The sequence below is a fragment of the Ursus arctos genome, unplaced genomic scaffold (assembly GCF_023065955.2).
Source record: "Ursus arctos isolate Adak ecotype North America unplaced genomic scaffold, UrsArc2.0 scaffold_5, whole genome shotgun sequence".
In the NCBI taxonomy this organism is placed as follows: domain Eukaryota; kingdom Metazoa; phylum Chordata; class Mammalia; order Carnivora; family Ursidae; genus Ursus; species Ursus arctos.
Genome location: NW_026623067.1, coordinates 32,502,937 through 33,058,629, shown reverse-complemented (window position 1 = coordinate 33,058,629; position 555,693 = coordinate 32,502,937). Strand labels below are relative to the sequence as shown.

Sequence of the window (555,693 nt, the reverse complement as noted above, 5' to 3'; positions counted from 1 at the left end):
GGGGGGTCCTCAAAAAATTAAAACTATAATTACCATATGATCCAGCAATTCCACTTCTGGGTGGAACAAAAACACTAATTTGAAAAAATATATGCACCCCATGTTCACTGCAGCCTTATTTACAAAAGCCACGGAAGCAACCTAAGTGTCTACCAGAGGCTGAATGGGTAAAGAACATAGAATCTATACACACGATATAATAAGTCACAAAAAGAGGAAACCTTGCCATTTGCAACAACATGGAGGGACCATTATGCTAAGCGAGATAAATCTCAGAAAGACAAATACCATATACTTTCACATGTGGAATCTTTAAAAGTAAATTAATTAATTAATTAATAGCTCATAGATACAGAGAACAGACTGGTGGTTGCCAAAGGTGTTGGTGGGGGGAGGGGTGAAATAAATGGGTGAAGATGGTCAGAAAGTACAAACTTCCAGTTACAAAGTAAGTCATGGGAACGTAAGGTACAGCATGATGACTCTAGTTAATAAGACTGCCTCGCATATTTTAAAGTTGCTGAGAGTAAACCTTAAAAGTTCTCCTGACAAGAAAAAAAAAATCTTTTAACTATGCATGGTGTCAGATGCTAACTAGACTTACTGTGGTGATCATTTTGCAATTATACACAAACATTAATCATTACGTTGTACACCAGAAACTAATATAATGTTACATGTCAATCATAATTCTATTTTTTTAAAAGACCCAAATTGTACTCTGGCAACGAAAACTACAACGTTTAAAATGAAAACTGCACTGGGTGGGATTAATGGCAGATGAGGCATTGCAGAAGAAAAGACTAGTGAATTTGAAAGCATAGCAACAGAACCTATCCAAAATCACACACACAATGAAAACAAGAATCCAGAGAAATTAAGAGAATCAGTGAGCTGTGGGACAGTTTCAAGTGGCCTAACATACAGATCATGAGAATACCCAGAAAGGAGGGGGGAGAAGAGGGGTGTGGGCAGAAAAAGTATTTGAATTAATAATAACCAAAAACTGCACAAACTTGATGAAAACCATAAATTCATAGATCCAAGCAGTTCAGCAAACCCCAATTTCAATGAACTACACCAAGATATTATCATAATCAAATTGCTCAAAACCAATGACGAAGACAAAAATGTTAAAAGCAGCCAGAGAAAAAAGACATGCTAGGTACGGGGGAAGAAAGGTAAAGATGACAGCAGATTCCCTATTGTAAACGATGCAAGCAAGAAGAGTAGCATCCTTAAAGTACTGAAAGGAAAAAACTCTAAACCTAAAATTCTATACCAAAGAAAAAAATCTTTCAAAAATGAAGGGAAAATAAATAATTTTTCAGAAATATTAAAAGCTGAAGGAATTCATCACGAACAAACACCCAGAACGAGAATCTTAAAGGAACTCCTCCAGGCCAAAGAAAAATGATACCAGATGGAAGAAATATGGATCCACACAGAAGAATGGAGAGCCCAAGACACAGTAAGTACATTGATAATTAGACACAATCTTTCTGAAAGTGTAGCTATGAAGGGGACAAGAAAGCCAGGGTAGGTGATAATGGGCCAAGGAGGTTTCTGTTTCGGCTTTTAGGACAGAGGAGAAGTTTAAGGCTATATCAAGTTGATGGGAAAGTGGGCGAGGAGGGCGAGGGAACAAGAGAGGTTAGACAGGGCAGAGTACAGGGCTTGAGCGGCAAGGTGTGTCCTTGACTGGAGAAAGTCGCACTTCTATGTGACTGTGACTCAGAGAAGGCTCTGGGTGTCTGCACAGGGAGCTCTGCGAATTTGGTGGCAGTGGGATCACAATGACAGTCTTTCTGTAGCCTCTGGGTGATGAGTATGTACCGCTTATATAATCAGAAGAAAAACACGTTTGCTGGGGCGGCCACGAAACGGAGCAGGAAATGAAGCCAAAGGGGCGAAACGTCTGGAGAACAAAGGGTGTCATGTAGGGGGGCCAACCCTCCTCCCAAACGCCCCAGCTCCACAGACATCTGCTCTCTCTGAACCTAACCAACATCTCAGGTCTCATAAGTACACAGAGAATGCCAAGATCCTGAAAGAACCTCAGGAGAAAAAAAATCAGGTCAGAAATTACAACCTGGCTCTCTGATCACCCTCATAAAAATGCATAGATGTCCCTTGCAAAAAATCTAAAGGGAGTCTGAGTGATGCATAGAGCTGGTATTTTCAGTTCAGGAGGGTTATTTTTTCCCTCCTGTGAAAGAGTTAAGTAGACAGTACATATTACGAACCAAAAAATTCTTATGCCCTCAGATACCAGTGTTCTCGCTTAAGTATTGGGAAGAGAGGAAACTGTGAATTATTCCATACCAAGACGGAAATGACGTACCGTGTGAGAGTCGCTGAACCCTTGCAGCGTCACGTGCTTTTTAAAAGAGACTGCTTCTTAACCTCAACACAGGGACTACAGTGTGAGCCACACAAAAATGACAATCACTGCATCACTGACAGCAAGGAAGATATCTGGAGAACAAGGGTGGGGGCACCGTGCCAACGCTGCCAGGGAGCCCTAGCCTACGTCAGATCCTTCACACCCTCCCAGTTTTGCTCAGAAGGCTCTCTACCGGCCGCAGGTTTTTCACAATGGCTTCTGTGGCAGCGATACCAGCCTCTGTCCACACAAAGAGTTCCACCAGACATCTCGGTCCCTGAACACTCCAGATCTCTTCCACCTACCTCAGTGCTGTCCCGAGGGCTGTTTCTCTGCCAGGAAAGCCCTCCACTGGCTCTCTTGCTAGCTAATCTGACTCATCGTTCAGATCTTACCCCAAACTTCACCTCTGTAAGGTGAACTTCACCCCCCTGACCCTCAGACCTGAGAGGTCTCCCATAACAGCATCCAATAATACCCTGGGACTCTCCCTGAAGCATTTTCCACTGCTGGAATTTACTTATTTGTAGTCATTTAATGCCTGTCCTCCAACAGATAGGAGGGCGGACCTGTTTCTCTACCTGGCTCACCACTGTACTTCAAGTGTCCAGCAGAGCATATGACATGTGATTGGTGCTCAGTAAAATCTGCTAGTTGACTGCCTAGTGAAGACAGGCATGGGGGTGTTGAAGCCAGGACACCTGGACAACACAGCTACCTCCAGGTGCTCATCTGCCAGTGGCGCCCACTACAGACCAAAAAGCCTCGGATTTTCAGCCACCCTAAAAAGGGCCCAGGTGGTGAAAGTCCTTCTGCTGTCACCCCATTCGCGGCCTCGCCATGACCACCAACGGCCCACCCTATGTCTGGTGTTATCTTCAGGTCTGCGTGCTCATGGCCCAGACTGCTAGGGGGGCTCACATCACCCTGACTACAACAATAAGTCAGTCCCCTGAATCACCAAGATTCTGCCTGGAAACAGCACACTCAACGTGGGCAATGTGAGGAGAGATTAGTACAGGGGCCACCAACACATGGGCTGGATGTCAGAGAAACCAAAAGCAATGATAAGAAGCTTCAGGGCCAGTAACAGCAGCGAGGGAGCCAGTTACCACTCATAGACCTTGAAAGCTCAGAAGCAGCAAGTCACAGAACCTTGGAACAGTGTGCTCACCCTTCTAGAAGCTGTGACCTTCCATGGAAGGACAAAGCCAATCCATGATAATCCCTAAGGGAGGAAGCTGAGAGAATCAATATCCTCACCTCAGGCTCCCTTATTCCAACCCACACGAAGCCAGAAGGCAAGACAGCCAGTTGTTAGGCCATACAGGACAGCCACTGGGGGCACAGCGCAGGGTGGACGAGGATAGAGAACGTTCTGGGGAACAAACAAAAGCTATCCAGCACATGCTGTCCCCTCTCTGAAGCTGGTGGTTAAAACGCAGTGACAGAGAAATGAAGTCCACAGGTTTGACTGTGAAGCAGGCAGGCATGGGCCTGAATCTCGGCTCCTCAACTTCTGGCTGTTGGAGACCCTGGCAGAACACTTACTGACACTGAGTCTCGGTTTACCCATCTGTAAACCGGGAACCAGAGCAACATCTACTTCATAAGCACGTGGAGCTTAAATAAGATGATGCTCATAAAGCATCAGCACCGGGCACAGAACCAGCGCTCTCACCAACGTAACTGTGTTCCTCTTCCTCCCCTTCCTCCCGCTCCAGGCCACCTCACGGAAAGCAAAAACCTGCCTATCCCGGTAGTGAATGACAAGCAAGGCCGAAAGGTCTAGACTTCGACAAACTGTGAGGAGTGGGGTGACGCAGCCCTGAGGATAAGGCCCCACCCCCGGCCCCAGCCGAGCGGCCAAGGGTAGTTGCCCCCCGCCACACACACACACACACACACACACACACCCCACCACACCCCACCCCCCGGCCCGAGGACGCCCCGGAGAGCGTGCGGGTTACCCGGGGAGTCTCCTCTGTTTTTCTCATCTGCCCTTCCTAAAGGCAACCTGAGCAAGAGCGGCCTTCTTTAAAAAGTGAGCCATCAAGGTGCCAAATGAAACGTGGGCTCTGCAGGCAGAAAGACGGGCTCTGCCACGACCCGAAGGGCAGACTCGACTCTCCGAACTCCGCGCCTCCTCCTGGTACGTGGAGATACTCGTGCAGCCACTCTCCTACGGTGGGTGCGAGGGCTAACTGCGATAAGGCACGGTTCCTACCTCCGCGTAAGGGCACCGTAAATGTCGGCTGTTCGTTACGATTTTTATCATTCGTAATAAAGGCTACGCCTCAGTAGGCACTAATGCACTGTCACTCCCGACCCACTGACGCCTGCTGCGGGGGCCTGGACGGGCTCTCCGCCAGCGCCGACCGCCACTCGGGGCCACACAGGCAGAAAGAGGTCGGGACGACGCGGGGCTGGACTCGCCGGCCAGCGCCAGGAAGAGCGGAGGGCCCCTGCGCTGGTGAAAAGAGCGTCGTCCGAGTAGACCCCCACCGCGCGCTATCATTTCACTCGCCGCCGCTAGACCCCCACCGCGCACTATCATTTCACTCGCCGCCGCCTGCCGCCCCTGGCCACGGCCCCAGCCCGCACTCACCCTCTAGGCCGCGGGCTGGAGGCCCCAGCACCCACAGCAGGACCTGCCACCAGCCGAGGAGCCGCATGGCGCGGGGCTGGAAGCGGCCGGGACCACCACCCGGGCTGCAGGGCAACCGGCGCACGGCTACGCGCGTCGCGCTCCCGGCCTCCCGGAGGCCTGGGGGGAGGGGAGCAGCGATCGCGATCGCGTGCCGCCATCTTGGAAGCTGGCAGCGGCCGCTGGCGCCATCTTGGAGTCGGGCGGCCCGCCTCTGGCCTCTGGTCTTTGGGATTCGCTGCTGTTCAGGTACCGCGAGCCAGGTACCTCGGGTCGCGTCGAACTTTCCTCACCCCCAGGCCCTGGACGGGGTTCCAACAGAGGCCAGCGGCCCTCTTTCTTCGCGTGCTGGCTGGGGCGCTTCATTCCGAGGCCCAAAAGGCCCGGAAGCCTCCTCCTCCGAGCGCCCCGAATTTCCTGCCTTACCCCCTGTTCCCCTACCTACGGTAGCCAGGTGAAATACAGGGTGCTCAGTTAAATCTGAATTTCACAGAAGCCACGAATAGTTGTTTTGTTTTAACTCCAATAAACATACGGATTTTCAAATGTAACTTGGTCCTGTAATTGTATTTGCTGTGTCTGCTCACCCTAACCGTACCTCTTGCAAACTCAGGGCGGGCAGTTTTTGTTTGGTGGTTGGTTTTAACTAACCCACCTGCAGGGCAATCTCCCGCTCCCTGATCCACCGCCCCCACCCGCCAAGACCCGGTCCAGGAGGAGGCTGGGCCACCTCTAGCAAACAGCCGGGAAACTGCGTAGAAGGAGGAAGGCCTGGATGTGGAGGGGAGGGGAGGTGTGCGGCAGAGCGACAGGGCTCAGCATTCCAGAGCTGGGCGGGGGCGGGGGAGGAGCGACCTCAGAGACAATGCTCCGAGATGAAAAGAAGGAGCTTCCCGGTCGCAGTTAAGGGAAAGGGCCTCCGAAAATCGATACAGCAAGTTGCCAGCAGCCAGCAGGCTTCATCAGTAGAGAGTGATGCTTTCAAACTTAAAGAGGTTGAAAACAGACATAGATTACAGAGATCTTTACATCAACCCATTGGTGGTTACAGCAACGTGAAGAGGAACCTAGGCTTTTTTTGGCCCTATGGTGAATCCCAACTCCAATATTTATAGGAGTATATGGTCGGTCAGCAAATTGTGTGACTTTTCTTAAGTTCAGTTTCTTCCTCTGTAAAACGGGATGAATTTATACGGTGCTGTGGCTGAAATGAGATGTAACGTGACGAGCACAGTGCAGGGTGCACAGTAAGAGGGTTAGCCATTATTATTTGGATCATGCAATTCTAGCGGAGTAATCATAGTCCCCTGGTGCCCATCAAAGACTGTTAAGCCAGAAAGATGTATCATCAGTCTGACCTCACTGATAATTCTTCTAAATAAGCCGCAGGGTTTTGCTATATTAAGTTCTCAAGTGCCTATAGGTCCAGGAGACAATGAACAACGTGAAGGAAACAGCCCACATTTCTAGAGTGGATCACTACAGTCATCATTTGGCTAAACTACCTCCTTTGCCCTTACCCAGTAATAGCAAACTTTCCTTTTTTTTTTTTTTTTTTTTTAAGTAAGCTCTACTCCCAATGTGGGACTTGAACTCACCACCTCGAAATTAAGCTGCGTGCTCTACAGACTGAGCCAGCCAGGGGCCCCCAAACCTTATCTTCTTTAACTTACTTTAACTTACCCTTCATACTTAATTTGAAGGTGCATAAAAGCCAATAGTACAAAGGATTAAGGGGGGTTAGGATTTACAAAAATGAGAGTGATTTGATTCGTCTGGAACTCCAAAGTGAATGCCCTGTTACTGCTTCCTTTGTATTATGTCCTTTCCCTCCCTGTGTTTGTGCTTTGGCTGTTTGTTTGGACAAATCCTCTTGCAGATGGTAGAATTGTTGTCTTTCCTTAAATACTGTGTATACACTCTCTAACGACTACTCAGGAAATGCTGTCAACAGGACAGAATGCACATGTCACTGTCTCACCACCAGGTGGCACCTGCACTTATTTTCAGCAAGAAAATTGCCTTCAGGTTTGTCTTGAAACTTCTATTTTATTTTAGTTTCTGAGGGGAAAAAAGCTGGTATCATCTTCTTCCTTTGGCTGAAATGAACTCTGTGTACCAACTCCATTTGTCCTGATATTATTCATTCGTATGAATGGATGATAATTTGATAATAATGGGAATTTTTATGCATAATTACACACCCACGTGCCTGATGTTTAGTTTGTCCCTCTTGATAGGTTTGCCTAATTTGTTTTTAATCTGATGAATCATGAGAGCTTCTCTTTCATGGTGTTTCTCTCTCTCTCTCTCTCTCTCATGAAAAAATGAGTATTTACTTTCCTTTAGATCACTGTAGCAAAGTATATTTTCCAATAACTGCCACAAGAATAGCCCTCCTCCCACATGTTGTTCTACAAAGTAATTTCGCCCCTGCCCCATCAATAGGTAGAATCAAATTCCCTTTCCCTTGAACCTGGGTGGGCCTGTGATTCACAAGCAACCAACATAATAGTGCATGAAGCCAGCCTGTATAACTTCGGAGGCTACACAGCTTTACCCTTCTTCACTGGAAGATTTGCACTGGAGCTCTGAGCCACAGAGGAAGTAGTTGGGCTGTCTAAAGCTGCCATGTTCTGAGGAAGCTCAAACCAGCTTGCTGAGAGAAGCCCAGACACTTGAAGAGAAATGCCCACCATCACTCACTGATCCCAGTCCCATTCTGTTCCGCCTTCGGCCATCACTGGACTAGTCCTGCCGGAGAGACCACAACCAGAAATGCCTTGACCCACAGATACAGAGATTAAAAAATTATTGTTATTATAAGTCATTAAGTAATTTTTTTAGATGATTGGATCATTTTATTTTGTAATTTAATAACTTTTAATCTGAAGAGACTGTGAATTAATTTAACAAATCATTACTTTGGGTATATATTCACATGCTTATTCTGCCAAGTTTTTCTCATCTTTATTATCTTAATGTTGTATTTTGATGGACTTAAGTTGATCCTCTGCACTCATTATTATTTAATCAATACTGAATATTCTGTGCAGTTATAACAAACTGATTAAACTGAGCTCCTTCAATAATTCAGTATTCTCCTGAGAGAGAGTTCTGTCCTTACAGGGCAGATCAGAGTAATGTATAATAGTTAAGAAAACGGTAACAAAAACCCACAGGCTCTCTTTCCCAACTTTATCTATTCAGGGTGTATATCCTAAATTTCATTCCTAATCAAAACCATGCTTTAGTTTGATATACATGAGGTGCTCTGCATTTCTAATCTGAGTACTAAGCCCTTGGCATTTATGTTTTCACTCTGATGGTGTTCTCCCAAAGATATTCTGATTTGACTTACGAGGAAACTAAAGCACAGGAAAAAAATGGTTTGGTGTCATAGCGGGAGTTTCTGACAGAGCTAAGGCTAGAATCCAATCTAAATTCAAGACATTTTATACTCTGGTATACAATCAGCAACTCATTTCAAATGCTAGCACACTGGTCATCAATACTTCCGTAATGGTTCATGTAAATAAATACGAGATTTAAATAAATTGATTATACTCAACTAATGAGAAGGATCCTGTTGGGAGAGGCTGAAGATCTAGGAGAGAGGAAAAATTCTGAGAAGAAAGTAGAGAAGGGGATCTGGCGAGGGATGAACCTGAAACAGTAAGAGGAATACCGCCTCCATTGTAATAGGAGGAAAGGGTGAAGGCAGATAAGCTATTTTCTCTGTCAGGAAGGTGGAAGGCTGAGAGAGCCCGTGGTGGTATCCAAGTATCTTAAAGATACTTAAAGGAGAATGGAAATCTGAAATAAGCTAAATGAAGAATGCCATGAGAGCTAAGGATACAAAAGAACTTCCTGGTAGCATTGGGGGGGATCAAGCTGTGGTTGGAAAGCAAGATTTATAGTGGCAAATGGCACAGGTGTTTTTCTCCGTTTAGCATTTAGCAGCCCAGGAGTAAAAGGCAGCCAAAATTAGCCAGAGTTAGTGTTTTGCCAAGCCTGAGTGGTGTACAGACCAGGGGCAAGTGAACTGAAGATAATGATAGTTGCTAATATCTTTATGAGCCTCGTTGAGTCTTGTTTTTACTGTGTTTTTTTTTTTAATTTCATTGTTTTAATTCTAGTGTAGTTAACATACAGTGTTGTATTAGTTTCAGGTCTACAATACAGTGATTCATGAGCATAGTTGAATCTTAACATTATCTTGAAAGGGAAATTTCACGAGTTGGCCCTTCCTTAGGTAGAAGGGTACTTCATATAACCTAATAATTATTTATAATCAGTGTATTAGTTATCTATTGCTACATAACAAACTACATAAAACTGGGTTCTTAAAACAGTAATAATCATTTATTATCTCACACAATTTATATGGGTTATCGATCGATTCAGGTGTTGCAATATCCCTGGCTTAGTTGGGTAGTTCTGGCTGGGAATCTCTCATGAGGTTACGTTCAATAGGGTGGCTAATGCTACAGTCATTTGAATATTTAATTGGGAATGGAAGATAAGCTTCCCAGATGGCAAGTTGATGGTGATTGATGGCAGGAGGGCTCAGTTCTTAACCACGTGGGTCTCTCTATAGGACTGTTTGTATGTTCTCGTGACATGACAGATGGCTTTCCTCAGACCAAGTGACATAAGAGAGCAGCACTAAAGCTGCAATGTCTTTTATGTCCTCACCTCAGAAATCATACACCATCGTTTCTGCACTATCCCATTAGTTACACATGTCATCACATATAATGTAGGAGTAGACTATACAGGGACATAAATACTAGGAGGTGAGGATCATTAGGAGCCATATTGGAGGCTGGCTTACCCCAAGTGAGTAATAGTACTTGGATTCCTATAGTATTAACACTCAAAGATGTTAAAAATAGTACTGAGTTAATAAAAACTTTTAAAAAAATAACTGAAAAAAATACTGTGTTATAAGTAATATGAAAATAACATAAAAAATACCTATCCGAGGGGCGCCTGGGTGGCACAGAGGTTAAGAGTCTGCCTTCGGCTCAGGGCGTGATCCTGGCGTTATGGGATCGAGCCCCACATCGGGCTCCTCTGCTGGGAGCCTGCTTCTTCCTCTCCCACTCCCCCTGCTTGTGTTCCCTCTCTCGCTGGCTGTCTCTATCTCTGTCAAATAAATAAATAAAATCTTTAAAAAAAAAAAAATACCTATCCGAGCCATTACCTAATGGTCAATTACCTACTTACTTAATATGTTCTTCCTTCTCTTTTCAACTCATTGAATCAGATTTTGAGAAGTACTTGAGCTTACAATAGATTTGTGAAGTTCTATTTAGGAAACACCAAATCCTCAAGCAATAAAGAAATCCTTAAATTGTGATTCACCTTACTGTGTTTGATAGTGTATCCAATGTAGTATCTGGAGAAACTGATTGACAAATCCTGTCTTCATAATATTAAAACTGACATCAAAATGATGACTATAAAAAGAAAGGCCAATGGGCCATATATCTTTTGTTTTGAAGACAGCCCATGCAAGGGCACCGGGGTGACTCAGTCGGTTGAGCAACCAATTCGTGGTTTTCGTTCAGGTCACGATCTCAGAGTCCTGGGATCAAGCTCTACGTCGGGCTCTGTGCTCAGTGTGGAGTCTGCTGGAGATTATCTCCCTCTGCTCTTCCCCTGCTCATGCTCTCTCTCTCTAAAATAAAAATAAATAGGGGAGCCTGGGTGGCTCAGTCGGTTGCTCAGTCGGTTAAGTGTCTGCCTTTGGCTCAGGTCATGATCTCAGGGTCCTGGGATCAAGCTATGTGCCTTTCCCCACCCCCTGCTCAGCTGGGAGTCTGCTTCTCCCTCTCCCTCTGACCCTACCCCCATGCTCTCTCTCAAATTAATAAAATCTTTTTTAAAAATTCAGCATCATTTTATTAAGACACTTGCATGTTAAAAGATGTTTTGGGATATATAAGAACAAAAATTAAAATGATTATACTAAGGTATGCCAAGTGCTGGGGTGCCTGGCTGGCTCAGTCGGAGGAGCACGAGACTCTTGATCTCAGGGTTGTGACTTTGAGCCCATATTGGGCATAGAGTTTAATTAAAAAATAATAAAATAAAAAGATTAAATAAACAGATAAATAATAAAATATGCCAAACTCTGGATTAAGTATTTTAGTTTAGTTAGATATCCCATCTAATTCATATAATGTTCCTGACGTAGATATTATACACATTTTTTGAATGAAGAAAATAAGAATAAATAATTTGCCGAAGGTCCCACATTAAATGGCAGAGCTTGAATGTGAACCCAAAGCCAGACTCTGTCAGTCTGCCAAATTGCCCAGATGCGTTATCCTCATTCACTTCTCACAACAGCCCCATTTCTGAGGATTGGAAAGATGAAGCAACAACTTGACAGAGGTCAGAGAGCAGTGAGGGATTGTGCGGGTCCATCTCTAAATCCCATGTGTCTTGCTACAAACATAGAAAAGTAGCATGTATTATAAATATCAAATTAAGAAGAGGAACCAAACAGACAACTGAAATAGGCAGCGAGTGCCCTGGTCACTTGACCAGGACCCAACAGAACTATAGGAAATCAGGGTTCAAACATGTCACAAAGGCTGAATCAACAACATCAACTTCATGCAAACACAACATAACAAAAATGCTCTATGTCAAATGCCAAGAAAAGACCCAATCTCAATCCAAATGCTTCTGCTCTCATCGGAAAGCTGCAAAGCTGCTGTGGGGTGCCGTGGCAAGGGCAAGGAGGAGAGAGAAAAAAGGGTAGAGGATGCTTTACCAGGCAGCAAAGTGGCCACACGTAAGACGGCTATGTGCAAAAGGGCTGTAAATTGAAAAGGAATATGTTTAGCAATATCTCACACTTGTGGGCTCACAGGGATACCCTAGAATTAGAAGTTTACTAGGGACAAATCTCAGGCTGGCTGTAGCATTTCAAACTAGGGCTTTTTTGAGTCCTTTGCTTTCTTTCCTTATCTCGTCTTTCTTTAAATATTGTTTCAAAAAAAAATAACATAATACAGTCATTGTAAGGATTCTTTCAAGCAGTTAAATATTTTGTAAAATTGTAATTCCAGAAAAATAAGGAAATTCTCCTAAAACCCATACACCCTAAAATTCAAGGCAGAGCCCAGAGCTTCCCCAAAGTGCCTTGCTAAGTCAAAAGTGCTTTTGGTGAGTCTGGGACATCCTGTCATTCCAAAACACAAGGGAGTTGACAAAGAATACTAGGGTTATGTAAAAATGAATGAGATAACTTGTTAATTTTAGCCATTCTTATTGGTGTGAGGTGGTATCCCATTGTGGTTTTGATTTGAATTTCCCTGATGGCTAGTGATGTTGAACACTTTTTCATGTGTCTGTTGGCCATTTGTATGTCTTCTTTGGAGAAGTGTCTGTTCATGTCTTCTGCCCACATCTTTACTGGATTATTTGTTTTTTGGGTACGACTTTTTTTTTTTTTTTTTTTTTTTTTTACAGATAATATGATCTCATATGGAGAAAATCCTATGGAAGCTACCCAAAAAACTATGAGAACTAATAAGTGAGGTTAGCAAGGTTGCAAGATACTAGATCAATATATAAAAGTGGACTGTATTTCTATATACTAGCAACAAACAATACTAAAGTGAAATAAGGAAAGCAATACCATCTACAATATCACCAAAACAGTAACATAGGGGTGCCTGGGTTGAGTGTCTGCCTTCAGCTCAGGTCATGATCTCTGAGTTCTGGGATCAAGCCGCACATCAGGCTCCCTGCTCAGAGGGGAGTCTGCTTCTTCCTCTCCCTCTGCCCCATCCCCCTGCTTGTGCTTGCTCTTTCTCTCACTCTCAAATAAATACAATCTTTTTAAAAAAAACACGAAAAACAGTAACATAGCGAGGAATAAATTCAACAAAAGTAATTTAAGTTCTGTACACTGAAAACTATAAAACAATGCTGAGAGAAATCAAGGAAAACCTAAATCGTATAGACAAATATACCATGTTCTTGGATTAAAATATTGTTATGGCACATCTCTCCGATTTGATTTATAGATACAGGGGTTCCTGGGTGGCTCAGTTGGTTAAGCAGAGAGAGACAGAATCTGAAGCAGAATCCAGCTGAGCACGGGGTTCAACGTGGGGCTCAATCCCACTACCTCAAGATCACGACATGAGCTGAAACAGAGTCAGATGCTCAATGGACTGTGCCATCCAGGAGCCGCTTGGTTTGGATTTCTTTAGTTTTATAATAAGTTTTGAAATCAAGTAGTATAAGTCTTCTTACTTTGTTTTTCTTTTCTTTTCTTTTTTTTTTTTAAATAAGCTCTACACTGGACATAGCGCTTGAACTCAGGACCCTGAGATCAAAAATCACATGTTCTACCAACTGAGCCATCCAAGTTGTTTTTCTTACTTTGTTTTTCTTCCTCAAAATTGTTTTGGATATTTTGGCTTTCATGTTTCCATATAGACTTTAGGATAAGTTTGTTAATTTCTACAAATACCTATGATTTTGTTAGGGATTGCATTGTACCTCTAGATCAATTTTTTAAAAGATTATTTATTTATTTATTTATTTATTTATTTATTTATTTATGAGAGAGAGAGAGAGAGAGAGAGAGAAGGCAAGTAGCAGGGAGGGGCAGAGGGAGAGGGTGAGGCAGAATATTTCAACCAGACTCCCCTGCCAAGTGTGGAGCACAACGTGGGGCTCAATGTCACAACTCTGAGATCGTGACCTGAGCGGAAACCAAGTCATACACTGAATCAACTGAGCCACTCAGGTGCCCCAGGATCTTTAATTTTTAATTACTAAAACTTGATGGTGGTAACATTGAGGGTCTATACACTCCCTTTTTACTAAATTTTGTATATATTTGAAATTTTCAAAATAACAATTTTTACACAAAATCTTTACAATGACTTTTTTTTTTTTTTGGTGTTTTTGTGATGGTCCTACAGTTGGTTCTCCCTAAACACCATAATCAGTTTCAGTCATCAGCCACTCTGTACCTGGCTTGTTTATGTGACAAAGGGAGCACAACAGCCATATAAGTAGCTCCCAACATTATATAAAAGCCAACATCATCTGGAGTTTATAAGCAGCTTTCTTTTTTTTTTAAGATATATTTATTTATTCATTCATTTATTATTTTGAGAGATAGAGCATGAGCAGGGCCGGGGGCAGATGAAGAGGGAGAGAGAGAGAATCTTTTAAGATGTTATTTATTTATTTGACAAACAGAGAGAGCTCAAGAAGGGCAAACGGCAGGCAGAGTGAGAGGGAGAGGCAGGCTCCCCGATGAGCATGACGTGAGTCTTGATCCCAGGACCCCGGGATGATAACCTGAGCTGAAGGCAGACACTTAACCAACTGAATCACCCAGGTGCCCCGGAGAGAGAGAATCTTAGGCGGGTTCCATGCCCAGCACAGAGCCCAGTGTGGGGCTCAATCTCACAACCCATGATCATGACCTGAGCCAAAAATCAAGAGTCCGTCGCTTCAACGACTGAGCCACCCAGGTGCCCCTAAGATTTTATTTTTTAAAGTAATCTCTACTCCCAATATGGGGCTCGAATGCACGACCCCAAGATCAAGAGTCACATGCTCTATAGACTGAGTCAGCCAGGCACCCCCTCAGTTTTCTTTTGGTGAAATTCCTCTAGAAAATAGCCTAAGCTTAGGACCAGGCAAATGAGCTATAGTTTCACTGGCTCTGTACTAAAATCAATTAGCTAGTGTGAGAGATAAAGCATGTTAAAATACCAGTTTGGAACGAATAAAAATTGGCATCACATGGTTTAATTATATTCTACAAATGAAGGCATATGTTTTCTACTATGAGTTCCTTGAGGGTAGAGACTCGTGTCTTGTTCAGTGTGTGAGCTGACACACTGTAGAGTAGATGCTCAATAGTTACTGAGATTTATTGAATTTATTACACCAGCTGAAAGCCTGAGAAAATTACTAATAAAAAATTTTGTTTTACTTAAAATATTAACAAATTCTCCATGTTCTAGCTCCCACAACTGTTAGAAGGCTATTATAAAAAAAAAAAAAAAAAAAAAGCAAAGAAAGAAATAACAAGTGTTGTTGAAGATGTGGAGAAAAGGGAACCCTTGTGCACGGTTGGTGAGTACATAAATTGATGCAAACACTATGGAAAACCATACAGGGGTTCCTAAAAACATTAAAATTAGAACCACTATATGATCCAACAATTCCACTTCTGAGTAATTATCAAAAGGAAATGATAACGCTAATACAGAAAGATACACGCACCCCCCCCCCCATGTTCACTGCAGCATTACTTAAAAAAGTAGAAATATGGAAGCAACCCAAGTGTCCATCAGTGGAGGAACAGATGAAGAAAACGCGGTGCATGCATGTACACACACACACACACACACACATGCACACAGACACAGAGGAAGATTATTCAGTCACAAAAAAGGAAATCTTGCCATTTGTGACAAGATGGTTGGACCTTGAGGGCATTATGCTACGTGAAACAAGTCAGACAGGGGAATACAAATACCATATGATTTCACTTATATATGGAATCTAAAGCAAAAAACAAAAACAAACTCACAGATACAGAGACTAGATTGTTGGTTGCCAGAGGCAGGCAGGAGGTGGGCAAAATGGGCGAAAAGGACCAGCTACAAAATAAATCAATCATAGGCATGTGAAGCACAACATGACCGCTATAGTTAATACTATATTATATATTTGAAACTTGCTAAGAGGGATCTTAAAAGTTCTCACCACAAGGTGCACCTTGGGAGGCTCAGTGAGTTAAGCATCCGCCTTCTGCTCAGGTCATGGTCCCAGGGTCCTGGGCTTAAGTCCTGTGTTGGGCTCCCCACTCAGTGGGAGTCTGCTTCGCCCTCTGCTGCTCCCCCTGCTTGTGCTCTGTCAGATAAATAAAAGCTTAAAAAAAAAAAAAGTTTTCACCACAAGAAAAATCGTGCAACTATGTATGGTGATGGATGTTAACTAGACTTAGTGTAGAGATCATTTTGCAATATACACGAATACTGATTCATGTTTACACCTGAAACTAATATAATGTATGTCAATTATACCTCAATTTAAAAGAAAAAAAAAGTAGTTCCTTTTTGCCTTGCACCCTCCATCAGCTATAAAACCAGTATTTACTTTCACCCACAGAGGGGGAGATCTTGGGCTATTCTAGAAAAAACAACCCTTTGATGTAGACACTGGCTATCTTAATCGTCCTACTTGGCTTGGATATGCTCCATCTAACCACCTCCCCTCACCATACACACATTCACACATTCCCTAGTCTATTCAATACTATGTCACCACTCATTATCTTTTTTTTTTTTTAAGATTTCAGTTTTAAATCATCTCTACACCCAGCATGAGGTTTGAACTTGCAAGCCCAAGATCAAGAGTCGCATGATCCACCGACTGACAACCAGGTGCCCCCCACCAATCATTATCTTTGATTCCTCTTTTCCCCTCAATACTGACACCAGGTTTTATCAACTACATGTCTCAGATCACAATCTCTCCCCTTTCTCTTCCCCACTGCCCAATCCTAATCTTAGTATCTCACCCAAATGAGACTCTACCACTGTGCCTGTCTCTAATCTCTCTTCTCCAAGCCAACCTAAACTACGAATGTAGGTCGTTCCCTTACTTAAAACCTTCCAATGGCTCACAATTGTACTCAAAATAGAAACTCTTTAAATGGATTTTCTGGGCCCTTCTATAATCAGGTCCATTTCATCTCCTCTTCTCAACCCTTGTTCACCAGCACCACTCACCATACAATTATTTGTTGTTGAGGAATATCACGCTCTTCAGGCTTTTGTGTGTTTTCTTACTTCTGTCTCCAATACCCACCCTTCTTCCACACATCAATCCATCTCATCTTTCAGTGCTTAGCTTAAATGTCATCTCATTTTGAGTATTCTTATAGCCTCCTCCCCCATTTACTCTGGAAATAGCATTAATTATATTGTATAATTGTCTGTTTACTTGGCTGAGTCTTTCATTAGACTACAAACCAGTCATCTAGTGCACTCATAATACAGTTTGGCCCAAAGACGGCACTCAAATCTTTAACGAGTAACCGTTGTTCAAAAAAAATGACACCTAGTAATGATTTAAATTAGCTTCAAAAACATCAGTTTGGTTTCATGTAATGTATAGGATTTTGCTTTTTCATTCTACTCCAATTTTACCCCACAACCCTTACTTATAGGGATATGGTAAAGATTGCCACTAAAATCCATTCTCTCCTTCCATAACTGATCGTGGCTGCCCAACAATGAACTAGACTTCCCAGTGCCTCTTGCAGCATAGGCAGTCATGTGACCAACCTTTAGTCAAAGAACTGTGAGAAGTGACACAACTTACTTAAAGGGCTTGGACTTCCAAAGCCCCTTCCTTTAGGCCAACTAAAATAAAAACAGGGTAGGGGTGCCTGGGTGGCTCAGTTGTTAAGCATCTGCCTTTGGCTCAGGTTGTGATCCCAGGGTCCTGGGATTGAGCCCCGCATCGGGATCCCTGCTCAGTGGGAAGCCTGCTTCTCCATTTCCCACTCCCCCTGCTTGTGTTCTCTCTCCCGCTGTCTCTCTGTATCCAATAAATAAATAAAATCTTTAAAAATAAAAAAATTAAAAAATAAAAACAGGGTAATCTTGGAAACCATGTTTTGAAAATGGCAAAAGTCACTTGGAAACCAGGTCTTTGAAAGACTGCACAAGACATTTATGTGGTGAGAAACAGGCTACCTTTATCACAGCCATTGCCATTTTGGGGTCTCTGTTACAACTATCATTGCTGTATGGGCACCTGGCTGGCTCGGTAGGAAGAACATGCAACTCCTGATCTCGGGGTTGTGAGTTCAAGCCCCATTACGGGTATAGAGATTGCTTAAAAAAAAAAAATTGTAAGTAAATAAAATCTTTAAAAAAACCCTATCATTACTATAAACCCTGATAGACAGGATACAGATAGGCAGATGAAATGGGAAACTTCAGATATTCAGAAATACATTAGCCTAATAAAGATAAATGTAAATATAGAAACTAGGATTTTTCAAAACTAATAAAAATATTTTCCTTGATGAGACTGATAGGTTATTTAAGGCAAATGAACAAAATTAGCAAGTTAAACCAATCCAAAAATGACAAGGGGAAAGAACTCGTGACAGATCACACAGGGCTGTAAGGCAGTAACTGGGATGACTGTTACTCTACATACAACTTTTTTTTTTTTTAATGTAGGTTCCACACCCAACATGGGGCTTGAACTCACGACTCTGAGATTAAGAGTCGCATGCTCTACCCCGACTTAGCCAGCCAGGCACCTCTACATGCAACTTCTTACCCCAAGAAAAGCTAGCCTGAGGATAAAGGGATAGATGATAGACAATATATCACACACCAACTTCTTAGCGGTCGCTAACCTGTACCAGGCAGCTCAAAGACAAAAATGGGCAGATTTACACATAAACACGCCTAGCTCACATGGCAATAAACACCTAACAGAAAGGATTACAGATTTTAAGAGTAATGAAAAAGATAAATTTAGTGGGGCACCTGGGTGGCTCAGTTAAGGTTAAGCGACTGCCTTTGGCTCAGGTCATGATCCCAGGGTCCTAGGATTGAGTCCCGCATTGGGCTCCCTGCTTCTCCCTCACCTTCTGCTCCCCCTGCTCATGCTCTGTCAAATAAATAAAATCTTAAAAAACAAAGAGAGAGAGAAAGAAAGAGAAAAAGAAAAAGAAAAGGAAAAAGACAAAATAGAGAATAAGAAAAGTCTAACTTTTTCTGTCACTCTCCTTGCTAAGAAGCTATTTAGGAGCCCCTAGGTTCTCAGAAGAGAAGAGCCACTGGCATGAAGACAAAATGAATATATTAGTTTTCCAAAGTAACATTTATCTATCTCAGGGCCAGTATAAAAATACCTACTACTAAAAGCACAACCCCATTTAAAAATTTTTCCAATGGTGAGTAGAAGATCATGGTTAAGAGCCCCAGCTGACTACTACTTACTGGTTGTATAATTCTGGGTAAATTACTTAACTTCCATGGGATTCAAGTCTTCTTACCAGTAAAAGGGGTGTTCCAATTCCTTTGACACCATTCAATAAAACTGCAGTGATTTAATGAAAACATGTAAAGTGTTTATTATTTATGCCAAGTACTACACTAAAGCCATTATCACTGTACCCTATTATACTTTCACTCCAATGGGGGTTTTGTGCTTTGATTTTTAGAAAGGATTTAAGTTTGGCATTAATTTTGAAGCAGCTAGAAGTTCCTTTAAGGTTGACTTTTTACAATGCTATCACCAGAAAGGCCACATTGTAGTGTATTGTTTGCGAACAGCTTACCCCACTTCACCTCTGTCTCTTCACCTCTACTACTCTAATGCTCTTACAGAAATCAGGCATTAAAATTCCCATGTACTTCACGAAATACTTGTGATGCACATCTTGAAACAGGACTGACTGATATTAATGATGAAATCCTCATAAACTCAGAACAAAGAAATTTGGGTGCTAAGAAAGGAAAAGGTACGGTGGCAGCAGACCTACTTTCATTCTAGAAGGACATTCTTAGCAAAAGTGTAACATTCTATGTATTTGTTCCAAAATTCATCTTCTATGTTGTTATAAAACCATCAAATACCAATTGATTTATATTTTCCCAAAGGTTGTTCGTGATTCTCACACCACTGGTGACTAATGGGCTCAAAACCACAAGTGTTTAAAATAATATTCAAGGCATGAATTCTAGGTGGTAAATGGAGACTGCCTTCAATTGGCTGGCTTTTCAACCAAACAGGACACTGACTTGCTCTCTGACAACTGCCAGAGAATGAGAATTTTGGCGAGTGTAATTACAATGAACAAATACATTTTTCCTGTAAAACTCTATAAAGAGACCTACAGAAAATGTGGTAAAGACATTGTGAATACCTAATAATCCTTCGAGCCACAGCGAATGATCCAATACTATGATGGTGTAGATCTCTTCCCAGATGAGGAACGGTACACCTAATCAACAGCACATTCTCATGTAGATATCCAAGTACTTCAACAGTTTGAGGAAAAACACACATAAAAACGTTTTTAAGTATAATCTGAAGAATATTTAAAACAATTCAAAAGCAAAAAAAAAAAACATCATCTGTTCAAGTTTTGAAATTCAACTTCAAATTTCATATCCTACTTCCAATTTATCCTTCTAAATGAGGGGTCAGCAAACTTTCCCATAAAGGAATAATTAGTAAATATTTTATGCCTTGCTGGTCTTATGTCAAAACTTCTCAACTCTACTATTGTATTACAAAAGCATCCATAGATGATCTTTAACAAATGAGAATGGCTATTCCCGTAAAACCTTATTTACAAGAACAGGCAATGGGCCTTAGTTGGCAAACCTCCGATCTAGGTGATCTGCAGGCTTTGGAGAAAAAAAATGTTAATTATATGTTCAAAAAATTAGGGGAAAGTGTTTTCCTTTTATAGCTCCAATATTTAACAACTACAAAGTATGCACATGCTGTTCTCCCTAAGGTTAACATCAAAACGGGTGCGTGGAGGGTGGCTCAGTCAGTTAAGCACCCAACTTTTGATTATGGCTTAGGTCATGATCTCAGGGTCATGAGACAAACCCCACGCTGGGCATGAAGGCTGCTTGAGATTCTTTCTCCCTCTTCCCCTACCCTTCTCCACTGCACCCCTCCCCTCCGGTACAAGCTCTCTCTGTACCAAAAACCAAAAACATATCCACATTAAAACAACAAATTAGCCATGTTTAATACCTGAAATTTTTTGGAAATATTTTATTTATTTGAAAGACAGAGCACAAGCAAGTGGGGGGGGCGAGGAGCAGAGGGAGAGGGACAAGCAGACTCCAGGCCAAGCGCAGAGCCCAAGAGGGGGTTTGATCCCATCACCCTGAGATCATGACTTGAACCAAAATCAGGAGTCTGACGCTTAACTGACTAAGCCACCCAGGCTCCCCCACCTGAATTTTTTTAAAGATTTATTTATTTGAGAAAGAGAGAGAGAGCACACAGGCAGGGGGAGGGACAACGGGAGAGGGGAGAAAGAAAATCTTGACCAGACTCCACACTGAGAGTAGAGCTGGATGCAGGGCTCGATCCCAGGACCCTGAGATCACGACCTGAGCCAAAACCAAGAGTTGGACGCTTGACCAAGTGAGCTGCCCAGGAGCCCCAATACCTGAATATTCTAAACTAAAAAGATCAACCACACTTAAATTTAAATATAAGCCTTTGGCAGAACTAGCAGCCTGCTGCATCTTAATAATGGGAAGAAAAAGGAAACAACATGAGATCTGTTTATAAGTTAGGATTTTAAATTCCAGATATATAAATATTACTATTTTGAGAAAAACAAAAGTACAGAGGGGCAGATTTCAGAAAGCACAGCCAAGCACAGCTAGTCATGATAAAGGTTTACTACTTACCATTCCTCTACTTCACAAATACTGTGCTAAGAAAATAAAGCAGTAAACATAGTTGGTTTTAAAGTAATGACTTTATTAATAAATATACATCCATATGATGATGTAGATACAAATCATGAACACTACTCCATTCCCATACACATAATTGCACACGAGTAGCTCAAGTTCATGGACATAAAAACATACACAGTATCTATTCGGACTTTTTACAGCAGAGGACAGCGTGCTTATATCAATTAATTGGTAATTATTTTCTCTGTAATTATCTGTGGAAAAAGGAAACTGTGAAACTTAAAACATCAAAGTGGTCTGATTATTATAAATCACACACTTGAATTACTATAGCATTAAATTCTCCAAAAATTAAATACATCGTATGTGAGAGTACAGATTTACCTACTTTGGAGGAGGGAGAGAAGAGCAAAGGAAAGATTTAGATACATCCTAGAGTTTAATAGCATATAGTTAAGCCATAATAAAAACAAAAATATAATAGCATCTAAATATTTTATGTCCAAGGAAAAAAACGTTTTGAACTGTTGTGAATTTTTATATTATAAAGGGATCATAAAATTTTACTGCATATAGAGACAATGACCGACAGAGCAGCAGGTATCGCCAACATCCCCTGAATTATTTTTTAAAGCTTCTTAGAATATAAAGGAGAAGGTTCTTTTTTTTCCTTTAGCTCATACACTGGGTTTTTCTTACACTGGCTGGATCACCTTTAACTTAATAAATGGATCCAGATAATTGTTTTTTCCTCCTTAACTCAAAGAAACTCTATTACATCATGAAAATATACATGTAAATTCACACAAACATCAGTTTGGAATGAAGATTACTTTTATTACTTTAACAGATGTTTTCTTTAAAAAGTAAATAAAAAATATAAAGAATATTTTAGTCTAATTGAACACTGATTTTAAAAATGTCCCCAAATATTAAAAATTAATCAGATGCTTATTTTCTTCCAATACATCGTGCCAGTATTTTTTTTAATATCCAGTGCAAAACTCCAAAGATAGTATCAAAATCATCCCATACTAAAGATTAGTTATGCAAGGTTATAGCTGTCAAAAAATGAAAATTTCATCTGTATTAGCTGCTTATTTGTTAATATGATAATAAATAAGGCAAGTTAAAATAGTTTTCAAAGAAAAAAAGTAAAGCAAACTTACTTGAATAGCAGATCATTTTCTGACCAACAATTTTAATATAGAATAGTGAAACCTATTTTGTGAAGAACAGAATTATACAATATAAAATTAGCAATTTACCTTTCAAGGAACAATCACACAGTTGGAGGAAAAGGCCAGTTTTCCCCAACTGATTATATTAAAGTATAGGCAATTGTTCAACATGCTATTTCAGTGTTTATCATGACAAGAGACAGTGTTACAAAAGATGCACAATGTAGTCTTTATAGAGAAGTAAAAATATTTTATATTTTAAGACTTCATTCATGTTATCACTTAGATGTCTTTCTCTTCAGCATGGCACCAATAAACTGTTCACAAGGAGAAAAGGAAGTGGAATCAGGAGATGCTCACCACCAAACAGATCTAATACGCCAGCTAAATGCTTACATGAACAGAAAATTCAGCTCTAAACAATGTTAACCATTCACAACTGTAGCCATTTGCCCCCTTTATTTCCTGGGACATAGCTCCTGATATTAATAAACACTGTTATGAACAGAATTCCTTTAGCTGATTTCACCATTTCATTAACATGTATACAAAATTCATTATACAATAATACACCTGCTTTATTTTCTGACACACAGCACAGCACCACTGAGTAGATGTACTGGAGGATGGGGAAAGAGGCAGGGCAATGAATGAATGAAGCAAAGGCAAGACAGAAAGGGAAGGGTATGTACAACAAAATGAGGAATGAAAATAAACTGAAAGGGAATTGTCAAATGGACATAGTATAAAAGAACAGGCAACCAAATCCTTGACAGTGATATATATTATCCTACGGTAAGAACATTTAATTAGACAACTATTTTCGGGAACTCAAAAGAGGATTTCTAAGTTGCCAACTGCTGAACATGACCTTAAGAAACAGCTAAATGACAGACAACATATCAAAAGACAGATAAAACATATGAGTTAAGATGTAAGCATTTGTGTGTGTCAGAAGTTATACTGTTCTGAGTAAATTATTCAAAGTTTTATATTTTAAGCTTCTGTAAGGAGAAACTCTTATAGCAATTTAGCTGCCAGAATGTTACAATTGATTATATAATCATCCAATATTGTTCTCTATGGTTTGTGCAAAGCTAAAATTTTTGAGGTCACTGTCTTAGATGCCAGTGCACACACAGTCCCCACATACAATGCAACACCTCTTACTGTAAAGAGCAGCATAAGTCCAGCTCATTGCGTCAGGCATCACTGGAACACCTGAAGGCTTGCTGCTTTTTTCCCGATGAAAAGGTATGAAACATGACATCCATTTGCAATGAGAGTTTGCATTAACTGAGAGCAAGCCCAATTAACACAAAGTGCGCCCTTTTAAAATTTTAATTATTTAAAAGTTTTTGGGCCCCGCAAATCTACACTATAATCTCAAAGGCATTTAAAATTCCTCAATTTGAGTGGAATTTTTTTTCAAATCCGAAGTTTGTAATAGTTTATTTAGAACAAACTCAGAATAAATAAAATGTATTTAACAAAGACTATTACTTTCAGAAATGGGAGAAGAGTGATTTCTCTCTGTCCCTACCATACACATCTACCCAGTACTTTTTCTTTTCTATCTTGCTTCTAAAGCAAACATTGTTGGAAAAAATTTTCTTTTGGATGAGGTGGTCTCACTGGAGCCACAGTTACATTTTTAATTAAACTAATCAACATATTATTACATGATTCATGCATAGATGGATTCCTACATATTTCTTAATATTTGGGTTCTGACAATCGCATTTTATTTATACCAGTTTTAGATTCTACCATTCAATTTGTGTCCTTTGGTAGATATAAAACCTGAAACCACAGTAAGTGCTAATGCAATGGGACAATTTCTTAGGAAAAAAACTAATAAAATTTTGAATAAATGAACAACATTAATAAATGTTTTAAGTATAATGCTTTAAAACTAAATATATGAAAGGCAAAATGTAGTGACTACAGCTACATGCAGACCCTAAGAATGTTTCTTTTTCTATTATATTAAGTATGCTATTCTCAGAATGCATATTTCACCAGAAATGTAATGTGTAGTTTTTAGTAAAAAGTTTAATTTTTCTGTAAATATGAATTGTTTGTAGTGTTTGGTATATATGCTCTTAGGCAATTAAAAAATACACAACGTATCATTGTTGAAAGGCAAACACTAAAGAATTCTTTCAGGAATAATGGTTAAATCAATTAATACCATGTAAATCAATAAAATAAAATAAATAAGCTTCTGCTGCTTAAACCTAGAACATTAAAAGATTTTTAACATCTGAAGTCTATGTAAATGCCAAAGCATACAAATATGTGTCTTGTCTCATGACAATTAATGTTACAAAAACTCACAGCCATTACCTCAAGTAATCCTGAATCATTAGTTTGCTTTATTCCATCAGCTAAAAATACCTTGGATATTATTATCTTTACTATATTGTAGGCTTACTTCACAAACTAATAGGTATAATGGTTTCAGTTGTTTAGCACATAAAGCATCTATTAAGAATGGCCCAAAAGGAGTAATGAAATATGAGACACAACCAGAACTCTAAAGGAAAAACAAAAATGACTTAGTTAGGTATTACACTTGAACCTATATACAAATACAATGCCACTGCTCATGCCCTGAGTGCATCTGTCAGCATATGGCAGTTTCTGAGCAAAAGCAGGAAAACAAATCAAACAGGAAAACAAATTTGGAAAGCCCAGGCCATAAAATCGTGTATGTCAAAATAAAACCAAGAAGCTTTGGGATTATTCACAATATACCTTCTAAACCTGGCCCTCCCTTCCTGCCTCATTCACTCATTGGGTGGCTTGACTTCGCTGCTGGTTTCCTCTACCCCATGAACTGCTCTGCCATGCATCATAGGGTAAGGAAAAGCAGCGGTGCCACAGCCATAACCAAGATCGGCGAGACGGGATAGAGCTTTAATGCTACCTGGAGGTCTCCCTGGACTGACTTTGTATCCCGCAGCTTTAGTTGTACCCAAAGGTCTGCCTGGACTTGTCTTAAATCCAGCTGCTTTGGTGGTTCCCAGGGGTCGGCCCGTGCTGGTACGGTATCCTGCGGATTTGGTGGTTCCTGAAGGTCGGCCACGTTTACCGGATCGATTGAGATTTTTCTTTTTCTTTAGTTCATCTTTTATCTCTAGACTTCTGCTACTTGTAGTCTGCAAGTGTGTTTCATTTAATGGGTCTTGCCTCTGACAAGCCATTGGTTTGTGGCTGACTGTGTGGCTATATTTGCTCTGCTGGGAGGAATATATGTCAAACTGATCAGCAGCTCTCATGGCATCTTCATTGAGGCAGGAAGGCTTGCCAGGCCCACAGAAAGCCGGATTACTGCTGGCAACAGGATGCATCATTTTCTACCAAAAATAAAAGACAAATATGCATAAATACACATATACAAATATATACCTGTATGACAGTATTCAGTGGGAAAATAGCCTGTCTTCTGAAAACTATGCAGGCTACCTAAAATTAGGCTGACAGGCAGGACTCCAGACCACTTATAAACAAACAGACATCAGCAGATTCAAAGATACTTGTTTTTCCTCAACTTAATCAAGGGTATGGACATCAGTCATGCAAGATAACTATAATACTGCATTAGTAGCCATAATGTTCTCTGCTTAGGAACAGGAAAAGTGGATAAGTAGAGAATAAATCTGTTACATTTTATAGGTTCTTTTCTTCTAGATTATGAAACCCTAAAAGGATAACAACAAACACAAGGACTCTTACTAATATTATTCTTTTTTTTTTTCCATTTGCTTATTAAACATTCTTAGAATGTCTTCTTTTGGCCTTTTATTTCTCACATATACACTTCTGATCTGGCCACAGTTGCCACAAGGTGGACACTTCCTCCTTACTATAATTTATTATTGATATAGAATCCTCAGTGTAGGGGTGCCTGGGTGGCTCTGTCAGTTAAGCATCGGACTCTTAGTTTCAGCTCAGGTCATGATCTCATAGGTCGTGAGATAGAGCCCTGCTTCAGGAATTGTGCTCAGCAGGGAGTCTGGTTGAAGATTCTTTCCCTCTGCTCCTTCCCCCACTCGCGCATGCGCTCTCGCTCTCTCGCCTGTTAAAATAAACAGATCTTAAAAAAAAAGGGGGGGGGGGATCCTCAGTGTATGCTACACTTTACAAAACATGGAATGTGCCAAGCAAGGAACACAATTTCTCAAGGTACTGACTCCCTTTAAATTAACTAATCTATAAAAAACAACCAACCTCAAAAAACAAGGAACAAAAACTTTTAACCCAAATTATCCAAACAGGAGGAAGTACTAATATAAAGGGTGAAAAAAGGTTTCCATTAGCTAAAATGAACCAACATTTACACAACTGAGAATTACACTACAAAAATATGGGTAACAATCATAATAAAATACTTCCTATTTTGAAGGTGTGATTATCAAGACAAAAAGGTGAATGCATAATTTCTTCCTGATTATAAATACATGTGGATCGTCTTCCCTTAAAAGACTCCTGTGACAATTAACAAAGTCCAGTCTCTGTTTTGTCTGTGAAGACATCCCATGATTTTTTCTTTAAAAAGTATGTATTACAACCTCTACCATAACAGGCCAGCCCTAAAAAGCTATATCATTTAGACACACAGAAAATGAGTTTATTTTTTTTAAAGATTTTATTTATTTGAGACAGAGAGCATGAGCTGGGGGAGAGGCAGAAGGAGAGGGAGAGGTAGACTCCCCACTGAGCAGGGAGCCCAATGAGGGGCTGATCCCAGGACCCCGGGATCATGACCCAGGCCAAAGGCAGACATTTAACTGACTGAGCCACCCAGGCGCCCCAGAAAATGAATGTAGTGAAACTAAAGCATTATATTCCAATAAGGTAAGAAAAATAAAGATATGGGTTCCAATTCAGATTTAGAAAAACAGGTACAGGTATAAAATCCAGCCCCTAAGCTGTTAATGTTTGCCTACATCATACATGTAAAATTGCACCAAAACCTCAGTTATAAAGGCAAAAGGAAATGGGAAACAAGTCACAGACTTGATTTCTGTTAAATTACTAAACATTTCCTAAAAATCAACAGATACAGAGCTATTTGCCAGCTGGCTTAAAGTCTTAACTATTAAGGAAGAATATCTACAATGACAAGCTACTTGTTTATGGCAGAAGCCTTACAGACTTGAGAACATAAAACAAGTTAAATGAGTTAACACAAATATTAAAAGGAGTAATTCTTTGCTCAATCCTCAAGGATATAATAAAAAAATAGGTTATGATTATCACTTCACCAGCTCAAATTCTAATTTCAGCTCAGAAATAAAGACAGATCAAGATGTGTTCCAAATGTAGTAATATTAGCTGAAAGTTAACAGTTTTTGAACATTTTCTATGTGCCAGGTAATAAGCTTGGCACTTTGCACACTATCTGATTTAATCCACAGGACGCTATGATGAACATACTACTATTAGCCCTATTTTACAGAAACAGAGGGATTTTTAGCAATTTGCCAAGGTCACACATTAGGAAATGGTAAAGCCAAATAGGAATTCAGGTCATCTGACATCAGAACCAACAATTTCAGCATACTATACAACTACATCAGGGTTTCTCAATAATAGCACTGTCATTTCAATCAGATAGTTCTTGGGGAGGGGGGTCCTGTGTATTTTAAGATGCCTTAGGAGCATCCCTAGCCTCTACCCATTGGATGTCAGTAGCTACACTCTCTTCTTCTCCCTCCCAATTTGACAACCTAAAGTTTCTCCATACATCGCCAAATATTCCGGAGGGGGGGGAGCAAAACTCACCCCTCTACCACGAGAATGACTCAGCTATACCAAAATGAAAACATAAGACCCACTTTAAAATATTCCTGGTTTTTAGTCACCTCTTTCGCTCCTACCTCTCCAAATATTCACAAAATCTTCCTGTTGATAACATCTACAAAGTCAAACAGATTTGTTTTCCAAACTGAAGAAAAGCTAATGTTGGAATTTGTGAAGGGACTAACCACATTCCTTTCCCCTTCAAGTTATAAACTAATTGAGACATATAAACAGGAATTAAACAGGAATCAAAATACTAGTCTATTGCCAATAAAGCTGGACTAGAGACCACATGCAAAAACAGAGAAACACAGACCTCTGAGAAGATTTTAAGAGAAAAAGTGACTCTCTTTTCAATTTTATCATTCAGAAATCACCCTGCTGCAAGGAAAGCTCTAGTAAAAAGAGAAAGGTACAAGTTCCGTTCCACAACCAGCAATGACCATAAAGGAAGAAAATGTTTCTTCCTACTGTCTATTTCAATGCTTTACATTTCATGCCTTTTAAGTTCCTATCATTAATTTACCAAAAGCTTTCCTCTGGACCTTCCCTTAACTTAACTTCCCCTTAATTTATCAGAACATTCACCGTATATTGGCACTCAGGAAACAGAGGCAGCTTACATTCGTTATATTAGGCTTTTAAAGGCAAGATGCTGCCATGTATCTTCTACTCAGATACCAACAAACACTGAAAAAAAAAAAATACACTATTTAAAAAGTAGACCTGTAATTAAAAAAAAAAAAAAAAAGCACCCCTCACCAATTCCTTTAATCTTCTCCAGGAATTTAGGTATTTGGTTTGTATTATGTTAATTTACTTCTGATACGGCTCACATTTATTGAGAGCCAAGTCCATGCAAAACAGTATTCTAAGCACTAGGACACATAATAGGAGTAAACTTGTTTATTCCAATGGAAAAACAATGAGACAATGACCTAAAGAACACTTCTAAGAGCAAGTCTTCTATATGTTCTATGTTTTCCTTCCCTGCTACCATAAAAAAAAATCAGTATTCTGCTTACTCAATAACTGATTAAGAAACTGGAAAAGAGGGGCGCCTGGGTGGCTCTGTTGGTTAAGTGTCCCACTCTTGATTTTGCTAGGGTCATTATCTCAGGGTCGTGAGATAGAGCCCCCCGTGGGGCTTCAAGTTGGGTGTGGAGGCTGCTCAAGATTCTCTCTCTCCCTTTGCCCCTCCCCACTCTGCTCACACACAGCCTGAACTCTCTCTTAAAAAAAAAAAAAAAAAAGTTGGAAAAGGAATTAATTTACTAGGACAGTTACTGATATAGTTAACTAAAAAGAAAACAGAGCTAAAACCCATCCTTTCTACTTCGGGATTTTAAGATGGGAATCAACAGCATTAGATCCTTTTGTGCATCATCATCGACACACACACACACAGAGGATATATATGTTTGTAAGCAGTATTTATATATACAAGCATTAATTAATCCTATACTTAATAATGTCTCCTACTTCAGGAGTATGCTTGGCGGCATACTGCTCTTTCTTCTAAGACTCTTCCCATAATATACTACAGAGTTCAATGAAAGTACGCAGGCCACATTTCTTAAGAGTCAGAATGAATACATTTCTATAAAGTTTGGACTGAAAGAAAGCCAAGAGTTACAGAACAGAATGTGTAGCCTACCAAAGGTTAATTACCTTTAAAAATGGTTCACTGAGTATAAGGGAGTCAACTAAGAGCTTCTATGCATTTTAACTATGACTAAATTAGAATTTTTTAAAGCACACACTGGGGCGCCTGAGAAGCTCAGTAGGTTGAGAAACTGGCTTTTGATTTCCGCTTGGGTCGTGGGATTGAGCCCCCGCATCCGGCTCCAAACTCAGCGGGTAGTCCGCTTGGGAGTCTCTCCCCCTCTGCCCCTCCCCCCTAAAACAAATAATTAAATTTTTAAGGAAAAAAAAAAAGCACACACTAAAACTTCTATCCTTGAAGCTGTTTTACTCTATTTAAACCCGAAAGTCCCTGGGTGAGCCGTTCTTCATGAAATATTTTTTTTTCCTTTTCTTGAATGTGGTACTCATTTTGCCAACATAAAGAACTGTAACTATTTTCAGTAACTTCACAAAGCATTCCTGAAGCTTTCTAAACATGGAGAAAATCTTCCTTTCAAGAAATCCAAGTTCTGCTCTCTTCCAAAGATCAAACACATAATTCTCAGAGATCCAGTTCGGGTCATTTGGGTTGTAACGATTATATAGAATCATATATGTTTTTATAATTCTAAATGAAAATCCATTTGTGACCCACATCACTCAGTCTATTCAGCAAAAGCCAAAACAAATGCCAAAAGCCATGCATCCTGTCCCACCACGGAAAGTTTTGATACCAGGACAGATCATAAATAACGGCCTTCTTTGTCTTCTTTCTACCCCTTAATTGTGCCCCACGGCGCAGTTTCCCCCGTCCCAGAATCCTTATTTGACTAGAGGCGTTTAGAAATGTAATACCTGTTGTAACCCAAAGCGATTATTAATGCATTAACAATAACAACTTTGTAGAAGATACACGCCCACACCGAAGAAAGAGTCGTGTACCCTCCAACAACCAAAATTCATAGCCCGCTATTCGTGCACTTGGGAGTTCTGCAAGCTGCAGAAGTCCACAGGCCACTCTATCTAGACGTCCATCTCCAAGTCGGCAGACTTTAATTTAACGGCGGACAGGGAGCACTGCTAATTTTGACCTCTCAAAGGAAAGAAAGGGTGACCCCTCCCCTCCCCCCCCGCCGCAGCAGGCATTTCCCCCCAATAATGGCTCCACGCCGAGGGACGAGCAGGCTACGTCCGGGGCCCCTCCTCTCGCTCGGGCTGGGCCAGAGCCCCTCCTCAGGCATGGGTCCGAGACCTCTTCGCACCGGCAAGGTGGGCCCCCGTTCTCGCCGCCTCCTCGCCTTCTCCACGAGCTCCCGCCGCCCCGACTCTGCTGGGAGCCAGACTGACAAACCCCCGCGCGCCCACCTACCTCAGCCGCTGGTAGCCCGGCCCCTCAGCGCGCCCAGGGGTTGCCCATCAGCTGGGAACCTCACGCCGGCGCCGCTCCCCTCCCAGCTCGTCGCCTCGGCACCGCGCGAAGAGCCCAAGTCAGAGGGGCAGGCAGCGAGGGCGGTGGCGGCGAAGTGGACGTTGACTCTTAGCTCTCGCCGCTGGAACCGCTCAGGGTCCTGCCCCAAACGCAAGAGGAAGAGGCCGCCACAGCCCAGTACTGCGAGGGGAGGCGTGCGCGAGCTCGCAAGGACCGCGCACGCACACGCACACGCACACGCACATCGCGAGACCCAATCTCCCGCCGACAACCAGCACGCAAGCCTGGGGAGGGTAGTCGCCGGAACCAGGCTGCGCTTGCGCTTCGTGGGGACGGGCAGGGGGCGGGGCTTAGGCCCGTGCCACTCAGGCTGTGGTGCAGACCGTAAACTGCAGATGGGCCGGAGACCCACCGGAAGGGGCGTGGCTTCTCCGCAGGAATGATTTTCACCCTGATTTTGTGATGTTGGAACTCTTACTTGACCCCATTTCTCAGACTACAGAACTAATGTGATGGGAGTCATGATCTGAATCCAGCTGTCTGGTTCCAGAAAGTGTGCCTTTAATCGCTGTTGGTAAAGATTAATGCCTAATTGTGTCAGATGTTTTCCAAAGCATGTTTAAAGGACTCAGCCTCTGCCCTTTACTGGTTATGAACAGGTAGATGAGACCTCCACCTGCGAACAAAATGGGGATTATTCTAATAATTTAAGGCGTTTGGACCGTCAAGCCTAGGATCATGTGATAATGAAAAGCCGCATTTTGTGGGACATGCTATAATTTTTAAAGTTTTTATACTCATGACCTCAGAATTGCCATATTCATTACACCGCCAGAAGAAAGGATGGGACTCTAAGTAGTTTGCTTACAAAATCCCCCCCTCCCCTTTATGTAGTTATTGTGAAATTTCTAGCCTGTCAGTCACCCCATACAAGCCACTTACCAGAAGGGACTAGTTTCCCCAGTTCTTCCCGCTGTGAATTCGAATATGGCAGAAAGGATAGGATCCAGAATTAGGAAAGCTGCCAAGAAGACAATTTATTAGGTAGTGCTAAGAGGCTAGGGGCGGTGTTTCTCCTTGTTGCCTACGCAGTGAAGACTGCCTGAAGAGGTAATTCTTAGCACTGAGCTCTGCCTTGAGCACAGCACTTGTCCAGGCACTGCTGCCAGTAGGAAGACAGGAGCAACCGGAAAACCAAATACAGTACATAAAAGAAGCTAGCCCACTCATTTTCTGGCAGGCATAGTTCCCTAACAAGATTCTAAATATTCTGACTCATTATTTCTATAACATACTACAAAGCAGAACTGATTATAACAGTATTGTTCATAGATAAAGGGAAAATACCAATGTAGAAGACAGCTAAAATAGGTACACAGATTTAAGGATATATTAAGTACCCTTCCAAAAAATGTTAAAACAGGTTTTCTCTACTCAAGTCCTCTTTTATATTCTTGAAGTGGAATTCAAAAATACACTGTAGCACTCCCATACCACTATTCCAGATCCGTAACTCTCTATTTTTGTCTGAAATGGTATTTGTACATAAAACCACTTAAGAAACAAACTTTTGCCCTAATAGAGTCCCATGATTTGCAGGCCCAATGGAGAGGTGGCCAGAATAACAGATGAAGTCACACTTGCCTGGGTTTGAACGCCTCTCTGCCATTTGTCTCCTATTGTACCTTGGGCAAGTCACTGTTCTTTCCGAAGCTTCCATATGTGTGAAATGAAGACAATGTCCTCCTTGCAGGGATAAGAAATTAAATGAGCTAATGGGTAAAGATAGAGGTGGATTTAAATCTAAGTCTATCACTTATTAGCTATATGACTATGGACAAGCAACTAGTCAATTCAACATATTTTAGTGAATGCAAAGTCCTGGGGATACAGCACTGACTTTAACATTGACCTCAGGGACTTTACATCCTGGTGAGGTAGACGAAAACTCAAGTCGATAATCAGAATACAGTGTTAATGCAGTAATCTGTTGTGTCCTGAGATCATCTCAGGTTGGCCTTAATGAGGTGCTATAGTACACACAGATAAAACGTACAACTAGTCCTGAACGTAGAGGCTTTTTCAAGAGCAGAGCCATTTATCATCACTTCATGTGCAACAAGAGCACACTTTTAAATGTCACACTCTGACTTACAACCACTTCTTCTTCAAAAGTGTATACCCTTGAAATACAATTTGGACTCAATCCAACATTCTTCATTCCTTCGCCAACAGCTTCAGCCTGGCTCCAGACCGGCCAGATCAGATAGAAAGACGATGAGCTAGTAAGATTTTTGAATGATAAATGGTGATTGTACACATGCAAAAGGAAGGCCATAAAAGGAGTATTTGTCTAGAGCCAGGAGCTGGCTGCCTCTAGAGACCTTTGAACTGTGGCAACAAGTGTTCCTAAATACTTTCACTTGAACTGAAAGATACACAGAAAAAATGAATCTCACTTTCTAGATTTTAGTTTATCAGTAGCCATGGACTGTCCTCACTAGATATACAGCTTATAGCAATATTGAAAATAACAGCAATATGGAAAGAGAGCATGAGAAAACCCACACCCATTGTAATGATAACAGTACTGATACTTATTGGATGGTTACCTTATGCCAGGCACTATCTTTACATGCTTTAAATGTTCTATATCACCTCATCCTCACAACAACCCAAAGATAGGTATTAATACATCCATTTACATATAAAAAAGCAAACATTTTAAAGCATTTAAACAACCTAAGGTTGTTCCATTACCCCCCAATATAGTAAGTTTATTTATAATTATGTGCATGAACTGTTTTACCAATATTGCAACCACTATATTTAAATACAACATATCATGAAACAACGTATTATAAAAGCTACTAAAAAAAAAAAATTTAAAGGATGGGGGCGCCTGGGTGGCTCAGTCGGATGGGCATCTGGCTCTTGATCTCAGGGTCCTGGGATTGGCTCTGTGCTCAGCAGGGAGTCTGCTTGAGGATTCTCCCCTCTCTTGGCCCCTCCCCCAGCTCACACATACATGCACTCTCTCTCTAAAATAATTTAAAAAAAAAAAAAAGGATGAGATTGAAAAAGTAACAGAAACAGCTCTAGTATTTTCTTCCTGCTTTCCATATGGCTTACTATACATGTGCCCCACTCTGGAGAACACTAACGTTAGATCACAGGCAGTCAAAATCCAAGAACAAAAGAAAGTGAACATTATCGATAGTTTTTGAATGTGTATCACAGAATCATTACCACCTGATACTTAAATAGTACCACTAGACCCCTAAAAATTTAGACGAACTTGCGTTCTCTTTGGAATTCCCAGGCATTCACTTCCCTGCTCTCCATCAAGCTTTCCAAATCCGTAATTTGGGCCCTGGGCTGCCTTGGGAGATAAAAAGGACTCTTTTTGCGAAAGTCAACAATACAGTTCTGGGGGTTTAAGCTTTCAGAAGACTTCCATAGGCAAAAGTAGAGAGAGAAAATAATGCCTTCAAGGATCCCTGAACTGCAGGACCAGGCACCTGAGAGCCTACTAGGAATTCAGAAATAAAGGCTACAGACACGTTAAATCCAAGGCTGCTAAGAAGTGCCTGGAGTTGGTAAGCTGCTAGAAATCCATCTACTACCAAGTGCCAAGTTTAAATGATATGCTTCTTCTGTGGCCCATTTTTCACACTGAATCCTCACATATTCTTTATTCCATAATAGGTAAAACTGTGAAAAGGGTCTAATATTCAAAACATGAACTATCATGTATTTCCATATATTAAAAATGGTTAGGAATTTTTTCATTCTGAAACTTTAGCTTTTACAGTAATCCTAATAATATCTGAAAGGGTAACTCTGAGCTCCAGATTTCCAAAGGGTCGTTAAAACTTTATTTTTTTATTTCACACTTTTTTTTCCTCCCCAAGATTAATGCAAAGTTAGAATTTCTTTTGAAAGGGTAGAGCTCCAAAATCATGAACTTCTATAAGCTGAAGCCATATTTGGAAGAGAATAAGGTCAAGAAAAATAATCAAAAGTAAATTCCTCAGGGCGCCTGGCTGGCTCAGTCAGTGGAGCATACAACTCTTGATCTCAGGGTTGTGAATTTGAGCCCCACACTGGGTGGAGAGATTATTTAAAAATAAAATCTTAAAAAACAAAAAAAAAGTAAATTCCTTCCCAGTCATGTGATTTGATAGTATGCACTTACAAATACACAAATACCAGCTAAGCCAGAAGGCACTAGGAAGGTGAGATCACTGATATTGTGGGGGATTTTACAAAGAAAATGTTTACAATTTTTCTTCACATTTCTACTTTGGATTCCTGACTGAAGAAAATTTTAAGTTGCTACAGGAGGGGGGGGGGAAGACCTTCAAATACCTGCAATTGAAAACAGCAGGGGATCTTTAGAGAGGGAAATGTAGCCATCTTCAGCTCTGAAGAACTTGGCTAACGTTAAGCAGTAAGATGTTGATTATATTGCCAAGCCAAAGAGCCCACTCAAGTGAGATTTTATTAAGGTTTTCTGATGATTATATCACCTAAAGTGAACAAAAAGATAAGACATCCCCTCTACCCCTCCACACATATTCATTCACTATTTGTCTTTATATTTACACACCCACCTTAACTTCAGCTTTTCACGCCAGAAGCATGTACCAAATTGTGAAGAAGTAGTAGCTCAAATCTAAGAGGAAGCGTCTGATCTCAAGGATCACTCTGGGATAGCTACTTAGAACTCTTGCTAAGAGCTTAGCATCCATCACCAATAAAACACCAAAACAGAACATTTTACTAAACAAAGTGTAGCTTTTTACCCTAGAATTCAACTACCATTTTCCTCCTAGCTCCCATCTTAAGCACTATGTTATCTGTCACTTAAGGACCTTAGCTGATAGTTTTATAAAGGAAAGGAAGGCTCCATAGGGAAAAGAGCTCACACATAGCTAAGTTATAACGCTGGAGGTTTTGCTTTCTAGCTTGTGACCCTTACAGTGCTGATATGCTATTTAGAAACAGATCCCACAGCTGGCTTTACAGGATTTATAAATCCCAGGTACTCAAGAACTGGTTCTGCTCAAACAAACAACTTCACATGTCAGGGCTGCCTGCCCCAGAGGAAGGACTGCAGTCTTACGTGCACTGTGACTCCCAGCTGACCACCATCTGTACACCAACGAGGCTGATAAGACACGAAACATATCAAATAATAAAGTGTCTACAATGACTTGGAAAGAACTTAGCCATCATTGTTAAATTCTATACTTCCATTTTGTAAAACGAGTGCACTGTGGCAAAATGCCAACTAGCACATGAATTATTATTTCACTTATCACCTGTCTTATGCCAAATACAAACACAATCTAAGACTAAGACGCTTCTTCAGGAAGATATTTTTGGATAGAACTGTATATTCTGGGTAGTGGGGTTGCTGGAATTTTTAATAAAGATACAGAGAGTATAATACTTCTCTCGCATGCCTACCAAGGTAAACAAAATTAGAGCAACAGCATAAAACATTTCAGCAGAGATAATTTTAGGAAAGTGTAGGCTGAATTAACTTTATTTTATAAGGAATTTAGAAAACATGAGCAAATACTGATATTGCATTAAAAAACAATTTAGTCTGTACATCATTCCGATTTTAAAAATCAAAGAGTCAGTGTGACACTAAAAAATGTTGTAACAGAGAAACGTGTTTCACTTTAGGACAAAATACTATCAGTGGTTTGTTACAACTAGATATACAAACATAAAGGTAGTAATGCTAAAATGATGTAAAACTCTGAATCTCAAAGTGATCCAGGAGGCTGAAGGAAGCACCAATTGTCACCAATGTGAGACTGCCACATATTCTATCAAAAGAAACAAACTATCACTAGGTAATAAAAATAAGCAAATAAATAAAAGGAAAGGAAAAGAAGCCCAAGATGCCTGCATTTTAGAGTAAATGGTTTATTTGGTTCTCTTGTTACATGTGTCTTGTCTGTTTTCTTCTTCTAAGAAAAGAAAGTAGATATGGAAGGGATCGAAGAATATTTCCCAGTTATATCCATCTTAGTTTTTCAGTAAGAATAACTATATTGAAGAAATGATTGATACCCTTTGTCATTTTAACCACTTAATGTACTATTAATATGATTTTAGTATACTTTATTTTCTTCTTTTTAAAAAAACCTCAAGTCAAGAATATTCGGAAACTTCTGTTTCTCTTAATTTAAGAAATATATCTATTTAATTCCTGGAAATTTTCTTTTTTCAAGAAGTGACAACACCACAAAGTTCTAATACACCAGGAGTCTTGAAAAGAATATTGGGTGATCCAATTATAACAATTTAAATTAGAATATTCAGGAAATGTATCTGAGGGGTCAAAAATTAATTTATGACTTCTTGTGAGCTAAATTTCACTGAGAGATGCTTAAATCTAAGTCTACAACACAGGTACCATTATGCTTGAAAATTTTTAAGAAAGAAAATTCATAACCTACTCAATAATCCTAGACAAAATGTGGATTAAAATTAGTAGTGTGTTTTTATGTACAGATGTATGAACACTTTCAGGGGAAAAAGGAAACATTAATATTTATATGCTACAAATCACTTTCTTTTAAGGAAGATTAAAAAAGATTTAGTAGCTAGACATAGAGCTAGAGGTTGTGAGGAGAACCTAAAAGGAGTAAATACTAAAACTCTTTGCAGTGTAAAGAAATGCAAAAAACTCTTATACTACAAATCTTTAATTTTACAAAACCAAAAAGCAGTCCACCTATTGCCCATTTTTGATGATAAAAATTGAAACAAAAACTGAAACATTTTGTAAAAATTCTATTATAACATTCTTAAATCCAGTTCATATTGTTCCACTGAGTCAAGTAAGATTTAAGGTTGAGGTGCGGGGCGGGAGGGACGGGACACGACAGAAAATTAAAGAATTTTACCTTTTTTTGAGGAGATGATCACTATTTCATTTCAAGAGGATATGGTGAAGAGCCCCTTAGTGACTTGTATGCTTTATTATTGTCAATTATTGTCAAAAGTCCAAATATTTCCATTTTTTTAAACTTCTGGAGTATTATCCAGATATTTAAAATATTGATATTTAAAGTTTACATTAAAGAACATCATATGCTGAAAACAGGCCTGCTTTAAATACAGTTTGATAATTCTGGTGGTACTTACTGAAAGAAGATTTCTTTACCAAATACTGGTTTCATATATTTAAAAAAAATCAGCAAGACAGAATTTTAAAAATCTTAATTTACAATATATTGTAAACTGGAGACAACAACTGCCACATGTTTCACAAACCAGCACAAGTAAAAAGTTTTTTCCAGATATTTTATAAGACTTTGTATCTTCCTTTATTTGTTGGTTGGTATGAATTTTGCTGTAAGAGAAAAAAAAAGATACGTAGTCAGAAAAAGCAAAGGAAAAAAAAAGAAAAAGAAATACATGTCAAAGACATTTCCTTTCCAAACTGATAGCATTATCAAATATTTAACAGAAAATGTTAGTATTATTATACTGAGGAAGAAAAAACTTCAATAACCAGTCATCTGTGTGTGTTCACGTGACTACTCCTGGACAGTTTTGAACCCACACATGGTGGTAGCATCAAGGTTCCTTCTCTATCACTCCTTCGTGAAATAGTCTTACAAGCCCTTGATTTAAAGGATATTAAAAAAAAAAAAAAAAAAAGGCTTTTCTTCTTCCTTCCTGTTTTGTGTAGCTAAGGGGAATTTTAGAAAAGCCCTCAAAAATACATTTGTAGGGGCACCTGGGCAGCGCAGTCGTTAAGCGTCTGCCTTCGGCTCAGGGCGTGATCCCAGCGTTCTGGGATCGAGCCCCACATCAGGCTTCTCCGCTAGGAGCCTGCTTCTTCCTCTCCCACTCCCCCTGCTTGTGTTCTCTCTCTCACTGGCTGTCTCTGTCAAATAAATAAATAAAATCTTTAAAAAAAACAAACACATTTGTAGAGAAAGGACAAACTGTCCTTTCAAAGGCCCCTCACCCAGTATACACATTATAGGGAGTTTACAAGCTTCAACTGGCACTAAAGACACAGGGATGGGGGCGACTGGGTGGCTCAGTTGGTTAAGCATCTGGACTCCTTTTTTTTTTTTTTAAGATTTTATTTATTTATTTGATGGAGAGAGATACAGCCAGCGAGAGAGGGAACACAGGCAGGGGGAGTGGGAGAGGAAGAAGCAGGCTCCCAGCAGAGGAGTCCGATATGGGGCTCGATCCCAGGACTCCGGGATCACGCCCTGAGCCAAAGGCAGATGCTTAACGACTGAGCCACCCAGGCGCCCCAAGCATCTGGACTCTTGATTTCAGCTCAGGTCATGATCTCAGGGTTGTGGGATTGAGCCCCGAGGCTGGCTTTGCACTCAGCTGGGAGCTGCTTCTCTCCCTCTGCCCCTCTCCGGCTCGTGTGCATTTTCTCTAAAGTAAATAAATACATCTTAACAAAAAGAAAAAAGACACGGGGACGTGTTCACCTTCATTGGGAAGGTGGTCTATAAAAGGATGCCTTTTCCACAGCATAACCTCTTTGGAAATTATTTAGCAAAACTTACATAAAGATAACTACATCTGCACAATAATTTGCAATTCCAATACGTTTTAACTCCAACGTACATACCCCAAGAGAAAAGCACACTGATATGTACAAAAGAGACATGAAAGAATTCTCAGAGAAGGGTGGCCTGGGTGACTCAGCTGGTTAAGCATCCGACTCTTGGTTTCAGCTCAGGTCGTGATCTCAGGGTTGTGAGATCCAAGGCTTACATCACTCCACGCTCAGCATGGAGTTGGCTTAAAACTCTCCCTCCCTTTCCCCTTACCCCGCCTCCGGCACTCTCTCTCTCTCAAATAAATAATTAAATGAATGAATAAATGAATGAATGAATGCTCAGAGAAGTATTATTCATAAAAACAAAAGGTAAAATAGTCCTACTAAAGTCCAATACATAATTTGTGGGTATATTCACAAATTAAATACTTACACAGCCATGAAAGACAATGAGTGCTACATGCAACAACATGGATTTCCTCCAAGTAATGCTGAGTCAAAGAAATTAGATACAAAAGAGTACATAGCAATTGATCCCACTTATATGGAGTTCAAAAATAGGTGCAAATAATCTACCACGTTAAAAGAACACTGTTACATTTGGGGGAGATGAATAGTGACAGGAGGAGCATGCGAGGAGCTTCTGGAATGCTGGTATTGTACTCTGTTTCTTGATCTGGGCAGTGATGACATCAGTGTGCTTCCTTTGTGAAACTTCACCAAGCTATAGGTTTATGACTTGTGTAGTTTTCTGAATTTATATTATAGTTCAATAAAATATTTACTAAAACAAAGAAGTCTTTGAGGTTTTCACTCACCAGCCGAATCAGTTCTTCTTTTATAAGCCTGGTGATTTCTGCCTTTGCTTTCTGCACAGCCAGTTCATTGGCACCTGGTGGGCAAGAGGAAAACGTTATTCATATGCTAGAATTACACTGGATGTTTATCCGTGTCATGGAGATCCAGCAGGAGTTCCTGTAGATGACTTTGAGAAACACTGTACTGCCTGCCAAGATAGCCTTTCAGAACCTGGTGGAACATCATCCACATTATATAATGGCTGCTTACTATTCTGATTACTTTAAGAGTTTCAAATGTAACCAATGACATCACATTACATGTAGTGTTAAGAGTTCTTGGTGGGGGGGGGCGCCTGGGTCACACAGTCGATTAAGTATCCAACTCCTGTTTCGATTCAGGTCATGATCTCAGGGTCACGAGATCGAGCCCCTTGGCCTGCTCCACACTCAGCAGGGAGTCTCTCCCTCTCTCTCTGCCCCTCCCACTCGTGCTCGCTCTCAAATAAATAAATATTAAAAAAAAAAAAAAAAGAGTTCTTGGTATGATTAAAAAGAGCAAAGAAAAGAAGATTAGCACTTTGTCCAAAAGAGACTAAGAAAGGTTGAAGAGAAATATAAACTCCTTGGTTCAATCTATTTAACAAGTATTTATTAGACATTTATTATATTCCCTAAGGTGGATGACTAGCCAAGTTGAAGGAGAAAAGATGCCATGGAATATTTTGGGAAGGGAATCCCATGTGCAATGGTACAGATTAAGAAAGGCATGTTTAGGGACGCCTGGGCAGCTTAGTTGTTTAAGTGTCTGCCTTCAGCTCAGGTCATGATCCCAGGGTCCTGGGATCAAGCCCCGCATCAGGCTCCCTGCTCTGTTGAGAGCCTGGTTCTCCCTCTCTTTCTCCCTCTTCTCCCTCTCTTTCTTCCTCCTGCTCGTGCCCTCTCTCTCTCAAATAAATAATCTTGGGGGGAAAAAAAAAGGCATGCTTAATTACTGAAGAGTAAGAGAAGTACAGTGTGGTTGGAAAAGAGTGTAAAAGAACACAGCAAGATAGTCTAGAGGATGAGGCAGTCTGGAGACATTCATTCATACAGTTATTTCAACTCAAGAAAGTACCCACCATGTATAATATAGAATGAGAGATTCATTATACAAACAACTCATTCATGCTCTATATGATCTTGCAGACTATTAGAAAAACAAACTTGTAAAGATATTACAACAGAATGGAAAGGTAGGAAGTAGTTTATCAGAATGACTTCTAAATATCATTCCTTACAAAAACCCCTCCCTCAGTTCTCCAGGCAGAGTTCAGTCACTAAGAGATGAGAAGCAAATAAAGTAAGAAGTAATTAAGAAGATACTGAATCCAAGAGGAAAAACAGGTATTATCAGTAGTGATGGTAGATGAAATTCAATTCTGAGATTGCTGTAGTTGAAGGGCTCATGTGACATCCAGTTGGAAATGTCAGGCCAATGGAAATATGAACCAGAAGTAAAGGAGACATAAAGACGAGAGAACCTTGAAGGGTAGTGTGAAGGGATCTGAAGACAAGGGACAATGCCAGGGACCAGGTAAGTCTAGATAGGTAACACACACCAAAAAAATAGTAATAAAAATAAATAAATAAAAGTTAGAAAAAGGTGACAACTGGGTGGCTCAGTCGATTAAGCATCTGACTCTTGATTTAGGCTCAGGTCATGATCTAAGGTCGTGAGATCCAACCCCATGTCAGCTTCTACGCTGGGTGTGGAGATTGCTTAAGATTCTCTCTCTCCCCCTCTGCTCCACCACTCCCTTCTTCCTCTCTCTCAAAAAAATCCAAAATAAATAAAGTAAAATAAAAATTAAAAAAAATTAAAGGAGATAGGTAGGACAGTACACAGTGATAAAAATTAAAGAGCTGGACCAACAGACAAGAAAGTAAGGACTAGGGTAGGAGTGAAATGTTAAACAATATGAGAACTAGGGATGCAATGCAGAAAGCTATGTATTTATCATTCTATGTAAGAAAACAAAATGAGGAAAACAAGCCACAAGAATTCCTTCTTATTAGATGTGAATGACGTTTTCTGATCCCAGGGGGAGCAAGGGAAGGGAGGAGGGCAGGAAGGAAATGAGATGAAGAAGGAAAAGGAAGAGAGGAGAAAGAGCAAGGGGGGGAGGAAGAAGAAACAGTTTAACAATGGGAAGGAAAGAGCCAGGAGTATGGCTGTGAAGTCACAGCCACATATCTCATCTAAATCCCATACCCCCACCGGCCAGCAACCACACATTTTAAAGCTGTGGGTGCTGGAAGAGAGGTGGATGAAAGTAAACAAAAGGGTAGAATCAAGAGCGAAGCCAGACTAAAAATTACAACCAAAATGAAATTCAGGAGGAAAATATGCTACTTGGCATGAGTTGTTGTGAAGCTTATTGATATTCTGTGCTATTTTCAAAAGAAAGAAAATGACACTCTCACCTAAATCAAAGTAGAAGAGTAATTTTCCTACTTTAGTTAGAGCCTGACCATTTGGACCAGTTTAAAGTTTTGACTTATAAAGCTTCTTTAGGTAATAGGTTACATATGTTTATAAGCTGCCATGGAAAAGAGGCATTTCCTTTCATTGGTCCTAAAACAACTGTGGCTGCTTTTAAGGGATTCTCCACTAGTAAAAAGAGAGGGTCACAAAACAGGCTATAAATTATACAGGATGGCTAGGCACATAAGGCCTTCCTGTTCTCCTTCCCGCTGCCTGGTGGGAGGCCTGAAACTGCTGAGCCACACAGAGCCTCCAAGGAGCCAGGCAGTAGGGTCCCTCCAATTACAGAACTAGAAACAGATGACACTAGGCTCCTTCCAACACCTGTTTTTGTCCTATTAGTGTTCAGCTGATTTGGCTGGAGTTTCAAAAACTAAAAATCCTTTAAAAAACTAATCCTCTATGAAAATCTCAAAGCTTTGGATCATTTTAACTACTAATCTCCAGTTCTTAACCATCACTACGGCTCTAGACTTTTTTAATTTTTTTTAGATTTTATTCATTTACTTATTTGAGATGAGACCAGAGAGAGAGAGAGAGACAGCGAGTACAAGCGAGGGGAGCAGCAGAGAGAGAGAGAGAAGCAGACTCTCTGCTGAGCAGGGCAGGGCTCAATCCCCGGACCCCAGGATCATGACCTGAGCCGAAGGCAGACGCTCAACCGACAGAGCCACCCATGCATCCCTGGCTCTAGAATTCTAAAGATTCGTTTTTGATAAGATTATCTTGTTATATACGTGGGGGAAAGCTGATTTAGATTATAAAAATTAGACATTATTTCCTAAGTACAAGTTGACAGTGGAGAGAAAGGACCAGAAGCACTCTAAGTGGAAGGAAAAGTCAAGCAGAAGCTGTGGGCTTCTCACTTCACTTGGCAGTAGAGGAGGTATGTTCTGGTAAAGTTCTATGTAAGATGAACCTCGATATACTATACTAAACATAATTACCTTTAAATTCAAGAATTACACAGAGGATCCTTTTTCAAATCAAGCAATCGTTATCTCTGATTTACCTCTTTCTAAGGCAGGCATTTAAAAGTACTGGTTTTGCTTAAATGGCCCCCATGATATTCAAGCTGAAAATAAAAGGCTGACTGCATGTACACCAAGGGTTTTATCATCAGATTCTACTGGAGGACACTGTGTCTCCATCCTGTATGGCCTAAAGACACTGGAGTAGGGGAGACCTGTCCAGTTCCAAGCGCAGAAAGATGTCAGTGTAATTTTCTCTCCTTGAAGAACTAGGTGCCAGCAATCCTCATTTTACTACACAATAAGGAAGAGTATCACATGATTTAGAAACACAAAGTCACTGGCAGAACAAAAGTCTTTCAGGACACATAAAAGGATGCACTTAAAAACCTGACTTAATAAAAGTCACAATCACAAAAAAAAGACATAGAATTTGCTTAGTTCAAGCTCTACATCCTTTGTGCACCATTTTAAAATATGCATGAATCTTAAATATGCATGCATTTTAAAATATGCATGAAATAATGGCAGAATGGCAATAACACAGAACATATAAAAAGGCTGCATTTGAGTTTCCCCATTGCCACAATTCATCAGTAACTTTAAAGGTCCAGTCGTGAGAGTGCATCAGTGAAAATGGCAGAGCCTGGAACTCCGAAAGCCTGTCCTCTGACAAAAAGTGAGTAAATCTGCAAAAACCTAAAATCAACTGTACCAGAATTCCGGAAACTAATCAAAAGTTTATAGCAACCAGGCAAATACTTACTAAAGAAAAACAAAACAACAACAACAAAAAAACCCAACACCATAATCTTGGCAACAGCACTCTTCAGTGCCTTAACTTACTCTGACCCTATCTTGCACTTTTGGCCAGGAAATGATTTCTACTTAGGGGTAGATGGGATACACACTACACATGTGTTTTTCTTCTTGTATCTTAATGCTAAGATGCCACACAAAAATAACTGAGGTCACCAATTCAAAGGAAAGTGACTAAACAGGCACAGCACTAATTAACTTTTAGTCACGTTTATGAGATTCCTTGTTTTGGCCAGGAAAAAATCAATTCCTAATACGTAAGCAGATCATCTGTACATTATATTCAGAAAGAACTTACCTAAAATTATAAAGTCCTCACAAAATCAAAGAAATGCCAAAATGTAACAAGAACAAAAAAACACTGTCACTAACAGTGACAAACCTTATTTACAATATACTTTCAATGGAACTAAATACCTTCTAATGATCTTTCCAACAACAAACTTAAAAGCTAACCATTACAGTAGCCACCAGCCATGTATGTGGCTATTTAAATTTAAATTAATAAAAACTGGGGCTCCTGGCTGGCTCAGTCAGTAGAGCACGCGACTCTTGATCTCATCGTCGTGAGTTTGAGCCCCACAACGGGTGCAGAGATTACTTAAAAAAATAAAAAAAATCAAATATGAATTCCTTTACAAAAATTAAATAAAATTTACAAATTTCAGTCACACTGGCCGTATTTTGAGTGCTCCATAGCCATCACAGAGTGTTCTCTTGGACAGTGCAGCTTTAAAGAGATCAAATAGAGGAGATGCCTGTCAAGTAATACTTTGTATCCTGAAGACAAGTGACTATAGGGCTTAATCAGATGCATTACTCAGAAAATTTATCAAGTGTTTACCCCTCTGCTCTGAGAATAGGGCAGATGATAAAATCACTATATCCAGAGAACTCCAGTGGGGGGAGGGGACACAACAAGTAAAAATATACTACAATTTCTGTGATGACTACTGTGAAGACAAACAGGTAAAGAGCTACAGAGTGGTGAAGAGGGTGAGGTAAGGCTTCTTCGTCAGAAGTGATGTGTGCGCCTCAACGTAACTCGGCCGGTGCCTGAGATGATACAGGATGTGAGAGAGGCTCCTCTGGAGCCATCAAAGCCATTTAAAGCACTATGGATGCAGACTCTGAGCTTACAGAACACATAGGACCAACCTTTCCACAGCTCCAAAACCAGTACGCAACAGACACTTAATTCATTAAACTGATGAAGTGGATACGGCTGGGTCTACATTTGTAAGTCTATTACAAAGATATTCAGATACATAAATGAAGGGAGGCAAGTTGTCCTATTATGCAGTGGAATAATACATTAGGGGGAAAATAAAAATGGAAAGTCTTTTGAACTCATTCATGAATGTGTGAAATAAAGTTAAAAAGCAAATCTGACTGGGGTGCCTGGGAGGCTCACTCAGTTAAGCATCCAACTTAGTTTAGGTTCAGCTCATGAGGTCTAGCCCTGCAGTCAGGCTCCATGCTCAGCAAGGAGTCTGCTTGAGATTCTCTCCCTTTCCCTCTTCTTCTGCCCCTCTGTCTCTGTCTCTGACTCTCTCTCACACACACACACACTCTCTCAAATAAATAAAGTGTAAAAAGAAAGAAAACAAAACAAAACACACACAAAAAAACCCCAAATCTGATCACTCTATGTAATACCTTACTTATATACTTTGGGTTATGGTATTCTCTGTCCTCTTCTTGTTTTTTTTAAAGATATCCAAGAACTTTTATGGCCATAATTACACAGGGAATACTTGCTTGGATAAACATTCATTAAGTGAACTAATATACTGATTTACTTTCTAACCTAAACTTTGACCAGAATATTCTACTTATTAGAAGCATAAACACATCAGTCCTTAAAATATCTTTCTTTTAGAGTGATTTTCTAATTTGACTGAATTGTCAAGACTGAAAGAGTTCCATATACAGTCACCTTTCCATATGTACTGAATGTCTAAATAAAGACCTTAAATGATACATGAAAAACTATTTTTTTCTTATACATGTTCCTTACTTTTATCCTCTCTAGAACTAACCTTACATTCTCTCTGTGTCTGTTACATCTATATCAACTCTGACCTAACGCAAGACTGCAACAGAACCAACAATACTTACTTTCAATTGCCAAGTAAATTTTCCGCTCTCCTTCCTTAGGTTCTTTGCCAGGCGGGAAATATGTTCCTCTGATTGTAATTGCGGCTTCAGAATATTCACTGATTCTCTGCAGAGCTTCCTTAGAGGTAACCTTCCACCTAGCAGTCTATGAAAGAAAGGGTGGGAGGAAAAAAATCACTTCACGGAAGGACAAATACCTGGCGTACGGACAAAGAATAGGTTGGTTAAATAATATTATGGTCAATATTAAGAATATAATTAACACTTTCACATAAAATCATTTAGATCCTAATGTAACTAGAATATATTCATAAAAATAAAATTTCTATTGTTGTCTCCCTCATCTAAATAAAAAGTAAAGTAGCTATTAAAATGTTCACAGGTTTTAAAGAAGGTATTTTTGCTCCTAAAGAAGCAAGAGTTTTTACTCCATCATTTAAAAAAGGCTTAAAACTGTTACTTGCCTGTGGGAAGTCATTGATCTCTAATTCTTCCTCATATCTCTTAAAAGATTCATTTTGTCCACCATCCTGTCTCTCCTCTTCTTGTTTCTCCAAAGGCACATAATTGAGCTTGGCATTGATCTTTTCAGCAAGTTGCTCTGCAATGGTTTTGGCAGACACAGTGGGAGCCAGGATGGTGCCACCTCTGAGAATCGCATTGGTGGCCTGTTGCATCACATCCTGTAGTTTAAGAAGACCTACAGTCAAATCTCAAATGAGGGCAGAGACGAGATCAGGGATCCTACCACAAATTATTCTCTGGTAAGCCACTAACTAGAAGCATCTTTCTAATGCAGAGTCCTACTCATGTGCAAATTAGCAGTACATATTAACAGTTTAATGTATTTATCTCCCTTACTTTGATGAGAAAAATAAAGAACATTCAACTCTATTATTAAAAATTCTACTGGATCATAGAGAATTAGATAACTCTTGATATACAGTAAAATATTTCTAAAATCATTTATATAACTTTGTGGCTCCTAAGAATTTCCTCTAAATTAGAATCTTTGTCCACTACCACCACTGAGCTCTCCAACCCCAAAGCCCAAGCCAATGTTCAATAAATTACAGTAAATGACTGACTTACATTTTTACTTTATTTTGTACTTAAACCTTTTTAATTTGAACTTAATTTTACCATATGCCTAATGTGGACAGAATTCTATAGGTAATAACTGACTCAAACCTCAAGCTTTTCTAACAATGAGAAGGCATGGCTATTTGATTTCACCAATGAAGACTTATTAGCAGTAATAATCCCAGAGAATATCAGATGAGGCACTATAATCTCTGTTTTCAGAGGAAGTAAGGCCTGAACATAGCAGACACTTCATGGTAACTCACTGGCTAAACATGTGATCTTAGCCAAGCAGCAGAGAAGCAATTCTCATTGGCTAAACGAAACAAACAGAAACCTGAGACTCTAAGTCTCAATTGTAGCTGCCTCACTGAGTCAGTCCACTAGCGTCCGGAAGGCTTGGTCCTTCCAGGTTGGGTGTTACAGTCCCGAAGCTATCCAGCCTACTGGACACAGGGCTCTACCAGTCCACAAACTCTCAAAATCTTCAAAACACTGTTAAAATAAACAAACTATTCTTTAGGAGAATCCTATGAAAGTTTATTTTTAGTTAAAAATTAAGTTGATAATTTTTTAAAAATTAATAAAAAGCTCTCAAGAGAAAGATGGCATGTGAAATACTTAACACATTTTCCACTGTTTAAGCCCATGTTAGTTTGAGTTATGTAACCAGGTATTATACTTCCAAGAAATTGTTTGTGTGCCCAATAAACCACCCAATAAAAGCAGATCAAGAAAGAAAACGTGGGGTGCCTGGGTGGCTCAGTCAGTTAAGCAGATGCCTTTGGCTAGGTCATGATCCCAGGGTCCTGGGACCGAGCCCCACATCAGGCTCCGTGCTCAGTGGGGACTCTGCTTCTCCCTCTGTCTCTCGCCCGCTTGTGCTTGCTCTCTTTTCCTCTCAAATAAATAAAATCTTGGGAAAAAAAAAGAAAAAAGGGGGGAGCTATTTCCTTAAGATATTGTTAAGATCAATCAGAATATTACTTTATAAAACTATCAAGAGCTAACATGCTTCAGTTAAGAATTCCAAAACAGGGGGCGCCTGGGTGGCTCAGTCGTTAAGCATCTGCCTTCCGCTCAGGGCGTGATCCCAGAGTCGTGGGATCGAGCCCCACATCAGGCTCCTCTACCGGGAGGCTGCTTCTTCCTCTCCCACTTCCCCTGCTTGTGTTCCCTCTCTCACTGGCTGTCTCTCTGTCAAATAAATAAATAAAATCTTAGGAAAAAAAAAAAAGAATTCCAAAATAGGCATTAAGACTTTAGTTAACCATATAAGAGGAATCATCCAAATGCAGTAACTGAAGAATCTGTATTCAGATTAATGTTAAATTCCCACTAACTCAATGTCTAGAACAACCTGCTCACTTGTGCTGACATAAAAAGCAGTGACTAAAACTTGGAGCAATTACTTAATACCTGAGACTCAATGCCCAAATTCTTCTGAGCATTGATTCTAAGAGCCAATCTCTTAGCAATTTCTAATTTCTCAGCATTTCCTGCAGTTGGAGCAGGAACACTAGACGTTCCAGGCGCAGCCATATCCTTAACTCTCTTCTTTGAATTAAACATGCTTTCAATTTGTTCATCAATCTAAAGAAAATAAAAAGATTAATAAAAATTGGATTAAAAATACCAATTTAGATACATCCACAGAAACAAATAATATTTCTGCCAAATGACTAGAATTAGTCGCATTTATGTTAATTCAACCACAAAGATCAATAGGAAAATAGACCAGCTATTTGTTGAGGATGGCACATTTTAAAAAATCAGTTACCTATGGCAGGAAAAAGACAGAAAAGAGAAAGAGAAAGAAAACAGAAATACAATGCCACACGAACCAAGTGAGCACACTCCTAAGCGGTCCAGAAAATATATCCCAGTTCAGCAATTGACCATGTGTTGTTGTTAAGACAGAGAACCCAACATGATATAGCTGAGATGCTTCAGGGCTCAGGCCCTGAGGCTAAATTAAACTGCAATGAAAGAGGATGGCAGAAGGGCAGTGTAACTCAAGGCCGGTAGGCCACTAAAATTACAGTCAACAGTTCTCAGGGGGAATGGTACAAGTTCCTAAGGTGGGGCTCCCCATATCCTTCCCAACTTCTGAAGTATAAATGGATTTGCCTTAAAAACTGGGTAACAGAAGGGCCCCTGGGTGGCTTAGACGGTTAAGCATCTGCCTGCAGCTCAGGTCATGATCCCGGGGTCCTGGTATGGAGCCCCACAACCGGCTCCCTGCTCAGTGAGGAGGCAGCTTCTCCCTCTGCCTCTGCCCCTCCCCACTCATGCCCTCTCTCTCTTTTCCAAATAAATAAAATCTTAAAAAAAAAAAAAAATCGGGTAACAGAATCAGAAAAGAGGGCTTTATTGCTTTATTCCTTTGAACCAAAAAAGGACAAAAAGTAAGGTTGGTTTCCCCATCAAAGCAAAAATAAAGGTGAATGCCTCAGCTCTTCAGGAGCCACATGAGCAGAACTTCAACTGTGCCATCCTGAGGCTGGACACAACCAGCTCATAAGCTATTTGCATTTCCTTTTAAAGATGCTTTCTGCCCAACAATGACTACTGACAAGGCCAACTAAAGAGATGCAAACCCCTTTATATACTTAAATTAGGCTAATAAGGCCTTATCTGCTAAAACTCAAATGCAGAAAAGAGCTTGCGTAGGGTTTTAAAAATTAATTAGGTGGGGCACCTGGTGGCTCAGTCAGTTAAAAGTGTCCAACTCTTGATTTCGGCTCAGGTCATGATCTCAGGGCTGTGAGATGAAGCCCCCCATAGGGCTCCGCACTCAGCGCTGATTCTATTTGAGGTTCTCTCTCTCCTTCTCCTTCTGCCTTTCTCCCCACTCATGTGTACTCTCTCTCTCAAATAAATAAATAAATCTTAAAAATTAACCACAGAAAGAACCGATATATTTCATACAATGAGATTCAAAATAATGTTCAAAGTAACATTGAAAAAAAAAAACTGAGGTGGTTTTCTGGGAGGACTGGGTGGCTCAGTCAGTTAAAGCATATGACTCTTGATTTCTGCTCGTGTCATGATCTCAGGGTTGTGAGATCAGGCCCTGAGTTGGGCTCCACGCTGGGTGCACATCCTAAGATTCTCCCTCTCCCTCCCTCTCCCTCAGCCCCTACCCCCCCAAAAAGAACACAAAACTGAGGTAGTTTCAAAGCAAGGCCGTAAATTCTTTAATATTCTTCCCCTCCAAAAGGTGGAGCCTCTCCTTGAGTGTGGGCTGGACTTAGTGACATATTTCTAAGAAACAAAATAAAGCAGTAGTACCAGTGTGTCACTTTAGACATTAGTCATAAAAGGCCTTAAGGCTTCCTCTTTGCCCCCTCCTTCAGCTCACTCACTTTGGGAGAAGTCAATCGCCATGCTGTGAGGACACACAGGCAGAGGAAAGAAAAGAGGTATCCTGCCAACAGCACAGTGAGTGAACCATCTTGAAAAAATATGATCCTCTATCAGTCAAGCCTTCAGGTCATACCAAGCCCTGGGACAACAGCTTTACTGTAACCTCAGTGAGAGCCTAAGCAGAACTACCAGGCTAAACTGCTCCTGATTTCCTACCCGAAAGGAAATGTGAGATAATAAATGTTTGTTGTTTTAACCTACTAAGTTTTAGACTGATCTGTTACACCATAACCAATAACTAAAACACTGACTTAATTAAATTTTAAGCCAGTATGGTATATGAGAAAATGATGTAGGGTTAATGAGAGATCTGGGGTCTGATGCTATCTGTGCTTAACAGCCAACGTGGTTGTGGGCCAAATGCTTTTTCTGGGCTTCAAATTCCTCAAACAACAAGATCAAATTGAATTCCTGATTCTAAATTCATATCCTGAGCTTAGGTCTAATAGAGTATTTAAATTAAAAAAAAAAAAAACCTTCTATGATCAATGATCAAGTGTATTAGAGGATTTCTGGGTTAGAGGTAAACAGGCTTCTTGAACCCAGGATTTTACACATACTTTGATATGCTAATACCACTACTAGTGGTATACACTAGAAAGATTTTCAAAATTATTTTATAATGAAAACATGCTCTTCTAAAGCTCAAGCTTCTTTCGGTTCCAAAGGATACTCTGTGAAACCCTGAATTTCCTGAGTCCTCAGGGTCCCTCTTCACTGGGTCACAAACAATGCCATTAGCTAAGACCATGGGCTCTGAAGTAAGAATGAAATGGGTACAGGGCCCAGCTCATCCCATTAATCACTATGTAAATCTGAAAAGATTACTTCTAAGTCTCTTCAATTATAAAATGGGCATACTCTTGAGTATCTACCTTGTCTGGATAATGTGCAGAAGTAAATGAAATAATCCCTGTAAAGCATCTGACACAATGCATGATGGCACTTGGGGACACTCAAAAATGCTATCTATTATTGTTTGTTTTTTGCTTTTTAAGTAAGCTCTCCTACACCCGACATGCGTGGGGCTTAGGCTCACAACCCCCAAGATCAAGAGGAGCCACCCAGGTGCAGGACAATCTGACAATGTTTCGGCACCACATTAGATACACCTTTTGGCCTAGCAATTCCATTTACATGCTCAACCTCAAAACTGAATCAGATGAATGTGCTAAACTAAATGCACAAGAATAAGCAGTAAAGTACAGTTTACGATAATAAAGTATATTTCAAATATGAATATACAGGAACAACCCACATATTCAAAATTAGGGGTTTGATTAATTAAACTGTGGAACATTCATATAATGAAATATTATGTAACCATTAAGAACAATGTAAGAATAAGAGGTGCCTGCGTGGCTCAGTCAGTTCAGTGTCCGACTCTTGATTTCAGCTCAGGTCATGATCTCAAGGTCATGATAGGGCTCTGTGCTCAGCAGGCAGTCTACATGAGATTATTTCTTGTCCCTCCACTCGTGTATGCTTTCTCTCTCTCTCAAATAAATAAATAAATAAAGCTTTTAAAAATTCATTTAAAAAAATGCAAGAATTAATTTACTAAAATGAGACGATTTCAACCTAAGACCGCTGCTGTCAAGAAGGTTTATAAAGCAGTATGGTCTCATTTTTATGAAAATACATAAATATGGGTAAGGCATATGAGAATATAGAGAGAGAGGCAGAGGGAGAAAGAGAGAAAGGGTTGGGAAGGGCACACATCAAAAAAGGTTTGCAGTAACTGGCTATATCTCAACAAGCAAATGGTAAGACCTCCAGGACGAAAGCAACAATGCTTCAAATGGCAAGAATGAGCCTTAGTAAAAGGACACTTACGTCGACTGCAGCATCCTCATCATCTGAATCCTGCAGACCAAGAGCTGCTTTTTGCAACTTCTTCCTCTCGTTAGCCAAAGCTTGTTCTGTTTCATCAAACTTGAATCCCTTACCAGAGAACCCACTACTCTTTTTAATTATTTTCCCTTCCTTTCAAGGAAAAACAAAAAAGTTAATTTCATACTAAAAAACTTTAGTGTTCAGGAATTTAGGAGTAATTAAATATTTTTCAAGGTAGTGCATACCAATGTAACAAAAACACTCCACCTAGCACATGAACAATAAAAAAAGAACTCTACATAATACTGAGTTGAAGCAAAAGAGAGGATTTTGTTCTCACTCCCCTCCCCAAAGAGATAAAATAATCCTATCAAGGTTTACAAGTATTGAATAGTCAAGGTCTACAACACAATAATGAGCTGCATAAAAGTAATGGCAGTTTAAAAAAACTCACAGCTTTCTGCTGGTCTTTGAAATCACTCCAAAGTTTCTCCAGGTCAGGAGGCACTGCAGTTCCTGACAATTCAAGAGCTTTAATTATGTCACCAGCATAGCGAGCTTGATCTTCTGTGATAAAAGTATACGCATAACCCTGACGAATAATGAAAAAGTGGAACTGTTAGGCACTAACAACATGACTCTTCTTCAGATCACAAGATAAAATCTGACCCACCTAATAAATCCTCTAAAGACTAAACAGAAGAGTCCTACTAAATTCTTGAATGCTTCACAGTAAAATATCTAAGTTTAATATTTAAAAATAAGCAAAACCAGAAAATTTCTAATTTCTTCATGTATAAACAGAAATATATGATTTTAGATAAATGCACAAATGCACTGTCATACATACAAATTTTAATATAGCACATTATTTTTTCCTTTTTGCTTCCATTCCCTTCGTACACTACCTACTGTACCACTCTACCCCAACTAACTTGTATTAACTTTCTAGGATGTAGCTTTCCACATAATTTTTCCCCTACAGAGTTTTTAAGACCAATAACGGATAAAAGAAAATTTATGTGTGTGCACATATGTATGTATATATATATATGTATACATGTATGTACAACTCTAGCCCTTCTCTCGCCTGAACCAAAAAGCTCCTAGAGGGATACCTGGGTGGCTCAGTCGTTTAAGGGTCTGTCTTCAGCTCAGGTCATGATCCCAGGGTCCTAGGATCAAGTCCCAGGCAAGGAGCCTATTTCTCCCTCTGCCTGCCGCACCCCCCCCAACCACTTGTGCTCACACTGGCAAATAAAAACAAAAGCAAAAAACAACCCTCCTGGAGACATGTGAAACCTTAGGCTTTAGAGAACCCCAGGGAGATGACGTAGCTCACTTCATCTTTTGATGTATGTGCGTACACATGCATATATACATACATGCACACACATGTATATATACACATGCATATATACACAACATACATATACACACACACATATACAAAAAATTTTTATATACAAAAATGAAGTTAATTACATCATCACCCTGGGGTTCTCTAAAACCTAAGGTTTCACATGTCTCCAGGAGCTTTTTGGTTCAGGTGAGAGAAAGGCTAGAGTTGGGAGTAGAGAACAGTATACCACAATCATGTCATCTCTACAACATTCTCTGCCCCTACTAGAGAAACGTGGCAAAATTTAAAACATGGCTTAATATAGTATTTCAGGAATATCTAATTACCACACTTGACCCATGGCCTGCTTTTGTACTGCCCATGAGCTCTTTAAGAATGGTATCGCTTCTTTTTTGAGGTTTGTGTGTACACACACACACACACACATCCATATGACAGAGACTGTATGTGGACCAAAAAGGCTACAATTTTTACTACATGTGTGCCCCTTTACAAACTTTCCCAAATCCATATTTGGGAATAACTCAGGTTAAAAGAGTAAGAGCCATCACTACTTATTAGCTATGCAGGCTTGGGCAACTAACTTAACTTCCATGTGCCTTAGCTTTTCTCATCTATTAAATGGTAATGTTGTTTAGCTCAAAGGGAAATTGTGAGGATAAAATGAAACAATATGTATGAAAAGCACTGAAAACAACATCTGGAACTCAGTAAGTACTACATAAATACATCCTATTATTATTATTAATATTATTGCTTCACTATGTAGAAATATCCAGGGCTGGAATATCAAATAGATCATCATCAATGTTTCCAACAATAGAATATTCTATTGCCTTCGAAAAGAATGACTTAGACTATATACTTACCAGACTACAGGTGAATTTAAAAAGCAAGTAATATACATAGCATATGGAGTGGGACAGGGGAGTAATGAAAAAAAGGGTCCTGGGATCCAGTTCCAAGTCGGGCTCCCAGGTCAGCAGGGAGTCTGCTTCTCCCTCTCCCTTTAATTCTCCCCCTTGCTCGTGCTCTCTCTCTCAAATGAATAAAATAAATAAATTTAAAAAAAAATACTGATGAAGGATCCTGAACTATATACATGTATGTATATACATACACAGAAATTTTTAGGTAGGGTAAAACAAAAAACCCTAAAAGAGGACATGAACAATAAACACTATCTGCCTAAACAGAATGGCTAGTTATCTGATAATTTTAATAATACCATATATAGAATTGATGAATATCAACTAGTCCCTATTGATGATTGATCATTTTCAAAATGTCCCTGTAACTCCTATTATCTACTCCTTAAAATCCTAAAAAAAAAAAAAAAAAAAAAAAAAAACCCAAAAAAAACCCTATGTTTTAATGTAATGGAAATCAACTTTAAAAAAGTCTTTTTACTTTATTGCCTGCTCTTCCAGTCCGTCCTGCTCTGTGCACATAATCCTCATAATGGTTGGGGCAGCTGTAATTTACTACAAGAATCAGATGCTTCACATCTAGACCTCGGGCAGCAACAGAAGTAGCTACAAGAAGTTTGCAGGTCCCATTCTTAAAGTCATTTATGATGCTATCTCTGTCATATTGATCAATGCCTGCAAGTAAATTAAAAAAAAGTTATAAAACCACACACTGCAATTAAATTTTTCATTTCCTTGGACACAGAAATAAGTTAAATGCAGAGTAGCAAATAAATCCAACATACATTGACCACACGTGCACCAGTCACAGTATAAAAAATAAAACACTAAGGAAATTTAATGGCAAGATCAAAGGCTACTGCTATTAACTGATTTATGAATCTTCCAAATCTGCCCTTGTATGGCCCCTTTCTTATATAGAAGGGTTATAACTGCAGAAGCCCCAGCATCTCAGATTCATTAAGCTATACCTGTTTAGGAGATAAAAGAAAAGGCAGGTACATTCAGCCTATATTAACAGAATTCAGAACTTTCTCCTTCTCCTATGGGTTAATTAGAGCTTTGCTAATCATTTTTTCCTCAGCACCAGAAGCAACATCAAGTGGGACATTGTTAGAAATGCAAAATCTCAGGGGCGCCTGGGTGGCACAGCGGTTAAGCGTCTGCCTTCGGCTCAGGGCGTGATCCCGGCGTTCTGGGATCGAGCCCCACATCAGGCTCCTCCTCTATGAGCCTGCTTCTTCCTCTCCCATTCCCCCTGCTTGTGTTCCCTGTCTCACTGGCTGTCTCTATCTCTGTCAAATAAATTAATAAAATCTTTAAAAAAAAAAGAAATGCAAAATCTCAGATCCCACCCCAAACTACTGAGTTACAAATTCTACATTTTAACAAGATCCTTGGGTGATTACACATTCCTATTAAAGTTTGAAATACACTGGTTAAACAGTGTACACCCAATTGGCTCTCTCTTAAATATGTTACCAAAAGAGCCTCGAATGGAAGAATATGAAATGCCAAAAAGTTCTATTACAAGATACTCAGACCACAAATTGATTTTATGATGGAGAATTTCTAGCAATAGCAAAAAGGAATCGGTAAATTCTCAAACCTTGAAATTCATTTCTGCAGCAGAAGATATTCTAAGGCTTTACATAAGATCTGAGTTTAAAATCCAGAGAATGCTTAGTATCTAAGTATGTATCAATGTTAACTAATATTATTACCCTCAATTTAAAAGTACTCTTCAAAGACTGAATTAAACAAAGTATTTGGATCTAATGTCAAAACAAGTGGAATCTAACATTGAACCCAAAGCCTTGTAAGAAAAATTAATGGAATCAGTATCAATATAAATTACATTTTATAAATTATAAATTAAAAGGTACTAAAGCTTTTAATTTAGACTGACGTATCCTGACTACCTACCTCAAGTGTACATATCTTATTCCATGAAGTGAATATAACATGCTAAGTGAAGTATACGGGATACCTGTCCAACAGCAATTAACCCTCTTCCTTTTACTTATTTTTTTTTTTTAAGATTTTTATTGACTTACTTAACAGAGAGAGAGAGAGCACAAGCAGGGGGAGCAGCAGAAGTAGAAGCTTCCCACTGAGCAGGGAGCCCGATACAGGGCTTGATCCCAGGACCCTGAGATCATGACCTGAGCAAAGGCAGACACTTAACCAACTGAGCCACCCAGGTGCCCAAACCCTCTTCCTTTTAAACGTAACCCCAAGTTTGTTCAAATATCCATTCAACACATGGTCATGTACATCAAACCAGAGATGAGCCTAATCCTGAGTTTTAGGAGGTGAATGAACCCCTCTCAAACTTTCTGTGCTAAAGCTGCCTTTATAGTCTTAAAATTAATAAGGATTAAACCCAGAGAGGTTTACTTTACATAAGTCATCTCTATCAATATTTAATGTATTAGAGACTAGAACTGGGGCACCTGGGTGGCTCAGTTAAGCATCGGGATTCAGCTCCGTTCATGATCTCAGGGTCCTGGGATCGAGCCCTGTGTCAGGCTCCACTCTCAGGGAGGAGTCTGCTTATCCCTGTCCCTCTGCCCCCCTCACCACTCGTGCTCTCTCTGTGTCTCTTAAATAAACAAATAAAATCTTTTAAAAAAAGAAACCAGAATGGAGAAAAATTTTAAAGTACTTATTAACTTACTTAAAAATAAAGCAATTACATATTACAACCGAAATTTTTTTGTGAAAAATAACCCTTCCAAAATAGTAAAATAATTTACTAAGATGCTTCACAACTTGGTCTGTCTCTTTAATGTCTGGCTTAGTAGAGGATAGTTGGCATGTCATATCTTTTGCATCCAATCTGGTACAATATAACATGCCACGAAGCCTTTAGAAAACTACTCTATACACTCCTAACAAAATGAAAATGGAAAAGGCAAAGCACGTGATGAGGTTATTACACAAATACTTGTGATCTCATGAACCCCTGAAACTCTCAGAGACCCTCAGGGGTCCCAGTACAATACTTTAAGAACCATTAGTCAATCGGCTTACTTAGGAATGATTTAGGCATAAGCATGTGATGCAATTCTGAGGAAAGAGATAAGAGAAGTACAGATAAGGGATTATGGGGGGAAATGCCCTTACATACAGAAAAAACACATTTCTGGGGTGCTTGGGTGGCTTACTGGGTTAAGCATCTGCCTTTGGCTCAAGTCATGATCTCAGAGCCCTGAGATTGAGTCGGCTCCCTGGCACAGCAGGGAGTCTGCTTGTCCCTCTGCCCCTCCCCACACTCATGCTCACTCTCCCTCTCCCTCAAATCAATAAATAAAATCTTAAAAAAAAAAAAGAAAGAAAAAAGAAAAAGAAAAATATACATGTCCCTCAAAGAAGGACTATTTACTGGACCAACCCTCCTGCAGAAAACAACTATGAATTCTAACCAAAATATTTTTTAAAAATTCCCAAGAAACATCTGAAGGCACAAGACAGGGACTAAAAGCAAACAGAAACTGGAATTTCTGACACAGGGAATAATATAATGGCACTCCCTGAGTTTGAAGGATTTTATTTATTTACTTTAAAGATTTTGCTTGGGGAAAGGCCCTGGGAAGCCAAAGAGGGAAGTCAAACTTAAATAGAAACAGTCTTACTGACAAGAAGAAAAAGAAGAAAGAGTTCAGGACAAACTCAGGATCAAAAAATAGGACATAAATCGAAGAAAGAACAACAGAGTAGGCATGCTCAAATATGCAGCCCCTAAACGATGCCTTCAGGGGACAATCCAAGCAGCATAGTTATGACTAAAAGAAATGAACAAAGATTTCAGATGTTGCCCATTAAAAGAAAGACTGAGTTTCAAATAAGGGTTCGATCAAGTTAATGCCTTATTAAAACAAATACAACACTCTTAAGAAAAATATAAAAGAATCCAAAATATATAATGTATCAATCATAAAGCCCAGTATACAAACCAAAACTACTAGACAAAAAAATTTAAAATATATAAAACAAAAGCAAAAGAAAAGACAATCAATAGAAACTGACTTCGGATGACCAAGATGTTATGAGTAATAGTCAAAGATTTTAAAGAAACTATCTTCCTTGACCACTTAACTGTGGTCAAGGAAAAATTTTCAAATGTGCGTAATGGATAGATAGCCAGGAAATCTAATTAGAGAAGTAAGAAAATATAAGAGAGCCAGTTGTAAATTCTAGAACTAAAAAAATGCATTATCTGAATTTTAAAAATTCACTGGATAGACTTAACAGCAGTTAGAGATGGCAAAAAGGAAACCGTGAACTTGAAGATAGAGTCAAGAAATGTCCCAATCTTAATTAAGGAGAAGAGAAAAGGGTTGAAAAACCAAAGTGAGCAAGGATCAAAGAAATGTGAGACAGTATTAAAGGGCTGAACATACACATAATTGGAGTCCCAAAGGATAAAAACTCTGAAGAAATAATAATCAAGATTTTCCCAAATGTCTCCGAAACTATATCCCAAGGAAATAAATTTACAGATTCTACAAGCTCAGTGAACCACAAGTAGAATAAATACAAAGGAAACCATAAGTAGATACACTTAACATATGACCCAGGAATCCCATTCCTGGTTATCTACTCTACAGCAATGAAAACACCCAAAAACCTGCAGCTGAACATTCAATAGCAGCTCTATTCACATTTGTCAAAAACTGGGAATAATCTGGGGTGCCTGGGTGGCTGCTGGCTGTGCAGCCAATTCTTGATTTTGACTCAGGTCATGATCTTGGCGTCCTGGGATTGAGCCCTGTGTCCAGCTCCCCACTCAGCAGGGAGTCCGCTCCAGGATTCTCTCCCCCACTCTCCCGCTGCCCCTCCCCCACCCATGCTAGCTCACGCTCTCTCTCAAATAAATAAATCTTTAAAAATAAATAAATTTTATTTATAAACAAAATAAATTAATTTTTTTAAAAACTTAAAAACTGGGAACTACCCAAATGTTCTTCAGCACATGAAGAGATACACAAACGGTACATCCACAATAAACAATGCTGGGCAATAAAAGAAATGAACAACTTCAGTGGGTCTCAAAGTCACTATGCTGAGTGAAAAAAGCCAAGTGCATAATGTATGACCTACATTTACAAATATTCTTATAAGAACACACCAGTGGTTACCAGGTATTATAAACAGGAGGAGAGCTAACTTTTTAGTTACTTTTAAAGATATAGGACAAAGAAGTTTTGGGGGTGATGGAACCATTCTGTATTCTGATATGATGTATCCTGCAGGATGACTGAAGTAGCAAAAAAACCAAGAATCAGCCCAGGTATCAACAGAAATGAACTAAGCAAACTGGGGTAGATTTATACAAAAGAGTATTAACAATAAAGGGAAAAACTCAGAAACACAGGCTGATTGAAAGACAACGTGACACAAAAAGGTTCAGAAAATACGATTCCATTTTTCTGAAATTCTAAATACAACTAATATACGTTGGGAAAAAATACATAAAATGGTTGCCTCTAGGGGTGAGAACAGGAATTAATAGAGGGAAAGTTCCAAGGTTATATCTGAATAGAGATTTCGGTTTCACAACTTACATACATTTGTCAAAACTAATCAAATGGCACACTTAAGATCTGCACATTTCACTACAGTTTACTGATAGTTTATTAAAGAAAAAATTGGGGGGCGCCAGGCTGGCTCAGTTGGTAGAACATGATTCTTGATCTCAGGGTCATGAATTTGAGCCCCGCACTGAGGGTAGAGTTTACTTAAAAAGTAAAAAAATAAACTTGTGTTAACCAACTACATATTGAAGTGAAATGCACTGATGCTACAACTTACTTTCAAACTTACCAAAAAACTAAGAAACAGGGCCGCCTGGGTGGCTCAATTGGTTAAATGTCTGCCTTCGGCTCAAGCCCCATGTTGGGCTCCCTGTTTGGTGGGAAGCCTGCTTCTCCCTCTCCTTCTGCTGTTCCCCCTGCTTATGCTCTCTCGCTCTCAATGTCAAATGAATAAATAAAATCTTTAAACAAGGGGGGTGGGGGACAACAAGAACTGGCGAGGCTGTGGATAAACTGGAACCCTACTGCACTGCTGGTGAGAATACAAAATGGTACAAGAGCTGTAAAAAACAGTGTGGTGGTTCCTCAAAAAGTTAAAAATAGACTTACCAAATGACCCAGCAATTCCACTCGAAGCTATATACCCAAAAGAAATGAAAACAGGAACTCCAACACATACTTGTACACCGGTGTTCAAAGTAGCATTATTCACAGAAGCCAAAAGGCAGGAACAACCCAAGTGTCCATCAACAGATGAATGAATAATGGAAATGTGGTGTATGCATGCAATGGAATATTATTTAGCATTAACAAAAAGGAAATTCTTCTTACACCATACTCAAAAATGAACTCAAAATGGATTAAACACCTAAATGTGAGAACTGAAATCATAAAGATCCTAGAAGAGAGCACAGGCTCTCTGACATCAGCCAAACCAACATTTTTGCAGACACATCTCCTGAGGCAAGTGAAAAAAAAAAAACAAAACACAAAACAAAACAAAAAAAACCTGAGCCTGGTTGGCTCAGTCAATGGAGCGTGCAACTATTGATCTCGGGACTGTAAATTCGAGCCCCACATTGGGCAAAGAGATTACTTAAAAATAAAATCTTTAAAAAAAAAAATAAAACAAACAGGAGCGCCTGGGTGGCTCAGTCGGTTAAGCCTCTGCCATCAAAAAGAATGAAATCCATTTGTGGACGGAACTAGAGGGTATTAGGCTAAGCGAAATAAGTCAGTCAGAGAAAGACAAATACCATATCATCTTACTCATATGTGGAATTTAAGAAACAAAACAGAAGAGCATGGGGAAGGGAGGGAAAAATAAAACAAGATGAACTCAGAGAGGGAGACAAACCATAAGAGACTTTTAATCATAGGAAACAAACTGAGTGTTAATGGAGGGAAGGGGGGTGGGGGGATAGGGTAATTGGGTGATGGACATTAAGGAGGGAATGTGATGTAATGAGCACTGCGTATTATATAAGACTGATGAATCACTGACCTCTTCCTCTGAAACTAATAATACATTACATGTTGATAACTGAATTCAGATTTTTAAAAAATCGGCAAACGAACAAACATTTCTTCAAAGAAGACATCCAGATGGTCAAGAGACAAATGAAAAGATGCTCAGCATCACTCATCACCAGGGAAATGCAGATCAAAACTACAAGGAGATATCACTTCACAACTGTCAGAAAGGCTAAAATCAACAACCCAAGAAACAACAAGTGTTGGTGAGGATATGGAGAAAAAGGAACCCTCAAGCACTGTTGGTAGGAATACAAACTGGTGCAGCCACTATGGGAGACAGTATGGAGCTTCCCCAGAAACTTAAAAATAGAACTACCCTACAATCCAGTAATAGCACAACTGGGTATTTACCCAAAGAATACAAAAACATTCATTCAAAAGGACATATGCACCGCTAGGTTTACAGCACTATTGTTTAAAATATGGAAGCAGCCCAAGTATCCACCAATAGATGAATGGATAAAGATGTGGGGTATATACATACAATGGAATATTATTCAGCCATAAAAAGAATGATATCTTGCCATTTGCAACAACATGGATGGAGCCAGAAAGTAGAATGCTAAATGAAATAACTCAGAGAAAGACAGATACCATATGATTTCACTCATCCGTGGAATTTAAGAAACAAAACAAATGAGCAAAGGAAAAAAAGAGAGACAGAGAGAAACCAAGAAACAGACTCTTAACTAGAGCACAAACTGAGGGTTACCAGAAGAGAGGTGGGTGGGGGGATGGGTGCAAAACGTGAGGGAGATTAAGAGTATACTTATGACAAGCACTGAGTGATGTATAGAACTGCTAAATCACTATATTGTATATGTGAAAGTAATATAGCACTGTATGTTAACTATACCAGAATTAAAATACTTATTAAAAAAATAAGAAATTCTGATACGTGATAAAACATCAATAAGCCTCAAAGACAATTATGCTAAGTGAAAAAAACCAGGCACAAAAAGATAAATACTGTATGATTCCAACATGTGTGAAGTACCTAAAACAGGGAAATTCACAAATGGAAAAAGCAGAATGCAGGTTCCCAGGGGCTAGAGGGTGGGGATGGAGATGAAGTTACTACTTAACAGGTAGAGAGTTTATGTCTGGGATGAAGATAAACTTCTGGAAGTAGGTAACAGTGATGTCACACAGCACTGTGAATGTACTTAATGCCACTGATTTATACACTTAAAAATAGTTAAAATGGTAAATTTTATATAATGTATATTTTATCCCAATAACCAAAAAAAGGGGGAAATATGAGGCATTTTCAAACATTAAAAGTTAACCAAATACATACCCTCAAAGTACCAAAAGCCCTTTTAATTGCATCCACAATGACACATGGTATGGGAGACTGTATTTTCCGAAGATGATAGCAAAAGCATGGCCTACTCTACATATTCTTCTGCAGAGGGAATGACCCTCCTATCAAGAACTGGGAGTCTACGCCTCCATCCCCTTAAATCTGAGCCAGTCCTGGGACTATTTTGACCTACAGAATATCGTGAAAATGAAAGTTCTGCCAATTCCCAGTACCATACTTAACTGGCCTTGTCAGCTTTCAGTTCTTGCCTTCTAGCCAGGTAGTCCCATAGAGAGGTCCTCAAAGGGAAGAGCCATCACTCCTGGCCAATAGCCTGAGCTCAGTCAAGAGCCAGTGCCAACGTGCCAGCCACCTAAGTTAAGGCAAGTTGGAAATGGATCCCCAGTTCCAATTAAGCCACCCCAGTAGACACAGCATGAAACAGAAACTAGACAGTATGTGCTGAGCTCCACCCAAATTGCAGATTTATAAATAAATGACATGTGCACTAAATTTTGGGGTGATTCATTACAAAGTCACAGATTGCCAGAACACTTAGGATAATTCACACGGTCTTTGTCCCATATGTTTAGTGTTATAAGTCCCACATACATTTAACAATGGAGATGTTATAACAAAATTAAAATGATACTTTCAATTAAAGGTCTAATGCAAATCATGAAAAAAACTAAGTAGCATGGCACAATGGAAAGGATTTAACATGAAACAGAAAATTTTAAGTTCAATTTCTCCTTATCTGATTAACGGCTATACGGTTTGGTCAAACCAATGAACTGTTGTCTAATTTTCTTTATCTCTAAGATGGAACGATAATAAAGCTTACCCACCCCAGAGTTGTGAATAAAAACGGAGATAGATACAAAATTTGGCTCTAAATAACAGTACAAGGTAAATATATCATTCAGAACACAGCAGCACCTGGCCAAATTAAGAACTCAACAGATAAACATTACCTCCATGAAGAGACATGCAAGGATACGACGCTCTCATCAAATCTTTCAGAAGACCATCAGCATGTTCCTGCTTATCCACAAAAATAATGACAGATCCCGACTCTTGGTAATGGCCAAGAAGCTCAAGTAACTTCAAGAATTTCTTTTCTTCTTCAATCACAATCTGAAATACCAAATTACACCAAGTTAATGGAGTAAAAATGCAGACATATCTCTTAAGCAAAAATATTCATTTTATTTCTGGCGAATGACTAAATGACTTGCTGTATCTTTAGGAATGGGTAGGAAAATGTTGATTTTAAATGATAAACCAGTAAGACCAAAAAAAATTTCTAACTTTGAGAGAAAGGGCTTGCAAATGTGAGCAAACCATCATGTGGTTCTCTCTGCCTCCTGACCTCACATCCTATTAACTAAAGAATAAAATAGGTCTGTGACATTTCCATCCACCAGTCCGACCTCTTCTGGTGGGAGGAACTAAAAAGAGCATTTTAAACACGCAGTTCCAAGGAACAGCTTATTCAAATTTATCAGATAAAATATTAACAGCTAGGCTGTATCCTATTTAAAATGAGGTAATTACCTGCCTTCATCACAATGATCCCCAAAGGATCACACACTGCCTAAACATCCAGGGAACTAAGATTTCCGACAGATTGTACCCACCACTTGTTGTTCCACATCTGAGCAAACCACACTCCTGCCTCCAACCTGCACTTCAATGGGTTTACTCAGGATTCTGCGAGCCAAAGCCTCCATAGCTCTGGGAAAAGTAGCTGAAAACATAACTGTCTGTCGATCAGGACGGACATTATCCACAATGCGCATGACCTGAGAACACATTGCAAATAAATATGGTGAGTATAGTCTCCAAAACTTATACGAAGTTAAAACCAAGTAGAAAGGGGCACCTGGGTGGCTCAGTTGGTTAAGCATCTGCCTTCGGCTCAGGTCACGAGCTTGGGGTCCTGGGATTGAGCCCTGTGTCAAAATCCCTGTTCAGCAGGAAGTCTGCCTCACTCTCTCCCTCTGTACTCTCTCTCTAATAAATAAATTCTTTTAAAACAACAACAAAAAAAAGAGGCCCCTAAGTGGCTCAGTTGTTGTCTGCCTTGGGCTCAGGTCATGATCCTAGGGTCCTGGGACTGAGTCCCGCATCATGTTCCCTGCTCAGCAGGGAGCCTGCTTCTCCCTCTCCCTCTGTTCCCCCGCTGGTGCTCTATCTCAAACAAATAAAATCTTTTTAAAAATAAATAAAAACAACCCCCCCAACACACACAAAAAAAGTACAAGGAAATTCTGAGAATACCTATTCAGTGACTTTTAAACTTGTTACCTTCAAATAACTGATTTTACCGCAACATTTATTCAGTTTCCCCCTTCTAAGAACAGCAACTATAGTTATTCACATATTTAGGGAAAAGATGGAAGACCCACCTGTCATCTCTCCCTCTCTCTCACTGACCTCACACCTAATCAACCAACAAATTCAGTATTCTCAATCTTAAACCTTAATCTGGGATACAACTATTCTCCCTTGGTATCACTGTTTTCCATCAGTTATTCAACACATTTTCGTTGAGCAACTGTATATGTAAGGCATTGCTCTAAGTGCTTGCAGTATGCAATAAAAACAGACAAAACCTTGTCTTCATGGAGTATGTATTCAAAGGAAGGTGGACAGATAAATACAGTACCTGCCAAAGGTTGATATGAGCAACAGAAACAAAGAGAACAAGGAAGGCAGACATACTGTTGAGGGGGTAGGATAAAGATACCTCTACCGAGCCCTGGAGAGGACTCTTGTGATGACCGGTATAAACAAGAAAAATAGAAGTAATGAGTAAGATTATTAAAATGATGGTTTCAAGGTAGACAGTGGTGAGTGGTTGGAAATTGGGATGGGTGAAGGTCTTGCCAGGAATATACAGAATTCTAGGACCACATTTTTACTCCACTCAAAGATGATGTGAAATCTGTGAAAGGGGCAGTCCTACCCAAGGCACTTGGTAATCCTGGGTTCCAGGCCTAAACCTCAACCATCTCTCATCTGGATTATTCCAACTATCTCTCTTCCAACTTCTACCCAATCTACTCTCTACCCAGTACCCAAAATGATGGCTTTGAAATATGTGTCAGTACTTTCAATTAAAGACTATTGCCTGACCACAAACATTTATTTCTCTTCCCTTGAAAAAACCAGTAAACGTTAACAATGCAGGGAGTGTTTTTAAAAATTGCACAAACCAACAAAGACAGTACCCAAGAAAACATAATCCTAAAATGAGAATGAACTAGATTTTCAGTAAGCACCCTATCCTGTCCCTCCTCAAGAGGGTTATTCTTCACCACCTAATGTCTACATAACTATGAGAGTTAACTTAAGTTCTCTGTAATGTTTTCCAGTAAAGCTTCATAATTTTCTCCAAAAGATCTTATACATCTTTTGTCATGTTTACTTTTTCATGCTTTTGTAAATTATGTGATTTTTTACTAAGATTTTATTTATTCGAGACAAAGCAAGAGAGAGACAGCACAAGCAGAGCTGAGGGGCAGAGAAGAGGGAGAAGCAGACCCCAAGATCAGGCCCTCATCCGAAGGCAGATGCTTAACCGACTTAGCCACCCAGGTGCCCCAAATTGTATGATTTTTAAAGTACATTTTCTAACTTACTGAGAAAAGAAATAGAAATGATTTTTGTTTACTGACTTAATATCCAGAAACTCTTATCAACTTATCTGTAGATCATTTTGAGTCTTCTATAAAGACAGTCTTTTTTTTTTTTTTAAAGATTTTATTTATTTATTTGACAGAGAGAGAGACAGCCAGCGAGAGAGAGAACACAAGCAGGAGGAGTGGGAGAGGAAGCAGCAGGCTCCCAGTGGAGGAGCTTGATGTGGGACTCGATCCCAGAACGCCGGGATCACGCCCTGAGCCGAAGGCAGACGCTTAACGACTGCGCCACCCAGGCGCCCCAAGACAGCCTTAACATCCGCAAATAACACTTACTTCTTCCTTTCCAAACATTATACCTTTTCCCCTCTAGTAAAATGTTGAATGGATGTTAACTATTTTACTTTGTTTTTTATGTTAAAAGTTTAAAAGTTCTACCACTAAGTGTAATGGTTACTAGAGTTTTTCTTGTAGATATTGTTTATTAGATATGGAGCTTCCCCACTAGTCTCTGCTGAATTTTTTTTAAAGACTTTTTATTTATTATTTGAAAAAGAGAGAGAGAGAACCCACACAAGGGGGGTAGGGGCAGAGGGAGAGAGATAAGCAGACTCCCTACTAAGCACGGAGCCCAACACAGGGCTAGATCCCAGGACCCCGGGATCATGACCTGAGCGGAAGGCAGACACGTAACTGACTGCGCCATCCAGGCACCCCATTTCTGTCGAATTTTTAAATCATAAATGAAATTTTATCAAATGCCTTTTCCACATTTTAGATAACAGTATGGTTTTTTCCTCTATTCTGGTAACAGGGCAGATTACATTTTATTATTTTTTTTTCTTTTTCTTCAGAAAAGATTTATTTTATTTTAAAGATTTTATTTATTTATGAGAGACAGAAAGCATGAGCAGGGGGAAAGGGGAGAGGCAGAGAGAGAAGCAGACTCCCCGCTAAGCAGGGAGCCGGATGGATGTGGGGCTCAGATAGACTCGGGGCTCGATCTGAGGACCCTGGGACCATGACCTGAGAGGAAGGCAGACACTTAGCCAACTGAGCCACCCAGGTGCCTCGATTTTATATTAGAGATAGAGTGTGTGTGAGTGAGGGAAGGGGCAGAGGGGGAGAATTTTCAAGCAGACTCCCCACTGAGCAAAGAGTCCACTGCAGGGCTTGATCTCAAGACCCATGACCTGAGCCAAAACCAAGAGTCAGACACTCAACTGACAGAGCCACCAAGGTGCCTCTTACTTGATTTTTCTAACATTAAACTACCCTTTGCATCTTAAGAATACTAACCTCAATGTATTATTCATTTTAAACATTTCTATATTTGGTTCCCTAATATAATTTTTAGGGTTTTTGCACCATTGTACATTAAACTATACCTTGTTTGATTTAGATACCAATATTATATTGGCCTATAAAATGAAATTGTCACTACAGAAAAGTTTGACAGTTTCTTATAAAGTTAACATAAATTATCCACAATTTAGAAATCCTACCCCATGGTAGAGATAAAGACATCATATGTCCACACAAAAATTTGTGTGCAAATGTTCACAGCAGCATCATTCATAACAGCCAAAAAGTGGAAATAATCCAAAATATTTATCAGTTCATGGATAAACAAAATATGATACGCTTCCCTATGACAGAATACTAACACTCAGCAATAGGAGGAATGAAAGACAGACTAGAACGTGGACAAACCTCAAATACATTATGCTGAGTAAAATAAGCTAAATGTATAAGAATTTCATATGAAATGTCCAGAAAAGACAAATCTATAAAAACAGAATGTAGATCAGCAGCTGCCTCAGGCTGGGGTGAAAACGGAAAGGAGTAAAAATAGGCATGAGGCAGCTTTCTGGAGATGGAAATGTTCTAAAACTGGATTGTGCAAAAAATAAAGCTGGATTGTGGTGATAGCTGCACAAATGTGTATGTATACTAAAAACCATCGTATTATACATTTAAAACAGGTGAATTTTATGGTATATAATGAGGACTGAGAGCCCTTTTAAAAATAAAAAATTACAGGGGTGCCTGGGTGGCACAGTCGTTAAGCGTCTGCTTTGGCTCAGGGTGTGATCCTGGCGTTCCAGGATCGAGCCCCACATCAGGCTCCTCTGCTGGGAGCCTGCTTCTTCCTCTCCCACTCCCCCTGCTTGTGTTCCCTCTCTCGCTGGCTGTCTCTGTCAAATACATACATAAATAAATGAATGAATAAATAAATAAATAAAATGATCTTAAAAATTGTTGAGTATTCACCCTTTTTCATACTTTCAAATAAAATATGATTAGAAATACAACTATTCATGGGGTGCCTGAGTGGCTGCATCGTTAAGCGTCTGCCTTGAGCTCAAGGCGTGATCCTGGAGTTCTGGGATCGAGCCCCACATCAGGCTCCTCCGCTGGGAGCCTGCTTCTTCCTCTCCCACTTCCCCTGCTTGTATTCTCTCTCTCGCTGGCTGTCTCTCTTTCTCTGTCAAATAAATAAATAAAAAATCTTAAAAAAAAAAAAAAAAGGAATACAACTATTCATTCCTTGAATATCTGGTAGAACTTGCTAATAACAAATAGGAACTGGTGGTTTCCTTGTGGGAAAATTATAAGCTGATTTCTTTAATGAATGTAAGACTATTGCAGTGTTCTTATTTCTGAGTCTGCTTAATTTAAAGCTTTCAAATGTACTGGCATACAAAGAAAGATAAAAGCAAGAAGGGAGGGGTGCCTAGGTGGCTCCGTTGGTTAAGCATCCAACTCTTGATTTTGGCTCAGGTCATGATCTCAGGGTCATGAGATTATGAGATCCAGCCCTGCATGTGGCTCTGCGCTCAGCAGGGAGTCTGCTTAAGATTCTCTTTTTCCCCGGGGTGCCGGGGTGGTGCAGTCGTTAAGCGTCTGCCTTCGGCTCAGGGCGTGATCCCCGAGTTATGGGATCGAGCCCCACATCAGGCTCCTCCGCTAGGAGCCTGCTTCTTCCTCTCCCACTCCCCCTGCTTGTGTTCCCTCTCTCGCTGGCTGTCTCTCTCTGTCAATAAATAAATAAAATCGTTAAAAAAAAAAAAAAAAGATTCTCTTTTTCCCTCTCCCTCTGCCCCTCTCCTTGCTCACACGCACTCTAATAAATAAATAAAATCTTTAAAAAAATAAAATAAAATAAAAGCATGAGTTTTATGGCATGCTAATGCCCCTTTGTCAAGAAAACAAAACAAAAAGCAATAAAATGTTTTGTTTTGTTTTTTTTAAAGATTCCATTTAGTTATTTGACAGAGAGAGACAGCAAGAAAGGGAACACAAGCAGGCGGAGCAGAAGAGGGAGAGAGAGAAGCAGACTCCCCGATGACCAGGGAGCCCAATGCGGTACTCAATCCTAGGACCCTGGGATCATAACCTGAGCCAAAGGCAGACGCTTAGCAACTGAGCCACCCAGGAACCCAGGAATAAAATGTTTTAAGACAGTAAAAGATTAATCAAGCTCAAGGAAGCAGAATCCCATACTAGCAGTGACGAAAAGTTGAGAACAAACCTGTTCTCCCTACACAGAGGTGAAAGGTGGGGTACCAGAATAAGGAGCACTGATACAAGGTCTCCTTAAGAAGCTATCCAATCACCCCACCTCCATCTAACAGCTACTCAGTCAGGCAATGGGCCTTTCTCTCACCCTCACCAAAGACCTAAAGGGTTAGCTTCTGGACAGAATAAAACAAGAGCATGAACTGGATGAAGCAAGGATAACATCCTAAGAAAAAAAGTATTAAGCAAACTCATAACGCTCAATGCTGAGGCTCCCACCTCTCCCTCAAGGCCTCCTTCCCAACCCCAAACAGGAGACAGACCTTCATATTCCAGGCAGAAGACTGGCCAGTGTTTCTCCAGGGACAGTCTGCCCAGCCCAAGAAGAAAAGCAGAAGATAGTCCCCAACCAAAAGAAAGACCCAACCAGATCACAACAGTGAAACTCAAAGTAAGTCAGTCCTGCTCTGGTGTACAGAGAGCTTTGAATTTTAAGCTGCCCTTTCTCCACCCCTTAAACATAAGTAGATAACTACAGATTCTCACACATCTACAGAACGCAGAAACCAAAGCAAACAGAAAATCAACTCAGAGGACACAAATCCTATGCAGGTAAAAGGCAATCTTTAAAAATGATCCATTTAAGTGAAATCTTGCCATTTGCAACGACATGGATGAACCTGGAGGGTATAATGCTAAGCAAAGTCAGTCAGTCAAAGACAAATACCGTATCATTTCACTTACATGTGGAATTCAAGAAACCAAACAAACAAAGAAAGAATAAAAAGAGACCAGGAAAAAAAAAAAGCAGACTCTTAAATACAGAGAACAAACTGGTGGTCGCTAAAGGGGAGGCAAATGTGGGGATGGATGAAACAGGTGAAGAGGATTACGAGTACGCTTATCATGAGGAGTACTGAGTAATACTGTACTGAATATCATACACCTGAAACTAATACAATACTGTATGCTAATTACACTTGAATGAAAATACGTTCAAAAAAATGAATCACTTGGGGCGCCTGGGTGGCACAGCGGTTAGGCGTCTGCCTTCGCCTCAGGGCGTGATCCCGGCATTATGGGATCGAGCCCCACATCAGGCTCTTCTGCTAGGAGCCTGCTTCTTCCTCTCCCACTCCCCCTGCTTGTGTTCCCTCTCTCGCTGGCTGTCTCTATCTCTGTCGAATGAGTAAATAAAATCTTTAAAAAAAAAAAAAAAGAATCACTTACATGCTCACTTCAGCAACACATATACTAAAAAAATTAGAATGATAGGGATTAATATGGTCCCTTAAAGCAAGGTGCACAGAAATTCGTGAAGCATTCTATTAAAAAAAAATCATTTAAGAAAAGATTTACTCTTGGTTTACAGAGTTTTAGGGATTCCAACAAGGTGAGAAACAAAGGGGACTCTTTGTTGATCTCAGAATGATGGATCCTAGGACAGCAGCTGTATGTCAAGCAGAGAGAGAACTGGAACAGGTCAACAGGCTCTGAAAAAACTCCTTAAGGAAGATGAAACAAACAGAAAATTTGACGTGTTTCAACTACTTGATAGATTTATATAACTAATAGAGTTTGGCATTTAATTAGTTTTAAGTATACAGAAATCCAGCCAACAAACATAAAAGACAATTATCTCTAGAGAAAACAAAAAGTTACAGAGGAATTTAAAAATAATCAGTTTAATACACTGCCCAGCTCTGAATAACATTTAGATTGCCATAATGTTATATACTGATCCAATTAAAACAACAACATAAATCTCCTGAAAAAAAATAAAGGATGAAAATGATGTAAGAATGTGACAGGAGGGGGGCGCCTGGGTGGCACAGCGGTTAAGCATCTGCCTTCAGCTCAGGGCGTGATCCCGGCGTTATGGGATCAAGCCCCACATCAGGCTCCTCTGCTATGAGCCTGCTTCTTCCTCTCCCACTCCCCCTGCTTGTGTTCCCTCTCTCGCTGGCTGTCTCTATCTCTGTCGAATAAATAAATAAAATCTTTAAAAAAAAAAAAAAAAGAATGTGACAGGAGGAAGGAAAACAGAGAATTTACATTCCCCCGTGGGAAGTCAATAAGTAATATCAAAAATAGAAAAATAAAAAGGAGAAGTAAAGGCACACTATTTAGAGAAGTAGAATATCAAAATAACCAGCTAAGAGATTAAAGAGAAAGTAGAGATGGGGTACCATTAAACCTATGTGCACGTGTAACTGTCAAGACTAAAAATGTAAAAAATGAGATCAGGGATTCCTCTGCGCAAAACCCTCCAATGTAAGTGCGCCTGGGTGGCTCGGTGAGTTGAGCATCCGACTCTTGATCTCAGCTCAGGGCTTGACCTCAGGGTTGTGAGTTCAAGTCAAAACAAAAAAAACCCCAAAAGCCTCCCAATATAACTCATCACATTAAATTAAAATCCAAATTCCTAGCCCAGCTGTACAGGGTCTTACATGTTCACCACACCACCAGTACATCTCCTTCTGTCCTCATCTTCTACTCTTTCCTACCACATTCCACGTTCTTTACTCCGCTCAGGAGACACTGGCCAAGTAGGCTCCCACGTCAGGCCATTTGTACTGGCTCTTTGCCTGCAACATTTTTCTACCATATATCCCCACGGCTCAATTTCACTTTATTCAGGTCCCAGTTCCTATGTCATCTTACCAGCAACGCTTTTCTTGAATTTCCTACATAAAATGACATCCCTTTCAGAATGACTGAAGTACACTAATGAAAATTAGGAATCATTAACCATGCTTGGTTCTATAACATGAATTTGGTAGTAGTATCATTGCAAATTCACATAACGGTCTTTAATGTTTCCATCTTTTAGGACATTACATACAAAGCATCGTGACTTTCACATATCTGATCTTAAACAAGTCGAAGGACTGCGCATTTAGTCTCAACTTCTCATTTTATAAATGTATAAACAAGGATCAGACAATTCACATCAAAGCTCCATTGTGGCCTTGAAAATCTCTTCAAAGAATACACATCCTGACTTCCTAGACTATTCACAAATAACCTTTAATTTTCAGCATATGCAGAAGGACAATATGAAAGGATAAAAGTTTTCTGGAGAACCAAACCTAACTCCTTTTCTTGTCATAGTGCAGAGAAATCTTCCTAAATAAGCTACAAACCCCGTGTTTCCTTGAACAGTGTGCTGCACATGGGAGCTTAGATTTACCTTATGAATATCTATTACTGCTTAGAGTCATGAAGATGCCTCTAGAATGACCCTAATGATCACACACTCTTTCAGTGATAACTGGTCTGTGTTTCCACTGCCTTGGCTATCAGACTGGGAGCTATCAGACTGGGGACTACTGATTAAAAGCTGTTCCTGAAACTTTTCAGTATGTTTCCTCTCTCACTCCACACAGATACTTTCAGGTCAGCTATAAACTTCTCCTTTCACACTCATAGGCTAAAACTAAATTCATCAGTCCAGTCACTAATGTTTACAAAGGTAGCAGTGTTCCCACTTTTTGTTGATTCAACTCCTGATCACTGGCATATGCTCCTTTTAGAGACATTCTAAAAAATTAACATTGTCTTGTACTTCTCTTGATGATGTGCAATGCTTTTCCTTACCCTCGAGAAAATAATTTGCTACCAATTTTTTTTTTTTACTCACCAATATAAATATCCCAATCCCAATTTTTAAATCACAAATAGGGTCCTTGAGATGTTGGTATCTATGTTGGTAAAAATTACGCTGGACTAGATCGTAGTATGAAGAAGGAATGAAACTTGGGGCAGTGGGGGCAGGGGTTGGTCAAATGTCATTACATCCCTGAATCTGTTTCCTCTAATGTAAAGTATTACATTAGACTTAAAAATAAGCTTACAAAAATCTGTCTATTTTCAGTACCTCAATTTCCTTAAGTAGCAACCATGTTATTCATCAGCTGTTTATGTACCAAACCCTTCACCAGTGGCCTCAAGAGAGAGACTCAGAAATGCTGAGGTGTCTAATCGTCCACCTAGCAACCTAAATTGGTGCCAATTTGAAGACAGCCTTCAAAGTTACAGTAAGTGAGCTCCTTAAGATGACTAATGCAAGCATGGTGCTTTACAGAGTACAACTGACAAGCACATTTACTCTCTCACTTTACTATGTGATTGGTATTTTTATGAAAGTGAAAACTTGGTGGGGCACCTGAGTCGCTTGGTTGGTTGGGCGTCTGACTCTTGGTTTCAGCTCGGCTCATGATCTCAAGGCCGTGGGATAGAGCCCTGAGTCAGGCTCCGAGCTGGCAGGGAGTCTGCTTGGGATTCTTTCCCTCTGCCCTTCCTCTGCTCTCTCTCAGATACACAAATCTTAAAAAAAAAAAAAAGAAAGAAAGAAAAGAAAAGAAAAGAAAAGAAAAAGAACAAAAGAAAAAGAAAGGAAAGAATAAAAGAAAGAATGAAAGTGAAAACTTGAAGTAATGTCTTCGGAATCTTCAACTCCCTTCATTTTGTATTAGACACAGGCATGAATAATTTTAGGCCAATTAAAAATTGTTTTTAATAAAAACAGAACATGTAAATAATAACTTTTTAACTGAGAGGAATATTATTTATATATATTCCATAGTGTAAGGAATACAGCTCCATAGTGGCTAACTTAAGCTAAATATTAATTTCTGTATCTAATTAATTTCTTCTCTTACTCTTTATTTTTACTAAATTAAAAAAGAACAAACCCAGAAACTATGGAGCAATTTCTCATGGAAAACTACTTTTTAATATCCTGTCAAATGCCACTTTTAATAGATTCCAATTTCAGATATAGGAACAAATGGATTCCTAATGTACTCTTCCGTTGTCTTTGGTTCTAAAAGGAGTTCACATTCTGTTGCAGCCCTTAGGAAGATGTCCACTAATAAGTACAAGTTTTTCATCAGTAAATTGAAAAAAAAAAATCAGTAAGGTTTAAGAAAGAGGTAAACTTTTCTACTACTTGTGGTCTTCTTAAGAAATCCAGTTATCTGAGGTGCCTGGGTGGCTCAGTCAGTTAAGTGTCTGCCTTCGGCTCAGGTCATGATTCCAGGGTCCTGTGATCGAGCCCAGCTTTGGGCTCCCTGCTCAGCACGGTGTCTGCTTCTCCCTCTCCTCCCCACTCATGCTCTCACTCTATTTCTCTTTTTCTCTCTCAAATAAATAAATAAAATATTAAAAAAAAAATCCTGTTATCCTTCACATTAAAAACTCTACTTTTGGCGCTAAAAATGTTAAGTTTAAAACATAACACAAAGATTTGCCTGAGCGCTTTCAACCTGCCAGCCTGTTCATGCTTCAGTGCGGAAAAGAAGAGTCCTGTACCTTCTGCCCATGCCATTGCACAACACGTATACTTACTGTACATTTACACTCAGGAAGACACACATTCAGCGGCTATGATTTAATTTAGTTCCCAATTTTCATTACTTTCTTCAGTACAGAATCATGTCTGGAGGCATACCGCCTGCCCACTCTTCTCTAGATAGAAGTCACCGTACGGATGTGTACCAGCTTTGATTCAAACCGAGTGCCTTTACTTGCTTTGCACCCAAATAGTGCTCTGTGGCACTGACCCAAACCCAGCACTTTTTAACCAACACTACAGCTCACAAAATAATCATTAACTTACTTTAAAATTTCTTCTCTTCAACAGGTTTCAGTGATCAACAAACTATTACTCAGCATTCCTCCCTCAGGTACTTACAGAGATGTAAGCACTAACGGCAAGGGATGATTCACACTCTGCGCACCAATGGGAAATGCTGCTTGACCTCTTTCCAGCAAAGCTTAACTGACTGACCAGAAAAGCCCAATCACCAAACCTAAACGTAAACACTACCACAAAGTCTAAGATTTCCCAGGATTAGGAAAGACATTAAAGGGATCTAATTCTATCTTCCATCTGATTTATCAATTCCTTCTGCTCTTTTTCCACAAATGGACCACCCTGCCTCTACCCAACCACAAGGATGAAAAGCATATTCAGTATCTGCCCTCCTCCCACAATGGAACCTGTTTCATGTCCAAATGTTTATCCAGCCCTTTCTCACATTATGCTCAGATCCAGATTCATATAACTTCCCAAGTGGGTCCCAAGTCTACTCCTCAATGACTGTTTCATATGAAAGACTTTTTTCAAAGGGTTAAAGGATGCTATCAAGTCCTCTACTCCAAGCTAAATATTCCTCTTTTCTTTAACTATTTCTCACATGGTTCAGCCATCATCATAGTCCAGTTGACTCTTGCGTGCTCTTCTATATCTCATTTAGATTGTGACCCCTAAATCTAAACATACGCACTATATGACAGGTAATATACTTCTTGAAACTTACATAAATAAACTGAAAAGATGAAAGACCACTTTAACTGTGTCCCTAATACTCCATTTCAATTAACGCAGTTTGCGATAGAAAATAAATATTTTTGGCATCCACGGCACACTGATAATTCGCATTCCTTATCTCATTAATAAAAACACCACCTCCTGGGGCACCTGGGTGGCTCAGTTGTTAAGCATCTGCCTTCGGCTCAGGTCATGATCCCAGGCTCCTGGGATCGAACCCCGAACAGGGCTCCCTGCTCAGTGGGGAGCCTGCTTCTCCCTCTCCCACTCCCCCTGCTTGTGTTCCCTCTCTTGCTGTGACTCTCTCTGTCAAATAAATAAAATCTTTTAAAAAAATAAATAAAAATTTAAAAAAAAATTAAAACACCACCTCCTAACATGTGTCCCTCTAAGTTTTTATCACTGAAATTTTGTATCTAAGAGAAGAGTGTATAAGGAATATGAAAATCTAAAGTAGACAAATGCTCTGGGCCTTCGTTTTTTACATTTGGAGAATGTAAACAGCATGTGCTATATTGATCATGAGGTAATTAAAAGCATGAAATAAAAGAATTTATTTGAAAGGACAATGAGGGCGCCTGGGTAGCTCAGTTGGTTAAGCATCTGCCTTCAGCTTAGGTCATGATCCCAGGGTCCTGTGATCAAGTCCCACATCCCGCTCCTTGCTCAGCAGGGAGCCTGCTTCTCCCTCTCCCGCTACCCCACCCCCTGCTCGTGGTCTCTCTCAAATAAATAAAATCTTAAAAATATATATATGCAGGGCACCTGGGTGGCTCAGTTGGTTAGGCAACTGCCTTCAGCTCAGGTCATGATCCTGGAGTCTCGGGATCGACTCCCACATAGGGCTCCTTTCTCAGCGAGGAGTCTGCTTCTCCCTCTGACCCTTTCCCCTCTCATGCGCAGGCTCTCACTCTCTCTCTCAAATAAATAAAATCTTTAAAAAATATATATGTGTATATATATAAAATACTTTTAAAAAGGACAAAGTAAACTATAAAATACGAAAGCTTAAGCTTCTATTATCAGCACTCCAATTCTACCAATGATGGTTTTAAAAGACTAATAGGGAAAGCCTGCACAAATACCTTCTGAACCAGTTTTATGAGGAACTCAAAACATAAATATCTATTTCAATTCCATATGTCCTCAACTTATTATATTACAGCAAACAAAAATGTGAGAATTTCAGACCTCATATGAACATTTCATTCTCATGGCAGTTACAAGGTTTATTTTACAATTCAAAACACTAAGACATTTAGCGATTACCTGTGGTTCAAAACCCATGTCAAACATTCTGTCTGCTTCATCTAAAACAACATATGTCACTCTTCGAAGATTTGTGACCCGACCTAGGATGAGGAAAAAAAATAAAGACAAAACGAAAACTAAAAATCAGTCACAATTCATTTTATGACTACCAAGAACTTTAAAAAACTGTAAAGGGAACTAAAATGCCTGACTTAACCAGAGGGGTAAGTTAGGTATGTTTAAACAGTGAAACGAAATTTTGGTCTACAAGATCTTAATCTAATGGCAAGTACTTTCTGACAATGGGTATATGAGGCCCTTTATTTTGTCAAACTCGTCTCTTGCATACCATCATAGGGCCTGAAGGACCTGTAAAATTCAGAAAACAGCCCTCTCCAAAACACATCATAAAACTAAGACTGAGATGAAGCATCGAGCCACATCAGCCATTATCTGACAGCATCACCTAGGAAAAAACATATTAGAGATTACAGCGTATGTGTGGAAAGCAAGTTCCAGTGCTAACGATTTTAGATGCAGAAAACCTCCTTTTTAAATTAATTTATAATCTACTTCCATATAGTTAGAAGCTTCTAATGGGCATGTCAAGGTATTAATGAGAAGCTATTCAATATCATTAGGTAACTGAAGTACTACACAAAAACTTTAAATACCAAATGTTTTGCATATATACATTTTTCTATACAAAGACATAAATTCAATTTTATTATGTGCTCCCACTGGTTTAAATAGTTGCAAGGCGTTCCTTAGCCAGCGAAAACTAAATACATACACAGGAAAGCCTTTCTAAAGGATTAACACAAGCATTTCTATCAAATGATGAATCAATCACCTGGCAAAAACATGTATAAAATAGTTATTCAATATAAATCAAAAAGACAGATAAAGGAAAAAGGTAAAATTAATCAAGATGAATTTCAGGAGACTTAATCAATGCAGCATTGAGAAAAAACAAGGGATTATTTTATCAGTATTCAATCCAAAACTTTTTGTATGCTGTACAGGCACAGAGATTTATCAAACAATTTCATTGTCACTTCGCCAACATCATGGAGAATTAGAAGTGAATATATACAGAAATCCAAGCAGAATGCTATGAGAAACATGCATTACTCACAGTTTTTAATACTCTTATTATGTATATACTGAGTACTGCAATGGAAACCTTTGAAAGCATTTTCTTCAAAAAAAATAAGAAATGAAACCAAAATAAATGCTTTCTAATATTTAAGTATTCCAAACTAACATCTGCAGCCCCCATTAGTTCTGTAAAGTTGGGAACAGCATTAAATGACCTACCTTGGATGGCTTACGTCTCGGAAGCCCAGTTCTATAAATCTTGAAGGGCCTTTCTCCACAGAAGTTAAATAATGTCAACAGTTTAGTAACAGTTTTGATAGGGAATAATTTAACAAAGCACAACATATGAGCTAAAAAACATGCAATATTTACAAAAGATAAATTTCTTGAAGCTGCAATACCTTAATTTATCCAGTATTGTAAGAAAATACTAGCTCCTGTGGAGGAAAAAGTCTAAAGTTTAGAATAGTAATAATAATAATAATAATATTAATAATAATAAGATAGTCCACCCTCCCACCCCTGTTAAAAGCAAAACTAGGACAAAATTTGATTAAGAATCCATGTTAAGAGCTAAAAAGATCAGATGGAGTTAGTTCCGAAAAGTTGTAAATTAAATTGCTAGAATATTATGAACATTTGCAACAATAAGTTTGTTGCAATACAAATCTTAAGATATTACAGCTTTAAGAAGAAATATAAAACACTTTGGTGATTTCGTATATCTGCTTTAACAAAAATGTACAGAATTCAAAAAAGAGAAACGAGAACAAAAAAAAAATACCCCTGACTTACCACTGTTAGCTGCTAACATGTCAATCATTCGACCAGGTGTGCAAACAATAATTTCAGCACCTCTTTTCAGTTCAGCAATCTAATGAAAAAGATGAAATTTTACAGTCTATTTATCACTATTACTTATTTAAACAGATCTGAAAATACTGCGCAGGGTCCTTGCCAGCTCCATAGGGTAAAGACAGTGAGGTCTGATTAGAAGCCTCCAAAGCTTCTAACATAATGTAATAGAAAAAAACATTAAAAGAAGCCTCCAAAGCTTCCTGCTTAATTCTTTGGAATGCTGGAGTACAACTGAAGGAAGAGGAAGGGGCAACCATGACCACATGGTGCTGTAACTTTGAACTCAATATAAAACCAGAGAATTTTACCAATTTTAATTTGACACGATCCCTCAAAACCAAAAAAAGAACGTTGAAAGAGCAGTAATTAAAGCAATTATATAGACCAATTATTTCAAGTTAAAAGTTGTTTCCATTAGTGAATCATTATATAAGTAAGTCCCAACCAGTGCTTAAAAATGAAATAGAATGGAAAAACTAGAATGCGTTAGAGATCATAAAACTTTTGTTTGACTTCTATGTAATATTCATGCATGTATCAAGTTATTTTTGTAAATATTATTTTTTACATTTACTGTCATCAAAACAACGGAGGAAGATAAGCTCAGAAAAGAATGAGTTTAACAACAGCAACTATTCCTCAGAAAGGGTTTTTAGAAAATATCACTTAATTTATCCCATTTTTCTAGTATCACAAAACATATTTGTTATTAAAGACTAAGAAGTCCTGCAGGAAAAAACCCTACTTTAATGTTGTATAATGTAACATGTCCAAAACTTATTTGAACACAGACCCATTTTTTTTCCTCCTTCTAGTTAAAGCAAAATATCTAATGACTATCATTCTTTAGAAGATACTTGGAGAGGGGCGCCTCAGTTGGCTAAGTGTCTGGCTTTGGCTAGGGTCAAGACCTTAGGGTTCGGGGATCAAGCCCCGCATTTGGCTCCCTACCCAGAGGGGAGTCTGTTTCTCCCTCTCCCTCTTTCCACCTGCTACCCCACCCTCACTCGTATTCTCTCCGAAATGAATAAATAAAAAATTAAAAAGAAATTAAAAAGAAAAAGAAAAAGACACTCGGAGAAAGGCCAAAGTAAAGAAAGTGAATGAAGGTATGATTAAGTAATTCTTATTGAAATTATTTAAGGATACATATGAAACTGATCTAACACAAAACTCATCACGACCTTTTAAGGATGTCACATGAATTACAGAAAATAAATGCTGGTCTGGAATTCAGAAGTCTAGAACAAACTAAGTCTTATTAACCTGAATACTTTGATCAACATACCTAACCTTTCTTACTATTTCTTCATCTGTAAAATTAAAAAAAAAAATCTGCCTTCCTTGAAAAGAGGAAGACAGAGGAACAGGAAAGCTAACGGATAAAAAGGACTCAAAATCCTGGGCACCTGGGTGGCACAGTCAGTTAAGCTTCCAACACTTGGTTTCAGCTCAGGTCATGATCTCGAGGTGATGAGATGGAGCCCCGTGGTGGGCTCCGTGCTCCCCAGAGTCTGCTTAAGACTCTCCCTCTCTCTCTCTGTCCCTCCCCACCTGTGCTCTCTCTAAAATAAATAAATATTTTTAAAAAGACTAAAGATCCTAAAATATAATATTAGCAAAATTCATCCTCACTATTATTTTCACACCTCATATTTTTCAAGATTTTGAAAGCAACCACTATACACGGAGGGTGGCTCAGTCAGACAAGCACCTGACTTGATTTCGGCTCAGGTCATGATCTCAGGGTTGTGAGATTAAGCCCCACACTGGGCTGCATGCTGGGCATGGAACCTGCTTAAGATTCTCTCTCCGCTGTCCCTCTGCCCTTCCCTGACTCCCTCTCTGACAAGAAAATACTAAAAAAAAAAAAAAATTAATATATAAAAGCAATGGCTACACAAAACACTAGAACAAATCACTTTCACAATGATTTAAGAAAAGAATGGAAAAACTGAATGTTCCTTTTATAACTACCTGCTCACTGATTCCTGTTCCTCCATAAACACACACCACTCTAAGTCCCAGGGTCTTCGAAAACTTCTTACATTCTTTAGTAATTTGTAAAGCCAGTTCTCGAGTTGGAGTCATGATGACAGCTGAAAAGATAAATATGTCAAAAGACTAACCACCAAAATTCTGGAGACTATGCCTTAAAGTGTTAAATTTAACCTGTGCAATAACATTCAAATTTCTTAGTCTAATTTTTGTTTTTGTTTTTATTTGTTTTATAGACCTTGGAAAACCCTATTTCAAAAGCTTTATAACAGCAGACCCTGTGGTGTATGATAATTTTAAGCAGATTTTAAGAACATGCTATAGAAGGATAAACGAGAGTTAAATGCCTCACTCAACCATCAGGAAAATACTTGGTTGAAAAGAATGCAAATCATTCTCAACTGCAAATCACAGAGCAAAGACAATCAAGTGACTCACTGTGCTGCAGAGCCATACCTCGGTTTCCGGAAACAACCTTGGTCTGAGGGGCAGACAGAGTAGGAATATATTGTGCCCTCTTTTTCCAAGAGAGGAGCTGAACAAATATCCAAACCCTACCCAAATTTGCAAAACAGATCTCTGCCAAATGAATCAAGAAATGAATCTGAAGACCTAATCCTGAATGAAATGCTGGCACTATACAGCCTATTAAGGCCAAAAATAAAAAAAGGAAATATATTTCCCTACAGTCTTCCATGTTGAGTTCACTGATTCATGATACTCGCTAAGCACAAACCTCAATATAAATAAACAGATAGATGCACGAGGAGTCTACCTGCCGAGTCAGAGTTTAAAAATTGAGCTGTGCCAGGAGAGGCTGTTTTTGTACTTCTGAGATGTCACTCCAGAGCTCTGAAGATTCTCACTCCACCTGCTGGTAAGGGGAAATCAGCCCCAAAGTGCCAAATTTATAAAGGAAATGTACATAAAGACATCTTTATTGTTATAACAGAACATTATAAAGTATCAGGTCTTTCTGATTAACTGACAACAAAGTTGTTACCTGAAAAAACAGTTTAATGAAAGGAATTTTACCTATTGGCCCCTCTCCTTCTTCTAATGACCTCTGATCCATGATGTGTCTAAACATGGGTAACAGAAAAGCAATGGTCTTTCCACTTCCTGTCTTTGCAATACCAATCAAATCTCGTCCAGACATTATAGCAGGAATCGCCTGGGTTTGGATTGGTGTGGGCTTTTCATAGCCATGCCTTAAAAAGCAAACCAAAGGAAGACAAGGTAAAAAGTGAGATATTTGGGTCTCTCAAAGTCCCACAGTAAGGTTTTCCAAAATGTGGTATGTCCGTACAATGACATATTATTTGCCAAAACGAATGAAGTACTGAGGCATTCTAATACTACATCACGGATGAACACTGAAAATGTTATGGTAAGTGAAAGAAGCTGGTCACAAAAGACTACATTACTACAATCCCGTTTATAGGAAATGTCCACAACAGACAAATCTAGAGACAATAAATTAGTGGCTGCTTAGGAGAGGAGAAGGGAGAAGTGTGACTACAAATGGAGATAGGCCTCCTTTTGTGAAAGTGAAATGTTCTAAAATTTGATTATGGTAATGACTGTTTAACTCCATAAGTATACTAAAAATCACTGAACCGTATACTCAAAGAATAAACTTTATGACATGTAAATGTTACCTGAATAAAGCTGTTTAAGAAAAAAATAGTAAGTTTTCCTATTAGAATAAAAATGTAACAATTAATTGTTATATAAAAGAGCCATCCTATTCAATGCACATAATTGCTAATCACTTACTTTTTGAGAGAATTTAAGATCTTCATGGAAATGCCACACTGGACCCATGATTTAATTGGTTTGGGGCAACCTTTTCCCTTGACAGTAATGCCCTCCATTTCCAACCGAAATACATTTACCTCTACAAAACAAAATCCAGATTAAAAGCTGTTAAATATTGCTCCATTAATGCCTTCTAATTTTCAATCAGCCACAGTAAGATTAACAATCTTTTTTTTAGTGCTACTAAAGATAACTCCACAGAAAAGCTACAGGACAAATTACTGAACAGCTCACGGGGATAGTTAATACAATTAGTGATACAACGAATTTCAATAATTTGGCTCTTATTATGTCTTATATTACAACATCAATAAAAAACATGATTGACAGGTAATACAAACAGTTCTTCTCCAATCAAGAGTTGTCCAGATTATCCTTATTCCTGCAATATTACACAGATTCACACTGGTTCCTAACCCTCAAACCCCACAAGGAAAAGGCTAATGATACTTAATTTGGTAACTTCACATGAAGAGTACTCTCAACCCTAAAAATCTCAACTACATGAGCCAAACTAATTTTTGCTCATTTTTAAAAATACTACCAAAACTACACTGATTCCTCACTGGTCTCAGTCTTTGCAGATGATGTTCATAGCCTCTAGAATGACTTCTCGCGGTCTAGTTTCCTTTCTCCCTTCTTCAGGTAAGCCATGTAAATTCCTCCTACTCATGCATCAACTCACACACCTATCCAGTATTCCTCCTGAGCAAAGCAAAGCATATCCCCCTCTATTGCCACAACAACCAATACATGAATCAAAGAATTTTACCCTCTTGAGACATTTTTGCTAATTCTGGAACTTCAACATAAAAGTTTTTTCTGAACGGTTCATATTCAATTTTTCCATGGTCCACTGGTTCTAGAAGCTTTCTCTGTTTTGTCTGATAGCCTGTAAGAGCTGTCTGAAGATCAACTTCTTCCTCCTCTGAAGAATACTATTAAAAAAAAAAAAAAGTAAAAAGCTAAAACCATTACTATTTTTTCCTTACGGGAAGCAATATTCCTAGCTTTTAAAATCCTCCTCTCTTGGGGCGCCTGGGTGGCTCAATTGGTTAAGTGTCTGCCTTCAGCTCAGGTCATGATCTCAGGGTCCTGGGATTTAGCCCCACATCCAGCTTGCCCCTTACCAGGGAATCTGTTTCTCCTTCTCCCTCTGTCCCTCCCCACCACTTGTGCTCTCTTGAATAAATAAAATATATTTTAAAAACAAAGAAAGAAAGAAAGAAAGAAAGAAAGAAAGAAAGAAAGAAAGAAAGAAAGAAAGAAAGAAAGAAAGGAAAATAAAATTCTCCTCTTAAAAGAATAATGGGAGAGGGACGCCTGGGTGGCTCAGTTGTTAAGCGTCTGCCTTTGGCTCAGGGCATGATCGCGGAGTCCTGGGGTCGAGCCCCACATCAGGCTTCTCCACTGGGAGCCTGCTTCTTCCTCTCCCACTGCCCCTGCCCGTGTTCCCTCTCTCACTGGCTGTCTCTCTCTCTGTCAAATAAATAAATAAGATCTTAAAAATAAATAATAATAATAATAATAATAATAATGGGAGAAATAAATAAATAAATTCCTCCTCTCCTAGAAAATATTCTTTGGCTTTTACATTCTGAATTCTTCAACTTAGTTTCTTTAGACTGGGCCTTCACAGAACATCATAATGACAACATAAAGCTAAAATAACAAAAATAATTCTAATATGGCTTTAAGGGAAGTATTGATACAATTCTCTCCACATGAATCTTTACAAGGCATGTTAACAGGAAGAAATTCAATTCATTCTGTCACTGTATTTCTTCTCCCACCTTATATGTCTGAGGTGAGCTGATGAGCGGCAGAGGGGAAGCAAAACATGGGCATACAGATAAAGGTCAAAGATATCAGAATATTCTACCCACTGGATATGCACCAATACTGTGGAGAATAACAAGAATTCCTCCTAACATTAGTTTCTATAATTGAAAAGCACAACTCCACCAATGCTTTCTAATATATGCTTCTAGAATAGTATCATGAACAAAGTCAAAATTAAGGAAGAATTACCTCCATGGCATCCTGGTCATTCTCCATCAGCTCACCTTTCTTCTTATCAGAATCTACCACTGCTTTTTTGGTTGTCACGACAGTGACAACTTTTGTGACCGTTGGCCCAGACTTCTAAAATAAAAGAGGAATATATAAAGTATTTGTGAAAGTGAAAAACAAATTGTATGTAAATGAAACAAAATAATAACTGTCACATTATAATTTGAATTAACTTACTTACTACTGAAAACTTAAATGACAAAAAAGAGTCTACTTTCTCCTTACGAATTTGTTTAAATTTTAAAATGTAACGTAACCACATTATATAATACATAGTTCACTAAATATTTTATATAATACTGTGTAGTTTAATGTTATTTTATATAATATGTAAAGTTATATAACATCTAATATTGCAATATAGTTCATTTTAAAACTACTACTAAATGGTACTTTTCACTCACTGGACAAGCCAGACACTGTTCAGGGAACTTAAAATAAATCAATCAACGAAGCAGATAAAGGTCATGGCTCTTAGGGAGCTTTTATTTTACAAGAAAGGAAAACAATAAAGACAATAAAAAACTAAACTATATATTCTGTAAAAAGGTAACAAATACTATTAAAAAGAAGAAACATACACTATGTGAGAAAGGGGCTCAAGCATGAAAGATGAAGTGTGGAAGAAGTCTGGAAAGGACCTATTGAGAAGTCAACAGTAAGCAAAGATGCCACACGAAGATGGTGGTAACAAAAGTGACTTTTCAAAGAATGCTTACAGCTAAAACTCCTGAGCATCGGCGGTACTGAGAAAAAGTACTAGCATTTCTGAGATGGGGGAGGAAACAACTTTCTCAAGTCAGGCAAGTCAGCAATAGGTCACTGAGACAATAATTCAAGTTACCCAATTAGGAATACTGGATAAATCTTTAAAAATAAGAGCAAATGGCATACCTTTTCATTTCCCCCACCACCTTTCACACTTCTCATATTAAACTTCTTTACTTCCTCTTTGACTTCTTCCATGTAAGCATCTAATGGATCTAACTCCTCACCCTCCATTTCATTTCCTTCCTTTTCAGCCTCTGCAGGATCATCTTCATCATCTAAAATAGCAAAATCACTTTTCTGTACACATTTTCCAAAGGAAGTACTTCCTAATCAGATCACAGCCCACCATCACCTGTTCTCTCCCTCCCCAAATGCCCTCCCTTCCAATCAACCCAGACACACTGCAGTGCAAATACTCACACTTACGAGTTTCTAAAGCAAGCACATATTGGCTTTAAGTAGTAGTAATAATAAATTATAAGTAAATGGAAAAGAGGTAGGACTTAAAACTCATAATAGGTTTCTTTTCTTTCAATTACTTTTTATTTATTATTATTTTTTAAAATCTTATTTATTTATATAGAGAGAAAGCAAAAGCTGGGGGAGCAGCAGGCAGAAGGAGAAGCAGACTCTGAGCAGGGAACCCAATGTGGGCTCCATTCCAGGACTTTGGGATCATGATCTGAGCCGAAGGCAGACACTTAACCAACTGAGCCACACAGATGTCCTGAAACAATTACCTTTTTTAAATCAGAGGAAAAACTGGTATTTTAAATTCAAGACAATCTAACTTTTTTTCATATAACTAAGACATCTTTTCCCCTTAAAGATACAATCCCTTCATCTATTTAAATCACTGTGAAACTTTCACAAAAAGCAAAAAATTTACCGAATTTTCACAGAAAAATGGAGCAAAATTCCAGTTTGCTATAAAATTTCACACTCATCTACTTCACTAAAACCTCAAGTCAAAATCAGATATGGAAGGTAAATATTTCTCTTCTAAGTTATGAAAAATCAGGAGGGACCTGAAAATATGCTCTTAATTTACCTTCATTATCAACATTCTTATTTGTAGTATAATAAGAGCTATTTACTGACTATGCCCATAAGAACTCAACTCTCAATCTAAAGTCAGTAATCCTTATAGAACACTACCCTACAATTTACATATAACATAAATATTACAAGAGAGATTTAGTATCTCAATACGAATCCAGCAATTCCGCTTCTAGGTATATATCCAAAAGAGCCAAAAGCAGGTATTTAAAGACATATTTGTACGTTATTCACAGCATCATTATTCACAACAGCCAAAAGGTGAAACAACCCACATATATGAGAGACAAACAGGTAAACACAATGTAGTATTATACACAAAATGGACTATTATTCAGCCATAAAAAAAGAATGACATTCTGATACACGCTAAAACATGGATGGAAGAACCCTGAGGACATTATGCTGAGTGAAATAAGCCCAGATGCAAAAGGACAAAGACTGTATGATTGCACTTACATAAGGTAACTAGAATAGGCAAGTTGATAGTAGAATTGATATTATCAGGGTAAAGTGGTGGAGAGTAGGCAGGATAGGGAATCAGTCTTCACTGGGTACAGGGAGCACCTGGCTGGATTGGTCAGTGGAGCGTGCGACTCTTGATCTCAGGGTTGTGGTTGAGTTCAAGCCTTACACTGGGTGTAGAAATTACTTAAAAATTTTTAAAAATCTTAAAAAAAAAGAAAAGAAAAGAAAGAAAAGAAAAAGAAATCTGGGGACACCTGGGTGGATCAGTCAGTGAAGTGGCTGCCTTCAACTCAGGTCATGACCCCAGGGTCCTGGACTGAGTCCCACATCAGGCTCCTTCCTTGGCAGGGAGGCTGCTTCTCCCTCTGCCTGCAGCTTCCCCTGTTTGTGCACTCATGCTCGCTTGCTCTCTGACAAATAAATAAATAGTAAAAAAGAAAAAGGAACACATATTGGGTACAGAGTTTCTGTTTGGAATGATGAAGAAGTTCTAGAAATGGATAGTGGTGATGGATGATGAACAACACCATGAATGTATTTAACGCCACAGAACTGTACACTTAACAATGGTTAAAATGTGGGCGCCTGAGTGGCTAAGTCAGTTGAGAGCGTCTGACTCTCGGTTTCAACTCAGGTCATGATCTCAGGGTCCTGGGATCAAGCCCGGCATCAGGCTCCTCAGTCAGCAGGGAGTCTGCTTAAGGATTCTCTCTCCCTCTGCCACTCCCCCTGATCGTTCTCTCTCTCTCCGATGGATAGATCTTTAAAAAAAATATTGGAGCGCCTGGGTGGCTCTATGAGTTAAGTGACTGACCCTTGATTTCGGCTCAGATCATGATCTCATGGTTGTGGGATTGAGCCCTGAGTTCGGCTTCATTCTGAGTCTGCTTCAGATTCTCTCCCCTTCTCTCTGCTCCTCCCCCACTCATGGGCGCTCATGCTCTATCTCTCAAATAAATAAACAAACAAACAAACCTTTAAAAAATATACCCAAAAAAATGGTTGGGGTGCCTGGGTGGCTCAGTTGGTTAAGCATCTGCCCTTAGCTGAGGTCATAATCCTGGGACCCTGGAATGGAGCCCCCCGTTGGGCTCCCGGCTCAGTGGGGAGTCTACTTCTCCCTCACCCTCTGCCCCTCCCTGCTTATGCTCTCCCTGCTCATGCTGTCTCACTCTCTAATCAAATCTTTAAAAAACAAATGGTTAAAATGCTATATATATTTTTCCACAGTAAAAAATGGGCTAAAAATTCCCAGCATGAAATATTACTCCTATATCTAGAATACACTACATGAATTGTTATATATGCTATTAGTCTAACAAATGACTATACCATCATCATCTTCTAAACTCCATTTTTTCCCTTGTTTCATCTCTTCAATTTCCTTTTTCAGTTCCCCTATGTTTTCCATGGCCTTTTTACGTTGCTCTTCTCGCCATTTTTCTACTCTTTCTTTTCGTTTTCTCATTTCTTCTTCCAGCTTATTCTGATCAAAGTTCTTGGGGGAAAATGAAAGACAGAGAGAGAAACAAAGATTAACAACTTTATTACAGAGACATTCCAAATAAATTCCCCAAATTATAAAAAACGAAAAGGAATTAACAGCTGTATTTACAAACTCTTCAATTTAGACCAGATTTAGGTCACACATCTTTTTTTTTTCTTAAGTGTTTAAAGTAGCTTTATTTATAATAGCTCCCAAACAGAAACAATTGCAGGGACACATCTTTTAAATATATCCACAAATACACAAGCAAAGTGAAAACACAATAAAAAGCATCTTCAACTAAGAAAGCAGACAGACTTCAAACACGATAAGCTAATCTCATTTTAATTCCAGGCAAGATGAAATCCACTTTCTTCCTCAAACTAGATGAATTAACAAGCAAAATTCCCCAGTTATTAGTTATTCTCAACTTTAAATCCTCCAAACTCCTCAAAGATTGCCTCCATGAAAAAGAAATTTTCTATTACAAATTAGTGAGTAAATTAAAGCTATTTATCAACATGATTGAAAACTTTTGGTCTTTTAGTCTTTAGGTCTAAGTTTCCTAGAAACAGCCATTCCAAAGACTTTATCAAGATGATTAATAATACTCTGAAAAGGAGAAAGCAAACCATTTCACAGCCATAAGCAGGAACTCAGCGACAGAACATCGTAGAAATAAAAAATTGACATATGCTGGGGCGCCTGGGTGGCTCAGTCTGTTTCGCGTCTGACTTTGGCTCAGGTCATGATCTCAGGGTACTGGGATTGAGCCCTGCTTTGGGCTCCCTGCTCAGCATGGAGTCTGCTTGCTCCTCTCCTGCTGCCCCTCCCTCAGCTTGTGTTCTGTGTCTCTCTCACAAATAAATAAAATCCTTTTTAAAAAATTTACATATGCTATCATTATAGATACAGAAATACATACATCAAAAAACAGTCAAAGAAAATACCACAAAAATTTAATGGTGACCTGAAACTAATATAACACTGGATGTTAACTACCCTGGAATTAAAATTAAAAAAAAAAAAAAAAAATTTAGAGCACCTGGCTGGCTTAGTCAGAAGAACATGTGACTCTTAATCTTAGGGTCATGAGATGGGTATAGACCCACACTGGGTGAAGAGATTACTTCAATAAATAAACTTTTAAAAAAGGTATACAAGTCTTTTAGAGAGCACTTTGATCCTATTTATCGAAATGTTAAATGCATATACCCACTGACAAAGCCATTTCACTGATACCAACCTACCCGATACTATATTCACAAAAGACGTGTGTAAAATGATTCATGTAACCACTGTTCATAATGAAGACTAGAAATAACCTAAATAGCCATCAAAGGTGATTTCTTTACCTTGTTTCAACAGAACACTATGCAGCCATTAAAAACAATGGGCTGTATCTATATACGCAGTTACAGAAGGTCTCCAACATATAACAAATGAAAACAACAAGGGACTCTGGTTGCATGGTGGGTATACTGCTGTGTATTCTTCTTCAGACCTTATATATTGATAAAAATAATGCATAATTTAAAAATGAACAAAAGTGGGGCACCTAGCTGGCTCGGTCAGTGGAGCCTGCAACACTTGATCTGGGGGCTGAGTTCGAGCCCCACATTGGGAATAGAGATTATTTAATAAATAAATAAAGGAAGGAAAGAAGGAAGGAAATAAGGAAAGGAAGGAAGGGAAGGGAAGGGAAGGGAAGGGAAGGGAAGGGAAGGGAAGGGAGGAAGGAAGGAAGGAAGGAAGGAAGGAAGGAAGGAAGGAAGGAAGGAAGGAAGGAAGAAAGGTGCAGAATAATACATACAGGAGGATCACATTTTGTTAAGTAAAAACAGATAATGTATATAGATATGCAATATTTTTGAGAACAAAAATTTCTAACCGGGACAGCTTTATGTTGTTGTTGTTATTGTTTTTTACATACGATCATTTATATAAAAAAAAAAATAGGGGTGCCTGGGTGGCTCAGTCAGTTAAGCGTATGCCTTCACCTCAGGTCATAATCCCGGGGTGCTGGGATCAAGCCCCGTGCTGGGCTCCCTGCTCAGCGGGAGTCTGCTTCTCCCTCTCCCTCTGCTGCTCCCCCTGCTTGTGCTCTCTTACTCTTTCTCAAATAAATAAAATATTTAAAAATAACTAAATAAAATAAAATAAAAAATATACAAGGGCAGACACCTGGGTGGCTCAGTTGTTAGGCATCAGCCTTCGGCCCAGGTCACGATCCTGCAGTCCTGGGATTGAGGCCCATGTTGGGCTCCCTGCTCGGCGGGGAGCCTGCTTCTCCCTCCCCTCTGCCTGCTGTTGCCCCTATTTCTGTGTGCTCTCCTTGTCAAATAAATAAAATCTTAAAACAAACAAATAAACAAACAAAAATATATATATAGGGGCACGTAGCTGGCTCAGTCGGTAGAGCATAGATAGGGCTCTTGATCTCAGTGTCGTGAGCGCAAGCCCCATTGTTGGATGTGGAACCTACTTAAAAAAACAAATCAAATAAAATATATAGCAATAAAAAACCCTGACAGTTTGTGATCACAGAAACAAATCTGATATTATACAATTATTTAGTTAGTAAACATACGCCAGCATCTTTTTCTTTTTCATCTTCCTTGTCATCTTTGTCTTTTTTCTTCTCTTTAGAACTTTCCCCACTATCTGTTTTCTCTTTGGATCTAGACCTACCAAAAAAAGAGAGAAAAAAACATCATCTATTTGTGCTTGGAAACATTCACATTTAAAATACATTTAAAGGGGGCGCCTGGGTGGCTCAGTCAGTTAGGTGTCCAACTCTTGAGTTCGGCTCAGGCTATGATCTCAGACTCATGGAATCGAGCCCCATGTCAGACTCTGCTGAGCATGGAGCCTGCTTAAGATTCTTTCCCTCTGCCCCTCCCCGCACCCGACTCACACGCACACTCTCTCTCAAAAATAAATAAAATAAAATAAAATAAAATAAAAAATACATTTAAAGATTTTGTAGGTAAGAAACTTCCAAAAGTCAACTTTACTTTTACATTAATAAACACCTTGGAAATATAATGAAAATTAAATCCCATAATGATTAATTACAAATATTATTAAATATTTGGCAATTTGGCTATGAAAAAGTAGACATATCATATAAAAATGACAAAATTTAAATAGGAGAGGTAAAATTTAACAGAGAAATTTACCAAAACATTATCATTCTACAAGATAATTTTTAATTAATTCACTTAAAAATTAATGCTTAGGGTGCCTGGGTTGCTCAGTCAGTTAAACATCTGCCTTCGGCTGGGTCATAATCTCAGAGTCTGGGAATCGAGTCCCGTATCAGACTCCTTGCTCAACAGGATGTCTGCTTCTCCCTCTCACTCTCCCTATATACTCTCTCTCTCCCCCCTCAAATAAATAAAATCTTTAAAATTTTTTTAAAATAATAAAATAAAAAATTAACAATCTTTAAAACCCCAACAGGCCTTGCATTTCACACCTATGTCTGGTATCTTGTAAATTAAAAAAATATCTTGGAGTGCCTAGGCGGCTCAGTTGGTTAAGCATCTGCCTTCGGCTCAGGTCATGATCCAGGGTCCTGGGGTTGAGTCCTGTGTCGGGCTCTCTGCTGAGTGGGGAGTCTACTTCTCCCTCTCCCTCTGCCCCTCCACCCTGCTCATGCTCTCTCCCAATCTCAAATAAGTAAATAAAATCTTTTTTTAAAAATTTCTTAATTTGAATGCGATCAATTCAGTCTTCTTTTTCCCCCTTTAAAAAAAGTGGTGGGTTTTTTTATTATTAACATATTATGTATTATTTGTTTCAGGGGTACAAGTCTGTGATTCATCAGTCTTAACACATACACAGTGCACACGACAACACATAGCCTCCCCAGTGTCCATCATCAGCCACCCCATCCCTCCCACCCCCTCTACTCCAGCAACCCTCAGTTTGTTTCCTGAGATTAGGAGTCTCTTATGGTTTGTCTCCCTCTCTGGTTTCTTCTTGTTTCATTTTTTCCTCTCTTCCCTTATGATCCTCTGCCTTGTTTCTCAAATTCCACATATCAGTGAGATCACATGATAATTGTCTTTCTCTGATTGACTTATTTCACTTAGCATAACGCCCTCTAGTTCAATCCATGTCTTTGCAAATGGTAAGATTTCATTTTTTGATAGCTGCATGATATTCCATTGTGCGTGTATGTGTTTATGTGTGTGTGTGTGTATCACACATACACACACACACACACACAACCACATCTTCTTTATCCATTCATCTGTAGATGGACATTTGTGTTCTTTCCATAGTTTGGCTACTGTGGACATTGCTGCTATAAACGTTGGGGTGCAGGTGCCCCTTTGGATCACTACATTTGTATCTTTGGGGTAAATACCCAGTAGTGCAATTGCTGGGTCATATGGAAGCTCTATTTTCAACTTTTTGAGGAACCTCCATACTGTTTTCCAGAGTGGCTGCACCAGCTTATATTGCCACCAACATTAGGGGGGTTCTCCCTTCTCCGCACCCTTGCCAACATCTGTCTTGTTAATTTAGGCATTGTGATGCTACCAGCTTTGGTTTTCTTTTTCAACATTCCTCTATTAGGCGTCTTTTCTGGTTACATACAAATTTTAGGATTATTCAATCCATTTCTGTGAAAAAAGTTGATGGTATTTTGATAGGGATTGCACTGAACGTGTAGATTGCTCTAGGTAGCATAGACATTTTCACAATACTTGTGCTTCCAATCCATGAGCATGGAACCTCCATTTCTTTGTGTCTTCCTCAATTTCTTTGATGAATATTCTAGTTTTCTGAGTACAGATCCTTTGCCTCTTTGGTCAGATTTATTCCTAAGTATCTTACGGTTTTTGGTGCAATTGTAAATGGGATCGACTCCTTAATTTCTCTTCTGTCTCACTGCTGGTGTATAGAAATGCAACTGATTTTAAAAAGGGGGGGGGCGCCTGGGTAGCGCAGTCGTTAAGCGTCTGCCTTCGGCTCAGGGCATGATCCCGGCGTTCTGGGATCGAGTCCCACATCACGCTCCTCCACTGGGAGCCTGCTTCTTCCTCTCCCACTCCCCCTGCTTGTGTTCCCTCTCTCGCTGGCTGTCTCTCTGTCACATAAATAAATAAAATCTAAAAAAAAAAAAAAAAAAAAAAGAAATGCAACTGATTTCTGTCCACTATTTTGTATCCTGCTACTTTACTGAATTCCTATATGAGTTCTAGCAGTTTTGGGGCAGAGTCTTTGGGTTTTCCACACACAGTACCATATCATCTGCAAAGAGTGAGAGTTTGACTTCTTTGCCAATTCGGATGCCTTTTCTTTTTGTTGTCTGACTGCTGAGGCTAGGACTTCTAGTATTATGTTGAACAGCAGTGGTGGAGAGCAGACATCCCTGCCATGTTCCTGACCTTAGGGGAAAAGTTCTCAGTTTTTTGACACTGAGAATGATATTCGCTGTGGGTTTTTCAGAGATGGCTTTTATGATATTGAGGTATGCACCCTCTATCCCTACACTGTGAAGTTTTAATCATGAAAGGATGTTGTACTTTGTCAAATGCTTTTTCTGCATCTACTGAGAGTATCATATGGTTCTTGTCCTTTCTTTTATTAATATAGTGTATCACACTGATTGATTTGTGGATGTTGAATGAACCTTGCAACCCAGGAATAAATAGCACTTGGCCGTGGTGAATAATTCTTTTAATGTACTGTTGGATCCTATTAGCTAGTATATTGGTGAGAATTTTTGCATCCATATTCATCAAGGATATTGTTCTGCAATTCTCCTTTTAGGTGGGGTCTTTGTCTAGTTTTGGGATCAAGGTAATGCTGGCCCCATAAAATGAGTTGGGAAGTTTTCCTTCCATTTCTATTTTTTTGAATAGGTTCAGAAGAATAGGTATTAATTCTTCTTTAAATGTTTGGCAGAATTCCCCTGGGAGGCCATCTGGCCCTGGGCTCTTTGCTTGGAGATTTTTGATGACTGCTTCAATTTCCTTGCTAGTTATAGGTCTGTTCAGGTTTTCTATTTCTTCCTGGTTCAGTTTTGGTAGTTTATACACCTCTAGGAATGCATCCAGTTCTTCCAGATTGTCTAATTTGTTTGCACATAGTTGCTCATACTCTGTTCTTATATTTGATTGTATTTCTTCAGTGTTGGTTGTTGCTTTTTAAACCTTCCAGAATTGATGAAGATATCCAGAGGTAAAGAAGATATTCTCTACTATAAACTTCTAAAAAGTTTATAATTATGCCATCGGATTTGGTCTTTAATCTGCTTTTATGTGCAGAATGAGGCAGGTAGTCCTAATTCATTATAAGGTAGCAAATGTCCCTAGTAGCACTTTTTGTTTTTTTTAAAGTAGGCTCCACACTGAGCTTGAACTCACAACCCTAAGATCAAGACCTGAGCTGGTATCAAGAGTCTGATGCTTAACCGACTGAGCCACCCAGGCACTCCTCCCCACCCCAAGTACTACTTACTGAAAGAAATTTTTCCCACTAATTACACTGTCACCACTGTCATTTATTAAATGACCATATATGTGGGGATCTGTTTCTGGGTCTTTATGTGGTTTCACTGATTTATCTGTCTATCTCTACACTAAAACCACACTTAATTTGGACAACTTTATGACAAGTTTTAGTATCTGGTAGAGCAAGCCCTCCTATCTTGTTCTTCAAAATTGTTTATGCCCTTGCATTTCTAATTTTATAATCAGTCTGTGAAATACTTTTCTATTCATGTATGTTAAGAACTTTCACACATGGGGGCGCCTGGGTAGCGCAGTCGTTAGGCGGCTGCCTTCGGCTCAGGGCGTGATCCCGGCATTCCGGGATCGAGTCCCACATCGGGCTCCTCTGCTGGAAGCCTGCTTCTTCCTCTCCCACTCCCCCTGCTTGTGTTCCCTCTCTTGCTGGCTGTCTATCCTTGTGAAATAAATAAATAATCTTTTAAAAAAAAAAAAGAACTTTCAAACATGAATATGTTTTGAAGTTAATAAAACGCTTTTCCTAAATCTACTTAGATAACCATGACTTCTCTCCTTGAATCTTATTAATATAAAGAATTACACTAATTGATTTTCTTTCTCTTTTTTTAATAAGATTTTATTTATTCATTTGAGAGAGAGCACAAGTGGGGGAGAGGTAGAGAGAGGGAAGCAGATCCCCCAACGAGCAGGGAGCCCACTGAGCACGGAGCTCACCAATGGGCTCAAATCCCAGCACCCTAGGAACATGACTTAAGTCGAAAGCAGACACTTAACCAACAGAGTCACCCAGGAGCCCCTACTGAATGACCTTCTAATGTTAAACCAACCTTACATTCCTGGAATAAATCCAAATACTTCATAATTATTTTCTTTACATATTTTTTGATTTGGTATAATAATCTTAATGTTTAGATTAAATACAGCCTATAGTTATCTTTTCTCATACTGCCCATCTCAGGTTTTAATATCTATGTTCTTCTCAATACATAACATGAATTGAGAAATGTTTCTTCTTTAAGTCTCTGTTCATCAAAAGTATCATTACAGAGTGAAAAGACAAACTACAGAGTAAAAGAATATATGTGCCACTCATATAAATGACAATCAACCACCACCCTGGATATTTAAAAACAACAAATACCTCCCACAAGCCCATTTAAAAAAAAAACACAAATCAACAGGAAAATAAGCAAAAGATTTGAACATATTTCAGAAAAGAAGAAATCCAAATGACCAATAAACATTAAGAGATGTTCAACCTCACTGGTCATCAGAGAAACACAAATTAAAACCACAATACTGATATGTCTAACCAATTAACAAAAATTAACAGGACTGACAATACCAAATACTGGGAAGGATACAGAGCAACACAATTATACTGCTCACTGGAGTACAATTAGTATGGCCCCTTTGGAAAGCATTTGGGATTATTCGATAAAAATGAAGCTATGTTGGGGTGGCTGGGTAGCTCAGTCGGTTGAGCAAGCGACTCTCGATTCCAGCTCAGGTCGCGATCTCAGGTTTAGGTTTGTGGGATCATGCCATGCTGGGCTCCACACACAGCAGGGAGTCTACTGGAGATTCTCTTCCCCTCTACTCCTCCTGCTGCTCGCATGCCTCATGCTCACTCTCTCCTCTCCCTCAAATAAATAAACAAATCTTCAAAAATATAATAAAGCTATGTTTATTCTATGACCATATAATTTCACTCCTAGATACACACCCTAGGAAAACTCATGCACATGTATACTAGGACACATATATAAAAAGGTTCATAATAGCCTAAAAGTTAAAACAACCCAAACACCTACCTCAGTAGAATGGATAAATAGTGGTATATTGATGCCACAGAATAGTATTCAGCAATGAAAATGAACTACTGTTATAAGCAACACAGATGAGTCTCAATGATCAACAAAGATACAAAAGAATATGGGACTCATTCAAATAAAGTTAAAAAACATTTAAATCTAAACTACTCTTTTTCCAGATGTGAACACAGGTGTAAACTATAAAGAAATACAAAGAAATTACAAGTATAAAAGTCAGGATTGGTTTTATCTAGGGTAGTAGAGAGCTGGGATTATAGAAAGGACATGGAGGGCTTCTGGAAATACTGACATGTTGTTATTTCTTATCCTTGGTGGTCGTTACATGGATATTGCTTAATAATTATTTAATAAACTACATGTTTACATTTCATTCGCTTTTCTGAATTTATATTTTACTTTTAACTCAAAATAATCCCAATGGGCATTATTATACTGACCTTGGTAAAATAATATTTATAAAAGAAAAGACATGAGAAAAACACTCATGATTCATATGAATATACAGAAAACAGACAAAAATTCCTGTATTGACTATCCTCTGTCACCACTTTAGAAAGAGGCAAAGATCAAACCACTGAAAAGAGAAATATAAAGAGTAAACATGCTATGTCTAACAGATATAAATAATATCTTGAAACTGAATGGTTCTGGCATCCTAAGGAAATATGTACATTTAAGTTAACACAAGCAAAGTTCACACCTATCCTGAAGAGGAATTCGGCAATGCACATCATGAGTTAAAAAGTTATTTGTCAACCAGTGTCAGAAATGCTAAGAACATCATTTCAAAGGAATAACAGAGATCCTAAAAAGACGTTTATACAATATATTCCTGACCATTAATAACAGGTATTAAATAAGAGAACAATGTATTATGAATATTAAAACTAACTGAAACTAGTATTTTCCAACTGAATTACAACCTTTATAAGCTACTAAAATTCAACCAACAGTTGATGGTAGAAGGCAAAGTCAGTAATTATTTATAAAGATTTCTTTAAAAAAATGAAGGAATAGGGAAGAGTCCGTTCCCAAGCTGCATGAGAGATACAGTCCAACGACAACATTACCTATTCTCAGCTTTCTTGCTTTTATTGCCAGGACTGGAGGATCTGGATCGCCGGCCTCGGCTTCTACTCCTAGAACGTCTCCTGTCTCGACTTCGAGATCTTCTTCGCTCTCGACTTCTGTCTCTCTCTCTACTTCTGGAACGCCTGAAAGGAGGATACTTCTCATTCATTCTATGACCAAGCAGAGTTTCTCTCAGACAATGCTTCTGTCCTGTTGAAAGAAGCTTCTTAACTATTACTCTTATTAAAGGCTGAGATTTCAATTAACCATCAAATCAGATAAAAAGGGAACAAGTAAAGCCAATTCTTAGAAGTGGTTACTGAAAAAAATGAGAATACTAATTCTAAATGATATTTGTTGAAAAACATAGCAAATCTGTGATAATAAATCTGTCTTTTTGAAATCTACAGCCTACAGCAGAAAATCTAAATTTCAAAGTCAGCCAAAACCTAAGTATAAGGATGGGGTACAATGAGAGTATGGAAAGATCACAGATACAAAGACCAGGAGACAATTTCTATTCTAGAGCTGATAGTGACATGACATAGGGCAGATCAACTCTCTGGGTCACAGTTTCCTGTGAAATATAATCTATATAATGTGGAGACTCCACTTAAGATAATCTCAAAATCCTTCTTGCTCTAAAACCTTGTGATTGTACTTTCACGCCCAAAAGTCAAAGACCAAATCTTAAAAAAAATCAATTTCACTTAACGTGTACTTGACTGAATTATATGAAACTGTTCCTGGGACCACATACTATGAAACTAAGTTAGCACTATCCACATTTTCATAGATGAATGTTTTCCCTGAGTACCATGAAATACCTACGTAATTTCTTCTTCCAATGTTTGCTAAAGAGTTTTTTCTGAGATCAGTTCACAGCACCTGTACAACCTTGTCTTCTTTCCTATTATAATAAGAAACTTACCAAATAATTGTGGGGAAGATTTTTATTTACAATGTTTTCCACCTCTAGAAAGGTTATAGCTGCTTGACTGATGCCAAGGAATATGTCAGCAAGTAAAAGTAAAATAAAAATTAGGAGGTCCTGGGGCGCCTGGGTGGCACAGTGTTAAGCGTCTGCCTTCAGCTCAGGGCGTGATCCCGGCGTTATGGGATCGAGCCCCACATCAGGCTCCTCTGCTATGAGCCTGCTTCTTCCTCTCCCACTCCCCCTGCTTGTGTTCCCTCTCTTGCTGGCTGTCTCTGTCTCTGTCAAATAAATAAATACAATCTTAAAAAAAAAAAATTAGGAGGTCCTTTTGTTTAAAAGTTTTTTTAGAACAGTGTCAAACAGGGACACCAAATTGGCTCAGTTAGTAGAGTATGCAAACTCTTGATCTTGAGGTTGTAAATTCAAGCCCCACGTTGCGTGCAGAGATTACTTAAAAATAAAATCTTTAAAATAAATAAATAAATATAATCTTTTTTAGAAATTAAAAAACGGGGGGTTTGGGGGACCCATGATTGGCTCAGTCGGTAGAGCATGTAACTCTTGATCTCAGGCTTATAAGTTTGAGCCTCACGTTGGGTAGAGATTACTTAAAAATAAAAAGCTCTAAAAAAATACCTTTTTTTTTTTTTTTTAAGCGTCAAATAGCAAGCAGGGCTTGCAGATGGCTCTGCCCTTTTCCTTCTCCTGTTGGGTTTAGTGGCTGCTCTGAACACAGTGGTCAGCTCTCTTGGAACAGAATTAGAACAGAACCGCCTTAATGACATATTACCTTTTAGAGTCTTTGCTACAGGCAAATCACCTTTGGACCTCACCAAACAAGCTGGGGTCAAAGCAGAGTGCCCACAAAAGGGCCATTAAATTCCAGTCCAAGTTATACTTTTGAACAAGCCCGATTTAGCTGAGAAGGCCCAATTTATCATGAGTCTTGAGGAGACTAATGTCTTACCTAAGGCGCTTCCGGTCTCTTGACCGAGATCTTCTTTTATCCCTGCTACGAGACCTCTCTCTCCTTCTGTCTCTATCTCTGCTTCTAGACCGTCTGTCATCTCCACGTTTACTTCTTTTGTCTGAGGGTGAGCGACTTCTAGAACGACTTCCAGAGCGCCCCCTTGATGCTGAACGCTTCCGATAGTGGCTAGAAGGTTAAGTTCAAGGTTAAGTTTAGCAAACACAGGTAGCTTCTATTATATTTTAATTAATCACATTTTCCCAAAAGATATCAGCAGACAAATTAAACACTGAAAGAACTTTTTATTCATCAAGTCTTAAAATTAGGGAAAAGTAATGACCCCTACAGCTATAGTCCACGTAGAGAGGGAAAAACTATCCTGAAAGGGACGCAAGGACAGTAAAAAGAACAGATCAAACTCCTGCCTTTGGGCCCCAAGGAACTTGCATTCTGGTAAAGGAAGAGATGACAGACAAGTAAAGAAATAAATACACAATATGTTACATGGTACTATGGAGAGAAACACATCAGAGTAAATCAAAGAGAAAGGACGGGAGGCAGGAGGTTTGCTATTTTATACTAGGTGACAAGAGAAAACTTGCTAATAGACATTTCAGAGGTTTCAAGAAAATAAAAGGAATCCATGTAGATACAAGGGGGAGAAACTTTTCAGGCAAAAGGCACCACAAGTGCAAAGTCGCTGAGGAGGAAGCTTGACTGGTGTGTCCAAGGAACAGAAAGGAAGGCAGATGTGGCTAGGGCTGAATGACCAAGAAAGTGCCATGAGATGAGGTCAAAAATACAGTAGGGCAGTCAAAGGTGGAGAGCTCTGTAGAGCCTTATAGGCCATTCTAAAGACTTTTTTCTTTCACTCTGAGTAAGTTGAGAAGTTACTGGAAGAGTCGAAGTAGAGGAGTAATGTTACCTCACTAGTATTTTTTTAAAGCATTAGTCTGGCTGCTGAGGGGAGAACAAACTGAGGGAAGGCAAGTGCAGAAGCAGGGAAAAGAGGCAGAATGCTATAGCAATCATCCAAAAAGAGAGTGGTGGACTGGATGAGAATGTCAGGTGTAGAATTTCTAGGAAGTGTCAAAATCTAGATTATTTTGAAACAAGAACTGACTGATTTAAGGATTAATTCAATGCTAAGTGTGACAGTAAGGGAGAAGTTGTGGGTGTCTCTGAGATACTTGACTGGACCGAGGAGAAAGATGAAATTGCTATTTACTAAGATGGGAAGCCTGAGGGAGGATCACATATTGGGGGGGGGGGGGGGGAGGCGGGAATCAGGATATTAGGCATTCACATGGAGATATACTATAGGTAATTGAAATATGAGTCTAGAGTTCATGAATGGAGTCATCAGTGTACAAAGGCCATTTAAAGCAATAAACATGGATAAAATTGCTAGGGAATGAGTGCACCTCATTATCCCTGAGGCACCTGAAATTCAATGTGTAAAAACCCAAACTTATTACCTTTGCCTCCCCAAACCATTTATTATCCCAACTTCCAGTCTCAAAATATGTTATCTTCAATATTTTTCTTTCTACACAACCAGTAAAACACCAAGTATCACCAATTTCACCTCTGTAATTCTCTTCACATTACATCACCTCCTCAGAGTTCCCACTGTCACTACTCCACATCAGAGGTAACTAGTTAGGACATTTTAGAAGATCCCTGGTCTTCTTGCTTCTATTCTCTTTTCCCTGAAATCTGTTTTACTCATTGCTGCAACGGTAATCTTCACAAAGCAGAGTTCTGATCAATTATTATATAAACATACCCACACATTTCTTACTCAAAACTTTCAAAGGCTTTCAAATTCTTACCTTCAAGATTATATTTATTTATGTTTTTTTGTTTGTTTATCTATCTGAGAGGGAGATAGAGAAAATATAAGCAGGGGGAGCAGCAGAGGGAGAGGGAGAAGCAGGCTCCCCACTGAGCAGGAAGCCAGACATGGGGCTTGATCCCAGGACCCTGGGGTCATGACCTGAGCCTAAAGCAGCCGCTTAAACACCTGAGCCACCCAGGCGCCCCTCAAATTCTTACCTTCAAAACTAAATCTACAATCCACCCACATTCTGGACCCAGCTCCCTTTTAGAACCTACCTCCTACCACTTTTCTTCAACCCTTCATGACACCTACATATGTAGGCAAACTGGGCTCTTTACTTATTATTCTCGAACACCCTGCTCCATCCCATCTCTGAGCCTTTCATAAGTTCCTGAACTAACCTAGAGCACAAGCCATGCAGGCAGAGGAGAAGGCTAAAGAGCTGGAAGAGGCTTCCTTGTGAAGGGCCCTGAAGGCTGTGCTGAAGAGTCTGAATTTATCTTGGAAGCAGTAATAACCAACAGGCATGAAAAGAGAGGAATGATATAATCTTTATTTCAGAAGTATCACTCTGGCTGCAGTGTGAGGAATCTACTAGCAGAGCAAGATCACAGGAAGATAATCAATTTGAGGCAAGTGCAGCAGTCTGAGCACTAAATGATTAGGGCCTGGATTGAGTCAGGGAGCGCAGAAATGGAGACAGGGTGTAGAATCTTACTGCGTTTAGACAGTAGGAGAGAAAAATTAATCAAATATACTATCACTTCCAGGTTTCTGGTCTCGGTAGCCAGATGAATAGCAATGCCTTGAAGGAGATTTAAAAGATCTCCACAGGAATTCTCTGTAATTATACAACTATTCTTTATCTTTATCCGGGTGATGGTTACACAGTTTATGGATTTGTTAAATTTCATCTAGCTCTACCCTTAAGCTTTGTCCATTTCCCTGAACATTAATTGTATCACAATAAGCTACTATTACTTGTTATTTATAACCCAGATAAAAAGGATCTTTCATTCACTGCTAAATACAAAGCAAATACTCATCTTTAGGATAAAAACCTCAAGGTCGCAAACCACGTAACAATCTAAAGTTTTGAAGAGATATCAGAATTCTAATAAAACCTCCCAATCCAGTTTTAAAAGGTCAGAAAACACATAACAAAGAAATATGGTATCTATCTGCTAAATAAACTTCCACGTAACAAGTATTTATTGTAGCCCACTAAAAGCCTAGTCACGTTCAACGTTGTAGGCAATGTAAAAATATTTAGTCTCCAGCTCCTTTCAACTGACTTGGGAAAATACCAGACACGCACAAAGCACTAAAACAGACAGCAACAGGCGCCAAGGAAACGTGCCAAACGCGAACTGGTAAGAAATTCAACTGGGATCACTACTGTGTGAGGAATCACGGTGGACTTCGTGGAAATGGCGGGATGTGGTGCCCAATCACTGACCTCCTGGAGGGGTGGTCCCGCTCCAGGGGCTGCAACGGGCGATGGCAGTGCAGGGAACCCTGTGAGCGTCACCAGCCCAAGTACAGTCACTCCCTCGGCTGAGGTCTCCCTGCCCCTCCTGTGCCCGCCGGCAGCGCTGGCCGCACGTGGGGCTGCACCGGTCAGGCCTGGTCCCGCTGCCACCTCAACTCCCGCCTCTTTCCCCCAGTCCGAGGAAGCCACCCGCCCGCTCGCCCGCTAGGCGCGCCGCCTCACCGTGACTCCCGACCCATGCTGCCGGCCGCGGGAAAAGCGGCGTCCTTCGTGACACCGCGCAGAAGAACCGGACAAAGAAGGAGGCCGCGCCGCCCTCAGCTAGCCCGGCAAGGAGCAGGACTAAGGGGGAAGAGCAGCTACCTCGGGGGCGGCCATCCGAGAGCGGCCAACGAAAACAGGACGTGCTGGCGCCCGCAGCAGAAGGAAGGAGAAAGTGGGCCGGAAGCTGCTATCTCTCCACAGCGCCCCCTGTCGGCTGGAGGCCGCGCCGAAATACGCGACCTTGGCGAGGGTTTTCCGGCAGTGCCTTCAAAGTCTGTGCGCTTTAGTGCGGTGGAGAATGGCGCCTTGGCTTTGCAGGCCCTAGGAAGGTCTTTCATGCAAGGGCCACCGAGGCGCCATATGCATTCCGTCCCCCTTAACCTGACCTGAGTGATGCTATTGATGTGGGAAACAAAGGTAGAAGAAAAATTATTAAATTTCCGTACTACCTATAGCCCACTGACAAGTCCTTAAAACAAGCACAGTGACATTCCTCTAGGGACTCAACTGCCTCGATGTCAATGTTGACACCTTGCTAAGAGCAAAAGGCCCCCTTTTGCTCCGACCCCTCCCCAGTCCTTTCTTGATGAGGGAGCAGAAGGCTGGCTGAAGACAAAGCATAAAATGACACCCTGCAACTTCCCCCCACCCTCTACTCCCGGGTGGATTATGTGTGACATTCTTCCAGGAATCTCCCAACTATCTTAACTTTAATGGCTTGCTAGAGGGGAAAACAGCCTTAACTTGACAATGGCAAGGCCTTGGGTATCTAGTAGGTCCTCTTTAGCGTATGGAAGTTCTTTTCAAACCTCCCCTTTTTCCTTACCTCCCCAACCCCATAGTATATAATCAGCCACTCCTCATGACCTTGGTGCAGCAGCTCTTTCTGCCCAAGGGTCCTGTCCCCGTGCTTTAATAAACCACCATTTTGCACCAAAGACGTCTCAAGAATTCTTTCTTGGCCAATGGCTCTGGACCTCACCCGACCGAACCTCACCTATATTCCAAAACCACATCACTACCAACATCTCCATTCACTCTCATTCATTTATACATTCATTCATTTATATGTATTGTTGTGTATGGGACACGTCTTACATTCGGGGAGCTTACAAGTTGGTGGGGGATATAGACATAACTAAAAACACAAGCAAATGTAATACAAAAAAGAGATTACAGCATGGGAGAGGAGTTCAGAAAGGGTTCCCTGAGAATGTGACCTGTGAGGTGAGATGTGAAGATTTGAGTAAGAGTCAAGTTGGTGAAGAGGAGGAGCTAAAAACATAATCCTAAGATTATAGTTGTTCTAAACATTGCCTGAGCTTGGAAGCTTTACAAAAAATACACGATGGGGGGCGCCTGGGTGACTCAAGTCTGTTAAGCGGCTGCCTTCAGCTCAGGTCATGATCCCAGGGTCTTGGGATGGAGCCCCACGTCCAGCTCCCCGCTCAGTGGGAATCTGCTTCTCCCTCCGACCCTCCTCCCTCTCGTGCTCTCTCTCACTCACTGTTTCTCCCTCTCACTCACTGTTTCTCTCTCTCAAATAAATAAAACCTTTAAAAAAAAATACGCGATGGGGTATCTGGCTGGCTCAGTCTACAGAACATGCGGCTCTTGATCTCAGAGTTGTGAGTTCAAGCCCCAGGTTGGGTGTAGAGATTACCTAAAAACCAAGTCTTAAAATATATATATACATGGATGCGTGTGTCCCATACCGATATTCTGACTTACTTGGCCTGGAGTGCTTCCTGTGCACTGGGAATTGTTAAGCTTCTTCAGTGATTTTGATGTACACTTAAGGTTGAGAATGCCTCACCTAGCAGAACACACTGAAATGTTAAGTGTTGTTTTGACGCAAAGCTGTAACGCAGTGAAGAGGCTCTCATAGTTTACATGCCTCTGTACTATTTTACATTCTTATACTTACAAAAGAAAAGTTCTAGACTGATTGTGGTGGTTGATGCATGGATGTATACATTTGTCAAAACTCAACGAACTGTAAACTTTAAATTGGCACATTTTACTGTATGTAAATTCCACCTCAATAGATTTTATTTAAAAAAAAAAAAGAAGAAGAAGAAACCGAGTTAAGAGTCCACATCAGGCTTCTGCTCTTCCTCTGTACCTTCCTGCCCCTCTGCGACAGCAGTGCAGTCCGTGCCCGGGGTAAAAGAGGCCTGCGCTGATACCTGACAGAATGGACACCACGTATCGGAGCCACTCTACACTGCTTCTATGTGGGCTAAAGGTAACAAGTATGGGTTTCAATCTAAGAGAAATAGGAAACCACTAGTGACTTAAACATGGAGACACTGAGAAGTGGTCAGATTCTGGATGTATTCCAGAGGCAGCTCTCCAAACACTGGTAAGTTGGATGTGAACTGTGAGGGAAAGGGAAGCATAAAGACAACTCTCAGACTTCAAACGGAGCTGTGGGCTGTGGCGATCTTGTGGAGAAAGGCTTGGAAGCAGCAAATGTGGCAGTGGACGGAAAGAAAATCAGTGGATCTGGTGGAGATGTGATGTTTGAGCTGCCTACTAGATATCCAGGAGATAACGGCCACATAGGAGATACAGGAGTCTGGAGTTCAATGGAGAAATAGAGCTTGTCTGAAACGGGTGTCTGAGTGGCTCGGTTGCTTAAGCGGCTGCCTTCGGCTTGGGTCATGATCCCCTGTTCATGGGGAGCCTGTTTCTCCCTCTCCTCCCCATTCATGCTCTCTCTCGCTCTCTAATAAATAAAATCTTAAAAAGAAAAAAAGAACTTGTCTGAGAGATTGGGGTCATAAGTATATCATAGAATGTTTAAGAATGCGGCATTTGAAGCCATGAAACTGGATGAGGCAGAGCAAAACTTAATGTTACAGCAGGAACAGATTTTTTAAACCACATACTTGAATTTCTTGATTTCAATTGAGAAAACTGAGACTCTGGAAACAAAAACTAAATCCTAGGTCACCAATCTTTTCGGAATCTAAACTGGAACCAGAACCCACGCATCTCATACCCAGGCCGGAGCTGTTCTCAAGATACTTCATTTCTAACTCCCCCTTTAAAAAAAAAAAAAAAAAGATTTATTTGAGACAGAGAGAGAGATAGGGCGAGAGAGACAGGGCGCAAGCACAGGGAGGAGCAGAGGGAGAAGGAGAGAAACTCAAGGAGATTCCCCGGAGCATGGAATCCTACCTGGGGCTGGATCTCATAACCCTGACGTTATGACCTGAGTAGAAAACAAGAGTCGGACACTTAACCAACTGAGCCACCCAGGTACCCCTGTAACTCCCCTTTAAAAGAACACATTCATGTGACAATCCTGAAAGGCTTACGTTCACAAGATGTTTATATAAAGTTCACAGCAATTCTATGTCCCATAAAAAGCTGTTTTTAACTATTAGGGCAGCTAAGAAGTAATTCTAGTCTAGTATGTCTCCAATACATCACTTTTAACAAGACGCCCCGACTTCCAAAGCAGATTTTGATTCTAATTAAGCCAGTTCTGTCTCATAACCTCTTGCTGTTTTTAGTACTGATGGTGATGCACACACATCCATTCATACAACTAATCAGACTAAAAAGCTACTAGTCGAAGATGTTACTTTTCAATCTAGTTTTAACCCATATACATTTCATCCTTGAAATTTCTAAGTAAAAAATTATTCCCAACACTGAGAAACTGCCATTTCTGTGTGGTGTTGTTGAACACACTTAAATTATTAGGATGATTCTAATTGTCTGAATAAAAAAAGTGGCACCAACAGACACAGATTAGTAGCTAGCTCTTCTCTCTGGAAAGATTCGATAATGATTTACAAGTATTAAAGCTTCACAAGTCAACTGCTTAAATGAGGCCTTTTTTTTAATAAACAAAAGAAGAAAAAAATAAAAGAAGAAACAAAAGAAGTAAACATATGCAATTGAAGACCACTAGTGTCTTCCCAGGGATTGGGAAGGGAAATGACAAATCCAAGTGTGCTTTCTAATCCTCTAGATACTAGATTCATTAGGAAATCAGGAAGAGTGTGTGCTCATAATCTTATCCTAACTCAGAGGAATAAATTATAGTTATTCTCTATTATTGTGGTTCAAAGAAAATGACAAAAATAAAGACTTTGGGAGTGACTGGGTGGCTCAGTGTGTTAAGCGTTTGCCTTCACCTTAGGTCATGATCCCAGGGTCCTGGGATCAAGCCCCATGTGTGTGGGGGGGGGTCCCTGCTCAGCGGTGAGCCTGCTTCTCCCTCTCCCTCTGTTGCTCCCCCTGCTTGTGATCTGTCAAATAAATAAAAAAAAATCTTAAAAAAAAAAAAAAAAGGCTTTGGGAGTAATGAAAAAAATGTATATATGTTTATAATTTCACAAGGATTAATCAAATAGGCCATACAAAAATCTTTACAGAAATGTAATATTAAGGGGCGCCTGGGTGGCACAGCGGTTAAGCGTCTGCCTTCGGCTCAGGGTGTGATCCCGGCGTTCTGGGATCGAGCCCCACATCAGGCTCTTCTGCTAGAAGCCTGCTTCTTCCTCTCCCACTCCCCCTGCTTGTGTTCCCTCTCTCGCTGGCTGTCTCTCTGTCGAATAAATAAATAAAATCTTTAAAAAAATAAAAAATAAATAAAAAAAGAAATGTAATATTAAGCAATATAATGCTTAATGTTTTATAACCTTCCAAATATGGTAGTGTTACCAAGTTATTTATAAGGGTATTTATGATACTAGGTTGCATACCCCACTCAATTTTCAAATCCCATTTTTATATGTACTAATCATGCTACTCTAGTTTGCTTAAAAACCTCACTTCTAGGGGCACCTGGTTGGCTCAGTAGGAGGAGCACACAACTCTTGATCTTGGGGTCATGAGTTTGAGCCCCACGGTAGGTACAGAGATTACTTAGAAATAAAAAAAATCTTTAAAATGTAAACAATAAAAATAAATTAAAAACCTTTCTTCTAGAAATTGAAAACTCAAAAGTAAAAAATTTCCAGTTATGAGTTTGGTAATAAAAAAACTTTTATAGGGGCACCTGGGTGGCTCAGTCATGATCGCAGGGTCCTGGAATCTAGCCCCGTATAGGGCTCCCTGCTGAGCGGGGGGCCTGCTTCTCCTTCTCTCTGTCTGCCTTGCCCCTTGCTTGTGCTCTCTGTCAAATAAGTAAATAAAATCTTTAAAAAATAATAATAATAGGGGTGCTTGGGTGGCTCAGTCAGTTAAGCGGCTGCCTTCAGCTCAGGTCATGATCCCAGGGTCCTGGGATTGAGCCCCACGTTAGTCTCCCTGCTCAGCAGAGAGCCTGCTTCTCCCTCTCCTTCTGCCTGCCCCTCTGCCTACTTGTGCTCTCTGTCGAATAAATAAAATCTTTTTAAATGATAATAATAATTTTTCATAAATAAAAATTAAAATAAATACCTTCATAAATACCTTCTAATTTCACATGTATGAATGTTCATTTCTTTCATTACTCCGTATTCGCACTGCAGTAAAAATTAAGATACTCGACAAGAAAAGATAAAATCAGGTACCTTATTTAGCCCTTATAAGTTAACATGTGCAGACTTAACATTAGACAGTTCAGTTTCTTTCACTTTATTTTTAAGATGGCTCCATTTCTCAGGACAGAACAACACAAATACAAGTTGCAGCCCTTGGGACTGGCTGAGACCGTGTTCATCTGCTCTCCTAAAAGCAGTAGCTCAGCTCCCAAAAGAGGAATTACAAATCCTAGAAGTTAGCGAAAAGTGGAGACAAGGGATTCTAATTAAACAAGAAAAGTCAGTTAATGACAATGGAAGTCTATTCTTCACATCAGTATTGACACACACTCAATGCTTTTAAATCAGCGAACCTGCCATTCCATTCCTAATCAAATGATTTGACAGCCCCTATCAAATACAAGAGTCACGTGAAGGTGTAAGCCCATCTGCCTCCTTCAGAGACACTGCAGCGTAGAAGAGAACGTGCTCTGGGTAAGCTTCTGCTGAATGCCGCGAGCTTTACGGTACTTCAGAGCCCCAGTAATTAAGGAGTTCATGACAAAAGATAAAAGTGAAAAAGTAGACACAGAGATCTGTGAAAACTTCGCCCATTTTGCTATAGGTATCCATCGATCGATTTATCACTTCAGCAGGAATTCCAGACAATAGAAGGGCAGCTGTTAGTACGGTTGTCTTTATCTTCTTTTCACCCTGTACACAGAAAGACTTCGATAAATCTTACAGCTCTCACAAGACTACTTAAGCTCTATCAAACATTATCAGTGCTGCTATTTTTGCCTGATTCAAAGCTGTTAATGAAGTTTCAAAACATCCATCAGTAATATATCAACAAACGCTTCCTAAGCATATAATACGTAAAGCAGCAAACTGCTAGGCAGTAGGGGAAAGACACCATTCGTGTTATCAAAAGTGAAAAAAAAAGTCTTACCTTGGAAGGCAAGACATAAATAACAATTTAAGATGTACACAACAGCACAAGACAAAAACGGAAGAAACATTACTACACGGGACATAAATAACTGCTAAATGAAGGACGTGAATAATGCATGACACAGTGGCTCAAAGAAGACAGAATATTACTCCAGGTTATGTGTATAAAGAAAGCTCAGCGAAGGATTTCAGAAGGAAGCAAAATTAAAAACAGGCCACAGGCCCTCAAGAATGAGCAAGATTTAGATGCACAAAAATGAGAGGAGAAATCTTATCGGAGGGAAGTCTTAGACAACAAAAGTCAGAAGAGTGATAGCCATACTAAGTATAGAGTTATTTGTGACAGAATCATAGGAACATTCTGTAGAGCTCTAAGGGTCATGCAAAGGAATTCACACTTGTTACACACGGAGAAGGATATCACTGAACATCTATTTCCTTATGAAATTTTCTTCTCTAATTTTTAAAGACATTCAATGCTTAATTTTCATTTACTTAGTTGATCTGGTACCACCAAATCCAGTCACATGATTAAAAAACCTTTATAAAGATTTTTTTAATTTATTTATTTATTTATTTTTTGAGACAGCACGAGCAAGGAGGAGAGGCAGAGGGAGAAGGAGAAGCAGACTCCCCACTGAGCAGGGAACCCAACACGGGACTCAGTCCCAGCACCCTGGGATCATGACCTGAGCCAAAGGCAGCCGCTTAACCAACTGAGCCACCTAGGCACCCCAAAAACTTTTTACATATAAAAAGCTATTGTTACCCAAGAGAAATCAAAGCCCATGTACACAAAAAGATTCATACATATTCTCAGCTGCTTTAGGCGTAATAACCAAAAACTGGAAACAATGGAACGATGTCCCTGGACAGGAGATCAGATAAACAAATGGAGACAGTCACACAATGTATTACTCAGAAAAAACAAAGACGGGTGATAGCCCAATACACGCAACAACACAGATGAATCTCAAAATGATGCAGAATAAAAGCCTTGTACCAAAACGTATGTATAGGAATAATCCCATATATATGAAGTACGAAAACAGGGGCGCCTGCTGGGCTTAGTCAGTGGAGCATGCAACTCTTCATCTCGGGGTTGTGAGTTCAAGCCCCATGCTGGGTGTAGAGACAGACTTACAATCTTAAAAAAATGAAGTACTAAAACAGGCAAAAACTCATCTACAGTGGGAAAAAGGAAATGAGATTCCCAGGCCGTAGGGGCTGAAGCTGACTGGAAAGGGGTATGTATGGTGGAACGTCCTGACAGTCACATTGCAAACCCTGAAAGGAACTGGGTTTCACAGGTAGTCAAAACTCGCTGAATGGTATACTAAAGACTTGAGCATTTCACTGTATGAAAATTTTACCTTAAAGAAAAGAAGAAGAACCATAAACCACCACTAAATTGTGGTTAATGGTATGTAGGCCGAAATGTGTAGGGGTAAAGTATACTGACATCTACATCTATAACATACTTTGAAATACATCAAGAAAAAAAAAAGATGAAAAAAACAAAAGATGGATTGAAAATGGAAAACTGGATACACATGATAATATAACAAAATGTTAGTGATAGAATTTAGGTAGTAAGTATGAACGGGAGTTCACTGTACAATTTTTTAAACATTTCTAGGAGTTTAAAAACCGTCACAAGGGGCACCTGGCTGGATCCACTGGTGGAGCATGCAACTCTTGATCTCAGGATTCTGAGTTCGAGTCCCATGTTGGATGTGGAGATTACTTAAAACAAACAAACAAACAAACAAACAAACAAACCCGTCTGAGTGGCTCAGTCAGGTTGAGCACCTGACTCTTGATTTCGGCTCAGGTTGTGATCTCGTGGTCCTGGGATCGAGCCCCATAATGGGCTCTATGCTCAGTGGGAAGTCTGCTTGGGAGTCTCTCTCTCCCTCTACCCTTCCCTCCCCACCCCCTGCACGCACTCTCTCTCTCTAATAAATCAAATAAATCTTAAAAAACAAAAAATAAAGGGCGCCTGGGTGGCTCAGTAGGTTAAGTGTCTGCCTTAGGCTCATATCATGATCCAGGAGTCCTGGGACCATTCCCGTATCAGGCTCTCTACTCAGCGGGTAGCCTGCTTCTCCCTCTCCCTCTGCCTGCTGCTCTGCCTACTTGTGCTCTCTCTCTCTGTCAAATAAATAAATAAAATCTTTCAAAAAATAAAGTTTAAAAAAATAAGCAGGGGCGCCTGGGTGGCACAGCGGTTAAGCGTCTGCCTTCGGCTCAGGGCGTGATCCCGGCGTTATGGGATCGAGCCCCACATCAGGCTCCTCCGCTATGAGCCTGCTTCTTCCTCTCCCACTCCCCCTGCTGTGTTCCCTCTCTCGCTGCCTGTCTCTGTCTCTGTCGAATGAATAAATAAAATCTTAAAAATAAATAAATAAATAAAATAAAAATAAAAAAATAAGTAAAATAAATCTTTAAAAAAAGTTACAACAAAATGTTTTTTGAGAAAAAAGTATACAGTAGTCTCCCTTCCTTTTCTCTCACCCATTTATCTAGTAACCCATATACACTCCTAGCACGAATAACCACTGCTAATAGTTTCGAGTAATATTCTTCCAGAGTATATGGGGCACCTGGCTGGCTCAGTCAATGGAGTGTGCGACTCTTGATCTCAGCGTTGTAGAGGGTTTTTTTTTCTTTTCTTTCTTTCTTTCTTTTTTTTTTTTAAGTAGGCTCCATCCCCAGTGTGGAGCCCAACATGGGGCTCAAACTCACGACCACGAGACCAAGACCTGAGCTGAGGGGCGCCTGGCTCAGTTGGTTAAGCAGCTGCCTTCAGCTCAGGTTATGATCTCAGGGTACTGGGACTGAGCCCCATATCGGGCTCCCTGCTAAGCAGGGACTTCACCTGTCCCTCTCCCCGACCCTCAACTCCACATCCGCTCACTCTCTGAAATAAATAAACCTTAAAAAAAAAAAATTCTTCCAAAGTTTCTTCACACATATCCAAGAATATCAAATATGTATTATTTTCCTCTTTTTTTTTTTTTTAAGATTTTATCCATTTATTTGAGAGAGAGAGAGAGACAGCACGAGCAGGAGGGGTAGAGAGAGAGAGAATCTCAAAAGCAGACTCCATGCTGAGCGTGGAGCCTGACACGGGCTCAACCCCAGGACCCTGAGATCATGACCTGAGCTGAAACCAAGAGTCAGACGTTTGCTTAACAACTGTACCACCCAGGCACCCGTATTTTTCTCCTTTTTATGAAAAAAGTAGCATACTATAGATCCCATTCTGCATTTTGTTTTCTTCTCTTAGTATTTCTTGGCAAGCTTACCATTATCCGTATATCAGAGCTTCATCACTCTGAACAGATATGCCATAATTTAATGAGTCATTTATTAGTAGATATCTTTGCTGTTTCTAAACTTTGCTATTGCAAAACTATAATCTTTCAATAAATATACACCTATATCGTCCAAAAAATTTAAATAAATTTACAAATAAAAGAAAACTACATTTCTTTCCGTATTCTTTTACTTTGTATATATAACCTATTTGACTCTTCATAAATATAAATGTTTCAAACCCATTAAAAACATACATGAGGTCTACCAGTGCATTACAAATGACTAAACAAATGACTAAGTAGCTGTTTTCCAGTAAAAAACTCACACAAGGGGTGCCTAGGTGGCTCAATCAGTTAAGTGTCTGCCTTCGGCTCAGGTCATGATCCCATGGTCCTGGGATTGTGCCCTATATCGGGGTCCCTGCTCGGTGGAGACCCTGCTTCTCCTCCTCTCTCTGCCCCTCCCTGTCCCTTGCTCGTGCTCACTCTCTCGCTCTATATCAAATAAATAAGTAAAATCTTTAAAAAAACAAAAAACAAAACCTCACACATAACTTAATTACATCAGTGTAAAAGTTTACTTTCTACGCCAGCCAAGTCCCCTACAACTGTGTTTACATCTGCAGTTAAGCAGACTAGGTAAACTGACACTCTCCATGATTCTGTTCTGTAATTCTGGCCAAACATTTCTTGGAAATACCAGGCCCCTGACATTAAAGATACAGTGCACTGTTATTAGGCATCCAGTAAGGAGCACAGTAAGATAAATGAACCCATTTTAAAATTAATTTCCTTTACTACAGATAAAATGTATTACTAAATTCACTAAGTAATTAAACTGAACATTTTCTCAGAAAAATATTATTCAAACTCTGTGGTTAAGTTTTTCCCCCAACATGACAGACCAATATTTTTGTAAAATATGAAAAAAATGTTATGGCAATGTCAAATTGCCAAAAAGTTTCTAATCACTCACTTTCTGAACTTGTTACAAACAGAAATAGTTTTAAGACCAGCACTGGTGGGCCAATGACACTTCTTGTAGCACTGATGCAGACCATGACTATGACTAATTTTTTTTTAAGTTCTTAAAATGATCTAGTCATCATTCAGTCTATATACATCAACATAATTTAGAAAAAGTTTTAATTTACCTTGGGAAAATATTTGTATAGTCCCATGTACGCAAGTTGTAAAGTAAGAAACGGAGCAAATATGGACTGTGAAGACAGAAGACAAAATTATGTATTTCCAACATCATCATTCAAATCACAACAAACCAAACTAACAGCAGCTATAAAATTCCAAGCAAAAAAACTGTTAAAAAAATATACATCTATTTAACCTTAGTGGCTGAAACCAGTCTTGTTTCTGCACAAGGGTGAAAAAAATAAAGGGACTGGATCTCCTTATCATAAAACATGTTTCGCAAGTCAAGTCACATTCTTTCGATGTCCCCCAAAATGTCTACACTCACAAAAACTTATTCTTTAAATGATTTAAAGTATTCAACGGTGACAGATGTATAACACATCATGCAGTAAGGTTTCTCTCATCTAGGGGTAATCAACGAACAATTTCAAAGCACACATAAAAGGCCCAGTACTCACTAGATGCCATACATTCCCAGACACTGGGACAAGAAATGATCTCATTAGCTACACCGCTGGCATCCAAAGGACAAGCTATTCTTACTATAGATAAAATGGTGTGGTTGTCTGGATTCTTGCACAATTAAATCAGAAAGACCAAAACAGTAATTAATTTACATTTATTCCTAAAACTAAAACTATTATGAAGGGAGTGAAAGAGCAAACATTACCAGATGGACGTAGAGTGAAAGCAGTGAGAAATAACAGCTGAAAATATGATAGCAAGAAAACTCAAAAAAACAAACAAAAAAACCCACCTCACACATAAATAGGACATAACTTTAAAATCCTAGATGCAGAGAGCCCTTTAGATAAAGGGGGGGGGGGTTAAAAAAGCAGCTACACATCTCATTAAATGCTGAAAGCTATAATGACAATTTAATGTCAGATAAAGTCCGTACAACAGATTCTGTTCAAGAAAAAACTGTGCATAAAATAGATTTTAAAGAACTTTCTTGCTGAATAATATCAACTTTAATTATCTGAAAAATTTGCTACGTGCCAGGTACTTGGTAGGTCTTCTTAAAATGTCTAGTGAATGGAAATACTTCTAAGAGCAAGACACTGAACTATGAGCTATGCTTTTCTTCATTTCTCCTGGCACGTGAAGGCACAATGAAAACGGGCTGCCATTATGATGATACTACAACATTATAAAATGTCGAAGTGCTTGCTGAATCACAGAAAAATTACATCATGTTCAGGACCGCAGGAACTGCATTTTAAGGTTTCAAATTATTTGAAAAGTAATTATTACATAGTACATGTAGATACTTTACCCTTTGGTTTTAGGAAGAAATTGCCAGCGTTAAAGCCCAGCTGTCACTTAGTAACTATGTGACCTTGGGCAAATGATTTAACCTCAGAGTCTTCATTCGCTCATCCAAAAAGCACAGAATCAGAAGGATGAGGTTCAATCAATTAATACATATAAAGCATTCAAATGCTACCTAGAATACCGAAAGAATTAACCAATTATTGTTGGGCTCTGTATTTAACCAGAACATTTCATCTACATCTAAGGTGAACAGGCAGTTTATAATATTATCTCCAAACAGCCACATGAATCTGGTAAATAGTAACACTGGCAATCAACTCCACGGATTAAAAGCACTCATTATATAGCCAATTTGCAATTTCCATTATGTTGCTTACCAAGTATTTGCAAACAAAAGCTCTGACTCCAAAGGCAAGAAGAGCACATCCCACCAATCTAAATATTCGAAAAGAGTCAAATTCTTCTGTTGTATTTCCATCTTCTTGACTGGGTTTTTCACTAATCAGCTGTTTCCGTAGCTTCATTGCTTCTTCAAATCTGGAGAGGTATTGTTCAAGGCCATGGCGAGAACCCCTCTGGACAGTGTCTGCTGTCAGGTCCCCTCTGTTCCGCTGCCGGAGCTCAAGGTTTACATCATTACTGCACTCAGGGGGTTTAATGAAAGAGTCTAATTTGTCTCCCAGCTGAGTCCCCTTTACCTCGGCCACACCACTTTGCTGGTCAGTTGTTCCTGTACTGAGTGAATCGCCCAGCACTACTCGCTTTGAAACTGAAGGAATGGTGAGGGAGTTCAGCTTGTCACTGTCCTGCTGCTTTGATTTTGTTTGACCTTCTTCTTCTGAGAAAAGAAATTTAGAACCCTTATGTAGTATATACTGGCAAACACCTTTCACATTAATATTAAAAAATATGCCGCTGTTAGAACTCTGCAGTCTCTGAATCGAAATACTGATTCTGCATAAAACATAAACTGGTTCCTTCTTCCACACCCTCAGAACATATATCACCCCAAAAGAGTATTTTTTTTTTAAAGATTTTATTTATTTGACAGAGAGAGAGAGACAGCCAGCAAGAGAGGGAACACAAGCAAGGGGAGTGGGAGAGGGAAAAGCAGGCTCCCAGCGGAGGAGCCTGATGTGGGCTCGATCCCTGGACCCCGGGATCATGCCCTAAGCCAAAGGCAGACGCTTAACGACTGAGCCACGCAGGCGCCCCCCCAAAAGAGTATTCTTGCAGAGGATACAACCCAAACTTTGGGAGTAGGAAGACAAGACTAGCAGACAAATTGGGAAAGATGGTCATGGATGGAGCAAGCTATAAAGACCAGGTTTTCATGGATAATATATCCCAGAAGAATGACTACATTGCCTGCTCTAGCTTATTTGATTAAAAATACAAAATCATGGGGCGCCTGGGTGGCACAGCGGTTAAGCGTCTGCCTTCGGCTCAGGGCGTGATCCCAGCGTTGTGGGATCGAGCCCCACATCCGGCTCCTGTGCTGTGAGCCTGCTTCTTCCTCTCCCACTTCCCCTGCTTGTGTTCCCTCTCTCGCTGGCTGTCTCTATCTCTGTCAAATAAATACATTAAAAAAAAAAAAATCTTTAAAAAAAAATACAAAATCATTAAAGCTTTTCAAAATCTGTGTTTTAATACTACATTTCTGAATCCAGAGTCCTGTCAGCATAGGGTGTGGCATGTCCTACAGTAAAGCTACTGTTTACGTAATCCTTCTACTGTAGTGAGGGAGCCATTAGTAGGTAATCAAGCAGTTTGAGGATGCTGTTCTGCTTTAAAAGCAAAACAAAACCTTTAGTGACAGAATTTTCAAAGCAAAAGAACAAAATACAGAATATAGCTTGAGAAGGACAATGTCTTCGAAAATAATATCCTGCTGTTAATCATTAAAGGGAGAAATGTGTCTTTTAACTACTGTTCTAGAAGAATTTGAAACAGTGCTTCTTACCTTTCCTGCTAACTTGTAAACTATCTAAAAGCTCAGGGCTGTCTATCTAAAGCCCACAGAAATCACAAAGCTTTAAGTAGCTTGCAAACACTGAATAAAGGTCAATTACTAAAGGCAATCAATGGAAACTTAGAGAACACTAGCACATACTAAGTGCTCAACAAATATTCACATGAATATGCACTGAATTGTACATGCATTGGGCGAGAAATGAGGACCTCTCTTTAGGGTTTAAATGCGGGTCCTGACATCAATCACATCAATCTCAGCACACTAGGAGAGAGGATCTCGGGTGGGCACGTCCCACTTGTTGGGGGTATAAAGAACGGTCACCCAGTTTTATTTTCCTGTTGTAGAAAGCCTGTAGATGACAGTGTTGAGGGCACCGAACACAAACACCAGGGTATGACCATAAGAGTCCCATTTCCTGGTAGGAAGGACTAGGGAGCAGTTCAGTAAACACAAGCTCCGGAGAGCCGACAGAGTAACAGCTAAAGGCAAAAGAAGATAGACGCTAGGAAAGGCACTGAAAGGGAAAGCATTTGGAACGGAAATAAAGGAAAGCCATTTTCCTGAGGGGCACGATAGTCATGAGCAATCTGACCGGGGATAAAACGTGCGCCCTTCAAGAGAGGGGAGGGCGCGGGGAACGAAAAAGACAGCGTCTCTCTAGCATAACCGGACAGAGAGCACTATGGCATAGGTAGGGACTCAAGAGCCAAGGCGTCGCAGCCTGGGGCAGAGATGGGAATAATCTCAGAGCGAAGCCCACGGAATACTGAGGAGAGGAAGTAGAAACGTTCGGGGGTTAGTGAGAACTTGGGACATCACCTAGGAAGCGGGACAGGCGGGGAGGTCAGAGAGCAGGGCTTTGTCAAAAGGCCAGCGAGCCGTCACAGGAAAAGCAAGAATGATCTTGAAGACTCAAAGCGGTGGGCGGGAGAGTGAGGGGAGACGGAAGGCTCTCACCCGTGCCACTCGCGGGCCTGTGAAAGCCCATGATCCGGTTGATGCGCTGTTCCGAGTTCATAAGCAGCTTCCTCCGCCGCAGCTCGGCCCGACGCTGGGAAGCCGACAGGCCTGAGGTCGCCGGAGCCCCCGGCCGGTCGCCGCTGTCAGGCGCGACGGTCACCGGCTCCATCTTCCCCTCCAAAACCAAGGAATGTTAAACGGAGTGCCGGAGGTGGCAGCCGCCCCGCAGATGACTTAAGGCCAGGCCGCAGGGCTCGAGCCCACCCCCCGCCGCAGACCCGCCCCCGACGCCAGGCCGGAGAGGCGGGCTAAGCATGCGCGCCGCCCGACCGGACAAAGCGCGAGGGTTGCGCCGCCATCTTGAATGAGGGCAGAGAGGTCTTTCCCCACTTTTTTTCTGCCTCGGCTGGCTCTCGCTGCTCCTCTACCCCCGTCACCGGGATTCTCTGATGTTCACTCGGAGGTGTAGAAAACCGGCCTCCATCCTGACGAGAGAGAAAGAAATGCGGGCGAGACGGAAACCCACTCGAGGTCGGTGCCCAAAAGCAAAATGGAGGTTGCTGCGGCAGGCACTTGTTTCTAGTGACCTTTTGCCACCTCGCTTATAAACTACGGAAATACGTAACTCGGGAGCGACGCTTTAGGGAGAGTTGCGTTTAGGAATTGTTCTTTGCGATGATTTCTTCTTTCTCCTCAGTCGCTTTTCTCCCCAGTCGCTTTTCTCCCAAATATACACCTGGGGTGTTCAAGGCCTTCTTCACGTCTTTGTTCACGTATTTCCGAGTGAGGACTTCCCTGTCCATTCTACTTAAATCGCCACCCTTTTCAAGACTCCGTATTCTCCTTATCTGCCTTATTTTTCTTAATCGACTCTCAAGCTAAATGTACTTACTTTATTGTCTGTTTTTCACTAGCTAGACTGTAGGCTCCATGAACACAAGCATTGTGTTTTATTCACAACTGCAACTCCTGGAACAGCGTGAGCACTCAGCAGGGCCGACTTATAAGGCAGTGTTGAGAGCCACGATGGTATTAGGGACCTGAGGAAATGTTCTAATTATAATTTCTTTTGAAGTCAGAAGAAAAGTGTAATGATGATAATTAACATAAAATAATGAATCCAGCGTGGGTTATAGTTATCCTTATACCAACAGTCATAAAATATAATTTAAGAATGCCTTTAAGCCACCTGGGTGGCTCAGTTAAGCCACTGACCCTTAATCTCAGCTCAAGTCGTGATCTCAGGGTCCTGAGTTCAAGTTCCGGGTTGGCTGGCACTGGGCCTGGAGCGTACTTAAGGAAAAAATAAAAAAGGCTTTTATGGAGGAAGGGGCCCTTTACTAAAGTAAAGAGCATAGGGTACATGGAAGTCATAAGGCAGCCCTGCATTTGCTATGCAGCTATTAGTAAAAAAGACTAAGAGAATGAATAAAATGAAGGAATTCAATCATCCGTCAACCCTTGGTGAGAGGGCACTGTGGCTACTTGACACCTGAGGCTGCAGAGGCCGAAGCAATCTAGTGGGTCTCCCGCAAGGAAGCCTGCTACACAATCAAGCTCAAAATCAGGAAGCAGGTGAAACCCGGCCTAAACAGAAAGTAATGAAATATTATATTTAACTGTTAGTCCCCTGACCCTGTACACACAGAAAAGTTTGAGGAAAAAAGTGTAAAAAAAATCTAAAAACAATTTAACTTTCGGATTCGATAACAAGAGCAGCCAAGGTATAAACATGGACTTTCTCCCTTGACTGGATAAAAGCTAAATCCCAAGGACATGCCCTACTTAATTACAAAGCATTAGAAAAGGTTGCCCTGCCTGTGTGTACAGACCTACACTTCTGTGTCTTAAAAAAACTTCTAAAACTGAAATAATTGTTAAGTATAATAAATGTGCAGAACTTAATGACATATAGTTCTGATGAACAAAACCAAATACAATTCCAGGATAAACAATATTATTTTCATTTAAGAGAGCCTATAGAAGCCAAATTTAAATTTTATCTGCTTAGATGCATGATAGCTCCTTTAGTGTGCTAAGAATTAAAAATGTAAAGATTTTGTGTTATATGCTTACTGATCTCTGGGGAACCATTTCCCTGTGGGGTTTCTATAGTTTATTAAATTTCCTAGTACTTTTCAATGGCATAAGTGATTCTTTGATAAATAATGTGCATACTTAAGATTATTATATTAATTTCTCTCTCCCTCACTATGGAATGTAGGAGGGCAAACCCACTTTTTTTTTTTAATTTACCACTTTGCCCCAAACCTAGCACTGACAGCACTGGATTAAACTTTTGTGAATCGTTGCAGAAATTTTTCTTTTATTGTTATATTTTTAAAGATTTTATTTATTTATTTTAGAGAGAGAGCATGAGCAGGGGGAGGAGCAGAGGTAGAGAGACAAGCAGACTCCCATGCTGAACGGAGAGCCCAATGTGGGGCTTGATTCCATGACCCTGAGATCATGACTTGAGCCAAAATCAAGAGTCAGATGCTTAACCAACTGTGCCACCCAGGCACCCCTCTTTTAGTTTTAATTATTATTTTATTAAATAGGCTCCACACTGAGCTTGGAGCCCAACGCAGGGCTTGAACTCACAACCTTGAGATCAAGACCTGAGCTGAAATCAAGAGTCAGATGCTTAACTGACTGAGCCATTCAGGCACCCCAAAGAAATTTTTTAGAGCAAGTGTCAAAATATGGCATTTTCAATTAGCCTCATGTATAATTTTTTAAATTTTTAAAAATATTTACTCATTTGAGAGAAAAAGAGAGAGGGAGAGAGCGTACAAGCAGGGGGAGAGGCAGAGGGAGAAGCACACTCCCTATTGAGCAGGGGCTCAATCCCAGGACCTGGAGATCATGACCTGAGCCGAAGGCAGATGCTTGACTGAGCCACCCAGGCGCCCCTGTTTTTTAAATTTTTATGTAGCATTGTTTAGGCAGGCTAGTAATAATACTTCATTGATAAAGTGTAGCTACAAAGCAGAAAAGACTGAGTCGTAAGTGATGAAACTAGAATTCAATTTCTGGGTTTAAATGTAGGCAGTAAGTTCATTCTTGGACCCCTCTTTACTCCACACAGAAATAACAACAGCTAAAAATATGAAGGGAGAAAAAGAAATAGCAAAACTCAAAAACAAGAGAAACATCTTAGCAGATAAGAAGTATCAGAAACAGCATTGCAGAACTAAAGTCAGGTGCCTATTTGGCTCCAGGTCCAGAAGCAGGTAATAGTAGCACATTCTATGGGCTAAAAAGCACTAGAAGTGCTCCACACGACACTCAGGGACAAACAGGCTAAGCTCACTGCTTGAGATTCTACCTCTCTCCAGAAATATTCAAGATATCATTTGCTATTGACTCACATACCCTTGGGCTTCAGCTTTTAAGTTGGGAGGCAGAAAAGAAGGCAACAACTAGTCTTCCCACTGCTGGTGACTGAAATGGTGATATCCCCAAATCACTGCAGGACAGGAACCCTAAAACACCAGTATGAGCCCTAGTTTTGGGGAAGGGGCTAGAAAATGCAACTAAAAACACCCATAGAGGGCATCTGGATGGCTCAGGCAGTTGAGCATCTGCCTTCAGCTCAGGTCATGGTCCCAGGGTCCTGGGATGGAGTCCCGCATCAGGCTCCCCGCTCAGTGGGGGGAGTCTGCTTCTCCCTCTCCCTTGCCCCTCAGCCTACTTGTGCTCCCTCTCTTTCTCTCTCTCAAATAAAATCTTTAAAATACATAAATAAATTCTGCAAGCCAAATTAAGAATTGGAATTTGGGGGGGGCAGTGAGGGTATAGGGTGAAATAGGACATGGGGATTAAAGAGTGCAGTTGTTGAGGGGTGCGTGGCTGGGTCAGCTGGAAGACCATAGGACTCTTGATTTCATGGTCATGAGATCAAGCCCCACGTTGGGGAGTAGAGATTTAAAAAAAACGGGGCGCCTGGGTGGCTCAGCCATTAAGCGTCTGCCTTCGACTCAGGTCATGATCCCAGGGTTGTGGGATCGAGCCCGGCATTGGGCTCCCTGCTCAGCAGGAAGCCTGCTTCTCCCTCTCACACTCCCTTGCTTGTGTTCCCTCTCTTGCTGCCTCTGTCAAATAAAAATCTTAAAATAAATAAATAATAAAGTATTTTATAAAAAAAAGTGTGCTTGTGATGAGCACCAGGTGATGTAAGTTTTGAATTACCATATTGTACACCTGAAATTAATATAATGCTGTATGTTAACTAAATAGAATTAAAATAAAAACTTAAAAAATTGCCATTTGCTCCAGAAAGAATTGTTAAAGATTTTATTTGACAGAGAAAGACACAGCAAGAGAGGGAATACAAGCAGGGGGAGTGGGAGAGGGAGAAGCAGGCCTCCCGCTGAGCAGGGAGCCCAATGCCGGGCTCAATCCCACGACCCTGGGATCATGACCTGAGCCGAAGGCAGATGCTTAACGACAGAGCCACCCAGGCGCCCCCAGAAAGAATCAATTTTATAGAACAGTCTTTATATATTATTGAACAAAGCCAGGGAGAAATCAATCAAAACCACACAGATATTTTTAAAAAATTAATCTTGGAAATGAAAAATAGTTATGCAAATATAAAATTCATTAGATGAAGTGAAAACTCCAACCTGGACATAGTCACAAGAGGAACTAGTGAAAAGATTCATCTAACAGGAATTCTGAAAGTAAAAAAGAATAGAGAAAATGACACAGAAGCAAATTTTTAAAAGAAAATAGCTTTATATGTCAATCATATCTCACTTAAAAAAATAAATGGCTGAGAATTTTCCATAATTCGATACACGAAGATTTTCAGATTAAAATATGCTCTGAAAAACAAGCAAGATAAACCATAAACTCAGAGTAGCCAAACTACAAAATATTAATAAAAGAAAAATCTTGAAAGCTAACAGATTACCTTCAAAGTTAATTAAGTTGACAGTAGGCATCTTATCAATAACCAAAGGGTCCAGAAGACAATGGAGTACTATCTCAAACATTTCGAGAATTTAAAAAAACAACAAATAAATGAACAAACACCGCTTTCAATTTAGAATTTAAACCCAGCAATCCTTGAGGAGTGAACATCAAGAATTCGGTTTATGACCTCCCAGACACCAGCTTAGATTCAAAGCGTTTTCAGCAAAAGCCTTCCATTGACTTAGCTTGGGTGTACAACACGGCACAATTCAGTGACTGGCAGGTTATCCATACCCCTTTAAATAATAGGTCACTATATGTAAGCTCTTTCAATAACTTTATTGAATAGCCAAATTGATAAGTTAGCACAGTTCAAACGATTATTTGCATGGGTTACAAATGACTTTGTTTTTTTTACAGGAATAAAACAGTGAAAATTACAAATTGTAAAAAGGAAGACAAATCTTGTCTCTAATATTTAAGAGAAACAAGATTTAACACAGCACATTGAAGATCAATACATATTTGAATTTGAGAACAAGAATTTAATGTTACAATATTATACACTACTTTACAAAATTAAAATTTCTATATAAGGATTATATTTGAAATAGTTAACAAAATCTTGAAATCACATTTGATGGTCCCCTAGATAATAGCTGTTATGCATCTTTGATTAGAAGAAATAAATCTTTTGTTCTAATTATTGTAAAACAGTCTGTTAGACTCAATACATCACATTAAATTAAAACAATGAAGTATATGCAAACTAAAATGGTACACAGCTTGAGTGAATATTAATGTCAGACGTACAGAAATGTTATTTTAAAAATCCTAGAAATTAGAAAAATAGAGTATTTTATGGTAGAATTGCCATGCTCAGATTTAAATACCAAGATTGCCCTTGTCTGTTACTTTAGTAGTTGTAGATCCGTAGAAAATTCAAGGATCGTTCATAATTTACAACTACAATAAAAAAAATATGGCATAGTGTAAATATTAGTTGCTTTACATCAAAAAGTAATACAAGATGAGATAGCAGGTAGTGCCCTACTGCAAAAAAAAAAAAAAAAAAAAACCAACTAAAAAACACATTCAGTATTGCAAAAAATAATTGCTTAACATCAGTATCTCTAAAAGGTTCATTCATTCCCTCATTACTCAGAGAATATCATGAAACTTAACTAAAGTTATGTTCTTTTATAACCTGCCTATTATAAAATTATTCTGGATTGCACATTACACACTATCTAAAATAATTTTTAAAGTGAAATTTTAAAAGTAAATTTGTGAAATACTAACAGCATGTGGCAATAACAAGAGTCATACCCACTTAGGGATGAAGTGAGGCACAAGGAAGATTACTGTCTAGAAACACAAACTTTTCCCTCTGGAAGGTTCTCCACTACTATTAAGAAAGGACCTACAAACATCAACATTTACAATTCACATTAAGAAGAGCATTTTAGTTATTCTAAGAAACATCAGTGCACAAGGATGACTCTGTTTCTTTAGAAGAGGGGAAAATACAAATTTATTTTAATTTGCTACAACTTGAAAATTGCTTCCTAATAAATGAAGCAGCTTTCAAGAAAATTTCCAGTTTGATGTACCACTTGCCTACTGAAGAGAAACCTTAACACTGCATAAGGGAGACGATACTCCTATAAAACCCCGACAATGAGCCTGATCCAACAGGCAAGCAGTAGTGTATACTCTAATGGGACCTGCTTCTTCCCTATCCCCGAACAACTCAGTTAGTCAGCTCATACTGATGTAAACCTGAAAGTTACTATTTCATTGGTGATCATATGAGACCAAGAGTTGTAAACACATTTTTCTAACCCATTAAAACAAAGAAACAAAAACTTTCTCATCAAGTATTACACATGAACAACTTTTACATTAAGAAGTTCATACAAGACAAGGTGAATCTGTGAAAAATGGGCCAAAATCTTTTAAAGATATCCTATCACAGCACTTTAAATATACAAATGTATAATTTACCTATTTGTAAACAAAATCCACTCAATGGTTTTGACTATAGTATTTCTCTGGCTCACTCAAAAAAGCAGTCTCTTGAGCATGTTCAGAAATCAAGTTTCTACCATAACTTCAATATATTGTATTTGTGTAATCTTAATATCCACCAAATCAAACAGCAGCATTCATGCTTTAATAAGTTTTAATATCCAAGAATAAATATCTTATGAGCGGCTTCCAATTATTAAACTCCTTAGAAAAATGTTACTGATGCATTTGAGACAGAATTTTTAAAACCTTTAATTTCTTTAATTCATCAATTCACCAATATAATAGTTTTATTATACATCACAGAGCAGAAATGAACCAAACAAAGCCCACTTCAAGGATCATGATAACCAAAGTTTCTCATCTCCCTATTATTGCCAGTCCCAATGTACTTATGAAGACAGCTGATTCTTTCCACTGCAGAATATGATACTGGATCCAACCAAGTCTTCTGCAGTCAAATCAGAAAACCACTTAATTAGTTTTCACTTCAAATCAAAGTGACTTTGTTCTTCAAGTATAGAGAATACTGACAGATTTTAAAGCTTGACTGTATCATTTCATATTCTTCTCAAACTAGACTAGAGTTAGTTTACTCTAGTTTTAGTTAACATGATGATCCTTTTTCTTCCTTAAAAAAAAAAAAAACCCAACAGGTGTGGGGGATGGGTTCCTAGCTTTACTACATACTATTTACTTCTGAAATATTTTTTATTTTAAAAAGATCATTATCAATGGATTTGTAACATCCCTGCAACACTTAAGTCTTGTGAGGTTGTAAATGTAGCAGCCAAAATTTCAGGAAAAAATGAGAAATATACATTTGAAACACAGAAGTCTTTATTTTACAAAATTTACTTTGCCTCTGCAATATTGTTTCATCCTATTTCAATCCATAACAACTCAAACATTATTGGCAACAAGGAAAAAAAAGTATCCAATCAAATGTATGTAGACATATTTTGATTTGAAAAATACAGTATTTCAGAGTTGCATGTTTGATTCTCTGCTGTGGTCCTTTATTTGCTATAGTTTGTTGAAATCACAGTGAGAACATATAATCATCACATTAGTCCACAAACCTAATAGAAAAGGAAAGTATTACACATTCTCAGGTGTTCTGCATTATCATGACTTTAAGTCAAATATCTTCATTTGTTCATTTGTTCACTTGTTGTTGTATATGCAAGAGGAATTCATAATATGATAATGCAGATTCTGTTCTGTCTTCTACCATGTTTTGAAGGAAGTTTGCTTTCATTGGACTCTCATCCCTGAGGAATAAAAGACAAAATATAAATATATATTAGATAAAATGTAATAGTAAAATAGAGTGGATTTGTCATGAGACTTTTAACATACTCTTTACTAGTAACTGGATATAAAGCATAATTGAGTAATAGTTCTTGAAAATTCTTTTTTTTTTTTTCCTGAAGGGTTTGCTTAAGGAATAGGTCACATATGACTCAAAATAGGTCCTTGTAAAGCTAAACAAATTATTTCACTATTAGCAAATGAAAAATTCAACTTACCTTATTACATGAAGTATGGGGAAAAATGGTCTCTGCTCTCTAAGCCAAGAGATGAATGCTATTATTCTGGCAGATTCTGGTGTATCAAGTTCTGGAAGGTCTGTCTGTTAAACAAAAACCAGCAATATCCAACTTACTTGAATCACAGATCTAAGGCATCATTTACAGTGCTTCTCAACCTTTATCATGTATATGAGTCACCTGGAGATCTTAACCAACTGAGCCACCCAGTAGGTTAAGTTAAAGTCAGGCTTTAAAACCGAAAATTATCCAAACAAACGCTATAGAGCTTAACAAATTCCTTCTCGTGGATCTTTTCAGTTACTCCTCCATAAGCAAGAACATTCTTAATTTACAAATGAGGCTGTTAGTGACTTGTTCATGGTTACAGAGCTGGTGACAGAGTTCATTATGTCTTTCTTCAAGAATAATATATTAATCCAACTGACACTGATCACAAGTCATTTGCTTATGTGGCAATTAGACCAGTTCTTACTCCAGAGCAGGAGTTAAAACGACCCTGCCATTGACCAATGAAATGGTATAAGTCTACCACAATCACACTCATGATAAGACAGTCTTACCATAATCTGTGGAATTAATGCATAGTTTTGAACTCCTAGAACTTGGCTGAGAAAATTTTGTCCACAATTTTTTCCAACCCAAAGCATCAGTACCTAGGGACAGGAAGAAAATCATTTTGAGACAAGCTTAACAGTGAGCTGCTGACTCACTTTTACCACTATGTTTTAAAAGATCAAAATGATGAGTATGTTTAATGAGATTATAGTCTTCAACTGAACTAATAATAATTACTTTTTACCATGATGAGACATTTATGCTTATCATGAAAAGAGGCTACGGAGGGAGAAGGTGTCTCATACAAAAATACATAGATTAAACAGCATTTAATCTGTACAGGAAAAAAGATATTAAAGGGAATGAAGGTATAGTAGTATACAGAGGTAAGGATCCAGATCAGTTAGACTACTCACAGAGCCTGCATCCATGAGGAAAGCTCCATCCCTGCTCAGCTTCTCCACAGAAAGCTGAAGAATAGGAGGCTGAGGTATGGTGCGATCGTTGATGTTGAGCGCTCCCTGAGGAATTAAGCAAAAAAATTAAAGCTTTTAGACTTTATTTATTTGAGAGAGAGAGAGAGAGAGGAGGGGCAGAGGGAAAGAGAGAGAGAATCTCAAGCAGACTCCCCACTGAGCGTAGAGCCTGATGTGGGGCTCCATCCCATGACCGTGAGATCATGACCTGAGCCGAAATCAAGAATCAAGCGCTTAACCGACTGAGCCACCCAGGTGCCCCCCAAAAGTTACAGCTTTGCACTACAACTTAAGAACAAAATACCCCAATACTTGACAGCAACAGCTGACAAGATGGGTTCCCTCATGTCAAGGGAAAAAAACTAAACTTTTTATCAGACCAAATGCCCACGGGGAACAAAACCAGACAACACAGCCTAAAGTGGCAAACCACACAAAATTCAGCAAAATTTGCAGACCCCCACCACACATCTTATCAGGCTCTAAAGCTGCTACCACATCCTGAAGCCGCTAGGAGAAATACTGAATTGTATCCAGCTTGTCACTCTGCGCCTTAAAGTTGCAGTTTGGGACCTCAGGCTGACCAATCCCTAAGAAGGACACAGAACTTGCAGTTTTTGCCTATTCAACCCTGAGCTAAAACCTTCCCCTTCAGAGCAGACTTCTGGTTTGCAAACTCTACAACCCTAAAGCTTTCCCTTGCCTCTGACCAAATCTTTGCATTCCAAGAATTTTTGTTGACATGGCAATATGCAGTCACAGTTAAAAAAAAATATTTTTTTAATGTTACCTCTGAGACTTTGAAACTTACTTAGGTAAATCACAGTTATTCATATTTAAATATAAAGAAGATGAAGAAATATTTATCGCTTATCTAAACAAACCCATTGTGAATCCCAATAAAGCCAAATTAACTTCTGATCTTAACTATTACTTAAAAAATACAATAAATGCAACCAACATCTATGTATCCTGAACAGATAAATGACTTCAGTGAGAACCAAGTGAAATCTGGAATTTAGTTAATAATAATGGCTGATTGTGTGGCTTAGGTTATGTGCACATGTGAGGGAGGAATAAAAGCCTAATGCACATGAGATTTTAATAGTTCTATTCAGTTTGACATTAATTTATTAAAGCCAGAAATGGAAATTTTTCATTTATAATGGACAATATTGTTCTCTGAAAACACACATACACCTTTAAATATTCATAACTATTAATTTTGACCAAAAAAATTTTGAGTACTTAAACTTAGGTGCTTGGGGGCGCCTGGGTGGCACAGCGGTTAAGCAGCTGCCTTCGGCTCAGGGCGTGATCCCAGCGTTCTGGGATCGAGCCCCACATCAGGCTCCTCTGCTATGAGCCTGCTTCTTCCTCTCCCACTCCCCCTGCTGGTGTTCCCTCTTTCTCTGGCGGTCTCTATCTCTGTCAAATAAATAAATAAAATCTTTAAAAAAAAAAACTTAAGTGCTTGATTAAACCTTATCTAAAGGAGGAAGTAAATAAAATACTGATCTACCAAGGGGTATGCCTCTAACAGGAGGCTTTAGCTTTAAGAGGGAGTATTAATCACATTACCTTAAGACCTCTCACCTTAGGGCATGTGGGGAGCAGCATAAAAAGCATGCACTGACTCAATATAGCCATTCAGAAATTTCCCCTAGAGGCTTTCTAATGTGAAAGGAAAAAAGAATCTTGTCTTCTTCTGGTGGGAAAGAAGATTAGCATCAGTGGCTGTGTTTTCTAGTCTCCTAGAGAAGACCCATATGAAAAGAATGAGGAAATAAAGGAGCAAATAATGTTATAACTTAAATATTTTTTCTTTGGGGTGCGTGGGTGGCTTAGTTGTTAAGCAGCTGCCTTTGGCTCAGGTCGTGATCCCAGAGTTCTGGTACTGAGCCCCATGTCCCGCTTCCTGCTCAGCAGGGGGGGAGGGAGGAGTCCACTTCTCCCTCTACCCACCCCGTGCTCATGCTCTCACTCACTATCTCCCTCCCAAATAAATAAAATATTGGAAAAAAAAAAAAAAAGAAAGAAAGAGAAGAAAAAAGAAAGAAAGAAAGAAAGGCCCCAGAAGAGCTCCTGGGCCACATTAAAAAATAATAAATAAATAAATAAATAAATATTTTTTCTTTAATTCAAGAATACTATTACACTAAACACTGACCTAGGGTTTTCAGATGTAATATCACTCTCAGGACACTCCCTTCAGATCAATTTGTTTAAATAAATAAACCAAAGGTCAATTTGATCATCTCTTCATTTACTTAGATCTGCTCTAGAGATTTGTTTTAAACTTAATAAAGTTTCTTACTTTTATATCTTAAATAATAATTTGGTAAAAGAGGCACTATTCTCAGAGCTTCCCCAAACCAAAATTTCCTTATATAGACCTACCAAAGGAATAAAATTAACAGCTTTTTTTTTTTTTTTAAGATTTTATTTATTTACTTGAGAGAGAGAGAGCAGGAGAGGGGTAGGAGAGACAGAAGCAGATTCCAGCTGAGCAGGGACCCCAACGCAGCGCTCGATCCTGTGATTCCAGGATCATGACCTGAGCTAAAAGCAGATGCTTAACTGACTGAGCCACCCAGGCGCCCCTAAAACGAACAGCTTTAAAAAACAAAACTTTTTGGGGGCCCTTGGGTGGTGCAATCGGTTTAGTATCCAACTCTTGGTTTTGGCTAAGGTCATGATCTGCCCTGAGATGGGCTTGGCGCTCAGCATGGAGTCGGCTTGAGACTCTCTCTCCCTCTCCCAATCCCCCATACTTCCCAATGCGTGCTCTAAAATGAATAAATAAATCTTTTTTTAAAAAAACAAAACTTTTCTCATTTCTACAATGGACTCAGTATAATTAGGTTTATAAACCTCCAGGAAATAGCCACTAAAAAGGTAATAAATCTTACCTCATCTGAGAGATTGTCAACTCTATACAAACTGGGATGAGTTGTGAGCATAAGATAAACCAAGGGCTGATTTTTCACTTGACACATGGCAAAAATGCGTTCATCTAGACGTGCATTTGTCCCAGTCTGAAATGATTTCTGTAACAAAAGACCACCCCCATAAAAAAGGGGGGTATTTAATAACATATAAACAAAGCTTTGCAAATATCAGATGTTAAAAGAATATCTTCAGACAGAATCGGCAAATTTATTGTTAATTGTTCTTTTAATTAATTCTTTTAAGTATCTTTTAAGAAGTCACACATCTATTAAATTATGGCTATACTGCCACCTGAAAGAAATTAATTACCTGACCATAGCAAAGTCATTAGGTCTCTCTTGGTGTTTCCTAATCAGTGAAATAGATCTAAACATTCTATGTACCACAGAGGGATAGTGATATAAAAATCTAAATAATACCATGAGAAGGATAAAGTTATACTGCAGATGATAAAATGAAAACACACATGAAGGACTAAAGATCTGTGTTTCATAAATGCTAGGTGATGACTAATGGTGGTTAACCATCCTTGTTTCTCCCACGGTTAGGAAATTAAACAACACAATAAAGCCTAAAAATCAACCAGAAAAAATAACAACACAAATGAGGATAGTTACTTAGCAGAATAAAAGTAGTACATAGTAAGTTTTACTGGTGTTTAAGTACTTAGTTTTAACTGGTATATTAGCTTCATGGAGAATATTAAAAGTTTTAAGGTGAGGTTTTAAGCATTCCTGGGGCTCCTGGCTGGCTCAGTCGGTATAGGGCATGCAACTCTTGATCTTGAGGTTTTGAGTTCTAGCCCCACATTGGGTGTAGAGATTACTTAAAAAAATAAAATCTTAAAAAAAAAAAAAAGGTTGTAACCATTCCTACTGATGGAAAGTAGCAGAAACAGGCAGAGAGCTAGCAGCAATGAGATTATGCCTTAAAACAAGTGCAATAACTATACATAAAGAAGACTGGAAAAGGCTCTTAAAAGATTTTTTAAAAAAATAATCTCTACATCCAACATAGGGCTTGAACTCATAATCCGGAGATCAAGAGTCTCAGGCTCTATTGAAGGAGCCAGGCCGAGGCCCCAAGGCTCTTAAGATTTCTTTTTAAGTAAGCTCTGTGCTCAACATGGGGCTCAAACCCATGACCTTGAGATCAAGAGTCAAGATCTTTTAAATTAGTACATTAATAGTCACTAAGAAAGAAGAAAGAATATTATGAGAAATGGAAGAAGGAAAGTTTATTTATTCATTCAATAACTATTTACTGAGAGGATATTATGTACTAAAAATTGTTCTAGGTGATGGGACAAAGCGGTAACTTTTCAAAAAAGATAAAAATCCTTGCCCTCATGGACAAAAAAATCCTAGTAAGGGAAAAGTAAATAATAAATTAGCAAAATACTGATATGTCAGTGTTAAATACTATGGAGAAAAATAAGGGAGGGAAGAGAAGTAAAGAATGTAGGTTAGGGTGGCTAGAGAATGTTGCACACTAAATGGGGAAATGAGGAAAGGCAGGCCTCAGTAAAAGGACAGCATTTAAGGAAAGACCTAAAGAGGGAAAAGCTCAGATTTTTAAATGTTAAAATTTAAGTATTTATTTAATTTCTGTGCATTTACATTATATTCAGAAGTGAAAATACATAAAGCCATCCTATTATGATGAGTGGTTGCCCTTCTCCCCTAGAAGAGACAACATACACCAGACAAGTCAATCCTGGAGTTCAGAAAAAGACACAAATTGACAAGATCAGAGTAGTTTTCATCAATTTTGGAATCTGGGATGCTCTCCCAGGTGATTTATTAACATGAGCTTTTTAATAAAATGTATAAGGAAAGGTACCCTAAGTATACAAGCTTGGACATTTTATTTTGGACACTAGCATAAAGCCTTCTCTACCTGCCAGCTGTAGGGGCAAAGGTCAGGCAAGGGAGACAAATAAGTAATAAATATCAAATAAAAAACTCTACAAGACCATAGAAGGAAAGGCAACTGCCAGATAACATTTGAGCTCAAACACAGGAATAGGAAAGTACAATGCAGGTCATGGAAACAGGTACACAAGTATGAGAGGGCATATCTAAGATTAAGTAGTAGTATGTGCCTGAAATACTAGAGACAGCAGGGAAAAGTCAAAAGAGTTTTATGTGTGACTTCTTGCATGAGCAATAAAATATACAGCTCTTGTTCTGGTAAACTTATCATCGACATCTCTGATAATGTCAGTGAGTACTTGGTGAACAGCTCTTACAAATAAGGCATATGCTTTAAATCACTATCTTGCAACTTCATCGGGTTACAAATTCCTTCAAGGTGCAAGTTAAGAGTCAAAGTCACTGTCCTCAGAAAACTTAAATGGCTTAAAGTAATACATACAGTGTTAGTGGTTCACAGGATAAAAATCTGGGCTATTGACATTTTCACTGTTTTAGTTCTTGGTTTTGATTCTCTTACCTGTTTAAGGAGAGCCAACACAAAGAGTGGAAAAAGCCGCAAAGAGAAAGGAACCATGAGTCCAGGCTGCTGGTTACTCAGGACTGAAGAACGATAAGCTGAAAGAGAGTCTATGACAGCATTCACCAGGGCATCCCGAGCGTCACTCAGACTGGCAGTCACAGACCTGTCAACAGCTAAAAGAGATGGAGGTAGGGACAAACAAGAGAAAAGAGAAGTTTAGCTACCCCACTGTTAAGGATAGAAGAGATGTAATTTTTTTTTATTATACAAATTCTCTCCAATTTATTACATACGTAAGGAGCCACGTAAAGCACTTAAAAGCACATGGTTTGAAGAATCAAACCAAACTCTCCTGAAATGGGTCTCGATTTCATAGCTGTATGACAATGTGGCAAGGAATCTAACCTTCATGAGCCTGTTTCCTTATCTGTAAAATGGGAAAACTGTATCTCGTTCGATCTAAGATGTTGTTAATTATAACCCACCATCTTATGTTATATACCACAGAGAAAGAAAAAACCCTGCAACTAAACACACATGCTTTCTTCACAGAGAATTTTATAATTATTGAAAGAGCTCTTAAGAGAGCTACTTACATGATTCTTATCACCTGTCATAGCACCATTTATAAACATTTCTGCACACTTGAAAAAAATTTTTCCAAAAAAAATTTTTAAAATACTAAAAGCACTATTATTGTTTTGAAGACTTCTCAAACTAGAACTAAACTCAATTCATGTGGTTTCAAAAATATGATCAATAAAGTGATGTGATTAATGGCTATAACCAAATTAGGCAGACGCTTAACGACTGTGCCACCCAGGCGCCCCGAAAAAATTTTAAAATCTACAAATACTGCCTGAAATATAGTTCTTGTTGATGATAAAGATAACAATGATCACATGAGTACTAAAAAGTATTAGTTCAAGAAAATATAAAGGTAGTGACCCTCAAATTCTTAGATTGCAATCTTTAACTTTCAACAGCATATGAGACTAAAATGAGGTTGGATTCTTTATCAGGCTTCATTAAAGGAATAAATTTCCCAATAGGAAATCCAAGATAATGAGTAATTATTCCTAATATAGACAGATCTGAGTGTGAAGCAAACGGACGCAACGGCGTCTTTCCTGAAGGAGGAAAAAAAAGCAAGAACCAAAATGATGTTAAGCTCTATATATTTGAAAAAGGACCAAAAAAACCTCATAGAGGCACCTATATCTGATATGGAAGTAAAGAGGTGAAGGTATCATTAAATTTTCTCCTAGCTCATGTGATCTGGCCAAGGCTGCAAACTTACCTGTGAGAGTAAACTGGTTTTTAATCCTGAATTCCAAGACTCCAAGTCTAAAGATCTTTACAGTTCAAAGTCTCTTGTAATCCCAGTTACAGAACTCATTAAAAAGCTACTAACCACTAGTATTGAACATTAAGTAAAATATAGTATTTAAGTCCATCGTAGGCCGATTATGAGATAGAAAGCAGCTTAGTAGCTGCGTAAGGCCAGTGAGGGAAGGAGACAGTAATAGGCCAGTAACTACTGACAGGCATGAGGTTCTTTTTGGGGGTGATGAAAATGATCTAAAATCAGATTGAGATGATGGCCACACAATTCTGTAAATATACTACAAACAGCAGGGTTGTATACTTAAAATGGGTTATGTGAAGTGGTATATAAATTTTATGCCAATAAAATTCTTAAAATTTTTTTTTTTAAATAAGGTTACCTACAACAGATCCTTTCATTCAAGTAGTTACTTAGGAGGCATATAGAAGATCTAAAACATTGAAACCTTTAAACCTACTTATTTAAAGGAAAATAAAACTATGTGGATTTTTCTAATGTTATTTTTTATGAAATATTTACAACGGCTGATAACAATTCTTACCCATATTGGCCAATAACCCTGATATTGCTTGAACATCAGCTCCAAGAAAGACTTCATTCAGAGTTGAAACTACAGGCAAACACAAAGTATGAACACGAATTCTTCTTTCACCTTTGGGGAAAAACACATAAATGATAGTAAGGCACAACCATATTAAAAAATTTATATTAAAGTCCCTTGGAAAAAATCATTTCTTTTCTATTTAGAATCAAAAAGGGTTATTCAGCATGCAGAAATAGTATCAAAACTTAAATGAATAAAACTCCAAAGTTTCTTATTTATTTATTTATTTTTTTTTAAAGATTTTATGTATTTATTTGAGAGAGAGAGTGAGAGAAAGAGAGATCATGAGCAGGGGAGAAGGGTAGAGGGAGAAGCAGATTCCCCCTAAGCAGGGAGCCCGATGCAGGACTCAATCCCAGGACCCTGGGATCGTGACCTAAGCCAAAGGCAGACACAACCAACTGAGCCACCCAGGTGTCCTCTTATTTTCTGACTACAAAATTCTTTTTGTTCGGGGCGTCTGAGTGGCTCAGTTGGTTAAGCATCTGCCCTGTGATCATGAGGCTCAGGGTTACGATGCCAGGGTCCTGTGATCAAGTCCCAGTTCAGTCTTCCTGCTCAGCAGGGAGTCTGCTTCTCCATCTCCCTCTGCCCCTCCCCACTACTTGTGCTCCCTCTCCATCTCTCAAATAAATAAAATTTTTTTAAAAATTCTTTTTGTTCAAGTTACTACTGAAAAGGGATCATAATCAAATGATGGTAACATGTTAGCTCAAAAATCTCTTTCCTGAACCTTTTGGTTACTTAATTTTTTTTACTAATACAAATTTTGAATTAATATACATAAATTATGACAACACTACTTCCACATGTGTTCTAAGAGTCTGTTTTGATATTTAAAGGACAAAGCAATTTTATACTTTTCTCTTTAATCACAGAAAAAAAATTTTTGAAGAAATCAATACAATATTTTCTCTTTAGTAATTACCCACAATAACACAAACCAATACAGAAACAAAAACTTTTTGATAACCATCAAATATCAAATATTATGTCAAACTTTTAAAAATTTCTAACCAGCAAGACTTCGAACACCAATGAAAAAGAACAAGTAAAAAAAACTAGAGATGATACTCATATTACAACCTGTACTGATACATGAAGACTGATGAAAGTGTACACATGAGGAGCTCATACAAATTACTTTTAAATACTTTTAAAAAGACAAAATAATATCTGCAAAAAAAGGGTAACACTGTTTAGAGTTTCTATTCTAGAAAAGAACAGTGAGAGCTAAAAGAAAACAGATACAATGATTAGTCTATCATACTGGCAACAAGAACTAAACATCCAGAGATGCGAGCGCGCGCGCGTGCGCGCACACGCACACGCACACACACACACACACACACACACACAATATCAGAGGCTGAAATGGAAAGGGCACTTGATGGGACCATGAACTGGTGAAATCTTTCAGAAAAGTAATCTGACAATACCAAAATTTTTCTGAACAGTCAGCCTGACACTAAATAGACTCTCAATAAATATCTGTTAAAAACAATGGCTAAGGAAAATAAATACAACACATCCTGGCTTTATCAGGAATAGCAACGAAGCTCTTAAAATGAGAAATACTCTTCTGGTTTAATGGAAATGAGTAACTCCAAAACAGAGGGCATTCATTATATATAAGACAAAGAATACATGACCAAATGAAAAACTTACCTTTGCTGCAACACACTGTATTTATAGTTAACAATACTGGATTGTAAATTTAAAAATCTGTTAAAAGTGTAGATCTCATGTTATATGTCTTTGCCACAATAAAAACAAACAAACAAACAAACAAAAAAACCCAACTCACCTTTGCTGGATGTATACAAGAGTGCAGACTGAAAGGAAACCAACTGAGTGTCAGTAAGACTCTCTTCCACAGACATCTGTACTGCATACCCAGCATCTGGGTTTACATTAGGCAAAGACAGTAAGTCTGTTGACCGAACAAAGAAGTTCCCATGGAAAGTATGAATGGAAAGACCTAGAAGAGAAAACTTTATCAAAATGACTTATATACACCAATATACAGATATTTACACTTTATCCTTGTCATTTATCAGACTGGCAGAGAGTAAATTTAAAAGTTTAGATGTGGGGCGCCTGGATGTCTCAGTTGGTTAAGGGTCTGCCTTTGGATGAGGTCATGATCTCAGGGTCCTGGGATCAAACCCAACATCAGGCTCCCTGTTCAGTGAGAAGTCTGCTTCTCCCTCTCTGTGTGTGCTCTCTCTCTCGCTCTTGCTCTCTCCCAAATAAATAAATAAAACCTAAAAAAAAAAAAAAAGTTTAGATGTGAGGGGAACCTGGGTGGCTCAGTCGGTTAACCTGACTCTTAATCTCAGCTCAGGTCTTGATCTGAGAGGTCTGAGTTCAAGCCCACTCCATGCTGGGAGTGCAGCCTAATTAAAAAAAAAAGCTTATATGTGAAATTGTGATTCATAATAAGAAATATGTACTTGATCTTCACTCATTTACAGCACAGAACCCCTAAACTCTTAGGATTATTTAAGTGATGAAGTTCACAAAGCTGTCTTCTGCTATGCTGATGGAGTGACTTTGGTAAGCACCTATGTAACCAAAGGATGGGAGCTGATTACCAGAGGTCCCAACCATGTAATTAGAAGGTTAGAAATTACAGGGGCGGGGCGCCTGGGTAGCGCAGTCGTTAAAGCGTCTGCCTTCGGCTCAGGGCGTGATCCCGGCGTGCCGGGATCGAGTCCCACATCGGGCTCCTCCGCTATGAGCCTGCTTCTTCCTTTCCCACTCCCCCTGCTGTGTTCCCTCTCTCACTGGCTGTCTCTCTGTCACATAAATAAATAAAATCTTTAAAAAAAAAAAAAAAAAGAAATTACAGGGGCGCCTGGGTGGCTCAGTTGTTAAGTGTCTGCCTTCGGCTCAGGGCGTGATCCCAGAGTTCTGGGATCGAGCCCCATATCAGGCTCCTCTGCTGGGAGCCTGCTTCTTCCTCTCCCACTCCCCCTGCTTGTGTTCCCTCTCTCGCTGGCTGTCTCTCTCTCTGTCAAATAAATAAATAAAATAAAATCTTTAAAAAAAAAAAAAAAAAGGTTAGAAATTACAGTCCAACCTGTCCCCCACCAACATCCTTCGGAGAGGGGAGAGGAACTGGAGGTTGAGTCAGTCATCAATGGCCAATAATTTAAGCAACCATGACTATGTAAAGAAGCCTTCATAAAAACCCAGTAGGATGGGGTCCTTTGGAAAGCTTTCAGATTGGTGAACACATGGAGATGTGGGGAGAGCGGAGCACTCAGAGAGAACATGAAAAATGCAGAAGCTCCATGCCCTTTCCCTTTCTCTATACCTTGCCTTATACATCTCTTTCATCTGACTTTTCCTGAGTTATATATTTTATGATAAACCAGTGATCTAGAAAGTAAAATGTTTCTCTGAGTTCTGTAAGCTGCTCTGTCAAATTAATTGAACCCAAAGAGGGGGTAGTAGGACCCTCCAATCTATAGCCAGCCAATCAAAGCACAAAAAGAAATAGAAACAGAAGACTACTGTGGTAACCAATTGGTTACGAGTGACACTGTTTGGAGATGTGGCAACCTTATAGGAGTGTTTGATACCTTACGTAAGATATTACAAAGGCTTTATTGTCCGCTGTTTTACTCAATCCTTTTTTTCTTTTTATTACAGTGACAGATAATAGAGAACTTCATTTGGCACATGGTTTGACCGATAGATCTCAACATCTCTTTAGTGGACAGGTCTGTGGATCCTTATCTTTTGATATCTTTTTTTTGGCTATTTCATATACTCTTTCCACTTCAGAAAAATGATTGCTTCACACCTCTAAAAGAACATTATTTTATTTTACTATATTTTATTTTTAAAGATTTTATTTATTTATTTGTCAGAGAGAGAGAGCACAAACAGGTGGAGCAGCAGGCAGAGGGAGAAGCAGGCAAACGTTTAACCAACTGAGCCACACAGGCGTCCCAGAACAACATTATTTTAACATCTAAATATAAGATTAGAACCAGGTTGATAATGTGAAGGAATAAAATATCAAGAATTATTTCCCACTTGCCTAGGAAAATAGTATCATTTAGCAGCTACAGGCATTTATCCTGAAAAACAAATTGGACGAAAGTATTCTAAAACTGTCACACTACTTTCAAAGCAACACCGAGGCAAGGTGTTGGAAGCAAGATAGACTAAGACTGAGAAGAACGCAAATTAAGACCTACGACTTCTAGAGATGAATGGTGGGGATGGCTGCACAACAATGAGAGTATACTTAATGCCATTCGACTGTATACTTAAAAATGGTTAAAGTGGTAAATCTGATGTTAAGTATATTTTACCACAATAAAAAATAACTTAAAAAAAAAAGACCTTTCACTACTACTGTCAATAAATGGAATAAAAATCCATGCTTATTTGGATGTAGGGGTGGAGGGAGATACGATTTTTTTAAAATGAGAGATCCAATTCACATACCATAAAAATCACACACACAAACTGAGGGTTTTACAGGGGAGGTGGGTGGGGGGGATGGTCTAGCCCGGTGATGGGTATCAAGGAGGGCACGTATTGCATGGAGCACTGGGTGTTATATGCAAACAATGAATCATGGAACACTACATCAAAAACTAATGATGTATTGTATGGTGACTAACATAAGATACATGCATACATACATCGCACACACAGCCTACAATTCAGTGGCTCTCAGTAATTCAAAATAGTCCCTATTTTCTTTTATAATGTTTCTTCTCTATTCTTCTTCTTTTTTTTTTAAGTAGGCTCCACACCCAACGTGGGGCTTGAACTCACAACCCTGAGATCAAGAGTTGCATGCTCCAGCGACTGAGCCAGCCAGGTACCTCTCTTCTCTATTCTTAATTTCATATTCCATCAGTGTAAGTAAAATATCTTAGAAGAGCAAACCTTATGAAATAAGACAAACTGAAAATGTATATTTACTTATATCAAAAGCAACGCATCTATGTAAATGTGAAAAAAAAAAAAGTGCCCCCCACCTTTCGTGCACCGAATCCTCATGACTGCCTCAAAGCCAATCTTTCGAGTGAGGTATCTCTGTAGTTCCTTCTGTAATTTCTGTACTTGTACTGGGTTCTGCTGATGGTGGTAAGAAGGATAGTAATAGACACTACCTGCTGAATACCGAGAAATACAACCTGGAAGAAAACACACACTTTTTAAAAATTCTGCAATTAACAATTAGTGCTGAAAAAACTACTGGTGTTTGAATCAATCTTGCCTTAGCCTCCCAAATATTACCAAAAAAGAGTATTTCATCTCTTTAAATAGTACTATAAAAATGTCTCTATTGTAAATGTTTAGAAATCTATAAATGCTTAGAGAAGACCAAAAGGTTTATAATAGACTGATTAACTCTGCCAAAGGAATAAAAATTCCTTCACTTTGTCCTCTATTTAGAATATCATCATATAAATTCCATTTTCACATTCACTTGAGAAAAATAATCATGAGGAAGAACTCACCCAGAGAAGCCAAGTCAGAATACTGTCCACTGAGAAGGAATAAGTCCACAGCTACCTGCTGACCAGAACAATCCAAGGCTAATTTCTTATAAAAGTCAGTGGATGGTGTCAAGTGAATTTCCTATTAATAATAAATTACATAAAGAAAAAAATTTTAATTATTAAATTATCATAAAATTTAAAAACCTATCTGTATATACCAAGATGTTAATAATTAATTATCCTTGGGCATTCTAAAAATCCTTTCTTTTTGGTTCTTCGTTTTCTCAATAAAAAAACATGTACTGCTTAAAAATAAATACATCTATTATGCTAATTTCAATAATCTATTAAATGCTTAGATTGCTGGAAACCATTCTGAACAATTCATGTGTAATATCTATATAGTCCTTTGAACTATTCTAAGAAGCAGGTACTATCATTATTTTCACATTATAAATAAACATAAGGAAACAGAGGGCAAAGAAATTAACTCTTTAAGCTTGTACATCTATAAAGCACACCTGGGTGGCTCAGTTGGTTAAGCATCTGCCTTTGGCTTAGGTCATGATCCCAAGGTCCCGGGATCAAGCCCCACAGTGGGCTCCCTGCTCAGCAGAGAGCCTGTTTCTCCCTCTGCCTGCTGCTCCCCCTGCTTGTGCTCTCTCTGACAGATAGATAAAATCTTTAAAGAAATAATAATAATAAAAATAATAAAATAAAACAAAAAGCAGAATTTAGGCAGACTGACCCCAGGACTAACACCATCATCATTACAGTATACAGCAACACTCATCATCTTTTGAAAAATACGTGTCTCAAACTAGGTTTATATAAACTAATTGCTCAAAAGCAATCCACAGCAGTCAAGATGGCAGACTACTTTTTAGTGGTCATCAACATTCTACTATGTTCCTAACAGGCATATTCTTTAGACTGCCAGACTTTCTCATCAAAGGCTTTGTCTATTTCCTTATACTCCCTCCTCTCCACAACTGAAAAATAAATGAAAAATAGGCTTTGTGGTCAAAGGAACAGAGCAGAGCACCAGCATAAATGGTAATATACATTTGATGACTTTCTAACCTTAGCAGATGACCTATGGTTGGGCTCCTCTCGTGGTCTCAGGGCTCCCACTCCAAGAGTAGGAAGTTGTGTTTGAAAGACGGACATTCGACCACCAGTTGGAGACATCAGCTTAAAGGCAGCCTGAAGTGCAGGACCCAAGGCACTCTGGGTTTCCAGGGTCTTGGTGAACATTTGTGGTAAAGTCTTCAGTAAATCTTGAACAAGCTTGTAAAATAAAGCAAGAAAACTCAAAGATGTTAACAATTACAAACTTCTTCCACAAAAAGTCAGTAACTAATACAGTAGACAAGACACTGAATCATGATGATGGTCAGAGAATCTACAGACAGTACAGTAAACAATGAAGTTGGTCAAATGACAAGAAAGCCATTTTAAGTCAACATTATAAATTGGCAAGCAAGACAAATCAAAATTGGGGCCTTACAGTTCTTACACATGCAGTAGTCCAGCAAGACTATAAGTCCAAAATGTATCCAAAAGAACCATCAGTTTAGATCTCATTTCTTTGAATGCCATCAAACATGGCCTTCTCAATCACCTCTACACACTTTATTCTCTTCAGTTCCAAAGTGATTTAACTCTTCCCTATTGAAAAGTCTAAGATAGCCAGTAAATTTGCCAACTAGTAAGACCACTACAAAAGAAAAACAAAATGGAAAACAACTACCTATTCAGGTTAGGTTGTACAAATAAAGAGAGTTAAAGGGTAAAAAAGTACTTCACACTATGGTGAAGTCACTGTTGCCAACAGCTGAGACCATAGACTTGCTAGTTAAAATGTTACCCCTACGGCATATATGCATGTACAGGGTAGACAACATCCCCCCTTCAGACACATTCTGTTCACCTCTCACTGTATTATGTCATGGCAATTTCCAGGCAGGTAATAAGTTTCTTCTGAACTGACCCCAATGACACTCTGTGAATCAGAAAAGCAAAGGGCACTGAAAGCAGCCTAGCTAAAGTGCTTCTATGTAGTGACCAGAAGCTTATCTGAGCAACCCTCCCAATATCCCAAATGGTGGCAAGGCAGGTTTCCTACAGGTTTTCCTTTACAAAACAGGCTTATCTTCTACCCTATTAGAAGTATCTTGCTACATTAGACTTAAAAGCCATCGGTTCAAGGGTAAACTCAAGATCTATTCATCTGATGAATTTTAACTAACAGCAAATATAAAATGTTACACATCTTAGAAATGCCTCATAAAGAAACAAAACTTAAAGTTCATTTTGAAAATACATTCCTTCAATATTTCAAAAAAATGTGTCAGGTAAGAAAATGTAACTTACCTCTTTACTTTCATTTAAATTTACTAATAAGTTCTCTGGCATAGGTATAAAAACATCTGAAAAAAGAAATAAATATTTCTTTTAAAAAGAATTTAATTGTTAAAGATGCTCCAAACACTTAACACTGATGTAAGTAACCACCCCCAGGGGCGCCTGGGTGGCTCAGTTGGTTAAGCGTCTGCCTTCGGCTCAGGTCAGGATCCCAGGGTCCTGGGATTGAGTCCTGCATCGGGCTCCCTGCTCAGCAGGAAGTCTGCTTCTCCTTCTGTCTGCCGCTTCCCCTGTGTGTGTTCTTTCTCTCTCTCACAAATAAATAAAATCTTTAAAAAAATAAAAATTAACAACCCCCATAATTTAAAGAAAAGCGACCTCCTCTATTAGACATAGCACTATCTACCTATGTTCAAAAAGCCACCAACGGAGCATAGATTTAGGTATTTATTGCCACTTATCTGTTACCATGTAAAACGTAAATAGCCTCCTAACTAGAAAATATTGATCTGTAAGCACTCAGTACAGGTCTGCACAAGTGCTCTGCTTCTTAAGTTAAAGACAACAGTTTAGAATCCTACTTTACATTCTTGCTTATTAGCCCTCAAAACCAGTTAGCTTGGCATTAAAAAAAAAGTTAACTAAGATGACACATAAGAATCCTATGCCTTTACGAAGAAGTAATATAGCCCAACAACAGCTCTGTCATTCAAAAAGCACATACTGTCGCATAAAGAAGGTCCCCACTAGAGCCTATATTTATGGAACTACAAAATCAAGTAAATCAGAAGGTATTGCTAACTGACCACTTCAGATGAGCTCCTCAGGATTCAAATTTATTCTTACTTAGGAATTAAATTATCTTCCTTTAAAAGGAAGCAAACTGTGGGTGGTAGTGAAGGACTACAAGAAGTCTTACTTTCTACATTATGGTACTGTTTTTTGGTTTTTTTTTTTTAAAGGCTCATTATAGGGGCGCCTCGGTGGCACAGTCATTAAGCATCTGCCTTCGGCTCAGGGCGTGATCCCAGGGTCCTGGGACAGAGCCCCACATCAGGCTCCTCTGCTAGGAGCCTGCTTCTTCCTCTCCCACTCCCCTTGCTTGTGTTCCCTCTCTCGCTGGCTGTCTCTGTCAAATAAATAAATAAAATCTTTACAAATAAATAAATAAAGGCTCTTTATAACGTTTGTAAAACAAATACCAAAAAATTATTTGTAACATTATGTATTTACTTTAGCTGTCACCTAAAAATTCTACAGTTGGGGCACCTGGGTGGCTCAGTTGGTCAAGCATCCGCCTTTGGCTCAGGTCATGATCTCTCTGGGTCCTGGGATTGAGCCCCATATCAGGCTTTCTACTCAGCAGGGAGTATGCTTCTCTCTCTCTCTCTCTCTCTTCCCCTCTTTCTTTCCCCTCCCCATCTCTCTCTCTTTCTCAAATAAATAAATCTTTAAAAAAAAATTCTACAGCAGACTGTTTAGATTTTCTTCTCTTTTTGCTTTAAAAATAAAGAACGTTGTGGGGTGCCTGGGTGGCACAGTCTGTTAGGCGTCTGACTCTTGGTTTCCGCTCAGGTCGTGACCTCAAGCCCCATGTTGGGCTCCACGCTTAGCATGAAAGCTGCCTAAGACTCTCTCTCTCCCTCCCTCTCCCTCTGCCCCTCCCCCCCCACATGCTCTCTAGCTCTCTCTCAAATAAATAAATCTTTTAAAAATTAAATTTTAAAAATGTTTAATAGAAGTTTTGTTGAGGGGCGCCTGGGTGGCACAGCGGTTAAGCGTCTGCCTTCGGCTCAGGGCGTGATCCCGGCATTATGGGATCGAGCCCCACATCAGGCTCCTCTGCTATGAGCCTGCTTCTTCCTCTCCCACTCCCCCTGCTTGTGTTCCCTCTCTCGCTGGCTGTCTCTATCTCTGTCAAATAAATAAATAAAATCTTAAAAAAAAAAAAAAAGTTTTGTTGAGATATAATTCACATATCATAGAATTCACCCTTGTAGAAGATAACAATTCAGTAATTTTTTTTAATATATTCATAGAATTGCACAGCCATCACCACTAATTCCAGATCCTTCTCATTATCCCAAAAAGAAACCCCACGTGAATTAACAGTCATTCTTCATGTCCCTGCCAACTCCCAAAGCACTAGGCAACCACCAGTCTGTCTCTGGATTTCCCTATCCTGGACATAACGTATTTTTAAAAATATTTATTTATTTTAGAGAGAGAGCACACATGATAGGGGTGAGTGGTGAGGGGCAGAGGGAGAGGAGGAGTCAGAGAATCCCAAGCAGACTCCATGCCCAGCGTGATCCGAGACGAAACCAACAGTCCAACGCCTAAACGAATCTTCATTTTAGCTCAGAATATGGTCCCAGGGTCATACCTTGGGGTCATGAGATCAAGCCCCATATCACACTCTGCACTCAGTGGGGCGTCTGCTTGGGATTCTTTCTCCCTCGGCCCCTCCTCCCACACCCATCCCCCACACCTCATGTGTGCACACAAACACTTACTCTCTAAAATAAATAGATAACATCTTAAAATAAAAGTAGAGTCATGGAATGAGGTACTTTGTGACTGGCTTCTGACACTCATCACAGTGTTTTCAAGATTCACTCATGTTGCAGTACCTATCAGTACTTTATTCTTTTTTGTTGACAAATAATATTTCATTGTATGGATACACTTTTTGTTTATCCATTCATCAAATAATGGGCATTAGGGTTGTTTCCACTTGTTGGCCATATTTTATGAACATCCATGTGCATATTTTCTTACTTTTCCTTAGTATATACATATTGAATAGAATTGCTGGGTCATATGGTAACTCTATGTTTAACTTTTGGAGCAAGTGGCAGACTGTTTTCCATAGTGGCTGTAAAACTTTCCATTCCAACTAGCAGTGTATAAGAGTTCCAATTTCTCCACTTTCTTGAAAATACTTTACTTGTTACTGTCTTTTTTTTAACCCCCACTATGTGACACCCAGCAAGGGACACTCCATCTATCAGCTTATGTATAAAACTGAGAGGCTGGACCTTATCAGTGAATTCACAATTGGCCCATTCTCAGAATCACCTGTTCAGCGATTTTATTTCATGCAAAGTAAGTATCTGTGTGAACAGGTTAGGGAATGAATGAATAACTTGGCTGGTATGTTGTGAGATTTAAAACAACCAAGACAGAAGGGGGCTCTCCTCAACTACTGCCCTTTAAAGAGATATAGTGAATCCTCACTATTTGTGGATTCTATATTTGCCAATTTGCATACTTACTAGAATTTATTTATTTATTTGACAGAGAGAGAAAGAGAGAACACAAGCAGGGGGAGTGGGTGAGGGAGAAGCAGCCTCCCCTCTGAGCAGGAAGCCCAGTGCAGGATATCCCATCACCCTGGGATCATGACCTGAGCTGAAGGCAGACACCTAACCAAGTGAGCCACCCAGGCGCCTCTACTCACTAAAATTTACTTGTAACCCCAAAATCAATACTCATGCTGCTTCTATGGACATTCATAGACATGCTCAGAGCAGCAAAACAATTTGAGTTTTGGATCTGAGAATATTCTAACTAGTCTCATTGTGGTTTTCATTTGTATTTCCTTGATAACTTATGATATGGAGCATCTTTTCAGTGCTTATCAGCCAACTGTTTATAGAAAATACTGAATACTGTGTATTGAATAGAGAGACAGGTCTCTTCAAATCATTTACCCACTTTTTAATTAAATTGTCTTTTTCTTGTTTTGTTGTAGAAGTTCTTTATATAATTTACATGAACTCTTACATTTTTAAAAAAGATTTTATTTACTGGGGTGCCTGGGTGGCTCAGTTGGTTAAGTGTCTGCCTTCGGCTCAGGTCATGATCTCAGAGACCCAGGATAGAGCCCCACACTGAGCCCCATTCAGTGGGGAATTTGCTTCTCCCTTTGCCCCTCACCCTGCTTGTGCTCTCTCTCTCTTCTCTCTCTCAAATAAATAAAATAAAATAAAAGATTTTATATATTTACTTGACAGAGATAGAGCACAAGCAGGAGGAGAGACAGGGAGAGGGAGAAGCAGGCTCCCTACTGAGCAAGGAGCCCAATGCAGGGCTCAATCCCTGAGCCAAAGGCAGTTCAACTGACTGAACCACCCAGGTACCTCTAGATATAAATTCCTGATCAGATACATGATTTGCAAATATTTTCTCTCGTTCTGTCAGTTGTCTTTTTACATTCTTGATGTGATGCACAAAAGTTTTTAATTTTGGGGGCACCTGGGTGGCTCAGTTGGTTAAGTGGCCAACTCTTGATTTAGGCGCTGTCATGATCTCAGGGTCGTGAAACTGAGCCCCGTGTCGGGCTCCGCGCTCAGTGGAGAGTCAGCTTGAGATTCTCTCCCTGCCCTCTGACCCTCCCCCACTTGTGTGCTCTCTTTTTAAAATAAATACATCTTTTTAAAAAATTATATTTTAATTTTGAAGAAACCAAATGTATCTATTTTCCTTTTTTTTTTTTTTTTAAGTAATCTCTACACCCAACATGGGGCTCAAATTCATGACCCTGAGATCAAGAGTCAGATGCTCCTCAGGGCACCTGCGTGGCTCAGTTGTTAAGCTCCTGCCTTTGGCTCAGGGCGTGATCCCGGGGTCCTGGGATTGAGCTCTGCATCGGGCTCCCTGCTCCACTGGGAGCCTGCTTCTCCCTCTCCCACTCCCCCTGCTTGTGTTCCCTCTCTTGCTCACTGTGTCTCTCTCTGTCAAATAAATAAATAAAATCTTTAAAAAAAAAAAAGTCAGATGCTCCAACAACTGAGCCAGCCAGGTGCAGCTATTTTTTATTTTGCTGTTTGCGCTTTTGGTGTTGTATCTGAGAAATCTCAGCCTAATCCAAGGTCACAGAGATTTACTTCTGCTTTCTTCTAACAGTTTTAATCTCACACTCCAGTCTATGATCCATTTTGAGTTAATTTTTCTTAACTGTGGTAAAGTATACATAATACAGAAAATTTGTCACCTTAACCATTTATTTTTCAGTTTGTTTGTTTATTTTTAAGTAAGCTCTATGCCCAATGTGGGGCTTGAGCCCTAAACACCTCCCCTCTTTATATATATATATATATATATATATATATATTTTTTTTTTTTTTTTTAAGATTTTTAAATCTTTTTTTTTTAAAAAGGCGCTCCCTCTCTCCTTTTCAATATGCTTTAAGGTAAGGGTCCAACTTCATTCTTTTGCATATTTACCTTTCCCAGAACCATTTGTTGAAAAGACTGTCTTCTCCCCATTGAATAGTCTTGGTATCCTTGTCAAAAACCAGTTCAGCACAGGGATGCATGGGTGGCTCAGTCAGTTAAGCGTCCAACTCTTGATTTCAGCTCAGGTCATGATCTCAGGGTTGTGGGATCGAGCCCCATGTCAGGCCCCACACTAGGCGTGGAGACTGCTTGAGATTCTCTCTCTCCCCCTCTGCACTCCCCACCCCTGGACTTATGCCTGCACTCTTCCTCCCTCCCTCTTAAAAAAAAAAAAAATCAGGGGCCCCTGGATGGCTCAGTCAGTTAAGCAACCAACCCTTCGACTCAGGTCATGATCCCGGGGTCCTGGGATTGAGCCCCACGTTGCACTCTCTGTTCAGTGGGGAGCCTGCTTCTCCCTCTCCCTCCTGCTCTGCCTACTTGTGCTCTGTCAAATAAATAAATAAAATCTTTAAAAAAAAAATCAGTTCAGCATATATGTGAGGGTTCATTCCTGGGCCCTCTATTCTATTCCATTACTCTTCTATGTCTCTCTTCAAATACTTTTTGAATGAATGAATGAGAAGGGAAAAAGAAACCTACATTTAATCTGAGTTTGAACATTAACTTGTTTTTGTTGCCTCAAAATTCACTTTACCTCCATTACTGTTTTCTCTTCTGTAAAAATGAGGGATTAATAAAGAACTCTTACAATTCCAATACGCTCATGATTTTATACTCAAGGTCTTTTTCCTCAATATAGTAGTCATATATACACCATACATATATACATAATGTCAAATATAACTCCTAAGGCATTTCAATAATTTTAAGTATATATTATATACCTTCAATATCTGAAATGATTAGCATCTGAGGTTGAGAGAGACCTTCTTGAAGACTATAGAAGTGGATTGTACTATCAAATGTAATGAAGCCAATTTTCGTCCTAGTGTTGCCAGGAAGCCTACAAACAAATTCAGAAAAGTATTGCATCAAGTTTTTCCATATACATACATATATAAAAATACCTGCGAAGAGTTAACATATAAAGAACTACTCCTGTATTATGGAAATTATCCCCAAATAAATGCTTAATCTGCCCAATGTTTAATTAGCATGAAAACAGACCCTACTCGAAGTGAAAACATTATGCATAAACCAATCAACAAGACACTGCAATAATACAGCAATCCAAAACTCACTACACCTATATAAAGTTACATAAATCACATGGGAAGTGGTATATAAAAAAATACTTGAAAGTATATACAAACCTTTTCATGTTGTTATAGTGAACTTTGTAGATGATTTTAATTTAACAAAAACAGCTCAAAAAATTACCATTTAGCAACTCTAAAATACAATATATGTGTGTATAAGTATGTTTGAGCCCAACATAGGGCTTGAACTTACGACCCTGAGATCAACAGCTGAGCTGAGATCAAGAGTTGGACACTTAACCAACTGAGCCACCCATGTGCCCCTAAAATATAAAATAAATTAAGGTACTGCACATCTTTTAAAAAGTTTACCCAAATCTCTTCTTACATTGTTCAACTTAAGAGCAGCAAAAGTATTTGTCTTAAAGAACTTAAATATGTGGACCTACAGTTTCTTAAGGAGAGAGACTAGTTTTCATTTTTGTTGTTCATTAAAATACAAATGCTGGCAAGAACAAGGAGGATCCTTTCTCCGAGGTGAGGGACTTAGCCCATTTCTGATAAGATCTGGTCCTTCACATTCTTCCATACCACACAAGAGCACTATATTTCATTACACTGAAAAGTCATACTAGCTTTTATAAGTTATACTAAGTATCTAAGAACCATTTAAAGTACAGATATTTTAAGAGACTTAATAGATACGAAAACTCAATGCAACATGTACACACTGTTTGGATTCTTATTTCAACAAACCTACATTAAAGACATTTCTGACACACCAAAACCAAAAATTGAACCAGGTATAAAATCATATTATGGAATTACTGCTAATTTTGTTTGGCGTGAGACCTGTATCTTAGGGTTAAAAATGACTGCAATTATTTATAGGTAAGAAGATATGCTGACTGAGATTTGAGTGAAAATACTCAAGGGGAAAACAAGTGTTTGTGTATGGGAGGAATTAGATGAAACAAGAACAGATGAACACTAAAAATGTTGAAATTGAGGGATGGGTACTCGGAAGTTCCTACATTCTTTCTACTTACTCCATATTTGAAATTTTTCCATAATGAAAAGTTAAAATAAATTTATGTTTCTCAGAGAGAGTGAGGCCTGAAACTAAGAAACCAATTTAAATGGACATTTAGAACATAATTATATATAGCATTTTTTGTATTTTGAAACTACTTACTCGTTTTGCAAACACTACCAGTTTCAAATTCAAGCTGAATTAAGATACTTACAAATCCAGATTGTCCAACAAACTCTGGCAAACTGAATTCAAGTATCCAGTTTCAACTGCATTGTGAGATACATCAAATACAAAGAGGTACACTGGAGGTTGAGGTGGTCGTAACTGAAGAAAAGACATTAAAGACATTTAACAGGATTAAATCTAAACCTACCATCTGTCCAATCCACCGAAAACATAACAATAAACATTATTTACAGATTAAATGGAGACTACTAATAAATAATAATGGGTTAAGAAAATAATATAGAAATAATAGGAGTTTTAAAAATATGCAAAACTATATTATATTGTTTTCAGATGCAAAGTTAGAAAAAGAAAAATGAAGATGTGATTGCCCTAAGTCAGAACAGTTTTTCTCTAGGACAAGGAGAGAAAACATAGTCAGAGGGCTTCTGGGAGTACTGGCAGTCTTCAATTTCTGACGGGCATGGTGCTAACACAGGCGTTTATAATTATTTGGTAACTTACACATTTATGTTTTATAGACTTTTCCATATGCACACTATATTTCACAATTTAGGGAAATTACAATTGTGAAAGTGACAAATCAAGTTAGCCTGAGCTGGTTCCTTAACCAACGCATTTTAGTCAAGATCCATAAAAATGTACAACTATATTTTATAATTCCAAACTCAAAGATTTGCCCTCAATTCAATAAAAAGCATCAAATAACCATGTTGAGAACTGGGCATGTAGTGTACTAATTTTTTTTTTTTTTGAGTGTACTAACTTTTATATTTTTTGCATAGACCACTTGCCAAATTCATAGCATCTGTCACCAAAGAGATAAGCAAAGAAGGAGCAAAACATCTCACAACAGGCAAGTTTACAGATTTAAAGGAAGTCAGTTTTGCAAAACCTGGAAGATAAAAGACACCCCAGGAGGCCAATACAAAAGAACAAATGCTACTTCTGATTTTTTGGCTTTAATTTAACAAAGAGACAGCTACACTAGGGAAAACTATTACCTACCATTTAAGTGTCACAAAACTGTTTTCTACACTGAACTTTTCTGAGGTGAAAAGAAAATGAACCCTCATAATTTCTATTTCCCATTGCTGCCCAGAAAGAAATTACCCCACAAAAACATGAAAAGGTAAAATAAAATATAAAAAGTTGATGTTAAGTCTTATCTTCATATTCCCTTTATTTAGAGGCAATTACGGCACGGTGAAAGAGTAACCAAATCAAAAGGCACAGACTTTTATGCAAGGTCTCCCACTTACTTAAAAGATATTTGGCAAGTCACTTAACCTAAGTCTGTTTTCACATCTGTAAAACAGGATTAACAGCATTCACCTAGCTTAATTCAGACAGTTGTTTGTGATGATCAAAAATATTTAAGTGCTTTGTAAAATGTAAAGTGCTAATGAAATGTTAGGCATAATTATTATTTTAAAAATGCAAGACCTCAGATACTCATACAAGGGTGTAATAGTACTTGCAAGAGAATGTTTATCACAGCATTATTAGAAGAAGAAAACTGGAATGTGACTTAAAAGTAAATATGATCCTGGTATTACAATGCAAATTTCTGGATTGATGCACAAGAAACATAGGTGAAATTTTACATATACTTTTACTTTTCAGATTTACCCTTACATACTAATTAACTACATTTATAATGAACAAGTTTAACTTATAAAATTTAAAAACATAAAATTTTGTTAAAGGATGCTACAATGTTTTATTTAAAGCGTAGAGTTAAATAAATACGCTACATAAAAAATGAAAGCTTACCATGTATTCTGAAGGAGCCATAAACTCAATAGTAGCATTTTGAACTTCAGGTCTTCTGTGAGGTTCTCCGTAGACTCTAGTCAAAGGGTTGTACATGAATTCCTCAGGAACTATAAGTCAACAACATACAATGATAAAATGAAAGGATTAAGTTTGATATATCTTGCATTTAGCTGTTTTCTAATTTTGAGGATTTATAGATAAGCCAATATAGACTAAATATTGAAGAATAAATATACTTTGTTTGAGTTCAAGTTTTCCCACACTCAATGGCACTAAGTATGTCTTGCTTTTACAGCCACAATCACAGTGATTTTACTCTTCCTACTTTCTAATATACTCTTTGTCTTAATTCTTGCTGAAGTGCTTTCCCTAAAACAGCTTGAAAGGACGATAAAAATTCATTAAATACCAATTATTATCTTAAATGTGAGACTAAATTTTGTCTTAAATTTCATTATGGTACACAAATATTAACATTTGCCACAAAATGTACAGACTCTGGCTGCCCCTATAAAGCTATGGTAAAAATACTTTACAAGCTAAAGCTAAAAGCCTAATCGTTCAGTGACTTCCATTAATTAATGAGGCCTTTATGGAACATCAGCTACCCACCACTTGTAATACACTAGTGCTCAAAGAGTATTTTCTAAATTATCATTGCACCTGTCTTCCTATTAACTGTTTAGAAATTCAAAATCCTGGGGCGCCTGGGTGGCTCAGTCGTTAAGCGTCTGCCTTCGGCTCAGGGCGTGATCCTGGCATTCTGGGATCGAGCCCCAGATCAGGCTCCTCTGCTGGGGCCTGCTTCTTCCTCTCCCTCTCCCCCTGCTTGTGTTCCCTCTCACGCTGGCTGGCTCTCTCTCTCTTTCAAATAAATAAATAAAATCTTAAAAAAAAAAAAAAAAAGAAATTCAAAATCCTCCATATGTTAAAGAGTAAGCCATAGTTCATGAAATGGTCTGGGCTGCATACTAAAGCGACTTCTACCTTTATTATAATTTTGTTTCACATACTGAAGCATATATACATAAGATTTTGAAGGCATACAAAACACTATACGTACATTTTCTAAATTATTAGAGTAAAAATTATGTTCTTACTCCATGCTCACTCTACTTGTAAAAAAAACGTTAAGAATGGTTTTTAAAAATCTCTTAAATTCTCTATTTCCCAATGCTTGATGAAATTTCCTTTCAAACACAGACCCAGTTTTCTTTTTTTTTTTTTTAATTTTTTTAAGTAAGCTCTATGTTCAACGTGGGGCTTGAACTCACTAACCCCAAAATAAGAGTCACATGCTCCACCGACTGAGGCAGCCAGGCACCCAGAGACCTAAGTTTCAATGTGGATATCAGCATACCCTTTTTCTTCTCTAATCCTAATAAAGTGCTATCGGTTAGATAATATGCCTTAAACATAGACTGTAGGCAGCTTCTGAAAGATCTCCTCTTCCTCAATTACTGAAAAAAACTACATTCAACTAACCTTCTAGCACTGCCCACCTCCCTTCATACAGCAGTGAATGAAGCTAATGGCAGCTATTCTGTGGACTTATTTTCTTTCACCCTAGAGAAAAGGCATGGGACAATTTCTAAATAAAAATATTTCTTAAATTATAGGCTTAAATAATACCATGAAATATGCCATTTATTATATACCCAATATAATAAATGTAAAAAAGTGGTATCAGAGAATATCTTTGTTCAAAAAGTATGTATTTATACACACACACACACACACACACAAACATACATATGTGTATGTATCTATAAATGTATAGAAAGAAGTTAACAGAAGTTATCTCTGAGAGGAAGGATTACAGGTTAAGACAGGGTTTCTTTTTTTTTAATTTCACATTTGTATTATCTGCTTTCCCTACAACATAAACTGAAATTTGTAAATGTTTTTAAAAAAACATACCATCATTGACTCGGTAACATAAGTTACACTTCCATCTCCTTTGATCCAGAAAGCTGACAAAAGGGTTGATATATGTCCTGCAGGAGCGGCATCTCACAATTGTACTGGAGGTAACCACGGGCAATTGCTAAAAAAAAAAGAATTTTTTAAAGGCAGTGATCATCACTTCTAAAGGCCAAATACTAAACCATACCTTTCAAGTAACTTCCAGGATACTATAATTTTGGAGAAAAAAACCAAGGGTAAAAAGATGTGTCCAAACTGTCACACAAAGAAATTACGTAGCTAAAATGTATTGATTTTAAAAACTACTATTTTTCTTCAGAACTATTCTCATTAAATCCTGCCTTTGAGAAAGTATTTATTTTCTCATTAAACATTTATATTATAAAACCAACATGGTAAATATCCAATGTAATTTTGAGATGGATGGTAAAATAAGGATCAACACTCTAAGACCAATGAAATGACTGAGTAAATTATTAGGAATTTTCTTCATGTTCCATTAGGAGGCTTACTAAGTTCTCATTAAAGAACTGTCATAAAGTAAGGTAAGGGTAAATTATATCTAAGTATTCAATTAAACTTTGCAATTATGCTCCTTTTTAAAGTTTATCATACATATTAGAAGTTCTAGTCTTAATATAAATTTGTTTTGGGATAGTCACTTATGTACTGAACCTCTCAAGGGTATGTCAAGGTTCCAGAGCCTTACGACAAAAGTGGAAGGTCTTCTTTGTTTTTCCCCTTTGAGCAGAAGAAACAGTTTCTTTCTAAAGCAACAAACTTACTCCAAGAATGGCAGAACTGGGAGACTGGGTACATTATTTCAAACAGGCAAATAATTTATAACTTTTTTAAGATTTTATTTATTTATTTGACAGAGAGAGAGAGACATCCAGTGAGAGAGGGAACACAAGCAGGGGGAGTGGGAGAGGAAGAAGCAGGCTCCCAGCAGAGGAGCCTGACATGGGGCTCGATTCCAGAACGCCGGGATCACGCCCTGAGCCGAAGGCAGACGCTTAAGGACTGAGCCACCCAGGCGCCCCAATTTATAACTTTTTAAAATAGCATGGTTCATTTATTTATTTTCTTTCAGTATCTCTTGAATTTTTCAAAAATAGGCTGATTTAATCTCATTTTGAAGTGTTTGGTAATAAAAGTGATGGCTGAATTACAAAGGAACCTGTCAATGGTCAAATTCCTAAAGATAGCGCAGATAAATTCTACATGTGATTCTTGCACTACTGTAGAAAATTCCTCACCACCAAGATAATTTTCCATTAGACATTTACTTTCATTAGTGAAACATACCACTAGGTCTTTGAAAGGATGAAGCAGCAGTCCCAAAGGAAGTTTGGCTTTATTCAGTAAGGCCTGAGTCTGAGGAATGCTCGTCAGCGTACATCGAAATAACCTATATCAAAGTAAAAACCATGTATCATAAAAAAAGAATCATGTGTCTGTTGTTGCTATGATTATTTTTGGACAAAAAGAAGATGTGAAAGGTAGACATTTTAACAGTGGATCAAATTACAAAGAAACTTTTCAATAGACCCTCTCAAATTTTATCTCCTTAAATATTTAAGTTCTATTCAGAAAAAGAGGCTGGACAGTTACAACCCAGTATTATATAACTAAAATACAGTCTTTTCTTGGCTTGGCTTGTGCATAGGACAGTCCAGACTAACAAATGACTTATTTTTCTTTATATAAATCTAGATTACATTGGAATTAAAAGGTGACGACACAAATGTACAAATGCAAGTTTAAGTTTATTAATGAAAAGATCAGTTCTGTTGAAGGTTCTAAAAAGACCATTTGAAAATAACAAAATTCAATTTATCAGAAAGTCGTCACCACATATATTTAAACTAATGATCCATTTTAAGGGACAAAAGAGTTTTTATGTTTATTATGAAAAGTAATTTAAAATGAGAGCAAATAAAGGATTATGTAGAATCAAATCCCCATACACTGGACTTTAAAAAAAATAATGTATTCACCACAATGATAATGAGTGTCATAGTCCCATTACAGCTGATAAGAGCAGTCATCGCTTAGAAGTTACAACCCTATTTTTTGAGTTAAAATATTTCAAATATCAAGTAAGCAATTAACAAAGTTCTTTTTCCTGCATGCAAAACTATTTTCATAAATTAATGTTTGTACTGCTTGTTCATAATACATGAAGCTCCAAAAAAAAAATCCAAAACTTTTAGAATAGGGGCGCCTGGGTAGCGCAGTCATTAGGCGGCTGCCTTCGGCTCAGGGTGATCCCAGGGTCCTGGGATCGAGCCCCACATCAGGCTCCTCTGCTGGAAGCCTGCTTCTTTCTCTCCCACTCCCCCTGCTCATGTTCCCTCTCCCGCTGGCTGTCTCTCTCTGTCAAATAAATAAATAAAATCTTTAAAAAAAAAAAACTTTTAGAATAAAATGTCATTCTTAGTAAGAAACACTATTTGAAGTCTTACTCTGGGTTACAATTGAGTTTCTGGATATCTTCATGCAAATTTGGAACAGGAGGCTGCAAAGGTGTTGCTGGAAGCATGTTTCTTTCTTGAAGAAGATTGATAACTCTTAGCCCCTCTGGATGTAGACTTAATCCACTCATACTTGCAGTTAAATGATTAGCACCTAAGGGAGTCTAAACATACATAATTTCAAAGTAAGTAGCCTTTAAAGTGTTTTCATTTGAAAACAGTATGTAAGGACTTGGTTAATTTTGCTCTAATTAACAAAACTAATCTGGATTTCCTGGTCAATTTTTTCAGTTCTGGGGATATATAATAAAACAAGTCTTACGGACTATCCATTATTTTAATTGGTTAAAAGTATTCATTACACCTTCCTAAAACTTTTATGTCTACACAGTTTAAATCAAGAGATGGAAAACTGGTTAAAAAAAAAAGTTACCTGAGTAAAGCCCTGTGGCCCACTTGAGTAATTCAGGGAAGAGGGTGGCATTCCAGTTGTACTAGGTGGTGCTGTGTTCTGATAACCAGGTGGTAAGGAGGGATATGAATACCCAACACTTCGGCTCATTGTGGGATTCTTGTTAGTATGCTGTGGTGTTGCTAGAAACAAGGTAACTTTTAAGTTCTATTTTATACTCCAGAATACTTTAAATAAATACATATATCCATTTAATTATGCCTCTAAAATCCTTTGGGTAATTTAATACTTTCATTTATCAAATTTGCAAAATAAACACTACCAACAAAGTAATAGCAATGATTAAAATCTAGTTAATGTAGACTATAACCAGAAACACATAAAAATAAGTTTGTATGAAAAAAAAATTAGCTTGGTATGGTTAATTTACTTTTATTTCATTTACTAAACTTTACACTCAGACTAAAATTCTAATTCAAAACGTCAATGAAAGCATATTAATGTTCAACTGATTTAATATATTTTTTAATTGATAAAAATACTCTATAGTCAGAACATAATAATAAAGCCCATGATCCCAATTCTGAAAGAAAAAAAAAAATCTAAAGGAAAAGAGATAAAAAATGCTACCATGAGGTATTGCTGTGTATATAGATGAGTATGAAGTTTTCTTCACTGTTTCCTATAACGAACACATACTAAAACAAAACAAAAACACACACACAAAAAAACAAAAAATAACAACTTTCATAGCATCTCACCCAAGAAGCCACCGCCTTCAATTTCATCATAACTATTGTGAACCACCATAGATCCATTATTGGTATTTGATGTAATACCTAAAAAGGAAGTTTATTAATAATATTTGAACTAGAACAATTATTACAATTTCTGAAAAATTTGAATGCTAATGTCTAAAATTTAAGATAACTTTCCAAATACTTTAACCCCAGGAAAAATGCAAATGTTGAAATAAAATTTTCAAATAATGCACATTTTTAAATTTACTAAATACATAAAAGTTTTTAAAAATTTTACAAACTTCTAAAATGGATGGTCCTTTGTGCAGTTTAAAATTATATACTATATGAAAGATTTCAGCAGTTGAGAGCAGCATTAAAAACCTCTAAAGAGCAGTACATACTGAAAAAAAAGTCACCAAAGTGAATACTAAAGAGAAAATAAATTATGAGGATAAAAATACTTTTTTTTTTTTTCAAAATAAGGAACAGAGTGGAATCTAGAATTAATTTGAAGGTGATATAAGTTAATGGAATGATTGCTTTATTCCAGGGAACAGGCCCTAAAATAAAATAAAAATCTTAACTTGCTTTCCCTCCAATTTAAAGAATTAAAGATAAATGCCAGGGACATCTGCTATGAAGAATTAAAATCTATTTCTAGGTACCTCTACTATTTATGAGCTCTAAGTCAGGGATAGAAGAAACTAAAATTAGTGAATAGCATCAACCTCTAGCTTCTAAGTACAATGATGCTAACTTTAATAGTCATTTTTAACACCATACAGGTTAGTTTAATAGTTGATAAATCAGTTAATTTCTTTCCAGTTCTCAAGACCACCATGACTTTAAACAAGAACTGATATAGAAAACCTCAGTAAAACTGTTTGTAAAAGTAGGGGCGCCTGGGTGGCACAGCGGTTAAGCGTCTGCCTTCGGCTCAGGGCGTAATCCTGGCGTTATGGGATCGAGCCCCACATCAGGCTCCTCCGCTATGAGTCTGCTTCTTCCTCTCCCGCTCCCCCTGCTTGTGTTCCCTCTCTCACTGGCTTTCTCTATCCTGTCGAATAAATAAATAAAATCTTTAATAAAAAAAAAAAAAAAGTTTGTAAAAGTAAACAAAAACATTGGGCATATTTTTAGTTGGTTAAAAATGCAAATTATTTATTGTAGCTTGATTTTCAAAGTTATAACGTGGCAAATAGTGGGACATTATCATTTTGTTACTCATTTTAACACCATTCTTTTCAAACTATTCACAGGTTATATAATACTAAATATAATACTAAAAAATATAATACTAAATAAGTATAATACTATATCATACTAAAAAAGGAAATGCTAGAAGAAAAAACAAAAATATTGATTGTATTCAATAGTAGGATATGGACAGTGGATTTTTCCTTCCTGTTTTCCTATTTCCACATTTTGCTGCATTGGTTAGGTTATTGCTAAAATCAATTTCTTACTTGACAAAATATACTGTTTAAACTAATAAACTTATATTTTAAAGTTATATCTGAAGACAATGCTTTAAAACATTTTATTGTTTATATACAACTTCAAAATGCTTGCATATTTTACTTTTTATTTAGGTTGATAAATATTTGTTAACATTTACAATAATAGCAGAACATGGAAAAGAGACAACATATTAAAAGGACAGTTCTAACACCATGCCCAGAAAAGCAGAAATTCTCCTCTTACCTTCCTCTGCCAAAAGGCACCTAACTTTAGAGCCATGATTGTTAAAATCTGCCCAGCAACAAAAAAAGTTAACAGCAGTAGCTTCCAAATGCGAGGCCCAATACAGGGTAGCAGAATTCCAAGGAGCTTTTTTTAAACTCTAAATGCCTGAAGGCCTTCCTAAACTGAAACAACTAAATTTTCTGGAAAAAATATTATCCGAATGCAAGGAATTCAAGTAAAATTCATCCTTCAACCCCGGGTCAAAACTTTAGGATCTGACTTGGTTTTGCCTTGCTTACCTTCTTGGCTGACAGCTGAATTAAATGAGGGCTGGGGCACAGCTCTAGGTGATGACTTCTGAGGAGTGAGTGCCCTCACTGGAGGTGGTCCTCCAGTTGGAGGGGGCCCAAGAGGAGCTCCTGGTTGGAAAGTGGCAGGCAGAGGTGGGTTCACTAAAGGGGGTGCAGAACCTATAGAAACATCAGTTTTTCACAAGTCACTTAAGAACTAAGAAAAAGGACAAAACAGTCCTTTACCAAATATGAGTAACTTCCAAATTTACATTTTTAGTTAAAATCACTAAGAAATTACCAGAAATATGTTACCTGCTCAGGTTTCTGACTTTTTAATTTATATGCATGCTTTATACATTTACAAGTCTCTTTTCCATGCTTCTTATTTGTCAATTATTAAAGCAGCATCAAATCACCTATAAGGTACATACAATGAATGACCTGTTTATTGGTTAATTTTTATTAACTGGTCACAGAGGTTCAACAAGGCCATGTCAAATATTCTAATAGAAATTAACATGAATAAATGTTATTAATGGTCTATTAATATAGTCCATTCAATTAACATTAATTAGGTTGACAGCTTTCTAAATTACAAACTAGGGGCGCCTGGGTGGCTCAGTCAGTTGAGTGACCAACTCTTGGTTTTGTCTTGGGTCATAATCTCAGGGTCGTGGAATCAAGCCCCACATGGGGTTCTGTGATGAGCTTTGGAGCCTGCTTAAGGTTCTCTCTCTCTTCCTCTGTCCCACTCCCCTGCTCACCAATGCTCTCTCAAAAAAAAAAAAAAGGGAAGGAGGGAGGGAGGAATGGAGGAAGGAAACAAAGAAAACAAAAGAACATTCCCTAGGCTTAAAAATCAGGAAAGGACACAGAGTTAATGTATATACTTTATTAAAACACCGATATCTGAGAAGTTGAACACTACCCATCAAACTAAACTAAGAATGACATGGTAACTGTCCTTGTATCTCTCAATATCTTGCTGCCTTGTTTTCACCAATTTTCTATCAGGACAGTAACATCTGATGACTGTGAAAACATTATCAGTTACTTTTGGGGAAATTCCTCTCTGTGATATCAAAAGTTCCAGGGGCGCCTGGGTGGCTCAGGGTGTGATCCTGGCATTCTGGGATCGAGCCCCGCATCAGGCTCCTCCACTGGGAGCCTGCTTCATCCTCTACCACCCCCCCTGCTTGTTTTCTCTCTCTTGCTGCCTGTCTCTCTCTCTCTCTCTGTCAAATAAATAAAATCTTAAAAAAAAAAAAAAGTTCCAAAACCCATAACCACCTGCTCATTCTCATTTGACAAAGTATTTTATCTACTATAATACTACTGATAAATATGTGATTTAATTTTTCATTCTAGAACTTTTTTTAATCCTCCGAATTTGTAAGTGAAATAGATAATAAATGAATTTTACTTATATTCTACCTGCATTTGTAAAACCTTGTGATTTTTATAAGGGAATAAAGATACCCAGGTATGAAAATTTTCAATGCTTCTTCAATACTGTTCAACTCTCCAGGGCCAAAATGAAAAATGATCGTTATTTCTGAACCTTATAGCTCCCAACAAGACAAATCACTGCCCTGTTGACAACTGAAGATAAAGATTACTGCCATTTAACTCCCTTATCAAGGAAGCACTGACACATACCCATGGCAATACAGACAAGTCAAAAGAACAAAAGGACAAGGTACACTACCAACTCAGCATGAGCAAGATTATATGATACATCTGGCCACAAAGGTGTAACAACCTAACGTTTAACAAAATACAAGTAAGCTTACAGAGATTCACAAGTTTAAGAAAAAAAAAATTGAAACCACAACATGCTACATTTCATAAAGTAGACATTTTTTCAAGCTGAATAATTTTTTCTTTTTTAAGTAGGCTACAAGCCCAGTGTGAAGCCTAACAGAGCTTGAATTCATGACCCTGAGATCAAGACTTGAGCTGAGACCAAGAGTCAGATGCTTAAGTGAATGAGCCACCCAGGTGCCCCTCAAGTTGAATAATTCTTATTTGTAACATTAATAGCTAGAGTTTTAGAACCTGCCCTCTGAGATCCCTAAAGCAAATGTAAGGATGTTAAAAGATGGCTTATTAGGAAAAAAAAGTCAGATCTGGCTCCTGGGTGGCTCAGTCAGTTAAGTGTCTGCCTTTGGCTCAGGTCCTGATCCCAGGGTCCTGGGATAGAGCCCCCCACCAGGCTCTCTGCTCAGCGGGGAGTCTGCTTCTCCCTCTGACCCCTCCCCCACAGCTCATGCTTCCATGCTCTCTCTGAAATAAATAAAATCTTTAAAAAAAAAAAAGGGGAAAAAGTCAGAGAAATTTAATACATGGACTCAAAACTTAGTATAACCTAGATACAGTTTTGAGATCAGATAATCAGGCACCTACTACCAATGAAGAGTTAAAAAAAATGAAGGTAAAAAAGAGGAATTTATTTAGAGGTATCTAAGAAAAAAACAGAGTAGTCATATATCTATTTAAGGTTCATTTTCTTAGTTTATGTATCTTTCTTCCCCTTCTTTTATGAGAAACTTTGTAAGTTTTGTCACTTACTTATGTCTCTTTCACCACATATGTGGTATAGCCCTCTACCCAAGGGCTTGTGACAGCCAAAAAAATTTCAGATTATTGATGAGGTGCTTTTTAATGAGAAGCTACACCTACTCTTAAATAGCTTTTAAACAGCAGCTTTTCCCAAACTATTTTCTTATGGCTTTGGGCAAAGTATTCAAGCCTTATTTCTTATCTATAAAAGAGACTATTGTGAAGATTAAATAAGATACCACATATAAAAGTTTGGCAAAGTGCTGGAAAATAAAAACATTCAATAACTGTTACCTATAATTACCAATAATGAGGTGAAAATTCATTAATTTCAGGTGACTGATGCCCACTCATGGTGCCAAATGAAAAAGAATAAAAGTAACCACATGGATCTCAATTTTACAATTGCAGATCAGAAGATTTCTACAAAGAAACCAAATTTCTAGAAGCAACTTTAACCTTTATAGGCCGTAATGCAAAATGTATTCACCAGACACAATAACTGATCAGAAGCTAAGAAAAATAGTTTCAGCAGTTGAAATATATGTAGTATACAGAAATACATATACAAGGTAACTATTGATACTATTACTTCATTTGGAAGCTTTTACTAGTTCATTTCCTTGAGGATGTAGGCTGAACAGAATCAACCTGCAGATCTCAATACAGAATTTTAAATGCTTTTCCAAGTAACGCTATTAATTTTGTTAAGTGTAAAAGACACTAATTTTAAGAGCTAAATAGGAACAGTGAAATGGTTAAAGGAACTTACTTGTAAACCAGATACAACCAAAGTTTGATATACAAACTGATGTACAAAATCCACACAATCCCAATCAAATCCCAGGTGCCTTCTTTGCAAAAATTGACAAGCTAATCCTAAAATTTTTATGGAAATGCCAAGGGACCCAGAAGAGCCACAACAAACTTGATAAAGAAAAACAAAGTTGGAGGGGCACCTAGGTGGATCAGTCTGTTAAGCACCTGACTTCAGCTCAGGTCATGATCTCAGGGCTCTGGGATGGAGCCCTGCGTGGGGCTCCCTGCTCGTGGGGAGTCTGCTTCTCCCTCTCCCTTTGCCCCTCCCCCCTGCTCATGCTCTCTCTGTCTCTCTCTCAAGTAAGTAAATAAGATCTTTAAAAAAAAAAAAAAAAGAAAGAAAGAAAGAAAAAAAAAGTTGGAGGAGTCATACTTCCCAAATTCAAGGCTTACTACAAACCTACAAACCTACAATAATCAAGTTGTTTGGTACTGGTATAAAGATAAAGATCAATAGAAAAGAATTCAGAGTCCAGCAATAAACCCTTATATTTATGATCAATTGATTTTCAATAAGGGTGCCAACACCATTCAATGAAAGAAAGAACAGTCTTTCCATCAAATAGTCCTGGGACAAATGTATATCCACACGCACAAGAATGAAGTTGAACCCCTACCTCAAACTATACACAAAAATTAACTCCAAGTTGGTCAAAAACCTAAATATGAGAGCTAAAACTATAAAACTCTTACAAGAAAAGATAAATATAAATCTCTGCCCACTGCTTTCTGACTGCAGTTCTGCTAATAACACTCCTCACTACAAAAGTTATTGGCTGTTCTGACCTGCCCCTCCGGGATCCTACAGTTTCTGGGGACCAAAACTGCCGAAGCCATAACAAAAAGATAACCCAAGCCTCAGATCAAGACCAAAAAGAGACCATAGGGATTGAGCTTCTTAAAATGGAACCCAGTTAATAAAAGTAATGGCAAGTCCTTAAGGAAGTGGTTCTGCATGCATACCTGGATGCCCTGAAATATCATGGGTGACTCAAAGAAACACAGAGGATACCTTCAAAGGAAAGAAGCAAACCCGTGATTTTAAGGTTAGAGAAGTAACTTATTTAAGGATTTAAAGATTAACAATGATTTAGAAAACGAACAGTCCTCCATTTGGTTTTAAGTCTTGAAATACTAATTAGAACATCTAAACAGGCAAAATTTTCCCATTTCTACACAGTAAGCACTCCTATTAAGAACTCTACCTGATTTTATGAAGTTGTTTTGAAGTGAAGGATCTCCAGAAGAAACATATTGATGACTTGTCAAATTTGTATTCCCAGATACAGTTGGTTGGGATGATGCACGAGGACAATTGTTTGTCTGTGATCCTGTGGATGGATAGTTATATTGCCAATTCAAAGGCGTCTGTACGTTGGCTCCAGGAAGAAAGCTACCAGAAGGCATTGGTGTAGCAGCTGGGTTCTGAGAAGTAGGTAGTGGCATTCGGGGAACAGGACCACTGTGAAGTGAAGGTGTCACTGGATTAGAAGCCACAGGTGGTCTATAAAGAGTCTGCCCAGGTCCCTGATAATTACTTAATGGAGAAGCAGTCTGAGAACCACCATAATTAGACTGTCCAGAGACTGGATTCAATGTTTTTGCTGGTATTAGATGAGAGTAGGATCCCGGAAGCTGAGAATTGTATCCTTGGTTCACTGACACTTGTGAAGACATCAGTGCATTTTGGACAGGACCTTCCAATAAGAGGAGGAAAAATTAGTCTTGCAAACAAAGCAATAAAAATACTTTAAGAAATACAGTAAAACACATGGTACTCTTACAATTCAACAATAAAAAGACAAATAACCCAATTTAAAAATAAAGAAAAGATTCAGACATTCAAATATATTTCCAAAGAGATATACAAATGGTCAATAAGCACATGCAAAAACACTAAACATTATTAATCATTAGAGAAATGCAAATCAAAACCACAGTGAGATGGCACTCACAGCAAGTAGGATGACTAAAATGAAAAAGTCGGTAAACATTTTAGTGTTAACAAGAATGTGGAGAAACTGGAACCCTCACACATTGCTAATAGAAGTGTAAAATGGTGCAACTACAGTGGAAAACAGCTTGGCAGTTCCTCAAAGTATTAAGCATAGTTATCATATAATCCAGCAATTCCACTCTTACCCTACACAAAAACACATGCACAAACGTTCATAACATCATTATTCATAATTGCCAAAACGTACAAACAACCCAAATGTCCATCAACTGATGAAGAGATAAACAAAAGGGCATATCTATACGATGGGATATTATTTGGTCATAAAAAGGAATGAAATATTGATGACATTTTACAACACAGATAAACCTTGAAAACATTATACTGAGTGGAAGATGCTAGTTACAAAAGAGCATACATTGTATGATTCATTTATATAAAATGTCCAGAACAGCAAAATCCACAGACACAGAGGTAGATCTGTGGTTGCAGGGGCTGGAAGGAGGAGAAAATGGGGAGTAACTGCCAATGGGGATAGGGTTTCTTTGAGGGATTATAAAAATATTATAAAAGTGATAGTAGTGATGGTTACAAAACTCTGTGAATACACTAAAATCACTGAATTGTACATTTTAAAGCTGTTATAAAAAAATCCCTAGAACTACCACTTCTATTCAGGAATATACTGTTATTCCTGTTGCTAAAATGAGACAATAAAAGGAAACAGATAAATACTTTTTTAAAAGGTTTTATTTATTTGAGAGCAAGCAAGTACAAGTACAAGCACAAGCCAGGGGGAGGGGTAGAGGAAGAAGGAGAAGCAGACTCCCCACTGAGCAAGAGCCATGCAGGGCTCAAGCCCAGGACCCTGAGATCATGACCTGAGCCAAAGGCAAATGCTTAACTGAGCCAGCCGGGCGACCCAAGATAAATATTTTTTAAAAGATAGCACTGGATGGCTCAGTCAGTAGAGTGTGCAACTTTTTTTTTTTAAGATTTTATTTATTTATCTGAGAGAGAGGGAGAGAAAGAGAGAGGGAGAACAAGGAGGAGCAGAGGGAGAGGGACAAACAGATTCTGTGCTGAGCTTGGAGCCATAACTGGGGCCCGATCTCATGACTCTGAGATCAAGACCCGAACGGAAATCAAGAGTTGGACGCTTAACCAACTGAGACACCCAGGAGCCCCAGGCCCTCTTTAAATATTTATAATGAAGACCCTCATCTTTGAGTTTAATAAATGCATATGGTAAAGTCACTGTCAACTGACATCAGTTACTCCATTTAATGGCCAAAGATCTTCATAAACAAGCTATTCAATTTCCTACTCCTTTTCCTCTCTGCTCAGCTCCAGTCCCACCCACCTGAATGTTTCTTCAACAAGCTTAAATATGCTCCTACCATAGGGTTCTTCACTTTTTACTCTGCCAAGAATGCTCTTCCTCCAGATAATCTCACTCAATGTCTTTACTCAGGTCTCTCTTCAAATAATCTCAAAGAAGCACTACATGAACACTGTAATTCAAATAGCACGTCTCTCATTCTCTTCACCTCTGACCCTGCTTTATTTTTCTTTCTAGTGTTAAAATGACACTATGTTATTTATTTATAGTCTCTCCACCTCACTGTAACATATGGTCCATGAAGATAGGAACTTTATTTGTAGAAATATGAGAATCAACTGTAATAAAAGCTAGTTTCAAATGCTACAGTATTCACCTGATGGGATCCCTTAAAGGTAAAAAAAAATATTCCATGATACGGCACCATGTTGGATATTCTTAAAAGCAAGACTTTTAAATAAACTAAGGACGCCTGGGTAGCTCAGTCGGTTAAGCAGTCCACTCCTGATTTCAGCTCAGGTCATGACCCCAGGTCATGAGGACAACCCCCACATGGCGCTCCACACTGAGCGTGGAGCCTGCTTAAGATTTTCTCTCTCTCCTTCTGCTCCTCCCCTCGCTCGCACTCTAAAGAAATCAATAAATAAAATCTAAATAAATAAATAAGCTAAATAGCAAAGCAGTCCCTTTCCTGAAAAATTCAGTCCTACAAGACATGGGGGTGGGGAGGAAGTGTAAGCTTCCACATCAGAGGGAAGCTGGAATAGAATGAGAGGGCGGCAGCAGCAGCAGTGGGAGAATGGTTACACGCAGGAGAACTGATCAAATAAATACATACAGGATAATGGAAGCAAGACTTCTCACTCTCTGAGAAGGGAATCATAAATATGGAAAGGGGAAAACTAGAAAGAACCTAACGATGGCGGATCTGCATTGGAAGTTACAACTGAAACTCATGGATTTCAATATATGTATCAATAGGTAGTTTCCCTAATTCTGTCTGCTGAGACTGGTAGCAGAGACATTCTAATAGCTCCGATCACATCTAGTACAATATCTTGGTTTCTAAATACTTTTCTCTCCACGAAAAGGAATCATGGCTGATCCCTGAACTTAGAAAGTACAAGATGAGCCTTCAATACCTTATTGTGCCAGAAGTCAAAGAAGTACCCAAGAACGATAATACAAGAAAACAGAGAAGACAGTTTGAAGGGCACCCAAAGGCCAAATCTGAGATAACATAAACTCAAAATAAACAATAGTAATAGTGGATTATAACCCACTGAATAAACAGTCCATACCAATATAAATTAATGAATTAAAAGTCTAACAAGGAATGAAATATTTATATAGTCTCTATCAGTGATTTTTTTTTTTTTTTTTTTTTAAGTAGGCTCCATGCCCAGCCTGGAGAACAACATAGGGCTCAAACTCACAACCCTGGGATCAAGACCTGAACTGAGATCAAGAGTCAGATGCCTGGAGTGCCTGAGTGGCTCAGTTGGTTAAATGTCTATCTTCAGCTCAGGTCATGATCCCAGGGTCCTGGGACTGAGCCCCACATCAGACTCCCTGGCCAGCAAGGAGTGTGCTTGTCCCTCTCCCTACCCATACCCCACTCATAATCTGTCTCGCTCAAATAAATAAACAATACCTTACAAAAAAAAAAAAAAAAAAGAATCAGAGGCTTAACTTTCTGAGCCACCCAAGTGCCCCTAAATAGTCTCAAAGTACATCCCCACATAATACTTATTAATTACAAAATGAAGAAGAGCAACTTCACTGTGGAGAAGCTTTGCACTTAGGTGATCAAAGTGAACATCATCAATAATCAGAAAAAATGAAATCATGTACCACATGCAATGAGAATACATCATCTCTACTTTAATACTCCTGCTATAGTACATAATCTGAATCTAATCGTGATGAAATAGCAGACAAACCCAAACTGAAGGACATTCTACAAAATAATTGGCTTGTAATTTTTGAAAGCATCTGGGTCATGAAAGTCAATGAAAGACTGAGGAACTGTTCCAAACTGAAGAGCACTAACAAGGCACAATAATTACATGCTAAATGTGATTCTGGATGGATTCTTTTGCTAGAAAGGGTTTTACTGTGACAACTGGTGAAACCTGAATGCTGTCTGAGGATCAATAAAAACAATGCATTAATGTTAATTTCCTAATTACGATAGTAGTATTACGGTTATTTAGGAAAACTTTATTATTTGCAGGAATTTTTTTTTAAAGATTTTATTTATTCATTTGACAGAGAGAGAGACAGCCAGCGAGAGGGGGAACACAAGCAGGGGGAGTGGGAGAGGAAGAAGCAGGCTCCCAGCGGAGGAGCCTGATGCGGGGCTCCATCCCAGAATGCCGGGATCACACCCTGAGCCGAAGGCAGACGATTAACGACTGAGCCACCCAGTCGCCCCTATTTGTAGGAAATTTAAACAAACTAAAGTATCTGGAAGTGATGGGACATTATGTCAGCAACTTACTTCCAAATGGTTCAGGAAAAAAGTTTATTGTAATGTACTTGCATGTTGTCTATGAATTTATTGTCCCAAAATAAAATGTTTAAAGCAACACTAAGAAGTTAGTTATATTGTAGAGACTACAGAAAGCATGCACCTCCTCAATGAGAAAGGCTAGTAAGAACTTAGTTCCTTCCAAATACAGCATCTTAGCCAGACTCAAAGTATGGTATATCAACTTAAAAACAAGTAAAACTCTTGTTTTTCTGCGAAGCTGTTCTAATAATGTTAACAACACTGATGTCAAAGGTGAATATGAAAAATCGTAATTTCAAACCTACTAGGATGGCTATATCTAATCAGAGACGGTCAATAACAAGGGCTGACAAAGGTGTGGGAAAATTGGAAACTCTAATACATTGCTAGTGGGAATGTAAAATGCTGCAGTCACTTTGAAAAAGTTTAGCAGTTTCTCAAAATATTAAACATAGACGGGGTGCCTGGGTGGCACAGTTGCTTGAGCATCCAACTCTTGGTTTCTGCTCAGGTCGTGATCTCAGGATGGTAAGACGGAGTCCTGCGCTGGCTCCATGCTGAGCACGGTCTGTTTGGGTTTCTCTCTCCCTCTCCCTCTGCCCCTCCACCCACCTCAAGTGTGCTAAGGTAAATACATAAATCTTTAAGAAAAAAGAAATTAGGGGCGCCTGGGTAGCGCAGTCGTTAAGCATCTGCCTTCGGCTCAGGGCATGATCCCGGCGTTCCGGGATCGAGTCCCACATCGGGCTCCTCCGCTGGGAGCCTGCTTCTTCCTCTCCCACTCCCCTGCTGTGTTCCCTCTCTCGCTGGCTGTCTCTCTGTCACATAAATAAATAAAATCTTTTTTAAAAAAAAAGAAAGAAAAAAGAAAAAAGGAATTAAATAGAAATACCTATAATCCATCAATTCCACTCCAAAATTTATACACAAGAATACTGAAAACACATGTCTGTACAGAAACTTGCACATGAAATTCATAGCAGCATGATTCATGATAGCCAAAAAGTGAAAACAATCCAAATGTCTACTAACTCATTAATGGTTAAACAAAATGGCATGTATCTGCACAATGGAATATTATTTGGTCATAAAAGAAATGAAGTACTGATACATGCTACGTGGATGAACCCTGAAGATAATACGTTAACTTAAAGAATCCAATCACAAGAGACCGCATAGTATATTATTCCATTTATATGAAATGTCCAATATAGGCATATAAGCAATACAGGCATACAGAGATAGAAAGTAGATTACTGGTTGCCTATGTAGAGGCCAAGGGCAGGTTGCCTCAAAATGTACAATACCATGCTGATTATTTCAAATTAACACTACTTAAAAAACAGCTTGCACAAGGACACTCAGGACCTCTTCTGTCCCCCCGAAAGCAGAAAATAAATCTCCCATGTGAAAGGTACCCTCCTTGTACCAGGGGGTCAAAAGACATCCTATCACCAGAGATAGGGAATTTAGAGCCAAGAAGCCTTTATAAATAAACCTTGTTGATTTTTATTAATTTACTACCCCAGGCCAAATTCCATTTAGAATTCCTTGTTAATTGAAGCTCTCAATGTTAAATTTTATCCTGTCAATTTCTCACAGATTTATTGTCTCTGTCTAAAAAGTGTAAAAGTACCTGCCTTGGTCATTTCTTTAGGTCTCAATTTCATTATTGGGCCTCCCTGCACATGTAATTAAACTTCGTTTTTTTCTATTAATCTGTATCATGTAAATGTAATTCTTAGTCCACCTAGAAAACCTCAGATAGAAGAAGACTTCTACCTCACCCTCACAGGGACACATGAAGAGGGACTGCTAATGGATTCAGGGTTTGGGGGGGTGATGAAAATGTCTTAAAATTGATTGTGGGGGTGCCTGGATGGCTCAGTCAGCTAGGCGTCCAACTCTTGATCTCAGCTCAGGTCTTGATCTGAGGGTTGTGAGTTCAAACCCTCTGCTGGGCTCCACAGTAGGTGGGGAGCTTACTTAAAAACAAACAAACAAATAAATAAATAAAATATCAGGCGTCATGATGAATATACTGAAAACTACTGACTTGTATACTTTAAATGGGTGAACTGTATAGTGTGTGAATTATATCTCAATAAACCTGTTTTTAAAAGTGGCTTAAACAAGAAAAAAAAAAAGGTAGAAATATCCCAGATGTTTATCAACAAATGAATGAATAAATAACATGGTATATTCATGCAGTGAAGTGCTTTCGGCAAGAAAAATAAAGTACGATCCATACTACATCATGGACGAACCCTGAAAAGATCATGCTAAAAGGAAGGCAAAAAAAATTAATTAAAAATAAAATTTAAATAAAATTTAAAAATAAATAAAAAGAGAAAGGCAGTCACAAAAGACCATATATTGTATGATTCCACTAATAAGAAATGACCAGAGTAGGCAAATCTATAAGAGAAGGGGGACAGGGACTCACTGCTAATGGGGTTGGGATTTCTTTTAGGGGTGATAAAAGTGTTCTAAAACTCAATTGTGGCAATGGTGGCACAACTTTGTGAATACACTAAACAATACTCAAGTGTAAACTTTAAATGAGTGAATTGTATGACAGATTAATTATAACCCAAAAATCTGTTTTTAAAAATAAAGAAGAATAAATTATACAATTTATGTAATAGTTACCTCTGGTTGAGAAAAAGGGGATATGATAAGAGACATAGCGGTTTCAGAGGTACCGGTTAAACTCTGTTAAACCAATGGTGAGCACACAGAGTTCATTTTATTATTTCCCTTTAAACTGCACATATGTAGGGCACCTAGCTGGCTCAGTCAGTAGAAATGCGACTCTTAATGTCAGGGTCCTGAGTTTAAGCCCCACATTGGGTGTAGAGATTACTTTAAAAATAAATAAACTATACATATGTGTTTTATATAAATTGTATATGTGTTTCACAATAAACATTTTAAAATCAAAAAGTACATTAAAGAGTTTAAATGGAATGATTTCATAAGTATAGAAGCAGAAAATTAATGTTTCTAATATATAGTATTTAATTTTTCCTCACATATATATCTTTTAAATACAAAGTTTAAAGATACATGTGTTTGTAAAATAAAACACTACATATTACAAATAATAACTTGGTTATTTCGTAGACATCCCTAAAATTTCATACTTTCAAGTAGCTGGAAAGAACTAGAGAAGGGAAAATCTTTTCACTGGGAAATAGAGAAATGCCTTTTGGGGGGGTCACTTAAAGCATATATAGTATTTCATCCCGTGGGACACCAAAATATCACCTTAACTTCTTTGGGCACAAAACAAAATTCGTCTCACCCACAAAGTCTGGCACCATCCTGGCTCCAATATTTGATTTGGCTCCCTCTTACTTAACTGCCAAATTAAAAATTAGGGCATTATAGGTCAGAAATTTTTAAAAACTGCCACAATCATACATATCTTTTCAAACAAGAAAATAAAACAAAATAAACAAACAAAAATACTGGGACCAGAGGAACAGTTAAATAAATTCCTTCAATCCTGGCTCTTACCAAGTGCACTGTCTCCACTGAGAACACTGAGAACATTTCAGGTTAATTTCTGGACCTTTCTATTTTCATTTAGGGTTTTTCTTTTTTTTTTTTTTAACTGATCCCTGTCTGAAAACACTGAAGAAAGCAATCCATTTATAAATGTGTATATGCCAGGATAATCCAATGGAAAAGTATTTAAAGTATTCAAATGGTGACTTAGACCTAGAATTATTTTAAGACAAAAAAAAAAAAAAAATAGCCAGAGGGGAAAGGCCACACTATTCAATGGTACCACCAATGAGAAGTCACCAATGGGAATGCTAAATATACATGGAAAGCAGCTAAACAGGGTGACTATCTGACCACATACACAGGTTTAAAAAGGTTTCACTTTTCCTAAATTTTATCCCCTCGATGTTTATATAACCCATTTATATAGCCATCTTGAATGCTTTTTGAACAACTCATGGGGTAAGGGAGGAGAGAAAAGCATAAACAAGAAACTTAAATTATCTCTGGTTGATCTCCAAAACATCAAATCAGAGAGATATGTTCTGGAAAAGAATCCTTTGCTTACATATGCATGATTTATCAAACACTAAGAGACTGAATTACTGAATGTGCATATTCCAAAGGACTCTCAAGATTCTGGCACCCTGAAAAACTTTAGGCTTAGAGCAGCTAAGCAACTAGTCCCAAATAGCACCAGAAGTCAACATAGTTCACTTAATCCCTAGTCATTCTCTACATAGGCTACTACTCCATAGTGTATATGCAATCTCTGAGATATGAAAACTATCTAAAGAAATGTTGTAACTCCTATACAATCACCTTCCTGATAGTACAAGGTCACACCATAGGAAGCATATATGGAAACAGGCATTATAGAGTAGTAATTAAGAGCACAGACTAGAACAACTATCCGAAATCAAATTCTGGCCTTGACTTTTAGAAACAGTCCTTGAGCAAGATATTTAACCTAGTTTCCTCATCTATAAAACAGGTATAGTAAAAGCACCTAAATTACAGCGTTAATGTGTATGATAGGCAGAAAAATGACCCCCCAAATATGTCCATATCCTAATCCCTAAGACATGTAAATATATAAGGTTACAAAGCAAAAAAGAATTTAAGGTAGCAGATGGAATTTAAGGTTGTTAATCAAGTGACCTTGAGATAGGAAGATTATTTTAGACTATTAGGGTGGGCCCAATATAATCACAAAGGTGAAAGAGGGAGGAGGGAGGAGGGAGGAGGCAGGAGGTAGGGTCAGAATGATACTATGTGAGAAAGACTTGACAAGACATTGGTGGCTTTGAAGATGATAGGGGGCATGAGTCAAGGAATAAGGCTAGCCTCCAAAAGTTAGAAAAGGCAAAACATTCTTTACTGGAACTTTGGATAAGGAATAGAGCCCCGATGACCTGACAGGCTTCTGACTTCCCCAACTTTAAAATTACAATTTTGTGTTGTTTTAAGCCACCAAATTTGTGGTAATTTGTCACAAGCACAATAAAAACTAATAAACTTAAAGAATGAGATTTATATGAAACACAGTGATGTTTCTCATAGTACTCATAACATTTGCTATCTTCATCTGAGAAACGTTCGTTTGTGCCCTTAACACTGCAGCAACTCACCTACGTCTGTTTATCAGTAAACCAAATAATTCCATCTGAACTAACGTTTTTTTTTTTTCTAGTCTTTCATTTGGTTAAAGACTAATCCTGTAGTTAGCCTAATTATTCATTTTATTCCAAATGCTTAAGAACATTCTATTCGTTCCCTCACTGAAAGACATATTTACCAAATATCATCGGAGGAGAGAAAGTAAGTAAGGTCCACTCCAACACTGCCCTCAAATAGCTCACAGTCCAGACTGGAAGACAAAGAACCAGGAAAGGACAAGAGAGTGATGTGACAGTGGCAACTCAGGGAACTATGAGAACACCAAGGAAGTAACACTTAGGCTAAATGGAAGGCAGAAATGTAAAAAGATGGTTTCCTGAGAAAGGGAAGTTTCAACTAAGATCTTAAGAGTTAATCGGAGTTCCAGGAAAAGGAGTATCAAGACTTTCCAGAAATAGCCTGTGGTCATAAAAAGGCATTGTGAAGAAAGTTCAGTATAATAGAACAAAAGTCAAGTGACTGAGCAAATGTCTGAAGTGCAACAAGAGTTCAGAATTATTCCCTTAAAGAGTCTGGATTTCAGGGGCACCTAGGTGGCTCAGTTGCTTAAGCATCCAACTCTTTGATTCTGGCTTGGGTTGTGGTCTCAGGGTCGTGGGATGGAGCCCTGAGTCCTGCTCCATGCTCAGTACTGGAGTCTCCTTGTTCCTCAACCTCTGCTCCTCCCTGATTGTGTGCTCGTGCACGTGCTCTCTCTCTCTCTCTCTCATAAATAAATAAACTCTTAAAAAAAAAAAAAAAAGTCTGGATTTCAGCCTAAGAGCAATGGGAGGCTTGGAAAGGCTACATGTGGGACACTTTAAATTTGCACATGAGGGAACCTCTTAGGATTAGAGGAAAGATTAGAAACTGAAAGGAGTCTAGAGCTATAATCCAGGCAAGAAACCATTGACTAAACAGTGGGAATACAGAGATGTTTGAATCAATAAAAACATTTGTCAAAAATAAATAAATAAATAATAAAAACAAAAAAATTAAAAAAAAAAACATTTGTCAAAGTTAATTCGTAAGTGTATTGTGGGTCATGTGAATAAAAACAGACATCTCACAGCCTAGTCTTATCATAAGATTTCACGGCATACCCTGTATTTTTATTTACTGTTTTATCATAGGCTAATGCAAAAAAGGCCTTCAAGCCAGGTGCAGCCAATGAAAGCCAAACATCAACAAAATGCACAAAGTATGGGCACCTGGGTAACACAATAGGTTAAGAGTCCAACTCTTGGTTTCTGCTCAGGTCGTGTTCTCAGTCAGGGTCCCGGGACTGAGACCCACATCTGGCTTCATGCTCAGTCCAAAGTTTGCTTAAGATTCTCTCTTCCTCTCCCTCTCCGCAACATGCACTCTCTCAAATAAATAAAATCTTTTTTAAAAATGCACAAAACAAGGGGGCGCCTGGCTGGCTCTGTCAGTAGAGCATGTGACTTTAAAAAAAAAGATTTATTTATGAGAGAGAGAGCGAGAGAGAGTGCACACACGAGTGGGGGGGGAGGGGCAGAGGAAGAGGGAGAGGGACAAGCAGACTCCCTGATAAGCGGGGAGCCCAACATGGGGCTCAATCCCAGGACCCTGAGATCATGAGCTGAAGTCAGATGCTTAACCAACTGTGACTCTTGATCTCAGGGTCATTACTTCAAACCCCATGCTGGGCTTGGAGCTTACTTAAAATGATTTTAATATTTTTATTCTGAAGTCATTAATAAATTAAGTAGCCCATCAAAATTATAGATTAGAGATTATAAATGGATACAGAACACACCACTGTGACATACAAGTTATTTTGAGCACAGGGCATGAGTTCCTGAAATCTCTCACCCACCCAAAAGCAGAGCCTCCCAAAAGAATGCCAAAAAATTCAATTATCATAAATCTCCAGAAGGAACAACCAGAGATAAGACTCCTATCACCCAAGATGAGAAGTCTCCACACCACACCTAAACTACATTGCCACCAAACTATCAAATCTCCCATCTATTCTACTAAGCGTCCATTTATTTTTCCTAAAAATCATTTTGTTTTCCCATAAGTACCCTTCTCTCTTTCCCCTTCCCCTATTAAGATAGTACCTAAGAGGTGTCTGGCAGCTCAGTCAGTTAAGTGTCTGCCTTCGGCTCAGGTCATGATCCCAGAGTCCTGGGATCAAGCCCCACATTGGCTCCTGGCTCAGCACGGAACCTGCTTCTCCCTCTCCCACTCCCCCTGCTTGTGCTCTCGCTCTGTCAAATAAATAAATAAAATTCCATTAAAAAAAAAAAAAAAAGATGGTACCTAAGTCCCAAATTCTATCTGCCTCCTTGAGTAACATTTTTGTAAACTCTCATACTACATAAAAAAATTATATCTTCTCTCTTGCTGATTTGTCTCTTGCGAGTTTAATTCACAGGCCCCCGAACACCAAATGTAACAGTGTAGAAAAAGTTCTTCCCAACAACTGAAAAGAAATTTTATCTTTATTTTTTTTCATTTTTTTAAAAGATTTTATTTATTTATATGAGAGACAGAGAGAGAGAGAAAGTAAGAGAGAGAGGGAGAATGAGCGTGGATAGGGGAAGAGGGAGAGGGAGAAGCAGACTCCCACTGAGTATGGAGCCCAATGCAGGGCTCCACCCCAAGACCTCGAGATCGCAACCTGAGCCAAAGTCAGATGCTTTACCAACTGAGCCACCCAGGAGCCCCCCCCCCCCTTTTTAAAGTAGGCTCCGTGAGCAGCGTGGAGCCCAATGTGGGGCTCAAACTCACAACCCTGAGATCAAGATCTGAGCTCAGATCGAGTCAGATGCTCAACCCACTGAGCCACCCAGGCAACCAAGAACAGTGACCACGATAATCCCCCAAATGATGTTCTAACATGTTCAAAATTAAAACTATCCAATCAATTTTGGCTTCAGCCAAACATAATCGATCACATCATTTAATGTTTTAACTTTGAATTGTATCGCTTTTGTAGATGTTTTTATTTAATCCGTTTTAGTTTTATATTGTACAGAAGCTATAAACATATGAAGTTTATGCGTAGCTTTGTGTTTCATATACATTTTATAAAAAATAATTTAACATTGAAGTTGCAAAGAAATATTTAACACCCATACATTACTTAAGTTTAAAAAAACTGACTGAAAAAATACAACTGATGGGATTTGATGTGGAACTGAATGTGTGAATTCATGTGGGAAGTGAATAGAGGAAGCAATCAGGGATAAATAACTTCCCAAATTCTGACCTGAACAACTCAGTGGATGGCAGTGACATTCACTGGAAAGAAGGAGAAAGAAATAATTGGGGAAGGCAGAGAATAGCAAAGGGAGGAGGGACTGTCCAATTATTTTAAATATACTTTTAAGTGCCACCAAGAAATCCAAGTACAGATGTACAACAGAAAGACATCTATCTGCAGCCAAAGAGATGGGTTTCAGCTTATAACTTTCGGAATCACTGGCATATGTACAACATTTGATACCATGGGGATTAATGATATCCAGGGAGTATGTATAAAGTAAGAAGAAACGCAGCCACAGAAATGATATGAAAAAGTATTTATTGCTAATTTTTTGAAGATTTTTAAAGTTGTTTGGGGTTTTTTTTAGTATAATCTCTATACCAATGTGGGGCTTGAACTCACAAGAGCCCATGCTCTACTGACAGAGCCAGTCAGGAAATCCTAAAGATTTTATTTTAAGTAATGTCTACACCCAACATGGGGCTCAAACTCACAACCCTGAGACCAAGAGTCACATGCTATACTGACTGATCTAGCTAGACACCCCTACTCCTATCTTTTTTTAAAAAGAAAGAGAGAACCAGGTCAGAACCCTGAGAAATACCAACATTTAAGAAAGAGAGAGAAGGGACACCTGGGTGGCTCAGTCGGTTAACCCTTGGCTTTCGGCTCAGGTCATGATCCCAGGGTCCCGGGTTCCAGTCCCACAGTTCCCTCTGCCTCTGCCCCTCCTCCCCGCTCATGCCCTTTCTCTTTTTCTCTTTTTAACAAATAAGTAAATAAATAAAATCCTGAAAAAGAGAGCGAGAGAAGAAAAAAGCCAATAAAAAAAGGTAGAAATATTGAGAATACTACTGTTGAGAAATAGCAACCAAACCAAAAGAGTCTTAAACCGAAACAAGTATTGGTAAAGGACATCAATGCTGCTTGAAAAACAGCAATGAGAAATGAAAAATATTTTTTGCATTTAATAACTAAAAAGTCATCTGAGGCCTTATTTAGGGCTGTTTTGGGAGACATGTGGAAAGAGAAGCCAAATTTAGAGAGGGTAAAGAAGAAAAGAAGGACTCAAGATTAAAATAAAAGCAGATGGCGGCACCTGGGTGGTTCAGTAGGTTCAGGGTCTGACTTGATCTCGGCTCAGGTCTCCATCTTGGGGTCATGAGATCAAGCTCTGCAATGCGCTCTGCTTGTCCCTCTCCATCTGCTCCTCCCCCTTCCCCACCCCTCTCTTTCTCAAAATAAATAAATAACATCTTTAAAATAAAAGTAGATGATTGCTACTCAATTACCCAAACAGCAGCTTCAGAATCAAAGAGATATAGGTTCCACCTCTGTAAATTCCTATTCTACAGCACTCAATGGGATCGCAGAATTTTCATTAGTAAAAATGTCATGTACTAGGGGTTCTTATGTACACTAGAAGAAACTTTATGAAAAAACCACTGATGTGTCAAAATGATTGATATATGATTATTAATGAATCTAGCATGCAAAAATTAAAAAATACTTCTGTATACTATCCCAATAAACAAAAAATAAATTTTATTTTTTAAAAAGATTTTATTCATTTGAGAGAGAGAGAGAGCACAAGCAGGGGCAGAGGGAGAGGGAGAAGCAGACTACCCGCTGAGCTGGGAATCCCCCCCCCCCCATTCAGGGCTTGATCCCAGGACCTGGAGATCAGAAGGCAGATAATTAACCATCTAAGCCACCCAGGTGCCCCCAAAACAAATTTTAATTTTACGAGTTTCTTCAAGAAAGCCTACTGAACAGTCACAAAAGCACAATGCATAAACTACCTCTTTCATGCAAATTTAACACTAGGGGGAAAGATGTTGCCCAGAATGGTTTCCCCAAAATTTTCAAGCAAGAAAAAGACCTACGATCTTTGTATTCTAAAGCGAATCATTCATTAATCCATTCAGTAAATACACAGTGAGCTAATATTTGCCAGGGATAGTTTACATTTTCCATCTATCATGCACGAATCCAACTGAATGACCAATTCAAATTAATTCAAGGCTCTCCAGAGTATGGTTCTATTAATTACGGTGTCATACATGTAAGTATAAATAAAAGTCAGAGAAAAGTAACCAAGTATTCAAAAATACCACATTTGAGACAGCAATATGTTCCTTAAACCTTGAAAAGTTCCTTCTTTTTGTGTGTTTTTAAATACAAGAGGTTTAAAGGATAAATTAACAACTGGGAAAAGGTTTTTTTTGATTCAGCACCTCACCCCACACATTAAATATATTCTGATCACCAAGAGAGCTGACCAAATGGAACTTTAAGTGCAACAAATGGATGCCACTGTATGACTACAACTTGTGGATCAGTCACTAAAAAATAAAGGCTTTCAGAAAGCATTGGAAAGAAAAGAGCAAATGCAAGGAATCTAAGTGGGGAGAGGGGCAATTACAGGATCTGGAAGACGTTTATAAAATGTGATGTTGAAATAGCAAAGAAACTGACTATATACTAAAAAAAGTGAGGGTCAGGTCATATATTAATTATAATCCAAAAGAGAATAAGCTAGGTGGCAGTTTTGAAAAATGTAAATTTAACTGTAATTATATGCATCCACCTACACAAAGAAACCGAAGAGAAGGTTCTGATCCTCGGTTCAGGCTCTAATTCAAGGTGCTAAGTCCTGAGATGCAGAGATAACAACCAGATAAACTGATTACAGTGGTTAAGTAAGACTGCCTAGGTTTGAATCTAGGTTCCACAATTTATTAACTGTGTGACCTTGATCTAGTTCCTTGCCCACTCATCAGTTTCCTTATCAGTACTTAACAGTTCTTACCCCACAGTACTGTTGTGAGGATTAAATGAGATGACTCGTAAAATGCAACCTAGCACTGGCATGGAATATGTAGCAAACAATAATTGTTAGTTCTTATGGTTACTACTTCTGTCTTTCAGGAACTTAGAGTCTATCAGCAGACAAACAAGAAGCTCAACACGGTAAGTTCTCATAGACATACACGAAGAGTTTGTGGAAGTCCAAAGTTACTGCCCCTACTGAAAACATGAAAAGACCACAATCATTACTATAGACCACATACCAATTTTATTCATAGCATGCTTTGATCATGACTAGAGACTTCCTATATCAAATACACAATCATAAACATGGTTTACATCATAGTGAAACTAAAAAAGACCTACATTTCTGTCATGCCTACAATAGAGATTAGCACAAGTCTAGCATTTAAACTGATGACCAAATAACACCCCCAACATATTCTACTGTTTTAGCTAATATTGTAAAAAAAAATACACTGAAAAATTCATCAAAAAAAAAAAAAGGAGTTGGAAATGACCTCTAATCTTGTTCAAGTGAATACATGTTTAGTGACTTAAATTGCAGAAGACCCAATTCTAAAACTTCCATTCAATAAAACTGATAACTCCTAAAATGTGCTAGACACCACATGGAAAGTTGGAGAGAGGATGATGTGCAAAAGCAGATATCCTTGCTTTAGGATTTACAGTCTAGAGGGCAGAAAGATATTGTTTTATGAAATTACATACATCAGGGGTACTTGAGTGGCTCAGCTAGTTAAGTGTCTGCCTTCAGCTCAGGTCACTAGCCCCACGTCGGGCCCCTTGATCAGCGAGGAGTCTGCTTCTCCCTCTCCTTCTGTCCCTCCACCTGCTTGTGCCCTCACTCGCTCTCTCTCTCAAATAAATACAATCTTTAAAAAATAAAAAATAAATAAAAATTTAAAAATTATATACATTATGCCAGGGAAATCTGAGTGGGACAGAGGGTGACAAATACCCTTCTGAGCTCTATTGTATTTGGGAAAAAGTGAACATTACATAAATATTACCAAAAATAAAATTAGTAAAACTGCAGTTTCTAACTACCTTGGCAAATTGATCCAAATAGTCAAAAAACACAACTAATTAAAAGTGGGAGTCATGGAGCACCTGGGTGGCTCAGTTGGTTAAACGACCAACTCGATTTCAGGTTAGGTCATGATCTCAGGGTCGTGGGATGGAGCCCCATGTTGGGCTCTGCACTCAATGTGGAGTCTGTCTGTCCCTCGCCCTCTGCCCCCCCCCCCCACCAGAGCATGCATGTGCTCACTCGCTCCTTCTCTCTCAAATAAAATTTTTTTTAAAAAAGTAGGAGTCATGAGGAGCACCTGGCTAGCTCAGTCAGTAGAGCAAGGGACTCTTGATCTTGGGGTTGTGAGCTAGAGCCCCACAATGGGTGTAGAGATTACTAAAAAATAAAATAAAATAAAATAAAAATTAAGAAAAATTTAAATCTTTAACAAAAAAAGTGGGAATCACAATTTGCCTTTAGCCTTATTACATACTAATGAGATGAAAATATGCCAGTTTAAATAGTCTTGCAGTTTCACTGTCAATTTTTGCAAAGAAAATATATGTACACAAATCTATATAGACTTAGAAAAACCTATCTAGACAACCTTTAGATTGTAATGCAATGTAACAATCTACCACAGGAAAAAATGTCTTGGTGTGTCAGGAATTATATAATGACACCATAAAATACCATTGGAATTTACAGAAAAATGGAAAAGGTAACTATTCAGTCTTTTGATCAACTAAAAAATATCTGAATATTCAACTGAACTGTAATTTGTAATTTAAGAAAGCTGCATTGGGAGGTACAGGCTTCTGGTCATGGAATGAGTAAGTCATGGGGATGAAACGTGCAGCCTAGGAAATATAGTCAATGGTATAGTAATAGGGTTGTACGGTGACAGATGGTAGCTACACTTTGTAGTGAAGACAGCACACAGAGAAGTCCCATCAGTACTGTTGTATACCGGAAATTAATTTAACATTATGTATCAACTACAGTTTTAAAAAGCTACATTAACAGGTGCCTGGGTGTCTCAGTCAGCTAAACATCTGACTCGATTTCATCTCCAGTCATGATCTCAGGGCTGTGAGATGGAGCCCCTCCCACAGGACTCTGTGCTCACCAGGACTCTGGAGATTCTATCCCTCTTCCTCTGACCCTCCCCTGGCTCGCACTCAGGTGCACTCATGCGTGCTCTCTCTCTCTCCCCCTTCCCAAAATAAATAAATAAATCTTTACAAAAAATAAAATTAAAAGCTACATTAAATCTACAGTATGAGTATTCAAAAGAATATTTAAGGAACAATAACTGCCCTGATAGAGTTAACCAATAAAAGCAGATTTCAACACTGAACTTTTTTTTTTTACCTTCTAGAGAAATACCCTCTCCAATTTTCCACCACATCCCTACTGTCTTTATTATGAGTGGGATGAACAACAAAGAAACCCAGTACAGGCCATCAGCCATTTTACTGAGAATAATTTTATAAAAACTTTAGAAATGGGAATTATAAAGACTTTCAAAATTATATCTTCAAAAGGCTATTTGTAGTCTTAGGATTTCCTTTCCTAAGTGAATCCTCTATTGGCTTTGGGCAACATGTGTACAGGGACTGTTTTCTTGTTCTCTTTTACATTGCCAAAGACAGAACTTAGAAAGTGTGCAACAAATGTGTTGGACGGAGTCAAATCAAGAGAGTGACAAAATCTTGTATACTACATATCACAGTGGCTAAGTACCTTTAGTATTTCAAAATTATCACAACTACACTTATATATAAACTTAGAAGCATATTTGCAGGATTTGCCATTTAAAGCTCATGTAAAATTGCAATCTATAGATTGTAAGAAAAAGCCACAGCCATATGACTTTTTTTTAAGGATACAGAAATTTACTGAATACACTGCAAGAGAGCAGCAAGCAGGACAGAAGAGGAGAGGCTTCTGCAACCGTATGACATCTTAAGTTTTTTTGCCTTAAAGTGAAAGTCTTAAAATGATTTCATCCTCAGTGTAAATGTTACTAAATAGCCTAGAATAAAATGTAGTTTACATAATCTGTTACTACAAATATGAGAAAGAACAATTCATTCAACTTAACACCATTACAGTCCTTACGCTTATTCTTGCTTCTGCCTACATACCTGCCTACTCATAGACACTTTTATAAAAGTCTTTTAGAGCCTTCTTTGTAAAGAAAACACTAGTCCTCTCTAAAAACAATGTAAATTAGGTATTTTAGTCACTGGCTATTTTCCCGAACTTCACAAAAATCTTAGATTATGATGGGCAACTTAAGTACATTAGTTTTATTCTACTAGTTTTGTTTCGATGAGCCAAACATTTATTGGTAAATCAGTAACTTGGCAAGATACTGGCAAATAATCCTCCTTTCTCTAAAATAACAATTATAGTTCAGTTTAGCAAATCGCAATGTAGGACAAGTTAAAGAATCCTAGAAGACGCATAAAACTAACTCTCGCGCCAAGTGACAAAGTGAAGTGCCACATGTACACTCTCGACGGAGGTTCAGAGCTGTATCCAACCACTTTTGCAAGTGAGTAAAGACCTCTGGAAATCAAACAGGAGATCGTCCCCTATTATTTGGTTCTTCCAAAGCCGAGAAACTTAACAGGTGGCCTAAGTACAATTCGCGAAAGGTTCTGGGAGACAAGAGCAAGCCTTAAAGACGACTGCCAAAAGCACAATCATTCATCTCAACAAATTTTGACTGGGTACGCCCCCCACCCTCACCCCCACCCCACCCCCGCAGGCCCTGTGGAACTGAAATCAATCAGTCCCCGAGCTCTGCTTTCTGGAACACAGGGTGAAGTGGCAAGGAGGGGGAAAGCATATTAACAGGCACAATGAGTCTTGCATGCGAGTACTGAGGTCTGCACCGAATCTGTATCTTTCACCCATGTATACCCAGAGTGTTACATTCAACAAGCGCTCATTAATTGTTCACTGAGCGCATGAATAAATAAATATGAAACACTTAAGACGAGCCCGGGGCTGCGGCTGCATATTCGCGGCAGTCTCGCTGGCCCGGGCGCCCACCACCACTCGTTCATCAGCCCGGCCGGGAGGTCACCCTCTCCTGTCGCCAGAGGCAGCGGCACTAACCAAAGGTCAGCTGGAGCCCGGGCCCAGGCCGCGCCAGCCACCCGCCCCTGGCAGTACTTACCGTTGGTGTAGAGAGACCCCGAAGCCGAGGCGGCCCCGTTCTGGGCCTGGAGGCCGGCTGGGGCGCGGCCGGAGGCCGGTATCCCCGGCTGGGACATGACGACGGTGCGCGTCGGGGTTGGAAGGGGATGGTCGGGGTCTGCGACAGCGCCAAACGAAGAGCTGAAAGACGACTGCTGGAAACGGAGGGAAGGAACCACCGACTCAGGACTGAGGCGAGGAGGAGAGAGGGCAGCGCATCATGCCCTAGGCATGGCGCGGCATTCTTCCCAGCCCGCGAGCGGCCACGGCTTGGCCTGGGAGGTGAGGCTTGGGAGTCGGACCCGTGGGGCCGAGAACGCCGGGCTGGAAGGCGGTAGCCCAGCGAAAGAGAAGGAAAGACGCCCCGGCCGGAAGTGCCTGTCAGCCGCTGGCCGCGCAGGCGCAATCGGGACACGTGGCACTTCCGGCTCCGGGCTCGCCGCCGCTGCCGCGGTCGGTACGCTCTCTTCTCCCCTCGGGGCTGCCCAAAGGCCACCTGACAGCTCCGGGTGTTCCAGCCCGAAGGACCGTGCTAGACCTCGCCTGCCACGTCACTGAGTCTCACCGTCGGCCGGAAGTGGCGTGTGTCACTGCTACGGAAATCCCCGTCGTAGTGAACGTCATCTCGCGGGCAGGGCCAGAATCTGAGGGCAGGCAGGGCTTCAGTAGCCACTTTCGAGGGGTGGGACTGACAGTTCCTACCCTGGCGTTTGTGAAGATTACCTGATACAACAGACGTCATCGTCCTCTATTGAGACTATACCTCTGATAGCTGAACTGATGACTATTCATCGCAGTATTTCATTTCACATTTCATCATCATATTCCAGGTGTAAATTGTAAGGGAGTTTTTTTTTAAGGGAGTAATTATGTACATGTGTTAAAAGTGTAATCAAATCGAGGAAGCCTTTTTTTTTTTTTGACCTGACGACTCACAACTAATTTTAATTTTGAAACGCGCTGATTCATAACATAGTCACGCGAAAGTTCACTAACATCACATTGAACAGCAGGTTTAAATGGCAGTTTTAGTTCCTCTTCTAGGAGTTTACAGTAAGGTAAAACATTCAAACTTCCTTTCTGGGCAAGTCGACTTTTTTCTTTTTTCCCCAAGTAGACTTTTTTTTTTTTTTTTTTTTTTTAGTTCTGAGGCCAAGGGGAGGTAGAAACCGGAGTGATAGGATAATACAATTAATTGATGATCTCCTTAACCATTGTAGCTACCTTCATTCTACCTAGGTTTTTCCTGCCCTGAGCTGATGACAAAGCTCTTCTTTAACTACAGATTTGTTCTGTTGATTAAAATGTCATGCCAGGGGCGCCTGGGTGGCTCAGTCGGTTAAGCAGCTGCCTTCAGCTCAGGTCATGATTTCGTGGTCCTGGTATCGAGCCTGCATTGGGGGGAAGTCTACTTCTCCTTCTCCACCTGCCCCTCCTCCCTACTTGCGTTTTTCTCGCTCTCTCTCAAATAAACAAATCTTTAAAAAAAAAAAAAGAAATGTCATGCCAAGTATTTTGCAACCAGTGAGGGTGAAGTAGATATTACTTAATTCATTGAATATCAAATGCCTGCTATGAAATTTTGTATTTATATTGTACAATGTTATATTACATAATCATTAGAGTAAGAGTTAAACCACTGTGTCAGACCTAAAAAGGAAACAGTAAGCATTCAAATAACTAAGGGTTAAATTTTATCCTAACTCTATTTTTATCATTTGCCTCAGAACCTTACTAAGAACATATTTGCCCTGTATGGAGTTAAGCAATTAAACTCCTTTGCACAAGATACAAGTACAAAGGTTTCTTTAGGATGAAGATGATACTTTTAGTCAAACTGTTTCCCTATAACAAAATCCCAAATCATATATCCCAAGAACACTTAAAAATATAAGAAACACAAGCCTCTCAATGTTTTAAAAAGAAAACAGACCTCAGAGAGAAACTGTACCTTCCTGAGGTCAGACAAAATCACTGTCACTCTTCAAAGGGCCAAATGCTTAGACCTGGTCTCAAATATGCAGTAGTTTAATTTTTTTCTTTTTCTTTTTCTTTTTTTTAAATGCAACTCTTTAATTGGTTTATTGACCTTGGCACAGGAGTTTGATTTGGTTAAATCAAGCTTTCTTTGGACTTTGTTCTGTTTAAGCAGTATCTGTGTGTTGAGGGGGGCTAATAAGATTAGCCATTTTAAAACATAAATCATGGTTGGTTAAATAAGGTTAAATAAACATAATATCTAGTTAGTAAATACTGCTTTTTCTAAAATCCCCCCACCATCGTGTTATTATTCCCCAAAAAACTATGGTTAACTCTTTTCAGATGTTTTTTACATTTCCAACATAGTTTTAAAATATTGAGGAGAGGGATCCCTGGGTGGCTCAGTCAGTTAAGTGTCTGATTTCGGCTCAGGTCGTGATCCCAGGGTCCCAGGGCATTGCAATTGAGTCCAGCACGGGGCTCCCTGCTCAGTGGGAAGTCTGCTTCTCCTCTGCCCCTCTCCGCCCCCCCTTCATGCACACACACGCGCACTCTTTCTCTCTCAAACAAATAAATAGAATCTTAAAAAAATATTGAGGAGAAAAACAGCGTTTGTCATCTACCCACCCTCAGGGACAATAGGAAGTTAAGTTTAAGGAATTGAGGTGAGACAGCATAGTTAAAAAGGTAATTTCCTTTTTAAGTGTCATCCACACGTTGTCAAATCCTTCTCTGACTTCTTAAAGTGTGACTACATGAATATCAAGGAAAAATTATTAATGCTATTAACAGTTGTTAAGGGTATTGATTTTTTTTTTAGTTAACTGCCTGTATCCATCCTATAGTACCATATGCTTTTCGAAACTGATGTCAATAATACAATCTACCTTTTATCCTTGTTTTCCAGAACAACAGGACCCTTCTGCCACAGATACACCCTTCATCTGTGTATATATCAGATTTTCTGCACATTATTTTCAAAGCCTTCAACCCTATTTAAGATGATAAACAAACAAAAAAATAACTGACACTCCAGAGCCTCAGCAAGGAGACAGCACTATACAAAAAACATTCCATTGAAGTTGATTATTTTATTTTAGACCCAAAGAGGTAGACAGGCATTCCTTTTTTTTTTTTTAATGATTTTTTATTATATTATGTTAGTCACCATACAGTCCATCCCCGGTTTCCGATGCAAGGCTCCATGATTCATTAGTTGTGTATAACACCCAGTGCACCATGCAATACGTGCCCTCCTTACTACCCATCACCGGTCTATCCCATTCCCCCACCCCCCTCCCCTCTGAAGTCCTCAGTTTGTTTCTCATAGTCCATAGTCTCTCATGTTTCATTCCCCCTTCTGATTACCCCCCCTTTCTTTATCCCTTTCTTCCCCTACTGATCATCCTAGTTCTTAGACAGGCATTCCTAATAAAATTTGCTGACATGCAGAAGTGGACTCAGGCTCACACACTAGGGCCCCTTTGCCTGCCTACTCATCACTGCTGAATTGTCAGCTGATAAACAGGAACAATTCTGTTTACTTTTCAGAATAGGGGGAATTATTTTAGGTCCTTCGATTATTTAAAAATGTGTTCTATTTAAAAACAAACCAAAAAATGGTTTCAATTACAAACAACAGGTTTGTTCTGAAACTCTTGTGACTCCGTTTTAAGAACAGTTCCTTTGGCCTCATTTGCCTTTGGCAGGACATCTGTGTCTAAAGTCAGTAGCTCCAAAGCTACATCACAAGAGCACTCATCTCACACCAAGCCTGCAAATCCCATCTTTCACACTCTCTCTCACTCACTACACTGCACTAACACTTGCTATTTCTCTAGCTACCCAACCACAAGCCTGCCTTTTACACTTGTTTCGATTCCCTCTAATGCTCTTCCCCAAAATACATGTGACTCAATCTCTCACCCCTTCAGCCTTTATTCATGTTAACTTATTGTTGACTCCTTCTCTGCACACCCCATACAATAGCACACCCTCCCTTCTCACTCTAACCCTCTTATCTTATTTTTTTTTTCATGGCACTTATCATCATTGTTAAATACTTGGGGCTATGTTTACCTTTCTTCAGTGGAATAAAATTCTATACACATCCTGCCCACTCTAAGGTAATTTTTTTGATTTCATATATGTCTTATTGTTTAGACCATCAGAGAGTAGAGACCAAGGATGTGTCCTTTTCACATCTGTATTCTCAGCACTTGACTTGGGGCCTCACCTTTAACAGGTGTTCGTTAAATGTTTTTGAATGAATGAATTTAAAGTGTCATCTTTTCCCATCTTCTATTTTGCCCCTCATCAATTCACTACTACAAGTTCATATTTCAAGTATAGCCTAAACCACATGACTAGCACTTGTTTGTAAATTATGTCATCTTTAATTCTTTTAGGTTCTTTTTTTTTTTAAGATTTTATTTATTTATTTGACAGAGAGAGAGACAGCCAGCAAGAGAGGGAACACAAGCAGGGGAAGTGGGAGAGGAAGAAGCAGGCTCCCAGTGGAGGAGCCCGATGCGGGGCTCAATCCCAGGACCCTGGGATCATGCCCTGAGCCGAAGGCAGACACTTAATGACTGAGCCACCCAGGCACCCCTAATTCTTTTAGGTTCTTAACTATTATGCTACATTGTGTCCCATCTGATACAGACCTAATAGTGTAACTGGTCAGGCCCCATCTGCCTGGAGTATCAGAGTATCAGAGATCTGAGATGGAACTTCCCCTCAAAAACCCATCTTTTTCATCAGACTCTCTGCTGAATGACCTCACCACCTCCTTCATTTGTTGATTAATTAATTTATTTAACAAATATTAAGTGGCTTCCATATGCCAGGTACTTGCTAAACACCAAGCAAAAACAGAACAGGACAGACAAGTTCTCTTCCTACTGTGCATTTTACAGTGGAGGAAACAGAAAAGAAAAATGTACATAAATATATTTTTTTAAGTTTAAAATTTGGTCAGTGCTATTGAAGTATTGGTACTAAGACAGAGTAGGAGCCTGATCTGGTTAGGATGGTCAGGACAAGAGGTGACATTTAAGGTGTGATCCAAAGTATGAGAAAGCTAGTTATACAAAGAGAGAAAATGGGAAGAAGCAGGGCTCTGGCCAAACGGAACAGCACCTACAAAATGCAGAGGCAGGAATGAGCTTGCTGTGGTGAACAAGGCAGAAAGCAAGAGGTAAGATAGGAGAAGTAGAGGGGGCTGGAGCAATAAGAGTGTTGTAAGGGATTGTAAGGAGTTTATAGGCCATGGGAAGCAGTTGAAGAATTGTAAAGAGGGGAGTAATTTGATCCAATTCATGCTTTAAGATGAATGCATTTTTAAAAATGTGGGTGGGCACCTGGGTGGCTCAGTTGGTTAAGCGTCTGCCTTCAGCTCAGGTCATGATCCCAGGGTCCCGGGATCGAGTACCACATCAGGCTCTCTGCTCAGTGGGGTGTCTGCTTCTCCCTCCCTCTTGCTATCTCTCTCTCTCTCTCATTCATTCTTTCTCTCTCAAATAAATAAAATCTTTAAAGAAAATTAAAAATTAAAAAATCTGGAGTGCCTGGCTGGATCAGTGGGTGGAGGATGCAACTCTTGATCTTGGGGTCGTGACTTTGAGCCCCATGTTGGGCCTAAAGCTTACTTAAAAAAAATCCAACATCTGTGATGATAATTGATTGCAGGGAGAAGAATGGAATTCTTGCAGTAAACCAGGCCAGAGATGCCAGTAATCTGCAGTGAGGTTATTATAGTGGAAATAGAAGTAATCCAAGTTAAAATTTTGGACTTTGATATCTCCTTTATTTTTGCTACTAACATGCCATCAATCATGACATCTTATAGGTTCCAATGTTTACAGCTTCTCACATACCACTCCGTATTTCTCTGTTCGCACTGACCCAACCCAGGCCTATGTTACCACTCACCTGCATGATTGGAGGAGCCTCATTCCTGATCTGGGTTTTCAGTCAAGCTGTTCCAATACAACCCACACACTGCTGCCAGCAAACTTCCAACAACAACACTGAACATGATCCTGCTGTACTAGAAACCCTCAAAAGGCTCCATAGTTTGGGAGCCAAGGTCCCCAAGAGTCCAGCCCAAATCTACCCAATCAAGTCATAATACTTGCCTGGTGCTTTTCCCATCTCTGTCCCTTTCTGTAGGTTATTCTCTCTTATGTCATCCCTTCTGGATATTAATCCCCATTTTACCTACATAGGAACTCTAAGTGGCTAGTGATGTTAGAAGCATAGGTCTGTGGCTAGAGGTTGTGCTCTTATCTATTATATTCAATTAAAAATGCATCCATTAAAATTCAGAATTTAGAATACTTAATTACATGGTAAAGTACCTGTAATAAATGTTTTGAATTTTAAATGTTTTTTCTTTTTTAAAGATTTTATTTATTTATTTGACAGAGATAGAGACAGCCAGCGAGAGAGGGAACACAAGCAGGGGGAGTGGGAGAGGAAGAAGCAGGCTCCTAACGGAGGAGCCTGATGTGGGGCTCGATCCCACAACGCCGGGATCACGCCCCGAGCCAAAGGCAGATGCTTAACGACTGAGCCACCCAGGCGCCCCCTAAATTTTAAATGTTTTATAAAACCATGTATGGTATGATTAAAATCTAATAAAAGTGGTTTTATCTGTGAGGTGAGATTGGGGGTGATTTTTGTTTGCATGAGGTATTTTTCTGGATTTTCCAAAACTTTTTACAATTAATATGTATTACTTTTATGACAAAAGAATGGGGGGGGGAAATATGCTATGTAGCCTTTAAGACTCTCCTCAAACACTAGCATCACCAGCCTCTTCACTCCCTCACCACCACCACCACCATTTCGTACATTATTATCCTCTCTCCCCCTACCTTCTTTGAGAGTTATGTGTGACTTAACACATTTCCCTGCCACACTGAAAGCTCCTTGAGTAAAGACACTATGTCTTGCTTATTGTCACAACCCCCCATTCCTAGCCATTTTACAATTTGTTGAAACCGGGAGTTTAGATTTTTTAGGGCTAACTAAAATGCCAGCAATATCAGGAAAGAAAGTCTATCCAGGATAAGAGCTATAATTTTGAGGAGTCCAGTGAAGTGACTTTGACTACTTAAAAGCGTTTGTTAAACCGGTTAACCTTAGGGGCACCGGGGTGGTTCAGTGGGTTGAGCATCAAACTGTTGATTTCTGCTCGGGTCTTGATTTCAGGGTCATGGGATGGAGCCCCATGTTGGGCTCCACTCTGAGTGTGGAGCCTGCTTGGAATTCTCTCTCTCCTTTTCCCTTTTCCCCTCCCTGCTTGCATGCTCTTTCTACAATTAAAAAAAAATTGTTAACCTTAAAAATAAAACTGTCGGGTATCTTACTAGGGAAAAAAAAAAGTTTATTCTGAAATAGCAGAGAATTGCATTTCCAGACACACAAACTAGGGCTCTGCAAGTCTGGAGAGCAAAGGAGAGGACCTTGCTTTATAAAGGAATGGCTAAATTGAGAGGCCTTTGTTATAAACAAAACATCCATTGGAATAAACTGGGAGCTCTAAGTGTAGTGGCTTTTCATTGGCTGAGTGGTGACAGTCTCTCATTGGCTGGGCTGTTGCTGGACAAAGAAATTCTTTCCTCCTGCTACGGTAGTAAAATATAGTCTTTTTCCTATGGGGAATGCAAGGTAAGTCTCTTCCTGTTGGGGTCTGCAATGGAGGAAGAGTGGTGGGGTATAAGAGCTCCTACTTCTGGCACCTGACTCCATTTTACTTACATATATATATATATAAAAGATTTGTTTATTTAAGTAGTCTCTATACCCAACATCAGGCTCCAACTCATGATCCCAAGACCAAGAGCCCGTCCTCCATGGACTGAGCCAGCCGGGCACTCCTCCCGACTTCCTTCCTTCCTTCCTTCCTTCCTTCCTTCCTTCCTTCCTTCCTTCCTTCCTTCCCTTCTTCCTTCCTTCCTTCTTTCTTCCCTTCCTTCCTTTTCCTTCCTTCCTTCATGATTTTATTTATCTGACAGACAGCACAAGCAGGGGGAGCAGCAGGCAGAAGGAGAGGAAGAAGCAGGCTCCCCAGGGAACAAGAAGCCCTACTCAGGCCTCAGTCTCAAACCCTGGGATCATGACCTGAGCCAAAGGCAGACACTTAACCAACTGAGCTACTCAGGTGCCCTTCCTGACTCCATTTTAAATGAGATTTCCTTTTATAAATTTTAACAAATCAAACTGGATTCAAGAGTAGGTAAGTGGGAAGGAGAGTAGAGGGGAACTCAGACTGGAAAAACAAGTTCCTCTAACTCAGATCAATGGACTCTAGGGAAATTCTTCAATCCCTCCAGGACAAAAAATGTACCTAGGAGGGGTGCCTGGGTGGCTCAATCAGTTAAGCATCTGCCTTCGGCGCAGATCAGGATCCCGGGGTCCTGGGATCGAGCCCCACATTGGGGTCCCTGCTTGTGCTCTCTTGCTGTCTCTCTGCCAGATAAATCTTCAAAAAAATGTACCTAGGAGTCTTTCATTTATGAATGGATCACTTGCTCATACGTATTGAGCACCTATCGTATGCCAAGCACTGAAAACAGGATCAAGAGAGGAAAAGGCAGATATAATTCCTGACCTCAGGAAGCTTACAGAATGTCTGTTGGGGGAGACTCTACACAAATAATCACATACTTACTTGGACAATCATAAGGTAACTTGAATGATAATAGGCTAATTGTACCGTTGCTGGAAAAACCAAGTCTGGGAGGGAGGTTTGTTGTTGGTTTTTTTGAAAGAAAGAAAAGAAGAGAAGAGAAGAGAAGAGAAGAGAAAAGAAAAGAAAGAATTTATTTAGGAAGCCTAGAGGGGAAGAGGGAGGGAGAGAATCTCAAGCAGACTCCCCACTAAGCATGGAACCCTAAGTGGGGCTGGATCGCAAGACCCTGAGATTATGACCTGAGCCGAAATCAAGAGTGGGAAGCTTAACGGACTGACCACCCATGCACTCCTGGGACGAGGTTTTGATGAGCGACGTCTATCTGCTGAGACCTGAAGAGTATATATGGCGTAAGAAGGTGGAGAGGAGAGGTTTAGAAAATTTGTTCTGGCAGAAGAAATGGCAAATGTGAAGCGAAGACACATGGGCTAAGGCATTTCCTGAGGGTGCAGCAGAAAGGAGGAGATCCAGCAGAGCAAGTTACAGGGTTTTTTTGTATTGAAAACCCATTCGTTAACCCCCAAACAGCTCCTCCTTCTGTCCCTATGACCTAGAAACCTGGCTTGAGAGCAATCTTGAGAGCATCGTACTTACATTAAACACATTTAAGGAAGGTAACGTTAATCCATTAGCAAAGAATAGTAGACTCAAGACAGTCTTGTTTAAAGCTCAAAACCTAGCATCCAACCCATCATCTGGCGCATAATTACGTTTTGTAAGTTACTCGTGAATTCAAGAAACAGGTGTACTTTAAAAATACATATTTTTTTTAAATGTATTTTTAAAAACGTTTGTCACGGATAGTTTTCCCAAGCTACAGACCCGCGTTTCCTTCTCTGCCTAGGCCCTCGGGGCCCTGAAGACCTTTCGGGCGGACGGGAGCCCAGGTTGCGGGAAGGCTGGCTCCAGCCAGCAGGCGCGCTCGGTCTGGGGATTGGCGGCGGAACCGCGAGGAGGCGGAACTTTCGGCTTGTGGAACTGTGGCCCTGCGGACCATCGGGAGGGAAGCACCCCCCGGCCCGGAAGGAGCTGCGGGGAGCTGGGACCTCGGCAGCCATCGCGCTTTGCAGTTCGAAGTAGAAGGGTGTAGGGCGGACGCCAGGTGAGGAATTGCGATCTCTCCTTTTGCAGGTGAGTGGCGACCTCTTCTCCCGGTAGAACCGGCAGGCGGCAGCTGTGGATCCCAGGGAAGGTGCACTTTTCGGGCCTGGGCCCACAGGGTCCCTTGATTGTGGCCAGGCGAGAAAGGGGACCCTGTTTTCCTCTCCGGAGTCAGGCGGCACTAAGGAGAACGCGTTCTTGTCCTGCTCTGTGGTCGCTCTTAGAGTCCTCTAGATAGTACACCTGCTGCTGTCAAACGGTGTCATTTCAGGAAAGAAAGATCTGACTATAAGCCGCAGATAAGCCCTTCCTTCCCCTGAGCCTCAGTTTCCTCACCTGGTCAGCCGAAGGCGGCGGGGATCATTGACAGCTCCAGACCCTGTGACGTGGAGTTTTCAGTTCTCCCAATTAGTGTGGCGGCAAAGTGAGCTTCCTTACTAGTAGAAGTTAACGTTTGGCCATAGCTCAAGTCCCAGCTGAGTGGGAGAAAAGATAAACTGTTGGGGGGAAACTGTAATGATTTAGAAATTGTTCCAGGATTTTTGAACTACATAGACATTTGTTTTGACAGCAGCTGAAACTCTAACCTCATTGGCCCAAAGGACCAAACTTATTAGGAACGTAAGGTATTTGGTACGTTAGGCAAAACGAGGTGAGGGAATCCTTTTAATTTGAAAAATTAAACCTGATATTATTTGCATATTTATCGGTCAAGCTCAGTATTACCACGTATCTTACTCTGAAGAATATCGTAGGTTCTGTGTTAAAATACCAGTTAAGAGTATGAAAGAAGGGGCGCCTGGGTGGCTCAGTCCCTTAAGCGTCTGCCTTTGGCTCAGGTCATGATCTCAGGGTCCTGGAATCGAGTCCCGCGTGGGCTCCCTCTTCTTCCCCTGCCTCTCGCCGTGGCTTGTGCGGGCGCACGCTCTCTCAAATAAATAAAACGGGGCGGGGGGGGGGGGAAGAGTATGAAAGAAAAGGAGACATTTACTGACTGTCTCCTATGTGTGAGGTGATAGCCATTCGCACAACAGTGCATTAAGGAAGGTAATGGTATCACCCCTATTTTACAGATGAGGAATAAGGAAACATTTATAATTTGTTAATAATTAGTGGTGCTGACATAGCAAAGCAATGTGTATACTGTTTTGAGGATTTATATTCATTACCAAAATATTTGGAACTTTAAAAACTAATCTTATAGTTCAGTGGCATTTTCTGAGTTTGCAGAAAAGGAATGTTTTGACTTTATTTTAGAAATATTAGAGAAGCATTGTTAGTAATTACAAAGATTAGCAGTTGAAAAAAGTACATTTTAACTGTCCTTTCCTTGCACTTCAAGAAGGAATTGAGACAAAAGATTAGGCTATTAGAAATGAAAATCACTGCCACATTATTTGAACTTTATAAATCAGAATTCTGTAGTAATTATTTCTCCACCCTCTTTGAGAATACTTGGTTGATAATCATTTAAATGATTTCTCTGCAAAACATTACTAAGCAAACACCTTTAAAATCATGCGTTTGAAAAATTTCTTTTGCGGGGCACCTGGGTGGCGCAGATGGTTAAGCGTCTGCCTTCAGGTCAGGTCATGATCCCAGAGTCCTGGGATCAAGCCTGGCGTTGGGCTCCCTTATTGGTGGCAAGCCTGCTTCTCCCTCTCCCTCTGCTCTTCCCCCTGCTTATGCTCTCTCACTCTCTCTGTCAAATAAATAATAAATAAAATGTTATAAAAAAAAAAAAGAAAAATTTCTTTTGTAAGTGATGAGCCACTGAATTCTTTTCCTGAAACCAGTATGCTCCGTATGTTAACTAACTAGAATTTAAATAAAAATTTGGAGGAAAAAAAAAAGAATAAGAAAACTTTCTCTTTCTTGTGTATAACTTTTTTTTTTTTTAAGATTTTATTGTATTTATTTGAGAGGGAGTGAGAGAGAGCACAAGCAGGGGGAGGGTCAGAGGAAGAGGGAGAACCAGACTCCCCACTGAGCAGGGAGCCTGACATGGGGCTCGATCCCAAGACCCCAGCATCATGACCTGAGCCAAAGGCAGACACTCAACTGACTGAGCCACCCAGGTGCCTGTGTATAGCTTTTAGAACAATTTCAATTAAGAGTATTTTAAGGGGGCGCCTGGCTGGCTCAGTTGGTGGGGCATGCTACTCTTGATCTTGGGATCATAAGTTTAAGCCCCATGTTAGGGCTTTTTAAAAAAAGTATTTTAAGGATTGAATTTGTCACTGCTTATTATCAATTTTCATTTTCTTAATTCAGTATAGGTAAGTTAATTACTCAGACTCACAAACAACTTTACTCATAATATAGCGCTCTTTCCCCCTTCTCTAACTCATAAAAAAATCCTATTTATATTTGTCACAGATTTAACCTTTCAATTGAGTGTCACTTTTCCCCAAAGGAAACTTGAGTTTGCACTTTTTGTTGGTTACATGAACCCAAAGGTCTAATTCCATTACTATGATTGCTATGCATTCAATCATAGAATGTTTTCTTGAGTTTTGTATTTGCATCACCGTTTCAAAACTTTAAAGGCAACAGAACGAAAATCTAAGAATTTTGGGGGAGAATATTTATAAGGTCAGCACTGTCTTGAAACTTTAACATTATTACTTTCCATCCTTGGTAATGCACAGCACCTTGCTGAAATTCTGTAAAACATGGTCAAGCAGAATTTGGTCTTGTATTTCTAGTACTATTTGAATTTGAAAGAGAAGTGTGCATAATTTCTTTTTTTTTTTTTTTTTTAAGATTTTATTTATTCGACAGAGATAGACAGCCAGCGAGAGAGGGAACACAAGCAGGGGGAGTGGGAGAGGAAGAAGCAGGCTCACAGCAGAAGAGCCTGATGTGGGGCTCGATCCCAGATCGCCGGGATCACGCCTTGAGCCGAAGGCAGACGCTTAACCGCTGTGCCACCCAGGCGCCCCGAAGTGTGCATAATTTCTAAATTAGCTTACAGGTAGTTTACTGACCTTATGGAATTTATACGTTTTCATCATAAACCTGATAAAGTTGGGTAGAAAATTATGATTAGTATTTTCTAGTAAATATCTTTACCCAGAGTTGAAGGAAACTATTCTACTACCTTTTCTGGTGAAGGTCAATGACAATGTTGTTAATATTTAAAGTGAAGTCATTCATGAAAAATATTAAAAAACTTCATATTGGGGCGCCTGGGTGGCCCAGTCGGATAAGTGGCTTACTCTTGATTTCTGCTCAGGTCATGATCTCAGGGTTGTGAGATAGAGCCCTAAGTCGGGCTCAGCTCTAGGCATGGAGCTTGCTTAAGATTCTCTCTCTCTTTCTCCCTCTGCCCTTCCCTCTTTCTCTCTCCCCATCTCTCTCTAAAAAATTTTTTCATATTAAAATACTGAAAATTTTCAATATTCTTGTTAATATTGAAATTAACTTGAAAATTGACATTTAGAGTTTGTGCTTTTGAAGAGGCATCTGGTTTAGTTGGTAGAGCGTACAACTCTTGATCTCATGGTTTTGAATTCAAACTGCACGCTGGGTGTAGAGATTACTTAAAAAAAATCGTTAAAAATAAAGTTTGTGTTTTGAATTTCAGTTAATTTAGTCAGAATAAGTTAATGCCACTTTACGTTGTGTAGTATTCAAAATGTTTTCAGGTCCATTATCATAATTAATCATTCTTAAAACTCTGTGAGGCAGATAGTATTCCTATTATAGGTAGAAGAAACCGGAGCTCAGAAAGATTGGCTTTCCCAGAATGAAAGAATAGTATTTCAAAAGATGCATATTAAATCCAGATTTTTAAAATTCTAGGATAGGTACTCATTTTCACCATAGCTCTACCATCCTTTGCTTCCCAAAGTTAATATATATTGTTTCTGTAATGGTGTTATATTTGCCTTTTTAGACCATTGGCACTTTTATTATTTTTTTTAATAATAGCTTCATTGAAAGATAATTCACATACCATAAAATTTATCCTCAAAGTATACAATTCAGTATATTCACAGTGTTATGCAACCATCACCACTGTCTATTCCAGGGCATTTTCGTCACCCAAAAAGAAACCCAGTACCTATTAGCAGTCACTCCCAGTTTCCCCTTGCCTCCCTTGTCTGACAACCACTAACTTAGTCTGAGAACTTACATGTTCAGGACGTTTCATGTAAATGGAATCATTCATGGAAGTTTAATGGGAAAAGGCTTTAAGCAGTTACCTGTAATCTGAGAGGTTCGCCTCCATTCTACTCTTTTGTACTGATTTTCATGTTACTGGAGTAGATTACTTTTCTAATCTGCATAGGCACTTTTCCTGTTTGTTGTTCATGCAATAAATAAATCTGCTGACTTGTATATGTTTCCTTATTCTTGACCTTTGCTCTTCACATGTCTAATAGTGTGTTCATGGTGTTGTGTAACCTGTTCTCAGGGCTCAGGTGTCTGTTTGTGGCTAAGTAACTTTTATTCTAAAGTGGGCATTTTTATTTCTACTTTAAAATGACTAATGCTTCCTACCTGGTTTTACAGTTCTCACAAACCACAACTTTATAGAAATATAAATATCTCATTATCTTCTAAAGCAGAGTTTCCCCATATATGTTAATATATCATTTCTCTAGGGAGCAAATTTGGATCATCTTTATGCAAAAAAATCGTTTTTCCTTCAAGGCTTTACCACACTCTGTCAGTCTCATAGCTTTCACCTATTAACAATTATCTTCAGTGAGGACTTTTTTTTTTTTTTAGTAAACTCTGACCCCAGTGTGTGGGGTTCGAAATCATGACCCTGAGGTCAAGAGTCACAGACACTCCACTGACTGAACCAGCCAGGCACCCCTTCAATGAGGACTTTGTCACTTGATTCACAATCTTGTTCTTTCTAGCCTCTGCTCTTCCAGGTGATCCTGCTGTCTGCATGGACAGTATACCATACAGCGTGGCTTCCCCTTTCTTTCACTCTAGTTTCTTTTATCTGTCTGTGCCAGAGCCAGGCCTTGGAACTTGCCACCACCCAGACCTGATCCTCTTGAATTTTTGAACCCCACATTCCTCTCCAGTTTGCTGACACAGTTCTGCTCCATCTTTCACTTTTAGTATGAATATGTATACAGTTGCTTTTTGACCAGAGATTTTTCCTCTGTTCTCTTAGTTCTCTTCTGTGAGAAGCCTGCCTTTGCTCCCCAGTTTATCCCCATATACTAGCTGCCTTTATGCCTTTATTCACGCAGCCTAAACTTTTGATCATATCGCTTCAGTCTCTCACTAGTACTCTCAAATTCCTGTTCCCCTTGTCTGTTTTCAGTTGCTAATCCCTCTTCACTCCATGTTCTGTAAAGCTGATCCTCGCTGGGAGGTGAGGGTGGCAGGGAAGGGGGGAGGTTGGAAATCCATGCAGATGGGCAGTGCTGTGAATGTTTTTTAGCCCCAGCCAAGCCCTTGGCTCTTTTTAGCAGTCTTTTAATTTGATCTTTTCCCCACAGTAGCTATTCGAATCCTCACTCTGCTCCTCAGAAAATTCTCTGTACCCCTTCACTTTTGGAGTCTGATTCCTGCTACTTCCCTTGTATGTTCCCTGGCCCGCCTTCCTTCTACTCTTAGAGGACGAGATGTGCTCTCAGCCCTGGCTCCTCTTGAGACTTTGCCCCTTTTGCTTAATTCCCTCTTTCCCTTTCTCTCGTCTTTAACCTCTCTCTTTCCCTAGCTCCTTCTTACCAGAGTACTTACCCTTCCTTAAGAAAATCCCACTTCTGTCCTTCCATTTCACACTCTTTGAAAGAGGAAATCTTTCCTTACTGCCTCCAGCTATTGACCTTCTGTCCTACTTATTTTGTGCATTTTATCTCATTTGATCTTTACAACACCCTGGGAGAGTTTGCAAAAGAAACTGTAGCTTGTTCCAAGGTCACACAGTTAATGACTCCTGGAAACCTGGTTCTGCTGTGCTTTAAGTACTGGGATCTCCTGGACTTCCGCTCTGCTGTGGGCTGCTCACGCTCTCAGAGGTTGTCTCCTCACAAAGCAAGCTGTGACATCTCTGCAGTAGTACTTCATGGGGGGCTAACTTCTTTCTACTTTTGCCATCGTCTCTCCTAGGTTTTTTTGTTTTTTTTTTTTTAAGATTTTATTTATTTGAGAGAGTGAACAAGAGACTTTTCACACAAGCGGGTGAAAGGGCTGAAGGATGGGCAGAAGCAGATTCCCCTCTGAGCAGGGAGCCTGACACAGGGCTCCATCCCAGGACCGCGCGATCATGACCTGAGCCACAAGCAGACGCTTAACTGACTGAGCCACCCAGGTGCCCCTCTTCTATCCTTGCTGGGTTTTGTTGGTTCTTCCAATCTGTTCCTTAAAGACCATCTCAAGTGAAAACTCTTTTCTTCCATAGCATTTGGCTGGTGCTTGAGGCAGGAGGCCTTTAGGAGAATTGGTGGGACAAATTCATTTGTTGGTTGGGAAGAAGAATGGGCAGAGGTTTTAAGGTGGTAAGGTATAGGTCACTGGCAGTGAAGGGCAACTGGTTTACTTTGACACAGGAAAGCTACAAGTAGAGAAGATTTAAGCTTGTAAAGGTAACCAAAAATAGTGGAAATTCTGGAATACTGGACGAGGAGTTTGAATCATTTCTCAGCTCATAGACCTCCAGGTATAGGGTGGCCATATAATTTCACACCTAATCAGGATGCTGTTGAGAGTGAAAGGAAGAACTATTAATAATCGTACTGAGATAACTTTGCTGAGACTGTCCCCAGCAAACTGGGAGTTAACAGTCACCCTGATCATGCAACAGGTCAAGTCTAAGACGACATTTTGATGAAGCCACTCTGGAGGATGTGTACAGACTTGTACAAACAAAATTTGAGGTTAAGATGATAGTTTGGGAATGTGATTTAAGGTTCTTCACTAACTGGTTCCTGTAGGAATCAAAGAAAGCTTGAGACTGCAGAAATTGCTAGAGCTGGGGAATAACTAACTAGATGTGGGATATGAGGGAGAAGGAGGAATTATATGTCAGAGTCATAAGCTGGAGTGATTTAAAAAATGGTATGTAACCATTTAAACAAATTTAAGCCTTTAAAACTTTGTTATAAAGCCACTGCAGTATAAGAGAAAGGGAACGGGGGCACCTGGGTGGCACAGCAGTTGAGCGTCTGCCTTCGGCTCAGGGTGTGATCCCGGCGTTATGGGATCAAGCCCCACATCAGGCTCCTCCGCTATGAGCCTGCTTCTTCCTCTCCCACTCCCGCTGGTTGTGTTCCCTCTCTAGCTGGCTGTCTCTATCTCTGTTGAATAAATAAATAAAATCTTTAAAAAAAGAGAGAGAGAAAGGGAACGGACCTGGAAGTCAGGAACACCCATGTTTGGAACTTGGATGTGCCAATCCCTAATACTTGAGTTTAAGCTATTTGTAACTTCAATTTCTTCTAATGTAAAATGGGAACAGTAATTTACTTTGGGGCCCAGTCAATAGAGTATGTAACTCTTGATCTCAGGGTCCTGAGTTCAAGTCCCACATTGGGCATGGAGCCTACTTAAAAATAATAATACATTTACTTTGAAAAGTTGATGGGGCGTTTAGTGGTGACATCCACAAAGTGCCTAGTCCTGTGGGCCACATGGTAGACGAAATAAGAGCAGCTAACGCTTAATGCTTCCTCCATGCCAGAAGCTAAGTGCTTTGTGTGTAGTAATGGATTTAATCTTCAGAACCATCTCAGGTAGCTACTATTATCCCCAGTTTACAGGTAAGGAAATTGAAGTAACTTGCCTAAAGTCAGTGGTAAAGTCCTGGCTCCACAGCTCTTGTTCTTAACCTTAAGACAAATCATAATGCTCATAGGGGTAGCTGCTATTTCTGGTTAGCTTTGCTTTATTAAATTGAAAGACTGATTCGGTATGGTTTCTTACGTCCCTATGTTATAGGTAGCAAGCATGAAGACCAAACGCCTAAATTTAGTCTTAGATTTGTTTCTCACTCTGACTTGCCTTACTTGTGATCACCTATTGATTGACGCTAAATTTGCAGCCCCCTGACATGTCCCATCATTTCACAGTACCTTTTTGCTGTCCCCACTTAGTTTCACACCTCTGCACATAGTATAACAACCACTTAGGAAACTCTTATTTAATGTTTAAGATTTAGGCTGAACATCATCCAAGAAACCTTTCCTTAGCTACAACTTGTTGCCTCTGTAGAACTATGGAAATAGGACTCTGGATATAGAGATAAGGAGGACTGGTTTTCTCTTTTTCAAAAAGAGCATAAAGTACATTTGTGAGCATAACATACTCCTTCCTACTGCATTACTTCTTTTTATTCTCATTTTACACTGTCATGATTATTAATCCCCTAATAGCTTATGATTTATAATATAGGCAGGTTTTTTCTTTGTGTTTGTATAAGTTTTGAACTTCTACAGGGTAAGTTGTTACCATCCTAGATAATACCCTCTTCAGGTTTAACATTTTTCAGCTGAATTACATTTATGTAGCTAATTTCTCTCTAGACTATAACCTCTTCAAGAGAAAGAGCCATGTTTATCATCAATATTTATATCCCCCATGGGGACCTTAGACATAATATGAACTTGGTAATCATTATTGATTTAAATAAAATGTCTCAATACACCACTGCTTTGATTCCCTACAGTAAAAATTATGATTCTATTTGAAAAACATAAATCTTACCGAAAAATCTTCAGAAAAGATAAGCCACTTGTATGTATTTTCTGTGCCTACAAGTTTCAATTTCTACATGACCTAGAATAATAGAATGAGATATAATTTTCACCTTGAGTAAAATAAGAACTCCTAAGGTGCTGGATTTTTTTTTTTTTAAGATTTACTTATTTATTTGAGAGAGAGAGCAAGCGAGCAGTGGTGAGGGGCAAAGGGAGAGAGTTTTGTTTTTAAACATTTTATTTATTAATTATGTCAGAGAGAGAGAAAGAGAGCTTGTGCACAAGCAGGGGGAACAGCAGTCAGAGGGAGAAGCAGGCTCCCCACTGAGCAAGGAGCCCAGTGTGGGACTCCATCCCAGGACCCTGGGGAATCATGGGAATCATGACCTGAGCCTAAGGCAGACACTTAACGGACTGGGCCACCCAGGCGTCCCTGGATTTTTATATATATATGTGGCTCTTCTAGTTCTCATTCTTGTGCTACTGACACATGAAATTTCATAATTTGTGAGTCACTCTCAGTTAGGAATGGACTGGTTCTTGTGAGTTCAAGTAAGGGGATGGAAGAGGGGAGAGGCTATCGCCTGGATTCAGGGGATCTCCTCAGTTCCAGGGAACTGAAGGTAGGTGTCTCTTTTGTCTCTCACTTTCAAGGCAGTGTAATCTCTTAACACCTTATCCTCTAGCAATTCTGAGTTTGGTGGGCCTGTCTGGATCAGGGTTGGCAGCCCACTGACTGAGAGGTAAAGAAAGCAGTGTTGTGTGTCACACTTTGTCTAAAAAATGTCAAAGACAGAAGAAGCTTTCAAATTGTTTGGACTTGGCCCAAGTTTTGGGCCTGGGTTTTGTTTAGCTCTAGAAAATGAAGTTTGTTGGGGCACCTGGGTAGCTCAGTCAGTTAAGCGTCTGCTTTTGGCTCGAGCCCCGCATCAGGCTCCCTGCTCATTGGGGAGCCTGTTTCTCCCTCTCCCTCTGCTGCTCCCGCTGCTTGTTGTCTCTCGCTCTGCCAAATAAATAAATTTTCAAAAAATAGAAAATGAACTTTGTTGATTTGAAGATGTATTTTTGTATATGTGATCTTTCATTTCTCCAGGCTTTTTTTCCTCCTCTTTCCATATTAGCTGTATTAGTTATCAAGCACATGTCAAGTAAATGCTAAACGGAACTATACTCTGCATTTTCTACTGTGATTTAAAAAAACATTTTTTAACATTGAATATGATTAAAATTTGAAAAATGCAGAAAGATGACAGACCCAGAAATTTACCACCTGGTACCATTTGCTACAAAAGACCAGAAGTAACAGAAGGAGGGTTTTTACTCCACATAGGTATAATCAGACTCAGAAACTTATTATTATAAATGTCCTTTTTAAGTCTCTTTCTCCTTGCTCTTCCTTCCCCCACTCTCAGGTTTTGGTACCTATGTCACAGATCGTATGTACTTCATTTAACTAACTGTTGAATATAGATTATTTCCAAATTTCTTCTTATATAATGTTTTGATGCACATCTTTATACATAAAGATTGTCCATATTTAGGACAATTTCTAAAAGTGGAATTCTTGAGGGGTGTCTGGGTGGTCAGTTGGTTAAGCCTCCGACTCTTCATCTAAGCTCAGGTGTTGATTTTGGGGTTGTGAGTTAAAGCCCCACATTGGGCTCCATGCTGGGCGTGGAGCCGACCTTCAATAAATAAATAAAGTAGAATTCTTGGGTCAAACAGTATAACATATGTATTACTGCTGAATTAGTTATTAAAAAGATGTGCACCAATTTATACTGCCACTAACCGCCTCTCTTACCGCATCTTTTCCAGTTCTGGCTGTTACAATTTATTTTCGTGTTTGCCACTCTGATTGGCAAATAATTGTTTCTAGTGAGGTTTTTTTTTTTTTTTTTTTTTTAATTAAAACAGATTTTTGGTTTGTTTTTGAAAAATGGAAAAAGGCCTTGTACTTTTTTTTTTTTTTTAAGATTTTATTAATGTATTTGTCAGAGAGAGGGTACAAGCAGGGGGAGAAGCAGGCAGAGGGAGAAGCAGGCTCCCTGATGAGCAAGGAGCCCAATGTGGGTCTTTTTTTTTTTTCTTTAATATTTTATTTATTTATTTGACAGAGACAGCCAGTGAGAGAGGGAACACAAGTAGGGGGAGTGGGAGAGGAAGAAGCAGGCTCCTAGCTGAGGAGCTCGATCCCAGAACGCTGGGATCACGCCCTGAGCCTAAGGCAGACGCTTAACGACTGCGCCCCTCAGGCGCCCCCCAATGTGGGTCTTGATCCCAGGATCCTGGGATCATGACCCAACCCTGAAGGCAGACGCTTAACCGACTGAGCCACCCAGGTGTCCCCCCCCCCCAACTTTTTTTTTAAAAGTAAGCTCTACACTGAGCATGGGGCTTGAAATCACAACCCTGAGACAGAGTTAAGTGTTCTACCAATTAACCCAGCCAGGCACCCCACTAGTTTGTATTTTAATGGCATTTTGTTTTTTATATATCAGTATATATCAGATTAGATCACCCTAGATAAGAATGGCTAACTCCTTATAGGAAGTTTGTTGTAGGATTATTTACTCAGAGTTTGTGTTTAATGTTGTTGTTAAATGTTGACTACTGAATTTGAAACACTTTTTTTCCAGACCCTATAAGATTTGGATATGTCCTTCATATTTGACTGGATTTACAGTGGTTTCAGCAGTGTGCTACAATTTTTAGGTATGTTGGTTCTTTGTTCCCTATTGTTATCCCATTTAATCCTACTTAAATAAAAGTGCTTATTTGTCTAATGCCTCTTTATATATAACCCAGTAGTTCCGAATGTGAGCTTTATTTTTGTTGTTGTTGTTGTTGTTTTTATTTTGGACAGGGGGCTTTAAAATCATAAAAACGTGTTGAGTTACTCATCGTATCCCTTATAAAATATATTATCTTGGGCAAATTACTTTCTCCACCTTAACCTTAGTTTCCTTATCTGTAAATTAAAAATAATTCCTACCCCTTAAGGTTGTTGATAGGAATATTATTTATAGGAATAGCCACCTTTGATTAGCCAATTTACCTAAGTGCTTTAGATACTTTATCTCCTTTAATCTTCACAGGAATTTCGTGCATTATTTTTGTTACTATAAAATGCACGTTCTGTAAAGTGTTTTGTATATCATAACTGGCAGCGTATAATCTGCTAAATGAGACATGTTTACCCAGCAATTCTGACTAGTGATTTTCCTCTTTTTATAGATTTTAAAGAGGAAAAATCTTAGCATCTCATTCTCTTATTGATACTCTTAACTTCTCACATTTTCCAGTGAAACAAGCTTTTGATTAACTTTTATGTTACGACATAGACAATTTTATTATTATAGTAATTAATGAAGATATTTCTGGTCTCCTATTTCAAATCATGCTCTAAGTTTAGTCTCCATGTAATCATCATCTTGAACTCGAACAAAGAGAAGCATTTCATGTAATTACAGAGTTGTCAACATAATTCCTAACTGGCCACAACCATACTTATGAGTTACTATCTCCTATATAAGTGGCTCTTTTTCCACAAACATAATTTTAACAAAGCAAATAAATTTTGTTTGGAAAATACACATTTTGTTTGACTACTATGTATTAAAAGAATAAAAATGTAAGATCAAATTTTGTCAGTCTATTTTTATTTCTTATTTGGATCACAATGTTTGCACATTTTTAAAAACCAAGATTTTCCTTTTTAAAATAAAATTCCTCACATTTTATACTGTCACTCTACTACAGGTCAAATATCAGATCTCTTTATATTACCTCCTCAAGAATTCTTAAATATTTTTATCAGACTGAAATATTTTGTTACATATTTGCAACAACTGGGTCAGAAATAAGCATTTTAAACTTCATTTTACTGGGATAACCTGGGTTGTAACAGGTTGGTATCTATATCTCAGTTTATATAAAAATTAATCTATGCTGAATGTTGAAAAAGCAAAATAAATGGCCTCAGGAGCAGGAGGTTAATAGGGTTAACAGTAGGAGGCAGTGTAGAGAAACGAAATGAACCAAATCTTTGGCATCAGGCATGGTTTCAAATGTCACATCTAACTTCAGCATTTGAGCAAGTTAACTTTGAGCCTTTGTTCCCCTCTGTAAAAAAGAGGATAATAATGTTTACTTAAAAGAGTTATTCTGAAGATTAAATAATGTGTAACAGCTTGCTTAACAGTGCCTATCACAAAATAAGGATTTAGTCCGACCCACTCTGAAGTTTACATGTTCTAGGTCTTCCTTTTACAATCTTATCCAGTGCACTTTTACTACTTAAAAGGATGGTAAGATTGATTGTGACTGCACTGGTTAGAAACAATCTATGTAGAAACATTTTAGGACATAGAAATGTTGGGGCGCCTGGGTGGCTCGGTCTGTTAAGTATCTGCCTTCAGCTCAGGTCATGATTCCAGAGAGTCCTGGGATCTAGCCCCACATCGGGCTCCCTGCTCAGCAGGGAGTCTGCTTCTCCCTCTCCCTCTGCCCCTCCCTCTGCTTTTGCTCTCTGTCAAATAGATAAATAAAATCTTTTTTAAAAAAGAAATAGAAATGTATAAAAAATTATTAGTCACAGTTCATGATTAAATGTGAAATGTTATATCCCAGCTCAAGTAAAAATGGAAGACAGTCTTTCCTCTTAGGATTAGAACTCTTGGTCACGGGGTTATCAAAAGATTCAGACTTCAGTTTACTTCTTAAGCTTCCATGTGGATAAAGAATTAGGTGTTATTTTGGCATGAACTTATTAAATGGGTAGCCTGAATTACAACGCCTAATGTCTTTAAAAGTTCATTTATTGATAAAATATATTTTGGAGTTGCTGCTGTGTCCCCATGCTCATGTAATTCCATGGGTGTTAGACAATTAAACACATGAAACATAAAGTTCAATATTACCACATAACTGTTAGAATGTTTAAAAGCTGGGCATTGACAACACCAGATGCTGACAAGGGTGTGGAGCAGCAAGAACTTTTATTCACTGCTGGGAATGCAAAATGGTACAGATACTTTGGAAGATTGGGTGATTTCCTACAAAACTAGACATACTCTTACTATACAATCCAGCAGTTGTGCTCCTTGGTATTTACCCACAGGAGTTGAAAACTTAGGTCTACACGTGAACCTGCACACGGATGTTTTATAGCAGCTTCGTTTATAATTGGCAAAACTTGGAAACAACCAAGAATACCCTTCAGTAGGTGAATGGAGAAATAAACTGGTTCATCTAGACAATGAAGTATTAGCACTAAAAAGAAATGAGCTATCAAGCCATGAAAAGACATGGAGGAAGCTAAAATGTATATTACTAAGTGAAAGAAGCCAATCTCAGAAATCTACATACTGTCTGATTACAACTATATGACATTCTGGCAAGACAAAAAGGCAGAAATATGGAGACAATAAAAAGATGAGTGGTTGCCAGGCAATGCGGGTAGGGTGGGATGAACAGGCAGAGCATATAGGATTTTTAGGGCAGTGAAAATACCTTGTATGATATTATAATGATGGATATATGTTTGTCAAAATACAGAATATACAACACTAAGAGTGAGTCTTAAGGTAACTCTGGGTGATTATGATGTATCAGTGTAGGCTCATCGTTGGTTAAAAATGTACCATTTTGGGCTAACAGACACATGAAAAAATGTTCAAAATCATTAGCCATCAGGGAAATTCAAATCAAAACCACACTGAGATACCACCTTACGCCAGTTAGAATGGCAAAAATAGACAAGGCAAGAAACAACAATTGTTGGAGAGGATGTGGAGAAAGGGGATCCCTCCTACATTGTTGGTGGGAATGCAAGTTGGAACAGCCACTCTGGAAAACAGTGTGGAGGTCCCTTAAAAAGTTAAAAATTGAGCTACCCTATGACCCAGCCATTGCACTACTGGGTGTTTACCCCAAAGATACAGACATAGTGAAGAGAAGGGCCATATGCACCCCAATGTACATAGCAGCATTGTCCACAATAGCTAAATCGTGGAAGGAGCCGAGATGCCCTTCAACAGATGACTGGATTAAGAAGTTGTGGTCCACATATACAATGGAATATTACTCAGCTATCAGAAAGAACGAATTCTCAACATTTGCTGCAACATGGACGGCACTGGAGGAGATAATGCTAAGTGAAATAAGTCAAGCAGAGAAAGACAACTATCATATGATTTCTCTCATCTATGGAACATAAGAACTAGAATGATCAGTAGGGGAAGAAAGGGATAAAGAAAGGGGGGTAATCAGAAGGGGGAATGAAACATGAGAGACTATGGACTATGAGAAACAAACAGGGCCTCAGAGGGGAGGGGGGTGGGGGAATGGGATAGACCGGTGATGGGTAGTAAGGAGGGCACGTATTGCATGGTGCACTGGGTGTTATACGCAACTAATGAATCATCGAACTTTACATCGGAAACCGGGGATGTACTGTATGGTGACTAACATAATAAAATAAAAAAATCATTAAAAAAAAAAAGAATAAATATTGGCATGCCCTCTAATATCTGCACAAAAAAAAAAAATGTACCATTTTGGTGAGTGATGTTGATAAGGGGGGAGGCTGTATATGTGTGGAGATGGGGTATATTGGAAATCTCTGTACCATCCTGTCAGTTTTGTTGTAAACCTAAAACTGCTCTGAAAAAAAAAGCCTTTAAAAAATATAAAGCTCAATTTTGAATTTCACAGTAAATACCAGTCTCTTACAAATTGGTCAATACTCTTTTTCCTATCACTTCCTCTATCATTACTGGTTAATACATCTAAAATTATGTGCTTAGTTTTTTTGTTGTCGTTGCTTTAGTTTTATGCAATCCTGTGAATAGTTTAACTGTATTCTCAGGGAAATTTGACAGTGACCTAAACTTTTTACTGAAAAAACTCACTACTAACAGAAGTGCTTATTTTATTTTCATCCGTGAAAAATCTCTTTAATTTTTCTTTTTGGTCCAGCTTCATAAATACATGATGTCAAGTATGTTACGATTGTTTTTCTAGTAGAGGACGTTGATATTTATCCCTGAATTGTCAAGGGAATCAGCATTGTGGTATTGAGACAAGGTTAGGTAATACATTCAGTGACTGGGACAGAGTTTAGTTTTAAAATGATCTGAGGGGCACCTGCACGGCTCAGTCGGTTGAGCATCTGCCTTCAGCTCAGGTCATGATCCCGTGATCCTGGTAGGATCCCTCTGCCTGTTGCTCCCTCTGCTTGTGCTCTCTCTACGCGCTTTGTCAAATGAATGAATACAATCTTAAAAAAAAAAAATGACCTGAATTTGCAAATCATGACAGATTTAGAATAGCTCTTCAAAACTAAAAGTAGACTAGAAATTCAGGCTTATTCAAGCCAGTTTATAAAATCTTACAAGTTCAAAAGGTTAATAGGTGTCTCTTTATAAAAAAAAAATCTAGAGTAATTAAGAAAAGTATCCAAATAACTAAACTATAAATGTTATATTATACTTTTATTTCAAGTTTTTTGTTAGGATAATCTTATGTCAGAATTTTGACTAATTGTAGCTCTTACTCTACAGGATTATATAAGAAAACCGGTAAATTGGTATTTCTTGGATTGGATAATGCAGGAAAAACAACATTGCTACACATGCTAAAAGATGACAGACTTGGACAACATGTCCCAACGTTACATCCCAGTAAGTATATTCCCACATACAATATGTTCCTTTATCAAGTGATACCAGTTCATAGGCACTAACTGAAAATTTTTTTGTTTTTTGGTGGATAAATTATGATCAGGTGATTTGACCTATTCTTAAAATATTTTGTATAATAAATCGTAGCTAACCCACTCCACTCCCAAGAAATATATTTAGATCTTAAAATAATACACATACCTTCTTATCAGTTAGCACACCCTTCTCCAGCTAGAGGAATTAAAGTTACTCTCTCCAGGATTATAACATGATTGAGGTCTATCCAACCAAATATTGCTTAGGCTATAAATAGTCACCATTACCTTGTTTAGATAACCTAAATTTCTTTCAAGTTTTAAAACTGTAAAACATTATTCAGTGGACACATTATAGTCTTACACTTTGGTAGGGACTCAATTTATTAACCAGTTATTTTTCTACTCTGAGGAACCACAACAGTATCTAATATAAAGACCATAGAATTATTCCAAGAAGTAGGGCATGCATTGATACATTAATAGAAAGTTTTAGAACAATTTGAAAAATAATTTACTGGGGTTTCTTTAAGAAAGACTGCATGAAGAACGTTAACAGTGACTCTGTAGATCTCTTAATACATACTGTCCAGTGTATATGGTTATGTGATGGTACTATTTGAGAAAGTAAAGTTAGTGTTAAAGTGACAAAATTATTAGAACAGAAGCCTAACTTATAAGTACCTGTGACCTTACTTTCATTTGAAAAGACTATGAATCAAGTAGACATAAAGTTTTGTTTTGTTTTTAATTTTAGTTTTTTTAGACATAGAGTTTAAAAACAAGCTAATCCACAGATTAATTATGAAATAATGAGTGTGGACTTATTAATAATGAGTATAAAATTGAGCACTGGACCAAAAAGTAGATAATATGATAGTTATTTAATTCGGTAAATATTCAGAGAACAAGGAAGGAGAACAACAGAAACACTTTAAAGTACCATTTTATCAATAAAACTTTTAGTGAAGTTGGAAAAGGAAGGTTTCATAGAATTGATAAATCTTTTTTTTTTGTATTAGAAGAGTGGGGCTTGGCAAATAAGATTCTGATACAAGAAAAATACTATTAAAGAAAAAAAGATCATGGTGAAATTGAGTATATAAATTGTGTGCAAAAACAACTGGAAGAGGGATGCCTGGGTGGCTCAGTCGGTTAAGTGGCTGCTTTGGGCTGGGGTCATGATCCCAGCATCCTGGGATCAAGTCCCGCATCGGGCTCCTTGCTTGGCAGGGAGCCTGCTTCTTCCTCTGCCTGCTGCTCCCCCTGCTTGTGCTCTATCTCGCTCTCTCCCTTTCAATCTCTCTGACAAATAAATAAATAAATAATCTTAAAAAAAACAAAAACAATTGGAAGAGTCTGCCGAGTGGTATGGTATTATAGTAGGTGTAAGTCGTTTTAAAAAAAACCTTTTTTGAGATTTTATTTTTACGTAATCTCTACCCCCAACATGGTGTATAAGCCTGAGATCAAGAGTTGCATGCTCTACTGACTGAGCCAGCCAGGCACCCCCATTTTTATATTTTTGATGTTGCTCTCCTTTATTTATTCATCAAATATGTATTGAGGACCTACTTTATGTCACACGTTGTAGGAATGAGGAGTAAAAGCAGTGGCACAAAACAGTTGCCATCTCAATTTTCCTGCAGCTCTCATTCATTTCATCTTACATTTTTCATTAATTAAGAGCATATGTGAAAAAAGTAATATATATCTACCCTATGATCTGACAATTCCATTGCTAAGTATTTTTCAAGGAGAAATGAAAACATATGTTCATCAAAATCCTTGTACAAGAATGTTTATAACAGCTTTCTTTGTAATAGCCCCAAACTGGAAACAGGTCAGATACCCATCCAAAAAAAAAAAGGATAAACCATGAAATTCTAGTCAGTAAGAAAGAGGAATAACTGTTACATACAGTATATATTATGCTGCTTGGAAGAAGCTGGTCACAAAATGTTACATACTGTTTGGTATCATTTATATGAAATTCTAGAACAGGCACAGCAAATCTGTGGTGATAGAATTTAGATTACTTCTGGGAGTGGACAGTGACTGGGAAGGGTTAGAGTCCCTGGGATAGTAACAGTTTTCTGTGTCTTAATCAAACTGGGATCTTTTATAAAGTAGGGAGTGGGAAACTAACCATAAAGGTAGTTTCCCAACCACATCCAAGCATTATATTTTCCTAATGGAAAGGAACACACTTTGAACACAAATTGTATTGATTCATTCAGTTGGGAGTCTACATAAAGAATTTTTTAACAGTAAACTATTCTGGGGCCTCAGCAATTGTAATGAACTGTTAAAATTACACTGAACCTTTCATTGTAATTGTAGGGGACTTCTGTTTTTGCTATGGGGCAGTAAAAGCATTTGGAATTACCTTCCCACTGTAAGCAGCTAAAAAACTGGCAAACATATGTACTGCAACTATTTTCAGACTGGACTATGATTCCTGAGAAAAGGAAAACCTTTCTTTTTTCAAGCTTTATCACAGAGATAATCTTCACACCATGGTGCAGGGAGAAAAAACCCAAACATAACCCAGTAGTCTTGCTGAGTTGAGGAGACAGAGACTAGAATATGGGGAGACTGTGGTGATGAGAATTTGCTTGGCATAGTACCAGAGAGGAAGGAGCTCTGGAGACAAAGAGCTGCAGAAATGTTCATGGCTAAATACTAGTCTGTTTGCAAAGGGTTGAACTCCCCATGGCCAATCAAAGAATAATTTCTGGAGAAAGAAGAATTGTAGCAGAGCTGTTAACCAAATAATTCTCAGAGCTCACATGAGCCCAGGAATCATTCATGTTCCCACCAGCCAGAAGGGAGAGACCTGGTTGAATAACACACAGCATTCAATAGCCACTCCAGAAGGACCATACCTTAGTGAACAGAGTTGAAGTACCTGTAAAGACAAGACTACTGTAACCTAACAAAACTTAAAAACTGATCTGCAAGCAGTTTAACTGCCTACCAGAACAAAGTCCACCTTACTCAAAAGAATACAATGAAATCTAGCAGCCAGTCAAAAATCACTAGACATGCAAAGAAGCAGAAGAGTGTGACCCACAACCAGGAGAAAAATCAGTCAGTAGCGACAGACCCAGAAGTGACTAAGATGATGGAATTAGCAGACGAGGATGCCAAAAGAGCTCTGATGAATGTGCTCAAGGACTGAAGGAAAACATGAAGAGAATGAAGAAACAAATGGAAGATATAAGACAGAACCCAGTGGAACTTCTAGAAATGAAAAATACAATAACTGAAACGAACTTTTCACTACATAGTAGGATTAACAACAAAATAGTGCCAGTACTGTGGAGCAAAGACCAGTGAACTTAAGTCAACATGATAGAATCTATATCAAATGAAGCACAGAGAGAAAAATGAAAAGAAAATGAACAGATGCTCAGTGACTTGTGGGACAATACCAGTCTAGCCAACCTATACTTGAAGTTCTAGAAGAAGGCAGAGAGCAGAAAAAAATTTGAAGACATTATGGCAAAAATTTTTGTTGCTACTGTGTTTATCATCAAAGACTGTCACTTGCTAAGATGACAGCCATGAGAGAAAATTATTTCCCCGGTATCATCTAAGATGAATTATAGGAAGAATTATTAGGTTGCAGCAGTTACTTGAATTCACAGCAGATAATTATCTGAATAGTTAATATTTTCAGCAGGAGAAAGAGAAGGGAAAAAAATGTTGAATTTGTGGAGGGTAAGAAATACTAGAATATTACCATTACCTGTGTTATGTTGTCAGTATAAAGTGAAGTATATCTAATTACAATAAATTCTTTTATTCCTAAATGTTTGATGTGAACTTACTTATTTGCACTTAAAGTAAATCGAACATTAAGTAGCAATACATACCATGAATGGATATCTGATTTTCTTGTTGTTAAAATATTTTTTATTGTTATTTAGCTTCAGAAGAACTAACCATTGCTGGCATGACTTTTACAACTTTTGATTTGGGTGGACATGTTCAAGGTAAGATTCTATAACTCTTATAGTTGCTTTATTTTATTTTAACTTAATAAAAATGTGGCCATTATTTTCCAGTGCATGAGATCTTGTTCTATTCAAGGAAGGCCAGAGTAGACTTAAAATTTAAGAATTACTACTACCAGATAAGATTTAAACCAAAGTGATTTCATGAGACTCCTGGTGAATTTAAATCTGAATTGCTTTTGGTGTAAAGCATGTAACCAAAATTGAGCCTCTATCCTCTGCTCTAATCCACATCTCACTGATTTCATAATCATGTTATGATGTTACTGCTCTGTATTAAAAACCTTCAGTGGCTGACCTACAAAATGAAAGCCAAACTTGTTGACCTGGCATTCAGGATCTCTGTAATCTGATCCTATTTTATTTTTTGAGTCTTTATTTTCCCCTATTCCCTTTCCTATTCTCTGTACTCCAACCAAACAGAACCCTCTTGGTGTTCTCCCTCTCTGTGCTTTTGCTCATGCCATACCCATCTGCACATAAGTAACCCACCTTCAGGGCCCAGTGTAAGTGTGGCTGCCTCCCCTGAGAAGCCGCTCTCACCTAGAAGAGCTCTTAACTATATTTCCATGGCACTTAGTGCGTTTGTGTAAATGTCTACAAGTTTTGAAAAGACTGTGTTATCTCCTCTACTAAACTTTCCAGAACCAAAGCCCATTTCTTATGCCCCGCCCAAGACCTGGTAGTACCCAGCACATGGTAATTCATAAATAATGGATATTGCAAAGTTGGTGGACATTCTAAACCTCCTATGACAAATAGTTGAAAAGATTTTGAGTGGTTGTGGCTAGTGAATGCACATTTGAGACATAATAATTCTTTGAAATATATGAAGTACTTTCCAGAATGTGATGGTTAGAATTGGAACCTAATGGAGTTTGTCTGAGACTTAATTTCTGTGCTGTTTTTAAGATATATCATAAAACCGAAGTCAGAAAAAAGTTGCTTACCCCTAAAGCGCCTCTAAAACTTTTCTAAAACTAATGTCATGGAAAAAATTACCCTAATGGTTTCATCGACTTTAATTTCTGTTATAACAGTTTGCTTTTACTATTTTAACTTAAATCTGTGCCCACTAATTTCCTTCTTTCACTGACTCCAAATTTATTAGTGCAAAAAAAACTGAAAAAATGAATACTGCATATAAATAAATAAAATTTAAAAATAGTGGCAGTTATCCAGTGAACTTAATGTGCATCATTGTCCATTGGTAACAAATAATTCCACTTCTAACTTCGGAAAATTGGGGCAGAGTAAAATATTTGACTTGGTCACGTCAAGGAAAGCCTTCCTTGGTCCTCTGGAAAGATTTGGCAACCCTGGGTTAAAGATTAACTTAAGTATATAGTGACGTGGGAGCAGCTAAGGGATAATTATACTTGATATCTTGTTAGACTCTTCCATCAAACCATCTGCTAAGTTTGACCAGCAAATAAAATCTAACTCCTCATTGTTTCTGCTAGCTCGAAGAGTGTGGAAAAACTACCTTCCTGCTATCAATGGCATTGTATTTCTGGTGGATTGTGCAGACCATGAAAGGCTGTTAGAATCAAAAGAAGAACTTGATGTAAGTTAACCAAAACTAAACATAGCTGAATCACTCTGGTAAGCTTGAGGAAATAATTTGGAGATGTAGGTTTCGGAGTGCAGCTTTTCTGCAGTCTCTGATATCACTCCTGGCAATTGACAGAGCTCAGTGGTTATTGCACTTAGAATGCAGAGACAGTGGCTTGAAGTAATTGTACCTATTGAGGACATTCTAACACAGACTTTCTTCCTGAAGAGCTAAGCTCACTCTGTGCAATGTGCCTTTGTAGTATATTTCATGTCTGCGGCATACCTGGAGTAGCTTGGTCTTGAGTCTCTGGTCATCCTAGATGCCATTTTCTTCGGGAGTTGGCCGGAACCTGGAAATGGTATAACATACTTAGTCACCACTTTCAGGAGTGAGCGGGGGCATGTGTGGCTACTTCTCCTCCCCCTCTCCCAGGTCAGATGCTTTGTAAAGTGGTTCAGGATCAGCTGGGAAGGCCAGGGCTAGGTCTAGGACCACAGAGAAAGCAATGATTTAACCTGACCATGCCTCTGCCCAGAGCAGGCAAATTGTTCATGTGGCAAAGTCCAGGTAGGTTCTGTGGTCATGGAACAGGGTCAGGGAATTCCTAACTACCTACTTTGTGCCAGGCACATGTATATTAACTCATTTAATTCTCAAATCCACTCTGTAAGGTAGGTGCTACTATTCCAAATGCTCTTTGAACTTCACTGAGGCTTATTTGTCCAAGATCTAATTCATCAGCAGTAGAACTAGAATTGAAACCAGGTCTGCTCACCTTCAAGGTATTTGTTTTAGAGTCCCTTAGTGATTCACAGAGTGAGCAGAGTTGACCATTTACAGAAGGAGCTATAGGGAAACAGAAGAATTGAGCTTATAGTTCCTTTGAGCTCACTTTTTTTTTTTTTAATTCCTCTCTCCACCCAGCTTGGAGTCAAACTCACAAACCCCAGATCAAGAATTGCATGTTCTACTGACTGAGCCAGCCAGGTGCCCGTGAGCTTACTTCCAAATGTACAAAAAGTTTGTCAAGGAATTTGGCAAAACTGACATGCTATGATAGAGAACGAGTCCTTGATACTCATTGGTATCTTGTCATAAGGAGCTCTTTAGTTTCATATCAACATCTTGTCTTTTGTTTTGTTTCAGTCACTAATGACAGATGAAACCATTGCTAATGTGCCTATACTAATTCTTGGGAATAAGATTGACAGACCTGAAGCCATCAGCGAAGAAAGGTTACGAGAGATGTTTGGTTTATATGGTCAGACAACAGGAAAGGTAAGTAAAACAACTTTTTTTTGACTAGTGTGAATATTTCATTTGGCAGTGTAAGGGTCTTTTAATTTAATGTGTTACTTTATTTTTATCTTCTGAAATAGTTGATTCCAGTACTAGTGCTAACAGTAATCATGGTAATTAGTCGAACTGGCAGTCTGCCTTTTTTTTTTTTTTTTTTTGCCTTTTTTTTTTAATTGAGGTATAACTCACATGTAACATTAGTTGCAAGTGTACAACCAAATGTCTTTTTAAATTACTATTGTCCAACTACATAGGCCCATTATTATTTTTTCTTAAAAACTGTCATTTGTACATTTGGGTCTTTTTAAATGTCTTCATGTCTTTTCTTTCTACCACGGAATGAAACCTTTTCTTGAGGATAACAAAAATGTCAAAGCTCATGCTTATGGGAAACCGAATCAAGGCTTTCAGAGTTTTATTCATCATAGATTTTCAGAATTAGCCACCAAATAATAACTTAAATGTTTAAGCATTTCGGTAGTGTATTTAGGCCCTGAGCTCATCAGAGATAAATATAAAATGTAAATTTGAACATAGGAGTGTTTGGGGATTTTCTGAACATAATACTTTTTTTTTTAAGATTTTATTTATATGAGAGAAAGAGAGCGAGCATGAGGGGTGGGAGGAGTGAGAGGTAGAAGCAGACTCCCCGCTGAGGAGGGAGCCCTATGCAGGGGTGGATTCCAGGATCCAGAGATCATGACTGAGCTGAAGGCAGACGTTTAACCGAATGAGCCACCCAGCACCTTTAAACATAATACTTTATAATGAGCTTCAAAATGCATTATTTTTACAATCATTTTTACTAGTATTTGTTCGGGGGAGGGATCTTGGTATTAAAAAATCTCAGAGTTTACAAACAAAGTTTCCTTGGTTTATATATATTTTTTCAGAGTGGGAGAAATACTGCATTCTTTGGAAGGAGACTTTGATGTTAGGGTAGACTTTAGTGTGTTTTCTGTGTCTTCTTTTCAATAAGTCTACTCCCCATTTTTCGGAAATGCCTTGTTTAGTCATAAACCTCCTCAGAAAGGTTTGTCTTTAATATTAGTGAAACCGGCTTGGGTAACTTAAATTTTTTCCAAGTCAGAGATTATTTTCATTCTTGTGTGCCTCACAAACTCCCCTCTTTCCCACTGAGAGAGAGAGAGGAGGTTTCCTGTGTGTCTAAGGGACTTGTCTGCCCAACACCCCAAGGCTTAGCACAGTCATCCTTTGTTCTGAGATGCAGAAGCTGCAATTCAGCTGTAAAGTGGAGCTTTTATTTCATAAAGGGGTCATCCATCATAATATAATGTCTGTCTTCCCTTCTAGGGCAATGTAACTCTGAAAGAACTTAATGCCCGACCCTTAGAAGTTTTCATGTGCAGCGTGCTCAAAAGGCAAGGTTACGGAGAAGGGTTCCGTTGGATGGCACAGTACATTGATTAACAACCGCCTATATCGGTTCCAGGTCTCACCATTCAGGCCTGCTCAGAGATTTGATCCACTCAACATGCATAACTTGAATTCAATAGACTTTTGTTGGTTAGGAAACAGATGTTTTTTAGATTATTAATATTATATCAACTTAATTTGAGTGCAAATTGAAAATTGATTCAAGTGAGTTTGAGTATCACAATGTTAGCTTTCCAATTCCATAAAAATTGTTTATACAGTTTATAATCTGACATTATCCCCAGCACCATTTATAAAGAACAACTTTCCAGCAGTACATTTGAAGCACTTTTTAACAACGTGAAGCTACAAATATAAACCATGTTTAAAAGCTCATCATGTTAAATTTTTATGTACTATTTTGGAACTAGTTTTTAAATTTTAGATTATATGTCCACCTATCTTAAGTGTACAGTTAATAATTAGCTTATTGATGATTGCATGATGCCTTACAGTTTTCAATAATATTTTTTCTTATGCAAACGTCATGCAATAAAACACACCCTGATGTTTGGCATCTTTTTTGGGCAGATGTTTCATTTTAATGTGTCTTATCTGGCTAGTATGCTCTGACATTTTGAGTATTTAATAACATACGTATGAGGGGGTTGTGGGGAAAGGAGACCACTTCAGAATTTTTAGGATAATGTTTAAGTCTTCTAGAGGCTTTTGGATTTACCAGGAGACAAGCTGTGTTTGGTTCCACCTTATACCACATTTAACTCTGAATCGTGTATTTGTAACAGTAATGCTACCATTATTAGTGCTGATGGGGTCCACCTCCTAGTTTCCGTGGGATTGGTCTTTTGAAGAAAAGTACATCTTCTAGTACAGCACAAGGTTGATCTGGGGTTTGATAGGCCCTATAGCTCCATTCCAATTGTCTGATTCTGAAGTGTTCCAAACTTACTGGTGCCCAGTTTGGTCATTTGTGCCTTTTCACCCAAAGTAGTGACAGGCACCAGTCTCCCCACATTTAGAGGTACTCCCCACTCCCTTTTACAGGATACTCCCAGGGCAAGCAACAAGTAGCACCTTGTGCGTCGTTTCATTGTGGAGGCCTGTATGTATGAGGGGAAAGGAACCCTATTCTGCCTTCTGAGCTGCATGGGGACTCTGGTCCTGTCCTGTAGCTCTTTTGCATTGTTTGGCATAGTTTATTTTTTAGAAATAAATGAATGCTTGTGTTCGATTTTCTTTTCTCTTAATTGCTCTCAGCTCTTACTTTATATAGCACAAAGGCTTTTGTTTTTAGAAGTAATGCCTGCCGTGTGGTAGTGTCTGCAAGCCTCACTACTAACATTTTTAGGTAGCAAAGCACTTTGATTTCTAAAGAAATTGAGTTCTTTTTTTCCATGAGGTTCTGAGATGCCCATAATTACTAAAATAAGCTGAAAGATAAGTGCCAAATATGGACCTTTAAAAATTCATACTTGAGAGTTAGTTCTCTCTTGGTTATAAACCAGGATTTTATAGTATATTTAACCAATTCCATTGAGAATAGATTGCTCCAGTTCCATCAGGAATAATTTATATATCAGAATTAGTGTTTTCTTTAGCTTTTTTCCAAATCAGTTACTCTAGTTCTGTCATTAATACTGGAACATCTGAGACAGGTAAGGATTAAGGGATTTGACTGGAAGGAAATACCAGTTAGCTAAACCAACAAGGTCATTTCAACATGACCTTTGGTTTTAGTAATATGGCTCTTCTGTTTCACTTTAACCTTCCTTTCAAATGAAAATAAGAGCTTCTTCCCTGGTTAGAGTCGTCAGTAGCATCCTGGGAAAAGGATGAAATGACATACCAACCTGTTGGTTTATTCTGCCACGTGTAATTCAAGTACTGCTCATTTTGTGGGGCACGGGACTCTTGAGCTCAGGGTTGTGAGTTCGAGCCTCACATTGGGTGTAGAGATTACTTTAATAAATAAAAAAATAAATCAGGTAACTTCTAATATCCTGACTAAACAGAACTAGGTCTTATTAAAGTAACTGCCTCTTGTTGGTATCTGTCTTGAGCACCTACAAGGACATGCATTTTCTTTAAGTATTTCCTTATATTGTGATATTGAGAAGTTAATTATTTGTTTCATAAATTGGTATAAAGGAAAAAGCTTACTCGTTTCTCTAAAGGGAAAAATGCTTTCTGATACAAAATAAATCATTCCAGAATTTTCATTCTAGTTCTGACACTGGGATCAAAGAAACAAAGTCAGTTGTGGACCACAACTAAACTGTGGCTATTGTCCCAATGATGTAAGATTATGGCCTCAACATTCAGAAATGAAGCTGCACACAGCAGCAATTGGCTTTCCCCCCAGCTGCAGGGAGATGGGCCCTAGTCACTGGGCTTCCCATCTCACTCTTCCAGCTCCTTGGAACATATCCACTGAATCACTGCTCCCCTTCAAGAGAAGCATATTAAGAGAATGCCAAGAAACAGTAGAAGCACATGGGGAAAACATGTTCTATGTGCTTGTGCAAGTGGGTGCACCTGTGCAGTATTTTGGGGGTAAATGGTAGCACTGGGGACATAGATTAATTTTGTACCTTTTACCATAAGTACCTTTTACCATAAGTTGTAAAAATGTATACAAGTTAAGACTGGATTCCATATAAATCAGGCACTGCTCAAAAGATATGTTAAAATCTTTAGTAAAGCTCTAAAAGACAGGGTCTCAGCCTACATTTCTCAGCCTACATTTCTCATTTTAATGAAACCCTTATCCCCACACCTCTTTCAAGGACTGCTGTTAATTATGTTTTCAGGTAACTTTTTAAATTGATTCCAGTTTGTCTTTATCTCAGTGAATTTTTAGAATTGGAGATCATAGCATTTTTTAAAATTGGGGCAAGACATTTTCTAAAATAGATGAAAAAAATTCTTTGCTCTTGGCTTGGTTGACAGTATCTTTGAGTGCCAAAGATGTATGAATTCAGATATTGCCTGCATAGACGTAAAGTTCAGTTTTGTGGGCCTGTGTATATATACACATTTACCGTGGTTTACAATGTTGTTTCTTTTCCTTAGTTTTGAACAGGCTCACGCTTCTTCCTAGTGCTTTGCGGCACATAAACTACTTGTAGAATCATTAAAATAGGGTAATAGCTGTGATAATACTGCTTCTTGCCTTCTGCAAAATGATTTGATCAGCCACATTCAAAACAGCACTTTCACAAGTTCTATCATTAAAAGCAGTGTAATTCTAGTTGACATGATTTGAGTTTCAGGAGAAAGGTTTACATGTTCTCAAACTGTATTGGCTGTGACTCGTGTGTGACATTTCAGTCTTGATAGTCATGTGATTAAAGTTTGCAAGGATTTATTGCCAAATTTTGATTACAGTACAATGAGAATAGCTAATAGGAAGAGAATGCTCTCGAAATATCTTGTGTTCATTTTATTTAGAGTATATTGTTTAGATCATTTTAAACCTATGTAAAAGTTGGCGAAGCTTCAAAAAATCTCCAAGAAAGCATGAAAAAGATAGAGATTAGCAAATAAAAATTCCTTAATGCAAACTTAATGGTGTATTAAAGGTTTTCTATAAACTGTTTTTTTGCTATAAATCTAAGAGTTCAGAAAACAGTGTATCTTCAATTAAAGTCTAAATTCTCAAAGCTACATGGTGATGCTTCTGATGGCTTCCATCACTCTTCTTTTGAAATGCAAATTCGTGCTTTTAACACCCCCCCCAAAGGAACAAACGAACAGGTCTTGGAATATGGGACTGTGCCTCTGTGCAAAGTGATTGGGATTTTGTTAAAACCGTGCTTCCACTCCTGATCCCTGGAACCATCCCCCCTCACACATTCCCACACCACACCTGGATAAAAAGTATGAAGGGAATCTACAGAATCTATGGAAGATGTACCTCTGAACCAACAAATTTTTGTTCTCATAATTTAGAACATTAAGTAACTAATGCATTTAATACCACTGATTGATTGTTCAGGGATTTGGCCACACTTTTAAATAGAATCAAAAGTAATTACAGTAATTACAGTAAGCAAGTTGTCCAAAGTGAACTTTGTTGCAGGAGCATCCTTACCCCAAACAGATTTTAGGGCAGAAATGGGAAAGCCTTTTGAGAGATTTCACGCCAAGTTGTTTTTGGAAAAGCTGCACTGGAGTGGATGAATTCTTCAGCATGCATTTTAAATGGAGGAGGGAGAATTCGAATTAATTTCAGTTTTAAATACTTTGGGGTAAAGGGGGGTGATAGTTCTACAGCTTCGGACATACAAGTGGTCTTTGGAATTGTTTTCATTATCCAGTGTAAAGATTCACATCAGTGGGCCGACTTCACGTGGGTTTCTCTTCCCTGGTGCTGCTAACCTGAACTCATCATCAGTTGCCATACTGAGGTGAGAGCACGCAGGGTGAATGTAGTCACCTTACTTTGAAAGTGATCAAAGTGTTTTCTGTGGTGAGGCCTTCGGTATTTGACTGAATGCAGAGTATGCTGAAGTGGTAAGTCAGTGTAAGGTTTTCATCACTAACCTTGTTTGCACTTTTGTACACCACTGCTTGCACTAGCTTCTCAGTGTGAATTTTAACAATGGTTTCACAGTGTATACAGATTAAGCATAATTTATATAAAATTTATATATGTTTACTTTTATGTATTTTACAAAGAACAGCTACGAGAGATGGTTAAATGTTCTTAAATTGTGTTTGTATGTTATTTTGATTATGTTCTATCATTCACCCCCTATGAATTCGAGTGTCAGGAATAGAAAAATAAAATGCTAACATGGTCTTTGAAAAACTCTACTGTCAAGTTCCATTTTTATCATCCAACTATAATTTTCATTTTGCTCATTGGAAATTTCTTGGACCTTGAAGTCATGAAGATAATAGATTTTCCCTTTGTACAAAGATTCTGAAAAATGCTTAAGTACCAAGACCTAATTTGCCTGAAAACAACTTAAGGGCGTACCAAAGTAGAACTGACACAGTGTTGACTCTGTTGAAATGTGAAAAATAAGGCAACCAGTTGGTTTTATCTACATCAAAGTTCTCTAGGGTTAGTATGCATCAGAATCTCCTGGGAAGATTTTATTTTATTTATTTTTTAAGGTAAACTCTATGCCCAGTGTGGGGCTCAACTCATGACCCTGGAGATCAAGATTCCTGTGCTCTATTGACTGAGCCAGCCAGGTACCTCTCCTGGGAAGATGTTTTTAAAAAACACTAAAGAAAAAATAATCCAACCAAAGTGATTCAGTAAATCTGGAGTGGGGGTGGAGGGCAGGAATCTGAATCATTTACAAGCTTTGCAGGTTTTTTTGATGCCAGAGTGCGTGTTTTTCATTTAGCAGAAACAGTGATGTAACAATACTAATAACACTAAACAATCATTGGTTCATCAGTGAAAAAAAACATTAATCATTTTGGTAAGGATTATCGAGCTTCTTATGAGACTTAAATCCTTGCTACCTTTAACCTTTCCCACAATGTACAGAACGACAAGCAGCTTTGGGCTAGTTCTTTTAACGTAAGCAATCCCAATTCTGTTACAGTCGTGTCCATCAAATAGAGTTACCTCTGGATTCAAATTATTTGTTAAGTTGAAACTAACAAGAAGATAGAAATAGTGCAGTGAAGGGACAAATAATGCGAAATAAATGATGTCCAGTTTATTTAGCTCATTCTCTGGAATTTAGCTATATAATTTTCAAAGTTACAAGTAATTCAAGAGTTAGAGACCCCTGAAGAATGTGAAAGACACCTTGCTGGGAATAGGGAAACTTCCTAAGAAACAACGTAAATGTAAATGAAGCCCTTCGGGTGGTGGCCACTGTCCTCCTTATTGAAAGGTAAGACCCTGCTTAAAAACTTGTTAACTAGAGGGGCGCCTGGGTGGCTCAGTTGGTTAAGCGTCTGCCTTTGGCTCAGGTCAAGATCCCAGGGTCCTGGGATCAAGTCCCACATCGGGCTCCCTGCTCAGCTGGGAGCCTGCTTCTCCCTCTGCTTGTGCTCTTTCTCTCTCTCTCTGACAAATAAACCTTTAAAAAAAAATAAAAATAAAAGCTTGTTAACTAGAAAGTCCTAAAACAAAACAAAGGTCCTAAAAAAAAGGCCCTGTAGGGGTGCCTGGGTTGCACAGTCGTTAAGCGTCTGCCTTCAGCTCAGGGCGTGATCCCAGAGTTCTGGGATCGAGTCCCACATGGGGCTCCTCCGCTATGAGCCTGCTTCTTCCTCTCCCACTCCCCCTGCTTGTGTTCCCTCTCTCGCTGGCTGTCTCTCTGTTAAATAAATAAATAAAATCTTAAAATAAAATAAAAAAATAAAATAAAAAAAGGTCCTGTTTCTGTGGAATCCCTCATACAGGGTTCAGCTGGGGATGCAGTTCACTGACAAAGGTCAGGACCTCTATTTACAAAGCCTCTTAACCTTGATTTATTTAAAATTAGACATTAAGGGGGTGCCTGGCTGTCTCAGTCAGAAGAGCATTCAAATCTTGATCTTGGAGATTGTGAGTTCAAGCCCCACATTGGGTGGACCCTACTTAAACAAAGAAAAATAAATAAAAATTAGGGGTGCCTGGGTGGCTCAGTCAAACATCTGACTTTGGCTCAGGTTATGATCTCAGGTCCTGGGATGGAGCCCCAGTCAGACTCTGCCCTCAGTGTGGAGTCACTTCTCCCTTTCACTCTCCCTCTTCCCCTTCCCCCAGGCTCCTGCGTGCTCCCTAATAAATAAAAATCTTTAAATAAATAAATGAAAATTTTAAAATAAATTTGATATCCAGGCTCAAATTTCTGGCTATTATGTAGTATATAAAGTAAGCCTTGCTTTGGAATGTGGGTTTTGATTCAGGGCATTATAACAAATAATTTAAGATGTTTATTAAAGTCACTAACTTCAGTAATGGCAATGTGCCACTAGAAACAAGCTCTTTATGTTGCAAAAATAAACTCAAGAGCTTTCTTCCTTGATTGTATTAAAAGGGGTTGGGTTAATGGGTAACACATTCCTCCAGTCAAAAGGTTTGGCATGTAATAGGTTTCAAGACTGTTAAAAGTAAAAAAGGAGAAGAAAAAATTGGAGGTGAGGTACAGGTGAATAGGGGTCAAAATGGTGATTTTTGTTCACTGCTTTCTTGAGCAAAAAGCAACTAAAGGTGAAATTCAGTATTGGAATTGTAGTCCCATTTGATTTGGGATTAGCAAAATTTCAGAAACCAGAGAAATGACAAACATTACCAAGTTACAGTGAAGTGGGAAACAAAGGCAGAGGAAAAATCATTAAATTTCCTTACTACCCACAGCCCATTGACAAATCCTTGACACAGGCAGAGTGACATTCCTCTAGGGACTTAGCCGCCTCAATGTTAATACTTTACTAAGGGCAAAGGCAATCCAACCTGACACCCCCACCCCCAACCAGTATCCTGTAAGTCTACTTTAACATATAAAAATTTCTTTGGGAAGTTCCTTTGTCTAACCCCCGCCCCCCAAGATACGTGTTGGCAATCATCCCCCAAGCATATGGCCCACCGATATACATCTAAGGGTCTCATGACTAAGGTTTTATTAGATGGTAATACATGACCTTTTCTGAACCATAGCTAGCCCCCCTCAGGGTCCTGGAAACCTTGCCTCCAAAACTCCTTAGAGATGTACCCTATCCCTAACCCCCTCCCAACTTGAGGGCATATAAGGGGCAGCTCCTTCTGCCCACAGGTCCTGTCCCCGTGCTTTAATAAAATCACCTTTTTGCACCAAAGATGTCTCAAGAATCCTTTCTTGGCCATCGGCTTCAAACCCTCACGTCTTTTTACATCAACAGCACTACTTTTATGGTTCTAGCGCCTGGGTTTGGGTTGAAGTCTGTCTAGATCTACTTCTGGACTGGGAAGCCATACAAGACTGAATGCAGTCTGGAGAAAATCAAGTTGACTTTTGTCTATTCTAGGAACTTCACTTAAAAAAAAAAAAAAGTTGGGGCACCCGGAGGCTCAATTGGTGAAGAAACCGACTCTTGATTTTGGCTCAGATCATGATCTCAGGGTTGTGAGCTGGAGCACAACACTGGGCTCCGCAATCAGCGGGGTGGGTGCTTCAGGATTCTCTCTACCTCTCCCTCTGTCCCTCTGCCCGCTTGCACGCGCACACGTGCCCAGGCACACCTGCTCCCTCTTTCTCTAAAGTAGATAAATATAAATAAATGAATAAATTAAATTTAAAAACGTTTTAAAAAGTGAGGTATAGACATACAATGTTATATTAGTTTCAGGTGTGCAGCATACCGATTTGACAATTCTATACTTAATGCTCACCACAATAAGTGGAGTTACCATCTGTCACCATACAACATAACATTATTATTGACTATATGCCCTATGCTGTACTTTTCATCTCTGTGACTTATTTTATAATTGAAAGTTTGTACCTCCTAATTCATTTTATGCCCTGCACCTGGCCCACTACCAGAGCCCTCTTGCATACATTTCTCTCACCTGGCATGCCCCACTTGCCTTGTTCAAATTCTTCACCTTCAAGGTCCAAATCAAGTCTGTCACCTCTGAGACACGTCTGTGACACCTCTGTAAAAACAAATTACTGGACTCAGAAGGCATTGCCTTTAGCCAACCGTTCTGCTGTAAAGATTCTCTAGACTAAGTAAATTAGTATAATTTCCAGGAAAACAGAAAACGTTTAACTTTAGCCAGAAGCATCATTTTGTTAAGACAGTTTAGCACAGGAAGGGGTTTGGCCACCACAATGGGGTAACAGGACTAGTTCAACTACACTAGTGCCTTACTTATGAGTAACTGCATGATTGGGGCGCTTGGGTGGCACAGCTGGTGAAGCCTCCGACTCTTGGGTTTGGTGGATCACGCTCTGCCCTCAGCGGGTCGTCAGCGTTTCTCTCCCTTGCCCTCTCCCTCTGCCCCGGGCCCCCTCTCTCTTGCGTGAGAAATAAATAAATAAGTAAAATCTTTGAGTAAAAGAAATAAAACCTTTTTAAAAAGTTAAAAAATAAAAAAATAACTGCATGATGAACCACTGATAGCTTTGGGAGTGGGTCCTATCCTTCAAATTGAGCATAGCTGAGGCACAATGTTACATTAGTTTCAGGTGTACAACACACGGGTTCAACAACTCTATACCCACCATTATAGCTGCCATCTGATAGTCTTCAGTCTTACTGCAGCAGAAAAAGGACGGTCAAACACTGATCTTCTCTCAGTTTGGGAGGAATAAAGAAAGGCCTAAATTTTATTCGTGGGATCTGACTTTTAATTCTCTTAGTCCTTTTTTCAGCGATGACAAATGAGGTAAGCTTTTTAAACCTAGGTGGAGATTGGAATTCCTACTCGAAGGGCTGTTGAAAGGATAAAATAAGAAAATGTACTGCAAAAATGGACTAAGCACTCAACAAATGGTAGTCATATCTATGACAATGTACGTTTACGTACAAAATATAGCCCCTGGTTTATGCCCAAATAGGCAGAAATGTTGGGAGCAGGCTAGGTCTTAACATGGGCTCCCTGACTTGTCAGACGTCCTGAACTTCTTAAAATGTGACGCAGAACTTCGTGCTCCGTTGTGTTGGTATATTCTACTGCGAAAAGGGTTCAATTGTATCAGAGTGTCAAATAAGTTCGTGAACCAAAATAGGCGGGGAACCAGTAGGGCAGTTAAGGCTTTGATTTAGGGGCAAGGAAGTGGGGGTGACCTAAGGAAACGCCTCAGGTCTCCTGAGGGGAAGTAAAGATCAGCAGTGCGGGTCTCCGCCTGCTGCCCTTCCTCCTGGAGGTCTCACTAGGGGGCAGGCCCACCCTTGCCTCCCTTTTCTCTGCCCCTTGGGCCCGGCGAGACCTCCAAGTCTCCCTCCAATTACCTCCAGAAGCCCGCGCCGGGGTCGGAAACGCGCGGAACCTCCGCGGCCAGCAGGAAGCACCACTCGCCCACCCTGCCGGGAGGACTCCTTAAACTTGGCGCGGGGGAGGGGGAGAGCGGCGAGGTAGCGCTCTGGCCTATGAGAGAGCGGCGTTCACGTGGCGGGGGCGGGGCGACAGGGAGAGCTCCGGCCTATGAGGGAGTGGTGTTCGGGCCCCGGGGGCGGAGCCGTGGGGAGCTCGCGAAGCCCGGGGACTTCACTATTGAGAGCATCCGTTAGCCGGACTGGGTCTGGGGTCGAGCTGCAGAGCTCTAGCCCTGGAGAAGCAAAGTAGGTGGCAGCTTATGTTTAACTAAGGGCTCCATTGCCCAGGAACTCAGCTCTGACATCTGCTGAAGGAAACTCTGCCGTGCTGCCTTCTTTCCTGACTGCCTGGCAGCAGATGGCAGGGGCACGAAGCTATTTAGAGAACAACCTGAGTTTTTCTCCACCCCAGCTTCTATATAGGGCCAAGCTCAGAATTATCAGTCCTCTGGTAGTTGGGTTGCAGTGGGGCCCCTCTTGGACTCTCTGGGGCCTCATTCTGCCTTCCTCCTCGGAGAAGCAGTGCTCCGACCGTTCTGACTACGTGATGACTGGACAACCTTTGCATACCACTCCATGAGTCAGTTCTGGCCTGGACAAAATAAGGAGGAGGGTCCCAACTAGGGTTCTCTCTTTTTTTCCCTCTCTCACACTCAAAGCTTTACATATGGGGGGAACTATTACTTATCACCAGGCACTTGCCAAATATTGTGCTGGTGTTACATTGAATTTTGGGAGCTTGACTTCTCTTTCTGTCTACTTTTCCTTTAGTCAATAGGCATTTCCTGAACACCTGCTGGAAACTGGCATCACATACTAAAAAATGAGTAAAGATCTGCCCAAGGCACAATGGGAGGTGAAAGGAAAACGTGCCCAAACATTACCAAGGAGGTTTCTAGAAAGCAGGCCCTCTCAAGCTGCTTAGGTGGAGGAGAGAGAAAGGATGTGCCAGTTAGGTAGACCAGCAAAGACAAAGGCATGGCAATAAAGGCCACGTTGTAATTTGGGGACTGGTAAAGTTCAGTGCCTGAAGAGAACTAAGGGGAAAATGTACTAGGAGAAGGCAAGAGTGCTTTCCCTGGAGAGCATGAAGCCTGCCCTGAGGAGGAAGCAAGAGAATAAGACTGTTCTTTTTTTTTTTTTTTCCCCATCCTCCAACCTGTTTCTCACCTGTAATGATATGTACCTTATTTCTAACATCGGTTCCCAAACCATGGTGTGTGACCATGTTTACCAACCCACAGTAGGAGCTAGTAATCCATCAGGATATTCTGCTCTTGGGACCATCAAATCAGGATCTAGACGTGCTATTTGAAGTTGGGACCGTCTGGATAGACATGTCCTTCTTAAAATGCCACGTTGACTGTTGAGCATGTGCACCAGAATGTGTGGCGCTGACAATGGGGAAGATGCTGTTTTGAGGTAAAACTAAAAGACAAGCTTGAAGCTGTTGACACAGCAGGGATTGCCAACCTATAAAATGCCTGGCTGAGCCCTGGGGTCAGTAGTGGGTGGGTGCTCACTGAGGATACTGCTGGGAGAGTGGGGAGCTGAGACAGCATCTGTCCCATCTGACCTCTTTCTCTGCACACCTCTGACCCAGGACTGGCTTTACCTGAAAAGTGTGGGGATCTGGGGTTCCATCTATCAAACAATGCAAGTGTAATTGTAGGGGTAAGGGGGGACATACCCTGCATTCTAATCCCCTAGCAAAGCATCCAACTTGAAGAGTCAGATGGGCATATCTTAACTCATCAAATAGCCTAAGGGCTGTCCAGTGAACACTGGACTGGATATGATCTCTGTGGCTCCAGGGCTCGGGAGGACCTGTGAATAGAAACATCAAGTTTCAAGGAGACAATTATAGTTGAATTTAAAGAAAAAAAAATTTTTTTTAGCACAGATGACTTAGCACTGGATTGCTTTTAAAATGACAGTCTCTCTGTCATTAAAATTCCGAGGCTGTTCTAAAGAGGTTGGTTTGTAAGATTGAGTAAGGGACAGGCGAGGCTGGGTGGAGAGAGACAAGTAGGGGGCTAGTAACCATGATCACAGACATCCCAGATGTGGAGAAGTGTTAAAGACAAGATATTAACCAGAGAGAAGCGACCATAACAGGTCCACCTCCTCTGTCTTAAATGTTATAGATGAAATATTTACCAAGTTCCCTGGTCAGTTTTCTATAAAAGACCGACCGTAAAAGCCCTCAGTGGCAACCCATTCGGGACCCCTCTCACTCTACAGAGCTTTTCTTCTTTCCTTTCTCTTCTCACCTTAATAAATTTTCACTTCACTTCACCCTTTTGTCCAAGAGATTCATTCTTCGACTCCATGAGACAAGAACCCTGCAACAAGATGAGGTCTCACACCCCGACCCCTCAAACTCTGAGGTCCTGTCACCCAGATGCAGCTCCTCAGACGAGGGCCAAGCAGGAACCAGGATTAATGGTGCAAGTTGGTGCCGGTCCCACACCCTTTCTTGCCTAGAAGGAAGTGCTCCTGTTTCGGAGAGGTCGGGGTGGGGTCTCCCTGAGATTTGAGCATCCCTTCTGATTCGTGATGCCTCTTCAGGGCACATTGCTCTTCCTTTGACGTTAACCCATTATCGAGTCTTAACAGTGGATGAGGCAGCGATTAGGCCCACCTGACCTCCTTCCCAAGCTTCCTAGGCTTCCTTCTGTAAGCTAATGGTCACGAATGTTATGGCTGGCTTGTGGGAAGCAAGGCTACGAAACTAAGCACAAACTAAGCACCTGTGACCAGAACCGGGCATTCATGACCCACAGCTCCCCGCAGCGGGAGTTCGGAACATCCGCAGGTGAAGGTTTATTTTGCTGAGTCACTTTTCTGCTTTGGCTTCTCTTACAAAGCTGGCAGCTCTTCTGAGTTTCATGTTGCTCACAACATTCAGTCCCTAGCAATGGAACATTCCTTCTTTACAGAAAGAGGCGGGGATGGGGGACGGGAGGGATGTCCTATTCAGCCACCCTCTAGCTCTTGGGTTACAAGGTTTCAAGTGTACAGGATGGCCACCAAGGAACTCAGTGGATAAGTGGGGTATTTCTCGGGCCCAGGCAGCTGACTGTCACAGGTATCATGAGCTGCTCCCGGATGACCCCCAGATGTGTACAACCAGCCCCTATTTCAGCCCCCACCAGGGAGAGGCCAGGCCCTCACCCCAGACCACAGTTGTCCTGGTTGGGGGTAGGGAGGCCCATGAGAACTTGTAAACAACCAGGCTTTGCCAGCTCAGGTTCCAGGAAGTGAGAGCTAGTAAACAAATCCCTCTGGCCTCCTCACCTCTGGTGAGTCGGCCAGCCTGGAGCGGCCTCTGCCCAAGCCTCCTCTTCCTCTCCCTTCCACCCGCGGCGAGTCCTCATTTCGCCCACCTCATGTCTGTGTCCACTTAGCACCTCTCGGCTGCCCTGCATGGGGGGCCAGCAGGAACTGTCATCCTCATTTAACAAATGAAGAAATTGAGGCCCAGAAGGACCAAAACACACGTCCTTAATTCTCCATTACCCAAAGCCGCCCAGATTCCATTTCTGTAGCCAGAAGCCTTGAGCTTAAGCTTTGAGTTGGGGCACCTACGGCAGTCATGGGAGCCCCAGGAAAGGCAGAGGCACAACATGGACTTTTTTTTTTAAAGTTTTTCATAATGGGGGCACCTGGGTGGCTCAGATGGTTAAGCATCTGGCTTCGGCTCAGGTCCCATCGGGCTCCCTGCCCCATAGGGAGTCTGCTTCTGCCTCTGCCCCTCTCTCTGTCTCTCGTGAATAAATAAATAAAATCTTTAAAAAAAAATAAAGGTTTTTAGATTGGCTTTTTTTTGCTTAACGTTATGTTTGTTGTTGCAGCAAAGCCGTTGTACCTTATTTATGTAGCAGGGATTCCACACCACTCCATAGTATTCTTTTTTTTTTTTTCAACTGAGATTAAAAAAAAAACCACATAGCATAAAATACACACAGCAACTTCTTTTATGTATGTATGTATCTATTTATTTGAGAGTGTGAGAGAGAGAGAGCACCAGTGGGGGCAGAGGGAGAGGGAGAAGCGGACTCCCCGCTGAGCAGGGAGCCCGCTGCGCTGTGAGCCTCAGCCGAAGTCAGATGCTTAACCGACTGAGCCACCCAGGCGCTCCCACGTACCAACTTCTAAGAGTAAAGTACCGTGCTGTCAACCCTATGCTCACTGCTGTGCACCAGATACCCAGAATCCCCTCCCCTGCCTCTGCACCTGCAACCGAACTCAAGGGGTTTGCTGCTTGGGGTGCATCATACTGAACACCACCCCAGAAAGTGTTGAAAGCAAAGAGTTTTTGTTACTCATCACAAGTAAGGAGACAGAGAGAGAGCTGTCAAACCATTGTCTCCTCTTGAGGTTAGTACAGGGGCTTTTATTCAGTATGCTTCAGAACAGGGGCAGGGAGCTGGATACATTAAGGAACGTACATGTATTTTGTTACTCAAGCACTTCGGATCAACTGCACACGCTCAGCGTGTCACTAGCATCTCTAGTGCCTACATCGTGTGTTCAAAAACGGCTGACCCCCCCCCCCCCCCAGTAGAAGATCTTAGAATGAGCTAAAGGTAACTTTAGGGCAACTTAGGGGGCTTCTCTGCAAGTCCTCAGCGACAGTCTGGCTCAAACTGGCTCATGCCATGGGGTATCCACTGGAACACCTGGCCCTGTGTCTCCTTGGTGGGAGCAGCTTGTTCTATAAAACCGACACGTTCTTTCCTTGCTGTCGTCCCTTCCCCCTCCTCCTTTCCACTGAGAGCTTGCAGCCCTCTGATCCAAGTAATTCCCCTTAGCAACTCCCACCCCCTCTGCCCCCAGCCCCCAGCCCCCACCGCTTTACTTCCTGTTTCTACCAGTTGGACTACTTTGGATACCGCCTACAAGCGCTGTGGTGTAGGATGTGTCTTTCTGCGAGTGCTTATTTCACTTGGCAAAATGTGTTCAATGTTCGTATGTGAGAATTTGCTTCCTTTTCAAGACCAGGCAATATTCCATTGCACGGATCTTATCCACGTGGGTTGCTTCTACCACTTGGCTCTGCTGAATAGTATTGCAACCAATATAAGTGTTTTAGACACTCACCTGAGTCAGTAAATAAATGGCCCCATAGGCCTCAAACAGCTCTAGGGAGAAGGGTTCCTTCCAGGAGAGAGTTCGTTCAGCCTTAGGTTGGGATGCACGATGAAATGGGGACAGGCACAACTTGGGTTCCATGTGTCCTGGCCACTAGCTACAGCCCCCTTTCCATTGCTCTTGAACTTCAGGGGTGAGTATTTTGGGGTTGTGGGAACAGTCTGGGATCTGCTCAAGTTTATACACCATGGAAAATCACTCGCCAGCGCCACCCCCCTGCCCAGGCCACGATAGAGTAGAGGACACAAGGCTCCTGCTAGGATTGCCAGGTAAGATCCAGGATGCAATATTTGGAACATAATTGTACTAAAGAATTATTCAGTATTTGTCTGAAATTCCAATTTCACTGTGGGTCTAGTCCTGTTATTTGCTAAACCTGGCAAGCTTACCTCCTAACCCACCGAGGGTCTCCCTCACAAGCCAGGACCAGGACCTTTGCACCCTGACCCAGGTTCTCTGAGAATGGATGGTGTGGATGCTTCCAAACTCCAGGCCTGGTTTGGAGCACGGGGTGTTGAGCCCCATCCAGATACACTAAGCTTGCCCCTAAGCCACCTGCTTGACTGAGCCCCCATCCTTGCTTCGGTCTCTTTGGCTCTAGGCAGTGAGTCTGCCTGAACCCCAGAAGACTGCCCTGAAATCCATATTTCATGATTTCTTCTTTTATCAGGAAACCCCCAAATGGTGATCATTAAGCCTCATGTCCTGCCTTTGCCTCTCATCAGGAGAATGAAGAGTGGGTGGCTGGAACAGCCGCAGACAGGGGCAGCTGCGGCTTGGCCCTTGAAGTGTGAAGGAGTCAGCCTTTGTGGATGCCCTCAAGAGCCTGGCCAGGTGAGGCTGGAGTGTGGGGCTCTCTCCTGTGAAGGGGAGTGGAGCATGAGGCCACTCTGAACACCCTGCATTTCTGGCATGGGTCCAGTGTCTGAGCCCCGAAACCCTCCTCTCCAAGAAAAAGGGCCTTCTGCCTCTGGCAGCTCTGGGCACAGACAGAGGTGCAACGAGAGGGACTGAGGCCATCTCTGGGAGCGTGGAGTGCTCCCTCTCCAACCCGCTGTTGATTGCCTCCCTTGCTTTAGCAGTTATGAGACAGCAGGGGAGCTGGAAATCCTTGGTCCACCTACCCTACGTAGGGTGGGCACCCCACGGGCCTAAACCAATACCTTGTCTTCTCAGGAGGCCTCTTGTCCCTTATCCTGAAGGCTGATAAAGAAGATCTTTCTCTGTGCTGGCTCATTAAGGGCCATGGATAGGGGGTGTGTGTGTCTTGGGGAGAAGGAGGTCTGGAGTTTTGAGACTCTGGACTGCATGGTTGGCCCTGGCCCTGTGGGCCTTGAGACTTATTGCTGGAGGCATCTGGGCTGGGGCAGCAGATGGCGCCCCATACCTTCCCTTGTAGAAATTTGGTAAGAACAAGGGAAGTTCTCAGAGACCTCCCACCCAGCTTTACACTCACAGTATGGTCTTAGTGAGTCATGGACGCTGCTCTGGGAGTACATGATTAAAGTGTGTCTCCCACACTGGCCTGTGGCCCTCTCTCCATAGGGGCACGTGGTCATCCTAATGTCCTCAGGGCCCAGTAGCAGGTGCTCAGTGAGTGTAGAATCAATGCAGGCAAGATAGAAGGGTGGATGAATGCCGAACCCCTCCTGGGAGATACTGGGAGAGAACTGGCCTGCTGTGAGGAAGCTATGAACAGTTCAGTCCACACTCGTCCTGTCCTGTCCTTGGGGGCAGGGACAGCAGAAGCAGCCACAGGGGCAAAGGCCTAGGAGCACCAACCAGCTGTGAGACCCCTGCCGTGAAGCAGTGATGTGGACTTGAATGGGTGCAGAGAGGGACCCCAGAGGGACTTGGCCGGGTCTATTCCTCTGCCTTTCCCCGTGAAAGGGGGCCAAGGATTCCTCATGGCTGTCTGTCTCTCACTCCCCACAAGCCTGGGTCAATCCAAAGCAACCCAGGAGACAGCCCACGACCTCTAGGGCTACGGGGCCCAATAGAGTAGGTACTAGCCACACAGCCATTGAGCTTGAAAGGTGGCTAGTCTAAACTGAGATGAGCTATAAATATAAAATACACACTGGATTGTGAGGATTTAGTACAAAAGAATGTAAAATATCTCATTAGTAATTATTTCATATGAATTACATATTTAAGTAGTTGTATTTGGGTCTGATAGGTTAAATAAAATTATTAAAGCTCCATTCAACGTGTTTATTTTTACTTTTAAAACGTGCGGCTACTGGACTTACATGTGTGCTTGTGCCTGATGTCTACCGAATACTGCTGCTTTAGACGCACAGGTGTCTCGACCTCTCCGGCCCCACACGTAGCAGCTGGGTCAGCTTTCAGGCGTGGGTGCAGCAGCAGGGCTCCTGAGTCACTCTTCTGGACCAAGGTGGCCAGTGGACGTGGCGTGATGCTGGCAGAGGGAGGACCGAGAGGGAGGACCGAGAGGCTGGGGTGCGAGCCCAGGGCAGTTGGCCAATCAGGAGCCCCAGGTTCACTTCCATGCCTTGGGCGTTGTGGTCACAGAACCTTGGATCTGGAGATAGCCTTGGGGGCTACTGCCTACTGCACCAGCGACGAAACGGGGTGATTCTTGGTGTAAACAACTAAGTAGGTGGTTCCAGAAGCTAGGTTCCAGGAGTCCCAATTCCACCCCCTTCCCCAACTGCCCGCCTGGGGCTCTCGGAGGGGGTTCAAGACCCCTTCCTACTCCGCATAGTTTGATGCATCTTTGCACATGTCTGAGCCTTTTCTGGAATGCTTGTTGGCCCTTCCTTCTGTCCAGCTGCCCTTGACCAAGCAACCGTTTATTCTTCAGGTCTCCATTTCCTGGAAGCTCTAGGATGGCAGGATCCTCGTGACGTTCGGTATACAAATCCAGCATGCTGGCAGGATGAGGTATATGGTCAAGATTCACTGGTGAATGAATGAATGGTATCTCTTCCTCAGGGAAACCCGTCCTGAATGCCTCCCATGCCCCAATCAGCCCAGGCCTCCGTGACTCTCTGTTCCCTCATCGTCTGCGTCTCTGCTGGACTCTGAGCTGCCCTGGGGCAGGGAAGGTGGTGACACTCCTAACACCTTCCAGAACCCGGCACCAAGCAGGTGCTTAGGCAATCATGAATGAAAAACAAATCTGGGCCAGCACCTTCCCTGATGGAGGGACAGATGCCCCAGGTTCTCCGCAAACCTTCCCGCTGTCCCAGGTAGGTGGCTCCGGGCGGGGTGGGACGAGGGCCGCAGTCCTGCCGGTGATGCAGAATTCCACCTCTCACCACACTGCGGCTCTGGGTGCCTCCCTCATCCGATCCGAATCCCGGTGGACGCTGGATGCCGACAGGGAGGAGCAAACGAAATCCTGCCCTTGAGCAGAGCCCCCGGTGCCTACGGAGCGCTCACTGTGAGCGTCACTACAGGACTCCTCTGGAGGTAGCACTAGGTCCCACGGGACACACAGAGCGCACTGAATCACCAAGCCTGCTGTTGGCTGTGGGGCGTGGACCCCTCCCCCTCTCAGCACAACAGAGCCTCACACCAGCCAGCACAGAAAACATTGCTTTATTAACTGCGTTTGCCAACACACGAGAGGTGCAAAGGGCTCCTTGAGACACTGGCCCTGGTGGCGGCCGGGGTCTGGATACCCCCATGAGTGAGCAGGACAGGATGGGGGTGGGAGCTACGCAGCAGCGGTAACACAGAGTCATGCAGGGCACGTGGGCACTGGCCGCAGAAGGCGGCCGTACATTCTATTGCTCGTTAGGGGGAGCGAACATGGACGATGTACAAAAAGGAGAAATAGGTCTTTGCGTTAATGAAAAATACATTTTTTCTCTACAAAGGAATCTTTTCTAATACAAGAAAATAAATATTGCAACATAAGCCAAAAATAATTTAAAATTGCTCTTTTCAATATATTTTCAATATTTCTCTTGTATATTAACAAATGGCACATCACTTTCTTTGAAACAAGGACAGAAGGTGTCGCCTCCTGTGACATTCATATCATCCCCCCACCCCGAGTCGTTGGTGGAGCACAGAGTGTTTGTGTGTCTGAGGGACAAGGTGGCAGGAAGTGCCTTAAAGAACAACCAAAAAGTCCCAGGCTCCAGCCCTGGCTCTTTGGCCAATGTGGCCAGCTGGGCCAGGGGTGCGGCAAGTGGCCTCCCCAAGGGCCTTGCTACAGGCATCCAGACCATTCTGCAGAGCTCTGGGCACGGGCAGAGGTTGGCCACATCTGGCAGTGAGCAAGGAAATGCCAAGTCCAGCTGCTGCCAATGTCTGTTAGTAGTGGGCAGTTGATTCTCTAGAAATTGCCCCAGCAAGTCCCACAACATGCCCATACACAACACACAGACACGCAAGCACAAGGACACAGGAGATGTGCCCTGGCACAGACACATCTATAGTCCGGCGCCCATGTCTGGAAACCTCGGTGACTTCTCGAAGGAAATCGAGACCCTGACATTACAAACGCTCACACTGTCACGAAGTCAGAGAGCTCATTTAATAAAATAAAGCCTTCTACTTTTCTTCTCCTTACTCACTTTAAAATACATTTATGATCCATAAAAATACTTTCCTTGCACCTTATCCTTTTCTCACTGTGATGAGGGGAAGGAGGAGCCGTGCAGCCAGACTGGGAGAATGGGGAATGACAGAATGAGTAACAGAGCAGCTTCTCCCTCCAAGAAGAGGGCCAGTGAGTGGGGGCAGATGCGGTCAAGCAGGACCTCTGCCTCAGCCTCTGGCCTGCAAAAGGCTTCCTGCCTTTTTCCCTGCTTCCAACCTCAACGCCAGGGGTGGCAAAGCTGTCTATACAGTGGGCAGTAGACCAGAGAGAGTGAAGCGGCTGTGGCTAATGGAGGAAATGACAGTGGTGGGGACCAGCATCCTTGTCCTCCATGTAGCCTTGCTGGGCGTCCTAGAGGTGGACAGCTGCCCACCAAGAACAGCTCTAGGGCCTGGCCTGGGAGTGAAGGCCCCCCACTTCCCTCACCAGCTAGCCGAACAGTTCTCTGGGCCCTGTGCAGGACACAACGCCAGGGAGAGTCCAGTCCAAAGGCAAGAGCCAACACAGAAGAGAATCTAGAGGCCAACTTGAGCAGAGGCCCTCTGAAGAGTGTGGGCTGCCCTGCCTGACCTACCCAGACCAGACCCTGGCCAGCCATGCTGCATTTTCTGCCCTGTTCTCTCTTGCCCCCGGGGAGCCCAGAGACTCTGCCTCGGGACCCATGAAGGGGTGAGGGGGCAAGTGCTGAGTCTACTGGGCCCAAGCCATTCCTGGCACCCCACCTCCACCCCCCACCCCCGGCAGAGTTTGGTTGTTCTTTAAGCTCGTCCCCTGGCTTCCTGTGAGGTCAGACCGGGCAATCCAGCACAGACAATATTGTGACCCAAAGCACAGAGAAGGGAGGAGGACTGTTCAAAGGCAGTAAACAGAGAACGGGGTTGGGCCGCTGGTGCGGACACTGTACTGGCCGTGACTCCCAAGGAGGCAGGCAGACTCAACTCTACACGGTACCTTGTGCCATCCCAACGCCCAGAATCCTTGAAGCCCGCGCCGAGTCCACTCCAACTGGACCAATTTGCCCGATCTTCTGAACTGAGTCCTATCTTTGCTTCCTGTTTTGCTAAAATTCACATGAAACGGAGTGTCGATGACAATGCCACTGTCGTACCTTGAAAGTTCCGGAGTCAGGGGTGGGTGGTCAAGCTGCTCCCCATCCCGCTGATTTGCGTGTTGTGTATTTGTGTCGGGGGGAACCACATGGTGAAGACTTTTTCCATGCTGGTTTTGCGGTCAGCCTCTTCCCCTCCCCCCACCCCCTGTGAGTCTCAGAGTTTGGGAAAACTCGCAGTGGGCCCAGCCCAGGATCTGAAATCCAACAGCTGGTTCCTGCTTCCCGATTCCAACAGTTCAGCGGCAGAACGGCATCCTCTTCCAAGAGCTTGGGCTCATCTCCTTGGCTGTGTGCAATGAACATGTCTCTACACTTTGTTGCTAAAGAACTCCGTTAAAAAAAAAAAGTCCAAGTGACAAGTTGTCAGGTCCAGGCTGTGCTGTATTATGGTCAAAATATTCTTTGGCATCCATAGAATGATTCGACTGACTCACTGGACTTTTGCAAGGTTCTTGTTGGAGAAGTTCTGGCTTCACCAGTGGCGGAAGTGACCCAGGAGTAATTCATAAAAGAAAAAAAACCATGTATTCACTGAATTCCTTTTTTGATTGTTCCCTGAGCTATCACCCTGGGGCCACTCCACTTAAACTCTTCAGAGCAAACACCTGGGACCTAGAGGGTGGGACGGAAAAGGCGGCAGGTGGGTTGGTGGTGGGGAGAGGGCACAGCCAGGAGAGGGGGTAAAGGCTCACGGGGACAGAGGACCCAGGAACATCCCTCAAGACTTCAAACTCGGCCTGCCCCAGGCCCCGGGATCCCACTGCTTGTTGGAAGGAGGAGTTTCCAAAAGGAAACCGAGGAAGAAGCTCGTCTCTTAGCAGGACTGGAAAATTTGAAAAGGCAAATGGTCTGGTCTGGTCAGGTCAGCTGTCTGGGAGAGACCAGACTTCGGCCAAGACTGGCCCCAAAGGAAGGAAGGAAGTTGGAGCCCCAGAGCAATTCTCTACGTGGGTGAGTCTGAGCCCCACGCCCCTGTCTGGGCACTGGCCCTCCCTTGCAGCCCTCCACCGGCACTGGCGGCTGGCTGTTTGGGAGTCCCCTGAGTAAATGGCACAGCTCAGGAAGGATTCTAGGAACCCTTTCTCAGAGCCGCCGGGCTGGGCACTGGCAGGGGTGGAGCAACAAGGGAGTAGAGGGTCGCGGGGTGGGCGGGCAGGCCTCAGATGATGTGGGTTGATCAGGAACAGCTGTGGTTCCTCTGGAACCAGCGGGCCCTCTGCGCCCCCTCAGTGCTTTCTTGTATAAGCTCGTTGTGCTTGTGACAGTGAGTAGACTCTGGCTGGGTATCACTTATTATACTTCCTTGGGGATCAGTGGAGTGCAGCAGGACCCCCCAAATGGACCCCAGTGGGATTTGGGGGGCAAGGCGGGGCAGGCCCTGGGCTGGCCCATCTGCCATGAAATAATGCCCAAACGACGGTCTGTGTCACCCAGTGGCAGCGGGCTGGAGTCCTGAGCTCTTCTTCGCCTTGCCTACATCTAGCCAGGAGCCCAGCGATGCCGCACGGGCCAGGGCGGGGCGCTGCCGAGGCAGGGATGGTGCACAGGACCTGAGATGGTCCCTGCGGCCAGAGCCGTGGAAGGAATCCTACTGTCCTAGGCCAGCACAGAGGAAAGACGACAGTGTGGAATTCAAAACTCTCTCTATAGTAAAAATAAAACCACAACAGAGTGGCAGTCTCAAGGGTCGGAGACACTCAGCAGAGATTGGAAATGGCAGTTGTGACTGGGCTGAGGCCTCACGGGAGGACCAGGGCAGGGCCCAGGATGGGGTAGGGGTGACTTAGGAGGCCAGTACCCCCATGCGGACCACCTCCTCAGTCCCTGCTTCCCGGGGAGCCCGCTGCACCCCACTGTCCTCAGCTTCCACATCTGAGTCGCTCATCTCCCCATCAGAGAAGTAGCCATCAGTCTCAGTGTCAAAGTGTAGGCTGACCTTGGGCCTCTCGGCCACAGCAGAGGGCGGTCCTGTCCCAGCATCAGGCCTGGCACCTGGCGATCTCCGGGCTCCCTTGTTTTCCCGGGGCAGTCGGAGCCGGCCCAAGGCCTTGGGGCTCACTGTAGGGCCAGGCACTTGGACATTCGAGTCGGCAGCCATTGGGGCTGCCTCGTCCAGGGTGTCGGGGGCCAGAGGAGGGGGGCTCTCGGGGGCTGCCGGGATGGGACAGTCCCCAGCTGCAGGGCTAGACGGAAGGTGGGAAGGCGTTCGCCGCGTTGGTTTCCGGGCCACTGGCCCTTGCCCCCCCTTGCCACTGCCTGCATCCTGGCCCCAGGGCTTCTTGGGGGATTTGTCTGGAGTCGTCCGTGAGCCAGGCCCATCCTGTGGTGGCTTCTTCTTGGCAGGCAGGCGGGTGCGGCCCCGGGCTTTCCTGGCAGGGTCCCCGGGTCGCAGCGAGGGGTCCCGCATGAAGCTCAGCAGCGTCTCCTCGTCTTGTAGCAGCTCCTCTGACAACAGCCCCGGAGCGGGGTCTTCGCGGTGCCCATTGTTCAGTGACCACTCGCTCATGGCCATGTTCTCTGCTGTGATCTGCACTGACTGAGCCAGCCAGCTGTTGAAGAAGGTGCCATCGATTGGGAAGGAGGTGGACAGGCCTGGCCGAGGGAGGAGAGAGGAAGCAAGTGAGATGCTCGCAGGTGTGGGTCCCGCCCTCTCAGACCCTCCCCAGTAGGCCACGGTGCACCTGGCTCCCTCCCTCCCTCTGTGCCAGCCCCCACTGAGCCATCTTGATTTGCTGATCCCTCCTGCCAACACCATGGAAGAGGAAGGTCCATACCATATTCTCCTTTCCCCCAGATCAACCTACTCCCAGAACTGGCTTCATGATTTGTGGTACAGAATGCAAATTGAAAATGTGGGCTCCCTGTTCAAAAATTATTAAGATATTTCAAGGTGACAAGAGTAGAGCATTAAACCAAGCAAGAGCCCTTTGAGATAGCACAAGTACACACCCGTGAAACCAGCTCTGCCCACCACCCACGTCCTGGGGATGCAGGGGATGGGGAAGAAAGGGAAACGCCCTCACACCACCAGGGGGCGCTGGGTTTCTATGAGAGCTGCTTCCAAAGCAGAGAAGCTGGATCAGAGTGTCAGGCGTGAATAGGGTAGCAAAGTGCTTCTGGTAGAAGGGGGTCTGGGCCAGCAGGTGATCCTGGGCCTCTCTTTTGATACCCAAGTGGTCCCCTTCTTGAGAATGATGGAAATACAAGATGACCTGAGGCCTCTCCTGGAGGTGAGGTCTGGAAGACGTCACAGTCATCCCTGAGAAGTATTCTAGGGGAAGCATGGAACACCCTGACAGACAGAGCCCCAAGCCAGGGGACCCTCACGGGCTGTTCTGCTTAATGCGGCAGCAGTAAGGAGTCTGTGAGTGACGACGGGCTGGGCCAGTATCTGTGGCCACTCTTTTGGGTCTCTCTGGGTGGCTCCAGGAAGGCTCCCTGGTGCCAAAGGGAAGGCTCATTGGAGAAATTCCAGCAGGGTGGGACCAGGATGGAGAATTCTGGCAGACCCTCATCTCCCAGCATAGGGCTGCGTTCTGGAAGGGCCTCGATGGCCTAGGGGTCCCTTGAGGGCCTCCAGAAAACTCTGGCATCCAGGACTCTGGCTAGGGGAATGTGCGTGCAAGTTCCTGAGCACCTGGCCCAGTCTCCAGGTGTACAAAAGGGGAGTTTCTTGGGACACCAGACAGGACTCTGAGATCCTACCTGGTTTCCTTTATGGTGAAAAGGTGTGAGCACCTGGGCACGGTAGGGCCTGGTTAGCCCTTTGGGGTTCCTACTCTGTGCAACGGAGGTGCTGGTAGACCCTGGCCATGTCCGCCAGGCCAGTGTGGCCACTCACTCACCCAGCTGCCCCAGGACTGAGTCGGGCCCCGCCTTCACTTTCTCCTTCTTCTCGGGGCTGCCCTTCGGGCCCTCACGGCCTTTCCTTTTTGAGTCGCTCTTCTTGCCCTTTGCTCTCCTCCCAGACCCCTCTGTGCCAGGGAAAGAGAGAGCAGGAGGGAGGCAGTTACCCGGAGAAGTTCAGCCAAAACCAAGATCACTTCGGACCATCCTAGGAGTTCTTGCTCACCTGCTCCTCACCTTCCAGGTCACCTTGCCCTGCTGAGAGGCCCCAGGCTCAGCGCCATGGGCCCCTGGGATAAGTGGGGCTCTTGTGAGTCAGGGACAGCTGGTGGGGACGAGGAGGTGGCAGGTCATTGCCTACTGCTGCCCTTGAGTGGCTTGGGGAGGACACAGGGCCACGAAGAGAGTGGAGGACACCCTGTAGGACCTGGAATGCAGGCTGATCTACATGCCTATAGATTCAGAGGCAGTCCTGGTGGGTGGGAAGAGTGGGGAGGCGAGTGGCCAGGACAGGGCCTTTAACGCCAGGCTGCGAAGCCAGACGGGAGGAGGTGGACAGAACACTGTCAGAGGAGTTGAGAGACATGGGTTCTAGTCAAGTCTCCTGCCTTGGTCTCCTGATCTGCTCTTGAGGCCACACAGTAGATGGCAGACTCAGGGTGCACACCTGGCCCTCATATCCTTCTGGTCCCTGACCACACAGTAGGGAGCCACCGAGAACACTGGAACAGGGGAGGACATCTGCAGGGAGAGGCCCAGCTGCCAGAAATCTCCTAGCTTTTCAGCCAGAGGCTGGCACGCTTCCCAGATAGAGCTTTACGAGGAGGTTGAGGGATATGCAATCTCCCCAGCTCTGCTGCTAATCCCCGGGGCAACCTCAGGCCGGACCTCAGAAGCCTCATCTCTGACGTGGGACCTGTGCCTATACACTTTGGGGAGACACTTCTAAGGTTCTTACTGCCCTCAGGAAAGTCTGAGCTCTTTGAGACCACAAGACCTTGCATGTCTGACCCCAACAACCCCCCAACCTCACTTGAGACATCGTCCTTTTGCCCCAGTGGCTACTAGGCCAGCCTCCTTCCCGTTTCTCAAAAAAGATAGGCTCTCACTTCTAGGATTCCAAATTGTCCTGTGCTCCACCTGGTTCAGCTCACGGCATAAATGTCACTGCCACTTCTCCAGTCCTCTGGCCAGAGAGGCCTCGACAATCTGCTGTTAGCCCGTCCCGTCCCAGGGGCCAAATGTCACAACTCTGAGGGCATCAGCTTTAGGCAGAGGCAAACTTCTTCCCTCCAAATGGCCTTCTCTGAACCAAGGGCTGCCTGGTGCTGCCACTCAGGTCTACGAGCTGCCAAAGTCCCCAGGCTCAATGTGGGGAGAGGGCACTGGCTCTTGCCCTTGTTTCTGGAATCCTCTACCTAAGGCTACTACACGCCTCGCCACTTTCTGTCACCCTGATTGTGGGGCTCTCCTCTGCAGCCGGACATGTGGCCACAGTGAGGTCCCAGGAAGCCCGATGCATCTCCAGAATCACCACTGCTGTGAAGCCACCTGATACTTCTGTCCCTGCGCTGGCGTCAGCTGCAGCCCCTTGGGAACCACTTTCCTTTACCTTTCCAGATGGTGAGCTCCACAAGGACAGGAACTCTATCCATTCAGTCCATGGCAGTGTGCCCTGCGGTGCCCGGCACAGAGCCTCGCAACTTGTCTACACTCAGTTAATGCTTGCTGAAAACCATCAACAGATAAGAGGGATCCTGGAAAGCTGACCTCTGCATGGACACGACCTGGCCTGAACCAGCACCTGTATTTGGCAGGGCTGGTTTCTTAGGCCAGAGTGGGCTGTGATCCCAAAATGCACAGGAGGCAGCGTGGCCGGGGTGAGGGTGGGGCAGTATCAGGGGCTCAGTCCTTCGTTCCGGGGGCAGCCCAGCAGCTCTGGTTCCCCTCCACTCCAGGCCCAGCCTGACCCAAAGGCTGAATTGGGAGTGGCAGCTCCTGGCTTAAAATCTCTCTCCATCAAGCTACGTGTCATCCAGCATTAGAGCGCCATTTTTTGAGTGTAGCATTGCCCTCCTTACCACGCGCACACTCTGGGAAGGGCCCTGTGTCTGGCAGTATCCACACAACTAACAGACAACAGCAGTGTTGAAGCTTCTTTGCCCTTGATTTCCAGATCTGTTAAGTGCATGTGACGACAAGAGTTTAAGAAGAAAACAGAAAAAAGCTGCTGGTACAGCATCTAAATTCTATCAGATGAGGTCAGAGGAAAAGAACATACAGGTCCCTTTCCCATCTCTGGGGCAGCTGCCTGATTCAGGAACCACATGGAGGCACATGGGTTCAGGGAAGCTCACCAGCTTCCGGCCCTTCCTGCCAAACACCAGCCAAGAGCCACTGTTCACATGCCATCTACTCCTGAACCACAAAGGCCCTGGAGCTACCTAGGTGTTCCCAGTGGACAGAAAGCTCCCTCAGGACAGGACCGATGCCCACATTCCCATCTCTGGCTCTTTGTCAACCAACACACAACTAGGGCCCTGGAAAGTCCCATCCTGGTCTACTAGTTGGTTACGGAGGGTCTGTGAATGGGCCAGCGGCCCCCGGCTCCATGCACATGCCCCACCAGGCCCTGAACACACACCCTCGTTGGGACCCAGCCCCTTCAGAGTGTGCACACTGAGCGGGAGGCTGGCGGTGCGCAGGGAAGGCGTCTACCTCGACACAAGTCCTGTTCAATCAGCTCCATCTGCAGGTGGAATATCTGCTCCTGGAGTTTGCAGATGGCGTGCTTCGTTCTCTCGCGCCTTGTCACCATGTAGCACAGATTTCTAACCTGAGGAGACGAGAGAGGGGTTTTCCACTTTACTCACGGGTGGTCACCCCTGTCCTCCCAGCTCCCGGGGGCCACCGCTGCCTAACCTGCCCAGGACATCTGGGAACCAATTCCCAAGCTCCGAGTGAGTCCTCAGCCCTGAGCCACATTTCTCTGGTCCAAAACACAGGCCAAGCACAGCCTCGATCCTGTGGCCCCCACTGAGCCAGAGTGGGCAGGGAGAGCTCTAGTGAGCTCAGGCTGGTGACTCCACCCGCCTCCTCTTGGCCTTCACTTCCCAGCCCAGTCTGCCATACTGCTCCTCAAGGCCTTTCCAGTGTGGTTGCCCTGCCCTACATATACAGTGCCCCAAGGCTCTCTGGGACCTAGCAAGGTCACCAAGTCCATCTCTCCACCTCCTGTCCAAGGCCTCTTTTTCAAAGACATTCCTCAGCCATAAGAACCATGGCAAACCCAACTCCTGTCCCAAGACACAAATGGCCAAGGGACACAGAGCAGGGACACCTCCAAGAGAACAGCTTCTGACCCAGCCGGGTCCTGCTGCAGCCGAGCCATGACCACGAGCTGCACTAGGACCTGAGCCAAGCCCACACATCCTCTGGCCAAGGCCCCTATTCCACATGGCTATGTCCCCATATGAGACAAAAGTCCTCAGGGGAAAGGGTAGGGGGCCCTCCAACTCCCTTCGGTCAGCTAGGAAGAGCGTCTAGTGCCTGGGAGACCAGCTTGTTTAGCTCATGTGACACAGACCCACTCTGTAGCTGTTCTGCAGGCGCCTGAAGCCTGGGCCATGTTGCTCCCTGTCCACCTGGCACTCCTCCCCAGCGTGTCATCCCCTCACCGCTGCTCTCAGAATGGATCACACCGCTGGGGCCAAGACCAAGCCCCCTCCCTCAAGACATTCCCTTGTTCTGGCATCGTCTTCAGCTCAGGTTGGAGCCTCAAAGCAGGGACAGCTGGCCAGAAGCTCTGAGCTGAAATTCAGGGTCCCACCAGGCTAGTCTCTCTGTCTGCGGTGGGGTTCTATCTTCAAAGCCGAGTGCAGGCTTCATGTCCTTAAGCTGCCTAGAGGAGACCCATGGGTTCCAAAGCCCCTGCCTATTGTCCTGACCTCCATTTCTCCCGGCCTGGGGGATAGCTGTGATCACACCTCTCTGCAGACATGGCCATCCTCCCCTTCCTTCCTGAGCCTAGTAGTGAAAGGGATTCTAGAATGCCAGGCTCTGCAGAAAGTCTATGCAGCACTCCACACTGCTGTGTGCACCCAGCCTAGACCATGGACGCAGGCCATCCGAGGCCCACACCTCCCTAAGGGGCAGCCGCCTGGCCCGGCCTAAGAGCCCTCGGTTCCTCTCAAATCCTGGACTTCCTCAGGACCTCATCGTAACCACACATCCCTGAGCACCAGCTGTGGCTCTGGGAACTCATGTGATGTTGGGCTCTGGGCTCAGCAGAGCGCAGTGCCATCGGCGAGATCCCTTTCTTCTGAGGGCTTCCTGCCTGGCAGGGCAGAGAGAGGCAGAGCAAGTACTGACAGCACCGGGCAGCCCTGACCCAGACCTGGGGTGGTGAGAAGGCTTCCTGCTCAAAGGGGCCATCAGGCTGAGTGCGAGATGATCACACAGCAGGGCACATAGTAGGCCAGATGGGAGAGGCAGAGCGAGGCCTTGTGGCTAGCGTGCCTGGCTTGGCCTGACTGAGCCAGGCTGAGGCGATCTGGGGAGGGACTTGGCTGGGGGCGGGGCGGTGTGGGGTGTAAGTGCTGAGACCCTAGAGTCACCCTTCAGGACCTAGCTCCTCCTCACTTGCCCCCAGAGCCAATCTTTCAGTGTACCCCATCGGTCCCCGGTGAATGTACCTCGTTCCCATCAGCTCCCTCCACTTTTTTTTTTTTTAATTTGACACAGAGAGAGACAGCCAGCGAGAGAGGGAACGCAAGCAGGGGGAGTGGGAGAGAAAGAAGCAGGCTCCCAGCGGAGCAGGAAGCCCGATGCAGGACTTGATCCCAGGACACTGGGATCAGGCCCTGAGCCGAAGGCAGACGTTTAACGACTGAACCAGCCAGGCGCCCCAGCTCCCTCCAATTCTAGTCACCACATCGGTTCCACCTGGACAGGCAGGCATCCTGATCCCTCTGCTATCTCAGACTGTCTTCTTGAAATGTAAATCCCCTTCGCCTTAACACCTCCACTGGTTTCCCTATGGGGATGAACAGTGGCCCCTGGCAAATGTCACGTCCACGTCAACCTCAGATACAATCAGTTAAGATGAGGTCATACTGGATATGAATGAGCCCTAAATCTAATGACTGGTATCGCTACAAAAGGCCATGTGAAGATGTATAGGAAGAATGCCATGTGACAACAGAGACAAAGATGGAATCAGGGGTCTACAAGTCAAGAAATGCTAAGTAAGCGTTGCTGCCAATCAGAAGCCAGGAGAGAGGCCTGGAACAGATCCTCCCTTAAAGCCTCTAGACAGAATCAACCTGGCCAACATCTTGACCCTGGACTTGTAGCCTCTAGAACTGTAAGAAGACATATTTCTGTTGTTTAAGGCTTTGAGTTTCTAATGCTTTGTTACAGAAGGCCTAGGAAACAAACCCAGCTTCTTTCCTGTGACACTTAAAAAAAAAAAAAAAAAATCAGAGCCAAGTCCAAAGCCTTGCCCAATCTGACCTCCCACAGGCCCCTCATAGCCCATGTCCCACAGCCTTCCAGGCTCAGCTACACTTCCCTCCAGTCCTGTCCTTTCTGTGTCCAACCTATTTCTGTCTGGGGGCTTGGTATATATATTCAAGGCTCTTCCCAAGGCTGGACCTTAAAAGGCCTTCCCTGTCCACTGCATCCAAGCAGCCCAACATTATTCTCCCTGTATCCAAGTCCGTTTCCCTCCTGGCAGTCACGTGGCCTAGTGTGCGTGGAGAGGGTGGGGATGAAGAGAGGTGGGCAGAGTCATGGATACTTTGGAGACCTCAAAACAAACGAATCAACATGTCCAACCTAAAAAACAGATCAGTCAAGGTCTGGCTTTTAAAAACTTTCCCAAACACGTCATTCTCAAACTTTACTCTAACACTAATTTCTAAAGATGAAATGAGGCTCAGAGTTGCAGATGTGCCTCCCAAAGAAACCAATACGTTATCACTTCCTATTAAAATACAGACTTTTTTCGGTCTTTCGTCTGAAACTTTACAAAAAGTTTTCTTAAGGCAAACCCAAATGAATTCCCGACATCAAGATCTCTTGGGTAGCTCGTTAAAAACACAGATTCCCTGGGGCACCTGGGTGGCTCAGTAGGTTAAACATCTGCCTTCCTTCTCTCCATCCCTCCTGGGATGGAGCCCCACCTTGGGCTCCCTGCTGGGCTGGGAGCCTGTTTCACCCTCTCCCTCTGCCTGTAGCTCCCCCTGCTTGTGCACTTCCGCCCCGCCCCCCGTCATGTGGATAAATAAAATCTTCAAAAACAACCCTCCCCCCCCAAAACCCTACAGATTCCCAGTGGGGCGCTTGGGTGGCTCAGTCAGTTAAGTATCTGAATCTTGATCTCACCTCAAGTGTTGGTCTCAGGGTTGTGAGAGCCTACTTAAAAAAACAAACCAACCAACCCACAGATCCCCAGGCTTGGGGGAGTAGTAAAGTCTCTGGGTCCTGTACACATCTGATATAGCACTACACAATCCGAGAATTACTGCCCTTGGCCAGGGGCCTCCAAAGTGAGCTGACAGGCTACTGAGTGAGATAGTTCGTCACAGCATAGGAAGACGACATTAAAACATCTGCCGGTGTGTGTATGTGTATAACATATATATATGTATATATACACACACACATATATATATATACATATAAAAGATTTTTTTAAAAGATGTTATTTTATTTATTTGACAGAGAGAGCAAGAGAGCACAAGCAGGGGGAACAGTAGAGGGAGAAGCAGCCTCACCAAGCAGGGAACCTGATGCGAGGCTCAACCCCAGGACCCTGGGATCATGACCTGAGCCGAAGGCAGACGCTTAATGACTAAGCCACCCAGGCACCCCTAAAAATTTTATTTTTAAGTGACCTCCACAGCCAGCGTGGGGCTTGAACTCAACCCCAAGATCAAGAGTCACACCTCTACCGAACAAGCCAGCCAGGCGACTGAGCCTGGCCAGAGTGGGTGTATTTTTTGATCCTGTTAGAAATTCTGATTGTGTCTGCTTCATAAAATGCAGTGGTAGATATGAATGAGACATGAAAAATACAACATATTGCAGGTAAATGCTCAATTTTTTTCCTGATAAGGTGCACTACACAACCAGTGGTATCTGGAGGCTCTTGCTATGGAAGATAGGAATGCTTCCTCCCGTGAGAATCCCAACAATGCCAACATACTGTGGTTGATACACTGGTCACAATGTGACCCCTTGCTCCCCCCCTCACCCTGGAACCATCAGCTAATTCTCTAATTTCTCTCAAGACTGTTGGTTCCATAGTTAATGGCTACTGAGTGTTGCAGCATTCCTCTTCTGTGACAGCTTTTGGGGACCAAGTGTTGATATCAGCCTAGCAGGTTCCTTACACTGTCGTCATTGTTTTTTCTGATTATATACATAAAAAGTTCTCTTAAAAAAAAAACCGGAGTGAGGGGTGCCTGGGTGGCTCAGCCGGTGAAGTGTCTGCCTTTAGCTCAGGTCATGATCTCAGGGTCCTGGGATCGAGCCCCACATTGGGCTCCCTGCTCAGTGGGGAGCCTGCTTCTCCTTCTGCCTCTGCCCCTACCCTCCCCACCTGTTCTCTCTCTCTCTCTCTCTCTCAAATAAATAAATCTTAAAAAAAAAAAAATCAGAGTAAAAAAATGAATCAAGTAGCAAAGTCCCCGCAAACTAGGGATTGGTCATAAAAGCAGGCTTTCTATTTTGACGAAGTTGTTGTGGTATCCTCAAGTTTTACAGATGGGGGTGAGGAGAGGGGAGGGGCAAGGAGGGCTCCCGGCAGGTTATCTTGAGCTAGACTGAACTAGTGTTGAGGTATCTGTGGAGACTAGGGAGGTTGTGGAGGGAGCAGGCTTGGACCTGGGTGTGTTGGGCATGAAGATGCTGGAGCTCAGAAGGGAGGTGTGAGCTGGACCAGCCTCCTGATGGGGAGCAAAGCCGTGGAGCAGAGCACCAAGAGGTCAGCCCAAGTGTGGTGAACTGATGATCCCTGGGGCCAAGGAATACTCACAGAGGGAGCAGGAGAACTGGGGTATGAAGGGAGGATGTGGTCAGAGTGTCCACAAGAAATGTATTTTAAGACCAAAGGTATGTCTGACAGTGGCCACCATGGCTGAGAAAGCTAGAGGATGAGGTTGGAGAAGTGGCTACTAGATGTAGGGAGATGGAAGCTTTGGGTGGCCCTGGTGGATGGTTCTGGAATATGGCAGGAGCCTGGCCAGAGTAGGAAGCAAGGACATAAGAGCACTGAGGGAGGACAGGAAAGGATAGATGGGAACGGGGGTGGTCAAGGATCCCATGACTAGAGGGACACTGGGAGGGAGGATATGCTCTCGGAGATGGGAGAAGGTGAAACGGAGAGAGACTGAGCAGGCATCAAGGCTGGCTGACAGGAACCTCAGTGGGGTTTACCTGCTGCTCAGCACAATGGGATTGCTACCAGGTGAGGCTGTGCCAGGTATGTGGCCTTCACACAGGGGCAAGGGCCTGGGCAGCAAGCCACATGAGGTGGGGCCGAAGAAAACGGGATGGTGAAGGGTGGGAGCTGGGGGCAGAATGGCGCAGGCAGACAGGAGGCTGTGGGCAAGCAGGGGGATCTGAGGTTGCAGGGTTACTGATGAGGCATCAGGGAGGAGGGTGAGGTGGTAACCAGGTTTCAGTGGGGTGAGGACACGAATGGGCTGGCAGCGTCCTTGGGATGGGAGATAGAGAGGTTGAGGGGTTGTAGTTCTGACGGCCAAGGCTACCCGGGACAAGGTAGGCTTCGGTGGGAGGCCAACGAGAACACAATCCAGGCACTGAGGACAGAGGAAATGGGGTATGACCAGCTCGATAAGGAAGTGGGTGGGTGGTGAGTGTGGGGGAGGGCAGGCTCTTCTCTGTGGGAGAGTATCACAAATGTGGCCTTGGGGTGATCCCACAGATCTATCTTCAGGGAGGAGGATGTGTGTGTCTGAGAGCTGCCCCCACCCTCCCGAGTCAGGTCATGCTCTTGAGTAAACTCCTGGTAACCAGATCCAGAGCCACAGGCATTGAGCCCTGCGGAGCCCAGCCGCCAGCTCCGTTGCTAGGGGACACCAGTCGGCGCCGACAGGCTGCTCATCAGCACTGCAATTTTTGTGTCAGCTGTGAATAACTCTGGAAGCCAGCAGTGGCCGTGCCTTCCTGAAGCAGCCTGCTGGGGCCAAGGTCTGTGGCTGAAATTTTAGGAGAACATGTCTTCCAGGCTGACCATAAAATGGGACTTCAGGCTAGTGGTGGCAGCGTGGCCCTGGCTTCTGCTTCTCTCAGCAAAACCCCTGCCTGGATTTGGGGGACACGGCAAAGAGGGAGGATGCCCTGTGATTCCTCCCCAGGTCCTCACCCTGGGCCTACACTCTCAGCCCTCCACGGAGCTCCCTCTCCAAGCCTCCCACTCTTCTAAGAGCCAGACGGCAACAATAACCGTGATGAACAGCAGAGGTCACTGTGCTCCTACCTTCGCTGTGACTCCAAGGTCCGTTGGCTCCTTATTCCCACTTTACAGAAAGGAAACTGAAACTCAGTAGGCAGAGAGCTGGGAAATGCTAAACTGGATGCGAACCCAGGCTGTCCAAGGCTTCTGTCTCAACCTCGACCCTGCCTCCCTGATGGATTCGGCCCAAGCTGGCTGGGTGCCCAGTCAGACGCTGGATCCTTTCGGCCGCTGGCACTGGGCCATGGCCGGGCCACCAACAGTCATGGGTCTTTGCAGAAAGCCTCCCCTGTGGCAGAGCTCTCAGTCCTGCTCACTCACTCAAGCCACCAACGCGTGGCTGTGAAAGGCCCTGAGGCTAGATCCAGAGGGGGTCAGGCTGGCACATTCTCTCCTCCGCCTGCCAGGGCTGCACACGCCCTCGGCTTGCTCTCGGCTGGTGCCTGCCAGTCCAGCTCAGGGGCTGCTGGAGAAGCAGCATTTTGATGGGGCCCTCCCAAGCCTTGAGAAGATGGTCCTGCCTCCTCTTCCAGGAGGATGAGTGGGCTGGTTCACGCCTGACTTTGGAGGGCTCTGTCCCCCTGCCAGAGGAATCTGCATGGCAGCTCTGGTTGCCTGAGAACCTGCTGGCATCCTAGCCCTTGATCTTGGTCCCTGGCCACAGCTGTACCAGCTGACAATGAGGTCGAGAGCTTGGGGGGGACTGATGAAGGGATGCTTTTGCTCAGGAAGTGGACAGAACAGGAGGTTAAGCCAACAGCTCTCCTTAGGACAAGCCCTCCCCCCCATTCAGGTCCAAATTCAAGTCAAACCCTAGAAAACAGACATTCCTCTCAGGCTCCCTGTCACTCATCTTCCAGAGCCCTCGTTCTCTCCTCTGCTCATTAGGGCCAGGAGGAGCTACACTGTCTCTTTTTCCAGGATGATGATTAAGTAAGCCGCCCCGCCCCCTGGCCTCCCTACACTGCCTAGCCGGAGCCAGGCCATGCGCCGACCAGCACAGACCCGAGGGAGGTCAGACTTGAGGGGTCACTTGGGTGTTTGCAGTGGAGACCCCAAGGATGCAGACTCGGGGGTGGCCCAAGGACAACTCTGGAGGCAGCTCTGGTCTCTGAAAGTACTGCATGTCCTCACGTCCCTGATGCCACTGCCCCATGAGACAGGACGCTGGGCTGCCAGGAAGTGGTGGCTACAATGTGGATGGCCTTGCCCTCTGGCCTGGCTGGAGCCAGGGACATCAGCTGTCCCCTCTCTCCGCCTCCCCCTTCTGACCAGCTGGCAGGCCGGCTGCCAAGCAGTAAGCTCCCTCCCAGGTCAGCGGGTCATAGGAGGAGGCTGACGGAGATCGGGCAAGCCGGGCCCAGTTTCAGCGCCTCCACTTCACGTTCCCCGCAACACAACACCTGCCAAGCTGTTCTACCCATTTTAGAGACTTGCCAACAGAGATGGACCTAAGACAAGCAGCTGCCTCAGGTCACACAAAGCCCCCTGAACGTTTCCACCCAGGGCTGTCTCCTAACAAGGCCTGAGGCAAGGACAAGCATGTGTCTCTGGAACCCTCAGACTGAGTGTCCCAAAGAGGAGAGGCCAGAACAGCACCTGCGGTTTAGAGATCATCCTCTTTCATTCTTGGGTTGCCTCCAACTTGGTGGTAGTACTTTATGCACTGGACATAACACAGTGGGAAAGAGTCAAGTTCAAGGGCGTACCCCACAGAAACTGGAACCTCCTCACTTCTTCTCTGGGGGAGTAGGAGGGACTGGAAGCTTTCGAGGGCCGCCCCCCATGCTCTAGGAAAGCAACTCTCACTATCCGCCAACCACCATAGCTCACCCCAAAGCCATGGTGTCTCCTCATCTCACTCAGCTCCCAGAACTACCACTTCAGACCAAGCCAAGACCCCCTGTCTCCTAGCACACAGCTGGGGGGTTAGGGCCACCCATCCACTGTAGGCCCCATTTCCTTCTCCAGGGTGAACGTTTGGAAGCTGCAGCCACAGAGGGACAGTCCTGGCTTAAAACATTCCGCAGCTTCCACACACATCGTGGCCCATGCACTGAGCTTCCTCCTCCTACTCCACACAGGCCACCGGGTCTCCAGCCCACCTGCATGCCCCCATACTCCATGTTAACACCTGTCTTTCCTGCCCTGGCCCAGCACATGCTTGTTGGGTTGATCCAACTTGCTGTGAGTCCCAGTTTTTCCCTGGCCTCCGATTCCAAGCAGAAGCTCATGTGCTGGGAACAGGCATGGCCCATGGAGGCCAAATGGGGCCAGAGGCCAGTAGAAGCTGGAAGCCTGGGCTATGCCCCAGCTCTGATGCCCTCTAGCCTCAGGACCCTGGCAAGGCGCCCACCCTTCAGGCCTACAAAAGGGCTGGGACAAGAGGGGCACAAAGATCCAAGGGCTAAATGCTCCCCTGTTCTGCACAGTATCAGACACCTCCACCCTGTCAGAGAACGGGAGGCCCTCAGCCCCTTGGCCAGAGCGTACCGTCAGAGTCCTGGAGAGCCACGGCTGCCGTGGGGCAGCGTGTGGGGGGCAGAAAGGCTCCCGGGATGCCCACCAGGCATGCTGGCTGAAGGACGGTGGCAGGGGCACTCACCCTCTCCAAGTCCTGCCGCAGGTGTGTGAAGAGCTTGAGGCGGCGGTACAGGACATCCTGCTCCTGCTGGGCCAGGTTGTCCACCTCATCGGTCTTGGGGGTCAGCAGCGGCTGGTTGGCGTTGGCTTTCCTCTTCAGCTTCCAGTACTGGTAGATGAAGTCAACCAGTGCCTCGGCCAGTTCCAGCCGCTCAGCCACCTCGGCCGGCTCCACCAGCTCGTAGAAGTCCTCCTCCAGCTGCTGCAGCCGCTGCTTGCGCACGGTCACCTTCTCCAGGTCCTCGCTGGCCGGGCTGGGCTCCGCGGGGTCAGAAGTGGGCTCTCCCCGAGGGCCCCCGTCACTGTGCTCCTGGCAGAACGACTTGAACTTGACCTCATCGTTGTCTGCTAGGATAGTCCGCATTTCCAGGCCATGGTCAAAGGCGCACGTGACGTGGAACGCTGTGACGCAGGAAGGCATGGAACACTGGAGGGAGAGGAGGGGAAGTGTCAGGCATGAGGGGAGCCCTGCTAGGAGGGAAGAGGTTCCACCGAGAATCCAGGCTGCTGGTGAGACCCGACCTAAAATGGCACGGACCCCCAACATTCTGTGGGTATGGAGGGAACTCTAGTAAGTGGGAAGGAAGGGGAAACACTGGGGGAGCCGGAAAGGAAATGGGGTTCATCACCACATATGTCCTGGGGAAATGAACAGTCAGGTGATTTGACAACCTTGGCTTGGGGATAAGTTGCATTACTGTGTGGGCAAAATGACTTTGAAACAAGAGGCATCGAAAGAATGAATCTGGTGATGGATCACTGCCTTGTTTCTGCAACACGATCTAAGATAGGGAGTCATGTGTGTCCTCTGTCTTCTGAGAAGAGGGGCTGGAAGTGGACCCCTTCCTTCTCTTCCCCAGTTGGCAGCGGGGACCAACTCAGGGCCTGCTCCTCTCTCCTAGCCTCGGATGATCGCTGTGGGCAGCTGATAAATGTCTCAGCAATACCTCACCCAAATATTAATGAACATTTATGCTGCACTCACAAAAGTCATTTTTGAAGTCTTAAAAATGGGTGGAGGCACATCTAGTGTTTGCAATGACAACTGTTGCTAGAAAAATGAGGAAGACAAAGAATGACCCCCCACTTTCCAACCCAAAGACCAGCAGCATCACATCATCTGGGTACTTGCTAGAAAAGCAAATTTTCAGCCCATTCCAGATCTTCTGAATCAGGACCTCTGGGGATAAGCCCGGCAATCTGTTTTAACAAGCCCTCCAGGTAATACTGACGCACACCAGAATTTGGGAACCACTGCTGTGGACAGACTGGTACAGCCCTGCCCTATAGGGGGAGGGCCTGTTAGCTCAGCTGGAGGAGAAGTGTTTCCTGCCCCTCCCACATGTTATGTTTGACATCAGAAGTGAGGTCACTGTGTTTATTAACCGCACAGACAGTTGCTCCTGGGGGAAAGCCAGGGTCTTTGGCACTGCGACGGTATGGTGAGCCTTTGCTACCAGGGCCTTTGCCCCGTGCCTAGAGGAACTAGGGATGAAGAATGCCCCTCACTGGCGGTTCTGAGTCTGGCTGCGGTCCCAGGCCTCCATGCCCCTGTCTGTAGCAACACGAATGGGGTCAGGGGGAGGGTGGTGGTAGCTGCTTGTTTTCCGGAACGTCCCAGACCCACCGCTCTATGTGGCTGAGCCGGCATGAGCTCCCGGGCAGCCACGGGGTGAAGGGCCTCGTACCTGGATGCAGGTGCCTGTGCACTCCTTACAGAGGTTGCAGGACAGAGCCCAGCGGCTGGCTGGGATATGCGAGATCTTGGTGATGGGCTCCATCTTCTCCGGGCACCCAATGCTGACCTGGGCAAGAGACAGGGAGCTGCATCAGGCTTCTCATCCCCAGCTCACCTCTAGGGATCCCCCAAATGGGAGCCGTCTGCTGAAACCAGGCAGCAGGCGAGCCCCTGAGCCCCAAGACCTTCCTGACTATCCCAAGCTGACCAGTGAGTGAGTGCGTTTTAGTTTGCTCACCTGTGACTAGTCTTGTTTGTGACTGTGTATGAGAGTGCCCATCAGTCTGTGTGACTGAGTGTGTGTGTGTGCCCGTGGCGGTGTGGGCCTTGAGGGAGGGAAGCTTCAGAGTGTGTGTGCATGCAGACGCACGCACCGGTGAGTACATGCAGCATCCCCATGTCTCCGGCACCTGACCCCTTCGTTACTACCACCTTCGAAGTTCTTATTAGAACATGTGTTTATTTAGGGGCGCCTGGGTGGCACAGCGGTTGAGCATCTGCCTTCGGCTCAGGGCGTGATCCCGGCGTTACGGGATCGAGCCCCACGTCAGGCTCTCCACTATGAGCCTGCTTCTTCCTCTCCCACTCCCCCTGCTTGTGGTCCCTCTCTCGCTGGCTGTCTCTATCTCTGTCAAATAAATAAATAAAATCTTTGAAAGAAAAAAAAAAAAAAAAAGAACATGTGTTTATTTAGTTTCTGTTTCTGGGCAGCAAGTAAAGGCCCCAAGGCAGCACTTCTTCTCCTCTGGGGCCTGCCTGGCCAATGGGGATGTGCTTTTGTTTAGCCCTGCCCATCCCTCCTACGGGGACAAACCAACAGCCACACCTAAGTCTCCTGGGCACAGCCCACCCCTCAGCCCCAGAGGGTGCATCTGCCTGCCCATGCCTGAAGATGGAAGAAGGGTTCCTGTGCAGAGGTCCTGAACCAAAGGGCCCGCATGGTGGAGAAGGGTCCTTGCAGGTTTTGTCTCTGTGGTGCCCAGCCCAGGGTACACTCAGGTAGTCCCAGCTTTCAACAGGCTGCTCTGGGAGCAAGACACCACTGTCAACACAACCACGATCACTACAGAAGCCTACAATGGGGGTCCCTGCAAGAACCTTCAGACTGGGGGCGCGTGGGTGGCACAGCGGTTAAGCGTCTGCCTTCGGCTCAGGGCGTGATCCCAGTGTTATGGGATCGAGCCCCACATCAGGCTCTTCCGCTATGAGCCTGCTTCTTCCTCTCCCACTCCCCCTGCTGTGTTCCCTCTCTCGCTGGCTGTCTCTATCTCTGTCGAATAAATAAATAAAATCTTTAAAAAAAAAAAAAAAAAAAAAAAAAGAACCTTCAGACTGAAAGCCCACGGAGGGCCACCTGGCTTGCCTGCAGGCACGGGCAGCATCAGAGGGGGGCCACATTCTGAGTTGGGGCACACAGAGGGCCTGGGGCAGAAACTCTGGTGAATGGCAGCATTTCCTATTTCAAATAGAACAGGATGTCCTTCCAGGAGCCCAGCGCCCTGCTGACTCACTAACTCACGGTGGGCCTAGCCTGTCACTCATGGTCCCCCTCCACATAGACTCAGACCCAGGCCAACCCCTCCATCCCAGCCCACCATCCACTTCTAATTAGCTTTCTGCCTAACTGCCTTCCTTTTTTTTTTTTTTTAAAGATTTTATTTATTATTTATTTGACAGAGAGAGAGAGACAGCCAGCGAGAGAGGGAACGCAAGCAGGGGGAGTGAGAGAAGAAGCAGCAGGCTTCCAGCAGAGGAGCCCGATGCGGGGCTCGATCCAGAACGCTGGGATCATGCCCTGAGCCGAAGGCAGATGCTTAGACTGAGCCACCCAGGCGCCCCTGCCTGACTTCCTTTTAGGTCAGCTGGCTTATTTTTGTTTTAAGCAGGGAGCCTGACTTTGGTTGGAACCACCGCTTGGGTTTGGAAGGACCCACAACATGCTTCCCCCTCTACTCTGCTGCCTGACTTTGCTCAGCTGTCAAACCTACCACCTGGATCCCCCAGGGGCCCATAATCCCACCTACCCATGGAAACCACCACCTGAGTTCTATCTAAGTCCACAGGCAAAGCTGTCTGTGGGTTGTTGCCCCCATTCTTCTCAGGTGCCACGTGCGACATACCCCTTTTTATGGAGGCCCGTCACCTTCTTTCCCAGTGCTCTGCTCCCTGGGCTCTGAGCTCCATGCAGACCCACTTCCCCAGGGCCGCCCCCCGCCCTGATATGCCCACCTCAGGAATCCACAGAGCGCAGCTGACGTGCACCCACTTGGTCCCGCTTCTGGTGGGCTTCAAGGCTCCTCCTCTCTTGGGGCAGAGCAGGCACTTTGGCTGGACACCCAGGGCACACGTCCGGCACAGCCAGCTGCCCGTGGGCACCTTAAGGATCCCATAGCATGCCTGGGGAGAGAGCAGGGCGGTCACCATCGACATCTGGCCAGGAGTCAGCTGCAAATGGCCCCAGCCCCAGCGTGGAGCTACAGAGCCCCACTGTGAGCAGGCTCTGCCAAGGAGGCCTCCACAGGGATTCTAAGGCAAAGACTCCAGTCCTCTGCGGAAGGGCTCAGCTCTGCCCTCTGTTGGGAAGAAAGTCACTTTGGCCAGAGGTTCCTAATAAGTGTTGGACTTCAGAAGTGTCCATGAACTCCTAGAAGTTGGACACAAATTTGGGTCTGTATGCTGCCTGAGGACAAGGCCCTGAGTTTTCTTTTTTCAGAGATTTGTGAAGGGGACTCCTCCTAGTCATGCCTGGGGCTTATGAACCTAAGAGCTACCAGGTATAAAGGATATGAATGAATGAGGAGTATACTGCTTCTGAGCTCCCAGGAGTTATTCCAGCAGCAGTGGCAAGGAGTTGTGTGTGCGCTCAAAGTCAGGGCTAGACTGGGTCCACTGGATTCCAGTCAAGTCTTCTGCAAAGACGGCCCAGAGATTCTCCGAACCTGGGAGGTTTGGGGCCCAAGAATGGGGGGAGGGGCATGTCAGACAACATGCCTGGTTTATAAGAGTAGTAGTGGTAAATACGTACAGCCTGTACTACACTGTTCTAAGCAAATAACTCCTAGGAAATAACTGAATCCTCCCAACAACTTATTTTTATTTAGAATTGAGGAAATAGAGGCCCAGAGAGGTTAAGAAATTACCCAAGGTCACACAGATTGGAAAGGGCAAGGCCACAATTTGAAATCAGGCAGCCTGGCTCCAGGCTTTGCTTTCCTTTATGGCTGTGCGGCTTCTAAGTCCAGGTGGGAGAGGAGGAGTAGGGGGGCAGGGTGTTCAGCAGGGAGAGTCAGGGGAAGGCCCACAGGAAAAGGATGGAAAGACCACCCAAGGGGCATTGACTCAAGCCCTGCGGACAGCGCTGAGCCCTGAGGCACTCACTTCATTCCCTTCCTCGTCCCGTGCCCTGCTTTTCAGGGGCCTGCGGCCGCAGCGCTAGGGCATTCCTATAGCCAGGACCACCAGCTGTTGGTAGCAGCCTGGCCAGGCAGCAGGTGAGGATGGGGTGGGGCTAAGGAGCTGCCCACCTGGTGCACGCAAACGTTGCATTTGTCACAGAAGACCATCTCGTTGCCATCTTCGCCCTCGGGAGAGCGGCACACGTCACAGACGACGTCCTCATCATACTCGATGCCCAAGCCCTCCTGAGTCTCGATGGCCCGCACCATATTCTGGTGGCACAAGGTCTCCAGCTCCTCCAGCACACGCTCTAGCGTCAGCTCGTCCAGCTCTGGCCTCTCTGTGAGGACAGCAGGGGAGGGTGTTAGGAGCCTGGCTTGTCAGGACAGATGTATGGAGGGGTCTCCACTCATCCGCTCTGTGACCTGGGAAAATACATCCACTGTCATGGGCCTCAGCGCCATCATCTGGAAACAGGATGGGCTGGACCATTCAATCTCACAGACCCGTGGGGGCTGGTCCTGGCGTTCTGACTTTAGATGGCCTGCTTGTGACCACACACGTGTGAACAGGCAGATAACATGGAAGGATCTCTAGGACGCAGCTGCATGCATAGGGAATCCACTGCCTGAGCTGCGTGTATGGGGGGACCTTCCTAGGACATGTTGCTGGGCTCCAGCCAGGAGGCCCCTACTAATTGACCCTGCACCCCGTGTGTCATCCTCGCCTCACTTTTGCGCTCACTTACTCTTCACGTAATAGTCAGGCTTCTGAACAATATCCTCAAGAGCTCTGCGAATGACAGGCTATTGTCGCCCCCACCTGACAGCTACAGAACACGAGGCACAGAGACACCAAATACGTTCTCCGACCAATAACACAGCAGGGACTTTCTCTCACAGCCATGCGCTGCCAAAGCCCCGTCGTGGCCACGGCCCTTCTGAGGGTGAGGATGCTGGTGTTCAGAAGGAATCTCTGCTGCCTGGCCTGACCCGATCCCACTCTCAGCCTGGAAGATCACCTACCCATCTCCTTGAGCTCCGAGTTGATGAGCTCCAGCCAGTAGGCATCAATCTCGTCCAGGTCATAGCGGCTGCCCCCAGGCCATTCGGGCTGGGAGCCCTCGCCAAGTTCAGAGCTGCTAGGGGACACCTGGGTAGGGGGGCCTTCCAGCGGCGGGAGGATCCTAAAAAATCAAGAGAGGGTATCACGAAAGGAGGGACCCTTAGCCTGCCACCCTCACTGGGTCTGCGGGGCCTTCGGTGAGTTGGCCGGTCCAGCTGAGGAGTGGGTGGACAAGTGAGGTGTGAGACTTTGAGGTCACCTCCTTACACTACCTCGTCCTGCCTGCCCACCCTGCAGACTCAAAGGCCTATGGGTAAGCAAGAGAGGAGACCAAAGGGCAGAGTGTGGGTTGGGAGTGGCTGCTGACCCATTGTCCTGCACACTCCCCAACATCCATCCTGCCCGAGCACACCTCTCCTGGTCCTCCCATGAGGGCATCTGGGCTTAGCTAAATCTCCATCATCTAGATCTGCTCTGCCTGGGGCTACATTGGAGGCAGTCCATGCACTCTCCTGGGCACTGCTCAGTGCTGGCCACTTTGGGACAGCTGGGGTAGAGTTAGCAAGGCTTCACGTCCTTTAGCATACCCCTCAAGGCCAGGGGGAGGCCAGGGATTGTGCCCATGTCCCCGCAAGGGGAAGTGAGGCCAGGCCTCCTCTGGAGTGAGAAGGGGCCTTACCTGGGTACAGTGCTGCAGCCCAGGGTGGCCCTTTCCACAGAAAAGGTCTCCCTCTCCCGAGGACACAGTGTCTCCCATACACCTTATCATTCCCCCCAGATACGACGTAACCTGAGCAGTCAGTCTCTCACCGTGGTGCCCGCACACCCCCACTCTCGGTGCAAGATGGAGGCCTCCTCCCCTGGACATAAAGATGTGCCTACTACAGTCCCAGGATCATACTCCAGCTCAGCCCTCCCCTGGGCCATGGCTTTCCCTGAGGTAGCTCGGAAGGCCCTGGCTGCAAAATGTGGACTCCAAGTCCTGATCCACTATCTTCTTTTTAAGTAAACTCTACCCTCAATGTGGGGCTCGAACTCATGACCCCACTATCAAGAGTCACATGCTCTATCGACTGAGCCAGCCAGGCACTTCCAATCTACCCCTCAGTGTGCAATCTGGGCAAGCTGCTTAACTTCTCTGTGCCCAGCAACCTCATTCAAAAAAATAAGCTAGCAGTAACCGTACTTACCGTCTACGGTTGGTAAGGGTTAAATGGACGACTACGTTTAACGCTCTGACAGTGCCTGGCACACAGTTAAGCACTATAGGTGTGTGAATGCGTATTTTAAGTCCTCTAGAGATCACTTTCCTCCTTCTGAAATGCAATAGGAGGGCTTTTTGCCTTGGGAGGGCAGTTTCCCCTCTTGGCTCAGCTGTGTGCTGCCCCTGAGGTCCCGATGCCAGTTCAAAATGCCAGCTCTTCCCACCCCCCACCGGTTGCCATGGTTATCGCTGTGGAGCCTGGCTTCCATCTGGCCAGCCCTCCCAGGGCTGAGAGGCCCCTCACTTGCCCGAGAGGCCCCCTGGGGTCGAAGGCAGGGCTGCCAGGGGTTGTGACTCAGCGCAGACTGGGGAGGGGAAGGCAGGGTGGCACACAGACATGGCTGAGCTAGAGGGGGACTCCGGGGCTCCAGGGCACGCCCCATCTGTCAGCCGGAGAGGCAGGAAGGATGGAGGAGACAGGGAGACAAAAATGGCCTCTAGACCAGGAAGGAGGGTCAGAGGAGGTTGAGGGGCACAAGGAGCAAGGGAAAGGGCTTGGTGCCACCCTTTCCCGCGTGGGAAGCCCAGATTAAGGAAGGCCTCAGGTAACGACTAACGGTGTGACTCCCTCCATCCTCCTGTAAAATAGGTCATTCCAAATGGATGCAGTAATGCTACCCTTAGTCCTACAAAAATCCCCTGAGGGTCTTACTGGAATTAATACATTCTTTTAAAAACATAGACTAATTTTGTCTTGACTCAGCTTTGTTTGTGCCCCCAGTGTAGGCTCAGTCAGGTTTTGGGTATAATCTTTGCCCCACCAACTACTGGCCTCACTACCTACACCTGCGTGGTCAGTCAGCTCCCACCTGGCCAGACCTCTTGGGGGGAAAATCATGTTCCTTTCCTTCTCTGAGAATCTAGGGTTCAGGGGCTCACACCAGAAAAGGCATTTCCTGAGCTGCCTGGGGCCCTCCTAGTCATCTGTGATGCCTCTTCTGCCTCTGAAGAAGCTATCCCATCCTACCAGGCACGGGCTGACCTGACCCTAGGCCAAGGACTCCCTCCCAACTGTAGCCAGCAGGACAGAGCAGCTGGAAGCAGTGGATGGCTGGGCTGGGGTCTGGGGGACGGTCTCTACTCCAAGAGATGACACCTACATGGGGCGCCTGGGTGGCTCAGTCGTTAAGCGTCTGCCTTTGGCTCGGGTCACGATCCCAGCGTTCTGGGATCAGGCCCCACATCAGGCTCCTCCACTGGAAGCCTGCTTCTCCCTCTCCCACTCCCCCTGCTTGTGTTCCCGCTCTCGCTGACTCTCTCTCTGTCAAATAAATAAATAAAATCTTAAAAAAAAAAAAAAAAAAGATGACACCTACAGCAGAGGATGGTTTTGTCCTGGGTTCAGTCTTTCAGCCACACTGAGAGGGAGCAGCACAGGCCATCACTCAATTCACGATCAGGGGGTGAGACAGGTTCTCATTACCCAGATAAATTTCAGACCATGAGGTGGGCAAACCTACCCAAGGGCCAGGGAAAACTGGACGAGAAGGGGGAGATGTAGGGGGCCGGGGTAGCAGCGGGGGGGACGGCCATCAGAGCAAGCATGCCAGCATGATCGGGGCACAGGCTCTCTCTGGGCCTCACAGGGGCAACCCAGGGCTTGTTCCCGTGGCTTGTGATTTCCTGGCCCAGCCCCCTAGGCCCTGGCGGTCATGCAGGGAATTCCCCAGAATTTCCCAGCTCCCTCATCTATCAAACCAGGACAGTAAGATGTACTTTTAGAGCTGGTATGGTAATTAAATGAGAAAATGAACGTAACAGGCTCAGCCCAGCAAATTCTCAGGAAGAGCTGCTGTAACAATTCTGACCATGCTGGCTGCTGCACTGGCTTCCAGATAAGGGCCTCACAGTGGGAGGTGCCCAAGAAGGAGGAGGGACTGGGCTAGAGGGAGACAGGGGAGCCTTCTCCAAGAGAACAGCCATCTCTGCCTCTAGTCTGTCCCCCCCAGAGAGCAGGGACAGGCCAGGAATGCCTGGCTCCTGTCAGCTTAGAGCAGCCGTGCATATGCGGAAAATGCACCTCGTTGAGCCAGAGCTGTCTGGACACGTGCTCTCCTCTTGATGTCAACAGATAAAGCACTGCACCAGCAGACAGAAGCCACGCTCCCGGTGTGGAAGCATCTGCAATTAATTACCCAGGCCACTGGATGTTTCCGGAATCACCTGACATTGACATCAAGAAGGGAGGACAGACAGCTGGGCTAAGCCTCATCAGGACTCACCTCTCTGCCCAGCTGGTGGCCTGCCCCTACCCTTCACTGCCCTGGGCCCTTGTCATGTGTATTTGCATTTAATCCCCACCACACCATTAGGCAGCTACTGTTATTAGCCCCATTTTACAGAGGAGAAAACTGGTTCAAATAGGTTAATAATAGTTCTTCAGTCTGCCGAGATGAAGGTGTGAAACTGGCTAGGAGCTTAATCCATGTTTCTGGCCCTGGGGAGGGGATGTGGAGAATACATTCCCTCTGCAAAGCCCACATATTCTCCCTTCCAGAGAACCCCAGAGCTCCCGATTCTCAGAGGGCCCGACACCAAGTGCTGGCAGGCACTCAGCTCTCAGGAGCCACAGGATGAGCCCTGCCCAGCACCCAGTCCTCACAGAGCACTAAGCAGGGTTCAAAGTCTGATTTGCCTCTGTAATCCCAAGCCAAGCACAGGCCTGGCACCAGCTGGGCACTGGGGGTCTGTGAGCCATGCACAGGTGTGGCTGCCAGGAAGCAACAGTGTCAATGTCAAGGGCGATGAAGGCTGTAACCTTTGCCTCAGACCTGGTCAAAATGGGCCTGAGTGAGAGCCACGGGGCCGCCATGGCCAAGTGTGCTGGTGGGTCAGGGAGGCCAGGACATAAGGTCCCTCAGTTCAGAGACAAGATTTAGGGGGTTTCCCAGGGTGCAGAAAGCAGCACTTGGCTGGCCTCTGTCACCGGAGGCAAGGGCCATGCCCAAGATCCACGGGGGTCTCTCAGATCCACAAGACCAGAAGTTTGCAAAACCTACGGAGGAAGTACCCGTGGCCCAGCCCTGGCAGGGAAACCTCCTGAGGATGGTCATAGCCACCTCTTCCCGAGCATCTGCTGTGTGCCAGCATTCGACTCCCTCCCACTCAGAACTCCTTAAAAAGGTTTAAGAAGTCGACAGCATGGCTTATCCCAGTCTTAGAGATTATTTAGAAGCCTGGAGATTTCCCTGTAAGTTCTGCTCGTGGGACCCAATCTGGATTGACATCAAGCTAACCCAAGGCCAGTTTCTACTGAGCACTGGTACATGCCAGGCCCTGTGCCAAATGCCTCCCACGCGTCGCTGCCCTATGTCATCTTGACCACTGTACAAAGTAGGTAGTATTGTTACCACTCCCATTTCACAGACAAGGAAACTGAGGCCCAGGGAGATTACATTTCTGGCCCAAGGTCACAGTGAATGGCAGTGGCAATGAACCCAAGCCTTCTTGCTCCAGAGCTGAGCCCAAGCCCAGGCCCTCAGCCTCAAAGGTAAATTGCCAGTATTTCTAGAATTTTTCAGTGGTTTATGGGACCAAAGAATCTAAGACGGAATAGAGACGGGCTACCAAGGTCCCTTGCCCTGGCCTCCCCTTTCTAGGGCCCCCTGGCCTGGGCTTCCTGGCTTACCTCACCACGGGCTCTGGAATGGCCTCTGCCCCCGCGGGCACCTGCACGCCCTTCTCCCATTCCTGCCGCCATGGGTCCGCCAGGATGTAGTAGTCATCCGGGCTGAGCTGGCAGGAGTCTGGGATCTTCATGGCTGTGATCAAGTCTGTCCGGAAAACCTGTCAGGAGCAGGAGTGGAAAGAGTGCCTCAGGGTGGTCTGCTCCGCAGCCAGGGCAGGAAGAGGCAAAGGCAACTCGAGTGAGCCTTCTGCCCACTTACTTAAAAGCAAGAAGCCAACACAAAGGCAATAATGACAATGACACATCTTCTCTGAACTCAGCACAGGGCTCTGCACACAGGTGGTTGGTAAACGTGTCGAACTGAATTCACCTGTGTTCTGATCTATTAAAGCACAGAGTTTGAATGACGAATGGGAGTGGACCTCAGAGGGAAGGGAAAAAACTTAAGGGAAAAATCAGACGGTAGAAAGGTTTCTGTGAAGGCATTACTGCCACTAAGGGACTGACTGCCTGGGGCATTTCCACAGAAGGTCTAGAATTATGTTCCTATTGCCAGGAGAGGCTTGAGGGGAGGCGCAAAGGAGCGCAGGGCACCAACCCCAGGCAAAGGAAAGGCCAGGGCCTTATGCAAACAACTGAGGGAAAGGCCAGGCCCCACTGCAGCTTACAGATGGCTTCCCGTGGGTCAGGGTCTCCAATGTCCCTTAAGAACAAGGACAGTGTGTCCCCCGCGTAGCCGGGGCCATCTTCTGTGTGTGAGAGAGTAAGAGGAGGATAGGGCTGAATTTTTTCTCAGTCAAGCCCATCCAGATCTCAGAGCCAGGCCATGAATGTGTGCACCCCCATGCTCTGCTTTTCTTCTGGGCTACGGCTCCCTCAAGGGGGACCTGCTCTTCCCACTGTTCTCTGTCCCCGCCCACCCCCTCCGCCTTCCCACCCTAGAGCAATCCGCAAGCCCAGCCCAGCTGACGCAGGCATTGCCCCTCCCTCCCAGCTGCCTGACCTCACTGTGGCCTCCCACAAAGGGCTGCTGCAGGTCTGGGTGGCAGCTCCGGATTACCACGTGACTTGCTTAGGTACCCATTCTCCCAGGGATCACCAAATGAGAATCACAAGTTGAGAAACCACTTCCAGGAACACTGCAGGTCTCAGACCAAACTCCAAAAAATCTCCCCCTCCCCAGAAAAACCAGCTTCACTGGCCCTCCACAGGCTCATGACCAACCCGTTCAGTGCTAACCTCTGCCTGCCAGGGGCCCAACTCCCTGGCTGTGTGGGTCTCATTTGAATTGAGGGCCACAACAACGAGGAAACAACTGAAATGGGTGCACCAAGGGGACTCGCGGCCACATCTTGGAGAAATCTAATTAACATTTGCATCTGGCTAGAGAGGGCCCGGGCTTGGAAAAGGTCAAGTTTCCTGAAGACTCTATTTGCCAATATAATTTAATTGTTAAGACTAACACCCTAACATTTAATTAGGGTGCCAGTGTGAAAAAATTAAAATGAGATTACGATTAAATGCTAATTAAGCAGAAGATGAAATGCGGCGAAGATTTCACAGCCCTGATAATTTGCATATCTTATTAGCAAGCGGTTAAGACGGCTGATACAAGAACACAAACTCAGGCAGTGGGTGCTTCTGTGCTGTTCTTCACAAGTCCCCCTCTGCTGGCTTGGGCCTTTCCTAGCTGACGCCTCTGCCGAGTCCAGCAGGACTGCAGCTGGGTTACTTCCTTCTAGACCCAGGGCGGAACCTGGTGGGGTGAACTGAACCCACAGTGGACTCATCATGGCCTCCAAGTTCTCCTGATCGCAGTAAACCAAGTGGGGTCCGGGCCAAAGCCCTGTCGCTCAGATGCCATGGGGAACCTTCCACCTGGGACAGCCTGTCACCTTGCCCCAGAAATCAACCCTTCACTACTGTCACTAAGCACCCCTCCAGAGACGCGCAGGTAAGTCTGAAAGCTACTGCCATTTCCTCAGGCTGGGCTGTCTCCTTCAGGATTCCTTTCCTGATCACCATGACTTAGGGAGCACCAAGTGTCCCACAGAGTCACCTTCCACTCCGTCATCCCACCTTGCTTCCCAGCACTTACACCCCAACAGTTAACTGGTGTCCTCCTGTTGCTTGTTTTCCTGCTGTCTCCCCCCACCCCCTACAGCAATCCTGTTGTCTGCTACGTTCTCAGTGCCTGGCATGACGACTGCCACATAGCAGGTGCTCAGAAAATAGTGACTGAGTGAGTGAATGAATGAATGAATGAAAGGGCCTCTCTGGGAAATTACCCGAGGAGTCTGAGGCCCCCAGCTGGCCCCTCCTTAGTAGTGCTTTTTGAACCCCACATCAACAAGGTGAGATAGCTCGAGGATATATGTAGAGCTGAAGTCCCCAAGCACAGGGCCCTAACTAGAGCAACACGCAGCCTCTGGTCTGCAGGGCTTGAAGCCTAAGGACCAGTGCACTGCCTAAGCTGGAGACTGAGGGACAAGAGTGCCAAGCCCCACCAGCAGGGGAGAGGTGGCCCAGAGCTAGGAACAGGCGTGGCGCTGAGAACTCAGCAGGAAGGAAGGGATTCCAGGCTCAACTGGATCAGAGAGATTCAGGAAGGAGAGAGAGGAAGAGAAGGGGAGAGGGAGGCCTAGGGAAAGAGGGAGGCCGAGGGAGAGAGGGAGGAAGGGAGTGAGGTCCCTGGGAAGGAGAAAGAGGGGGAGAGTGAGAGAGAAAGGGAGGAAAGAGTGTAGCCCCAAGAGAATTGCATGTTTCATCCTAGGTCACTCAGGGAGCAGGTGGCAGACTGGACACAAGGGGCCCTTTTGGGCAGGGGACTGATGGAAGTGCAGGAAGGGGAGCACTATCATAATGGTAGCAGCCAGGGGTGCCTGGGTGGCTCAGTCGTTAAGCGTGTGCCTTTGGCTCAGGGCGTGATCCCAGCGTTCTGGGATCGAGCCCCACATCAGGCTCCTCCGCTATGAGCCTGCTTCTTCCCCTCCCACTCCCCCTGGTTGTGTTCCCTCTCTCGCTGGCTGTCTCTCTCTGTCAAATAAATAAAATCTTTTTTTAAAAAAATGGTAGCAGCCAACACTTAAAGAACTCTGTGTATCCAGTATCAGTCTAAGGGATGTTCTTGAATTAATTTAATGCTAGTCCATACACCACCTCCGTGAGGCCGATGCTACACATCATCCCTGTTCTGGGACTCTAACCTGAGGTTAGCTAAATAACCTACACCAGGTCCTACAAGTTGGCAAAGGATCCCAGGCCACGAACTCTGGAGCCAGCCGGCACACCCCACAGCCCCCCCTGCCCCTTCTGGCCACGTGCTCAGTGCTCAGTGCCTCAATGCTGCACTGAAGCCAAATGAGATAGCTTCCCCAAAGGCTGGAATATGCAAATCAAATGGTGGCCTTTGCAAATTCCAAGCCCTTCGGGGGCTTTCCACTGTCATCCCCTAGGCTGAGCTGCAGGGCCTACCAGTCCCTGTGGCCACACAGACACACATCAGCCTGTGGAGCACTTTTGACCCTTGGCACAGAGGAGCACGCTGCTGGGACGCTCTTCTCTCTTGCCAAAGTGGTGCTGGCCCGTTTCATCTTGGAGGGCTCAGTCCCATCCACATCTGCTCTGGGACACCTTCCCCAATCCCAGGCTGGCTTCTGGACTTCCTCTGAACTGCCACAGCCCCTGTATTGGAATCGCCTGGTTTCTTACCATGTAGCTCCCACAAGAAGGAGGTAAGCTCAGTGAGGTCTGGCTGGGCCACAGGCTGGATCCCAACAGTGTGCATGGGGCCTAGCACTTGTGAGGGGCTCAACAAAGGCCGAACGGCTCAAGAGCCTTCCACGGATCCGCCACCGCCTTCTTGGGTTGCTGCCCAAGGCTACATAGAGCTGGGCAGCTGGAGACTCTGTACATTTATACAAAACCTGTCCACAAATATGGCCACCCAATTGTCACCCAAACATCCTTTCTGTTTTAAACTACCAGAGGTTAAGCTTGAAAAAGGCTCAATTGTTCTCCTAAAACGCCTCTGAATTATTTATGAAAACTAAATAAAGAATAAAATGGACACTGATGAACCAGACGCCTTGCCATGGCCGGAAAGTTGAAGTTCGAAAACAAGTAATTTTCTAAGAACGTGACTGTTTACTATTTTTTCTCTCTTATGGCAGAAAATGACAAATTGTCTTTAAAGGTCTGCTGCCTAGCAACCAAGTTCTGCTGAGCTGCTTGGGAGATGTTAATTGTAGCTTCTTCAAACAGTATGAAGAACGTTTAAAGGTCTAAAACTCAAATGTAATAACCAATCTGAGCGCTGGGGAGCCAGTGCAGCTCCGGAGGGAGCGGACGACCCTGCTCTGCCCACACGTAGGGACGCGTGCACGGCCCTGACCTTCCACTTCCTCTTCCAGAGACTGAAGATGACAATCACGGAACAGTCTGTCTGGTTTTCCACACCTATTTCCCCAGGAAGAACCCAAAGCAGGCTCTGCCAGAAACTACCAGTGGAGTCTGCCATGACCTCCAAAAGCAAAGATAATGACCACAGGCAACTTTCCTTGGTCCGTGCACAGAGTTCTCGTACGTGATCATGGGATTTGTGGATGTTAGAAACAACAGCTAATTTTGAAAATTGTCCTATTAAATCAGGTGCTATACTAAATGCTTTAAATATATATAAAAGTATATATACATATAACCCCACCTAATCCATATTACCCCCATTTTACAGATAAAGAAACGGAGACTGAAAAAAGTAAACCACTTATCTGAGGTCTGCACTGTATTTTAACCACTGCAATATTATTCCCTGGGAACCAGCCAGGTATTTCTTTTTTTAAGAAATCTCTTCTGGGGGGGCGCCTGGGTGGCACAGCGGTTAAGCGTCTGCCTTCGGCTCAGGGCGTGATCCCGGCGATATGGGATCGAGCCCCACGTCAGGCTCTTCTGCTATGAGCCTGCTTCTTCCTCTCCCGCTCCCCCTGCTTGTGTTCCCTCTCTCGCTGGCTGTCTCTATCTCTGTTGAATACATAAATAAAATCTTTAAAAAAAAAAAAAAAAAGAAATCTCTTCTGGGGGGGCGCCTGGGTGGCACAGCGGTTAAGCGTCTGCCTTCGGCTCAGGGCGTGATCCCGGCGATATGGGATCGAGCCCCACGTCAGGCTCTTCTGCTATGAGCCTGCTTCTTCCTCTCCCACTCCCCCTGCTTGTGTTCCTTCTCTCGCTGGCTGTCTCTATCTCTGTCGAATAAATAAATAAAATCTTTAAAAAAAAAAAAAAAAAAAAGAAATCTCTTCTGGGGCCGGGGGCGCCTGGGTGGCTCTGTTGGTTAAGCGTCTGCCTTTGGCTCCGGTCATAATCCCAGGGTCCTGGGATCTAGCCCTGAGTCTGGCTCCTTACTCAATGGAGAGCCTGCTTTTCCCTCTCGCTCTGCCCCTCCCCCTGCTCATGCTCTCTCGCTCTCTCTAATAAATAAAATCTTAAAAAAAAAAAGGTCTTTTCTGGGCTGGGACCTGATAAAGAGTATCTCAGCCAGGGGTGCCTGGGTGGCACAGTCGGCTTAAGGTCTGACTACTGGTTTCACTTCAGGTCATGATCTCAGGGTCATGAGATCGAGCCCTGTGTTGGCCTCCACTCACGCCGCTCAGCACGGAGCCTGCCTGGGATTCTCTCTTCCTCTCCTTCTCTCCCCTCCACCCACCCCCACCGGCTCCCTCTCTCAAATAAATAAATAAATCTGAAAAAGGAAGAAAAAAAAAAGAGTATCTCAGCCAAGAGCAAACTTACTTAAATTAGTCATAAAACACCAGAGAAGGGCTCTGAACATAGCTACCCTCTGCCCAGCCCTATTCAAGCTACCACTAGGCTAATTTGGTCAGACTTCGCTCTCTGTCTGTCTGTCTCTCAAACACACACCCTTTTTCTCTTTCACAAGGATAACAGCACTTCCTGCTCTTTAAAAGAATTTATTACACACATTTCTTTTGCAAGACAAGCCCCAGAGGCCAGGAGGACTTTCCAGCTGGCGGGAGCAGCAATGTTTCTAACTATACTGGGAGTGGATTCTGCCCCCCACCCCAGAGGAAGGCAGTGGGAGTCTAAGATAGCAGGCACTTGGCCCAGTGGAAGAGCTTCCCCTCACCGCCTGCCTGTCCGCCCCACGGGGCGGCAGAGGAACTGTTGGCTAGAAACATGGCTTGAAACCACAGGGCAAGCATAAAACCTTTCTGGATTTCTCCTACTTTATCTCTCAAGCTTGTCGGCATTTTGCCTTTTACTACAACATATGCCATCACTGTTTTAATATGAAATCTGTTATTTCAAACATCTGGACAGCACCTGGGCTCCTCTAGGAAGGCATCTTCTTTATCCTGTGGTTTTGCATCCCAACACATTCTGGCCACCCATGCCTGCACCCAGGGTAGAAGGCTCCCATTTTTTAAAAGCAACAGGTCAAGACAATAAGCTTCATCCTCACTCTTCACTTGCTGCTGCCTTTTCTAGGGGGGAATCTTATATAGGAACTCTCATGGATCCTGGGTCTGGGGGACACCCCAACGGTGACAGAGACTGCTCATTCACAAGGATCACCTTTTTCTCCCAGGCCCTGTCCCCAAGCCCAAGAAGCTGGGCATGGTGAAGGGCCCTTGTGGAAACTGCAGAGAGGCCCTATTCTCTCATCTAGGGATATACTAATTTGTCACCAGGGCTTACAAAGGGAACTGACAGTTGGAGCCCAACTCCTACCCACCCCGTGCTGGGACCATCGAGGCTTTGATCCCAGGGAGGCCAGCTTGCACCTCCACTCACTTTCTCCACCTTTGGGCTCCAGAGGCCTCAGGAAAGGACAGTCACTTCTACTGAACAGAGAGTCCATGGCAGGGCTCTGCAGATGACGACCTGGAGGCTCAGGGACAAACAGTCACAGAGCTCTTTAGTGGCCAAGCTGGCTGCATCTCTCATAACGGACACTTTTCTGTGTAGCACCTGCATCCTGCTACCAAAGGACCAGCTCCCTGGGGACAGGGCCTGTGTTTTCTGCGCCTCTCCCACCCCCACCCCCAGCACCCAGCTGGGCCTGTCAGGTGCCCTCAAGTGCTTGCTGAGTTTAACCACTATCAGTAGCTCTTGGGTCCTGAAGACCCACGTCCCTGCTGCTGGCTGACTTCCGGGGACTCAAGACTTCCTGAAAACCCTGCCCAGGGGAAAGCCCCACCGCTCAGCCTGCCCTTCCGTCTGCCTCTCTGCCCCAGGCCTGAGAAAGACACAGCCTCAAACAGCTGCCTCCAACCCATGGGGCCGGCCTCAGGTCTCCTCCTGAACTGTCCTTCACACGCCGGCCAGGCTGATGGTTTGGCAGAAACCTGTCAGTCCCTTGGCCACCACAGGGGGCAGAAATCAGCTGCAGGACCGCCCTCACCCACACTCCCTGCCTTTGCTTAGGTCACTGAACCAGGCTGGAAAGCCTCCCCCTTCTCCTTCAACCTTAGGGTCCCTCCAGGGAGGATCAAGCCAGGACCTCCCGTCTTAGCAAATTAAGGAGAAAGGTCTGTGGCAGTAGTTCTTAAGCCCGGCTTCCAACAAAAGGGCTTTGAAAAAAGTACAGGTACCTGGGGCCCCACTCCAGACCAGTTAAGTCAGAATTTCTGGGGGTGAGGTAGAATGGGGGCCTGGTATTAGTATTTAAAGGAATAACCTTTGTGATTCCATCAGATTCTTAGAGATAGGACCCACGAAATGGTAAGCACCAATAATGGTTATGCCATCTGGTCAGACAAGCCAGGCCAGAAACCCAAGGCCTCAGCTTGGTTTATATACTAGTACCACCTTCCCAGGGCAGGCTAACCCCTTCCCTTCCTTCAGGGCTGGACTGCTGATTTAAGCCCCAGGTGACAGATCTCAGCTTTTTTGGGATCCTGCAGGCAGACAGAACAAAGGAAGGGAGCAGCCCGTGTCCTTGGGGTCAACTCTACCTTTTTCCTCTACTGCCAAAGGGGATCCTGGGGCTGACTGCAGACTTGGTGCACTTCTACCAAAAACCCAGCCTCCCAAGAATCCCTGGGCCTGTCCCTTCAGCTCCAGTACTGAGGGCTCCTGTATTCCCCCACCCCCTCTTTCATTCTGGCTGAGGGAGACCACCCACTGGTTAAGGGCCAGAAGGGAAGCTGGGCCTCAAGGCCTCGGCCCTGTCCAGGGTCCTGACTCTTGGTCAGAGCACTTTTTCACCCCCCTGCCCTACAGCACCTCACTCCAGCGTAGAGGGAGCCCCTAGATTTATACCCTTGGGTGCACTGAGAAGGGCGGCCCTTGGCAGGTCATCACAGGGGCAGCCGCCGGTCTGGCGTAAACCCAAGTCCAGCCCTTACTGTGGCTTTTGGCTTCACTACGTGCTGGTGCTGCTGCTATGCTAAGGACTCCTGGCCATCAAATCCCCCATGCTGTCCACACTGAGAAATGAAGAGACAAAGGGAACCAGGGGCTCCCAACCAGGGAAGGGACTGCACCATGCACATCAATTTACAAGCATTCTGGCTGGGATGTTGGGTCAGATTGGAAACACATTGTGTGACCAGCCTGACAGCCATCCCACAGAGGTCTTACTCCAGGGGACTGGATAGATGGGACTTGTAGATCCCCTTCTACCAGGGTAACCAAAGCTCTCTGCCCTCAGGCCCAGCAGACTATAAAGGACCTCCTCTTCAACCCCTTCACAGAAAGAGAGGGGAACAGCCCAGCGAGGAGATTCAGTGCAAACATTATCTGCCGCCAAGTCCTTGCTTTTCATCTCCGCCTTCTCATGAGCCAAATAATTTGGAAGCTTTCATTGATGGTTTCCTCTCGGCCCCACGATCACTTGGAATTTATGCCGGCTTCGGCTCAGCCTCCTCACTTAGGGGACGAGGGAAACCTCACAGGCTGCACTCCAGCCTGCTGTGGGAGGAAAGCTTGTCCTTGGCGACGGTTCAAGGCAGGGAGGGCTTCCTCAGCCCTCTTGGAGCCCAGGACTTGAGGCCGGGTGTCTTTAGGCCTCAGAGCTGCCTGCAGAGGCCCCTGGGCTCGAACCCAGGGCCACGCACAACCAGTCCGCAGCAGGGCTGGGCATCAACACCCCTACAATGATGTGACTCTATTTTTAGGTGGAGAAAGGTTCAAAGGCTCTGTGCTGGAAAACCCAAGAGGGAGGGGAATTTTCAGCCCCATGCAAATCATTCTTTCCCCTCGGCCTTCACTGACACCTGTTTCCTCCCAGCCCCTGGCCTATCCAGGGTACAGATGGCAGCCCTACCCCTGGGATCTCTACCTTGAGAAATGGCCCCACCTCCTCCTGGTGCTTGGAGAAAGCAGGGCAGGCAGATTTGGGGGAATCAGCCAGCCCCAACAGCTCCCCAGAACTTCCCCACTCTTCGCCAACCCGAATAGCCACTGAGAGCAGCGGCAGGTTGAATTCTGAGACAGGTTCCTCATCTTCAAAACAGGCAGAGAATTCCTGCCTCCTAGGTATAGGGAAGGCACATAAAGGTGGCTACTGTTTTACTAATGCAACCACAGTAACTGGAGAACTCCAGTGACTCTCAAGATGAAGGGTAGGAGGGCAAGAGGGGAGTGAGGGTGGAGGAGCAGAGAGGTGGTCCTAGAGACTCCCAGAGCCCCATAGCACACTCTGCCTCCTGCATCCCAGGGCCCTTGAGCACATTCATCTACCCACTGAGCAGGGCTGGTCCAAGAGGGTGCTAAGAACCTCAAAACAGCATCCCCCATGCCCACCTAATTCCCAGCTTTTATCCCAGTCCTTACTGCATTCCCAGAGGTATCTCCTTCCATCCACCCTCCCCCATAGGGCCAAAGGTGGACACTAAGGTTGGGAGATAGGGATGGGAGGCATCAGGTCTCAACCCCCCCCCACACACACTCAAAAGGCGAGTCCTAGGGTAAACCAGCTCAAGGGAGATGTGGGGAGCTCTTTTTCAAACGCAAGGTTCTGCGGAAGATGCCCCCACCGCCCCTAAGTGGCTGGCTAACTACTGCTCCTCAGGGTTGCCCCCGCAGCCACGACTGCTCCTGTGGTTAGCGGGGAACAAAGATACCCTCCTCCCAAGACTCTGGGCCTTCCCACCCTTGGCAATGTTGGCCTCAAGAGCTTCAGGTCTTGGCTATATAACCCCCGGATCCTCAATTTCCTTATTGTAACAGATGGACTGAGAAGGATTAAAAAAGTTAAGTGTCCAGGCCAGCTCCTGGCTACTCTGTAAGCTGAACAATGCCTCTCTTCAGGGCCAGACTCAAATGCCCTGCTTCCTGGGGGCTCAACGCTCTTGCAGCTGCATCTGTGCAAAGGGCCTCTTCTGTGCCTAGTGCAATGCACTGAGGACCTGAGAGAGAGGGACGTGGCCCTAGGATGTGATTTTTCAGGGACCACAAGAAGCAGGATCATGCCATCCATTCATGCTGAACACTGCCCACCCCTGGCGCTCTTCTCCACAGCTGGAGAAGTTATGAACACCTACCTCTACCTGCCACGAGAAACATCCCAGGTCCAAGAAGGAAGGCTTGGAGTGCAGATGCATGGGACACGGGCGGAAGGAGCAGATGACTTAACTGGATGATCCTGAGGACCCCAGCCCGCACGCCTGTATCAGCAGCACATCCTGGAGCCCTTGGCTTAGCCTCCAGAACAGGCCAAATCCTACTGCTTCCTCCTCTACTGCCACCAACCCGTCTCTCAGCCACCATGGCTTCTGTCCTGGACAACCGCAGAAGAGGCCTCCCTGCTCCCGCCCTTGCCTGCATATTCCCTTCTCCTCACAGCAGCCAGTGGGCCTTTTGTTAACACGTCAGATTCTGTCATTACCCTGCTTCTGATCCTTGAAAGGCTTCTCCTCTCGCTCAGCTCAACTGGAACATCTTTACAACAACCTACATGGCAACCACTGGCATGCGCGCCCCTTCCTCCCATTCATGGCACTTAGCCACACCAGCCTGTCTCTGCAGGGCCCGGCCCCTCTGCCAGGAAGGCTCTCCCCCACGCATCTGCAGCGTTCACTCCCTCACTCTCCACAGGTCTCCGCTCCTGTCGCTTCCCCACCCCCGCTTCCTCTTTGTCCGGACACTCGTCACTACCCACCTCTGAGGGCTTCTTTTCGTTCTGCCGGGGCCAGCCCGACTTGGTGGTGCTGGGCAGTTTGGAGCATCGCGATGCAGATGTGGCATGACCTGCAGAGAGAGCACAGCCTATGAGGGGTCCCTGGAAGGCCAGGACCACCACCCACCCACCTCCATCCAAGGACGGGAAGCCTGTAAGGAAGGCTCTGGACTGAATGTTCAGGAGGTGGAAACCTCTGTGAGCACCTGTCCCTGCTCCGGACCTCTCCAGGGACACACGGGGATGTGAAGGTTTCCTCTGCTCACCAAAAATAGGGGCTTAGGGAATAAAAGGCAGTGACCAGGATTCAGGATTAGCTTACTGTGTGATCCATGACAAGTCCCTTGCCCTCTTTGGTCCTCTGCTTCTTCCTTGGTGAAGGAGGCCTTCTGTGGCCACGCTTCATTCCTGCCCCAGGTAGAGATACTCTGGGATGATGCCCAGTGGATATACAGAGGCACGAAAGGGCAGTGGGAAGAATGCTGCTCTAAAGTAAACCCATTTACTAGCCTGTCACTCTGGGCAAATGACTTAACCTCTCAGGGGGCAAAAAGTTGTGAGAATTCAGCGACACCATGCTGTTAAGGCTTAGCAGAGTCCCCAGCACAGAGCACGGCCTCGATAAACATGAGCTATTATCGCTAGAGTCTGCAGCCCTCGCTGCACCGCAGGACTGCAGCCTCCGGCCCGTGGCTCCAAGGAGCAGCAGCCACGGGTGGGTACAGCAGTGGGGGCTGGTGGGAGGGGAGGAGGCCCACAGCCTGGCCCAACTCTGCTGCAGCTGCGCAGACACCCGCCCCTGCAGGTGCCTGGCCCTCAGGGGTTCTGGGGCCTGCAGCGAAGTTAGAGGCAGAGGATGCGGTTCTTCTTGGCTCTACTGAGACAAGCCACAGGCAGTGTGGTGGCGGCCACAGAAGGCCGAACGCTGTGATCTCCTGCCACAGGGAAGAAGGGCTGGCCAGGTTATACACCGGAGCCAAGCTGAGTAAACAGACCCTAAAGGGCAGTGAATGAGACCTGGGGGTAGGGAAGGGGCTGGGACTGACTGGCCTGTCCTCAGGCTCTTGGGGGGCTATCCCCAGCTGCTTGGGGGGCAATCCCAGCTGCTCACCACATATGTGAACAAACTGAGGTGCAGAGCTGCAGGGCTCCAGGCCCAGCCTCCCTGGCAATTAATTAGTCCAGCCTCTTCCTCAGCGTGGGCTCCCACCAGGGTGCACAGCTAGGCGGGACCCTCCTGGCAGCGCACCTCTCCCACATAGGGCAGAGCAGAACTCCTTACTTGACCAGCTCATGCAGGCCCAGGTTTCTGTGGCATCTGGGAAGAGCTGCCTTCTGGTACCAGGAAAAAGCTCCCACTTTCCACAAACCTCCCTCATCTCCCCCATGATTTGAGAAAAAGCTCCCTAAGCCCCCTTTTCTCCTTGACAATCCCTGTGACAACCAGGATGTCCAGCTGCCACACCCAGCCCATACACAAGTCTACCTCTGAGATTCTCCTGCCAAGATCCCCCATTAATTCCTTTGACAAACATTTACTGAACACCTATTATGTACCTGATCTAGCCAGGGATACAGCAATGAGCCAGACATGACCCCTCTTATCAAGGAGCTTACCGCTAATTAGGAAATGATACTTATATCAGGTAATTATAATAAAACTTGACAGGTTTTCTGTCCGTTGTGTAGAGACTTTCTAAAGGGCCCTGATTTAACATAAGGGCCAGAGGGAGAGGGATGTGTTCTTAGCAGCTGGGAGCAGCAAATGCAAAGACCCAGAGGGGATATGATCTTTTCCAACCAGAGCAAAACACATGGGATTGAGACCTAGAGGGTTAAAGGAGAGTAGGGTGAAGAAGACAGCAAAGCTCTAGAGGCCACAGAAGCGTGGGGACTTTCTCAGAAGTACAAGGACCTGGGCTGATGTATGCTTTCACCAACATTGAGACCGTGGGGCAGCCTCCCCCCATTTGGGCCTGTGGGCCTGATAATTATTCAAATGCTTTGCTTGTAGGATACCCAAATGGAAGGCCTTACTGTCAGTGGTGTCAGAGTTGTCGCTGCTGATGGAGTATTTTCGCCTCTTCTCTTCCATCTGCAACAAAAAGCAGGCCCCATTATACTTACAGGAGGCTTGGGAAATCCTCAGTCTCTCAGAAAATTGCCCGATAACCTACCACCCCATACTCACCCTGCTGCTGTGGAAGAATGAGAACAAGGCCCTGCCCTCGCCTTCTCCCCAGCCAGCCTCACCCTCTCTCCCCACCTACCCACAGGAGTCCTGGGGGTGGGGCAGGGGGCTGCCTCTCCAACCTCTTGAGCCCAGAGACTCAAGATGAGCAGGAGTCTGGCCAAAGATGACTGAGGGAGGGCAAGGGGGTCAGGAGCCCCAGAACAATGATAAGAGCCTGCTTGGCCCTAGAGTTCACTCAAGGCAACTCAGGTCCTCCAAAGAATCCTCTCCCACCCTGGAGGAGCGGTAGAAAGGGGAAACAAGATTGATTCTTCCAGAGGGACCACACCATCTGAGTTTAGAGACAAGCCAGTTCAGACAGCACTGAGGGCACATCCTGAGGGTGGTGGCCAGAGGAGTATGGAAAAGAAGTAGGAGTAGAGAGGCTCCAAGTTGGGTCCCTGAGACACACCCAGCCCAGGGTGACTGGTCCTAGCCCTCCCTCCCCCAATGTCCTTCTCCAGATGAGAGCATAAACCAGCTTGATCTCAACTGAGTATTCTACCTCAAGGTTAGATGGGCAGCTCCCCGTACTGAGCTCCTTCCTCTGCCAACACCGGCTCCTAACGCCCTGGGAAGCTCCGAGCTATTGGCTTCCCTACTACAGAGGTGCAGGGCCTTGTCCTGCTATAACTGGCTGAACTGGGAATTGAATCCACGTGGTCTTATCCCTGAGCCCACACTGAGCTGCCTTTGTGCCCGGGTGAGCTCTTGACTATGGGAAGTGCTTTTCCCCCACTATTTCCTTGGATCCCACAGAGTCCAGGGTGCCAGAACTTGCTTCTGTCTCCTCTTGGAGGGGAGCACCCCAGGGGGCTTGTTCGCCTGCCTTGGGTCTCACAGCTAGTCAGCGGCCGAGTCCTACTGCGGGAACAGATCTGGGATTCAGGACCCAAAGCGTTTTCGACCACGTCCCGGTTAGTCTGGAACCTGGGACGCCTCACTGCCCGAAGCAAAGGGCAAGGAGCCAGTGTCAGTCGAGAAAAGTCCCGCTGCCCAGCCCAGCTGTGGGCCAACCAGGGTCCCCACCTCTGTTTGGGATTCCATGGGCTGCCTGCCACTGCCACCCACTCCAAGTCTTTTCGTGCCAAGTCCTGGGTTTCCCCTTATCTCATGGTGGCCCTGCAGAGACAAGGGAACATTAGCTCTCTAAGGTGGGGCATGACCAGCCAGACCTCTGAGCCAACCAGAACCCACCTGCCTCAGCTTTGACCTCAGCCAGGACCTTCTCCCCACTCCAGTGTCCTCTAACAGCAAGATCGGGATGACGGAAAGATTCACTGGGGCTGCCTGCTGCCAACTCCAAAGGGGCAGGCCAAGTGCTGTCCAGAGGGGGCAGAGGTGCACACGGGAGCCTGAGGACACCAGCAGCACGGGTGCCAGGGATGTGAACTGCTAAACACTCACTGTGGCAGAAGGAGGAGGATGCCTTGGTACACGGGGACTTAGGAAGCCCTCAGAACAGCCCTTCTATGCCAGTGGGCACGATGGCTGCTTCCCTTCTGCAGGTGAGGAAAAAGGAAGCACAGAGGTTAAGTGACTTGCTCAAGATCGCAGTGCTTGTAAGAAGTGTATCTGGTTCCGGAGCACATGCCCTTGAGCTTTAGACCTCTCTGCCTCTGTGCAGCGGAGGACAGCAGCCCCGTGGCCCAGGTCGCGGACTGAATGGGGCAATAATGCTCTGCCACCCACAGCTGCCATCCTTGCTGTCCTCCTGCGTCTGTGTGACAACGATGACTGTGACAGGGCCCTGACCCTACCTGGCAGCTTACCAGCCCAGGGCTCTCACAGGTGGGGGCAGCAAGAGGAGGAGAAATGATATAAACGCAGCCACTTGTCATCCCCCCCGACAATCCTGCCCATGGATCCCATGTGTCTTCACTTCCAAGCCAGCGTCTCCCAATGGAGAAAAGCAAGAGCTCTGGATTCGGGGGTGTCAAGTTCAAATCCTAGCTCTACCCCTCAACAGAAGAGGGACCTCGGGAAAGACATACCTCCCAGAGGACAAGCATTCAATCTGGATTTTTACATAAGTCTCCTGAACTTCCAATGTTGGCAACTGCTTCAGAATTTTTTAAACACTTTAAGAGGGCCAAACCAAACACATCTGTAGGCCAGAATTGGCTGGTGAGTAAACGAGAGCAGCGTCAAGCCCTAAGCACTGTGGCTGGCTCTCCACATAGGTGCGAGTCATTCTGTGATCATCTGGGGCCAGGTGAGGAATCGTCCTGGCCGTGCCCACCCGAGGGGCTCCTCTCCAGTAAGTCCGGCGGCCCAGAACACGACCCCTGGACTGCCAATGCCCCTCTCATAACGCTGTTTCCTGCTGCCCAGGGACCTGTCACAGCTGACCTGCAGCACGCAGACCTGAACCGTACCCTCAGCCAGCTCCCTGTCCAACCTGCCCGCCATGAAATCACCCCAGAGTTCTCCTGGGTAGGGTGTTATTAAGGGAGCAGATTTTGTGTGGCTTAATTGGAATAATAACTAGACTTCAGAGGGAAGCTACTGTTTTGTGAGTGAAGCTTCTTTCCTTTGAACCAAGTCTGTTCCAAAGGCCTCCCCACCTCAGGTAAGCCCCCACTGTCAGTGGCTAATGAAGCTCCAGAGGAGGCCTGCGCCCTCCTGGGGGACAGGCCTTTGTCCCCGGAACCCCCCTTCCAACTCAGCTAGGACACAGGGAGGACTCCTTCACCAAAGCGGAAATCCAGGTCGAGGGGGTGGGTGCTGACACTTGGGTCTTGGCCTCAGGTTCTCTCTCTCCACCGGCCCCTCCAATCTCAACCAAAGCAAGGTCTGCTCTGGGAGAACACCCCACTGTCATAAGGCACTTACTTGTGGGGACAAAAGTGCTTCCGAAGCCCTATCTATAAAGGAGAGTCTAGGAAAGAAAGGGTCCCCTTTTCCTTCCCTTGGCACCTCCCACACCATCGCCAGCACAGAGACAGACAGAAGCAGCTGTCCTTCAGAGCATGGGTCCCCTAGAGTTCCTTCAGGGGAGCAGCCCACAGCCTCTCTGTGCAATCTCTCCCCCACAGCCAACCTCTGGCAAGCCCAGTGGGCTCTCTCTGCAGAACATACGGTGAATGCATCCACTTTTCCCTGCCTCTCTACTGCTACCACCCTGGCCCGAACCAGTCCCATCTCTTGCCTGGACTTCGCATTCATCTCCCAGCCCCTGCTACTGCTCCTCCCCAATCTAGAATCCACACAGCAGCCAGAATGACCTTTAAAAAAACATAAATCAGATCATGTCATACCCCCTTTTTAAAATCTTTCAAAGGCTTCCTGCTGATCAAAGGACAAAACTCAAGCTCTTGACCACAATATCCTACATGATCCGGCCCCTCCCTACCTCAACAAGTTCACAGGGACCACTGTCCCCTTCCTCACTGCTTTCTAGCTACACTGGTCTCCTTTCATCTCCTGAAAGAAGCCAAATATTCCATGCTTCAGGACCTGGGCACAGGATGTGCTCTCTGCCTGGAAGGTTCTATGGAGTCTGTGCATGTCTGACTTTTTATCCTTCACATTTCAGCTTAAACGTCAAGGAGGTCTACGCCAGTTACCTTATCTAAAGAGCGCCCACAGCGCTGTTAGTCCACATCTTCAGAGCACCCACCACAGTTACTGTCTGTTGATCTACGTGTTGAAAGTCTTTCTCCTTGGAGAGGAGAGTAAGGAGCAGGTCTGTCTGGATCTCTGTGGGAGCCCCGGTGGCCCCTCGCATTATCCCCAGCACATAGTAGGGGCTCGGTACCCAGGGAGTGCTGAGTATGTCCTTGTCCCCTCCCTGTAGAAGTGTGGGGAGCACACAGCCCAGCTGGCCGGCCTGCAGCCTGCAGGAACAAACACCCCAGGCCAAGATTTCGTCCTGTTTTCACAGCCTGCCTTCCCCATCTTAACCTCACACATTTTCCAGGAGGCTTTATTTGGTTGGGCTCCTGGCTAATGATCAATGTCAACTCAGTAATAGGGCAGCAATTTGGTGGCAGATGTTTTCTTGGCAGCACTAGCCATTGGTCTTAGTGGGGGCCTTGGGTCTGGACTTGAAACACCAATGCCCAATGCCAGCCCCCTTTAAAGACCTCTCCGCAAATAAACTCAAATAAACACCCTGGGCCTCCATTAACGCTCTTCCAGCTGACCCTGGGAACAGTGGGCCTTTCAGCTCTGCTAGTGCAGCCGCTCCCTGGGCAGTTAAAACACCCCAACCTGGCCTCCGGCCTCTCCTCTCTGGGGGCCACCAGGCCTGCCCTGCCCGCCACCACACACAGCAGGACTTCGTCTTCCTCCTTAAAAAAAAGGGGGGGGGGCGGCTTTCAACCAGGCAATTTACCATTCCAGACACAATCTTTCAAAGAGAAACAAAAACTCTCCCTGTCTGAGGCAGACCGCTTAGGCGTGTGTGTAATAAGATGCTAATACAATTTAATGATATTTCGGCTGGAAAACCTGTCCTCAGAGCCTCCTTGTGTCGGCAAGGCCAGACATTCAGAAAACAAGAGCTGCACGCTCTTAAACCGCTTTAAGCGGGGGTCAGAGCCCCGCTCTTTCCTATCTCTCATTAACTTTAATGCCTTCTCGGGGACAGTAATTGCCATTACAGAAATGATTTTGTAGACACAGACCCTCAAACTTGCTTCTCTGAGCATAGGGGCGCCTGAGCCCTCCTCCAACACTCATCTTTGCCCACCTGCAATTCCAAGTGTCCCAGAGGGTACCCAGCTCCCTTGGAACATGCTGCCCACACCCACCCCCCAAATCCAGTTCTGGGGACATATCTAGGGGGTCCTGGAAGAATGAAAGGGGCTTTGTCTACTTTGTCCTTCGGCACCTTCTCACCCTACCCTCCACCTCAGAGAGGGCAAAGCTCAGTCCGCTCGCTCCCACAGATGGCTGCCCATTGGCAACTGCAGGGTCCTTCCGATCCCTTCTTCAGAGAAGGGAGCTCGCTCTCTGGCCTAGCCTAAAGGGGAGAGATCAAAGGTCAAAGCTGCAGTTGGGCCCTCTCCAGATCATTAATAATAATAGTAAAAATGGCCAATACCAATCGAGTGCTTACCACATGCCTGGCTTTGGGTTTAATCTTCTTTATGCAATATATCGCTCAATCCATACACTCATGGGGTAGGGATTTTTATTAACCCCACTTGCAGATGAAGAAAGTGAGGCACAAAGCAATTGTCACAGCTGGTGACTGCATAGCTACAGCATTCCAACCCAAGTTCCTGACTCCAGGTGGTGCACCCTGCCCGCCACCCCCCCCCCACGCCCCGGGCTACCGTGCACAGGCCTACAACCCCAGAGTGTGGCTGGGGTACTCCAGATTCCTATGGGTTATCTGAGAATCTTCCTGGGTTCCTAAGCTTTGAGCCACACAGTCAGGGTCCTATGTGGATGAAGGACAAAGCAGGCCAGGGGCACCCCCTCCTCACCATCCTGACCTTCCCCTGGAGCACCTAAAGACAGAACTAACTGTGAGGTCTGCAAGGAGCCTGCTGGATGAGTTGTGAAGAATTTGTACTGGAAGTCACTGAACCCATTCTTGGGTATAAGACAACTACCTCCCTGTTACTTGGAACTCCAGTTAACCAGAACACCCTGCACCCCCTCCCCTCAACCCCACCCCAAGAATGTGGTAGTCAATGTGAAAGGCCTACCCTCAAGACTCTAATGTGCACCTTGGGGGCTGGGACGAGCAGTCCACCTCACCTGCCAATGAAAGCCGAGAGGAAGCTCTCTTGGATTAGTGTTACTGGCCATTTAGCTGTGCAACTTAGGCAAAGGAAAAGCATGCTGGATGGGAAATGTTCTGGAAACATTTGCTGCATCCCAAGTCCAAACAACTTTGTCCTTAAACACTTCATCTCCAAAAGTGCTGGAGAGACCTTTGGCCAAACAGTTTCAAAACCAACATTCACTTCAAGTCCTGCTGCCTGGGGCGAGGACTTCCCTCTGCGAGGGATTTGCTGTAGAACCAAATGCTTTTCCACTCCAAACAACACCCAACAGCACTTGGGACAACTGAGAGGACTCCAGATCAAACAAACATCCCTTTTTTTCCCCTACCATGCAAACTTTCTCAATAAATTATTCGCCCACTTCGGATCAAAGCCTGTTTTGCAGCCTGTGACCTAAAAAGCAAATAGCGTCTCTTAAACATGAAAGCCCTCCTCCCTGCCTGGGTCGGCTTTATTACTCATTCCTTCCCCTTACAGTTATTCTGTTGTTATTTTCCTCCTCTGCTTGTTAGATCGCTTTGCAAGTCCCAACCCGCCGGAGGAAGAAGAGACGGGAGGGATGGTGCGTTCACTTGGGGCCCTAAGGTGAGAGAGGAAGTCAGGGTAGGGGAGAAGCCAGCACCTTGGGAACCCAGGAAACAGGGCCAGGCCCGGTTGGCAGCTCCTTGCACGGCCCTTTTGCCAAATGTCCTACTGGGAATTTTACCAGTGAAGGGAGGGAGTTAATGCCATTGTGGAAGGAGGGGCCAGGCAGCCGTACCATCACCTGGGCCCCTGATTCAGTTTGCAAACAGAAATGTTAAGGGGACGTCCTGACAGCTAGTCTAGGCTCAAAGCTCAGGGCTCCTCCCCTTTCCAACAAAGGCAAGGCGGCAGGCCAGTCCTGCCCTCTCAGCCCCTCCCCAATCCTCTTTAGCGCCGCTCTAAGGGCAGACCCAAAGCCTCCCGATGACCCCCTACAAACTCAGCCTCTGGGTAAAACTTTGTGTCCCGCAGTGGATGAGCGAGGGGTGCTAAGCGCGGGAGCAAGGTTTGGAAATCTGCAGAGACCAGAGTCACCCAGTGCAACGTGCCCTTGACTCAGGGCGAAGGGAACCACGGCCCCTCCCGCCCCCACCAGCCCCGGGCACGAGACCTGCAGCCAAGGTGGTTAAAAAAAAAGCGTCCCGGCCCGCGGCCGAGGCTAGGCTATTGGGAGGCGGTGGCGAGCGCCTCCAGCCTGCCCCTGGTGGCAGTTCGCGGGACCGCAGGCTGGAGGCGCGCCGGCGTGATTCCGACCGCGGGAGCCGGGAGGAGGAGCCGGAGGTGCTGCGGGGGGCTCCGGCCCCGGAGAAGGAAGGGCAAGAGGCGGTTCCGGCCGGGGGCAGCGGACTTGACGCCTGGGGCGCGGGGAGGGCTTTAGGTGAAGCGGGTAAGAGGAGCCGAGCCTCTTGGGAAGTGGGCAGCTACGTGTGGCGGGGGACTGGGTGTGTGGGGGGTGTCCTGGGCCTCTGGAAGCCACAGCGAAGCCTTCCTGCCTGTCTCGCAGACATCCCCATCTTCTGATGTAACAGCTAAGAATCGCCAAGCTGACCCCTTCTCATCTCTTGGCCTGAAAAATAGAGTGTCTCAGGCTCAGGGATAGGCGGGAAGGGACCGGAGGGAGCCACAAGTCAGCTCCCAGGCGGGGAGGAAGCGGGCGGGTGCCGCTCCGCAGGCGCAGGCGAGTGGGTGGGAAGGAGGGAGGGAGAGAGGGAGGAAGGAGGTGAGGCCGGGAAGATGCCACTGCCGGGGGCGGGGCGCGGCCGGGGATCCGGGAGAGGGACTGCAGCGGTGCTTGGTGGGGGCTGGGGCTGCAATGTCACTTATTTGAGGGTCAGGTGTGTATGTCCCAGGCTGAGACTGCCACTTGCCTACATCTTCCCGGTACCACCCAGGGCGCAGGGACGGAGGCGGAGGCCAGGGACTGCAGTACCGTCCCCGAAGCGGGACGCGAACCGGCAGAGTTGGGAGAAGGTAAACAAGGGCCACGCCCCCTGCCGTCGCCCCGCGGGCGCGCACCCGCCGCTCCGGCCCCAGCCGGTACATTTCCACTCTCCCAGCGCTTCTCCCCCGCCGGACTCCCGCGCAGCCCCGGAGGGGGGGGGGCTGCCCCCGACCCCAGCCCCCGCCCCGTACGCCGAGGCTGCACACCCGGCATACTCACCTGGAAAGGGTGTCCCCCGCCCCTCCAAAACACTGTGTTTAATTTGTGCAGAGCCTCCGCGCCCGGGAGCTGAGCATGCTGCCCCCGCGTGCAGCGCCCGCGTGCACCCAGCCCAGAGAGGGGGCGACAGGGCGGAGGCGGTGGCCCCCGGAAGGTGTCTGGGACCGGACCCGCTGCACGTGAGCCCAGCGCGGAGTCATGTGCACCGGCTCAGCCCGGTTCGGCGGCCGGACGTGCTGCGTATCAACAAAATGAAACTCAGGGCGACAGGAGGGCAGATAGCTCCAGGTCCTCCGAACCCCCATCCCCGGCAGAACGACCTCCCCACCACGGCTGTCTCCCGCCGCAGCCCTTCCGCGCGGCCGGAGCCCGCGGGGCAAGTTGCAGCCCTGGCGCGCCCCCGCCCGCCCGCGCCCCCTCACCGGCCCGGGGGCGCTTTGCCGCAGTCATTAATAAAGAAGGTCGCCAAGCTCACCCTTCCAAAAGTTGTTGTTGCATGCGCCCCTCTCAGCCTCCCTGCAATGTACTCTTTAAAACACGACTGACCAACATGCGCAATCTCTCTCCCCTGTGCTGTGCATCCCCCCCCCCCCCCGCGCCCTGGCTTCCTAGAACAGGCAGCCAGCAGGAGAGAGAGGGAGCGAGCGAGCAAGAGAGAGAGAGCGAGGGAGCGAGGAGCGCTGGCAGATCTGTTGCAAAAACACAAAATAACGCCGTGGAGATGCGCAGGGCCCATCGCTGGGGTCTGGATCTTACCTTCCTCCGCGGTGCCCTTCCGAGGGGCGCTGCCCTGGACTACGCGCCGCGGCGGGGGCCGGCGCGGGAAGGATGCTCCCGAAACCCGGAGCTCCTGGGGCCGGCGCGGGCGGGCGGGGGGCGCGCATCCATCCGGGGTCGCGGCGAGGGAGGCGGCCGGGCCCGCGGCGTCCCCGGCCCCGCACCCCTGCTGGGGACGGTCAGCCCGCTGGACCTAAGCCCTTGCCGCTAGGAATGGGCGCAAAGTAACTCCATGGACGCTACTCACCCCCCCCCCCCAAAATAGCCTCCAACTGCGATGGCCGCGGGCGGCACCATTCACCAATCCCCCTGTGTATGTTTCTGTTTCTTTTTAAACCAAGACTTCCTTGTGATCTCTTTAGAAAAAAAAATGTGTTGGGGTGGGGGTGGGGTGGGGGCGGGCAGGAGGAGCGAGGGAGGGGGAGTAGCCACTTTTTTCTTATTCACTCGGATCTCCACTCCTGACACCCCCCGCCGCCCGCCCCACCCCCCGCCCAGTTGTTTGGCTTCGGCAGCGGGTCCAGGTAGCGTTGCAGGCCTCGGGGGGAGGGTGCTCTGCCGGGCCGCCCGTCTGCCTGCACCTCGGGCCCAGACTCCCCATGGGCTCTGGGGCGCCCCCAGCCCGCCCTGTCCCCAGGGCCGGGCCCGAGCGGCGGCTGCGCCCGTGCAAGTCCCATCAGGTCTGCTCACACTTCACACACTCACACACATACCCCGCCCCTCCACTCTCTCACTCACACTTTCTGCTCACACTCCGCCCCCTTCGCGCCCCAGACCCGGGCGGCGCCCCCCGCAACCTTAAAAAAAAAAAAAAAAAAAGCAAGCTTATACTTAAAAAAATCTTTTGGCGCCATATTAATGACGTACTTAAAATTTGCCATTTCTCCCTGCGTCAAAAAGACGTTTCTTTGCAAATAACAGCCTGAAGGCGACACTCGCGGAGGGAACGAGGTTTGCACTGAGCACCCCGCCTCCCGGAGCTCCAATGCTGGAAGACCCTCGCCCTAGGCCCTGCTCCCGAATCGCGGGTTTAAAAATGCGAATCGAATAAATCGCGTGGCGCTTTGCAGCGCCAGAAGTGAGCAGAAAGTGCTGGCAGGAGCGGAGGGGAGGGGCGCGCGCGCGAGTCTGGGGGAGGGGGCGCGGCCCTCCTCCCCCACCCACAGCAGATGGAAACTAACATCCCGGGCGGGGGAAACTTGAAATTGTGAGCGACCTCAAGAAGAGGGGCGGTCCGTAGAGAGGGTCCCTCTTGGGTTCGTTGCCCCCTCCCCCGCTCGGGTGCCTCCGGGCTACCAGCTCTGCCCCGCATTTCCGGGGGGTGGGGAACGCAGTGATGGGTGGGTGGGTAGCTGCTCCTCCCGGTCCCAATAGGAGTTTGCCCCGCGGTGTCCCCTTCCCCCCAAGCTCGTCCTTCCCATTACCCCTAAAGGGTTAAAAACCGAGGGGGCAACTTCCAAAGGCTGGCACTTGGCGAGGAAGCGGGGCGCCCCTCTCCCCACCCTTCGCCTCCTCGCCCCTCCTCCTCCGGCTCCACTTCCCGACTTGACCTTGTGGTGCACAAACAGTGCGCTCGGATCCTCGCAGTTTCTGGAAGAAGCGCTTGCGCTCGCCAGGCAGGCGGGCTGTCGGGCGGCTCGCGGGCGGTGGCGGGGCCTTGGGTCCGTTCCCGGAGCCGCGGGCCACACCCACCCAACCCGCTGCGCCCGCCGCGCTCACCTTCTCTCGAGGAAGGAGCAGGGCTGGCCTCCTGGGTGGGGGGGGGGGGGGGGAGCAAGCTGCAGCCTTCTCCGGATGCTCCCAGCTGGGGAGGGGGTAGTCTGGTCTCACGCTGGGTTTGGTGGGGAGACCTGGTAGCCTGGGTCAACATCCCCGAAGCATCGTTGCCAACTTTTTCTTCCCTCTCCCTTTTGGCTGCTCCTCAGAGATAATCCAATAATTTTTTTCAACTCACCTTTGGCTTTGAAGGCACGTGGGTGAGTTGTGAACGGGGACAGGAACCGCCTTCCCTCTCCAAGACTGAAGGTTGTTTATTCTTTCTTTCTTTCCCTTCCACCCCCCCCCTTCTATGGAAAGACAAATATTCAATTTACATAAGATGACATTTATGTGACAATTAAAAAGATCCCCCGATGGAATGTTGTGAACACATTTGCTTATAGGAGAAATAAATCTAATAATAAACAAACTCATAATAACAGCACAAATCCTCTGACAGGGTAGATTGTCTACACAACAAAGAGGGAGATGATGAACGCAGAAATAAGCACTTTTTGCAACAAGAAAGAAATATGAGCTCAAAGGGAGTCACTGCAACATTCTTCTTTCTTGGCCTTCATTCACAAAGTCTGGGGAGGCTTGTCTGGCAAGATTGAGGAACTGGGGTACCACCTCCTGGTTAGACCTGACTCCAGCTCTGAGTGGTCAGTTGTTAGGATTTTCTTAAACCCAAGCTCAGTGCCAGAAAACAGATGACACAGGCTGTTCGCATGTAACAAAATGGTTAAATACCTGGATTCTAACGCTGGCTTTGCAGTTGCGAAGCTAGTTGATGTGGACAAGTGCATTCATCTCTCTGGGTCTCTTTCTTCTTCTGTAGAACAGGATGGCTGGAGGGGTCCTGAAGTGGTGTGTGTGTATACATGCTGTTTGTGTAAACACAAACACTCCTGGCTCAGAGTGCACAGCGCACATTAGCTCTTTCCCTGGTGCTTAAGTTTTGGAAGGGTCAATGTGCTCCCTAAAAGTTCTTATCACTGAAAAACTGGAGGACAATAATTGCTCTCTTACTCTCCATGAGGACATAGACAAGATTTCCCAGTTAGGGCAAAAAGGAAGGCCAGGAGAAAAAACTGTGATAAGTGGTGAGATTCATGGTCAAGGTCCAGATGGCAGTCTCAACCACACATCTGAATTGGGAATGGAAGCACCAACTGACAGTGGCACAGTCTAAAGAAACTGCTCTGATTGGGTCTAGTTGCAGAGGGCTTACATGCACCAAAAGACTGGACAGGCTCCTCCTCTTAGCCGTCAGGATCCTGTGAACCTTGGCAAGTAGTTATAAAATGACCTAGAGAGATGGAAGAGGGAGAAGATGACCATTTATAGAGCACCTGCTCTCTGCTGGGCACCAGGCAAGTCATCCCATTTCACCCTCACAAAAATCCCATTTTACCTGTTCAGAAAGGTTTAGTGACTTACCAACAGTCACAGAAGCTAGCAAGCGGTGGTATAGAATTGGCACTTAGTCCAGAAGACCCCCAAAGACTACATATTTTCCATTTTACCACACTGCCAGAAATAAAAAGTATTACCATTATTGGTTTGATTGAGGATGGGGCCCTGATTGCTATAATAGCAAGAAAGAATTTTGTGGGTAACACTTGGCCTCTAAGGTGGTTCACTGAATCTGGGTGAGACCCAGGTCCCCTAGAGAGTCCTTGGAAGGCACTTCTTGTCTAGGATTGGAAGCTCCATCATAATTCTTGGATTCCCACCACTCTCTGCTACTATTTAAGGTTAATCTTGAAAATGTTAACAATCATAGCAATGGAGCTAATTATAACCCCTTAGTCTTTAGTAAAAGTCTCACAAATCATTAACTTATTACAGAAAAAAATGAGAAGAAACATAAAGTTCTTGGAGAAGTAATCATTCACTTTTTCAACAAATATTTATTTACTTTTTATTTTTTTTATTTTAATGTTTTTTTCTTATGTTAGTCACCATACAGTACATCCCTGGTTTCTGATGTAAAGTTCGATGATTCATTAGTTGCATCAACAAATATTTATTGAGTGCCTCCCGTATGCCATGCACCATTCTAGGGGCTGAGGACACAGCACAAAAATGATAGACAAAAATGCCTACTCTCATGGAACTCACTTTCTAGTGGAAGGAGATACACATTTTTTTTTAAGTAAAATACTATATTTGAAGGTGAGTAAGTGCTATTCTGAAAAAATTAAGTAGGAAAGGGTGATAGGGAATGTGGCATGCAATTTAAATAGAGTCCTCAGGGAAGAGCTGCCTGAGAAGGAAGCTTCTGGATACAAAGAAGTGAAGGGATGAGCTGTGAGGGCTTATGGAAGAAGAGCAAGCTTTCTAAGCCAGGGGTTCTTCACATGGAGCCCACAGATACCCCCCTTCAGACATCTGTGGATAGAAATTCAGGGGGTCTTGACGTTAGATGGGGAAAAATGATATCTTTATTTTCACTAATTAACATTTAGCATGTTCTTCAATTATGAATGCAGACAGCAAATCACAGTGATATTAGCAGCACCTGTGATGCTGTTGCTAGTAGAAATCACAGATATTTTCATATCACATTATAGTTGTTACAACTATCTTAAAATATCATTACAGTTATCACTACTTCATAATTATGCTGCTAGCTCTTATAATTTAATGAATTAATAAGAAACATATATATTACTGTATTACACATCTTAAAATATTTTGAGAGTTATATTTCAATATAATTGGTTTTCCTTATAATTTACGAAACTTATTTTATTGATTTAAAGATATTATACTCAGAAGGAATCCACAGGCATCACAGACTGCCAAAGGGGTCCATGGTAAGAAGTAAAGGGAACCACTGTCTCCACAGAGAGACCAGCAAATGCAAAGGTCCTGAGGCAGGAATGTGCTTATTATGTAAACGCAAAAGAAAGAGATTATATAGGGCATTATTAGGAACTTCACTTTTGTAGGTGTAATAAAGATGGTTTTGAGCAGAGGAGTGACATGATCTGACACTGGATTTTACAGGTTATTTGGTGCTGCCACATGGAGGGACAGACTGAAAGCAGAAAGGCTGAAGCTGGAAGACAGGTTAGAAGGTCACTGTAATAGACCAGGTAGAGACGAGGTCAATGTGCACTAGAGCGGTAGCAGTAGAAGTGGTCAAATTCCATATATTATGAAGATAGCTCTGACATTTGTTGATGGGGTGTGAGAAAACAAGAAGTCAAGAATGACAACCAAAGTTTTGTCTTGAGCCAGTGGAAAAACAGAATTGCCATTAACTGAGATGTGGAGACTATGGAAGGAGTAGAGTTGGGGAAGGATAAGGAGCTCAGTGTTGTACATGGTAAGCTTAAGACACCTATTAGATGTCCAAATGCAGCCAGCCTGTAAGCAGCTAGAAATGGCAGCCTCATCTCAAGGGCATGTTCTGAGCTGAAGGTATCTTTTGAGAGGTGTCCACAGCTGGCTGGTATTTAAAGCTATATAAGGCAGTTTGAGATCACTAAGGAAGTGAGTGTAGAAAGAAAAGAGGTCCAAGGTTGGTGCTCTTGGGCACTGCAAGGTTAAGAGGTCTGGAAGATGAAGAAGAATCAACAAGATATTGTTTAAAAGGAAGTATTCAGAGATTTCTCCAAAGAAGAGATACAGATGGCTGATAAGCACATGAAAAGATGCTCAACGTTGCTAATCATTAGGGAAATGCAGATCAAAGCTGCAATGAGGTACCACCTCATGCCCAATAGGATGGCTACTATTTTATTTTATTATTTTATTTTTTTAAAGATTTTATTTATTTATTTGGGGGGAGAAAGAGCGCACGAGAGCACACAAGCAGCAGGGAGGGGCAGAGGGAGAAGGAGAAGCAGACTCTCCACAGAGCAGGGAGCCTGACGTGGGGCTCGATTCCAGGACCCTGGGATTCATGACCCAAGCCGAAGGCAGACACTTAACTAACTGAGCCACCCAGGTGCCCTAGATGGCTACTATTTTAAATATTTTTATTTTATTTATTTTTTTAAGGTTTTATTTATTTATCTATTTGAGAGAGAGAGAGAGAGCACAAGCTGGGGGGGTGCAGAGGGAGAGAGAGAATCTCAAGCAGACTCCATGCTGAGGGTGGAGCCCTTCCCAGGGCTCAGTCTCATCACCCTGAGATCATGATCTGGGCCAAAATCAAGAGTCCGATGCTTAACCAACTGAGCTACCCAAGTGCCCCTTTTTATTTTATTTTAAGGTGGGCTCCACACCCAATGTGGAGTTCAAACTCACAGTCCCGAGATCAAGAGTCGCATGCTCTACCAACTGAGCCAGTCAGGTGCCCCAAGATGGCTACTATTTTTAGAAAACAGAAAATAACACGTGTTGACAAGAATGTGGAGAAATTAGAACCCTTGTGCTCTGTCAGTGAGAATGTAAAATAGTACTGCTACTGTGGAAAACAGTATGGCCATCCTCAGAAAACTAAAAATAGAATTACCATATGATCCAGCAATTCCATTTCTGGATATATACTCAGAAGAACTGAAAACAGGGTCTTGAAGAGATATTTGTATACTTGTGTTCATAGCAGCATTATTCACAATAGCTAAAATGTGGAAGCAACCCAAGTGTCCATGGATGGATGAATGGGGAAGCAAAATGCAATACAGATGTCTAATGGAATATTATTCAGCCTTAAAAAGGAAGGAAACTCTGACACGTGCCACAACATGGATGAACATTTAGGTCTTTATGCTAAGTGAAATAAATCAGTCATGAAAAGACAAATACTGTAGGTGTCTAGAGTGGTGAGACTCATAGAGACAGAAAGAAGAATGGTGTTTGCCAGGGGCTGGGGTGGGGAAGGGAGATGGGGACTCACCATTTAATGGGTACAGTTTCAGTTTTTTAAGATGAAAGAGCTCCAGAGATGAATGGCAGTGATGGTTGTACAACGATGTGAATGTACTTAATATCACTGAACTATACACTTAAAAATGATTACAATAGTAAAATGTATGTTATGTGTATCACCACAATAAAAAAATTGGGGGAGGGGGCACCTGCCTGGTTCATTAGTAGAACATAAAAGACTCTTGATCTCAGGATTGTGAGTTTGAGCCCCATGTTGGCTGTAGCGATTACTTAAACTCTTCAGGGTGGCTCAGTCAGTTAAGTGTCTGCCTTCAGCTCAGGTCATGAACCCAGGGACCTCGGGTCGAGTCTCACATCAGGGTCCTTGCTCACCAGGAATCCTGCTTCTCCCTCTGCCTGCCGCTCCCCGCCCCCCTGCTTGCGAGTGCTGTCTTTAACAAATAAATAATAAGTATCTTAACCATCTTAAAAAATAAGTAGTAATGATTTTTTAAAAATTGGGGGGGGGAGTAAAAAGGAAGCAGGGGTATCCAGAGAGATAGGAGGAATGTCCTAGAAACCAAGGTGAGAGAGTTTCGGGAGGGGCGAAAGCTCTATGTCCAAAGCTACCAAGGAGAATAAGGTGAGATACGGACTGACAACTGATCATTAGTTTCAGCCACGTTGAGGTCACTGGTGATATTGATAAAATCCATGTCAACAGAGTGGCATGAACGAAAGTTTGATCAAGTGGGTTTAAGAGAGAGGGAAAATTTATAGTTGTTACAGCTTGTTCCAAGATGCTACCTGAAAATGAGAAGTTCTCTGCAATACGTATGTTTATAGAGATGGATCATCATGTATCTGCAGAAATTCATTCTGTTGGTCATTCAGTAAATATTTCCTGGCTGCCCACTCTGTGCCAAGTCTTCTGCAAAGCGCATAATTTGGCACTCAGGAGAGGACAAATCCAGCAGCTCTGCCTCCCAGGCTCCAGGCAGGAGCTGCAGGTGGGGTTTGGGACAGATAGGAAAGCTGCCCAGGGCTGCATCTGTGGCTTAAGACACTGCCCTGGCAAGGTCCAGCCTTGCCCCTTTCTGTGGCGCTACAAATGCATGCCTGGGAGAAGCAGCCCTCTGGAGCGTTTGCCAGCTGGTTTAGAGATGGTACTGACCAGCCCTAGGAGATGTCTGGATGATGTGCCAGCCAGGCCACCTGTCTCTTCTTAGACTCTCAGACCCAGCCCACTGGCCACAGATGGCAGAAGGCAAAGAAGATCCCTGGGGCCTCTAAACACTTCCCCAGAAACTGGCAGCAGGCAGTACCTCCGGCCAAGTCAGGGGCTGGCTTGACCAGACACTCATCAAAGTGTGAGACGCCCTGAGTGGAGTTGAGGGGCCTGGCTCAGTTCAAGAACCACCAAGAACCAAAGACACTGGCTCCAAGTCAAGTTGAACAGTGTAAGCAAAACCCTTTGGCTTTTCCCCAGGGTTTCTGATAAATTGAAGGAAATCTCCCCTCATCGTGGCAGTCTTATAAAGACCCTTCCCATGCATTTACTGATGAATTCATAGCCATGCTGGAGGTAACCTGGTTTTATTAGAAATAACATGCATTTAACAAGCACCTGTGTAAACAAGGCTTTATCTTAGGGCAGTGAGTTCCAGGTCCAGATCCTACCTAAAAGGGATTTTGGCCCATTTAGGAAGACAAGTCCTTAAGCATTTGCAGGATGGTCAAGGTAAAACAAGCAGTCTTGGGAGCCTGTGGGGTGGAATGGTCCAGAGAGTCTGAGAAGGGTCTGGAGAGGGACCTGCATGTAGATAGCAATTTAGATGAGATGGAAGGGGGGAGGATCACCCAGAGAGATGAAGAGTAGTCTGTCTGGTTCACAGCAATGCAATGGGGCACAGAACATGATGCTAATAGCTGGCCCTAGGGTTCTTCCTGAGACGAAACTGCCCTTTGTACAGGAAAATACACTTGTAAGCTGCTTCAGGATGAAAGGTGAGAACAGCAGTTGCCCCAGGTTGGAAGGAATAGATGAAAACATGCAGTCTACTTCTAGGAATCCACCCCAGAGAGACCCTCTGATGTGGGCCTGAGAAGATCTGTTTAAGAATATCATTACGGGGCACCTGGCTGGCTCAGTTGGTAGAGCCTGAGACTCTTGATCTCAGGGTCGTGAGTTCAAGCCCCATGTTGGGTGTAGAGGTTACTTAAAAAAATAAAATCTTTAAAAAAGAAAAACTGGAAATAGCTTTAATGTCCATCACCAGAGCACGGGCTAAATAAACCAGAGTGCAAAAAAGCAGGCAGCAGAGGAAGAAGCGATGTATGGTTTTGTGTGTCTCATGTAGAAAGAGCCCTAATAAAAGTGTTAAGTGAAGAGCAGGTTTCGGGATTTGCAAATATCAAAACATTATGTTGTACACCTGAAAACAAAACGCAAGTTTCAGGGTACAATGTGCAATATGATCTCATATTAAAAAATTAGAAGCCTAAAAAATTTTAAAAAATACCTTAAAAAGCCTACATTTTTATTTGAACACAGACATACAGATAAATGTAATTTCATAGAAAAAAAAAAGCATCTGGAAAGATACTCATCAAATCGGTGACTGGTTGCCTGTGTTGTAGCATACGGAGTAAGGCTGGGAAGGGGTGGGATAGGAATTGTAGAGACGAAGAGAAGAAGTCGACCCTGTGGTTGTTGAGAGAGCTCTAAGAAGCCCTTTGCATCTGGGTAGTGTTGCTTGCCCCTCAGGTGCTTAGAATTCTCCAGGGACAGAAGCATCATAGGGTTGGTGGGTCATGTTTTCCTAGCCCAGTGATGGGCTACAGTGTGGTCCTGGAGGGCAGGGACAGGAATTCTGCCCTCTAGTCTCACCCCATTGCTGACTCCTGGGTGGCCTGGGTCCTGTTTGGCCCTCTCTGGTCCCCAGCGTCAGGGTCTGTCTGGGTTTCTCCAGCTGGCCCAGCCTGGGATTCTAAGTCCATTCCAGAGCCTTCCCATGGAGTTTGAACTCCAGCAGGGGCATGGAAAAGCTCCATTTGGCCTTTAGCCTGATGGGACTTGAACATGGGCCAGGCTGGGACTGGGAACCAGGGTGAGAATGGAAGTTTCTGAGCAGCCTGGCCCTCTGAAGGAGATCCCTCCTCTGACAGGTAGAGTATCATTTCTTCCCAGAACATTTGGCTTGAGGATACCTGGCCCAGCCTGGCTCATTAGGAAACAAATGTGGGGATAATTCATTACCTGTTAGGCTCTAAACAGTTAATGAAACCCACTGAATGAGGGCTCTGGGCTGGGAGGCAGATGTGGAGACAGCTTGAGGCCAGGACTTGGGCTCTGGGCATGCAGGATGTTGGTGTGAGCTGTGCACAGGTGCAGATCTGTTCTGCATACAATTCCTGTGGTTGGTCTGGGCTGGCATCAGGTTACACAGATGTTAGATGAGGTCCCTGTCCTGAGGATACCACAGGATGGGGGAGGGACATAAATTGGACTTGGATGGGGTCAAGTATGTGCATGGAATCAAGCCTCACTGTGGAACCGGACGCAGCAAGGGCAGCTGGCCTTGAGATGCCTCACTCCAGTCAAGGCTTCATTAATGGTGTCCTGGCCTTAACCAGCCTCCCAGTGCTGGAAAGTGCTCCAGGGTACAAGGCGGTTGCCTTGGGAGCCTCCTGCAGGCATTAGTGAGCAAGCTGTTCCTCCCTTAGGGCTGTGGACAAAGTGACTTGTGAGCCTGCGTTGGCCTTGGACACTATAACTGGTGGGCATCCAGGACCTGCAGCTCTGGCAGGTGGCAACCTGCTTCCAAATGTGCTGGATCTCCAGCCAGGGCCCTGGGGAGAGTCTTGGACAGGAATTGGCGCTGGATGCCTGTGCAACGGAGATGCTTGGAAACAAGGGAATTCTTGTCAAACTGATCCCCAGCTAGGCCAGCTCCAGGCAGATGATCCACCTAATCCAGTTCCTCTAGGAGAGTTCTACAGAGGAAGGAAAGCCTGCATTACCCTAGCATTCGGCTGGAGCAAGAATCATGGGCAGATTCAGAGAGGACGGAGGGGACTGTTTTGGGCAGTAGGGGCCTCCCTGGGGTATCTAGCTCCTTACCTCCCTGATCTCCAGCTGCCCTCAGAGTTCAAGGAAAGGCAAATAGCTTTTAAGTGTCTCATCCTCTGGCTGGTCAGTCTGGAAGGGTATGCCCGAGGAAGAGCGGGCACCACCTTGCCCTAGAGTACCTCACAGTTCAGGTGTGGAGGTGAGATTCCTATACTGGAAACAAGATGAGGTAGGGCTGAGTCAGCGTTGAAGTGTCCACTTTGGCTGTGTGCGCACATGCACACAAGAGTGTGAATGAGCCAGGAAGGAGTCACTATGTGGGGGCAGGGGAAAGAGAGATTGCGTGTGTGCATTTGTGTGTGCCCATGTACATGTGTATGTGTGTGTTGTGTGTCTGCATGTGCCCAAACGTTGCCTGATGCAACATCTCTAGAGTTGCCATGCTCTGTGCTATTTGCCCAGACAACCTAAAAATAATTTCCATTTAACTTTAGGATTTGTTGTTTGATGCATAAGATGCTTGCCCAGCAGATAGAGTTTTCTACCTACACCTTATCTAAGATCAAGTTAAAATGAGTCTGCATTATTTATACACAGGATGGCTAGTGAGCAAAAGGCAGACCAGAACAGCCTGGATTTGGCTTGGAAGTCCATATAAAAATGATCCCTATGTGGATAACAAAACTGGAGAGTGTGGATGGATTGACAGTGATGGCACTGACTATGACGATGATGAAGAAGAGCCCAGCGTGGCTACTGGGAGGTGTCATCAACCCACTATCTCACCCACACATGACTTAGAATTGGGCATATGACAAGCAGTTCTGAATATTTACTGAATTTATTTGTAGACATAGAGAAAGGATGTCCACATATGTGACGCATGTGCAAATGTGGAGCTGGATGACTGATAATTCATCATGGACAGAGGAGAATTGAATGATAGATTGAGTTTAAAAATCAGTTTATTAGACCGAGGCTGAGAGACAACGCAGTTATCAGATTGAAAGATGAAAGCCATGGAGAAACGAGAGATCGATAAATAACTTGTTGATACTTGATAAAGGGGTAGGAGAGATAAATTGTGGCCAGGTGACAAGGTGAGTAGATCCATGGTCAGATCCAAATAGATAGATGGATAGGTAAACAGAAATGTAGCGATGGAGTGAGAGAGGCAGGTAAGAGGATGAGAGGGATGCTGCGGTGGGTAGAATAATGTCCCCCCCACTGAAGATATTTATGTTGTGCTCCCAGAACCTGGAATGTTACCTTACCTGGCAAAAGGGACTTTGCAGACATGATTAAATCAAGGACCTCAAGATGGAGACATTATCCTGGATATCCAGGTGAGCTCAGTCTTATCACATGTCCTACCACTGACCTCCCTTTCAGCATGTCCCAGCCTCATCCGCCTTCTTTTCAGTTCCTGATCATGCCAAGCTCATTCCTACTTCAAGGCCTTTGAACTCACTGCATCCTCTGTCTGCTTCTTTTTGTCACTCGGATCTCAATTCAAGTGAGTGTTGCCTCCCTGCTTCCAGATTTTTGTCCTGAAGCCTTGAGCACACTCCTTTCCTGGGGACTGGGCTGGTGCAATGGGATGTCCCAGCTCCTAGCCTGCCCTGGCTGGCACTATCCCCAGCCCTGGGTCCCGCCCAAGGCTGCGGGATGGAGCAGTGTGCGTGAGTCATCCAGCCACAGACACAGTCCCCTTGTTGGAGGGACCTGAGCAGTTATGTTGTGGCAAACTCCTAGAGCCAATGGCCAGTTTGAAAGGGAAGGTTAGGAATTTCCCCAAGTTATTCAGGCTCACACGGGGCCAGGCAGGAGCTGGACAGCAGAGGAACTAGGAATGGCCCATGGGACTGATGCTGTAACCTCTCTGTGGACTCCCCAATGTCCATCCAACCTAAAACAGGCTGTGGAAGAATAGATGGCATGTCCCACTTTGAGAGGGTCTCATTACTCCTCAACTGTGTCTTCATTCAGCTCACATTGACTTAGCACCCATGGTATACCAGGAGCCATGCTGCCCTACTACAGGTCAGGCCCTGCCCTGAAGGAGCTTACAGTCTAGTTGGGGAGGGAGGCTGTCCTGCAGACCTTACCGAACTTCTGGTCAAGGGCTCTCCATCAGGGCTCACAGAGAAGCCGCACCTGACTGCCCACATGACTGCAGTGACAGGGCTAGCTAGAAGGCATTCCAGCAACAGAACCGGCCTGCTGTGTTAATCTTCCGGGATTGCCATAACCAAGTGCCACAAGCTGAGCGGCTTGAAACAGCAGAAAACTGTTCTTTCATAGCTCTGGGGGCTAGAAGTGCAAAATGAAGGTGTCGACAGGGCCAGGCTCCTTCTGAAGCCTCAAGGGGAGGATCCTTCTTGGCCTCTGGTAGCTTCTAGTGGCTCCAGGTGCTCTTTGGCTTGTGGCTGCAAGGTTCCAATCTCTGCCTTCATCTTTTCATGCTGTCTTTCCTCTGTGTCTGTGTGTCTTCAAATGGCATTCTCCATGTGTGCCGGTGACTATGTCCAAATTCCCCTCTTCTTCTAAGAACATCAGTCATATTGGATTTTGGATTAGGGCCCATCCTAATGATTCATCTTAATTGGATTACATCTGCAAATACCGTATTTCGAAATAAGGTCGCATTCGCAAGTACTAGGGGGTTTGGGCTTTTTTGGTGAGACACAATTCAACCCCTAACAGTGGGTGAAGTCTTGGAAGGGCCTGGAGCTCAGGGCCAGAGCGCTCTGCCACCCACCATCTCATCACCCACAAGCTCTGTACATATTTCCCCTGAGGCGGCTCACTGGTCCATATACCTGCTGCCATGTTCCTACCTCCAGACTTGCTCCCAGCTCCCCTATCTTGACAGCTTTTCCATTTCACTCAGCAGGCTCATAGTCTGTCCCCTTAAGCCTCCTCCCCGCCCCATGCCAAGCCCAGGGTCAGGGAGCCAGAGGCCTTGAGTCTAGCCCTTCAGCCATCTCTGTAGTCCCTCAACACCATCCCTGCCCAGGCTTCTCACTGAGCTTGGGTATACCCATAAAGGAGGAGGCAGAGCCCTGACTTCTACACCAATGGCCCCAACCGCAAGATCGTCTCCCTTGCTCTGGCCACACTGCATCTGCTAGGAGCTCCCTGAGAGTTCTGAGGTCCCTCCACTTCCATCATTTGGGGCTCCATGGAGTCTACTTGCCCCCCCACCAGTAACCAGGGCTGCAGTGGAGCACTACCCAGCTGAGGCAGTTTGAGGGGCTCACAAAGGGCTCCCAAACCCAAAGATCTCTTACACCTACCTGCCCTGGGTCAGAAATTCCACCGTGAGCAAGTCTGATAGCATCCACCCTGATGAGGGCAAATGCCCCGGAGGGGACACTCTCTGCCAGGAGTAGCTTAGGCAGGCTCTTGCCTTGGGAACCTGACAGCCTGGTGATATTTCACTCAGGTTCTACAGGAGATTTGCCACCCAGGAGCAGGAGGGGCCAAAGAAGTTGGGCCAGTATGCAGAGCTCTGTCCAGAGGCTGCAGGCTGTACACTGGGAGCAGCTGAGGGCAGCCCCAGGCCCAGCCTGGCCCAGGCAGAAACTCACTCAGGCCCCAGGATATGCACTAAGCCCAGACTCTTCCTTCTCTCCTGCTGTCCTCCTTGCCTTTGTCCCGCAACTCCCTGCCTGAAGACCCGGCCCCTCGGACATACTTGCAGCCACTAGGCTGTTAGTGGCCTTTGGACTGGGGAAGGACTGGGGCCTCCCTCTTGGGCCCCACACCCATGCTGGCAATTAGCAGGAGCAGGGAGAGGCCCAGAACTGTCACTCCTGGGCACAGTCCCACAGTGTCCTCAACCGGCCAGTCCTGTTCTGCCCTTTCTCCCATGGGGAGGAGCTGGGGGCAGGGAAGAAGGCAGGGCCCAGACCTGGCTGGGAGGCATTGTGCTGCCAGGGGCCCTCAGCCCCACATGCGCCCATGGAGCCCACATTCTGTATGGAGGCCCTGAGTAAGGCTGGGCTGCCGGGGCTGCTCCTCCTTTCCTGCCAGAGGGACTAGAGGGTAGGATCAGGGGGTGGGGGTGCTGTACTCACCACAAGACCCCAAGGGTTCCAAAAAGGTTCCTTTGGAAGGGTGAGCCAGCCAGGTCTAATGAGCTATTTCAGTTCTGCCATAATCAAGGCTAGCTTCAGGCTGCCTAAAATAGCCAGGTATAGAAGCCAAATGTCTGCAAGGATGGTTTGGCTCCTGAGGCCTGGGGTCCAGGACAGGCCCAGGTGGGGCTTAGGAGGGTACCCTCAACCCCTGCACCCAGATTCCAGGCCCCTACCTCGACTCCAAGGCACCAGTCCAGGCCTAGCCCCTACGAGGTCCTCAGGCTAATGAATCCTCTCAAATCCCCACTCTTACCTATCCAGCTGGTGCCCACACAGCAGGCATTAATAAAGCCCATTCTGGATTAAGAGCTGTGTGGAGAATTTCATGGTGCCCCAGAGAAGGTAAGGAATGGTCAGGGGTTTAGCTAAGCCTCGCTCTGAACCTGCAGCTCATGGGAGAGAAGGCATCTCCAGGACTGGCCTAAGCCTATGTTGGGGGTCCAGTCAGCAGCCTGGGGAGCTGGGGTGGCCTCTTTGCCCCAGATCATCTACCTGCTGGGTTACTGAGGACAGCTAAGTTGGGGGCTGCCTCCCACCCTGGGAAGCAGCCCTTGGCCCTGCTTGGGCTTGGTCCTTTGCTAAGCATGGTTAAACCTGCCAAATTCTCTTGGTCCCCTCTCTCATAGAGGAAGCGGGAGACCAAGCAGTGTGGGGCATGGGCCTTGCAGCCCACGCTCTGAACCCTGAGCACAGCACCCATGCCAGGGCGGGGAACAGCATACAGAGACACCCAGGGGGCACCTTTGGAGCAGAGCGGGCTGCCTTTGCTCAGAAAGTAAATGCTCAGCTCCTTCTCTGTAGCAAAATCCTGCTGTGTGTCCTATTTCCTCACCAGGCCCTCAGAGACCATCTGGGGAATCTGTGGGGGCATGATCTGCCTCCTCCAGGGGTCCCTAAAGTCGGCAACCACCAGACTTCTGCTTATTCTCTGGAGGTCTTTGTGCAGCACCAGGAAGAACACTTTCTCCCTCACCAGACCCTTGACTTCTCTGGGAAGCTCATCCCTCCCCTATTCCTCCTGAGGCTTCCTGAGCCACAGAACCTCAAAGGTACAGTCTAACAAGATGGTTAATGGCTGCTCCACCACTTGGTAGCTGTGAAGTAGAAATAATGACAGTCCTTATCCTAAAGAGTCATTGTGAGGATCAAACAGATTGTCCAACGGCTGGCACATAGTGAGTGCTTAATAAACAGTGGTATGATTATCATCATTATCTGTGGGTATCCCTCTTTAACCTGCTTCTCCTCTTTTGCTCCTCTCCTCTAGACCCCTGAATTCAGAATTGTCACCTTCTAAGGCCTCGGCAGTCTAAACGGGGGTGGCTAGTCAGGTCCTACTCCCAGGTGAGTGGGAGACGGGGATGTGTGTCTGAGCAGTCTGGTTGTAGAGCCTAGAATGAGTCGTCCACAGACCCAGAATGGTCTCACTTAGGTCACCATTCAAGGGGATTTCAAGAATCAGCATTTCTGTGGTAGAAGGCAAAGCCAAGAATCAGAGAGGGTGAGGGTGTCACTGAAGGCCACACAGCAAGCTTAGGCCAGAGCTGGCCCAGGGCCCCAGTGGACCTGCCATCCAGCTCTTCTCATTGCCTGACTCAACAGCTCTCATTTCTCCAGAAGCCTCACTGGAAACCTCACTCCGGAGCTTTCCTGTTCAGAGAAAGCAGCAAACAAAGTGTAGAGCCAGCCCCCTGGGCCTAGAGCCCTGAGCTCCCTGGGCAGACCCACAGGCTGACGGAGACGTTACCGGAGCTGATGATTCAACTTCCTGCCTTTTGAGAGGCCCAGACCACAGAGGTTTTCTTGCTTGGAGGAGGGGGGCATCTCCCTGCCTCGGGCCAGGCAGAGCGGGTCAAGTCGTCACCGCAAACCACAGGGACTAGGCAGTGCGTGGGGCAGGCCGTAGGGCGCCATGCTAGAACCCTGACCAGTGCCTCCTGAAGCCTGTCTCCTCATTGGGTTAATGCTTAGCACCTACAGTGACCAACTATTCTGTTTTCCTTGAATCTGTCTTGGTGTTAGCACCCAAAATCCCACATCCTGGGAAACCCCTCAGCCCTGGGCAAACCAGAGCAGTTGGTCACTCTATTACCACCCATATTTCAGGAGGACATGACTTATCACCTCAGTGACTCTGGGAGTATGGGCCCCAGGACAGCACATTCTAGAACAGAGAATTGGCAAACCATGGCATGAGGGCCTGATCGGCCCCGTACCTACTTTTGTAAAGTCCATGAGCTAAGAACAGTTTTTACATTTTTTAATGGTTGAAAACAAAATTAAACATGTGGAAATTACAGGAAATTCAAATTTCAGCATTCATAAACCAAGGAGCACAGCCTGTTCACTTACTCACATGTCGTCTCTGGCTGCTTTCACCTTACAAGGCGGAGTTGAGGAGCTGTGACGGAGACTGTATAGACCCATACACTGCAAAGTCTCAAGTATTTACTATTTGACCCTTCACGCAAACAGTTTGCTGACCCCTGCTGCCGAGGCAGGGAGGGCCTGAGCTGGACCGGGGATGGGTGTACACTGAGTGGGCAGTGATGCTTCTGTGAAAGTAAGTCAGAGCTGGAGCAGGCTTGATGGCACAGCACTAATCCAGGATTTAGTGGATTAGCTGTGAGGTGGGGACAAGGCCCCAAGTTTCTCCAAGACTCAGTTTGCCTCTCTGTACAGTGGGGTGAAGGCCGACAGGCTCTGCTTCTCTCTGACTACAGTGTCTAGTCCTCCAAGCTGTCACAGTCCTCTCCAATAACTCAGGCACTCCAGAGACTTCGGTGTGGCCTAGGGCAGGTCCTGCTCCCTCCGGGCCCAGCCCACAGAGTGAGTACTTACTTATCTGGCTTTAAGGCAGACCCAGATCCTATTCCTAGGACTGGAAACTCTATTCTAACCAAACTTTCAACAAAGCTCAGGAAACCCCTACTGTGTGCAAGGTACACTTAGGACCTCCTAACATTGGAATGGTCCCTTTCATGCAGACATATGAAGTGGGGAGCTCTCCTCTTCAAGAGAAGGTGCAGGAGGGCTATTGGCTCCATGACCCCCCTTCTTAGATGAACACATTAGAAACCTCTCAAGTGCCAGGTTATGTACTATGTGCTGATGAGCTGAGCCAGCAGGCAGTTGACAGTCTGGGAGAGCTCGAACAATGTGGAAAGACTAGTGAAACTGGACCCAATGCCAAGTCTAAAGTGGGCCCTAACTTGGCCCCTCTGCCCCTTCCCTGCCTTAGACCCACAACAAGATGTGCTCCCTTTCTTCTTTGAGGCCTGGGGAAGGACTTTATCTGAACAGCACAGGCTCTTAGAAAGCTTGCTGGGGCTGACCTCAGTGTGGACCTTCAGGAGCCCCAGCTCGGCACCCACAGTGGTCTGTCTGGTCTTCTCATATAAGTCTAGGGCAAGCCCCCTGGAGGCCTGTGTGCCCCCGAAGCCTCTCCGCTCCCTCTCAGCCACAGTTCTCCCACTAGGCCACCTTTCTCTTTGCCCATGTCCCCACAGCTTTGGGTCCTGACCTCAGTTCTGAGGACATCTAAAGAGACAAATCTCTAAGGACCAGCGGAGGGTACCACAGAAAGACGCTCACTTTCCAGGCTTTCTGGAATTTCTGTTTGGGGTAGATTGGGTCAGAGGGGTTATTTATCTTCTTTAAATAAACATTGTAATTGAAGTCTAAAATACATGGAGAAAAGTGCACAGATCATAAGTGTACAGTTCCCACGAACAAGCCTGTGTAACTATCACCTGTGTGACCAAAACCAGAGCATCGCCAGCCCCCAAAGCCCCCTGGTGCCCTCTGTAAGTCACTGCCCCCAGGGGTAACCACTATGGTAGCCTCTGTCACCACAGATGAGTTTTGCCTGTTTTTGAAAACGATGTAAATGGGATCAGATAGTACATACTATTTTTCTCTCTGGTTTCTCTTGTTCAGTGAGGTTCACCCATGTTACTGGCTATGAAATAGTTTGCCCAGTTTCATTGCTATTCTCTGTTTTATGAATACACCACTACTGATTTATTGATACCATTGCTAATGGAAATTTGGGTTGTTTCCAGCCTTGGCTATTATAAATAGTGCCTGTCTTTTGGGACATGTATGTAAACTTTCTGCTGGGTATGTGTACTTAGGAGTGGAATTGTTGGGCTACCAGACATGCCTATGTTTAGCTTGAAAACATACTTATTGTTAACAGTTTTCAAATGATTTTTTCAAAGCTCAGGCTGAAACTGCAGATGTATGCTTCTAGAACTACTTACATTGCTGGCGAAAGGTAATGTCTCAACCCATCTCTCAGGCTGCAAAGACTTGCCAGCCCAATTCCAAAAATGGTTCAGAAACGATGCACATATACCCACGGGCCCTACCTCCCCTACTAACAACTGTGCCGAGCTTGGGCTTATGGGGGGCACTGGGGTCTGCAGCACCAGATCCTTGGCCTAGAGGCCACAGAGTCCTGTTGAGGCATCAGTGGGGCCTACAGTTTCAGGACCCCAAATCAGAACATGGGGTCTTACAACTGGATGGCATGTTTGAAGCTGGGACCATCTTATAAAACCTACTTTCTGACTGTGGTCAAGAACAGCCCAGCTCCGTGTAAGGCCAGGCTTCCCAACATTGTCACGCGGGGCCATAGGTACCGCAGACGCCCCATATACCTCAGCAGGTCTCTCCACTTGTACCAGGGCCCATCCCCCTGTGTAACTGACTGAGCAGCTGTGGACGGCTGCAGTGCCGGCAGGCTATTCCAGAACTGCTAGGGAAGGGCCTCATCTGATTCCTTTCTGAGCAGCTCCTAGTTCATGGGACCCTGATTCCTTGCCATTGGCAAGACCTGAAATCAGGGTTTCTCAGAGGTGGATTCTGCCCTCATGTTGCTCTCCCCAGCCCACATCTTCAAACCCTAGAACGGAGAAAGCTGACCGCATCTCTGCAAAAAAACAAAAACAAAAACAAAAACAAAAACCCTGTTGGTATCTTCCTTGGGAAAGCAGGTGGCTTCCTTAAGGTTTAAGTGATGCTTTCCATCGTTTTGAAGGGCTGCTCATTGAGAGCAAACACCATGGTTAGCTTACTGCACATTGTGAGAGGCAATGAAGTTTCACCAGTACTCACGGCCTCCTTGGAGAAGGCAGGTTGTGGGGGGGGGGGGGGTGTGAGAGAGAGTTCTTGAGATATCTTGGAGAAGACCTGGGCCCGTTTGATTGTTACCCTGTTACCAGGAAGAATTCGGTCACAGGCCTAGGCCAGGTTCTTTAGCTCTACATAGACAATGTGTCTGCTTGGCTAAATATTCTACCAACCACTCCATCAGCCACATGATCACGTTGATTTTAGGCCATACATCCCCAGACTGGCTTCCGTGGACTTACTGCTGAGATGTGGAGAGCTTGGGGATGGTACCAGGGTCCCCTCATCTAGAGACCTGGCTTCCAGGTCCATGCTGAGTACCCCAGGCTATTGCTCTGTTCTCCCTCTGTGTTCCCCTCTATAAAATGGGATGATCTTATATATAAATATCATGATAAAATATATGATTTTACATATATATATCATGGGGCTCTGAAGAACTGTCCCAGGGAGAAGGCCCTCCAGTGATTTCACTGTGGACATTCTCAAGGAGTTGGTTCTAGACTGATGCTTTGGCAGGGTGTATGTGAGAGAGTCAGAATTCTTTTAGCTTTTGGGGCGCCTGGGTGGCTCAGCCATTAAGCGTCTGCCTTCGGCTCAGGTCAGGATCCCAGGGTCCTGGGATTGAGCCCCGCATTGGGCTCCCTGCTCAGCGGGAAGCCTGCTTCTCCCTCTCCCATTCCCCCTGCTTGTGTTCCCTCTCTCGCTGTCTCTCTCTGTCAAATAAATTTTTAAAAATCTTAAAAAAAAAAAAAAAAGAATAATTTTAGCTTTGAGTGATACGAAACTCACCCAAACTGGCTTCAACAAAAGAGAACTGTGTATTGGTTAGTTTGGTTGGTTTACATAATGGAAAAGTTCAAGGGCTTCGGGCACACCTTGATCCAGGGGCTCAACTATGTCATCAGGACCAGGCCATTTTTCATTTCTGCTTTCTTAAGGACTGGGCCTGTTCTTACCCTGTGGTGACAAGACAGCTGCCAGCACTCCAAGCTGACACCCTCACACCTCCAAGTCCAAATGAAAAGACAACACCTTTTTCTAGGACACTCAAATACTCAGTATTGGCTCTGATTGGACCCTGTGGCATTGCTTACGTCGCACGCCCGTCCCTAAACCAACCATTGTGTAAGTCTGCACAATGCATAATGCACTCTGCAACTCTGATTGGCCAGGCCTGGTTCACATGAGACTCTCAAGCCAGGGTGTTACTCCACCTGAAGCCCTCGAGCTGAAAATGATAAGAGGAGCAGTTACTCCGATGAAAATTGGGGTGCCATTCCCAGAAGAGGAGGGATGGGTACTAAGCAGGGAAACCACAACAGTTCTCAACAGGGAACTCCCCTGCCTAAAACAGGAGTCATCTGGCTTGTGCCTTCTTACTCCCTGATTGTACTGTGTTTTGAGGGCAGGCATCACAACTTTTTCCCCTCTGTATCTGCAGAGATATTAATAGAATGAAAAATCATCTTGGCAGGTGTGTTGAGCTTCATACCTTTTCAAACCTCTTTTAACACCTACCATCTTATTTGATTCTTTGTTCTTCTTTTTGGCTACCCAGGATCTGAACCCTCTTCCTGTGATGGGGAATTCCCCTGATGCTGAGGCAGAGCCCACTTCCCACTACAGAGGCTGAAAGTACCATGTGCATCCATTTCCCAGCCTCCCCATGGCTCGGCAGAGGCCCATGACCGAGGCTGACAGTCAGACACACAGGTTCCAGACTGTGACCCAGGAGCTAGTGGCCCGAAGAAGCAGGGATCACAGAGGGTTCTCCTTGGTGGTTACTGTGGGTGCACCAGGTCAGCGTCGCTAGGGGGGCGGAGATGGTGACAGCACGGAGCATGGGCAGGAGGCAGCAGCCCAGTCTGCAGAGCCTAGTGCACAGTGGTAGTGGTGACAGGGAGGGCAGGGAGGTCCTGATGGAGCCAGTTTGCAGGATGATCTGGGGCTCTGTTCACGGCTATGTTGTCAGGGCCACTGCTCAATAGCCTTCTTATTTTTCTGCTTAAATCAATTTCGCTTAAGTCAATTAAGTCAATCTGCTTAAGAGTCAATTTCTTTCTTTTTCTTTTTTTTTAGTGATTCATGCCTTTTATTTATTTTTATTTTTTTTTAATGTTTTTTTATTATATTATGTTAGTCACCATACAGTACATCCCTGGTTTCTGATGTAAAGTTCGATGATCCATTAGTTGCGTATAACACCCAGTGCACCATGCAATATGTGCCCTCCTTACTACCCATCACCAGTCTATCCCATTCCCCCACCCCCCTCCCCTCTGAAGCCCTCAGTTTGTTTCTCAGAGTCCATAGTCTCTCATGCTTCGTTCTGCCTTCTGATTACCCCCCCTTTCTTTATCCCTTTCTTCTCCTACCGATCTTCCTAGTTCTTATGTTCCATAGATGAGAGAAATCATATGATAATTGTCTTGACTTATTTCACTTAGCATTTAAGAGTCAATTTCTGTTGCTTGTAGCTAGAAACTCTGACTATCATCATCCTGGAGACAAAACCACCAGGTAATTTTCCCCTTTTTCAGATGGATAAATTAAGGCTTAGAGGCTGGCCCAAGGTCATGCAATTGTGACAGTTGTTGAGTCACGAGCAGAACCCCGGACTGGGTGGAACAATCCTATAGCTGGCAGGTAGGAGCCCAGGCAAGGGAGAACTTTCTCACACATAGAGCTGCCTCACAAGAGAGCAAGCCTCCTGTTACTAGGGGCGTGCAAGTAGATTTCTGGAGATTTAAGGGAGAGGCCGAGCGAGGGAACTCCAGTTCCCTTCTTCCTCGTGGATTGCACATGTTATCATCTACCCAGCTGAGAGCACTCTTTGTGAACACAAAAGTGTTAAGGCGAAAACACAGCTCCTGGTGCTGCAGCTCCAAGTCCCCACCCTCTCCTACAAGCCAGGCTTTCCCTGGCCCAAAACACAACTGCTGCTTGTCCTATGTCCCAGAGCAAAGTCATGGCATTTACTGGCCTCCGTCACTTTAATGAAAAAGCCCCTACACCAAACAAATACAAGCACAGACATTTGCAACTAATTATGGTAGTGCTGATCAGTCAAATTTCATTGCAAATTGCATGTTGAAATTGATAGTGGGCGAGTCAAGAATAAACTGGTTGTCTGGAAAAGTGACACAGGCACACAGGACTGGATTAATAATTCAATTTAGACTCAGCCAGACACTGTGAAGAAGAGGAAAAAGCAGATTAGCATTGCCCCAAGATTGCTTGTTTATCCAGTACTTCTTGCCAATGTGCCTGGCTTCTAAGGGAAGCTGATCCTCCTCTAGGGTCCTCCCACTTCGGGAGACCACAGGGCGTTGAGTATTCCAGCCTTTAATTCCTGGTTTGCAAAATTGCAGCCTTGAGTGGTGTGGGGAGGGGAAAACTGCCCTTCATCCCAGCTGCTGCTGAGAAGCCTACCCAGGAGGCTTCTTGGAAGACAGACACCTCCTGCTTCAGTGAACCACACTCTTGGCCTCCCATCTGTGGGTACTGGGCTCAGGGGATGTAATCTACTTTGAAAGCCCAGGTTGGTTCCCAGGTCAGGTATGGCTCCAGGGTAGTAAGCCCCAAGAAGGTGGGAAAAGAGCCAGAAGGCCAGTTGGCCCCAGTTGGCCTGGTCCCCAGTGAGTCCCAGAGAGCTATGAAGTCCAGAGGAGACATACTCCAGCTTGCGTGGAGGCCAATGATAGATGGGCAATGTCCTCAGGATTGGGTGTTCCTGAAAGGTCACTGTGTCCTTGCACCCGGGGAGGAAGGCAGGAAGGAGACACAGGGCAGGCAAAGGGTACAGGTATGGGGGGGAGGGGCAGGTACCTGTATGCCTATGAGATGCACTCCCAGTGGCCACCTTAAGCTAGCCAGGAGTGCTCCACACTGAGCTGCCCAGCCAGCCCAAAGTGGTCAGTGAGCCAAGCAGCCTGCGATGTGCACAGAGGCACCGGTTCCCACTCCAACTGCCCTGCTCCACAGGCCTGTGCAGACGGAGAGTCTTAATCTTCATCTTCTAGATTTAGGTTCAAAACTCAAAAGTCCACAGGGAAGTGGGCCAGCTATGGATTGGGGAGAGTTGGTGAGCTTGAACCTGATTGGCAGGGGGTGGGAACAGCCATGATTCTGCTTCAGGAGTCTGCCTAGAATCAACAGAAATTAGAACTCAGAAAAAGGCTTAGGCCAGGGATATAAACTTATAAATTGTCAGCAACACAATGTTATTGGAAGCCAGGACACTGGAGGAGATTATCAAGGGAGTGAGTGAAGGTAAGAGATTAAAAGAGGTCCAAGGACGGAGCCTTGGAGATGAGGAGGTAGGTGCCAGCAAAGGAGACAGAGAAGGAGCAACCACAGAGGTAGGAGAGAAACCAGGAGAGGGTGGTGATGATCCGGGTGCCGAGTGGGGAGAGATGAACTCTTACATGCTATCGAGAAGCATGATGGTGAAGCCTGATATCTGAGAACACGGAGAGTCCTTGACAAACGTAGTCTTGCTGTAGTGGTGGGAGAAAGGAAGCAGGGAGAGGACTTGGGGCAGCAAGAAGAGACAATTCCTGCTAAGAGTTGGGCCATAAAGAGAAGCAGAGAAATTGGGTGAGAGTTTGAGGGGCATATAAGGCCAAGAGGAGGTTTTTCTGCAAGATGGAAAAATCACAGTATTTTTTGTGTCCTTATGGGGATAATCCTGGAGAGAGGGGAATTTTGATGACGTAGGTGAGAAAGGGGATAAATGTTGGAGTGAAGTCCTTGAGTAGACAGGTGGGGATGACATCTGGTGTATAAAAAAGGGGCCTGTCCTTAAATAGGAGCATGGACAGTTCACCCATATTAGCAAGATGAAAGCCAGAGTTGATGAGCACAGATGCAAGTGGGTGGGGGAAATAGTGGTGCAGCCTGTGGAACTTCTCTGGTGAGGGCTTCTATTTTCTTAGCAAATCAGGAACAGGTTGTCAGCTGAGAGTGAGGTGGAAGAGGAGGTGTGAGGCAGCTGGCTGGGAGAGAGGGTGTAAGCGCCCTTGGGGGTGTATTATGATTGCTGGGCAGCCTGTAGGTCCCACTGAGGGAGGCTTGGTCTCATTAGCTCAAAGTGAGACTGGGCAGCCCATTGTGGGTTTTTCTTTAGTCTCAGGTGGCCTGTGGATGCAGGTGTAGAAGGCGGGTAGAGGGCTGAGTTGAACCAGGGCTGTGGTTTTGCCAGGTGACTGTTCTGCAGGGAGGGGTGAGGGAGAGATGATAACATTGGACCATGGACTCTGAGCTGGGTAAGGAGGGAAAAGGGCCTGAGGGGGCGAGGGGCCATGAACATTTGCTCAGATCAGTAGGCTCCATGAAAAGCTGTTGGAGTTGGGGCACTAGAGGGAGTGAGCTGGAGAGAGAGGCAGTGTTTACCTAGAGGGGACACAGGACACCAGTCAATGAAGAGACTGAACTGACAGGTAATGACTCGTTGGAAGTCTGGCTGTGGGAGCAAGAGGCTGAGGTTGGGAAGAAGCCAAGGTTGTGAAGAGGAGGCCAAGAGGCCGAGGAGTCTGTTCATCTACGTGAATGCAAAAATTACAAACTAAGGCAGATGTGCCTCCTAGAGAGGGGGGCTGTGGGCCAGGAGATAAAATCTTCAAGGAACAAGGGGGAGAGACCGGGGGGGGGGGTCTGTCAATATCTGCCAGAAGCGAGGGAACAGGTGGTCTTATCTGATGACATGGCTTCCAGACATGGGTGTTTCCAAGGAGGAGGGCAAACCGTGACACTGAGGAGCAGCATGGGCACTCCTCACCCCAAACTCAGGAACACAAGGACCACAAGAGGGAGAAGAGCTGCCTCTTGAGAGGCTGAAGGCAAGGCAGAGTCCTTACAGGACAGACAGTTTCCCATTAAAGCAAGAAAATAAAGGGGACATTCTGAAATGAGGTTGAGGATAGGGAAGTTTACTGATGCCAGACCACGAGTTGCAGAGACCAGTGAAAGGATTTCTAGACATGGGGTAGGGTAGGCGATGAGGTCAGAAAAGGGTACTGCAGAGCCACATGGGGCTGAGACTCCTGGGGTGAGGGATGCCCTGAAAATTCTGGACCTCTCGTGGGACTGGTATGAACAGGGATAAAGGAACTGGTGAGAGCAGTCCTGAGGGGCCCAAGACGGAGGGTGGTGGCCAGACTGGGTTTGTTGGGAGGTGGGAGGAGAAAGCACCTGTCAGGAGCCCCCTTCACTCCTGCTGATAGTGGTATGGAGGTTTGGGGAGGAGCAGGTGGAGCCCTGGGTTCCCTCTTTACTCCCAGGTAGGAATATTACTCAAAACACTCGTCATAGAACTGATACTAAAACTATAGACACGTCAATGAAAGAGAATTACCCAGGAGCCCCTGGGTGGTTCAGTTGGTCGAGGGACTGGCTATTGATTTTGGCTCAGGTCATGATCTCAGGGTCCTGAGATCAAGCCCGTGTGGGGCTCCACGCTCAGTGGGGAGCCTGCTTGAGATTCTCCCTCTCCCTCTCCCTCTGCCCCTCCCCCAGCAGCTCTTTCTCTGTCAAATAAATAAAATAAACTCTTTAAACAAAAAGAGAAAGAGAGTTACCCAGAAATAGACCCTTATATATTGTATAATAAATCTGTACCTAATAAGTTTGCCCTCAAAACAGTAGAGATAAAAAGCATGGTATTTTCCTCCCAGGGACAATTCATTAAATATTTGAGAAAAAATAAATACAGATCTTTACCTTAAATCTTATACTAAACGAATTCAAGTGACCTAAAAAGCTGGTGTAAAAAATGTGGTATTAGTGTAAAGATAGAAATAGACCCACACATACACGATCGATTGATGTTTAACTAATGGTACCAAGACAATTCAATGGGGAGCAAACAATCTTTCCAACAAATGGTGCTGGAACTACTGGATAGCCATATGTAAAATTTATACCACATGCATACACCATTTATACCGTATACAAAAATTAACTTGACATGTATTATAGGCCTATAGGTATGAGCCATATCCAAAATTACATATACATATGTATACAAAAATGATATACAACCCAGGGGCACTTAGGTGGCTCAGTTGGTTAAGCTTCTGCCTTCAGCTCAGGTCATGAACCCAGAGTCCAGGGATCAAGCCCTGCGTCCAGCTCCTTGCTTAGCGGGGAGTCTGCTTCTCCTTCTCCCTCTGCCCTTCCCCCCCACCCCCGCTCATGCTCTCTCTCTCTCAAATAAATAAAATCTTTAAAAAAATTATATAACCCAATGTAAAAATAGGCAAAAGATTTGAATCGAAGAAGACTTCACCAAAGAAGATATTTGAGATAACAAACACATGAGAAGGTGCTCAGCATCATTTGTCATTAGGGAAATAAAAATAAATTAAAACTACACACCTGCTAGAAGGACCAGAATTTCACAAAACTGACCAAATTAGGTACTGGCAAGGATGGGATCAGTGGTTGCCCTGGGACAGATGGATCACAAAAGAACACGAGGAAACATTGGGGAATTACAGGCATGTTGTATGAACAAGGCAGAGTTTAACCTTCAGTTAAACCTTCCGTTCTTCAGCTGATAGACATTTCAGTTGTTGCCAGTTCGGGCTTGTGGCTGACGCAAAGATGTGTCACCCAGATCCTTCCTCAAGGAAGGATTTGCTGTCCAGTTGCAAGGAGTGCGATAAGCAGAAACCCGCAGCTGATAGTTTATTCAGGGTCTGTGTAAGCTGCAGAGGGCTGCCTTGCCCCTTCCCACAGAAGCTTGCATCCAGTGACTGAACAAAGCAGGGATAGAGAGGCTGGGCCATTTTAATCCAGTCTGGGACAATCCAGATGCACAATATTTGCTCCAGAGTTCCCTGCCAACTTGGCTTAGACGTCCACGAACCTGCATCACAGTTTAACTTCTTCAGTTCAATCCTGCTTCCTCTCCGTTCCTTTCATAGATGTTGATCCCCAGTGTCCCTCATAAATATCTTGTGCTCCAAACTCCATCTCAGCATCTGTTTCCTGGGAACCAGATTTATGACAGGGCTATGACAAACCGAGTTCCTATGACCATGCTTGTCCATGTTTCCTGTCCTATTAACAACTCTTTTCTGTAGGCTGTTTGCCTAGGAACGGAATTACTGGCTCAAAAGAGTATGTTATTTTCAGCTTACTTGGATAATACTCAACTGTTTTCCGAAAGGATTGTACATGTTTATGTAAATTTGTATAGATGAATGTTTTTGCTAATAGTTGGTATCGTGACTTTTAAATTTTAGTCAATTTGCTAAGTGTATAGTGGTATCTTATTGTGATTTTAATTGACGTTTCCCGGATTACCAAAAAAGCTGAACAATGTTTTATGTTACTGGCCTTTGTTTGTTTCTTGGTTTTAGAGAGGGAGAGGCAGAGGGAGAGAGAGAATCTTAAGCAGGCTCCAAGGCCAGTGCAGAACCCAATGTGAAGCTCTATTTCACAACCCTGAGATCATGACCTGGGTTTCTTCTTTTTCAAAGTGCCTGTCTTTTGCCCATTTTTCTTTTTCTTTTTCCCATTTTATTTTTTATTATTTACTTATTTATTTAAAACCACTTTATTAAGGTATGATTGACATACAAAAAGCTGTATATATTTAATCTATACAACCTGATGAGTTTGGATTGCACATTCTTCTACTGGGTTGGCTCTTGTTATTAATTCTTATGTGTCTTGTATATATTCTGGATAAAAGTTTTTGATATTTTTATCTGTTACTATGATCTACTGCTACTCTGTAGATTGCCTTTTGATGAATAGAAATTCTTCGTTTTATCCATCTTTCCTTTGTGGTATTGCTTTTTGTGCTTTGTTTAAGACATTTTTTCTTACCCAAGATTATGAAGATATTCTTCTATATTATTATTTTTTTCTATGTTATTATTTTAAAACTTTACAATTTTGCCTTTTTTATTTGGGTCCGTATACACCTGGAGTTGATTTTGGTATATGGTATGAGGCAGAGGTGCAATTTCATTCTTCTCCCATATAGATGCCCAGTTGTTCGAGCCAAGTTTATTAAGAGTCTGTCTTTTTGTCAATGCTATACCATGCCATCTCTGTCACAAATCAAGCATCTAGATGTGTGCAGGTCTGCTTCTGTAATCTCATCTCTATTCCATTGAACTATCTATTCCTAAATCCATGCCACACTCTCTTAATTACTATAGCTTTATAGTAATCTGGTATAATAATGGCAATTCCTCTAATCTCATTCTTCCCTCTAGAGTGGCTTAGCTATTCTTGGCCTTCTGAATATCCACATAAATTTAACAATCATCTTGTTGAGTTCCACAGAAAATCCTCATGAGTTTTTATAGAAATAAAATTGAATCTATAGATCACTTTGGGAAGAACTGACAATTTTTGTAATATTTAGTCTTCCATTCCATGAACACCATCACTCCATTTTTAAAGATCTTTAATTCCTTTCAATAATGCTTTAAATTTTTCTGCACTGGAGACTTAATCAAGTTTTATTAGCTTTATTCCTAGTGATTTGGTATTTTAAAGTGATATTACAAATGCTATCCTTTTAAAATAGAATTTTCTCTTTGTTGCTGTTATACTGATTTTTATATATTTCCTTTTTTTAAGTCCAAGAAACTTGCTGAACTCTCTCTCTCTTTTTTTTAAAGATTTTATTTATTTATTTTACAGAGATAGAGACAGCCAGCGAGAGAGGGAACACAAGCAGGGGGAGTGGGAGAGGAAGAAGCAGGCTCATAGCAGAGGAGCCTGATGTGGGGCTCGATCCCATAATGCCGGGATCACGCCCTGAGCCGAAGGCAGACGCTTAACCGCTGTGCCACCCAGGCGCCCCTGAACTCTATTAATAATTCTAATTACCTATAGAGCATTTAAAAAATTTCCTCTGTACACTATTATATCATCTATAAATAATGGCAGTGTTGTTTTGTCCTTTTCCAATGCTTATTCCTTTTCTTTCTTCACTGTGCTGGCTAGGATCTCCAATATAATGTTTAATCAAAGTGGTGGTAATGGGGGGTGCATGGGTGGCTTAGTTGGTTAAGTGTCTGACTCTTGATTTCAGCTCAGGTCATGATCTCAAGGTCATGAGATCAAGACCGTGTTGGTCTCCACTCTCAGCAGGGAGTCTGCTTGAGATTTTCTCTCTCCCTCTCTCTCTGCCCCTCTTTCTAAAATAAACAAATAAATCTTTAAAAAAAAGAGTGGCGGTAATGGATATCTTTGTTTTGTTCCAATTTTCAAAGGGAAGATTTCCAATGTTTCACCACTAAGTATGATGCTTGCATTAGTTATTTTTTAAAAGACAGCCTTTATAAAATTAAGGAAGTTTCTTTCCAGTTCCAGTTTGACTCAAGCTTGTCTCCCCCCCACCCCGCCATTATTTATCCATTCGATACAATGGATGTTGAATCTTATCAAATGCTTTTTCTGCATCCATTGAGATAACTATAAGATTTTTCTTCTTTAATCTGTTAATGTGATAAATTACATTAACTGGCTTTTGAAAGTTAAATAAAGGTTGAATTTCTAGGATTAATTATAACTTGGTCATACACACTATCTTTTTAATGTGATGATAAATTTTGTTTAATAATACTTTGTTTAGAGTTTTTCTACTAATGTTCATAAACAAGATTGGCCTTCAAATTTCCTATGTTGACCCTGTCAGATTTGGGGGACGGTGTCATGTGCGTTCCATGAAATGAACTGAGGAGGATAACTTTAGTTCTTTGTAGAAACTTGTAAACTTGTGGAAGTTTGTATATGAATGGAATTTTCTTTTCCTTGAATCCTGAATATAACTCACAGGTAAAGCTATCTGGATTTGGAGTTTTCTTTGTGGAAAGATTTTAAATTACTGACAGAATCTCTTTAATAGTTATGGACTTTTCAGGTTGTCCCTTTCTTCATGAGTCACCTTCAGTAGGTTATTATCCTAGGGATTTTCCCATTTCATTCAAACTTGTTTGAATTGGCATCAACTGGCAGTAAGTTGTTCATAATATCTTCTCAGTATCTTTTAGATGCATATGGGAACTCTAGTAATGTCTCCTTCTTCATTCTTACTATTATTTGTTCCTTGTCTTTTTTCTCTTTGTTGGCCTCACCAGCGTTTTATCATTTAATTATCCCCTTTAAGATTTTATTTATTTATTTGAGAGAGAGAGAGAGAGAGCATGAATGGGGGAATGAGCAGAGGGAGAGGGACAAGCAGACTCCCCACTGAGTGTGGAGCCCAACACAGCCCGATCCCATGACCCTGAGATCACGACAGGAGCCGAAATGGCTGTTCAACTGACTGAGCCACCCATGCACCCCTTCATTATCGTTTTTGAAGAAAAATTTCCAGGCCAGAAAGGAAAAAGTAAAACTATCTTAGTTACAGATGATATGATCTTGTATATAGAAAATTCTAAGGAATCCACTAAACAGCTATTAGAACTAACAAATAAGTTCAGGCAAGTTTGCAGGATATAAGCTCAATATACAAAAAAATCAGTTGTATTTCTATAAACTAGCAATATATTCTGAAAATTAATTAAGAAAATAATTCACAAAGAGTAATATACTTGGGAATAAATTTAATCAAGGAAGGTCAAGTGCAACATACTGAAAATTATAATGCATTTTTGAAAGAAATTAAATAAGACCTAAATAAATGGAAAAGATATCCTATGTTCATAGATCAGAAGACAATATTGTTGAGATGGTAATCTGCAGATTCAATGCAATGCCCATAAGATTCCAATGGGCTTCTTTGCAGAAACTGACAAGCTGATCCAAAATCATGAAGGAAACACAAGGGACCCAGAACAACCAAAACATTCTGGGTAAAAAACAAAAAGTTGGAGGACTCACATGCCCTGCTTTCAAAATGTACTACAAAGCTACAGGAATCAAGACTACATGGTACTGGCATAAGGCATAAACATATAGATCAATAGAATAAAAGTGAAAATTCAGAAATAAACTCTTACATTTAAGGTCAACTGATTTTTGACAAAGGCATCAAGACAACTCAATGGGAGAAAAGAAAAATCTTTAACAAACAGTGCTGGAACAACTGAGTATTCACATGCAGAAGAATGAAGTTGGATCCCTACCTCACACTATATGTAAAAATTAACTCAAAACAGATCAAAGACCTAAATGTAAGAAGTAAAACTCTAAAACTCTTAAAAGAAAACATAGGTGTAAATATTTGTTGTTTGGATCAGGCAATCGTTTCTTAGCTATGACTCCAAAAGCACAAGCAACCAAAGAAGAAATAGATAAACTGGACTTCATCCAAATTAAAAATTTTGTGCTACAGAGAGCATCATCAAGAAAGTATAAAGACATGGGGTGCCTGGGTGGTGCAGTCGTTAAGCGTCTACCTTCGGCTCACGGCGTGATCCCAGCGTTCTGGGATCGAGCCCCACATTGGGCTCCTCCACTGGAAGCCTGCTTCTTCCTCTCCCACTCCCCCTGCTTGTGTTCCCTCTCTCACTGGCTGTTTCTCTCTGTCAAATTAATAAATAAAATCTTAAAAAAAAAAAAAGTATAAAGACAACCTAGATTATGGTAGAAGATTTTTACAAATCATATATCTGACAAAGGACTTTAATCTAGAATATATAAAGAATTCTTAAACTCAATAGTAGAAAGACAAATGCTCACTTAAAAAATGGGCAAAGGATCTGAATATACCTTTTTCCTAAGAACATATACAAATGGCCAATAAGCACATGAAAAAGTACTCATCATCATCATTAGACATCAGGGAAAAGCAAATGAAACCATAATGCGATACTACATCATACTACTAGAATGGCTATAATTAAAAGAACAGATAATAACAAATGTTGACAAGGATGTGGAAAGATTGGAACCCCCATATGCTGCTGGTAGAAATGTGAAGGGGTGCCTGGTTGGCTCAGTCCCTTCAGCATCTGATGTCAGCTCAAGTCATGATCTTGGGGTCCTGGGGTTGAGCCCCGCATCAGGCTCCCCGCTGAGTGGGGAGTCTGTTTGTCTCTCTCTCTCTCCCTCTGCCCCTCCCCCCACTTCTGCTTGCTCTCTCAAATACATAAATAAAATCTTAAAAAAGAGGGGTGCCTGTGTGGTTCAGTCGGTTAAGCATCTGCCTTCGGCTCAGGTCATGATCCCAGGGTCCTGGGATTGAGCCCCACATTGGGTTCCTTACTCAGTAGGGAGGCTGCTTCTCCCTCTCCCTCTTCCTGTTCCTCCCCCTGCTTGTGCTCTCTCTCTTTCTCTGTCCTATAAGTAAATAAAATCTTAAAAAAAGAAAAAGAAATGTGAAATAGTCCAACTTCTTTGGAAAACAATCTGAGAGTTCCCCTGAAGATTAAATATAGAGTTACCAAATGATCCAGAAACTCTACTCCTAGGGATAGACCCAAGGGAAATGAAAACTTATGTCTATATAAAAACTTGTACATGAATGTCCATAGCAGCATTATTCATAATACCCCAAAAGTAGAAACAACCCAAGTGTCCATGAACTGATAAATGCATAAACCAAATGAGGTATATACGTACAATGGAATATTATCCAGCCACAAAAAGGAAAGTTCTAACATGCTACAACATGGATAAAACTTGAATACAAAATGTAAGTGAAAGAAGCTAGTGACAAACAACCACATACTGTGTGATTCTACTTAAATGAAATATCTAAAATAGGCAAATCAATAAAGACAGACAGTAGCGGTGCCTGGCTGGCTCAGTCAGTGGAACGTAAGACTCTTGATCTCAGGGTCATGAATTCAAGCCCCACGTTGGGTGTAGAGCTTACTTAATTAAAAAAACAAAAACAGAAAGCAGAATAGTGGCTACCTAGGACTGTGAGTGGAGCATGGGGGGAAAGTGAAATGACTCCTAATGAGTACGATTTTTTGAGGAGGAGGGGTGATGAAATGTCCTAAAACTGACTACAGTGACTGTTGCACACCTCTGTTAATATACTAAAAACCACTGAATTATATACCTTAAACAGATGAATTGTACGGTATGTAAATTATATCCCAATCAAGTTAATTATTTCTTTAAAAAATTTCAGGGGTGCCTGGCTGGTTCAGTCGTAGGGATGTGCGACTCTTGATCTCAGGGTCGTGAGTTCGAACCTCACGTTGGGTGTAGAGATTATTTAAATAAAAATAAATAAATAAATAATAAATTTCAATGGATCTGACTGTCAGGAGGACTCTGGTGACCCTCAGCCAACCAAATGTATTTCAGTGCTGTGGTGGAGTGTTGGAAAGTGGCAGGATGGGGAGTGATCTGAGCAAGGAAAATACATGGAAAAGATTTGGGAGGCTCATCTGGCCATGAAGGCAGAAGTGAGACTTGATGGAAGGGAGGGCTTGGGGGCATGTATTCTGTAGGCTCAAGTAAAACAAATCACATTCCTCAGCCTGAGATCCAGCTCCTCAAAGAAACTGGTGAGGCGATTCTCTGGGCCTCTCCAGCATTCTCTCTTGACGCTGGCCAGACCGGCCAGGCCAGTCCTCTCTTCCTATACCACTAAAACTTAGCCACCTGGAAAGTCTTACCACACCCTGCCTCATCCTGGAGTCCTCCCCTGGAGGTGCCAGCTCCCACTGACCTCTCTCTTCCCAGGCTGCTTTCATACTGCATACAAGATAACATCACTCTATTGTATCATATATAGCCAGGTATTCTAGATTCACTGATGCTGTGTTGGGGACCTGATCTGGGGAGTAGGACATTGCCTAGAGCCTAGGACCCAGAACCTTGAGCCTGCCCAACTCATGCATAAAGCCTTCTATGGGCTGGCCTCCCTTTGAGGAGATGGTCATTGAATCTGGGTTTCTAGGAAAGTCAAGCTTTCCTTAGTGCCTACAGATGCCCACCCATTCCATGTTGGCCAGAGACAGCAAGAAAGACATGCTTATTAATCTTTGGACCCCACTGTTTTCAGAAGAGCACCAGTCCCATGAGGCTGGACTAAAGGTGTGATGGGGCCTTCTCCATACCCTCCCCAATCTTGGAAAACAAAGATGCTTATAAAGGTTTTGATAAAGCCCAGTATGTAGTGTTTAGCTTTTTTGAACACAGTGTTACCCAAACATATTTGTCCTTGGGATCTTTCGTCCACCCCACCCACTACTATCCAGGGACATATCACCCCAGCAATAAAGCCCAAAACTTGCAATTGTACTTGTGGCCCAGCCTTCAAATCTCAATGGCCAACCTCTCTTCTCCTCCACCAGGACTCTTCTCCCTACCTTATACATTCTCCTCCAAGGCAGAGCCCACAGCTCTCTTCACCTGCTGGGGTGCCAGTATCTCCGAGCCACCTGTTCCCTTAAATACCCAGAGACCCCTCTCCCCACTTCATACCCACAGCTTCCAACATCGATTATCCTTCAGTATGCCTGTCCCTTCCCCATCCTCCTGTCCAGGTCATTCCTTGCTGCTTTCTGGGTTGCCCTTGTGAGATCATGGGCATGAGATGCCACACCTGGCAACAAGCCAACGGGGCAGTGCTGCACCTTGAAGTGTTCTCAGAACCCGGGCCCCCTCTCTCAGCTTCTCTACCCCATAGAGATTCTGCCTCAGGCAGCAAAAGAGCAAGGTATGGACAGGATCAGAGGTGGAAATGGGCATGCGGCCACAACCCAGGACCAGCTTCTCCCATGGGCAGGGACCAGAGGGCTGTCCCCATGCCTCAGTCTGGCACTTGGTGAATGGAGGATCGATGACGGTTCTTGGAAGCCCCCACTCCCCTAGATCCTAGTCCGGGGCACATTTCCCATGAGGGAACTGGACACTTCCCAAAACTCAAGACACATCCTGGCTGGAGCTGGCTGTGGGCCGGGCACCCCCGGGCCAGTCGGGCAGGGCGGGGTGTCCTGGAGAGCCGCGGATGGGCCTCACACCCAGGCTGGGCCAGGACACCCCGTCCTTGGCCGAGGCCCAAACCGGCTCTGTTTACAGAATCTGTCAGCTCTGTTCCCCCTCCCCCACCCGGCACTTCCCCTAGAGTCCTGGGGGCTGGGAGAGGGGCAGGCGGGGCCTGAGGGAGGCTAGGAGGCAGCCAAATCCTAGGCCGGCCCCTCAGTCCTCCTCCCCTTCTTGGCGCCTACCATCTCTCCGCGCGGTTCTCCAGTCTTCTCCTTTCCCCTTCAAAGGATTGGGTGGGAATGCGCATTTTAAAAGAGAAATCTGCAGAAGATAACGCTTAGTCCTAAGGAAAGTTTAGCTAATGGTGGAAAGATAGGCACTGAGCCGGCAGGCGCAGGGAGAGTTTTCTGGCAAGGGGTTCCTGGATACCTCCAAACAGCCCGGAAGGAGACTCCCTCTTTCCTCGGGAACCCCAAAACTCTTGGGCCCCTGGGAATTTTTCTAGAACTGCCGGAGGGACTTGGCGCAAATTAGATGTAGCAGGGCAGGCTGGGGGCTTTCGGGGGTAGCGACGGGTCGAGATAAGGCCAACGGCCGGATAGGCCGCAGTGACTCAGCTCCCTGGGGCTGCAGGGAAGCTCCGCGGGCCCCCCAGGAACCAGACGAGGGAGGCGGGGCCAGGCTGCGACGCTCCGCCCCCACCCCGCCCCCTGGCTCCGGGAAAGCCGGCCCACCACCCCCAGCTTCCCAGAGGCGCCCGGATTTCCCACGGGTTTCCCCACCTGCTGCAAATAGTAACAAAGGCTGGCACTTTCAGAGGGCTCACACTGTGCAAGGTACTTAGCAGGAATCATGTCTTTTGTTACCTCCAACAAGGCTCTGAAGCGGGCACCACTATTCCTGTTAGAGACAAGGAAACTGAGGCTCAGAGAGGCCAAACTACTTGCTTAAGGTCACCCGGCTACTGAGTGGTGGGGACCAGAGTTTACAAAGCCTCAGATACCTCTTACCCCTTGCCAGTGCCATATCCTGCCCTTCTTGTTGCTAGCGGGACCCCTGGTGGTGCCTTCCCAGGGAACCAGGACATCCCCTGGCTCGGTGGCTAACACAATAAAAATATTTATCATCTTGGGGCAAATCCAGTGGTATTGATTATGTTTCTCCTGAACTCCCACCCTGGTTTCACGTGGTGGCAAAATTCCCCAGCCCTGAGTTTGCCTTTGACCTCCACTTGGAGGGAAACTCCTAGGCACAGGGCTGGGCCCCCAGGGAACACTGTCACGCCAAGACTCTGCCCTGCCCTCTGGAGAGAGACAGGTCTCTAGAAAGCCCCTGTCTTGCTTACAGATTAGTCCCCCAACCCTGGGGCCTTGCCAAGTGAGAAGCAGCAGGCGCACACCACTCCACTGCCTCTGCCTGGCCCCTGCCCATATGGGGTCAGGGATAGGACAGTGCCACAGAAAGCCAAGTCTGAGCCCAGAAGTGGTCGAGGACCAGAGTGCAACGTGTACACTAGGGCTGTTCTGGGATTTAGTGAGCTCCATGTTATCTGGGGTGGAGGGGCACCTGTGGAAGAAATGATTCAAAAAGAGGGTGGGATGAGATGACCTTTTAAACCCCAGATTCCTCTATCCTATGAGTCAGGCAGTGTCCAAGTGAATGGCTTTTTCTGAGAGCTGCTTAAATAGAAACTTTCCCAGACTCTCCCACTTCCTTCCCCTTTGACCTCTTTCTTCTGGGCCCGTGATCTTTCTCCTGGAGATGCAGAAAATATTGGGAAGAAGATCACTCCCACATGTCCCTGCCTCAGTTTGCGACTCTGTCTTGGTGGCCATTGCATGGGCTCTGGGAGGCTCTGACTCGTGGGAAGTAAGGAAGGAAGCAAAGAAGGAAGGAAACACGGACAAAGAGAGGGAGAAATCTGGAGACCAGAGAAGGCTTCTGTGGTTGAGTTGGTTTGACCTTTGGCCCAGTCCCAGTTCCATCCTCTTCCCCCAGATAAGTGATCTTAAGCAATCTCACTTTACCTCCCAGGACCTCTGCAAATTGAGAGAACTCTAATATCAACCACCTTTCTTGGGAGGGTTGAATACCACTGTGGGTAAGGTCATCCCAAACATGATGGCGCCCAGTGGGCAGCCCAGCTCTACAGGCAGACACCATTCTTTATGGTTCTGTCTGAGGAAGTAGGTCCCAAAAGACAGGTGAGTTTGGGTGGGAGAGGAGGGAGAGAGAAAGGGACCTGACTGGGGGCTGCTGGGGATGGGTTTCCTGCAGTGGGAAGGGCTGTGGTCTGGGGTCAGTGGACCTGTGTCCTAAAGGTACTAAATACTGCCTCTGTGGGCCTGCATGGTGCTAGGTGCTTCACAAACATTGTCACATTTAGTTCTATCTACAAGGCAGGTGTTGTTATCACCCCATTTTACAGTTAGCAAAAGCAAGGCTTAGAGAGGTTTGGTGAGCTGTCAGTGGAGGAGTCAGTAGTCATAGCCAGGCAAGCTGACTCTAGAGCCTTGTTCTACCCAAATCCTGACTCAGGTCCCTTGTCCCTGCCCCCACGGGTACCCAGTGGCCAGGCAGAATGTGCCCAATTCCCCAAGATCCCTGCCTTAGCCTGTCACCCTCTCTGCCAGCTGCCTTGTCCAGCCAGAGCAGCTCTGACCAACCAGAAACAGTGTGGCATCATGGCTGTGTTGGACCTTGAACAGAGAGACAGGGACTAGGATCAAAGCCCCAAATGACAGGAGATAGGCTATGGGGAAGGGGTCTTGCCTGGTGCTCAGCTCTGCACAGCAAAGGAAGAAAGGAAGACTGGGAGGCAGGAAGCCACCCCCACCCACCCTGAATTCAGAACTAAAAAGGACCTTAGGCACACTGTTACCTGAGACCAGCTCTGGTTCCATAACAGCTGGCAAAGGTTTTATTTTAATTAATTAATTAATTAGAAAGAGAGAGAGAGAGCAAGTGAGCAATGGGGGCAGAGGGAGAGTGAGAAAGAGAATCTCAAGCCCACTCCACAATGAGTGCAGAGCCCCACATGGGGCTCATCCCATGGCCCTGAGATCATAACCTGAGCTGAAATCAAGAGTTGGACGCTTAGGGGCGCCTGGGTGGCACAGCGGTTAAGTGTCTGCCTTCGGCTCAGGGCGTGATCCTGGCAATCTGGGATCGAGCCCCACATCAGGCTCTTCTGCTATGAGCCTGCTTCTTCCTCTCCCACTCCCCCTGCTTGTGTTCCCTCTCTCGCTGGCTGTCTCTATCTCTGTCGAATAAATAAATAAAATCTTAAAAAAAAAAAAATTAAAAAAAAAAAAAAGAGTTGGACGCTTAACCAACTAAGCCACCAGGTGCCCTGGGGAAGGTTTCGGACAGTCATCAGGAAAAGCTGTAAGACTGGGGCTGCCCCAACTACAAGGTGATCCTGGAGGGCCCCAAGCCCCTCACAGCCTATTTTCCTGTCAGAATCATAGCCTAGCCTGGGGCATCCCCTGATCAAAGCCCTGTTTGGCAGACCTCCTGGCTGTCATGGAAAACCTCTGTCCAGTAGCTCTGAGCCCCAGATGGGTCCCCTGCCTTTAGCTAGAAGAGCCCCCTCCTTGTCCTCTCACCTCCACTCCCACTGAACTCTTCATCTTCCCTTGGAAACAAATCGCTCCTAACTTCAAAGCATCATAATCCCCCCCAAAGAGCAATCTTGAGAATGTCAAGGGGAAATTATTGAATTATCCTGGTTGGCAGAAAAATCTAATTTATAGCAAAGCATTTCTCCTGAAGTTTTAATAGATTTTTTTCCTCCAATGGATTTTAATGCACAATTGTTTCCCGGGCTTGGAAATTTAGTTTGAAGCACTGACATTGCTTTTCAGTTCTTGATTTATTGCCAGCTCCCTGCTTTTGAGCCTGATAGCAAACCCCACATTCTATTTTTCCTTAAACTGGGAGACTATGCTCTCTGGTTAGCCTCCCGGACCAGACATCCGATGGCACTGCCATCTCATTAAGCGTGTGAGGGGGCCTGACAACCTGGCTGGATCTTCCATGCCCTCCGTACCTGGTTCCCAGGGACAAGTCCCCTCCTTGAGGATTTTGCAGGATGGAACCTCAGCACTATGTCTATGAGGATACCACTGGTCTGTGGAGACCACTGGGGGCAGTGCCATAGCTAACCTTCTCTGTCCACTCTCCCTGACTCTCAGTCCGTGAAGGTCCCTGGCACAAAATAAGGGCTCAGGCAATAGTTGCTGGTTCAAAGAGGGTGGGGAAAAGAGGTTGGCGTGGCTGAGTGTCAGAGTCCTGCTTGGACCAACAACAGCTTAGGCTCCCATTAGCAAAGGAATGTAGTGTTGACATCTTTGCCCAAGCTCCACTCCATTGGCTCGGAATCATTTGGGGATAGCACAGGGGCAGCAGGCAAGGGTGTTGTCTAGAGATTTTAATTTATGGGGGCATGGCCAGCTTGGGAGAAAGGGGCTGGAGGGCACAATGGCGTCAAAAAAAAAATGCATTCCTCCCACAAAAATGAGAAGCTTAGCATGCCCCACCTTTCAAGAGTATCTGACTAGGGCAATACTTAGCCAAAACTCGCTAAGGAGAGTTGGCTTTTGGAATGAACAATAGGTGGAGAAGTGAGATATTTAGGAATAAAATAGACTTCTTTTGAGCCCTTGGAATGATGATACCCATTTTACAGATGCAGAAAGTGAGGCTTAGAGAGGCACAGAAACTCTCAAAGCTTTGGCAAATGGCCAAATTGACACGTCGACACCCAGCAGAAGCAGACTCCCTGAGGGCTATGTTCACAGCTGTGTGGGAGGCTGTACCAGGCTCTTGCTAGGCTGACCTTGTAGGACTCAGCAAAGGGCAGGCTCCTTTGGAAGGGTAAGGGTCCCTCAAGCCTCCAAGGGAGATTGCCCACCATCTAGTTTTAGAATGCGCTGACAAGCTCATTGGGGATTCCTTCTTAGAGCACCACTGTTTTCTGGGGGTTTCTTCTAGCAATCCTGCCATCCCTGACCCCATGTACCCAAATACCCAGAGCCCCCAGAGATTTCAGTCTCTCTCTTCCCAGAGATCCCTGCTGTGGTGCCAAGTGAGAGGATCATTTGGCCAGAGAGGGGTGTGAACAAGGGGCAAGGGGGAAAGGGTCTGCATCCTTCTACTCACTCCTCTCTATATTGTGTCCTTCCCCATGTCTCCCTGACTGCCTGATCTTCTATGCTTGGGAAATTTGGGTTTCCTATCACAGGGCAGTACCAGGAACAGAGTCAAAAGGCCTGACCCCAGGAAGCCCTGAGGAGCTCCCTGGGGGTAGAGAGCTTTACCCTCGCCAGAGTCCCTATCTGGACATGGAAGTGGGGGGGGGCACTACACTCCCAGGGACTGAAGTGAACCTTGCACGCTTTGTGAGGCCACTCCCACCCCATCCAGCCCTATGGAGCAAATCCAGGAGCCCAGCCAGGAGAGGGTAGTTTGGGGGAGTTCACAGAATTGTGAGGAGGGCGTATGGTGGAAGGTGTTTCTGTTTGACTTCAGGGCAGAACCAGACCTGGCTCTGAGAATCCTAGAGACTGCACTCCTATAAGGAAGGTGTCCTCACCACTCAAGCTCCAAAAGCACAGGGCAGGAGGGAGACAGAACACACCGTCACAGTGCTATGCCCCTAGAGTCCTGCCTCTCAAGGTTCCACCAGACAAGCTTCTGCTCAGGAATGAGGGAGAGCTACTACTCTCATTAATCCACCCTGCCCCTCCAGATTTAATGACTTCCAAAATACTACCTTTGCTGGGACAACTCCCTGGCTCTGTCTCAGCCAGCTGGAACCCAGGTCACCTGACTCCCTTCTTGGTGCTCATCTCCTTACTCTCTGGCAGGCCTGTGACTGCATCAGGCATGCGTGTAAGCCAGGCCCAGGAGAGCTGAGTGGCAGGTGGGGAACAGGAGAAAGAACCATGGGCAAGCTGGTTATGCAATCCTGACTCCTGGGGATGGGAAGCTCATGGGAGGCCAAGACTGGGACACTTTCCTGAGGGTGTCGGGAAGCAGGCTTCCAGAAGGACAAAATGGAGATCAGGGATGAGGAAGCTGCTGTTGGGACCCCAAAGAGATGTCAAGTCAGTCTTCAGTAGGGCTTGGGGCTTTTAGAATCCCAACTGGTCAGCTCGAGGGGCAGGACCAAGCTGTGCTCAGCATGTGGTTCCCTACTCCCCGACCTGCAGTTTGGTAAGATGGGGTGTAAGGCAGCCCAACTCTGGAAGGGCCTGTGCCTGGGCAGGATTCTGGCCCTACCCCTGAAAGCTCCCCAGTGCCACAGCCCCTGCTGACCAGCCGTTCTCATTTGACCATGGTGCAGGGCCCCTTGCCTGGGTTTCTGAAACTTTGCCCTCTGGTGAGTAATTTCTTAGAGTTTGTGTCTGGCATCAAGATCAGAGGTTTTGCCCTCCACCTCCTACCTCTGAACGAATCATGAAGAAGGACCTTCTTGAGGGCCCTGGGGGTTGCTGCTGATCTGAGAGGGCTCCAGAGGCAGGATGAGGGGCATGTGTGGACCTGAAACACTTGGGGCAGGAGGCTTCTGTACCAGGTCCTCCGGCCCACGCACTCTGGCACAGGTTTTCTGGGTCTGAGTCTGACGGGCACCAGAGGTTGTCATGCTTGATGGCAGTCATGCAAGAAGCATGTCCGCCACCCAAGCCCTTGGCCCCCAGCCCATGCCTCAGTCCCCCTGCCTCTCAGCACCAAGCTGACTCACCAAGGGTGGTATAGAATGGCCTGAGCTCAGATCGCAGCTGAAAGGTCAGGGCTAGACTCAAAGAACTTTTTGAATATAGGGACTGTGATGGGTGAGAGAAGATGTACTAATCACTCAACTCTCAATAACCATGTGCCAGCCTTGTCCCTTCAACCTGTTTTTCCACTGCTCAGACCTCAGGAAATGGCATTACCATCCACGTATCCAACCAAGGCCCCTGTGCAGAGAGTCCCTCAGCCCCATGGCCAATCCAGCATCTCTTCCTCTGAAACACCTCCAGAAACTGTCCCTAGCCCTCCACCTCCACTGCTATCACCCAGGCCAAGTGACCATCACCTCTCTTGTAGATGCCTACAGCAGCCTCTCCCTGTCTGCCTGCTGCTATCCATGACCCCTGCTGTCCATTCTCCACCCAACAGCCAGAGTAAGCTCAGAATTTAAGCCAAATGGGTCTGTCTCCTGCTGCAAACCCTCCAGGATGTGATTCCCTTGGGTTAAGGTCCTGCTCAGTCTGGCTCCAGCATTCCTCCTGCTACCTAGACTGCAACATTCAGCTACAGTGACCTCATTCTGCATGCCCCTAGCTTCAATATGACTCTCCTATCTTCCTGGCCTCTGGACTCTCACTCATCTTTTAAGACCAGGAAGACTTTCTGATCTGCCAAACCCATCCAAGGCTCTAAGAATCCCTGCCGAACTGGAATCCATCTTCCCAATACCAAACACCTCTTGTCATCTTTCTTTACTCTTCAGTCTACCTACTTGAGAATGGCAGTCACAATCAAGACAACACACAGAACAGATGTGAAATGACCACAGCCCATCACCAACGGCATCATCATCACTTCTAACTGCTCAGTGAGCACATTTTATGCGGCCGGCACTGTTGTAAGCATTTCACATAGATCAAGTAGTTTAGCCTTCATGACAATCCTATGAAGTCATGTTGTCCTTCATTTCCAAGCTGTCCTGTGGGGAGTCAGGGGGGCTTGAGGTGGACAGGAAGACTCTGTGGTGGAAGCAGGAGTGCAGCTAGGTCTCTCAGGATGAGGAGCAAATGGTAGAAAGGCACAGGGAAGTACTCCAGGCCAGTATGAAGAATACACCTCGTAGTAATAATATATGGGACTCTTCGCTGTGCTTAAGAGCTTTATATTTATTATCCTATTGGATGTTTACAACAACCTTGAGAGGTAGATGCCCAGAGTCCCATTTTGCAAAGACGCTGAGCAACTACTGCCGGCCTCCCCCAGCCTGGGAGGGAGAGAAGCTGCCCCAGCCACAAATAGGCTTTCATCCCCTGAGGAAAGAGCCCAGGACAAGGAGAGCAGGATTGTTGGGGCAGGAGGGAGTGGACGCTCTACTGAGCTCTCAGGGGGAGAAGGAAGGGCTGGAGGCCCCATTCCAGAGGAAGTGGGGGAGCACCAGAGCTGGGCTTTGAAGGACAGGCAGGAGTAAGGGAAGCAGAAATAAGGAGAGGTTGGTGATGGGGGTGGGCACAGCCTCCTTCCTCTGTCCCTGCCCTGGCCATCTCCCCCAATATCTCCCAGGGTCCTGAGTAAGCTCCCAGAGGAGAACACTTACAAATTTAAGTGCCCCATCCCCATGTGACTTTTTCTTTTTTTACCATCATAAAATATACCTAACATAAAATGTACCACTTTCACTATTTTTAAGTGTACAGTTCGATGGCATTAAGAACAACCATATTGTTGTACAACTATCACCACCATCCATCTTCAGAACTCTTGTGTCATCCCCAAACTGAAATTCTATACCCATTAACAACAATTCCCCATTCCTCCCTAACCCCCTGGCCCACAACCACCATTCTACTTTCTGTCTCTACGAATCTGACTTCTCTAGGTACCCCATACAAGGGGAATTATGCAGTATATGACTTTTTGTGTCTGGTTTATTTCATTTAGCATAATGTCTTCAAAGTTCATCCTGTTGTAGCATGCAGCAGAATTTCCTTCCTTTTTAAGGCCGAATAATATTCCATTGCATGTATATACCACATTTTGCCTATCCATTCATCCACTGATGAGCCTTTGAATTGTTACCACATTTTGCCTATTGTGAATAATGCTGCTATGAACTGGGAGTATACAAATATCTGTTCAAGTCCCTGCATTCAGTTGGTTTGGCATATGCGCAGAAATGGAATTGCTGGATCATATGGTAATTCTGGGTTTAATGTATTTTGAGGCACAGCAGCTGCACCATTTTACATTCACACTGGCAATGCACAATGGTTCCAATTTCTCCACATCCTTGCCAGCACGTGTTACTCTCTGTGTAGTATGTGTCTTGTTTTTTATTAACAGCCGTCCAGATGGGTGTGAAGTGGTAGCTCCTAGTGATTTAGATTTTGATATTCCTAATAGTCATGTCCAGACCTTTTTTGTGTTCGTTGGCCATCTGTATATGTTCTTTGAAGAAAGGTCTACTCAAGTCCTTTGCCCACTTTTAAATCTGGTTATTTGTTCTTTTTTTTTTTTCTTGTCATTGAGTTATAGGGGTTCTTTATATAAGAACACATTAGCCCCTGCACACTAACCCCTTATTAGATATATGATTTAAAATGCTGCTTCCATTCCATGGGTTTCCTTTTCACTTTGTTGGTAGTGTCCTTTCATGCACAAAGGTTTTTTTATTTGGATGAAACCAATTTATTTATTTTTTCTTTTGTTGCCTGAGCTTTTGGTGTCACATTAATTTAATCATTGCTTCAATGTCATGAAGATTTTCCTTAATGTTTTCTTCTGTAAGTTTTATAGGTTAGCTCTCACATTTAGGTCTTGATCTACTTTGCCTTAATATTTTTATGCTGTGAAGATCCGACTTCATTCTTCACGTGTGGATGCTCGGTATTCCCAGTACCACTTGCTGAAAAGACTGTCCTTTCCTCAGTGGATAGTCCTGGCACCCTTGTCAAAGATCAGTGGACCATATATGTGAGGATTTACTTCTGGGCAATATGTTCTGTTTCATTTTTCTGTATGTCTGGTTTTTTTTTTTTAATTTATTTATTCATTTTAGAGAGAGAGATAGCAAGATGGGGAAGAGGCAGAGAGAGAGAGAGAGAGAGGGAGAGAGAGAGAGAATCGTCAAGCAGACTCCCTGCTGAGCATGGAGCCCTATGCAGGGCTTGATCCCAAACCCTCAGATCATGACTTGGGCCCAAATCAAGAGTCGGCCACTTAACCAACTGAGCCACCCGGGCACCCCTATATGTCTGTCTTTATGCCAGTACCACACTGTTTTGATTACTGTAGCTTTGAAGTAAGTTTTGCATTCAGGAGGTATGAGACCTCTAACTTTGTTCTTCTTTTTTTTTTTTTTTTTTTTTTAAAGATTTTATTTATTTATTTGTGAGAGAGAGAGAGTACAAGCAGGGAGAACGGCAGAGGGAGAAGCAGACTCCCTGCTGAGCAAGAAGCCCGATGTGGGACTTGATCCCAGGACCCTGGGATTATGACCTGAGCTGAAGGCAGATGCTTAACCAACAGCCATCCAGGCACCCCTCTAACTTTGTTCTTTTTAAAGATTGTTTTGGCTCTTCAGGATTCTGTGAGATTCCATTTGATTTTTGTTTGTTTGTTTGTTTGTTTGTTTGTTTGTTTGTTTGAAGTAATCTCTACTCTCAATATGGGGCTCTAACTCACAACCCAAAAATGGAGAGTTGCACACTCTACTGACTGAGCCAATCAGGCGTCCCTGTGAGATGCCATTTGAACTTTAGGATAGATTTCTTCTATATCTAAAAACAACAACAACAAAACACATTGTTGGGATTTTGATAGTGATTGTATGGACTCTTGTGACTTTAAGGAGGGCCTGGGCCAGTAGGGTATCCCAAAGTGCTCAGGAACCAGCAGTTCGGTGAGGAGGAGTGGAGATCTGAACCGAAGGGGAAGCACAGATTGGCACATCAGAGAGTGGGGTCAAGCGGCTACCCTTCTTTAGAATAGTGACTACTCTGGCTCTTCCCAGGCCTCCATTGGGGACGGATCCCCATGGGAAGGAGTTCACCATCTCTATAATGGGCACTGCATTCCAAAGCCACTGAAGAGGCTCCTCCAGAATCAAGGCTCCTCCTTTCCCTCACCGAGGTTTCTCCGCTTTCCATGTTCTTGTTGATTTGCTAGGAGTTGCTACTCCCTATCCTGGCTCTTAGCAGCATTAGAGCTATTTTTTATGTGGCTGGGACTCTGTCTCACTTCAACCCCTGGACAGGTCATCCTTCCGGTCCAGGCAGCTACCCCTTCCAGGGGGAGCATGTTTCCTCATGACTGGAGGGAAATACGAATGAGCAGTTCCTGGCCCTTTGGGAGAGGATGGCTGGGCAGAATCCCTTGGTGAAGATTATAGGTATGGTCTCCTCTTCCCGGTGCATCTTACAGGCAGACCCAGACCTCAGTAGGTGAGTTCCACCTACAGCAGCAAAAGCAAAGGAAGGCATAGGCAGCCTTCCTGTGTAGCCTAGACTCTTGAGAGATGACTCACTGGACCCTACGCCAGACCTCCGGCTCTGCCTCAGAAAAACTCCTGCACTCAGTCCATCACTGAAGACAGACACATGGACAGACAAGCAGAATTAGCACTCTGGGCCCCTCATGGGGCATAATTCCCAGTTCTGAGCTGTGACACTCACCCACCTCTCCTGCCTGGCTATAAGGACACAAAAGAGCTTTTATTGCCCTAATTCTAGGAGGCATGGCTTGGCTTCTAGAAATTCATCCTGCCCTGGAATATGCCACTTAACTCCAGCTTTGACAGTGGGGCCTGGGATTTCAGGCACAGCCTGAATTTCCATATATATATTTGGGTGTCAGAAAATAAAGTTCTTGAGTCAAATGGGAACCTTTATCTAAGTTGTTTTTAAAGCATCCCAAATTGTATCAGGCTGACTGGGGTCACTTGAGATACAGAAGTAAAGCAGCAAGCAGGGAACAATATTTGTATTTCACAGAAGAAATGACAGAGGCCTAGAAAATTCTTTCGGTGCTGGAGAAGATCTCATCCAATTGAGCTTTTTGTTTTACCAGGTGAAAGCTATCTATCTGTCCATCTGTTGGTCTATTCGTTCTTTCATTACTTCATTCATTCATTCATTCATTCATTCATTCATTCATTGCCTACAAGTCCCTTGCTAGAGGCTAGGGATACAGCAGTGAGTCAGACAGACAGAACCTCTCTCTCACGGAAGGCACAGTCTGCTGGGGAAGGTAGATGGTAGCAAACAAACACCACTAATGAAGGGAAAGAAGTGATGGAACAGGGATCTATGGGAATATTTAACTAAGGAATCTGACCTGAACCAAGAAGTCAGTGAGGTTCCCTGATAAAGCAGAGACCTGAAGGATGAGCCAAACAGACAAAGAAGGGGAAGAGTACTCTGGGCAGAAAAAGCAGCATGTGCAAAGACCTGGGGGTGGAGGAGGGACAGGCCCAGAGAAGAAATGTCACCTGGGGAGTTGGAGACCAGAACTGAGGCTTTGGGATTCCTACCTGTATTCTTTCCCCCAAACCCCAGCCCAACACCTCTCACCCCACAACCTTCATGGCCTCAGACAACACCCCTGGCTCTTCTTGGGCCATTCATTGCACCTCAATGAATGGCCCAGGAGACCTCAAAGACAAACTAAAGAGTGTGGAATGTCAGAACTGTGTAAAGAACATATAGGGTATGTTCAACTTTGTGGGAGCTGGTGGGAGCCCCTGGCTTGAGTTAGGATGAGAGACCAAAGATTGAGTGCTGAGTGGAAAAGTTTTACAGCCAAACAGAGAAACAATTCCAGCAGAGGATCTAGGCTCAGCATTGGGTTAGAGGGAGAAATGGAGTAGGTAATGAATTATCTGTGTCCTGTATTCAAAAAGCAAAGTTTCTGGGGCGCCTGAGTAGCGCAGTCGTTAAGCGTCTGCCTTCGGCTCAGGGCATGATCCCGGTGTTCCGGGATCGAGTCCCACATCGGGCTCCTCTGCTGGGAGCCTGCTTCTCCCTCTCCCACTCCCCTGCTTGTGTTCCCTCTCTCGCTGGCTGTCTCTCTGTCAAAATAAATAAATAAAATCTTAAAAAAAAAAAAAAAAAAAGCAAAGTTTCTGAGTGTTGCTGATTGACTGAGGGTATTGGGTTGGCTGGAAATGGTCAGCTATGTACCTGGAATGTCTGCTTCAAGATTATGGTGTCTAGGAGCCTCTGAATGTACCTGATACGCCTGAATCAAGATCTGCATGCCCAGTCAGGTCTACACTGATTGACTAGTCCTTTCTCGTCATCTAGATGGCCAGATTGGGGTTTATCATTGCCTTCAATTCTTTACCTATAAAAGGGTGTAGGGATGCCCAGGTCCTCACAATCTGAGTCCAATCCAGTCAACAACTGTTTGCTAAATGCAACAGTAGATCTGGAACCCATATCCACAGCACCAGAGCTAGAGTCTCCTTCCTGTCACTCTCCCCCATCTGCTGCGTTATAGTCCCCCTCTTCTCATATTCTACTGTGTCTGCTCAAGTCCAGGCCAACATTATTATTCACTCAAAGGCATTCACTTCCTCCAAACTTATCACTGCCTGCTCATGATCTGTGTCTAAAATGTTACTTTTCTTCTGAAAACTTTTCCTTGACTCCCCTTGGCCACTGGGACAAAGCCCTGGGGTTTGCACACCTAGGCAGTTGTATAAAACCACAGCCAGACTTTCACTTCAGCTCAGCCTGGGCTTGTAGTAGGAGTAGTGCTAGGCCAAGAGGATTCTCCAGAGGCTTGAGTGTCTTTGAACTTGAGTTTCTGGTCTTGGGTGAATAGAATGGATATTCCTATATGAACTAGAAATATCTCCCTGGGGCTCTGTTCTTTGAAAGAAATCAAGGGGGACCTTGAAGATTTTCTTTCACAGTCAAATCACCACCTCTGAAACCTTTGGTCAGTTCTGCTCACCCCGCCCCCCACCCTGCCACCATTGTCAAGTGGTTATGGAAGGCTCCCAAGAGCCCCTCTCCTGCTGGGTAAAATGGGTACCCAACTGCCTGCCTGACTGTTAACTGGGGCCAGTTCTAGGGAAAGGAGTGTCAGGATGACACACACTCATTTTACTCTACACGTCTATAATGTGGGAATGTTTTTACAAGCATGTATCACTCCTGTAATTAAAGATGCAAATCTAGTAAAAAGCTCCATCCCTTAGGCCATAGGTTCAGAGGGCAGAGGGTGACAAGGAAGACTTGATAGGTGACACAGCACTGGAGCTGGGCCAGGGGGTCAGCAGCAACAAGGGGGCATCTGGACCAGATAAAGGCAAGATCCAGGGTGAGGGGTGAATTAGTCCTGTAGTGGGTAGGGCTTTGAATGCCAGACCAAAGAGTTTGTAATTAAGGTATTTCTGAGCCAGAGGGATGTGTGTGATCTGAGCTAGGCCTTGGGGTTGGAGCAGGCAAAGGTGAGAGAAAGACCAGGGCTTCCAGGTGACTATTTGCATCCCAGTGAGAAGAGCAATAATCAGGGGAAAGGGGCAAGTGAATGAATGAGCTGGGCTGGCCAGGACCTTGACACTTAGGGCAGGGCCCACCCTCTATCTGCACTGCAAATCCTCTCATAGCTTCACTGGGCACTGGTAGCTCTGTGCCTGAGATTCCTGGTCTACCTGGAGCATCCCAGCATGGCTCTGTTTCCATTTCACTTTCCCACCTTGACCCAGGAAGGAGGTGGTACCCACTGGACCTCTTGAGGCCTCTAGTTCTTTCTGTCTTCATAGAAGAATTGCAGAGCAACTATTTCATTTTGGGTCACCTGGTGATTCTCCTGCATATCACATTTTCCTGGGTCCTGGAGGGAGAGCCAGCTTGTTTCTGTTTTTAAAGATTTTATTTATGGGGCACCTGGGTGGCTCGGTCGTTAAGCGTCTGCCTTCGGCCCAGGGCATGATCCCAGGGTCCTGGGATTGAGCCCCACATCAGGCTCCCTGTTCCAACGGGAGCCTGCTTCTTCATCTCCCACTACCCCTGCTTGTGTTCCCTCTCTCACTGGCTGTCTCTCTCTCTGTCAAATAAATAAATAACATCATTTAAAAAAAAGATTTTATTTATTCATTTGAGAGAGAGGCAGAGAGAGTATAAGCAGGGGGTGAGGCATAGGGAGAGGGAGAAGCATACTCCCCACTGAGCTGGGAGCCTGACATGGGGCTTGATCCCAGGACCTGGAGACCATGACCTGAGCCAAAGGCAGGTGCTTAACCATCTAAGCCACCCAGGTGCCCCTATTTTGTAGCTTGTACACCACAAAATAAGAGATGAAAATGTGCCAGCCTGAACCAGATGAAGCTTCTCACACTTCAGGGCCACCTGCAAGAGGCAGGATGGGTGCTTCAGCAATGCTGGGGTCTCCAAAGGATCCCAGAGACCCAGATACTTTGACAGACTGGGTCTGACACCAAGGAAGGGAGACCAGAGTGCCCCAGCCAGCGCACCTCCTAGCCCTGCCTCCTGCCCTGTCAGAGGCTACTGGGGACAGTCATGCCTAAAAGGCCATCGAAGGCCACTTGGAGACTTAACATGGAAAAGGACTGGGTTTGAGGTAGATTCTCCAAGATCAGAAGAGCATTCTCTCCTTCCTCTTTATGGTACCTCCATTGTCATGACCAGGTACTGAGGACTCAAAGATGAAAGAAAAGCCAACAATCCCTAAAGAGAGGGAGCATCTTCTCCTGTCTCTGATTCCTTTCAGTGGCTTAGTGGAAAAGATCAAGCCCACACTGCACCCTGAAAGGGCCCAGAAACTTCAGAGTGCAGTATACACATCAGGAAAGGAAATTCTCTTCATCTACCACAGGCAGTTTCAAATTCAGAGCACCTGGCCCCACTGCCAGCTAAGGAACTCCAGTTCTTTTCTGTAAAGATTTCCTTTACCGCTCTGCTAGCGCACTCCCCTCCACCATTATTTCTGTTTCTTGTACCCATCACTGCACATTGCACCCTCCACTGTTTTGCTTTATTTATGTGTCTGGACTGATGTCATATGAACTTTCCTCTGCTCTGTGTCCCCAGGGAGTAGCCTAGTGTCTGCCCCATTGAGCTCACTAATCACTGGTGCAACAGAGCCATGAGAACAGCCCCAGATTTCCCAAGCCAATTCAAGTCCACTTTAAGATGCTTTAGCCCCCCTCACCAGCTCACCCTTAGCTTCCAGGGACCTGCCCAAGGTTGGAGCCTTATGTTGGCCATTCCTGGAGGTGTCTCTCTTGAAAGGGTCCTCAAACTAGGAGCCAGTAGAGGTCCCCCAAGTTCTTGGTGAACTTGGGACTCAGGCCAAAGCAGAGTGGGAAAGGCTGGGAGCTTTTGTGATCCCCTCACTTCTCTGGAAATTGACCCTTGGACAACAGCAATATGGTGATGATTGACAACCCACATGCAATAAGGAGCATGGGTTGTGGCCTGAGTATGTTGCCTTCCCTGGGTGTCCTGCCAGCCTCATCTGGAGATGGCCAGGTAGGGATGCGGGACTCAGGTATGTTCTCCAGCTTGGGCCATGGGCAGGGATGTGAGATCAGCCAGGTGGGTAGGAAACTATAAAGCAAGGACCTCAGAGTCCTCAGTCTACCTCTTCCACCCTCCGGATAAGGATCTGCTGCCCAGGCATGCTGTGTAGCAAGGAGAAACCAGTCTCTGTCAGAAGGGCCTTAGTAGCAGGACCAGTTTTTCTCTTGGGTGCTTCAGCCCCAGGCTTCTTGCTTCAGACTTTACATTCCTCTAGAACAACGGTGCTTCCTGTCACTGGCCACTTGGCCAAGTCAGAGCCTTGCCCTACTTCTGCCAGGGCAGCTTTTCTGTGGACCTCTCAGGCCTCAGAATTCTCTGGCTGTCTGATGGCTCATCACCCTCCCTACTCCCTCACCCCATCTTGAGTCAGCACTCAGCTGGCTGCTGAAGCCCTGCTCTGGTCTCTAAGAGGTCTCTGGGCAAATCTGCAGCTCAGCTTTAAACACGTCTACATTTGGTCTCTTCGGTTCATTGATCAAGAATCATATGATCTTTTAAAAACACAGCTGGTATAGTTGCCCATCTGTGCTTCTGCATTTGGATCAGTAAATCGGGCTGCCTAGAATTTATTTAAAACTGCAGGTCTGAGTGCAGAATGAGGCTGCCCTCACGATGCCTCCTGTGATAATGTTCTCATTTTCTGGATCATCTTCATTCTTGGGACCACCCTTGACTGGGTTTTAGGACTAGGTCTGTTTTTAATGCTCATTTGTCTCTTGAGCTCTTCTAAGGACTATTTTCTTTTTACATTGAGATTCACTAATTACAGGGTAAAGCACTAATCTGCACTCCTCCCCCATGGCTGAAACACACACACACACACACACACACAAATTATTTATCAGACAAGATGGGTCATGAGTCCTTAACCAGGTCAATAACCCAAGGTAGTGATGGTCTCTATGCTCCCCTCTCCCCCACCCCATCCTTTGAAATATACACAGGTATTGTATTGATATACAATATCAATCAATCAATCTAGATAGATTGATAGATACTAAATTTCCTAACTTCCTTTCCAGCTGTGTGGCTAAGTTTTGATCAATGAGATATAAGTGCAATGGTGTATCCAACTTCTGAAAAGTATCCTTAAAGGGAAAAGGCACACCTTCCTTTCTCCCTTCTTCATGCAGCTAAAAAGCACCTTTGGTGATGTGATAGCTGGAGTTAGAGCAGCCATCTTGAAACATGAGCGTGAAGCCACACTTTGAGGATGGCAGATGAAGCAGCCCAACTTCCAAGGTGGCCTCCAGTGACTCTCAACTTCTGCTATTCATGTCAGTGCTTAGTTTTGTTTCATATTAAATAGGGCTGACCTGTGTAACCAATAGGATGTTGCAGAAATGGTAGTGTGACTTCTGAAACTCCATCGTAAAAGACATTGCACTTCCATCTTCTTCTTCTTCTTCTTTTTAATGATTTATTTATTTATTTGAGAGAGAGAAAGGATAAGTGGGGTGAGGGTGGAGGAGCAAAGAGAGAGGGAGAAACTTTAGCAGACTCTGCAGTCAGTGCTGAGTCTGACACAGGGCTCAATCCCACAATCCCCAGATCATGACCTGAATCAAAACGAAGAGTTGGACGCTTAACCCACTGTACCACACAGGCACCCCTGTCTTACTCCTTTTTGAATCACTTGCTCTGGGCATGTAGAAGCCAGCCGCCATGTTGTAAGCACACCCAAGCAACCCTGTGGAGGATGACTAGTAGTGAGAAACTACAGACTTATTGTCAACAGCTGGAACCAACTTGCCAGCAGTGTTGCAGTCCCCGCCAAGCCTTCAAATGACCAGGGCTCCATCTGACATCCTGACTGCAATCTCATGAGAGAGCTCAAGCCAGAAGCACCCCGCTAAGTCACTCCTGAATTCCTGACACACAGAAAGTGTGAGATAATATATGTTTATTGTTGTTTTAAGCCACTGAGTTTTGAAGTGATTTGTTATGGAACAACAGAGGAGAGCAACAAAACAGAAGGAGCCTTAAGATTTATTTATTTGTTTGAGAGAGAGAGTGCACAGGCACGTGAGGGGCAGAGGGAGAGGGAGACAAGTAGATTTCCTGCTGTGCAGGAAGCCTGACACAGGGCTCGAACCCAGGACCCTGAGATCATGACCTGAGCCAAAACCAAAAGTCAGATGCTCAACTCACTAAGCCAGCCAGGCACCCCTCAGATTTTTTTTTTAATAGAAATAAACTACTCTTATTTTCACAACTATTATTTTGAGCATTCTGCCGCTCCTATACCTACTCCTGTTTTGGCACCATTCATTTAGAAACTCTTCTAAGAATCACTAGCTGGAAGCGCCTTTGGAGACCATCTCAGTCATACCTGCTGTCAATAGCATGTTGAGGCCTAAATCTTCCTAAAATGATGGGCAGTTAATGTCTACAAATGTCTTTAAAAGGAATTTCATAGAACAACAGGCCAAGGATCAGGAGATCCTAGATCTACCCCACCTTGAGGGATCTCACTGAACATTATGGTGACTCTACCTGGCACACACAGACACTGTCTTCATATGGGTATTTCTGGGATGTCCATGAGGTTCAAAAGGATATGTAAATAAGCACTTTGGAGAGTGCCAAGCTGCTCTACCAACTGAAGATAGCACTCCTGTTGTAGGTCAGGCTGATTCTGGATGGAGTGAGCCTACCTCAGCATTTACAGGTGCTCCTTTCATGGGCCAGCTTTCAGGAGTGTATCTCAGGTGGCCTAGTGAGCAAATCCTAAGCAGTGACGAGATGCTCAGGTCCAGTCAGCCATAGTACAGGACTGAGAGATGGCAGTCCTGCTAGTCTTTTCTTTTCACTAAAGCACTCCTTCCTGGTGTCCTGGTTGCAAGACAACAGCCAATCTACCCCATGTCCAGCTTCATCACAGACCTATGACATCCAAGCGGAGTGACCAGCCAACACAATTCCTGACCCTCAGCATCACAATTCCTGGACCTGCTTACTGTTCCTCACCTTCTCCCTCTGGGCTCTTGACACACAGTGGGATAGATTCTCTCTGAAATCTTAGCCTCCCGAATTCTACCAGAGGCCTTGACCTCCTACTTGTTAGATTTTTCCAGTTCTCTCTCTCTCCACTCCTGCTCTTAGACTTTAACAAAAACCTTCTGTTCCTGGAGGCCTCAATTGTTTCCCCAGCCTGGCCCCATTAGAGCCATCTGAACAACCAAAAATCTTCTTAAGCCGTGTATTAATTAGGGTAATGCCAGGTGCTATAACAAACAAATCCCAAACTGTATACTGGCTCAGACAATATAGTTGATTTCTTGCTCACATTAAACCCAAACAGGTGTTCCTGTTCATTTGGTGTCTCTCCTCTAAATGGTGAGTCAGAGAGAAGGAACGTTCTACCCTGTGGCTCTGACACCTCCAACATGTGGTTTCTAAGAGGATCTCTATCTGGAGGTGAGAGAAAGGAAAGGTGGAGATGATATGTCTGCTGCTTAACTATCTTGGGCTGGAAATGACACGTCTTCCCTGATTGACATTCTGTTGGCAAGAACAAGTCAATGGACCACTCTTAGATGCAACAGATGTGAGGGGAGGAGTGTATGTTGGGAAACGTAGTCTCTGCTGGGAAACCCCTTCCTATCCTCAATTCTATTCCATAGAAGGGCAGAGGATGATGGTTTTTTGGTGAACAGTTAGCTGTCTCTGCTCCACACCTCCTACTTCCTTCTGCTACAACCTCTTCACAAGACCATAGCCCAGGCACATAGTTCAGCCTGCCTTCCTGGCTTCTAAGTCCTGTAGAGGGGGACAGATCTGTGTCAATGCAGATGTATCACCTCCAAAGCCAGTAGGGCCCCTGTGTTGCTAGGCCTGGGTCAGATTCTCTTCTATTTCCCATAAGGAGGCTTCCAAACACCCCCTCTTTGCCCTTATCTCCTCCTCCCACCCTCCCTCTCAGCAGGAGAGCATTTGGGGGCCAAAGGATGCCCCCTCCAATTCTTCTCCTGCTCTCTCCTTCCCGCCACACTCTTATAAACCTGTCTGTGCCCACAGTCACTCCAGCTTCACAGCCCAAACTGCTCCCTAGGTTTCAGACCTATATATCCACCTTTCCCCTGGATGCCTCCACCTGGATGCACATAGGTTTTCATACTCACCATGTCTCAAATGGAGTCATCATCACCCAGCCCTTCCCCCCGCCCCCACCTGCTTCTCCTCTTGTGCTTTCTCCTGTGATGGTGCCATCCTCCCCACACGGTCACCCTTGCTAAAAACCTGAGGGTCATTGTTGTCTTGCTTCTCAGGTTAAATCCTGGCCCAAACATTTCTTGAATCAGTTCCCTGTACTCCTTTCCTCAGGTCATCGCTTCTTGTTTGGATGCCTGTAAACATCTCTTGTTTACAGGGTCCTTATCTGTTTCCCTCCAACCTGTGCTTCGTGGGCAGGCACATTGACTGTTCTACAGTACACATCGGACCATAGTAACCATAGTGACACAAGTGACCACTCACTTTCTTAAGCATGGAATTCCCTCTGAGGGCCCAAGTCCCCACATGACCCATGGGCCCACTGCCCACTTCAGCCAAACCCTCACCTACCTCAACACTCCAGCAACACCCGACTTTACTCTGCATACTCTCTGAAGATCCTTGAAGCCACTGGGGTCATGGGTGGGTGCTCCGCCTTGGTGCTGCTAGAATATCCTCTGTCTGTGCTTATTACACTCCCTGGTAAAGCTTTTTGTATGTCTGCCTCCCAGTACCATAAGAGCAGGAGCTAACTCTTTATCTCAGTATCTCAGTGCCTGGGATAGTGCTCAGTACGTACATGCTCATGAATGAAGACTGTGAGAAGGTACCTGTTGAAGGTATGGAAAACCTTCATTTAGATACACTTGCCTTACCTTGAATGAACATTTCCTTCTCGGGAGAGCCAAACTGTGCCTCTGTGTTGTGTGTGTGTGTGTGTGTGTGTGTGTGTGTGTGTGCCTGTGTGTATTTATCTGTGAAATCTGATCCTTTGCCTGAGAGCCTCCCCATCAATTAATCATGACTGGCCATTTGCACAAAACCTCTTCTCCCAAAGCACTTTGCACAGAGGCGGCGGGCTCTCCCATCCTGGCGGAGCTGTGGGCTCAGTTCCCACCACATGACTGGCCTTGGCAGTAGGCCTTGACTCCTACCCATGCCTCTCATTGGAACCCCACAGTAGCCCTGGGAGGCAAGCCAGAAAGGAGAATTGCCCCCCATTTTTAAGATAAGAAAACTTGTTCATGGGGTGCTTGGCTGGCTCAGTCAGAAGAGCATATGACTCTTGATCTCGAGGTCATGAGTTTGAACCCCATGTTGGGTGTAGAGATTACTAAAAAAATAAATAAACTTAAAAAAAAGAGAGAAAAGAAAACTTGTTCGTGGGAGGTGAGGTGATGGTAAAAGGGTACAAAGTGACTCAGGTATTTGTTCTTTTCCACTGTATCATGTACCATTCTGCCCCCTGCCCTTTGGGGCTGCTATAATGCTCCATGGTGCCAACACAGACCACGAACTCTGTGGGAAATTGCCTCAGACAGGGAGGATTGAGATGCTACCTGCCGCCCCTCCATCATAATATATCTTGCATGTCAGCTATTCTCTTAGGTAGGGAATTATTGGAACAGACACTCACCCAAGCTGACTCAAACATAAAGGACGACTCTCACAGAATCCAAATGCACAAAGTCATCCTAGGAACTAGACAGTTGGAACTAGACAAGCACTTTGTCTTTTGTGCCGGACCACAAGTCTTTTCCCTCTGCGTTTCTAATCTGGTCCCTTTTCATAAAACCTTAACCATTTTTAACAAGACCCAATGTGACTACCAGCCCTGAGCTAGCCTGGCTCACAACTCCAGGGCCCACCACCACAAAAGCAGAGTCAGAGCCTTGGGAGCACTTGGCTGGCTCAGCCCAGGCAATGGTTGGTTCTCCCAGTCCTGGCTTCCAGTGCTGGCTCATCACCTGGAACACGGGCAAAGGGGTTGGGGGAGCTGGTAGTGGGTAGCAGAGGTAGTGGGTAGAGGAAATCCTAGGAGGGATGTAAGTAGGGAGTCAATGACAAGTGGCGGGAACAACTGTGAAAGATGTTGAAATTGAGTGGGCATCCTGAGTAACCCACCCACCTAGGTTCTCTCTGCCTTCTGCTGTCTTTGACTAGATGGCTTTCAACTCTAAAGATGGGAGTTAAGTCATAGAAGCTTGATAGGAATGCAAGCAATTCCTGTTCACAGAAACACAGACTGCTTGGTGGAGTACAACTGACTATTGCCTTGTGGGTATCGACCAGTTTCACATTCATTTCTAAAATAACTTCAGCATTCCTTCACTGACCATCTATGGGTAATACTTTGAGTTCTCCTTTGAATTGGTTGTAATATTTTAGTGCTTCTCTCATTAATTTATGAATAAAATCTTTGACAGATGTTAATTTTATATCTGAGAGGCATGATTGCATCCTCTTTTAAAATGTATCATGGGGCGCCTGGGTGGCTCAGTTGGTTAATAGTCTGCCTTCAGCTTGGGCCATGATCCCGGGGTCCTGGGATTAAGCTCTGAGTTCGGCTCCCTGCTCAGCAGGGAGACTGCTTCTTCCACTCTCTCCCTCTGCCCCTCGTCCCCACTCATGCATGTGCTCTCTCTCTCTCTTTCTCCCGCAAATAAATACATAAAATCTTCAAAAAAAAAAAAAAAATGTATCATGAAGGGGTGCCTGGTTGGCTCAGTGGGTAGAGCATTCAGCTCTTGATCTTAAGGTTCTGAGTTTCAGCCCCACATTAACAGAATTTCAGTGGAAGTTGTCCAGGCAAAGGTTTAAGGGTCATTTATTTTCTTTTTCTATACTTTTCTTTGTATTTTTTAAAAAGATTTTTTACTGGGGTACCTGTGTGACTCAGTTAAGTGTCTGCATTCGGCTCTGGTCATGATCCCCGGGTTCTGGGATCGAGCCCCGCATCAGGCTCCTTGCTCAGTGGGGAGTCTGCTTCTCCCTCTTCCCCTGCTGTTCCTCTCTCCCCACCCCCGCTTGTGCTTTCTGGCTCTCTGTCTCTCTCTGTCAAATAAGTAATAAAATCTTTAAAAAAAATTTAAAAAATTAAAAATTTTTAAAAAGATTATTCATTTATTTGAGAGAGAGAGATTGAGCACAAGCAGGGTGAGGGGCAGAGGGAGAGGGAGAAGCATGCTCCCGGCTGAGCAGGGAGCCCAACACGGGGCTTGATCCCAGGACCCTGAGATCATGACCTCAGCCGAAGTCAGACACCTAACCGACTGAGCCACCTAGGTGCCCCTCTGTACTTTTCTTTAGAAATAAAAAAAATTAGCATTCACTGTATAATTATTTGTGAAGCTGTACATATGGTTGTTTGGACTTTTCTGACAGTAAAAAATGTTTACAAACCCATTACGTGTTAAATTTTAAAGCAAAAAGCAAACTAAATAGGGTAAAACTACATCTTGGCATATTGCTACAAGCCAGCCATGGGTAGGCAGAGGTGGTTATGACATGCTGTCTGCCCTCAGGGAAGAGGGTGAGGTTCAGGCGCCACACATAGGCCAAAGCGTTCCAGGCACCCACCACAGCCACCTTGTGTCAGGAGCTCCCCAGTTCCACATGTGCCACATCTCCTTCCTGCTGCCCCTTGGCAGCCCAGCCTGGGGAATGCTGATGGAAGCTCATGCCAGAATGGGATTTCTTCCTCCTGCCTTCCCTCCCCTAACAACCAGAGAGGCAGCCTGCCCTCCCTAGCTTGCAGCGGAAAGGGAGAATCACTGCCAAACCTCTGCTTGCACAACAATGTACTTCTGAGAAGGCGACACAAAATTTCTGTCAACTGAATCCTGTTTTCCTCCTGACTTACACGATGGTCCAGATATGCTCTGGCTTCTACTGCCGTGGGTGGCTCACCCACCGTCAATGGTCCCAACGCTTCATATTCTTCTGCCTTCATGAAACCAACCTATAAACTGGGATTGATTTAAGTACAACCGCTTGTAAAAGTAAAACCTTCCTTCTAGGAATCCTTCTATCAACCAACTTGGACATTCGTCTCTGCTGTTTTCTAAGTGTGTATGTACGGTAGGGGAGACAATACCCACAGGCAGTGGGACCATCTCTTAGCCCCAGGAGGCTCCACTTACCTTTGGAATAAGTATCCGTAATCCCTTGCATTTACCACATCTGCACGAAGTGCTTCCTTATTGAACTCTGGCCTAGAAGGACCAAGGACAAACGAAGGCATGAGCCCTGTGCCTCCCCTTGCTTGCTGCACACTCAACTGGCTTGACAAGGGCTGGCCTTTCCCACACTTACCCACTAAGCATGAAGTTGCAGCCACTCCTGAATCCAGGGGCCAATGCTCCAGGTGCTCCAGGAAAACTTCCCAAGGAGCATACCACTGTAGTAGAGAGGGAGAGTCTTACTCTTACTGCCACTGCTTGCGGGTGTTCGAACTCAGACTCCCAATGCCATCTGACTACATCACTTTCTCCCTTAAGTCCTTCAGTGGCTTCCTATTGCTTGCATGTTCAAGTCCAAGCTCCATGGCCTGGCTTCAAGTCCCTTGCTCCCCAGTCTGGCCCCAGCTGTCTCTCAGGTGCCATCTCCCTACACCGTGTACCTCACTGTCTAACCCCTCATTCACCCCATGCATACTAGAGTCCAAATTGCATATAAGTCTAAAGGTGGTTTCCAAGCTCTCCCAGCTGCCCAAAACGCCTCATTTCAATGGCAGTCTCTTACGAATTGATGTCATCAGAATCACATTACTATAGCTGCAGACGAAAGCATGTCAGGGCCAGTTCTAATGCAGGGCCTTACTCTGGTGTTCACACCACCCCCACGGCTGCACCTTGGTGAATATCACACAGACCACTTTCCAGAACGGCTCTCTCCACAGGAGCAGCTGCAGATTCCTCCCACCTCCTAAAAGCTCATTGCTGTGGAGCAGAAGCAGTTGTATTAGGACACATCACAGCATCTTGCTGCCAAAGTGACAGCTACAATTATGTTTTGGCTGACAGCTGGAGATGAGAGAACGTACAAACAGCCAAAGCCATATGAGCCTTCATGAATCAGCAGTTTGTAATGCGTGTCCAGCTGGTAGGTGAGGTGGGTAATCTGCTGGCTACAGACTTCAGGTTAGCGCCTAGAACCCTCAGGTGAGTTCCCCCCCGGACGGTGATAGTTAATGCCCCTGAGGGCCACCCCAGGACCCAGAAGGGCAGGAGTAGGGTGGTCAGGGCCCAGCAGGCCCAACCTCGAGGTAGAGGCACCTCATTCCCAGGCAAGTGTGAGGGAGAGGCAATGCAATGGGCCAAACAACCCAGGGGTGAAGTCCATCTCACTGAGCAGCCTGATGAGGGGTGTATTCATAATGGGTAGAGAGTCTCTCTCGAGACCCCAGGGCACCACCTCTACAAGGAGCCTCAGTGCCATAGGAGTGATGTCAGGATAGAGGCCAAGACACCATAGCAAAAACCAGTATGGCGGCAGTGGCCGAGGCAGCTTCCATTTGCTGAGCCCTTCCACGTGCTGGGCACTGTGCTGACCCCTTTATGTAGGTTTCTTCTTTTCCTCTTCCTCACCATCCAGTGAGGTAGGTTCCGTTATTATCCCCATCTTCCCAGTGAGGAAACTGAGTCTCAGAGGAATTTGATGCAGGCGGATAGCCAGCAATTATGAAGATGGTATTTGACCTCAGACAATCGAGCTCCAGAGCTTGGTTGGTTTATGCCTCATTATCCTGGTTGGGTCCTTTCAAACCAGTCTTGGTTGCAGGAAGCTAAGAGACTCCCAAGTGCATTCCTCGCATAGGATGAGCTGGGTTGGAGCCTCCAGGTAGACTTTGGCCTGAAAGCCAAGATGTTACCAAAGGAAAAGAAACAACAGCTATTTTAGGTGACAGGTGCTGGGCTATGGAATTGGGGGAAAAAGTTAAAAAGCTACCAGGAGGGACGCCTGGGTGGCTCAGTCAGTTAAGCGTCTGCCTTCGGCTCAGGTCATGATCCCGGGGTTCTGGGATCGAGTCACACATCGAACTCCTTGCTCAGCGGGGAGCCTGCTTCTCCCTCTGCCTGCTGCTCCCCCTGCTTGTGTGCACTCTCTCTATCTAACAAATAAATAAATGAAATCTTAAAAAAAAAAAAAGCTACCGGGATTTCCTCATTGTACATTTTTGCATGTCCGGCAGAACAAGCATCATCAGGAAGCTGCCCCATGACCAGCGTTGCCCCTGGAGACAAAGGGCAGGAGCAGGAACTGTCCTTTTTCTCTGACCCGTACGCCCCCTGGGGCCCAGCAGCACAGGTGGCCTCCAGAGACCAGGGCTTGGCTCTTACTCAGCCTGACCTGGGTTCCAGCCAAGGCCTCTGGGAGGGGCGGCTCAGGCTCTTGGTGTCCTCTCAGGAGTGCTGCTGCCCTTCTCAGGCCCCTGGTTGGAGCGGAACCTGCCTACCCTCACTTTCTGTCCAAATGCATGCAGACATGGAGGCCGTAGGCTGGCAACTCTGTTCAACAAGCTTCCAAAGGGGGCGTCTGAAAGGCGGGTGGGGCTGGTGCACAGGAATGTTTGTATTTCAAGTGGCTGCTGCCCATGAATCACCAATTGCATTTTGTGCTCTCAGCTCTGCGAAGGCATCATTTCCAGCAGCCTCACACCGAGCTGGCGGCCAGAGCCTCTTAGTGCGGCTATAAATAGCAGATCATCAACTCACCTCTTCTGAGCTCAGCACAGGCTCCTCAGTTCACCGTGTGTCTTCCTGCTGCCTGCGTGTCAACGTCACTCAGATTTCCCAGGTGAGGCCTGGCTGAGAGACCCAGGGCATGCTCTGGGGGCTGCACGGTTTGGGTTCCCAGAGCTGTTCAGGGGGACAGGGCAATGGCGAACTTGTGAAGAACTTGACATTTCAGGTGTCATAATTATTATCTCCCGTCTCTGAGCTCCTCTCCAATTAAATGCAGCACCAAGGGACTGTCATTTCTTGAGGAGTCCTAGAAATAAAGGCAAAGGACTTACTAAAAACATACCCCGAGAACGCCACCTGGGGTGGGTAGCAACAAACAAAAGGTTTCATGCCTTCCTGTGGACTTGTCCCCTAACACTGAATGAAATACTTTACAGCTCTCCAGATGCAGGAGTGAGAGACACTGAATGAAAGACTTTATGACTCCCTGGCTTGAGAAGTGAGCTAACATGTTTTAGCACTACTCCCAGCTTCTGTTTACAGAGTGATCTCTGCGTGCCAGCCTCTGTGCCCAGCCTTCGCCGGCAGCGTATCAAGTCAGCCTGATAGCCATACTGCTGGGTCACTGGTTTTCTGCAGGTGAGGAGGCTGTGGCTCCCGCAGTCACACCAACAGGGCTGCTGGCTTCCAGAGCCCAAGCTCTGAACGGCCACACTTTCTGACTCCTGCCAAAGAGGACCGTTGGGCTGTCCACATGTACCCGTGCGTGTGTCCACACACTCGGGAGACCAGTGGGATGTGAACTGTCTCCTTTCTCCAACCCCACCCACTCCATGACTGTAAGTAGGAGCCAGATGCTTAAATCCCAGGCTCCTTTGGCACTTGAATGTCCGCTGGCACCGTCTTCTTCCAAATCTGATCTTCTAGCTCTCCTGTAGGGAAGGCACCAGCCTCCACTTGGCTTTCCAAGCCTAGTTTGGTGGTCCTCCTCATGCCTCCCCCACCCCCCCCACCCCCACCCCCACCCCCAGGCCCTGAAACAGGCAGGGGTCAGGTGGGACTCTCTCCTCCTCCCCCTCCCCCACTCCTCCTCAGGGGGCAGCCTCGCGCCAATCTGTTTCCTCCTCTGCCTCCCCACTTTAAGGCCTAGTCCCCTTTATTGGTTTGTTGCAATAGCTCAGTGCTACACCCAGGGAATGTTTTAAGCACACAGATTCTTCGTTCCCTCCCTCCCTTGGTTCAGACCCCCTGCAACCAAATCTCTCAGGGTCCAGGCCAGGATCTGGATTTTTTATTTTATTTTATTTTATTTTTTTAAAGATTTTATTTATTTATTTGACAGAGACAGCCAGCGAGAGAGGGAACACAAGCAGGGGGAGTGGGAGAGGAAGAAGCAGGCTCCCAGCAGAGGAGCCTGATGTGGGACTCTATCCCGGAACGCTGGGATCACGCCCTGAGCCGAAGGCAGACGCTTTAACGACTGCGCTACCCAGGCGCCCCAGGATCTGGATTTTTTAAAAAGCTCTTCCAGTGATCTCTGCAGCCAGGGTCAAGAACCACTTTGTCTAACTGGCTGCCTAGACTCCAGCCTCTCCCTGCTCTAAATCCTCCCAACCACAGCTCTCAGTTTAAATTTTCTTAAAGCATAGTTTATCTCATGTCACTCTCCTGCTAAAGATCCTTGAGTAGGTCGTCCTGCTTGCAGGAAAGCACAAAGCCCTTAGTGCGGCATTCAAAGCCCTCTCCATCCTGGTCCATTCATTCTCCTGTTAACCCCAGGCTCCAGCTACAGAGCTACCTCTCCCTGCGACGGCCTCCTGGCCCTGCTCTCTCTCCTTTGCTTATCTGGACTTTAAGTGTCAGCTGGCCACAGCAGAACACACTGAAACAACAGTGATCCCTCCTTAAGACTTTGAGCCCTCCAATAAAAGGAATGAGGAATTATTGCTAAAATGCCCCTCTTAATTCAAGAGCCACGTGTGCAGCTTTAACTGAAGAGAGTTTTGAATGGGCTGCAGATGAAAGGAGATCCGCCAGCAGAGACAACAGAATAGCAGTAATGTGTAAACACAGGAGAGCTGGAGTGGTGGGGCTCGTGATTAATTCCAAGGAGATGGTATTTCAGCATTCTCCTTGCTTTTACTCAAGCTGGGGAGACAGAGAAGGTCTGGTAAGCGCTGGGACCAGCACCATGTTTCAAAATGCCTTTCATGATTTTTTGTCCCCCAGTCCTAGACAAAAACAAAGGGCCACATTTGGATCTTGTTCAAAAGGTCAAGAGTGTTTTACTAATATGATTAAACAGTGTGTGTGTTTGGACTTTGAAATCCTTTTCCCACAAAGAGACACCTACCCCCAAATAAAATACAAAGTGGCTGTGTTGACTGACAGCAGGCATTATTTCAGAAAGGGGTCTCGAAATTGTTCCCTTCGAGGGCTTCAGAGTGAGAATGAACCCGAAGGAACTTCTGGGTAAATGTGACAGAAGAGCCTCTCATGAATCTCCATCTGCTCCCTCCCAAAACTCTACTAAAAACAACTATAAAGGAGTAAAAAGAGTTACAAATCCACAAGGTCTATGAGAACAGGCGAGGAGATGGAAGCAGACAAAGGATGGAGCACATTTTTGGAAGGTGGGAAGCAGCGGAAGGAGTGGTGAGTCACACGGCAGCATGGGGGAGGCTGAAGGCCTAATTCCTGCACGGGGGCTCTGGGGGACAGCCAGAGCAGAGCTGCAGGTGCGAGGGCTGGTGGAGGCCACGTGAGAACACAGTCCCGGGGGCAGCAGGGTCCCACACCTTGCCCATTCCTGTAGGTCACTTGAGGTGCTCACTGGGGAGGGTGGGCATCAAGTGCAGAAAATATGGAGAACAGACAGAAATCTAGATACTGAAAGGTAAAAATTCCAGCCCCTTTTCCTCACCCAGCTTTCAGAAAACTGTGGGTTCAGGCACAATCCTTACCCCTAGGATGGAGACTACAGTACATTTTTCTTTAGAAGTTGAGCAAACTCGAGGGAAAGACCTACAGATACAGGCATGGTATCGATACAGACCCTCAATGGAAGAGCCAGCTCATGGCCAACTACCCTCTCCAGGGAAGTCCACTGTTGGACAAGTTCCACCCAAGCATGCTGATGAGCGAATCATTTCTCCAAAGCATAATTCTTAGATATTATCAGACAGCCAAGATCCCCAGACATTGAAGGAAAGTATCAGACATGAGAAACAGGTATGTGGGGAGGGGAAGGAGAGGAAGAATGTCTAGGTTCAGGGAGAAGAAAGCTTTAAGAATGTTATAAAATCTTCAGGGAGATTTCTATCTCAAGATTCATTATCCATAAAATGTCAGAACACCAGGGATAAAGAAAAGACCCTAAAAGGACCCAGAGAGGAAAGACAGGTCAATGGAGAGGATCAGGGATCAGAATGGCACCAGACTTCTCAACAGCAACCCTGGAAGCTGGGAGATAATGGAGTGAGGCCTTTAGAACTTTAAGTGAGAATTATTTATAGCTTAGAAATCTAAACCCAAACCATTAATTAAGAGAAATGGTAGAATAAGAGATGTTTTCAGACACAAAAGATCACAAATAATGGGCCTCTCATGCTCCCTTTCTCAGGAAGCTCTCCACCCAAACACAAGAATAATTCAAGGATGAGGGGTGCGGGGGGCTCAGTCAGTTGAGCTTCAGACTCTTGATTTGGGCTCAGGTCATGATCTCAGGGTCATAGGGTCAAGCCCTACTTTGGGCTCTGTGCTCAGTGGGGAGTCTGCTTGTCCTTCTCCCTCTGCTCCTCATTCTATTCTCTTAAAAAAAATAAAAAAAGAATCCAAGGATGAGGATGACATGCCCAGGAGAGAGCAAAGGGGCTCCCAGGGTGATGCTGAAGGAGAGCCTTGATGACAGTGGAGTGGAAGGCCCAGGGGCAAGAGCTCCCCTCTGAGCCAGAAGATAGAAAGTTTCAGGTGGGGTTGGTCAGATTACCTGACAGGTATGACCAGGCAGAAAATTCTGTTGAGGGGCTATGCGACAGTTGTAAGAACTAGTAATAAGTTCATTTAAAAATTGAGTAAATAAAAAAACATGAAGCAATTACTACCTACAACCCCCCCCCATTACACATAAACTGTAAAAGAAAATAAATGCAACACCACAAAAATTTACATAGCCATGGTAATGTAAACACGGATTATTGATTTAGGCAAAGATTGTAACAAACTGTGTTGGGAAGCTGGAGGAAAGAGAAGGAGGATGCAGGTGCCAATGAATAAAAGCAAATCCTCATTTCCCATAATTGCAAGAATGCAGATAATGTCTAAAATTGACAAATCAACAAAATAGCACTATAAGCATATTATCTAGAGAAATGGAAGAGGAGGTTAAAACTGGGAGAAACAGCTGAAAGAGCTTATTTAACTGGGTACCTTTGGGTTATCAGGCTGGGGTTGGGGTTGGATGGGACAGGGGACTGCTATTTTTCACCCTATGCTTTTGAGTACTATTTGAATTGTTGCGTGTATACATTATTGTCATAAAAATTTTTAAAAATTTAAAAGAACAATCAAAAGAAAATATTATAAATTGACAAAAACGTGTTAGATATTCATTAATTACATCTCTGATTTCTTTCTGTCTTGTTGATCATTCTCTTCATCCATGCACTCATTCATTTTTTTCTTTCAAAGCCTTAAATATGGATTGGAAAATGTGGTGGGGTTGCCAAAGAAAACACATTTGGGATATACTTACACTAAAAATGATCTGTTGTGTATCTGAAATGCAAATTTAACTGGGTGTCTAGTACTTTCATTTTGCTAAATCTGGAGGTCTAAGATGTGGGCTCTCCTTTTGCTTACTCCGCAGGCTGAGCCTCTGGCCAAATAGATAGTGGAACCAGAAAGTTCACCTGCAATTTATATTGACAGTGCAAGGGACATGTATAGAAACTGAAAAAGCTACCTGGTCAGATGCTGAGGAGTGATTTGGGATGCAGACAAGATGAGAATAGCATGGTGCCAATCAGTCCCTGGCTAGTCTTTGCGAGGGTATTAAAGAGGTGCGGTGCTTGCCCTGTGACTGGCAGCTAGGTCCCCCAAGGGCCCAAGACCTGGAATGCCTCCCTCCATTTGTCCCACAGGGCTCAGGAGCCGGGTCCAAGGCTCCTGCAGATCACCACCATTGCTCCTGCCACATTTTCTCCCCTAAGAGGGGCAAGGGCAGGATGACAAGCAACCTTAATTTAGCTAAATTCAGGAGTGGGACCCCACACGTCATCCCTTATTCCTTTTTCAAAAAACACTGTCTCTTGGGGCGCCTGCCTGGCTCAGTCCGTAGAGCATTCGACTCTTGATCTCAGGATTGTCAATGCAAGCCCCAGGTTGGGTGCAGCGGTTTTTTAAAGATAAAACAAAAACAAAAACAAAAAACTATCTCTTCAACAAATTCTTAGACAGATGCCTAATCTTGTCTACAGTGTGCTTACTGAAGAGTTTCACTCTCAAAGGATTTTTTTTTCTTGAACTGTGGGGAGATTGTCTACCACCACCGACTAATGGTAGGAATGTAATCATTTTCTTCCTTTTGTGCAGGGGAAAGTGGTCTTTGGAGTTAGTAGAAGTAACACTAAGGATACGTGAGTCCTTCTGAAGCTAAAAGCATCTGTGGAATATGCAAATATATAATTTGGAAATATATAAATGTATATAGTGAATCTGCTACAATCCAGATATTTGAAAATGAAGAACACAAATATAAAGCATTTTTGTTGTCTTGCTATTAATTATTTCTTATGTGTGTAGATGTCAAGGGTGGCCAGGCAGGCAACAGTTTTCAGAAATCTGACTGGGATTAAGATGATTAGCCACAAGGTCCTATTCTGCAGAACTGGTGGTGAGAATGGCAAAGGAGTTCACTTTGCTTAAGCATTTTCAAGGATTTCTAAACACAAATAGCTTCGGCCATATTTTTTTTTAAAAATTGTAAAATACTTAACTACGTATCTCATTCAATCATAAATTTATTGTAGATGTGAGATGACTGGGAGCTCAGTTCAACCCAAGGAGGTTATTTTGTATTTTTCAGACAACGATAATTGTTTAAAGTTTTTCTATTTAAAGATAAAATCTGACTTCATCTAGCTCTCAATCTTTGGCCCTATGCCTGCCTTGAAAAGCAAAGAAGAATGAGCTATTTTCTACAAAATAGCCCTTCAAAGATCTGAAGACAAGTCCTAGGGCCCGTCCAATTGTGTCCTCCGCTGCCCTGCCACCTGGTCTCCAGCTCCCCTCCTCCAGCACCTGGCCTGTGAGCACTAGTTCATCAAGGTGTGCTTAAAATAAGGCACTCGGACTGAACTCCTGCTATGGCCCGAGGCATACAAAATAGGAAGACGGGTAACCTTCTGCGATCTGAATGCTGAACATTCGTTTGGTTAGGTAAAAGCAGCTACTAGATTGCTGTTTTAAGAACATCAACTTTATGGTTTCTGGCAGAGAGACTTGTCTAATTCAACAGGAAAAAACCTTAAGCTTACATTTACAACGGATTAAAATGTTCATGCATTTGGATACAGAAACACCATCTTATATGAATATAAATAATGGATTAACAGAAAAACTTTTGCACAACAGAAGCTAACCTGATTTTCATGTTACTACCTTGCAGTTACCTTTGCACGGTAACTTCCTGCACTAGGAAGCCTTTGGGGAATGTAATTTCCACCGCCTTGTGATGTTAATTTGAGGCAATTATCATAAGTAGACTAAAAAAAGTTTTGCATATTATTTGTTCTTGTGGGAGCCCAGGGCTGTTGGCGAGTCAGGATACAGGAGAGGCCATAGAAGAGGAATATTGGGAATTCGGAAACTTCTTTAATAGCTGTGGATCATAAGGTTTCAAAGCTTTTAATGTTTCCCAGCCTTTGGCTGGTAAAACCTTCCTCACAGATGCTGGGAAGCCAGCTTGAAGGGCTCCAAGAGCTCTCTGCACTTGGTATTTTTAATGCACTTGGATTTTCAGGTTTTTCGAGGCAGGACAGGCAAGAATAAAACCACTTCTCTAGTCCATTTGGCTATTTAGCAGTTCTGTCAGGTACAGAGGGGAAAATAGGTAATTTTTTCCCCTTGTCATTTCCAGGACCGCTATGAATTTGGGTTACTTGCTGAGCTTCTCTGTGGTGGGAAGAAATAGGAAACCCTGGCATCGGTGGCTCTGTGCTCTCATCTGACCAGCCTCTAGGAGGCCTCCCTGAACCATTTCCAAGGGCAGTTTCACCTGCTGGATTGGCCTCCCATTTTGGGACCAAAAATCAGAACAGAAGAGCTTGAATGCTCTTAATAGTAAGTGACTTGCTGTTTTTCCAGACACATGTCCCTGTGCCAGGGAATCTGGGCGGGGGGCGCCAATGCAGCAGTCACAAAGTAGGGGGCTGCACAAAGAGAAGGAAGGTTTTGCTCAGGAGAGTTTGGGAATTCAGGAATGTGAGAGCAGTGATTGCAGTAACTATTCACTAGCTTGCTTTCTTTCTTTCTTTCTTTCTTTCTTTCTTTCTTTCTTTCCTTATCAATATTTTACCTATCCATTTCTTTGAGAGAGAGAGAAAAAGAGAGAGCAGGGTGGGAGGAAGAGCAGAGAGAGAGAAAAAAACAGACTCCCCGCTGAGCAGGGAGCCCCATGTGGGGCTCGATCCTAACTCCTGTAGATCATGACCTGAGCCAAAGGCAGCCGCTTAACCGACTGAGCCACCCAGGTGCCCTATTCACAAGCTTTAAAGAGGAAGTCCGTGACTGGTACAAACTCTACTGGGTACTTTGGCAAAACATAGCAAAAGCTTTAAAAGTGTGCCTGCTCTTTTAAACCAGGAATGTCACTTCTAGAAGTTTATCAGAAGGAAATACAAACAAATAACCTTCCTTATGTCCGTAGAAGTTCAGTTGAAAGGATAAATCATAGTAGCATTGATAAAAATTTTTTACCATAATTTAAAAATAGGAGAACGTGGGGCACCTGGGTGGCTCAGTCAGTTAAGCATCTGTCTTTGGCTCAGTTGATGGTCCTCAGATTGAGCCCCACATCAAGCCCTGCATCAGGATCCCCACTCAGGGGGGAGTCTGCTTCTCCCTCTCTCTCCATCCCTCCCCCCTGCTTATGCCCTCTCTCTCTCTCTCAAATAAATAAATAAATAAATAAATAAATAAATAAAATCTTAAAGGAATAAAAAGGAGAACGTTCCGTTTCAGAAGGAACTCAGAAGCGTTTTGGCTCTGAATTGTCACACTCAACAAGGATAACAACAAACTTGCCAACTACGTATTTGGTAAAAACATGATGCAACCTCCAAAGTGTTGTTAAGAGTGCCAAAAATGAAAAAAAGCAGAATAGCTGGTGAAAAACCTCAAGGGAGGAGGGGATATACAGCCTCAGAGAGTTCAGAAATGTCCAGCAGTTATTCCCTTGCAGAAGGGCAGGATCCTACTCCGAGAGGGAACTACAAGAACAAGACCTATATTGAACAAAATGAGATTGCTGGGGACAGTGGAAAGTCTTGGAAAGCACCAAAGAGAGGAAGAAAAAGGGGCGCCTGCGTGGCTCAGTCGTTAAGAGTCTGCCTTTGGCCCAGGGCGTGATCCCAGAGTCCTGGGATCGAGTCCCACATCAGGCTCCCTACTCTGCTGGGAGCCTGCTTCTTCCTCTCCCACTCCCCCTGCTTGTGTTCCCTCTCTCGCTGGCTGTCTATCTCTGTCAAATAAATAAATAAAATCTTAAAAAAAAAAAAAAGGAGAGGAAGAAAAAACGTTTACAAGTACTCTTCGAAACAAAGGCTGTAAAAAATTCTGGGAGACAGATGAACAGAGAAGCTCTCCTCAACCAAACTCTGAAATCCAGAGGGGGTGACTTCCCACAGAAGCCACGTCAGAGGTCCATCACTATGGTAACAGTGAGAGCTCCCCTGGTCCCACCTCTCCACTCCTCCACCACTTTTCTAGGGCAAAAATCACTACCACAAACAGCAGAGCAACACCTGCAAGACACTCAAAGAAAGAAAAGTATAGGCTGAGAACTTTATCCACCAAACTGATCTTCAAGTGTAAAGCTTAAAGACAAATGTTTTAAAACCTGTAAGAAATCAGGAAATATTATTTTCATGAGCCCTTTCCTAAGAACCTCCTAGAACTATAAAACAGCAGTCACAGCACCAGTTGGCAAGCCTCATGAAATCGGTAAAAGGACCTTTCTTGAGCACTGAATGTATTTAACTGTAGAAATAACAGTAAAACAAATATAGAGATCAGGGTGACAGATCAGAATGCAAATGTTACATGCCTTAATAATGCAGAAATTTCTCATTACTAAGAAAACACTGGGAAGAGAGAAGATAGGAATAAAATGAGCTTACTAAATTGTCTCAAATCAACAGTATTTAAAATTTCCAAATCAAGTAGAAGCTTAAGCATATTTAATATAAACACTAAGATTGATAATACTATTGACTGTAGGATGGAGGAGAGAGGAGGGAGAAAGGATTAGATTACAAGATAATTTTATTGTGCTCCTAGTAGGGAATCAAAAGATACCGTAACAGAAGAGAGTGGATCAAGGATATTTTACATTGGTAACTTCTAGAACAAAATTACAAACCTTCCTAAATAACAAAACTACATTAAGAAGAAGGGGAAATACAAAAATACATTATGAAAACACAACACAAAATAATAACAGAATTGAGAACAAATATATCTGTCATCTCAATAAATATAAATGAATTTAAACAAATTTAAATAATTTAAATAAAATTAAAAAATTTTAAACAGTTTTCAAAATGGTATTCAAAGTCCAATCCAACTCTAGGTTGTACACATCTAAGACAAAATGATTTAGAAAGGTTAATAATGAAAGGATGGGCAAAGAAACGTGTACCAAAATATTGCAAACATTAAAAAGCTTAGTATCTGACAACATAAAATTCAGGACCAAAAGCTTTAACCAAGATAATGAAAAGTATTTTTTAATGGTAAAGACTACAATTCATCATGAAAATTTAAATTATGAATATCAATGCACCAAATAATAGAGCAAGAACTTTCATATAATAGAAGCTATAGAGATACCAGGAGATTTAGACAGAGACACGCTAATTATACAAGACTTTGATTTACCTTTTCCAATCCAAAACAGAGCAAGTGGTCAAAATTAAATGATGATCTGGAAGTCCAAACAACACAATCCAAAAGGTAGGTGTTATCTGCATCAAACATTGTGCCCTGAGAATAGAGAACATATTTTCTTTCCAAGTGCTCTGGAATACTCATACACACACACTTGCATACAGACAAAAGATTATATATTGGGCCACAAAACAAACCTCATTAAATTCCCACAGTAAAAAATAATACAGACAGCATTTTATAATACCAACACAACAAACATGGACATTTATAACATTTTCAGAAAACAAACAAAAATTTCCTTGTCTTTGGGTATATATGGGGGGTCTACATTAAATAGCTCCATGATCAAAAGGAAAATATAAATTCAAAACTGCGGAATTTTCTAGAAAACAGCAATAATGACCATGCAATGTAGAAGGATCTATAAGTTCAGCTAAAGTAGTACTCAAAGAAAAATTCATTACCTTGAATAATTATATCAACATAAATGAAAGAAAAATAAATGTATTAAACTGGCTCAAAAAGCTAGAAAAACATTTTTTTTTATTTATTTTTTAAAAAAGATTTAATTTATGTATTTGTCAGAGAGTAGGTGGGCACAAGCAGGGAGAAAAACAGGCTCCCTGCTCAGGAACCTGATACAGGACTTGAAACCAAGACCCTGGGATCATGACCTGAGCCGAAGGCAGATGCTTAATCAACGGAGCCACCAAGCCACCCCATAGAAAAAGATTTTTTAAATAAGCCAAAGGAAAGCAAAAGGAAAAATTAATAAAGATAATACAGAAATAATCAGTTAATGCAACAAAACTATAGTGGAATTTATTAATAAATAAACTTGTTCTAGAAAAATTCAATTATATTAACTAACTGGAATTTAAATAAAAACTTGAAAAAAGGAAAAAAAAAGAAAAAATTCAATGAATTAGGTAAGCCACAAACTAAATTAATCTTAAAAAAGAAGAGAGGGTGTGCCTGGGTAGCTCAGTCCATTGAGTATCCGCCTTTGGCTCAGATCATGATTCCAGGGTCCTGGAATCAAGCCCCGAGTTGGGCTCCCTTCTCAGCAGGGAATCTGCTTCTCCCTCTGACCCTCCCCATGCTTGTGATCTCTCTCTCTCTCACTCTCTCTCAAATAAATACATAAAATCTTTAACAAAAAAAAAAGAAAGAAAGAAAGAAAGAAAAGAAAAGAGAGAGAAAATGTACAAACACCCAAAATAAAAAAATTAGAAGTTGGAGGGACTGTAGAGAGGGCGCCTGGGCCTCACAACTGGTTAAGCACCTGACTCTTGCTTTCGCCTCAGGTCATGATCATCATCTCAGGGTCTTCAGATCCCCTGGTCAGGCTCTGAGCTTAGCACAGAATCTGCTTAAGAATGTCTCCCCCTGGGGCCCTTGGGTGGTTCAGTCGGTTAAGTGCCTGCCTTCAGCACAGATCACGTTTTGGGGGTCTTGGAATGGGCTCCCTGCTCAGCAGGGAGTCTGCTTCTCCCTCAGTCTCTCCACCCCTGCCCCCCCCACTTGTGCTCTCTCTAATGAATAAACAAAAATCTTTAAAAAAAAATGTCTCAAATGTCTCTCCCTCTCTCTGTCCATCCCCATCCCCACGCTTTCTCTCTCTCTCTGAAATAAATAAACAAATCTTCCCAAAAAACCCCCAAACTGTGAGACTACCATATACAATTTTATGCAAATAAATTTTAAAACCTATAAAAATGTACAATTTTTCAGAAAAATAAGAGTAGAAAACCAACACAGGCTGATTTGCATAAAATAATTTGTTTAAATAATATGAATAAAAATATTATGCATAAATATATGCAGATATAATATTGTATAAATATAATAAATAATAATTTTAATAAATAATGTTGTCAAAATAATTTGACAAAATTTGTCAAATGCTTACCCCTCCTTCCCAGAAAACCCCCAAAACTCCAGGACCATTGTTTTATAGGTGAATTCTACAAATCTACTAACCTTTAAAGAACAGATGATTCTAATGATTTTTAAAATGCTCCATAATCTTGGAAAGAATAAGACTTACAATTTCTTTTCATAAAGCAAATATAAGTACATTGAAACCAAAATATAGTAAGAAGAAAGAAAAAAATAGGACAATGTCATTTATAAATATCAGTGCAAAAATCCTAAATAAAAAATTTTTATTTTGAAAGATTTTATTTATTTATTTGAGAGAGAAAGAGTGAGAGAGAGAGAGAACAAGCAGGAGGGGTAGACGGAGAGGGAGAAGCAGCTCCCAGCTGAGTAGGAAGCTCAATGCGGGGCTTGATCCCAGGACCCTGGGATCATGACCTAGGCTGAAGGCAGACACTTAACTGACTGAGCCACTCAGGCACCCCTAAATAAAATTTTAGCAAGTGGAATCCAAAAACACATTGGAAGAATAATAAACTCTGACCAAACAGAGTTTATTCTAGAAATGGAAATGAAGTTCAATATTAGAAAATCTACTAATATAAATCATCATAAATCATCATATTAATAGTTCTAAATATAAAATTATATGATTGTGTTTATAGGTACTGAAAATGCATTTGATAAAATTAAATACTTATTCTTGATTAAAACCAAGACATTCAGGGGCGCCTGGGTGGCACAGCGGTTAAGCGCCTGCCTTCGGCTCAGGACGTGATACCCGCGTTATGGGATCGAGCCCCACATCAGGCTCCTCTGCTACGAGCCTGCTTCTTCCTCTCCCACTCCCCCTGCTTGTGTTCCCTCTCTCATTGGCTGTCTCTATCTCTGTCGAATAAATAATTAAAAAAAACAAAAAAAAAAAACAAGACATTCAGCAAAATGGGAATCAATGGATATTTCCTCAAAATGAAAAAGTATTTTTTTTTCACAGCAGAAAAGCAACAATTTACTTAACAGGGAAATACTAGAGACTCGGATATTCAGGATATGTTAGACGTAGTAACCAAGGCAATATAGACACAAGGAATAAATTCACGGTAAAAGAAACTGAAGAGAGGTCAGTAGAGAACCTGCTTCTTCCTCTCCCGCTCCCCCTGCTTGTGCACATGCTCCCTCTCTGTGTCAAATAAATTTTAAAAATCTTAAAAAAAAAAAAAAAGGAAGAAACTGAAGAAAAATATTTTAGATCATCTTCTAGAGTATCTTCTAGAATTCTCTTAAGGTTTTCAGGGCCATAATCAATAGAACTGGTGAAGAAGGTTCTAGAAGATAATCTGAGGAGAAGGAGGACAGGAGAGGAGCAGAGGGAGGAGGAAGAAGGAGATGAAAGAAAAGTTAAAAGAAAAGAAAGTGTGGTGACTTAAAATACATTCACAAATTCTTTGACACTCCATTCAAAAGATGGAGCCTAATTCTCTTGCCTCAGTTGTGTACTGGGCTTAGTGACTTACTTCTAACGAACAGATTAAGTTACAAGTAATGCTATGTGACCTATGAGTCCACGTCATAAAAAATATTGAGGCTTCTGCCCTGCTCTTTCTTGGTTCACTCACTCTGAAGAGAGACCCCTACCTTGTGAGGGAGGACACACAAGCAGCCCTGTGGACAGGTCCATGTAGTCAGAACCAAGATCTGTAGCAAACAGCCATCTTCGAGGTGGCTCCTCTAGCCCTAACAAGGCTTCACATAAATGATGCCTCAGCCAACAAATGTACTGAATGAAACATCAACAGAGACCTTGAGCCAGAACCACACTTAGCTCTGGAACTAAGCCACTCCTGAATTTCTATTGTTGTTTTTTAAAGATTGATTGATTGATTTGAGAGAGAGAGAGTGTGTGTGCGCATGAGAGGGGCAGGGATGAGCAGAGGGAGAGGGAGAGAGAAACTTATGAAGACTTCTTGCTGAGTGCAGAGCCCGATGTGGGGTTTGACCCCAAGACCCTGAGATCACGACCTGAGCCGAAACCAAGAGTCTGACGCTTAACCAAGTGCATCACTGAGATGCCCCCTGAACTCCTGTTTTAATACAGACTGTTAGATAATAAATGTTAATGTTAATTTTTTAAGTCATTAGGTTTCAGAGAAACTTGCTACGCAGCCAAATAAGTAATACAGAGGGCAAAATAATGTCATTTTCAGATTGACAAAAAGTGGAGCTTGTCACCAGCAGATTTGTACTAAGGGAAATACTACTAAAATTTTTCGGGTTGAAGAAAAATGATACCACATGGAAGGTAAGAGATAGAGAAGGAATGAAAAACAAATAAAGTAGTAAATATGTGTATTAATCTAATGTTTCATCGGGTTTTAAAATACACAACAATGAGACCTAAATAAATGGGGAGATATGCCATGTTTATGGATTCCAAGATTCAATATTAAAATGTTAATTTTCCCTAAATCGATCTATAGATTCAGTACAACCCCAATTAAAAATCCAGCAGCTGTTTTTCTAGAAATTGACAAGCTAATGCTAAAATCTGTATTAAAAAGCAATAGACTAAAATAGACAAAAGGGGCTCCTGGCTGGCTGGCTCCGTCAGAAGAGCATGTGACTCTTGATCTCAGGTTGTGAGTTCAAGCCCCATGTTGGGTATAGAGATTACTTAAATAAATAAATAAATAAATAAATAAACAACAACAACAACAAAATATATATAAAATACATATATAAACAAAAAGAAATATATATATATAAAAGAAATAAAATAGCCAAAACAATTTTGGAAAAGAACACAGTTGGAGAACTGAAACAATTTGATCTTAAGACTTACTATAAAGCTACAGCAGGGGTTGGCACATTGTTGCCCACGGGCAAAATCTAGCCTGCAGCCTGTTTTTGTAAGGCCCATAAAATATAAATGTTTTCTACATTTTTAAATATTTGAAAAAAGAAACAAAGAAAAATATGCAACAGGAATTTATGGAGCCCACCCTTTACAGAAAAAGTTTGTTAACTCCTGAGTCACCCTTATCAAGACAGTATAGTATTGGTAAAAAGACAAGACACATAGATCAATGACACAGAACAGAGTCCAGAAATAGACTCACACAAATATGGCCAATTGATTTTTGACAAGGATATCAAGGTAATTGAATGGAAAAAAGATAAGTCTTTTCCACAAATTGTACTGGACCATACGCAAACAACAACAACAACAACAACTCAGCTTTTTTTTTTTTTTTTTTAAGATTTTATGTATTTATTGGACAGAGAGAGACACAGCAAGAGAGGGAACACCAGCAGGGAGAGCGGGAAAGGGAAAAGCAGGCTTCCCGCTGAGCAGGGAGCCCCATGCAGGGCTCAATCCCAGGACCCTGGGATCATGACCCAAGCTGAAGGCAGACGCTTAACGACTGAGCCACCCAGGCGCCCCAAGAATCTCAACTTTTGTTGGGAAACAATTCTCATAATTCTTAGTGGGTCTCTCATGCATCTGCACATCTTAAGAGTTAGACACTAACTGCCCTTTTGTGGCAGACTATCTTTTTAAGGATGTTTGTCCATGAACCGGTTTAGAGACAGCGCCCACCTTCAGAGTAAAGGGCGAGTTTGTTTACTGTCCAGATTAAAAAGGTAGTGTATTGTTCTGGGCCAAAGGTTGGGCAGGTTTGCTTGCAGTCCTTTATAAAAGACTGCTGTTCCCTAAACTTTGGGTTCCTCAGCTGTGATACAAACCCACTGTGTGTACCTATTTGTACTTCATCCACCTGACACTTTGGCATAGCTTCTGTGGAACTTGTAGACAAGGGGAACCAACATAAACCTAAAGCCCATGCTGCTCTCCATGCTGTGAGCCATAAAGTTCTTTGCCTCTACCTAGGAGACTTACGTCTTTTACCAGCAGCCATTGAGACTGTGTTACAGTAACTTGTTAGCTTGCAAGTAGGGTAAAATCTTATATCATTTATCCCTCTTGACAACCCATACCTTGCATCATATACAAAAATTAACTTGAAATGAAATCTAAATGTAAAACCTAAAACTTCCAGAAGAAAACAGAAACTGTTCATGTCATTGGGTTAGGCAAAGTTTTCTTAGACCAAAAGGCATGACCCAGAAGAAATAAATTTGTATTTCATCAAAATTTAAAACTTTTGCTCTTTAAAAGACAGGATTTTTAGGGGAGCAAAACTATTCTGTATGGTACTATAATGGTGGATACATGTCATCACACATTCATCAAAATCCATAGAATATACCACTCTAAGAGTAGACCCTAATGTAAACTATGGGCTTTGGATGATAATGATGGATCAGTGTCACAAATGTACCATTCTGGTGCTAGATGTTGATAGCTGGAGGGAAGGTAGGGAAGGGGGAGATGGAAACTGCACTTTCTGCTCAATTTTGCTGTAAAGCTAAACTACTCTAAAAAATAACGTGTGCGTTTTTTTTTTTTTCCTTAATGGCAAGGTATCTGAATAGACATTTCTCCAAAGAAGATAGACAAATGGCCACTAACCACATGAAAGATGCTCAATATCATTAGTTCTTAGGGAGATACAAAACCACAATGAGATACAACTCTGCATCCACTAAAATGACTATAATCAAAAAGAGGGAAAATAGCAATTGATGGCAAGGATGTGGAGAAATTGGAACTTTCATATGTTGGTGGTGAGTATTTAGAATGGCGCAGACACTGTGGCAAACAATCTGCTAGCTCTTCAAAAGGTTAAACGTAGACCCAGCAATCCACTATATAACCAAGACAATTGAAAATGGAGGTCCACACAAAAACGTGTACATGAATGTTCATAGAAGCACTATTCATAATAGCCAAAATGTGGAAACAACTCAGATGATGAATGGATAACAGAATGAGGCATATCCAGATAACAGAGTGTTTTTCAACCACAAAAAGGAATGAAAAACTGACACACACTACAACATGGATGAACCTCAAAAACATGATAGAAGTGAAAGAGCTAGACACAAAAGACCACATACTATGTGATTCCATTTAGGTTACATGTCCAGAATAGGAAACCCATAGAGACAAAAAGTAGATTAGGGGTTGCCAGGTGCTGGAGGCAATGGGGAGTAATTGCTAAAGCGTATGGGATTTTTTTGAGGGTGATGAAAATGTTCGATATTCAGCTTGTGTTGATAGTTGCACAAATCTGTGAATATACTAAAACGATTGAATTATATACTTTAAATGGATGAATTTTATGGTATGTGTATTATATCCCAATAAAGATTAAAAAAAAAAAAAAAGATGAGGTAGGGGAGCCTGGGTGGCTCAGCTGCTTAAGCCTCTGAGTCTTCATTTTGGCTCAGGTCATGATCTCAGGGCCATGAAATTGAGGCCCGAGTGAGGCTCTGCGCTCAGGGGGGAGTCTGCTTGAGATTTTCTCTCTCCCTCTGCCCCTCCCCCTCCCTCTTGTGCTCTCTCTTTTTCTAAGATAAATAAATAAATCTTAAAAAAAAAAAAAAGATGTGGTAGGAAAACTGATCTTTGGCTATATAAGTACTCCATTCTGAAAAATCTGAATCATAAAAACAAGTTAGAACTAATAACCTGGGCGATAATTGGACTTCCCACAGGGTCCTGTAAATTGTTAATACTAACATTTTTATTTTTTTTTAATTAAAAAAATTTTTTTTCTTTTTTCGCTACAGCTTCTTATAACAAAGCATGGGTTCCTATTTCGGGGCCAGCTTCTCAACTGTAGAGCAGGTGACCAAGAATTTGGTTCAGAGAAGCCTCATCAATGCTTTTCAAAGTGTGGTCAGTGGCAGATGGAATCAGTTACCTGGAACCTTGATTCTGAGCATCCAGTGATAGGCCTGGGAATCTGCTATTTCAACAAGTCCCTCAGGGAATGCGATCTGCACTCAATTTTGAGAGCCCCAGCTGTGGGCATCTATTCCTGATTGCTGTGGAGAAGCTGAGACGGTTCACATTCTCCCTGCTTGACAGGGTGAGAGTGTCATGTCTTCCTATTGTTAACCATAATGGGACTTCACTGAGCCTGGTGCTGGGTCTGCAGGTACAGTCTTCTCATTGCACTGCCTGGTATTTCCATTTTGGGTGGGGTTTCTGCCTGCTGGAGTCCTGACATCCCATCAGAAGCTGCAGAAGCAGCAGTCAGCACAGTGGGCTCTCTCTGCCCCTGGATCCTACTCACAATGTACTACACTGGAGCCCTGGATCATGGACTCTACGCCCGGCCCTACACCTCACCCCACAACTGATGAGGGATGAAGGCGCAGCCTCTTAGGTCAAAATAATCTCTCAAGGGTGATGGGGGCTCAAGTGGTTTCCCAAGTACTGTAATTGAATGCTTCCAGGGATGGGAAATTCACCACATACAAGTAAGCTCTTCTCTCAGTGGCTCTGCTACCTGACCCTTGAACAGACAGCAGAATTATGCAGTCTCACCTGCTCATCTCATGTGGACACATCTATTCTGGCTCCTTCCGACACCTTTTGGAAACAGGGGTGTCACTGCTCTGGTTAAAATCCTTCAGAGGCTCACATTCCTCTTAGGATCTAGACCACAGTCTCTACCATCCTTGCTGATCTTTGCAGCCTCATCTCCTCGGCTGTCCTACACTCTAGGACCCGGACCCACGGTTCAGGGCGTTCTCTCACCAGGCCAGGCTGTGTCTTACCATGCCTATGTCTCTTCAGGTGGTTAGCTCCTATTCATCCCTTGGCTCTCTAGCATCATTTCCCCGGGATCTCCACGTCTCGATCACGTCCCTTGCTTATTCATGCTCCTAACACTCTGGGCCTCTCCTTTTTAACATCTTTCAACTAACGGTGAACTTTTTCACTCAAGGAATTATTTCACCAATGTTTGCCTCCCCAAGCAGACGGCAAAGTTCATTAGTCCAGGGATCTGAATTTGCCCTCTTGCATCCCCAGCATTTAGCAAAGGGCCTGGCAGGTATTTAATTGGACGGACGGCTCGCTCCAGGAAGGCGGGCTACAACCTGAAAGGGTGTTGAGACTACGGGAGAATTAATCAAAGACAGAACCCGAGCAGATACACATATAAAGCCCTCAGAACTGAGGGCATTCGTGTGCGGCCGGTGCCCGCGGAGCCCCCAGGGCAAGGACACAGCACAGCTCTGGCTGGCGCCAAGCTGCCGAACGGGAGAGGGGCATTCCGTCTTTGTGCTTCGGGGCCTCAGTTTCCCTACCGGTTCCCCGCGGGGTCGACGGAGAACGGCCCCTGCGGCCCCCAGGTGGACGCACGTCATGCGCAGCGGGCTGTGGAGGTCTGAGGGGATGGAGCCGACGAGGCCGCCGCTCCCGGCGAGGGCGCTCCAGGCCGGTCCTCCGGAGCAGTCGTGCGCCGCCGGGGCCCCTCTAGCCGCCGGGAGGTGACGCGGTGCGAGTCGGGAAGGCGGCGGGCGGGTGCGGCTCTCGGCGGCGGAGGGCGCCATGGTAGGTGGCGAGGCTGCTGCCGCGGTGGAGGAGCTAGTTTCGGGGGTGCGGCAGGCGGCCGACTTCGCGGAGCAGTTCCGCTCCTATTCGGAGAGCGAGAAGCAATGGAAGGCTCGCATGGAATTCATCCTGCGCCACTTGCCCGACTACCGCGACCCACCCGATGGCGGTGGCCGTTTGGACCAGCTGCTGTCCCTCTCCATGGTGTGGGCCAACCACCTCTTCCTGGGTTGCAGGTGCGGACCCCTGCGGGCTGGCTGACCCTGTCCCCTGCCTTCAGACCCGCAGCCCTCTCCTAGGGCTGACCCCTGCCCAGTGCTGACCCCGCCCCCAACCTCCCGCCCGGACTGGCCCAGCCTGTGGCTGATTCCCACGCTAGCCAGCTCTTTGGAAAGACATTTAACCTCTCAGAGCCTCAGTTTCCTCATTGGGAAAATAAGTTGTGATGACTGCAGTATTAAAGAGTTAAAAAAAAAAAAAAGCACCTAGCACAGACTGCTATTTAGCAAGAGCTCAAAATGGCGCTAAAATGCCGTTGTTAATTGTATTAATACTGTTAGTTTAAACCATCACCTTTGCGTAGTACATTTCAAGTGTCTTGGCTCCTTCCACCCCCATGGCAAACGTGCAGACACGGAAACTGAGATCCCCAATTTACTTATGAAGGAGCTGAGAGAGGGCCGTGTGTCTTCTGACAGGATTGTGGATTTTACCATTTATGGCAGGATGTAATCTGTGGCCTTTGGCTTTTCCTCCCCACTCCCCAGTCTGCTGGACTCTTAGCAAGAGCCAGCCTTTGCCTCTCTGCCTTTCCTGTTATGAAAATAACAGATGCCTTCAAGGGACTGTTTTTGAAGTGCTTTAGATAAGGCACCCCTTGTACCCCCTCAATGAAGAAGATGTTAAATCTTGAAGCTCCCACATCCTTTTATTTTAGTGTCCTGAAATTGTGTTAGGATAGTAAGATGACTTGTCTTAGTCCTGATTTCTTTTCCCCTTTTGGCTGTCTGACTCTTGTCACATGCTCCCTCCAGCCCTTAGCCACTTGGTTTTGTTTTCAGATGTTGGGCTTATTAGAACAGGATTTGGGGAAGCAGTGCCAAAGGCTTTTCCTCTGTTTTCTGGGTGCCCCTGGGAAATCCTGGTTAATGGGCTCCAAGACTAGGAAAATGTTAGAAAATTGGACAAATGAACAAATGATGTTATTTACTTTAGACCAGTATTCGATGTGTTTTTTTTTAATAATAATTTTCTATTATGTTATGTTAGTCACCATACAGTATATCCTTAGTTTTTGATGTATCGATGTGTTTAAAAAATAAAACATTTTGGCCCTCATACTGTATCCACGAATATGTACTGCCAGATGTACAGTGTCTCTATTTTTATAAATCTTTTTTGTTTTGTCTTGAAACACCTGCTCTGTTGGCATTCCTATAGCCACTTCTGAATCCACAAGCCAGAAGAAGGGTTTCCTAACCCGCTGCTGAGCATGTGTCCGTTTTCCATGTAGTATCACATCAGAACGCTAAGAGTTGAGCTACTTGTGGTTTCTCATTAGCCCACAGTAACACGTGATTCCTCCAAGGTTTTTATCTTACTACTTTTTATTGTGCAGTTACAACAAAGACCTTTTAGACAAAGTGATGGAAATGGCTGATGGGATTGAAGTGGAAGACCTGCCACAGTTTACTACCAGAAGTGAATTAATGAAAAAGGTAAACAGGTTTTCTAAGTGCATTTGAAATGGTATCAAGTTAATGGCCCCTGCTTTTATGTTACGTATTAGAGGATACTATTTACTCCCCAAGGATCTAAGCCCTTTCATTAAAAATTTTTTAAAAATTTGGGATGCCTGGATGGCTCAGTTGATTAAGCATCTGCCTTTAGTTCAGGTCATGATCCTGAGGTCCTGGGATTGAGTCCCGCATTGGACTCCTTACTCATCGGGGAGCCTGCTTCTCCCTCGGCCTGCCACTCCCCCTGCTTGTGCACTCTTTCTCGGTCAAATAAATAAATGAAATCTTAAAAAACTTTTTAAAAAATTTGTTACTGAAATACAGTTGATATACAATATCCTATTTGTTTCAGGTGTATATCATAATGTTTTTATACATTACAAAATAATTTCCACTTATTATCTAGTAACACATCTTTCACCATACAAAGCTGTTACAGTGTTACTGTATTCTCTGTGCTGTACATCACATCCTCATGACTTAATTTATTTTATAATTGGAAGTTTGTACGTCTTAATCCCCTTCACCTCTGTGGTCCACCCCCCAGCTGGTAACCAGTAGTTTGTTTCCTGTATCTATGAATCTGTTTTGTTTTGTTTGTTCATTTGTTTTTTTAGATTCCACATATAAGTGAAATCATACTGTATTTATCGTCATCTGTCTTATTTCGCTTAGCATAATGCACTCTAGGCCCAACCATGTAGCAACTGTCAAGATCTCTTTTTATTGCTGAGTAGTATTCCATTATATATATGTATAACAGCACATCTTCTTTATCCATTCATTTATCTGTGGACACTTAAGTGCCTTGTCACTTTCATTTCTCTATACTCGGTATAAGCCTTTTCATAACTAGATAACAACTAAATTATACATTGTTGGTGGAGTAATTAATAAATTCAACCTCTAAACTTCTTTTATGAAGTTTTGAGCTTTTTGCTTAATTTTTAAGAAAATGTTGGCTAGAGTGCTACAGCTTTCCACTTATTAAAAAAATCTTGTTGGTAACATTAACTCATCTTTACCCCAGTGGGTGAAGGTCTAACCAGACTTATTTGGCCCATCTGACTTGCTGATGGAAATGTAGATGGAATAATGCCCACATATAGCTGTTCCCTGTTCTGTAGGGCTTAGTCTGATCTGAAGTTGCAGACTTTACATGGTGAGCTATTGCCTGTTTAGCCTTGTATCTGGGTCCTGGTGCTCTGGTGCTGGGGCCCTGGAGAATGTGGCAGAAAGAAGTTCAGTTGATGGGCTGGGCATCCCTAGGACATGCTTTTTTTTTTTTTTTTAGATTTATTTATTTTAGAGAGCAAGCACGAGCAGGGCGGTGGTGGGGGGGGCAGAGGGAGAGGGGGAGAGAATCTTCAGCAGACTCCCCGTTGAGTGCACAGCCTGATGTGGGGCTCCATCCCCCGACCCTGAGATCATGACATGAGCCAAAGTCCAACACTTAGCCGAATGAGCCACCTTGGCGCCCCAAGACATGCTTTTTCTCATTTGCCTGGGCCTTTTCAGGAAGAATTGCTTCCTCTCATCCAAAGTTTGTTTCTTCGGCACTCTGCCCAGGTCTCTTAGAAGATTGTAAGCTTCTTGAGGAAAGAGTTGGTACCTAAAGTCTTAGTCCTTCTGTCTCTGAAACCCAGTATAGGCTTACCTAAAAGCAGCTCAGAAAACCAAAGCAATAGAGTAAAAGGCTGCAGGCCTGTTTTATTTCTATCCTCAGAAACATAGGTAAGCCCTCACCCCTGTTGGGTCTTGTTTGGGGAGGTAGGGCATATAAAGAGGTTCCCTTCTGTGTGGTTATCAAGGAACTAATCGAAACCTCAGCATCCCAGAAAGTACTTCAGTCTCAAATAGCACACCCCACTTGATTTCAAATAGTTTTGCTAAAAAAAAAATACTCTTTTTAAATCTGAATCTGGGGTCAGGAATTGGAAGCTTGTGACTTTTTGGATCATCTCATGTAATACTTAAAAAAAAATTTCTGGGCAGTCCCATCAGTGTCCCATAGTGGTGAGGTTCCTGGGGCTGTCATGGGGCAGCTAGATAGTTGCTGGCTGCCCGAGTGTTCCCCAGGCAAGAGTAGGATCAGCTTTTACGTCCTGTGTGTGGTGATTCTGTCCTTGCTTTTACTCCCAAGAGGTATTTTGCCATCCATAAAACTTGTTTTTTTTAAGTCAAATTTGTTATACTTTTTTTTTTTTTAAGATTTTATTTATTTGTTAGAGAGAGAACGAGCAAGAGGGAGGGGCAGAGGGAGAGGGAGAGGCAGATTCCCCACTGAGCAGGGATCCCAATGCGGGGCTCAGTCAGGACCCCAAGATCATGACCTGAGCTGAAGACAGATGCTTAGCCGACTGAGCCGCCCAGGCACCCCTGTACTTCTCTGTCTTGTATGTAGCCATAGTCTTTCCGATTATTCTGGACTTGTAGAGTTGAGAACCCTTCATGGTGTTTGGGTCGTAGACCAGAAGGAAACTAAGGAGGTTTTGTAATTGATATGCATGTCCCTAGACCAGTGTGAAGAAATATATGTATGTGTATTGGGCCGGGGTGTTTCTCGAATCTGTTAATACTGTGAAGGGGTCTTGAACCTCAACAATGTAGGGGTCCTCTGCCCTGGGATGTTCATTTCTGACACTGTCATTGCACAGTGTCAGCCTCCAGAGAAGAGTCCTCAGGCATGAACCTGGTATCCGTGAAAGCAGCTCTGCCATCAGACTAGTCATACTCCCCTAGCTACCTGGAAGAAGCCTGCGGGAGCCTCTACATCGAGAGCACTTTCGGATTATGCGTGTTTGGGCTTCCTTCAGATAAAACTGAAGTTTTCTTAGTAGCCAAGTTTTAGATTATTGATCCCACTGAAAATGAAACTCAGTTAATCCTGAGAAGTGAGATCCTTAAAGGGTATGTAGAGTTTTGCCAGTTTTTAAGCCTCTTCTAGATACTTTGATCCTGAGGACTCTTTTGACATGTGTGCCATGACAGACTTGTGTGGTATTGAAGGTTGTCCCTTCTCCATTGAAGGAGCCCCTGGGAGGCCACTGGAAAGAGTCATGGGGACTTCCCAGCAGTTCTTTTGTCTCTTGCCTGAAGTTTTTGCATGTAATAGAGGCTGTCAAACATAAAGCAACATTGCCAGCCCACATACCAAAAAAAAACCCGAGATATTGAGCCATGCACCTGAAGGTGTTTGTCGTAGTTCTGCCTAGAATAGATCCTCAGCTCTAAAATTAGAGTTTAGGTGGGTTTTAAAGCTAGCTAGCAAGTAGAAATGAATCACCTGGCGTTGTTGGCATCTTGAGACTGGACAGTGAAGGTAATTTAGGATATAATTTCTTTAAAGTAAGATTTAAGGGCCGCCTGGATGGCTCATTTGGTTAAGTGTCCACCTTCAGCTCAGGTCATGATCTCAGGGTCCTGGGATTGAGCCCCGTATAGGGTTCCCTGCTTGGTGGGGAGTCTGCTTCTCTCTCCCCCTCTGCCCCTTCCTGTGCTCATTCTCTCTCTCTCTCCCCTTCTCTTGCTTGCTGTCTCTCAAATAAATAAAATCTTAAAAAAATATTTTAAAAAATTTATATATATTCTGCAGTTTTGAGGCAAATACATCTCTGTGGTCTATCCAACTCTTATTATTTTTTTGGTCTGAGAAAAGAAATGAGCATTGTTCTCTGACAGGTGGTATTTATCAAACAGTTGCAGTTTATGATTTTTCTTTGGATTCAAATACAAATACATTGAGCAAACAATCTCAGTTATCTAACAGTCGTCCCTAGGCACCTACTAGCAGCCTTCGTGGTAGACCAGCTTTATCCAGCGAGCAGTAATTAACAAAGAACAGCAGCTCACTCGGAAGGATGTCATTACTAGGACTGTCAGAGTTAATATTTCCAAGCCATTGTCTTAAGGAGAAAGAGGAGTGATTAACTAGGAAGCTATCATTATTGGCTCATAGAAATAATTTATCAACTTAATTTCTTGGCCCATTTTTCCTAAGAACATTTTTATCCAAGAAGGAAAATGGCAGCATGGAAAGTGACTGGATATGAAATGTGAACGAGAAGGTAGGAAAACAAGGATACTTGCATTTCAAGAAGTGCTTTTCTGTGCATTATGTCCAGTCTTGGCAAGTTCTAAGGTAGTGGGAAAGCCACTCCCATGGTGAAAGGAGATGTGATTTTAAAGCAGCACATATTTGTGAGCATTAAAACAAATTCAGCCTGTCACATTAGTGGAGCTACCTTTCCCCTTTATCAGCTAGCAGGAGAAAGCGCCGGAAAAGCTGAATCTGACTGCACAGGCCAGTCTGTCGCCCAGTGCTCAGGAGGAGTAAATCATATGCCAACACCTTGTGTCAAAGACCATACTTGCAGCAGCCAGAGCTGTGGCAGCTTCTGTGCTGCCGTAGTTTTGGTCTGTCCTATGGGAAATTTGAAAGGTGTCTTAGGGGATTTTCTTTTCCTTTGGAGTAATGATGGTTTCTTTAGGTAATATTGCATTCTCCTAAATGGGGAAAGACTTCTTATATTTTGCTTTTCCTGAACAATGTTGCTTTTTCATTGCTCAAAAAGACTGGAGTGACAGGCTTAGCTAGGAAATAGGTCATACCTTGAAAACTCTGATTACTAAAAAGACTCTCAGATTGATTCACTTGCACTGCTAAATGTTAAGGAAATCCATTCAAGTACAAGGTGACAGCCAACATGATTTCTTCACACCCAGCTTAAAAGTTGTCTAAAGCCAAGTTTAAATTTACCAAAGGTGCTAGAGAGCACCCAGAAAGAATGTATCTGCTTCAGTTCGCCACTATTTGAAGACATGCATTTACAGTTTCTAATAGTGTGAAATCCAGAAATACATAACCTTCACATCTCCTAAATATCCTGAGTCAATGTGAAATCTTGTGAATTACTACCTGGATTCAACTGATTTTAATTTAAAACAGTGTTTGTGCGATTCTTCTTTTAGAATCCTTCACTGAAAAGCATGCCACGAAGAAAGTTATATTTCAGGTATTTCTGTTATCACATTAAACTGTGAACATTTATAGATCCCAGGTGTCAAGACAAAAAAATTAGGCTCTAGCTTCCAAATAGATGGTATGTTCAATGTTTTGTTGAATTTTCTGTATGTAGTAAAATAGTAATTTGAGTCTACTTTCCTTCTAGGTAGTACATAAATATTGTATGACTGCTGTATTTTATTTTTTTAAGATTTTGAGAGAGTGAGCGAGCGAGCAAGTGCACAAGCAGGGGGAGGGGCAGAGGGAGAAGGAGAAGCAGACCCCACTCTTCCCCCCGCCTTGAGTAGGGAGCCCCACGTGGGACTTGATCCTGGGACTCCAGGACCATGATCTTAGTGGAAGGCAGACACATAACTGACTGAGCCACCCAGACGCCCCTCACTGCTGTATTTTAATTTATAAATTTGATTTGCTGGACTACATGGCTAAATAACCTTTTCTTTTTTTTTCCCCCAGCATCAAAGTTAAGGCAGAAGATTCATCACATTTTCAACATCAGCTACAGGCTTAGGAAAGGAGTCTGGGATGAATGTGACATGGACCACAGCAGCTCTCTTAAGATTCCTGGTATTTCCAACATGTAGGAAGGAGGCAGTTGGAATGATAATCTTGTCTAGATTGGAGTTTTAAAAGGTCTCATTCTTCCAGTAGCTGTCATTGTAAAAGTGTGCATGGATATTTATGTATTTATAAATCATGCCCTCTTTTTTAATTTTCACTTTTTGAATGCCAAACTTTTTGTTAAAAATGCCTATTTTTTTTATGTTGTAATAATTGCAGGTAGTGAATTTTATATTTTGGACTTTTCAATAATGTATCTTCAAATCTGATTGTTTTATGGTCTTTTTCCCCTGCACTGAGGCAAACCAGCCCTTCTTTCTTTTTTTTTTTTTTTAAGATTTTATTTATTGGAGAGAGAGAGATCATAAGAAGGGGGGAGGGGCAGAGGGAGAGGGACAAGCCGACTTCCCCCTGAGCAGCGAGCCTGACACCAAGGACCCTGAGATCATGACCTGCGCCGAAGGCAGATACTTAACCGACTGAACCACCCAGGCACTCCTATTTCCTTATTTCTTTCTGAAGTTTATGCCATGTTTATGGCCACTGCCATACACACTCATCTTTTTTTTTTTTTTTAAGAGACGAGCGAGAATCAAATCATAGGCCTCAGGTACCTACCAGCTCATGGGAAGAGGCAGCTTATGAAAAGGCATCTGGCCTGATTTTAAAACGGACACCAGATGCCACAGCTTGGTCCAGGCAGTCAGGTGATTTATAGGTTTTCTAGAAGGTCTCCCAGCAGCTGAGTAAAGCCCACATTCTCTTTTTCTGGAAGGAGCCTGACTTGAGGAACTGCCTTGCACATAGCCCTTGAAGAAATACTTGTTTAGTGCAATGTTTTGCTCTGAAATTCTTGTGTTAATTTTCCCATTAGTTAATATATCTGTTCTTTATCCCCTCCCTCTTTCTTTCATTCATTCATTCATTCATTCATTCATTAAGATTTTATTTTTAAGTAATCTCTTCACCCAGCTTGGGGCTTAAACTTACAACCTTGGCACCAAGAGTTGCATGTATTACCAACTGACCATCCAGGAGCCCTCTATTTATTTAATACCCACCTTAAGAACTTACCTCCAGGCATAAATACTGAGAGAGGGACTTCATTGGGGTCAGCAATATAACAATCACAGCAGAATTCACTTTTGGGATATTTGGTGAATAATTCATATTTGGTGAATAATTCATATGTGGGAAAATGGTGAATAAGATAGTGGACCCTTTCTTAGCTGAACCTACCAGTAAACCCAGGTAATTAAAAAACCAGGAATGCTGAAGAGGGCTGGCTGTGGGAGCATGATGCTTGGGAGCAGACAAGTGGGATGAGACTCACCCACTGCTCAAGCCTAAGGACAAGCATCACACCTTGGGCCACGTCTCTGTGCAGCTTCTTGCTTTCATCTGTAGGGATCACTAGGGTGGACCAAATGAGGTCAAGATCTCTGATATAATTGGGCAAGCCACTTCTTTCCATAGCTGTACCTGGAAAATGGAGATCATAGAAATACCTAGCACAAAGAGCTATGGCAAAGATGAAGATGCTGCAGGGGTAAGCCAGAGCTCAATGAACCTCAGCCTCTTCCTCACATGTGGCCTAGCCTCTTTCTATTCTGGTGTCCTATACAAATTGGTGATGCTTAAAAACCAAATTTACAAGTTGGGAAATATCAGAGTGGGGCTGTTCACTTTTAAAATGCGTCTTTCACAGGTTTCTCATCATGGATCCTATTTTGTCTGTAAGAGATAAAGCCCTATTATAATAATATCCTGTCAGGAGCATATCCATTGCATAAAGCAAGCTTAAATTGTGCACGGATTGCATGCTCCCCTCCCTAATTCTTCTTCAGTGTATTTTTGAAGACTTATCAAAAGCAAATTTTCTGATAACCATTTTCTGATGGGTTTTCTTATTTCCTCAGCTTAAGCTGTCTCTGTTTTTCTTCTCATCTTTAAAACCTTCATAGCTATCTCATCTATAAAATTAAGCAGTATTTTAGAATTTCATCCTTTGTTTTTCTGGAATAGAAAGTGGCATAGAAATCATAAAATTTTTGCACTGCAGCAGTCCTTGTAAGGACTCGTTATTTGCCTCGTAATAGGCAAAATGGCCCATTCTTAATGCGAACCAGGAGCTCACTGCAAGATACTGGCCTTGGTATATGTAGTGCTGTCCAACATGGGATAAGGATCAAATGAGATCATAGGAGGGGACATGGTAAACTGTTCCCTTCAAATAACAACTAGAGAGCATTTTTTCTGTTAAAGACTTAAGTCTCAAGACTTTGTGAGAAGCAAGTACTAACAGTACAGTTTAGGGTGCTCACTTAATCGTGATACCCTTTTATATTACCCAGAAAATTGCTTTTTTACAATATTCACTAGAGTCTATAGCCCACCTGATGAATTGTCTACCATTGAGGAGGCAAGGATTTTCCAGGATCCATGTGGACCTGAGGCTTACCTATTCCATGGGCATTGGGAGGATTCATTATCACTGCCCATCCTCTGAGGCTTTGCTATTTGTAGTAAATGGCACTGAAAATACACACTGTCGCATCTGAAATGAGATTTATATTATTCTAAATGTCAGGTAACTCTGTTTCTCTGCTGCGCTGTAGTCTTTGCTGGGTACCCTTTTGTTTGGAAAGAGACTGTCAACTTCTAGAGTCTGAGGACTGTAGTCGAGGTTCATGTTATCTAGTCATGGCTCCCGTCCTTGACTAGTTAAGGGACACCTTTTGATTCTGTAGGAGTAAGACTAAACACAAATCTTAAGAGGCAAGAGTTTTAGAATTTAAAGATTGTGGTCATTTGGAAATTTCTTCCTTTAACGAATACTGAATGCACACTAAAAAAAAAAGTCTGCCCTCATGGAGATTATATATTTATATGTATAAAAAAAGTTACAAAAATATGTATTACATATATAATATATAAAAAGGTATATGTATATATATATACATATACACACACACACATATATATATATAAACTCCTTTGGGAAGAAAAAGAATCTTTCTGGGCTTTTCATTAAAATAAAGAGCAAGCAAAAGAGCCTAATTATTCATTTATTTAAGTGAAAAGCAAGCCAGATGAGGTTTTGTTTCTTCCCCAAAGTTTACTCTGTTCCTTCCAAGTTAGGACTCCCAGGTCTAGGGGTGGCAGTATGTTGGCTGCCTTTCTCATTTAGGTTTAGTTTCTCACAATGCCGGCATTAGGGGCAGAGTCCTTTGCATATGTGGTCTTCTCAGGGAGGAAGGTGGGCCTGAAGCCTTGCCCACAGACAAGGACCAGCTGAGGAAGTGGGGGTAACAAGAATACACCAACCGAACAGATTGCCTTCGGAATCAAAAAAGAAGAGTAAAAATTGAGACTATTAGGTTCCCATTAGAGCTATAATTCTTAACATATCCTAGGCATGGACATGTGAACCAGAGCTTCTTTCCTTGACAGTGCTGTCAGGCAAGGACAGCTCTTCAGAAATAACGCAGGTGGTCCCATCCTTCTTTCCCAGCCCAGGAAAATTAGGCAAACGACCCCAAAATAGCCTTGATTATGGTCTTCCAACCTACGTGCCTGGGAGAAATGCTGCTAGGGCATCTTGAGGCAGGTCTTCATCTTCCCCTGGTTTAGTGAAAGGGCAATTAACAGTAAGGAGGTTAACCTTGAACTGTTTGGGCCTATTGACTAAAGCTCTTGCTTTGCTGTGAATCCTAGCACCAAAATCTCACTGCTGGAGCTGCATTTTCTTTTCTCTTTGGTATTTTCTCATATTAAGAATATTTAATTGAACCTAGATGTGAACTGGCATGTAATTCGTTCCTCCTGATTTACTTCACCTTGGTGTAGGGATCTTCGAAGTGGGGGATGATTCTTACTTTGATCTTTATTGGAGGATTTAGTAGAAAAATTTCTCTTTAAGTACCTGGCATTTAGTGAGCTCTCCCTGCTTCATTCCTACCCTACTCTCCCTTTGAGGCCAAGCTGGGAAAACAAAATGTTTCAACTAACTTAAACTTACACAAAAGAAAAATGACCACCCACAGGGACCCCCACAAGACCAGGCTCCATCCCCAGCGCTGCAGAAGGGCAGACCACATCAGTTGCAGTTGTGGAGTAGGGCGAAACATGTGAGTTGGCACCCATTAAGTACTCAGTAGCTATGCTGACAAAATGAATGGCAGCAGGCACTGAGCGATGCAGCCTTAATCAAATGCCTGGCAGTCCGAGAGGGAGGTAGAAGCAAAACCTCCAGGATGGGGGTGTGGGGGTCAGCAGGTGGCCAGAGCTTATAGGTCCACTGCAGTCCTCCCCTAACACTAGGTGCCTTGGAACCCCTGTACCACCTGTATCTAGGGTCTGGGGCTTGCGAAGGCTGTGGATATGCTCCTCTCTCCATGAACATGGCCTTTGCCCTAGCACTGGCGTGGCGGGTTTGCCTGAGTCACCCTGTAAACCGATGAGACCTTACACTTGGTTTGAACTGTGGGCCCCAGCTGACTGGGAATTGTTGGGCTTGGTCCATTACCTACAGTCCCACTTCCCCTGAAACCACTTGTTTTCAACTTCTCAGGTAGGGAGACAATGACTCATGCTTCCTTCTACCTTTGCGTTTACCAAATTATGTATGACTACGTTCTACTTTTATAATAACAAAAACCAGAAACCTGCTAATCAGTGTCTCCAGAGGATTTGGAGCTTGGACCCTGGAGTCTTCTGCTGTCCTACTGGCCTCCTGCCCAGGCCTGTGCATGTATTGCCAGAGGCTGTCTGGAAAGGAGGTTCCTAGTTACATTCCAGTCTTTTTGAACTGTAGTTGTATTGTTGCTCTTACAGCCTGATCTGTCAGACTTGGTCTTGAGAAGGTGCCATGGGGATTGTGCTGTTTTCAAGCTGTTCAGTGCACAAGAATATGCAGCCCGTCGAACCAATGTGTAAGGGCTAACAAAAGCCAGGGAGGGGAACTTTCTCCCTGAACAGATGGGTTCATCAACCTCACCATCATCAGGCCCCCAGTATTGCCCTCACTCATCTTGTGGGCTTGCAGAAGATCCCTTGTACCCACCCCTGGTATTGACATCGTCTTCATTCAAAAGGCAGCCTTCCAACTGTTGTTCTGGGAAGTCTGGACCTGAAACCACAGCCTTGAATGCTTGTGCAGGTACAGGTCTACAACCACAGCCCACTAAAACACAGCAGGGATTACTAATCCAGCTTTTCTGAGGAGGTGATGTTCCAAGCCTTTGGCCAAAGTTACCATGGGCTGGAATCTGATTTCTTTTCCTATGCTCTGCTCAGGATGTTACCAGGACAAGAAGCTTCCAGTTCCTCGTGGTCTTTGTACTCATACCGCCACAGTAACATAAATCTCCCAGCTCAGTTCTGTAAAACGAAAACCTCTCTGCATTTGACATTCTCTTATTCAGGAGTGCAGCCGGTCCAATTCAGTTGGTGGGCTGTGCTATTCTTGGCAAAAGGCCTTGTTTGTAAAGGGGGAAGGGAAAGGGCAACTTACACCTTGGGCTTCAGACAGGAAGGAGCATTATGAGGTCTGCCTTAAGTGCTCTTTATGTTTGCATTTTGGCAGCCTTCAAGACACCACAGAACCCCTCTGCATTCCAGGAAGAATGACAGGTTGATGGAACCTGAGGAGATCCTTTCATAGGCTCTGATTCCCTCTAGATAAGTAGCCAACCCAGTGGCTTTAAGGATCCCAGTCTTCCAGGTAAGAGTTTAGATAGCTAACCTCCTCCCAAAAGACTGCAGAAGCATCATACTTGTAAACCAAGACCGTCCCCAAATAAAGACCTCTCTAACCAGCTAAAGGTTATTTGCTATCAGCAGAATACACTCTCTAGAGTCTTCTCATAATAATATTCTACAGTTGACTGATAAACAAAAGCATCATGTGGCCAAGCTTTACCACTCAACTCAATGGCAGTTCCTGAAATTCAGTCCATGTGGGCTTTTCACCCAAGTCTGAATCCTCCGTATGCCAAAGAGGAAGCTAGGAGCCTTTCCTTTCAGGTTTCTTGATTTCGACCAGTAAGGAGTTAACGCTGAGCTTGAGATGAGTCATATACTCAAAAAGGTTTGCAAAAGGCACAGCTCATTTGTCTTTCGGGCCCAACTAAAAAAAAGCCCTAGCCCATGCTATGAATAGGAAATGTATAAACCTCAAGACGTTATTAACAAAATTGTTTTAAACCAATGCAGTTGAGGGTGGAGGGAGGTGGAGAAATTACTGAAAGAGGAATGGCACACACATTTGTATATTCTTTTTCAAAGGACAGAGAAAAAAGTAAACTCAATAAAACCTTGTTTCTAGTCTCTCCTCCATGTCATATACTTGAGTAACTAAAGAAAACTACTTTAATCTTTATTCCTATCTGACAGCAGTTGTTTTTTTCTAACTAGATGGGAACTGAAGTAACAGAGCTACCATCTTGGCACAAGGCCCTCGCCCTATGGACAATTTTATCTACCTTTAATAGCTTTGCAACTACTGACTTTTCTATTTACATAATAATCCCCACATAACTGAGATTCCTCTGGGACTCTGCATTATGAAATGCAGTAGGAAAGGAATTGTAATAAATACCACCAAGACCTAAAAAGTTGATCCCTATCTCTTAAAACCTGGAAGAATTGAGAGCTCAAAATACCTTGGATGTAACTCTAAATTGTATTTATGAGCCCTACGGTTCTTTCTTAAAGAGTACTAAACGATCAATTAAGTAGAGAGGTACTTTGTTTACTGCGCACAAAATACAGTTACTAAATAAGGCACCTTTAATAGATTTCTTTTCCACTACCTTCCACCTACCTACAGGAGTAAGAATTTTTAGATCAGTTTCAGAAGTTATTCACGGAACTTTTATTGGGGGGTGTGGGGGGTACTGACTTAAGAATATTTCCATGAAGGGGAAAGAAATTTGGTCTATAAGTAAGTCATAGGTCATAGTCCTTTATATCAGAAACCAGAAGGTGTTCCTATATCAAAAAAAAAAAAAAAAAAAAAAAAAGACGTAGAAAATGGTGGTTAAGAAAACTTCTTCACTGGATACCAGCCTGTACACAAGTCTAAATCAACTCAAGTATTTTTAAAAATGAGAGGGATGTATTTAAACAGATTTTCTAAAACTGAACTCAATACCTTAATATCTCTTGAGGGATAGTCTACTTCTTGGCTAAAAGACCAGATTGCCCAGGTACAAATCCCAGCTCTATCACCTGCCAGCTCACTGAACTTCAACAAATCACTTACTTAATCTCTGTGTACCTGGAGATTCCTCATCTGTAATATAATGGTACCTACCCTCACGGGATTACTGTGAGTCAGAAATGTGTCCTATGTGTCAAAGTGCTTCACATAGTGCCATGCACATGGAGCATTCTATGTCAGAAATACTGTTACAGAGGAAGTGCATCACAAATGTATTTAAACTTTAGCATGAATCCAACTTCATACCAAAATAAATGACTTAGTTCTAGCCTCCTGCTATACCACACATTAATAAAATTTACCTAGTTTAAAAGTAAACATCTTTTGTATGCTAATAACCTTGTAAATTGAAGGTTTACATCTAGTACTCAACCAAAGAAATAGGAATCTGTTCCAAGACTGAAGAAAAAAACAGGAGTAATTGGGAGAGGAATATTCCTAAGAATTTTCTCCAATGGGAATATGGATGAGGTATGAGTTTTATGCATGTACTGAATTTAGGACTTAGAGCTCAGAGACTCCCTACAAAGTGAGATGTGACCCCCTTATAATTATCAATACTTGAGATATTTCACTTTTAAATAGGGAAAGGAAAACCGATTAGGATAAAAAAAGATTTTGAAGCAGGAACCAAATAGCATTTAATGAAATAAGAGGGGAGACTCTCATACCTAGTGTATATTTAAGAGTTACTCACTGGAGTAAATGTCATTGGAGTAAATGTCTACAGAAGCTACACTTTGTCTCAAGAGCTGAATATGAAAAGCATCTTATTTACTATGACCAAAAAGTATCCGTAAGCATCTTTTTGGCCATTAATTCCAGTGAGTGGACTCTTATTTGTATGAAAAGCTTCCTAAGATCATACACTTACCGAAAATTTTGCCAAGTAATAACTTTTAAAGGGAAACATCAGCACTTATTGTTCCAATATTAAACTTGGCTTAAAAAATAGAAGCTGTAGACACTGCGATCCTAGTCTTCCAATAGAGAAACTGTTAGCTTACTAAGCTAGTAAGAATAGAACAAGAAACTACTGGGGTTACTCAAATAGCTGTTTTAACTACTAGAAAGACTACACAGGTGGTTCAACAGAATTTACTTGTATATTTTCCATTTTCTGTACTATTTGAAGGCATAGGATAGCTTTGTATTAGCTTTCTACAATACTGTGTTTTAAATTTATCCAGTAAACTAAGATGCAGTACAACTTTTATACAACTTAGGAGATTAAAAAAAAAAAATCTCCACAAGAGAAAGCAACTCAGCAGGCCCTGGTATTAAAACATTTTTCCAGAATAAACAGATATGCAATTGCATTAAAAGGCAGTTTTCAATATTTTAAGTTACACCAAGATTCCTTCCAAATACCTGCCTTGTTAAACCAATGCAACAAATTCTTACTCAGTGTTAATAGTGGGGCATGGATTTTGGTAAATGTTTACGGTTTTACTTTCTTCATTATCAAAAATCTTTCAAAGTGCTATCAAGCAGCAAATAAGTTGCATTAGCTCTCTGCTCCCAGTAGAGGTGCCAATTCCTCATGGTAGAGGTACAAACTGTGAAATTGCAAAAGGTACAGTTTAACAGAAAGTAGTGCATGAAGAAACAGTAACAAGTGGCCTAAATACAGAGTTGGACAGAATCAAACCAGTTATGTCTATAATTGCTCGAGTGAAACGGATATAGTTTTAAACACTTAAAATAAATTCTGAAATTATAATTGGTGGTTAGAATCAAATTTGAAGAATTTCTTGATAAAATATAAATCTGTTCTTTTGAAATTGGAAATGAAGCTATCAATTGATGGAGAGCTAGAGACTTATTAACCCCTCCTACACAGATAAGGAAATAAGTGACAAAGTCTCTTGCACTGAAGTTATGTATTTTAACAGCTTTACATGTAATATTCATATATAAAAAACTTTAAGTGCTTTTCTCCAATTTAAAAATCTAAAGAATTCAAAAATAAGGCATTCAATATTTGAAAAAAGTACAGATTTACAAAATGTGTATTATTCTGTCATGAAAACTCCACACCAACATTATACACTTGGAAAAAAATACAAACAGGATATATTACAAATTTATGTAAGCAATAACTTAGTTCACACCATGCAATAAAAAGTACATTAATCAAGATACACAAGCTTTTGTAGGTTCTAAACTGAAGGACTTTTTTTTTTTCTGCAGAATCCTTAAAACCTGTGGCACTTAAAATTTGTTAGCCTTTCTACTGAGAGGTAAATTATACACAACAATGATGAAAAAAATTAACAGACCAGTTGTCTATTATGAATCATTCCAGCTTTGTTCAACAATGGCCGAAACTCTTTTCTCATATTCTCGTTTGTTTTCCTGATAAAGCTGTGCTGCCTGGCTATTGGCTGGACTGTTTGGATTCGGTTCATCCAGCAGAGACTGGAAGGAAAGAGAAAAGAAAAAGGATTTGTAGAGAATTACTCTTTGCATTAACATGGGTCAGATATGGAGCACTGAGTTTGTACAAAAGAGCAAATTACTCAGTAAAGAAATGGCAGACCTCTACGCCATTCATGTCTTAACACCTCTAATTTCAAAGAAACTGGGAAAGATATTCTTCAACATACTGAAACATTAGCCAGGAAATAAACAGCTTGATTTGGTTAATATACAATACCTAGAAATAGCTTAGCAGCTAACATTTTCCAAAGTTAAACTCTGCTTTTGTGGTTACTTTGCAAATGTCTGACAGTAAGTTGGATAGTGAATCTTGTTTCCTTTTATCAAGAAAACATATACAACTAGCAGCAAGGGAATGAAATAGGGAAGTTGAAAACAATGTCTATAAAATGACCTGAATTAAAGCAGAAATGTGATAGGAGAAGCTTTAAAAAAAGGTCACAAAGCAAAATTTTACTTCTGCTCCTCTCACATCCACATGAACTAAAACATCCCTCACTCCACCTCTCTCCAAAACTGTCATTCAAGGTCAACTCTGAAATAATCTGCCAGAGTGTTTTGGCAAATGGTTACATGATCTTTTTTTTAAATAGGATTTCTTGGATAGGGTCACATACTTAATGGTTCTCTGCACTTGGCAGTTTCCTGAGGTACCTACGGTTTTTCTAACAATCATCTTTCTCTATTTCCAAGAAGCATTTTCCTTTTCCACATCCTCTGGCTATGCTTCATGGGCATAAATAATACTTGACCTGTGAAACACTTTATTTACACAAGATCAGGACTGTGGGTTTGATCCAATGTGGTCACTAACAAAAAAGCAGACCAGTTGTCTGAAAATCATGGCATGTTATCATCCAGGCTATGCCATTGGTTACCTGTTACTGCTCCTAAAAGAGCTGACTATATCCCACAGAACCTTAAAAAATCATGATGCAACCTAACTTAACACACTTACCTGAATTGATGTTAAGATAGAAGATACATCATATGTTGGACTCCATCGATTCTGAAGGATATCTAAACATATGCTACCATCAGCATACACTGCAAAGACAACACTAAAATTGGTTACCTATTAATTTTATCATATTTTAACGGTTAAAAGAGAAATCTTTACCACAAACAGAATGCTTGGCCTAGTCAGAAGTTCTGAACATCAATTACCAAAAGCCCTCTTGTCTCACAGGAAAACCAGTGTCAAAACTAAGGTCTCTTATTTTGCACCTCTTCATCAGGAAGCTTTGTCAGAGTTAAATTTTTTCAACACCCACCTTATAGCCCAACTGTTTAAATCCTCTATTTCTAAACTCCTTAAATAAAGCTCTTAAAAAAATACTTTTTTTTTTTTTTTTAAGATTTTATTTATTTGACAGACACAGTGAGAAAGGGAACACAAGCAGGGGGAGTGGGAGAGGGAGAAGCAGGCTTCCTGCTGAGCAGGGAGCCGGATGCAGGGCTCAATCCCAGGACCCTGGGATGGTGACCTGAGCCGAAGGCAGACGCCTAACAACTGAGCCATCCAGGCGCCCTCAAAAATACTTATTTTTTGACATCATAATTACTCCCCCAGAAATTATTCCTAAAGAAATAAATGTGGACACCTGAAGTTTTATTTATAGGAAGTTCACTATAATACTGTTTATAAGCATGTAAAATTAGAAACTACCTTGTGGCCCATAAAGAGGTGACTGGCTAAATAACAGTACATTCATATAACCAATACCAGTGCGGCCAAGAGAAACGATACACATCTATCCTCTGTTAATTGATATAGGAAGAGACCCACAATGTAGAACACCTTAATAAGTTTTTGATTTTTAGAGGATAATGTCATTTTTTACAAAATATTTAAATATATTCATTTGAAGTGTAACTATTTTCATTTGAAGTATGTGTAGTTAAAAAAACATTTGTAAGACTAAATGCCAAAATATAAGTAATGGCTCTCTGTAAATAACAGGATTCTTGTATTTTATGATTTGTTTTTGCAATGAACATGCATTCCTTTCATAAATAAAACATAAAATAAATATCTAGTGATTAATATCTTTTAAGTCTTTAACATTTGGGAGGTTTTTTTCTTCCTCTTGAACTGATTACTTGAAAATACAATGAACATAGATTTTTACCCACTTGTGAGAATCTATGTCTACATGACAATTTTCCAGAAGTAGAACAGCTGTGTTGACAAAGGATAAACGCACTTAAATGTTATAGATACTGTCAAACTTTGGAAAGCTTCATGGAGCAAGCCCCATCACCCTACATAAAGACAGGAATAAGCAAGGCTTTTTGGGGGAGAGGAGGCAAATTATACTTAAATACTGTCATTTCTCAGGGCTCTCTCTATCCTCCATCCTCTTCCTTCTGGCAACTCTGGGTAATGTTATTCACTCTCATGGCCTCAATGACCATCCATGGGCTTGCTACTTACACTTACTAGCTTTAGACTAGATTTAACTCTCTGCTTTAAAGCAGCCTGGTGAACGGCTTACTATCTATCCCACAGGAACATCAAACTTGGCAAGTCTAAAGAACAATCATCACCTCTGCAAAACCCATTAAAGTACAAAATGATTTTTTAAGTTCTGAACCAGTAACTATTCCCAAGAAGTAATCCAAAAGTAAACTAGAAATCAAGCACCCGGGGCACCTGGGTGGCTCACTAGTTAAGCGTCTGCCCTTGGCTCAGGGCGTGATCCCAGAGCTGGGATCGAGCCCCATATCGGGCTCCTCCGCTGGGAGCCTGGTTCTTCCTCTCCCACTCCCCCTGCTTGTGTTCCCTCTCTCGCTGGCTGTCTCTCTCTCTGTCAAATAAATAAATAAAATCTTAAAAAAAAAAAAAAAAAAAAAGAAATCAAGCACCCATCAACTGACAAATGGATGAACAAAACACAGTATATATATCCATACAATGAAATCTCACTCAGCAATAAAAGGAAAAGGAATACAGTTATAACATGGATGAACCCTATGCTAGCTGAAAGAAGTCAGTCACAAAAGACCACATGTATTATAGGATTTCATTTATAGCCTACTAGGTTGCTGGGAGAAGGGGAGTGATGCCAACTGTCATGGTATTTTTTGGGGAGAGATAAAAATGTTCTAAAATTGATATGGTGATGGTTGCACAACTCAGTGTACTAAAAACCCCTGAACTGTATAATTTAAACGAATGAACAGCATAATATGTGAATTATATTTCAAGTAAAGATGTTTAAAAACTAGACCAGAAATAAAAATGTACTGATAAAAGAAAAAAGGGAAACCACTGTTATTAATATGAAAAAATGAGAAACGGTCTAAAACACTGTTTCCCCAAGGATGAAAATACTACACCTACATACACAGAACCCCCGCACACTGTACAGTCTTTCCCACCTTCATTTACAGAGCCTTCTTACTACACTGGGGGTCAATTCAATAACAAGTTTAAATCAGATTAAACTAAAGTAGAATAAATATTAAGTGACTCCTTCTGAAAGTAAGTTAACTGATTGGGAAGACCATGTTTAAATAAGCAAAGGTTACGAAAAGGAAAGCTTAAATATTTTGGAAAATAAGTCTTTCATAATTTATAATCCAGGAATATATACATATTAAGAGTAAACAGGAAGTCCTAGAAGAGCAAATTTAATTACAAAGAGTCACTCAGAAATCATTTATGGAAAATAGGAATAAAATAAATTTCTCCAGGGGCACCTGGGTGGCTCAGTTGATTAAGCATCTGCCTTCGACTCAGGTCATGAAGGGGTCCTGGGACTGAGACCCACATCGGGCTCCCTGCTCCTTGGAGAGCCTGCTTCTCCCTCTGCCTGCCACTGCCCCTGCTTGTGCTCTGTGTGTCACATAAATAAATAAAATGTTTAAATAAATAAATAAATAAATAAATAAATAATTTTCTCCAAATGAAAATAGGAACGAGAGAAAAAATGGAAAACTATACTTAAAAAAGCCTTGAAAACATACAAACCTTTGACCCAGTAATCTCACTTCTAAAAACTTATTCTATAATAATATTCATGGGTATTTGGGAAGATTTTCAAGAATGTTCAAAGTGCTGTTTAAAATTACAAACAACTTGGGGCGCCTGGGTGGCTCAGTTGGTTAAGCAATCGAATTTTGATTTTGGCTCAGTTCTTGATCTCAGGGTCATGAGATGGAACTCTGTGGCAGGCTCCGCCTAGAACGTGGAGCCTGCTTAAGATTCTCTTTCTCTCTCCCATTGCACCCCCCACCCCACCCCCGCACTTGCACTCTCTCTTAAAATAAAATCTTAAAAAAACCCTGAAAATCACCAACAACTGGACACAGATTAATTATGGTAACTTCATAGGACATTATGCAGCGATTAAGAATGATGCAAAAAATATTTAATAAGATGTTCATAGTATATATAAAAAAATTACTTAACTACATACAATATGATCTCAATTTTGTACAAGCATTTATTTGTATTTTTATTTATTTATTCTTATTACTTTTAAAGATTTTACTTATTTATTAGAGAGAGAGATCACGAGCAGGGGGGGAAGGGTAAAGGGAGAAGTACACTCCCCACTGAGTGGGGAGCCCGATGCAGGACTGGATCCCAGGACTGCGGGATCATGACCTGAGCCAAAGGCAGACACTCAACCGACTGAGCCACCCAGGAACCCTATTTGTATTTTTTAAAAATTAACTTTTAAGCAACAAATTCTTTTTGGTATCCTTCATGTTTCTACATATAAATAGGTATTATTTTAAAATCAAATGTATTAAGACAAAACAACTTTACCTGACATTTGGAACCTTCTTAAGATTCCAGGCTACAAAAAAACGTAGCTAATACTGACACGGAAGCAACATCCAGAAGTGGCCTGTAGCAGTGAGAATTATGGGGCAAGGCCCAAAAGGAACGAAAGAACTCTTATCCCCCCACCATTTATGAAGTTTAATAAAATGTTACTTACCATTTGGATGAAACATTTTGGATAAAAACCTAACAGTTGGTGGCTTATTTGGATACTCTTCAGAAAATTCTATTACTAGTTTAAAAGTACCTAGATAGAAAACAAACCAAAATATTTATGGTAAAGACAAGCATTACTTTTTAACCTCTTCATCAATGAATTCCCAACACATACTGGTTTTTGCACAACCACACAAAAAAGTAACGTCAATTTTGGCTTAGCACATAAAACACATTAAATATACTTTGTTTCGCGTTAGACTGGTAACACGCAGCACTGGCAAGCACTTGGGAACACACACTTTCATGTGCTACTGGTAGGAATGTTAAACTGCCATACTTTTGGAAGGCAATTTGGCCCCAGCTACTGAAATTTAAAATGCACATTTGGGGAACTACAGCTAGTTTATTATAGCTTAGGAGGGGTTATGCCAAAGGATTTTGAGAGGGGCTAACTACCACATGACAAAGGACTTAGATTGGAGGTATCGACATTAATCTGAAAGGTCTCTTCTGTCCCCATACAAATCCTTTCACTTAAATACGCCAAGAACCAGTAAGCGTTAGTGTAACTGCCTACTGCTGGTTATAGACCAAAGTGGTACACTCTTGTAGAGCAGTATTTTATGGTCAGTACAGACACAGGCTTTTAAAAAAATTATGCATTTCTAGCAAAGTCAATCTGTTCACAGTGTACAAAGTAAAACTCTCAACTCTAATTCCAAATCTATTTTGCAGAAATAACCATTATTACTGGTTTTGTACGTCTTTCTAGACTTCTATTCTGTTTATTAACTATCCACAGTTCTTTTATTTTGAGGAAATCCACCTGAAGGTTGGAGAGGTATTCTAACTACAAACACTTAGACATACTCAGTAAATGGAGACTTACTCCTAATGAAGTCAATAAAAGTTTAAACCATTCCAGATGTCTCTAGAAGGTTCTTCCCTGATTTCATCAATGCAATCCTTTCTTCTATTTATTGATATTTTATCTTATGTTTGGTATACAACCTCTACCTTTTTACATTTTTTTGCTGGTTGGAAATTTGGGATTAGGGAAGCCAAAGATACAAGCAAAATCAAACATGGTATCTATTTCATATTCTAAATACACAGAGGTGTTATGAAATGTATAGTTAAATAGTGAAGATAGTCTTATATTTAATTATGTATTTTGAAAGTGTGCATTTTAATTTGCTTTAATTAAAAAAAATGTACACTGTAAAAATTTCAGCCTACACAAATATGAACAGTAATTTTAAAGTTTTTTTCTGCCCACTTTATGGGCCCCTTTATACTCTTATTCCCAATCACGGCCAAGTTTCCAAACGGAAGTCAACTGAATGTGAAGCTGGGAAAGAGGTGACAACATACCGTTTTATAGATTTCCACCAAAAATGAAAAATAATTTCATTTTTAAATATTGGCTCTTTAATAACTAGCTTGCAAAAATTCCCCCCAATTTTTAACAATCTGTTCTCATGAATCAGTACAAACTGCCCCCGCCACACCACTGAATTTAACTGTCGGTATTTCTTAGAGAGTATTTAACTCATGAATTTTTTTTTTTAAAGTAACTTCTATGCTCAATGTGAGGCTCTAACTCATGACCCTGAGATCAAGAGTCACACGCTCTACCGAGTGAGCCAGCCAGGTGCCCCAACCCAGAAAATTTTAAAAAATTCATTAATTACTGTAAACTCACTACATGTTAACTTAAGTAACATCTGATGAAAAGTAATATATTTCCCTAAAAGTTAGTGAGAAGCTTAGCACTGTTTTACGTTTTTGCAAATCTCTTTAATGACTGGCTTAACAGAAGACAGCTAGATTCTCTCAGCTGCTTCTGCATTTGATCCGCTGCAATATGCTGTTCTGGGATGAGGTACAGGAAGAAAACAAAGTCCCACAAAAATATGTAAGTGAAAAAAGAATATTTTCACAGTTTTTTCAGATAACTGTAGATATTCTTTTTTGATTACTACACTAAGGAAGTGGTAGGTTTTTAAGGGTTAGTTGCAATGGAGAATCTGAAATCATACATACTATTTGCATCGGTTACACTAAAATCAGTTATACGCTTCATAAATGTTTTATCCATCCCTAATTTTCCATATTATACACTGGTCGTTCAGAAAACATTGGTTCAACGAATGATAATTCTTGTAAATGTTGTCACATTTCATTATATACTAACCAAAAACAAATCACAATTAGGTAATACCACCTACTGATGTTATCAGAGAAGTCTTAAAGTACTGGGAAACCATTATTTTATCAGTAGCAACAATACTGTCAGTTACTTTCCTTGATCTAACAGCTCACTTATGTCACTTTTGAGTATGTCTGTCAAACAGTCAAAGCTAAACTATCACAGTTTATCTCTCATTCATTCAAGTAAAAATGTTTCATGAAAAAAAGTTTAAGTTGCAACTCAAACAACTGCAGAAGTGCTTTTCCTCCAGAAAATCATCACGAGAAGTGTTTTATGCATACTTTCCACTTAATCACATAGAGTATTTTAAAAATGTATACTTAAGGGTCAGAATTCAGTAATTATAACAATAATATCTACTTTTTCATCAAGACCTTTTTTTTTTTGCCATCAAGACAAAAAATTTTTAAGTGAAATTGGCAGCTTTTAAAATGCTAAGAAAAGGGGCACCTGGCTGGCTCAGTTGGTGGAGTGTTAGGCTCTTGACCCCAGGGTTGTGGGTTTGAGCCCCACACATTGGACGTAGAGATTGCTTTAAAAAAAAAATCTTAAAAAAATTTAATTTCTAAATGTATACATAAATAAATAAAATGTAAAGAGTACAATGACTATAGTACAGTTTAGAGCCACTGTGTTGATTTGTGCCAGGATACTAAACTGCCTAGGTCCAGTTTCAGCCACTAATGTTTTTGTACCACCAGTGCAAATGCTGATAGAGTAAAAAGGGCAAATGTCTTAGTATTGGTATAAAGACAGTTTTATTTTTTATTTTTTTAAAGATCTTATTTATTTGTCAGAGAGAGAGAGCGCGTGCGCATGCATTCAAGCAGGGAGAGCAGAAGGCAGAGGGAGAAGCAGGCTCCCCACTGAGCAAGAAGCCCCTTGTGGGACTTGATCCCAGGACCCTGGGATCATAACCTAAGCCGAAAGCAGATGCTTAACCAACTGAACCACCCAGGCATCCCAAGACAGTTTTCATTACAAAGAATCCATGGAACAGTCTTAGGGATTTGAAGAGGGGGCTCATGGACCACCCAAGAACCCCTGGTATAGTGCAAAAAGCTGAAGTCCTTAAGTACTTCTCTTCCATTCCTTTCCCCCACCTTAGCGGTAACCACTCTGAACAGTGGGAAACATAACCCTTTAATACACACACCTGCATACATGTATTTGGTAAAAATGTAATACAACATGTATCATTCTGAAACTTTGTCTCTTGAGACTTATGTCCAGATCTACTTAACAAGTACATGATATTCCACAATCTAGATAAATCATAAATTTACTTAAAAAAAAAAGGGGGGGCGCCTGGGTGGCTCAGTCGTTAAGCGTCTGCCTTCAGCTCAGGGCGTGATCCCGGTGTTCTGGGATCGAGCCCCACATCGGGCTCCTCCGCTGGGAGCCTGCTTCTTCCTCTCCCACTCCCCCTGCTTGTGTTCCCTCTTTTGCTGGCTGTCTCTCTCTGTCAAATAAATAAATAAAATCTTAAAAAAAAAATAAATTTACTTAACCATTTTTTCCCCTATTAGGCATTCAAATTATTTCCTTAAAAACAGTACAATCAGTATCTTTGTGTAAATATCTACCATGGGTTAATTCTGGAGCCATTTTGATAATTAAAAACCTGTTCAATAATTCTTAAAAATCTATGCTATAATTAGAGAAAATCTAAGAACCTTGCTAAAATCAATAAGAAAAGCTCAATTATAAACATGTATCAGAACCAGTTTTCCATTTTCCTGGCTCTTGGTGAAAAAACTAAATTTAAGAGGCAAAAGATTACACAGATGCCAACTACTTATAGGTACCAGGAGTTAGCTGTTTGTGCAGCTACAGGCAGCTACATTATGTGGCTTTTTGGGTTTTTTTTGAGATTTTTAAATTTTTTTACTTTTAAGTAATCTCTGCACCCAATGTGGGCCTTGGCCTTACAACCCTGAGATCGAGAGTCACATGCTCTACAGACTGAGCCAACCAGATGCCCCACCTATGTATGTTTAAGAACAATTTCAACTCAACAACTTACCAACGTAGATAACAATGTTAAAAAAGCATGATTACCCTCCTTTATCCTACCATCTAGGCCTACAGTTCTACAACCAAATACCAAAGTAACACAAAGAACTGGCAATGGAGGTGGTCAAGCTGATGTGGAAAGAAAGTCCTTTGTGAACTATAAATTCTCAGTAGCATTATTTAGTTTTAATTTGACCTAATAACAATAGAAAATAGTTTTAAGTTAGATATGTTGGTGTGTTACAATTTCCTATTTAAAAGCAATGGCCTAATACTACAGAAAACATAATTGAGAATGACTTACCATCTTCAAAGGGTGTCCCTTCTGGTCTGAAAACAAGAAGATTTCTGATTAAAAAATGTTTCATTCTGCCTTTTCCTCATTTTTTTTTTTTTTTTTAAGTAGGCTCCAGGTGCAGTGCAGAGCCCAACATGGGGCCCAACACTAAGACCGTGAGATCCAAGAGCTGAACGAGATCAAGAATCGGCTGCCCAACCAACTGAGCCATCCAGGTGCCCATTTTCCTGATTTTTAAGAGTGGAAAGGATAAACTCAAACAGAGAATGAGGGGCTTATTTTAATGATTTGTGGAGTTTTAAAGATATTGTTTAGTATCATCTTAGCCCTAGATTTTTATAGATGTAGGCATAAAGTAACTATTTTCTAGATGTAGGCATAAAGTAACTGTTTTCTAAGTTTTCATTTTAGGGGGGTTTTAGAAAAAAACCAACCCCCCGCAAAAGCTCATAATTTTAGTATACCAACAATTCAGTTCATAAATACCAACCAGTCATTTTGTAAATGTATATTAAGAGAAAAAAAAAACATATTTTCAATTTACATCAATAAGATGGAAATAGCCTTCAAAGATAATTGTAACACCAAACCAAAGTGTCCTGCTTCCCAACAGAGCAACAGCTCTTGTTCAAAACATCTGGACAGAATTGATGTAACCAAGAAAACCACTTTCTTTTGCTCAAATCTTTTCCCTGTCTCCATATCCCAATTTCATCTTTCCTAAGCAGCACCATCAAGTTTAATTATTTCTTGCAAGGCACATTCAAGATCTCAAAGCATGTTAGCCTGAATTTAATATAATCTCTTTAGAATAAACTACACTAATTTTTTCACTAGTATTTAACACAGACTCATAACTAATTCAATGGCAACTCAGAATTCTGTTTATGAAGGTGCTCCTTAAAAGTTTTACTGCAAAATCCTAGTTTTAAAAAGTGTGGGGAAAAAAAGATCAAGTCCAGAAAAACAGAAGAAAAGGCTTAAGGAAATTTTAAATCAAGCAGCATATATGTGGGGCACCTAGGTGGCTCAGTTTGTTAAGGAGCCAACTCTTGATTTGGGCTCAGGTCATGATCTTTGGGTTGTGAGACTGTACTCCATGTTGGGCTTGACACTGACTGTGGAGCCTGCTTGAGATTCTCTCTCTCTCTGCCCCTCTGCTTCCACCCCCAACCCATCTCTCTTAAAAAAAAAAAAAAAATACATATATATATATATATATATATATATATACACACACACGATATATACGCAATATATATAATGTGTTTAACATTTTTCGTTAATTCTTGCCACACTGGAAGCTGACTATTTTTTATTCTTAGTTTTTTTACAGTTCCAAAAGAATGCAAGCATAAACATTTGCTTAGTACATTTTATTTTGTACAAAATAATTTACCTTTTCTTTAGTTTCAAATGAAATTTTTAATCAGGTAAAACCCAAAGTGATTACAAAATCATAGGCAGTAACACCAACACAAATCAATTTTAGTTAACAACAAAAACACTTCGCAGAATTTTTTCAAAATTTATTTTGCAGTTTCTGTACGAGCCCCCAATTCCACTTCAGCCTCTTTGCCCAGTGAATACATTCACTTTTCTTAAAGTATCACTATACCTATCATTTGTTATACTCACCCAAATATAACTGCATTCCACTGCATAATGTTGTTTTCAGACGGTGCGCCACTGACACCCACAGGTGGGTCCTCTTGCAATCTAGAAATCCAGAGCAGTAATTTTCAAAGTTGAACATTAAGGTCACTACAAAGGCCAAAGAGAACCCTTATGGGCTATTCTACCTACTTTCACACAAACTAAATCGTTTCCTTGTTCTTGTGCTGAGGTGGAATAAACCATACAACTTAAGAAAAAAAATCAACCACGTATATACTTATTAAATACCTCTCCAAATTGTCTAAAATTCCAAAGAGCTTTGGAGTCATCACTCTGAATATGAAGGTTAAGATGTATCTTCAAGAAGTGATGCGTACAGACTGCCATCAACGACAAAAATTAAAAGCCTGAAATGCAAAAAATATTTTCACAGACCATCTTTTTTGCTGCTGCAAACATGCAAAGACGGTCTGTGTGAGTCCAAAGGACAGCCACCTGTGCAACATGGCCACCCCCCCAAAGGACCCTCAAGGCAAACACTAAATGACTAAAAACACTTATATTGGATTTAATTAGCAAACTAGTTTTAGGCAGGAGAGTTTTATCCTATTTGCTTCAATTAGCAGTAGCTTTTAAAATAATCAAGCCTCAGTTATGTTTTTTTCATCAGTCCCTTTAAAGATCTGCGCTACAGCTCAATCTACCTCTCCTATCAGGAGACTCGATACAAAGCTACCTTCCAACATTGTCATAATCAAATTCTCATAACCTGAAGACCTTTGGAAAACCACCAAAGGTGCCATGTGTTCAACTCAGAATTTAACAGAGATGGGCAGTAAGAAACCAGAGTAACAATGGACGCAAACTGGAAGTTTTATTATTTGGCTTTCACTCATCGGAGCTAACGTGAAATTTGATTTTAACCTTTAGCAGACAACTTTTGCACCAAACAGAGCATCTCCTTGTGAAGACTACCATTTCAAAAGAAAAATAAACGACACATTTTATACAAAGATATCTATATGTAGTGACTATCATAGGATATTTTGAAATTAGGCTACATAAAAATAGTTCTTTTCATTCAACCTCAAACACATTAAGCCACGATGACCAGAAGCCTTTAAAGAATTATGCTTCGTCTCGCCCACCAAAGGTAAACGGCTACATTACGAATATATTCAATAATAAACCGCCCAAAGCCCAAAACAATGGCTTCCAAATGCCTCACCTATGGCTTTATAATGGCGAAGTTGAAAGGTTACTTCCCGAGCAGGTAACCTAAGTTTTTATACTAGATATTTTGTCTCTATCAGCGCAGATGTCCCCAGGGGGGAAAAAAAACACTTAAAAATGTGCAGTGGATCGTAATGCTAAGTTTTCTCATCTCCCCCCCACCCCCGGTACCTCCAAGTATTCAATCATAGGTAAACAACTGAAAAAGTCACTTCCTCCTCACTAACCCGAACACCTCCTAACAAAACCCTATTTTACAAAAAGGGGCCGAGGGAGTATCAGGTTAGCGCCAGTCTCAAGGAAGGAATTTTTCCAGACTTCGGAGGCTATAGATAGGGCTTTAGACACCAGGCCACAGAGCTGAGTTCCAAAAGGCACTGGCAGCCCGGGCTGCCAGCCCGAATCCCAGGTCTCTAAGCCAGTTCTCAAGGTCCTTTCGGGCGGGCGAGGGAGAGTCAGGTTTCGGAAGATGGGTTAACCACCTCCGGACCTCGCGCTGCAGACCCCACCCTCGCTGCAGAAAGAATGAGAAAGGGGGGGGGGCGCTTTTCGCCTCAACCCTGCCCCTCAGCGAAGACCGCAGGACCATCCAGCAAAACTGGTGCAGCAAGCAGAGAAAAAGATTCTGCAAGGGTTTGCTTTTGGGGGACAGGGACCGGGCACGACAGGGCGCAGGGTTGGAGGGATGAGGCTTGAGCTCTAGGGCCAAACGTCGGGCAGCTGACCCAAATGGGCAGCGGAAAATCCTAGGACAGACCATGGCCATCTTTTTACTTTTGGGGGAGGGGGTATCGAAATTTCTTACGTCGGAAGAGTGAGCAATCAAGGATGAGGGAGTGCGAACGGGGGCTAAGACTGGGCTTCCGTCGGTACCGCTGGGCCCATAGTCGGCCCTCTTAGCGTTCTGAGAGGAAGGTGTCCCGGATCCCCGCCCTGCAGCCCCACAGCTATGGGGAGGAGCCGTCATCAAGGCGAAGGTGAGGGCCCTTACCGCTTGAAATCCCGCATGAGCCTCCTCCGGGCCGGAGTCGACATGCTCCCCAGCTGCCCCGCGGTCAGTCTGAAAGAAAAGAGTCCCGCGCAGCCCCCCCACCCCCGGCGCGGCGGCCGAATCACTGTGGGTCACCGCCGCCGCCGAGGCTGCACAAACAACCCTGCAATGACGTCTCCCTCCGCCGCCTCCAGATCCCTCCGCCCTCCGCCAGTACCACAGAGTGAGGGGTGCGGGAGAAGGGCACGGGGCGTTTGAGAGCTCGTTGTGGGAGCTTCTGAGCAGGGTTCTATCCATTTTGGCTTCCTGATCTAATCGATAAGGTAATGTTCTCTGTTCTCAGTCTGGAGATTGTGGATTAAGAGACCCCGAAAGCGAAACGCCATCCTGTGTCTCCCCCTTTCAGTAGTTTAAACTCGACCGGGTGGGGACAGAGAGACGCATCCGGGGCCAGAGATTTCAGGGAAAGGAGGTGGGATGACGTAAGATCACGTGACTGCCGGCGGCGTTGTCAACAATCCACCCCTGAGGGGGAGGGGACGAAGTATCTAGAACCACGTGTCCCTATGACGAGTTAGAACAGATCACGTGGGAGCGTCGCTTAAATCTCAGTCAGGTCTATGGAGCGAGTGATTAAATTTATGGGGCTGAGGGGAGGAGAGGCCTTTACTAGTTTTCCCTCCAGTTTGTTTCATGAACTGGGTCGGCGGTCCTGGCGGAAGCAAAAGCGTGTTTTGCTTCTTAGTCTTTAAAACAGAGCCAAAAATAATATAGATTTAAAATCCTTTTTGGTTGGTTCAAGGGCTTATCAAATCTGGTACGTGGGGCAGAGTGAGGGAACCTCCATTTTTTATAATAAGTGCAGCATTGAAATACTATGGCCCACACCAAGTAAAATTCCCTGAACCTCTTCCATAAGGCCATCAAATAGCCTGTATGTGCATTACGCTGGGGTTTCCAGGGTTGGAAATTACGGGGACAAAAAGGAATGGTATAGAGATTGTCTTAAGGTTTGTTGACTATTTGTATGTTATTACAGAATCTTATATTAACGTGGGTCTGCTCTCATTTGAGGATTGGTGTCAAAATGTCAAAAGTCAATGGATTTGGCTAAGATGGGGTACATGGAGATGAAATCGCAAAGCATTTAGAAGGGTGGTTGGTTGTCAAGAAAGCCTACAAATATGACTCGGACGTCGGGAAGAGATTTTGCAGACGAGGGGTGGGGTTATATATCTAACCTGGATAACTCATTTCAGGTTTTCTACACCAGCAAGTAAGGTGCAATGGGCCTGAGATGTCGCCCACCAGGGAGCTCAGAGGTGTTGATGTAGTCCGAGGGGATTCTGACATTTCCTTGAGTTCCCTCCTTCCATTGCCTTTGATTCCTGGCCTCAGGGCTTTAATGGTTTGGAGGACTCTGAGGGCTTTATAGCCTTCTGGGTGATTCTTCAGCCCAAGGTGAAATGGGACCATTGCACAAAGTTGCCCATAGTTTCATGGAAACTGGAAGAGTTAATTTCCCCCACTTTCTTGCTACCTCCTTTTCTTGAAACCCTGATTCTGTCTTTTGCTTTTATAACTGGCTTTGGGATCAAGTTAGCCAAGCCTAACTCTTGATAGGTTCTGCGATGCATTCACAAATGAGATTCTGTAAGTTAAAAGCTGAATATTCTCATTGTTTTGTCTTCCTGCTGTACGGATCCTAAATCTCTCCAGTATGTAGCTAAGGATGAAGACATACAGGTTGGTTCATATGCAGTGAAATGCTAAAGAAACTCATAGTTTATGGAGGCTGTCAGGTCAGCAGAACCCCATTGTAGTTCTTGAGCAATTAGTTAATGGCTCCCCCCCCCTTGCTGTGCCCTTGTATGTCAGGACATGTTGGTATGTCTACCGAACGCTTTTGTTTCCCAAAGAGGGTGTTTTTAAAAAGGAGTATTACGAGTTCGGAAAAAAGAATTAAAAGTATATAGCAGGTGTTCAAGAAACATTCTTGATTTAAGAACCGTTTCAACCCCATTTAAGGATGAATGTCGACAGCTGAGGTCCAACTCAGGTCTATGGAATATTAATATAACTAGGTAACTTAGACGACTATAATTACACAAGACTTCCTTGGAAGACTTGTTTTACAAGATGTCTCTATTTAATGACTCCAGCCATCCTTTTAGGACCCAGCACCAGCGGCAGAAGTTCTTTGGCCTGGAGGCATCTAAGAAGCAGGTCGGGCAAGCTTCCGCCTCTGTTGCCCCTCCCTAGAAGACATGCAGACTCTCGGTGCAGTAAAATGTGGATCCTACCCCACCTCTACTCAAAACCAACCTTGTGAGTTGGTCTCAATCCAAATATTCCCCACCCCAACCCCAAGAAAGCTTTCACTTAGCACCCACCGGGAACTTGTTTTCACCATTTCTCATTTTCTCTTCCGGGTCGGGCCGAGTGCGCCCGATGTTCCGGTCTTGCGCAGTAGGCCCCGAGCGCGAGGTCAGCGGCACCGTTGCCATGGTAGTGGGCTGCCTGGCGCTACAGGAGCTGGCAAGCTAAGTATGGTCGGTGTCCAGTTGTTCCGCCAGGACTGCGCGGAGCCAGGCCGGCGGGACAGCAAAATGGGCTGAGACATCGTCGGCTGACCGGAGGAGGTCGATTGCGGGGCAGGGGGCGCAACACTGGTCCGGGACCCTAAGACGTCTGGTTTGAGGAACCAGTGGGGCTGAGGTTTTCTTGGGTCGGGGGCCTGATCTGTAGGCGACTGCGGTATTTCGGGAACCCCATAGTTGAGGGGCGTATGACAGGAAGTGTGCGGACACCATTCCTGATGGATAGGTGACGTGTAGTGAGGGAATCTTAAATCTGAGTGTGCACGGGAATGACCGAGACAGCAGGAAGCTCCCTAACTTCTGGTGAGCGCTGGAGCCCCACGAGGACACCGTACTGCCTAGATGGCAGAGTTCCGGAGGACAAACAAGTGTCTGGAAAAGATTAATATTTTCCATGTTTACGTATTTTAAAATATGGGTTTATTGTGGAAGTGCATTGTTCAGCTTGTATAAATAAATGTACAAATGTTTAACTGTTTTTTTTTTTTTAATTTTTATGAAGAAGAATCCGGGCTTGAAAATGGAGATGTATGAAACCCTCGGAAAAGTGGGAGAAGGAAGTTATGGAACAGTGATGAAGTGTAAACATAAGGATACTGGGCAGATAGTGGCCATTAAGATATTTTATGAGAAACCAGAAAAGTCTATCAACAAAATTGCAACGAGAGAAATAAAGTTTTTAAAGGTTTGCTTCTTTTACCTTAATTGCTGTAAGTCAAAAGAGGAACTGTTATGGAATAAAAAATTATATAAGGGATCTTTTAGTTAACAGATGTATTAAGACGTAGTGTAGAATAAGAAAGTGTGGTACCCTATCTTATTGTCTACATTTTGAAATTTTATAGTGATACAAGATATATATGCTTATATATAATGTAGCAAAAGTTATGCCAAATATTATGAAATATTTATTCAGGAACAGTAAAAGCCAGTATCTGCTCTAAAGAACTTTTATTGTTTAATCAGAAGGATGGGAGGGCCCCTGAAAACAATGCTGAATAAAAGTGACTCATAATAAATGCCAAGTGAGTAACACAAAGTCCAATTGGGTAGAGAAATTTTCTCGGAGGAAATGGGACATGCGTTTGGTCTTAAAGGATGTGCAGAATTAAGGCAGGAGGGAGAAACTATTGCATTCTAGGTTAGGGTTACAACATAAACTCAGAGATGTTCAAGCAGGACAAAGTACAGAGAGCAGAGACATTGATCTGTAGAGTTTTTTGTACAGAAGTTGAAAGAAGTGAGATTAGAGAAGTAAACTGGAGTTAGGTTTTAAAGTCTTAGAAGGACAAAATTTGATTTTGAAAGAGGTGGAAGGTTTCATATTAAAAATAAAGCAACTATATATAATAATCTAGCACTATTTTTTAGAATACGTTGGAAGAGTAAAAATAGGGAGGTCTCATATAAGTTTAATTCAAGAATCCTGGTAAATAACATGAGACCCTTGCTGGGTTGCAGCAATTTGAATTTAAAGTTAGAAAAGCAAAATTAAAATAGAATATATTGCAAAAGAAGACATGAAGTAATGTAGAAGGAAACAGAGGGAGACAAAGGAATTGCTGAAATTTAGTGACTGTTCTCACTGATGGAAATACGAAAGACCCAAACGAGAAATGGTCTGGGAACTAGTTCAGTTTTAGAAATGTTGAATTTGATGTGACAAGAATACATTTAAGTAAAGCTGACTAGTATGCTTTTATAGATGCAGTGAAAAATAGAAATTTGTGTTGGTATGACAGGTCATCCCAGGGGAAAGAACTCAGGAGTGTGAAGAAAGGAGCATTAGCATTCCTTGGGGACTGGGTACAAAACTAGTGATTAAAAAAATATTTAAATCTACATATTTTACTTATTAGAATATAGATGCTTTAAGGTTTATGACTTGACAACATAGTCTAGATGTTTTATGTGATGAAGAAAATACTTTTTCATTTTTATTTGATAAAAAAGCAATATTCCCCTCTTTTATAATTGAAGTATAATTAACATATAATGTTATATTAATTTCAGGTATACAATGTAGTGATTTGACATTTCTGTACATTACTGAGTGCTCACCATGATAAGTGTAGTCATCATCTGTCACCATGAAATGTTATTGACCATATTCCCTGTGCTGTACTTTTCATTTCTGTGATTTTTAGCTTTATCCCTGGAAGTTTGTACCTCTTAATCCCCTTTTACCTATCTCACCCACCCACTCCCCTTATGCCCTCTAGCAACCACCAGTTTGTTTTCTGTATTTAAGAGTCTGTTTGATTTTTTTGTTTATTCATTTGTTTTGTGTTTTTTGGATTCCACGTATAAGTGAAGTCATATGGTATTTGTCTTTCTTTGACTAATTTCACTCATTGTAATACCTTCTAGGTCCATCCATGTTGTCTCAAATGTTAAGATCTCATTTTTGGGGTGGCACCTGACTGGCTCAGTCAGTAGAGCATGTGACTCTTGATCTCAGGCTTGTGACTTTGAGCCCCACGCTGGGTGTAGAGCTTACTTTAAAAAAAATCAAAAAAAAAAAAAAAAGAATCTCATTCCTTTTTATGGTTGAGTAATATTCCATTATATATATACACCATATCTTTTTTATCCATTCGTCTGTGAATGGATAATTAGGTTGCTTCCGTATCTTAGCTATTGTAAATAACACTGCAGTAAACATAGTAGTGCGTACATCTTTTTTTTTTTTTTAATGATTTTTTATTATATTATGTTAGTCACCATACAGTACATCCCCGGTTTCCAATGTAAGGCTCGATGATTCATTAGTTGTGTATAACACCCAGTGCACCATGCAATACGTGCCCTCCTTACTACCCATCACCGGTCTATCCCATTCCCCCACCCCCCTCCCCTCTGAAGTCCTCAGTTTGTTTCTCATAGTCCATAGTCTCTCATGTTTCATTCCCCCTTCTGATTACCCCCCCTTTCTTTATCCCTTTCTTCCCCTACCGATCATCCTAGTTCTTATGTTCCATAGATGAGAGAAATCATATGATAGTTGTCTTTCTCTGCTTGACTTATTTCACTTAGCATTATCTCCTCCAGTGCTGTCCATGTTGTAGCAAATGTTGAGAACTCGTTCTTTCTGATAGCTGAGTAATATTCCATCGTATATATGGACCACAACTTCTTAATCCAGTCATCTGTTGAAGGGCATCTCGGCTCCTTCCACAATTTAGCTATTGTGGACATTGCTGCTATGAACATTGGGGTGCATATGGCCCTTCTCTTCACTACGTCTGTATCTTTGGGGTAAATACCCAGTAGTGCAATGGCTGGATCATAGGGTAGCTCCATTTTTAACTTTTTAAGGGACCTCCACACTGTTTTCCAGAGTGGCTGTACCAACTTGCATTCCCACCAACAATGTAGGAGGGATCCCCTTTCTCCACATCCTCTCCAACAATTGTTGTTTCTTGCCTTGTCTATTTTTGCCATTCTAACTGGCGTAAGGTGGTATCTCAGTGTGGTTTTGATTTGAATTTCCTTGATGGCTAATGATTTTGAACATTTTTTCATGTGTCTGTTAGCCATTTGTATGTCTTCATTGGAAAAGTGTCTGTTCATATCTTCTGCCCATTTTTTGATTTGTTTATTTGTTTCTCGTGTATTGAGTTTGAGAAGTTCTTTGTAGATCTTGGATACCAGTCCTTTATCTGTTGTGTCATTTGCAAATATATTCTCCCATTCCGTGGGCTGCCTCTTAGTTTTTCTGACTGTTTCCTTGGCTGTTTAGAAACTTTTAATCTTGATGAAGTCCCATAAATTCATTTTATCTTTTGTTTCTCTTGCCTTTGGGGATGTGTCATGAAAAAGGTTGCTTTGGCCGATGTCGTAGAGGTTGCTGCCTATGTTCTCCTCTAGAATTTTGATGGATTCCTGTCTCACATCGAGGTCTTTCATTCATTTGGAGTTTATTTTTGTGTATGGTGTGAGATAGTGGTCAAGTTTCATTCTTTTGCATGTAGCTGTCCAATTTTCCCAGCACCATTTATTGAAGAGACTGTCTTTTTCCCACCGGATGTTTTTTCCTGCTTTATCAAATAGCGTACATCTTTTTGAATTAGTGTTTTCACTTTCTCTGGGCAAATACCCAGTAATGGAATTACTGGATCATGTGGTATTTCTGTTTCTAATTTTTTGGGCAACCGCCATGCTATTTTCCACAGTGACTTCTTCAATTTATAGCCCCCCCCCAACAGTGCACAAGAGTTTCCTTTCCTCCATATTCTTGCCAACTCTTGTTGTTTTCTTGTCTTTTTAATATTAGCCATTCTGATTGGTGTGAGGTGATATCTCATTGTGGTTTTGATTTGCATTTCCCTGCTGATGAGTGATGTTGAGCATCTTTTATGCGTCTGTTTGCCATCTGTATATCTCCTTTGGAAAAATGTCTATCCAGGTCCTTTGCCTATTTTTAAATAGTATTGTTTGTCTTTTTTAGTGTTGGGTTGTGTAAGTTCTTTATATATGTTGGATATTAAACCCTTATCCGATACATCATTTTTAAGTGTCTTCTCCCATTCAGTAGGTTGCCTTTTTGTTTTGTTGATGGTTTCCTTTGCTGTGCAAAAGCTTTTTATTTTGGTATAGTCCCAATAATTTATTTTTGCTTTTGTTTCCCTTGCCTGAGAACACAGATCCATAAACATATTGCTAAGGGAGATCTCTAAGAGATTACAGCCTAATGTTTTCTTTTAGGAGTTTTATGGTTTCAGGTCTCACATTTAGGTCTTTAAGCCATTTTGAGTTTATTTTTGTGTATGGTGTTAGAGAGTGGTGCAGTTTCATTTTTTTGCACGTAGCTGTCCAGTTTCCCCAATACTATTTATTGAAAAGACTGTCTCTTCGTGATTGTCTTGCCTCCTTTGTTGTCAATTAATTGACCATATAGGTGTGTTCTGTTCTTTTGATTTGTGGTCATGTTTTTATGCCACTTCTGTTTATCTGTGTGTTCCATTGATCTCTGTGTCCTGTTCTGTTTGCCTATGTGTCTATTTTTGTGTGCGTACCATACTATTTTGTTACTATAGCTTTGTAGTATATCTTGAAATCTCGGATTGTGATACTTCTAGCTTTGTTCTACTTTCTCAAGATTGCGTTGACTATTGGAGGTCTTTTGTGATTCTATACAAATTTTAGGGTTATTTGTTTTAGTTCTGTGAAATTCTCTTCCTTCTTTGTTAGTTTATATTAGATATGATGGATCGATTTGTTTTTTAAATAAAATAAATACATTAGGCATTTATATATGTGGATTGTTGAAGTACTCTACTTTTAGACAGTGGAAAGAAAAGGTAAAGTCAGTAAAGATGTTATAATTTTGTGAGATGCCAGTCCTATCCCTCATCACCTAAAACACTGTAATACCGTAAGGCAATTGTTGTACAATTGTGAAATTGTGTTGTACAATAAGTGAAAATCTGATTAGATGGAGATCTTTTCCCAGGCAATATCTTTTGCTCTTTCTTCAACTCTGTTACATTTAAGCTGATTATTTTTTTCTACTTTATCATTTTGTAAAAACAACCAATATGTGGCAAGAACACAGAGATGAATTTAAAAATGTGCTTAACTATTACAACTGTTATGCAAACTGTTTTGAAACACCTTAACTATTTATTCTCATTGGCTTATTTATTTAGTTGGGTGTTTTTGTTTGTTTGTTTTATTTTTAAGTAGGCTCCACACTGGGCCTGAGATCAAGACCTGAGGTGAAATCAAGAGTCAGAAGCTTAACAAACCAAACCACCCAGTGGCCCTCGTTGGCTTATTTCTTATAGAATTTTTAGCTTGGTCTAATCTAATTCAACGAGAGAGAGTTCTTGGATTAATTCACATTTTTAGTCTAAAAATTTGCCATTATGGGGTGCCTGGGTGGCACAGCCGTTGGGTGTCTGCCTTCGGCTCAGGGCGTGATCCCGGCGTTCTGGGATCGAGCCCCACATCAGGCTCCTCCGCTGGGAGCCTGCTTCTTCCTCTCCCACTCCCCCTGCCTGTGTTCCCTCTCTCGCTGGCTGTCTCTATCTCTGTCAAATAAATAAATAAAAAATCTTAAAAAAAAATAAAAATAAATAAAAATTTGCCATTATGACTTCATTTGAATTAAATTTTTATCTACTAGAATTTTATTAAATACATTAAAGTTAGAGTAATTAGTGACAATATCTGTAGCAAAGTTGTCCGGTAATGAAGGAAAACAAAAGTAAACAACTTGAAGAGTGGCAGTGGAGCATTTCTAGGAGTTTCATGGTTAATTTGAGAAAGCACCTAATTCTTTACCCTGGTGGATCTTCCATAATGCTTATTAACTCACGTTAACTCTTCATTGCTTTAGCCTTTAAAATAAAGGCAGGAGAGGGAACCAGTAATTTTCCTTAGTTGAAGGATTAGTAGTGTAATGTCCAAAAGCAGTCAGTTGTTTTTGCTGCTGCTAGCATGGTGTCACTGCAGCACTCTGGCATCTTGCCAACCAGGGAAATTGGGAGCAAAAATAGGAAGGGAATCTGGCGTTATATTCTGGCATATTTTTCTTTCAGTCATATTTTAAGGACTTTGGTCTATGTGTTAGTATAGATAAGTAGAAAAATTGATAATTGTGCTGTTAGAATAAAGACCAATATTTTTCATAAAAGTTTAATTTTCTAATGACTCTAACATTGAAAATATACCTCTCAATTTTTAGCCAAATGAATAAATGCTTTAAGTAATTTGAAAATGTTAAATATTTGAGAATTGGTAATAATTAAGTTAGTGTGTTAAAAAATAAAGTAAGCAGTATAAAATATTGAACCTCGTTTGTTTTCTAAGCTGATGAATGCCGTTTTTGACCTTTTGAAGTTATTTTAACACTGGTTGTTACTAGTTTAAAAAGATTTCTTATTACTTAGTAGAATATTATAGACAGTGAACAAAAAGGTATCCACAAATAATTGTATATTTTTGTGAAGTTCTATGACTATAAATTGTTATTTCACATATCTGTAAAGTTTCTGCATATTTTGATACTCTTTTGTTCCAGTATAATTAATTAATTTATAATATCCACCTAGAACTTATGTTTCACTCTTGAGAGTTGAGGATCAAACTAAGAAAATTCTTTGAATTCAGATTGCAGACTGAGTGGCATTGAAATCCATGTTTATTTGAAAACATACCATTTTAAATTTCAGATGTTAGATTTAACTATAAACCAAGTTAAAGGATAGAAAGATATGTCTTAGGGGCACCTGGGTGATGCAGTATTTAAGTGTCTGACGCTTGGTTTCAGCTCAAGTCGTGATCTCAGGGTTGTGAGATCAAACTCCATATCTGCTGAGCTCGGAACCTGCTTGGGATTCTCTCTCTTTGTGTCCCTTTGCTCCTTCCCTTTGTACACACTCTCTCTCACTCTCTCTCTCTCTCAAATAAAGAAATAAATCTTAAAAAAAAGATATGTCTTAGCAGCATACCAGGTTGCATTATAGTACATTAACTCTAAATTATTTTAATAAACAATCAAATGCCAACTTGAAGTAAGGTAGTACATCTCCCCTTGTTCTGTATGTATTAATTATGAAATAGTTCAGCATTTTATTAAGTTTATTTTTTTTTTGGTAATCTCTATACCCAACATGGGGCTCAAACTCACGACCGCAAGATCAAGAGTTGCATGTTCTTCTGACTGAGCCAGCCAGGAGCCCCTAGTTTAGCATTTTTAAAAAATAGGAATATAAACAAATAAGTTGAAATAGTTCTACTGACATGCATGAGTCAAATAGGCTGAGAATAGGGCACCTGGGTGGCTCATTTGGTTAAGCGTCTTCCTTGGGCTCAGGTCCTGATCCCAGGGTCCTGGGATCAAGCCCCACATCAGGCCCCCTGCTCAGTGGGGAGTCTATTTCTTCCTCCCCTCCCTCTCTTGATCTCTCTCTCTTTCAAATAAGTAAATAAAATCTTTTAAAAAATAGGCTGAGGATATTTCTGCTTTTAAAAATTATATGGGTGTTATATGTATAAATTATTGTGCATAAAATAATTTATTATAAATCTGTTTCTTTTGTCAATAGCAATTTCGTCATGAAAACCTGGTCAATCTGATTGAAGTTTTTAGGCAGAAAAAGAAAATTCACTTGGTATTTGAATTTGTTGACCACACAGTATTAGATGAGTTACAACATTATTGTCATGGACTAGAGAGTAAACGACTTAGAAGATACCTCTTCCAGATCCTTCGAGCAATTGAATATCTTCACAATAATAACGTAAGTGCTTCGTAGTAAGCCAAACTATAGGATGTACATGAATCGTAAGTGCCCCTTAATGAAGGTTTTAAAAGTATTTTCCTGTACAATAGTAATTGACATCCTGAAACTGGGGTCACTACCTTACACTTTAGTTGCAGAATTGCAAAACATGTTAAGTACACATTAATAAAGCTGTAATTATAACAATAGGGCAGAGCAAGTATGAGATGCTAAAGGAAGTATCAGTAATTTGGTAAGGAGGAACCAGCAGTCAGTTGGGACCTTTTGTTGGGGAAATTACATCAAAATGTTGCCAGGCAGGCTCAAATGAAGGAACGTTTGGAGGTAGGAACTGGAAACTAGGACAGGGGAACGGCAAATGAATGTGGATGCCTTTAGGGAAAGAAAGCAGAAATAAAGTTGCTAAGAGGTACATAGTCTTGCTTAACATGAAAAAATCAAGACAGGAAAGATTAACTGTTCTAATTCTTAGTGTTGCCTTTAACATTGCCTAGTTAAGTGTTTAGCTCAGCAGGTTTTTATGGAGGTATTCGTTCCCAATTTCAGCTCTACTTTCTGGAAAGTTAGATATATATTCAGGATATAACAGGAAGAGCCTCAAAATATTTATTAGTAAGTGATATAGGCATAATATCTATATATCCTAAGATTTTTTTGATATCTTAATTTCTAATTTTATGTCTTGCTAATAGTGCATTTTATTTTGTGGTTTTGAAAAATGTGGTTGTGATAGCAACTGGAATTCAGATTGTCATTTCCTTGCCAGCTGGATCCATGGGGAGGCAGTATAATGTAATAGTTAAGAGCACAGTCTGTGGAATCAGACTATCCTAGATTTTCACCCACCAGCTTTTCTATGGGCAACCACACACCTGTGCAGTTCACAGCTCACTGTAGTAGTGCATAGTGACAGGTGGCAGCCGCATTACACTCTGGTCCCAGGAAAGATACTTAACCTCTCTGAGCCTGACTGTCCTCATCAGTAAAATGATATAGTACCGCACAGATTTTTTTGTAAAGCTCAAATTAGGCAGTAGGTATAAAGTGTTTAGCACTGTGTCAAGCATATTTTAAGTACTTAATAAGTAGTGCTGGTAGGGAGTTAGGAATAGTTGTATTATCTGTATCCCTATTGTGCCTTATCCATTTGGAAGTGTTTCTTGAATCAAGGGAAACACCAGTATGGGCTATACTCAGAGGAGAGGACTTCAAAGAGGAAGTAAAACTAAAGTAAGTAGAATTTGGAATTGTAGCTACAATTTCACTGGAATAGAAGAGGAAATAGATTCAGATGGGGTACCACTGTGAGAACAGTGGCAGGCCTGAGCAGGGGACTTCAGAGAGTGGTGGTGAGTGAGCTTTACAGAGACTAGGTAAAGGGTGGTAAGATTGCACAGGTTCCCTGAGGAGAGGTTTCCAGAATCTTGAAATTCATCCTGAACAGTTTGGACTTTTTCCTGAGGATACTGGGAAACTGCAGAAGGGTTTTGACCTGTCTGTAACAGGATTAAAACAAAACCTGAGCTTATTTTGGCAGGTGTAGAGGAGAAGTGTGGGTAGAAGCAGATCAGGTGAGAGGCTATTGTGACAGTCCAGATATGAAGCGGTAAGGACTTGAAATAGGAGGAGGAAGGATGGCAAAGGCAGAGGATGGAAAGACTCAAAGCGGAAATGATGATAGGATGTGGGGTCTGAGTAGATATGAGAGGGATGTGAACAAAGTAAGAAATCAAAGATAATTACAAAAATTTTAATTGAGTGCAGGAGCATTATGGTGCCAGTGGCAGTAACCGGTTTTACAGGAGGGGAATTGCTTTTTAGAAACATTGATATATTTTAAGGGACAGTGAGAATTTCTAAGACAGAATAGTGGTTGACCTATTATTTAACATGGTCTTTCTAGGAAGTTGTCAGAACTGTATATACAGATTCGGGAACTTTATCTTAGAGACTATGGTTGAAGAGGTAAGGATGGATTATTTTCCAAGGGACAGAAAGAAAAGTAAGTGGTAGTCCTCAGCACCAAATATGTAAGAATGTCCATGGAATTGTGGGGACAGCAGAGAAAAGGCCTAGACAGAAGCATCTAAATCCTTTTATTCTCTTGGTCTTACCCAGGACCTAAAGTAAAATTATCCCTGTCGCTCATCTCACAGAATATTGTAAAGTTAGTTATTCCTGAGAATTAAGGCAGCTGTGAGTGAAGTGGCTCATTGGAATATTGTTATGCCTATTATCTGTATATCTAGGTTCTGGCCTTGATGATTTAAGGTATCTTCATGTTGACAAAAATCAAGAAAGAAAAACTTTATTTTCCTAATATCTCCAATTTCAGATGAATGTTTTTATGTAACTGAAATTTCTAAAATAGTGTCTACCATGATACCAATGTTACTTTCATAATTTATGAAGTCAGATACAGTTCAGTACCTGAAAAGCTTTTTATCTCCAGAAATATTTGTTTACCTTCTTTCATTTAATAATGAAAATAGGTTTTCTTTCCTATATTGGCTTCTATGCAGCTCAAATAAAAATTTACTGTTCAGTTACAGTAACTAGTTAATTATAGGAATTTGGTTTATCTTTTTCACTCTGGTTGTTTTTTAAAATTTAAAATTTTGATCTGGTTAGTAGTATAAGCCTCATAGACCTGAATGAAATATAACATTGTATGTCAACTCTACTTAAAGAAATTTAAAAATATATTATAAAATATCCAAACTATGTAGCATAAGATTATGTGCTATTTGTGCTGATGTGCACTGCTGGTCTTCCACTATCAAACACAGAAGTAAGAGTTGACTATGTCTGGCTTTTGCAAGTGGGATGTTATAATTTCAGCTCATTATTTTAGAGCAAATGGGTATGACAGATTAAAACTGTGTAAACAGGGCACTTGGGTGGCTCAGTCGGTTAAGCATCTGCCTTCAGCTCAGGTCATGATCCCAGGGTCCTGGGATCGAGCCCCACATCGGGCTCTCTGCTCAGCAGGAAGCCTGCTTCTCCCTCCTCTCTGCAACTCCCCGTGCTTGTGCTCTCTTGCTGTCTGTCTCTGTCAAATAAATAAAGTCTTAAAAAAAATAAAACTATGTAAACAATAAATCTTAGCATGCTTTTATTTCATAAAATTATTTTTAAAAACTCAAAGTTTTGGAATTCATGTGATAATTCAGATTGCTTATTGTGTACTTAGAAAATAGCATACTATACACAAAATTGTAAACGTCATACAAATAGCAATAATTCTTCAAAAATAGTCCAAGTCCGGTAAGCTTGTGAAACAGTCTAGGTGCTATGTAAGAGCTTGTTTATTCTAAATGAATAAAGTTTTGTGAATCCTGAAAAAAAATATTATAAGTCACTTTGAAACCATTTTGGAAGCGAAGTGTAAATGCAAATATTTGGCCACTTATGGGGAAGAAATGGTTATTCGTTCCCTCATTCCTTTATCCAATAAATATTCATTGAGCATCTTCTGGTAGCAATCATTGATTGTAGTAGGAGCTGAGGATGCAGCCTTGAGTGAAAAAGACTTGATTCCTGTCCTTATGGAGCTTCTTAAATTTTATTAAATTTTCAGTAACCTTTATGAATTACGAAATATTCTGAATAATACCAAAGCACTGTTGATATTTCTTAGCCCCATCCCACCTCCTACTCCACAAAGCCCTTCTTCCCTAAGTTTAGGCCACTTTTGCATAGTGTTTTATTTATTTTTATTTTTTAAAAGATTTATTTGAGAGAGAGAGAGAGTGAATGATGGGGTGGGGCAAAGGGAGAGAGAGAGAGAGAAGCAGACTCCCTGCTGCCCAAGAAGCCTGACATGGGGCTCAGTCTCAGGACCTGGAGAGCATGACCTGAGCCAAAGGTAGACACTTAACCAACTGAGCCACCCCGCTGCCCCTTGCATAGTTTTTTTTTTTTTTTAACTCTGCTTTGAATTTTAAACTCATAGTCTTCTAAACAGGGAATTGTTACTATTTGGATAATGCTATTGTTAACATTTTATTATTATTTAATATGTTTTGGGGTTCCTGGATGGCTCAGTCAGTTAAGCGTCCCACTCTTCGTTTCTGCTCAGGTCATGATCTCAGGGTCATGAGATTGAGCCCCACATCGGGCTCTGTAATCAGCACAGAATCAGCTTGAGATTCTCTCTCTCCTTCTTCCTCTGCCCCTCTTCTCCCCCCCAGCTCACTCATGTGCACATGTGCACTCTCTCAAAAAAAAATCTTAAAAAAATAATATGTTTTAATATATTAATATTTTGCTTCATCTACTCTGAGGTATCTTAAATTATAGGTACCCTGACGTTTTACTCCTAAATAGGTCACTATGTATCTCTTTATAAAAGCATATTTTCCATTGGACAGCCACATGCTGAAGATTGAAACTGGACCATTTTCTTACACCACACACAAAAATAAACTCAAAATGGATGAAAGACCTAAATGTGAGACAGGAATCCATCAAAATCCTAGAGGAGAACATGGACAGCAATCTCTTTGATCTCAGCCACAGCACCTTCTTTCTAGACACTTCTCCAAAGGCAAGGGAAACAAAGGCAAAAATCAACTATTGGGACTTCATCATGTTAAAAAGCTTTTGCACAGCAAAGGGAACTGTTGACAAAACCAAAAGACAACCTCCAGAATGGGAGAAAATATTTGCAAATGCCGTATTAGATAAAGGGCTAGTATCCAAAATCTTTAAAGAACTTATCAAACTCAGCAACCAAAGAACAAATAATCCGATCATGCAATGGGCAGATGACATGAACAGACATTTCTCCAAAGAAGACATGCAAATGGCCAACAGACACATGAAAATATGCTCAACATCACTCGGCATCAGGGATTACAAATCAAAACCACAATGCGATACCACCTCACACCAGTTAGAAAGGCTAAAATTAACAAGTCAAGAAACAAGCTTTGGCGAGGGTACAAAGAAAGGGGAATCCTCTTACGCTGCTGGTGGAAATCCAAGCTGGTACAGCCACTCTGGAAGACAGTATGGAGGTTCCTCAAGAAGTTAAAAATAGAGCTACCCTATGATCCAGCACTTGCACTACTAGGTATTTACCCCAAAGATACAAAGGTAGTAATCCAAAGGGGCACCTGCACCCCAGTGTTTATAGCTGCATTGTCCACAGTAGCCAAACTATGGAAAGAGCCCAGATATCCATTGACAGATGAATGGATAAAGAAGATGTGGTATATGTATGCAGTAGAATATTACTCATCCTTCAGAAATTGAAATCTTGCCATTTGCAACAATGTGGATGGAACTAGAGGGTATTAAGTGAAATAAGTCAATCAGAGAAAGATAATTATCATATGATTCCACTCATATGTGGAATTTAAGAAACAAATCAGAGTAGCATAGGGGAAAGGGGGGGGAATAAAATAAGATGAAATCAGAGAGAAGAGGGAGACAAACCATAAGAGCCTCTTAACCATAGGAAACAAACTGAGGGTTGCTGGAGGGGAAGTGAGTGGGAGGATGGGGTAACTAGGTGATGGGCCTTAAGGAGGGCACGTGATGTAATGAGCACTGGGTGTTATATACAACTGTTGAATCACTGAACTCTACCTCTGAAACTAATAATACATTATATGTTAATTGAATTTAAATAAAAAAAAAACCAAAAACATTCTCCTATATAACTTCAGAATCATGATTACATCTGCACAATAATTCTTTAATGTCATGTAATACCAAACTTATATTAAATTGTACCCAGTTGTTCCTAAAATATCTTTTACAAATGATTTATTAAGATTAAGATCCAATCAAGGACTGCAATTTCCATTTGGTTTTTAGGGCATAAAGGGAATTCCCAGTTTTTTGGTCTACTTCAAACATCCTTATTCAGCCTCTTTCTAGAAGCTACTGGCTTATTTTTTCATATACACATTAGTGTTTAATTGTATAATTTTCCAACTGGAAAGTTTATCAAATCAAAGTTCTAGGTGATTTAGAACCAGGTTCTCTGAGGCTGTTAGATGATATGGAAATTTGAGTTCTTGCCTCAGATGAGTGTTTACCTTCAAGCATATAGGGCTACAAAAGCAGAGGTATTATAAATCAGATTAAAAAAACTTTTGAAGATTTTATTTATTAGAGACAATGAGAGAGCACAAGCAGGTGGAGCAGCAGAGGGAGAGGCAGAAGCAGACTCCCCGCTGAGCAGGGAGCCTGATGTGGGGCTTGATCCCAGGACTCCCAGATCATGATCTGAGCCTATCACACCAACAAAAACTACTCTCATTTCTTTGTATTCCCCTCCAGCTTTTACCCACATACAGACCTTGTGCTTAAAATTGGTAAACGTCTCAATTTCTGTCCTAAAGTTCATATTCATGGGGGCACCTGTGTGGCACAGTCGGTTAAGCATCTGCCTTCAGCTTGAGTTGTGATCCCAGGATCCCAGGATGAAGCCCCATGTCAGGCTCCCTGTTAAGTAATCTCTACACCCAACGTGGGGCTTGAACCTACGTTGAGACGAAGAGCTGCATGCTCCTCTGACTGAGCCAGCCAGGCATCCCTAGGTAATAGTTCTTTAGATATAACATCAAAAGCAAAAGTAATCAAAGAAAAAAGTAGACAAATTTGACTTCATCAAAATTAAAAACTTTTGTACATCAAAGGACACTATCAAGAAAGTAAAAAGTTCACAGAATGAAAGAAAATATTTGCAAATCATATATCTGATAAGTATCCAAGATATGTAAAATACAACTCAAGAGTAAAAAGACAACCCAATTTAAATATGGGCAAAGGATTTGAGTAGACATTTCTCCAAACAAAATATATAAATGGCTGATAGCACATGAAACGATGCTCGATATCATTAGTCATTATGAAAATACAAATCAAAATTACAATGAGAAATCACTTCACGCCCACCAGGCTGGCTGTAATTTAAAAAGCAGACGATGACGAATATTGGCGAGGAAGTAGAGAAATTGGAACGGTCATACACTGCTGGTGGTAATGTAAAATGGTGCAGATGGTATGGAAAACAGTTTGGCAGTTACTCAAAAAGTTAAATATAGAACTACCATATGACCTAGCAATTCTAGTTCTAGGTATCTACATGAGAGAATTGAAAACATGTGTTCACATGAAAATTTGCACAAGAATATTCATAGCAGCATTATTCATAATAGCCAAAAAATGGAAACAACTCAATTATATATCAGTCTGATGAATGGATAAACAAATGAGGTATATACATACAATGAAATGTATTCAGCCATAAAAAGGAATGAAGTACTGATATATGCCTCACCATGAATGAACCTTGAAAACATCGTGTTAAATGAAGAAATTCAGATGTAAAAATCACACAGTATAAATTCCATTAAAATGAAAACTTCAGGGCTGGCAAATTCATATTTGTATATCTTCTTTGAAGAAATGTCTATTCAAGTCCTTTGCTCATTTTTAAACTGGGTTACTTGTCTTTTTATTGTTGAGTTGTACTTTATGTATTTGAATATTAGATGCTTAACAGATACAGAATTTGCAAGTATTTTCTCCTGTGGGTTGCCTTTTTGTGTTCTTGATCATGTTCTTTTGTATGTAGTTCTTTTTATTTTTGTTTATTTATTTATTTATTAATATTTTATTTATTTATTTGTCAGAGAGAGAGAGAGAGTACACAAGCAGGGGGAGCAGCAGGCAGAGCAGGCAGAGGGAGAAACAGGTTCCCCACTGAGCAAGGAGTCTGATGCGGGACTTGATCCTAGAACCCTGGGATCATGACCTGAGCCAAAGGCAGATGCTTAACTGACTGAGCCACCCAGCCATCCCTATTTAGTTCTTTTTAATAATTTCTTTCTTTTTATGGGTATTTTTTATTTTTAATTTTTAAAAATCATATTATATATTTATATATATTATATATTATACATATATATTATAAAAGAGAGAGAGTGAGAGCATGAGTGGGAGAAGGGGTAGAGGGAAAAGGACAGAGAGACTCTCCAGCAGACTCCCTACTGAGTGCAGAGCTCCCCACAACCTTAAGATCATGACCTGAGCTGAAACAAAGAGTCGGATGCTTAACCAACTGAGCCACCCAGGCACTCAGGATATTCCTTATTTGATGAGACATTGTGTTCATACTTTTCTTTAGTTCTTTAGACATTGTTTCCTTTAGCTTGGAACATTTTTTTAAAGTTTTATTTATTTATTTTTTTAGTAATCTCTACACCCAATGTGGGGCTTAAACCCACAACCCAGAGATCAAGAGTCATGCACACTACTGACTGACCCAGCCAGGCACCCCTAGCTTAGAACATATTTAAAATAGTTGATTATTGTCTACAGCAAATTCAATATCTGAGCTTCTTCAGGGAAGATTCACTCTTTCTTCCTTCCTTCCTTCCTTCCTTCCTTCCTTTCTTTCTTTCTTTCTTTCTTTCTTTCTTTCTTTCTTTCTTTCTTTCTTTCTTTCTTTCTAGATTCATTTATGTTAGGGGTGCCTGGGTGGCTCAGTTGGTTAAGCATCTGCCTTCGGCTAAGGTCATGATCTCAGGGTCCTGGGATCGAACCCCACATCGGGCTCCTTGCTCAGCAAGGAGACTGCTGCTCCCTCTCCCTCTGCTTGCCTCTCCCCATGCTTGTACTCTCTCTCTCTCTCTCTCTCTGTGTCAAATACATAAACAAAATCTTAAAAAAAATGATAAAAAAAGATTTATTTATTTTAGAGAGACAGAGTGAGAGAGAGAGAGAGAGTGAGGGGAGGGAGAGAATCTTCAAGCAGACTCCCCACTGAGTATGGAGCCCTATGCAGGGCTTAATCCCAAGACCCATGAGATCATGACCTGAGAAACCAAGAGTCTGATGCTCAACTGACTGACCCATCCAGGCACCCCAGGGAAGATTTCTTATGGACTGCTTTTCTCTCCATATATGGGCCATACTTGTTTCTTTGCATATCTTTTTAAGAGATTTTAGAGATACCTTTAGAGATCCTTTTTAGAGATTTAGAGATACCTTTTTTGGAAATTTATAATTTTTTGTTGAAAACTGGAATTTAAAATAACATAATGTGAAAACTCTGGAAATCAGAATTTGCCATTTCTCAGAGTTTGTTGTTGTGGCTGTTTAGTTACTTTACTGAACTAATTCTGCAAAATGTGTATTCTTCCTCATGTGTGACCACTGAAATCTCTGCTCATTTGGCTTAGAGGTTAGCTAATGATTAGGCAGAGATTTCCTTAAATGCTTGAAACCAAGAAATCTCTCAGCCTTTTTTACTGAGGGGCTCTTTCAGTGTGTTGGGACATGCCTCAGTGTTCAGGCAGGCAGTTTGCGACTCTCACTTGATCTTACCTTCTTGCTTGCTCAGAGCCTCAAACTAATCCACAGGTAAGAGCTTTCATACCATCTCCAGTCTTTCCTGGGCATGTGCATAGCTCTGCATGTGGCTGTTTGGATTCTCAGGAATTTGTTGAAGCCTTTCTCTTTCGTTCCCTTTTTTTTTTTTTAATATTTTATATATTTATTTGACACAGAGAGTGGGGGGAGGGAGAAAGCAAGCACAAGCAGGGGGAGCCGCTGAGGGAGAGGAAGAAGGCTTCCCGCTGAGCAGGGAGCCTAATGCAGGGCTTGCTCCAGGACCCTGGAATCATGACCTGAGCCGAAGGTAGACACTTAATTGACTGAGCCACCCAGGCACCCCTATGTTGAAGCTTTTCAAACCCGTTATGGACATCTTACTCCCAATCTATCTTTTTAAGTATTTTGGCCAACTTGTTGTTTGTCCTAATTGTTACAGCTACCTCAGGTGGCTATAATGTTATAAAGTGGCTGTTAGTTATTTCTGACCAAGACCCCAGGAGAAAAGCTCTATGCACTAGGCAAGCTCTGCCTTTGGTCAAAAAAAGACAAGGCTTCTAGTGGGATTTTCCAGTGACTTGTCAGACAGGTCAAATAATGATAGTTACCTGGGAATGGGGCTTTGGAGGAGATATAACCTGTTCCACTTTCTCCGGTGGCTGCTAGGCTACTGGTTTTCCTATGATTTTGGGGACTGTTGGTTTACAAAGTCCCAGAAGCTAGGGAGAGGGAAGTAAAATAAGGCGAATTAAGAATACTGGGGGTTGGGGGGTTGGGGGCAGTGCGTGAGTGGCTCAGTCAGTTCAACATCCAGGTCTTGGTTTTGGCTTAGGTCATATCTCATGGGTCTGGAGATCAAGAAGGCACCCCACCCCCACCCCCATGGGGCTTGGAGCTCAGTGGGGAGTCTGCTTGAAGATTCTCTCCCTCTGCTTCTCCCCCCACTTGTGAGCTCTTGCAGGCGTACTCTGTCTCAAATATATAATAAATCTTTTAAAAAAAATACTGTATGGGTAGGAGTGACCGGCTGGCTCCATCGGTAGAACACGTGACTGTTGATCTTAGGGTTCATGAGTTCAAGCTGCATGTTGGGTGTGGAGCTTTCGTTAAAAAAAAAAAACAAAAAAAACCGTATGGATCATATGGTTTATGTTTTAACTTTTTAAAGAACTGCCAAACTGTTTTCCAAAGTTGCTGTATCATTTTACATCCCCACTAACAATGCATTCCAGTTTTCCACTTCCTCCCCAGTATTTGTTTATTGTCATTTTGGTTGTGGCAATTCCAGTGGGTGTGAAATGGTACTTTTTCTTTTTGGGAAGTAAAAATGTCTTTATTTACAGATGATATGATCATCTATGTAGAAAATTCTATGGAGGGGCGCCTGGGTGGCTCAGTCATTAAGTGTCTGCTTTCGGCTCAGGGAGTGATCCCAGGGTCCTGGGATCCAGCCCCGCATCGGGCTCCCTGCTGGGAGCCTGCTTCTTCCTCTCCCACTCCCCCTGCTTCTGTTCCCTCTCTTGCTGGCTGTCTCTCTCTGTCAAATAAATAAATAAAATCTTTAAAAAATCCTATGGAATCTGCAACAAAACAGAACTAATTTGTAAGTTTGTCAAGGTTGTGGGATGTAAGATCTGTGTATCAAAATTAATTGTATTTTTATATACTGGCAATCAACAATCAGAAATTGAAATTAGGGGCACCTGGGTAGCTCAGTTGGTTAATCATCTGCCTTCAGCTCAGGTCGTGATCCTGGGGTCCTGGGATCAAGCTCCATGTCAGGGTCCCTGCTCAGTGGGGATCTTGTTTCTCCCTCTTTGCGGCCCTCCCCCTGCTCGTGCTCTCTTTCTGTCAAATAAATAAATAAAATCTTTAAAAAAAAAGAAATAAAAAATACCATTAAACAGGGCACTTGGGTGGCTCAGTCAATAGAGCATGTGATTCTTTTTTTTTTTTTTTTAAGATTTTATTTATTTATTCGACAGGATAGAGACAGCCAGCGAGAGAGGGAACACAAGCAGGGGGAGTGGGAGAGGAAGAAGCAGGCTCATAGCGGAGGAGCCTGATGTGGGGCTCGATCCCATAACGCCGGGATCACGCCCTGAGCCGAAGGCAGACGCTTAACCGCTGTGCCACCCAGGCGCCCCTAGAGCATGTGATTCTTGATCTTAGGGTTCTGAGTTCAAGCTCCAGGTTGAATGAAAAGACTACTTAAAAATAAAATCTTTCTCTTTTTTTTTTAAAGATTTATTTGAGGGAGAGAGAGAGAATGTGTGTGCATATGGGAGGGGAGGAGTAGAGGGGGAGGGAGGGAGAGAGCTTGATCCCATGACCTTGAGATCATGACCTGAGCCAAAACTAAGAGTGGGACACTTAACTGACTGAGCCACCCAGGTGCCCCCCCCCAAAAAAAACAAAACCAAAAAAACCACCATTAAACAGCTTTAAATATAAGAAATACTTAGGGAGAATCTGACAAAAGATGTATGAGACCTATAAACTGAAAACTACTAAACATTAAGAGAAATTAAAGACCTAAACAAAGGGAAAGAAATATTGTCTCTATGGAGGTCATAGTGTGATAGTGGAAGACCAAGGAGGATGTAGTCAAGCATAGAGTTTTAAAAGTTGGGCTTTGGAAAGTGCTTGGTTCTCAAGGATAACAAAATTCCATATATAGTCATGGTGTTAGTTGTGGAAAAGAATGAAAATATTAGGGTATCAACTGGATGGATCTTTCTGCCTGTGTTTAAAGGACTGAGGAGGAGGACAATGGATATGTGGTGGGCAGAATTTGTGAATGGTATCTTGATTTGCTTTTCTATGTCAGTGTTTGCTCATGTTATATCTTTAGATATTGGTATAGTGCCTGGCATATAGTAGCCATTCAATAAAAGTTGTAGAAATAAAGAAAGATTAATATAGTTTTATGGATGGCACCCTTAAGGTGGCACATTACCCCAAGTTAATTTTTTGGCCATTTATGGAGGGAGACTGAGGCAGAACAAGAGCCAATCCAAAAGACTTATATAAGTAAGTTGTATAAACAAGGAAAGGTCCTAGATTTCTGTCACTGAGATATTTTCACTTGTGCTGACACATTTCATAAAATTTTTAAACGCTTTCTTTGTTTTAGGCACTGTATTGGTCACTAGGGATATAGCTTGAACAAGACAGACATACATCTTGCCCTTGTGGAGCTTTCAGTCTAGTGGGAGTTACAAACAAGTAAACAGACAATTAATAATGTGGCATGACAAATAATGTGATGGGGGAAGTGCAGAACGATGTGAGACCATATACGAGGAACATCTAATATAAATACCTAAGCTAAGATCTAAAGAAATAGTTGGTCAGGCAAAGTGTTCTAGGCAGTTGGAAAAACATCAGCAAATGCACAGAGGTGAGACAAACCTTGGAAAATTGGGAAATATCCTATAGGCTAGGAAAGGGAAGTTGAGAAAGTGAGCAAGGGCCAAATTCTACAAGGCCTTATAAACCATTTTCGGGAGTTTCAAATTTGTCCTATGGGATGGGGAATCCTTGAAGGATGTTAAGCCGGGAAGTGACATGATCACACATGTGATTTTTTTTAGTTTTAATTTTTTTTTTTTTTTTTTAGTAACCACTACAAACAGTGTAGGGCTCAAACCCATGATCCCGAGATCAAGAGTCACATGCTCTTCCAACTGAGCCAGGCTGGTGCCACACACATGTGATTGTAAAATAGTATTGTGACTTCCTTTTGTGGACAGTGGGTTGGAGGGGATCAGAATGAATTCAGGGAGACCAGTTGGCAATGCAGTAATTTTGGTGAGAGAGTTGAGGGAACTTGAACTAGGGACAAAAGTATGTATGGGAGCTGAAGGAGAAGGTTACCTCGGTTTCTGGCTTAAGCCATGGGGTCAATGTTTGATCCATCCTCTAAAGGAGCTAAAGGACTGTTGAGAACAAATAGGTTTAGGGGAGAATATGCATTCAGTTTCGGAATTGCTAAGTTTAAGGGGTGTCTGGGTCAGCTTTGTTGGACTTCTTGTGGACTTCCACTCCTTGTGGAAATCAGGAGTATTATCTTGATTAGAGATAGAAATTTGGAAATCATCAGTATATTGTTAGTTACTAAAGGTAGAAGAGTAGATGAGATTGAGATGGAGCAGCCAATAGGTGAAAAGAAAGCCAAGAGAGTATGGTTTCCCCATAACAAATGAAGAAAGTGGTAAAAAAAAAAAAAAAAAAAACCAAATGAGTAAATGTGATTACCCAGGGAACATGATGTATGAGAAAAGAAATCCTGAGACCAGAAACCTACTTTTAAGAGACAAAGAGAAAAAGAGGAAATGCCACAGAAATAGAAGGGACTGGGAGAATTTTAGGTCCCTGAAATCGGGAAGGGAGGAGTAGTTGGCAAAATTTTTACACTAAGTTAACAAGTCAGATGTGTATATTGAGGGATGTAATTGGATACAGCAACAATGAAGTTCATGATGACTGTGGTTGTGGCCGTCTAATGGAATATAGAAGCAAAAGAAAGATTATATTACTTTAAGGAGTGAATGAGTGGTGAGAAAGAGAAGATTTAGTAAAGATAATATCTTCAAGAGGTTTAGCTGTGAAGGAATGAAAGAAAGGGCAATTAGTTGTATCTAGAATGACATGAGGTTAAAGGAAATAACCTGTTTTTCATTAAGTTCTTTTGGTTACTTTTCTTTTTGGGAATGTGATTTACCTTTTCAGTATTATGTCTGTTTTCTTGGCTTCATTTCATTTAAAAAAAAAAAGATTTTGTTTATTTGAGAGAGAGAGAAAGCAAGAGAGCACGGGGGGGGGGGGTGTGAGCAGAGAAGAGGGAGAGGGACAGACTCTGGGCTGAGCATGGAGCCTGATGCAGGGCTTGATTCCAAGACCCTGAGATCGTGACCTGAGCCAAAATCAAGAGTTGAAGGCTCAAACGACTAAGCCACCCAGGCACCCCGGCTTCATTTTATTTTGAGATGATGGATGGGGCAAGAATTGAAAACATGTAACTATTTAGCTTTTGCCTTGTGTAGTTAATCCTTTGCATGTGATAAGAAAATAGCATGTGATAAGAAAATAGCTTTACTGTTTTAATTAGCTAGGTTTTCTCAGTATAATTTTTGAATGATCCTCTAGATAATGAAATCTCATTTTAATGTATTTAATCTTCTGTTTGTTTTTAGATCATTCATCGAGATATAAAACCTGAGAATATTTTAGTATCCCAGTCAGGAATTACTAAGCTCTGTGATTTTGGTTTTGCACGAACTCTAGCAGCTCCTGGGGGCATTTATACGGACTATGTGGCCACACGCTGGTATAGAGCTCCAGAATTAGTATTAAAAGATACCTCTTATGGAAAGTATGTATATTTTGGGATCCTGTCTGCCTTTTCCTGGTCATCTCTTTTTTCCCTTTGTGTATCTGTCACCCCAACTTGTGATACCCTCTGCCTTCTGCTTGTGGGTTAGGAATAAGAAAGGGGGGGCACCTGGGTGGCTCAGTCGTTAAACATCTGCCTTAGGCTCAGGGCGTGATCCTGGGGTCCTGGAATCGAGCCCCACATCAGGCTCCTCCGCTGGGAGCCTGCTTCTTCCTCTCCCACTCCCCCTGTCTGTGTTCCCTCTCTCGCTGGCTGTGTCTCTCTCTCTGTCAAATAAATAAAATCTTAAAAAAAAAAAAAAAAAGGAATAAGAAAGAGATGCCTCTAAAAAAAAGAGAGACCCTCTAGGCACCTGCCCTGCTACATAATGATGTTACCATGTTTGTTCTGTACTGCAGAGGGGCTCCAACTCCAGGTGATCTTTGCAGACATCTTTCAGGCTGTATCCATGCTTGCTTTAAGCTGTACCCCACCCTTGGCAGAATTGTCTCCTCTGCTTATCTTTAGTTTCTACATTCTGCAAAGATTTAAAAATCATTTACCTCACTCTGCCAGTGTTACCATAGGAACTGCCAAGTTTCCTATTTTCTGGAATATGGCACCCTCTTTACAAAGTCTGGCAAATAATTTTTAAGTTGTGCTGTTCTAGATGCCTTAAAAAGTAGCATAGTCTCAGTCTATTGTGAAACTGTAGAAACAGCATATGAAACTGCAATCTTCTATACAAATAGCAAATCCTGAGTACATAAAGGGACCAAGTGGTCCAACTTAACACAAGAAATGGGGCGATGGTGGATAATTCTCACGCACTTTTCCTAGAAGCCATTATTCTGTTTTTACAATATCTAACTTCAGTGAGTATTTGCTTCATGCCAGAAACTGTTCTAAATACTTTACATGCATTAAATCATTTAATTTTCACAACCCTATAAGGTGCTGCTATTATTATCACCCCCATTTTATTTCATTTTATTATGATAATTCAGTTATTTTATTAAATTTTTTTAATTTGAGGGGTGCCTGGGCGGCTCAGTCGGTTAAGCATCTGCCTTTGGCTCAGGTCATGATCTCAGGGTCCTGGGATCAAGCCCCACACTGGGTTCCCTGCTCAGAGGAGAGCCTGCTTCTCCCTCTCCTTCTGCCTCTCCCCCTACTTGTGCTCTCTCTCTCTCTCTGTCAAATAAATAAGTAAAATCTTTTTTAGAAAAATAAAGAAGTAATGCTAAATATTTAAACAAAAATTTTTAATTTGAAAATAGTTGACACACAGTATTACATTAGTTTCAGGTGTACAACATAACGATTCGACATCTTTTTTTACATTATGCTATGATCATTACAAATGTAGTTACCATTTGTCGCCCTACAATGCTATTATAGTATCATTGATATATCCCCTATGTTGTACCTTTTTTTCCCATGACACATTCTTTCTGTGACTGGAAGTCTGTATTTCTCACTCCCCTTCACCCATTTTGCCCATCTCCCCATCATCCCCATTTAAAATAAGAGGATACTAAGGTACAGAAAGGAAAACTCATTTGCCCCAAGTCACCCCAGAGTACCTTCTCAACTGTACTTACCACTGATGCCTCACACAGACCATCTCTGTGCCTCCGTTACTTTATCTGTATAATGAAAATAATAATAGAACCAGTTTCATCGGTTTGTTGTGAGAATCAAATGATTTAATGAATGAAGAAGATTAGAGTATAGTAAATGCTCAATGTAGCCTCCATAAGATCTATGTCCCACTTTTACCCTCTCTTCATGATAGAGCTTAAGTTCCTTTTCTGATGTTCCCCCTGTTTTCCAATCCTTGCCCCCAAATCATATCTCCTTCTAAACCGTCTTGTTCATTATTTATAAATTTTGTGTCAGTTAATATTTAATATGGCCTAGTTCTAGTTCTTTTAAAAAAACACTTCCTACTGAAAGATAAGTTGTTTGGGAACAGATATAATCTCTTATCCACAGAGACAAAATTGATAACTTGTACATGGTAAATTTGGATTCTATGAGACTTCACATTATGTTTGAAATAAATTTGCTAGTGCATGTTTTTTTAAAAAAATCCTGTTATTGTAAAGCAACACACAGATACAAAAAAGCTCACGCAATGACTGTATAGCTTCACTGCTAGATCAAAAAATAGAATTTTGTGGGGCAGGGATGGGTTAAATAGGTGAGGGGGATTAAGAAACATTTATCACGATAAGCAATGAGTAGTGCATAGAATCGGTGAATCATATATGCTTGAAAGTAATATAACACTTCATATTAATTATACTTGAATTAAAAAATAGAACTTTGCTGCCCCTCCAAAGACTCTCTATGTGCCCTATTCCAATTATATCGCTCTCCCTTATCCCATAAGTGACCATGATGTTGACTTTTATTATATTCAGTTCCTTTCATTTCTTTATAGTTTTATCTACTTCTCTAAGTACATGCACTTAGTTTAACCAAGCCTTTTTAAAATGATAGCTTTTTTGAGATATGATTCACATACCATAAAAATCACCCATTTAAATTGTACAATTCAGTGGTTTTTAGTATATTCACAAAGTTGTACAATCATCACTACATTCAATTTTATTTTTTTAATGATTTTTTATTATATTATGTTAGTCACCATACAGTACATCCCCGGTTTCCGATGTAAGGCTCGATGATTCATTAGTTGTGTATAACACCCAGTGCACCATGCAATACATGCCCTCCTTACTACCCATCACCGGTCTATCCCATTCCCCCACCCCCCTCCCCTCTGTGGCCCTCAGTTTGTTTCTCATAGTCCATAGTCTCTCATGTTTCATTCCCCCTTCTGATTACCCCCCCTTTCTTTATCCCTTTCTTCCCCTACCGATCATCCTAGTTCTTATGTTCCATAGATGAGAGAAATCATATGATAGTTGTCTTTCTCTGCTTGACTTATTTCACTTAGCATTATCTCCTCCAGTGCCGTCCATGTTGTAGCAAACGTTGAGAACTCGTTCTTTCTGATAGCGGAGTAATATTCCATTGTATATATGGACCACAACTTCTTAATCCAGTCATCTGTTGCAGGGCATCTCGGCTCCTTCCACGATTTAGCTATTGTGGACATTGCTGCTATGAACATTGGGGTGCATATGGCCCTTCTCTCTCTCTTTTTTTTTTATTTAATAATGATTTTTTATTATATTATGTTAGTCACCATACAGTACATCCCCGGTTTTCGATGTAAAGTTTGATGATTCATTTGTTGTGTATAACACCCAGTGCACCATGCAATATGTGCCCTCCTTACTACCCATCACCGGTCTATCCCATTCCCCCGCCCCCCTCCCCTCTGTAGCCCTCAGTTTGTTTCTCATAGTCCATAGTCTCTCATGTTTCATTCCCCCTTCTGATTACCCCCCCTTTCTTTATCCCTTTCTTCCCCTACTGATCATTCTAGTTCTTATGTTCCATAGATGAGAGAAATCATATGATAGTTGTCTTTCTCTGCTTGACTTATTTCACTAAGCATTATCTCCTCCAGTGCCGTCCATGTTGTAGCAAATGTTGAGAACTCATTCTTTCTGATTGCTGAGTAATATTCCATTGTATATATGGACCACAACTTCTTAATCCAGTCATCTGTTGCAGGGCATCTCGGCTCCTTCCACGATTTAGCTATTGTGGACATTGCTGCTATGAACATTGGGGTGCATATGGCCCTTCTCTTCACTACGTCTGTATCTTTGGGGTAAACACCCAGTAGTGCAATGGCTGGATCATAGGGTAGCTCAATTTTTAACTTTTTAAGGGACCTCCACACGGTTTTCCAGAGTGGCTGTACCAACTTGCACTCCCACCAACAATGTAGGAGGGATCCCCTTTCTCCACATCCTCTCCAACAATTGTTGTTTCTTGCCTTGTCTATTTTTGCCATTCTAACTGGCGTAAGGTGGTATCTCAGTGTGGTTTTGATTTGAATTTCCTTGATGGCTAATGATTTTGAACATTTTTTCATGTGTCTGTTAGCCATTTGTATGTCTTCATTGGAAAAGTGTCTGTTCATATCTTCTGCCCATTTTTTGATTTGTTTATTTGTTTCTCGTGTATTGAGTTTGAGAAGTTCTTTGTAGATCTTGGATACCAGTCCTTTATCTGTAGTGTCATTTGCAAATATATTCTCCCATTCCGTGGGCTGCCTCTTAGTTTTTCTGACTGTTTCCTTGGCTGTTTAGAAACTTTTAATCTTGATGAAGTCCCATAAATTCATTTTATCTTTTGTTTCTCTTGCCTTTGGGGATGTGTCATGAAAAAGGTTGCTTTGGCCGATGTCGTAGAGGTTGCTGCCTATGTTCTCCTCTAGAATTTTGATGGATTCCTGTCTCACATCGAGGTCTTTCATCCATTTGGAGTTTATTTTTGTGTATGGTGTGAGATAGTGGTCAAGTTTCATTCTTTTGCATGTACCTGTCCAATTTTCCCAGCACCATTTATTGAAGAGACTGTCTTTTTCCCACCGGATGTTTTTTCCTGCTTTATCAAAGATTAGTTGCCCAAAGAGCCGAGGGTCCATTTCTGGGCTCTCTATTCTGTTCCATTGGTCTATGTGTCTGTTTTTGTGCCAGTACCATGCTGTCTTTGTGATCACAGCTTTGTAGTACAGCTCGAAATCCGGCATTGTGATGCCCCCAGCTTTGTTTTTCCTTTTTAACAGTTCCTTGGAGATTTGGGTCCTTTTCTGTTTCCATACAAATTAAAGGACTATTTGTTCCAGTTCTTTGAAAAATGTCCTCGGTATTTTGATCGGGATAGCATTGAAAGTGTAGATTTCTCTGGGTAGCATGGACATTTTAACTATGTTAATTCTTCCGATCCATGAGCATGGAATATCTTTCCATCTTTTTATGTCTTCCTCAATGTCTTTAAAGAGTGATTTATAGTTTCTAGAATATAGGTCCTTTACGTCTCTGGTTAAGTAAATTCCAAGGTAATGTATGGTTTTTGGTGCTATTGTAAATGGGATGGATTCCCTAATTTCTCTTTCTTCGGTCTCGTTATTCGTGTATAGAAATGCAACTGATTTCTGAGCATTGATTTTGTATCCCGCCACGTTACTGAATTGCTCTATAACTTCTAATAGTTTGGGAGTGGCTTCTTTTGGGTTTTCCATATAGAGTATCATGTCATCTGCGAAGAGAGACATTTTGACTTCTTCTTTGCCGATTTGAATACCTTTGATCCCTTTTTGTCGTCTGATTGCTGTTGCAAGGACTTCTAGTACTATGTTGAATAGTAGTGGCAAGAGTGGGCATCCTTGTCGACTTCCTGATCTTAAGGGAAAGGCTTCCAGCTTTTCCCCATTGAGAATAATATTTGCAGTAGGCTTTTATGAGATTGAGAAATGTACCTTCTATTCCTACACTCTGAAGGGTTTTAATCAGGAAAGGATGCTGTATTTTGTCAAATGCTTTTTTGGCATCGATTGAGAGGATCATATGGTTCCTGAGTCTTTTCTTGTTGATATGATGTATCACGCTGATTGATTTGCGAATATTGAACCACGCTTGCATCCCAGGTATGAATCCCACTTGATCGTGATGGATAATCCTTTTAATGTACTGTTGGATTCTATTAGCAAGTATCTTATTGAGGATTTTGGCGTCCATATTCATTAGGGAAATCGGTCTGTAATTCTCCTTTTTGAGGGGGTCTTTGCCTGGTTTGGGGATCAAGGTAATATTGGCCTCATAGAATGAGTTTGGTAGCTTTCCTTCTGTTTCTATTTTTTGAAATAGCTTTAGGAGAACAGGTATTATTTCTTCTTTGAATGTTTGGTAGAATTCCCCAGGAAAACCATCCGGGCCTGGAGTTTTGTTATTTGGAAGGTTGTTTATCACTGACTCAATTTCTTCATAATTAATTGGCCTGTTTAAGAAATCAATTTCTTCCGGTTTCAATCTTGGTAGTTTATAGGTTTCCAGGAAGGATTCCATCTCTTCCAGATTGCTTAGTTTATTGGCATATAGCTGTTGATAAAAATTTCTAATAATCCTTCCAATTTCAATGGTGTTTGTCGTGACCTCTCCTTTTTCATTCATAATTTTAATAATCTGGGTCCTTTCTCTTTTCTTTTGGATAAGTGTTGCCAGTGGTCTGTCAATTTTATTGATTCTCTCAAAGAACCAGCTTCTAGTCCTGTTGATCTGCTCTACTGTACTTCTGGTTTCTGCTTGATTGATTTCAGCTCTAATTTTGGTCAACTGCTTCCTCGTGCGTGGATTAGGCCTGTCTCTCTGTTGCTGTTCCAGCTTCTTGAGGTGAGAATATAAAAACTGCATTTTAGATTTTTCTATTCTTTTGAGTGAGGCTTGGATGGCTATGTATTTCCCCTTTAGGACTGCCTTTGCAGTATCCCATAGGTTTTGGACTGTTGTATTTTCATTCTCATTAGTCTCCATAAATTGTTTAATTTGATTTTTGATTTCCTGGTTTATCGAGTCATTCCTGAGCAGGATGGTTCTTAGTTTGAGTTTCTTCCAAATTTTTCCTTGTGGTTGAGTTCCAATTTCAGAGCGTTGTGGTCTGAGAATATGCAGGGGATAATTTCAATCTTTTGGTATCGGTTGAGACCTGTTTTGTGTCCCAGAACATGGTCTATTCTTGAGAATGTTCCATGGGCATTAGAATAGAATGAGTATTCTTTGGTTCTGGGGTGTAGTGTTCTATATATATCTATGAGGTCCAACTTGTCGAGTATGGCATTCAAAGCCTTTGATTCTTTGCTTAGTTTTTGCCAGGGTGTTCTGTCTATTTCTGATAGTGGAGTGTTGAGGTCCCCTACTATTAATGTATTTTTATTTATATGTCTCTTTATTCTGGTTAAGAGTTGGCTTGTGTATCTTGCTGCTCCCCTGTTGGGGGCATATATATTTATAATTGTCATATCCACTTGTTGAATACTTCCCTTAAGAATAATATAGTGCCCTTCTGCATCTCTAACTATAGTCTGTAGTTTAAAATCCAATTTATCTGATATGAGAATTGCTACCCCAGCTTTTTTTGAGGTCCATTTGCTTGAAAGATGGTACTCCATCCCCTTACTCTCAGTCTGAATGCATCTTTGGGTTCGAAATGAGTCTCTTGTAGACAGCAAATGGATGGGTCATTTCTTTTTATCCAATCTGCAACCCTGTGGCGTTATGGGAGAATTTAAGCCATTCACATTAAGACTGAGTACTGAGAGATATGATTTTAATGATGCCATGTTGCCAGTAAAGTCTTTGTTTGTATTGGCTGTGACTTTCTGTTCTGTATCACTCTTGGGGCCTTTTTACTTTTATAGAACCCCCCTTAATATCTCCTGTAGGGCTGGTTTCATGGTTACGAAATTGGTTAGTGACTGGCGATTTTGAAATGTCTTTATTTCTCCATCAATTCTGAATGACAGCCTTGCTGGATAAAGGATCCTTGGCTGCATGTTTTTCTCTGAAAGAGCTTTAAATATGCTCCCCCAACCCTTTCTCTCATTCCAGGTCTGTGTAGACAGGTCTGACGTAATTCTGATGCCTTTGCCTTGGTACATGAGAAATTTCTTTGCCCTGGCCGCTTTCAATACTGTATCCTTGGATCTAATATTTGCGAATTGCACTATGACGTGACGTGGCGTAGGTTTGTCGTGATTGAGCTTGGGAGGGGTCCTCTCTGCCTCTTGTACACGAATGTTTGTTTCCCTCACTAGATTAGGGAAGTTTTCAGCTACAATTTGTTCAAATATCTCTTCTAGACCTCTGTTTTTCTCCACCCCCTCGGGGATGCCGATGATTCTAACATTGGATTGTTTCATTGAGTCAGTAATCTCCCGTAACCTACATTCGTGGGCGTGGATTTTTTTAAGACCATCTTCTATTTTCATTTTTTCCTCTATTAACCCATCCTCCAATTCACTAACCCGTTCCTCTGCTTCTGTGACCCTGGCCGTCAGAGCCTCTAGTTTTGCCTGCATTTGGCTCATAGAATTTTTAATTTCTGTCAGATTCGCTCTCATTTCTGTCCTTAGGGATTCTCTATTCTCAGTAACCTTTTCGTTAATAGTTTTTTCAATTCTACTCATCATTTTGACCATCGTTACTCTGAATTCCATTTCTGATACTTTGGTTACATCCATATCCATTATTTCTGTGGCAGAGGCCACAGACTCACTGTCTTTTCTTTGCTGGGCAGGGGCTTCTCCTTCTTGTCATTCTGATGAGGAGAGGTTGCGGGGTTGTCCAGAGCCCAAATTATTGACTGGGTCCCAGGCCGTGCCCCTTGTTTTATAGGGATCTTAAGGATGTGGGCTTCATCTTTAAAGATTTTATTTATTTATTTATGTGGCAGCCAACCAGCGAGAGAGGGAACAGAAGCAGGGGAGTGGGAGAGGAAGAAGCAGGCTCCCAGCGGAGGAGCCCGATGAGGGACTCCTTTCCGGAACGCCGGGATCACGCCCTAAGCCGAAGACAGGCGCTCAATGACTGCGCCACCCAGGCGCCTCGGGTTGTGGGCTTCTTGATTTTTCAGCCTGCCTTCTGTGTTCTGGGGGAGGGGCCTGCCGCGCCGATACTCAGGCAACCCTGTTTGGTTAGAGTCTCCATGTCCCCTGCGAGGGGGGATGGGGATGGGCACTCTCTGAGCCGGTATTTCCAGGCTTTTGTTCTCTGGTGGCTTTCCCTGGCGGTTTGCTGTGCCTCTTCTGAGAGTCAGAGCAGCAGCGGCCGAATTTCAGCCTCTGTCACAGAACAGAGGGATTGCGGCCCGTTCTCTACTAATGTTCTGGCCACTTTAACTCTGTTACTGTTGGTGCTGCTCAACCCTGCAGCGTCCCGGGATGTGCGCCCCACACCCGGCGTCCCAGCCCTCACTTCCAGGGCCGGCACGTCTCTGTCCTTTGTGTTTCTAATGCCGCCAGCCGCCCCGCGCGCGCTCCGGAAGCTCCCGGTCTCAGTCTGGATCCAGTGAGCGCACCAGGATTCCGGAGTTCCGCGAGATGCCTAGTGACGCGCGCACCCGGCTCACGGTCTCAGTCTGCTGTTTTGCGGGTGCCCACCGAGAGCCCGCCCGCTGCCCCGTGCAAGTGGCTACCGCTTCCTGGCGCCTGAACGCGGCGGCTCCCTCCCCCTTCCGTTTATCTTCCGATATCTGTGCACGGTTGCATGGCTCCCCGCTTCGTACCTCAATACTCAGCGCTGGAGATGTTCATTTGTAGAGATCTAGATGCATCTTCCTGCGTCTCAGGCTGGTTCCGTGGTTGTTTAGGCTGGTCTGGTACCTATCCAGCTCGACTCGGGGACCGGCTGAAAAAGGTGTCTCCTACTCCTCTGCCATCTTAACTCCTCTACTTCACTACATTCAATTTTAGAACATTTTCATCATCCCAAAAAGAAACACTGTATCCATTGGCAGTCACTCTCCCTTTCCTGTCAAGCCTTCCAGGCCTAGCAACCATGAGGCTACTTTCATTCTGTATGTATCTGCCTATTCTGGACTTTTCATATAAATGAGATTAAGCAAGATCTGTTTTTTGGGGACTGACTTCTCTCACTCTGAATATTGTTTTCAAGGGTTATCCATGTTGTAGCATGTATCAGTATCTCATTTCTTTTTATGGCTGAATAATATCCATCCTATAGATAGATCACATTTTATTTATCAAGTCTTTAGTTGATAGACATCTTGATTGTTTCCACTTTTTGGCTAGGGTGAATAATGTGAACATTCGTGTACATGTTTCAGTGTGGACATGTGTCTTCATTTCTTTGGGGTCTATACCTGGGAGCTGGAACTGTGTGTCTTGTGGCAACTCTGTGTTTGATCCTTTGAGGAACTGCCAGATTGGTTTCCACAGTGTCTGTACTGTTTTACATTCCCGCCAGCAGAATGTAGGGACTACGATTTCTTCATATCCTTGCCAACACTTAATTATTATCATTTTTATGTCCACCTTAGACTTTCTCCTCCACCCTCCCCAGGCATTCTTTTTTAAGTAGGTTTTTTAAGGGCACCTGGGTGGCTCAGTCAGTTAAGCATCTGCCTTCGGCTCAGGTCATGATCCCAGGGTCCTGGGATTGAGCCCTGAATCAGGCTCCCTGCTCAGCAGGGAGTCTGCTTCTCCCTCTCTCTCTCTCTCTCTGCCCCTCCCCTCCACTTGTGCTCTCTTTCTCTCTCTCTCTCTCTCTCTCACTCACTCTCTCTCAAATAAATAAATAAAATCTTAAAAAAATAAATATGCTTTTTATTTTGGAATAATTTTACATTTATAGAAAAGTTGTAGAGATAGTACAGAGAGTTCCCATACAACCCTCACCCAATTTCTGCTTCTCCTAACGTCATAATCTTACATTACTGTGGTATATTTGTTAAATCTAGTCTTGCCTTTTTATTTAAATAAGATCTGATATGTATTTATTTATTTATAAATTTTATTTATTTTTGCAAGAGAGAGAGAGAGAACACTAGCAGGGGTAGGGATAGAGGGAGAAGCAAGCTCACCTCTGAGCAAGGAGCCCAATGCAGGACTCCATCCCAGGACCCTGGGATCATGACCTGAGCTGAAAGCAGACACTTAACGGACAGAGCCACCCAGGCACTCCAAGATCTGATGTTTTTAAAATCTCTTTTAAACTACAGCAATTTCCTCTATCCCTTTATTTTTCTTACAATTTATCTGTTGAAGAACCCAGACCATTGAGTTTCTAAGTCTGAGTTTTTGATTGCATACTTGCAGTGGAGTTCAACATGTTTCTTTGTCCTTTATATTTTGTGCAAATTAGCACCTGGGTCCAGAGGGTGGATTAGTCTGAGGTTCAATCTATTTGGCAAGATTATAGGCAGTGTTGTCTTTTTGGGTCAGGAGAGGCATAAGTCTGAATGTCTCTTTCTGTGATGTTGGTAGCCACTGATGCTTAATGGCTAGATCTGTCAACTCATTGGGGTTTGCAAATGGTGGTATTTTAATTTTATCTTCTCTTCTTATTACTTCTAATACTTTTGGGTGGAGGTATTAAGGAGGGCACTTTTTGTGATGAGCACTGGCTCTTGTATGTAATTGATGAATCACTGAATTCTGCTCCAGAAACAAATATTGCATTGTATGTTAACTAAGTAAAATTTAAATTTAAAAAATTATGGTTGGGACAAAGCAAAAAAATTAAATAAAAATATTAAAAATTAAAAATGCAAAAAATAAAAATAAAAAAATAAATCCTCACTACTTGTTCTTTTTAAAAAAAGCTTTGTTGAGATACAATTCATACACAATATAATTCATGCATCTAAAGTATGCAATTAAATGGTTTTTAGTATATTCACAGATAGGTGCAACACCACCATAATTTTTGAACATTTTCTCATCACCTTAAAAGAAACCCTGTATCCTTTAGCTGTCACTCTCCTATACCCCCACCCTTCTTGCTTCAGTCCTAATCAACCGCTAATCTACTTTCTGACTTTGTAGATTTCCCTATTCTGATTTTCGTATGAATGGAATTATATAATATGTGGTCTTCTGTGACTAACTTTTTTACTTAGCATAATGATTTCAAGATTCATCCAAGTTGTGGCACATATTAGTACTTCCTTTCCTTTTTTTTTTTTTTTAAGATTTTATTTTTAAGTAATCTCTACACTCAATGTGGGCCTTGAACTCAAAACCCCGAGATCAAGAGTCAGATGCTCATCTGACTGAGCCAGCCAGGCATCCCCTTCCTTTCCTTTTTTATAGCCCCATTATTTTCCCATTATATGGATAGATCACTTTTGTTTATCCATTTGTCCACTGATAGACATTTGAGTTGTACTCACTTTTTGAATATTATGAATAATGCTGCTCTAAATATTTATGTACCAGTTTTTGTGTGGACATATGTTTTCATTTCCCTTGGAGTAGAATTAATGAGTCTTATGGTAACCCTATGTTTAATTATTTGAGACACTGCCAAACTGTTTTCCAAAGTGTCTGCATCATTTTAAAATCCCACCAGCAGAGTGTGCGGATTATAGTTTCTCTAATATCCTCATCAACACTTGTTATTATTTGACTTGGATTCTAGTCATCTTAATGGGTGTGAAGTGGTATCTCATTGTGGATTTGATTTGCATTTCCTTGATGACTAAAGATGTGAAGCATCTTTTCATGTGCTTATTAGCCATTTATACATCTTCCTTTGAGAAATATCTGTTCAGATCCTTTGTCCATTTTTTAAATTGTATTGGCTTTTTATTATTGAGTGTAAGAATTCTTTGTACACGAGTGGATTCAATTCCTTATCAGACAATACATTTTTAAATTTTTTCTCTCATTCTGTGGATTGTTTCTTCATTTCCTTGATGGTGTCCTATGACACACAAAAGTTTTTAATTTTTTTTAAGATTTATTTATTTGAGAGAGAGTGAGCCAGAGGGGAGGGGCAGACAGAGAGGGAGAGAGAATCTCCAGCAGACTCCCCACTGAGTGTGGAGCCCCATATGGGGCTTGATCTCACAACCTTGAGATCGTGACCTGAACTGAAACCGGAAGTCTGAGGCTTAACCAAAATGCACCACCCAGGTGCCCCTATTTTGAGTTAATTTTTATATGTGGTGTAAGGTAAGGGGTTTCCTTCTTTTGCATGTGTCTATCCACTTGTCTGAGCACCATTTGTTGAAAAGAATGTTTTTCCCTCATTGAATGGTCTTGGCACCCTTGTTGAAAACCAGTTGACCAGAAATATAAGGTTTATTTCTGGACTTTCAGTTCTATTCTGTTGATCTGTATGTTTGTCCTTGTTCCAAAATCACATTATCTTGATTACTATTGCTTTGTATTGAGTTTGAAACAGAAAAGTGTGAGTCTTCCGACTTTGTTTTTCCTTTTCAAGATTGTTTTGGCTATTCTGGGTTCCTTACAGTTTCATATGAATTTACGATCAGCTTGTCAATTTTTTTTTTCAATAGAGACAGTTAGGATTCTGATAGGGATTACACTGAATCTGTAAATCATTTTGGAGAGTATTGTCATCTAAACAATGTTAAATCTGCTAAACTATGAACATAGGACATTTTTCTATTTTATTTAGATCTTCAATTTCTTTCAACGTTTTATAGTTTTCAGAGCATACATTTTGTACTTCTGTTAAATTTATTCCTAAGTATTTTATTCTTTCTGATGCTATTGTGAATGGAACTGTTAATTTCATTTTCAGATTTTTCATTGCAAGTGTGAAAAAAACCCTGATTTTTGTATATTAATTTTTGTATCCTGCAACCTTGCTGAACATATTGTTCTAATAATTGTTTTGTGGATTCCTTAGGATTTTCTATATACAAGATCATGTCGTCTGTGAGCAGAGATAATTTTACTTCTTTTCTGGTCTGGATGATTTCTGTTTCCTTTTCCCCCTAATTTCTCTGACCAGAACATCCAGCACAGTGCTGAAAAGATGTGGTGAGAGCAGACATCCATGTCAGAATGTCATCCGTGTCAGAATGTCCCCAGACATTCCTAATGTCAGGGGAAAAGCATCCAATCTTTTACCATTAAGTACCATGTTAGCTGTGGGTTTTCGTAGATGCCCTTTCTCAGGTTGACAAAATTTCCTTTTATTCCTCGTTTGTTGAGAGTTTTTGTTATGAAAGGGTATTGGTCAAATGCTTTTTCTGTACCTATTGAGATGACCAAGTACATTTTATCTTTTTAATCTATTGATATGATGAAAAATATATTCCATTAATTGGTTTTGCATATTGAAACAACCTGTGTTCCTGGAATAAGTCCCACTTGATCATGGTGTATAATTCTTTTTTTTTCTTTTGATTTTGGTGCCTGAACCTGCTTGACCATGCTAAAATATAATGAAAGATGACATTTACAATGCAACATTAAGTACTGAAAGTTATTTCCATTGGAGGTATTGCCTGTTTCGTTGAGTCTACAAAACAACATGAACACTCTTAAATTTTAGGACTACTGTATTACTCTCCATAGCAGGGATGGGCAAATCTGGCCTATTGTCTGTTTTGTAAATAAAGTTTTATTGTAACAGCCACACCCATTCACTTACATATCGTCTGTGGCAGCTTTCACCCTGTTGCAGAGTTGCTTGAGAAGTCGCACCAGAGACTGTATGGTCTGCAAAGCTTAATATTCATTGTCCTCCTTTACAGAGAAAGTTTATTGGCCTCTGTGGAATACTGTGGTGAAAGTATAACAACACAAGAACAAAAGCAAACCATCTTTTTTTTGCATATATATAATTATTTTTAATTGAAGCATTGTTGATATATAATATTAATATTATTAATATTAATTAACATTAATTAATTAATATTAATATTAAATCATTTTCAGGTATACAACATAGTGATTCAAAAATTATATACATTATGAAATGTTCACCACAATAAGTATATTACAGTATTATTGACTGTTCCTTATGCTGTGCTTTTCATTTCTGTGAATTATTTATTTTATAACTGGAAGTTTGTACCTCTTTTTTTTTTTTTCAAGTTTGTATCTCTTAATCCCCTTCACCCATTTCACCCATCTCCCTTACCCCTTTGACAACTGCCAGCTTGTTCTTTATGGTTCTCAGTTTTTTATTTTATTTTATTTTATTTTATTTTATTTTATTTTATTTTATTTTATTTATTTAACTAATCTCTTCACCCACCATGGGCTTGAACTCTCAACCCTGAGATCAAGAGTTGAATGCTCTTCCAACTGAGCCAGCCAGAAGTTCCTGCTAGTTCTTTATATTTCGGAGTCTGTTTCTCTCTTTGTTGTTTGTTTGTTTGGTTTGGTTTTTAGATCCCACAGTGTATGTAATTCTTTTTATTTGTTGCTGGACTCAGTTTGCTAGTATTTTCTTGAGAATTTTTGTGTCCATATTCATAAGAGATATTGGGCTGTAATTTTCTATTGATTTTTTACAGTGCTTATTTAAATTCCGGTTAGTTAACATATAGTGTAATATTAATTTCAGGTGTACAATATAGTGATTCAACACTTTCATACAATACCCAGTGCTTATCACAAATGTGCTCCTTAATCTCCATCACTTCTTTAACCCATCCCTGCTCCCATCTCCTTTCTGGTAAACATCAGTTTGTTCTCTATAATGTTTCTTCCTCTTCTATTTTGAGAACGCATTTGTAAAGAATTGGTATTAATTTTTCCTTAAATATTTGATGGAATTCAGCAGTGAAGCCATCAGGGCCTGGGCGTTCCTTTGTGTGTAGTGTTTTGATTAAGAATTCAAGTTTTTCATTTCTCACAGGTTTATTTATATTCTCTATTTTTCTTGAGACAGTTTTAATAGTTTGTGTTTTTCTAGGAAACCGTCCATTTAACCTTAGTTATTTCATTTGTTGGTGTACAGTTGTTCATTGTATTCCTTTATAATCCTTTTGATTTCTGTAAGATTGGTAGTAATGTTACTTTTTTCATTTCTGATTCTAATAATTTAAGTCTTCTCTCTTTTTTTCTGTCATTCTAGTTAAATATCAATTTTATTGATCTTTACAACCAGCTTTTGGTTTCAATGATTTTTCTCTTTTTTAAAAAAAAAATTCTCTATTTCATTAATTTTCACTCTATCTTTATTATTTCCTTCCTTCTTCTTGCTGTAGTTTTAGTTTGCTCTTTGTCCACTGTCTTAAGGTGGAATGCTAGGTTATAGATTTGATATCTTTCTTCTTTCTAAGTCTTATTTTTTTAAAAGATTTTATTTCTTTATTTGAGAGAGAGCAAGCCCACACACATGGTGTGGAGGGGGCAAAGGGAGATTGAGAAGAAGACTTCCCACTGAACATGGAGCCCAATGTAGGGCTCAATCCCAGGACTCTGAGAGCATGACCTGAGCCAAAGTCAGACGCTTTACCAACTGAGCCACCCAGGTTCCTTGAAGTCTTCTTTCTTTTCTTTTTTTAAATTTTATTTATTTATTTGACAGAGATAGAGACAGCCAGCGAGAGAGGGAACACAAGCAGGGGGAGTGGGAGAGGAAGAAGCAGGCTCATAGCAGAGGAGCCTGATGTGGGGCTCGATCCCATAACGCCGGGATCACGCCCTGACCCGAAGGCAGACGCCTAACTGCTGTGCCACCCAGGCACCCCTGAAGTCTTCTTTCTTAACACAGGCCATCTGTATGTCTTCTTTGGAAAAGTATCTAGTCAGGTCTTCCACCCATTTTTAATTGGATTATTTGTGTTTTTGGTGTTGAGTTGTATAAGTTCTTTATTTATTTTGGATATTAATCCCACAGCACCTCCTTTTTAAACAGAAATAGAAGCATGCTATATATAGTACAGACTCTTCCTTTTCTTTTTCCTCTCTCTCTCTTTTTTTTAATTAGTAGACTTTACTTTCTGAGAGCATTTTTAGGTTTACAGAAAAATCGAGCAGAAAGTAAAGTTCCCAGATATCTACCCCCTCCCTCCTACCCACTCCATGACAGTTTCCCTGTTGTTAACACCTTTTATTAGCTTGGCACTTTTTTTAAGATTGACAAACCAGGGGACGCCTGTATGGCTCAGTCAGTGGAGCATGTGACTCTTGATTTTGGGATTGTGAGTTTGAGCCCCATGTTGGGTATAGAGATTACTTAAAAAAATAAATCTTTAAAAAAGATTGATAAAACTGTATTCATATATATCATTAATTATAATCCATAGTTTACATTAAGGTTCATTCTTTGTGTTGAATTCCTGTGGATTTTGACAAAAGTGTACTGTCATGTATCCACTATTACAGTATTATACAAAACAGTTTCACAACCCTAAAAATCCTCCGTGTTCTATCTTTTCATCCTTTCTTCCTTCTCCCTGAATTTCTGGCAACCACTGATCTTTTTACTGTCTCTATACTCTTGCCTTTTCCAGAATGTCATGTGTTTGGGGCCATATGTTATATAGCCTTTTCAGACTGGCTTCTTCCACCTAGCAATGTGTATTTAAGGTTCCTACATTTTTGTTTTGCTTTGCTTTATGTCTCGATAGGTCATTTTTTAATCACTAAATAGTATTCCATTGTATGTATATTTGACAATTTGTTTCTCCATTTATCTAATGAAGGGCATCTTGCTTGCTCTCCAGTTTTGGCAGTTATGAATAAAGCTGCTGTAAACATTCATGTGCAGGTTTTTTTGTGGATATAAGTTTTTCAACTCATTTGGCTAAATACCGATTAGTGTAAATTTTAAAAAATATTTTTTATCGGGGGCCGCTGGGTGGCACAGCAGTTGGGCGTCTCCCTTCGGCTCAGAGCGTGATCCCGGCATTATGGGATCGAGCACCACATCAGGCTCTTCTGCTATGAGCCTGCTTCTTTCTCTCCCACTCCCCCTGCTTATGTTCCCTCTCTCGCTGGCTATCTCTATCTCTGTCGAATAAATAAATAAAATCTTTAAAATATATATATATATTTTTTATCTATTTATTTGAGAGAGACAGACTGTGGGGGGCGGGGGGCAAAGGGGCAGAGGGAGAGGGACAAGCAGACAAGCAGACTCTACACTGAGTGCAGAGCCTGACTTGGGGTTCGATCTCAGGACCCTGAGATCATGACCTGAGCCAAAACCAAGAGTTGGATGCTCAGATTTTCAACCGAATGAACCACCCAGGTGCCCCCAAGGAGTGCAATTATTGCTGGATTTATGGTAACACCATGTTTAGCTTTGTTAGAAGCTGTCAAACTGTCCTCCAAAGTGGCTGTATCATTTTGCATTCCCACAGAATGAGAGTTCCTGTTGCTCCACATCCTCACCAGCATTTGCTGTTGTCAGCATTTTGGATTTTAGTCTTTCTAATAATAGGGGTATATTTATGGTATTTATCTTATTGCTTCAATTTACAATACCTTGATGACATATGATGTTGAGCATTTTTTCATATGTGTGTTTGCCATTTGTATATCTTTTTTGGTGAGGTGTCTGTTCACGTATTTAGCCCATGTTTTTAATTTGATTGTTTATTTTCTTATTGTTGAGTTTTAGGTGTGATTTTTATATTTTAGATACAAATTGTCTATTGAAAATGTGTTTTTTGTTTTGTTTTTGTTTTAAAGATTTTATTTATTTGACAGAGAGAGATACAGTGAGAGAGGGAACACAAGCAGGGAGAGTGGGAAAGGGAGAAGCAGGCTTCCCACTGAGCAGGGAGCCCGACTTGGGGTTCCATCCTAGGACCCTGGGATCATGACCTGAGCCGAAGGCAGACGCCTAATGACTGAGCCACCCAGGCATCTCCGAAAATGTGTTTTGCATATACCTTCCCCAACTTTTCTTTTCACTCTTATCAGTGTCTTTCACAGAACAGAATTTTTAAATTTTAATGATGTACCACTTATCAATTTTTCCCCTTTTTTCTTTTTTTTTTTTTAAGATTTTATTTATTTAACAGAGACAGCCAGCGAGAGAGGGAACACAAGCAGGGGGAGCAGGAGAGGAAGAAGCAGCAGGCTCCTAGCGGAGGAGCCTGATGTGGGGCTCGATCCCAGAATGCTGGGTTCATGCCCTGAGCCGAAGGCAGACGCTTAACGACTGCACCACTCAGGCACCCCTATCAATTTTTTTCTTTTGTGGATTATGCTTCTGGGAGTTGTATCTAAAAACTCATCACCTAACCCAAGATCATCTAGATTTTTTCCTATATTATTGTCTAGAAGTTTTATACTTTTATGTATTATATTTATACCTGTTATCCATTCTGAGTTAATTTTTGTGAAAATTGTAAGATCTATATCTAGGTTCTTTTTCTTTTACATAAGGATGTCCAGTTTTCCAGTATCACCTGTTGAAAAGACTTTCTTTTCTCTACTGAATTGTCTTTTCTCCTTTGCCAAAGTTTAGTTGAATATATTCTTGTGAATCTATTTATGGACTCTGTATTCTGTTCTCTTGATCTGTTTATCTATTCTTTCACCAATACCACACTGTCTTGATTATTGTAGCTTTATAATACATCTTGAAGTCTGGTGGTATCTTTCCTCTAACTTTGTTCTTCAACATCATGTTGGCTATTCTGGGTCTATTGCTTTTCCATATTGTTAAAAGCCAAATTTAGCTGCGTAAAATTTAAAAATCTTAATACCTTTATTCGATGATTTGTGAATCAGGCAGCATTCCATCTAGCAGACAGAAAGACACACCGAAGGGCTGTACAAAATGGGAAGACTTATATAGGCAGAATGGGGCAGAACAAGGAAGTTATTAGTAAAGAGTAGATTGTTTGTGGCAAGGTCACCTTCCTTTAGAGGATGGCAGGGTTCTGTCAGGCAGGTTACCTCACTAGTGCTGACCATGTAATTCCGGGTTGACTGGTTTAAGAGTCCACTTCTGGGAGAAGTTGAAACTAATAAAGTATTTTTTAAAAGATTTTGTTTATTTATTTATTTTAGAGAAAGAGAGAGAAAGAGCATGAGCTGGGGGAGGAGCAGAGAGAAAGGGAGAGAGAGAATTTCATTTCTTTTATTTTAAAGATTTATTTATTTATTTGAGAGAGAGAGCACATGAGCAGGGGGTGAAGGAGAGAGTCTCAAGCAGACTCCCTGCTAAGCCAGGAGCCCCCGAAGCAGGGCTCCATCCCAGAACCCTGAGATCATGACCTGAGCCAAAATCAAGAGTCAGATGTTTAACAAACTGAGCCACCCAGGCGCCCCAAGAGAGAGAATTTCAAACAGACTCAGCAGTGAGCACAGAGCCTGACCTGGGTCTTGATTTCACCACCCACAGATCATGACCCAAGCCGAAATCAAGAGTTGGAGGCTTGGGGCGCCTGGGTGGCACAGCGGTTAAGCGTCTGCCTTCGGCTCAGGGCGTGATCCTGGCCTTATGGGATCGAGCCCCACATCAGTCTCCTCCGCTATGAGCCTGCTTCTTCCTCTCCCACTCCCCCTGCTTGTGTTCCCTCTCTCGCTGGCTGTCTCTATCTCTGTTGAATAAATAAATAAAATCTTAAAAAAAAAAAAAAAGAGTTGGAGGCTTAATGGATTGACCCTCCCAGGTGCACCTAAGTTAAGTATTAAGTCTTAGTGTGGTGATGTGGGCTTAGCACTCCACTTTGGGCCTGTTGTCTCTTTTTTAACAATACAAACTTTAGCATCGATTTGTTGATATCCAAATTGGATTTTGACTGGGATTGAGTTGAATCTATAGATCAAGTTGGAAGAGTTGACATTTTGACAATATTGAGTCTTCCTATTCATGAACATATAATATCTCTCCATTTCTATACATCTTCTTGGATTTCTTTGGTGAATTTTGCTTTTTTCACTTGAGAGTTCATTTGGAGATCAATTTATATTAGCATATACCTCCTTTTTGATAGCTGAAAAATATTTCATTGTGTGGTTGTACAAAATATTATATAGCCATTCTTTTTTTTTTTTTAAATGATTTTTTATTATATTATGTTAGTCACCATACAGTACATCCCCGGTTTCCGATGTAAGGCTCGATGATTTATTAGTTGTGTATAACACCCAGTGCACCATGCAATACGTGCCCTCCTTACTACCCATCACCGGTCTATCCCATTCCCCCACCCCCCTCCCCTCTGAAGTCCTCAGTTTGTTTCTCATAGTCCATAGTCTCTCATGTTTCATTCCCCCTTCTGATTACCCCCCCTTTCTTTATCCCTTTCTTCCCCTACCGATCATCCTAGTTCTTATGTTCCATAGATGAGAGAAATCATATGATAGTTGTCTTTCTCTGCTTGACTTATTTCACTTAGCATTATCTCCTCCAGTGCTGTCCATGTTGTAGCAAATGTTGAGAACTCGTTCTTTCTGATAGCTGAGTAATATTCCATTGTATATATGGACCACAACTTCTTAATCCAGTCATCTGTTGAAGGGCATCTCGGCTCCTTCCACAATTTAGCTATTGTGGACATTGCTGCTATGAACATTGGGGTGCATATGGCCCTTCTCTTCACTACGTCTGTATCTTTGGGGTAAATACCCTATATAGCCATTCTTATATTGAAGAACGTTTAGGTTGTTTCCAATTGTTTTCTACCACAAACAATGCTTCAGTGAAATTCTCATATCATTTATCTTTGTGCACGTGGGTGAATAGATCTTTGGATAAATTCCTAGGAATAAAGTTGTTTGGTCAAAAGTAGGTACATTTTTAATTTTGGTAGCTTTTGCCAATTTTCCCTTCAAAGAAGTTGTGAGCTTTACACTCCCAGCGTGGTACACAGGAGTGTTCATTTTCCATGGCTTCACCAATACAGCAGTTATTAAATCTTACAATTTCTGTCAGTTGGATTAGTGAAAGATATAGCTCATTGTGGTGGTAATATTTCTTCTGAATGTGAGATTGGGCTACTTTTTATCTATTTAAAAGTCCTAGTGGGTGTGGGGGGCCTGAGTGGCTTAGTCAGTTGAGCATCTGACTCTTGGTTTTGGCTGAGGTTGTGATCGCAGGGTCCTGGGATTGAGGCCCCTGTTGGGTTCCCCGCTCAGTGCAGAGTCTGCTTGAGATTCTCTCTTTCTTCCTCTATACACCTCTCCTTCCCCTAAAATAAATACTTAAATCTCTCTAAAAAAAAAAAAAAAAAAAGTCCTAGTGGGTGCCTGGCTGGCTCTGTCAGTGGAGCGTGTGACTCTTGATCTTGGTTTTTTTTTTTTGTTTTGTTTTGTTTTATTTTGTTTTAAAGATTTTATTTACTTACTTGACAGAGAAAGAGACAGCCAGCTAGAGAGGGAACACAAGCAGGGGGAGTGGGAGAGGAAGAGGCAGGCTCCCAGCGGAGCAAGGAGCCCAATGCGGGGCTCAATCCCAGGACGCTGGGATCATGACCTGAGCCAAAGGCAGACGCTTAATGACTGAGCCACCCAGGCATCCCAGATCCTGGGGTTGTTAAGTTCAAGCTTTATGTTGGGTCTAGAGATTACTTAAAAATAAAATCTTTAGAAGTCTTAGTGATATAAACTATCTTTTAAAAAACTGATTATGTGGCAAAAAAGTTAGAATTATGGATGACTCACAATACAATATTAATAAATGAGAGTGCCTGGCTGGCTCAGTTGGTAGAGCATGTGACTCTTGATCTCAGGGTTATGAGTTTAAGCCCCACATTAGGCATGGAGTCTCCTTTATTTATTTATTTATTTATTTATTTATTTATTTAAAGATTTTATTTATTTATGTGACAGAGAGACAGCCAGTGAGAGAGGGAACACAGCAGGGGAGTGGGAGAGGAAGAAGCAGGCTCCCAGCGGAGGAGCCTGATGTGGGACTCGATCCCGGAACGCCGGGATCATGCCCTGAGCCGAAGGCAGACACTTAACGACTGCGCTACCCAGGTGCCCCATGGAGTCTCCTTTAAATAAATATATTAATTTTTTAAAAGGATAAATAAATGTAGGTGGTAAAATACTTAAGATTTTTAATTTTTACTCTTTAAAAACCAGATGGTTTTGGTATTCAATTGCTCTAATTCATAAACCGTTTATCATAATGTCCTTATATAAGTGGAACAATTTTAGAATTACAGTTATTTTTTATCTGGACTACTATGTGGCTTCTCATGTGATTTAAATATAAGCTATTTAATATTACTAATAAAATGTGATAATGTTTAATATATATTCTAAAGTTGACATATGATATTAAGGCGAAAATTTATAAATGATACCATCTAACTTATTTTTTCTTTGGCTGGAACATTATTTAAAAAAAATTTTAGAAGAGATATTTTATATATTTCTCCATGAAAAAATGATTTATTCTTGTTTGTTTCAGGCCTGTAGATATCTGGGCTTTGGGTTGTATGATCATTGAGATGGCTACTGGAAATCCCTATCTTCCTAGCAGTTCTGATTTGGATTTACTTCATAAAATTGTTTTAAAAGTAGGTGGGTACTACTGAAATACACTGTTAAATGCCTAAAGTAAATATTGGTATATCAGTTCTGCTTGATTTTCAAATTCAGTTTTTTTCTTTATAAGAACAGGGAAGCAGGGGTGCCTGGGTGGCTCAGTTTGTTAAGCGTCTACCTTTGGCTCAGGTCATGATCTCAGGGTCCTGGGAATGAGCCCCACATGGGGCTCCCTGCTTAGTGGGGAGCCTGCTTCTCCCTCTCCCTCTGTGCTCCTCCTGCTTGTACTCTCTCACTCTCTCTGTCAAATAAATAAAATCTTAATTTTTGGCTTGTACAAATTTGCATCTCTCAAAGAGGACTTTTAAATAATAGAGTTGATTTAGCTGTCTTTTTGAAGTACTTAGAGGTAGAAAGTTATTTATTGAGAAAACTTTTTTATTTTTTTTAAAAAGATTTATTTATTTATTTGACAGAGAGAGACAGCCAGCGAGAAAGGGAACACAAGCAGGGGGAGTGGGAGAGGAAGAAGCAGGCTCATAGTGGAGGAGCCTGATGTGGGGCTTGATCGGGGACTGCCAGGACCACGCCCTGAGCCGAAGGCAGATGCTTAACGACTGCGCCACCCAAGCGCCCCTAGAAAACTTTTTTTTTTTTTTAACCACAGTAGATATCCAGGTAGCTTAATAACTTTTTCAAGAATACATTTGATGAGGACTTTAACTTTTTTAATGATCTGCTTTGACCACCCAAACATTGTGGTGGTTAGCCTTGCTCATGGAGTTTCAGTGATTTGTTTTTTTAATATATTTCTGAATGATGAGCTTGAGGAGCCCCTTTTGTGGTAGAGAAGCTATACATAAACATGTAGTTACAGGATCATGAGGAAGGTACTGTGAGCAACTATAAAAAACTATGAAGTCTGGCTAAGTATTAATTAAAGGTATGGCTTGGAGTCTTAAAGCATCTCACTTTTTGGTCCTCTTTAAAGTCCTAGTTTGAGAGAACATTAATGTTAGAAAAAAAAGCTAGAGATGATAGGATTAATTCTGTCATTTTACAGATAAGGAAACTGAAGCATAGAAAGGGAAGAGATTTGCCCAAGGTCACAGAACCTGTTATAACAAAACTGGTCCTAGAACTTAGCTCTCTCCACTCCTATTTACAGTTCTTTCCATTCTACTACTACTCTATAGCCTTGTTTCTTTGCAATATTTCTGTTTCTAAATAATTTAGATATTTTAGCTGTTTTGAGTAAGGCTTTGCTGATAAACACTTGTTAGACCATTTAGATACCCATATGGAAATATGTAAAAGTTTGCTTTTCCTGATAGCATTATAATTATGTCTTATATTTTGGGAAAGGAAAATGAACCTGGTGGCTTTAAATTTTCTACTGTCTACATGCTATCAACTCTGGGGGAACTTCCAATTTTTATGCTATATTCAGATAGTTCCTTGTTCAACCTTAAAAAATTAAAAGAACATAATTGTTATTCTCCCTTTTTAGTAATTTAATACAGACCACAAAGCAATTTGTTTGACTGTAGTTTAACGTTTTTTGTTTTCTTATATTCATCTTTTTTTCTCTTTCCAGGCAATTTGACACCTCACTTACAGAATATCTTTTCCAAGAGTCCCATTTTTGCTGGGGTGGTCCTTCCTCAAGTTCAACACCCCAAAAATGCAAGAAAAAAATACCCAAAGCTAAATGGATTGTTGGCAGATATAGTTGATGTATGTTAAATATTAGGGGCTTATTTCTGGGAAATTGCATAAATTATAATACAGTTTTATATGAAATTCTTTAATGAAATTCTGAAAGGATTCATAATGTTATCTGTTAAAAGTTACTATATTCCTGGGGCGCCTGGGTGGCGCAGTCGTTAAGCATCTGCCTTCAGCTCAGGGCGTGATCCCACCTTCAGCTCAGGGCGTTATCCCACCGTTATGGGATCGAGCCCCACATCAGGCTCCTCCACTATGAGCCTGCTTCTTCCTCTCCCACTCCCCCTGCTTGTGTTCCCTCTCTTGCTGGCTGTCTCTATCTTTTCAAATAAATTTAAAAAAAAAAGTTACTATATTCCTGTCTTTATGTCTTTAGTTCAGAAAAATTAAAATCCATAGACTGTTAGAACTGAAAACTTCCGAGGATAATCCTGGTCATTATTTTTAGTTTATCCCAATTTTAATGATAATTAGGGATAAAATGGAATAATTCAAAGGACTTACCATGTTTATCATCACCTTTTAATAGCCAGTCTACCCAAGTTAGGGCTCTGTTCCTTGTACACTGGTATCCTAAGATATTTACCAGGCATTGACAGCTGCAGTTTTAATGTTGTTTGAAGGTATACCAATGCCTTGAAAACAAAAACATTATACTGTATAACACTTTCTAATTATTTTAAAATGTAAATTTCTTTTTAAACTAGGTAATAAATATACCAATATACTTAGTGCAAATTCAAAAAATAAGAGAATTTACTGTGGAAAGTAAATCAGCTTCTATTTATTTTCTCTATCTAGCTAATTTCCTTTCCCAGGGTCAACTGAGGTATCTTATTTCTGATGTATAGCCATTTAAAAGAAATAGTTACCTAAATTTCAAAGCAAGTATGGTGTAGTGTTTATAAGAAGGGACTGTGGAATCACATAGACTAAAACTCAGCTCTGTCACTAATTAGCTCTATAACTTTGGAAAAGTCACTTAATCTCTGTGCCCCAGTTTACTGGGGCTATAAAACAACATTAACGGTCTTTATTTTCTGGGGCTGGAGAATTAAATGAGGTAATGGTGAAAATGTTCTGAGTACAGGGCCTTGAATAAGCTGTCAACAAATATTGTTAATTTTAATTGTTGCTGTTATTATTTAGGTAAACTGACTAAACATGTGATATGTATCATCTCAAGAGTATTCTTATGGGAAAAAATTATTTCATTGGTATCCAGAGAAAACTAGAGTTTATTAAAAATCAGGTTCGTTGGGGTGCCTGTGTGGCTCAGTCAGTTGAGTGTCCAACTCTTGATTTCAGCTGAGGTCATGATCTCAGGGTTAGTGGGCCACGGGCTTTACGTTTTTTCAAAATTTTTGATATATTTTGCTATTTTTTCCTCCAGAAAGATTTCACTGATTCGTACTCAAGTACTCTCAAGTAACACTGGATATAAATTCCCACTCTCAATCTAACAATGGATATTATAGTTTTTAAAATACTTGCCAATTTTTTTTAGTAATCTTTACACCCAACATGGAGCTCAAACTCACGACCCCAAGATCAAGAGTCACCATATTCTACCAACTGAACCAGCCAGGTGCCCCAAAATATTTGCCAATTTAATAAGCTTAAAATACCATATTTTTTTTAGTTGCACTTTTATCATCACAGGAAAGGTTGAACATTTTACTAATATTAGTTGACCATTTGTATTTCTTATTTTAAGAATCATTAAACTATTTGTTTAATTAAATTATTTGTCAATTAAACTGTCTTTTTTCATATACATTTATAAAATAATAGGCATATTAGTCTTTTGTCATCTATGTTGTAAATATTTTTCTTCAACTTGAATAATCCAGTGACTTGGAGGGCCACATTTATCATAGAAAAAATGCTTATATGCACTTGGGTTTGTTTCTATTTCATTGATTTCTTTTTTTATTCTAGTATAAATACCAGTTTGATTGATTATTATAACTTTAAAATCCATCTTAATATATGGGGCAAAGCTTGTATCATTTCCTAGATTTAAATTTTCTAAACTATTGTGATGTAATTATGTACAGTAAACTATACATACTTAAAATGTATAATCTGATGAGTTTTGATAGATTTTTACACCTATGAAACCAACACCACAACCAAGATATCTAACATTTCCATCAACCTCTAAAATGTCCTCTTATCCTTTTTCAATCCTCTTATCCCTCCATTTCTGTTCTCAGACAACCTCGGAGTTGCTTTCTATCACTATAGATTATCTATATCTATTTATTGAGCACTATATATATATATAGTGATCTATCTATCTATCTATATACTATCTATATATCTAGCAACTATCACTATAGTTGCTCTATCACTATAGATTAGTTTACATTTTCTAGGATATATATGTCTGGAATTATATAGTATATACTCTTTGATTCAGCGTTATGGTTTATAGATACATTCATGTTTTTGTGTGTATCAGTAGTTGATTCCTTTTTTATTACTGTGTAGTACTCCATTATAAGGATATATAACCATTTTTACTCTATTCCCCTGTTTTGGGTTGTTTCTTATTTTTGGCTGTTACAAACAAAATTGCTATGAACAATCATGTACAAGTCTTTGTAGATGTAATTTTTATTCTGAGTAAATATCTAAGAGTGGAATGGTGGGTTTAAGGTAATGTGTATGTTTAATTTTTAAAGAAACTGCCAGTCTGTTTCTCAAGTATCATATCTTACATTTTCCAAACTAGGGCATGTATTTTAATTTTCTAATTATATTATTCAAAGAAGGACTAATTTGTCTGCCTCTAATAGACTATGACTTGGGCAGACTTTTTTAACATTTTTAAAGATTTTATTTATTTATTTTTCCGAGAGAGAGAGAGACAGAGAGAGAGAGAGAGAGAGAAGACACCACTAGTGGGGGGGAGTGTGCTAAGCTCCCCCGATAAGCAGGGAGCCTGATGTGGGACTCGATCCCAGGACCCTGGGATCATGACCTGAGCCAAAGGCAGAGACTTAACCAACTGAGCCACCCAGGCACCCCAACATTTTTCTTATTAAGCTTTATTGATGAATTACTATCATATTCTTAAATAAGCACATATTTTTAGCTAGTTGCAGTATTCTCCCATCATAAAGTAGACGGGTATTCTCCCATCATAAAGTAGATAATGAACTCAATTTTGCTTTGTAAGTCAATGTATTTTATTGTGGTAAAAAACACATAACATGAAATTTTTGTGTTTCAAAACTGTTAGTTAGTTAGTACTGTTAGCTATATTCATATTGTTGTATCGCAGATCTTTATAACTTTTTTCGTAAGTCAATTTAAACATATACATTTTGAAATAAAAAGGTAATATTATATTCAATTACCTTGGATTTTCTGGATTTTAATTCTACTCTTCTGTTTGTTAGATCTAGACAAATTACTTGATTTCTCTGGATCTGAGTCTTCTTATCTGTACAATGGGGATAATAATAATAATACCTACCTGTAGGGTCGTTGTTGACTTCAAGATATAGGAAAAAGCTAGGTAGAGTATTGTGTGGCACATAGCAAACATCAATAAAAATTACCAATTATTATCATGTTTTGCCTTCTTTTTATGTTTTGCCTTCTTCTGAAGGAAGAAATGAAAACTATAATGCAAATGGCTTTTATTCAAATTCTATCTTTAATATTTTGGTTAAAAATATCTTCTATTTACAACGAGTTATTCGATTATATATAAATTTATGATGTTCAACTTATTTTCAAAACTCTTCCTTCCATCATCTGTTTTTGTTTTGTGGGGCTTTGTTTGTTTGTTTGTTTCTCTATTCAGTTGAAGTATTCCCAAGATAGGGAAACAAAAAAAGAGCTGTTCTCATAATGGAATATTGAAAGATTTGGGGGCTTGAATGTGAAGTTGTATTATGCCATAGAAAAAGCAATGGATTAGGATTCAGACAATACGAGTTAAAATTCTCATATAGTAAATCACTAATTATGCTTCTAGTTCTGTAAAATGAAAATAATAATCCACCAGCTTTCCACCTTACAGTGCTAATGAGAGGATCAAAATGAACTAATTAATTTCTGCTAATTCCAGCAGAAGCAGACTGACTTCTGTTTCGGCTAGAATCACAGGACATTTAACCTATAATAATGCTTTACAAGTACAAATTTCTTAGGGAAGTAAATGTCAGAACTCATTGTCAGAAATTCCTAAGGTCTAAACCATCTTTTCAAGAATGGTTTTAGCTCTGGGTAGTTACTTACTTCTACATATGTCAAATAAATTTAATTTCTACCTTATAGAGCCCTGTTAAGAACTTCCTTAATGTTAGAATCTTTTTTTTTTTTTTCATTTTCTAGGCTTGTTTACAAATTGATCCTGCTCAGAGGACATCATCTACTGATCTTTTGCATCATGAGTATTTTACTAGAGATGGGTTTATTGAAAAGTAAGCATGTTGAGTGAGTGTGGACTTTGTAGTGTTTTATGTCAGGGAATTTTCCTAGCATGAGAATTGCTACATAGGTTAATGTTACACACAAAAAAAATTCAATTTAACAAAAATTTTACTTACTTAGTTCCTCTATTAACTAGGTCTATGGTAGACTTACAGGCATCATGATGAAAATTCTACTAATGAAAATAATTGTAGTTAACATGCATTACAGTTACAATGTCCTAGGCAGTGTGCTAAGCTCTTTATACACATTTTCAATGGTAATCATAGGCCTGAAGATAGTAAATAAACAATCAATACTTTTTAGTTTTATTCCCATTTGGACCTCTGACTCAGAATAGTCTGGTTTTTCCTCTTCTGGTAGCATCTCTGATCTGTATGTTATAATGTCAAATGTTTTTTTCCCTCTGCTTTATGTACTTTCTGTTATAGTGGGTTTTTTTTGTCATATTCTCCCTACCAAAGTGGAAGTTCCCTGAAGATAGGGACCAGGCCTCTAGCCCTTCTGTGTCCTACATTGTGTATGTAATATAGAATGACAATGTAGATTTATAAATCAGCTGTATTCTTTTTTTTTTAAATTTTTTACTTAAATTCAACTTAGTTAACATATAGTATATTATTAGTTTCAGGAGTAGAATTTAGTGATTCATCAGTTGCATATAACACCCAGTGCTCATTCCATCAAGTGCCAACCTTAATGCCCATCACCCAGTTACCCTGTCCCCCACCCCCCGCCCTTCCAGCAACCCTCAGCTTGTTTCCTATAGTTGATAGACTCTCATGGTTTGCCTACTTATGTTATTATCTTATTTTTTTCCTTCCCTTCTCCTATGTTCAACTGTTTTGTTTCTTAAATTCCATGTATGAGTGAAATCATATGGTATTTGTCTTTCTCTGACTTATTCTGCTTAGCATAATACCCTCTAGTTCCATTCATGTCATTACAAATGGTAAGATTTCATTCCTTTTGATGGCTGAGTAATATTCCATTGTGTATATACCACATCTTCTTTATCCATTTATCTGCCGATGGACATCTGGGCTCTTTCCATATTTTGGCTTAAATCAGCTGTATTTCTAAAAACAAAACAAAACAAAAACCCACCATTTTCTATTTGGGCTTTGAAAGAAACAGAAATTTTTTTACTTTAATTACAGAGCAATTCAGGTGGGCTTTGGATGTGAGGTCAGAAAAGATGGACATCATTTTAAAATGTGATGGACTTAAGATTAGGCATGGAATAGTCCAGGAACAGCCATTGAAGATAGACTAAACTAGAAAAAGGCAAAGAAGAGAGAATCCTTTGGAGTACTTAGAACTTTAGGCATTCAGAGAATTTTAATATAAAACAAACCAAGAATTTTGATGTAAAACAAAAAAATGAGAAGATATATTGAAAGTGCCATTGATGAAAAAAGTGCCTGTTATTGAATTAAAAAGTTGCTCATATCAGTTGTTCGTAGACCATGTTGATTGGGTACTCTCTTGGGTACTAAGATCCTAGGATTTTAGTATGATGGATGGAGTGAAGGTTCTTGAATTCCAATGATACAGTCTTCAGAAAATGTTTGGGGAAGACCCTTTCCTTTGAAAAGAGGCCTCTCCCTTTCACAGAACCTTCTGCAATACAAGGGCGTTTTGACAGAAGTATGACGTGTTCTTATTCAGCCAAATGAATCACACTGGTTGTTTTCTTCATCTCTTCACACTACACTTTACTAGACATGTGTCTTGCGCAGCTCTGGCAAGATTGGGCTAAACTGGGGAAGAATTCACTCACAGAATGATATTTTAAAATTTCCACAAACTAGGGGACACCTGACTGTCTCGGTCAGTATAGCACGTGACTCTTGATCTCAGGGTGGTGAGTTTGAGCCCCACACTGGGTGTAGAGTTTACTTAAAATAAAATAAAATAAAATAAAATAAAATAAAATAAAATAAAATAAAATAAAACATAATTGTAGCTGCTTCAAGGAGGGTAACTATGCAACTCAGGGGCAGGGTAGGAAGGAGATTTTTCCATGTAGCATTTTGGATTTTGAGCTATGTGAATGGATTTTTCTATTAAAAAATAAGTAACTTAAAAAAATTCAAACCAAAACCAAAATAATCTCCCTTTGATATTGATGTATTCTGTTACATTTTGTACTAAAATTATTTCTCTAGAATAATATTTCAAAAGCTAATTAGCTGATCTTTTAAGTACTGTTACCTTAAAGGAACCACAAAAAGGACAAAATGACCTGAGTTTTCCTTGAAAGTATTTATCAAAATGAAACTTTTATTGAGTAAAGTTTGTATCACAACAGGAATCTAATCCATATAAACCTATTCTGTAAGAGTTTTATGTAGCAAATTCCCATGCAAAAATTTTTGGAAGATGTATCTTTACCAGGAAGCAATTTGTATTAAATATTGTACCATCTCTTGGCATGCATTATTGATTATTTATGCTATAGATGACATATAAATTAAGTGGTCTATTAAAGATAAAATACTTTATCTACATAAATAAGAAGATTATTTGTTGATATTGCTTGTTTTATCAGATTCATACCAGAACTGAGAGCTAAATTACTACAAGAAGCAAAAGTCAACTCATTCATAAAGCCAAAAGAGAATTCTAAAGAAAATGAACTTATGAAAGATGAAAGAAAAACATCTTATACCAATACACTGCTAAAACCAAAAGAGAATTCTAAAGAAAATGAACTTATGAAAGATGAAAGGAAAACAACTCATACCAATACACTGCTAAATACTCCAGTTTTGGGAAAGGTAAAAGTTGTTCTCTTTTTAGTCGGTAGAACTGTATTATAGTTAGCACTCTAATGGTAAAAATAACTATTCTTCTGACTCAGATTTTGGATGTATCTATTCCAGGAAATGGAAAAAGAGAAAAAGCCCAAGGAAATAAAAGTCAGAGTTATTAAAGTCAAAGGAGGAACAGGAGATATCTCAGAACCAAACAAGATAGAGTGTGAAGGTGGACATTGTCAACAGGATGACATTGAAAATGCTCATACTATGTCTCAAGATACAAAAGCTGTAATCAATGAACCACCAAACCCTGTCAATCCCAGCACTAATTCTAATGGCATGAAAGATGATCCACATGCTGGAGGAAGTATGATGATGCCACCCATCAATCTAACTAGCAGTAATTTGATGGCTTCAAATCCCAATTCAAATCTTTCCCATCCCAATTCAAGGTGAGTTTAACAGAAAAGAGACAGAAGGAAATGGACCTAAGTAACACAATGCTCCTATATAATGGTATTTCAAAGAATCAAGTTCATAGTGTCTATATATAAACTGAATTTGAAGATGTATTAAAATTATAATCATATAATGGGCCATTACTGTTTGTTAAGAATATTATAGAAAAAATTAACTTCTTTTACTTATATAGATGTTTAATTTATCACTAATGCCTTTTGGAAAAACCTCATTTAAAAAAAAAGACACTCAGAATAATTTCTTCCCACCTGAAGAAGAAAAAGTTGATGAGACCTCGGTTCTGGTATTGATCTGTCTTAGTATAACAAAGTAAGCATTTTGTCTGTATCATAGCAAACTTTCTAAATGGAGAATGAAGAGTTGAAAATAATCTTTTACAGGCAATTAACTTTTGAAGGTAAAATATTTTGGAAGTAAAACAACATATTGGGCCAGTTGTAGAATTAGCTACTGATACAGATTGGAAGATTGGTACCATGAGTTTGCTTAATCAAGGGCAGTGTGTTGTATAGCAAGGGTCTATCTAGCAAGGCATCGCGGCCAGTCCTAAATTTAAGGAAACTACTGTGACTCTAGATGAGAGAGGAGACTACGTTCAGTATCCCAAACCAATGCTAGCAGACTGGTTTGGACTATAAGTTGTGAAGCTGAGGGGTCTGCAGAGGTGGGCAAGTGGACATTTCTGTGTCAGTCCAAAGGTACAGCAGGCTACAGACAGCAAGAGCCCATTCATTTTTGAGATAATCCCAATACCATGGTTGCAATAACCATGGTTGTGAACCAGCCTTGGACAGCAAGCTCAGAAATTCAGAAACCCAGTAGTTAGGAGAGCCAGATTTAGGGGCACCCAGGTGTCTCCGTCTGTAGAGCATATGACTCTTGATCTCAGGGTTGTGAGTTCAAGCCCCATGTTGGGTGTGGAGCTTACTTAAAAAAAAGAAAGAGGAAGGTTCAGATTTAAAACAGATACAAGGGACTAAGTAAGCCAGCTAGAGTAATCCCACAATATGGTTGTTACCACTGATGTTAGTCATGAGCAAGTTGTTCTCTGCTCTTTTCACCTACTTAGAGCAGTTGGCACTTACACACTCACAATCGCAATTTGGCACTCACTATTCAAACTTTAGACTACCACAATATAACTTTTTCATTATTGAAGCTAAAACAGAAGTACTTCTGGGGAGTTCTAATAACTTTGCATTCATTTTTAAATAATAGGTTGACTGAACGAGCAAGAAAGAGACATACTTCTTCACAATCTATTGGACAGGTATTGTCTAATAGCAGGCAAGAGGATGCAGGTCCCACTCAAGTAAGGCAAGAAGCTAGTCATTAAAACATGGCTTCTTTCAACATTATCCTTGACTCCCTCCCCACCAAATCCTTTTTTCTATTTTGGGGGCTCCAACATTTTTAAAAATGTGCTTTTAGGGGTGCCTGGGTGGCTCAGTTGGTTAAGCATCTGACTCTTGATTTCAGCTCAGGTCATAATCTTGGGGTCATGAGATCAAGCCCCACAGTGGGCTCTGCACTGAATGTGGAGTCTGCTTGAGATTCTCTCTCTCCTTCTGCCCCTTCCCACCCGCTCTCACACACACACACTCTCTCAAAAATAAAATTTAAAAAATAATTTTGAAAAATGTGCTTTTAGCTTTTTTTTTTTCCTGAGATGAAAATAGGTCGTCGTTTCCTTTGTGCTTTCACAATTTGAGTTAATCTCTTATAATTTGATTTGTGTATTTTATGTGTGACTTGCACAAAAAAAAGTTAAGATTTTCACCCTTAAAAGTCACAAGACTTGGGGCACCTGGCCGGCTCAGTCAGAAGAGCATACAACTCTGATCTCAGAGTCATGAGTTTGAGCCCCACATTAGGTGTAGAGATTACTTAAAAAACAACAACAACAACAACAACAACAACAACAAAACCCTTCAGAATCTTTAAAAAAAAAAAGTTCACAAGACTTTTTGGTCTTTCACTCCCCCAAAAATGTTTTAAATATTTTATAGATTAAAGGCAATTGCCAAATAGATGCATTAAACTTTTTACTAGAAAAAAATGTAATCAGTGTCATTCATTCCCTCATTTTTTACATAGGGAAGTAGCTTATTCAAAATTGAAGCATAATGTTACTTATAATACTAAAAAATTGAGAACAACACAAATCTATCTAAAAGCAAGTGACTCATTAGGCATGTTAATATATATCCACACAGTAAGATACTACACATTGCATTGTGGTAGAGCGTTCATTAACTTTGGAGAGTTTTTATCATCTGTAACCAAATGAGCAAAAATAGGTAAAAAATAGGTAACACAAAGGGTTTTCTAGAATGCTGGGTTCTCCCCGTGTCCACAGTACATCATTTTGTAAATAGAAAAATAAATTAACAAAATGAGCTGAAGCAATTTGTCCAAAGTCAGAGTACAATGAATAGGATTATAAATTAAAAGTTAAGATGGTGGTTCTCCTGATCAACACTTTTATTCTCAGAATATCCAACGTATTTTTAAAAGTTTGCTTCATGAAACTTTTATTGGAATTTGATGTTTATGTGTTTAAATGGTATTCTAATTCTTTTCTTAAAAATTATTTGAGAGAGAGAGAGAGAGGGAGCGAGCACACGAGTGGGTGGAGGGGCAGAAACAGACTCTGCTGAGCAAAGAGCCCAATGTGGGGTTCGATCCCAGGACCCTGGGATCATGACCTGAGCTGAAGGCAGACACTTAACCAACTGAGCCACCCAGGCACCCCTGGTAGTCTACTTATTAATTATTAAAATAACTTTGCATAAAATAACATACAATGTCTATCTTATTACCTTCAAAATGGCTAGCAATTTTAGGCTTATCATTCAAAAAACAGTTACACATCTTTTTTTCAAATTAACTCTTGTTTATTTGCTTGTTTAGAGCCAAATGGAGAAGAGTGTATTTAATGAGCGAACAGGTCAAAGTGACCAAATGGCAAACGGAAACAAAAGAAAGCTGAATTTTTCCAGATCTGACAGGAAGGAATTCCATTTCCCAGAATTGCCTTTCACAGTACAGCCCAAGGAGGTGAAAGGAATGGAAGGTACATATTTGTTGCCCAGCTTTACAAATACCCAGATGGTAGCTTTTACAAGAAGACCTTTTTTGGTAAGATAACTTACATTTATGATGTGATTTAGACACGAGGTAGTAAATTGCTGTGAAAAATATTATCAGCTGAGGAGAAATTTTTCCCTCATCGTCAAATAAGAAGTAAGACTTGAAGGAGAGAGTTTTTAAAGAGGAATTAAGGAAACTTTAAAAGGCAGATTTTTTCTTAGCTCAATATTGTTGATACGTTAGAACAGTATTTGAAGAAAGTGATTTTGATTCAGTCTACTACCTGGAGTAAATCAATTTCCTTTGTTTCCCCATGATTTTTGCCCAGATAATAGCAGGAATGTATGTGCCTCAGGCATCCAAGGATTTAGTAGATTAAGATTTATAACATGTACTGAGCTCTTAAATGAAACTCCTTTTTTTTTTTTTTGCACAGTATATGTTTTGTTTCTTTGAAGAACAGTGACACCTTGTGAAAAGTTAATATAATAGCAAGAAAATAGTACTAGTACAGTTCAAGAGGAATTACCTGATCCACTTAACAGTTATCTGCAGAATTTAAAAAATTAAATGTCTTCTTTTAATACCTGGTAGGCTATTTGTAACGTTATAAAACAGATCATTTATGATTGACATATTTTACCATTACAACTGATGATTTATTCAGTTCCTTTATAATAAACTGAGAAACTGACTTTAGTAGATATCAGAATTTCTATTTGAAACGCTTGGAAAGGAAAGTAAAATTTCAAGGTAGGAATAACAAATTGTCATTGTATATATTTTTGCAAAAGTTAAACAGATAAAAGTGCCGAAGAGGGAATCAAAGAAAACAGATTCATCTAAAATACCAACTTTACTTAATGTGGATCAAAATCAAGAAAAACAAGAGGTAAAACTTTTCTATTTATAGTTTTAGTATGGAGTGCTATTTGGAACCCTTGGTGTGTAAATTTAGTTACTACTATTGGAAAGTTATATAAAAATTCAAAATTATGTAGTCTTTGAACATGAGAAACAGGTCTATATTCTCTTAAAATGATATACTAGTTAAATTTTTAAAAAGTTATTTGGGAGGGGTAATTAATACCAGCCCTCATTTGAATGTTGAGTGATTAGCATAAATGGTACCCAGGGAAAATACTGCGTGTGTTATGTGTATTACATAATATTGGGCAGGTAAACCATGCCAGAGGAAACAAATAATGGTGTGAACATATAGTTATACTGGCCACAGGAACATATGTATTTATCTTTAGCCCCTCCCTTCCTGTTTTCAGTTTATCTTTGCTGTCCACCTATTGTTCTATTTTCACAAAGATTTGTTCTCAGCCGGCTATCAGATAACTGTGTTGAAATGTCCCAATTCCTGCCTACCAGAGTCTTGAATTTTATTTGGAAATCTTGAAGATCCTCTCTCCAAAGACACTCTTTTAAGGGAGGGGCATTGTGCTCACCACCCACTTAATTAAATCATATAGAACGGCCTTCTAGTCTACACGTTTGTAAGATCATCAATTTCATTGATCAGTTTCTTATTTTATAAATAAAATTGATTACATTTTAATTCATGATAAAATTAGCACATACTTACTATGGAAATTTGGAGAAATTAGAAAAATAGAGAAACTTCAAAACCAGGTAAGAAGGCATTTTCACTATGTCTACTCAATTTCTAAGTCTTTCGGATTAAAGAGTTACCAGATAACTGTTAGATATATCTTCATAGTGATGCTTATGCCTTATTTTTGGCTTAGAACATGTTAAGAACTCCACAATCCACCTTGCTGGAAAGAGGAGATATTTTCTAGACAGAACAAGGAAGTCATTAATGGTCATCTTTTAGTTCATTAAAGAAAGTGAAAGGTGGCTTAAATTTTTAAACTTGGGTAACTTACTGATGTCCCAGCATGTTGAACAGCACACACTTTGCACACTTTGTGAATGATTGACTAAATGAGGTTCCTGAGTTTGTGTATTAGGCTCCTCATAGTGTGCTGCATGTGTTTATCCTACTGTCCTATGAGAGCCTCTGGAACTAAATGTATATTCCGATGCAGGAAGAAAGGAATGCTCCAGACAGTTCTTTCATTTAAAAAAAAAATACATAAATAAATTGGAAGGGGGAAATTCTTGCTCATGTGGTGTAGAACTGCTTAAAAGATGACCTTTCTAAGAGTGACCTTGAAACAGATAAGGTTATTAGAGTAATCATCAACAATGGTCATAGTTTGTTTGTGTTACCTCTTCATATGCAGTTCTGACAAGCCCATGAAATTACATATAGGGCTAGTCCAAACACTTCTAATATATTAATGTCAGAATTAAGAAAATGTCCTAAATTTTGAGTTGGTAGTTTGTTATTTTAGAGCACAAGAGAGAATGACATGTTTTTAGAAGTGCAAGGTAGGAAATAGCAACTTTTCTGTTCCATTCTTGGCTGTGCCATTGACTTGTTTTTGAATTACCTACTCAGATCCAAGTGTTTCTGAGTTGTACCTTGAACTCTTTCAGGAATCTTAAATGTATACTGAATTAATGTATACGTATATTGAATAGACAATACGATCTAAGAGAAACCCTAAATTATTGCTGATGAGTTAGGCAAGAGAGGAAAGAGTCCATACAAAAGCCACCTTTCGTTCTGTCTCATGATGATCATGAGGAATACTTCGGTGAATAGTCTCCCTTATAAAACAAACCCCAGGTGCAAAGTACAAGTGCTTATCTGTGGCTGTATTTCCTTAGCCAAGACCCACCATTTCCTCAATTAAGGTCCTGTTTCTATTTACTTTTTAGAATACAGGAAATGCACAAACTGAAAGGAAGAAGAACCTGCCAGATGTAGAGTAGAAAATGCAGCAGCTGAAAATTCAGGGAATCCCAGAATCTTTGTATGGTTAAAAAAAAAAATCCTTTTTTATTAATATGACACACACAAAAAAATACTGACTAGAGAATTCTACAGATATATCATAAATCCTGTTAGTTGCGTGTACATTCACCTAAATTTGTTTTTAAATTTAATGACCTTTGAATTATTCACGTTTTCTTAATTTGAACACTAATTTTTAAAAATTGCCTGATTGGTGCATCCTAATAAAACTGCAACTTACATTAAATCATATAATTTTATTTGATGATCTATTATCTTAGTCATGTATGATTAATGGTCATTCTTAGCTTTGGTTCAAAATTGTATAATTAAAGAAGGAAAAGTTTCTAATTGTGTAATAAAATGAGATCTCAGTGTCTGGGAGCACCAAACATTTCTGAACAAACAGTTATACTTGATAAGCATGAAATATGGATTTGGTTCCACACTGAACATTCTAGAACAGCATTTAAACATATCATAAAATTGGTTTAAAAGGATAGAAATGGAGGAAAGCATTGAAGCAAATCTTTCGGCTTGACCAGCATGTCTATCAATTAGTAGTTTACATAGAATATATTAGTAAGATATAATTTAACATTAATACAGCCAAGATTTTGGCAGCATATATTTTAGTTCTTATTGCTGGTTCTTACTGGCTTGGTTTCTGATTTTAGGGTGGAGATGGCCATTTTAAGGGGAAGAATTTGAAGAGGAACAGATTTTTTTTCTGGTAGTGTCTTTTCTTTTAAATCTGAAAAAATACAAACTGGCAAGTCTTCTCTTATTTTATATACAAGAAACGTAACATGGGCTATTAAGACAGCCACACGTCTTGCATTAGCATCATCCAACTTTGTTTTGTTAGCAAACCATTCACTCTTCTCTTCTTTCTTTCTTCTAAGAATTCCATTGATTTAAAATTATGACGTCATCTCCTCTCTCTGCCTGCTTCTTTACTTGCCGCGATTACTGAGTAGGTAACACATACTGTCATATGACACACCCCGTATTTATACTGATCTCTGCCCTCTGGTAGTCATACAACCTTTAGTGTGTTTTATTTCCTACAATGCTCAGGCTCCCTGAAGTGAGTTCTTAATGAAATATCTGACCCATTGTTTTAAAGGCTGTTTTTTCCTTTACATGATTAAAAATATGTTTTTAGCTGAAAGAGCTTTTATAGTATTTATAAAATAACCATATAAAATTATATGGTGTTCTAATGTTAGTTCAATTCTTTTATTCTTTTTGTTTTGTTTTTATTTAAATTCCATTTAGTTGAGAATTCTTTTATTCTTTTAAGCAATTCCCAGCACTCTTCCAGTTTCCTAGTTCCATTCTGATAGTGCCTTTTATGTGGCAAGGACTTTTTCTGTTCCATAAAATAAATTATATACAACCCAGAGGATGCACATTACCAAAATTCTCGATTGTTCTATTCTTCAAAAAAAAAAAAAATCCAACGACAATAAAATGGGATTATCTGGTGTTTTACCCGGGATGTACCTCATTTGTATTTACTAAATAGACATGAAAAACAAAGGAAAAAATAATTTCTGTATTACACTAATGTAGTCTCTTTTCATCTCATTTTAAGGTTGATTGGAATTCATCCCTGAGATTGTTATACATAATATACCTTTCTAACAGAATTCTTGTTACTTTTAGCAACTAATCTGAAGGGAAATTAGAAGTTTTTCCCTGTGGTAGGTTCAAGATACAAGTCTGCCTCTTACCTGTTACATTTGTATATTTGCTGATACTACATCAATATCACTGGATTCAATTTCTACAAAAATGCCTACTTGGATTTTAATTGGGATTGTGTTAAATCTACATCAATTTGAGGAAAATGGATACCTTGATAATATTAAGTCTCCCACTACATGAGCATGGTATAAACTCTCCATTTATTTACATCTTCAATTTCTGTCTGTAATATTTTGTAGAAGTCTTATACATTACTCACTAAATTTATTTCCATATATTTTGTTTTTTGATGCATTATAAATGGTATTATTTTTTAATGTCATCTTCCAGTTAGTTTTGCTAATATACAGAAGTACAATTTGTTTTTCCATGTTGATCCTGTATTCTGAGACTTTGCAAAATTCACGTACTGGTTCTAGTAGGTTTCCTTCCCTCGTTCCTTTATTTGTTCCTTCCTTTCTTCCTTCTTTTTTTGTCTATTCCTTAGGATTTTCCACATAGGTAATCATAACATCTGCAGATAAAAATAGTTTTACTTCTTCCTTCCAATATTTATGCCTTTTATTACTTTTTCTTGCCTTGTTGTACTGACTAGGACAGAAGTAGTGAACATCCATGCCTTTTTTTCTTATACCAGAGAAAAAACAGTTCAGCTTTTTCCCATTAAGTATGACGTTAGTTGTAGGTTTTATGTAGATGATCTTTATTACATTGAGGAAGGTTCCTTCTGTTTCTCTTTGTTCAGTGTCCTTACAATGAACAGGTGTTCAACTTTGTTAAATTCTTTTCCCACACCAACTGAGATGTTCATATGATTTTCCTCCTTTATTCTGTTAATGTGAATTATATTAACTGATATTTGAATGTTAAATCAACCTTACATTCCTAGGATTAAATTCCACTTGATCCTTTTTATGTTTTGTATTGGATTTGATTGGTTAATATTTTATTAAGGATTTTGGCACTTATGTTAATGAAGGATTTTAGTCTCTTTTTTTTCTTATATTGTCCTTGTTTAGTTTTGGTATCAGTGTTATGTTGCTTTATAACTGAGTTGGGAAGTGTTCCCTCTTCCTCTGTCTTCTGAAAGAATTTGTGTAGGATTGATTTTATATTCTCCTTAAATGTTTGTTCGAAATCACCCCAGAGGCCAATGAGGACTGGAATTTTCTTTGTGGAAGTATTTTAATATACAAATATAACTTCCTTCAATTTATTTAATAAATATAGAGATATCCATCCACATCTGTTATTTCTCTTTGTATCAGTTTTGGTAATTTGCCTCTTTCAAAGAATTTGTTCATTTCATCAATGTTGCTGATTTTATTGGCATAACACTTATTCTCTTGTTATCATTTTAAAGTTGGTAAGATCTGTGGTGATGTCCCCTTTATCATTTCTTGTATTGGCAATTTGTGTTTTCTTTTTTTCTTGGCAACTCTAGCTACAGGTTTGTCAATTTTAGTAATTTTTTCAAAGAACCAGCTTTTGGTTTCATTGATTTCAATTTTTTTGCATATTTTATTGATTTATGATTTATTGATTTGTTTTTGTTGTTTTTTTTTCTTCTGTTTATTTTGGGTTTAATTTGCTCTTTGTGATATTGTGATATAAGAAATATGTATATTTGGTCTTCATCACCTGTTCCTGGAACACAGTTCCTAAAAACACTTATAATTTCCTAACTAATGGGGATGAGAAGAGCATCTTCTGTTATCCATAATAAGCTCCTTACAACCATACCTGAGTTTCATTTATTTACTTATTTATTTTTAAGTAATCTCTACACCCAACATGGGGTTCAAACTTACAACCCTGAGATCAAGAGTTACATGTTCTACCCACTGAGCCAGCCAGGGGCCACCATACCTAAGTTTATGATAATGAAATCTCTTTCAACCATACCTGAGTTTATGCTAAAGAGGTGTGACTCTGAGTAAGGGGGCTGGTTCCCCCAAGGAACTATCCATGCCACAAGAGGATTAGAATTTTCAGGTCTGACCTCTAGGAAAAGGAGACGGGCTTGAGATTGAGTTTATCACCAATGGCCAATGATTTAATCGATCATGTATATATAATGGAACCTCCATGAAAACCCTAAACAAAGGGGTTAGGAGAGCTTTCCAGTTGGTGAATGCATTGAGGTCTTGGGGAGAATGATGCACCCAGAGAAAGCATGGGAAATCTGCACTCCTTCCCACATACTTTGCCTTATGCATCTCTTTCATTTGGCTGTTTCTGAATTCTATCCTATATAAAAACTGATAATAGCAAGTAAAACACTTTGCTCAGTTCTGTGAGCCATTCTAGCAAATTATTAGACCCAAGAAGGAGGATGTGGGAACTCCTGATTTATAACCAGTTGGTGAGAAGTAGAAGAGGCCCAAACTTGTGACTGGAGTCTGGAATGGGGGATGGTCTTGGACGGAACCCTTAACCTGTGGGCTAACTCCAGCTAGTGCCAGAAGTGTTATGAGTAGAGGGAGCAGATTTTCCATTTGCTTTTATTTTTCTAGCTCCTGAAGGTGGAGCTGAGGTCAATGACTTGAGACTTTTCATCCTTTCTAATATGATCATTCAAAGCTTTAAATTTTCCTTTTAACTGCATGCCACAAATTTAAATGGTTTTATTTCAATCAGTTAAAAATATTTCCCAGTTCCCCTTATGATTTCTTTAGAAAGGTGTTGTTCAAGGGGCACCTGGGAGGATCAGTTGGTTAAACGTCTGACTTCGGCTCAGGTCATGATCTCAGGGTCTAGGATGGAGCCCCACATGTGGCTCCATGCTCAGCAGGGTATCTGCTCGTCCTTCTGCCCTTCCCCCTGCTCGTGCTCTCTCTCTCTCAAATGAATAAATAAAATCTTTTAAAAAAAGAAATGTGTTGTTCAATTATCAACTATTTAGGTCTGTTCCAAATATCTTACTGTTATCATTTTTTAGTTTAATTACATTGTGGTCAGAGAATATATTATTTCAGCCCTTTTAAATCCATTGAGACTTGTTTTATGTCCCAGAATATGGTCTTAGTGAATGTTGAACAATCTTGAAAAGAATGTGTACACTTGAAAATAATTTTTCTTTTTTTTTTTAAGTTTTATTTATTTAAGAGAGAGAGTGGAGGAGAGGGGCAGATGGAGACAGAGAAAGAATCTTGAACTGACTCCGTGTGGAACCCCATATGGGAATTTATTCCACAACCATGAAATCACTACCCATGCCAAACCCAAGAGTTGGATGTTCAACCGACTCAATTACCCAGGCACCCCTTAAAAAGAATTATTCATGAAAAAATATGTATTTTGCTGAAGTTGGGTGTAGTGTTCTATAAGTGACAATTAGGTCAAGTTGGTTGATAGTGTATTTAAGTCTCATATCTTTACTGATTTTTAGTCTACTTGTTTTATCAGCTGCCGATGGGGGAATATTGAAATCTTTATATTTTTAGATTTGTCTGTTTCTCCTTTCCATTCTATTAGTAGTTGCTTTATGCATTTTGAAGCTCTATTATTAGGTGCATATATATTTAGGGCCTTTATATTTCTGATGAAATTGACCTTATCTGCTGTCCAGTATCTGTAAACAGTTGTTTTATATGTTTTGTCTGGTTTTATTTTTGTTTAAGACCAATACCTGCTACTTCATCATGGCTAGAACTAGAGGTTCAGTTTAAGAGTTCTGGTAGTGGATGGGCGCCTGGGTGGCTCAGTTGGTTAAGCATCTGCCTTCGGCTCAGATCATGATCTCAGGGTTCTGGGATCGAGGCCCGCATCAGGCTCCCTGCTCAGTGGGGAGCCTGCTTCTCCCTCTCCCTCTGATGCTCCCCCTGCTTGTGCTCTCTCTCTTTCTCTCTGATGAATAAATAAAATCTTAAAAAAAAAAAGATTTTCTCTCTCCCTCTCCCTCTGTCCCCACTGCCACACCATGCGCACACATGCTCTCTCTCTCTCTCTCAAAAAAAAAAAAAAAAAAGTTCTGGTAGTGTAGATTGAGTCAATATTGTGAATAAGGAAGATCTATTGAATGATATACATTATTTATCTTAAGAATTTTGAAGAAACTTCAGTCACTACCAAAAGTTACAGCTCTAGCTTATATAAATGTCCCTGATTGATTGTCCCTGTTTTAGTTTAAGACCATCACTAAGGATATGGATATGTGGAGAGGAATTTGTCCAGTTAAGTATAGATAGGGGCCTGTACCTTTTGTTGTTGTTGTTGTTATTCTGGTTATTGTAATGATAATTTATTCCGTGAACTGTTTGCTAATAGCATGAAAGCTTGCAGCATGCAAGTATGAAATGAAACCAGCAATGGACCTAGTTGGTAGAATGGATAGTTTATTGGCTGATAATACTTGTCAAAAGGTATTAGTCAGGCAAGTGTGTTTCAGTTGTATTTCTGGTCTGTTTTCATTTCCACATATGACTCCATCTTTTTATTTTTATTTTTTTAAAGATTGTATTTATTTGAGAGAGATAGGGAGAGAGGGAGCACAAGTCTGAGGCAGAAGAAGAGGGAGAAGCAGACTCCCTGCTGAGCAGGGAGCCTGGAATGCAAATGTGGGGCCAGGGCTCTGAGATCATGACCTGAGCTGAAGGTAGACTCTTAACCGACTGAATGACCCAGGCATCCCACATACGACTCTGTCTTATAAATATTTGTTACAAAGCATTTTTTTAAGCAATTTGTTGAAGTAACGAGTTGCTTACATCAAAACTGAAAATATTCCATGGTGGCTAGAACATGATGACATTAGGATGGAGCTTGGAGAATCTTTTATTTATTTATTTATTTATTTATTTATTTATTTATTAGTTTTTTTTTTTTAAGATTTTATTTATTTATTTGACAGAGAGACAGAGAGAGAGAGAAGAAGCACAAGTAGGCAAAGCGGCAGGCAGAGGACGAGGGAGAAGCAAACTCCCCACTGAGCAGGGAGCCCAATGCAGGGCTTGATCCTAGGACTCTGGGATCATGACCTGAGCCAAAAGCAGATGCTTAACCGGCTGAGCCACCCAGGTGCCCCAGAGCTTGGAGAACCTTTGAAAGAAGATATAGTCCTGATTTCTGTGTTTAAATTATTTCTATTCCATTCCTGCAGCCCTTTTATCAACTCCCCCAGAGGAGTTGGATTTCCAGGGCCTGAGTAACAGTAGTTTATAAAGTAGTTTCAGTGCCAACTAAGGCCCCAAATGTGGTAGACTCTGATGCAGAGTTGACATTTTCATCAAATCCAAGGTTAAGAAAATCATACTTTTTAAACTCATAGTTCTATAAACAGGAAAAACTAAAACAAATACACAGGAATGCCAGGAAGAGGACAAGTTAGCTTAATACGGAATTGTACAGCTGTCCAAAGTGTAAATTAAAGGGCCCTAAATGGAAATTGGCCTACGTTAGTGAAACTACCAGCAGAATTGCATAGGGAAGTGATCAAGAAATTTTAGGTAATGTACGAACCATAAGTTACAAGATGATACAAGATAATAAGAAAGTATTCTTTTCATTTTAATGTAAAGCAAAAATATAGAAACAAATAAAATATCCTGCTATCCTGCTAGCCTCCTAACTGCCTACATTCTCTCCCTACAATGTTAGGAAAAGATGATAACTGATGGCTCTGTGAAGGCAGAGAAGCGTAATGGTTTCTCTTATTTTCTGAAAAAAGTAATCCTGAAGTCAGATAACCAGAAGTATGTGCTTACAATGGGTGGGATGAAAGCCAAACTAAAAGAGAAGAGAACAAAACTAGTTAAAGCTGTGGTGTATTCAGTCTTGTCTAATTCATTGTCATTCATCCTAGGATTGCTGAGAAATAGTTGTTATAGATTAGCTATGAGTGATTATTAGGGAGACCTCCCAGAAGGCATACAAATGTAGCACCCTTCTTTAACATGTCATTGGCAAGGGCAGCTTGGTGGCTCATTTGATTGAGTGTCTGACTCTTGGTTTTGGTTCAGGTCATGACCTCTTGGGTCATGAGATCAAGCCCCATATTGGTCTCCACGCTTAGCTGGGCGTCTGCTTGAAGATTCTCCCCCTCTCTTTCTGCCTCCCCCCACCACACTCTCTCTCAAATAAATAAATAAATCTTGAAAAAAATGAAATGTCATTGGGGAAAAAAAAGAGAGAGAGAGAGAACAGATTTATTTACTTTAATTTTGAAAGCTGAAGAACTAGGAAAAATCACCAGTTGATTTATAGCTATCTGGAGGAATGGTGGACAAAAATCATCGTGAATTTATTTTATCTGGTTAGTTTCTCTTAATAATAGCTTAGTGAGCCCTGTAAACAAAGGGAAAGCAGGAGATATAATGGCTTTGTAGTTTAAATAATCAAAACGCATTTGGGCTCAGTTCTTAGACCTTCTCTTTTCTGTCTATACTCCCTTGGTGAACTCATCCAGATTCATGGCCTTAAATACTGTTTACATACTGACAACTCTCAGTTCTCTCTCTCTAGCCTGGATTTAACCCCTAAACTCCAGACTCACATTTCCAGTTGCCCATTCATCAGTTCCACTAAAACATATAATAGGTATCTCCAACTTCACATGTCCAGAATTAAGGTCCTGTTCTCTTCCTCACTCCCTCCTCCTCCTCCGTATTTCCCTCATCTTAAGGGCAACTCCATTCTTCCATTTGCTCAGGGGAAATATCTTGGAGTAATCCTTGACTTCTCCTCTTTTCTCCTACCCAACATTCTTTCAGCTATACCTTGAAAGAATTTACAGAATTTAAGTACTTTTTACTTTTCTACTCCTATGCACATTTCTTGCCCATTGTTCAGGACAACCTCCTTACTGGTTTTTACTCATATATGAAGACTTTTCTATCACTTAACTTAAAATCACAACTTTTACCATTCCTATTCCCTTTCTAACTTTTTCATATAGCATTTCTCTACCTGACAAGCTACATAACTTATTTTGTTTATTAATGGTCTCCCTTCACTAAAATATTCCAGGCACCTTTCTAGACATGGGGAATACAGCAATGAACAAAACACTAAATCTCTGCTGCATGACTTCCTGATTTCTTTTCCTAAGTGTATGGATACATATGACATTGAAAGAATAAATGATCCTGTGAAATGTATACCTCAAAGCAGTAAATAAAATGAATTTTGCCTTAGATTGACTTTTGCTCTGACTTTGGGTTAAGGTTCTTTCTCTTCACAAATAGCTTTCATTTAATGGGTAGCAATATATAGATTGCAGGTGTCCAGTGGTTATTACGTAGTCTATATGCCCCTCCAATCCAAGAGTAGAAGCAATTCTCAAGTTCTCTTTGAAATCAGGTAGTCCTAACTTCCTCCAGAGGGAGCTCGGAGTCCAGCATTTTCAGGATCTAGAGCTAGTCTCTGTCCTGGTTTAACAGAGGACAAGGCATTCTGTCCTCCTTTGGACTGAACTTCAGTGTGTGAAGATGGGGTACTAATACAGCAATGCTCTTTGCTCTAAGTGAATGTTTTTTGCCCCCCTAGAAGGAGGATGCAATAGAAATGCACGCTAGGAATTTGGTTGTTTCACATGTTTCTAAAGTCTAAGAACATTTCAAATCAAGCCGAAGATTATTTATATACATTTCAGGCAACATCTCTTGGGCTTCTCTGACTAATTTCTTTGTGGCTACTAATTATTACATTGAACAGTATTATTAAAATCTTTAAAGCATATTGGGGCACCTGGGTGGCTCAGTTGATTAAGCATCATCTGCCTTTGGCTCAGGTCATGATCTCAGGGTCCTGGGATGGAGCCCTGTGTCAGGCTCCATGATGGGTGTGGAGCCTTGCTTGAGATTCTCTCTCCCTCTCCCTCTGCCCCTCTGCCTTCCCCCACCCCCGCATGTGTGCACTCTCTCTCTCTCAAAAAAATAAAAATAAAATAAATTAGTTGTTCACAGGGCTTTTGAAATCTCCTTTAAAGGTACAGAGTTATGGTCTTTAATTTTAGTTCTGTCGTCCAAGTTGTCTGAATTTATCCTGACTTCATTCCCTTTGACAATACATTTGGTGTAGAGATTCTCTCTACTCTTGTTGCATACTGCCTGTGGAAATTCTGAGGGTATCTGTGCCTTGGTCTCCATTTGTTTAGATAAGTTGGCCACAGTGACAAATACATCAAATATCTGTTCTTTGTGTATAAAATGTTCCATTAAATATAAGAATAAGCATGGCATGTAAAACTTCAAAAGAGAACTGTATAACATAGCTCCTTTTGTAGTTAGGAAAAAAAAATCTCTGCAGATTCATTATTACTTTCTAGAGTTGTGCTATGTTAAATGGGAGATACTTGTACTGTAGTTCTGTTCCATCCTGGGAAAACCCAGTATAGATCAGCAGTTCCCAATTTTCATCTTTCGAGGTTACATTGGACTTTCTCAATGTCTTTGTACATTAGTGGAGCAGGTAAGGTGATGTTACAAACATGGCTGTGTTAGGGTGCTGAGAGGATGAGTTACTGGCTAATCTAGGAAGATCCAGGTATGATGGAGCCTGAAGATTTCATATTTAAGAGCCCTTTTTGGAGAAAAAGAATACAAAATTGCAATTTAAAAATTGCTAGGACTATTCTTTTTTTTAAAAGATTTTATTTATTTATTTGAGAGAGAGAAAAAAAGAGACCATGAGCAGGGGGCAGGGAGGGGCAGAGGGAGAGAAAGAAGCAGACTCCCTGCTGAGCAGGGAGCCTGACTCGGGCCTCAATGCCAGGACCCCTGGGATCATGACCTGAGCTGAAGGCAGAGACTTAACTGACTGAGCCCCCCGGGCACCCTGAGATTAGATATTTGAATGTTTTATTTCCTTTTTTTTTTTTTTGAAGATTTTATTTATTTATTCAACAGAGATAGAGACAGCCAGCGAGAGAGGGAACACAAGCAGGGGGAGTGGGAGAGGAAGAAGCAGGCTCATAGTGGAAAAGCCTGATGTGGGGCTCGATCCTATAACGCCGGGATCACGCCCTGAGCCGAAGGCAGACGCTCAACTACTGTGCCACCCAGGCGCCCCTGAATGTTTTATTTCCTTAAAATGATCCATTACATATTGAGTCTGGCTTCTGTTTTACCACAGTAACAAAAGCTTGCTTTTCATGGGCACAAATTATTTCCTAATTGCCAAATTCAGCGGCTTTCTTTAAGTCCTTATTTTCCCTGATTTTCTGTCACATTTGATACCATGAATCATCTTTCCTTCTTGAAACGCTCTCATCTTTTTTAGCACATCATTGTTTTCTTCTCACCTGCGAACACTTTTCTTTTCTTTTCTTTTTTAAAGATTTTATCCATCCATTTGGCAGAGAGAGAGAAAGAGAGAGCACAAGCGGGGGGAATGGGAGAGGCAGAAGCAGGCTCCCTGTGGTGCAGGGCGTCTGATGCGGGGCTCAATTCCAGGACCCTGGGATCATGACCTGAGCTGAAGGCAGACTCAACTGACTGAGCCACCAGGCACCCCTGCAAACACTTTTCTGCTCTACTAATAACTTACCTTGCTCCCTGTCAGCATTCTGTGAAGTTCATTTCTTAGGCCTTCCACTCTTCCCTGTTTCCTTGAGGAGAGTGTGCTGTTCTTTGGTCTTGACTGCCACCACAGATGATATTTGATATTCTTCCAAGATACTTCGTTCTAAACTGACATTTATCTGAAGCCCTAGTTTCCACATTTTGCTAATATCTCCACTTTATTATTTTGCTGTTTCTTCAAACTTTCCGTATCTAAATTTGGATTAATTTTCCCCAAACTAGCTTTCCTTTCCCTTCTGGATTTACATGTTTCTAAAAGTGGTAGCATGGTTTACCCAGCTTGAAAGCTGGCATCGACTTGATTTTTTTGTTCATTTTCCATGTATCTGATAGCCATTAAGGGCATCAGGTCTACTTGATTCATTCTTTCTAACTCATTTGATCTTCCTACATTGTATTAACTTTTCATGCTTAACATAATGAGCCTCTTTTGTAGGATTGGGATTCTATTTTTCCTCTCGACTCCCATTTTTTTATTGCTTGTACTATATATAATATGTCTAAACAAATATTACGTTTCACATCCTGCTTTGTGATGCTAGTTACCTCTTAAATTATATCTTTGTAACTTTGTCACTCCACCCCAAGTACCTTTATATAAATACCTTAATAGGTTTGGAATAAATAACTTAAATCCAAAACAACCTTGGTAGTTTGGAGATTTGCTTAAGAATCAATGAATGATGTTAAAAAGCATCAGTAAGAATCTGAGGCGTGGTTGTGTCTGAGCAAGCTTGTTAGAAGAAATATTGGGAGGGGAGTTAGTGGTGTCATGCTGCAGTTCCTCCTTAAAACTTCGGAGCACTCGCAGTTCTATTTGCCTTCAGGAAGGTGTAGTTGAAGATTTTCTGAAGTTTCAGGCTTCTTAGATCAAAAGCAAATCTACTTTTTCATTTCCGGCAGTATGCTTACCAGCTATCTGACAACATATGTGCTGGATATCCTAAAAAATTCTAATTATAATACCTCTCATCAAAGGCCAAAAGGTACTGGTGGTTTAGAGAATGGTTTTAGCAGGTCACTCAGGTGAAATGAGATAGTCTGGGCCTACGCAAGGTGGGAAGTTGTATTGGAAACTGCACATAAAGCTGAGTCCTTAAAAAGTGATACACTTTGTAAAGGGTGAATTAGACAAAATCTATTTCTTAAAGAGAGGTTGTAGAGAAGTTTGTCTGTCTCATCCTTGGTTCTGGATGGTAAACAAACAAACAAACAAACAGACAAACAAAACAGCCTTTCCCTTGAGAATTCATAACCATCCTTCATACACGTTTGGTGTCAGAATTCACACTGCGCACGTTATCCCAGAAACTCAGGTGTAGAATGTAACTTAAAGTACTAATGGATAAGTCATCAAACCAGATGGCTGGCAGGAGCAAACACAAATCCTATCTGGAGGAATGCATTTTAAACTTGGATCTTAAAGAATTTTCACAGATAAATTTTCTGTGAATGTGAGCTTACTATTAAAAATAAAAAACACAAAGAAATAAGCCAACATGAATGGGAGTTAGCCGAAACAGTAAACAGAATCAAATCTGCAAAGACTTTATAAATTAAACTTGTCAGATACATAACAGGCAAAGTTTCATTTAATATATATAAAGAGATAAAGAGAATATTGGCTGTAGGATTGAAAATCAAGAGACTATCAAAAATAACTAGGCAGGTTTAGAAAAAGAACAAGGTAGAACATCTAGAAATAAAAATGTAATCATTAAAATTAGAATGCTAGTGGATTGGTCAAATAGTAAATTAGAACTAAAGAGAGAATTAGTGAACTGAGAATTAGATCTAAAGAAATTACTCAGATTACAGACTGGGGAAATAAGAAGTGGGAAAGATAAAGTGGAAGTTAAGAGACATGGATGAAATGTGTGAAAGTCCAACATACAACTAATTAGAATCCTGAAAAGAAGACATAGAAAGAATAAGAGAGGGCAATATTCAAAGAAATGGTAGCTGATGATTTTCCAGAATTGATAAAAAAGAATTCTCAGATTCAGGAATCCCAGTGAATCCTAAGAATAATGAAAATGAAACCTACTATCAGACACATCATCCTGAAAGTACACAACACCAAAGAAGTGAAAAAAAATTGAAAGCAGTCAGAGAAAAAGACCGAGCACTGTAAATGAACGACAGGTAGATTGACAACTGATTTCTCAACAGCACAATGGAAATCAGAAGATGGTTGGAATAATATCTTACAAGGACCAAGAGAAAATAGCTGTCACCCTGGAATACTGAGGCAGTTTAATCATCATCTCCCAATATCTGTCCTTTGCTTCTTCTTTTGTAATAAAACTAATGATTTTTAGCTGAACCATGAATGTCTGGAATAAAAACTACTTTTCCTAGCCTTCCTTACAGTTAGAATTATCAGAGAAGTAGTGAACATAGTAATTTATATTAAAGTTTAACAAGTCAAAAGATTTGCTTTATTGTAGGCAATTGCCAAGATAATAGAAAAAAATATGAAACAACTATCTTTGATGTTGGGCAAAAGGCAGCTCAGAATTATGATCCCTGATAGAGGGAAAATGAATGAAGTGGTTGCTGTGATCACACAGGCTTTCTACAATTTCTGGATCGCAGCAGAGGGAGGTGGTAATCCAAGGAGAGCCTGCCAGTTTTTCTGAGTTGATGAGGTAGGGATGGATATAAGCTCAGGAAGGCCAACATGGCTACAATTTGCAAGGCAGCATACTAGAGAAGAGAAAGCTATTTAGACAAGGAGCTTAGAAATCTGCATTGGTTCCCTTCCAATCTTTGTCTGAATACTAATCTGTGAATGTGTGGAAGCCATGAAAATGCACCTCTCAGAGCTCCAGCTGCAGAGAGTATAATTGACATTATACGAAAAGAAGTGTAAAAATTAGCTAGCTATCACCAGGAGCCAGGGAAATACCCCTGGGATTAGATTTTTAGGGTATTTGATCAAGGGGACTAGAATATAAGTCTAGACAAGGAAGAATTCATTAATTTAGGAGTAGCATCTCAGTACAAGAGGTTTAACACCTTAGCAAGAATGTTAGCGAATGTAGCAAAATCACTGCTGGGGTGGCTCTTAGAAGCCTGGAAAAAGTTATGGCCAATAATCAGGAAAATAGAAATACCTGATTTGCCTTATAGATGGAATAAAGTGGCTAAGTAGAGTGGGCATACTAGAATAAATTATGTAAGATCAGAAGACCAAGCAGAGAATGATGCTCCATGGGAGGACCCAGGGGACACATTATTCAGTAGGCCCTGGTGAAGGAGGTACAAGACTTGTACACTGAAAACTGAAGCAACAGAGACTAATGTTAAGCCCCAGACATTGTTATTTTTTGAGGAGACCAACTGGCTACTTCCCACCAAGTCAAGTATGTCAGAATTTTTCCATTCTTGCAGGGGTAGGGTTTCATTTTCACAGAGAGGGATACCTATTCTGAATAAGGCTATACTTCCCTACCTGAAGATTCTCAGTAGCCTGGGGCTTCAGAATACTTAACCCACAAGTATGTAAATGCATACGGTGTGGCAATGGTCCCATAACCATGGGAATCACTAGTACTATCACATACAGTACCATCTCAAAGCAGCCAGTCTCATAGAACACTGGACCAATCTTTATAAGGTGCAATTGAAGTGGCAGTTCAGAGGCAAACTTATGAAACGATGATGGGCCATTCTTCAGGGGGTAGAATATATATTAAGTCAGAGACATTAAGAGAGTGCTATATCCCAATAGAAATAATAGGGTGCTGTATTTCCATGGATCTGGGAACCAAGGCATTGAAGGAGGAGAGGCTCCCATCACTTCCAATGACCTACTTTGGGAGTTTTTACTTCTCATCCTTGCACCCCTGGGCTTTGGTAGAATTGGAGTTCCTGGTCTTCAAAAGGGGCACATTATTACTAGAGACATAGCAAGAGTGCTATTGAACTAAAAGTTATAGCTGCTGCTGTGGAATTTTGGATTCTTTGTGCCCAGAGACTAGTGGTCAAAAAGAAGAATCACCATATTGGTCATTGGTCTTGATCAGCAGGAGGAGGTAGGACTGCTGTTACATGAAGAGGGCAGGGATATGTGTTAAACCCAGCTATCCATTTGAGCACATCCTGGTACTTCCTTACACTTTGTAACCATGAATGGACACATGTAGCCACTTCTGACTGAGAAGGGTATGATTACCAAGATTTCAGACTTCCCAGGAATGTAGGTTTGGGTCACACTACCAGGTAAGCCACGAAGACCTGCCAAAATGATAGGTACAGGTGAGGAGAATTCAGAAAGAATCACGGAAGAGAAAGAGAACAGTTGCAACCCTGAGATCAATTGCAGTTATGAGGGCTGTAATTTGTCTCATTATTCTGCAACTTCTGAGTTTCCTCTCAGGAATAAAGGATAATAGGAATCATGGAGGAGTCTTTCTCTAAATTGTGAGGAGAAGTATCTATGTGGTGCAATGAGTGAATCTCTGGTGGCCACAAAAACGTACCTTTTGGATCTCTGACTATGAAGAGCATAATTGACTAGTGGCTCCAGTTGCCACAGTCTGAAATTTGGCACCACATTTACAATAAAGCCACACTTCCCACGTGTTAATCCAGCTAATGACTGAGTTCCTCAAGGATAGTGGCAGGCCTGTTCCTGAGATATGCAGGACTTCTTTGATGGGGAACTTTGGTGTGAAGATTCCCCATCAGCTTCCCAAACTTCCTTAGAACTGTGGTGCAATCTAAATGTCTTCCACTCATCTTACTTTCATTCCTCTCTCCTTCTGAAGGTCACATTTGCATTGCAATCTTATGACTCTCCTAGCTATGCCTGGCTCACTTCCCATTTTTCCCTACAGGCGCTTACTTCAATACATCTCTTACATGTCAAATCCCTTCTTGGCATCTGCTTCTTGGAATATTCCTACTGACAAGGCATGCATAGAGTGAAATTTACATGACCAATCAAAGACTATCTGCCAGGAAGCAATAAGCTGAATAATTCTTAGAGATCACATAGTGCTAGGAAAAGACTCAGGTTTCTGACAGCCATTGTGGGAAAATCTTCTGGATAGCTGGGGCATTCAGTAGAGATCTCAGAAGGATTATACCTTAGTAGTAGGGTTTAGCTAGCCGTAGAATAAAGGCCAATTTAGATCTGTTCTTACAGGTTTAGAAATAAGCTCTCTTGGACCAAGCTGATCTTCAAGTAACTCAATTGCCTGTCAAAACAAACTTAAAACTCTTTAAAGAAAAATTAACAAAAAATCCTAATAATCTTGTGATGGTCATAATGCCTGCCATTCAAACTAAAATTACTAAATTTGAAAACAACCCAGAAAAGAATTACCCATAATGAAAATTAAAGATTAGTCAATAGAGAGATAAAGAAATGATGATTATTAGCAGACAAGGACTTTAGGACAGCTCTTATAAAACACTCAGATATTTAAAGGAAAACATAAAAATAATGAAGAAAGAAATGGAATACAAAAAAAGATCCAAATGGAATTTCTAGAGCTAAAATTTACAATATCTGAAGTAAAGTGAAAATTCACTAAATTGAATCCAAAACAGATTAGATACTATAGAAGAAAATATCAGTGTTCTTAAGACATAACAATAGAAACCATCCAAACTGAAGTATTGAGAAAGTTTGAAATAAAATGAAACAAAATTGAAATAAAACCAGAATGACTGTGGGACAATATTAATCATTCTAATACATGTATTCTCAGAAATAGAGAAGAAAGGGCTGAAAAAATGCTTGAAAAAAGAGTGGCTGAAATGTTTTCCTCAAATGTGATAAAAACTATAAATTCTCAGATCCAGGTAGGTCAATGAACCCCAAACAGGATAAACACAAAGAAAATTCCAGCAAGGCACATGATATATTGCTAAAACCCAGGATGTATTTAAAAAAAGGCTTATTACTATTCAGGTAGGGTGACGTCAACAGATCAAGAGATCACCAGTGAAAAGATTGTTATATTCATAGATCTCAAGAGAAAGGGATCACTTCATGCCACAGGGGACCACCTGGAGAAGCACCAGTGTTGGTCAGGAGGCAGAGGGAATGAGGCGAAAACCTAGGGAAGAGCCTTTATTTTGGTTTCTATGGGAAGGAATACACAAGTCACAGTAAGCAGTTTTAGGATAGGCTAGTTTAAATAATTTCAGGAGACTCTGGGATGTGGGGGCTGTCCTTAATTGACTCATACCTGGCCCTGGGGTGATCAGGGCAAGGGAATAGCGACCTGCAGTGTAACAGTCTGATAAAGGAGGTAGTTGGGATATTGCATATGAAAGGTGTGCTTCCAGGTGAGTTCTTTACAGTCTCTAATAACTGGCTAGCTTTAGGAGGGGCAGTTTCTCCAGGATCAGCAAGATGTCAAAATGTCAAAGCATCAAAAATACAATTTAAAATATAAATATAAATTAATATGCAGGTATATGGAGAAAATTTAAAAGCAAAGGAAAACAACCCACAAAATGGCAGAATATATTTGCAAATTACATATATGATAAGGTAGTAGTATCCATGATATATAAAGAACTCTTAAAACTCAGTAATACAAAGTCAACCCAATTCTTAAAAAGATTTTATTTATTTATTTATTTATTTATTTATTTATTTATTTGAGAGAGAGTGTGAGGGGTGAGCAGGGAGAGGTGCAGAGGGAGAGAGAGAAAAAGAATATCAAGCAGACTCCACGCTCAGCGCGGAGTCCAACTCTGGGCTGGATCCCACCACCCTGAGATCATGACCTGAGCAAAATCAAGAGTCAGATGCTTAACCGACTGGGCCACCCAGGCGCCCCAAGTCAACCCCATTTTTTAGATGGGCAACGGACCTGCTATAGACTGAATTGTATTCCCCCACAGAATTCATGTGTTGAAGTCCTAACACCCACTGTGACTGTATTGGAGATAGGGCCTTTAAAGAAATAGTTAAGGTTAATAAGATCATAAAGGTAGAGCCATGATCTAATAAACTAGTGTCCTTTTAAGAAGAGACACCAGAGATCTTTCTCTCTCTTTCTCTTTCTTTCTATTTCCTCCAACCCCCATGTGCATGCCCCGAAGAAAGGCCATGTAAGGGCACAGTGAGAAGGTGGTGTCTATAAGCCTCAAGGAGAGACTTCACTACAGCCCAGCCATACTGGTGCCCTGATCTTGGACTTCCAGCCTCCAGAACTGTGAGAAAATAAATTTCTGTTGTTTAACCCACCCTGTCTGTGGTGTTTTGTTATGGTAGTCTGAGCTGACTAAGACAGGATCTGGACAGATATTGTTCCAAGGAAAATAGAAAATGGCCAATAAGCACTTGAAAATATGCTCAACATCATTAATATGCAAATGAAACCCCCAGGGACATACCACTCCATACCTATTAAGATGACTAGAATTCAAAAGTCAGATAATAGCAAATATTGGTGAGGATACAGAGAAATTGTAACCCTCATACTCTGCTACTGGAAATATAAAATGGTCCAGATACTTTGGAAGAATAGTCTGGCAGTTCCTCAAATAACTAAACATAGAGTTACCTTATGACCCAACAATTCTATTCCTAGGTATATACCCAAGAGAAATGAAAACATATCTATACAAACTGAAATGTGTACACAAATGTTTATAATAGCATTATCAACAATAGGTCAAAAAGTGGAAACAACCCAAATGTCCATCAGCTTATGAATGGATAAACAAAATGTGGCATTTCCATATGGAATGGAATAGAATATTTTCTGGCCATAAAAGAAATAAAGTACCAATGCATGGTTCAACCTGGACGAACCTTGAAAATATTTTGCTAAGTGAAAGTAGCCAGTCACAAAAGGCCACATATTATATGATTCCATTCATATGAAATGTCTGGAACAGAGAAATCTATAGAGACAGAAAATAGGTTATTAAAAACTTTCTCATACTTTTGCATATTGCCAAAATCAATATGCTAGTATTTTGTTTAGGACTTCCACATCTACGTCATGAGTGAGGCTGAACTATAATTTTCCTTTCTTACAATGTCCTTGTCAGATTTTGGATCAAGTCATGCTGATCTAGTAAAATTATTTGGGAAGTGTGCTATGTACTGCTATTCAAATATTCACTCCCTTTTCTCTAAAAAGATTATTCGCCCTTGCCTATTACCATGTGATTTGTAGTGGTGCCTATGAAAGAAGTACATTTCATTGACCCACTCAGTAGAGACTGAACAGGTGACTTGCTTTGGCAAATGACATGAAAATTGATAGGCCATACACCATGTCGGAAAGGAGCCATTCTGTCTTTGTGCCAGCTCTCTTGCTCTTTATCTTCTGACATTAGATGATGAGAACAGTAAGCCCCAAATACAGGTTGTTCCTTCAGCTTGGATCCTGAACAAAAAAGACACAGGGATGAGAGCCACAGCATACCCACAGCTTGCAGAAGAGCTGCAGCAAATTCACATCTGACATGTAACATGAGAAAGAAATCTCCGTCATTCTGAGTCACTAAGACTAGGGATTATTTGTTTCCACAGCGTAAGATAGCAAAATTTGACTCTTCTCTGAAAGATTTTGTGTGAGATTAGATTTATTTCTTGTTAACATGATAAAATTTATCAGTGAAGCCATCTGGGCCTGGAGTTCTCTTTGTGAGAGTATCTTCCTAATCTTCCCTCCTCCCTCTCCTCCCTCTCTTTTCTTCCTTTAATTTTCATGGTTTTGTTTTATAATGAAGCATTCATACATCTGAACAAATTAATATCTGGGCTGTGTATTAGCTACTTTTTTTGGTTATTAAAGAAACTTGTCAGTAGATTTTTTTTTAAGATTTATTTTTATTTATTTGAGAGCGAGAGAGAGAGCATGAGTGGGAGCGGCAGAAGCAGAGGGAGAGAGAATCCCAAGCAGACTCCGAACTGAGCGCAGAGCCCAGCACAGTGCTCACAGTCAAATGACCCCAAGATCACAACCCGAGCCAATACCAAGAATCAGACACTTAAGTGACTGTGACAGCCAGCTGCCCTGATTTTTTTTTAGTAAGCTCTATGTCCAATGTGGGGCTTGAACTCACAACCTGGAGATCAAAAGTCGCATGCTGTACTGCCTGAGCCAGCCAGGTGCGCCACTTGTCTTTAGATATTTTCAGAGTCCGTTACGTACTCTTTCTACAGGTTGTGCTGGTATCACATAAACTTATGTCAGATAAAAAACTATAATCCAAATATACTGTATGACTCTTCAATGGCCGTAGCACAACAGCATCACTGTTACTACAGCCCTACTTATTCGTGCACGATTTTTGGAGTATCTAGGGGACTGTGATTTATATCAGGAAGAGGAAGGAGGAGGAAATAGTGTGGCCACATGGCTGAGAGCTGAAATTGTAGAGGACAAACCTGAATGTGTGACTGGTGCAAAGCTAAGCATCAGTACTGTACTTCACTAAAAAGATGGGCTTTATGGGGCACCTGGGTGGCTCAGCTGGTTAACTGTCTGTCTTCAGCTCAGGTCATGATCTCAGGGTCCTGGGATTGAGTTCCACCCTGTTTCTCCCTCTCCCTCTACTTGTGCTCTCACTTTTAAATAAATAAATAAAATCTTAAAAAAGGGGGGGGATTTACATTGGCCTTGAGCTGAGGCTGTAGCTATTTGGTATAGGCTAGAGGTCTTGTGCTATGGTACCATGGTAGATTTTCCGAAATGAAAATCCCGAACGCTTCTCCATGAATTCATCATTCCCCAGGCACTGCTGTCCTTCTCACACTGGCAAAATGCATCAAGATATTCTGCATCTGAATGGATTTGTTCTTATCAAATACCTAATAGTAATTATAGATGAGACTGGATCCAAACTTCCCTTAAGTTGGCTTGTCTCTCATTCTGGAGCATCACCTGACTTCATTAGAATCCAAGGGGCTGGTATGATGTTGACAGAAGCATCAGTGTGTGGGAAGGTTTTAAATGATGAACTCATTTTATTTCAAAGTTAGGGCCTATTAAGATTTTTTTCAATTTTTATTTATTTATGTATTTGTGACTGCTGCTTGTTTGTTATGTTTTACTAGGAATTTGTTTTTCTAGGAATTTGTTCATTTCACCTAAATTTTTTAATATGTTGGGATGAAGTTGTTCATAATATTCTCTTGTTATCTTATGAAAGTCTGTAGGATATGTAATGAAGTCCCCTTTTCCATTATTGATAGTGGTAATTTCTGTTTCTGCTCATTTTTTTTCTTGGTAAGTTTTGACAGAGACTTATCAGTTTCAAAGTCTTCAATGAAGCTGATCCTCTTGCAGTTTGCTTTCTATGTCATTAATGTCCACTTTTATCCTTGTTATTTTTTTTCCTTCTACTTTTTTTTTTTTTAAGATTTTATTTATTTATTTGACAGAGACAGCCAGCGAGAGAGGGAACACAGCATGGGGAGTGGGAGAGGAAGAAGCAGGCTCCCAGCGGAGGAGCCCAATGTGGGGCTCGATCCCAGAACACTGGGATCACGCCGTGAGCCAAAGGCAGACGCCTAACAACTGCGCTACCCAGGCGCCCCTCCTTCTGCTTTCTGTAGCATAAATTTTGTGTTCATTTTCTAACTTAAATCATTATCAGCCACTGTTCTTTTTTATAATAAGCATTTCAGGGGCGCCTGGGTGGCTCAGTTGTTAAGCGTCTGCCTTCAGCTCAGGGCGTGATCCCCGCGTTCTGGGATCGAGCCCCACATCGGACTCCTCCACTGGGAGCCTGCTTCTTCCTCTCCCACTCCTCCTGCTTGTGTTCCCTCTCTTGCTGGCTGTCTCTCTCTCTGTCAAATAAATAAATAAAATCTTTTTAAAAATAATAATAAAGCTATATATTTACCTCTAAACACAGCCTTAACTGTGTCACACAAGTTTCTATATGTAGTGTTTTCATTATTTTTCAGTAAAAGATATTTTCTAATTTCTCTTGTGATATCTGCTTTGACCCATGAGCCATTGAGAAATGTAATTCTCAGTTGTCAAACACATGAGTATCTTTGAAATTGGTATTTGGCTTAATTAGAGTGTGATCAGAGAATACAGTCTGTGTTATTTCAGTCCTTTGAAATTTATTGACTTGTTTTATGTACCAGTATATAGTAAATTTTTGAACTTTAAAATATAGTATATTCTCTAGGTGTTAGGTACAGTGTTCTACAGGCGTCAGGTCAAGAATGTTAATAGTGTTATTCAGGTTTTTAGATCATTTCTGATTCTTTTCCTGTACCTATTCTAACAGGTATTGATGGGTGTGTGTTAAAATTTTGACTATGATTATGGAGTTTTCTATTTCTCTTTTAATTCTATCCATTTTTTCTTTATGTACATTTAAGGCTATGTATTTAGGTGCATAAAATATAGATTTATTACATTTTCCTGCTGAATTGTACCTTTGTTCATTATGAAATATCTCTCATCTTTGTTCATTATGAAATATTTCTTGCCATAAAATTTACTTCATCTGGGGGTACCTGGGTGGCACAGCGGTTAAGCGTCTGCCTTCGGCTCAGGGCGTGATCCCGGCGTTGTGGGATCGAGCCCCACATCAGGCTCCTCCACTATGAGCCTGCTTCTTCCTCTCCCATTCCCCCTGCTTGTGTTCCCTCACTCGCTGGCTATCTCTATCTCTGTAGAGTAAATAAAATAAAATAAAAAATCTTTTTAAAAAATTTACTTCATCTGTTATCAATACAACTACACTAGCTTTTTCTGTTTAGAGTTTATATGGTACATTTTTAATTTTCTTTGAATATTCCTATAGATTTATATTTCTTCTAAATGGTTCTTTTATAAGTAGCATATGGTTGGGTTTAATTGTTTTTAATCCAGTCTGACAATTTATGTCTTTTATTTGAAGCATTTTATTTGGAGCCATCTATGTTTAATGTAGTTATTGATATGTTTGGCTTTAAATTTATCAGCTTACTATTTACTTTCCATTTGTTCTTTTTATTGTTTTTCTTTTTCTCCCCTTTATTGCTTTCTTTGGATTTATTGAATATTTTATTATTTAATAATTCCTTTTTATTCATTTGTTAATTATATATTTTTTCGCAATTCTCTGTAGATTACTGCATGCATCTTTGACTTACCAGAGTTTAATAAAATTAAAACTTTTACTTGTTTTTTGGATAATGAAAGGACCTGAAAATATTTTAACTCCTTTTACTTCTCTCCTGACTTAAGTCCCATTTTTGTCATGTATTTTAGTTATGTATATGTTAGTTCTCCAATACAATGTTATTGTATTGTTATTTTTTATTTTTATTTTTAAAAGACTGTATTTATTTATTTTAGAGAGAGAGGGTGCGTGCGACTAGAGGGGGGGCCAGAGGGAGAGGGAGAGAGAAAATCTCAAGCAAACTCTGTGTTGAGCATGGAGCCCCAAGGGAGGCTCAATTCTGCAACCCTGAGATCATGACCTGAGCCAAAATTAAGAGTTGGCCCCTCAACCGACTGAGCCAGCCAGGTGCCCCTACACTATTATTGTTTTAGGCAGTTAATACTTAACATTTTTGTTGCTATTTTTCTCCATGAATCTCCAAGCTTATATCTGGGATCATTTTTCTCTGCTTGAAAACTACCCTTTTGTATTTCCTTTAGTGCAGACCTATTGGTGACAATCCCCCACATTTATGTTTTTCTAAAAATATCTTTATTTCATCTTCATTTCAGGACTTTTTCAATTGATTTTAAGTCTTCCGTTAAATGAGTTTTGACAATTGTATTCACCCATGCAACACTACCTGAAACAAGATCTAGAACATTTCCGTTACCCTAGTCCCATTTCCAGTGAGTTTTCTGCTCAACCTTAATCCAAACACTTTCTGAGTTCTAACACCGTAGATTAGTTTTGCCCATTTTTAGACTTCATGAAATTTGAATCATATAAATACAATACAGTATATATACTTTGGTGCGACGCTTTTGAGATTCATCCATGGTTTGCAGGTGTCCATTGTTACTTTTCATGGCTATGTAGTGCTCCATTGTATGGATATAAAACAATTTCTTTATCCATTCTCCTGTTGATGCATGTTTGGGTTGTTTTAATTATTATGATTAAGGATGCTATGAACTTTCTTGTACAAACCTTTTTGTGGATATAAACCTCCATATTTCTTGGGAAAATGCTTAGAAGTAGAATCCTGGGTCATAGGACAGGTATATATCTAAATTTTTAAGAAACTAACAAACAATTCTCTAAAATGAGAGAACTGTTTATACACCCGCAAGCAATGAATGAGAGTTCCAGTTGTATAACATCTTTATAAACATTTGATATGTGATTTTCATTTTATCCATTTTAGTGAATGTATAGTAGTATCTCCTTGAGGTTTTAATTTGCATTTCCCTAGTAAATAATGATGTTAAGCATCTTTTTACATGCTTATTGGACATCCTCATATCTTTTTTGTTAATCAAATACTTTGCACATTTCTTCGCACATCTTTTTTTTTTTCTTCGCACATCTTAAATTGGAACGTTTGTTTTTTTATTGCTAGTTTTTAGAGGTCCTTTATATATTCTGGATATAAGTCTTTTGTCACACATATGCATCATAAATTTTATCTCCCAATGTGTGGTATGTCTATTCATTTTCTTAATGACATCTTCTTTTTAAGGTATAGTTTATGTAAAATAAAATGCACAGATTCTGTTTGGCTTCATATGTTGTGACAAATATACTTACGTAACAACAGCCCAAAACAGAGTCTGGAATAATTATATCCCACCTTATCCTCTTTTCAGTCAATATCTCCTACCAGAGGCAACCACTATCTGACTTCTCTTCCCACAGATTAGTATTATTTGTGTTTGAACATTATATAAATGGAATCATATAGTATATGTGTAAATGTAACATATAGTATATATTCTTTTGTACCTGGCCTTTTTTTTGGACAATGTTTTTGAGAGTCATCAATGTTGTACGTGTGTATTCAATTCATTCCTTTTTTTTACAGTTTTATTTAGATATCTCTAACATGTCATAAAATCTATCCGTTTAAAGTAGTTCAGTCCTTTTTAATTGCTGAGTAGTTGTCCCTTGTGTGAATATGCCACAGTTACTTTTTTTTAAGTAATCTCTATGCCCAACATGGGGCTCAAACTCATGATCCCAAGATTAAGAGTCACATGCTCTACTGACTAAGCCAGCCAGGTGCCCTCAAAGTATTATGTACTTAAGTAAGCTCTTCACCCAACATGAGGCTTGAACTCAGGACCCTGAGATGAAGAGTCACATGCTTTACCAACTGATCCAGTCAGACGTTCCAATATATTTCTTTATCCATTCTCCACATGGATAGTTTCTTGATCCATTCTCTAGTTGATACAATTTGGATTGCTCACAGATTTTTTAAACATATTTTTTATTTGAGTATAATCGACATACAATGTTACATTAGTTTCAGGTGTGCATCATAGTGATTTGACAAGTTTATACATTATGTTTTGTTCACCACAAGTGTAGCTACAATCTGTCACCATCACTATTACAGTAACACTGACTACATTCCTTATGCTGTGCCTTTTATTCCTGTGATTTATTCATTCCATAACTGGAAGCCTGTACCTTCCACTCCCCTTCACCCATTTTTCCCATCCCCTGACTCCTCCCTTCTGGCAATCATCGGTTTATTCTCTGTATTTACAAGTCTGATTCTGCTTTTTGTTTGTTCATTCTTTTTTTTTTTTAGATTCTACATGTGAGTGAAATCATATGGTATTTGTCTTTTTCAGTCTGACTTATTTTACTTAGCATAATACCCTCTAGATTCATCCATGTTGTCACAGATGACATGATCTCATTGTAATATATATATATATATATATATATTCGTCGTCTGGAAGATTCCTGTAATATATATATATATATATATATATATATATATATATATTCGTCGTCATATATATATATATAAATATATATATATATATTCGTCGTCATATATATATATATGACATGATCTTATTGTAATATATATGACATGATCTCATATGTAATATATATGACATGATCTCATCGTAATATATATATATTTTATATATATATATATATTATATATATATATTCGTCGTCTGGAAGATTCCTGTAATATATATATATATATATTCGTCGTCATATATATATATATATATAAATAATATGGCTGCGTAATATTCTATTGTATATATATACCACATCTTTTTATCCATTCAGTGGACTCTGAGGTTGCTTCCATAGCTTGACTATTGTAAATAATGCTACAGTAAACATAGGGGTGCAGATATCTTTTTGAATTAGTGTTTTAGTTTTCTTTGGCTAAATACCCAGTAGCAGAATGATTGAATCACATGATATTTTTATTTTTAATTTTTTGAGGAAACTCCATGCTGTTTTCCACAGTGGCTGTACCAGTTTACATTCCCACCAACAGTGCATGAGGTTTCCTTTTTCTTCACATCTTTGCTAACACTTGTTATTTCTTGTTATTTTTATTTTAGCCATTCTGACAGGTGTAAGGTGATAACTCATTGTGGTTTTGATTTGCATTTCCCTGATGATGAGTGATGTTGAAACATCTTCTCATGTGTCTGTTGGCCATCTGTATGTCTTCTTTGGAAAAATGTCCTTTCAGGTCCTCTGCCCATTTTTTAATTGGATTGTTTGTTGTTTTGATGTTGAGTTGTGTAACATTTCGGATACTAACCCCTTATCAGATATATCATTTGCAAATATCTTCTCCCTTTTGGTAGGTTGCCGTTTTGCTTTGTCAATGATTTCCTCCACCATGCAAAAGGTTTTTATTTTGATGTAGTCCCAATAGTTTATTTTTGCTTTTGTTTCCCTTGCCTCAGTAGACATAACTAGAAAAATGTTGTTACAACTGATGTCAGAAAAATTATTTCCTGCTTTCTCTTCTAGGATTTTTATGGTTTCAGGCCCCACTGTTAGGTCTTTAATCCATTTTGAGTTTTTTGTATGCTAGGTCACAGAGTAGATATATGTTAAACTTTCTAGAAAAATTGCTAAAGAGTTTTCCAAAGCAATGATTGAGGATTTAAGTTGTTACATATTCTCACCAATGTTGGGTTTGTCATCTCTTTTATTTTAACCATTTTAGGAGGTATGTAGTTGCATTTCATTAGGGTTTTAATTTGCATTTCTCTGATGAGTAATGAGTGAACACCTTTTCGTATGCTTTTTTTGGTTGCCCATTCAAGACTTCTATTCATTTTTAATGTGTTTTTTTTGTCTTTTTTACTGTTGACTTTTAGGGTTTTAAAATCTATTCTGAATACAGATAGATATTTGTTGATAGATAAACGGAGAATATTTTTTCCAGTACATAAGTCTGTAGCTTGCCTACTTATTTCTCTTAAAAAAAAAATAAGATTTTATTTATTTATTTGAGAGAGAGAGAGCTCAAGAGAACATGAGCAGGGGTAAAGGGATAGGGAGGGGCAGGATACTGGGATCATGACCTGAGCCAAAGGCAGACCCTTAACCAACTGAGCCATGCAGGCGGCCCGCCTATTCATTTTCCTAACGGTATCTTTTGATGTGTAGGTATGTTTAATTTTGATGAAGCCCGACTTATCAATGTTTTCTTTTATGGCTAGTGTTATAGTTCTATGAGCTAAGAAATATTTGCCTGGGGCACCTGGGTGGCTCAGTCGGTTAAAGCAGCTGACTTCGGCTGGGGTCTTGATCCCAGGGTCCTGGGATTGAGCCCCGCATCTGGCTCCCCACTCTGAGGGGAGCCTGCTTTTGTCTCCCGCTCCCCGTGCTTATACACTCTTTCTCTCTCTGTCGAATAAGTAAATAAAATGTTAAAAAAAAAAAAAAAAGAAAGAAAGAAATTTTTGCCTGCCCCAAAGTTGCAAAGATATTCTTCTATGTATTTTTCCGGAAGATTTACAGTAGTAGTGCTTGATTGATTTAGGTCTAATCTCAAATTAATTTTTGCATTGGGAGTGTAATAGAGGTTGAGGCTCATTATTTCCACAAACAGATATCCTATTATTCTATCACCATCACTAAAAATACTTTTCCTTTCCCGATTTAATTGATTTGAAAGGAGGGTGTGTGTGTGTGTGTGTGTGTGTGCGTGCGTGTATGTGTTGAGGGTGGGACCCAAAATTGAACACAAATAGTAACAAATGAACAAAATAACCACATTGGAGAGGGCAGAGAAGAAAAGAACTAATCTAAATAACTTTAGAAAAGTATTTTGCCTGTATACTGTAAAGCTAAAAAGAAAAAGAACGATACACAGATGTCATACTCTAGTTAGTAAAGTCATGTTTCACAGGAGCTTATGTTAGCAATTCTGAAATGTTTATGTATTTTATGTATATGCTAGGGTTGGAGTAAACAAGTATATTGTGGAATGAACTCATGGTTTTTATTAGAGGTGTAGACATGTGTTTCTGTATATACTTTTATATTTTTCTTAGTTTTTTCTGCTGACACATCTCTAGCAATGAGTGCACCTAGATCCTTGATCTTGACTTCTAAGTATTACTCTGCAGTAAAAGATGACCGAGCTCCTTGGAGAAATGGCTGATTCCACAGCTGGGGTAGGGGAGGTAAATGATGAGCCTGGAACATCTTGTTGTGCCAGAAAGTAAGAAAGTCCTTGAAAAACATTTTGAAAGGACACAGATCCTGGGACGCCTGGGTGGCTCAGTCGTTAAGCGTCTGCCTTCGGCTCAGGGTGTGATCCCAGAGTACTGAGATCGAGCCCCACATTGGGCTCCTCCGCTGGGAGCCTGCTTCTTCCTCTCCCACCCCCCCTGCTTGTGTTCCCTCTCTCGCTGGCTGTCTCTCTCTCTGTCATATAAATAACTAAAATCTTTAAAAAAGAAAGAAAGAAAGAAAGAAAGAAAGAAAGAAAGAAAGAAAGAAAGGAAGGACACAGATACCAACTAGAAGGAACTTTTCATGGTCAACAGTGAGACAATAGGAGCAACAAAACAAGTAATCACAGCAATGGAGTGTAACATATAAATAAAGATGAGTATGAGTCCGTATACATATAAATAAATGATTGAAAAAAATAAGTAAGTAGGGGGAGAAGACACAGCTCTTTTTTATAGAATAATTCCATTTAATAAATCTAAAAGAAATGATGGAAAAAGAAAATCACCATTTGCCATCACACCAATAATTATTGCAGACAAGTCATTTGTGCATGCTAAAACTAAATAGGATATTTGCATAGTGTCAAAGTGTCTCCCACAAGATACTTATTAATTACAAAGGGAAAAGAGTAATTTTACAGAGGAGAAACTTGTTAGAAAACACCTTAATAAATTGGTCAAAGTGAACATTCTCAGTTATGGGACAAATTGACCTAATTTACCACCTGACAGGATGCAATGAAAATAACAACATTATTTCCCTGGTATTCCTACCGAAAATACATGACCTGAATCTAAACATGAGGAAATATCAGAAAAACAAAAATTTGGAACACTATACAAAACACCTGGTCTGTAATATTCAAAAGAGTCAAGGCCTTGAAAGTCAAGGAAAGACTGAAGAACTACTCCATACTGAAGGTGAGAGATCTGAAAACCATATAAAACACGTGATCCCTGCCTGGAGTGTTTTGCTATGAAAGACATACTGGGACACATGGAAGAACCTGAAAGAGGTTGTGTGGATTCAAGTGATAGTAATGTATTAATGTAAACCTCCTGCTTCTGATTATTGGATTGGGTTAAATAAGACAATACCACTGTTTACAGGAATTACATATAAACTCTAAGTTATTTGGGGCATAATACCAGCAATTTAGTCTCAAATGGTTCAGGAAAAAATGTTCTTTGTACTATTTTTATGACTTTGCTTATAAGTTCGAAATTACTTCAGAAGAATACAATGTTCACATCAGCATTATTTGCATTAGCCCCAAACTGGAAACTGTATAAATGTTCATCAACAATGGACAATGGGTAAATGAATTCTGGTATATTCATATGGTAAAATATTATATAAAGCAACAAAATGAACAAACTATAGTCACATGCAACAGCTTAGATAGATCTCATAAATATAATATCGAGCAAATGAAGCCAAATATAGAAAGAATACATACTACATTATTCTGTTTTCATAAAGTTCAGAAACAGGTAAAACTGATCTGTAGTGACAAAGGTCATGATGGTGGTTACCTCCCAGAAAGCAGGAGACCATGACTGGGAGAGCCACGAGAGGCTTCAGGTGTGCTAGTAGTGTTGTGGTTCTCAACCTGCTTGGGAGTCACACGTGTTCTGCTCACTTTGTGATAATTCTCTGAACTCTTACGATTTGTGCATTTTTCTCCCATCCAAGTACTAACCAGGCCCAACCCTGCTTAGCTTCCGAGATCAGACGAGATCGTGTGCGTTCAGGGTGGTATGGCCGTAGACCAATTTGTGCATTTTTCTATTTTTGTGTGTTACGGTTTTTATAAAAGTTATAAAAGTTGAAGAAGACTTGTGATATTATGAAGGAAATATGTCACTTTAAATATTTGTATCAGAAGAGACTAGCTGAAAATTAATGAACTAAACACCAACTGAAGAAATTTTAAAAGAACAGAACAAAACCAAAATAAAATGGATGAAATAATAACTTAAGAACAGGAATTGATGAAATGAAATGGAGATATAATAGAGAATATAATACAATAGAGAACAAAGCGAAAGTTGATTTTTTTATAAGACTAGTAAAATTGCCAAGCCTGTAGTGAAATGGATCAAGAAAAATGGGGAAGTGGGGCACCTGGGTGGCTCAGTTGTAAAGTGTCTGCCTTCGGCTCAGGGCGTGATCCCAGCGTTCTGGGATGGAGCCCTGCATTGGGCTCCCTGCTTGACTGGGAACCTGCTTCTTCCTCTCCCACTCCCCCTGCTTGTGTTCCCGCTCTCGCTAGCTGTCTCTCTCTCTGTCAAATAAATAAATAAAATCTTTTAAAAAAAAATGAGGAAGAGGCAGGTAAGGTAAGAAATGTGAAGGTGGCCATAAGTATTGATGTCATTGCGATAAAAGCAAAACAAAGCTTTGCCAGCAACTTCAGTAGGATAAATTTGAAAATTTAAGTGAACTATAAGAATTTCTATAAAATATTAGTTAAAACTGACTCAAAAATAGATAGAAAACTTAAATGGTCCTATAACCAATCAAGAAAAAGAATCGAGGGGCACCTGGGTGGCTCAGTAGATTAAGTGTCTGCCTTTAGCTCAGGATGTGACCTCAGGGTCCTGGGATGGAGCCCCCTGTCGGGCTCCCTGCTCAGTGTGGAGTCAGCTTCTCCCTCTCCCTCTGCTCCTCCCCCTCCCACCTCCTCCCTGCACCCCCAACCTGTGCACACTCTCTCTCTCTTTCAAATAGATGAATAAAATCTTTGGGGAAAAAGAAGAATCAATTGTTAAAATACCAGGTTTAAAAAATATGTTCTTTCAAGGGTACCTGGCTGGCTCAGTCAGTAGAGCATGCTACTCTTTGCCTAGGGATCATGAATTCCAGCCCCACGTTGGGCACAGAGCTTGAAAATTAACAAATCCAAAAAACAATAAGATAGGTTCTTTGAAACGTTTAAGGATGAGGTAATTCCCAAGTTGTACAGCTCCTCCAGATAGTAGCAAAAGGGGAACATACCCCAACTCATATTATGAGGCTAGAATAGAGATATTTTTCTGTTTTGTTCATGGTATGTCCAAGTGCCTAGAATAGTGCCTTATGTATAATGGGCACTCAAAAAAAGTTTTGTTCCGTGAATGAATGAATGAATGAATGAATGAAATAGTCTTGAAGCTAAAACAGGTAAGGTCAATAAAACAATAATAGCCCATTGTCACTTAACATACAGCTGCAGAAATCTTAAACACAATTTTAGCAAGCAAAATCCAGAATATATAAACGTGATACTTGTATAACAATGAAGTTGGGTTTATCCCAGAATACAAGGTTGATTAAGAAATCTATTAGTGTAGTCTACCACTCAAACAGATTAAAGAAGGAAGAAATGTATTTATTTTAGACAAGTCAAAGCAGGTCACAATTGGGAAATTACATAATTTATATTATTATACCTAAAATATATAGCAAATTCCTTTAAAAGTCAATACAAGAAAGACAACATACCTACCCCCCAAATGAGCAAAGGACAGAATCAGATATTTCATAGAAGCAGGAAGCTAAATGAGCACTAACATGACAAGAACCTCAGCTTCATTAGTAAGCAGGGAAATGAAAATTAAAGCCTCAGATTCCAGTTCTCACTCTCACTCAGTAGGCAAAACTAATTGTCAATACCAAGTGTTGGTAAGGATACAGAGCACTAGGATCTCTCATACGGTGCTGGTAGGAATGTACGTTGGGGCAACCACTGTGGGAAAATCTGGCATTATCTAATAAAGTTGTAGATGGATTTACCCTATACCCAACTGTTCCTCTCCTTGGTGTCTGCTGTAGAGAAAGCCTTGCACATGGACTTCAGGAGATAAGTATAAGGATGTGTCCGGGAGTGGTGTTTGTTATAGCAAAAACTGGAAACAATCCAAAAGTCCATCAGCAATAGAACTGGATAAATAAATAGTAATTTAATACACACACAGTGAAAAAGAATGAACTACAACAATGCATCGACTTCAATAAATCTCATAATATCTCTCATCAAAAAAAAGCAAGTCAGGGGGTGCCTGGGTGGCTCAGTCGGTTAAGCTCTGCCTTTGGCTCAGGTCATGATCTCAGGGTCCTGGGATCGAGCCCTGTATCAGGCCCCCTGCTCAGCCGGGAGTCTGCTTCTCCCTCTCTGTCTGCCCCACGACCCCCAAACCCCTGCTTATGTGTCTCTCTCTCTCTGTCTCAAATAAATAAATAAAATCTTTAAGAAGAAAGCAAGTCAAGGTATGATTCCACATGTACAAGTTAAAACACGCAAAACTGTATCTTAAATACACAATTAGATTGTAAAGAAAGGCTGGGAATAATAAACAGAAAATCCAGGATAGCAGCTTCGTCTGCTGGGAATGTGAGCGGAGAGAGCGAATACCAAGGGACTTCAGTGGTACTAGTGCTGTCAGATTGCTTGAATCATGGTTCAAGGGAGTTTGTTTTATTCTTCTTCTTCTTCAAGTATGCTAATTATAGTTTTGTCAGTATGATTTTTTTAACAATAAAAAATGTTTTAACAGAAAAAGAAGCAATTCTTACTAGCTGAGGGTTGGGGTGGCGGTGGGTATTGTTCTTACAATACAAGAAGTTCAGGACCCTTCCAGAACCTCCCCGCAAGTGATTATCCACTTTCTATTTCATTTTTTAATTTTAATTTTTGTGTGTCCTTTTATTGTGGAATATTTCACAAGTACAAAAGTGAATAGAGAATAATATAATAATCGTATGTGTTCATGACCTTATGTAGAATTTCACAAAAATAGTTGAAGCCCCCAGTGTAACCCTCCCCAATTATATTCCCCTTTCCTCACCCCAGTAACCATGGTTCTGAAATCTGTGTCTGTCATTCCCATACTCGGCTTCCTAATTTTATGCATGTGCCCTAAAGAGTTTGTATTGTATTGTTTGTATTGTATTGCTTGACATGTTTGGCATTTTATATAAATGGCATCATTCAGGACATATCCTTCCACAACACTTTCTCCCCCAACCTTTTTTTATGTTGATCCATGTTGATATGTCAGGATTCTTTTTTTTTTTTTTTAAGATTTTATTTATTTATTTGACAGAGACAGAGACAGCCAGCGAGAGAGGGAACACAAGCAGGGGGAGTGGGAGAGGAAGAAGCAGGCTCATAGCGGAGGAGCCTGATGTGGGGCTCGATCCCACAACGCCGGGATCACGCCCTGAGCCGAAGGCAGACGCTCAACCGCTGTGCCACCCAGGCGCCCCTCTTTTTTTTTTTTTTAAGTTTATTTATTCAAGTAATCTCTACACCCAGTGTGGGTCCCGAACTCATGATCCCGAGATCAGGAGTCACATGCTCTACCGACTGAGCCAAGCAGGTACCCCTGGCAGGATTCTTTATATCCAGTCTTAATGTATGTTTACAATGCTCCAAAATTTAAAAAAAAATTTGTTATGGGAGTTTGAAACACATTCAAGAGTAGGCAGGGTATCATAATGGTCCCCCATGTACTCATCACCCAGATTTAACGCTTATCGACACATGGTCAGTTTGATTTTATCTATTCCCCTACTCATTTCCTCCCCTCCTATATGATTTTGGAGCAAATCCAAGACATCATATAATTCTTCCCTAAACATTTCCATATGTATTTCTCAAAGCTAAGCCCTCTTCTTATGAAGACATAATTATAGGTCTTTATAACAGTTATTAACGCTTTGTTAACATCATTAACTATTCAGTGTTCAAATGTCCATATTTCTCCTATTTTTATATTCTGTTTGAATCAGACCTCTGTCTGATTTTTAAAAAAATTTTTTTTAATTTTTTTTAAAGATTTTATTTATTTATTTGACAGAGATAGAGACAGCCAGTAAGAGAGGGAGCACAAGCAGGGGGAGTGGGAGAGGAAGAAGCAGGCTCATAGCGGAGGAGCCTGATGTGGGGCTCGATCCCACAACGCCGGGATCACGCCCTGAGCTGAAGGCAGACGCTTAACCGCTGCGCCACCCAGGTGCCCCTAAAAAATTTTTTTAAATTAAAAAAATTTTTTTAATTGTCTTAATTTTTAAAAAATTGCTGATGGGCTGTTTTGCACGAAGCATTGAGTGAAGTCTTTGAATGTGTGCTGGGCTGTAGATCTCACTGAGTGGAAGGCAGCTGCTCACTCCATTGAGGGGCTGAGAATCTAGACTTCTTCAGGTGGCTTGTGGAAACTGACAGCCATTTCCACAGATATCTGGTTTTCATCACTGGTAATCAATGAACTCTGTGATAATGTTGTTTTTGGTCAATTTGTAGACCTTGTCTAAAGAATGCCTGTGGCATATCTTTATTTGTAACCCCATTAGATGGTTGTTCAGGTACTTAATATTTACCATCAGGTAAGATAGAAATATAATACTTCTTTGTTTACTAATAATTCATGCTAAGTAAATGTTGATTTTGTCATCTTACCATTCTGGTTCTTTCTTGAAACTGAAGAAGGGTGTGGGATGAGACGAAAAGGTGAGGTGTTGATCGAATGAGGTAATGTACGTGGAAGTAGGTTGTAACCCATAAGGCGCTATATAAAGGTAGTTTTAATACAACCAGCAGCCCTCATCTCTCACATGCTTTACTTCTGTAGTCACTGTACTTACAGCTTTTCCTTAGTCCACCTGTCCAACATTCAGACTCTCATCCATCAGTTGGACTAATGCAGTCTGGCATCCTCTGCTAGGTCCATCACACGGTCTTGAAAGTGGTGCTCTCATTGTTGGCACAGTGGTGCTCGTGTGACAATTTGAATATTTGGGGGCTAAAAATAGAAAATATTGGGAGTGGAAACATGAGGGTATTGATGCTCATGGTTGGAACCATCACTTTCTTGAATGTAATACATTAAGACAAAGATGAGCTCCTGAGGGGTACAAAAGCATAAATCTTTAGTCCTATCTGGACTCTTAGTCACATGCCAGATGACATATTCAGTTGTGAAGAAAAGAAAAAAAAAGGAAGAATATCTATAAATGCTGGAAATATATTGTTTAATGCTATAATTAAAATGCAAGATATAATTAGGGAATTTATAATGTTTTTAGCTTTCTGGGAATGAACTGTCCTCAAAACATTTAACACATGGTTTGACCACACATTTGACATTTAAACCTGTTTTCAGAAACACAAAACTGCCCATAGTTGAGCAATGCTTCCTCTCTCACAGTTACCCACAGAGCTAGAATTATGGAGCTAGACTGAGGAAACCCGCCTAGCCCTGCCCCAAGGTTGTACTGCTCAGCCAGCCTGCAGTGGAGGGCAGCAGGAGAAAGGGAGTGGTGAGCTCTGTCCAGAAAAACAAGCCACTCCTCTTTCTTCAGCAGCCCTGAGCAATCATTTTGTGAGGAGCCATCTTAATGACATATGCCCAGTCACGTGGTCAAACCATGCTGTCCAGCTGCATTGTTTCCTGTTGTAATAGGTGTTGTAGGTGTCATCTCCTGGTATTTGGGTGAGGCAGGAACCTGAACAGTCTCACTTGAAGTCTTGTTGACATTGGGAACTTGGCACTGACTTAAAACATTATTTAGTACAAGGCAGAGGACTTGTTCAGCAATTAGGACGGCTGGTTTTCTGCAGCTGAAACCCAGTGATAGTCACTGACCTCATGGTCTCGACTATCACAGGCAGGGTTAGATGAGGCAGCGTAGTTGTGCAGCCTTCACCATCTCTTCTGCCCTTGAATTACAAATACACCAAGAATGCTCATCACAACTGCATCACCAGGAAAAGGAGGCTAGAAGGACTTCTAGCTCGGTGCCATGTTTTAGGTCTAACACTTTGTGTGTTTATTTTGGCAAAAGCTTTGGGAACAGAGGAAGTCATAGTCTGACTTTATCATTTCAATCTCAAAACATCACTGATAATAGTTTTCCCTTGATAGTTCCTTGAACTCAACTATGTTCAATTGTGTTTTACTGCATTTGCTCTCCAGAGGTAAATTCTGTTTATTTTTTTAAAAGATTTTATTTATTTATTTATTTGGGGGGGGGGAGCACCAGCAGGGGGAGTGGCAGAGGGAGAGGGAGAGGCAGGCTCCTTGCTGAGCAGGGAACCTGACTTGGGGCTTGATCCCAGGACCCTGGTATTATGACCTGAGCCGAAGGCAGACACCCAACAAACTAAGCTACCCAGGTGCCCCATAATTCTGTTTACTAGTAGGGAAAATGGTCCTGGTATTAAAATCTAGCTCAGTATTTGAGATTCTTCTTTAAAAGAGGACTTTAGGGAAACAATATCATAACAATGATAATGAACCACAATTTCATTGAACAAATATTGGTGAGCTGTATTTGAGTTGCCAGTGTCTGTTTGCTAACTAGATTCTGAGCACTACTTGCATGGCAAAGAGCCAAGTGTTCATCTTTTATTCCCTGTGGCACTTAGTACATGGCAGAGATTCAACAAAATAGAACAGAAAAGATGTGTATCAGGATAGTAATAATAAACAAGGCAGAAAGTAGTGCTGAGAAAGAGGTATGGATGATCTTAGGATCCTAGTGGAGAGGTGACTGTCAGCTGGGGGAACGAGAAAGCCTTCAAGGAGTGGTGTCTCTTGACAGATAGATGGACCTTCATAAACCGAAATGAGTGCTGTTATCTGTTGGATGTTTATTATGTGCCAGCCACTGTGCTAACCATTTTGCCTGCTTAATCCAATCAAATCTTGCCAGCAACTCTATGGGAAAGGTACTTTCATAATCCCCATTTTAGAGTTGAAGAAACTTGTGGCTCAGTCAGATTAACTGATTTTCATCAAAGTCACACAGCTGGTAGGTGACAGAGCCAGGATCCCAACCAGTCTGACATGAAGGTTATGCTCTTGAACACTGGGCTATGTATCCCTTATTTTAAGAAGTGAATTCAGTGTTTCATTGTTTGGTAAAACATGGCCTATGTTCTAAAAACATCTACTAGTTGATGTGGCTGGAGAATAAGGTATGTGGAGAGTAGAGAGCAGTGAGCAATAAGGTTGTTCCAGTAGGTCAGGGACAAACCTCTGAACTCGCAATGCTATCCTAAAGAATTAGGGATTTTTGGAAGGTGATGGAAGCATTAAATGTCTGTTAGTGAAGTGGCAGAGCTAGATGAGTGATTTAGGAAGTCAACTCAGGGGAAGAGGGGAGGAGGAGAGGCATACAGACCAGTTAGGTGGCTACTGCGTGGTTGTGGTGCAGGAGCGGAAAGGAAAGACGTGTGTAGCCCCAAGAATGTGTGATTTCCTCCTGCAAGCCTCGCTGGGATTGTTTCATGTTAAGAAAATAAAATGTTCAAAAATCTAGTCTCGGGGCGCCTGGGTGGCTCAGTCAGTTAAACGTCTGCCTTCGGCTCAGGTCATGATCCCAGGGTCCTGGGTTAGAGCCCCGTGTAGGAATCCCTGCTCAGTTGGGGAGCCTGCTTCTCCCTCCTCTTTTGGCCCCAACCCCCACTCGTGCCCTCTCTCTCTCTCAAATAAATAAAATCTTCAAAAGAAAAAATCTAGTCTCATAAACAACATGAATTAGAGAACACGAATTAGCTTACAAAATGTACTCTATCTGAAAACTTAAAAATAGGATTTGATTTAGAGAATATTTTGCACATAAATCTTTGAGAACTGCATAAACTAACCTCTGTGTTTATGTAACATTCTTAAAGGAGCATTTGTTGATCAGTACAAAGAAATACAAGGAATATGTATATATCCCTTGCAAACCCCCCCTTTTGTTACTTTCTCTTCTCACCCTTGTGAATGACACTAAATGTTATCACAGGTCCAATAAATTCCTAAAATATTTCCAAAGAAACAGAAACCAGTAGAATTAAGCATTGGAAAACTCTCATAGACTGTTGCTTCTGGACCGTGCTGTGGATCTACAAGTAATTCCCTCGCCCACAGAGCTGGCTCACATTCCTGAGTCGTGTGTATAGCTCTGAGGTAACATGTGACACCGTGACATTGACTAATTACAGAGAGTCTCCTCTTGTCCGAAGGGAATTGCTCATGAGGAGGCAGGCTCTCTAATTTTCCTTTCAGGGGGATTCCATCTCATGATTCCCCACCTTGAAGTGCAGACTAGACAAATAATAAATATTAGATTGACTATGAGGTTTCATCACCTACTTTCTGATGTTTTATTGGCAAAGCTAGGAATATGTCCCATTTCATCGTGCAGTCTGTGGGAATGGCAGTATTTCACAGCTCTCCACTGGTCAACACTTTTTATATGCTGACTAAAACATGATCACCTGGATATTACAGAATTATTAATTTCAAGTGTGGGAGTGATTCAGTTTAAAATGAGTTTTTATCTTCTAGAGATCCATGTTGAATATTTATACATGAAATGATATGATGCCTAGGATTCACCGGATATAATACTGGATGGAGGAAGTTAGTGGGGGTGCAGATAAAATAATAATGGGTATAATGGGTATGAGTTAGGGATTGTTGAAGCTGGATAATGAGTGCATGGGGGATCATTATAATACTACATGAATTAGTGAATAATTATTAGCTTTACAAAAGGTCTACTCATGCATATGTTTGAAATTATACATAATTTTTAGATGATCACTTCAGATTTTGGGCTGAGTACTGCAATGAAAAAGAAATATTAATGAATTGTTTCTAGAAAAACGTGCGTGCCCAGTCATTTCTCTTCTCACTACATAGTATACTAGTCAGTCTGTCCCCCATCTCCAAGTCTTCACTAACTCTGTAGAGCTGTGATTAGTTTCCTATGCATATGCCCGTGCTTCTTCTCCTCTGGCTTGTCTCTTCCATTTGATTAGTAATCTCATCATGGCAGGACTTTCCATGTAACCAGCTCTTCATCCGCATGGTCTATGATTTCTCAAGGATGATAAAGTGTTAAAGATAAGATAATAGATCAAACAGTGTAAGCCAGTATTTTTCAGAAGGCTTGCAAAGGGATGGTGATTATCTAAATATCGGTTTATGTGTCAGGAATGTCTGAGTTCAATTCAGTCGCAAGAGTGATTCTCCCTAAAGCTAGGGGGAATACATCATACTTTTTCTTATTGTAAATCAGAAATAATCTGGCCTCAGGGTAGAGAAGAGAAAGGAGAGAAAAAGGAAGGAAATGGATGAGAATGGCAGCCATGTTCTCCAGTGAGCCAGAGGTTATTCCAAAATTCATCCCCAAGTGGTGGGGACCACCTGTCCCCAGTGGCTGTGCTCTAATTTTTCTAGGTAGGTGAAATTACCACCAGAAGTTTTCTGCATCAACTGCAGCCCCCTTTCCTCTTTTAGGCTAGAGTTGTAGAAAATCTTATTGCAGAGAAAGGTCAAAGTATCACTTTTTGAAAAGATTTTATTTATTTATTTATTTATTTATTCATTTATTTATTTATTTATCAGAGAGAGAGAGAGAGAAAGAGAGAGAGCGAGCACAAGCAGGGGGAGTGGCAGGCAGAGGGAGAAGTATGCTCCTTGCCGAGCAAAGAGCCTGATGCGGGACTCCATCCCAGCACCCTGGGATCATGACCTGAGCCTAAGGCACATGTCAAAGCATCCTTTAAAGGTTATACAAAGGCCCTGAATGTGCGCAGACTTGCTCCAGGCCATACACTTATGCAGCAGGGCCCATAGTAGCCACCAGGTCTCAGCAGTACTGGCCAACTCCCCACCTCCTGGAGGTTTGTTTTGAAAATTGTAGCCTGCTAGGAGTCAAGAGATATGTTGAGTACCCTGTTTAAGAACTGTAATCTCTAGCCTTGGCCTTCAAAAGGAAGTGCAGGGAAGGTGGCTTACCTGCTGAGATGACGGAGGGAACCGCTGTGGGGAAGTGGTGATGTCGTCAGCCCTTTCTGGCCTCCACACTGAAACTGGACTATACTCTCGGTTAGGAAACAAAGGAGGAAGTGAAGCAGATTCATCATTGCTTAAGCAGCCTGGTATGCCGACCTAGAATTCTTGATTCTGTAGCTGTTGGTTGAGGCAGCAGAGGGAAACTTTCTTATGCACATGCTGAGAACGGCCGGGGAACTGTCAGTCGTTGGAATGGACCCACTCACCTGTGTGCTCTGAGGAGCTCCCTGGGAACCGTAGTGATGTCATGTCTTCCCTGTCTGGCCTTGCTTAATTCCTCCAGGAAGTTTTCTTTAGGAGAAACCTTGTATACTCCTTCTGCATGGATAACTGCCAAATGTAGTTTCGATACAACAGGTAAGATTTATTTGATTATTTGAAAGTTTCAGCCACTAAATGGACATTAATATTTAAGATTCCCCTTCCCTTGGCCTCTTAAAAGTGGTTAAGAAAATCAATAGTGAACACATTCATTCTCCAGGGGCTCGGGAGGGCAGACAGAAGGTTATCTGAGCTCTTGGAATCCTAGACAGGCTCTCAACACTCCTTTTTCCTCTAGGAATAGGTTCTTGTTTAGTTGTTAGGAATAAAAATTTCAGAACCGTCCATTCTTCTAAAGTGTTACCAGATCTCTAATGAGCCTTGGCCTTTCCCTGCTTGCAGGCAAGCATGCCTTGAGTCTAGACTATGTAAGTTCTCCTGCTCTGTCTCTTCCTTGAAGGACTGTGGAATGAGATGAACTTACCATCCTTCTGCCCAAGGTCTAATCCAGCCTGAATTTTCCTCTTTTGCCAAATACTTCATCAGGAGCCAACTCAAATCTCCTTTGCCTTAACTTGGGCTCATTTCTTCTTGATTAGTCATCTGGTGACACCATAATTTCTTGATCATTATTAAGTAGCTATTCCTTAAAGTTGTTTTAAAAGGTTATTTGTTATTTATTTCTTATTAAGTAATCTTTATGCCCAATGTAGGGCTTGAACTCATGCCCTAAGATCAAGAGTCGCATGCTCTACTGACTGAGCCAGCCAGGCACCCTTCTTAAAATTTTTTTATGAGTTGAGCTTCTCAGAAGAAAGATACTTTTATTTATTTTTTAAAGTTTTTCTTTAAATTCCAGTTAGTTAACATACAGTGTTGTATTAGTTTCAGTTGTACAATGTAGTGATTCAACAATTCCTCATCTCACACTGTGCTCATCACAACAAGTCAACTCCTTAATCCCCATGGCCTATTTCACCCAGTCCCCCACCCAGAAGAAAGATACTTTTAAATCCAATAAACAAGTTCGTAAATAAACAAATACGGCATACCTCAGACTCGGAACCAAAGAGGAGAGAGGGTGGGAAAGGTAGCCTCAGAATCCAAATCCAATTTGAGAACTTGCAGTGAGCTACAGGAGCCAATTCTGGTCTCCATCATTTCTTTCCCTCTTCCTTCCCTCCTTTCTTTCCTCCCTCCCTTCCTCCCTTCCTCCCCTCCTTCCTTCCTTTTTCAGCTTTACTGAGATACAAACGACGTAGAAAATTGTGCAAGTTTTAGGTGTACAATGTGTTATTTGATACACTTCTGTATTGCAAAATGATTACCACCGTAGCTTTAGCTAACACCTGCATCACAGCACACACTTACCATTTTTCTTTTTTGTGGTGAGAACATTTGAAATCTACTCATGGTCTCAGTCATTCTTAATGATAAAAAGCAGGGCCTGGGCTGACAAGACAGGGAGAGATGCTGACTTTGGATTCACATGGTGTAGAAGGCACCCCAGACCTCTTTAGAGGTCTTTAAACATCAATAAGCCAATGATGTGAGTTAGTGACTCCAGGATACTGGGATGGAGATCTAACCAAGAGACACTGTGGGTACAGGTAAGCTCCAGGACCCTGACAGGGCCATGTATTTCTGGTGTGAGAGATAGAAAGGGATGAAGTTATGCTGGAGCCATCTGAGAAGGGTAAGTCAGGTCTCAGTGAATGGTGGTTGCCTTGTCCTGTGTGAAGCAGCCAGGCCATTTGTGAATCTCTGGATCTTTCTTGTCACATGGCACCCATCTCCAAGTTTTAACCTATGCTCCTCTTTCTGAGTGTGAAGCTTATATTATGTTTTTTTCTGTCATAGGCCCACTTAATGGTCAATATTTTCCAGAATGTGATGTTTGTTAATGCATACAACTGATTTGTACTTCTGTTCTTTCACATTGTTTCAAAGCCCACCCCTTGCTTATTGACAACTGCACACAATAACAGAAATGCCTGTGGTGTTCAGTATGACTCACATCCTTGCACAACTGACTGTTATCCAGGGTTCTTTTGAACACTGAGCTGTAGTTCTAAATTCACAAGCATAATCCAGAAATGTAGTAATAGTTTGATTTGGGGGGTTGCCTTTCTTTCAGAAATCTGAAAATGCCATTGATTCTTTTCTGAAAAATTGTAAATTAAGACTTCTTCTAGAAGTTCTCATTGTGTTTATCCTCATTTGACAGCTGAGAAAACACCAGCATGAAAATAACAGCTTTCTGTGTAACTTAGGTGTTTCATTGACCTCCACACACAGTTATTTTAAGAGGGTTTAGATGTATCTGAATGGCCGCTAAGAATTTCTGATGGATTTGAAACCTGATTTGTTTAAAGGAGTTGTCCTGGATGGTTGAATTCTGGCCTGTCCAGGTGACCTTGAGGAAGGACCTAAGCACCGTCAGTTCTTATTTGTGTAGGCTACGGGATGTTCTCCAAGGGCCAAGGGCAGGATGGCTCAGGGCCAGACGTCCACCATTTGTGGCAAAGCCAGTCGGAGCTGCTGCCTTGTGAATATGAGCCCAACCACTTCACCTGTACCCTGTGACAACCGCATTAAGAGAAAAGATGTTTCTCTGCCATCTCCAAGACAAAGTGAGGGGGTGAAGTACTTGGGCCTTTTGCCTTGGCCTCAGGCAGGTACATCTGCACTAGCCCCTGTGTATTGTTGCCATGTCTGACTCCCCTGTTCCTATGAAGCTCGTGCACTAGCTATGGTGCTCCCACAAACTGCATCGACCCAAGTATAAAGTGCCCAGGGAATGTAGCCCTGCTTGATCAAATTAAGCAGACACAGATCCCATGAGGAGATTTCTGTGCTCAGTTGACACCCTTCCCTTTCATGTACCAACCAGCAGTGATGTTGCAAATAGTGGAAACCTGCTAGAGGTAAGAACTGGGGAATGTTTGTTGGCAGGCCCACCTCCTCCAGTGGTACCCTGAACAAGACTCCGACTGAGGGAGTGAGTTGCGGCTGAAACCCAGCCTGAGCTCCACCTTGCCAAGCCTTACATTTTACTCTGGGGCAGTTTTCTCCAACAGGAAGAGATGTCTTTTCTAATGTACTTAAGGACACCTATGGGTGAGACGCCTGAAGAGATTGCCATACAGATTCAAAATTGGTCACCTATGAGGCTGCTCAGGGCAGTGTTGTTTTGGGTGGTAGGAAGTCGGAGGCACTGGGGGTGCCCGTTACTGGAGTAGTCTGCAGCACAGCCAGGAAGGTTGGACTGGGTGTGCACACAGCAACATGGATAGGTTTTAAAAACCAAAGTGTGGAGTGGAAACAGTAAGACACAGAGAGATCTGTAACACAGTGCTATTGTGTAAATTAAAATACATGCAGAGCTGACGGTAACACACATCCACACGAACACGTAGATCCAAAAAGTCTAAGGAAATGGGTTAGAGTGGTTGCTTGCAGAGAGGAAGGATAGGAGTGAGGAGCGGGAATAGAAGAAAATACAGACATACATTAAGAGTGGCCCTTTATGGGGGCGCCTGGGTGGCTCAGTCGTTGGGCGTCTGCCTTCGGCTCAGGGTGCGATCCTGGAGTTCCGGGATCGAGCCCCACGTCAGGCTCTTCCGCTGGGAGCCTGCTTCTTCCTCTCCCACTCCCCCTGCTTGTGTTCCCTCTCTCGCTGGCTGTCTCTCTCTCTGTCAAATGAATAAATGAAATCTGGAAAAAAAAAAAAAAGAGTGGCCCTTTATGGACCAACTAAGGGAATGTGCCCTGAACTGAAAAGTGTGATTAATTTAACACTCGACACTCAAGGCCTAATAAGTTTGAAAAAAAGGTGCCCTGGACCTTGCCACTTGAGGCTTTCCTTAGCCCAGCTGTTGACCAGCAGCATGGCTAGATCAACATGGTCACAGCTTTTTAATAATTTCATTGACAGAGACTTCTATCTGGACTTGTGTGAGCTTCCTTGTAACACGCCTGCCCTTATCAAACTCAGGTTGGTCTGATGCTCAAAATCCTTAAAATCTTTAAAATCCTTGGAGATTACCTGGCCTTATCTACATTATTTTATTTTCCTGAAAGCCATAAAAAGAAATGAAAGCATTTACTTCCCTGGGAATTTAATCAGACTATAAAAGCTATATTAATGAAGAATAGGGACCGCAAAGAAGAGACGAAAGCCCTTGGTTCTGTTTGGCGCTGTTTCCTATACATCCTGTATCAACATTTTCATTCACTCAAAGCTTGCAGCAGATGGTTCAGATTGGGCCTATGGTCATTGAGACACGGTATCTAAGCTTCTTTCAAGATACATCTAGAACATTCTAGACCAATGCAATCAAAAAGTGCCTGATGGCTAAAAACCATTTTTGAGATATTTCTTAGTCAGCTCGGGGCTGCTTAAACAAACAAACAAACAAAAGATACAATATTCTTCAAAGTAGCGTGTGTTCAATAGGTATATAAGAGGTGTAAGTTAGATTGAATGACCATTTACTCTCCACCCAGGGACACCTCCTGTCCCTGTGGTATCTTACATGTATTAGAGCAGGTGCCTCTTCTTCCTGGCAACACAGCCCCAGAGTCAGGCACAGCTACAGCAAGTGGAGTTGGGTCTCAGCCCAGTCACCCCCTTGGTGATTAAGGGTATAATCTACGCAACTGTGGGATGTGACCCTGAAAACAAATAAGCTCCCCCACCTTTCTCTCTTCCACCAGGTTTCCATGATTTGCAACGTTTCTCTGGTTGATATTGGAAAGGCAGGCTTGACTGACCATCCTATCCCCAAGTAGAGCAAAAATATCTGCCATCCTTCCACGTTCTTCTGCATCTTTGCCCCTGCGTCTGTAAAGGTGGAGTCTGGTTCTACTCTTTTTGAATCTGGGTGGGCTTTGGACTTGCTTGCCACCGACAGAACACAGGAAAGGTGGCAATGTCATTTCTGAGGTTAGGTGATAAAAGGTGATGATCTGCATGCACCTTGCTGGCTGGAATGCTTGGGGTTAGAGCCCTAAAGTGCCCTGTTAGAAGTCTGACTATCCTGAGACTACCAAGCTGGGAGGAAGCCATGCCATATGGTGAGGCTGTGTGTAGGTGCTCTGGTCAGCAGTCCTAGTTTTTGAGTGCTCCAGGCTCAGACACCAGACATGTGAGTAAACAAACCTGAGATGCTTCTAGCTCCCAGTTATGAAGTCATCACCAGACTTTGAATCTCCCCAGCTGGGGCCCCAGATAGCTTGGAGCAGAGAGAAGCTATCCCAACTGTGCCCTTTCTGAATTTCCGAGACCTGGAATCCATAAGCACAATAAAGTGGTGCTTGTTTTATGTCACACAGCAATAGTACCTAAAAGACCCACTATCTTCAATAACACCAAAAAGAAGAACAATAAAAAAGGGGGGGGAGAAAACTGCTATAAATTAAAATTAAAGAATTAAAAATTAAAGAATTATAAACTGTTTAATTTAAAAATTAAAAAATTAGATACATAGACAAGACACGAAAGACAGTGTTTGACTCCTGATTAGAATAAACCATTTAAGAGAGACACTTAAGAAAATCAGGGCAATTTGATCTCTGACTGGATAATAGACGATATTAAAGAATTACTGTTTATTTTAAAGATGCGATAAAGTGGTAATTGAAGGAGTCCTTATTTGTTACAGATACATACGGAAGTATTTAAGTGTGAAAATATCTAATCTGCTTTAAATTGGATTTAAAATGGAAATGGGGGGATGGGGTACAGATAAAATAAGGTTGCCCTATTTTAAGAATTGTCAAAGCCAGGTGATAGGTACGTGGAGGTTTATTATGTCTATTTTGGTGCATATTTGAAACTTCCCATGAGAAAAAGTTTGCCGAAACAAAGGTGGGGGCAACTTACTTGTCCTCTGTCCTGTTCTTCTAGGCTGTGGTTATGTGCTAACAGGTGTCAATAGTTTAAAGAGATTGCTCCTCCTGTAAGCATGACCTCTGGGTACTCCTGGAGGCTCCTTGAGACCCGGGATCCTACAGCAATTTCAGGCAGGGAAAAGGTCTAAGGGGGAAACCATATTCTTAAGCAAATGCTTTAGGCACTCCTCAAATCAGTATCATTTGGGGTGGCTAGAATTCCCCCTGAGGACAGAATTCTCTTCTCTGACAATACCTACTCCAGCCCTAGGTTCACAAGTGGACATCCATGAATTCCTGGTGAACTGATTTAAGAAATTGTTCAGGATTTACTGATCAATCAGCTTACCCTGAAGATTAGAGATTGTTCAATTTTGAACTTTGAAATATGTCTGTCAGCAGAAAGACAAGCAAATAGGCTGCATGTTGATATGCAGATGATGTACTTTGGAAGGTCCTTCTGTTTGCTTGTAGGTTCTCTCCCTTGAAGAAAGACTATTAACTCATGCTACAGCCTGCTGCTCTCTGCTTGGTTTGGGCTATGTCACTAAGCCCAAAATAGAAAGTTCTTTTACTGCAGAGCAGGGAAAGAGGTTTAAATTTATCAATTCAAATAACAAAGGGTAGCATTATACTGGCTTTTCTCCGGTGGGGGGTAGGGAAGAGATAATGACTGCTTCATCAAGGAGAAGGAGTGATCTGACACTGGCAGGGGCTGGGACCAGGAGACAAGCTTCCACTGTGGTGAGCTGGGCTTGTTTCCCATCCAGGCCCCCCTCATTCCCTCCTTCCAACCATGTCACCTCTTTTAGGACATGGGAAAGCAGCTGAGCTACTGGGGAATCAGTCCCAGAAATGTCACTGAAGTTATCAGACTGGAAACAATGCTGGAATCCAAACCACTTCTCTCTTGGCTTTTAGAGGAGTCAGGACCTTGCAACAAAGTTACACAGAAGGGAGATGTAACTTTTCCTTGTCAAAAGGTCAAGAATTTTTAATGATCCTTAGGTTTGGAAAGAGTTTGCAGAAATTGGCATTCTTATATATTGTTGGAGGGCGGTAGACTGAGCTAGCCACTTGGAGAACAAGCTGACAACATGGATCCATGATATACCAGAGAATGTGGATCCAGAGGCTCTCTTGTTTATAGCTGGTGGGAGTGCAAACTGGTTCCCTAGACAAACTCTTGTACATATACAACAGGGAGCATTTACAGTGTAATGTTCATAACAGCAGTGGGAGCAAGAGCTAAATCCTGGAAACAATGTACTTGCCCATCCGTGGGAGAGTGGATGATAGACTGCGGTACGTCTACACATCGGGGTATTTAATACCAGGCAAAATGACTACGGTGGAATACAATGATATGGATGAATTTTAGCAAAGTAAGTCCCCAAAGATTACATACAGCTTGATGTCCTTTTTATAAAGCTAAGGACAGTTCTAAAAAATGACTCTTTAAGAATATATACAGATACAGCAAAATCATATAAAAAGAAAAGGAAACAAACATACAATTTGGGATGGTTTCCTTGGATAGCGAGCACAGGAAGATGGGGTGGAGAGCCTTATGCTTCAATATTGGTTATTGTTGAGGCCCTAGCTTTTGTTTTGGGTTGTGGATTGACAGGTACTGAATAATTATTAAAATTAATGCATTTACTACCTAACATAACAAAATCAGGCCAACCATACCAATTTTGAGAGTGTCAGAACAAAGGATTATGGTTAATCCAATTCTATATACGTGCCATTAAAAAACAAAACAAAACAAAACAAAAACAGGCTATAGAGTCTTTGGCACAGTCCTCCCACTTCTAAGCATTCATCTTAAAGAATAAACAAAGATGCAGAGAAACATTATAAATACCACAGGACACTTGTGGTATTTATAAATATAAAAATAGGAAACAATCTAATTACCAAACTAAGGGTTTAGTTACATAAATTGGGTTACATTGATATACTTGAAAACAAAGGAGTTTTTAAAAAATATTTTCTGGGGGTGCCTGAGTGGCTCAGTCAGTTAAGCACCTGCCTTTGGCTCAGGTCATGATCCCGGAGTCCCGGGATCAAGCCCTGCATCGAGTCCCGCATCAGGCTCCCTGCTTGGCCAGGAGTCTGCTTCTCCCTCTGACCCTCCCCCATCTCAGGCTCTCTCTCAAATAAATCAATAAAATCTTAAAAAAATAAAAATAAATTTCTAAGTATTTATATGGGAAAAAGGTCATGATATATCAGTTGAATAAAACGAACTACAGAACAGACATACAGTATGAACTTAGCTTTTTATTTCCCATAATATATACATGCACACCAAGAAAGGCTGAGAAGACTATACATCAAAATCATTACAGCCCTCATTTCCGGATGTTGTGATCGCTTCTTCCTCAAACTTTTCAGTAGTTCACAAATTTTCGGCAGTGATCATGAACTCTTTTACAACCAGAAATAGTTTTATTATAAAAATAGTTAATAATAATAGCTAATGTAGATGGAGTATTTGTTACGTGCTAAAAGCATTACATGGATTCATTTATTTAAAGCTTCAACTTACAGGGATGGTACTATTATGATCCCCATTCTACAGATGAAAATACTGATGGTTAGGGGGTTCAACAACTTTGCATTAGACACAGAGGCCATAAAAAGTGGTGCCTTGCTTGAGTCAGGCTTCTAGGAGGCTCTTCAAAAGGTATGTCTGATGGTAGGGTCTTGGCCTCCGTGGTACGGGATGGCTGCTCCAGAGAGAACGATCTCCCTGTGAGCAGTACTGGGAATTGGACAGCCTGATGTGGAACTTGCAGTCCACACAGAGAAAGAGGCCTCCAAAGGGTGTCTGAGCCTGAGTCCACACAAGGCAGCCAACCATCAAACATGGGTGTTTGTAGGGGGGCACAGATGGGGAAGCCAGGTGGCCCTGTCCCTGCGGGTTTCTGATGAGCCCCTGTGACAGATCCCAGTAGGTGCAGCCTGGATTGTAGAAGAGATGTTTTACTCATGGCTCTGACTAGCTGTGGTTCTCACCTGCCACTGTAGGATTGGCCTCTAGAGCCTTCAGTGGAGGGGAGGCTGGTGCTCTAGGGATGGGACAGAGCCAGGGACTCAGCTGCGGTCTCTTCTCATCACTCATGCTTTAAATATAAGCTCTGATGTGATCAAGGCGCCAGAGATAAAATGCCTTTCTCAAGCTAAGCAGGCGGGATCTGGTATCCCATTTGGACAAGACAGTGGAAAATAGACTCAGGGGGAAAAAATCCCTTGGCCTCAACACCAACACACGGGAGTTGAAGAATCTGATACCTTAACATTGTAGAATAAACAAATGGAGGCATAGTTTCCTATGTTTTCTTCAAAACATCTAGAATAGATATGATTTAAGAGGGAGTGATTTTAACAGCTAGTTCTTCTCTTCTCAGCTGAAGAATTCTGGATTATCCTTCAAGATGTAGCTCAAGTGTCAGCTTCTGTGGAAATACTTCCCAAGCCGCCCCAAGCAATAAGGCCATTCCTCCTCTATACATGTTTAATAAATGATCTGTTTATCTGTCAGAATGTCTGTCTTCCCCTGCTGGAGCAGAAGCTCAGTGGCCTGTGTTTTATGCACCTCTGGGTTTTCCCCGCACTCCTTCCCATCACCTCTCCCCCATGCGCATCCCTATGCCTGCCATGTGGTAAGTGCTAATTAAATGTTGCTTTTGGAACAGACAGCTGTGATGTTAGGGGTATGGTCTCCTAGAATTCTCAGAGCTGGGACACACCTTTTTGCATCCGTGATACTTGAGGGAATCTGATGAAAGCTAAGAACCTTTCCCCAGAAAAAACACGTACAAAAGAAAACTTCCGATTGTATAGCAGTAAAGGCACACACACACACACACACACACACACACCCAACATATACACAAGTGAGTGCATGTAAAACTGGCAAAATCTGAATAAGATAGGTGGGTTGTATCCATAGCAATACCCCAGTTGTGATATTGCACTATAGTATTGCAAGATGTTACCATTGGGAAAGTGGGATCTCTCTATATTATTTCTTACAGCTGCATGTGAATCTAAAATTGTCTCAAGGAATGCAGTGGCTCCTGGGTGGCTCAGTTGGTTAAGAGACTGCCTTTAGCTTGGGTCATGGTCCCAGGATCCTGGGATCGAGCCCTGCATTGGGCTCCATGTTGAGTCTCTCTCCCCCTCTGCCTCTCTTCTCCACTTATGCTCTCTCAAATAAATAAATAAAATCTTTTAAAATTTTTTTCTCAATAAAAATTTCGATAAAGAAGAAAATTCCTTTGGGAGTTGATGGATCCCCCTGAATCCTAGGTTGAGAGCTCCCCAGTATGTACAGTCCAATTGCAACATGGATGACCTAGAGTGTGGGCCTTGAACTGGTCTTGACTGACAAGTAGGATTCATACAGATACAAGTGGCTGTCTGGGGAGCAGGGACATGTTGAGCAAAGAGATGAAAGTAGGAATGGAGTGGAGATGTATAGCACTTGTCTGAGAGAGTAAGAGGGCCACCTGAGCTGAGGGTAAGACCTTTTAATGAGAGGGAAGGCAGGAGAAAAAACCATATTGAAATGCTTTGTGAGGAGGCCATGTGAGAAGGCCACAGGAAGGTGAGACTCCTTTTCATAGGAAAGTGGGGGCCCTTGAATAATGTTCCAGGGCATAGTGGAATATTTAACAGAAATATTGGCCGCATGTTGTTTGGGCCTATGATTTCCCTAAGAGGTGCCTAGTGACGTTTACTCAAATATTCTGAAAATTTTCTTTTCACAATTATGAGCAATATCCTTTCACTACAGAAGACTCGAGAACATAAAAACAAAAAAATAAAAATCCCATTCACGAGAAGCAACCACTATATACCTCATTGTACACCTTTCTAAAGTCTCTCATAGGGGTGCCTGGGTGGCTCAGTTGGTTAAGCATCTACCTTCGGCTCAGGTCATGATCCCGGGGTCCTGGGATTGAGCCCCACATCCAGCTCTCCGTTCAGTGGGGAGCCTGCCTCTCCTCTCCCTCTGCCTCCCGCTCTGCCTACTTGTGTGCTCTCTCTCTCTCAAGTAAATAAAATCTTTATTAGAAAAATAGTCTCTTATAAACAGCTATTTGTAATATGTATTTACTAAAATTAGAGTTATACATCCTGTTTTATAAGGTAATTTTTTTACTTAATACTATATTGTCCATAATGTTCCATGTCAGTAAACATACTTCTCTGATAAGATTTTTAATACCTGTGTAGTTGGTGACAGTGTTTTTAAGGTTTATCCAGCCCTCTGGCGTGATAAACTTTGCCTTTCATTTCAGATTATTTTTCCCCCCTGTAACAGAAAGATTTCCTCTGTAACTGAGAATAGTATCTAGATGTCATGGACATTACCAAGGGACACGGTTATTTCTCTTTTTTTCTTTAGTCAAAGTGCATAGCTGGGTGAAAGAGCTTTATTATATTTGTGGCAAAGTTCCAAGCCACAACATTTTGGCCACATCTATAAAATTCTAATTTCGGGTGAAAGGGCAATGTAAGTTTTGTAATTTTTGTAATTTTTCTGAAAATTGCAAAGAAGAACAACGGGGATGGATACCCATGAGTTGCAAGTATCACTGTGTATCCTGAGTGTGGAATCTTCTGGTAGTTGGGCAGGTCCAGTTGGCCAGAGCATGGCAGGTTTCTCATGGGCATAGCCACTAAAATGTTGACTAAGTAGGACTTTATTTTGGAACTTCTGGGGGCATAGAAGGACTTGGTTCAAAGTGCATGTTATCAGATATGGCACCCCTTTCAGAGAAAAGATTCTGGTACAATGGGAACATAATACTGACTGACTGTATTAATTCTTGGATTTATTCCTCATTGTCTTTTTCTCTACACAACAGGTCTTCTGAATGCTTGCATGATGTCAAGGGAAGAGAGGGGATGTTCTTCTTGTTCCATCTCTACCCTCTTTTCTTGAACACCCCCCCAACCCACCCATCCTCACTTCATCTGATGGCTTTGGGTCTATATGATGTTTTTGATACTATGTTCTGTTTCTAAAGACCACGATGTATTTCACGGCAGGTACTGAGGTGCTCCATGTGGCATTAGAGGATATTTAGAATGAGACCACTTAGAAGTAATAAGAATAAGAATACTGAGGGGTGCTTTGGTGGCTCAGTCAGTTAAGTGTCTGACTCTTGATTTTGGTTCAGATCATGATCTCAGGGTCAGGAGATCCAGTTCCACGCGAGGCTTTGTGCAGCCTGCTTGGGATTTTCCCTCTCCCTCTGCCCCACCGCACCCTCCCTCAGAAGAAGAAGAAGAAGAAGAAGAAGAAGAAGAAGAAGAAGAAGAAGAAGAAGAAGAAGAAGAAGAAGAAGAAGGAAGAAGAAATAAGAAAGAAGAAGAAGAAGATCTAACACTTTACTACTTACTGGACATTTAATATATGCTGTGTTGTATTTTACATTTATAATTTCACTTCTCAGAAGAACCCTATTATTTGCCAATTACAATCATCCCCACTTTATCAATGAGAAAACTGAAACTCAGAGAAGTTAGGTAACTTGCCAAACTTCATGCAGAACCAGAATTCAAACCAGGTTCATCTGACTCCAGAGCCATTTCTTTTTTTTTTTTTTTTTAGATTTTATTTATTTGACAGGAGATAGCACAAGTAGGCAAAGAGGCAGGCAGAGGGAGAGGGAGAGGGAGAGGGAGAAGCAGGCTCCCCACTGAGCAGGTCCAATCCCTGGACCCTGATGATAGGACCTGAGCCAAAGGCAGACGCTTAACCGACTAAGCCACCCAGGCGCCCCTCCAGAGCCATTTCTTACCTACATGGCTCTACTTTCTGTCTCAGTAAGCTTAAAAGTCAGGGAACTGGAAGGAACACCAACAAAATAAACCTAATGTAAGGCCAAGAGAATTGCTGACAAAAAGATTTATCTCATTCCTTCTCCATGTTTAATGTCAATTTTTATACTTTGGCTAAGATATCTATTATAAAGCTATTTGCCAAAGGTCATCTTCCTCCTACCCCACCCCCATCATCAGATGATTTTTATTTATAGTTATGTTTAAACATCATAGGCAACACTAAGACTTGCTGTATACTGAATTTGCCATCTGAGCAAAGATTCTTTCTCAAAGCATATTTGCTTTATTCACTCTCTGGTTTTTGCCAAGAAATTAAAGGGACTTTTTTTTTGGTTTGCTTTTAACTTTTTGTTCCACATATTCCTCAGCTCTAGAATTTAGACAGGTCTAATTAGTCAAGACCAGATTAATCAAACTGAAGTTTTAGATCCATGGCTAGTTTGAGTTCCGCAGAGTAGGAAAACATTCTAGATTCTTTCTAAAGGAAAAGACATTCTGATTTAGTTCTGTATTGTTTGTAATCACATATGCTTTACTTCACGGCTTGAATGCTAATAAGAGCTTCCTAGAATTCATTCCTTAAGAAGTTAAGTCATGGCATCTAATTATTTGGCAGGATGTTTTAAGTATATATAATTATATCTTCCCTCCATTTTGTGGTGGTGAGCCAAGTGATCTGCATCAAGAGAAAATAAATAATACCTACATTAGGGCTACCAACTAGGAGCTCACATAACTTTGGAAAAACCTACTCATTTATAATCTTTACACATAGTAGGTGCTCAATACTTTTTTTTTAGGGTAGATAAAACCCATGAGGTTTTTATTTTGTTTGCTTTTTTTTTTTTAATCACACTTCTGACAATATAGCATTTTCTAAATTTCCTTTTGAAAGGAATTTGTTTCTCATGGGAATTATGGTCCATGGTAACTACCTTGTAAAATGCTGCTGCAGATGCTTAAAATTTTGATGTCCTCAGTACACATTTGCACCCATTCAGGACCTCCGATACATGAATGAATGCAGCCTTTAGGGTGCTCAATACTTTTTAATGAACCAAACTAATATCACCCCCACCTTTCTAGATAAGATAACAGGCAAAGGGAAATCATATTGATCTTGTTCCATATTTCAGTCCTTGGAGGTTAGTTGTGTGAGTGTGGCTGAGACCCTGCACTTGGAAGTATAAAGTTTCAAATCCTGATCACTACCTTGGAAGTCCCTTCTCTATTCTGAGTGCTTGTCTGCTTCTTGCCCTATGAGACAGGACCAGTTCTCACACAGTACAGGGCAACAGTGAAGAGTAAGATGACCCCACACTGGGCATGGCTTTATAATCATGAGCACTAAGTGATGATTTTTTACTCATACATTCTACATGATCTTAACTCTTACTCCCCTATTATTTGGGGATGATAACTGCAAAACATGGTCAGAATTTGGGCTAAAATAACTTTTTTCCCCCGGACTGGTAAATTAAATACATTATAAGTCTTTGGGGGAGTAGATCTGAGACACTTTCCTCTGGGAGCGTGGCTGGGAGGTAGAAGGGGAGGCAGAATTGTCACTTTCAGTCTGGGAAGGCCAAGCCAGTCAGCCTTGCTAAGCAGGTTGTCTTGGATGAAGGACAATTTTCAGTCCCACCATTGGCTGATCCAGGCCTCCAGAGCTTTCTTCAGCGTTTTGGTTGGGATGATGCCCTCAGAGATGTAGAGTGAGCGCTTGGGTTCAGCAGGGTCCACTGCTATTGGGGGTGGGAAGTCTAGAAGACCAGTGACCAGAGTCAGCGCTTGCCTTGCGCTTTAAGGTTAAATGTCCTTTGGAAAGTTACATCTCTCAGGTCCTGTGGACATCATACTCTCTTTTCTATCTATTCCTAGACTATTGGGACAATACAAGCTTCCACCAGGGCAGGATACCTTGTCTGTTTGGATGACCGCTCTTTCTCCCAAGCGTGGGATCCAGCACATAACTGGCGCTTTATGGAGCCAAATATTTCTGTGAATGCAGGAACATGGGGATGTGAAAACATTCCACAAACCCCAAAGAGATTCATAGCCAGACCGAGATCCGAGCCTAAGGTATCTGAGCTTTCTTTAAAGCGCGTCTTGTAGCCGCTTCTAACACCCTCGGGTCGCCGTCCCTCTAGAAAGTAGGCCAGAGAGGAGCCTCATTCCCACAAGGAACCCGAGTGGCAGGAAGGCGCACACCTGGGTCGGAAGGCAACAGCGGGCGAGGCTGCGTGGGGCGTGTGGAAGCCAGGCGCGCGGTCTGAGGCTCAGAGAAAAGCCCAAGGCTCGGCCGCAGGCATCGCGCCCAACAGGACACCTTAGGCCGGAGGACAGGTGTGTGCGGGGGGAGTCAGGTGCACTACGCGGCACTCCCAGGGCAGACACACCCTCCTCCGCCCACGAGTGACCTAATTACAAGGTGCCTGCCGCGCCCAGAGGCGGAGGTGGCCACTCCAACCAGGCTACCACTTGGCGCCTGTTCCTGCCGCCAAAGATTTGAGTATCCCATACAATTTCAGCGCATCACAGGGTCACAACTTTAGTTTCTGTGACCTGGGTGCAAATGCGGGGTGAAGCGCAGAGCCGGCTCACCTTAGGGAAAAAGTCTCCGGCAGCTAGGTTCTCCCCCAACACCCTCCAACCCCGGGACTGCGTCTGATCTACGCCGGCGCCCGCGCCGCGCAGGACGTTGTGTTCTGGAATTAGCCCAGTTCCCGGCTGTAGGAACCGCGCTTGCCTTCACTCGATCTTCCCTTCCCCCCTCAACCCCTCCCTTCTGGACGACCACGCCCTAAAAGCGAAGGTGCCTCAGTTACCAGCCGGCTACGCTGCGCCTGCGCCTTGGCCCCTGGTTCCCGCCCCCCCGTTGGTTCTGGCGGCCGACCAGGGTTGGCTCTGCAGTTGCGCAGCTCTTGTCCCGGCCCTTCTACCCCGCCGCCTCCTGACGCCGGGCGTGATGTCACCACGCCGGCGGCCGCCATTACAGAGAGCCGAGCTCCGGGACTAGATCGAGCGGAGGAGGGCAGCGGCCGGTGGCCGGGTACTGCAGGGAGAGTCCCCGGGTTTGCGCTAGCGCCGAGCAGCCGCCAGCAGCCACACAGGTACCGCGGGAACCGGCGGCGGCGTGTGCGTGTGGCCCGTGTGCGGGCGGCGGCGCGGGAGTAGCGCGGAGCGGCAGCCGGTTCGGGCGGGTGGCATCATGGACGAGAAGGTGTTCACCAAGGAGCTGGACCAGTGGATCGAGCAGCTGAACGAGTGCAAGCAGCTGTCCGAGTCCCAGGTCAAGAGCCTCTGCGAGAAGGTGAGCTTCTCTCCGGCTGCGGGAGGCGCCGCGGGCCGAGCCCCTCGGGAAGGAGGCGGCCGTGGGGAGGGTGCAACATGGCGGAGGCAGCCGGCCCGGGCCCCCCGAGCCTCCCAGACCGGCGCCCGGCGCAGCCCGGTGGCGGCTCCCGGGCGACCCGGCGCCCCCTGCCTCCAGCGCAGGGATTGGTTGTCGCCGCCACCGCCGCCTAAAATGGCGCCGTTCACCCGACTCCGGGGCTTCGGAGCCTCCTGGCTTTGGTGCTGGGCGAGGTGGCTGGGGGAGCAGAGACCCTGTATGTTAGGGTCGGGGACGGTGCCTGTAAGAGGACTTGGGTTCTACGGCCTGGGATGCGGGCCTGTGACTCTACTGTGAGGTGGGTAAGAGCCCTTTTACTTGTACTCGGGCCTCATTCTTCGATCCAAAGCTGCCCAGAGGATCCACCAAAGGCAAGCTCGTAGGCCGGATCCCAAGACCTGTCTAAAGGTCGCTCACCTTTAGTACTATCCCTCGTGGTTTGTGTTATACTCACCGAGCAGAGACTTTACAGAGACTGACTTAAAAATGTGTGTTAATAAGAATTTAAAAATAGCATCTCTAACCTAATTTCTACGAAGGTCATGGTGGTAGGTGCAGGGAGGAGTACAACTTGGGTTTCATAGTTGGAAGAAATGGAGAATTTGGTGAGTCATACTACATAAGGAGCTTTGGGATTGGAAATCAAGTGTCAGTTTAATCTATGATTTATATGCTGACTCAAATTGGGTACTGTGAAACCCTTCTGTGAGCTAAACGTACTTGGCATTTTGCCATCTATTTTTAAAATAACGTAAACTGCGAGCAGCGAATTTTGTATACTGGCTCTTTGTTGGGAAAGTTACTTGTTTGTATTTTTGAGGCTCTAAGTAGCGATAGTAATAATAGCTGTTGATTGAGCTTTTACTATGTCCCAGACATTGTCTTAGTGTTTAAATATCTTACAGATGTTGAAAATGGAATGCTATAGTTCCTTTAATAAGTCCATTTTAAAATACCTAATTCCGTTTTGTTTTTACCTAGGGTTGGTGAAACAGGTAGCCTGTGGTAGCTATTGGCTGTGTTGTATTTTTGAATTCTTATGACTCAGTTTTCTAGTATATAGAAAATGTTTATCCCCACTATAAATAGTTTAACTTCTCTTGTCAAAATTAACTTGGCAGTATTTCATTTTAGTGCAGAATTGCGGATACCGTATTTGCATTTTGTGTTAGTGAAGAGAGTTATTAGAGAGCAATTATGCTGACTCGTTTGCGGTTTGATGGGAAAATTAGGATCATGAGTTTGATGTATATTCTCCTAAAGCAGGCTTTTTCAGAAACTGTGCTGTGAATAATTGCAATTTAAATGAGTCAAATTCAGATTTATTTATCCTTAGCCTGAAAAACTCTCCTACTAGTTGATGAGGTGGCAAATTATCTATTGGAGCTGAATTTTAATGTTAGCAATGTATTGAGCCTTTTGTTCCTTCTTTATCCTCATCAAATAAGGATGGTGTTTGTATTAAGGGTTTAGAAAGAGGCTTTTAAAACTTAACGTATGTTGTCAAGTCCTAATTTCTAGGTGCTATTAAGTGATGGTTTTAATGACTTTTAGGGATCAGTACTTTATATAGACTTTGAGTCAGCATTTGGTTAGATGACTAGTCATTTGTGTAGAAAACATTGGAAGAGAGGTAATGATGTAATTGGAAGACCACTGGACTTCAAGTTAGACCTGGACACTAGTCCTCTTTCTGCTGCAGAGTAATTGTGACTGACCTTGGGACAATCATTTAGTCCACATTTTGCTGTTTAAACTAAAAAGTTAAAATAGATGTTCTAAGGTCCCTTCTAATCTGAGATTATATAATCCAATTTAAATTAGTATGTTGTGTTTAAATATTGAACACCTATTAACTATCCACGATTGCTTACTTTTACGAGAGAAAGGAAAAGCAATAATGTATAATCATGTTTAATCTCAAGGAGCCTGAATTTAGTTGGAAGTTAGTAGTAGGTGAACCAGGGAAGTAAAGGGTTTGTGTTGGAGACTGCGGGAGATTAATATGTGTGCTTAGTTTGGGTGTGTAAAGATGGATGAATGTGGTCAATGTGATTGCTTTCCCCATCTTTGTAAAATGAAGGTATAGTGAGATTAAACAATTTATACTTAGATCTCCGTTGCTTATCCAGTATGTCCAGATTTTTGTTCTTAGAGCCAAAAAGGTGGAAATAATATTTGAAGTTAGGTTTCCAAGAAGTGGATCCTGTGAGGGAGAATATTGTGCAGTCTTCATACTCTTTTTAACTTGCACGTTTTTGAACTTTTGGAACTATGTTAACTTTGCAAAACTAAATTTTAAGGCAGCTTTTTAGGTACGTGAAATGTGAGTTAGGATGCATGACTCGAAATGATTTTTTGTAGTAGGAAACTAAAACAAAAATTCTCTTTTCACTCTTAATTGAATAGCCAATAGCACAGATAGTGAAAGCTACATATTTTGAAAATCTTGAGGGAGCCATTTTTCATTTGTATAATAGTTTTTTCTTTTAAAGAAAAGATACTTGTTGGAGATAGGTGCTTGGTAGTAGTTGATCATTTCTTTAATTTTAAGAAGGAAAAGTAATACAAAAGCCTTCCTTTTATCTACCTGAAGGTGCTGATCTGAATGAAATATTTAAATGGTAAAGATAGAAGTATACCATGAGAGGTCATGGTGATTAAAAAATTCAGAGACCATTATTATGGTCTCCCATTAGCAATTAACAGTGGTAGGTGTTCAAAATGCAGAGAATCCAGGTGTGTATTTATAGACAAGGTGAATATGGTTTTTATGCAATTGACTGGTTAAGCGTTTTTCCTTTCAGGGTGTGATTAAGGTTTATATCAAAGCCAAGGTGATTGTGTATGGAGTTTACTTTGTCATTTTGGAGATCATAATTTTAGTTGATTGTGGAAAAATTTGTGATGAGTGAATGCAGTTTTGTCTCAGGTATAGTTCTATAGTCAGTAACATGACTACATTTGTATAACTGGACGGTATGTTTCCATTTACAGATTGGAAGAAGTAAATAGTATCAACTACAGTAAACAGTCTTTTATTATGTGACTTCACCAGTGGTTTAATTTAGGTATGATTTTTGGCTTTGTTCTTTCAGGTCTTTCCAAACTTGTGGAGAATGTTGTTTGATAGCCAGTTGTTTTTTTTTTCTTTCCCCAAAGGAGTTCTTTACCTAGGTATGCTCTTTTCCATTGCTCTGCAAACACTATAAATAAAATGCAGTCATTAAGGCCTCACATTTGTTACATGAGTATGGGAAAAAGCAAAGCCTCCTTCTCATTGGATGAGCTGCAAAATGCTTGGCCGAGGTTAAATTTCTATATGAAGTAGGTAATAAATTTTTGTGTGTCTGTATGTGTGCTTAATTTAAAAGATTGTTTGGGGACACCTGGGTGGTGTAGTCGGTTAAGTGTGGGACTCTTGTTTTTGGCTCAGGTCTTGATCTCAGGGTCGTGAGATCAAGCGCCACATCAAGCTCCACACTCAGCTTGGAGGCTGCTTGAAATTCTTTCTCCCTCTCCCTGTGGCTCTCTCGCTCTTGCTCTCCCTCCGTCTTTCCCACTTGCCCTCCCTCTCTTCTTCACTCACACTCTCTTTGGAATGGATAGATAAATCTTTAAAAAACAACAAAAAACATTTAAAAGGTTGTTTGGCTCATTTCTATAAAAGTAATTTGAATATTGAGAACAAACGGGGAAAGTATGATGCAGAACGATGTTTGCACCATATTTTCACATACACGGTTCTCTTAACAAATTTATGAGACAGTTATTATCCTCAGTTATAGATGGAAATCAGAGGCTCAGAAAAGTAAAGTGACTTGACTTCGGGGGCTAAACTGAGATTGTGCAGGCTAACAGATTCTCAGCCCAAGTGTTCCAGTGTTGCTTCACAGCCTCCTCTGTCTTGTCTTAGGTGGTGTTAATAATGAAAAATGGAGGTGAATTGGGGTCAAACTGAATTGTAGAATCAATAGCTCTGTAAAATAAAGCATTATTTTTATTCTCATTGCTTAAAAGCTTACTATTCATGTCACGCATTGTTGTCTTTGTGCTGGAGGAGGAAACAGTAATTATTCAATTTTGAGTGTGGCTGGCTGCATTTGCCCCTCAAATAACATTAGTGAGAGGAAAATGCCAGTTCATTTTCTGTGTATCCTTAGTGGAAGTCATGGTCTAGAAACCGAACTTTAAAATATTCCAGGAAAGCATAACTAACATTTCTATTGTTCAGTACAGTTTGTAAAATGCCTTTTTATCATGGCTTCCACAGTCAGATCTATATGTGCTTGTGTGTGTTTCATGATCTCCTACTCTTGAAGCAGTAGTGCACTTGGTTTGGGTTGACTTAATGAGGAAGCATCGAAAAGGTGAACAGTCCTACTATTCAGAAAGGTCTCCCAACTCTCCTTTTGTTTTCTCTGTCAAAGTCAGCAGTTCTGCTTGCAAATATTGGCAGGTGAAACTCGTGCTAGAAAGCATGAGGGGCACTGGAAGAGTGTATGGGTAACATTTGTATCAACTGTGAGGTGTCTCTCTCCCACCCCCTCTTTAATGGCAGAGGCTATTGCTGGTAGTGTTGTAAGTCATTTGTCAATTACCTGTGGAGTATTCTTTGTTTAGGTTGGAGGATGTTAGCTAGGAAAACCAGGAGATATTAGGGTTGCCTTAAGGTAATGGTAGGGAGGGTCTTTTTTGAAGGTGCTCAGAAGAGAGGGAAAGTTTGGTGTGGCAGAGAAAACTCCCCCCCTTTGATTTTTTTACTTTTTTGATCCATCTCTCATTTCTTTTTTTCTTTTCTTTTCTTTTCTTTCTTTCTTTCTTTTTTTTTTTTTTTTTACGTTACTCATTTCTCATTACCGTCCTTGTCTGAAAAAACTTTCAAACTGCACTTTCCCACACAAGTGAGATAGGAATTGGACTAGAACTATGAAGGGAAAAGATTTTGGTTTTTTGATGTTTTAAATAGCTTTTCTTTCAGCTCCTGGTGCAGAAGTGGTAGAAGAAACTGAAATAGAGGTCTGGCTGCCAGTAAATGGCTGGGGATGGATTCTGAAAAAAAAATTGTAAAGCGCAATCTGGGATTAACTGCTTAATTTCTTAACGATACAAAATAACTATTGCCTATTTACATATTGGTAGCGTGGTTTAGGATGGATGAACAAGGCAGTGACAGAGGTGTGTATATCTGAATCTGGGTGTTTTCTAAACTGTATGTGACCAGTTGGCCAGTCACTCTGGTACTCCATGTCCTCACGTCTGCTTCGGTCATTCAGTTACTGCTACAGATGGGAGTATGGCTGACATTGAGGGGGCTGCAGGAAGATTGAAAACCTTCTTCCAGAGCGCTCCTGGGAGACAGTTCATTTACCTAGAGTTATATACAAAGTGTAGTTCACAAAGACTATGGAGTGTTAGTGATGCTATTAACTATGTGACAGTGTATGTTTAGTTCTGGAATTCATTCAGTCAAAATTTATTAAGCTCCTATTATATGCATTGCTCATTTTCACTATTTAGCTTTGTCTAAATAGCATTATTTTAGGGATTTGTTAGTTTTTTGCTCTAATATTAGGGTTTCACATTAGTCAGGAGGTTGAACTTGTAGTAAACTCCAAAGATGGGAAAGGTTTTAAAATATTTGTGCTAGTGGTGATCAAGTGTGTTTCATTAGTCTGCTGCTACCCATTGTTTGTAAACTGGCAGTAGTTTCCACTACCTGTTTCTGTTGGGAGCCTATGACTTAGTGAAAAGGCTTAAGAATTGCTTTAGTAAAATTTCAGTGCTGGAAGGAACCTTTAAGACCATCTAGGCTAAGTCACCTGGTACAGATGAGGGAGGAAACTGAGACATCCAGAGTGGTTGAATATCATTCACGATGGACTGTTGTGAGAATTTTTAAACAACTACATATATACCAACATTTCTCTGTTCAGATTATGTATGTATTTTCTCCTCTGCAGGAATGATTGGGAATTTTTAATTCCTGCACATGTGTATTTGACAGAGGTGAAAAAAAATCAACTTAAGGTTTTTTTTTGTTTTTTTTTTTTAAGATTTTATTTATTTGTCAGAGCGTGCGCACACAAGCAGGGAGAGCAGCAGGCTGAGGGAGAAGCAGGCTCCCCGCTGAGCAGGGAGCCTCATGGGGACATGATCCCAGGACCATGACCTGAGCCGAAGGCAGACGCTTAACTGAATGAACCGCCCAGGTGTCCCTTAAGTATTTTCCTTTAATACAATTTTAGGATAATCCCTCATACCTGACCATTTTCTTTTGGTTAGATTCTGACCTTAACAGTAACTACTAGTTCCTAGAACATTACATGGAGGATTATAGTACTTCTATAGTATAATCACACAGTTAGTATACATACAGTATAATCATACAGAAGACCAAAATGTTTCATAAAACGTTAGAGGCATCTGTTTGGTGTAAATAATGAAAAACAAGTAATACGAAGAAAGGTTTGATAAGTTGAAGATTAACTCAGGATTTATTTGCTTCCAGGGCTAGTAATGTGTCTACATTATGTATCACACCAAAGTAAAAATCTAGCCATGTACACTAGTTTGTCATGAACCTTAATTTTTTTTTTGCACAATTATGAAAATCAAGAAAACCCACCTTTCATAAAAGCAGTATGAAGGAAAATGAAATTCTCTTATGATATTGAAAAAATTTATCGTTGCTTGCGAATTTGCCCTTTTTTTAAAGATTTACTTAGAGAGAGAGAGAGAGAGTGGGGTGAGGGGCAGAGAGAGAGAAAATCTCAAGTAGACTCCCTGCTGAGCCTGATACTGGGCCGGATCCCACCACCCATGAGATCATGACCTGAGTGGAAAGCAAGAGTCAGATGCTTAACTGACTGAGCCACCCAGGCACCCTGTGAACTTGCTTTTTTAAAAAGTTTTCAAATGTTTATAATTTGGAAACTGAGAAGTAAAATTCAAAAATTAGTTACCGCATTTTTTTAGGTTTGCTTCTCTTATGTCTTTATGGCTGTATTGGTAGAAGATATACTCAATTGTGATTAAAGTGTGAAATGTTTAATTTATGTGAAATAGAGTTCCAGTGAACGTTTGAATTAATAATCAGATTTTTAATAGAAAAATATCTAAGAGCATCATTTAGTTTTCTACTGATGCTCAAAGAATCTGTGTGGACAATCTGTATAAGAGGAGAAATAAACTGATAGTAAATAAACATGGACTAAAAAGTTTGAACTCCCCAATGAAAAGTACCAGTTAAATCAGAAGGTAACATTTTATATTTGAAGTAGATGAGAATGGGTGCATTCTAACATTTATTATTGTGTATATAAGTTGGGAATAATTGAGCTTTATAAACTATATATGTACTCAAAATAACGTTCACGTATTTTGCTGTGTATCCCACAATTGAAAATCTCCTGAAAGGAGGTAAGTCAAATAAACAGTACATGTTGGGAGGATATTATATAGCATTATAAAATTATCACTATAATGCTATAGGACATTGGATTCATGAATATGAACTTTAAAGATTTTATTTATTTATTTGAGAGAGAGCATGTAGTGAATGAGTGGGGGCAGGAGCAAAGGGAGAGGGAGAAGCCGACTCCCCTCTGTGCCGAGAGCCCCACATAGGGCTTGATCCCAGCATGACTGGAGCCCAAGGCAGAGGCTTAACCAACTGTGCCACCCAGGCGCCCCCATGAATATGAACTTTAAGACAGAAATTGAGACATTTACCAATTTAAGCACGAGGTCTGTATGTGGGTAAAGACTGGAAAGGAATACAAAGAAATGAGAGTAGTTTTTGTTGGTGTGGTAGGTTTTAAGATAGCCATGATCTATCAACGTTTTAATGTTCTCCAATGTTCTCATACAAAGACGTTTTACATAATTGTAATCATTTTGCATTTTAAAAATGTTTGCTTGGTTTAATAATAAAAATGCTTGAATATGTTGTGTGACTTTATTTAATATAAAAATGCATAAGTATCTTTTTCTACGGTACACATTAAGGAGAAATTATACTGCTATTGTGTGTCCTTAAGGAAATTAATATATAAATAGTTTGTAAATCTGTTGTTGGTTCCTGTTTTTTTCTCTTTTACTTGTCTTCCTTGAACATCTTGACTTGGATGATTTTAGGAGTCTAATTTAAATTTGCTTTTTTGTGGGGTGCCTGGGTGGCGCAGTCGTTAAGCGTCTGCCTTCGGATCAGGGCCTGATCCCAGCGTTCTGGGATCGAGCCCCACATCAGGCTTCTCCTCTAGGAGCCTGCTTCTTCCTCTCCCACTCCCCCTGCTTGTGTTCCCTCTCTCGCTGGCTGTCTGTCTGTCAAATAAATAAAATCTTTTTTAAAAATTAAATTGCTTTTTTGTAATTTCATGTTATTGTGGTTAGGATGGCCCATACCCAAGAAACCTGATGGTAAGTTGGAAAATAAAATTTTAAGATCTCTGAATCTGAACTCAGAAGGCAGAGAGGACGTTAATAATAAATTAATGTTCCTAAAGATTTCTTTTCTTCAAGTGAATCTCCAAATTGTTTGAATTTTAGGACTGTAGAAAACTTTTAGTTAAGCTCTTATTACTGTACTAGCTTATTCCAATTTTAGCCTTGTTCTATGAAGTTTTATATTACATCTTTTTTCCTTGAAATCACTGATTTCAGTTTATGCCATTTGAATTTCAGTAGGGTTCCTACTGAAGAATCAGTAAATAAAGAAAAAAACAAGATGGTGCTGACTACACTATTTTAAAAACTTTATTTTAATTATTTTTTTCCCACATGTTTATTAGCAGAGACTTTTTGAGTCCCTCAGAAATGTTTTAGGGGAAGCAAAAGTTTGGGGTGTGTATCATTTGCTTTTGCTTCTTTGCATAATTCAGGTGACATGAGGCTTTAAATTACAGGAGTCAATACTAGAAAGTGAAAAGGTAGTTATTGAAGTATAAACCTCTCTAATGTTAATTAAGTTGCTTTGAAAATCTGGTTCTGTCATTTACCTTGAATATTAAGCTAGACAGTTGAAGTTGTATATCTACCTTAGAAACTGATGGTTGGTGAAGGCCTGCAGGTTCTAAAGGTGACTCAGATCGCTTCTCGGCCTTTTGGCTAAGATCAAGTGTAAAGATGACTCATTAGGGGTCCCATTAGGTGACCCATAGAGGGGTTCTGTCAGGTGTTTCTGAGACTTGAAAGGCCTGACTCCTTGTGACAGCACAGCTTCTCAGACATTTCTTTTTCTGTGATTAGTTTTTCTTGACTAAAATAATCTTCAGTGAGGACATCTGTAACCATTATTGTTCTGGTGTTCTGGGATAGTACATTTTGGTGTAGTGATCCTCTGAAAGCTGAGTTAAGACCCAATAAAAGTATACTTAAATTCTTTGTAAGCTTGAGTTTTTGTTGTTAAAATATACTTAATAATTGGCTCTGTGGCATATGAACATAATACTGTTTTCTCCAGAATTTAATTATAATTGTTCTGGTCTGAAATTTGGTAGGAAGAGAAGAACGAGCTTTGGCTTTCCCAGGCGTAGAAGTTATGTTAGTTTACTTTATAAATACAGTGTTCTTTCCTTCTTGGAGGACAATTTTGTAATGTCAACATAAAAAGAAGCTAACTGTTAGAACTGCTAATAGGTGTCTACTTCATGGTATCTTCTTTCAGGAAGTGTCTATACCAGATATATACCAGGGAGCAAATACTAGAATATATATATTGTAGTATTTTTACCTTTTCACCTTCCCCCTCCCCATATTATGATCTCTCAGGGAATACTCTACCTCCATCATGAGAAATTAACCAGGTCTATATGTATGCATTATGATCTCCCTAAATATGGATTGTTGGAGAGAAAAGCAGGCTGCCGAATAATACAATTCCTAGTTTAAAAGTGCAAAGTGGGGGGGGGGGTGCAAAGGAAACGATAATGTTTTTGTAGGCATATAATATGTATGTAAAACTTGTAAACAGAGTTTCAAAAGGATGTACGTCAGAATACTTTGCCCAAAAGGAGTGGGATTGTGGAGAGTGGTCAAAGGGACATTTGGTTTTATTTGCTAATTTTTTTTTTTTTTTAATTTCAAAGGATGTGTCACTATAACTTGCACAGTTTTAAAAGCAAAATTAAAGATCAGGGAGCCTAGCTGGCTCAGTTGGCAGAGCATGTGACTCTTGATCTCAGGGTTGTGAGTTCAAGCCCCGAGTTGGGCTCCACCCTGGGAGTGGAGCCTACTTAAAAAAATAAATGAATGAATAAATGAAAGTAAAAGTAAAGATACAGTGTTTATCATTGTTATATGTCAAAATTGAAATAAAAGGAACAACTGGCATGTAGGTTTAATTGTCCTTTTATGATTTGAGTAGAAATTTTGAGTAGATGGTAATAAGGAACTTCAGGCAGTTGTGAGTGGCAACTTTTTATCATTCATACGGAGAATAGCCTTGCAGGTAAGCAGATGTCAAGAGATGTATTTTGGAATTTAACTTCTCATAGACTTGCAAGATTTATATAGTGGTCACCATCTGTTTTCTTATGTCATTGTCCTTTTAAAACTTTTGAGTAACTTGCAGATTTCTTTGAACTGGGACCTATCATTTCATTCATGGCTGTTTTCATTACTATGTGCCAGGTGCTAAAAACACTGGACATGGTATTAATGCCAAACAGTCTTACGGAATATGCCTAGTGAAATTCTGCTTTTTAGTAATAATAAATCATGGGAGATTGGAATTACCCTAGCGAGATGGATTATACGTATTTCTTGAGAAATATCACTTTTTGAGACACAGCGGAAATTTTTTAAGCTTAAAAATAGAACAAAATAATTTTTGGATGTTAATGATTGGTCAGTGTCTTGAAATAGGCCCCCCAGATGTTTGGAGACTTGAAAATAATGGTTCTTAGGGGCGCCTGGGTGGTTCAGTTAGTTGGGCATCTGCCTTCAGCTCAAGTGGTGATCTTGGGGTCCTGGGATGGAGCCCCACGGTAGGCTCCCTGCTCAGCAGGGAGTCTTCTTCTCCCTTTGCCTCTGCAGCCACCCAACCCCCCCCATGCTTGGTCACTGTCTCTCAAATAAAATCTTTAAAAAAAAAATGGTTCTTAAACTTCACTGCACCTAAGAAAGCACTGGGGTGGAATAAGGAGGAAGACTCAAAAGAATTATTGGTGCTTGGATCCCACTACCAAAGATTCTGGCTTGAGAGAGGAGTAGCCTTAGCATCTGTGTTTTTTTTTTTTTTTTAAGAGCTTCTCACTTTATTTTTAATATGTGGCTAAGGTTGCATATCACTGCCTTAAAACCAGTCCTTGTTACCCTTGCTTAAAATCTAAAGAGCATTGGGCTCGTTAGCAACAATTTACTATGACAATTTCACCTCATGTTCTAGTGTGTTGCCTTCCCCTGATGCAGCCTCCCACTGTACATTCTGGAACACCATTTCATAATGCTAGCTGCAGATAGAAGAAAATGCTCAATAAATGTTGAGTGTATGAAATAAATACTTTTAATCCATTTTCAGAACAAACTTCTTTTACCTTCTTGGCTTAACTGAAATCTGACTGTTCCTGTGGAAGTCCTATACTTTCTCTAATAGCCTTCCCATATAGATGGGTGCTGCCTTCTTCTACGATAAAATTCCCTGATTTTCAGGCTGCTTTTCTCTACCTAAATACCCAGGTGCCTTTCCTTACTACTGTTACCTATTATTTCTTCATTCTCCAGAGAACTTGGTGCCAATTTCCAGGCCTGTACTTCTGATGTTGTCCTGAGAGACATCCATGGCTTTCCCCGAAGATGACGTACCCAGTACCCCAGTATAAGTTCTTGATTCATTCAGCAAACAGATAATAAAATGCCTTTTACACCTCAAAGATTGCCCTAGCGAGGTGCTGTGTATGCAGTGGTGAATTAAAGGAACCTGGTGAACATTTTTTAGCTCTTAACTTGGACAGTTGGGTGGAAAATAGATCGGAGGCAGAAGGAATGGAAGCAGAGAGTTCATTATGGAGACTAGCACATAATCCAGGTGAGGTAATAGTGGCTTCGACTGGGGTAGTGGCAAAAAAGATAAAAACAGATTGATTTGAGATATGTTTTGCAGGGAGACTAGGCAAGACTTGTTGGTGGATTGGTCACTGAATACTAGTGGCCTTTAAGCTCTACTCTGTCTCAGATATTGACATGTATATCTGTACCTCTGAAATCCTAAATTCATTCATCAAGTTTTCCACCAGCGGATCTTTGTTCTAGTACTGCTTTGATTTGTTCTTCAGTCTATGTCCATGCCCTATTCTCCTCCTTATTTCTTTCCTGGGATGACCAGCTATCATGGCTTACTTGAGTGCAACTGAGGCATTTCTTGGGATGCCAGACTTTGAGCACTAAAACCAGGATAGTTGGGTCACCCTGTACCTACCCCCCCTCTACCCTTTTCTCTCCTCTTAAGTGGTATGCTTCAGCCATGTAAAGTTTTTCCTCTTCCTGAGAATATATACACATGATCGCACCTTGCCTATTTTGGACCTCCTCCCATTTCCTACTCCCATCCCCTTCTTGTAACTGACTCCCACCCATTCCTTGGACCTCAGGCGGTTTTCCTAGCTGTCCCAATTTGTGATCCGGGAACGCTGCTGCTTACTCTAGCATGTTTTAGCACTTGGCCTGATCACTTTATTGTCTGCTGCTGGTGCTGCACTGTATGCTTTTATGGGCTGTCTTGTTCGTTGTGATATCTTATTTAAATGGGTCTCCACGTTTACTTTGTCCCTTTTTCCCTTTCTTTATCGCTTAACACAGCCTGTACTTTGTTGCTTGGTTACTTTGTTTGTGGTCCTCTGTCCCCAGTGACTGGTCTTGTATGCTGTGGTCCCCCAATGGCTAGCACAAGGCCTGACACATAGTATCACTCAGATGACTGAGCAAGTGAATGATGGTCTTCCCTAGTGCACTTTGGTTTTGAGGGTAAGGTAAATGATCAGTAAATGTATGTTGAATGACTGACCGGGTTTCAGTTGAGTGAAATGTTACACTGCCCTTAAAAGTAATGTTTGAATTTGTGATTACATGGGGGAATGCATATGCTGTCAGACAACTTTATAAAAAACCATGTGTATTGAATAGTTACAGTTGTAAAACAAAAAGTTTGTATTTTTAGTATTAAGAGTATAAAAATAAAGGTGAAATTTTAATGTGTCGTTCTCTCCCCCCCCCCCCCAAAAAAAAAACCCAGTTAAGCGGGAATTAGAAACCTTTCTTCATATCCTGGAACCCGGAGTGCCAGCATATTATAATTAGAACTTTAAAACTAAGGAACTAGGTATCTGAATGTCTTGTTCCATTTTCATTTATCTTATATGGCTGGTAATAATAAACTATTTAGCATTTAGTTAGATGGTAACTGAGAGGCCTAAAAACTGATAGTGATGAGAGGAATGGAACTATGCACCTTGATACATGCTTTTTCTAAGTATCAGGAGTGAGATAACCAGTAGGTGGAATCTGGCCATATCTTGCCCTCTTACTTTCATGGAATTATCAATGCCTACAATTTCGTCTTACACTGAGTCTGCTCTTTTTTTAAGCTACATTAAGTTTAAGTAAACATCTTTGTTAATGTTGTTTAATGCCAAATGTATTGGTTTATTTTATCTCCATCTGTAGGCTAAAGAAATCCTGACAAAAGAATCCAACGTGCAAGAGGTTCGATGTCCAGTCACCGTCTGTGGAGATGTACATGGGCAATTTCATGATCTCATGGAACTGTTTAGAATTGGTGGCAAATCACCAGATACAAACTACTTGTTTATGGGAGATTATGTTGACAGAGGATATTATTCAGTTGAAACAGTTACTCTGCTTGTAGCTCTTAAGGTAATTTCAGTTTTGTTTGGGGGCATTTTGTGCTGGGTGAGACAGCTTTGTTCTTTTTTCCCCCCAGTGGTTTGTGATTTTCTCTGAATGTTAAGTTTTAGAATAAAAATCCATATTTAGGAATGCAGGTATTCAGGTTTGGGACTTATAAATCATATGTCTGTCTTTATTCTGAATAAGGGGATGATACAGAAGGTTATTCTCATTCAAATTCTTTGAAAAGTGTTAGAAGACTGGTCAGATAAAAATGTTTCTTCGGTGAATCAGGGTGTGGGGAGGTATTATAATTACCTTTCTAGATGCTTTTGAAATAAAAGATACTAAATGTCAGGATGTTTACATCTTTTGACACAGTAATTCTATAATTAGACTCCTACTGAAGAAGGATTTCAAGAGGAAAAGAGCTTTATTTATGTGAAAACATTAATTTCTGCATTATGTTTAATACTAGAATAAAGATTGATCTAAATATCCAATAAAAGTGAATATCTAAATTATGATTTCTGTGGAATAGTTTGCAGCCATTAAAACTTAACAATCTAGAACAATAGGAATGATAATTAAAGCAAATTGTCTTAGACCAATTGTAGCTGAGGGAATTGTACAAAGATCTGAAAATGAGACACAGTAGTAGTCACTAGTTTTTAGAATGGTAGCCTTCTGGCTTTCCTTGGAAAGGAAGTATGATTTTACCTTTAGGGGAGATTTTATTAAAGAATGTTCACAATGATACTGGCTGCCAGAAACCTCTAATACTGCAAAAGTGGTAAGATGTGGTTTTGGCGAGAGCTGAATTTTAGGCAATATATAATGTATATGTTTATGAAGCTACTAGTCTGAATCATGTAACATGCTACAAAACGTTTTTGGAGGATATACTAAGTTCTGCATCTATAAAATGAAGCGATTGGATTAAATGATGGAAAGTTTCTCTAGGTACTGTGAAAACAACCTTGCAAGCTAATTTGTACTTAAAGCCCAGGATGAATCCCAGTGCTTAGCAGAGGAGTGAATATGCTGCCTTTAAGAATTTATGTTTAAAGATTATGGGGCTGAATTGTGCCGCATACACCTCGCCCCCATTCATACATTGAAGTTTTAACCCCCAGTACCTCGGAATGTGGCTGTATTCGGTGATAGGGCCTTTAAGAGGTAATTGAGGTAAAATGAGGTCGTATGGGTGAGCCGTAATTCAATATGACTGGTGTCCTTGTAAGAAAACATTAGGACCCAGATACAGAGGGAAGATGATAAGAAACATGGAGAAGATGACCTTTTATTAGCCAAGTGGACTGGCCTTCAGAAGAAACTGACCCTCTTCACACTTTGATCTGGACTTCCAGCCTCAAGAACTGTGAGGAAATTAATGTTTGTTGTTTGAGCTGCCCATTTGTTCTACTTTAGTTATGGCAGCCCTTGCACACTAATACGGGTGCACTGGGGGAAGGAAACTTAAGCAAGTAGTGCTAGGACAGTTGGATATCCATATACAAAAAAATGGACTTAGGTATCTCATACCATACAAATGGATCAAAATCAGGAGCCTAAATATAAGAGCTAAAGCTATGAAACTTGTAGAATAAAGCATAGGAGAAAAAAATTTGTAACTCTGGGTTAGGCAATGATTTCTAAGATATGATATGAAAAACACAATCCATTAAAAAGATTGTTATATTGGACTTCATCAAAATTAAGATTTTTTTGTTTTTTAAAGTATATCACTAAGAAAAAAGTATTTGTGTTCATATAATAAAAACCTATTACAATTCAATAAGAAGATTAAAAATGGACAAAATATTTGAATAGGTATTTCACCCAGAAGATATATGAATAGTCAATAAGCACATGAAAAGATGCTCAAAATCATTAATCATGGAAATGCAAAGTCAAGTCACAGTCACACCCATTAGAATGGCTATCATCAATAAGGCTGATAATACCAAGTGTTTATGGAGAGATTAGAACCTTATACCCATACTGAAACCCAGCAGTTATATTAGACTAGAAATACGCCCAGGAGAAATGAAAGTGTATTGTATGTCTGTACAAAAACTTAGAGGCAAGATGATTATAGCAACATTTTCATAATACTCAAAAACTAAACCATTCAGATGTTCTTCCTGCTGGTGAATAAAGAAAAAAAAGTGGACTAGCCATGCAGCGGGATACTGTGCAGCAATAAAAAGGAGAACAATAACAAGGATCCACTGATATATACACAGATGAGCCTCAAAAATAGTCTGCTAAATGCATAAAGCCAGACACACAAAAAACTATGTCTTGTATTAGTCCATTTATATGAAATTTTACAAAAAGATCTCAAAAGAGGAAATCATGAGAGCAGACAGATCACATAAGTATATAGTTTCTATGATGAGTGTTTAAGAAATATGGAAAAGACAGAGTAAATCAGTGGCTGCTGGGAGTAGGAGTTTGGGACAGCCCAGCGGGGATATTTTTGGACTGATTGAAAGGTTCTAAAATAATTGTGATGGTTATTGCATACCTACAAATTTACCAAAAGTCATCTGACTATAGAAAAAAATTTCATGGAGTTCTACAGCTAATGATTATGCTTAGTAAAGTTGGTAGCAGTAGGAGTTTGATTGTAGTTGAGATGGAGTTTGCCGATACTCCGTGGACAGATGTCTGTAGATGTGGGGTTTCATTACAGTGTGCGGGGTCATGGGATGGTTTTTTTCCCCCCTCCAAAATTGGAACTCTAGATTTTCCTGCAGAAAGTTTGCTGAATTGTCATTTGGTTTTTGAAGGAGCCAGGTATTCATACTGTTTTCTGTTTCGTTGTTTCAGTTATTTTCTGTTTTGTGGTTTCAGGTTCGTTACCGTGAACGTATCACCATTCTTCGAGGAAATCATGAGAGCAGACAGATCACACAAGTATATGGTTTCTATGATGAGTGTTTAAGGAAATACGGAAATGCAAATGTTTGGAAATATTTTACAGATCTTTTTGACTATCTTCCTCTCACTGCCTTGGTGGATGGGCAGGTATGTAGGTCTTCCTAAAACTTACATTGCTGGTTATTTTCATGAACCTGCTTTCTTAATGTTTAGGTGCCAGTCATCTTTCCACCCACACATCCCTTTTAGATTTCTGAAGTGCCTTCTTGTATCAGGCACTGAACTATATGTTGGGACCACAGGAATGGAAGATGTAGCCCATCCATCCTCTCAGGGTTGTTTCTGGACTAGTCATGGAGATGTAATTAGCTATTTACTGGTCCATGTAGAGGGGTGCACAGAAGACATGGCAAGAAAATTCTATGAGAAGGATGATAGTCTGTGCTGAGATTAAGGTCAGAGAAATGTTTTCTGGGTGCAGTAGCAATGATTTCTCAGGAAGAAGGGGAGTGTATTCACTAGATTAGAGTGGACTGGAAGAAAGACAGCCCCTGCAGAGACAAGCCTGATTCTGGCAGAATACAGAAACGCTAGTCACACCAAGTGATGGGCTGCTGCCTGCAGCTTGCTTTTTTTTTTTTTTTTTTTTTAAGATTTTATTTATTTATTTGACAGAGATAGCCAGCGAGAGAGGAAACACAAACAGGGGGAGTGGGAGAGGAAGAAGCAGGATCCTAACAGAGGAGCCTGATGTGGGGCTCGATCCCAGAACGCTGGGATCACACCCTGAGCCGAAGGCAGATGCTTAAGGACTGTGCCACTGCTGCCTGCAGCTTAGTCCAGAACGTTTAAAGTTTCTTCTGTGTGAGGTTAACATTATTAACCACTCTTCCAGATATTCTGTCTACATGGTGGCCTCTCACCATCCATAGATACACTGGATCACATCAGAGCACTTGATCGCCTACAAGAAGTTCCTCATGAGGTATTGCCTTTTTTTGTTTTTTTAATGAGTTATTGACTTTTATTTGGTAATAAAATCTTTTCAGAAAACCTTTTAGAGAGGAAAAGTTTTATTGTAACTTACTTTCTTATGTGTGTTCTCTCCTTTAATGCTCAAAAATGACCCCATGTGATGTGAACACTTGTCAGCAACCTCTTTAAAAGCTAATATTAAGAAACCTGTCAAGATCACAGCACCTTTCAGACTGGGCTTGGAATCTTGGTTGTTGTCTTTAGAGCCTCTGCCTTAATTACTTGTCTATACTGTCTGACATTGAAATTTGCATACTATAGGGCTTGTTGCTCTTGGGGCTCATTGACGTAGGATATGCCTCTTAAAAACATTTGGAAATAGTTTATTTATTTGACAGAGATACTTGACTTTTTTTTTTTTTTAATATTTTATTTATTTATTTGACAGAGATAGAGACAGCCAGCGAGAGAGGGAACACAAGCAGGGGGAGTGGGAGAGGAAGAAGCAGGCTCATAGCAGAGGAGCCTGATGTGGGGCTCGATCCCATAACGCCGGGATCACAACCTGAGCCGAAGGCAGACGCTTAACCGCTGTGCCACCCAGGCGCCCCTGAGATACTTGACTTTAAAGCAGAACCTTAAACTGTGTTCAGCAAATACCACTCAAAGTGTGACTTCATAGGGTGCTCCCTCTGATGAATTACTTAAATCATTTTTGCAAGAGGCAGTTTAAAACTTAACTTGCTTTTTAGGGTCCAATGTGTGACTTGCTGTGGTCAGATCCAGATGATCGTGGTGGTTGGGGAATATCTCCTCGAGGAGCTGGTTATACCTTTGGGCAGGACATTTCCGAAACATTTAATCATGCCAATGGCCTCACATTGGTGTCCAGAGCTCACCAGCTGGTGATGGAGGTATGTTCTCTTCTCTAAATCTGATTTGCTTTTTAAGTAAACGTAATGAAGGAAGATATTAGGGAGGGGTTTTTTTAGTGGGGAGGGTGCTAATTAATATTAATGAGGATACTCCATGTTTCCCTTCCAATGAATTTGCCGTTGTGGCCTGAGCCTTTACAGTAGATGCACACTAGAATTAAAATCTCAAGCTTTTGATCACAGTGAGTTTCATAGTTGATATGTTTTCAGAGAATTCATAATGACTGGGTAGTGCTTGGTATTTAAGCCTGGGAAAGTAAGGTGCCGGGAGCAGGGGAGGAGGCAACGTAACATTTTTTACTTCAATTTTGTTTATTTCATGTATTCAGCATGTGTATGTATGGAGGAGAGATTGAGATGAAATACCAAAATGTTTCAGCGGTCCTTTGGATGATAGGATTATAGGTAATTTTAAAGAAGAAACTAAAAGGGAAATGGGATGTTGATTAGCATACTTATAAAATTAGGGTCCTGTTTAGATTAATACTGGTAACAGTTGTGATTATTATAAAAAGTATGACTTCGCTAAAGATAGGGAACAATATTTGTGTACAGTACTTAAAAAATAACTCATGTATTCACATGGACTTTGACAAAATGAGGCTGGAGATCCTAGAGGCCTGTTTGCTTTGTACCTGGGCAGTGACTGACTTGGGGACCTTCACCTCTGACTGAAGGAATTAATATAGTTTTGGTCTTGAGGAGTATGTTATCTGCCTCTACGAGGAATGGCCATATACTTGTTCTTGGATCTTGTTTAGGGCCACGGCAGTGGGAAGCTGATGAGATACTGCTCTTCACAGAAGGCCAGATGACTTTATTCTTTGTTGATTGGTTCTGTTTTTTACTGTTTTTTCTATTTACAATCTAGTTTTCTAATTCAGGAAAAATTAATTCATGTATTTTTTTAAGTTGTACAGAGTACAGAAAATTATTAAAATATCTGGAAACAAAACATTAATAGTTTTTAAGCCTTTTGGAAGGGACTTTTTTTCTTCTTGAGTCACATTGAGTTGTGTAAATAAGGGAGTGAAATAGGTTTTTATCACCTTTCTTTGCCTTTTAGGGATATAACTGGTGCCACGACCGGAATGTAGTAACGATTTTCAGTGCTCCGAACTATTGTTATCGTTGTGGTAATCAAGCTGCGATCATGGAACTCGATGATACTCTAAAATACTCCTTGTAAGTATTTACACCTAAGTAGTTGGCTGCCCTTACAGTTGAGTCACACTGTGTAGTTGGAATGTGAGGTTTAAGAGTTGAAGAGCTCATGCTAAATCTAGATTCCAGTTTGATTTTTATGTTTCCTTATTTTTTTTTAAAGATTTTATTTTATTTGAGAGAGCGAGTGCGAGTGTGGGGAGGGGGCAGAGGGAGAGGTAGAGAATCTCAAGCAGACTCTGCGCTGAGCACAGAGCTCAGTGTGGGGCTCAGGTTCATGACTGAGCCACCCAGGCGCCCCTGTATTTCCTTTTGAACAGACTTAGGATATGTTGAAACTCATCAGTAGAAACTTGTCCTATATAGACCCCAATGTGAATTATTAAGATTTTAACTTTTAAACACATGTTTTTATTGTGGGGTTAATAAAATAAATCCTGATGTTGAGATTACAAATACAAATACATTAGGCTCTTTAAATTTTATTTATTTAGTAGGACCCTTCTTTCAAATAGAAGGAATCCTGATGTATAAAAATTCTGTCTTAAAAATTCTCTGAAGTTTGCCTGGCTTTTTGAGGAGGCACTCAGTTAGAAAACTTAAGTGGATGATTAGGCTACAATTAGGATTCTGTTCCATTAGAGGCAAGCTGAAATTGTATAGGAAAAAATTATAAAGTTTCAAAGACTAATGTTCTTGATCGTCAGTACATTGATAGATGGAGTATAAACAACAAATACGTTTTGTTTTTCAGCTTGCAGTTTGACCCAGCACCTCGCAGAGGCGAGCCACATGTTACTCGTCGTACCCCAGACTATTTCCTGTAATGAAATTTTAAACTTGTACAGTATTGCCATGAACCATATATTGACCTAATGGAAATGGGAAGAGCAACAGTAACTCCAAAGTGTCAGAGAATAGTTAACATTCAAAAAACTTGTTTTCACACGGACCAAAAGATGTGCCATATAAAAATACAAAGCCTCTTGTCATCAACAGCCGTGACCACTTTAGAATGAACCAGTTCATTGCATGCTGAAGCGACATTGTTGGTCAAGAAACCAGTTTCTGGCATAGCGCTATTTGTAGTTACTTTTGCTTTCTCTGAGAGACTGCAGATAATAAGATGTAAACATTAACACCTCGTGAATACAATTTAACTTCCATTTAGCTATAGCTTTACTCAGCATGACTGTAGATAAGGATAGCAACAAACAATCATTGGAGCTTAATGAACATTTTTAAAAATAAGTACCAAGGCCTCCCCTCTACTTGTGAGTTTTGAAATCGTTTTGTTTATTTTCAGGGATACCGTTTAATTTAATTGTATGATTTGTCTGCACTCAGTTTATTTCCCTTCTCAAATCTCAGCCTCATGTTGTTCTTTGTTATTGTCAGAACCTGGTGAGTTGTTTTGAACAGAACTGTTCTTCCCCCTCCTATAAGACGATGTTACTGCACAAGAGCACTGCAGTGTTTTTCATAATAAACTTGTGAACTAAGAACTGAAAGTCAAATTTTAATTGTATCAATGGGCAAGACTGGTGCTGTTTATTTAAAAGATACATCAATTGATAAATTTTAGAATTTGTAGAATTCTAGGTAAAGAAAAATAAAAATCAAGGTCACTATATAATCTCTCTGGTAACTCCTTGACATTCTTCAGAAGATTTTCAAGACTTATTTGTAATCCAGGTAGTACAATTTGTCAGATAGCCAGTGTGCTCTTCGTGGGTTCTTCTGCATATTACCTTGTCTACAAGAAAGGAAATCTGTGCAACTACAGTAAGACTGGACTGTAAGACCATAGAACTTGAGATTTAAGTGTTTTGGTTTTTGTTTTAATAAAACATCATGTTTTCAGGTAGAGCGTGACAAACTAATGTGTCTACTTCTCAGTGCAGTTGCTGGTTATAAATATCATATTGCTCTGTATGTCAGATGGACTCAAAAAAAATGATGGACGGATTTTGTACATTGCTTGTCATGTTATCTTAGAGTTAACTTTGTCTCAGATAAAAAAGCTGTTAAAGTATTACCCTGTATTAAGCTCTTTAAGTGCTACTAGTTAAACCAAATAGAAAACTATTGCTAGATCACGGTTTGGTGTTATATGCATTCACCCAAGGACAAAAATGGCATTTGAAATGAAGTGGGAGTGCTAAGCACTTAATGAGTTTTCCCCACCCTTTTCTCCTTTGAATAGGATTAGGAAGTTAAAACAGTTCTTCTGTGGAAACTAATATTTGGTAATCTTCAGCTATCAGGGTAAACTTCAGGGCACTTAATCATTACTTGTGTGAATGTAGTAATAAAAGTTCCTTTGCTTTGTATTGTGTTGAATTTGGAACTGATAAGGAAGCTTTCTCATAGCTAAGATGCTTTAGGAAAATACTCAAAGTACACACACTCTATGTTAAAAAAAATGATCTAGTTTCTATTTCTCTCTCTGATCTAATTGACAGTATTTTTGGTGGCTTGTGAAGTTGATGGTCCAAAGCAAAAAGCCCTGTTTTTCTACATGTCTCCATTCCATTTTATTTTATGCTTTCACAAGAAACACATCTATGTGTGTTTTTGCTTTCTCACTTTATGCCCTTCCTCTTTGAACAAATAATATATCCGTGTGCAGTAGTTTTAACCTAGGGTCCAAGTGTTCTAGATACCAAGCAGCTGTTTTTCAGGTCCTGTGGTAACAGAACTGACTTTGAAAGAATGCCTTTCTTCTAATCAACATGCGGTACTATCCTTCAGGTGTACAAATTCTCTAATTCTTATGATTAGCAGAAGAGGGTTTGTGGCCAAAATGGCTTGGGTTTAGAATGGTTTCCAGAATTTAAACTAAGTTTCTAATTCTACAGAATGATTGGGCGTTAGCCTTCTAAACTAGAAAGTGTTTAGTAACCTGCCTGATTATGAAGTGGGTTAAAAAAAAAATGCTTTGGTAAGTATAGTAATTTCCCTTTAGAAATATATAATTGCTGTTGCTGATTTCTCAATTAGTAACAGATTAAAAGATAATTTTTATAATAAACTTTTTAAAAAGCTTTTTTAAAAAAAAATCAAACACTTGTCAACTAAAAATGAGTGCTTTGAGATTTCTATACCCATGACTTGTAGAAGTTTGCTTTGGAACTTTGAAGGGTAAAATGAAATGGTAAAATGCTGTGCTCATTTCTTAGATGGAATATTCTTAGCAAGCATAGGTGACTTTTTTCCTTTTCTTGGTTGCAGTGGATACTTTTTAAATGCAAGTATAGTTAGTATTATTTTTCAGAAAGACTTAGCTTTAGATTAGTAAGGCTGGTTATTTCTGTGGTTCTTAGCCTTGATCCCACATTCTGATTTAAATTGGAGGCATATCCAGGCATAGGTATTTTTAAATTTCCCAAGTGATTTTAATTTACATTTAGATTTAAGAATCACTGTTAAGTATCCCAGCTATAAATTTAGGAAAATTGGCTTTTGGTGATTGGTGGTGGTTGTATGTTTTGGTAAATAATTGAAATATACCATATGACTCTTTGTTTTCAACAGTGGAGTTTTATCCTGTATAATATGCAGTCCCTTTTCAAAAAGCCATAATATGTTCCTAGAAATGGGCCTTAAAGTTTAGTGATGGGCTTGTTCACTTTGTAGTGGGTTCTATTCCCAGGAGCTGCAACTTTTTTTTTTTTAAGCCTTCATCTGTTCTCATGTTCTTTGACATATTTCTGGGTTTTGTAAACTTTTTAACTTGGGTTTTTTCCCCTTCACACTTGTACATTTATTTTATGAAGGTTGTGGATATATTATTTCAGGCATTCCTGATGATCTCCATACTTGTTTCAATTTTAGTTTAAGTCTATGTCTGAGGACTATACATTTGATTTCTCCTTTTTATTCTGTGTATTTATGTAAGTACTGCCATCTAGACAAAAATGGGATGTTGCTGAAATGGCACTGTTGGAAGTACTGGTGCTATCCTGTAAATATGTTAGTGTTTCTCAGCTGGTGTATAAATTTGAGGGAAAGAAAATATGGGTTATGGATATTTATAATATACAAATTTGTTTAAAAGTTGAACTCGCAAAGATCAGTGATAAATCAGAGTAAGTGGACGAAGCAGAAAACCCTAGATGTGTGATTCTTGTCATACCTGGACCAGAATCCCTCTCCCAGAGGGTGAAAGAAATAGTAAATGCTGAGGAAAAGGCCATGACTACTTTTTCTTTAAGGCAAAACACAAATTCTCATGGCTGAAGGTTTTGTTTTGTTTTAATTCCAGTGTAGTTAACATACAGTGTTGTTTTAGTTTCAGGTGTACGATTCAGTGATTCAACAGTTTTGTACATTACTCGGTGCTCCTCACAGTAAGTGTACTCTCAATCCCCTTCACCTATCCCCCCCCCCCCAACTTCCCTCTGGTACCCATCAGTTCTCTAGATCTCACGGTTGAAGTTTAATTAAGTAGTTTGTATCCTCAACGGGTTTGGGATAAGTAGATGGGCTGTTGAGTTTTCTTTCCCTAAAAGGCTACTAATAATGGAACGCGTGGCTCGTATTGCTACTTAGACCCCTTGGCAATCTCTCTGGAGATAGCCTTAGCTATCCAGAGTATTGTCATTGGGAAAGTCCATTTAGGCTTCTGTGGACAGGTACCAGTTGTGTTCTTCAGAGATGATTAGTAGACGTTTCCTAATACAACGGTAAGCTGTAGCTGCCAGCAAGTCCAGGGCCCATTGGTGGAAGTCAAAGACCAGAATTGTGATAGGAAAGAGAGTTAAAGAGTGCTTGCTATGGAGTCGCCACGAAAACCGAAGTGAAAGGTTCAATGAAAGCTATTGGAAATGCCAAACAGCATTGAGTGCTTCTGCCTCAAGGCTTAGCATACCTTCTGCGCTGGTCTAATTTGGTTTAAGCTTTTGCAGTAGGTACAGAACTGCTCCCCCATGGCATAGTACTAGGGGGCAGGGGCAAAGGCTAGTAGGTAGGTTTTGTCAGCCTGGTCAAGGGGAGGTGTCCTGACGCCAAGGTCAGGTGTGTCCAAGTATGTCTCAGGAAAAAAGCCATGTTATGAGGTACAGTGAAATATACCAGATGTAAAATGTGCAGAAAAGCCTTTCCTGTGTTGGGTCCAGCTTCCCTTTCAAGTACCTTGCCAACAGTAGTGAGGGTCTCAGAGGTGTTTTGAATGCAGCAGGCCAGAGGAGTTGGGGGAGAAGCTATATAATCTGTTTGGTCTTGAGCATACTGTTTCCCAGAATCATGCAAAAGAAGGGTGATTAATCTCTACTTTGTTACGCGTAAAACTACCATTTTAATTTTAATCCTCTCAGTGACCTGTGACTAAAAGCAGAGCACAAAGACAGACAAACCCCAGCTCATTACTACCTCCCCATAGCCACACTGGAGTTGGTTGTGAAGGGCTGGCACATTCAAACATGAATCAAGATCTTTGGGGTGGCAGTGCAATACCTCTCATGACTTTGATAAGAGATCTGATTATACCCTCTTTGCCTGGTGCTACAACAGCATATTTTGCCCTTAGCTTTGGATGTCTTTATTTTTCTTTAAGATTTTATTTGTCGGAGGGAAAGAGCACAGGCAGAGGGAGTGGCAGGCAGAAGGAGAAGCAGGCTCCCTGCTGAGCAAGAAGCCCGATGTGGGACTGGATCCAGGACCTGAGCTGAAGGCAGACGCTTAATTGACTGAGCCACCCAGGCATCCCTGGATATCTTTAAAACTATCTTGAGGGGCTCTTGGCTGGCTCAGTTTGTGAGCATGCAATTCCTGATTTCAGGGCAGGAGTTTAAGCCCCATGTTGCATGGGGTGCCTGGCTGGCTTAGTGGATAGGGCATGTGACTTTTGATCTTGGGGTTGTAAGTTTGAGCCCAATGTTGGGTGTAGAGTTTACTAAAAACAATCTTGATTGTGTTAGAGGTGTTTGGGTGTTTTCAACTTCACCTCACATCTTAGGAAAAATAACCCTACTCTAGAAATAAGCCAGGATTTTATTTTTAAGTTTAAGTAATCTTTACACCCCACATAGGGCTCAAACTCACAACCCCAAGATCATGAGTCACATGCTCTTCTAACTGAGCTGGCCAGGTGCCCCAGAAGCCAGGATTTTAGAAATAGAGCCAGAAATGTGGATAGATGATTTAACGATCTTCACGGGAGTATTTATTGAAGCCACCTTTTGGAAGCACATTTCTCCTATCAACCTGAATGGCAGATGGCCTACATCATTAGGTATGTTAGAAGAATGCAGGGTAACTGATTTGTGGCTTGTGAAATACATAATCTCAGGGTAAAAATCCTAATAGTGACAGCTGGCATTCTGAACTAGGTTAGCGTTCTAATGCTTTCAGCATCTGTGAATGAGGAGAGTGCTGGAATGACCATTATTTTTAATGTAAAGACTGTAGTTGAATCCAGAATGCCTTGGAAGAACAGTAGGTATTGGACATTCAGACTGAAATGGCAGAAATAGGTATTGGTGAATAATGTCTATCATAGCATTTCCCATGTGCCAGGCATTTTACGTGAATTATTTTATTGTCTCAACTGTTTAAAAAGGCAGAGAAGGTAAAGCTGTTTAGGCGCCTGCCACCAGAGTACTGTATTTAAAGCATTAGAGTTCTCTTTCCTTTGCTAGGATTAATTTTTAGCAGCCTTTGAAGGGTGGGCAAAACCCACCACAGCTTTCAGTTCCAGAGAAAATAACTTGTGTGTCTGACCCCTGCTTCTAGAAGCTGAGTGTGTGCCAGACCCTTTGGGAAGCATGGCAAGGGATGTTTGCACTCTGGCCCTGTTGAGTTTGGCCCAAGTCAAGTATCCTGGTCACTGCATTCCTGGAGCTGATGGAATGACTTGACTTGTGTGTCTCAAGGACGTTTATATGAACCAGATTTTGAAGGAGCTGAGGCTGATTAAGAAAATAATTTTCAACTCAGCACCACACACCATAGCCTATTATTCCTGAGAGTAAAAGAACTTTCACATTGGTCTTGAATTGACAAATGTATTAAAAATGGAAAGGAAAACCCACAGTTTCTTTTAAGGAGGTATATATATAGAATAGGATACCCAATCCCCAACTTCTAAGTTTTTAAAAAGTTTTGGGTTCACAACAAAATTGAGAAGACAGTAGAGATTTCCCATCCTGTCCTCACATAAGCATAGCCTCCCCTATTACCAACATACTCTACCACAATGATGGATTTGTTGAAATTGATGAACCTGGGGCACCTGGCTGGCTGAGTTGGGGGAGCATGTGACTTGATCTCGGGGTCGTGGGTTTGAGCCTCATGTTGGGTGTAAAGGTTACTTAAAAATAAACTTTAAAAAATTGATGGGGGGGGTGTCTGGGTGGCTCAGTCCATTAAGTGTCTGCCTTCATCCCAGGTCATGATCCTGGGGTCCTGGGATTGAGCCCTGCGTCCTCTCCCTGCCCAGTGGGGGGCCTGCTTCTCAGTGAGGGGCCTGCTCCCTTTCCCTCTCCCTCTCCCTCTGCCTGCTGTTCCCCCTGCTTGTGCGCTCTCGCTCTCTTTCTCTGTCAAATAAATAAAATGTTTTAAAAAATGATTTATGGATACTCTCACAAGCATACATACTAGCACTACAAGCTTACCTGCTTGTAGAGTGGTCAGCATACCTCATAATCATCATGTAATTTAAATTGCCTCCTTTGCGAGCAACTTCGGTTAGCCTTGTGTGTGGGTGTGCGCACGTGCTTGTGTTACTCCTTACCTTTTTATTTTTTAAAAAATATTTATTTTTTTGATGTGAAGTTCGATGATTCATTAGTTGCGTATAACACCCAGTGCACCATGCAATACGTGCCCTCCTTACTACCCATCACCGGCCTATCCCAGTCCCCCACCCCCCTCCCACTCCTTACCTTTTTAAAACATGGTAGCAGATACTCTTGCACATTTCTTTTTTTAAGTGTAACATCTTGAGTATTGTGACGATTATTTTACAAGTAACTTAGTAGTGAGTTGGTGAAAAGTATGCTGGGTCCCTGAAGTATTTTAATGTTAAAACAGGGAGGCAAAACTAAGGGAGCTCACCAGGTTGTACATGTGTGCTCCTAGTTGGGCACAGCACCTATACAGGGTGACAGTCATCCTGGTTTGTCTGGGACTTAAGCATTTCCCAGGATGCAGAGCTTTCAGTCCTCATACTGGGACAGGTGGTCACCCCACTGTGTTCTGTGCCTACATCTTATGGACACACAAAGCCTTTCCCACCCTCACCAGCTTTGCAGGATCCAGTCTCTGCTTTGCCTCTAAGACTCTGAGTTCCTGGTAGGAGGGTGGGGGAGGTGGTAGCTGGATGAAGTGACTCAGACCTGAGTCCTAAGTCCATTGGTTGCATGGCCTGCTGTCTTGGGTCAGCAGGAACCAGTCTTTGCATTTAAAAAACTTAGGACTCTGGGACCTGTGGACTCCTGACTTGTGCTCTATCAATGGCTCTTGTTTGTGAGAGCATTTCAAGACTTTCCAAGTCTTGAGGTAAAGGACAGACATATTTGTTAAAGGGGGAGATGAAAGGCAGGAATAAATTGATGAATAAGAAGAAAAGGGGAAGGCGAGAGTGTGGGGGGTTGGGGTGGGGTATGTGATTCTAGCAAGAGGGCTTATTAGTTCTCTGCGCCAGAGTGTAGTAAGGGGCTGCTTCCATCTGGGGGAGCAGAGAACATGAGTGCTAGAAAACACGTTGCCATGGTGTCTGAGTAAGGTTCATGTGCAAGTCAGCCACTGCCAGGCACCACCAGCTGAATTGCATGGTTGGGGAGACTGGGTAGTGACTGGTGGTATATCCTTGACCTCGAGTCACACAAGTGACTGGATGGCCTCCATGGGCTTAGGAGTCATTTTGACTTTTCACTGGAGCAGAGGGCTGTGTCCTGTCTTCCTAAGACAGAACACTATAGTGTGTGGGGAAGAAGGGGAAGCGTAGAGTGAGTGAGGCCCCTGATGCCAAGTGTGTTGTCCTGGGTTTCATCACGAGCACTTCTCCACGTTAGCCAGGAGTCTTTTCAAATATCACAACCTTTAAAAGGGCAAACAGGAGAAAATAGATTTAAACACGCGCTCAACAACCACCTACTTACCGAGCAGCTGTTATATGCCAGGTGCTAGCAGGCACTGGAAGTAAATGCAGTGATGTCCAACACCAAGTGTCTGCCCTTGTGGAGGTTACATTTCTTTTTTTTTTTTTTTTTTAAAGATTTTATTTATTTATTCGACAGAGAGAGAGACAGCCAGCGAGAGAGGGAACACAAGCAGGGGGAGTGGGAGAGGAAGAAGCAGGCTCATAGCAGAAGAGCCTGATGTGGGGCTCGATCCCGTAACGCCAGGACCACGCCCTGAGCCGAAGGCAGCCGCTTTAACCGCTGTGCCACCCAGGCGCCCCAGTGGAGGTTACATTTCTGGGAGACAAATACAAAAGGCAGATAGGAACAATGTGCTGTGAAGAGAAATAAAGCAGGGTACGAGGCAAGGGGTTAAAAAGAGGTACGCTGTTTTTAAATTTTTTTACATTTAAATTCAATTAATTAACATAGTGTATTGGTCTCTGAGGTAGAGGTCAGTGATTCATCAGTCTTATGTAACACCCAGTGCTCATTACATCACGTGCCCTCCTTAATGCCCATCCCCCACTTACCCCCCCTTCCCCTCCAGCAACCCTAGTTTGTTATCTGTGAATAAAGAGTCTCTTATAAGAGGTACCCTTTTACCACAGCCTCACATTCATGCTGTCGCGCAGGCTCTCCGCAACTCCCCAAGTTCGTGAATTACGACGCTTTTCTGCCTGATGGCGTAATACATATTGATGCTGTGGCTTTTCAGTGTTTCAATTTATATAAATTTTAAACTTCACAATGTACTGATTGGGCTGGGTAATGAGGCTGGTGCTTTCTGAGGAAGTGACATTGAGCTGAGACCCAAAGGATGAAAAGGAGCTACCCCTTTTCACCAGTCTGTATTAGATGGTATTTATCATAAGATCACCCTTCTTTTAAAAGAGAAAACTAGCGGGGCGCCTGGGTGGTTCGGTTAAGCATCTGCCTTCGGCTCAGGTCACAATCCCAGGGTCCTGGGATCGAGCCGGCATCGGGCTCCTTGCTCCTCCCTCTCCCTCTGCTGCTGCTCCCCCGACTTGTGCTCATTCTCTCTCTGTCAAATAAATAAATAAAATCTTAAAAACAACAAAAACAGAAAACTAGAGTGTAGTTTGTAGAGCAACATTGACTGTCATGTGATGACATCTCCAGAGATTTCTGCTTTTACCCTCTGAGAGCAGGAGGTCAGGGGCAGCAGGAGGGAAGCTGTGGGGTGGGAACCTGTTGTAGCCCGGGCTAGGATTTTCTCTCCAGAGTCTGAGGCCTGCACCCGAACAGCAGGACATGGCTAGAGAAATGGACGCAAATGTACTGGTAGGGACTCATTTATACAAATGTCAAAGTGACCACAGTTACTGCCAGACAATCCCCTCTGCTTCCTGAGATCCCTTCTCAAAGGCTTCAAGAGGACTGATTCACATAGTCTCTTCTCAAATTGCCAGCACCTCCTCTCCCAAACTCCAGGACTCTGATGATCTTGCAAATTTATACTTTCTTCTTCCTGCCACCACCTCCACCAACTTTTCTGCAGCCGAATCTGTAACGTTGACCTCAATTGGATTATTCCCAACAGCATACAAGCATGGCTCCAGTATCTTCAATCCTGAACACAAACTCTGTTGACCTCACAGCCCCCGTAAGCGTCTGTGCCTTCTCTAT

General features: G+C 41.8%; 12 protein-coding genes and 3 long non-coding RNA genes across 44 annotated transcripts in view; 6 read left to right on the top strand and 9 right to left on the bottom strand.

The window, feature by feature from the left end:
- Positions 1-5,785, bottom strand: part of TXNDC15 (thioredoxin domain containing 15) — a 15,925-nt gene extending 10,140 nt beyond the window's left edge. The window contains exon 1 of one of the 2 annotated variants that reach the window (XM_026508016.4): positions 4,995-5,785. In XM_026508016.4, the coding sequence (XP_026363801.1) occupies positions 4,995-5,061 (67 nt within the window). In that variant the 5' untranslated portion in view covers positions 5,062-5,785. The remainder of the gene's footprint in view (positions 1-4,994) is intronic. The other variant, XM_044387414.3, reaches the window with a different exon arrangement.
- A 15,781-nt stretch (positions 5,786-21,566) lies between these two features.
- Positions 21,567-26,066, bottom strand: CUNH5orf24 (chromosome unknown C5orf24 homolog). Its single transcript, XM_057307020.1, has one exon. It carries the CDS (start codon positions 26,064-26,066, stop codon positions 25,500-25,502), a length of 567 nt encoding a protein of 188 aa, XP_057163003.1. The 3' UTR covers positions 21,567-25,499.
- On the bottom strand, positions 21,567-105,857 carry DDX46 (DEAD-box helicase 46). 4 transcript variants are annotated; one of them, XM_026508014.4, is made up of 24 exons: positions 105,653-105,857; positions 102,093-102,281; positions 100,188-100,331; positions 93,382-93,478; positions 90,638-90,803; positions 87,902-88,053; positions 86,966-87,079; positions 85,707-85,872; positions 84,893-85,013; positions 84,149-84,324; positions 83,093-83,214; positions 81,053-81,131; positions 79,175-79,257; positions 66,040-66,204; positions 65,374-65,536; positions 56,499-56,692; positions 54,180-54,317; positions 53,726-53,875; positions 49,877-50,053; positions 47,842-48,060; positions 47,378-47,522; positions 40,961-41,034; positions 31,514-38,954; positions 21,567-26,069 (listed from the first exon to the last, which is right to left on the bottom strand). In XM_026508014.4, the coding sequence occupies exons 1-23, from the start codon at positions 105,667-105,669 to the stop codon at positions 38,907-38,909; spliced, it is 3,099 nt and encodes a 1,032-aa protein (XP_026363799.1). In that variant the 5' UTR covers positions 105,670-105,857; the 3' UTR covers positions 21,567-26,069; positions 31,514-38,906. The 4 variants fall into 4 exon arrangements, with proteins under 4 accessions (XP_026363799.1, XP_048076846.1, XP_057163001.1 ...); XM_048220889.2 differs by having other exon boundaries at positions 100,188-100,398; positions 105,653-105,845; XM_057307018.1 differs by having other exon boundaries at positions 49,880-50,053; positions 105,653-105,844.
- A 5,401-nt stretch (positions 105,858-111,258) lies between these two features.
- CAMLG (calcium modulating ligand) lies at positions 111,259-121,090 on the bottom strand. Its single transcript, XM_026508013.4, has 4 exons — positions 120,799-121,090; positions 118,244-118,704; positions 116,591-116,656; positions 111,259-111,873 (listed from the first exon to the last, which is right to left on the bottom strand). The coding sequence occupies exons 1-4, from the start codon at positions 120,968-120,970 to the stop codon at positions 111,682-111,684; spliced, it is 891 nt and encodes a 296-aa protein (XP_026363798.1). The 5' UTR covers positions 120,971-121,090; the 3' UTR covers positions 111,259-111,681.
- Positions 121,091-126,044: 4,954 nt separating this feature from the next.
- On the bottom strand, positions 126,045-187,694 carry SEC24A (SEC24 homolog A, COPII coat complex component). The gene is made up of 23 exons (XM_026508012.4): positions 187,117-187,694; positions 167,058-167,549; positions 162,478-162,648; positions 160,511-160,588; positions 159,771-159,931; positions 159,329-159,501; positions 158,169-158,271; positions 156,855-156,981; positions 154,932-155,041; positions 153,181-153,293; positions 151,619-151,737; positions 145,557-145,612; positions 144,264-144,470; positions 143,199-143,319; positions 142,713-142,871; positions 139,511-139,684; positions 137,641-137,751; positions 135,749-135,924; positions 133,255-133,392; positions 130,283-130,387; positions 129,872-129,964; positions 129,288-129,391; positions 126,045-129,029 (listed from the first exon to the last, which is right to left on the bottom strand). The coding sequence occupies exons 1-23, from the start codon at positions 187,211-187,213 to the stop codon at positions 128,915-128,917; spliced, it is 3,303 nt and encodes a 1,100-aa protein (XP_026363797.1). The 5' UTR covers positions 187,214-187,694; the 3' UTR covers positions 126,045-128,914.
- A 9,112-nt stretch (positions 187,695-196,806) lies between these two features.
- SAR1B (secretion associated Ras related GTPase 1B) lies at positions 196,807-226,399 on the top strand. Of its 2 annotated transcripts, none has more exons than XM_026508010.3 (7): positions 196,807-196,947; positions 208,229-208,304; positions 213,155-213,274; positions 217,245-217,310; positions 218,795-218,898; positions 220,036-220,167; positions 221,503-226,399. In XM_026508010.3, exons 2-7 carry the CDS (start codon positions 208,247-208,249, stop codon positions 221,617-221,619), a joined length of 597 nt encoding a protein of 198 aa, XP_026363795.1. In that variant the 5' UTR covers positions 196,807-196,947; positions 208,229-208,246; the 3' UTR covers positions 221,620-226,399. The 2 variants fall into 2 exon arrangements, with proteins under 2 accessions (XP_026363795.1, XP_026363796.1); XM_026508011.3 differs by having other exon boundaries at positions 196,820-196,918.
- LOC130542727 (uncharacterized) lies at positions 205,503-230,185 on the bottom strand. Its single transcript, XR_008957467.1, has 3 exons — positions 230,096-230,185; positions 219,172-219,238; positions 205,503-205,668 (listed from the first exon to the last, which is right to left on the bottom strand). It is a non-coding gene; the product is annotated as an uncharacterized LOC130542727 (long non-coding RNA).
- A 6,263-nt stretch (positions 230,186-236,448) lies between these two features.
- On the top strand, positions 236,449-241,262 carry LOC130542726 (uncharacterized). Its single transcript, XR_008957466.1, has 2 exons — positions 236,449-237,558; positions 239,552-241,262. It is a non-coding gene; the product is annotated as an uncharacterized LOC130542726 (long non-coding RNA).
- Positions 240,276-293,226, bottom strand: JADE2 (jade family PHD finger 2). Of its 17 annotated transcripts, none has more exons than XM_057307017.1 (13): positions 293,108-293,225; positions 287,638-287,820; positions 282,656-282,715; positions 280,601-280,689; positions 269,479-269,636; positions 264,547-264,707; positions 263,650-263,861; positions 262,355-262,522; positions 260,076-260,192; positions 258,350-258,814; positions 248,979-249,096; positions 246,260-246,388; positions 240,276-245,006 (listed from the first exon to the last, which is right to left on the bottom strand). In XM_057307017.1, exons 3-13 carry the CDS (start codon positions 282,711-282,713, stop codon positions 244,198-244,200), a joined length of 2,484 nt encoding a protein of 827 aa, XP_057163000.1. In that variant the 5' UTR covers positions 282,714-282,715; positions 287,638-287,820; positions 293,108-293,225; the 3' UTR covers positions 240,276-244,197. The 17 variants fall into 17 exon arrangements, with proteins under 17 accessions (XP_057163000.1, XP_044243345.1, XP_048076880.1 ...); XM_044387410.3 differs by lacking the exon at positions 287,638-287,820 and adding an exon at positions 284,259-284,353 and having other exon boundaries at positions 282,656-282,713; XM_048220923.2 differs by lacking the exon at positions 287,638-287,820 and adding an exon at positions 283,881-283,973 and having other exon boundaries at positions 282,656-282,713.
- Positions 289,887-291,549, top strand: LOC113261491 (translation initiation factor IF-2-like). 3 transcript variants are annotated; one of them, XR_008957464.1, is made up of 3 exons: positions 289,887-290,006; positions 290,470-290,590; positions 290,832-290,921. XR_008957464.1 is itself a non-coding variant. In XM_026507604.3 (2 exons), the coding sequence occupies exons 1-2, from the start codon at positions 290,461-290,463 to the stop codon at positions 291,323-291,325; spliced, it is 624 nt and encodes a 207-aa protein (XP_026363389.2). In that variant the 5' UTR covers positions 290,364-290,460; the 3' UTR covers positions 291,326-291,549. The 3 variants fall into 3 exon arrangements, 1 of the variants encoding a protein (XP_026363389.2); XR_008957465.1 differs by having other exon boundaries at positions 289,892-290,006; positions 290,512-290,590; XM_026507604.3 differs by lacking the exon at positions 289,887-290,006 and having other exon boundaries at positions 290,364-290,590; positions 290,832-291,549.
- Positions 293,227-293,331: 105 nt separating the features above from the next.
- Positions 293,332-373,937, bottom strand: LOC125282960 (uncharacterized). Of its 3 annotated transcripts, XR_007190446.2 has the most exons (8): positions 373,612-373,937; positions 364,495-364,599; positions 354,367-354,643; positions 351,965-352,049; positions 351,793-351,864; positions 294,759-294,848; positions 294,550-294,627; positions 293,332-294,202 (listed from the first exon to the last, which is right to left on the bottom strand). It is a non-coding gene; the product is annotated as an uncharacterized LOC125282960 (long non-coding RNA). The 3 variants fall into 3 exon arrangements; XR_007190445.2 differs by having other exon boundaries at positions 293,332-294,627; positions 351,965-353,503; XR_007190444.2 differs by having other exon boundaries at positions 293,332-294,627.
- Positions 373,788-387,518, top strand: CDKN2AIPNL (CDKN2A interacting protein N-terminal like). Of its 2 annotated transcripts, none has more exons than XM_026507996.4 (3): positions 373,788-374,094; positions 375,477-375,576; positions 381,080-387,518. In XM_026507996.4, the coding sequence occupies exons 1-3, from the start codon at positions 373,856-373,858 to the stop codon at positions 381,089-381,091; spliced, it is 351 nt and encodes a 116-aa protein (XP_026363781.1). In that variant the 5' UTR covers positions 373,788-373,855; the 3' UTR covers positions 381,092-387,518. The 2 variants fall into 2 exon arrangements, with proteins under 2 accessions (XP_026363781.1, XP_048076897.1); XM_048220940.2 differs by having other exon boundaries at positions 373,803-374,094; positions 379,598-387,518.
- Positions 387,519-388,037: 519 nt separating this feature from the next.
- UBE2B (ubiquitin conjugating enzyme E2 B) lies at positions 388,038-406,628 on the bottom strand. Its single transcript, XM_026507995.4, has 6 exons — positions 404,179-406,628; positions 401,976-402,056; positions 400,344-400,369; positions 395,807-395,896; positions 391,810-391,898; positions 388,038-390,830 (listed from the first exon to the last, which is right to left on the bottom strand). Exons 1-6 carry the CDS (start codon positions 404,220-404,222, stop codon positions 390,702-390,704), a joined length of 459 nt encoding a protein of 152 aa, XP_026363780.1. The 5' UTR covers positions 404,223-406,628; the 3' UTR covers positions 388,038-390,701.
- CDKL3 (cyclin dependent kinase like 3) lies at positions 406,583-518,399 on the top strand. Of its 4 annotated transcripts, none has more exons than XM_057307011.1 (13): positions 406,583-406,820; positions 407,284-407,463; positions 414,833-415,027; positions 429,583-429,761; positions 452,525-452,637; positions 454,199-454,338; positions 458,683-458,771; positions 461,336-461,564; positions 461,670-461,998; positions 463,245-463,338; positions 464,940-465,102; positions 465,914-466,011; positions 518,269-518,399. In XM_057307011.1, exons 2-13 carry the CDS (start codon positions 407,299-407,301, stop codon positions 518,299-518,301), a joined length of 1,827 nt encoding a protein of 608 aa, XP_057162994.1. In that variant the 5' UTR covers positions 406,583-406,820; positions 407,284-407,298; the 3' UTR covers positions 518,302-518,399. The 4 variants fall into 4 exon arrangements, with proteins under 4 accessions (XP_057162994.1, XP_048076895.1, XP_057162995.1 ...); XM_048220938.2 differs by lacking the exon at positions 518,269-518,399 and adding an exon at positions 468,672-469,491 and having other exon boundaries at positions 406,584-406,850; positions 407,281-407,463; positions 463,245-463,296; XM_057307012.1 differs by lacking the exon at positions 518,269-518,399 and adding an exon at positions 486,300-486,443 and having other exon boundaries at positions 406,585-406,820; positions 407,281-407,463.
- Positions 518,400-524,524: 6,125 nt separating this feature from the next.
- On the top strand, positions 524,525-546,429 carry PPP2CA (protein phosphatase 2 catalytic subunit alpha). Its single transcript, XM_026507985.4, has 7 exons — positions 524,525-525,032; positions 538,773-538,982; positions 541,818-541,991; positions 542,740-542,829; positions 543,572-543,733; positions 544,821-544,939; positions 545,673-546,429. The coding sequence occupies exons 1-7, from the start codon at positions 524,931-524,933 to the stop codon at positions 545,743-545,745; spliced, it is 930 nt and encodes a 309-aa protein (XP_026363770.1). The 5' UTR covers positions 524,525-524,930; the 3' UTR covers positions 545,746-546,429.
- The last annotated feature ends 9,264 nt before the right edge of the window (positions 546,430-555,693 follow it).

What these genes read in the sequence shown, in the direction of transcription:
- CUNH5orf24 (XM_057307020.1), bottom strand. Translation starts at nt 26,066, where the DNA reads ATGATGCATCCTGTTGCCAGCAGTAATCCGGCTTTCTGTGGGCCTGGC.
- DDX46 (XM_026508014.4), bottom strand. An exon ending in AAAAAGAAAAAGATGCTGGC is followed by an intron (nt 90,804 to 93,381) that starts GTATGTTTACTA and finishes TTTTCCCCCAAG; the next exon opens with AACTTTGATCAGAATAAGCT. An exon ending in AAGAAGAACTGATTCGGCTG is followed by an intron (nt 38,955 to 40,960) that starts GTGAGTGAAAAC and finishes TTTCTCTTACAG; the next exon opens with CAAAATTCATACCAACCAAC.
- CAMLG (XM_026508013.4), bottom strand. Translation starts at nt 120,970, where the DNA reads ATGGAGCCGGTGACCGTCGCGCCTGACAGCGGCGACCGGCCGGGGGCT. An exon ending in CAGGCCCGCGAGTGGCACGG is followed by an intron (nt 118,705 to 120,798) that starts GTGAGAGCCTTC and finishes TTCTTTTCTCAG; the next exon opens with AAGAAGAAGGTCAAACAAAA. An exon ending in CTTTTGTTTGCAAATACTTG is followed by an intron (nt 116,657 to 118,243) that starts GTAAGCAACATA and finishes CTGTCTTCACAG; the next exon opens with TCCATATTTGCTCCGTTTCT.
- SEC24A (XM_026508012.4), bottom strand. Translation starts at nt 187,213, where the DNA reads ATGTCCCAGCCGGGGATACCGGCCTCCGGCCGCGCCCCAGCCGGCCTC. An exon ending in AATCATTTCAGATATTGAAG is followed by an intron (nt 145,613 to 151,618) that starts GTATATAATATA and finishes TTCTTTTTTCAG; the next exon opens with ATGTTTTTATACCTATGCCA. An exon ending in ATTTAAATGAAAGTAAAGAG is followed by an intron (nt 144,471 to 145,556) that starts GTAAGTTACATT and finishes TTATTTTACAAG; the next exon opens with CTTGTTCAAGATTTACTGAA.
- SAR1B (XM_026508010.3), top strand. Translation starts at nt 208,247, where the DNA reads ATGTCCTTCATATTTGACTGGATTTACAGTGGTTTCAGCAGTGTGCTA. An exon ending in TGTCCCAACGTTACATCCCA is followed by an intron (nt 213,275 to 217,244) that starts GTAAGTATATTC and finishes ATTGTTATTTAG; the next exon opens with CTTCAGAAGAACTAACCATT. An exon ending in AATCAAAAGAAGAACTTGAT is followed by an intron (nt 218,899 to 220,035) that starts GTAAGTTAACCA and finishes GTTTTGTTTCAG; the next exon opens with TCACTAATGACAGATGAAAC.
- JADE2 (XM_048220923.2), bottom strand. An exon ending in CTCGGAGCTCAAGGAGATGG is followed by an intron (nt 263,862 to 264,546) that starts GTAGGTGATCTT and finishes CTGTCCTCACAG; the next exon opens with AGAGGCCAGAGCTGGACGAG. An exon ending in GCACAGGCACCTGCATCCAG is followed by an intron (nt 258,815 to 260,075) that starts GTACGAGGCCCT and finishes CTCTCCCTCCAG; the next exon opens with TGTTCCATGCCTTCCTGCGT.
- LOC113261491 (XM_026507604.3), top strand. Translation starts at nt 290,461, where the DNA reads ATGTCCCAGGCTGAGACTGCCACTTGCCTACATCTTCCCGGTACCACC. An exon ending in ACCGGCAGAGTTGGGAGAAG is followed by an intron (nt 290,591 to 290,831) that starts GTAAACAAGGGC and finishes TAATTTGTGCAG; the next exon opens with AGCCTCCGCGCCCGGGAGCT.
- CDKN2AIPNL (XM_048220940.2), top strand. Translation starts at nt 373,856, where the DNA reads ATGGTAGGTGGCGAGGCTGCTGCCGCGGTGGAGGAGCTAGTTTCGGGG. An exon ending in CACCTCTTCCTGGGTTGCAG is followed by an intron (nt 374,095 to 375,476) that starts GTGCGGACCCCT and finishes TTTATTGTGCAG; the next exon opens with TTACAACAAAGACCTTTTAG. An exon ending in GAAGTGAATTAATGAAAAAG is followed by an intron (nt 375,577 to 379,597) that starts GTAAACAGGTTT and finishes ATTTTTCCTAAG; the next exon opens with AACATTTTTATCCAAGAAGG.
- UBE2B (XM_026507995.4), bottom strand. Translation starts at nt 404,222, where the DNA reads ATGTCGACTCCGGCCCGGAGGAGGCTCATGCGGGATTTCAAGCG. An exon ending in CTCATGCGGGATTTCAAGCG is followed by an intron (nt 402,057 to 404,178) that starts GTAAGGGCCCTC and finishes CTGGATTTCTAG; the next exon opens with ATTGCAAGAGGACCCACCTG. An exon ending in CAAAATGTTTCATCCAAATG is followed by an intron (nt 391,899 to 395,806) that starts GTAAGTAACATT and finishes TTGTCTTTGCAG; the next exon opens with TGTATGCTGATGGTAGCATA.
- CDKL3 (XM_057307011.1), top strand. Translation starts at nt 407,299, where the DNA reads ATGGAGATGTATGAAACCCTCGGAAAAGTGGGAGAAGGAAGTTATGGA. An exon ending in AAAGATACCTCTTATGGAAA is followed by an intron (nt 429,762 to 452,524) that starts GTATGTATATTT and finishes TGTTTGTTTCAG; the next exon opens with GCCTGTAGATATCTGGGCTT. An exon ending in TAAAATTGTTTTAAAAGTAG is followed by an intron (nt 452,638 to 454,198) that starts GTGGGTACTACT and finishes TTCTCTTTCCAG; the next exon opens with GCAATTTGACACCTCACTTA.
- PPP2CA (XM_026507985.4), top strand. Translation starts at nt 524,931, where the DNA reads ATGGACGAGAAGGTGTTCACCAAGGAGCTGGACCAGTGGATCGAGCAG. An exon ending in CTCTGCTTGTAGCTCTTAAG is followed by an intron (nt 538,983 to 541,817) that starts GTAATTTCAGTT and finishes TTGTGGTTTCAG; the next exon opens with GTTCGTTACCGTGAACGTAT. An exon ending in GATACTCTAAAATACTCCTT is followed by an intron (nt 544,940 to 545,672) that starts GTAAGTATTTAC and finishes TTTGTTTTTCAG; the next exon opens with CTTGCAGTTTGACCCAGCAC.